The sequence below is a fragment of the Melopsittacus undulatus genome, chromosome 5 (assembly GCF_012275295.1).
Source record: "Melopsittacus undulatus isolate bMelUnd1 chromosome 5, bMelUnd1.mat.Z, whole genome shotgun sequence".
NCBI classification, from domain to species: Eukaryota; Metazoa; Chordata; class Aves; order Psittaciformes; family Psittaculidae; genus Melopsittacus; species Melopsittacus undulatus.
The window spans coordinates 28,906,092-29,372,863 of record NC_047531.1 but is presented as its reverse complement, the minus strand read 5'-3'; the positions used below and the strand labels follow the sequence as shown (position 1 = coordinate 29,372,863).

The window sequence follows — 466,772 nt, the reverse complement described above, 5'->3', positions numbered from 1 at the left end:
ACGAGTGGGCTCTCCATGGCAGCCCAGCAGCAGAGACTGGCTGGGCACCAAGAGAGAGAGATGCAGGGGGTGATGGTAAGGGTGTTTGGCACAGCCCTGAGGGATGTTTAGGGAGTGCGAAAGGACCACAGGTATGTGGTCTCACGGGACCTGGCAGTCTGCAAGCGTCTTGGAATATACGAGGGGCAGTTGAACATCACCAGCAACAAGCCCAACCCACAGAGGTGCACACCAGACAAAAAGCCACATCTGTCACAACTTCAGGGACCTTTAAACCTGGGTGCACATGGGCCCAAGCCTGAAGTTGGGGTTAATGATACAAGTGATGTGAAAAGGCTGATGCCTGACAAAAAAATGGGAACAGAAAACAACCTGGTGGTAACTTTCTTCTTGTTCCCAGCATGCTTCATTTATTGAAAATATCTCATCAGAGCCTTGCATCCCCAGAGCTGCACAGTCACATTGCTTTTATTTCATTTTGACAGCTTGTGAATTGTAAAATTAGTCATTTTTCAGAGCAAGTCCTGTCCAAGAAATACATCAAGACCATAAAACATGGGGACAGGGTACAGTGACCACATGAATGCAGTAAAGAAGTCAGGAATGGTACCTCCACCTCAGTTTTGACCCACAAAATGACTTTTTCAACCAAAATAAGACTGCTTTTTAAATCAGACTCATAGGTTAATTAAAAAATATGTCTTAATTTGTATTAGCAGCAAAGCACTAGGATAAGCCAGAATAGTACAGAATAAGCAGGTACTATTCATTATTCCAAAGCTTCCACCAGAAGTCTAAAATTCATCACTTATGAGTCAAATATTCCTCCCATCTCCCTTTAAGAAGGTCACTGAGAAATTTCTCAGAGTGACTGTCAATGGGAATCTCTTGTATAATGCAAAGTATAAATGAGACCACAGCATTTTTATCCTCAAGAGGAGTCATGGCTACACTGCTAAGGAACAATCTGGTCACTGCAAGAAAACCATCAGGCTCCCATCTCTGCCCCGGCTTCTTTTGGGGAAATCTGTCCCTCCATGTCTCAGTGTCACCAGTTTTAACATGAGGCTATATGAACTGGCCCAGGTTGGGCAGCAGGCTCCCGGTGTAACGGTACTCAAATACAAACTGCAGAGCTACCATGATCCATTTGCACTACTGGAGTTTGCAGCTTAGTAACTTAAATATCCTCTATCTCCTGCTCTCAGGCAAGGTTGGGGTCACAGTGTGGTCTCTGCTGCTTAGGGGTCACAACACAGCTTTATCAGCTGTCGCAGGGGGCTTGGGGCAACACTATCTGCCTAATTTCTTGACCTTCCCCTTGCTCCTCCTTCCAATAAGATAAGAGGAAAGGAGTTACCTTCATTAGTTGGCCAAACAAACTTAATTCCTCACTGCAGAGCTGGAAATCCTGGGTTTCCAGGTATGGGTGCTACTCCCACACTGCTGCAGGCACGGCTGCATAGACAGCCTGGCCCAAGGACTGCCAATGGGCTCCACGGTGTGACCAGCTCTGCCCATCACCTCACCATCCTCACTGAACAGCCATCCACAGCACTCGGGGCTGGGTGAGAGAGCAAAGGCCACCTACCCTGGTGATTCACAGCGGGCTTTTGTTTAACCATGACAAGTGCAAGGTCCTACACCTGGGTGGGAGTAATCCCAGGCACAGCTACAGGTTGGGCAAAAAGGAAATTCATGGTAGCCCTGCGGAGAAGGACTTGGGGGTGTTGGTCAATGAGAAAATGAACATGAGCCAGTTTCAGTGTGCACACACAGCCCAGAAAGCCAACTGTATCCTGGGCTGCATCAAAAGAAGTGTGACCAGCAGGTCAAAGGAGGTGATCCTGCCCCTCTGCTCTGCTCTTGTGAGACCTCACTTGGAGTATTGTGTGCAGTTCTGGTGCCCTCAACATAAAAAGGACATGGAACTGTTGGAACAAGTCCAGAGGAGGGCCACGAGGATGATCAGGGGACTGGAGCACCTCCTGTATGAAGAGAGGCTGAGAAAGTTGGGGCTGCTCAGCCTGGAGAAGAGAAGGCTGCGTGGAGACCTCATAGCAGCCTTCCAGTATCTGAAGGGGGCCTGTAGGGATGGTGGGGAGGGACTATTCATTAGGGACTGTAGTGACAGGACAAGGGGTAACAGGTTGAAACTTAAACAGCAGAGGTTTAGACTGGATATAAGGAAGAAATTCTTTACTGTGAGGGTGGTGAGGTACTGGAATGGGTTGCCCAGGGAGGTAGTGAATGCTCCATCCCTGGCAGTGTTCAAGACCAGGTTGGATGAAGCCTTGGGTGATATGGTTTAGTGTGAGGTGTCCCTGCCCATGGCAGGGGGGTTGGAACTAGATGATCTTGAGGTCCTTTCCAATCCTAACCTATGATTCTATGAAAGGAGAAGGTAATGCGGAGGTAAAACCAATGCTGCAACCCAGTGTGAGATCACCTCAGCTCTGGCTTGCAGGAGGTGGAAATGCTTCTCAGCCTGAAGCTGCCTTTGCCTCACTACAACTGCACACGTGCTGCTCTCCTGCAGCTGAGCACCCACGTCTCACCTCCGAGTGACCTAGGGAGCAGGCAGGGGAGTATTTGCTCAGTGGGGCCGGAGAGGCTGCATCTTCCTACCAACAGCCTGTCTCAAAACTGAGGGATGTTTGTCAAATCTTCTAGGATAATTGAATGGAAAAAGATATAGAAATGCAAAGGATGGTAGTATTTTTTATCTTTTTTGGTTTTATTTTTTTACTCTTTGGAAAATGGCCTCAAAAACTAACAAAAAGAAACAAATGCCAAAAAATAAACCACCTACTGGTGTCTCCTGGAGATAAACCAGAACACTGTTCCAAGCAGCAGAATGCTGCTGTCATTTCTCTTGGAAGTGAAGGGAGCATCACCCAGGACTGGGGAGGAGGCCGGAGGACAGAGAGGGAGAAACGAGCAGTTCAGATGAACCTCAAGGTGGTGCCTTTAAGTGTGGTTGTCAAAATAACCCACAATGTCACACATTAGAAAAATCATTGCTGCGGGACGTTAATGTGGCTTCAGAGACACTTACGACATTCAGCGGGTTACAATAGTTTGTTGTGGATTATTACGACTCCCACTCCTAAGGAAAGATCTTCTGGGCATGAGTCATGGGGACCCTGCCCGGCTGTGTTATTCTGTCCCATGGCACCCTATTGTCTATTATATTTTCTTTCCCCCACACCAAAAATGCAGACTTTCAAGTCTACGATTCCTGACACATGTAGCAAAGACTGAACCACAGGAGCTGCAGTTTGCTCCTTGTGCTTCTCACACTATTTTCACCCAGCTTTTGCCATTTAAATTCTTTTGAGTATAATAGCAGCTTTTAAGCAAAATGCCTCTGTTTGATTTACTATTAGTTTGTGTTTACTGAAGCCCTGCCCCATCATTAATGAAACTAACATCAGGCTCAGAAAGATCTAACCTTTTATGTGGGTAATAGCAAGGTTGCAACATTCAGTTTCTCCCTCTTTCAGAGATTATTGGCCAACAGAATATAATCCTGGGGCAAGAAGCACAAAGAGTGCCTGGGGTCTTTGGCACAGCAGCTTAATCAAGTCCTGCAGGAGCAGCTCCAGTGGCTGCTGCCCTGTCCTGCCCCAACCCCATGCTGCTGCCAGCATCCCTCTGAGCTCCAAACAGCTGATTCAGCACCTATATCTTACTGCTCCACCCTTGTTCCTCAGCTGGAGCTGACTCGGGCAGATATTTTCTGTTGCTGACACCATTAGAGCCGCAGTAACCTCTGGCAGGCAGGTGGGAGACAGCTCCATCTTCAACCGCTGTTGCTGTTTGCTTCACTGCCCATGAGCCAAAGCCCTGAGGAGCTGAAGCTCCATTTGCAGCCAGAGCAAACTGTGGAAAGTCAGCAAGTCACCTTTCTCGTGTTCTTTGAGGAAAAAACAATGAAAGCAACAACAGATTTAATATAGCAACGTGTTAAGGGAGCTGGATTTTGGAAATCACATATCCAAAAACTCACTAGCCAGTACCAGGAACCATTGATGGCATCTTTACTCATCAGAGTCAGCTGAGTTAAAGTTCCTTAATGGCTGCTTCCCAGCACTTTATTCTTCACATTTTCGTGCGCTTCACCCATTGAGAGGATGTTATCCTGCTGCCTTCACACTGCTGGATATAGGATGCTCCCAGGTGGCAGAGGAATGCCTCTGCCTGCCCTCTGTTACAGTGACACATATAACTAAACCATTGATGAATTGTATTCTTCCTGCAGGGTACTGGGTCCGTGAAGGATCAAAGTAAAAGTACGTTTTCATAACTCCAGGTGCTTAAGGAAAGTAATAAACAATAGCAATGCTGTGCTGTGTATAGACTCTACCCAGGGACAATGCATTCCACAAAAGCAGGTAAGAAAGGTTTTTCATATTTCATACAAAGGGGAACTCACAACCCAGACATCAGGTAATATTTTTCCTTCTATGTGCTCAATGTATTGGAACAAAAGCTATTTTAATAGTATTACAACTGGAACAGCTTGGCACCACGCACCCCTGTGTTCAGCTCCAAAGCCGTTTGCTGCTGCAGGCAATGACTGCTCTGAGCAAAATTCCTGCGCTCAGGACTACTACTGGAGGTAGATTGATGCTCTTATATACTGGTACAACCATATCCTAGTAAAATTGCCAGCTGAGTAAAGCACCCAGCCCTTGTAAGCCCCTTCACAGGTGGAAATGCTGGGACCCCGCAGCCTGAACAGGACCAGGCTTGGTGAGCCATGGCTTGGGGCAGCACACTGCTTTTGTCTTCTTACTTTACATTAGCCTAAGTGTGTGCTTGTGAAGCAAGGTGATGGGGAGCAAAAGCCCCCAAAGATGTTTGTGCAGCCTCCAGAGCTCAAGCAGGTTGGCTCAGGGTGTGCTCAAAGGCCACCATGTGCAGGGTGACCTGGTGACCCAGTGACCAGAGCGGGAAGCTGGAAGCTGTGGGAGAAACTGGAGGGGACAACTTCGTTCTTTGTTTGAAACAGTGTTTTTCCCACTCTGATTAAACTGCACTGCAGCTCATTAACCATTCAGGTGTTGTCCACATCTTTAGAGAAGGAAATGGGAGATGACAGACTATTTAACAAGTTCATTTTGAGAACAAAATGTGTTTAAGCCAGGAAGAAATAATACTTCATGCAAAACTTGGGTTGGTGTAATTGCAGGTCTGACTGCTTCAAAGATGAAAAGCCTTTTTCTTAATTCAAGGCAAATGTAGCAGAAATAACATTTAGAAAAGAGGCACGGGTAGGTACACACCAGGGAGTGCAATTTTAACATCCTGAGTACAAGACTTTTTAAGTCTTTGTCTGACCCCACATTAATACACTTGGTTACATTTCATCTGCCACAGTCATCTTTGTTGGTTTCTTCCCCCCCCCCCCCCCCGTAATTTGTTTGCCCATGTTTGCTCATGTTGGCCTTTAGGGCTGATGCTCTTGGCCCGGCTTGTGCCTCCTCGGAGGCCCAGCCCTGACCCTGTGAATGCTGCAGGATGAGCTCAACTTAATGGGCAAAACAACTCATGGTTTCTTCAGTCTGTCAATGTGGGCATGTCTTTGGCACCAGGAAGACATACCCTGTGGTCCAGCCTCTGGACACCTGCCTTTAGAAGCATTCAATGAGACCAGGAGTTCATTAATCAAGAAGGAAGCAGGTGATTGCCAACAAGCTCTGAAGTTCAGGACAGTTCCACATCCAATGCTCCAGCTGTACCTTGCTGTGGGGTCAGAGAGCTCCCAGGTCTGGGAGCTATCCTGGTTACACCCCAGACCTGCTCCAGGGTAAAGTATCACTGTGGATCACAACCAGACTGGGCAAGTTTCTGCAGGACCCAGAAGCCCCCTGTGAACTGCTCTCACCACCTCTGGCTTTTAGACCTGACCTTAGACCTGACCTTCTATTTGAATATGGATCCTGGCACCCTAGCAAGTCACAAGCACATTCCTCCATGCTGTGCAGGCTGGGTGGCTGGAATCATCATTCTAACACAGAAACCTTTGCTCAAGAAGCAATGTATCCAAAAGGTCATACGAGGGGGTAATAACTGGAAGGGATGTGGGTTGATACGGCCAGGCACGCTGTGCTGAAACTCTTCAGCTTGTGCTTTTCCCATCAAGGCTTTCAGGCCTGGGCCTCCATGGTACTTGGGTACCCATGGAGCAGGTTGAGAACTCTGGCTCTGCCGATCTTTTCTGAATCTTGCACTACATCCATGCGGGACAGCCATCAGGATGGGTGGGCTTTGGGTGGGGAGCAGGGGGAAAGGCACAGCTCAGCCAGGAGTTCAGAAAACCTCAACCACTCATTACCCTCCCGTGTTTGCTTGGCACCCCCAAAACACCATCATTAAGTGTGATCAAACCAAGAGCTGCTGCCAGGTTGGATATCAGCAGCCTGCTTGGCTTCTCCATCCTCTACACCCATCTATCTCCTCAAGCTGTGCTCACTCTTGTGCCATGCTTCACAGAGGGACCCTGAACACCCCCTAAACTCTAGCAGAACCTTGAAGTTCAAAACCTGCTGATTATCTGTAACATTCCTTGTTGGAGGCACTGGAATTTGTGCTGTTTACCAAATCTCACGTACCTCCTGATTCAATGTTTTGTAAATTTAGCTCTCTCCAGCTTCAGCTGATGTGTGGATGCAGACTCTCTCGGATGCTATTTATTCCACAAGTGAGAAATGACTTGATAATTTATGGATTGTAAACCCAAAGTTGTACAGGTTTTTACCTCAGGGAGAGAATAAATACATGTCTCATTTCAACACATTTTAGACAATGTGCTTCTTTTTAATGGCTTCCTTTGATTTTAATCTGAAATATGTAGACACTTCCTTCTAGGATTCTCATATGGAAGCTTCATGCTGTTCTGTCAGGTTGCATATTTTCCCCCTGAATTGAAAAGATCTGGCTTATCTGAATTACAAAGATGTTAACGTTGTGTTGTCACTGTGAACAAGGAGTTTAGGCAAAGATTTCATTTTGATTAAGAAATGGAAGAGTTGGAGAATAATTACTGCATTGCCAATGTGGAACTTATGGATGTTTAAAATGAACCAGAACATATTTACTTATTTATAGCAGTCGAAACTAGAGTATGATTTTATCTCCAAGTAAGAGAACTTGCACATACAGCTGTGAAGTGTACTGAAGGCTATGTGCATGGTATTCCTAACCTGAGGGTAGAATATAACTATCATGGATATACGTTGGTGTATTGGGTGAGGAATTTTTAGGCAATGGCATTTGACATTACAGTTCAAGGATGAAAAAGATTTATTGATCCATGAGTTAAATAGTGACCCTGGTTTCACCTCTTGTTAGTGCTCTGTAGGTTGCATTTAAACAATGCACTGTGACAAATCCTTAGGCTCACATAAATGTAAATCCTTCTCTTGATAGATCAGAGAGGAGCAAAAGCCTCAAGGAGATTCTCAGCTCCACCACGTGTTTAATTTAGAGGCTATTTTCATTAGGTTAGGGTCAGTTTTGTAGGATTCCTCCAACTTCATTTTCCTGATAACATCATTTGTTTGGATCTATAACCACCTCCCAGGCCAATATTTGTAAACAGTGACTGAAGTCGTGAGTCAACATCATCTCAACATAAAGTATGTCAAACTGGACAGGAAGGTTTACTGTGTCACTGGGCCTAGCTTTGCACCACCGGGGTAATTATTAAACCTGGGGTAGACAGAACTTTGATCCCATATGTATTTTTAAATGATTGGCAATGGCTGATTTTACAAAAATACTACTTATAAAGCCATTCTCCATAGGAAATCATTGTGTCAACATGTAAGGAGTCCAGTGCAAGGTTTAGCAAAGGAAAGGTGCTTGTGTGGGGCACTGTGCGAGGAGCTGTGGGACCTCCCCTGATTCCCAGCCAAGAGAGTGAAACATTCATCTCCCAAATGAGAAGGTAATTCACTCACATCAGTGCAATGACCAGTGAGAAGAGGTGACTATGGCCAGGGAAAAAGTGAATGTGTAAAAGGATAAAATGTGCATTGTAAGAATGCAGCAGGAACTCTCTCTCTTTAAAAAATACTGTTTCAATCTCTCCCTTAGGTCACGTGAAAACTGTGTGGGCATCTTCCCTTTGTGAGCTTCTCCAAGGTCAGCTTCATATTGGCCAGGCACTGTCCTTTGCCACATCCCTTCCTGCATGAGAAAGGTGCTGAAATGCCCAGTGAAAAAGGTGGGCACCCACGAGATGGGCAGTAGCACTTAGGCACTGATCCCCAAATCATCCATGTCCACAGTTAGTTAGGTGCTGGAGGTCTGTGTTTATACATGTGTGAAGGTAGAGAAATTTGGGGAAAATAAGCAAAGTTAGGGAAGAAAGGAAATACAGAAGTGAATCTGGGTGACTCCAAGTGAACCTCTGACTGCAGATAGGGGTCAAAAGCACCCAGCATCAGAGGTGTAGATAGGCTGATGGGAAGTGCAGAGGTGCGCCAGCCCGTCTGTCATGTGGAAAGCTCATGCTTGCAGTGTAATAGCTCATCACCTAGGAAACAGTAGATGGACACTTTGGTAACCATCTTATTTACCAGGGCAGGTCTGTGCTTATGAAGTACTTTTACCTGTTCCTTGGACTACTGACAGTTAAGAGTCCTGCAGCTGATCAAGAGATCCTGTAAGAGTGATGTACAGCTGTATATCAGCAGTGTCAGCAGTTCCTTTAGGTTGCTAATAAAGGACAAAAGCGAGTGGGTGTGCATAAATCTAAGCTATGGACAGGCAGGGAAGTCAGCAGCAACAGTAACATTTTCCCTCTCAGTCTGCTTGGCTGTAAAATGCTTGGAGTTCAGGAAGGCAAATGGCCAGTATGAGGACAGCTGCAATCCCAGCACATGAAGCCTAAAGAGGGATAAACCAATTCATTTTTTACAGTTCTACTTAATTAAAAAAAATCTTCCTATGATTTCTTTATGGAAATAATTTCCAACAATATGTTGGAATGATATTATGTTTCCCCCACTAATAATATTTTGTGGAAGTATGTAATTATAGAGCTCCTCTATTTGATTTGTAAGAGGTACTGCACAGTGGCGTGTCTTATGACTATGTAAATTTAAAGTCCTAAATATTTCATACTAGCTGTAAAATAACATAGTGTAATCAAAAAGCCTGCCATAGCTGGAAAGGATGGGCTAGGTGTGAAGATGATGAAAACTCGTCTGTTTGCTTGGCACTGTCAGGCGGGTGTTACTGCTCTACCTTTCTTGAGATCTCACAAGTAATTTATGGCAGATTTTGCTGCTGTTCTCTGCTACCCATCCCCATAGGTGCAGTCATTAATGTACCCACAAACCACCCTCCTCTTCTGTCCCTGCAGGGTCTCTCAGAGGAGAGTGCCATGGCACAGGACCCCCCTGGATACAGCCCCATGATCTGGAAGGGGATCGTGCGGATCAATGCTGAAGTACAGTTGGTGGCTTGAAATAATAACCCAGTCACAGTGAGGTAAATGTCCTCCTACTTTCAGTGATAAAAAAGTCTGCAGATGGGCAGATATCTGCAGAGAAAATCCACAAAGCAATAGCAGGTGAAACCTCAGCATGCTGGCTAGGCTGCTTCCTAATAGCTTCTCTGTATCACCTCTAGCAAATGGACATCTACAATGGTGTCGTTTATTGTTGATGACTGATAATAGGATTACTGCTCCTACATCTGAGAAGCACGGCATCCCAAATAGCATCATTTCATGCTGAAGGGAAGATGTTATTATCACGTCCTGACTTTGCATACTGCTCAACCAGTTATCTGTGCAGGACTCAGTGTAGAGTTCTGAGACATTATAGGGTATTATCATGCTATATGAAATACAGGCTGCTGCAGTTATAAATCAAGAGGACACCTCGTATGGTGACTGGTTCCCCTTGAAAAGCATCTCTAATCAGAGGCTCTGTTCTGTGAAAGATTAGAGTGTGATTTTAAAAGAATAAATGCTGCCAATGAATTTCAAGCTTATAAGGGCAGGTTTAATTACTCTGATGTTGTCTGTTTAGCAATGTCATATATACAGCTACGGCATAAATCTGACCACAACTCCTTAAGATGCCCCATGCCTGACTACAGAGTCCCTCCTCTGCAAGACTAAGGGTGTAATTGATTTTATATAGTATTTCCTAAACACAATTTCCATCCATAGACACTGGCTAGAAGAGCGCAAGCTACACTCCTGGCCAAATGCAAGGAACATCTCTCTACATGGTAGAGACTGCATATATTCATGGTGCAGTCTGGGGGGCAGCTGAGCTGATCCTAATGGCCTGTGGCTACTAAAGCACCCCCTTCCCTCTCCCTCCCTGCCCACCCTGGGAACAAAAAGCTCTCCAGTTTTTCAGCTGAGTTAGTTTTTGGTTCACCCAGGGTGAGACCAGCTCCAGAACTGGCACAGAGCAAATGGTGGAAGTGCACAGCACAAGGAAGAGAGGATCAGACACAATGGCAAGGGGAGGTAACTCACCAAGCCTTGTGGGACTAAACCCCTCTGTGGTGGGCAATGGTGGAGGCTTGGAGATGCTCAGCTGGGCTTTGCTCTCCAGCCTTGCACAGCCTGTGAGGATTGGGAATGCTGAGTCTGTGGATGCCCCAAAGAGCTGGTATTGCTGCTGGCCCTACGTATTTGTCAGCACAGCATTCACCTGGGCCCTTCTCTTGTGTTCCTTCACCAGAAGGAGTGAAAACTGTGTTTGTTGGGCACAAGAGTTTGGCTTACCCTTGATTGGGAAACTTAAAAAACCATGTAACTGTGAAAGTTGGAGTAACTGCAACTGAGAACCAAAGGTGAAAAGCAGACAGCTCTGCCACAGCCAATCCAAGCTTTCCAGTTTGCCCCAGTTAGAGCCTTTAGCACTTCTGCTGGGCTGCTGACTATGAACAGTTGAGCAAATACCTTGTCTCCTATTGCTGACAGGCTGTAGTATTCACAGGCCAACTGAATCCGGGCATGCAAAGGAGATTGGGGTCAAACATTAAGATATATTTGTATAAACTAATCCCTCATTGAGCTGGGAGGTCAATTCCATTTCCAGGGATCAAGATACAGAGGTGGGCTCTCCTACCATTAGCCTCAGATGTATCTAGAGCTCCAAACTCACCAGTGTCAGACAAAGTCTTTAGATCTGCACCTCAAACACTGTTAATCCTCAGAATTTTAAACACTTGTAATGAGAAATCAAAGCTAAAGTTCCAGCAACGATGAGCTAATTCTCCTGGTGGCCAAATACGCTTAGTATTAGGCTGAAGCAGCAGATTTTCCTACAGACTTTTCACCTGTGCTGTTCCTTCACTCCTTCACACAGAAATGTGTTAAATCAATTGAAGATACCAACTTTTGCACACCCACAGGCTTTCTATTTCACCTGTGTGTTTAAAAATAGACCTGAGAGGAAAAATGGCAGGTTATATGTTTGCAGCAGACCTAAAAACTCATGTCTGCCTCTCCTTGCGTCTCCCAGCAAGAAAAGGGACAGGGAATTACGGGATATGCTGAGGAAGATTATGTTAAGGGCCTTGTAAGCTAGAACCCAAGCAGTTTGTGAGAAAAAGCAATCCTTAGACTGACGCAGTTTATCGTTTACGATTCACTTCATATGCACAGGGAGAAGGAAAAAAGTTCTGCAGGATCTGAAACATAATGATGGCACTTCATCATCCTTTGGAAAAGTACAGAGAGCTCCGAGCGCGTACATAAAAGTAATCATTTAATAACAAAAGTTCTGTTAGTCACAAGTTCAGGCTTTAAAATGCCCACTGACTATAAAGCCTTGTAATATTTCAGTAGGTTATTGCCTCTGAGAGGTGTTGTCACTTCATTGTACATTTCCTGATTGTTCAAAGGACTATGATGCTAAAGATGTGCTTTCTTCTGCCTGAAATAATGCCTGAGACTCAAGTGAAGGAGTGAATGTATGGTGTATACTGCTCATGAATAAAAGATGTTTGCAGTTAGGCAATCTAGAGTGTTCCCCTCTTAGGGGATTAATCCTATTAATCAGAAAAAAATTAAAGAATCATTTTTACAGTCTTTTTCCTTTAATAGGTGCAGGAATCCAATTTGAGTAATGGTGAGGATGCTTTAGCAGAGGGTATGCAGGGAGGGAAGTAGGGAGAACATTGAGCCTCACCATGGTCATGGGAGACATCTCAGTGCTGTCCCTTGCCCCAGGCAGAGGCAAGCTCCCATGGCAGAACACCACCAGGACCCCTCCATCTTGCTGGTGGACACAGGTTGTGCCCAGGCACTGGGAAGCACCCCGTGGCAGAAGCCGTGCTGAAAACACGACCTTGGAGGAGGATGCTCATGGTGCTGCTCTGACATTTCAGAGGGGTGAGCATGGCCAAACACGGCAGCACTTCAGCTTTCCCGCTCTCACCTGGGGTGCACAGCGGTTGCTCGAGCTCTTGACTGTCCCTTTGAACTAAAGGAACAGACCTCTCACCCACACCTCCAGGGATGGCCCCAAGCCCTGGGAACACACCCCAGGCACCTCTGGGCTGTCAGGTATGGCTGTCTGAGACATAAAATGCCTGGGCACTGACTCCCCAGCAAACAGCCAGCTGGTGCCATGAGAACCACCTTATAGGACTTAGCAGGGAAGGGTTTGTGCAGGATCAGAAGTAGCACAAGTGTGAAGCTGCTCTGCTGAAGTGTAACTCCAAGACTGGCACCCACGCCGTGCTTCTGCACATGCATCAGTCAGTCAGGGCACTGAGAGAAGGGGAACCTGCTGCATATGTTGACACAGGCAGCTCCTGGCAGCACAGCCGCTGCATCTGCCTGTCTGCAGCTAGAGTCACACTGGAGACTGAAGTCCACACAAGTCCAGAGGAGGGCCACGAGGATGATCAGGGGACTGGAGCACCTCCTGTATGAAGACAGGCTGAGAAAGTTGGGGCTGTTCAGCCTGGACAAGAGACGGCTGCGTGGAGACCTCATAGCAGCCTTCCAGTATTTGAAGGGGGGCTATAGGGATGCTGGGGAGGGATTCTTCATTAGGGACTGTAGTGACAGGACAAGGAGTAACGGGTTAAAGCTTAAACAGGGGAAGTTTAGATTGGATATAAGGAGGAAGTTCTTTACTGTAGGGTGGTGAGGCACTGGAATGGGTTGCCCAGGGAAGTTGTGAATGCTCCATCCCTGGCGGTACTCAAGGCCAGACTGGACAGAGCCTTGGGTGACATGGTTTAGTGTGAGGTGTCCCTGCCCATGGCAGGGGGGTTGGAACCAGATGATCTTAATGTCCTTTCCAACCCTAACTATTCTGTGATTCTATGATTCTACGGAGATGCTGAAACCTCTGTCCATGTCACCCATCTTGGGCACAGAGCTCCTGGAGGAAGACTGAAGGCTGAGATGCTTGAGATGCTGCTGGTACTCCCATGTTCAGCTGAGGGAGAAGCTACAGCCACTGCCCTCCAGGTCCCTTTTCTTTTGGTAGTACAGAAGCTCACATTCATGTGCTCTGGCTGGGGTCATGACCAAACCCAATCCTAAACCTCAGTGGCACATCCAAGTACAACCACTTGAAGTGTTTATCCTTTTGTGGATAGTCTCTGTATGTAACCCATCTGGAACTGCTCTTTACATGGCAAGAAGAAAGAGAAGACTGCTCTGTGCCCATGACCATTTGGATATCCCCTTGTCATCTTACAGTCCCTATAACACAATTGTTTCTTTTCAGCTCTTGAAAATATTTATTGTTTTTCTTTTAACCTGTAAGTAAATGATCAAAATTGTGATGTAAAGAGACACAAAGAACCACAGCCCTGAAAATGTGAGAAAGAATGAAAAATACTCCTGTTTCTCTAATGCTGTGGTTCTGTCTGCAGCCTTAGCAAGTGCAGACTGCAATCATGGTTAAGCATCTATTTATTTTATTGCAGGAAAAGCATCAACACATGTGCTGTATTTTCTGGCTTTTAAATAGCAGAGTAAATGTACATAAAATTGAGAGGTGATGTATAATATATGAAAAGAAGACATTTTGATCCATGCAGTGGAATGAAATGTATGCAAATCATTAGCAGTTTATACAGAATAAAGTTTTACTATACACAATTTTATGTGCTCGCATGAAGAATCTGTAATCCCGCTAAAGAACATTCAGTCTACCTATAATGAATGAGGGTTTTTAGAATGAGAAACCTTTTAAGGCTCGAGCCAATAAACATCTAAAATATGGAGATTAAAAATAACATTGGAGTACACATAGTAGCCAAATGAAATCATCGCATTTGTGCTTAAGGACTGAAGTATTCAGCAAACTCTTCATTTTCCCCAGAAATACTTTGCTTTAAATTCCATATTTTCTTTTGCTACATTTTTCACTTAAAAGCCTGCATGAGCTTTTGTGCTGTTGCCAGGCTTATTTTTTTGTTTATATACAGGTTCTTGCCATGGAGATATGTTCCTGACATGAAGGCATCCAGTATAGGAAATGACATGCAATGCCTTATTCTTCTAGTTTAATTAATGCTCTGACAACTTGGCAATAAGGCTACAGCGAAGAAAAGGTCTCTGCAGGGAACCGCAGGTTTTGAGCTATAAGAAAGCTGTCAAAATCTTACTATATATCTATAGTAACACACCGAACATCCAAAGATTTCTGGAAGGCATCTGTGGAAAAGAATTCAAAAGGAAAAAGGTTAGCATAAAAATTATGTTCCTTAACTTACTAAAAATAAAAGAATGGAAAGACTTTCTCAGCCACTGGAGCTGGAACTGGGGAAGCAGCCTATGCTGGCTGACTTGTTTCACACAAAAAGGAATTGCAGTTTTTAATGAGAAAGGCTTGTTTGACACAAACAGCAAAAACGATTAGCCCAATCCTTGTTGAGACTCTTCTGTGATTTAAACAGCAGTATGAAGAATAGATCCATTCCCCACAGTGATCAATGTAACCATTCTTGATCACTGTGACCAAACCTGTAAGCCCAGGTCTTCTGCTCCACAGAATTCTCATCCTTAGCTGAAAGCACAACAGCAGCATCTTGGCTGAAGGGCAGAAAAAGCTGTCTTCTTTTTCTCCTCTGATTGGGTCACTATTTTGGGAAACATCAAAGATGGCATCACCAAAGGAGACTGCAACAGCTCTAAAAGCATCCTACACTCACAGACCTTGGATCACCAGAAACCCATGGTGATCCATCCATGTCTTACCGCGAGTATCATTTGATATTCCTGATGTGACTGTGCTCTATCACCATTCTCACTTTTCCAGGAAAGGAAATTGAGAAGGAAACAGCAGACCAAACTCAGTACCACCTGACTTCCTCCAGTATCTCCACATCTTTTCGGCTCTGAACATGCAGAGATAGCACTGTCTTTTCTGATGGATGAGCTATTCTTCAGCTACTGATGGAAAACACCTGCCCATACTCACACACCTACTTGAATTCTGCACCAAAAATTTATGAAGTTGAGCCATCCTAGAAAATATAAACCAGACACATCTTTATGTATCTTTCTGAAATCAGGACTTTTGCCTCATATATTGTGAGGGCTTCCAAGTCATGGGAAAGCTGACAGCTGTCACAGGCCATTCACTACACAGAAGTTTGAATTTCCAGTCTAATCTGCTGCTTCCCTGCTTTTTATTTTAATGAAGAGGTTAATTTGTTTCTGCAAATACATCCCAAATGAATCAGAGGAAGCAGCTTCAGTCTCTGCAGGGGTCTGATTTTCAAAGAAGAAGGTATACAGGAGAAAGTAAAAGGCTATCACCAAAAGTATTTATAGCAGTATTTATATATAGTGCAGCAGAGATACACAGGTAAGAGTTAGAATACTTGCTATTCAGAGTTACTGCTGACATGAGTGCCAGTGACTATAATAAAGATTATTTGAGTCTTTTTCATGATAATAACTTTAGCTACCCAGAATTTTCCCAAAGATTAACAGTTTCTCCTTAATATTTCTACACTGGGTATGTCTGCAATACTAGTTTCCATTTTGAGGGTAAAGGAATTTTAGCAAAATCTGATTAATTGTATCATGGAAAACTAAACCAAATGTTTTCTCTTGTGATGTTGACATAAAAAGTGCAATCATGTTAATGAAAATTTCTGTCACTTCTGTGCTTCGGAGGAAGTATTTTGATCAGCAGAAGCAAAAGGAGAAATGGAACCAAGTTTAGAGCTGGGTTAAGTACACAGTCAGTCTAATTGAAACAGAACCCCAAACCAGTCTGCTTTCATTTTAAATGTGGATGGTGATTTACACAGGTATTGGTGAGGACAAAGCTTTGCAGAAAGTAACCGTGACTATTTGCACAAGCATCGTATTTACTTGTTCTATAATCAACTAAAAAACTTCTCACTCTTGAAATCAATGAGGTTTTGTTTAAAGGCTTCCAAGCCATTAGAAAACAACATGCTCAGGATACATAAACATCTCTTCAATGACAGCTACAGATATGCTCCATCTTGCTTGAAGAGCAGCACTGAAGAAGCCATTGAAGGTTCCTGCACATGCCCCAACCCCAGGCTGTCAAGTGGAAGAGCCCATGCTGATAGGAGAGGAAGCTCCTCTCCCCAGCAGCCAGGAGCCACAGGTTTGTTTGCATTGGCAGAGAAGCTGTGTACTTGTCTTTGGCTATTCTTCTCATTTTTGCTGAAATTCCCTAATCTCAATGCTGCACTCAGAAGTTTGAGCAGGACTCCCAGCTATTTGTTGTTTCTAATGATTTGCATCCTTAAGGAATAATCAAAACTGACATAGAAAATACAACTGTGAGAAAATGGATGGGTACTCAGCCATGCAGCTGGAATTCAGGAACTGCTGTAATTGCATGTGAGTAGCATCATTCGCCCCCCTTCTAGATATTTCACTTATTCACATCACGTCTTCCTTTTTCAGGGTTGTTGCTGAAGATCCTGCAGCCTGTGAGGTGAAACAACCACTGGCTACTCTTAAAGTGAGCCACCAGAGCTGGCTGTCCAGGGCAGTGTCATGGACAGCACAGGGCACTTGCTTCCCTGCAGTGACTACTGGCACAGGTGGGACCTTTCACTGCACTGGGTGTGATGGGGTAGGACAAAAGAAAGGAGCTGGGATTGTAGTGATGGAGATGAGGGGGGAGAGGGAGAAACAGCAACATAGAAAATACTGTAAAAACTGTTTAACAACAGAGAAACAATGAAAACAGAAATAATATAACCAAGGCTTTTGCACCAGGGTGGTAAAAACTTTCCTTTCCATCACCGTCTCTTGAGTACGTTCTTCTGTACAAAATCCTTTGCTGAATTTTGTAGAAACATGCTCCCTCATCTGGCAAGGTTGTCTTAATGAGAGGTTATGAACCTTACTCTTCGTTATTCTCTCCAGCTATTCTCTGACTCCCAGGATTTAGGAGGTACCTGTGTGAAAATCCTCATTACCTATGTGAAGACAAGCACTCAGCTGCTGAACTACCAATCCACAGGCTTCAGAAAAGCCTGCTAGTGAAGATCTATTTCCCAGCCCTACCAGTCCTATTTTATTCCTCTGAACTCAAATAGCTGAACAAAGTACACGAAATAACAAGCAGCACATATTTCCCTGAGCAAGAATTGAATGCAGAAGGGGAAGTGTTTGCATATTAGAAATCCTCTTCTGTAGAAAATCTGTATGTGCCAAGAAAACAGAACATATGTGCTGAATGAATTTAGGCAGAACTGCACCTTTGCTGTGCTGCTTATGAAAAATCACATCCATTACACTGAGTCTGTCATTGATACTGGCTTTTCATCAGCACTTCATCCAAATGAAACAAATACAAAAAACAAACACCAAGAACAAGAAAACTGGCTATACAGTATTTGTGGTGCAACATATTTAACCAGGATCTGGAAAAGAACCTTGCTGAGGCTGAACAAGTACCCAGCAGACCCCTCTGTGAATACCCAAACAAGTGCTGTCAGGACAGAAGACAGTGTGTGGCAACAGGTTACTTGAACCTACACCTGTGCCAAGGATGGGACAAGCAGCCCAAGCAGCCTTCCTGCTCTGCTAGCTCCTGGGAGATCCCTTCTGAGACGTAACCCGCAGAAGATGGCTGTGCTTGTACAGCAGCTCTCTACAAAACACATTAAAAAATATACAGAGTTGTAGTGGGGGTAGGGGTACAAGAAAAAAGAGAAGGGTATATAGAAGTCTGGTAGAGGTCTGCATACTTCCAGACATCAAAGGCATTAAAAGATCAAGTTCATCCCTACTTCATCTCAAAGGAAAATCCAGTCCCTTTCTATACTGAGTCACACAGCTGGATGCAAACGACAGGCAGTGAACATGGTTTGGCTGTTTGGTGGTGGTAACTCCCTTGGAAGAGCTGTATGACAAATCCTTTCTGGAAGCTGCAACACTAGTGGCAATGATTTGAAGTACCTGTCTGTTCAAATAGAGTGCCTGAACCTAATGAAAGGAAGAGTTAGAGATGTTGTCACTCAAAGATCAGCTTGAGGTTGTGAATGCTCCATCCCTGGCAGTGTTCAAGACCAGGTTGGATGAAGCCTTGGGTGATATGGTTTAGTGTGGGGTGTCCCTGCCCATGGCAGGAGGGTTGGAACTAGATGATCTTAAGGTCCTTTCCAACCCTAACTATTCTATGATTCTACGATTCTATGATTACAGTCATTCACTCAAACAGCATGGAAACACCTCTGGTCATAGCCTGCTTGACAGTTTTGGGCTTACTTGAATACCATGCTTCGTGATATGAGAAGCCTCGATACTTGGTTATTCAAATATATGCCTGATGTATTGCTAATGTCCAATAACAAGCAGTATGATGGTTTTCAACTTTCTGTTCTAGCACATACACTGCCAGTGAGCTATTGCTTTTTAAAGACAACCCCATGTAGAGTTTTCAGTCAATCTTCATAATAAAAGGTATTTCTGCACTTTCAGCTCTGCTGGTACACACAAATAATTTCTGTATTGTTTTCAGATTAATTTTTTAATGATTTTAATAAACACACACAAAAATAAATGATCAAGAAGCAAAACGGAACTTACTCCATGTTTATCTGAGTACTGTACAGCTTATAGGAATTTGCCTGCTCAGATTAGAAGACATGGCACATGAAAGCTGAGATAAAAACCCACAGGTTTTGCTATTAATCTCCCATTCAATACTCTAGTGGAGCCATTCCAGTACCTACAGACACATAAAAACTTGGCACTGTGTATGATTAGACTTGCTAATCAAGTTGTATCTTTATCCCAATGCATAATTTACTAGGAATGATAAGGCTCTTTTGTAAGTTATGCAGTTCTATCACCGAAAATTGGAGAAGTTACTGTCACCTCAGGCAGGATTTACTCCTGGATGGAGTAAATCTTCTGTTTCAAAACACACAGCATGCTGACCTCCAGGCAACCCTCAAGAGAACCTGCTGCTTCTCACTCTTCCCTGACACTTCAGCCAACACAAGTACAGAGGGAATATCTAATCCTGGGATACTCAACTATGTATGTTTTGCTCACAGGCCACGGACATGTAGTATCGCCTACATTCCTGTTGGGAATCCTGTCCTTCACACTATTCTGGTGTGACTGGCTGTTCCAGATACAAGGGTAGATAACACCTGAATAGTCTTCAAAAAGCTACTTGGTGGCTACTGGAAAAATTTAACCAATGCTAAAGACGTGATTCTCACATACGTAAATCATGGTGTACTGATGCACAAGAACTTATAAAGTGCTCACATAACCACATAAGTTCTTTAACTCACACAAAACCAGACACAATAGCTAGGGGAGTTGTTATGGCAGAAGCAGAAGGTACTAGAACCAAATTAAGATACACCACTGTCAAAAAAGAACAGATCTCCTGCATTACATGTGGGTGCACCCTTGCAAGACCTGTTGGAAGAGAAAATCTCCATGTTGTATGTGTAAAGATGCAGCTGTTGATGAAGTCAGAGCTATTCAAGGACAGCGATTTCTTTGCAATTGATGATAGCTGCATTTCTTTCTCAGTTACTTCCTTCTGTAGGAACAAGCCCCAGCTCCTGTCGGTGTTCTGGAGACAGGCACCAGAAGTTTGTGATTTGTACAGTATTAGAATGCTTTGTGACTTGCGAATTATGAAGTTCTCTTGTATTTTTAAAATGCATACTGCTGCACTAAAGCACTGAGGGATTTCTGATGAGTCCAGTCTTGCTCTGCGCCATTCACACAGTTCTTAAAACCACCTGTAGCCAGGGGAGGCTAAAGGCGGCCACAAGCTGTCCATGAAAACAGGGTCTCAGAACAGAGAATTGCCCAGCTACCTTGTAAGAAACTCAGCAGTAATTTATAAACTCATTGACATGGATATATAGAAATATTTCTAGCTTGTCAGAATAAATCCTACTATTCATCATCAGCATAGTTATAGCCCACATCAATCACCTGCACTTTCAGTCCCCTTGTTCATTCTCACACTCTGCTGATTCAGCTTTAAATTTTATATCACTGATAGGAGTCTTTCAAAAAGGTCACAAAAGTGCATTCAATGTAAGGGCAGTGGTTCTGTCTAATGGATCCTCAGCCACTACTCCTCCAGTTAACCTTATTTCAGTCAAATTTATTACATTCCACAAAAATTTGTATTCTCATCCTTTAGATTTACACTGAAAATGGTAATCAGTATAGAAGAAATTACAACAAAAACAGTATCAGCACCATCAAGTTTTCTCAGTGCTTATTTTCTAAGGCTTGTATTCTGTGTGTTTGTGCTCCAAATTTGAGGTTGGGGCAGTTTTGGGTGTCTGTTCCACCATGTGGGAGTGATGGAGTTACTGAAGAGGTGGGACAACCAAGGGAGCACATCTCACACAGTGCAAAAAGGATGTTTTTCCAGCTGCAGCCTAAACCAGAACTTACATGACTGATTTTGTTCTTCATTCAAACACTGCCAAACACACACCAAACATCATTTCTGAAATACGGCATATTTAGTCCATTCCATCTATACTACCTGTTTAGCAGCTACCGGCAATTAAGTCTGAAACTAGTTCTGGTTTTGGTCTCTTTCTAGAAAAGATATGGCAACAGTGAAAAGAAAATCCATTTATTCATATTTATGAGCTCATTCCTAAGAACCAACTGAATTTTAACAATAAAACAAGGAATAAAGTGTATTTCATTAAGTAATGTTACAAGTAACTATGTGAGTTTATGGATCTATACTGTTGAAAAACCAAGATTCTGGAATTAATTTAACCCTATAATACTGGGCTTAGGCCAATCTGCTATTATACTAGAGCAAAAGACCATTACACTTGGTTCTTATTTTTCTGTTTGAAACCTTTGAATTTGCATCTCACCTCTTCTCAACCCCCATTATCAGTAGCATCACAAATGTTCCTGAAACAGCCATATACTAAGCCAACTGGTAAAAATCCTTCTAATTTTTCTCCCATAGGAAATTGGACATAAACATTGCCTGAAAATGTCTCTAACATAACCAAAATTACTGTGTATTGGCAGCAGGGGAACTATAGGCAGTGGCTTCTGTGAGAAGCTGCTAGAAATTCCCCCTCTATCTGACACAGCCAATGCCAGCCGGTTCCAAGACGGATCCACGGCTGGCCAAAGCTGAGACCATCAGTGACAGTGGTAGTACCCCTGGCACACATTTAAGAAGAGGGAAAAGCTGCTCAGCAGCAGCAGTTGCATCCAGAGAGAGCAGTGAGAATATGTGAGAGAGACAGCCCTGCAGACCCCCAGGTCAGTGCATAAGGAGGGCAGGAGGTGTTCCAGGCACTGGAGCAGAGGTTCCCCTGCAGCCTGTGGTGCAGCCCATGGTGAGGCAGCTGTGCCCCTGCAGCCCATGGAGGTCCATGGTGGAACAGACTCCACCTGCAGCCCAGGGAGGACCCCACACCAGAGCCAAGGGATATCCAAAGAAGTCTGTGACCCTGGAGGAAGCCTGCAGTGCAGCACGCTCCTGGCAGGAGCTGTGGCCACATGGAGAGAGGAGCCCAGGCTGGAGCAGGTTTGCTGCAGGACTTGTGACCCTGCAGGGGACCCACACCGGAGCAGCTTGTTCCTGAAGGACTGCACCCTGTGGAGAGGCAACACACCGGAGCAGGGAAGAGTGTGAGGAGTCCTCCCTCAAAGGAGGAAGGAGCAGCAGAGATAACGTGATGAACTGACCACAACCCCAATTCTCTGTCCCCATGCACCACTGGTGAGAAAGAGGTAGAGAATCTGTGGGCAAAGTTAAGCCTGAGAAGGAGGGAGGGGTGGGGTAAGGGCATCTGTAAAATTTAGGTTTTATTTCTCATTATCCTACTCTGATTTGATCAGTTTTTCCCCAAGTGAAGTCTGATTTTGCCCATGACAGTAACTGGTGAGCGATCTTTCCCTGTCCTTACCTCAACCCACAAGCCTTTTGTTGCATTTTCTCTCTCCTGTCCAGATGGAGAAGGCAGCAATAGAGCAGCTTTGGTGAGCACCTGCCCTCCAGCCAGCATCAACCCACCACAGCATCCATATATTCACACAGAGCTACCTGTAAAGCTGCTTTCAATGCACTCCCTGTATCCTCTTGATGTGCATATCTGGAAATATTTTTAATACTTGTATTTTCATGTAGGTTAAATGAAATGTGGTATTTTCACAACTTGCTGTTGGTAGCAAAGCCTCCCCAAGAAGAGCTTCTTACTTCTGCTTGGTAGGTGCTCTAAGGTTTTCATGCATCCTCTGTGGGAGCTTCACAAGCCCTGCCCTACTTTGCTGAAAGCTGTAAACAAGGTTGGCTGTGGTTGTTCTAATTCTGTGACTCAAAAGTTGTAACAATAAATTAGTATCAGTTCCCTCATGTTTTGTACGTCAAATTCTAATCCTGATCAGGTATCACAAAAAACTTGTGATGTATTGCTGTGGCTTTACATGGACTAGTTGACATCTGAACACAAACCTTCCTTCTCCAGTGTTCAGCCCTAGGAGATTTGTAAGAGCTCAGCTCATCACTAAGTCCAAAAGGCGGAAGAAGCTGTATAAAGCTTAGTCCAAAGTTCACCTTATGTACCTTTTGATTAGTAAACTCAAAATCTGATGGTAACCATTCTCAAACAGGTTATGTATTTGCATCCCAGCACTTCAGTAAGGGCAACAAACGTTGCCACCTCATGGACAGGTGGAGGGTTTGATTCAGCTCAGCGGGAGGAAGGAAAACTGATCCCGGAGATGACTCACTGCTGCCCTTTCCCACTCTCCTGAGGGGGAAGCGACAGCTTGGCCAGAGAGATGCTTGTGTTGCTTATTCACCTGGAATTTGTTCATTTGGGTCTGAACCCAGAGGCCTGGCTACACACCCACAATTGGGGATGAGGGTGGGGGGACAGAAAAGGCTACATGTACTCAGGGTATCTGACCATCTCTGACAGCAGAGCAACGGGGGGAAAGAATGATTATTTTTCAGAGGAAAAAACCATAACAGTCAACATAGAACATGGAAAGGTCTTGTATAGTCAAAGACCAGTGTTCAGGAGTGAAACATCTGAGTAACAGGCTGTGGCACCTGGTGAGTGGGACAGAAATCTTCAGATTCAACAAGACAGTAATCCCAACATGGACATGGGAATTTTAACAGCCCATATAGAAAGTGGTAGCTGGGAATCCTCTACATGTAAACTGGAGACAAATATAACTATAGTCTATTCCATCATGTATTTCCAAAGCTGCAGTTTTGTAGTATCACATTGATTATTCACTGTTCTGCTTCTTTTGGGGAACTGCTGCAGGAATACTGAGTCACCTGTTGAACTTTCCCCTTTCTGATGGAAAGGCAGCTGTGCCATTCTCCTCTGCAGGGCAGATACTTTACAAAAAGTCATTACACAGTGTGTATCAAAGTATGTTCATCCCAAATAGCATTGTAGTCATCCCTTAATATTAATTGGATAAGCGTAAAAGGACTAGAAAATGTTTAAGCAAAAATAAAACCTTTCAAGTTTGTTATTGGAACAGAATTCTAAGAATCAATGTTTTCTTTTTATATAAAGCTTTGTAAAAATAGATTCACACTTAGCATTTATGACTGGTCTGAAAAAAGATATTATTGTGATTAAGTGCGAGTTTCCAATTGTTGTGATCTCCATATAGCAGTGTAACAGTCTGCCGACATACGACTGAAGAGAAAGATTTACACCAGCTTGATTTAAAATATGTTCTTATGTTTATTATATTTTGCTACTCCACTCCCCTAAAATGGTGGCCTCAGGAAAAGCTGCTTTGGCAGGCAATTGCAAAGATTCCTGTGGAGAGGAAGTGAAAAGACTGGGCATACAAACAAGGGCTGCTGCCATGTTCAAAGCACTGGGGAGAGTTCATAGAGCAAAATGCAGTCCTAAATAAATGGGTTTCAGGCAATTTCAGTGTTAAGATAACATCATTAAGAGTAGAACAGATTGTGCTCAAACCCTGCTGTTTATAATTAACACATTGCTTCCAAATACTCCAGGGTCCCTGGTAAATAGTCCTCTGCTCAGATCCACCCAGACCAATCAGAGTATTTTCATGAGGTTCCATGCTGGGCCAGCACCTGTTTGGACAAATCCAAAAGAGCCAAAATACTCTTCTTTCTGGCCAGCTAAGTAGAGAGATGAACACAGCTTGCCTTAGTCATCGTCACAGTGTCCATATGGCTGTGAAGCTTGTTTTCACAAGAAATCGTACAAGTACTTTATTATGTCGAAGTTCACGGTCCTATAAACAAAAACACAGTATATTAGAGCAATCATCCTAACAGTGCTAAGACTTTAACCTCTGTGGAGACAGCACATGCAGGACATTCTGACCAACTGATGTCAAGCAATATCCCTAAAAGAAATGCAATCAAGGATGAATGAATTTTTAACTTTTAGTGGTGTTTACAGTACTTGTCTTCTGATTATTTAAACTCTGTAAGATACTGAAAGAGAAATAAAGCAGCTTTCTAGTAAAAACTGAAGAATCTTATTTCAATCATTAAGTAGTAAAAATATATCAAAGTTAATAAGATTATATTTTCATATGATAAACATGATACTCTACTTGGTGATGCAAAGCAGCAGTCTTTTATGCTATTGAATGTTTTGTTCATCTTCCAAACCACCTGTTCTAGCATGTACTCCATATCTCCTTCATCTGTACTCATTTGCAGTCTGCGTTCTTTCAGTCTTGACACCAGTTGACCCATGTTCAGAGCTAAATTTAAAACATCCAAGAATGCCACTCAATGGGATAGAAGAGTCTAATGTATACTTTAGTACTTTAATGGCAGCCAGAATGAAACAGCAGTAGAATAAAACATGTAATTATTTTTTTTGTCTCTAAACTCATTCTGCTCTCCAATCTAATGCTCAGACTTTGAGGTTTACTGTTTGAATTAAGTAACGCAAATTACTGCATATAATGACAAGTATAAAATTAAAAGTTTTTTTTTTAAAAAGTATTCAGTAATACAAAAATAACCGCTCACAATGCAAAGTGAGCTTAACCGGCTGAATGCCTTATTTGCTAGGCTACAATCATTTAATATGCTCTGTTCACACATCCTCCTGTAACCCACTTTTCAAAAAGTTTCTATAAAACATCACACTGGGTAAGGAAAAAGTTCAGAAATCCCCAAGATATAACAAGAAACACTGTGTTTAAGTCTACTTCATAATCCAGTGATGAAATTAAAGACATTAACTTCCACTGTGAGACTGACATGACATTGGGTCACTCAAGAAAAGTGCTTTTAGTTACACGGCTTCCCACAGAAACAAAACCACATACACTAACAAATGCTGACCGTAACAACTATGAAACACAGCCATCCTGTCGTAACAACTGGGTTCATTGGAGACTATATGAAAAGATCTATTACCTTCCACAAACACTGAGAGATCCCTACTTCAGCTACAGAAGATTTATTAACTTTAAGGTCTGAAATTCTTAAAACAGAAATTAAAAATTTCTAACAAACAAATGTCTAACCTTACCTTCAGCTAGTTTACCAAATGGGAAACATCTGGTAAAAAAGCTATGTGGTAAAAAGCATGCAAATACCTCTGTGAAAACTGAATATATGCAACAGAATAGAGACAGACATGAGGTTCTGCAGTACGAAAGACAGACTGTGCATGGCCAGCAATTATCACACTGAAAGCCATCAGAAAGAGACAGAAGTTTTTTACTCTTTTCCAAAACCAGGTGGCTTTAAAAAAGAAACAGTAATGACACAAATTTCACTTTTACTTAAAAAATAAAGAAAATAAAATGACAATGTGAACAGCTTCAATGGGGGTGGGGAGGGGAGGGAGAGCATCATTTTCTGTCCTGCTCTTTGCACTCTTCAGCCTTCCATTAGGAAATAATGCTACAGTAGCAAGGCTCAGGTATCCGAAGATTTTAGTGAATCTGAAGATTTGCAAGGCTTAAACCACAACACTAACAAACTTATTTTAGTATTATGACAGTAATAGAGAAAAAAAGAATCAAGGAGATGGGCTGCTTATTTGATGTATCTTTTGGTTGAAATGGAAAAGTAGTTCCCTCTCAATAAATATAACCTTTCCTATGAGTGGTTAAAAACTACAGGCAGCTGCAAGACTATAGCACAGCTAGAAAAAGAAATTTCTCGAAGCACAGATCATGCTTTCACCCTGTTACTAGCTCCATCAAAACAAGGGGGAAGTGCATTTATCATGGGTTTGTGAAACCTTGAATCTTTATGAATTGTCCTCCTTAAAGATTTAACAATGACTATGGGCTGGAAAAAATAGTTAATCAAAGAAGTGTAACAAAGGAACAAAACAAGAAAAAGAAAAGAAAGGGAGGGCAACAGGAGGGAAGCAGAACAGGCCAATTGTAAAATCTGTCAAGTCATTTAAATGGCCCTATTTGGACAGCATATAAACACTTCCAAACTACTTGGAGGTTGGAGAGGGTGGACAGAAAGGCTTTCTGCCTCAAAACATGTAGGAAAAGTCTGTCAGGAGATACACATATATATACACACATATATGTGTATATGAATACATATAAATGTACACATACATCTGACCTAAAGGAAAGCAAGCCAAAGCACTATATTGTGCACTGAGGTCTCAAGTGATAGCATCTCCAAAAGCTACTCTCTCTGGTAAGCACAAGCTGCATAGAACAAATTTTGGTCTTGTTTTCTGGCCATCTCTACTTTCTAGCAACTTTAATGGAGTCAGTGAAATTTCTACAGATGTTCAAGTTGTAAGGAAAGGGACATCATTTAATGCATCTTAACTCAAGGACCTTCATAGTCAGTACAGATTTTATGAACTGGTCTCTGTATTCACTGTTCAAGTCGCAGAAAACAAGAACTTGGGGACGTTTGTATACACAATGATTCATGTTGCTGAGCAGATGGTCTGCTGTACTTGGTACCAGTAAGCTTTTCCAGGACATCATTCACTAGTGACTTTATTGCTGGGCATAGCAAAAAGACATAGTGAAGTTGTGGAGGTCCTGGCAGCATGGTTGAGCCAGGCCTGAACCAGATAAAGTTCCATTCTATGGCTTGACCAGCTGCAAATTGAGATTAGTGTGTCTGTGGGGATTACTGACAAGGCTATTGGACATTTAACAGCTCAGGAGAGCAACACATGCCCTGAGGTTATGGGATACAGTCTACACCACAGGTTCCTCTGAAGTCCCACATTACAGAGAAGAACTTGCCTTGAGAACATTTCTCCTCCTTTTCGCCACATGTCATTTCTGGGCTCTGTTCTGGCTATCGACTCTTTATCCAAGACCTGCTAATAATCTGTCTACAGCAACAGATGTGAGGTAACGCTGTTGGCATTTCATGAAAATGAGACATAGGCTTGACTGTTGCCTATGCATTGCACGCATTTCTGTCTGTCATTTATCATCTGCCCTAATGGACCTGTAACTGTTCTCAGAGTCCAAAAACTGAAGACTCTGAATGAACAGAGCTGTTGAGGTACCTACATTCATTTACTGAATCAGTTTGTATCAACTACACAATCACACAAGATTGACTATGTGGAAGAATTCTTACAACCTGTGTATTTTTTATATTGTATGTACAACACACTGTTAAGAACTAAATATCATTTCAGATTCAAATACCATAATGTGCCTTTTGGTAATGAAATGGACTGACATTTTAGAGCAGTATTTTCACATTAAGTGTCTGACCTTTATTAAACATGAAGACAATATGTTACTGTTACACATACTGCTGCTGTAACATAAATCTTTTCCAAACCAAGACTGGACTATACTTACCTCAAGTTCAACACTTCCCATAACTAAGATGACTCACTCTTACTTAGAAAACAGACATAGATTTCTATTCTGGCCTGCAGACTGAGCAAATACTGGTTCTGAAGTCTCTTTCAAGTCAGCACATACAACAGTAAATAAATTCGAATAGGCTCACCGCGCAACAGCTCTGATGAAGTCCAGAGATACAGTACATTTGTACCGTGGTCCATCAAGCTGATCATTATGGCCAACTGTGGATAGGAGTTGGAGAGTCACAAGAGAGGTGATCTAGGAACAAGAAATATCAGTAATGTTAGTCATTTTTGCTACCATGAATAGCAGTGACTATTTTTTTTTCCTTTCCATTTGGCACCATTCCTGTATTCCACTGGAAAGTCATCCATACTTGCTCACTGATTTTCACATAGTTCTGCACCTAGCAAACCCAGGAATATTTTCATCATTACATTTTCTGCACAAGCAGTGCACACAGGCTAAACCTTTCATCCTTTGTATCAACCCTGGAGTTCTAATCAGAGAGAGAAAGGCAATGTGGGGAAGGGGAATAATAGGCATGAGGTGAACATTTTCCAAATCTCTGCCTGACTACCAGGAGAGACTTTGATTCTCTTTCCTTTATAGCCAAAGACCTCCTCTTGAACTTTCAGACTCAAAGTTGGATATTCTTGTGCCAGCTCATACTGCATTTTGAACAGATGGGTATTATCACTCTAGTCCAGATAAAAGAGAATGTGAAGGTTGGAAAGGCTGGAAGATTGTGTTTGTAAAGAGCACGGCCTAGAAGGAGAGAAATTTACCTACAAACACACACATGTATAGTGTCTTGACTATTATACCAAAATAGCCATGTACCAGCATATTTTTCACTATCTTCATTCTTCCAAATGACAACTGTGGTATCACTAAAATGCAGTTGTGGGATGTCACCACTGAGTGCAGGCAGTCTGCTCTGCCTCAATTAGGAAAACATGCTGTGGTGCTTCTACCATCTCCTTATATCATCCCAGCTCCCATAGGAAAGAAAGAGGTAAAAAGCAGGAAACAAGAAAAAAAATTCCTGGCTTTTGCTATGAATGCCTCTGACAGTTCAAGGCAACGAGGTTACATTCTATGAAGAACTGGTATCTGACCACACACAGCTCTACTTTTCAAAAAACCCCAACCAACCCTGACCTACCTCTGTGAGATGATAACAGCATACTAAGGAATCTCTGAAGAACAAGTGTTTCAGGAAAGAGTGCATCAAACCTTCAAGGAAGCACACTGCTATAAAAAGCAGCTGCAAGTTCTTACCACTATCAATAAAAAAGCCCCGAGTAATAACCCCACTCTTGCTGAAAGTGAACGTGGTCACTATTTGCAATAGTGCTTGCAGGAGGTGGGAATAATAAAGTTCTTCCTAAAGTAGATATAATATATAGAAATTACACCTACCTGTAGAGAATAGAAAAAAAATAGTCACAAAGCATGAGGCAATTTTGTAACAGACTATACTTAACTTTCTTTTATATGGCATTAGGCAAAAATAGTTTCGATGTCATCACTTTGCAAAGCTTTTAGTTTGGTTAAGGAATGCTGGCCTACCCATCTTCACAAATTCCATTTACTTAATTCAAGTCTATATATTACATTATACAGTAGCACATGATTTACAGCATTTAAGAAAACTGAATTCAGGACATGGTAATGGCTCAAAATCCAGTTCATGAATCACTTCAAACATGTGACTGAATTAGGATCAGCCTCAAACTTGTTAGGTGATTATTCTCTTAAAAATACTTGTGAATTTGAGAGCACATTTTTCTATAGTCTTCATTCAACAAAGTTGTTAGTCAGTGAAGAAGCAGTCTGGAGTACTCTGCTGTAACAATTGCTATTTTACACCCTGGTGCACCATTACTGTGAATCATTTCTGCAGTTACATATGTGAGGCTGGCCCCACATTCAGAAACCACGAATAAAGGAATGGCAGGAGGCTCCTAAAAACTCCTGATAAGCACAACAAAAGCCTAGGTAGTTTGGAGTTGGATTCCATCTCAGTTTTATGTGGGATGTAAAAGTGACCTTACTGCTGCATTACAAATGCTCCAGCAATACTTTAACAATGAACTGCAACCATTTTCTTTTCCAACTAGCACCAAATGCTATGTGTAAAATATAAGGTTGGCAATGTAAAATTCCTTACTAAAGGCTGGCTCAATAAATCTGAAATAGCATCAAGTTTCATTAATGTTTTTAACTCAAGACATTAACTTTGAAGACTCAATATACAATATTAGAAGACAAATGAAGCTATTGATTATCAGAGTAGCACAAACTTATTTAGCAAACTGCAACCCTTTGCTTCTTTCTTTCACAAAACCTCTATTTATTTAGCTTAATAAAAATGTCATCACAGGGAAGTGAGCGCTGAACCAGTTAGTCCTGATCCTGAGATTGCCTAAAAAGACTGATGTAGAGAAAACTACCATTTTCAACTGATGGAGGTAATAAACAGTTTTCTCTCCAAGGATGCTCAGTAGAGACAAAGAGAAAGAACATGTATCTATGGAGAGTACACAGCGACCAGCTCCCTTTCCAGACAGCCAAATGTTAGAAACTAGAAAACTTACGAGTCTTTGGGACAGAATTCAAAGCCTAGTTAGAGATGCCAACCCTGGACATTAAGAAAGACAAGAGATCTCCAAAGGACAAACCCAGAAGCCTGCATGCTGAGAGGACAGCAGCCTGGAGCTCTGTTTGCTTTTTCAACAGGTTCAGGGACAATCAAACCAGCAAGGGAGCTGTCACCCAAAGAAATGACTTGTTCATTTTTTTCTGCTTTATACAATATAGCAGGATTCTCCTCCTGATAAGCCAGCCACAGAATTGGGCAACATGCAGTTTTTTTGCAATAAACTGCTTTGTTAGAAGAAAGGATTCAATTGTGGTTGATGTGAAATTATCAAATTCCTCAAATACTTTGTGCTGAACCTATCTGTCTAGACCTGATTAATAAAAATAAGATGACTGCCTTCACCAAATGGTTAAGAAGTCTTCTCGGACACCAAAGGTTCAACTCCCTCTGATACAAGGCACCTCTGCACTGAACATCTAACAGGTAACTAGGCTGGGGGTAGTGGAGGAAGGAAGAAAAAGCTATCTATGGAGTTAAATTGTAACCAGATTTATTTTCATTCCAACCGCTTCTTGAGCTAAGCTACTTTGCATAAAATTTACAGAATCACAGAATGATCTGAGTTGGAAGGGACCTTACAGCTCATCCCTGCAGAGGCAGAGACACGTTCCACTAGACCAGGCTGCTCCAAGCCCTGTCCAACCTGGCCTGGAACACTGGCAGGGATGGGGCAGCCACAGCTTCTCCTGGCAACCTGTGCCTCACAGTGAAGAATACTATCCTAACACCTAATCTAAATTCATTGCATCTATATAGACAGTCTCCATGCCTACTTGGGGATTCACCTGCTAAAGCTGGATACAGTGGAATGAACTGGGTTTAAGACACTTGTCCTGGGTTCAGCAGTAGCAGCCATTTTTCTCCTTCTTAGTAGCTGGTGCAGAGCTGTGTTTTTGACTTTTGGCCTGGGAACAGTGCTGATAGCACCGATGTTTTTAGTTACTGCTCAAATGTTTGGTCTGGCCAAGGACCTTCTGAGCCTCATGCTCTGCCAGGGAGGATGGGAAACTGGGAGGAAGCAGAGACAGGACACCTGACCCAGGCTAGCCAAAGAGGTATTCCATACCATAGCACGTCATACCCAGGAGGTAACGGAGTGTGATCCGAAAGGGCTAGTGCTCTGGGGGATGGAGGAGGTATTGGTCGGTGCTCAGTCGGGCAGGGTGGGGTGACTTATCAATTGACGGGTGGTGAGGTGTTGTATTCTCTTCCCTTGTTGTTTCCTTTATCATTATTATTATTAGTAGTAGTAGCAGTAGTGGTTTGTGTTACACTTTAGTTATTAAACTGTTCTTATCTTAACCCATGGGAGTTACATTCTTTTGATTCTCCTCCCCAACTCTCCAGGAGTTGGGGGAGGAAGGGGGGAGTGAGTGAACGAGCTGCGTGGCTGGGTTTAAACCATGACAACACTATATTTGTAGCAAAATCTTAAAAATCACAAATTCCGTCGTTTAACTCTTTGATTTTAACGTGATTTCATTATTTTAACTCTTAAGGTCCAAGTGTTACCTATTAACTTAAGCACTTCAAAATGCTACTACTTCAAAATTTCAGCTTTGGAGACAATTTTTTCCTAAATGACGATACATCAGAAGTTTGAAACACAGCTGGGAAAATTATGATTAGGATGTCAAACTAACTGCACTTCTTAGAAAAAAACCCAAAACAACCCAACCTACCAACAACTTTTCAAAGCCCTTTTTTCCCTTTTTTTTAATACCATGGGTACAGTGGCTCCATTTCATTATCATAAAAGCTTGGGAAAAAACATCTGGCTAAAACCAACCAGAAACAAGCCAGAAAAAAATGTGTGGGTGACATAAGAAAGGATATTTAGTGAGAATCTTTTGAGCAAAAGATTACAGCTGGAAGAAATATTCTAAAGCTATTAAAAAAATTAAAGTTAGATCTGATAATGATTTAATAATAGCAAAAGTTAATAAGTACATGGAATTTTTTACAGGAAAAAAACAAGAAAATCTTAAGAAAAATTAATGATCTGAAAGAAGCGAAGGTGTTGTCACTGCTATGATCAAAAATAAGCCATTACTGAACTTTTCTGAAATGTATTTGTGTGAGAAACCTGCTGCTGAAAGCTTGGATGCAAGGTGAGAATAATCATAAAAGCAAAGAGATGCTTGTAGGAGATAACAACCTCTCAGGCTCCTTCTGGAGACATACTGGTCAAATATGGACACTGAAACCTCTGGGGAAAAAAAGCAATCCACAAGTCATCCTTAAAGGCTGCTTTTTTCCTTTTCCTCTCAGCCTGGACTAACAGATGGGCCTTGCATCATTCCCTGAGCAGATACAAAGATCGGCTTTGTCAGCACATGGCTGTGTGGAAGCAAGAAGAATTCCAGAAGTGAGGGCTGTCTGCTGAGAAAGGCCAGGCTCTTCCCAAGGACACCATGAGAAGCCAGAAAATGTCCACAGAGGTGCAAAACAAGCAGAATTAGGACCCGAGATACAGGGAAACAGATGGTTAGTTTGGGTAGGCAACGACTATCACAGAAGAGAGTCTGGACAAACTGTGTGGCACATCCCAAATCCATAGGATGAAACCAAACAGAAAAAATTATGCTGACTGCCAGGGGAGGGGAAAAAAAGTGGGGGAAAAAAAGCGCTGCTTCCTCAGAGACGTGATTGAAATCTCACCAAGTGGTACATTTCAAACCAGACTAGAAAAATATTAATGAAAGATTAAAACTGGCAGAGACATACTAGATGATCTGCAACGTATTTTTCATCTCCACAGTCTATAATCTTCAATTATCTTTCCCAAGATGCAATGTTAATTACAACGCTTCAGTTTGCCTTACTTTCACCCAAAGCTTTTTGATCCTGAACCTCAAACCTACCAAGAAATGGAGAACTTTCCTTATTCTGTACCATCAAACAAGGGTATTATGTTCTTTCAGTCATATCACAATGTATATGCACCCCAATGCTTTGCACCACCATCATCACTTGGCTCTCAAAGCAAACATACAATTTGCTGCACTTCTTTGAAACTCACCATTACCAAGAGTTACATTCACACACATGCTAAAACCACTGCTATGCAACAAGGCGGTTTGAAAAGCAGATGTCATTTAGAAAACACATTTCAGTCAAAATGACTGCTGCAGTAGTCTCCTGGAGTTAAATTCAATAACCCTAGTGCAAATTATGTGAGCGTAAAAAAAGCATGCTCAAAAGTATTTCAACCAAAACTATAGCTGGAGTAAGCTCAGTGTGTCAGGCTTGTTAAAGAAGCTCATACAGAAAGGTAACAGTAGAACATTACAATTTAATATTTAAGCCATCAATTAATCAAAATTGGTTTTATAAAAATTATTAAAAATAAAACTTTTTGAACACTTAGATTTTAACAATCAGCTTTTCATTCTGAATTAGGTTTTGTGAGAGACTTTTAATACATGAGAAAATTGCAACAGAAGGGACACCTCTCCAAATTGCTTATGTTCTTAAAGGGTGCAGTTAAAGAATTCATCACTACACGCTTCAGCTAGGTATTTTACCTTTTCTTCTGAGCTTAATTTAATCCAACTCTCTTAGGAATGCAGTCAAAAGTTTACTGACATTAACAGAGCCACCAACACCACCAGACAGGAGTACCCTAGCCACAGCCTTGGTGCTGCTCCACAGACGCAACTCAATGCCCCTCACTTTGGCTACAAATACATTTGTGGGCTTAAAGGATGCTACAGTGTAGGGCAGACACAGTGAGACAGTCTGCTTTGCAAGCCTTTTTCTTCTATGAATTTGGTGTATTTAGTTGTCCAATTTGTTATTTTTCTTTTGCATTTCTCTCACATAAATATTGCCTCATTATCTTGTGTTGACTCTCCAGGACCTTGTGTGCTATTTCTTTATCTGTAGTAGTGTACACCACACTCCCCAATTTTTAAGTAATTTCTATGTATCTCATCAACAGGTTGACAGCACTCTACAAGGAGACTTCATCAGATTGGGTCAAACAGAACTTAACACTAATTATTAACTTGAACAAACTTTCAAGACATAAAAGTGTTGACAAATTCCAGATGTGACAACACCACATTCAGTAAATGTTTAATTAGTACAGGACAGGGGGTGGGTGGGAAAGGAAATAAACTGACTATTTCTGCTACCTTTAGAAAAAGCAAAGTAGCGTAAGCTAACAGATTTTCTTTTGGTTTTATATCCATTTAAGCATTTAAAAATGTTTGTTCTATCACAATGTGAGGGATGTTTTGCTGTTACTAGGAAGCACTCTTGACAGCCTGGCAGTGAAGGAGATTTGTATAACATTTTCCCCTAAGAATTCTCATGCAACATGCCTGCTTCCAGTCTTCAGTATAATAAAGAATTTACTGGATTGAGATCAGTCTGTTTCATGGAAGCCATCGTGTCATGACATCGTCTTCATGAATGCACTAAATTTAATCATAAAAGCAAGGAGGTTTTTCCCTCCAACACAGTAACTCCCACAGAAGACTTATCCAGAATCTTACTGATACAGATAGGAAAACATGCTTCAGTTTCCCAAGTAATTTTATTCAAGACCTATTTATTTGAATGCATTCATTTATTTTTAATTTTTTTTTTTTGTATTTGTTACTCTGCATCTGTGTCTGTCTCCTCTGACTTCACTCAAGGCATATCCATGTGATTTACAGATTTAAACACATGACCCTTTTGGCTTTTTCAAAGCTTCATCATGTTGATGGCTCAGTCATTTAAGACAGCCAAAACTTCCTTCACTTTTTAAAAGATGATCCTTCTGCTTTAAGAAATGTTTATTTACCCTCAAGCATATGACCTTGAATTTCACGCTCTTAAACCCACTGGGTTTGCATCATACCACCTTCAAAATATTTCTTGCCTATCTTCATAGCAGAAAAGTTTACTAAGCCCAAAGCATACAACACTGAATTTTACACTACAAAATTCTTTTGGTTTCTACCACAGAGGTCAGTAGTCATTGTCATTCGGTATTTTCCTCACTGTATAATCAGTGCTCATCACTTCTGTCTTATTCCACTCAGTCTTACTTTTTGTGTTCCATTTACACTAAATAATATTTGACAGAAAGTGCTGCCAATTTCCTAGATTTGTTTAAGGGGTAAATGTGCATCTTCTGCTTTTTTCCTTTTTCCCTCCTCCCTTTCTGCACCATTCCACTCTCTCCTGTCTTTCAGACCACAGAACACCTTTCTGCTTATGAAAAACTGCCTTATTTCTAGTACATTCTCCTGCAATTGGCTTCCCTGTGGCTCTTCAATCTCAAGTGAAGTAAATGTATTCTTTTTCCTTCAAGGAGACACTTTCTCACCTTGATCTAGAATTTATAGTCTAAAATTGGAATCCACTCTCTTCAATTAGGGGTTTCTCTTCTAGGGTTTTTTTGTTCAGTGACTCCAACTAGCTGTAAATCTTGACTCATCAGCACCACATCCTTTCATCTCTCCTCTGTACTTTCTCATTATCTTCACTCCTCACATCTTCTCTTCACAAAATCATTTTCAAAAAAACACCATAGCTGTTTTTTTTTTTTAAATGGGGACACTGAAACAACATCCAGGAAACTAGAAAGATGATTTTAAAAAGCAAATAAGAAACCCAGAAGGAAGTATTTCTTTATCCAAATTTGTGGTTAAACTGTGACACACTTTGCCACTGAAAACTCGGTGTGGTGGTAGAGGGTTTTATGGAGTTAAGAAAGCAACTGGACAGATTCATGGAAGGAAATACAACTGCAGGCTGCTAAATGCAATGAACTTAACTCCGTGGCAAACATTTAAGTCCCAGGTAATAAGAAGCTGTAACGTATACCAAACTAAACTCATTTTCTGCTTGCCAGTCTTATATTTTTCCTGCATGACTGATATTAATCAGAAGTAGTCAGACAGTTTTACTGCCTTATAAGAAGTAAAACAGTGGGTAAGCCCACTTTTGGTCTGATTTAATGTGGTTGTTAAAATGCATCCACCTCTACATCCTACCACTTTGTGTGGAGACAGTGTTCTCACAGGAGAATGGATATTTGGTACATGAGCTCTGAATAACTCTGAGGGATACAGCAAGGCCATGGGAGGCCCAAGGAAGCCTAAGCAAGCAAGATAAGAAGAAGCTGGAATTCACTGAGTGATGAGAACTGTGGACTGTTGGCAAGCGTTCGAGGTCAAGTTCTCACACCTGTGCTTAACCAATTATATGCTAGTCACTAAGGGTCTTCAAGACAAGTATCCAATCATGATATGCCAAATTGCTGTAGGTGTGTGTAAGCAATAGTATATAAGGAGTTAATGCTTTGCAATAAATGGCTTTTTGTCTGATCACATTGGTCTCTGACTGAGTCCTTTCCGCAGCAACTTTGTGTTCCCCTTTACCCTTTCTCTTGGGTTTTTGCAAGGGCTCTCTTACTATTCATTACTGTATTCTCTTCATGCTCTGCAGTCTTAAACAAAAAAAAAAGGGCGGGAGGAAGAAAGAAAAAAATGATGAAAATCCAGCTTCCTCCACCGTCTTCTGGAAAACTTCTTGATTTCTCAAACGCATTTGCACTGATCAGCCCTGCCCACTCACTGCTGCAGTAACATCACTTCTTAAAAGCAGGTCAGTAATTTATTCATTTTGGAACTATTATTAAAGGAATCTTTCAAAGTATTAACAAACTTGCTCTCTCTTCTTTACTTTTATTCAATATAGAAATTAGAAGAAAAAACCTCTATTTTTCTCTTTAGTACATTTACTTAAGCATTGATCAAGTTGCCTATGGAGAAAAAAGGAAATAAAAGGCATTTCACAACAATCTTTGCCTCACTCTCCTCATCAATTAAAAAAAAAGCCCCAAAGTATAGAAACCTCTGCAGAGACATGCATGGAAAAATCAGTATTTCTGAGTCAGTTCCCCCACTTTGAGTATAAAAGTATTCCATAATGCCCTGAAAGGCATGATAGAAATTTGCTTACCGCAGTATTTTTCCTGAGAGGATCAAATTATTTTCTGTACCTGAGGATGTATTTGGAAGTATCATCAGAAATTTGTTAAGACCCCTGGAACTGATCACAAGGGAATTTATTCTGATCCCCCAAAACATGCAAGAACAAGGCTTGAATGTACCTGCAATCTGTTGGAGGTGCGTGCATCTAATTTATCCCACAACCTGAGAAAGGCACTCTTTAGGAGGGCAACAGATAGGAATTATAGATATATAATTCAAAAGTACTTGCCTTCATACTTCAAAATCAGAGCAAGCAAAGATGGTAACAGATGGTCAAAGAGACACTTGGGGAATGATGTTTACAGTTAATTTGATTACTTAAGTCAGGTAGCTTCAGAAAGTGGACACCAGACAAAGGCTGGCTATTTTTCAAGGCACAGTCAACAGCCAGCCAACAGAAGTATCCTTCTGGCACCCCCTGATTCATTTCTGCATCAGAAGTCTCAGGTTCCAAGTGCTGTTTAGAAGATGAGGAAGGGACACAAACAGTTTTGTTTTTTTTTCCAGAAGCAAACCTTTGTGCACCTGACCAAGTATATAACTGCAGATTCCCAAATCCAGGAAATGTCCACCTGGGTTTTTTTGTCCTTCATTTATAACACTTCTGTTCCACAATAGTAACATTTCTAGATACTGCAAGACAAGTTCTATCACAAACAGAAAAAAGTATCTTTAAAATACTACTAAGCATCTGTGATACTGATAGGATTTGATATATTTACAGAAGGCCCTATAATTTTTAATGCCATCTGAGTAAAATACAGAACTGTGTACACAGCTGCTAGCCTTCTACTGCCATACACAGTTTTGTTCGCAAATATAACTGTTCAAAATTAATAAAAGAAATCACAATTTCTAACCTGTCCTGAGGACTAAAATCAGTACTTTGTGTATGCCATGAGCAGAAATCCTGAAATTACAGGAGATTTCTCTTAATCAAATGTTTGGAAGTATCTTCTAAGACCTTGCTTTCTCCAAGGAAAAAGATTTTCAGCATGTCTTAACTGCAGTCTATTTTTGGGTGACTATGATAATTAAGTGCTAAAAGAATATTGATGCAAATATTGTATAAAGAAATAAGATATTAAGAATTTTTAAGTAAAACAACAACTCCAGGGAATATCAGACCCGAATACTTCTGAAATATAAAAATCAGACATTTTTACCACAAGGCTAGACAAATAGTAAAATAAACTGTAGTCTGAAGTTGGAGTCTGCTCTGAAAAATGACAACTTAAGATACAAAATAAATGCATCTTTGAGATTACTAAACCAAACCTTTACATACTGCACAGTACCACGATGCATCTCAGCTACTCACAAGAAGCACTGCAGAAGACTGCAATCATCACCACATTCATTGTGACTACATACACCTCTGCACATTTTAGTTGTTCCGTAACAGGAATAAATAGTAACAAAGATAATAATGGAAACAACTTGTATCAATCACTAAAGTACAGAAGTACATCATAGTGGTACAAAACAAAGATCCCTCCTGGCCCAATATGGTGCCTCTTAAAGAACCAGTGAAGGATGTTTAGGAAGGAGCATAATAAAACTGTAAGAAAGAAAAATTTCTCAACATACACAACTGGCTCCTGGTAATCTTCATTTCAGGGACTTCAATAATTAGGAATAAAATTATACACACATACAGATCTAGCCTGTTGAAATATGACATTTCATGTTGTTCTTGTACTGTCAAACTACAAAGAACTATAAAGATTGTTGAAGCGGCGATTAGGTGCATTAAGATCACAAATCACAAGAGAAATTTATTATAAGGCTGCACATAGACACCAAGAAATTAGAAACAATACTGCCTAGCTCTCACCAAGAGCTGCATATATGGCACTGAGACACACCCAAACAGGGAATATATATGAAAATAAATCAGATTTTTAAGACAGTAATTAGAATTTGATTTAATACGTGATGTTGGATCCTTGACAAAACAACGGTTACAACTGCAACTGAGGGGAATAGTTATACTTCCGTGCAAAATCTTCCCTAACAAAATATGGACATTTATGTTTAACATATTCCTGTATCGTTGTCCCCAGATACCCTTAAGCAGAACAGACAAAACACCAAGGATGAATCCACATTACAGTTCCAGGCTGACTGACTGTCACCATACAGCACAAGGGAAAAGAGAACTCTGCAGAGTCACTCTTCTCAGCAGTGGGAAATGGGCAGATCTGGAATCTACCCTCCCCAAGCATGCCAGGAAACCAAATATTTACCCTAAAGAATATTCTGTTCTGAATCAGTAAATCTATGGCATTTTGGTCCCACCAGGAGCAAGGGAAAGACCAGGACAATGACTGTCACTCAAGTAGTCAAATCAAATCCTTCAGTTGCTTGAAAACCAGTGAAACAAACCCTATCATAACAGCATAAAGGTGATGGTTGTAACCTAGGGTAAGAAATTTTGGTTTTATTTCAAAAAAATCTATACTTTTAGGTATGCTACAATAGGGACTATAAATTTATAGCATCCATTTTTGTCTTTCTACAGGAAGTCAAGCTTTCAGTCATCCAGGAATTAATAAGTCATGACATATCGGACATTTAGATTCAATGACCCATTAAATACATTAGATGCAATTTCAAAAGGTATCTATAAGTATCTTTATACATCTGGCATAGATGATCCTGCAAAGAGGTCATAAATACTAGTTTTCCACCTTTTATTCAGTTATGCTTGGTTTTATAAGGCAAAGAGCACGTAACATCCTCTGTCAGCATGAAACTTCATTTGTCACAACTAATTGGAAAGGAAAAACCTTAGTATTCTTCAAACATAACACTTTTTCATGCAGTTTCCACCACCCTTTAACACAACTGTGAAATTTTGCTGGTTATACCATGTATCACTTAGCTTTTCTAACCTTGAAAAAGAACAATTTCTGACACTTAAATGTTGGGCAAGCATACATGTTGGCTAAAAAAGTTGTCAGCTGACCAAGGCAACCAGTGAACTGGTGAACCAGCATGCTGGCACACTCACCAGCAATACTGGTCAATGAATTTACCTGCACTGTATCTGAAGGCAAAAGACGTGTGGGAAGGAAGTAGTCAGGTTGGAATGAGAGAAAAGTTTTGTATAAAGTACTATTGCACTTCAAGAAATCTGCAAGGGTTGTTTTGCTCTTTGAAGCAGTGACTATGTATGCATCCTATTTAAATACCTGCCAAAGGGGAAGCATTGCTTAGTAACAGTATGTAGCCAATTAGTACTTCACAGCATTCAAAGATAATACCATTTAGATGGACAAAGCCATCTGAAGACACAATCCCTTCCTAGATTCCCCAAAACATCTTGCTATATACATTGAGGTAAAATTTGTGTAGGTAGTAAATACTTACTATACAGCTTAAACCCCACCACCCCCAAAGTACAATATGCATTACCATACTCTCAGAAATCCATACAAGAGATCAATAGAAAGGTGAAAAAAAGCAGGAAAGAATCAAGCAGCCAATTAAATCATTTGATCTCATGGATGAAGGACACCCTCCTACTAATAGGGCTATTGTCTACTGAAGTGAGAAAACAAAGGAGAAAAACAAACTGAAGAAACAGGAGGAATCAGTGATGATTTGGCAAAGACACCACTAGGGCTTGATGAAAAACTACATGTTGTTCCAATCATCTGTCCTACTTCCTGAATGCTTTTCCGCCTTCTTGGAGGCCTTTTATATAAGCTTTACACAATGGGTAAGCAGCACCCATGGCTATCTTCTGGAATCTTTTCGGTAAGCAGAAACACAACTATTGCTCAAGCCTATTTAAAAATGTCCACAGCAGAATCTGCATTGAAGTCAATAAATGCTTTAAAAATGGCGTTGCAGAACCAACTGATCAAGAAGTGTTATCAGTCTGCTATTCCTCAGTAAGAGAAGCTCAAGCAGCAGAGACCAAAATGTCATCTAGGCTATGCTCTGGTTGAAAACACTTACTATGGGAGTCCTTCCCTCTCTCACACTGAAGACCCAGACTTGCTTTTCAAGAAGTTCTCAATACAGCTTGTCCAAGACAACGCATTAGAAACAGAACACAGGCAACGTGATGACTTCCAGGAGCTAGTTGTTGGATCAGTGCATCCACACTATTCCTCTGGAGGTGCCTGGCAGCCTGCACTCTCTTCATGGCTGTATTCAGTTTTATTATTGGAACTGACACTGTGGGAAGTAGCGGTGCAGACATCCTCCAACTTAACCAGTGTTCAAAACTAAACTCCCAAACCTATGTCTGCCCTTGCACATCTTGTCCCGAAGAAGCACTACACAGTGTTAGTACCTGACTGACTTTTATCTGGAAAATGTACCGAGACTTCAGCATCTCAAGAATAATTTTAAGACCTCAACCTCATTTCTATGACACAATTTTGCACTAAAGGAAAAACAAAACAAAAGAGAGAAAAGAACTGAACAAAGGTTCATATAAAGACTTTTCTGTCTCTGAAACTGTTCTCAATTTATTTTATAACAGAGAAATTGTGCAATATGAATGCTACCATGGTAACAACTCACTTTATTGAACAAGAGAGAAAATAATTATCCCAAACCTGCATATCATGCAAGCACATGCAGTAAATTTAGTACTGCCCTTTTTCCCCTTGCTATTTTTCTTCTTGCAAAGAGAAATAGATTTTGAATTTATACCTTATAGCAAGCCAGGCATCATTTTGCTTGTCCCTCCCACTTCTTTGTATATTTTACACTTCTCAAGCACATGATGTGAAGGACCCAGTTACTTACTAAAAGAAAAAGGGATTAATGAATCAGAAATGCTCTTCCCCCTCCTGAGTTAAGTACAGAAGACTCCTATGTAAATGCTTCATGCGTTTAAAAAAAATAAAGCCCTAAGGCAAGTACAGCCCATGCTTAGTATTCACTCAGTATACTTCAGCAGGAACCCTTACATTTATAGTAAACCAAAAGTTATTCATCTGTAAACATAAATTAAACCTGTTTTTACTGTTCTGTCCAAATATTTTTTGTGAGAAAATGTTTGTGAACATATTGTTATATTTTATATACAAGAGACCATAATATTTTCAGAAGAACTGCATGGATTTAGCCATACAAATCCAATTAATTTCAATAGAAGTTGTATGGCTAAATCCCTGTGCTTGGCTTTGACATTTTGGAAGCAGTGGGGGAGGTTTTTCAAGTCCTGAATATGTATTTTACAAAACCTCAGTTTTCTCAAAGTGAAATAAAGTAGCAGGTAGATACTTACAGATTCAACAAACATTTATGTAACTCTGTCTAAAAAATCACATTCCTTGCACAGCAGGCAATGATTTCCACAAAACTCTGTTTCACAAAAAGTAACAGTATTATCCTGCAGTCTATGAGATAAAACTAATCACATGTACACATTAGCTGGATAAATTATTCTTATTCTACCTCCAGTTTTGATCTTTTTTTACTTCATTTGCAGCGGATCTGCCTGTCTGATATAAAATGTTAAGGAATGAATTTAATCTTTTGCTCACAGTTAGAGGATAGCCTGAACAATGTGTTTGGGATATATAAAATTCATGTTTCTAAAAGGTCACTTTAAAAAAGTGACTTGGAAGTGCTGTTTAAAAAGATCTCATTTGCCACAGACCTTCCTCACTTGCCTTTTTAAATTTATTTACAGTCCTAAACAACTCAAAGAGTAGAAACAAAACTACTCTCATCCAACTTCAGCAAGAAAGAATGTAACTAATCTCGGCTATTTCTTGGTAGATTTCTTCAGCTACTAGAAATGATTTACATGTATACATATTCACACACACATACAATACAGCCTGTGCAAAATCTTAATTCCACAAGCTCTCTTCATGGAGCTGGAAACCTTCAAACCATCCAAATACAACTTGATACAAAATCCTTTTGGAAATATGAAATGTAACAGTATATACTTTATAAATACACACACAAACACATATACTACTAAATATGAAGCTCTTAGAGAAAACAAAAATATAATTCCAGCAGTTGAACTGGTAACACAATTATATATAAAAAAAGGCAACTTTTAGCTGCCTTTTCTCTTCCTCCAAGGTCTCAACAACCAGTACCAGGATTTCACTTCATAATATATCAACTAGCTGCTTTCCATCTTAACACACATAAAAACAAACCCACTAGAGATGCATGTTTCCCATACAGCAGTTGAACAGTTAAATCCCAAGAGGGTTGCAACTGTAGAAGAGATATAAATAATGTCTCATTTTACAATAATTCGCAGTCTGCATTCAACAATACTTTTTGTATGGATACAAAAAATTTCTCCAGTTCAAGCATAATTCACACAGAGGCAGTGAAAACTTTCTTGTTTTAAAGAAGAGAAAGTTAGTGATCATTTGGGAATTAGCTGGTACTTAACAAGCAACTAAACACTAAGGATAAGTTCACTCAACAAAAGCCATCATGCTGCAGTTTATTTGTCCTGTGTATGCATGGCTTGGCTGGTTGCTCTCAGGAAGGCTTAGCTCACATGCCAGTTGATGAGTTTTATTTAAAGCTTGTATTTCAAATTAATCGTGACCACTCAAATACTGTATCCTCAAAATGAGGGACAATAACCACACTGTTGGCCTGAACTGGATTATAAAGCAGTTACTTCATAAAAAAATAATGGCATTTTAGTGGTAATTTTAGAAGGGGTTTTAGGCAACAATTTTAGCTGCATTTTTGAAGTAAAAACATTGCTATATAACTACAAGGCAACATTTTCCTGCAGTGGTATGTTTTGAAAGCCTTATAATCTGACTGAAAACAAGTTTATAAAAGCATTAGCATGTTACAAAAAAATACACATCATCAATTGGGTTCAATATCTGAAATAGCACTCTCTCTGCCCAGAAGCTCTCCGCAAAGTCTTCTGCAAATACACAAGGATTTACACAAAAGCTGTAAATTCTGGGGTAAAGAACTTCAGTATACTAAAAATGCTTAATGTGACTAAACATAAGTGATAAAATGCTTAATATATAAATAGACTTAAATAAGAAATTGTTTTGTGAAGACTTTTATCTATAAAGCTTTTCCAATGCAAAACCTCAAACACCTCTTTACAACCTCCACTATTTCTATCCTCCTCACAACTGAGAATCACAGAATGGCTAAGGTTGGCAGGGACCTCTAGAGGTGTCCTGGTCCAACCCCAGTAGCTCAAGCAGGCCCACCTCGATCACACTGCCCAGGATCACGTCCTGTTGGTTTCTGGATTATCTTCAAGGATGGAGGCTCTACAACCTGTGCTAATGCTTGGTCACCCTCACAGTGGAAAGGTATTTCTTGATGTTCAGATGGCACCTCCTGTGTTTCAGTGTCTGCCCATGGCTTCTGGTCCTGTCCCTGGGGACCACTCAGAAGAGCCTGTCTCTGACCTCACTGCATCCTCCCTTCAGGTATCTATACCGACTGATGAGATCCCCTCCCTCGCTGAGCCTTCTCCTCCCTGAGCTGAACAATCCCAGCTCTCAGCCTTTCCTCTTAGGAGAAACGCTCCAGTCCATCATTTCTGTGGCCTTTCAGAGGGCTCTCTCCAGTATGTACGTGTCTCTCTTGCACTGGGAAGCCCAGAACTGGACACACTACTCCAGCTGTGGTACTCACCAGTGATGAGTAGAGCAGCAACACATTCCAGTTGCTCATTACATTCCTTTACACTCCACACACCTTCCGCTCCTCTTATTCTCTCCTAACTCCTCAACAGAAGATGCTCCATACCCTGTGCCTGGGTCTTGGTTAAGTCCTTGCTAAATGGCCAGCATGAGGTCAAATGAAAAACCCCAACTTGTGCATGTGCTAATGTCTCCTGAACAGAGGATATGGACAATCTACATTAGATTTATAGACTATCTTTGAAACTTGTGCCTTTCTGTCAATTCCAACCACAAGATAAACTAAAACAAGGTGTGAAAGATATAAACAGGGTGAAGGAACTCACAGATATGCACCTGAGTATGTTTCCTTAGAAAATAAAGATAAAAAATACAAAATTAAGAAGCACTTTGAAAAGCAGATACTGCGAATATAAGGTATGTGCTGAAGATCATCACATTCAAACATATTAAGTACTTGGGCAGGGCAGCCTTATCAGTTATCCACAACTACTTATGCTCCAGACAAAACAATGTTTGGATGTAGAGGAATGTACAGCAACTCAGTAACTAAACAAAACACTGACATGTTTATCCTTAACTTCAAGTTTGTTTTGTGGTTGGTCTTGGTGGTGGTGCCCTTAGTTTTTTATGTTTGTTTCTTTTGTTTTTACGATATAACCCAAATCCCTCTTTAAAAGAAAGATGATCTAGAAAACAGAAACAAGCATGAAATTCCCATGCAGCCTCCTCTTACCAAACCTTCCTGGTTGTCTTTAACAGTCATAGCTTGTTGGAGAAATCAAAGATGAGATACAGTCAGTAGCTATCAATGCCTGCAGGATTGTCTGCTTCACAAATAAACTGCTAGTTTTTAATTCAGAAAAGTAATTTCCATTCAGTCAGCTAATGAAATGATACCTCACTGTGACATTTCTTTCAGGGGATAGTCATCATTGTTATCTCAGTGCAGGACTTGGCTTTTAGTCTCTAAATGCTTTTCTTCTTCAAGTGACAAGACTCTCACTCGTCTGAACACACAAAAAATGTGTCTCCCTGCTTTTAGGCTGGCTCATCACCAGCCAGGGCCCAAGTTACAGTTCCTAGCAGCAGAATGCAGCCTATTCAAAACAGCATGATTAATTTAACTAAAAAGAAAACCACGAGCAGAGAGAAATGGATTAAAAAAAACAACAAAACCCTACATACATATGGCCTTATCTGAGACTTGCCTTGTTAACATTCCACTTTTTTCAGCCACAGGGTGAAGCACTTGCTGGTACTGCCTGAGCGCAAGCAACTGCTGCCCCTGACACTATAACCTGAATCCTTCCCCCTCTCCAACACAACTCAAGGCTGAATTCAGGTATTGTTTCTCCCATTACAAAGGAACTGAAAGAAAGCCACTGCCAGGTTCCCAGAAAGCTGGGGAAAGGCTTCTCTGCATTTAACCCTTCGGGCTCCCTGGAACCAGCCAAGCAACATCCTCTGGTGCTAGAGACCCACACAGCACCAGTAATTCCCATGTTCTTGGTAACTGCTAAAGGCTGTATTTGAGAATACTGCAGATGATGCAGGCACAGAGCATGGAAACGATGCTAGGAAACAGGAAAGTTTAATTTTCTTTGGTGCAATCAGGTGTTACAATTCTCCTATGAAGATCTAATGCCAGGACTAGAGAGGTAATATGGTATGAACCCCCTTTCTGGGTTGTGGGGGTTTTTTATTTGCTTTTTTTTGGTTTGTTCCCTTTGTCCCCCCATCCCCACCCCCCCAACATATAACTGTATTCTACTTTCCAAATTTGTTCCCTAGGCTCTCTGCAAGAAGAGAATCCAGTAATGTAACTGACTGACGGAAAGGCAGCTGTGCCCAAAAATACACTTTTACCATTTTAATTATATGACCATTATCCACAATAAATATACACTGCTACATTCTTTGTGCTTAGAATGGAAAGTAAAGACAGCAGTATATATGTTATGTTTATGGATATCCAGCTTACCACAGCTGCAGCTTGGTATTTAGATCCGACAAAGAAAAAGCTGAGACAATGAAAAAAGAGTATCTCAAGTACTGATGAAAGAGACTGGCAAATCTTATTTAACCAAGAAGTTAGACTTATATTTGGAAGAAAACCACGTAATTTAACACTGGATCATCCAACTACCTGACATAACCAAAAATTCCAGTGACACAAATGAAATAATCACTAACATCAGCTACTTAGTAAAGATACAGTCCAGACATCAGGTTTTATCACAGCTGCATTTTCATTCAAATCATTAAGTCTGTCACCTTAAATTCAGCAAAGAATTAAAGAATTTCAGAAAAAGATGGCCTTTCAACAACAAGTAAATGGGTTTCCAGATGGAAACTCAAATGTTTGCTTGCCTTCTACAGTTTAAGACTACGTGTAATATTATTTCGAATGTATTTTCTAAGTATTGTCACTTAATATCACATACTCCTTCCTTGACCTTTTACTGTTGATCCCTACATTGACCTAAGTGTCCTGGCCTATCAATCAGTTTTAAAGTTGATCCCCTCAATGCCTGCATCATTTCATATGAAGTTCTCAACTATGATTACATACTAAACAATTAAGCATACAATAAAAAATGTTTAAAAGTATTGCAAAATAACTAAGATAAATACTTGCTCATCTTTTCACAAGATGGAAAGTGTAATCTTCCAAATGTCTCCCTTTATGAGCAGTGAGCAACCTGAAGATGCCTGTACTGTGTCAGTGACTTCAACTAAAAACCCCCCAGAGGATGAAGTACATTGGCAAACTTTATGCCCCTGGTTTCCAATTCTGCCTCTTCCTATTTAAAACATATTATGATTTTAACATCAAAATGAGCAGCTTCTCACTTACTACCTAAGCAGATTCAGATAAAAGTATTATGAAGATGACAGTGATTGACAGTTACATGACACACTTGACACACATCACGTCTGCCAATACTTACTTCTTTTACGCATTCATCCAGGTTTATTTTTTTTTAGCTCAGAAGAATAGGGTATTTATTACTACAACATTTCCTAACTCAACATGCAAGAAGAGCCATTTAACTGGCTTTTTAACATTTGGTTGTAAAATAAGAGTTAATTATTTTTAAATACATGTACCCCCTGTGTTTCAGTACTTTTATTCACATGAATATGACCTTCACCGGGCTGACCATCTGATGCAATGGATATTTCATATGGATAGCACTTTCATAGGTAACACTGATAAAAGTATTGTTCCGCTCATGAGGCAGAGGGAGTTAAATCATGAAATATTCAGTTTTAATTAAGATTACTGTATCAAAGGCAAGGCTTACTGCGGAACTGAAGTAAGGATCAAGGTTAATGCCTATTCTAAAGCAAATTTACATAAATTATGTTTCGCTAGTGCACCACCAGTCTTATTTTGTTAACTTATATTTGAAATCATAGAGATGGAAAATATTTTTAACATCATTTTCACTCTCCTCCTTCCAAAGCAGAATTCTTACCTCCAGTTTATGTCTGAATGCTTTGTCCACTATCACTTCGAATAGCTCCAGCACTGGGGCGCTCCAACAAAACTTCAGGGGAGACTATTACACACTTTAACATTTCTAGTAAAAAGGGTTTTTTATGGTATTTGAAACTAAGATTCCCCTCATCTTATTTCATTACTCCTCCTTAGACCTCTTTGGACTCCTCTAAATGAATCCTTTCTTGGCACTTGAAGCTTATAAGACTTTCAGATTTTTTTTTCATCCCCTGGTAGCTATTTAGTCAAATTAGTGCAGGGATCATCTCTCTTCATTTGAACATCACCAAGCACACAGATATAGCTATAAGTAATAATTACATCTGTTCATTTCCTTTAATCTTTCTTCACAAGTCATTCCCTTCTAGCCTTTAATTCTTGCCACTCTTCATGCCTACATCTTCTTTTAAGTGTTATTACTTTCCAATTATTTGCCTTTTTCCGAACAGCTTTATTTCAGGTTATTTCCACTTATACGTGCTAACTTGAATTTACCACTTTATTCTGAGTTTTCCCTGATGTGTGTGGGGTTTTGTGGGTTTGGGTTTTTGTTTGTTTGTTTGATTTCTTTAACAAAACACCAGGCTCAAGTCTCACCTCTGTTCATGTCAAATAACCACAGGAATTAAAACAAAAATTACGCACACTAAAAAGCAGCATTTAGCTTACTGGAAATATGGTAAGTTAGGTGCCTAATTAATTCAAACTGCCTACATTACTTATTTTTATGTTTGGTTCTGTTTTTCCAGGTCTTAGGCACTATCAACTTTGGGCAGTCTGAAACACCTTTGGTTTTCAGAGTACAATTAACCTTCTTTCTTTGTACCTGTCTTTTTTAGTATTTGCATAACACTTTCACTAACAAGAGAATTAAATCAAGACTTCACACACTATTTTTTATCTCCTATCATATTGATGATTTCTACAATAATTACTACTTTTCATCCTGGCTACTCCAACACATCGAGCTATCCCCGGTGCCTGAGCACTACGTAAAGTTACAAAAGCCTCACCTGAACCAGACCAAGATGGCTTCACTCTCATCGGACAGCAGCCTGGCTCACTGAATTGAATTCCAGAAAATGAGCAGAATTAATTTGGGCTATTTTTCTGGTATGGGAGATGAGAATAAGACACTGGTTTGAGTAGGTATTAATCTATAATCATAGAAGTGATAAAAGTAGATTTCTTTCCTGCTAAGGAGATACTGCCACGCTAAAGCTCTACTTGTACCTCTTTACTTCTCCCCATCATTAAGAATTGGCCTGGTTCTGGTCATGGTTGCATAGAGAACACACTAAATTAAGTAGTGAATAGCACTCCACAGGCTAGTACTGTGAAATGCTTACCACAAGGTTAAAACCAGTGAGGTCTCGATGCTTTTTGCTTTGTCTACGAGAGAAAGCAAAAGGCAGCCCAGCCTACCATGCAATAGCTCCAGTCAGCCAGTCACCATGTGTTCCCAGTCCTTCACTACTTCCACTGGTAGTCCTTGCATTTTATGATACAAATTCATAATTTAAACAAAAAGCTTAGCTATGTCAAAAGTTCCTTTTTAAGAGCTAAGTATCCAGGATGAAATTAAATGTAAATTTCTGTCCTTATTAGCTAACAGGCAGTCAGCTAATAGCTAAAGATACATTTTTCAGGATACAATCAAAAAGCAATACAGAGAGTTTATGCCATTGATGGCCCTGCTATACCTGTTCAGTGAATCAGAAGAGATTACTTAAGTTTCCCAATCTTCTAGGCTGGCAGTCTAGCATCTTTCACAAGCACTACAGTCACACAAATTATTAAAAAGCTCTTCTCTGCACCATCAGTGTCATACATCCATTAGAGGCCACTCCAGGCTACAAAATATTTGTTGCAAAAAGTTCCTAGGCCATATGCTAGTGATAAATAAAAAAGGCTGAAAAAGATCATTTTGTAACAACAATCCTCAGTTTTCTTCTCATGTCTGTGTGGTAATCTCTTAAAGTCAATCTGTTTACTCTCTGTATCAACTATAGCAATTTTTTTTTTGTGTATGATTTGTTCATCTGTTGATGTGCTTCTTCGTATTTCTTGTCTAAATATCTAGAACATGGAAGACCTCCTTGTTCATTTTATGTAGGTCACAGATGGTCTATAACATACCCAGCAGTCTTCAATTATTAAATTAGATCAACTTGGGTCATCATCCTCTCTATCTATGCCTTTTAATAAATTCTCTAGCTACCACCCCTTCTGGGTTTTTTTTAAACTCCCTAGTAACCAACGTCTGAATTCTGAACATTTCAGAAGCTACACGTGTTCTGTCTGTATATTTTGCTCCTCTTACTGGAATGTGCTAATGGTGAATTTCCCACTTTTCATTTGTATTATATTTCAAGAAACACATACGGAAGGTGAGCAGAAAGGAAAAAAGTGTATGTAAAAACATGCACACTGAAAGATCCCTTTCAACGTTTTACGTGAATTGCTATGGAGAGCTAGCACCATGTGCTATTAAAAATGCCAACATACACAAATTTAAAGTAATATTCAGAAATAAATATTATTTAGAAAACAAAACACTAATTTGGGTATTAAAATACAGACATTTTGGTACTGGGATTTTTTAATTTTATTTATTTTTATGACCTCATATAGATTTTAAAGCTTCTCCATCACATGTTAATGCAACGCACTTACAGATCAGCATCTGCTCATCTGAACCAGATCTCTCTTCAATATTACAATTTTCATTTCAGTTAAGCTATGCCCAAAATCCACTCTGAATAAGCTAAGTCATATTTTGAAATTTTACCTCTAAAAAGTTTCCTGAAATATAAATAACTGAGTGGCCTTTTACTTTTTTGTAATTCTTCTATCAATTCCACTTGCAGAGCTTCACTCTGCCTCTTCATATTTCAAACAAAGGTGGAAGATCCAACCTTTCTTGACATACTTAGCTTTCTCACATAGAAAAAAGATCACTCTCAGAGTGCTTCCTACAAGACACTGAGCTGTTCTGCAGATGCTGTTACTGAAATACGGTTCAAAGATATACGGTTCACGTTGCAGTTTCAAGGATGTAAAATGACAGATCATTACCACAGAATTCTGTAAAATAAGCTTCTACCAGGAAAACCTTGTCATTGAAAAGACAGGGATTCAGCAGTTGCTCTCAGGAATAAGTAAAGTGCAATCCATCAAAACAAAAGATGGAAAGGCCAACCTCAGCTTGTCAGCCACCCAATGCAACCCTGGGCATGCTCTTCCCAGGTATACAGCGCAGCATAACTGGCCAACTTAATCCACAGGAGGAATGTGTGGGAAGGTGTATAAATCAGTCATTTCCCCTATTCTGCAAGCATTTTGACTAGGAATATGACATCCAAGAAGGGATATTTGATGGTGCATTTTTCTGTTTATTTTACAAGCAACTCAGAAAACACCTTTTGGTCAGTATGAAGAATAACTACTGAGAAAACACTTTTCAGTCCTTCAGGACAGAATAGTTTAGATAAATGCATCGTAAATTTGAGGCATTCTTGACTCTCTGTCTAGTTGATGGAGCAAAATCAGTACATCAGGACATGCTACACTGTAACCTAATTTAGATATTTAAGCTTTTCATAAACAGAGTGGCTTTACATGCTCATGTCTACATCAAGGCATATGGGATGTTCTCTGCATGTCTATTTCTCTCCATTAACCAGAAATGCACACTGACTAAGTCAGATATACTTTTACTCTGCAGACATTTACACACAGCTAGAAATCAATCTCATCTGAAATAATCACATTATTTTCTCTGTCATCCACCCTCCTTCACCGCATGTGAGAAATTAAATCATAAGGTGGTAAGGACAGAGACCTTGTGCAACTCCTAATGCACCTTCAGATATTCAGCAATGTCTCCTCTAAAAACATATTTTTTCTGAATCAAGCTTTTCCAAGCCTGAGCTGCTGTAGGATTTGTTTCAGCCTATTCTGACACTCTTCCTATTTTACATAAGCAATATTTCTAACACTAAGAATATAAATTTTGCATAGGTGAGATTTGCTCACACCCTGCTAACAATTTTCCACACTGCTCCCTCCCCCATTATTTTCCAGTTTTCATTTCCATAGATGGGGAAGAGAGATTAAGCCAATTCTTAACTATCTCTCATGTATCAGGAGGCATTCTGTTGTCAACAAGCTTCGTATTTTGAAATCCTCTCTTTCAAATTAACTGTAATGCAGCTGCTTCTTTTGTCCAAGATACTGTGGCAAGTCCCTCTATCCCTATCAAATGGACACAGAAGGCAGCAGAGGGTCTTTGGGGGAGGAGGGATGTCAAGTAGAAAGTTAGTAGTTAGAACTGACTGCAGCTGGCAGGGCAGAAACAGTGCAAGTATGCATTGAAGTCATACAACATATTCTTTAATGTACCATTTTGCTACCTTGTGCTCTAACACTGTACATGTACTTAGCCTCGATACTTCTCAGCCTCATAAAAAACTGGAAGAGTTCCCTGGTAAAGATACAATGCCACAGATTTATTTCACATGTGATACAGCAGAATCATCTGTATTGAAGTGACAAGTGGGGTGTAACTACCTAAAAAGACTACAACTTAGGGAGATGTAAGAGCACATTAGGCAGGGAGCAGACAGGGACCATATCAGAACAAGTACAAGCAGTATATCAGTAAAGAGAACATAAAATTATAGCCAACTATTTAACCAGTCTTCATGATGTTACTGAAGCTGCAATTACATTCATTACTGTATGTGCAGAGAAGAAAGAGACATATTTAATAAGTGAAGGCTTGCAAAATTAAGATCTTGACAGGATATCTGTGCCCTTACAACTCTCCTCAAGTAAGGAGCAAGTGAAGCTATTTAAGGTAAACAACAATGTCAGCAAAAAGTAAAACAGGTAAAACTGGCCTTGAGTAGTCTTAAACCTGCAACTAGTTCTAGCCATGATGCAAGTGAAGAAATACGGATGCTCGATGTAACAATTTGACTACCCAGGCTAGTTTGAGGTTTAAAACTGTGTGTCACTGAACCAGGCTCTGTACAAGTAGCCCTCAATAAAGAGACTGTTAATTTCCCCAGACAGGTTGCAATCCAAATTTTCGGAAACCAGCCAAATAATTTTTAAGGAAGACAGATAAAATTTATGAAGTGCTAATAACATCACCTGGAGGCCCAACAGGTTCCTTCTAGTCTTACATCCTCCTAACCGTATCATCTTAAACTAAGAGACTTGCAAGAGAACTAATGAACACTACCCTAATTCTCTGATTTGCCTTATCTTCGTATTATTGTGTCCTAACTTATTTCTATGAATATATGGTGATTCTGGAATAGATTATGTGCATACTCTAAATGGTTAAAGCAAACTGATTAAAAACCTTATCATACACAGGCCAGTTTTAGATATATGTGTTATCAAGAGAGGTTCTGCAGTATTTGCTTAATTAATCTTTGCTGTCTTAACAGATGAACCAGATGTACTATTATGTTCTTTGTTCTTCCCTAAAGAGGGGATGAGCTGATTATTTATCTCCAAACAATAGGAGTTCATGTACCACAGTGAAGAATTTTTTTTAATCTGGGAGGCAATCACTAACAAGCTTCAGCTGCAACTGCTTGATGTAAACACAGTGTGAATTTGTTCCTGGAGTATTGAACGATGCTCCTTCCACTAAGTGCCTGAAACCAATTTCTAAATAATTATGTAAAGAAAGGGATGGAAAGGATAGAGTCTGGAAGCAGGGAAGAAACTGTTTCATCTTCCATGTATTCATATTTACTTCCTTTATACACTAACACGTTTTCATAGATAAGTTAAAATTTGAAGCTTCAAATACTGTTTACAAATAATGCTAAAAGAGAACAGAAGCTGAAGAAACTGTTGACTGATGCAACACATTCCCTATGTTATATAGCATGCAATCCAAGACATGTGAAGGTCTCAGAGGCATATATAACATTAAGATCACAGGGACACCAGAATTGTTTGTGAAAGTTACTAACACATTCAGGGAGTATACAAAAGTCTCCATCACTTCTGTAGCAAACTTGCATACCTACCTCAAAAACTGTATTTTTTATTTGATTGTATCTGAAAAGTACGAATTTAGTGTAAATCAGTGTTAGAAAACCTTATCATAGAGCTACTTACTGGTTTATTTGAGTCTGTGAATTCTTAGGGAGATGTTAATGAAATACAAACTAAGATGAAATAGCAAGGAAGTTTTTAAATGAGTTGTTTTTTCTAGATAAAAGGCAGAACAAATTTAGGAATTCCTTTTATCTTCCTGATAAACTCAATTTCATCTGAAGCCTTCTCTCCCTCCCTCCATCCCTCTCTGTAGCCTTTCCTTTGTCATAACCAAGATTTCTTCCAATAAAATTGGTTTTCAATAATTCACAACAATTTTTCTTCGTAAATGCATTAAGTTTCTAAGAACACAGATTTAGTGCAAAGCCGGGCACTATCATCAGAAGCTCTTCACAGAAATAAGGTGAGTGTTCTACTTGAAATTACTGAAAAGAAAGAATTCAAACAGAACAGAATTTGATTAAGAAAGCCTCCCAAGAGATTCTAAAGCTGTATTAAACATATACCCCCACAAGATGAAAACAAGATTGTACTAGGTCAAACAACACAACATAGCTCAAACATAACTGGTTTTTCTAAAAGATGATCTTTTTTCTTCAACTGAAACTAGAAGGAATCAAGCCTATTAGTTTCTTCACAATTTTAGTTAGAAAGTACTACTTGAACTAAGAATAATTTTTATTCACAGCCATGCTGAGACTTAAAAAAAAAACATACAGTCAGCTATTTAGTTAAAAGTAAGTAATGTTTTCTCCTTTCCTTTTGCTGAACAGCAGGCTCTCTCAAGCTGCCATAGTCACTGCTAAAGTGCTAACTATGTCACCATGCTGTGCATCACATTAAGTTCCTATTTCAGCTCATGAATTTCTGTCAGATTAGTTCAGTGACCAGTAACAGAAAATGAGAAAATAAGAGTTATTTATTACCTCTTATCACCATCTTCCCAAACCTACTGAAAATCAAGAGTACTGATCAATAGATTACTGTACTTTCTAATCAATAGACAGCTCAAGCAAAATTAAGCATGTCTGATGCATAATTCACCTAGAAAGAATTAGGCATTAGGATTAAATACAACAGTAATAATATAAGCTTATAAAAAAATGCAGCTACAAGTTTCTTACTGCAAAGAAAGCCGTTCTAACAATTCAAGCTATCTTTTAAGTACTGGGCAACCATGAAGTAACGAGACAAAAAGGTGCATTATAACCCCATTTGGACAGTAAACCTGCAGGGGATATACAAATCATATACAAATGTCCCATATAACATAAGCCTAAAAAAATATCCTGTGGTGGCAAGATGTGTCTATGTATCTTCACCTGTACTGGAAGAGGAGGGGAAGCTTATTAGAACCAGTAAAGAGAACGAGATGACTCCAGAATCCAAAGTTTATATTCAATCATGCCTATCATAGGGAGGCTATGAAGCAAAAGTCTTCTGATGGACTAGACAGTGAGGTATATCACAAATCTTTGTAGTTTTCATGATAAAAAAAGAAAAAGAATAAAAGAAGCTTTTAAGACCTTTTCCATCTATTTCCTTTTTTTTTTTTTTGTAAAAATAAATACTTCCCCCTGCAAAAAATCATAATATGACCACTATGGGGATGATAACTCTCACAGCCAGACTGGGTTAAGCTCTGTAATTTTATGTACTTTCCTCTGAAGCAAGAAGAGGACAGTGAAATGCAAACAATCATTTGCAGATTAAACCAACAGGACAGAAGCAGAGGCTGATGACATTTTCTCTTGTAAATTAAATCCAGAACTCAAGAAATAATGAAGATAGAGAAATCTCAGAATCACAGCATGGTTGAGAGTGGAAGGGACCACTGGAGGTCATCTAGTCCAATGTCCCTGCTCAAGCAGGGTCATCCAGAGCACATTACTCAGGATTGTGTCCAGACAGCTCCTGAGTATCTCCAGGGAAGGAGACTCCACAGCCTCTCTGGACAACTTAGTCTAATGATCAGTCACCCTCATAGTAAACAAGTTCATCCTCATGTTCAGGTGGAACTCCCTGGGTCTTAGTTTATGCCTATTGCCTCTTGTCCTACTGAAAAGAAGGGAGGACATCAAGTGGATGGGACCAGACTCAATACTTACATACACTGATCAGATCCCCCCTGAGCCTTCTCTCATCTAGGCCCCACTCCCTCAGCTTTTCCTTATATGAGAGATGCTCATATAATGTTTGATCATATCCCAGAAACAAAATTTAAGAAAAAAATTACATACACCTGCAACTGCAAGAGACAACAACTTCAACAATTATCTCACTTTGGAATGTTTACTACTTTAATACTCACCAATTCAACATTTTAACAACATATAAAATAATTGTTCAAATATATCAACATTTTTGTATATGACTATTCAAACCTCTACCTAATCTTGAGGTACTGCTGCTCAGTACTGCCTAATGGGTGTATAAAGCAAAGTAAGACACTCTCCAAATTTAGATGCATGATAAACTGTAATTAAGTCTTGAATCACTTGCAATGTTATTCATGAGATTAAAAACTTGTCTGGTAAACATTCAACCAGAAAACAAGAAATCTCACCAAAATATAAAACTTCAATCATGAAGTTTTGAATGTTAAGTTCATCTAAGAATAGGACAGAAGTACATTCTACCAAGATGTCATCCCACACACTTACGTAGCTAACATTTGCTATGAACTTATTTCAGGTAAAATTTTAGCACTGGCTCTACCCGGTTATCCAGAAGAAAGACAAGCACAACACTTTGGAACTTTCACAATAAAAGGGAAGCAAAGAAAAGTGGATTCAGAGAAGAAAAAGCAGAATCAGCAGGAATTTTCATTTTTTCAACATTTTGCTTGTTTTCAAAAAGACAAATGACCCACCCCAAAAAAATCTACTTATGACATAACCAGTGTAAGAGCATGTTCTGTGTTTTTCACAGACTCTAAATTAAAAATGGCTCCCACTCATCTTCATTCTGCCTCTTAGGGAATAGCACAGCATAACACACATTTTCAACCAGATCTTTTCCCTGGAAACTCTCCAGTGAAAAGTGAGTAGGTAGGCGACTATTCTGGTTGTCTTAAACACTCTAGTCAAGTCAGATGTAAAATGCTGTTATGAGCAGTCCCCATGAAAGCAAGGAAAGCTGGAAAACCATACAGGAACAGCTGATCTGGCAAAAATGAATAATTCTCATTCTGCCAAGAGTTGTCAAGTGCAGAATGCAAAATTTAGTATTTCCAAACATTAACACAAACTGAGCTTGTAGAAGCAATTACAATGTTTTACATTTGGAAGAAAAAAAAACCACCCTGCTGACAGCATTCTTTTTTATCAAAGTTCCTACATCAAGAGGATCTAATATAATGCATTAACAGAGTTAGTTCTACAATTGTGGTGTGGGTATCTGGTGTCCAGAAAGGCTATGCAATAATAAAAGCAAACTCTTCATCAAATAAGTAAATAACAGAACCAGACAGCTTTTCAATCCTGCAATCAGAATTTTACCATAGTTGGCAAGTACAAAAAGGGTCGCGTAAGTAGCAAATTCTCATCTGAAAAAAATAAGATATAAAGCATATTTCTAACACAGCAGGGACAAAGAAATCCTGCAAGTAAATTGCCACATACTCTTTCAGTTTACACATGTAACACTATTTTTCCTTCATTTATCCATATTAGGCAGACAAGAAAGCAGGACAAAAAGAAAAGAAACCTCTCAGATTTGTATGCTCCATGAAAAGGCATTTCTTCTTTTTTTCCCTCTTTAATTGAAGGAAATTACATTCCTCTGGCTCCCTCCAGCTGGAGGCATGCTATGTACATTAGTGGGTTTGTGTATTTCTAATAGACCCACCGTACACCAATACCAGCACTTAAGACACTAACTCTAAATCTCGTATCTGCAGACTTATTGTAACTTCAGATAAAAAGCTCTTGCTCTGTGGCCAACAATTTGCCGTGCTCTTCACTGCTTTTCCAGACTGAAAAAAATTAAGTTGGTTAACCTTCATTCCAAGTTCTTACACATTTATATTCGTTTCAGGAATATATGGTATTTTTAGGAAATTCAGATTCTTTTCTTGTATCCAGTCTCAAACAGATAAGAAATCTCTAACAAATGAAATTTAGACTGAGGCACAAAACACCCAATATGTCACCTTACACACACCGAGATAAATAGCCTTTGTAGAAATCTGTTTCCAAATGCACTATAGTCAGAAATAAATTCTAATTATACAACTACCTTAAAATATTAGTGGAATATAATGAGCAACAGTAAAACCAAATCTGGTGCAAAATATAAACAGAAACCAAACTTTTCTAAGGTGATCTTACAGTCTCATGCACTAGAGTGAAAATGCAAACAGAATCAAATTTACTGATCAGTTTAGTTACCTATTTGGTAATTTTAAGCTATTAGTATATTCTGAGAAGTTATCACACCTCTCTGCATAGATGTCTTTCCAAACATTCAGGGATACATTAACATGAATAAAATCTGCAGAAGTACGCAAGGCAAAAGGTCTAATTCAATTTTTACATAAAAAAGAAACATTATAGCTCAAAACTATACGTAGTCAATTCTCTTTACAAAAAAGTGTATTTCACAAGAAAGCTGAAGCAAGATAAAATGTCTAGAAAATGAAAAATGGTTCCGATTATAAAGTGATGTGAAGAAGTAATTGAAAAATCATTTTGGTAGAGGAAAAAGTATTGGTTAATTTTGGCCTGTACACCATAACATAAGCTATAATTATGACAATGAAAATATCTACTCGCTTATTGGTTGTGATATTAATTTTGCTGCCCTTGTAGCCTTTAATGCAAAATGAGCTGATTTAAATCAATGCTGATAATTCTGGCACAATGTTTGGTGCATAAGTTCACCCATGTCCTATACTAAGGCACATTTTTATAAAGAGAATAATGCTATATTTCTGTCTGAATGTGGGAAACACAAAATGAAGCTCTCCCCTTATACATACGAGAACTGAGTAGACTTTCAGACCCTTTGCATTTTGCACTTGTGGTAGGCATTATAAAGTTTCTTTGTATCCCTCTGTTTTGTAATAATTGGACACAATGCACACTTCATACTCTGCACAGTAAGTCCACAAAGACACATAAATCATACTCCTGGTTGTTCCCCAAGTCTGAAAATGCATTGACTGCTGTATCTAAGTAAGGACACCCTATAATTTGTCTGCTGTTGTAGGATGCATGCTGCATACTCCAATGTGGCACTGTTTTTAACACTGTGTGAAAGTATATCTGAAGTTTTCCACCATTAAAAATATATTATCTTTTAAAATACATCAGCCACATGCTTGACCGAGCCATACATCCGACAAAAACATCAACTGAGTGAGTTCTGTCCCAGGCACAGAACATGAGTGCCAGTGATGGTGGCTATACCATCTTCAATGTGTCAAATTATTAAATGATAAGTCCATCTGAAGAAAGAACACGTAAAGATCTTGTCCTCTGAAACAGTTACAGAAATCAATAGTGCTTTTAAGGTCTGTTATCTCTTGCTTTAAATGCCAAACAAATAATTTCAAACAACCAAATTTAGTGACATAGACACACTAACACAATGTATTAAAAACCAGTATAACAACAAATTAGAACTACTAAGAAAAGCAGTGAATATTCTGGAGGAAAAGAAGTACTGAAAACTTATCAAGTAAATATAAACCTATATTCACATATATACTTACAACGGTAGCCTAAAATAATAATAAAAAAATCTAACTTTCTCTCAATCAATCCTCACTAAATGCATTAGAATTTTACCTAAAAATAGCATAAAACTGGGAGAAATTTCAGCTTTTATGGGGGTAACTGAAACAATTTTCATTTGCAGAAGTGGAAACTTGCATGTTTGGGTTTTTTCCCTGGTGCTACTTCCCAGTACTGGTTAGTGATAAAAAAATGAATGAGCCCCATTCTTTCTCATGTAACCCAATTACAGCAAGAAGTTCCAGCAGGAAAAGCTTAGTCTCTTATCAATTGCAAAGACCACACTTCTGAAAGGAACACATTAACTTTCTGTTTGAAAAAAAAATGAGAACATTTTAAGGACTAATTAACATCAAAAGGCAAAAGTTAGATTAAGATTCAAATTTTAGGTTGAAATTCTATTCAGTAAAAATGAAAGATTTTCAATAAACCCTAGCATTAAACAGAAAATTGAAATTTTGCTCCTTATTAGCATAAAAGTTTCATTTTTGAAAAGCTAATAACCAAAATTTTCATGTGAATAGAAATTATGCACAAGAAACAAGAAGCAATAGGAAATATCAGCAACATGACAGAACTTGAAGCAGCTGCTAGTCCTTCACCAAGCTTGACTGACATTGTTGATCAACTTTAAAGCTAAGACACACTATTTTCTGACAGTACATGGGGAGAATAATTATTTGGTTCATGTACAGCCTTTCAGTTTACAAATTAAAGTGAACTAAAAATTAATGTTGAATCAGTTAATAGGCCCAACATTTTATTTAAAACATTTTAAACTTCTGTACAATTCAAGAATGATTTCCGTGATGTACACACAAACAAGCAAATAAATGCTTATGGTATCTAGCAGTATTGATACTGCTAAGGATAATCCAGCTCCTAAATATTTATTTGAAATATATATTTACAGCACAATTAGTGGCAAAAATCAGTGGAATGTACGTTGGTTTAAACTATGAAATTTAATTTTATGCCTAGATAGAACTAATTCCAAACACCTATTTCAAATTCTGCTGCATTTTGATTGTTTACATTAGATTTTGAATGCAAAAATTGCTTACATAATTAAAAATACTACAAATTCATTTATAAATCTTGGTTTTGTAAAAACAAATTTAATTTCAACTTCTTTGCCCTAACCTAGTTAAGGCTTAATACAACCTTTTTCTTTTTTATAGCTTAATATTTATATATTCAGAAAAATAAAGAATTCCAGTTATTCTTTGATACCACTGCCATCTAGTGTACACTCTACATTCGAATGAAGTATTTATATGAATTTTTTCATTCTGCAATTTAGTCTAAGAGGGAATTACACTACAGTGTATACTATATAGTATAAACTATGTCTTTGGTACTTCTTAAGTGTGCCTTGGAATAATGACATGTTCTCTCATCTGGATGCACATAAAATATGCAGACATACTAAATTAGAAATATATTGTAAAACTGTTATATAATACATTCATGTCTTTTCACATGATGTTATAAGATGAATGGGTCAGGGAGAGACTTAAAACAAGTAGTACCTACATGGTGGATCACCAGTAGATTCGGAGAAGTGGTGAAACCAATCTGAACGTTACTTGGATTGTATCTATCTTACTTTTTTCTCAATTTTAATAACAGTGTTATACAACTTCATTTCTTACTGAACTAAACCTAGATCAATCATTGTTGATAATCTAACATCATTAAATAAGACAACTGCCTTCTGCCTCAGTATTCTGAGTTTCAACTTCAACATTTTGTGTCTTAAAAATGCACTGCATAGAGGAAAACACAAAGCCAGCATTCTGCAAGGCTGACTGATACCTTGACTGAGAGATCTGATTGACAGACTTCACAGTACAGTAAATTAAAGAATCAACAAAACATTCATAAAGAAAACAGGCTACATCTGACACTAGCCACAAAAAACGAGTTAATAGATATAGCTGGCCAAATTTATGCAACTTTATGAACACCAAAATCCTTGTGCTCTTTGCGCCTCAAAATTGCTGTAAGTAGCTACAAGGTTGCAGCAATCACTCTAAGTCTAGTCAGAAACTGTCTGCTTCAACAAAATTTGGGGTCCTTTCATTATTACATTTGCCCATCAGAAACTTCATCTAGCCTTGAAATACTATAAGAGTTCGGGTTGAAACAGAGAGAGTTAGGGTTCCTTCTGAATACACAATGAATTCCTGAGGTGCTGTGAAATCACAGAAGAAAGGCAAGAAACAAGTACCGGATGCATAAATGTGTCTAAACTTTATTTTTCAGCCACTTCCTCAACACCTCTGAAGCTATTGCATTGACATCTCAAGGTGGGCTGAAAAACCACTTATCTAATTACAAAAAGTAAATGTTTGTATTAGATTTTCCAAGTTGATGTCTAATAACGCCTCATGCCTCAAATCATGTAACAACCTTTAACTAAAGGAGCTTGAGAGAAATCATTATGTGAACGTTTAAATTTCCTACTGCATCTGTAAAGCACTTGGGTCCCCTCCACTATTAGTGAAGATACGCACCTACTGATGGTTAAATAAAGCACTACAATTCCCTAGTTTCTCTGTTGGCTGATTTTACAATATGTATATTTACTGTTGGTTATTCTACAAATGTGGAAGATTAATTCTGCCAAATATTTGTGTGAACACTGAATAGGAATGATTAAAGCAGTAACAAACTGTTTAAGTATCTTGAACATATGTGTCCTAGAACTTTAGGGGAAAGCAGACATCAGATGCAAATAACCTTTTGCTATATTTGAGACCTAGCAAGGAAAAGTAGAAAATATTTCTATAGGCAAAAGTCAAGCGCATCTGGAAAGCAGGAAAGAAATCAAGATCTTCTAAGGTAAACGTGAAAAACCTAGGCATCAAGTCAACAACAGAAAACTATCTTTACTTATGCAGGTATTTACACTTGACAAACCCAGAGCTCTAGAGAAAACTCTGGATTTGCTCAATTCCATTCAACTCCACAGTTATGCTGCCATCTAGCGAAATTGGACACTGACTCTCTTCCGCAAGAGCTGGTCCAAATGAAAACATAAACCCTAAAATACATGTATGACAACACTTTTCACCTGCAAATACCTTATTCCTCTCTCTGCTCCTTCTTCACCACTGTATTTCTGTAACATGTGTTACAAGGTAACAAATTCTGGCTATAGGACAGTGAGCATTTACACACTTAATTGAAACACAAACTGGCTAACAGACTTCAGTGAGAAGCCACAGAAATAATAAACACATATCACAGCTCAGGATCAGGAAAAAGTTAACTATTAGGTTTCTTCATGAATTCATAGCTAGTATTACAGACAAATATTACTCTAAGCTTTCACCTTTAAATTACTGCTGTGGTTGTTTTCTGACTACATTTAATTCAAATTAGATGGAATGAGAATAGACAGAAAAAACAAGGGAAAACCCTTTCAAAATTTCCAGACAGTAAAAAAAAGAAATGAAAAAAGTACACACTCACCTGGGAAAATATATTTGCAGTTGGAGCAACTCTGTTGTCCACAATACTATATAATATTGCTAACAATCTGTCCAGGGGAAATGGCTTTGGCCCAAGGAGGTGATTGCTGGTCTAAAACAGAAACAAGACATTTTCAGTCCAATAGATCTTTCCTGCAGTACCACAAGATGTTGTTCTCACATCCTTTTGGTCTCTGGGGAATCACTGTAATTCACGAAAGTCATACAGCCTACTTACATGAGCACACACTTATTGATTGAGATAAAGATATAGAGCTCTATTTTTAACATGGCAATAGTTCTGACTACACAATAAATAGGAACATTTTTGAGCTATACAGTGGATCTGATGAGAGATTTCCTGGCACTAGATTTATAGATTTACTTGTCCTATTAAATTACCTTGCCTGACCTAGGATTCAAGAGGAAAGAATATATTTTATAGTGTTCCCAAGGTGCATATAGTTTTCTTCTGTTTATCAACAGGAAGACCAGTTAGGCTTCTTAGCAGCACACTGAATTTCTAGCTAGTGAAAAAATGTAAAGGTTTAGATTTATGCTATTGTCTACAGTCAGTCTATAATCTATAATCACCTACAAAGGTCTGTGCAGAACAAAACAAGTTTTTACAGATTTATATAAGCATCAAACAACTTCTAAGTATATTTTGGCTTCTTTTGCTTACTGAAGATAAATATTTCACTCGCATTTGCATTTTGAAAAAGCGTAACAGAAGATTCTGTTAAAGTATCAATGTATCCATTTTGCTTGAATCATTTTAGACAAAGCCTCTTCCTTTCACAAAGGTGCAAAGTCATAACAAGAGTTCCTCATCTTAAACACCGTATTAAATCACTCTAATAAACAGCCTTCTGTAACAATTTGGCGATGGGCACCAATGGTAATACAGGAAATTAAATACAGGAACAAAAATTTTTTAGCCCTCAGCACAGTTAAAGACCACAACTTACTGCCCAAGGCAGACTGTGAATTCTCCATCCTTGCAGATTATCAAAACCGAAGCAGGCATGGCTCTGAGCAACGTGCACTACATGTCCCTGCTTAAGCAGGAGCATTGGACTAGACCAGAGGTCCTTGCCTACCCCAGCTCTTCTATGAATTTCACTTTCTAAACCCGATTTAAATAAACAAATAAATTGATCAACCATCTCTGTGGGAATATGAAGTATTAACTGCTCGTTTTTTCCCCCCAAAAATTGCTGAGGTGGTTTTATTTATATTTTTGCTGATTTTAACTTTTTAGTTTTCATTTTCTCTTTTGCTTTCTTGATACCATAATGAAAATGTTACCTTTTTGATATCCAAAACTGAAGAAAACATTTTTCATCAGAAAATCAGAAATGAGAACACTTCAACTTACTGTTTTACACAGGAAATGCCTTTGTTACTATATTCCTAGTTTCTTACAATACACTCAATCATTGGACAATTCTGGGTGGAAAGGTCCTCAGGAGTTCTCTACTCAAACCCCTCCTGCTCAGAGGAGGAGATCAGGTGAGGTTGCTCAGGACTTTACCAGTCCAGTCTTGGAAGCCTCCAGGGACTGCAACTGTTCCAGCTCTTTGGGAAACCCATGTTACTGCCTTGATGTCCTTGTAAGGAAAAAGTTTTATATCCAGTAAAAACATTGTTTCAGCTTACACTCACTGCTCCTTACTGCTTCTCACTGCTTCTCTCACCATCCATCCTTGTATAATACAGTCCTGATAATCTCCATACTTGTATAAGACAAGCTGCTTTTAGTCCTCCCTTCTCCAGCTTGACCAACTGCACTTCCCTCAGGCTCTCCTTGAAGGGCAAGTGCTCCAGCCTCTGACTGCTTTGACAGTTCTCTGTTGAACTTGTTCTGGTTTATTAATGTGTGTCTTGTACTGTAGGGGGCAAAACTGGACAGAGTATTCAAGATGCAGCCCAAAGAGTGTCAAGTGTGTGGGCCCAGAGTGCTTCTGCTTCCCACTAGTTCTGCTGGCTAAAATAAAGAATTCAGCTGGCTGAGCCCAAGGTCAGCTCCTTTGCCACATGAGCTGCTGTATCAAGAGCTGCCTGCAGGTACAGGCAAACATGTTAATAGAACACAGCACATTTACTCAACTTCGCATTTAGAGAGCTATTTTGTCCATTATCCTTCTTTTGCACCATACAACATCATCTTCACACCTCAGCTGACACTGATGGATATTTCAAGCATTACAGGTTGTGTGAAGTAACACTGAATTTGACTGAATTTCACAGAAAAATGAGTTCCTGATTTTTCAATGTTAAGTATTTTTAAAATAAACTATTTTAAATAAGGAAAAGTACAGTTCAAAAGGCAGAAGTGGGTAGTATTACAACTCGGACAGCATAGTTAGGACTGCAGAGATTTATCTATGACCCAGACTGTCAAAAGCTCTGACAAGGGACAGACTTGTTTCCTTTTAAGTCTGTATTTCATTCTCCCTACTTTGACATCCAGTTTCCCTTTTCTGTAGTATACAGTGATTTATTCTTACTAGCAGAGAAGCCAAGTTTTAAGAGGAATCATAGAATGGTTTGAGCTGGAAAGAACCTTAAGATCATCTAGTTCGACCCCCCCCTGACATGGGCAGGGATGCCTCTCACTGGACCATGTTGCCCAAAGCTACATTCAGCCTGTCCTTGAACACTGGCAGGGATGGAGCATTTACCACTTGTTTGGGTAACCTATGCCAGTGCCTCACCACCCTCACAGGAAAGAACTTCTTCCCTGTGTCTAACCTGAACTTCCCATTTAAGTTTAAGCCCATCACCCCCTGTCCTGTTGCTAAATCCCTGATGAAGAATTTCCAAATAAAGTTTATTCCAAAATGCTTCTGGGAAAGAACAACCCTCAAATACACCACCAGCACCTCTGTGTCATTACATTAAAATGCAACCACACATTTCTTCAGCAAAACAAAAAGTTATTTCTAATACATGTTTTAGCTTTTCAAATCCAGGAGGTGTCCCCAAAGCTACCTCTTAGCTAACAAAGAAAGCAGTCTAAAAATAGCATAAATGTAGTCAAAACCTTAGCACAGCACCCTTAGTCAGAATGCAGGTACAGTGTAAGTTATGAACTGCATAATCCCCTGCCCTTCTGCCTCTAAACACCTCAGCTCTGTGAACATTTTTTATTATCAACAGAAAAAGTAAACAAGCATACACTAATTAAAATGTGCAAACTCCAAGCAGCTAGCAAGCAAAATCAGCATACATTCAGTAATCACAGAATCACAGAATTGTTTGGGTTGGAAAGGACCTTAAGATCATCTAGTTCCAACCCCCCTGCCATGGGCAGGCACGCCTCACCTTAGACCATGTCTCCCAAGACTTGTGTTTCATATACAGTTACTTCACAAGTTTCCTGCTCTTAGTATTATCAGCTCTTGCTGAAATAGAATATAGTTTTGAACTTTCAAGTTATTTGAGAGAAATACTTTCTTCTGGAAAAGCCAGAAGAGTTCATTCTAAGAGTATGTAGCTTGTAGAAGCACTCTGGGTTTATTTCTTTGACAGAAATAAATTCCTAGCAGATCAGGAATGGTTTGGAAATTCCTCCAAACAGCACCTAGTAAAGAATAAGATTTTTGCAAATCTGCAAGGAACTAAGGCAGAAAGCATTTCCAAGCCTTCCTTCCAAACATCTTCAGTTGCAAGCTAGGAATCCTGACACAAAAGAAATCCTGGAATGAAGCTGAAACAGGTATTCTAGACAAACTCTTTTCTGATAAACTACCAGCACACTTGATCTCTTGACAGACTGACACCTGAAAAAGCATACTCCTGCACAAGTAGCTTCACCAGAAAGATCTCTCACTTTTCACTAAGCTGGGAAAACATTGTTCTATGGCAACTATGCAAAGAAACACAACATATGCTGCTGTTGTTAGCACAAAGGCAACAAACAGAATGATAAAGTCAATTTTTTTCCCCTCATTCACAAGATTTACTTTTTTCTAATTAAATAAAAAACCAAACCATGGCCTCTGGACTGGACAGAGTTAAGAATCAAGAAACAGATTTTTAGCCTGGCTGTACCCAAACTTTAAGGGAACCATTTATTTAATGTTTGCTTCCTGCCAAGTGGGTGTGTACAGTCAAACTAGTTTCCTGGCTACCATTACAGCCAGTAGAAATCTAATCAATGTACTTTATGGTGCAATTCATCTGAATGAACATAGAACCTACTTGAGTACGAGTAATTGCACCCTGCACTCCAATGACTGCATTGACTCGCTCTGCATCGTCTATAAAAAGACATCAGCTTAGATGCAGGCACCCACATGGAGTCAGGCAAGTCTGGTCTGTAAATCAGTCTTCAAACAAGCTTCTCTGAGGGAAGGTATTGATACAAGCTGTCACACCAACTGAAGCAAATGAGACTTTATTCATAACGCTACATATGTAAACTTTTATCCCTACATTTCAGTTTCCCTCACTACAGAATCATAGTACCTATATATGCAGTTTTACATCTGGGCAACTGTATCTCTGTACAAATATTTATAAAGATTACAGTATAGGAAAGGAATGTAGGTCTGGAAGATGCTCTTAGGACCTGCATTCTACCATGCCTCAGAAACTTTCAAAACCAGACTGTACTATGACCTACAAGCAGTCTCAGTTTCTGGCATTAATACTTAATAGCAGAACGGTCCTAACCTATAAACTATAAAGTGACACATTAGCAGAGAATCAGTGTTCTATAAATAGAAGGAAAGGTGCTTTCAAAATGCCACAATGTACCCATCCTATTCATTAACCCCTAGGACACACCCCTTGTTTCTTTAATGCAGTCAGAGGTCAATGCAACACTGTCAACTCTAGAGAGATTTTCTGCTAACTATAGTTGACCTACCAGAATTAGGAAGTCCTAGTTCTCTTCAAAGTAAGACTAATATTGAATGCAACAAAAAGGTGCAAGAATCAGATCATTCGCAGTCTTCGAAGTCTTCCCTGATTATGCAAGTTCCTTGTTACAGCTGGACAACCACCTGCGTGAGACACTGTTAGACATGTACACAAATATGTCTAACAATGTTTTCGGAACATCATTCAATGCTTAGGTTGTATGGTAAATATAAAGCCTACAAAATTAGAATTGATCTAATTAAAGTAAAAAGTCACTGAAATCTTACTCATCTTTTTGACCATTAATTTTGCTTACATTTGTTTGCATTTGAGTTACCCTCATTGTTAATAGAAGCACTTCGGAACACTAAGTAGTGAAATCAGTTCATTTAACATAACCAATGACACAGGAGTTCAAGCTCTACAGTACAATTAAGGTAATCACAAACTGGGTATTTCTTCATCAAATCTCTCTTTTCCCATTTATTGTACGTCCCTAGCTGTTTCCTATGCCCCTGGTTGTTCCCATATCATCTTCCAAGATGGAAATCTATTGCCAAGAAGGAATAAAACAAAACACTTTTTATGCAGAGAATGCAAGGAAAAGAACATTTTAGTTTAGTTATTCCTTCTCCTGAAAATTATTTATCTACTAATTAAGACTGAAGGTATTTCAAAAATACAGCATTCCTGAAAATAATTAAATGCTCTGGAAGTTTTCAGGAGTTTGCCAGGGACAAAACACACATGATGCCCACGTGTACAGGACACATGAATTTAGAGACTTCCAAATTCTTACATTTACATAAGGATCTACCTAGTGATGCAACACACTGCACTGTTGAAGTAGAACTATGCTCACTTACACTTTCACATGCAAAACTGTGCCCATACAGAAATAAGAAAACTTGGAAAGAAGTCTTTAGATTGGCAAGGACTCTGTCCTCCTGCTGAGGCAGCAGAAAATTAGGAAAAAGACTACAGGCAGAATCAGAAGCAAAGAATTATCAGGCTAAGTATCACTGTTAGAATTCTTTTCATATTATCTACACTGCCTGTAGCATGAACAAGAGGAGGATATAATGATTGTTTCAGCAGGGATTTAGTGCTGTCTGAATTGCTCTTACTCTACAGGTTTGTTTAAAATTAAGTCAAGAAATGACAAATGTTAGAATTTATCTCTTTATATTACAGTTATAAATACAAATTTAGGTATTTGCTTGTCCTAGCATATCAAGGCTCTGACAGAAAAACTGGTATAACTACTGAAATCAATGACATGTAGCTATTTATAACCATGGAAAGGTTAGTTAATAGTCTGATGGAATCCTAAGAAATGGATAGGAGTGCAAAGTTTCCAAGCATCAAAACAGAAACTTTGGCTCTTATACCTCAATGCATCACTGGGAATTATTGATTTGACTTTCAAAACTACTAACCACCTATTACTCTAATATCTTTCAGAGAACTTCTGATATCTGGCTCTTCCATGTATGATGTCCTTTAACTACCTTTATTAAGCACATTTGTTACACAAAAAAAACATTACTTTAAGAGATGAATTTATGCTACAGTTAAATTTCAAAACAATAAGAATGTATCAACCGAAATTTGCATCACACAAAATCAGTACACCATAATAACTGTCATTTATGCAACTCTGTTTCTTCTCCAATAAACAATGAGGCAAAACAAAATGCAAAACCAGGAGAAGAGCAGGAAGAAAATATTTGTTGCCAAAGTCAGCTAAGATAAAACACATACCTTTTCATGTTTCTTCATAAAGTTGGTCTTTCTAATTTTCCCATGATGCTGTAAACAACAGAAAAAAGCAAATTCATATGTAAATTATTTTATGCTCCTTCTATAGGAAAAATAGAAGCAAAACAGTCAACAAATATATATATATACTCTACATACAGTAGCACACTAGTCTGGGTCTGTTTCTTTAACCTCAGTATTTGTGCCTGATGTTACTAGCAATTCATCTTACTAGAAACCTTAAAATTATGCTTGCTTTACTTCTTGCAAAGCCAAAAAACAATACACTAGTATTACTTGGTGATATGCATAAGGTGTTTTTTCCTGATCCAATCAGGGACTGATGAGAAGAGGCAGCAAAAATGCAGTCTGAATTCAACTTCATGCCACCATCCTCCTCCTATCATCAATCAACTAATGAAAAAGACAGAGGTTTCATTTCTTTCTCTTTCCAGAGAAATCTCAATGATGGACACTTTATTTTCAAAATAGATGCATACAATCCATATGAATTTTCACCTTTTATCTGCTCCATTTTAGAATCTGGACAGTATGCAAGTTGGCAGAATGACGAAAAGGAATTAAATCAATACAAATATAGTTCAAGGTGCAGGAGCTAAATGACAGAAAGAAGGAAAGAGCATCATTTAAAAGGTACAGCTTTAAAGCAGTCTTAAGAAAGGGATGACAGTGCAAAGAAAATAAACTGTTCTTGGATCAAGTTCTGGATTTTGGATCTCAACTGAAAATGTGAGAGCAAGGGCAGAAACATAGTAAACAGCTTAACAAGGCTATAAATCAATGAGCAAAACAAGACAGAGACACATGAAGGATGACATCAAAATTATATACAATTAGTGGAGCAGTAGAAGTATAATATTCTTTAAACACAGTCAAGTGCTACTTCTCAAAGTACACCTTATAAGCATGCTCAATGAATCAGGGGGAAAAAATATCTCAAAAGAAGGAATTCTTTTTCATTATAATGTTTAAAATCTTGTACTTAGTATGCGTAGACCTCAATATTCAGCCATGTCAAGATGACCTCAGTAACTGTGGCTGTTCATGACTCACTTCTGAAGAGTTTGAACAGTAGTCAGGGCTTTAAGTTTCCTTTACATAATTTGCTAGACCAGAAAAAAAGAATTAGCTCATTCAATTAATACCTATCATATTAGAGACAGGTATCATACTTAGAGACAGCTAAGTAATCTTTTTATCATGCCTTTGAAAAGAAGACTAGGTGATAACAGAGACTTTTTGGAGGAGGAAGTGATCAAGCCTGAGGTTAAACAGTGATAGATCACAACTGCATTCAAACATTTTGGATCTCCATACAGCGTATTTATCAAGTGTTTCAAAGCAAGTGAGCAGGTGCCCTATTTCTGTGCAAGCACAAAGAAACATTAAATTCAGAGCTACTTTTAGTAGTTAGCAGTTTTAGTAGTTTTTAATCCTGTTTTCTATTAAAATGATGAAAATAAGACTTCATATAGTTTGAATTTTTTCTATTTGTTTTAAAGATTACCTTTCAAAACCAGCTTTGTATTTTTCTCTCAATCTACTGCAAAGCTCTTGAATTTTCATATAATTAATAGTAGCAATGCCAATTACGACTTCATTGCTTTATCAGGCTGTTAGTATTTCAGGCCACCACAAGCCATAACTTTACATTTAGTTGTAGTATAGCCTAGCACCCATACCAGTAGTGCATATTAGCAGCTAAATGGCCATATTCTTGTTTGCATCTAGCAGTCCTTAGTTAAATCACTCCAGAAGATACTTTGCTGTAACCTACTCTGAATCTCATTACAAACCTGACAAAATCATATTCTACTTTCACAGTCCACATGACTCAAAACCTTGAGCCCACAAAAAGTGTTGGTTTTGTTGGGCTTTGAGACACAGCTATTTCTGAAATTCACCTTAGCACCTGACTAAGTGTTAACAGCTATCAGATGGAGCAGGAATGGTAACTTCTCCTGTTTATCCAAGTCTTGAGAAAAATACTTAATATCACTGATTGAAGCAGGGGCCATGAAGGCATTTCGAAAACCTTAGAAGCTCATGCTTATTGCAAATGAGTTTGGAAGGGTTCATGTGCAAGAACAGAACCATCAGAGATACTCAAAAAAGAGAAAGGAAAAAAAATGAATTGAGAAGGCTGCTCAGTGAACACAAACAAGAAAGATGAGGCACTTTTTGATAACATGCTTCATAGGCTTGGCTCTTGTGAGCTTTCGTATTTAAATTCCAAGACTGATACAGAAATAACTGGGCAAAATCACTTCTTCAGCACATAAATCTCTTACAAAGAAACTACTTTGGCCAAGGGAAAAGAACAAAGGTTGCCCATAAAGAAAACTTGTAAATCTGCACTTATTAAAAGTAATTCTCTACTCTTCTCAGCTTTCAATGTAAGATCATACCAGAAACATGAAACCCATATTTAAACTAAAAATATACTAGTATATTATTACTAAAACCGCAGTAACTTCTCAAAACATATGCCTATGTGGGTTTTTTAGTTCAAGAGGGAAGAAAACAATCATTTTTACAAATTTGTCTTGTTCACATTTTCTTCACATTTTCACACCAATTTATCATGAATACCATACATTTATACACACATGCATATATTAATACATACTGTAATAACGTATAAAACCTTAAAGTTAGTAAAATGCATAGAAAACATAACTGCCTGATCACTTTTCTGGTATCTGTTTTTCTGCCCACATTTTCTCCAGTTAAGATCTCAAAAACAATACAATGAGATACGCTTGAGGAGCATGAAGATTCTGGGTAAGAAAGAGACAGGCTACAAGCTCTGGCACCACAGCATTTGTTTGCAGCATGACCACAATATAGCCCAAAGGAAAAAAAAAAAAAAGAAGAAAAAATACTCAACCTGTACATGTCAAGAACTTACAGAAAATGGAATTTAGACAATGACTTGGTAATAAGGATTAATACATTCATCCTGAAACATGCATTACCATCATTTCAACACAACACATGTCAGGTAATGGAACCACATCTTCTGCAAGAGCAACTGTGTCTATTTCTCTATTTCAGAAATAAAAATTGTATAAAGAAGTTAACACTGCACTATGTCATTTTATGTCATTAAAGGCTAACACACTTGTGGTTTGCATCTTCCTCCTGTGGCTTACACCTAAGGACACTGCAGGCACTCCTCTAAAATCTTTACAAACTGTTGCTATGCCAACTTACAAAAGCAAAGCAGATACTTGTGCTGTAACAGTGTTACATATTACATATGTTTTGACATGACAAAGAAGATTGGTTTAATAGACTACATCATCACCAATCACAATATGCGATCTACAGAAAAGCTTCTGATCACAACAAATGAACCACACATAGAAATATTGCTTAAAATGAAGAGTTTTAAAATAGGAAATTAAGTATGCAGGAATCCATTAAGCAACACTAAGAAAAAATCTCATTACCTTAAGAAAGAACCTCTTATCTGTCCTAACAGGATTGTAGGAAGCAAGGTAAGCAGCTATTAGAAGAAATTTGGAGTAATAAGGAAGTTCCACATGTGTATGTGCAGAGAGTCCTACAAAATAAACAAACATTCTATGAGTCACCAAAACACTCTGAACATCCACAGACGACAAACTGAACTTGTTTGCATTCTTCTTCTTTTCCTTCTGTCCTGCTCTACTGCAGTAACTAAATGAGTACGGCCACTTTCTCAATACCATTATCACAGATACAACATCCGTGAAAGGCCAAGGAATGGCTCGATGCTACTCTCTACAACTACCTGCAAGGAGGACAGAGTGAGAAGGTGGCTGGTCTCTGCTCCCAAGTAACGAGCAATGGGACAAAAGGAAATGGCTTCAAGATGTGCCACGGGAGGTTTAGATTGGCTATCAGGAATAATTTCTTCACCAAAAGAGTAGTCAGACATTGAAACAGGCTGCCCAGGGAAGTGGTGGAATTACGATCCCCGAAGTGTTTAACAGCGATGCAAATGAGGCCCTTAGCGACATGGTTTAGTTTTGGTCTTGGCAGTGCTGGATTAACCATTGGACTTGATAAGCTTAAAGGTCTTTTCCAAATATAGGAAACAAACTGATGACTGAAACTATCTTTAGACAATATTAAAATAAATGGCTATTTTACCTACTGTCTAAACTATTTGTCATGATAAATAATATGGAAAAAGTGTTCCCAAACTCTGAAATGGTCAAAAGATCACAAGCAACTGACATCACCAGGAAAATGTAAATGAAGGCTGACAGATACATTAAGATTCAACTTTCATGCCTACCTGAAGTATAAACCTCAACAAAGCCGCACTCCTCTACTAAAACAACAGAAAGAATTCTTGTGAATTCTGACATTTCTCTTTTCCAGGACACAAGAGAGGTGTTTTGCTTACGAATGTGCTAATCCTGTGTAAGTAACATACCAGCTATAGTATTCCCTTCCCCTTGTTCAGACAATTCTGCCAGTTGGTACATAGAGGTTCGACCATCAGGGTCAAACCATTCCTCTTCCATTCCTACATAAGAAATACTTAAAGAAATCTGCTTTCCCCACAAAGAACCTTTGGAAAGATTAAAGTCAGGATATATGCTACAGGGAAAAAACAGTAAGAGTCCTTTGCAGAACACCTTCTCAACAAACATGATTACCCCAAACTGTAACTGAAGGTTAATAGGTAGCCTCATCTACATAATTTCCTTCACATGTTTTCAGGTAACAATAACCAAGTCAAATGCAAAGTACACATTTCACATCACAAGCCTCTACAGAGTTACTATATCTCATACCTTTCAGTTGCCCAGGTTCTTCATCATCATGCTGTAAGTGCTCCCACTGTGAGCTAAAAGACATATAATACACATACATAAAGACAAAGTACTTGTTACTCTTTTAGAGACAACTTTCTGCTTGGTATATTGTATTTCAATTTCATGACACTGGCTAGGATACAGTTAGTAAGAGCATAGTTAAAAATAAAATAACCTTGCACTTAGGTTTCAATTATGTGCAGACTATGCATATTTGAAAAAATGCAGAAAGTAACGGCATATTAAAGTATAAATTTGAGTACAAGCTAATTGTAAAATACCAGTTTCTTTCCTTCCAACTACCACCAGTAAGCAAATACCAATAGCGTTCTAAGTTTCAAGAAAAATGCAGAATTGGGTAAAAAGTAAAAACACCAACAGGTTTGACTTTTTTTTTCTATCTGCTTAATAACTGTTTTATGCTAGTGAGCACAATACTATAATTACTTTGTAATGTAATTTTGAAGTCTATGTAATAATGCAATATTCACTCTTCACTGAAAAACTTTCAAGACATCAAGATGGAACATTCCGTCAATGAAAAATGCCTGCAAGCAGTTTGCTGTGTTCCTAAACAATAGCAAAAAATTTCACTTCAGAATTTTCCCTAAGGAATGACATTGTCACAAATATCATCATTTTAGATCATTTTTTTATATCACAGAGTTTGTTAAAGCACCAGTGCTTTTTATTTTGGGGTTTTAAAGATCTGGTCTAGTGGAAGGTACCCTTGCCTGTGGCAGAGGGTTTGGAACTAAAGGATCTTTAAGGTCTTTTCCAACCCCAACCATTCTGTGATTCTATGATACTATCTTTATGTACAAGGTTTTATCAGCCATATACTGTAAAACTTCTAGAAACAGTTTAATGAGAGCTGATATACTACTCAAATTATAATGAACAAGCGAAGTCTTTACCCAATGCCTATTTTACAGGTAGAAAAAAAAGGCTCCTTTTCATCTTAGCTCAGGTAGCACATCAGCCAATAGCGAAGTTCTACTGCTGTCACTTAAAACTTTAAGAGAAGCCCAGATTAATTACAGTTCTGTGGCCAGAAAAACTGATATGGTCATTTTAATTCCTCAAGTGTTTACTGGTACGCAGAGGCAAATCCTAGAACTATTATGCAGAAACTGGAATTTACCATTAAAAACCCATTAAAGCTCAAATTTATAATCAAAGAAAACTGTAGAGGAAAATCTATTTATTTGGAAACAATTCAGAAGTTATTTTATAACATAATCTTGTATTACACCCTAATTAGAGTAGGCAATTACACGAAAAGCCAGGAAGATCCTGAGTAGACTATGCATTGAAGATCAATTATCAAGTACAAATACATATTTTAGTCAAACAGAATAATGCCTCATTGTACAGTGAAGTTTGGCTTGTATGAAGTAAAATCAATTCTCATTTTGAACAAATGACCACTTTTCCAAAACATTTCGCAAGGACTGATACTACAGACACAGTTTCAGTTATCAGAATACTCTATGGCCTCAATGACATTCAAAGGAAAAAAAATCATTATGTAACAAGACAAAGACATCAAACACTACCGAATCACCTCTCTTCACATGGCATAACATCAGAATCGCTCATCTTAAAGATGGAAAAGACATTACATTTGATCCAATTATTGACATTGAAAATGAACACCACCATCTTTTTATACTAACAGTCTGGCAACTCAAGAAATAAATCTAAAACCGTATCAAGAGGAACTCAGCCCATTAGCAGGACACCAGATCCTAATGCTGTCAGAAATAGTAAGAAAAATTTTGCTCTTGAACAGAAAAAAAGGAGGTCACAGAAAGCACAGTAAACCTACAAATTTAGTTCTACTAAACAAAGCTAAAGAACACAAATGTTCAAAATCTGTAATATCCTACAGTAAGTTTGAGGCTTGCATGCATCCTTGGAACACAGTGAGGATCTGTCAAGACAACTTTACAAGTGGGTTTTATGCTATTCTATCAAAAAATAAACACTAGCCATGAAACATAATGGAGAATATAAATATTCAGAGATGAAGCCTGTTAAAAGCAGCAACACCAACAAAACAAACAAGCCCTTGCCCCTCCACATTACCTGGATATTTCCCGGAGATAAACAGTCTGCATTGCCTTCTTCAAATGAGGTTCAATATTTTTCCAGAGTTTGCGAGAGTCACGTTCATTTGCTGCACCAAGCCAGAATCAACTCTGTTAAACATTTAACTCACACAACACTAAAACTCTTATCCCTGACACCTGAATAGTCCCAGACTTCTGTCAAGAAGTCATCTAACACCCTGACTCTGAAATGCTGCATTAAGATGATGCACCACCATCATCCATTTGCAAGCACATGTTACCATGCAAGGATGTTTCTCTGCAGTTGAGATACTCTGAGACAGTCTGGCAGAACATCTGCTCTTATTTTCTCCTCTTAGCCTTGGCAGAGGAATGACTTATCCCATGTAGAAGTTCTGGTGGTTGAGTGAAGAGAAAGATTTACAGTGGAGAAGTAAGGTTTCATAGTATTTCCACAAAACACCACCAAAAAAATGTCATCTAGTGCTTCTGCTGCAGATGCTGCCTACTGTGTGCAACTGAAATAAGCAACGCTGTTGTGACTAGAAATGGTCACAAGACAATGAAGATCAAAGCAAAGTCCTCCACAAAACCCACAGGAGGTCAATGCACTCTCATACACCTGCTCAAATTAAAGACAAAAGCTTACCTTCTCCTCTGGCCACTGGTTCACAGTATTTAGAAAAATTGAGTGCTGCCTACAGGAAGTAAATAGTACAGCATATTAAAAAGGTCCTATACAGTACATCTAGCTAAAGAATATAATAGGCAGCATAATTCGTTACTTTGCAAAACCAAGGGAATATTTTTCAGTCAATAATTACGCTGCTTTCTTCTAAACATTATACTGCTAAATGTCACAACAATTTTGTAGGTTAAAATACAAACAGAAGTAATCTCTCACAGGTTACTTGGGTTTGATCTCATCAAAATCTGTTTACTGTACTCAGGGGTTGCATTTGTTGTGTTGGTTTTTTTAATAACATAATAATCAAACATTATAAATGCAACAGAAATGTTTTCATGAACTTGCTTTTTCATGTTCACATTAAACCTTCCATTCCAGGAGCAGTACAACATGTTCAAAAGTAGGCCACACATATAGAAACAGAGGTTACTCTTAAAAAGACAAAACAAAAACCCCCAAAACCAAAAATCGTGCTAACATATTCCACATTCAAAGGAACTCCTTTTGCCTAAGATAAGATTGAGAGATCTTTGACCATGCTGCAATCTAGACTTTTCTCTATATTAAATCAGTATCACACAATTTTGTAAAGAATAGTCCTCACATTTCATTCTCCTTTTGTTCTGCTGCACCTTATTAAATCTCTGTGCCAGTATTCAGAACTCAGTAACTTCCACATGTAAATCTAATTCCAGAATGTATTCTTGATATATAAATAATGCACATTATTAATAATCATGCATAATAACATACACATTTAGAGTCTGTATTAGACACTGTGGAGTTGTTCAGAAGCCTATGGACAGTTTTATGTGTCTCTTCTACAGAAGAGACTTATTAACCACAAAAAGAATTTAGTGCCCAATTAGGTAAATATTTTCATAATGCAGGTATTTCACACACACACAAACAGTGCATTTAAGGCTAATTGAATTACTCGCACAAGCAGAGCCACCTAAGTACATGACTAGAAGAACTGTGACCCTAGTTTCCATTTGTATAGCCATCAGATTTCAGCATTTTCATGTAAATAAAAAACCTATATAGTTAACAGGCAAGTTCAGCTTCCCAATGGAAATGCAGGCAGGACATTCAGATCATCTCACTAGCATAGATCTGTTTACACATCATAACCACTGATCACTTCAAACTTTTCTTTGTACACAATATAGTTATTTAAGTAATAATATGGTGAGATTAACTGTTACTGCTATTCAGCTTTTCTTATGCAAAAGTCTCCATCAAGTAATTTTTCTTTCTCTTCTGTTTGCTATTGCATTATTCAACAGATATATGATCAAAACTCCTTTTTTGAATAGCTTCAATGTATTTTTTTTTGTTCCCTCAGGTGTGACTATATTGCAGGAACTTTGACTTACCTATTTTATTCTTAATTCCAAAACACAGACAATAAAAATGTTTATGTCAATCCTCAGTTTTCCAGGCCTTTGAATCAAATTAATATGCTATGTTTCTGTAAAACTGCAACAGATCTGTCTTGTAGCAGCTTGGTTACCTTAAAATCCTTTGTAGGACGCAAGCCAAGTGAAAATTTTACCCTCCAAGATGACATAGGAAAACGTGTCAAATTTTAAGTTAAACTTCCCATAAAGTTGAATTATAAAGAATGCTGGGTGGCAAGCTACATTTAATAAGCATGGAAAACAACAGAACAGAAGGTTGGGCATGCTGAGAACATGCAATTGGAAGATATTCCTTCAAACGTTGAAACATTCAAGGCCACACTGCACAGGGCTCTGAGCAACCCGATCTAGTTGAAGATGCCCCTGCTCATTGCAGGGGAGGCTAGACTATATGACATTTACCTGTCCCTTCCAAACCAAAGCATTCTATGACTTTTCTCTTTGTCCATATTCAACAATAAATCTAGAGTTTCAGAGCTGTTTTGACAAAACACGCCCTAAAACAAAAGAACAATGCTAAAGGAACTCATCTCACCAGATGCTGAAGTTCTTTCAAGTCCCTACAGACCATGTAGAAGACACCAAGCAAAATATTGATATATGCAGAATAGAAGTCTGCAGAATATTCTGGGGGATGATTCTGAGACAAGATCTTCTGCAGATGTCCTGTTTAAACAAAGATAAATTTTGCTTATTTAAAGCTAACTCAATAAACTGACCACATCTTACAAGTTAAGTGGTAAAACAAACCAGAATCATTACTAAAAAAAACCCAAAACCTACATTGATTAAAAGAACCACCAAATATAATGGAACAAAATTTTACTTTGAGATGTTTTAGCAAGTGAAAAAAGAGAAGTCTTTCAGGGGTCGTGTGAATACGACTTCTACATTCCAACAGCTATTACATATTCCTGATTCTTTAAAGGCATCGTGATAGACACAGAAAAAGCATTTAGATATTGTCTGAAAAAAGTATTACTCAATCCCCCAAAGCAGATTAAAGAATTAGCTTACCTATGCTGTAATCAGGAAAATACAAGGTGAATGGCTCAAAACACCCAGTATTTGGACGGAACAGTTCCCATACTATTTCACTGAGCAGGATAACTGTCACATTTCTGTCAGTCTACATGGAGGGGGTGGGGGAAGTGGAGGGAATAGAGGGAGTAACAGGCAGAGAAAAAGTAACACTGCATGTTCCAATATAAATGAGAAAAATTATTGCTGTGACATTTCTGTTGCACAAAAAGCACCAAATGTAAAGTTTAATACAAATTATTGAGATAGTAATAAAGCTTTAGCTGGCCTTATCAAGAAACTCATACATTTGCAGATTTTCATAATTACATGAGACTTTCTTAAATCCCTTGCCATTTCACTGACATGGCAGATTGGTGGGGTGGTAAGATACAGTACTATACAATACCAGGTATTGTGCTGGTACTATATTGTACTGGTACTATTGGCTGGTACTATACAATACCAAGCAATTCCATCCCTTACTTCCAAAATTAAAACAGCATTTTACTTTGGTAATTAAACCCAGTCTTTCAGAACAAATGGGAGAATTTAAAAAGCAAGAGAAAGCTCGCTGCTTTCTGAAGCCAGCTATATAGCGCTTTATTTTAAAGGTAAGTTGGTATTTCAAAAACAACAAACATTTCAAAACAAAAACATAGTATTAACTGTATTTAACCAAATGTTTTACTAGTTACTAACAATAGCTGTACGTAGCAAGGTACTATTTTTAACCTAGTTTTTACTGACAAAATGCTTGTCTTGAGTTTGATGTTTTGGTTAATAGCTAACAAAACACTTCATATTAAAAAAAATATATTTCCTTATTTTGGTTACCTTTCCATTTATCAGCTTTTTTCTATGAAGCTGACTGTGAGGATGATGCATCATTCTTTTTGCAAGGTTTCTGCAATCATACTAAAAAAATCTTCACAACAAAAGATGCTTTTAAATGTGGCTCTTCAGAAGCACACTTTAAAACTATCAAGGCACCTCAAGAAAATAAAAGTGACCTGAGTTGACAGTGCTTAATATAAGCTGTGAATGACTTGAAGAAAAAGTTTAAACGTTATTTCCCTCCCCTGAAATACAGGGAGAATCTTATTTACTCTTCCTACTTCCTGCAAAAGTGGCACCCACTCATATTCTTTACTGTTTCTTTTTTCTCTATTTTTATGGGTCTTTTTTAATTATTTTAATGAAAGTATTTTTCTGTAGTTTTCTTTCAACTGTGTTCCTCTCACAGATTTCCTAGTATTTTAGCTGAAGAAAGTACTGGGGTATTTTCAGTTGATTTCCTGACAGACTTTCCAGCATGAAAAATCTTAAGTACTTCTCACCTTAACACTCACAGAAAACAAACATCCTATGACCTGTTCTTTTCCAATCATTCCCCAGTCCCACAGAATCTTTCACCACTAATGAAGCTTCTTGTCTCTCTTCACCCAAGGAAAGGAAGTGATGCAGGAGATGCTCCTACAACATTCCTTTGCAACATCAGCTGCACAACACTTTTACAAAGTCTCAGTCCAGAATCTGAGCAACTGGAATCTCAGCATTCAGCAAAGCTGACAAACTTATTTGGAGGTTACTTTTAAATTTGAGGATGTTTCTCATGTACACCTAAGTCTTAGCCTATGCTTTTTCAATTCCTGAACAGCAATCATAAGCCTAAGTTTTCCCACTTTCTCTGTCTGACAGGTTCTTTCTGCTTCAGGGGCAGAAAAATCCAGAATATGGGCAGAACAGACAAAAAGAGCCCGAAAATGCACCAGCTGCCAGGATTAAGATCACAGCTGCGAATCAGTCTCCATTCAGTACATAGGGAAATCAATGTCACCAGAAGATTAAGAGTACCATGCAAAAGTCTTGAGATGACAAGTATAATTTCAGCTATTTAGATGTTCAGACATTTCAAAGTACCACCATCTTCTGGCTTTGTCTTCAGTTTCTTTTCAGAGAATGCACCATTTTTCCTTATTCCAAGGCATAAGCTTTGATACTTCAGAAGTGAAAGAGGGAAAGATACAGTAGTTTACTCCAGTCACAAACATACTGTGCCACATTTCCAGTAAAAGTGTAAAAACTTTCTGCCAACATAAAGCACATTCACAGCTGCTGAAGTGTGCAGCTAAAGCCACATTTAAATAGCTGGTGGTCTACTGACTTTTCCCAAGCTGGCCACCACACAGAGCTCTGAAGCTCTACATGGGAGAAACTACAGGAAAACAAACATTTTCTGAGTTGCAAATTCACACTTCCTATGTGAATTCAGCACTCAATGAACTCTATGCTGAATATACTCACTCGGTGTTGTTTGGGTTCTTTTGACTCGGCAGCTGACTCAGAAGCAGACTGGATTTCCACACAAACATCTGACAAACTCTAAAAGGGGGTTTATTTATTTCTTTGTACCAAGCTAACAGGAGCTATACTGAAGCATCTCTCTACAGATTATAGTCTGCCTGAGGTATTTTTCTGCAATTATTAGAAAAATAAAAATGAAGAGTAGGAAAATTTCAAATTCCTCTTAAAACTGATATTCTAGAAGAGACAGCTGTGCATCTGATACCATCCCTAAAGGAATCTGTAGCAGATCAGGTATCATAAACCAAGATACTGTCAAACAGAATTTAAATAAACCCCCCAAAAAATCCTTAAGAGTATAGGAAAGACCTGGCAATGTTTATATTCTGGTTCAATTTCTAGCTTTGGCTGCAGACAGTTGACTATTTGACCGTGGTGTGTAGAGGGGGATTAATTCTGCAACATTTTTGAGCTAATGAATCACATGCCTTGATCTGTGAGCCTGGATGGACAGATACCACCTGTTCAGTTACTTTCAATATGCAGGACACACACGTCAAGTTTTTTCCAGATACTTACTAACTCTTGAAGCCTAAGAAATGCTGGCAGGATGTTTGCTTCCATTTCCTTCAGCTGTTCTGCTCTATCCAGTACCTTTTAACAAAGCAATAATCTTATTACATAGAAAATGTCAACTTCCACTCTCATGTGCATTTAAAATTAATACTTAGCTGCTGGAAACTCATTTCACTAATGGGTTTTAGACGGCAGAAACCACCCCTTGAGCAAGCAACATCACAGAGATTATTGCTTTGGATGTGCTTCCAGGAAACCCAAGCAGCTCTACCATGTAAAAAAATATACAATCCCCAGGCAAGCGACATTCTCATGCCTTATGGCAATTAAAAATTTCAATGCAATTATACCAGTCATGAATAGCATTGACAAAGACATATCATCATTAACAACCACTGAAACCTTCAATTTTTGTTCCAAAAGCTTCTTGTATTTCAACATCATGTATAGTATCATAGCACTAGATCACCTGTAGGATACCTATCTTTTTCCACTATTAAATTATTTTTCAGAAAGAAATTAGAGCTGATATTTTAAAAAAGTTAGCTATCATCTAGAATTCACACAACTGAATCTTGAGAGAAGCTTTTCTTGCCACCATTTGCAGCCTAGAAATTTACAGGTTTTATTGTATTATACACAATCCTCACAGAAACAGATATGTAACAGATATATAGCATATGTACAGCTTAAAAAAGAAAAACTTTATCTAAACAACCAACATTTTGGAGCATAGAAGAACAGGAGCATGAAAACATTTATGCTTTGGAGGAATAAAAAAAAAATATAAATTGTATTCTCAGGACACTTAAAATCCTCTCAGAAAAAGAGAAAGAAAAAGAAGAGAATAGAAACACATTTCTTCTGGTGTTTTATTTACCATTCACAATATAAATCTAAATCCTTAAGTCCATTACTTCCTTTGAATTACTGATGTTGAAAGACAAACTACAGGTGCCTCAAAAATTATATCTATCTCTTTACACTTCCTCCCTGCACCAAGTCCTTAAGACATCTATCATATCTGTTGCCCACAGTAAGAAAAAGAATTTTATGTGGACAACCAAGAAACATTTTATGCAAATGATATTTCAAAATCACACCATGCAGGAAAAAGCCCTGAAAGAGCAGTATCTCTGCTATAGCTCACACTTCTTGGGAATTTGTTTAAAACTACAATACAATGCATGACTTTATATTGACATCTGTATTTGGTTTATATAATAAACGGTTCCAGGAATGAAGACTGCTTTATGTTCCTGACCAAACAGGCTACATATTTTTACTAATAAAATACTGCTTATTGGATCCAGTGACATGCAGCTACCAAACACAAAGCTTTAAGGTCTTTAAGGTCTTGACCTAAGCAGATCTTATTTTTTAGTTAAGCAGGAAACAAAGTGGAGTTTTTATTTGCAGAAGATAAAATATCCTGCGACCCTTACTTGTGGAACACGTCAAGCGGTTCACAGAAACCACCAAACCACAAGCCTGTAATTCCATGCCTTAGTTTTAATACAGATGTGACAGCTTTCAGCTTTATAAAAAAATCTATACATTTTAGAACTGTCTGCTGATTTATATTAAAACCAGCAGCTTGTTACTTCTGTAAAGTGCTAAATACTGTAAATGGATGAATGACTACAAGTTATATCTGTTCCAATTTGTCAGGTAGTTAAAATGAATAAAATTCATTTTTTATAAGTAATTGCAAGCATTCAGCACCCATGCTTGGGGTAAGAGAAACATTTGGAATGCTTTGCTTGAAAGTAAACATTTATCTTAATTTGCTTTGAGTTAATTGGGCTGAAATATTACATTATTTATTACTGAAATAAAATACAATAAATTAGCTTTGCCAGTTTGCGTTACCAGCATGCTGGTCTTCCATCAGTCCCAATTTAAACCATTCTACAATAAATCCAGATGACACAGGTTAATATACATGAATTGATTTCCCCCATTCCTGTCTGTTCCCTTGCAGAACTGAACTGAGATACTAATTTAATACTTGATTCTTCTGATTCAGCAACTATTTACATGATACAATTGAACCTCTCTAGGTATTTAATGCTTTTCTTTCTACAAGTATTGTTTAAGAACTTTTTGTTTTCTGAATGATACTAATTTTCGTGTAACACATTAAGCATTCTTTACTGAAGTAGAATAGTTTTTTAATACAAATATTAATCTGAAATTAAAATTTTACTATATAGTATTTTGTGCAATTTCTTAAAAGAGATATTAGTGCTAAGTTTTGTTCTTATGGAATTGCTGAAGGATGCCAATACCACTTTTGTGACAGTAAATTAAAATGAATTATCTAGGTATAATTTCTTACCTATTGTATGTACTGGTGCCTATTTTCTTAATTCAATTTTTAAGTATGTCAAATTTACTAACTCATGAGCTATAGGAAACTCTGAGCTAGTAATATTTCCACTAAGTATAATATGAAGTTACTTAACTAAGTGGCTAATTATTTTTAAATTGAAATATAACTTATTTGATTATAAGCTGTGAAACAGAATGAAGAATGTTCAGTGATTATTGTTCAGTATGTTGAATGGTCAGTAATTATGAACATCTCTGTCTAAAAAAAAATCAAAGCATTATGAGTGACCCTTGATTGCTGTGAGAAACATAGAGTGGTTACACAGGGTCATTAAACTTTTAATCTTGAACCACTTCCATGTTCTCTTAAATAAGCAATTTCACCTCTTTTAAAATAAACTTAATTCCTACTGATGTCCTGAAATCTAAGTCCATGTCTTTTGCACATTTACAATGTATATACAGTTACACATCACTAACATGATTGTATTCAGGTTCTTTTCAAGATAATAAATTACACTCAACCAAGTGAGAGCTAGTACAATAAAAAGGGTTTGAGGAATCTGTGTCCTTTCTTAGACTTCTTGTATGCCTGAAATTTGTTTCTATGCTCATCTCTCAGCACAATAAATGCTATTACAGATGTCTTTAAATTTTGATGCCTTTAGGCAGCTAAGATTATCACAGGGGGAAAAAAAAACAGAACAAAACCAAAAATCACAAACCCTAGTGTTCTACTACTACACTGATTTAATCATTCCTGTGATCTAAATTCCTATTATTTTTCTTACAGTCTGCCCGTTTATTCCACTTGAGTATATCATCAAATGTTTCATTGCAGACTTTTTTCCATCTTAATTTTAAAACAACAGTTCTTGCCTCTGAGGGCCACAAGCTTAAGATCTCAGCTGCACTTTTACAGAGGAAATTATGCATTTTAGTTCCTTAATATAGCTTCTAAGTTGAATCTGTTCTAGCCAATCAATTCTTGTCATTTGCATACTCTGTAGTTCACTTCTGCCTTGCTTCCCACCTTTGCTTTCTCATTTCTGAGGCTATCTTCCCAGGGAAAGAGATATGCATGACTTACTAGTTGTTGGACAAATATAGGCTCTCTATTTTTAAAGATTCTGTGATACTATTACATATCCAATTTAAATATGCAGTATAACTTATGTTCATTATGAATTATGCTATGCTGCTTTTGTGTAGAAAAAGTTCTAAACCCAGGAAAAATACAGAACCTCATCTAAAGCCAGTAAAGCAACAGGAAGAATCTACCACTATCAACAGATTCTGAATGAGGTCTACACAGAAATATTGTGAAAACTGCCCTATGCTGCACATACTTCATATACAAATTATCCATAACAATTATTCACACCCTCTTAACAGGAATGAAACTGGAACATTAAAATTGTATTGCTTACAATGTATAATGTTTGATCTTGAAGCTCTTGAGTCACAACAGCTTGTTTAAACAGGCGTACAAAGTCATTGAAAGTATCACAATGCACTTGAGAAGTCTGCTCTGTCTCGGGAGAACAACTCTGCAACTGCATGAGAATTTCTTCTAAAAGAAGTCGTGAAGTAAAGCATTCTACACAATTCACAAACACATGAGGAAGCTGAAAAGGACAAAAAATGAGACAACTTACAAAACAATTTATCTTTTTCAGTGTGAATACTACAGAATAATATTCTCTTCCAGATGAGACAATGCAAGAAACCACACCCTGTCAATAGCGTATACAACATAAACCAAAGAACCTTGCAAAAAAGCACAATTACTTATGCTGATATTACATATCAGAAAGTGAAGATAAATCTGATGAACCCTCATGCAAAACACAGTTTATCTTCTAATTACATTCAAAAACTGAAACACAGTGTATCTTCCATGTGCAAAAATTGTGAGCAATGCTTAAAAAGAAAATAGTTAAAAAAATAACAGTTTGAAGAGAAGTTAGACAACTGTAACACATTACAGTATTGTAAAATAGTCCATTAAAAGGTACAGTGTCTAGACAACATGAACTTCTCAAACTTATCAAGACAATAATCCAGGAACACACTCCCTAAAATATACATGTAAGTGCCAATTTAGTAATATTGAAAAGGCCATTTGTCCATAAATAGAAGATGCTACAGACTACGTAACAGTACAGTATTCAAACCTGCATAAGGCAAAAATTTTCTAGCAACTCTGTTTTTTAAGAAATAGATTATTTGCACAGCTCTATATTCTCTGGTAAGGCATATGCTCTTCTTTCACACTGAACACTAAAACCTCTGGAAAACATTAGTCATTGAGATACATATGCATTACTTGCAAAATTAAACTTCTGACACAGGAATGTGTGTGTCTATAACAACAACAAAAAGATCTAAGTACTTCACTCCAATCTTTTTACTTAAATCACAATATATGACATATGATTCAGCAGATGTGGGAAAGTGTGAGTATATGCCGGCAATCCAGCTGAGCAGCATGTAATAAAAAGCTTTCTTGTGATTTTGAACACTATTAAAAGAAAGGGGCTACACCCTCAAAAACACCTATTCAAAGTGCTGCACTGCCACAGCAGAAGAAAAGCTGGGTGCTTGAGATGTGATTCACAACACCACATTATGTAGGAGACACACTTGGCAACAGCCAGTTCTACAGAAGCAGTTGCTGCTTAAATCCTATTCACTTCCAGCATCCAGATGTATATTTGGATATGTTGCAAGTGGGCAGTACAGTATTAGGAGCACTGCACTAAAGGTTACTCTATGAAAGAGGTTCATGAGCACTGTCTTCCAGCTTTCTCCCTTTACAGAATTTTTTAATGAAGGGGACGTTTGCATAATACCCAGTCCTGCAGGTAGGCATTAACAGGTTTAGATGGAAACTTCTGTGATGACACCTTTCACCATCAGGGGACTTTAAAGGATGTTTTGGGAAAAAAGTAGGACAAGGAAAAGAACCAGAATGAGTAATACACATTTGCTAACAGAAAAAGAAAGGCCACAAAGTGGCAAGAACCTACTGCTTAAAAGTCTTCTACCAACACTGATCAGAAAGAAACTAAAATGGACTTCAGGCAGCAATCTATCATTCTTCAAAAGAATTATTTACATAAGAAACGTACATTCAGCCAAAATGACCCATTACTTCTACATAGTAGAGATTCTCACATGACATTTAAAATAACTTGGTTTTAAAATAAAAGAGGGGAGATTCAGGCTGGACGTGAGGAAGCAACATTTTACCATGAGGGTGGTAAAGTACTGGAATAGGCTGCCCAAAGAGGTGGTGAATGCACCACTCCAGGAGACATTCAAGGCCAGGCTGGATGTAGCTCTGAGCAACCTGATGTAGTTGAAGAAGTCCCTGCTCACTGCAGGAGCATTGGTCTAGATGACCTTTAAAGAGCCCTTCCAACCCAAACTATTCTATAATTCTATGATTCTCTGCCTGCAGCCCCTGCAACTGAAATAAATCCGTTCATGACACAGTTCCTACTTCAGGTTAGCAACATAGAGCAACTACAGTATTAATCATCAAGGATAACTCATCCCCCAGTGAACAGCTTTACAGCAGTTTTCTTCCTTAACAATTGAGGGGAAAAGAGTTTGTAGTCCAACTTCCCAGGAACATAAGGCTCTGAAATCAAAACTGAAAAATGAATTCTTAGTAGTTTCCACTTCACATATTCCAATGTCATTCGTCTTATCAGTCCTGCTTGACCTACTTCTTTTTTACTCTTACACTGTTTTCTAAGAGCAGGAATACAAAGGAAGTTCATGTTAGAAGGCAAAGCTGAAAAAGAATACACAGCCCTAACACTTCTGGAAGTGAAGCTCATACAGGAGGAAACAGCAAAAGCACTGGCCTGAGAGAATAAGATCCATCCCACCAGCAAAACACTTGGCAATGCCAGGCTCAGTAAAGATAAACACACCTGGAGAATTGATTTTATTACATTAGAAACTGTGAATGGCATACTGACTTATGTTTTTTAACTTATAACACATATCAAGCGACGTTTGGAGGACCTAGAATAAATTAAAGTACACAAAATTCGTATTTCCAAACAGATTTTGAAAATATAATACTAAAAAGGCCTATCACTACACTTTTCCCATTTAGAGCTAATTCATTGTGCAAGAGGAATTAGATCGATTGTTCCTATGCAACATTACTCCAGCATTTTAGAACTCCTGCATTGTTTCCTTTCCAAAGTTTCAGATTTTCCTGCTTCTATAAGAAGGCTGATTTAATCTAACCAGATCTACTGCAATGAATACAGCATTCACCCCAAGTCTGCAAAAAAAAATAATTACCAGTATAAGAAAGAATGGCATTTGCCTGGAACTCAGCCACTGATTTTCACTATTTCATAGAACCACAGAATGGTTTGGGTTGGAAGTGACCTTAAAGATCATCTAGTTCCAACGCACCCTCCACTAGACCAGGGTGCTCAAAGCCACATCTAACCTGCTCTGGAACACTTCTATTGACGGGGCAACCACAACTTCTCTGGGCAACCTGTACCAGTTTCTCACCACTCATAGCAAATAACTTCTTCCTAATATCTAACCTAAACCTCCCCTCTTTCTGTTTAAAGCCATTCCCCCTTGTCCTGTTCCTACCTGCCCTTGTAAAAGTCCCTCTCAGGGTTTCCTGTAGGACCCCTGTAGGTACTGGAAGACTACTACTATATGATCTTCCTGGAGCCTTGCCTTCTCTTCTCTGGGCTGAACAACCCCAACTCTCTCAGCCCATCTCCACAGGAGAGGTGCCCAAGCCCTTTGATCATCTTCCTGGCCCTCCTCTGGAATCACTTTTTTTTTTTTCTCCAGCAAACATGTACAGCTTGTATGTTCACTTTGAATGCTTTTAACAACTTTATTAAGCTCTTAGGCTGACATTAGTGAAAAATCTTCTCACTCATTTTCACATACTCTCTCACTCTTTTTATATACAAGTAAAATTAGTTTCAAGGAGAATTACAAGAATATTAAAAAAATGTAAGCGACTCTCAGATTGAACTGGAATCATAGTAAGAGTTAGTTATTGGTCTCTGGAGCTGTTTAAGATTAAGTCAAGGAAATAAACATAACAAAATTTAGTTCCTTTTCTTCCTTTTTAAACTTTCATTAAAAAGTTATTATGATTTATACTGTATTTCATATGCACAATTTCATTTTATCCTAATTGCACTAGTGAGAGAAGCAACGCATTCATCACACAGTAAACAAAGTGTGGCAGAAGAAGGCAGAAATGGCTGAGGAAAAGCCATTTCAAGAAGGTAGAAGCTAGTTTGAGGAACCATCTGTTACAAGTAAATTCTAAGTTCAATAACCATTATGAACATTCTTACCTGTAAGGTGCTTAGAAGAGTTTGCATAACATAAGTCTTTCCACTAGATGTATGTCCATAGATAAAGATCGATGGAAAACTAAACTGGTGACGCTAGAGAAAAAAAAAACAACCAACAGTTTTTGTTGTTTCGTTTTTTTTCATTCAATAGATAGAAGATTTATCAATGACGTTTCCCCTCAAAAGAAAAATTATCTTTTAAATGGAGACATTAAATATAGAATACACCAATTATTATAGAATCAACACGATCAAGTTTTGTGTTTCATCTTCACAGAAATGCTGGAAGGATAAGTCCCAAGAATACATAAAAGTCCCAAGAATCACATAAAGCTTCCACTGAAACAGCTACAACAGGAGGATACGTTTTCCATGAGAAAACAAAACAAAACAAACACACACATAAAAAAATCATATACCAAGGCAGAAAAGCAGTGGGCTCTTAATTCAAATTAGCTGAGTAAAACAAAACCTTGGCAAGCACAAATTGCAGGCTTTACATTGTCCTAACTTCTGCAAGTATTACAAACTGCTTTTCTTTCCATTAGCACTAAACAGAAAAGACAAACCAGTTTGGTGAAGGAGATGGTACAGGCACCCGCTCTCCTCTCAAAAGACAATATTTGATATAATACATCTATTTACTTAATAACATTGATGCTGTATATTTCAGGGATTTTTTTTTAAGATGTGAGGAAAATAATTAACGTGCCCTTATTTCATTTTGAACAGGTATTTTTTGTGGTTTTCTCATTTCTAAGACTCTTGTACATGGACTTAAAGAATTAATACAAAACATAAAGATCTTTTATGAAAAACAATAATATTCGACTAATTCAAGATGAAGGCACTCTTGTGCAAGATACGCAGATACTCTTAACCTCCATATTTAACAAGAATTTTAGTATTTATTTTTTATGAAGAACCAGAAATAGATATTAATTTCCATTTGTAAATGAATATCAACTGCTTTTAAGTTTGCAGATGAAAATCCCTATTACCTTTTAGCAGAACTTTGCCAGGCAGTAACAGGATCAGTTAACAAACCAGTGATTTCCGAATCTTATAGCCATCAACAGAACTAATTAGAATCAGACCAGTTTCATGTACTTAGAATTCAGGTGTGCAGATAACTGGATCAATAGGTAAAAACCAAACACAATTTCTACACTGCCACTGAAAAAGGAAAAAAGAATACCCCAGAACATTAGACCAGAGAAGGAGACAGAGCTCTTCCTGGTACTATCTGGCAAAAATGGAACAGTCTTGGAGAAGTCACGCTTCAGATACAGAAGACACAAATACCTGTAAGTTTGTCCGAGTTCCTTCCAGCTGCAAAACAGCTTTCAAACTTCAAATTCACTAGAATCTATCTGCTCAACAAAGAGGCAACCGAAGTATTTTCATAATGACATCACAAAAATGCTCTTAATTTTCTACTCTCCCTTCTGAGACAGCAGAATGTATTTGTTCTGTTCAAACCTACAATACAAAAAGCATTACCTCTCCAAATATTGACAGCAACAGGGACACTTGAGATTCTCGACAAGGCACCAGACTTTCCAACTGAAGCAGTGTAGCTGCTGGGTACGCTGGATGTTCAAGGTTAGGCATTTTGATGTTCCTGTAGTCAGTCACCTGAACATGCATGTCCCATCTGAGGTGCAGAGACAAGAAATAAAGGGATCTGTAAAATCAAATGTTCTAATTATCATTTGCTGTCACACACATAAAGGGGGAAAATTAAGAGGAATTGACATGATATCTAAACAGACAGTCAGCACAGGATAATGGTATGATTATTATAGACTTCATCAAAATTGAAATTTACTGTGTAAGACATTATAGAGACAATTTCACACCTAACAGAATTTAAAAAAAAAATCAAATAAAAAGGGAAAGGCATCCAGGGTATGAGCAAATCAATATAACAAAGAATTGTCCTAGTTTAGTTAACTGGAAAAATACATTATTTAGTTCTGGCTTTATCTACATTTAAAAGTAGCAGGGGAATAAACTGAGAAAGTAGATTAGTCACAGATCATCACCTCCATGGACAGCCAATAAACTATGACTTACAAATAACAGAGAAGATGTAGAACATAAGGAAAGATGAGGATGACAAAACAGTACCTCTTCAGATGTTAACAGGAATGCTCACCCCAGCTTAAAGGCAGCAGAAGCATATGAAAAAAATCCAGCTGATGGTAAAGACTGGAAATACCCTTAAAAACAGCAGGAGTCCAAACCAGATAAAGCTGTAATATTAATTACAGTCTACCTCTTAGACAAGGACTAATCAAGAAAGACTAGTTTGGGTTTTGCTTGCCCAAATACTGGGAAAGCTGGATTTTAGTGACAGAGTATGGAAAAACACCTCAGTCAAAGATACTACTTTGTCTGCAGCTCTAAAACTGCTGTAAAGATGGTACATTTGTCTGTAGTGATATGAACAACACGCAGAGAGAGGAATGAAGTGACATCAAGAGTTGGGTTCTGACTTCGCACAAATGTAACATTACCTGACAGCCAAAAATTTAAATTTGGAAATATAGGTAGGTGCTATAAAGATATCTCATCAGTTGATAGGCACACCTGTATGCTATGAAAACAAAGATAACAAAGCACTCCAAACACATTTAAATATAAGTATTTGCAGCCAAGTAAGTTACGCTGGGCATAAGTACAATGCCACAACAGAGAAGATTAGGTTAGCAAAAGGAGATCAGAAATGGAAAACAAACTGTCCTGAAGAATAAAAGCATTATTTGGTTACATGGACAGGGGAGACAGTGGGTGACAAGGAGATTCACAAATACAAAAGTATTTATGGAAATACTTCACAGTAATGTTCATTCGGGGACCAATCTCTACTAAGTCATTCCATGAATAAATTTAGGGAAAGATGCTTTTCCTTTTATATTTTCAGTGTCTTTTGAAGTAAAAAACAGGAATTAAGAATAATTAATAGAAAAACAAGTGGAATTAATGGGGGGAAAAAAGGATAACCCCAATAACAAAAGTAATGCCAATATAATGAAATTCAATACTTTAAATTACACATATTTGTAAGTAATCATATCACATTTAACAAGAACTACAGTTAGATATCAAGAAACTGTAAGACTGAAGCAACTTGAAAATAAATCACTCATGTAGTAAGTATAAGAAATCAAAATAATACAGCTTTTGAAAAAACAAACACATAATCATATGTATTAAGGTAAATTACTTCCCATACAGACAAACATACAAATAGCATTGGCCCATTTTATCAGACCAGCAAGATCAGCTTTGAAGAGGTCTGTCCCCTGTCCACTGTATCTATCCAGATGTTTATTCAAAATGGAATACAGATTTAAGAAAATTAAAAAATAGCTTAATTAAAATTGCTCTCTAAAAATGAAGTAGAAACAAATATCAAGCATGAAAAGAGAAAATTTTAGACAGCAGCCTCCAAAACAGGGGACAAACAAGGAGGGAAGGGGTTTTAAAGAAAGCTGAAGTTTGCATGGATGTAAGAGAAGACCGCTCTTTTGTTCCCCTGACTACATGAGAACACAGCTAGACTTGGTATCCTCAACGCATCTAAAGCCATAAGGTACTTCAGCTTCTCCATCCAGCTTCACTCTAGGAAAGCATAAATCGCCTGTTGATCACATCATTGTCTGCCAGACCTGTTTGCTCCTCAAGCATCCCTGCACATCAACTTACACTAAACGTACTTAAGCCACTGGATGAAAACCTACATCTTTACTGACTTCATGTAGATCTTTTAATCTTCAACCAATTCCCATCCTAAAGTTCACAACACAAAAGGAAAAAAAAAAAAAAAAAAAAAAAGGATGCTTAGAGCACCACACTCACAAAACAATTAGTTTAAATTAAATAGCAATGCTCACACAAGAATCAGAATCATCAGGATGTTCCTGACCAGGCAAAGTTGTACCGCGTGTGACTAATCAGATGAGGGACAAACAAGTACTTTGCAGCCGAGCCTTAAGTCACGATATCAAAAGCACAAGTTAGATTTCAAGGCTGGATTTGTTGATTTAGGAGCACTTCTCAGTCCATCAGTCCTAACACACACACTTGGCATGCCTCTACACAGCACGAGAGCTGACAGAACTGAAGAGACTCGCGTGCTTCTGCTTCCCCTTCGGCCCAACAAGCACCCGCGCCCCCAGGACACGGCCCGGGCACAAGGGTGCCCTGGCCGAGGGGGAACAAAGACCCCGCTCCCCCCCAGGTTAACGGCTGGGTTCAGCCAGGCGCCTGTGGGGCAGAGGGTGGGCTCGGCTCAGGCAGCAGCCCTGACGCCAGCAGACCGAGCAGCAGGCGGCCGGTACCCCGACACGGACCTACACTGAATCCCTGCGGAACGCAGTAAAAGAAGGTCGACACCGCCACATCACTCTCCTCCCCCCCTACAAGCCTGAACGTCAGGCTGAGCCGAACTAACCCCACCATCCCACCCAGCTCCGCCCGGGGGCTCACCCCAACTCCCAGCTCCCGCCGCTGCCTTCTGCACATGCGCACAGCACCCGGTGGGGCGCCAGTCCCTGTCAGTGCGCAGGTGCACAGCCTGCACGCACGCGCCGTAGTGGCGTGGCGCTCCCACTCCCGGCGTGCGTCTGGAGGCGCGGGAACGGGTGGAGGGGATATGAAGGGAGGTCGGTGGCCAAGCTTGTGGGGGGTTTATTTTGGGGATGAGGTGGTGTCTGAGCCTAAGGGAGAGTCCATTGTAGTGCATATCCTTGAACATAGATGGCTTTGGAGACATGTGATAGAAGCTGTTTGGCAGCAGTGAGGAGGGTGTAAGGAAGCTTGTGCCTTTGGGTAGGAGAACAATGCTGGTGTCAAGGGATCAGGCCTAGGCCTGGGGCCTAGAGTTAGAAGGAAGTCGTGGGTGTGAATGTGGCTGTGGTAGTGATTAGTTTAACTGGAGTCACATCCTTTACGGGCACACAGATAAAAGTGGGGCTCTCTTTGTAGCTGAATGTGCTGTTGAGGGTCAGCTTCAAGGTGCACCCTGTTGTTAGCGTAAGAATACACACATAACCACCAGCATGGTTATACGAGGTGCTTTATTGCAGCGCTGGGAAACCAGGGGCACTCGCCCAAATCTGGCTTCCCCTTTGTCACATCGTGTTCACAATTTATACATTAAAAGTTTCACAGTTAATGCATATTCAACATAGGTTGTTACATCAGTAATACATATGCATCACGGGTTGCCTCATCAGTCCATTACGGCATCAGCCTCTTCTGCGCTTGCGCAGCCCCCTCTGGTGATCGTCCTGATGAAGTAAGGAGTCTTCCTCACAGTGTACTTTTCACCTTTGCACAGTTGAACGCCCCAGTAATCACACAACTCGCTAAAACCAGCCATATCTGTAATTATTGTGATAACTAGCAAAGATTTAAAACAGTGTGACCTTCCTGCAAAATTTATAGCAGGACGGGCAGAGAAGGAGTATGCCAAGCTAGCAGATGTTTGGGAGGCTCTGTCTCTAAACTAACTGACAAGTGGAAGGATGGTGTGAAATAACTCATTCATGTTTAGTGGGGTCACTAAATCTTGTTATCTCACATTTAATGGGGCCACTAAATTCCACAGGCTAACAACATAAACATTGTTCTCTTTCTACAACCCAAGTTAAGACAAAAAGTACTTTAATTCTATGTTTTACAGGCACTAGCTTTTCTTCTATCGAGCATGCAAACCCCCCCCCCCCCCCTTCTTAAAGGGATCATCACGAGACCGTATTTTTAACATAAAATTTCACCCTTTTCTAACACTATGAGGGGACAGTAGAGTCAGCCACATGAGGGGTCTGGAGGCATCATGTGTCTTCTGTTCACACCTGGAAAGTAGATGTGACAGAGAAGAGACAAAGAGAAAATAATCTTGAAGTTGTGCACACAACTTGTATTTGTTAACACAGAACAGAACTCAAAGGCTGTGGAGATGCTGCTACAATCAAGCTTTGCAGACAGCGCTCTAAAAATGTACACTGAGTTCAAATTACAGTTGAAGTGGTACTGCACAAAAACATTACATATTGTATTAGAGGGATGAATATGACAACTGCATAGTGGGTTATTGAAGCTAAAGTGATTCTCTCCTTCCTTAGTCTGAGCTAGCAGAAATAAGTAACAAAAGCTTATGCAAATCAAGCATGATTTCTTTTTAATAGTTAGGTTTTTGTGTATACGTATGTCTGTATGCAGACTCATCACGGCTTGTCCTGAACAGAATTTCATATCTATAGATACATATTATGAATTAATGGACCAAAACATCCTGATTGGAATTAGGAAAAGAGAAGCAGAAAAGCATACAACTGATTTCCAGTCATATGTACCAATTTCTCTACAGCCTTATTTTTGAAATAGCCTATTATTTATCACAGTTTTACCAAAGCAATAATAATATTAAATTGTTTTTAATGTTACTGGATTTGCATATATTTGGGCATAAGTATCACTAATTCAGTCCACTGTGCTTGTTAAAAGATCTTAATTTCAAGTAATAGGTATGTTTTAAAGCACCATTCCAAGGAATATGCTTCCCAACAGAAGGAAATGCTTTTCATTAGCTTTTGAAACCATGGAATCTGGTGGTGTGGGTTCCTCTGTATGCCAATAGGCCATGTTTCAGAAAAAAGTATAACTGAAAGGAGTCTCAGTCCTCATTTGTATAGTGTTACATGGAAGCTGAAATACTTTGGAAGTAGTTCTTGGTGATGTTCAGAATTTGCATCTTCTATGGATTACTGCTGAGCATATCTAAAATTTGGCTTTGAATTGAGGAAAAAAAAAATACACTAAAATGAGAGATCAGTGTTTGAACAAGTAGTTTTCACCTTAATGATTCTGTAGGAGCACTGATGGCTCAGGCTGCAGTTCCTCTCAGGGTCACTTTAACACAACATGAATCCATTATCACCTTAGAGAGGAAAGTCTCACTTTTCGTGGTACATCCCCACTTCCACTCATTTTCTGGTCTTAGGATATGGGTGTTTATGAGGAGGGCTATCTCAGGGAACCATTCCAGCTGAAATTAAACCAAGCCAAAAAGCAGCTACTTCAGTAATTGCAGCCTTGCTTCCAAAGCCTGCTTATTAACTGAATGGAACCACCCCTACTGTCTCATTTAGCTTCTAGCCTGGAATTCAAACAAAATATCCAGAATAATTCTGTTCATTAATCCAGAGTGGCACCATTATTATCATGAGATAAAAACCAAAAAATAAATCTGTATAGCTTTAATAATTTAAAATTATTAAGAATATCTGTATTTATTGAAAAGGTGGGATATAATGGTATGTTTTTGCAGGACTGATCTGAAGTAAAGTAGTACAGAATTCTGGACTCTTAAACCTGCAGATGAAAAGCTTACAGAAGACTGTTGAACAGTTCTGTCCTGTTTCTCAGGCCTATCAATGTCTAATTATTCCTACAGGAAGTCTCTACTTTCCAGTAAAACTGCTTAAATTTAGTAAGCGTAATTTTTTTATTTGTATTCAAGAGGTCAAAACCCTTAAGCAGCAGTTGTTAGAGATCAGATTCATGTCGGAGTAGCTGGTTATGTATAGCATAATAATTTTGTTTCAGTTTACATCAGTTTTCATTGATGTTATATACATTTCTGGACAGCTTGAAATGATTTCTTAATTTATACTAAACTGTCACATCTTTTTGTCTTATTCTGACTGAGTTGCTTACATATCAAATATATTCAAAGTGAGAAAGCAAACAGTAAACTGAGGTTTGGAACACGCATTTAACAGAGTAGGAGAATCCTTTTACATTGTGTTTGTGGTCACATATATTAATACATTTTGTTTGTCAAACTCATTTTCAGTACAAGTAGTTATTAATTTTCATGTAAGTTTTTTTACCCACAGTTCCAGTTTATCTTTTAAGTTTAGAATATACACTTACTTAATTCAAATCACTCAGCTTTCTCATTCCTTAAACTTACAAACATGTGCTTAAGTCAGTTACAAAGTTAGATTCTCTAATTATTTTATGTATTTCTATATATACATATATACAAATGTCCTGGTTTGAGCAGTAGCAGTCATTTTTCTCCTTCTTGGTAGCTGGTGCAGTGCTGTGGTTTGACTTTTGGGCTGAGAACGGTTGCTGATAGCAAGCATGTTTTGAGTTACTGCTCAAATGTTTGGTTTGTCCAAGGCCTTTTTCTGAGCTCATGCTCTGCCAGGGAGGAGGGGAGGCCGGCAGGAAGGAGAGACAGGACACCTGACCCAGGCTAGCCCATGAGGTATTCAATACCATAGCACGTCATACCCAGGAGGTAACTGGGAGAAAAACGGAAGGGCTGGAGCTCTGGGGGGATGGAGGAGGTATCGGTTGGTGCTCGGTCGGGCAGGGTGGGGTGAGTTATGGGCCGGTGGCTGGTGAGGTGTTGTATTCTCTTCACTTGTTATTGGCTTTATCATTATTATTTGTAGTAGTAATTGCAGTAGTGATTTGTGTTATACCTTAGCTATTAAACTGTACTTATCTCAATCTGTGGGGGCTACATTCTTTGGATTCTCCTTCCTAACTCTCCGGGAGTTGGGGGAGCAAGGGGGGGAGTGAGTGAACGAGCTGTGCGGACTTGATTTAAACCACGATAACATATATCCATCTAAAGAATAGATACAGTGTCTGTTGATCCTATATATACGTAGAACTATAGAGAAAATTATGTATATTGAGTATGTGCAGTATTTAATTTTTTATTTCTCTCAGTCTTTCCAAGACACACTTTACCAGAGATGCCACTGTGCAAGATGCTATTGAGACTTCATCTGGATTATTACATAGCAGACTCTTCCTATTCAAAAAAAAAAGTCAATTCAGGCTGATAGAGGTGCAAAAAAAGGGCTCTGCCAAAAAGCAAGAAGATAAATTATTGCTCTGGAAAGATACTCTCTTGAGAGTATCATTGAGGTTGTTTAAGAAATTATTACAACCATGTTTGCTGCCTTGTTTGATGATATAGCTCTTTCAGCCAAGTCAGTGGATAGTGTCATCATCTACCTCTATACAAGTCATCCACTTAACCTAAATTCCCAGGTAAAGACTATTTAAAATCGGGGTGATTTTCCTTCAAAGTGAATGAAAAGATCTCAAGTGTTTTATTGTGCGCATTGTGGTAAAGGAACTAACCTCAAATAATGAAAGAGGAAAGACACCTGCAATAACTTCTAAAATGGTTTCAGCTTTATCTGATGGTGGCTGTCTGACCCATCCTAAATAAGGGTAGGATTTAAGCCTTGTTGAAGAGTAGACACCAAAGGGATGAAGAGCAGCATAAACTGAAGGACAATGTTGTAACTAAATATTGTAAGTACAATATTGCAATAAGGAGAAACACAAACTTCAGTTAAATACACTAATAAAAGCAAACCCCTTAATGTTGATTCAGATGGGAAGCTGCCATTCCAAATTGGTATCATTCTGCAATGTGTTATTTCAAAAGTACATTATCAAGAAGAACATTTGAAGGGCAAAATTATGTCAGATCAGGTAACTTTGGTCTGTCTGAAGTACACCTACTCTGCTTGCAGACCATTTTGGGGAAAGTAGCTCTATGCACCAGCTGTAGAAAGGTGATCAAGTACATAACAAAGCAGTCCGAACACATTTTAAATGCCCATCAGAAGCCTAACAATCGTTACTTAATGTCAGTTGAAGTTATACAGAGGTAGATATATCTTTGTGCAAGCTCACCTTGCACTTGTGACTGCAAGAAGCTATTTGATACCTTCAAGGTATCAGCCCACCTCCTCATTCTCCCAAAACAAGGAAGATCAGGGTAGTTAGGCTTTGTAACAAAAGTTTTGGATAAAACGACTCTGAATTACATCAGGAGAAATAGTCCCTGAAGACAATTCCGTGGATTATGGATTGCAAGAGTGCAATATATTTCCTTCACATCTTTTGCTGTCCCCAGTCAGCCTCCCATGTCAGTGCCAGGGCGTAATGCCAGTGGTAAGCTGGCAATGCTTGGAGCCCCCACCAGTTCTCTTACACTAGCATTAAGCAGTAGAATCAGAAACCAAGGATCTGATCCATACTTTCTCATTAAGTTTGCTAAAGATAGGCAGAGATGAATGTTTAACAATCTAATCTGTATGGTTTGGTTGATACACTGGAGGGAATGAATACCATCAAGAGTGACCTTGACACACTTGTGAGGTGGGCTGATGCCAACCTTAGGAAGTTTAACCGTGACAACTGCAAGGTCCTACACCTGGGTCAGAGCAATCCCAGGCACAGCTACAGGTTGGGCGGAGAAGAGATCCAGAAGCCCTGCAGAGAAGGACTTGGGGTGTTGGCTGATGAGAAAATGAACCTGAACCGGCTTCAGTGTGCACTCGAAGCCCAGAAAGCCAGCCGTATTCTGGGCTGCATCAAAAGAAGCGTGACCAGCAGGTCAAAGGAGGTGATCCTGTCCCTCTACTCTGCTCTCGTGAGACCTCACTTGGAGTATTGTGTGCAGTTCTGGTGTCCTCAACATAAAAAGGACATGGAACTGTTGGAACAAGTCCAGAAGAGGGCCACGATGATGATCAGGGGCTGTAGCACCTCCCATATGAAGACTGGCTGAGAAAGTTGAGGCTGTTCAGCCTGGAGAAGGCTGTGAGGAGACCTCATAGCAGCCTTCCAGTATCTGAAGGGGGTCTATAGGGATGCTGGGGAGGGACTCTTCATTAGGGACTGTAGTGATAGGACAAAGGGTAGCGGGTTAAAACAAAAACAGGGGAAGTTTAGATTGGATATAAGGAAGAAGTTCTTTACTGTTAGGGTGGTGAAGCACTGGAATGGGTTGCCCAGGGAGGTTGTGAATGCTCTATGGCTGATGGTGTTCAAGGCCAGTTTGGACAGAGCCTTGGGTGACATGGTTTAGTGTGAGGTGTCCCTGCCCATGGGAGGGGGGTTGGAACTGGATGATCTTAAGGTCCTAAGTATTCTATGATTCTAATCATTAGTGATTATAATCACCAGCAGTGGACTTTCAAGGAATTAGTACTTAGGAAGCTCTTATTTATAACTCATTAATATTTAAAACAGTACTTCTGTGTATTAAATACTCCCACAGCATCTAATGCAGAAGATTTTGCAGACGTATATGATGAACCATCTAGAGTTTGCGATACCCAAATGAGATTTGATGAAAATATCATCATAGCCTAATACTGCTAAATTTCAGCTGGCTGTTCTGACAAATTTGTGGCATAGTATCATAACAGGTGAGACACTGGCACTCCTAAAAACCATGTTTTACTTCAAAACTAAAAAATGTTTCACTTCAAAAAGGAATTGCCACTCTCTCACTCATAAGATTTGACATGGAAAAAGATGTGGCTAATCAGCACGCTGACAGCAGGGTAAAGCAACTCAGTTAACAAGAAATCAAAAGTAAACACGCAGATCCAGGTTGGGAGAGTCACTGATAATTAATATTACTGTATATGCATTTCTGATATTCAAAATCCATAATCCCATTTATTCATGGGTCATTTGAACCAAAACCGTGGCATCTGGTCATTACTGCTCCAATCCAGACACAGGTAGCTGTGCTGGGGTGAGGGCTCCACAGCCACATTGACTGAATTGTGTGATTTTAACCACAGTAACAACAGTTAAAACACAGTACCACCATGGGCAGTTTACACAGACACTTCATTAGAGATCCCTTAACACCTTCATTATTTCTATCATTTAAGTCTATGTTAACGGCATTTCCTCAATTGTAGCCTTATACAGGAGCTTTCTAGATTCCTGTGTAAATTGAAGTAAACCTAAAATTGTTTTCACCTATATTTAACTCACGATAGTGCCAAGAAGTAACTCATACTGTATTTATCCTTGTCCATATTCTGAGGTACCCTAAACCCCTTAACAGCCCTGTCTTACAGCTTTACTTCTGTTTACAAAGTCTTTAGCACTGGGACATGACATCTTAAAAACTTTAAAGTGTTTTTTTTCTCCCATGATATTATCTGTGATGCAAAATTCACATACCCAGGGAGCATAATCTGTTGGGAGAGTTTTCCTTTCTTTAAATTGGACATGCAACTGCTGAAACATTCATTGTGAGCCAGTTTGCTTTCATCTGGGGTTGGTATTATTTTAAACAAGGTTGGGTCGGTTGCTGTTTCGTAGTCACAGCAATATAATTCCTGTGGGGTTTTCTTTGCTAGCTTCCAGTAAATTATGAAAGATAGACCCCAATGCATTTTTATCAATATAGAACTGAAAATGAATTTAATCTTTAAATAGAAAATCAACTAAATATTGAGGCTCCAGAGCAAAGCAGCAACTGAGTCATCACATTTGTAGACTAAACTTTAATATCACAATTTTAATATATAAAAGTAAAAAAAGCAGCTAAATTTCTCCCTGGGCAGGTAGACTCCTTACTGAGACTAATAAATCCTGTCTGCTTCTCAGCTTGAACTTTTCCTTCAGCTTATTTTCCATGGCCATGCAGCTGTCTCGGTCTTATGTCAGCCTCTCAGCAAAATAAATTTCACATTTATATAAGTGCAGAGGAGAAAAATTCCATGCTAACAATTTTTAATAATCCTAGTTAATTATTGATTAGTGCTAATGACAGTAAGCAGAAAATTGATTTGCTGTTTGTACTGAGCTGAAATAATTTGCTTGTAGAATAAAAGCAACTAACCAATAAGACCAACAGTAATACTGTATTAATCTCTCATTTCTATATTAATAAAAGGTGCCAGTTTGTTAAGTGATAAGCAAAGGAATGCAAGATGGTTTTAGGTAGTAGATCTTTCACTGCATTTATCACCAGTGTATTGGGGTTTCTTTCAACTACAGTAACTAACACATGATTTGAAGAAAAAGAAATCTATACAAACCTCAGTAGATACAGATTTTTTTCCCTTACAGTACCTTTTGGGTAGCAGTAAATGAGCAGATAGGACTGACCTCTTCTTCATGTCTTTCAGCTACTTTATCAGTATTTATAACAACCATAGTTTTTCTCAAAGCATTCTAGCACTAACCCTACACAACCTATACTCAGCTTTTTTATCTACAGAAAAATCTGTGATGCCTTTGAGAATTTCTGCACTTAACAAATATTTTTCTTCTCCTTACTTAGTAGTATGGTCTCACAGCCGGGTATACCCTCTGCTTGTGACATGCAAACGGTATTTTTTCAGTATTTAAAAATCAGTTCTGGAACTACATGCAGTATTTCACTGATACCATATATTGAGCATCATACTCCACCTTCAAGCTTCTTTTTTGTATTCCCCATCTATAGGTCCAGCAGCTGTTGGCCTGTTAACTTTCAGCTTTGTAAGAGAAGTTCACAATCAACAGGCTGGTTTTGATGACTCTCCTCCACCATCCCCAGGATCTTTGTATAATATTATTTCATTCCAAGGTATGATCACATACTTCATAATTATAACCTATAGATTCTGTTCCTATGTGTATGAGTGAAGTTGCAGTCCAAAAGACTGTAAACAGATAGGTTGGCAACAGTCCAGGTTAATCAGCAGAATAAGTCATAATCATAGTGCAGCAGAAGCCTAATTATTGCCTTTTTTCTTTTTCTTTACTTAGTCTATATTGTAACAAAAGGCAGTATGTTAAGGAAGGAATTGGAAAGACATAGCTCGCCTGGTATTTAAGATGTATAAAAACCTCTTAAAGTGTACATGGCCATGACTAGAAGGACAGTGTTGGTTGACACCAGGAGCAGATAAGAAATGCAGGCAACATTACCTGTTAAAGAGTGACGTGTGTGTGGTGTTGGGCTATATATGCAAAAGTCCTGTGTTGAGTAGAGATACCATTGCAGAATAAAGGGATCCATAATGGTGCTTGGGTTACAAGTGACCAGCAGAATGGAAACGTTGCCCACTCAACGTCAAGAGAGAGTGGTGGTCTTCGCAGTCCGGAGGTAATGGCTGGACTTCATAATCTTAAAGGTCTTTTCCAACCTTCCTGATTCCATGATTTTGTACAGTTTAAGAACTCTGGTTTAGACCTTTTAGTTCCGCAGTCTTAGACCCTTTTAGTCTGTGAGAGAGAAAGGCTGTTGTCCTGAGTTCAGCAGTAGCAGTAATTTTTTCCCCTTGTTGGTAGCTGGTGCAGTGCTGTGTTTTGACTTTCGGGCTGGGAACATTGCTGATAGCAGCTATATTTTGAGTTACTGCCCAAACGTTTGGTTTGTCCAAGGACTTTCGGAGCCTCATGCTCTGCCATGGAGGAGGGGAGGCCAGGAGGGAGCAGAGACAGGACACCTGACCCAGGCTAGCCAAAGAGGTATTCCATACCACAGCACGTCATACCCAGGAGGTAACGGAGGGTGATCCGAAAGGGCTAGTGCTCTGGGGGATGGAGGAGGTATTGGTTGGTGCTCAGTCGGGCAGGGTGGGGTGAGTTATGGGTCAGCGGCTGGTGAGGTGTCATATTCTCTTCACTTGCTATTTCCTTTATCATTATTAGTATTACTGATGGTAGCAGTAGTGATTTGTGTTATACCTTAGTTATTAAACTGTTCTTATCTCAACCCATGGGAGCTACATTCTTTGGATTCTCCTCCCCAGCTCTCCGGGAGTTGGGGGAGCAAGGGGGGGAGTGAGTGAACGAGCTGCGTGGATTGGGATTAAACCACGACAGCTGTGATTTTTACTTTTGCACAAAAGAGGACTGACTTGAAGTGAGAGAGAGTTAGCATTGCTGAGCTAGAGTTGAGGTAGGGGCCAAATTTGTATTCAATAGAGAAGATGAGAAGATTTAAAATAAAAAATATCTTTTCTGATACTCTATTAAGAAGAATTCTCTCAAATATGAGTGAAAATAGTTTTCATTTGAGGACATTTCAACTAATAATTTCAAACTTACAGCATACACTAACTTTTTTCTCTGTAAAACTAGTGGTGCTGTCAAACCCTGCCTTTGTGTCAATATATATTCTGCTAATACCTCAGTTTTATTTGCTTACATGTCTCAAGACACTGCATGTGTTGAGTTCTGTTTCATTCTGAAAAGATCAAAGGCAAAACAGTGTAACAGCCACATCAAATATTTATGAATCAAGTCATAATATTAATGTGCCTTGATCTAAATACAACTATGGCTGAAAAGGAGCTGCAGACCTCTGCCCCAGTCCAGCGTAATCCAGAAACTGATCTGTCAAAGTTGTTCATTTTTAAGTTGCCATTGTTACTGAGACTGCCATGGAAAATAAAACCCAGACACACCAGCAGTTCTTGAATCTGGGTGTGGAATAAATGCCCACTGCTGCAGAGCTTATGCATGTGCCATTGCGTTGCCACATGTTCACAAAATTCCGGAAGTCTTATGTACTTCACACACTTGTTTGGTATGTTTTTTTGTTACATCAGGGGGAAACAACTACAGATATCTTCGCTACTTTTCCCTTCGCCATCCTCCTGCAAAAGATGCATAGCAGTGGCAGACATCTTAGGGTCTGCTACACCTACTACATATATTTTAGCATGCAAATTACTGCCTGAACTAGGAGTACCACAGTGTCTCAGAGTGGAACACCATGTTCCCAGACCAGAGGTATTCTGGGGAGTAGCAGACACAAATATTTGGGAGCAGAAAGTGGGAGGTTGCAGAGTGTGAGTGCTGGGTGAAGAGCAGTGAAACACCACAGTGAAAGAGAGTCCTGGAGATGTGGGCATCAAATGAGAAATAAGAATGTTCAGGAGTTGCTGTGATAGGTATGGATATATCCTGACTCCTAGTAAAACAGTTTGTAAACTCTAACAAAAATAACTCCCAGAAACAGAGATAATGGTTCTAGAGCAAAGGAGTGGCAAGCCAAGCAGCAAAGTACTGTTACATGATGAAGCATGCTGGTTCTGGAGTTCAGGCTGAAATGAAACTTGTAAGAATTGATTAAATCTTGGCAATATTTCCATGACAAGTAAGAACAAAAGGTGTGATGTCCCATGTGTTTCTATAATTGAAAATACAACTCTTTTTGATGACAGCTCAGATAGTGGTAGTGAAATAGCCTTGACCTAGAAAATACTAAATCTGGAATAATCAAGCAAGAGGTGCAAGGGAGATTCAGACAGATTTAACAAGAGATATCTCAGTCATTTTCACAGAAGAAGGATGTAATATTATCATCTTTCTGACAGGGGATAACAGGAGAGCAAGTGCTGTCTGTCTTGCTTTAATGCCCTGCAGTGGCACACGTGGCCAGTGACTTGATGTGTCCCCAACAAAGAATCGTTTCAGGTTCTTAGCTATGCCCAGTGCCTGTGATACGCGGATGATATCACCTGTGTCATCAAACTTGGTGAGTGCTGTTGTGTCTGAGTATCAGCAAGGATTAAACTATCACTGCAAAGTGTTTGCACACTTTCTGGGCTTCCTAAAGCAGATTTCTTGTTACGCCTTCAGGCCAACAGGACATGAAATAAATCACAACTGTTTTGCCAGACTGAGCTTGGGATTTTTCCAAATTTAAATCACAATATGTATCAATTCAGTTTATGAGTAAGTTCAGCTCATCCATCTAAGGAGTAAACTAAAAAGCTGTAACTTAATAAAGTGTAACTTTATATTTTTGATTAATTATTTCAAAGTTTGAGAGCCTTCTTCAAACAGTTAGTGAGTTATGTTGACAGTTGGATATGACTAATATATATTGGCACATGGTAGCATTTATAAGAATAGATTTACAAGTCTAATGATAACCAAATCATATAAAATTGCTTTTTCTAGCCTCCAGTGAGATTTGATCACATGGTGTATTATATGATTTTGGTTGTATTAGACTTTACAAGATTCCTTTTCCTGCATCTCATTACACTTACTTATACAGCACCTTTGGTTTCAAGCACTGGATTTCACAACAGAAACAAAGCAAAATATGAGAAAACTTGAATTTTCGTAACCACTTCCTTTAGGAGTTGTGTGAATTAGCAACAAATACATTCCATTAAGTATAGATATTTTTATAGTTAAACTATCTCAATTAATGAAGTTTTAGAAGTTTCTGTCATGCAATTCATTTTCAGGTTTGCTCACTCCTCTCTGTTTATGGTCCTTCAAAATCTTTTTCCATCATGGCTAGTGCTGTGGCAATACAGTCACGGTGATAATACTACCAGAGAATGTGGTCTGTCTGCACAGGAGTGAGGTTAAATCCTGATCTTGTTATACAAGGTTTGTAATAGTATTACAAAAATAGAGCTCTGAAGAATGCTGTGGCAATTTACTAATTTTGTGTGTCAATGATGTTCCTGTATTGCATTGATTGAAGAGAGATAAAACTCAATTGTGCTGAATTGCTGTTTGCTTTGGTATCACCAAATCATCAGCACTGAAGTCTGGAACTTTCCTATGACATCCTAGGAAAACTGAATCCTCAGAAATGACTTACTACTCACCAGCTCCCTTAAATGATTCATGCTGGGCATCCTGAATTGTGAGCATCCCAAATCATCTCCTGTCACTGGACCATATATGCAAAAGGTGAAGTATGATTTGATCTTTTGTGGACTTCCTGACTTTAACCCAATACAAAAATATTTTACAGGAATGGCTGTCACATTTTGCCTACAGGTAGAGCCACTTCTCTGCTTTTTAGGCTTTAAAGAGAGCTGCCTCATCTATTACTTGAATTACAGAACTGCATGCTGAAGCATTCCACTGAGCAACAAATAACTGGGAAGCACCAAGGTGCAGATGCCTCTCCTAATGTACCAATCAGTCCATTTCTTACTGGCCTTTTTCTTTGAAAGCTGATTTTAGAACAAAGGTTTATCATTGAGAAGTCTATGTTAAATACAAAGAGCATGCAGACTGTAAATAAACAGATTTAATAAGCCTGCACAGATTAGATGCTTGCAGCCACATAATGTTCTCCAGCTTCATCATGTGCAATGCAGCAAATATATTAAAAGGAGCTGGTGAGTTCAGAAACAGCTTCTTTTTGCTGTTCCTGCCTGAGAACAGGATGCTGGTAAGAAGTTTCTACTTGCGTTGCAACATCATGTGGAGCTGGACTGGTACTGCAGTGGTGAAAATGAAGCTGCTTAGACCCCTGGCACTGTGGGCTACTGCAGCGGGGAGCCTGAGCCTTCTGCCATCCTTCAAAGTCCCTGCATGAACAGCAGTGGCTTAAAACAACACACTTGACTCCATGACAGTTAGAGATAAATCAAGACACAAGAAAACTTGGCACAGACTGCAGGGATGATCCCACACTTTGCATGCAAAGTTGTTGATGGAAGTGAACACATGCTGTAAGAAGGCTTCCTTAGAACATCTGGCAGGATTATAAATAGCTGAGTATTCCCAGAAGATAGGAGAAGGTTAAAAAGAATAAAGATAATCTGCTTTGTGCCTGCTGCTGCTAGACAAAATATACATTAGTATGGATCAGAAGGTAGGAGTAAACTGTTAGCCAGCGGCTGGTGCAGGCGGAGTCTATTTCTTAGTAGTAGTTCTATTCTGAAACTCCACAAGCATCGAGGAAACCGTGGGGGGCAAGAAGAAGTAATTATGAAAACTGTGTGTTTAGAGTAAAGGTAAATCCCCTGCTACTGTGCTTTGCCTCTACTTCAGTGCTTTGCAGGGCTTGTCTGTGCCTATAAGCTGCCAAAAACTGTGTCAGTGGAGAATGAAAATTGAGTTACTCAAAACTCATGCAGAACTCCCAGCTAAGCTTCATTTCAGGGCCCACAGATACACATTACACATAGGCACCAGGAAACACCAATCACAGAACAGGAAAATAACATTTCCTTATGTGTGTAACCTGTTTTCCCATTCTCCAGTGGTGGAGACTGTTGGTTTGACCTTTGTGCCTTCCATAGTAACCTCAGAGGCTTAAAAGTGTTTTGGAAACCAGCACATACTATTTCCTTAGGAACCGTTCTTAATTTCCAGGCTGTGTGGGATAGTGACTCTGTCCAGTCTGCTAACACAAGGAGCCTCTATCTACAGTTCCAGCTCAGAAAAAGTGAAGGAATTTTTCTCAGTTAGAGTGTTCTCCTACATAAAGATTAATTTTGTCACATAACTAGGCTTTCAGTCAATAAAGCACTTTTGCTTTCTAGTCCATCTCTGAAACAAATTCAGATGTATGGCTTTGGTATTAAATTTGTTTGGGTGCTTCCACTATTACCCTGAAGCTATGTTTCACCTCCAAAATATTATATTGAAGCAGACAGATATTTGCAATTCAGTTTTTAAAACTATATTTTGCTTCTGTTGCATTTGTGCAGGGAGAGGAAAGATCCTCTCCAAAGTTTTTATTGTGTCACATTTCAGGCAGGTTCTCAATGGCCCACTTAGCAACTCTTTGGCTTGCACTGTAGTCTCCATTAACAAATCCAGGCAGGTCAGGAGGCCACATTCCACACCATTTAGTGATGACCAAAGGCCTACTCACACCCAGCTCTGAAGCATTTAGCTCAGCTAGCTCATCCAAAGTGAGCTAGAGCTAAATGGATGGAAGAAAACCTATTCAGCCCGGATTGCTCACGGCCCTGGGATGCCCCACATCCTCATTCTTCAAACTGCAGCTACATTGCCTTTCAGTGGCCCTGTTCTGCTGACTGAAGCTCTGGCTGCTGTGAATGCTGCTCAGCCTCTTTTTTCTTTCATAAAAACTCTTTCTTTTTCCTTTCTCCTTCTAGAGTTTCATCCTAGGAAAATTGGCTGCAAACTAGCAAACGAGCAAACATATGTTTCATTTTAAGTAAATAGTAGTACACTGAAACAAACTAAATCTATTCACAGACATAATGTAAAGCATAAGCTTAAATGCCACCAGGATGCCTAAAGCTTTGCAGAATTGAGTAACCTGCACTGGAACAAACCACTGCTAGAAGCAAATGATCAGCCTGTACTGATATACAATCACCCAGTATTCGAAGCACAGTGGTTTCAAATCATTGTCAACCCCACTGTGTAACTTATGTGTGTTTGATTTAATTACTGCATGTGAGAGCCTCAGGGAAAAACATCTGATTTTATAATGTACTGTACCAGTTGCTAAACCTTGCGTGAAGGAAGCCAGCATGAAGTATGTGCAGTATGAGAAAGACTAATGTGCACACTTCTACCATATCACTTAGGCTGTAACTAATAGCTGCCATTCCTGCAAAGGTAAGGGCTGTCAAAGAAGTTTGTACAGCTCCTTACTGAAAGCAAAAATAGGAGCCTCAAATTTGGATTCCAGCCTGTCTTCCTTACAAAAGCAGGTATTCATTAGAATTGAAATGAGAGTGAAGGGGACAGCCTGTTCTGGGGCAGACAAATGGGTTGCTGTGCACTCTCTTTCCAGATTACTGCATTTACCAGAGCTTGCGTTACTGTGGCCGTTAAGTGTTAAAATTGCCTTTAAAAATAATTAACTGTCTATCTTCTTTGGCTTTTGTAGTATGTACTCTGTAAGAGACTATGATTCGGAGAAAACTCCATGAACAAACTCGCTAACAGAGTTTCAAGTTTACAAGCAGGTATTCTTTATTGCGACGCCGGGAGAAACCGGGGATAGCTTCTCCTAACATGTCTCTCCGTATTGCTCTACAGGCCATCCTTATATGGTCACCGGGCATATTACATCGTTTCCAGAAAGTTTCCGGCATTCATACAAAAATGTGATGGTAGTCTTTAAGAGTCGTTTACTTTTCCCAGCTTAATTAACATTACAGACATAGCAATCATCCTGTCGTTTTGCTTATCAGCTATTTTAACTGCTCCCGTCCTGGCCATCAGCTAGTCCCGGATACTCCCCACCCCCAGGTCCCGTTTTCCATTCTACTTTTCTCACACCTTTTGTACTGAGGTTCTGAGGATCTGAAACTAGGTCAACTACCTTCAGGCAAAACGGTTACTTTTCATTACAAAGCCATCAAACTTATCATTACTTAGAACTGATTACATTTTGTGCCTCCTTGTATCAACTAAAAGCATTGATTAGCATCAGTGCCATCTCCTCTCCTTCCATTCAGACAACAGCCTACATTGGATTCCCCATCTCCTTCTGTGTGAAGAATGCTCAGGGCTCCTGCCTTCTACCTGTTTTGGCTCCTTTTACATTGGCTCAGAAGAAGGGACAATTTCACAGGATATTAGTTTAGTATTGATATAAGAAGGATCTTTGAAAATTGTGTGATTTATATCATTCAGAACAGTGCACTGCGTGCCCAGATCCTTTGCCATTCTCTGGGTTTACTTATCTATCCACATAGACTTGGACTGGGCACAGTCCAGGCAGAGCAGTTAACAAAGCATTAGTTTGATGACAAAATAGTTGTGGTTTTGTCCATTGCCTTTGGAATTTCTCTGCTACACAGGCATTTCTTTAGTTTCAGGTTTTGTTGTCCATAATATGTCCAGCACATTCATTCCAGCCTCTGAAGAACACACAAAGCACTGAGTGTCAGACACTATTAAAGTGAACTGAAATGAGTAAAGTAAAAGAGAATCCTAACCATTCTTATTTAATTACATGTGATGTTTCTTTCAGCAGCTGGTATGCCTGTCTCATAGACTATGTGAATGTACTTCTCACTAGGCTTGGGAGAGGGAAAACATATCTTGGAGCATGCCTGGAAGCTAAAATTTTCAAGTCTACCTTAAGAATGGGCAGCTATTAAAATAATATAAAGAAGTACTAGCATCCCTTAAAATCTGTGGACACCAAGTACAATACTTTACTAATCCCCTGGTCTCTTTGCTAAGAGCAAGCTATTCTAATACACTGCATGGCCTTACATGAAAATGGGTCCTGGCAATGGGATGTCATAGCCTGGCTGCAACAGATCAAGTGCATTGTCTGACTAATCCTTACTACAGCTTTATTATTTCTTGCTTTGAGTCTTCAATAAGGCAGAAATGACTAGATGAGCTCCAGCAGAAGCAGGAATTGAGTACAGGTATTCCAGCTCACAGGCCATCAGCAGCAGAGGAGTTAACCGGGCAGTATATGAGATGCATACTGGCCCGCAGGATCAAAACAAAGCTAATGACAAGTGACAACCTACTCTCCTGCAGCTCCAGCTGCAGAATCCCTATGGTAACTTAGCCAAAATGAAACTGTCTTCACCCACATGTCTCTGCAATTGCGGGAAGCTCTCTCTGTGTGCCCAAAAAAACAAGTTTACCTGACAGCAGATACGCTTTCTTGTCACCACAGGGATAAGGTATATATCTTCAGCATCTATTCAGATCCTCTCTGTAACAAAAACTGTGATCACTTTCTGTCTATTCCTAGCAAACAAAAACAACAAAAAACCCTGCAATGCTCATCAGCATGTAATTAATCCACCTCTACAAAAGCCACAAATCAGTAATAACCTGTATTTTGAATTTGTTGTTAGCACCACAGAGCAAAGAGCACAGAGAGCATAAACAGAGACATAAACAGGTGGGGATAATGAGGACATTTTAATGGTCATTGTAAGGCCTTAATCCAACCTCCATACTTCAATTTACAATAGTCCATGCTACAAGTTTTTTATTCCAACATCATCTGATACTGCTGGAGGGGCCATGGCACACTTAGATTTTAAAAAGTATCAGAAATCTGAAGAAACCTTCAGAAAAAATCAAACAACCCTTAAGCAATTCAAGTTCCCCCTTACTAGCAGGGAAGATACCAGAATGCTTTCTGCCTGTAAGCTTTTTATACTTTTTCTTAGTTCTGTATTGCCTTTGACTAAAGTTGTCTGAGCACAAGGAATTAACATTTACTTGGCTCTGCCTTCCCCATTCTTTTGACTCCTGATATGTGAGCTCCTGTATCTCACTTTTATTTTAATCTCTTTTCAGCCAAACACAAAAGCCCTAATAAAGTTTCTCCAAATTTAATTTTGGAAATCAAAGGATTTTCCAAATTTCCTGTATCAGTGCCAGCTGCTGCCAAACGCAGTGCAGTGCAGCAGGAGCTCCAGCTAAAAATAGTCTGTGGAAGTCAAACCAGCTTTTCTGTGTGTTTACAATGAGCACAGGAAATGTTTATCCTTTGCCAGGATTTCTTAGTAACTTGTCTATTGGGACCTCACTGGGGATGTGTGATGGTTTTGGCTGGGATAGAGTTAATTTTCTTCATAGTAGCTAGTGTGGGGCTGTGTTTTGGATCTGTGCTGGAAGCAGTGCTGATGATAACACAGGGGTGTTTTAGCTTATGCTGAGCAGTGCTTACACAGAGCCAAGGCCTTTCCTGCTCCTCGCACCACCCCACCAGCGAACAGGTGGGGGTGCACAGGGAGCTGGAAGGGGACACAGCTGGGACAGCTGACCCCAACTGACCCTAGGGATATCCCACACCATATGGAGTCATGCTCTACATGTAAAGGTGGGGAATAAGAAGGAAGGGGGATATTTGGAGTGATTGCATTTGTCTTCCCAGTTAACCATTACACATGATGGAGCCCTGCTGTCCTGGAGATGGCTGAACACCTGCCTGCCCATGGGAAGTGGAGAATGAATTCCTGGGTTTGCTTTACTTGTGCAGCTCTTGCTTTACCTGTTAGACTGCCTGGGGGCGGGGAGGGAAGATGAGCGAGTGACTGTGTGGTGCTTAGTTGCTAGCTGGGGTTAAACCATGACAGTATAGTATTGTTGCTTTCCTTCAGGAGGGACGTGTTTCCAGGTGGACTGGCCACTTCCAAAGCACTAGATCAACTTGAAGGCTGGTGATCCCTAATCTCTGAAAGGTCAGTAGTATCCTATATGTAGAGAGGTTCACTAAAGCTTGATGTAAAGAAAGAGTTTTGAGGACAAGTCCAATGAATTTTGGGGTATTCTGTGAATGCCCCAGACATTTTGTGTCATGTATTGTCCATCTCTCTGCAGGTTAGATTCTCAGCTGCACACAGATCGCACTGGTCACAAATAACAGAGCTGTGGTCCAGATGAGTGGTGGTGCAACTATATGATGTGAGATGGGAGAGTGCAGTTAGGTCTTGCACATTTCTGTAGGCCATATTTCTGACACATCAAGGATGCAGCAGACCCACTGAGTACATGCAGCCTACGTGACCAGATGCACAGCAGCCCTTGTCCCTAGCCCTGTACAAGAGTAGTCCATTAGACATTACTGATGGAGGAGGCTTGTGATCACTGCTGCTGCACATTTAATAGTTTAAAGCTGCAACACATATAGCAGCTACAAGGAAATATTCATCATTTACTACTTAATCATGAAGAATTTTGAACATTCCTAAAGGACTTGGTCATTCTCTTCCACTTATTTTTTATATTAGTGTGTTTTGGAGATTTTTTTGTCAGGGAAGTAACTGCAGTCCTACCTGCAGATGCGCTCTCTATATGTGAGTCAAAAACTTTGCTTTTATAAGCATGTTTATGCAGATATTTTGTCTTCAGAAGAATACAGAATAAAATAATAAATCATAAGTAACTCTTATTTTTAGTATAAGTTCCAAGTATGCTGTAGTTACACAATCTTTCTTTTTGCATTTTAGGTTAGGACAATAGGCAGTTGAAGTGCCTCTGAACGAGGATATTGATTTGAGAAAAAGCTGACCTTGTTTCATTGTAATCTGCAGAGAGCAATAACAGTATGCAAAATGCCTCATGATTCACCACCTGCAACTGTATGGAAAGGCAGGCTGACTGGTAAAATCTTCAAGAGATACATGAAGGTTTTAACAAAGTTCATCCTTGGGGCTTTGGAGATGTAGGGGCAGCAGGCTGGCGCTTGGGGTACCAGCAGTCTGGTTCCTTTGTGCACCTGATACAGTAGCATTGTAACCTACAGTTGCTCATCCAGAAACTCTGGAATTATATGTTTTGAGCCTCACTGTAATTTTCTGCTGAAGGACATGCAAGAAACTCAGTACTTCCCCTATTTCATTTAACTTTACTGAGCTTTCAGTAAGAATATCATCACACCCGTGTTTGCATAGCTCTGAATGGATCCCATTCGTACAGAGCTCACACTGGTTCACACTCGCAGAGCACAGCCAGCAACCAGAAAGGGGAAAACATCTTTGAATTACTGATGTAAAAGAAGTAGGACTTTTTGGACCTTTTTTTCTGTCTTTGGTAGTAGACCAGAATATGAAATACACAAGTTTCTCTTTAACCCAAGCTGTAACATTCAAAAGTAACAGAAGAAAAAAAGAAAATGCATTTCAGTCTTTTTTCAGTGCAAAGACCTGCTGCTGCATAGATCTACTTGTTTCTGAGAGTGCTGAGAAGTTGAGACTCCATTGTCTAAGCTTAAAAAGTTGAGTTTGATAGACTTTGATGTAAAGTATTCAAAAAAAGGATTGTTTAAATAGGAGTCATATCTGTGATGATTTAAGAATCAAGGTGTGTCTCTGAGGCGATGGTAATATTTTATGAGACCAGCAGAAAGTTGGGTCAAAATGGTGAGTTTTCGTCTTAGTTGAAGGGGTTTTGTGCCTAAAAGGTCTTCTCACTTTCCAGTTGCACAAGACTGTCAAATGAAGAGGTAACCTCTCCACACAAGCCTTGTCTCTATCAGTAAGGAATATCATGCCTCTTTGCTCTTTCCTCACCTGCTCTGATGTGTATTTGCTATAATTTGTAAACTGCTTTTCTTCTCAAAACTCTTTTCATTGTCAGAATCTGATTGTCTTGGATAGCTTTAAATAGTAACACTTTTCTCCATACTCAGGTTGCCTCACTATAGATATTTACTACTGAAACGATAAGGTACCTCAGTGTTAAAGCAAGCTGTCCTTCTCCTACAACCAACACAGTAAAAAACAGGTATTTTAATGACTTTTTTCAGCATGACTGAAGTCCTCATGGAAGAGGCAGTGTGGTTTATCAGCTGGAGCATGGACCTCATGTCAGGAGATCGAGCTCTGTTCCTTGATTACCGTGCAGTCGTTTTGCCATGTGCATAAGGCCATGCTGATCTATGGCCAAGCAGAAGCTGCACAGCTACAGTTAAGATCAGGCTTCTGCTTCACACACATATACATCCTGCTAGGAGACAGTTGCACCTTCTCTGGTTCAGTGGTATAGGTGCAGGGCTGACTCTGGACTCAAAGAAGAAGTTGGCTTCCCTATGCACAAGTGTGGAGACAGTGTTCTCACAGGAGAATGGATATTTGGTACATGAGCTCTGAATAACTCTGAGGGATACAGCAAGGCCGTGGGAGGCCTGAGGAAGCCTAAGCAAGCAAGATAAGAAGAAGCTGGAATTCACTGAGTGATGAGAACTGTGGACTGTTGGCAAGCGTTCGAGGTCAAGTTCTCACACCTGTGCTTAACCAATTATATGTTAGTCACTAAGGGTCTTCAAGACAAGTATCCAATCATGATATGCCAAATTGCTGTAGGTGTGTGTAAGCAATAGTATATAAGGAGTTAATGCTTTGCAATAAATGGCTTTTTGTCTGATCATATTGATCTCTGACTGAGTCCTTTCTGCGGCACACAAGAGCACACCAAAAGATGCCTGTGCCTCCAGATCTGCTCTCACTTACCTTCATGGTCATTTTAGGTTTTAGGGAGATAGGAAAACAAATTATTGCATCCAGTGTCTTATTATACTATCTCTTGCAGTTAAACTGTTGTCCTGGGTTTAGCAGTAGCAGTCATTTTTTTTTTCCTTCTTAGCTGGTGCAGTGCTGCGATTTTGACTTTCGGCCTGGGGATGGTGCTCATAACACCGATGTTTTTAGTTAATGCTCAGATGTTTAGACTGGCCATAGGACTTTGTGAGTCTCATGTTCTGCCAGGGAGGAGGGGAAGCACATCGGTGTTACCAGCTCGGTTCCCAGGCCGACAGTCAAAAACACAGCACTGCACCAGCTACTAAGAAGGAGAAAAAATGACTGTTCCTGCTAAACCCAGGACAAGTGTGATTTTCTTTGGGGGTGATCCTATGAAAATTACTAATTAATATGCCACATTACTTAATACTAAAAAAATCACTGTTGTCAGAGCTGTAGGGTACAAGTAGTCCAGGAAGTTCATTAGAATTCTTCACCAGATAAATCTGGAAATGTGGTGGTACATGCTAGATGATGAAAAGATGCTCAGGTGCCTTTCTCAGGGAAATGACTTCTCTTCCCTTGTTGGTTGTTGTGATTACTGAGAAACTGCATAATCTGAGATGCTGATGCCTGTCTCTTCTCCTGAATGATTAGAAACATTTCCTGCCAGAAAATATTTAGAGTATAGTTTCTCTTCCATTGCTTTCAGTTCCCAAAGAAATTACGTCAGAAGGAAGTGGACCAGTGTTATTTCCTTTTAAACTGATGCAGTTCTATCACTAGCAACCTCCAATCAATGCATATTCCGGATGTGTCGGTGACTATCCTGACAGAATCAGTATTTGCTCAATGATAATGAAAACTGTCTCTACACAAAGAGGATAATGTTGCTGTACCTCCTAAGTTAGTATGGATAACATCATGTGAATTCTAGCTTTGACAAGACCTAAGAAATAGATACAAATTCAGTTTAGAAGGCACCTCAGCTTCCCATTGCTCTGTGCTCTTGGTTCTGATTTCTGTTCCTGACAAAGGGCTGTTACTGCTCCAAGAGCAACAATTCTGGATTGTTTCCAGCCCTTATATTCAAAGGTTATGGAATATGTGTCCATAAAGTGAGAAATACTTTCTCCTTTGGTTATAGTGCTGGCTGGATTAGGTGTCAGTGTGTGTTTGTAATAGTGTCATCTAAGTTTATTTGGCAAATCATCTCCAAGGCATACATGATCACACAGTACACTGCAATTCCTCTAAAAATAAAGGGGAACACTAAATTAGGAGCTAAGTCATTGTATCCATCAAAAGCATAAATATGCAACTAAAAGTCAAATGAAAACAGTTTGAAGACATTTTAATTCATCTTTGCATCCTCAGGGAAGAAAGCAAGAGACAGTAAATAAACAGCAGAGAACAGAAGGAGGATATCTGGCAAGTAGGTCAAGCTACTTAGAGAAAGATATTTAAAAAAAAAATAGCCCAAATGAATTTAAAAGATTTGAGGAATGCAAAGGGCGAAGAGAGAGAAAATCCAGAGTATGGTGACCTAGTCTCACCTCCTCTACAAATGACCCATAGAAGTTCACTGGCATTGGACTTAGATGTGTCTTGCAGAAACCTGTTTCGTAAGACGGCATCCAGCCCCGGTCCATGGTCTGTAATTCACAGGGAAATGAGTTCACTTCTCTGGTAACACAAATTAGGAAAGAGATTCTGGAAAGAACAGACTGAGACTGAGAACTGGACTGAAGAGGCTGAGTGGTTTTGTGAGAGGGATGCAGGGACGGCTGGGGAGGATCCCTGCCCTGCTAAGCTGTGCCACCTCTACAGCATGGGGCTGGATTTTCATTTGCATTGGGTTTAGGACTCCAACCCCAAATTTCCAGTTTCTAGCAGGCAGCTGGAAAAAACCTAAACCAAACAGTGCCACTCCTAGTTGGGTTTTAATGCATTCAAGGGTATAAAATACTTTTCTGTCCCAAGCAGATTGTCCCAGGTAGATACATTTCTGTCCCAGGCTATTGACGTAATTTTGCACCTTTTTGCTTGTAGTCTTACTTTCTCTTATACAAGCAATACACACTCAGACACAGAATACTGGTTTCTGTTCTGGCTAGGACATAGAACCAAATAACTTTTAAGTATAATAAATAACCTTCCACGATCAATCTTTTCAGACAACTGCAGCAAAGAAGTCAGTAACTATCTATCAGTGGGACACAGTAATTTGTTAGGCATTAAGAATCATCTTAAGATAACTTTGAAATTTAAAAAAACTGTAGAGCAGTTTTTAAGGCAGTATGTGTCATCCAGCTCTCTCTCTCTCCATACATCAATGAATTTTCCTTTGTCTCTTTTCTCTTTTCTGAACAGATGACTTCTTTGCCTCAGTCTTCACTGGAAGATGCTCTGACCATACCACCCAAGTCCTGGAAGGCAGACACAGGGACTGTGAGAATGAAGACCTTAGGTCCACTGTAGGAGAGGATCTGGTCAGAGACCATCTTAAGGACCTGAATGTGCACAAGTCCATGGGACCTGATGAAATCCATCCACGGGTCCTCAAGGAGCTGGCGAATGAAGTTGCTAAGCCCCTGTCCATCATATTTGAAAAATCATGGCAGTCAGGTGAAGTTCCTGATGACTGGAAAAAGGGAAATATAACCCCCATTTTCAAGAAGGTGAAAATGGATGACCCGGGGAATTACAGACCGGTCAGTCTCACCTCTTGTCCTGGTTTGAGCAGTAGCAGTCATTTTTCTCCTTCTTGGTAGCTGGTGCAGTGCTGTGGTTTGACTTTTGGGCTGAGAACGGTTGCTGATAGCAAGTATGTTTTGAGTTACTGCTCAAATGTTTGGTTTTGTTCAAGGCCTTTTTCCGAGCTCATGCTCTGCCAGGGAGGAGGGGAGGCCGGCAGGAAGGAGAGACAGGACACCTGACCCAGGCTAGCCAATGAAGTATTCCATACCATAGCATGTCATACCCAGGAGGTAACAGGGAGAAAAATGGAAGGGCTGGAGCTCTGGGGGGATGGAGGAGGTATTGGTCGGTGCTCAGTCGGGCAGGGTGGGGTGAGTTATGGGTCGGTGGCTGGTGAGGTGTTGTATTCTCTTCACTTGTTATTTGCTTTATCATTATTGTTTGTAGTAGTAGTACCAGTAGTGACTTATGTTATACCTTAGCTACTAAACTGTTCTTATCTCAACCCTTGGGGGCTACAATCTTTGGATTCTCCTTCCTAACTCTCCAGGAGTCAGGGGAGCAAGGGGGGGAGTGAGTGAACGAGCTGTGCGGGCTTGGTTTAAACCACGACACCTCTGTGCCTGGCAAAATCTTGGAGCAGATTCTGTTGGAAGGCATGCTAGGGCACATGAAAAACAACAAGGTGCTTGGTGACATCCAGCATGGCTTTACTAGGGGAAAATCCTGCCTGACCAATTTGGTGGCCTTCTATGACAGGGCTACGGAACTGAGTGACAGGGGGTAGAGCAGCTGATGTCACCTACCTGGACTTGTGCAAAGCATTCAACACTGTCCCACACGACATCCTTGTCTCTAAATTGGAGAGACATCAATTTGACAGGTGGACCACTTGGTGGATAAAGAACTGGCTGGATGGCCGCATGCAAAGAGTTGTGGTCAATGGCTCAGTGTCCAGCTGGAGACCAGTAACAAGTTATGTCCTTCAGGGATTGATGTTGGGACCGGTCTTGTTTAACATCTTTGTCAGTGACCTGGACAGTGGGATTGAGTGTGCCCTCAGCAAGTTTGCCGATGACACCAAGCTGTGTGGTTCTGTTGATATGCTGGAGGGAAGGAATGCAATTCAGAGGGATCTTGACACACTTGTGAGGTGGGCTGGTGCCAACCTCATGAAGTTTAACCATGCCAAGTGCAAGGTCCTACACCTGGGTTGGAGCAATCCCAGGCACAGCTACAGGTTGGGCAAAAAGGAAATTCATGGTAGTCCTGCAGAGAAGGACTTGGGGGTGTTGGTCAATGAGAAAATGAACATGAGCCAGCTTCAGGGTGTGCTTGCAGCCCAGAAAGCCAACCATATCCTGGGCTGCATCAAAAGGAGCATGACCAGCAGGTCAAAGGAGGTGATCCTGTCCCTCTACTCTGCTCTCGTGAGACCTCACTTGGAGTATTGTGTGCAGTTCTGGTGTCCTCAACATAAAAAGGGCATGGAACTGTTAGAACAAGTCCAGAGAGGGCCACGAGGATGATCAGGGGACTGGAGCACCTCCCATATGAAGACAGGCTGAGAAAGTTGGGCCTGTTCAACCTGGAGAAGAGAAGGCTGCGTGGAGACCTCATAGAAGCCTTCCAGTATCTGAAGGGGGCCTATAGGGATGCTGGGGAAGGATTCTTCATTAGGGACTGTAGTGATAGGACAAGGGGTAACGGGTTCAAACTTAAACAGCGGAGGTTTAGACTGGATCTAAGGAAGAAATTCTTTACTGTTAGGGTGGTGAGGTACTGGAATGGGTTGCCGAAGGAAGTTGTGAATGCTCCATCCCTGGCAGCGTTCAAGGCCAGGTTGGACAGAGCCTTGGGTGATATGGTTTAGTGTGAGGTGTCCCTTCCCATGGCAGGAGGGTTGGAGATGGATGATCTAAAGGTCCTCTCCAACCCTAACTATTTTATGATTCTATGATTAGTTGTGTTTCTGTAGTAGTGTGAGGAATTGAGTAACTCAAACACCATTATGAGTATTAAATAGTTTGTTCATCGCCAAGACACTGTGTCTGTGTGTTAAGACACAGTCCTCGTGTATCCTCAATGACTGTCAAGCTTTCCTGCTTTTTGGTAACAGTTCAAGTTTTCAGGCCTCACTTCAGGCCAGCATTATCCCCATGTTGCTTAGCAGTACCTGCAAATAGGCAAAATGACTTTGGTAATTCCCCCACAAAGAGAAGTTTGTAATTTTTTAAAAAAATAATCTAATTTAGAAAGAAAAGGCTCAGCTCCCATTCCATCAGGTATGTGGTACTGGGGGCAAAGGAGGAGCATTTCCTTTCAGTGCAGATGTCACTTGCCATTTACTTCAGTATTTGCAGGTATTTTGGTAGGGAGTGGGGAGGAAAATGGAGGTCTCTGACAAAAGGGTATTTCGTGCATGGTAAATTCTGAAGGACTGCTCTGAGTATGTCATTTTGAGCTTCCCATAGGTTCTCAGCCTCCACTGCATTTGTTTGAATACATTAAATTTGGGCTGATTTCAGCAGCTAAATGTCACAGCCTTGTAAACATTGGGTACCAGTAGCACAAATGTAGGAGCTATGGCAAAACCAGGCACCACACTGCAGAAGCTGACTTAATTGCTGATAGAAGTGGGAAAGACAGCAGGGTAACTTTGACCCTTCCCTTCTAAATGTGTCTTTCAGACTTACCTGTTGACAACTTCTGATATCATCAAAGTGGTAAAAGAATAGCAAAACAAAACAAAAGCAGAGGAAAAGCAGAACGTTAGAGCAAGCTGAGACATCCTGAGGTTGAGGGTGTTTTTTGGTATGATTCTTGGATAGTGATGGATGAGTACCCCTATAGTACTTCAGCTCTTTCAATTTTAGATGCTGGGTCAGTACTGAACATAAGAAATGGATGTGACATGCAGGGAGCATCAGTACATCACACAGATGGGAGAAGGGACCATGCCTGCCTCTCCCCAGGTGTCTAGTTTGTAGGTACTCTGGCTGTGCTTCCAAGAGGCCAGTGGCACTTTTCAAGGCTCTTTTCTGGTTCCAGGCTCATGGCCCCAGGCTGGGAAGCCTTTCTCTGTCAGTATTTCTTCAGCAGGCAATTTCTTCTGTTTCATAATTTTCCACTTTTAACCAGGTTGCATTGTTGGGTGCTCACATCAAGGTTGGGCTTTTGTCTTTTTCTCCATTGCATTTGGCTGCCAGGTCTGAGTCTCTGTTTGGCTTATGGCTCCCCCCTTTTCCTTGTCATCCTGTTTGACAGTGTCCTGAATGAGATAAACTTACTGAAATAAACATGATTGACACATATCTTTATCAACCAGTGGGACTGACTCCCATCACTGCCTCCCATATCAGTTGTTGATTAGATTTGGGTCTCTGTGCCCTCTTGCTCATGGATTCCTCCTTTTCCTACAATCCCCTTTTGCATGAGGAAGGTCCTTGACCAGACACCCTTCAGGGAGCAGATGCTTTCTCCTTTGTTATACCCTTACAGTAATGATAATTAGGATCTTGCTGAGCAATGAGGAACATGTTACGAGACAGCAAAGGGAACATGCCCACTGTGACACCCAGCATATTCTATACTAGTAGTAGGACTTTGAACTTGACACAAAACTTCACCAGAAGCCAGCACAGAGACTTTAAAATGAGCACATTATGTTGAAACAACTGAGTGCCCAAAAGACTGTGAGCTGCTGAGTCCTGTATCAGCTGCATTCAGGAGATAACACAGTTGGTAACTCCTGCAAACAAAGAATTGCAATAATCTAGCCCTGAGAAGTCAGGCCAACTCAAAATCCTCCCCTCTTAGGAAGCAACGCAGCCTGCTGATATTTCACAGGCAGCACAAAGATGGCCTAGTAGTACAATGCACACGTATCTGTTGATCAGTCTGACAACAATAAGAAAGCTTAACTCTGGGAGATGGATTTAAAAGTGCAAGATGAGGTGTTTCCAGGATAGCAGTCTCATTCAACAAATGTCTCCTACACGAGCCTTATTCAACAGGGGTGGCTGCATACAAGGACTGACTTTCTTCTCTTACATCTCCTCACAACTTGGCCTGGTACAGTTGCTGGTGTTTCCCTTGCCCTGTCCTGTGTTTGTGTCTCTACTGTTTGTTTATTTTCTGCTTTTGTTATTTTTTAACAGAAAGCTCAAACATGCCATACTGTGGGACCCTTGTCATACAAGATATCTATTATGATTGGAAGTAAATCTAAACAGAAACTGGTAAGCCATCTGCAGCTGTAATCATCAAACCAGATTTAACTCACAGTACTGAATAATGCCAGTATAGCAAAAAAAGTGAAGATTCACACTCACCACTGTTTTCCTACATTTACCTGTCAGCAGTTGCAATAGTGAACATGGAGTTGGACAGGGCACAGTGAAGGAGGATTTAAAACACCCTCATTGCATGAAAAACTGGAGCCCCAGATCTATTCTCACCTCCCACAAGCGCCTGTGTCCATCCCTATTGTGAGCAACATGGGATGGCTTCTCTCCACACTCCCTTCTTGAGAAAATCCTGCTTCTGTGGTGTAAGGCAGTGTTAATCCAGTCTATAGAAACAGCAGAAAGCCTGAACCACTGCAGATAACAGAGCATTGTACAGCAAGGGCAAAAAGGCACCTGCTGCCTCTGCGCTAATCAACATTGCAAATCTATCCTATGCCTCCAATTAATTTCCAGCTGAAAACCCAATCATTTTTCAAGCACTTGATACAAACCACACACAGAAATCAGGCATAGCTTTGATTGATGATATTTTTTCTGATCAAAATGGTTGTTTAAGACAGTTTCAAATTTGACAAAATAAAATCACTTCAGTAAACTCCAATTTTTTTGTTGACAAAACTGAAGAGCATTCCCTTGGCAATTCCTGTGCCAAGTACCACAGAGATCCCACCTGACCTTGGGTTTAAATATCATCTCATTACAGTCAGACCTAGGGGAATGCCTCCACTGCAGTCACCAAGGTGATTATATGGCACAGAAATGGTAATGTTAACTGAACAAGCAGGAATATAGGGGATAGTGCAGTTGACGGGTCACTTAGTAATAAAGCACAGTCATGTAGGGATAGTGTAGCATAGCTGTGTAGTTCTGCTTCTCCTTCCTTCTCCCCTCAACTCAATCAAATCAAGCTTGATCCAGTCTTGGAGCTAGCTCTGTCAGTCCCGTGGCAGCTGCAGAGGGCTCAGAGAGCTCATTTAGGCTCATCACTAGAAAATACTTGAGGCAAAGAGCTCCTCATTCTTCAGTCATCGCCAGGAGAGAGCAGGCACAGAACTATTCATCTGGAATTGCCCAAAAAATGTGTGTCCGTTCCCTGAGAAAAGCTGTAATCTCAGTAAACCACAAGGCAGCGCAAAGCACATACAGCTGGCATGTTCAGTCTGTTATCAGCTGGCTCTAGAGGTGGTGTTCATGTGCTCACAGCTCTTGCAGGTGGTTCTCTCAAGGAACCAGCCTGCGACCTTAAGTCATCATTCAAGGTCTCCTGAGCACATCTGCTGGGCACTTAGTTGGGCTGTTTTAGTGCTCTGTTTGGATGTGAGCTCTCCTGCCTTCCCACTGATCACCTGCAAGAGGGGAATGCAAGCATGAGAATGGGATGCTGCTGCTTCCACCCTGAGATGCACTCCTGATCCCCTCTATAAGGCCAGGGTATACTTAGGAGTCCCTTTGGAGCAAGGCATTAGAGGAGAGAGAACTCGCCTCCCTTACTGCTGAAGGACACCTAAGTGACAGTCGTTATGTGCCAATCACCTTCCCCAGCTGAGGAGCTGTCTGCAGCCCAATACAACAGACACACACAGAGTTCACACTTTTGATAAGGGCATACACCCCTCTGCCACACTCTTTTGAGGCAATCCAAAGTAATTGCAAAGCTGTCTGCCATGAAAGCAGGTGATAAGTTGTGAAAGACCTTTGTGGGTTTAGGGGGCTGCCTGTGGTGTTACAGGAGGAATTCGTGTAGTTTCTCCAAGATGAATAATCTCAAAATAGATTTGCTTAGCGCTAATGAGAAAGTACTGGTATTCAGTTGCATGTGGTTTCCATGCATGCCAAAAAAAATGCACTCTCATTAATCTGCTTTAACTGTGAGCCATCTTTCTTTCACTTTTAATATTCTCAAGCCCAGGGAGTGCCAAGGGAATACAGGACAGGCTGACTACGGAGGAGTTATTTCCTTGGAAATCGTGCTCATCTGTCTGTCAGGAATTCTTGAAACAACTGCAATAAACCCTGAATTTTTAATATGGTTCACAAGTTCAGAGACAGAAAAATCAGTGCTTGGACAGCTGGGATTGCAGTAGTTACCCACAATGTCAAGGTATACATGTTTCTGTAAAACGAAATAAAATGGGAAACTGCATTGGAAAAAGAGTGATCAAATATGGTCAGAAGGCAAAGAATAATTGCTGGAGAGCAGACAAAGATGGGTCAATAGAAATGGATATGAAAGGGTCAGGAGGGAAATATGAGCTCTCTGCCTGATTTCTTATTGTTCTACATTATATCCAAATACATGGGACTATATTTGCCAACACCATACATGTAAAATAAGAGCACCCAAATAGTGCAATATAGGCTGCTGTGTTAACTCTCAAAAATCCAGGTAGCCCAAATCCTCACAAAATTCTTGGTTATAAACACAGAAAATAAGACGTGACTCCAGAGGAGCTACAGATTGCTTTGGATGCCCTTGCTGCCTGTAGAACACAGACTGGGAACCTATGGCATGGGCTCAATGCTTCCATCAGTCTCAGGAGGAAAACATATGAGGTATATGAGAAGGAATGGCTGCTGCACCACATGTGTGTTTTTCAGCTGCAGTTATGGCCCCACTGAAGCTAGAGTGTCAGATCCCACAATATTAACATGGCAAAACACAACACAAGAAAACCAGATAGCAGTTACTTTAAGGCAAACAGATATGTACATAGGCATGACACCTGTGCATGCTAAGAGCATGGGTCAGAAACAACTTCAGGAGCTGCTGTAGGCTGTAGACTGGAGAGTGAAGAATGAAGAAGAAGCATAAAGGTCAGCTGGAGCTGAGGAAAACAGCACAAAGAAGATAGGAAAAGGCTATGATGAAAACTGGGAAATCTCAGTGGGATTTGTATGTGTCTGCATATGGCCGATTTCCTATGGTCCCACTAGAGCCAATGGTGGATTAGTCAGTGTAGTCAGTGGCAAATAATTAATGTAGAGAGGTAATAAATCAGATAAGAAGTAAGCTTCTACTTCAGGATAGGATGAATCATGATAGTAGTTTTATTGACTAGGTTAGTATTGACTAAAGGGACTCTGGGATCATTTGCTGAGGTGTAGATGCCTACAGTCTGGACAATACATTAATTCAGCCCTAAAGCAAAGAACAAGGAACTCAGTGACAACAGTGAATTCTGGCCATTACATACAGCAGCATTCCAGGAAATAAACATGATTTCCTGGATCAGTGAAAGTCAAATACACTCCTTCAGGTTTCCAGGAAATGTTTTCTGGGTCTTTCTGAAGGCAACAGCATCAGTCAAAGTTAGTGGTGAAAAGATCTTTTGAGAGAGTCTCTCCATGAGCAGCTGACAGTTTCAATTTCCAACTCACCACACTTGCTTATGTAGACAGTGGTTATGGGTAGGCAGGGTTTTCTGATGCTCTTGGAGGCTCCTGATGGGGTTAAGTATGTTGAGTTGGTCTTGAGATGTTCTGCCTACCAGCAGGAACTCGTGGCTAAACTGTGCTGTGTTCTGGACTGTCCAGTACAGACCGTTTTTCTGTGTTGAGGCACTGCCTGGCTGTTCCACCTGGGTATGGTAACCTCTCTTCTTAGCTAACTCCATAATTATACAATACTGAACACTTAATATTGACTAAAGTCTGGTCTTACAGCTTCAGGGATCTCTTGAACATGCACCATTGATGAATGCACTATAAGGTTTCTTAGAAACAAAAGGTTGTCTTACAGTGGAGCAGCTTGGCATATGGGAATAGAGAGAGATGCAAGACCATCAGACCTAAGAGATCTTTGAAGCACAGAGGGGAAAACAGCTTCAGACATACTGGTAACATACATGCTCAAAGTCTGAGCTTACGCCCTTTCCTTCCTCATATCAGAATATTTCTGCTAGTGATGCTGGCTTTCTTCAGCCCTGAGATAGAAATGGAGCTAACAGTTCAGTGTTTTAAGGATCTTCATGGAGCTTGGACATTCATCAAGTAGTAGGTGACAGCTAAGACTGTGGGGATATCTGGTTAACCACTACCCCAAGTACACAGTAAGGCCAGGTGGTGATCAGAGGAACTCAGACAGCCCACCCCATGGGAATCGGCCACTCTTAAGCCCATCACAGGTGAATGATTAAGCAATTGCCCCTGCTGCAGAACCCACAAAAGAATGTCACTCCACAGTGCTATGTAAACCAAGGGAGACTGTTGCTAAAAGGACTCACTATGGGACACTGGAGTTCACTAGATCTGATGGTCCTTAACAAACACCAACACAAATGCATCTCCACGAGAGCCTTCACTGTGGAGAGGTCGTTCTTGCAGGGCACAGTTGCATCTTTGGCTGCCAGAGATTAATTAGGGATTGTCTAGGTCAGCCTGAAGCTGATGCAGAAGAGCTTGGTGAGGAAAAACTACATAAAACCCTACATCTCTACATAGGAGAGATGGGAAGCCTGTGTATGTGTCCAGAAAGGGTAGGAGAGCTTGTTTTCTGTGTGTGCATATAGACTTGACCCTGTATTTAGACTTTTCTGTGTTGGGGATATGAGACTTCAATGTAAAGTAGCAAATGTGGGTCATATGAAGAGGCAAAAAGGCGAAAAGAGGAAGTACTGCTGCACTAACTATGGGGTGGAAGGCTGCGGGCAGGTCTGCCTGGCAGTTTTCTCTGGGTGGGATCTGCACTATTATATATGCCATGCACATAGAAAGCTGTCAGAGGAAGGTCTCTCCACCGTGTACAGACACACTGCCAACATCCACCCCCTGCACAGCTCATTCATCTGCACACGAATCAATGCTTGCACTTTGCCTACAGATAGCTCACATCCATCATGGCAGTGACAGTACCTGTGGCATCAATAGCCCATGAAAAAAAAAACAAAGGCAACTAGATAGTGCACAAAATAAAACATAAATTATGAGAAATACAGAATGGATTGCTTGGGGCTAATATAGAGATGGCTTAAGCACTACTCTGTTTTTTTATTCCTTTCATATACAGAAAGAAATAAAAATGTATTATGCACATACAGAAATACACTATGCATATATTAAATTGCTGTATAAAACTTGCTGCATGGTGCAGATAGATAGAGCGCAACTCCAGAAGAACAACAGATGGGGACTTATTTATTACATTCTAAGAACAACAAAACAATTCTTGCAATTCCTTTTGCGTGCCATGGATTTTAGTGGGAGCTGGAGCCAGTTCAGCTCAATATTTGCCAACCCTCTCAAAAGCATTGTGCGGATCTCAGAGGTCTCCTTTGTGCCTCAGATGCTCATTTGCTGTGAGAGGAGCTGGCAGTGAGAGATGTCCGTGGCAGGGGGTTTGGAACTAGGTGATTTTAAGGTCCTTTCCAATCCAAACCACTTTATGATCCTATGATTCTTTTAAGGAAGCTGTTTGGTATTCATAGCCAGGAGAATGGCTTGAGCATAGCTTGTGAATATCTTGAGAATGGCCTTCATATGCAGTGCTGACTCACCAAGGAGTTCCAGGTGGTTAGTTGCCTGGAATGAATGCCAGGTACCTGGAAATTGGTAGGCTGCTGGTAAACTGGTAGATTTCTAGTGAAAACAGGAATTTGACACCAAAGTGAAAGATGTGGCAAGTATGTGCAATGACAGGAATTTCTTCAGGAGTGAAAGGTCGGTTTAGCTTTCTGAATCGCTTAGGAGAGTGAGAAAAGCCTGTTGCTAAACATGGATATATATGGCCAAATAATAATTAAAAGAAGAAAATCTCATGGCTTTCAAGACATATTTGTTGATTTTGGAGGTTTGCCTAGTGATTTCAGGTCATAAATCTGGATTGCAACTTTCATTCATCACTCTGAAGTAGAGCTCAGGATGCATTGAGTTGCCATGTAGCAGGCACATGTCCTCCATGATTGCAGGGGTCAGTGAAACCATCAGCCCAAGAACAACTTTCATTGCATCATAGTGTACTTTTCTTTATCTGCCTACAAGGTGGACTTACAAAAACACCCCTCTACAACAAAATCAGTGTAAATGCAAAGAAACAATCAGAATGGAGTAGAAGGAAATGGTTTGACATTCAAAATGCAACCAGCTTTAGCAGATGAATACAATTATGACAACACTGTACTCAAGGATCTGTCTTTTTAGTTTCAGTGGTCTTTTATTTAATAGGCTGAGAAGCACTACTGTAAAACATGAATGTCCATCAGTGCTATTTAACGCTGGTTTTTGGCTTCCATTCACTATGAAGATGCCCAGCACTTGAGTACCAAAGAAGTTTACTGTGTTGGTTGCATGAACAGAGCTCATAATGAAGCATGTGCAGAGGCACTAACTAAGCAAAACACTTGCCAGATATGGAAAACTCCATAATTGCTGTTACTCATTTCTCTGCATCTGCTGGTCTGGAGTACCGAGGGGTCAGAATGACACTGCTGTCACCATGAATAAGGATAAAGTGTCCTTGGGCTGCTTGAGAGGAGATACCTGGAGGCAGTGGGAGGTTTCTCACAGCCAGCATCAGGGGATTGGAAGCAAACTTGAACTGCAGTCCACTGAGGTGGAGCTTTGACCAAGTTTTGTTATTTTATTAACTGGCTTTGTAAAATTCCTTTAAAGTTCCTCCTTTGTTTAAAATCAGCATTCAGATAGGCCTTGGGTTTCCAGATGGAAGCTTGGATTGGAATAACTTCTATTCATTTGAGAAAGAACCATGTAATGATGATGCCCATATGATGACATAGCCCTTTTTAATGCCAAATGCAGCTGGCAAAAATATTTTGTCTCTAAAAATGCCATGGTTTTATCCTTTGCCAAACATTTGCAGTATTTTGCTGTGACTTGTGTGATACCTTTCTTTGTCTAACTAGGGCTATTAGAAATGAAACAAAAAGAGAGAGCAGCAAAAACTGAGTCACCAAATCACACGGGTAGGTCAGGCATTTTTAGATGGTTCTTGGCCTTTTAAAATGGAACATGCTGAAAGTCTAAGAAAAAAAAATCCTATATTTGACATCAGTGATACTTCTTGGTAGAAGCAAGAAACATCCAAATTGGCAAAACCAACCGTTCTTATTTTTCCCCTTTAAGACCACTGGTAACAGGTACTGAGTCTGCTTCTCTTTCCCTCAAAGTCTCCACAAGTGTGTCAAGCTGTTTTACAAATACAAACCTGAAAGCAGGAAACAGAAGGACTGTCATTAGCTGTGTCTTTGAAGCCGCTGGCACTCAAACGGCCCGGTGCCGGGCTAGTGATGTGCGTGCAGGTTACCTTGCTGCAAGTGCCAGCAAGGTGCATGGGATCATAGAATCATAGAATAGTTAGGGTTGGAAAGGACCTCAAGATCATCTAGTTCCAATCCCCCTGCCGTGGGCAGGGACACCTCACACTAAACCATATCACCCAAGGCTTCATCCAACCTGGTCTTGAACACTGCCATGGATGGAGCATTCACAACCTCCCTGGGCAACCTATTCCAGTGCCTCACCACCCTAACAGTAAAGAATTTCTTCCTTATATCAAGTCTAAACCTCTGCTGTTTAAGTTTCAACCCATTACCCCTTGTCCTATCAATACAGTCCCTAATGAATAGTCCCTCCCCACCATCCCTGTAGGCCCCCTTCAGATACTGGAAGGCTGCTAAGAGGTCTCCACGCAGCCTTCTCTTCTCCAGGGTGAAGGGATGGGTGAGCCCTCCTGGGGCGGGTGACTTCAGATCTGCCTGAACGAGCAGCGATACTTCCAGTCTGGCTGTGAGACATAACCTTGGCCACAGAGATCTGCCCTGGCAGGAAGTCCAGCAGCAGCAGTCACGCTGACTTGGGCCCAGTGTATGAAAATGAAAGACAAGAGAGCCCTCTTTTAGCACCATTCATATTCCCAATACAGCATCACAAATGGTGACATCTACCTTCTGTATCTGCAATGTAATGGCATCCCACAAGGGGGCTTGGCAGGTCCTTGGTTTCAGAGCATCTGAATTTGCTTGCAAGTTGGCTGAGTCCAGACTTCAGGTGTCCAGTGATGGAAGAGTCTCAGTCTTACTAGAACAACATCTGCATTACTTGGGCTGTTTCGCTAACTCACAGGCCTGAAACTATGAGGTAACCCTATTGCAGTCACATCTTGCTCTCTGATGCAGCCTTTAGCATTCCTTTCAGTGTAGGATTTCTTCTAATTTTATACTTGGTTTCACAACTGTATGTATTTACCATGGTGTTATTGGCAATCTGTTCTGATTGATTTCATATTTATGATCCAGAACAAATATCACAAACATATGTGATAATTTAGAAGGACATGTGGTAAGCTGTGGACTCATCTTCCATCTCCTCCTCACCATTCCTGAAACCTCATTCCAGTTCAAGCATCACGTGCACTTCCTTGCAGATTCCACCTTTGCTCTTTTCCACTCTCTCTGATACTTTTGCCCATGTGCAAACACCTTTTGTTTGTGATCTCTGCTCGTTCTGGCTCGATTACTCTGTTAATGTCACTCCGGAGAAAGTCCTTTCCCAGATCTGTGTGGGCTTCTTACCACTCAGTAACGTAGTTCTGAGAAGATGCCAACACCACGGCTGTCTGCCTGTTTTATCCAAGAATTCCCTCTGAACACGGATAGTGTCCATGTCTTTCTACAGCTGCCTGATACACTCTGTCTGGATGTAAATGGATTAGTCCATGTATACTCAAAGTAAATCTGCACATTGTCTTCCAACTTTTAAAATCCAATTTTATTACTAATATTACAGTAATGTAGTTAATAACTTTTTTAGTATCTCTGCTCCCAGCACCATGATTATCTCATCCACTGCAGTGGCTCTTTGAACATGAATATATGTGGCTAATTTGCACTTTAAAAAGGACGCAACTGTCTTCCCTGTGTTTCTGGACCTCCTCTTAATGGATAGTGAGGGGAGATGGGAGCAGAGGAAAGATAATAAAGGAGAAGAAGTAAGACAGCAAGGAATTAAACCCAGGAGTCATTTGCTGGTTTGGAAATGAGAGTTGAAGTCAGGTGTGGAAGGAAGAATTAACAAAGAAAGGGAGATAAGGAAGAGAAAGAGAGGACAGTAGAAGTGGGTAAAGAGAGTGTTTAGTGGAACAAAAGATAAATCAGAGACCCTGATACATCTTACTTCTGGAGGAAGAAAGATATGCCCCCGAGAGAGAGACAGTGCATTAAATCTTGCAGAAAGTCTGACACAAAAAAGTGAAGCAGGGGGACAGAATTGTGGGTGGAAAAAGCAATCCAGAAACTCAGGATACCATTTGTGTAACTGATGTAGTTCTTGTTAAAGGAGAGATACAGGTTTTCTGTAGCCTAAGCATTTTTAGGAACACTATGTAAGAAAGTGTCCTGGGTTCAGCAGTAGCAGTCATTTTTCTTGTTCTTAGTAGCTGGTGCAGTGCTGTGGTTTTGACTTTCAGCCTGGGAACAGCACTGATAGCACTGATGTTTTCAGTTGTTGCTCAGTAATGTTTGCTCTGACCAAGGACTTTCTGAATCTCATGCTCTGCCAGGGAGGAGGGGAAGCCGGGAGGAAGCAGAGACAGGACACCTGACCCAAACCAGCCAAAGGGGTATTCCATACCACAGCACGTTATGCCCAGTATATAAACTGGGGGCAGTTACCCAGAAGGGCTAGATCACTGTTTGGGTCGGGCTGGGTATCAGTCGGTGGGTGGTGAGCGGTTGTATTCTCTTCCTTTGTTATTTCCCTTATCATTATTATTATTGGTGATAGCAGCAGTGGTTTGTGTTATACCTTAGTTACTGGACTGGTCTTATCTCAACCCGTGGGAGTTACATTCTTTTGGTTCTCCTCCCTGTACCTCCTGGAGCAGGGGGAGGAAAGGGGTGAGTGAGCTAATGGCTGCTTGGTTCTGCGTTACTGACTGGGCTTAAACCATTACAGAAAGGTAAAACCTACAGAAGAGAAGCACGAGAAGTTTTGGACTGTAAAAAATCTTCAGTAAAACATCCTTCAGCTCATAGTTTACAGGAAGGTTATTCATCCACCTTGTGGATAGGGATGTTAAATATTTTGGATGCCATTCTTGACCTAGAATCTGTGCATGTTGCTACTGAATGGCAGGACTTGTGTCAGATGTCCCCATGTCCTTCCTGCTCTGTGCTCCTCTGCTGACTGCCATGACAGGGGCTGCAGGTCACACTGCCCTCTCCACCTGGAAACATAAGTTGGCACCTGAGTCTAATGGTAAGGAAAAATATTTTAGGACACATCTGGGTTGTTTAATGCCAGGAGCCAGTTAGTGAAAAGAGCAGGTGCACAGACAGCTTGCCTAACCCAATTGTACTGCTGATGTCCGCAGAGGTAATCCATCTGGAGTGCCTTCCTCCCTGGATAATGGCTGTAGCGGCTTGGCTCACTGAGACAAGCATTTACAGGGAATCCCCACGGATGAGTGACTGCATCTTTGAATTCCTGCCAGCTTTCACTCACATAAGGTAGAGCACATATGTCTCTTTAACTCAAAAGAGAATCTGATTTTGAAATATCCATGGCACATGATGCTGTAGCAAATGTGCACGTTGTGTACAAAGTGCCATGTCCCTGCAGAATAAACATCAGGGTCCACAGAAGCAGAACACAACACCAGAGCTCCCCATTTTGCAATGGGTACTGACTCAATAAGGTATTGGCAGCTTAGAGGGAGCTCCTTGCCGCAGTTATAGCTGCAGTGTATAGTACAAAAGCCTTCCATCTGCAGCTCAAAGATAGCTTACAGTCACTTGTTTCAGTATTGGAATAGGTTTTTGGTTGGGCTGCTTGCAGTCTTCTCCAAAGCAAAAGAAGGAATGGAATTGCCAAAGGTGAACAAAATACTTCAGCTAAGGGGGAATGGAAAAACTCCACTGCACAGTTAAGCTCAATGAATGCTACCAAGGATCTCTGCCACTGGGAGGTCTTCTGCTGTGGGAGCAGGTGCTATTGGGTGATAGAGAGATTGCAGCTGGAACAGGAGCTTTGTCTGCAGAAGCATGTTAACACTTAGTGGATTACACTGCAGTTTGCATGTGTGCCCTGTCTCTGCTATACCAAGGGATAAGAGACCAGTTCACTTGCCTTTACCTGTTATGCCCAGCACAAAAGAGCACCAAGAGCACCAACAGAAGAGCATCTGTGCAAACACACTCTCCAAGCAAGCCACTATAAGTGAGTTCAAGTTACCACTGCATCCTAACTAAATTATCTTGCACCTGCAGGACAACAGGGGAAGTCTTACATCTTTTCAGCTTCCTGATGCTGACAGATCTTATTCTGGGTGTAAATGCTTCATGTGGGCTTTTCTCATGCTGGTAAAAGGGCATTTCCACCAGCTAAGAGGCCCTCCTGGCACTATGCAATGCTCCAGACAGAAGTGCACCATCTTTCATCATTTATACAGTAATATGGTTCTTTTCCTATTACTCTGAATTCCATACTGACAATTCTAGTGTCATACTCAGATCTGCTTTTGTCCCTGCAGAAATTTTGTTCTTCTTTTAAAACAACTGCTTCATATGGTAGAGGTTTAATTCTCCATTTCATTTCATTAGCAAAGTATGGTACAAAGTTGCTGTGGTAGACAAGAAAGTTCAGTCTGTGAGGTAATGTCATCTCCTTCCACCTGAACAGATTACTTACTATAGTGCTACTGTCACCTTCACTTCTCATTACCACTTGCTGACACTAACCAATTTGAAATCTTCTTCAGATAGGTCTGTTCCCTCTCCCACACAGAGCACACTGGGGGCTGGGATGGGTTCATTCCTTGAGTGCAGAACCCAGAAAGGAATGGTGCATTTGGGAAGAGAAACCCCCACATTTCTCTTCTTGCCACATACCCTTGTCTCATCCATCACCTTTCTAAGTCATGTCTTCTCACATCTGAAGAAAAGCCTACCCTTCTGGAGTCACCCACCCCTGGAAAATGGACCTGGAGGGTCATTACCCTCCTACTTGCTGCATTTTGCACAATTCCCTATAAATCTGCTGCCTAATAAACCATTTCTGCTGGTTCCCAGTAGCGCATCTGCATGCTATGACCTTCTGCCTGGACTGTTGCAAGCCCTATCAGTATAATTACAGGTCTATATTGCTCCCTTAGAAGACCTCTCTTGGCTTCCTATGAGCTATGAAATGCACCCAAATGATCCCAAAGTCCCTTAATGGGGCTGATGGGTGATATCTGTGCATATTGCTACAGTTACTGCCACGGACTTTGATGCTATGCCTCTCCTTAGGCCTCAGACCAGCCTGAGTCATAACCACGGATGTTTTTTCCCATTACAGGGTTCACTGCTGTTGTCACACCTGGTACAACACGATGGTTTTGCAGGCTGTTATATACCTCCCTTATCAACACAGCACCTCTTTCAAAATTACAGCTCCAAAGGGCTCCAGTCTATTTTGCTTAAAGCCTTGCAGGCTGTGCCCCATGCCTTGCCTTACACCTACCAAAGCATTCCCTAGTTTATGTCCCCATATCTACTCTGATTTTATACTGCTGCATTTTACAGCGCTTTTCCCTGCCGCAATTATTGTGTTTCCTAAGGTTTTGTATGCACTATGCCTTGTAAAAATAAATTGAACCTCTGCTCTTTTTACTGTTTCCCAGCCACAGGGGAAAGTAATTCATTTGTTTGAGGAAAGGGGTGTGGAGAAGGCAGCAGCACTAGGTCAGAACTCCTCAAACCTGAAACAGATTACACTTCGCTGAAGGCAGAGAGATCAAAATGTTTCTTCAAGCACTTTTCCAGGCCTATGGAGATTAAAGTTAGAAATAGCATCGGTCTGTATATATTTCCCTTCAGCTCGTGTCGCTTTATCAAAGATAGTCATTTTAAAAAATGGCTCAGTAATAAATCAGAAATAAAACTTTGGGGAAACCAATGAATCTTCACTTATTTTTCAACGAGGTTTTTAACTGGATAACATCCCACAGATACACATGATCTTTCTCTGCATGGATATTTATTACTTTTTCACCTGCCTCACGTGCCTTTTAATAAACAGATTAAAGTGTCAGTTAGATTCATTGCATCTTCAGTAACAAGTAATTTTGCATCCTTCACTTAAAAACTAGTTTTGAAATGTCCCAAAGCAATTATTGCTCAGTTACTCCCAACAGACAGTTTGGTATTGTTAAATAAGTGCCTAAGGGTACTGCTCTTTACTTTTCTCAGGAACCAGAACAACAGCAATAGCACACGTAGCACCTCTAACCCCTCTGCTCTGTATGTCTAAAGCTAAAGGAACTCTGCATTTACAGTGATGATCTCAAGATGTGTAAAAAAGCACTACAAAGAGCAGTTATATGAAAGTGCAGGAGAGTATGAAGAGAGTTAATAGCCAAAGCTACACAACATTTTACTCTGAATATTACAGCATTTTATTTCTTGAAAAGTAAATTTTTTATGCCATCTTTCCACATCGGTTCCTCATAATGTAATCTTTCTCAGAGCCACTACATCAGTGTTGCTCTCCTCTCTCCCAGCAGGAATTATGTGCAACTTCATTTGCAGTTTCTATTAATTACAGAAGATGGCAGTACTAAAAGTAATTATGATGCACGGCTGATTATAAGGTTACTTCATCTTTTATTCTCCAACAGTGTGGCTTTAGAGAGGCTGCAGCACATCAAAGACAAACCAGGCTTCAAGGCAGAAAATTTATGAGCTCTGGGACAAAGAGAAAATTCCGTAACTTCAGGTGTATTGGAAGGTTTGGGTTGTATTCAGTAGGAATAGGAATGATTCTTTGTGTTATTTAATTATGCTAGTTATCATTAGAAATACTATTTCTATTAATTATATATTTCCTTCAGCTTTCTTCAGTAAAACATTTTGAGAGTGCTGCAGTTATGGAAATTGTAAAGCGAAGATTGATTTACCCTGCTTTTGCAGGGGGGTTGGACTATATGATCTTTTGAGGTCCCTTCCAACCCTTGGGATTCTGTGATCTTTTCAGCACTGGGGACTTTGTTCCATGTGGAAAAGGTATAGGGCTATCATCCCACCATACCCAAAAGATGTGGGTTCATCTGTGTGGATTTGAGAATATGGTACTCAGGTGGTGGAGTCCTCTCTTTTTTCCTCCACCTCATTCCCTTCTCTTAGTAGGGTGTTGAGTACTTCAGATGGAGGAGCAGAAGAGAGGTCTTCAGGCATCTGAGGGTGAAGATCCCAGCAAGGGACAATTCTGAAGGTTACAGTCTTCAACATTATCAAATGCTTTTTCCTTTTAATTATTAGTTTTCCTAAATCCACAGGAAGTACAGGAGATGGTTTATTACTAGAGGGTATTTTTTCCTATTTAATCCTCTGTATAAAGGTAAACAAATAATTGACTTCTGGGAATCATATGACCATTCCTGCAAATAGCTGGAAAAATTGCTATCTGAATTTCTGTTCAGAACCTTTAAAATGCAAATTGTGCTGCAAGTGCACAAAGCTTCAGTACTGAGACTGATGCAAAACACTGTGAAAACCTGAAACACCAAAATCAGAGTTTAGACTCCTTTAATGTCCAAGGAATAAATCACAGAATTAGAACCTCTTACATGATTTCATTATTATTTGTGTCTGGACTTCATTATTTATTTTCTTCAATGCAGAGATCCCATTCTGAGATATAAAGACCAAAATGGAGCTTTACTACTCATTTCCATGAGAGTTAATAGCCCAGTGACTTCAAAAGGAACAGCACATTGCTCACCAAGCCTGAATTTGGTTCACATAATGTAAAATGAAATATGCTTATGCAAAACAAAATCACATAAAAGTCTTAAAGGATGAAATCTCACAGCCATGGAAAACCCAACAGAAGCTAAAACAGAACAGGAGAAATTCCAACGCTGCTACCACAAGACTGCACCTCTTTTTTAAGAAGTGTGTGTAAAGTGATTTATTTCTTTACGCAGGTTGTTTCTTCACCCAATCCTCCCCTGTCCTCAGTGGCATGCCTGCTGCAAATAACACAAGTGAGAGCGTGCAGATAATAGTAAAAATGCTGCAGGAATGGAAAGGATTTTCCTCTGAACAGACCTCAAGTTCTCCATTTAATTTTTTGTAATAATGCTTTTTATTGAATTATTTTCTGTAACTTCAAAGCTAATTCCAAGAGGAATTGAGATGGCAAAAACTACTTGAAGAACAAAGTGAGGAAGCCTACTTTACATTAATCTGCAAATTGAGACAGACAAGAGAAGAAACAACCTTGAAGATCCACTTATGTGCGTGCATTATAGATGCACACATAGCACCTCACTTTGGCTCTGTGCTCCCTATTGAATAACCTGGCTTCCAAAACAAATATTTTGAGAAATAAGTACGAAGAAGAGGGGAGAGAGGGGAAACTTCCTTGAAATACTGCTGGGATGAGGATGACCACCATTGTTAGGCAGATTCTCTTCCTTCCTGAATTGGTGCCTTTGTGCTACATAGGGGATTCAAAACTGACTTAAAGTCAGTTTAATTAAATGCTATACCTGTCAATCTGTCTCCTCTTGAATAAATTACATCATGATATTTTTAATCAAGGCAAAGTCAGAGCAGATTAGCCTGCAGGATCAGAAACCTGGCTGTGCCCTGTTCATCACTGCCTGGCTCTTGTCTCAACACGGAACATTTGCTGAGTGGCACCACAAAGCACCCAACCATCATAACAGGATTCGAGCTTTGGAAAATGAGGACAAGATCATGATCAGTGTGGAAACTTTCCCTTTCCATTACCCCTTGCTCACAGCTGCCTTCAGTTGCAGTCCTCTTTCTTGTCTACTTCTGCCAGGCATGAATTCATGCTCCAGGATGCTATGGGTCATTTGGAAGCTGCAAAGAGCCTGCTTTATTAAGCACATCCTCCTTCCTAAATTTCCACTGATGCAGCATTATTGTATCCTTCCAGTGTACAAGACACTTTTTTTCAGTACATCTACTGAGCTTCAGACACATGAGAGGTACACCCTATACATTGTTCAAGCTGTCTTATTCTCTTACTGATATTGTTCAAACCAGGACCAATGCTCGACCAGACCCTACCAAGCACTGCTTCCAGTTTTGCTAACCTTGGTCCAAAAGCTTCAGTGGCTGTTGGTCTCATACAACCCTTGTACTCCTGACTGTACTTGTAATTGCTGTATTCAGCCCTAGCTAGGGTTGAGACCGGGACCTTGACAGTTGAATGATGTATAGACTGTCACTCATTAATCCATCAAGTCTCCAGCGGTACAGAGTGGGCAGGAGATCTGAAGCTCCAGAATGCCAATTTAAAATGGCAAATACAAAAGGTACTTGTGCTGTGGAAGTACCTGGGGAGGTGCTGGTACGTGCACTTCGAGTGCTGATGTGGTGTAAATGAATTACCTGCAGTCCTATTTCAACTAGTGGTAAAGTAAGAACAAACTGTAAGAAAGATGTGTTGTGTTTCCTTATTAAAAAGTGGGTCACAGATGTTTCTCTGTGGCTTGGGAAAATGTCACCAGTTGTGAACTTGTTGTGTCATTTAGTCGCTTTTAGCCATATTCAGTAAAGATAGTGACAGTAATTGGAATATAACATATTAATGGCTTCCTTTATTATAGGCAGAAATAAATGCCTATGTGTACGTGGGAGCGTTCAAAGATTTAACAGAGAAATTAGGTAGCTTTCTCTTTCCCTAGTATGAGACCCAGCATGAAAAATAATTAGCAATTACATTCTTTTAGTGCCTTTTATTTAGTTATCTCAGAGCACTTTGCAAAGCAGAGTCAGCAGCCAAAGACGCTGTGCTGCTTTGTGCTCAGTATTGCAAGGTCAATCAGTCTGGGCAAATCAGGAACAGAGTTCCAGTAACCGAACCATAGAGTCGGCATCAAACCTACAGAGTTCAGATTCATCAGGGCAAGTAGTGCAATAACAGTTAACAAAATCACTATCTATCAGGTGGACTTTTGCATGTATTGAGAAGAGAAAAAAGCCAGTCCTAATTATTTTCTTTTCATAAACTATTTACTATTCACACAACAAGATAATTCTACTTTGCTTGGATATGATGATGTTACAATTTATGTACCAACAAGTCTCTCCTACAACTCATTCTGTACACTGCCCTTTAATAATAATGTGCTCCCTATTCCATCCCTACTGAAAAACAGTCTTAACCCCATATTGATTTAAAAACACTATCTACATTGCCCTTATTGATCTCATTCTTAACTTGAAAAAATTTCCACTATTTCCCCTTGAAAAGTCTTAACAAAAAGAAACACAGCTCCTCTAACTTTTCTATATTGTCTGTTTTGCAGAGCTACTGCAATTGTTGTTGACCTAGCCTGTACCCGCTCTGAGGTTAATAATAACCTATTATTAGTGCAGGGACTGATGGAGTGCTCAGTGTTTGAAATAGTGCTTTAAAAGTGTCTTATACAGGAAAAAGCATTACCTTTTTGTAGTTTTGTATGGATACAACACTAGGTGTATTTTTCTTTCTGAGGCCTTAGTTGGCATGAAAATTCCAATTATTGTTTTTATACAAGCTCCCAGTCTTACTTGATTGTTCCATTTAGCTCCTATTTCTTGGGCTGTTTCCTCAGTCTTGGACTAATTATTTTACAGAATTCCTCTACCATCTGCTGGTCTAATCAACTTAATGATCCATGTCCTCTGGAAGCAAATTGCATTATTCCTCATTATTTTCTCTGCTTCTGACTTTACCATTATTTGCTCTGTAGACTGAGGATTTGGCTCCAGTTCTTGGCTACTTAGGAGGACAGTGACAATACAGCTTTAGGTAGTTGTTAAATAAGGTTACCTCCAGAGGTATTAGTATCATCTCTTAGCACAACTCAAAGTAGCCTAAAAACTGCGTGAAGTAAGAGTGGGTACCATTGATCCCTACAGCTACAATTGCTTAAAGCAATGGATTCAACAAAATCACGACTACTGGTGTTTCATAACCACGCTCCAAATGGTGCCAGAGGAGGGGGAACAGCACAAAAGCCCACTTAGTGCCTATATGCTACCAAATATTTCTTCTACCAAGACTGACTTATGGCAATTTTTTATTATCTGCAAGGTTTAAAGCCGTTGAAGTGCTCTCAGGATTAAGCCCTTGTTTTTAAATACTTCTTTTGATTGTTTTGATGTAAAATTGTTGAGTGCATGAATCAGGGCCCTTAAAACTGGCTCAGAACTACTCCAGCTGTAATACCAGTGAAGCAGTAAATAATTGTGCAGGATCAGAATGTGACCTTTTTTCTGTTTTGAAAGTGTACAATTCTACATTCAACAGAAATAAGATGGAGTTTCATCAACAACTGTTTTTTAAGCTCAGATCTAGGATCTAACACAGCTACTCATCCTCACTTCTGCTTCTGCAGGGGCAGTTCCAGCAAACACATTGACCATCAGACTCTTGACTGAATTAGCAAACCTATTGACTATGAAAAGTACTTTGTCTTAGAAGATGCACACTTCACTGCTCAGGTACAGAAGTCACTGAATGTATTCATAACATGTCTCCAGAATAAAAGTCCACAGGAATAAAGTTTCAGGGAGGGGAAGGAGGTTGTTAGTCACTGGAATGAGTTTCTTTAGAAAGGTACCAGGATTTCCGTGCATCTTCGAAAAGAGTATACCTACTCTGGTTTCTTCTGTAGCAAAAAAACATTAAGGGGCCTATATATTCCCACAGATAGCTTCCAAAATACCTTAGGATATCAGAAACATGTGAGCAAACACTAGCTGAGCCCCCTGGGAGACCCTTCTGAGATGGGAGGTGAAACTGTATTCTCTAGGCAACCTTAAATAGCCCTCAACATCTGGGTCTGGGTGACTGAACTGAGCCTTGAGTATAGCTTCATTGTGTGTACCAAAGCCTTATCTAACACTACATGTTGATACTCTGCAGACACTATCTATCTGTGGTGGTAAACCCCCTAAAAATGGTAAACAGTGCCTAAGAAGGGCAAAGCAGTGGGGAGAAAGTGTTCTAAATGGCAAACTCTAGAGTCAGGTGTTATTTTTGCAAAAGGCCAGTGAAGCTTCACATCCTGCCAGGCTATCCAAGGTGTTGCACAGTTAACACTTCTTTATCAGCTGTGATTTAGAAGATCTTTTAAAATGAATAAAAAGATGCCCGTTGCACATCCAACTGCCTGGGGAGGGTATAGCACAGATAAGAAATCAGTGTTGCATAGAGTCTCTGCAGAGAGAGCACATCCTGGTCCCAGATGAGCCTGACAACGTTTGCATTCTCACGGAGAAGAGCTAATCAAAGCTGTGACACGGTTAAGTTCCCCTAAATTAGAAGATAAGGAGGAAGGGGAACTGAAGTCCCCAGGAAATTATTTGATACTTCATTTGCACTCAAGAGGCAACCCAACAACTGTCACTGTCACGCAGGGGGGACAGAAATGCAAGAGGGATGCTGATTCTTCACGATAACACTGAAGGAGCAGAGCTGATTTGTTTCCTCGGTTTCTGTGCCCCAGAGAAATCTCACAATGACAGCTGCACTTGAAGTTGCTTTTGTTATTCATTGTTTCCCTTCCAGAACTTGGTTTGTAATTGGGAATTTAACCTCCACTTTTCCATGTAGCTTGTTCCATAAGTAAACTTGCTGAGCTTCTGGAGCTGAGGTGAATCTGTCAAATCTGTAGCACACGCTTTGCTTCAGAGGCAGTGAATTGATGGAGAGCATGGCTTGTAGGCACCTGCTGAAGGGGAGCACATAAGGAGTTTCAGAGAATGGGATGTGTTTCTCACCACTCGGAAAGCCTGGGTTCAGGGGCTTGCAGCAGTGTGTGCTGCAACAAGGAGAGAGCTGCCACTGGCAAGGCATTGCCAGAGAGGACTATGAGGGGAAATCATTGCACCATGAAGATTATTTAATAGAACTAAATATAACAATATTGTTTCAAATATTCAACCCCATTTAAATGTGCATTAAAAATTGAAATGTGTTTGAGGGTGGGTGCATGCTTTGAGCAACAGTATGTGAACCCCAAGCCATTATAAAACAGGGTGGAAGTTGCCTGACCTGCCTGGTTCAGGTCAGAATTCTCCTTAAACGAACTGTGTTTGAGAGAACATCCGTCTAGAAATATCTTTGTTCATTACCTGCTGAGTTCCTTGCATGCCGGAATCACAACAACTCTTACATTCTGCCATTGCTTTTAAGAGCCTATATGTAGCTGGAATTTATCTGACTTCAGTTTCCAGCCAGTGAATCATCATCTGCATTTGTCTGATGGTTACTGAAGGCATCTATTACCAAATTTCTTTGTGAATATATGTGTGGATTCAGTGAGTCTTCTGGTAGCCTCATCTTTGCTAATCAGACAGATGTAGGACGTAGGGTTGTTCAGGTTAAAGCATGTCTTTTCCTTTCAGTGGTGTTCCAATCTGTATGTGTATGTGTATATGTATGTGTAATTAATACCCTTCACTAACTGGAGTAGCAGTGTCACACATACCAGTTGCATGACTGTCAGATACTCTCACTTGATTTTCTTTTGCATGTGCATCCCGAAATCATACCTATAAAGATGTTTTACATCATCCTTGTGATGTAGATTTGTTACAGCTTAAATTTGCAAGATGAAATGTTGTGTACTACTAAATTAACTTAGAAATGAAGCAATATTGTGTCAATAGTATTAATATTTCTTTAAAAGCCAAGATGCAATTGTAAATTTATTTCTTTTTTCAGATGTGTGTTGAAGGTTGGTCCAACACCCACAAGAAATTGTTATCTTGACTTAATGCTTTGTCTGTCTCAAGAACTACATTATTGTAATGTACAATCCTCTGAGTGCTTTCTGAGTGGAACCTTCAAAGACCGTGGTCTGCAAAATTGATCTCTGGAAGTGATCCTAGGAAAATGGCTTTATGGAGAATTACTGTTTCTTTTGTTGGCATAATGCAGTTAATGCTGCTAGTCCTACAAATCTAACATAGTCACATTACTCTTCATCTTTTGTATTTTATTTCTCTCAAGATTTTTATTCAGTTTTACCTTGGGATGATATTTTGCATATGTAAAAAAAGGAAGGATGGATATGAAATTTTGTGGCATCTATGGGAGGAAGATGGCACTCTTTTAACTGTTGTCTCTGGTGTTAAGGCATATGACAAGGATAGGTAAGGAGTTAAATACTCAAATGGTTCAGAGCTATTGTGATTGAAACTACTCAGAAAAATTAGTCCCATCCAAAATGAAAAATTCAAACACTAATCCTTGTGTGTGTATTTTATATTAGCTATGTGAATTAGTTTTAAAAAATAAACTAAAAAACTGCAATAATTTTGTGTCAGCAGTTACACTGCACAAAACACAAGTAAGGAGCAACTAGAGGGTTCAGTAACCTTCTCATGCAAGATGAAATATTTATACATCATACCATTCAGGGAATTAGGACATACTTCACACTGAGAAAAGAGCATCTATCCACTGAATTCCCATAGGAAGCATTTAAACCTCTGCTTGAAGGCCAAATGATACCATACACTGTCCGTGTAAAAGGTCAAGGAAGAGGCAGTTGACTAAAAGGCTTTAAGGCAATATCTCTGCAGGCAGATTTCTATGTGGTATTCCCTGCTCCACTCCTCTGGACAATAGCAAAAAAAGCTCCCAGAACCCAAGGGTGGGGAGATAACTTTTGCTCAGCTACATTTTTGGGGGATTCAGGGATTCACCTGTGCAGAAAGCCAGCTCAGCAGATCTGCGGGCTCCTAAACATGACCTCTGTGGGCAGCATTAAACCTGGTAAACAGTTTCTTTCTTCAGTCCCTTTTCTGTCCTTTGGACCTATGTGCTGGTCCTGGAGCTGACAGCACAAGAGCTGCTGAGTCCTGGAGCCACCTGAGCTCTGCAAGTGCAAGCCAAACACATGTGGGCTTTTGGGTAAGGCAAATGGCCATATGATGTGGCAGGAGCTGTGTCTTAGGAGGCATAAGCAGGACGTTTAGCATGGTGAAGACTGGGATCCACCAGTGCAGGTTTGGGATTTCTGCTTTCTCCTGAAATGTAAATGCTAGATAAATCACAGCCTGATGAAGCAGGACTGTAGTGTGCTGATAACCACCAGAGCATGGACAGTTTCTGAGGTGTCTGCAAAAAGTGACAAAAAATAGCAAGTCAACTGCTGGTCTGTGAAAACCTGCTGTACCAGCTCTGTATCTTCCCTGGGAAGTGTTTATGGGTCTGAAGGCTGGAAAAGACCAGGACTCTGTGTATGGCCTTGCTTGGAGCATGGTCACTGGTTCTGCTGCAGCACTACTGAATAAACCATCTCAGGAGTGTGCTTCTTTCAGCCTGCACAAGCAGCAACCAGTAAGGATTCCCCAGCATGTGGCAATTCAAGAGCAGCAGGAGAAATGTGTGAGAGTGAGAAGGGAATCAGACAGTTCTCCATGTGGCAAGGCAAATGTGACATGTAACTACTGAGCAGTTAGGCATATCTTACTCCTCCTGTGAACCTAAGGGATAGCTCAGGTTATGCTCATTACAAGAAGCCTGCAGTCCTCCCCCAGCTTGCCAACTGCTCTTTCCCAGGATGGTGTCAGTCACTCATGGCTGCCACAGAAGCAGCACAGGATGTGACATGGTGATGCAGGGTGGGAACTTACCAATGTGCCTTCTGAGACCAACTGTGGCCTGAGACAAGGACACCCACTCATCAGAAAACAACTCTTCTGATCATCCAGATGTCTGGGAGGAAGTTTGGTAGCAGGAAAAGGAACAGAGCAGAGAGTGAAGCAGTGGGAAAGTCCTAAAATGCCCTAGAATAAAGAAAAACAAATGTGAAGACATGGACACCAACCTAAAATAAATCCTAAAAAACCAAAACCCAGAAGAGCAGACTCTGGCTCCCCTGCAGTGCACACCACTGAATACAGAAGAGGGATCAGAAGCTGCAGTGAAGCTGTCAGCTGGGTCAGGTTTGCCGAGCAGAAGGAACAAGGTGTTACATAGCACAACAAAACATCCATAGCTGCTGCTGAAAGTGGCTGCATCTTTGCAGCAGGTCTGAGCATCTGCCTGCAGCAATGGCCATCTCCAGAGGGAAAACTGCTGCTTCCAGTGCAGCTCATCTGCCCCAAAGGCAGGAACAGGGCTGAAAGCATGGCAGCACTCAGCACTGCTGCCTTTTGAAGCAACTCAGAGATGCCAGGATGTATTAGATAAACATCTTCATCCAATTTAAGCAAAATAATTTATTCATAAATGTCTCATGAGAAAGGAAGCACACCTTATTCAATATTTTATGTAGCTGATATGGTTAGCAAAGGATTTGTAACTCACAGGTTCGTAAACAACCTTTTTGAAACTAATGCAGCAGTGGGAAAATGGTGGCATTCAAGCTCCTGCAGAGAATGTTGAAATTGCAAACACTGTTATGTCTCCCCCTTTTAACAACAATGTAGTATGATTACAATTTTGCAGAATTCAAACTTAAACAGGGGAAGTTCAGATTAGATACAAGGAAGAAGCTCTTTACTGTGAGGGTGATGATGCACTGGAATGGGTTGCCCAAAGAAGTGGTAATTGCTCCAACCCTGGCAGTGTTCAAGGCCAGGTTGGACAGGGCTTTGGGTGACATGGTTTAGTGTGAGGTGTCCCTCCCCATGGCAGCAGGGTTGGAACTGGATGATCTTAAAGCTCTTTTCAACCCTAACTATTCTATGATTCAATAATGTACAGGAGAAGAATGAAAACTTAGGAGCTGTTTCCTCTAGAAATGCAGTTATGTGAAATGTGTTAAAAAGTTGCACTGATTTCAATCACATTTGAAAGAAAAAATTCTAAAAATTAAAGGCTGAAATGATAATCCTTAAAATTATCTTTGTTATTGATCTATTTAGATGTTTATATTACATGTTTACTAGCTTTTTTCATTTTGTGCAAATGAGGCAGTTCAATAAGGTCATATCAGCATTTATTAACTGAATTATTCTGTGATTCAGTTTTCACTTTTGTTACCCCTGGGCACAAATATTAGTCCCATCACCAATGCCGGCCTTGGTAGTGGTGTAAACTGAATTAGGAGTTCAATCCAAAGCAGAGATAGAGAACATTAAAAGGTCAGGAGAATATCGCATTGCTGGACTTTACAGTTCCTTACTCCTTGTCATGCATCCAGCATCCCTGGGAGCAGACTGAAGGAGATGAAAATCCAAGCGAGCTCTGTACAAAAGAGGCTGTCCACAAATAATTGGAAGTGATTTGTAGTGAGGTCTTTAATTCCAAGTCTGTCTGCTTGATAGAAGAGTTGGGATTTAATTATAGTTGTTGCAAAGTTTCCTGACATTCTTGAGATTACTGAGCACATACTTAAAGCAGCAAATTTTGGAAACCACTAACATTAATTTTTCCTTATAAATCCTAGGAAAATGGAGATGATGCTCGAAACTGATGTGGCATTTTTTAATTATACTAAATGGATGGCCAGCAAATTGTGGGTCGGTCCATGTTACAGTAATTCCTAGCAAAAGAATGGGAAATAGGGATTTGTCAGAGTTGTGTGTCAGAGTGAGAACTTCATACAGCATTTAACCTCCTATTGTGTGACATTTTGATTTAAAAATTAATGCTATCAATACTGCAGGTACTAAGTGGATTAAAAAGTAAATGTATGTTTTATGGGGTATTTCTTAAAGAGAATACTTAATGGAGAAGGTGTCTCTGAAGAGCTCTGCAGTGATGAGTGCCTGGCCCAGTACTGCTCTTTTTTTTTTTGCAGGGGGAGAGAGGGGAAAGTGTTGGAAATGAAGTCAGAACTGGCTAATAAAGTTTGCAAAATTCACACACTAGCAGAGTAGTAAATCATGATAAGAACTTACACAACATGATTCTGGACTGCTGTATAAACTGAACACATATTGCAGGGGGGAAAAACCAACAGAACAAACAAACGCTGCTGCAGCCAATGACAGGATTCTCGCTGTCTTTGACAGAGACAGTATTTTACATGACTTGTTTTAATAGAGTCAGACAAAGGTTAATGTATCTGTGAGCAGAGATTGCAGTTCTGCCTGTGAGGACTGGGACACTGCATTAAGATAAACAGGACTGAAAATATTCATAGGTCACAACAGATCAACCAGCTGAACAAAAGCACTGGTGATAAGACTGCTGCTGCAGGGCTGTACTGGGAAGCAGGAACATTTTAGCCTCATTGAGCTGGAGTCCTTGGCCTGAGAAGCTCCAGGAGCACCCACCATGTTACCAAAGAGCTGAGTGGTCCTCAGCCAGATGCTTCACTTTTTCTGTCATTTATTCTGTATTTCCTAGTTAATGATGCTTGGCCCAACCTGAACATTTCTTCTATCTCAAAAGTCAAATGATTATTGATAAATTGGCAAAGGTTCATAAATGGGATGGGCGAGTAACCCGAAATCTGGGAAGTGTGTGTTACAGTGATTAAGCATCTCTGGCAGCTTGGCTTTTTTGGCATAGCAAATAACTAGATCAAGGTCTTTATGTGGGAAAAAGATAACATCTGATACATTACAGTTCTGTCTTCTATTAGACAAAGTTACAACAAAACCTAATACCTGGAAACTGAATTTAGACAAATAACTGCCCTTATATGATCTCCTAAATCTTGTTTGGGGTCTTGTCACAGGCTGTCCCTAGACACTTTTCTGCAGATGTGAATCTGCAAAACAGACCTAATATTCCAACGTAACAACTTGACTTCAAGACCCACATTTAGCTTCTGACAAGTTACTGTCCTTAGCTCTGAGGTCCCCCAGGCCAGGCACAGAAAGGAACACTACAAAGGAAACAACCACACTGTATTTCACTTAGAGTTGTTTTCATTTATGAACTGCAACATTTGAAACAGTCAGAGCCTGAAGGCAGCCTCCCTGTGCCAGGTCTCCCCAGTTCAGGCGCACCAGCAATTTACATCTCCTTGGCCATTTCCCATGGCGATGGCAGGGACAGAGGTGCTGCAAGCAAGAGCTGATTCTGACCTCTGCCCACCTCAGGCTCCTACAGAGAGTTATTCTGCATGGTCCTGAGGTAAAAACCTCCACAAAACATCAGGGAAGAACTTTATGATGCTGATGGCCCTTGATGACTTTGTTCCATCTCTTCCATCCCTGGTGGCAAGGTCCAAGCCAGCACTGTCAGGTGAGGGCTCTAGCCCATGGTGGCTTCTACAGGAGTTTCACAAGACCAAGCGGGATTTGTAGTTTAAGAAGAGAGCTCCCAAATCCTGAGATGTTTTCCTAAATACGTACCCTAAAGACCAACCACCAGTTTTTGCTGTGGAGGCAGTGCGTTCTGGAGGAATTGTTACAACCTGTGTTTTGCAAACAACTGATCTATTATATTAATTTCTCAAAAAGACACATTATGAATCAAAAACCAATCATATATTGAGAAGTTCATTTTGAGTAATGGTACAAGGGGAAAAAAACCCCAACAAACCAGAAGTGCTCTCTTTCAATATTTTCAACATAAAACAGTGTTGGTTCTATTTTCTACCAGTGCTTCATTCTAAAATTGATCTATGTTTATTGTTGGTAAAGGGTAAAAATGAGTGAAAAGTGAGTAATTTATCTGACTGGATATTAGTTTTCCCTAATTTACTTTCAGTTTGGCCACCAAACAGAAAAATCAATTATTCTCACAACTCTATTCACTATAAATAAGTGCCTCTCTTCCAACGTGCTGCTCTCTAGTTTCCTCCTCTTTATGGAGACTTTCTCTATTACCAGAAATAGTAACTTGTGGTTTTCCCCAGATGATATCTTCTGACACTCTCACTCTCACTCACTCTCATTCCCCTTAATTTTTTTTACTGCTAGTGGTGATTATAACTAGTTAGCTTATGCTGTAAGTTTCATTAACATGATCTCTATTGCCTCCTTCAGATAATGAAGCTATTAATTAAAATTGTATCTAACAAGGATCCACTGGGTATGTGACTAACTATTGTTCCAATGTGGTTAGATGTTGGGTTGGATTATTTTCATTGTCTTTCAAAAGGTTTCAACTACACATTGTATCGAGCCAATCCAAGTCACTCAGAATATTTTGGACAAGGTGCTACAAAACACAGGATCATGTTCTTCAGCAAAATCAGAATGCTATCCCCCTTTCCTCCTATTGCCATTTAACCGGATAGAAGTATGTTGGATAAAACATATACTGTGTAAACTCCTACTGTTTACTGATCATTGGCTTCATTAGCCTCTTCATGCTAGTGGCCATCTGCAGCTACTTCCCGCATCACTGTATGCACACTTATTTTATGCAAAAAGTGTGTAACATCGCCAATTTCCCACTGTGAAAATCTTGATACTTTTTTCAGAGCTGTTAAAGTGTTGGCTCCACTCAACAGTTGTTTACCTTGGTACCACCATCAAAATGAAAAATGAGTTTGGGGCCAAAGATCATTTTGGCAGTAATGAAGCAAACATTTATTCAAATGACAGCCTGAGGCTAAAACCAAGGAGACATTCCAGAGGTCTGTTAGCATTGGGAGAAAGACCAAGAGACTACAGAAAGTGTTGTTTTATTTCTCAGGGGAAAGGAAAAATATATAACAGATTACAGGAGGACTGTAATTTGGTGGGGGATGTTTCTGTTTCATCATTGGTATTAAATCTGAGCATATGGTTAATGCCATTAGCATCATTATAAAAAAGTAAAACTACAGGTGAGATAGGAGTAGGAATAGGAACAGGTTAAAGACTACCTAGATGCATTCACTGATTGTGAAAATTACTGAGGGAATTGTAAATCTTACAGGCAAGAGTGTGAGGCAATATCATGTTATGCATACGGGATAAGATTTAGAATATTAAAAAGATTATAAATAGACAAATACAGTGTCTTGTGTTTAGAAAAGAATGAGGGGAGAGTCTGAACATAAGAGAATAGAACTGAAGGAGTACAGATTGGTCTACAAAGCTGTAACTCTTGGAATAATACAGAAATAAACAATGGATTTTATGAATACATGGAAGATAAAAGAGGGATGAGTAACCCTTGACATGGACTTATCAAGGAACAATCTTGTCAAATTTAATCTATTGTGCTTTATTACAGGATAACTCACCTTGTAGATAAAGACAAAGGTATAGGTGTCCTATACCTTGACTCTTCCAAGGCCTTTAATACCCTCTTATGTAATATTTTCATAGCCAGATGAGGAAAGGTTGTTTAGGTGAAGCTCCTGGAAGGTGAATGCATGGGTAGGTGGCAAGGAACACTTTAAAGGAGTAGCTACTCCTAGCTCACTGATAAATCAAATGTGTGTATCTATCTTTAGCAGTTCCACAAGAGTCCACCTTACGTTCGGTGTTAGCCACTGCTATTATTAATGGCTTGAACAATGAAATAGGTTATATGCTTATTAAATCGCCAGATTCTATTAACATAAGTGAGCTGCAAGCACTCTGGAGACTTACGCAGTTAAGTACTTAAGCTGTGCCCAGGTTAGTATAACTTGCTTGTCATCAGGGCTAATTAATCACATTAGCATCTTGCTAATGTGACTACACTGCTTGTGGTAGCTGCAATATCCCTGAATGGCACTGCATTATGCCACAGAGACGCTCTGAAAGAGAGAAATTCCATACTTTCTCCATTTAAACTCCTTCCCCAGAACTTCTATAGGTCGAGATGGTGATTTACTAGCAGGTCACTTAGGTACATTTAAACATTTTACCATAAATCCTCCTGGAAACACAGCAGACTTAGTTGTACCATGTTGTATAATGCCAGGGTGAATGCTCACTTTGTACTAGAATATCAGCTTGTGCAGCATCAAAATCTCTTTCTGCAGCTCCCAAGCTTCCTCTCCCCTATCCAAGTATTGATCACACCCTGCATGTTCAAAGGGCCTGCATAGTCCCCAGTGCCTACACTAGAAGTGTGGTAATTTTGCTGCTTTTCCTGAAAATATATTAGATTGCAGGAGGACTATGAATCTAGCATATCAATTCCAGAGGAGTTAATATCACCTACTTTTGCCTCCCCATTGAATACTTCTAAAATTAGAAACAAGCAGAAGCATTACACAGCATCCTAATTGGCTTGTCACTAGGGTAAAGTAACTGGCCAGATTCTGACTTACTGGAGATCAGAAGGTCCTTCTCTTGCTACATCCTCACTGGTCTGTTGTTTTACCTTTTAGGAATAAATATCTGGAAATAAATGTAACATATATTTAATTGAATTAGAATGTTAATCTATTTAGAGCTCCATTTTTTAACCAGTGTGAGGTATTTTCAGTCATTCTTCATTGTGAAAAAAATTAACTGAAAACATCATAAGTCACATCCTGACTGCAGTAATATTACCTTGTTAAGGGCAATGAAGGGACTTGAGCATTGGCAGGTACAATTTTGAAAGCCTCATCAATGTGATGATTATCAGCATAGAGTCCTTATTCAAATGATTGATGTGCATGGTAGTAAAGTTGCAGCCACCTGCATGATGCCTGGGGCTCTGGAGAAAAAAACTAAAATGCATCTTATTGGCAGAAGAGTTTATGTACTTAAACTAGCCTGGTCTAGAGAAATATATATAGGTCCTTCACCATGTGAATTCCAGTCTAGGAGACATATCTTAACTAAACTTTTATTATATGAAAAACATGTCTAGACACCAGCTTTAACTGTACAGCTATCTTTGACAATGTACAGTATATAGCCTGCAGCACACTATTTCACAGTTCCTTTTGTATTGAATCTACTGACCCTCTGGCAAACAGCTGCCACAGCAAGAGAGGGGAAATCTCCATCACTTCAAGAGGAGTCTCTGATGGTGTCTCTGAATGGCACAACACAGCAAGCCACCTGAAAGCTCTGTCTGGGCTAATTAGCAACACTGACAAGCAGGCTGTGCTACCGAGGCAGAGAGCTGCACAGTGTGCTATTAGGAGCAAGATACTTGCTTAGAGAAGCCCTAAATACTGCCATACAGAAGGCTCTTGACATTGTAAGATAGCTCAGCAGGCCCCAAGAGGCAGCATTTCTTGGTAGGCTGGGACTGGAAAGTTTAGATCCCAAGCTCCCAAGTGGCCCATTAAATGCTTTAGTTTAGCCAGTGTGTTTCAGAGTTGTCCTGCAACCCCTCCAAGTTGGAGAGGCTTAGGGAAGAAAGCTGAAGGCAGTCTTAGCTGGGTTGTATGTCAGAGTGCACAAGGACTTCTTCTCCACTATGGACCTTAGTAACTATATTCCCACTTTCCCTGTACTTGCTTCATCAGGTTCATCTGTGCTCCCACATGCTTTACCTTTCAACTGCTACTGTTCATCCCACTTCTTTGCAGGGAAGCCTATCCTGGATTATGAAGTCTAATTTTCTGCTGTCACTAGGATCCCTGCTACTTAATCCCTTTCCTATGCTTTTCTTTCTTTTACAGGCTGATGGGATCTTTTCTTCCTTTCAGTCTTTGTTTCCACATCCCAGCTATTTCTCACCTTCCTCACATCCTTTCCCCTTCACTGCAGCCATGGCTCCTTGCATAACCACCAGTCTCCCACTATCCCCCTCTCTGTTTACTGAAGTAGACTTCTGTCACTTGCAGCCAACTGCCTTGGTTCAGGATACATTTTGGAATATGTGACTTTTACCTGATGATTGCAGGAGGATATCAACTCCTGCAGCCTGCTTGTGATGCAGCTCCAGCAGGGACATGCTGTGCTTCCCGGCTCTGCCCTGCTTTATGGGTGCGCTGCAGAACTTCCCCTCTGCTGTCACCAGTAAGAACAGGACTAAATCCAAGAGAAGTGGGGCAAATATTCTAAATTACTTACATTTTAAGGTAAGTCTAAATCAGACCATTTCTCGCTGAAACACTGACAGCAGCAGCAGTTTTTCTGACACTGATAACAGTAATTCTAGCCATCCCTTTGCTATGCCCCTTCCACAGTTGTAAACACTACAGAAATAGAAAGAAATGCCATTTCCCACTCCCCGGAAAGGAACATCTCACCAGTGCAGCTGGGCCCCAGGGGTCAAGAAAGCCAAAATGTGCAGAAACTATAATAAAAAAGACATCATGTAAAAGTTAATGCTTTTTGATAGACAGCAAGAGCTCATCAGTGGTGAGGCAGTCGGTTGCCATGGCGACAAGGCTGCACACCAGGGCTGTCCGGGCTCCCCGCACTCCCACCGAAAGGTCTTGAACAGGGAAACAGGGAATCACTCCCTTGCTCAGGAATCACTCCCCTGCTCCAGGAAAACACACCCGCGGCTGCTTGCAGACAGCTCCTGAGACAAGGGAAAAACTGATTTGGACTGACACATGTTTAAGATGCTACCTAACAGTGCTGGCACCCAGTGAAGCTGTAATGAAGCCCAAAACATGCTTAGGTTGCCTTGGTCATCAGTGAAATGGCACAAAAAAATCCTACTTGGCCTTTAGCATTGGCCTTTAGCTCATGCTGACTGCACGAAAGGGGGGAATGGAGACTTCTTCCTTCTTCAGCTTTTGCTTTGGATGCCCACGTGTCCTTGGACATCTCAAGACTACCAGGACTATGCCTTCCTACTCTTCCAGCCTGAGGATCGAGGTCTGTCCAAATTAGAGGATTTTGTTCTTTGGATGTATCCATATCAGTTGTATTAAATGGTTATAATAGTTGTAGGTAGCTATTTAAGTGGACTCAGAGTGAAATCAGTAGTTGTTGGCAGGCATTGGGTGAACATGATAGCCAGTGAGTGATACCCCAGAAACCTGGGAGGAAAGTCCCAGAGAACCCATGTAGTAATTCTTCCACGCAGCTACAGACATGGTAGCCAGATCCCTCAAGGAAGCTGGGAAAAAAAGCCTCTGAGGCAGAGCTGCATTTTATGAGGACTGGATGGGGGAAACTGCTCAGAGGGTGGGCAGGATGCAGCTGTGTGCCTGAAAGGGGCATCTCCCCCAAGTTTCCCTGTGTCTGTGACATGGTGCATGAGAACATGGGTAAGCATGTTCTCATGTACTCTGTTTTTTCCCAGTTCCCTCAGCTGTCACCCTAACAGGGTCCAGCCCCACCAAAACTGATCATTCATTGTCACACACCTTTATTACTATTTATTCATTAGTACATAACTTCCTATTACCCCATTCCCTCCTCACAGGCATCCTTCTCTTTTGGGTAAGTCCTCTCTTTCTAACTCTTCTCCAATCATGCATTTACTCCTTCCCCCCACTCTCTTTCTCTTAATTTCCCACTGCATGGATGCCCAGATGTGCACTTCTTGCCAGACATGGCTCATGGCACAGCAAATGCATTCATCTGTTGTTCTAACCCAGCATATCCAAAGGTTTTCCCAGTACAACGCACAGTCCTTCCCCATAGCACTCCAAACTAAATGTTTAAGCAGTTCTCCACCACTGCAAGTAATTGACTAGTTCCAAAGAGAAATGCTGTGATTAGAAACATTAACCAAATAATAAGCTTTTATTTTGTGCTTTGCATGATTATCTATCTATATATATATATATAGATAAAAAACAAATGAGCACATTTGTTGTCAGATAAAATGATCAATAATACATTCCAAGCCAATTTGGGGCACTAAGTATACTTTAAAATATTTTATAAAATCTCTTGCTTATTTTAGCTACACACACACACACACACATATTTTTAAAAACAGTATTATGTAGAATCCAATATGGAAGAGGATGGGACAAAAAAAAAAGAGCTGTCTGCCACTTGATTTACATCCCTTTTGTTCTGTGTTGCGTGCTCACATGCTAATTGCTAAATAGGATCCTGCCTTATCAGGCACCTGAGACAGCATCTGCTGTCCAGAAAGATCACGATGATGAGAATCCTGTTTCACCTGTTGAAGAAGCCTTTGACAAAAATCCTGCCGTAAGACCTGGATTTTTTTAGATGAGACTAGACTGCAGCCACAGGGCTGTGCCCCAGTTAATGCCCAGGGAGAAAAATAGTAGAGGTACAACAGGGTTGTTGGAGAGAGAGGATAATCTCTTGAGGATTAAGATGATGAAAGCTGTCCTGAAGAGCTGGAGACTATCCCTGTTTGTGCCACGGAATTCTTCTATGGTGCCAAGCAAGATGCTTAAAACTTTTCATAGATGAGCAGCAACTCAGTACAGCTCCTTCTGCGGCTTCATCTGCAGAACTGCTGCAATCAAAATCCATGGGACATTTGCTTTGAAGAATGAGGTCCCAGCTGCCTTTTAAGTGTTCTGTCCAGAATATACCCACCTTCTATCTCAGAGATATTTTCTAATATTTTCTCTATTTTCTAATACTATAAAGCACACATGTAATTGTGATAAGAACCATAAAAACACCTCCCGAGCCTGTCTTTGGGCATTCTCAAGAAATCTCTGGTACCAAAGAGTGAGACTAGATGAGTCAGAGCTCTAGAGGTATGCAACTGGAATGATTCATGTGTCTGCCAAAACAGGCATTTAGTACCACTTCCTAGTGCCCCTTTGGCATCAGAGGCCAGAAAGGACATCCTAGGACAGCCAAACCAGTCACTGCCTGGACACAGGCAACTGTGTCTTCTTTGCTACACACTTTTACTCAGCTTGTCAGAAGAATCCTAGTTTCTTCCTCTACTTCTGGCCTTTCCCTTTCTTGCTCCCATATTTCCTTACCCCAGACTTGACTCTCTTTCCCTGGCTTCTCCTCCAATCTCACTATTTCATCCTCCTCAGCTCCCTTGGCCCATTTCTTCTGCAGAGCACATTTCTCCTCTCCTGGCTCCTTCCCAGGTCTCTATATTTTCCGCCTGCCATACTAATTCCAGGTTTCATCTTCTTTGTGGGCACATTCACAGGCCCAACATCCACTAAACCAGTCACTTGGCCCAAACCCCTTCCCCACTACCTCCCTTTTTCTCTTAGAACTTCTTTCCAAAGAAGTTGGCACTTCACTTCAACATCCATCCCTATATTGTTTGTCTTGGGCAACTTCAGGCCTCCTCCTGTCTTCTAGGTCTGGTTTGTATTATCTTCATCTCCACACTCAATGGCCCCTTAGAGGACAGGGAATACAGGCAGCAGCCCTGGGGCCCAGGTAGCCTCTGCCAGGAGAAAACAGGACGGAGCATGGAAGGGAAAGGCCATCACTCCTCTGCTGCTCGAGGCTGGAACGAGTTCAGTTGCTCTCTGAAGGCAGCGTATGAGCAATCTGGTCACGTGCAGCAACTGCAGTAGGAGCACGGTGAGGCAGCGGAGCATACACAGGCACCTCTGTCAGGGATGGACAAAGCACACTCGGTGGTTGCCGGATCTCCAGGAATTTTAGGTGTAGTTTGCTCGCTTGGACCCACCTCCCTAAGAAAGTGAGGCAAGCGTGAGTACTGGGGGCACACACTGCCCTCACTGCCTGTGCCTGAGCAAGCCCATGCCATGTGTGCCACCCTACTGCCCTCCAAGAGGGGAGCACTCCCGCATGCAGGGCAGTAACAGCATCACTGCACCGAGGCAGCTCCCTTCTGCTCCCATCCTTCAGCAGCTGCTCCCAAAGCTCTGACTCTGTTCCAGACACGAGTATGGGGTCCCCAAACCTGTTGTCAGGCGCTGCTCCTTCCTAGCCCCTCTGCAGTGCACTGCGGGAGGGCTGGCGTGCTCGCTGTGTTGGGCTGTGCTTGGTTTTTGGCAGAAATCAAATTTGGTGAGAAATAGATGGAATTTTATTTTCGGTAGTGGTTTCCACAGGAATCTCCCTCCTCGCAGCCCCTGACGAGCACTAATATTCAATTGAGTGCAGCCCTCTGCCGGCACCGAGCAGAGCCGGCTGCGGCCGAGGGGGGTGCTCGCTCTCCAGAGCCTCCTCTGCTCCATTCCGGCCGAGGACAACCCTGAGAGCACCGTGTGTATGTGCCACCGGTTACCGCTGTTAGCTCAGTCTCAGCACATAGGTCGGGGACTGCAAATCCGAGTGTCAATGCCACAGAAATTATTATTATCAGATGCTAATTGCGCATTAACATATGCTAATCACTGCTGCTTGCCAAAAAGCTCAACGCGCAGAGTGCCAGGCCAAAGTCACCGGGCTGGAGCGGAGCTGCTGTTCTCCACCCGTGCCACCTCACCCACTCTCAACAAGAGCCTCATGGTGGTCTTCTCCATGGCCACCATCCCACCTCCTGAGGTGAGGAGCAGCCCCTGATGATTTCTGTTCCCCAGGCTCAGGACTTTGCCCCCGCGCGGTTTGCTTCAGCAGAGACAAGGGTCTCATGGCCCGGGGCAGGAGGTGCCGCTCAGGGGGGCCGCAGTGGCAGCCCCCGGCTGAGGACGGGTCGATGTTTTGTGAGGGAACAGAAACCCGCACACACAGGTTTTAAACTTCAGAATGCGCTGCCTGAGCACTGCCTCCCAGGACACGCAGTATGCGCCGCGCCGGGACCAGCTCCACCACCCAGCCGAGGGGCTGAGGAAAGGCCAGGGCTGCAGCACCCCCGCCGCTACGGGCTCGCCTTTCCCTCCCCTCGCCCCTGCCTCTCCTCAGGGACGGCGCCTCTGCCTTGCGCCCCTCACCCCTGCGTTGTTGCTGTGGCGGCTGTCGCCCAGCGCGGAGCCGCGGGCGGCGGCGGGAGGGCGGGCTGCGGGGCGGGCGGTGCGCGGTGGCCGGCAGCGCTGCGCTGCGCCCCGATAGGCGGCGGCGGCCGTGCTGGTGCTGCCGCTGCCGGTGCGGCTGCTGGCGCGGAGCCGCTGAAGCCCGGCCGAGGGGCTCGCTGGCTCTCGCACGCAGCGGCGGAGCGCTTCGCGTCGAGCGGAGCCAACGGGGAGGAGGAGGAGGAGAAGGAGGAGGAGAGGAGGAGGAGGAGGAGGAAGGGGAGGGGGGATCTTCTCGGCGAGGATGCCCGGAGCGGCTGCAGGGACGGCGGCGACAGGAGCAGGCTCGTCAGGAACGGCAGCAGCGGGGATGCTCCCAGCTCAGGAGGCGGCCAAGATCTACCACACCAACTACGTGAGGAACTCGCGGGCCATCGGCGTGCTCTGGGCCATCTTCACCATCTGCTTTGCCATCGTCAACGTGGTGTGCTTCATCCAGCCCTACTGGATCGGGGACGGCGTGGACACCCCGCAGGCGGGCTACTTCGGGCTCTTCCACTACTGCATCGGCAACGGCTTCAGCCGGGAACTCACCTGCCGGGGCAGCTTCACGGACTTCTCCAGCCTGCCCTCAGGAGCCTTCAAAGCCGCTTCCTTCTTCATCGGGCTCTCGATGATGCTCATCATCGCCTGCATCGTCTGCTTCATCCTCTTCTTCTTCTGCAACACAGCCACCGTCTACAAGATCTGTGCCTGGATGCAGCTGACCTCGGGTGAGTGGGGACAGCGGCTCCTTGGAGGGAGGCTCCGTGCCGCTCTGCCCTGCCCAGCTCTGCCCAGCCTGGCCCCACGGGGGTACAGGCGGCGCTGGGGAAACTTGCGGCAGCCAGAGCCGACAGGGGACAGGGGGAGCGGCGGGCGCGTTCCGGGGTGCCCAGCCGGGACGATGGTGCTCGGGGGGAGCGGGGAGCATCATTGGTGTTGAGGAATGGTGCCGGTCCCGGCCCCCCCACCCGCGGGGGTATCGGGCGTGGGCCAGGGTCAGGCTCAGCCCTCAGCCCCCGAGGAGCAGGGGTACGCGGAGAAATTGTCCGGTTTCGGCCTGCGAACAGACCTGTGAGCATCAAAAGGCCCCGGGGGGGGGGGGGGGGGGGGGGGGGTGACGGGCAGCGTCAGCCTCACGCTGTCCTCCAGCGCTTGGGCTGGAGCTTAAAAGGTTAGGAGAAAATGGCAGTGGGGGCCGTGGGGACGCTCCGAGCAGGTCGATGGTGGGTGAAGGCAACTGCCAGCCTGTTGAAGGTTAGTTCTGAGCCCAGGTTTCCACCTGGTCAAGGCAAAGCCCACTTCGGTTCAATGGGAGGGCATGGAGAGGTCTTTTGCTGGCCAACTGGAAGGGCAGGTGAGGTCACTGGATGTTACACGGATGAGTTTTGGCTGGGGTCTGTTCCCCCAGTTCACAGGGATTTTTTTCATCTGCACATTAGGAGTTTAAAGACAGCAAAATTCATTTCAGTTTCTGGTTTTGATTCAGAAGGCTTCCTGATTTCATTTGCCTTTCCCCATCACATCCAGTGTCTCCCTGGGGGAAGCTGATGATAAAGAAGAGGGAGAACACCAGGACATCCCTTTTTGCATTTCCAATACAGCTTTCCCTCTGAGTTAGTACAGAGCTGGTGACTTGTGTGCAGCTGAGAGACAGAGGAGGAGAAAAGAACCATCTGTAGACTTGAGATAGTAATAAAATCAGCTGTAGTGTGATAGAAAATATTAATTCTTCAATCATTTGGGGGGAAAAAAAGTCTAAAATCAAATCATACCCTCTACTTGTCCTCATGATAAAACCCTGAAATTGAGAAGTTTTGGCTTTGTTCTACAAGCTGTTTGGGAAACAGAGCAAAATGTCTCATAAATAGTCTCTCAATCACTTTTTCAGTCCCCTTAATTGACCTACATTCATTTCAGTTTCTGAGCAATAATTCTTCTGAGTTGTTTGCTGAGCAGCTTCGGTGTTCTTTAGTTTGCCAACTAGTCCATGAGGCTTAGTGGAAATTTCTGGTTTGTATGAAACAGCTTTAACTGCTTTTCTCTGCGATGCTGTTTTTAAGTGTGTTACATATGTTTTCATGCTGTTTCTGTCGCTTAAGTTTCTGTATGGTTTCTTTCTGTATCGTTTGGGGGTTGATCTGCAGTCACTTGAGGTTAGTAGATTTTTCCCTGACTCCAGCAATAGTAGCTTTGTGCTCTTCATCTCCTCATTGGGAATCCTCTTTGGTGCTGGTGGTTACTTTGTCTGCTGAGTAACATGCATTCTGATATAGTCTTATTCATTGTACACTGTCATGTCACTTGGCTCCAGGCAGAGTAAACTCTACCATGTTTGCACCACTGATGTCTTCACTGCTCCAGTAAGGACTCCTTTCAGCCGCCTCCTGTCCTAATGGCTCTGCTGGTTAAAAGTGGCATGAATATTCACTGGTTTGGTGTATCCTCAGCCTGGTTTGTTCATGTCCAGTATACAGTGGAAAAACACAATTTCCAAATCCCTTACACCTTCCAACATCAGAGATAACGGTGTTTTATTTATATGGTTCCACTGCCTCATGCCAACAGAAGTAAGTGCAAGGTAGATAAAAACGAACCAGATTCCTGTACTGCATTTCTGCATGGGTGAAGAATAATGTCTAGAATCCACTGCATGCAGCTGATCTACAGGAGCCCAGCCAGTCCACACCATGCTGCACTTGTGTGGGTGTGACACTGAAGATACGTTTTCAGACAAAATAACATTGTTTCCAAAGCTGGTAGATGCACTGTTGAGATTAAAAGTCAACAAAAGAAGTTTTACATCACCAATGGAATCACTTTTCAGACTGCTTACCTCCAAAATTAAAATATTAGGGGAATACATGTATAGCCAAGTGGTTATTGGCCACCTTTTCTGGTTTGTACATGAACTCCCTGCAAGAACTGGAACAACACTGGGTGTTGAAAGAGACTGACTTTGTTGTTTGCTGAATGTTGTACCTTAATTCAGCATTTACCTGACTCTTCATTTCTGTAGTAGCCAAAAAAAAAAGAAGTTTCCTCAAAGGAAGAAAAAGCTATCAGAAAATCCATGTTGGTTTGGGTTGCATCCTTTGAAGAAGAAAGCAAAGGTGGTGGGACAGAAGGAAAACTTAGAACAGAATGTGCAGGGCAAGAGAGTTATAACGAGTTCTGACACCTTTTCTATGAGCTATATGACCTACCTTCGTTATTATTTTACTGTTCTGAGTGTATTAAGTAATAAGCTTAAGATGCTTATCTCACAGATAACAATATAGTAATGTCATCTACATATGCAGTTCTCTAAACCTGAAGTTGTAAAGTAAACAAGTATGTGAGTATAGCTTTGATTTTGCTTATTATTAGTAATGTTAGCATTCAGTTAGATCATATATGAATACTTCAGATTGATGTGATTTAAATCTCCTTATAAGCAGTTTTTCGCCATGGGATCGTGCTTGGTTTAGGATTACAAATAAAAGCTTAGGAGCTAATTTCTTTTCAAAAAAGCTTTGATCACATTCTGTCCTGCATGAGTCATTATAAATTGTCAGCATGTTACAGCTCTTGTTTTGAAGAGGTGTTTTTTAAATAAGGAAATGATAAACAGTATCTCGGACACATGAATTTTCAATCCTTGTTGCTGTCTAATCATGTCTATGACATGATTAAGCAGAAAAATCCTCAGAAAAAAAAGCTATTTCCTTTGTGTATGTAAGGCCAGCATACATTAGACTCCTTTATAATTTTGCCATGGCTTAGGCTGCTTTTCTTGGTCCTTGTGCATAATGCTGTAAGGGTGCACTTGATATTTTGAGAGGCAGTGTTGGCAGTCTTGTTCTCCATCCCCTAGCCTCCCCTTCCTCAGTTCAAAATGGTATGTATGAGTACTTACCTGATCTGAGCAGCTGCATGAACACAAACACTTGGTGACAACATTAGAAATGAGGTATTATTGCTCTTTACTGCCCTACATCTAGTTTGCAAGAAACCTCACAAATAAAGATATTGCTTGAGATTTATTCCTTTTGTAAGTTAAATAAATTAAAGTTTCCAGTTCTGTCATTGTGATATTTTTCATTTTCAGACATCTATAATTACTTACTTCCTTTACTAGGACATTGCAAGTTACAGGAAAGAGAAAAGCAGAGAAAGCAAAAGAAAGGCATAAAAGTGTCCCATGGATAAGTAGAATGAAATCCACATACATGTTTTTCAGGAGATGCTTGAGTCTATGCCCACAATAAGAGGACAGTTGAATAAACACCAACAGAAAACCTTGTACTTTGTCAGACCAGAGGCCCATCTAGTCCTGTGATGTCGAGCAGTGGTCTGTAATGTGCGCCCATGAAGTATCAGAGCAGTAAAAGGACATTTTCCCCTCAGTGCTCTCTCTCCTCCAGCGCTTCTATTCAGGGACTTCTGAGATAACTCCTGGCATTTAAAAGCTCTTGCTGGAGTTTCTTTATTATTACTTAGGTCACTTTTTGAACCTGTGTAAACTTTTAGGGGTTACAGTGCCCTAGAGCAAGGAGTTCCACAGCTTAATACGTGTTGTGTGAAGATTCAGTAGGGATTTTTATGTTTTAAACCTGCCCATTCATTTGATTCCCCCCCCCCACCTCATGTGTTAGAAGAGACTGTAAACAGGGGACTCCCAGACACCTTCCCTGTGCTGGTCCTGATTACACCTTTGCTGTATCCCCTCAGCTATCTGCTTTTGAGACCTGGTGAATCTTTGGCTTCTTAGTTGTTCCTTAGTTGTTAGGTTTTACCATAAATGTGATTATCCCTGCTGCCCTGCCTACAGCCATGTCCAGTCTACTGTATCCTTTCAGAGGCAGTGGGACCAGGACTACATGCAGTATTCAAGACAGACCAACTAGCTATTTATAAAGTGGCATAATACTCTCTCATTCTTTGTTACTTTCCAAGTAATTTCTAATACTTTTTTCACTGTTAGTAAACAGTAGACTAATGTTTTCACAAAACTATTACAACACTAAGATCTCAGTCCTGAAGTAGTAATAGTCACCTTGGAGCACATAATTTTGTTAGGTATTTTCCCCTCAAAGAAATGACTTCATTTTTGTTTATCTACACTGACTTTAATTTGCCTTTTTATTGCCTAGTCAGTCAGTATTGTGAAGTCTTTCGTCATAGTCAGCCCTTATCTTAGCTACCCTGAATGAATATCAGCAGCAAAGTTTGTCACCTCACCATTTATCCTGTTTTCCAGCTCATTTATAAATAAGTGAGCAGCTCCCAGGTTCCAGCACAGATCCCTGCAGGACTCCACCATTGACCTCTCTCCACTTGAAAAATTGACAGTATTCTCCTACCATCTGTTTCTAATTATTTAACCTTGCAAGGACATTTATTTTTATCCTCTGGGAGGTTAGTTTTTTTAAGACTTATGAATGACAGATTCATCAAATGTCTTTTGGAAATCCAACGAGACTTTGTTAATGAAAATTTCCATGGTATGCATTACTTTTTACTTTGGAGTTTTGTGGGAAATGACTTAAAATATACGTGTTGGTCCAACCTTACTCACTTCCTTTCATCACACAAATATGCCATGTTTGTGCATGTGCTGGCATACTCTGTTGTTGCTTTTCATAGTTCTTACCAATTTATCAGGTACAGGTACCAGTCTTTCTGTGATTCCCCAGTGTTTTCCCTGGACCTGTTTTAAACTGGTTTTTAAAACTGGTTTCATATTACTCAGTTGGTAGCTCTTTGGAGCCAAAGCAGCCATAAGAGAGAGGTTATTAGATGCCACAGTTAAAAGTTCATTTGAAACAGGGAACTGTTTCAGAATGAAAAGGTGAAATTCTTCATGGCAGCTGTGTGCTGTGTTCTTTGCCTTTATACTTGAAATCAGTCTGCAGGACCAGGTGACTTTTATATAAGAGTCTTAAAAGGCTTGACCTTGATGCTCTCAGAGCCTTTGTTGCTACTGTTTGTCAGATCTTGTTATAGGGGTAAATTCCAGAAGGCTAGAAAAAAAAACCTTGTGCCAGTGTTTGAGCAGAGTGCATAGTGGAATCAGGCAAGGATTTTGTTTGTGGCCTTGGTATCCCTAACAGTTAGTTGGGAGGGTAATATGCATTTATGGCTGCTGAACTTTGCAAGTGGCACAGAAATTATTTGTTTAATAAATTATAGTAAGAATAGCTAATTCCATAGACTGATTTAGATATCATAATAATCTGGGCTTGCTTCAACAGCCTGTATTTTTTAATACACCCAATGCAGTATAAGACTTCTGGGGATCAAAGTGTAGGAGGTGTCCTACTGATGGGAGAATTATGGAAATTACATGTTATTTAAAAGAGAAATTAGTAGCTGTGGTAGATGGGCATCCAATTTGAGTTCTCACTGCAGGGCTGCATTTAAGCCTAATGTGGTCCCTATAATATGTATGTGAAAAATGGGACTGTCATTGCCCACATTGCTTCCTGTTCTGTCCAGGTCAAACATCTGTCAAGACTCCCTTTCAAGTATAAAGTAGAAAGGATTTCAGGTCTGGTTTAAATAAATGAAAGCAGAAGAACTAAAAAGATGGATTTTCTTGCTATTCAAAAGAAGATTAAAAATTGACAGATTATGGTGTATGAGGACCTATAGGGGGAGATTTCAAGTCATGCAGTGCTCCTTAACTTGACAAATGCTGTGTGTGGAAGCTGAAGTTACACAAATTTGCATTAACCATGAGGTATATACATTTGTAACCTGTTAAGTTACATGTGTTAATTTACTTTACAGTGGTTTCTTCTTCACTTAAAGTCTTTACATGAGATTGAGCGCCTCTTTCTAAGACGCATGGCCTAACTCCCCAGAAGCAAAGGACCATAACCCACGCTGCTGCTAGCTTTTGTTCCCACCATGTACCCTGGCTGTAAAGTAAGAGGCACACGAGAGGCCAGAGGGAGAGGAAGGGAAGTCCAGGAACACTGAGCAGGTTTGTGAGATGGATTTCAGCATTGATACTGACTTTAATAAGAGCATTAATACCCCCACCCCATAGCAGGGTGATGTGACTGAGGTCTGTGAGCAATGGTGGGTATCAGATCCCAGGGAGAAAATTCTGAAAACACAGGGATACTGGGGGATCTGACCATGGTAAAATGCAGATTGCCTTCACATCTTTGTGAAATGGTGTGCTGGAACTGTGCAGGCAGGCAGGGAGCAGGGAAAGAGCTGAGTGCTCTGCTTGTCAGCGTACTGACTGCCTCATCCAGCCTATAAGGACTCTCCTAATTCAGGTGCTGCTTTTTCCCATAGGACAAAACATGCTGCCAATATGATTTTCTCTGTTCAGATCCAGAAGAAAGTTTCCCATAGGGCTTAACAGAGATCTTCAGGGCCTCCCTCATTTGTGAGCTGGGAGTACCCCATGGTAGCCTCTGCTCTGCTGCTGCCACGCTGTCTGCGATGAGTATTGCTATACTGGTTTGGAAAGTGCTCATGTCCTAATGTGAGTTAGAAGGATAGCTGGGTAGGTTGGAAAGGTGAAGAACTGAAGGCTTTATCCGGGAGCTGTGTTTGAAAAAAGTGATGGGGCTGTGCAGCCTTTTGAGTGTCATTACATTGTTTGAAGTAAACATTTTCATGTAGTTCATGCTTAGGCCATAAAAATGAAGGTAAAAGGTGTATCCTGTGAATAGTGGAAGTGAGGAAAGAATGCTGTGCCCCAGACTCCCCACTCCAAGTCGTTACTTTCCCTAAATACCCTGTGGCCACAATACCGAAAGTCCTCTCCTGCACCCTGTCATCCCTTGCCTTCAGTAGTTAAACTGTCTGACTCCTCACAGGCTCTTCATCTGTGTAGCTGACAGGGGCACACCATGTATTATAGCTGGCAGAAAGCTATTTGTGTGTTGATGTGATGTCCTCAAGTTGCCACTTAGATATGTTAAAGAATGAACTATCCCTGTCTTTCCACTGGTGGGAATTTGGCATACTTTCTGGTCTGCCCAGGCACCAGCTTTTTCACAAAACTTGCAGGAGTTTAGTATCTTGGAGCCTTGTGGTATCAGTCAAATGTGGTTGAGATTGGTCATCAGGCTCAAAATGACACAGCAACATCAGTCTTGATCCCCAAGGGAACCTGGCTAAAATGTATCATGTAAGAAGTGTGTATCATTTATTTGTATGAGTGATTTGAGATTTTGATAGAAAAACGTATTTTTGAAGGATAAAGGTGTTCTGGGAATGGAGAAGAGATATTTTATTTTGTTTTAGAGTGTAATAAAAATTTCATCATCTTATAACTCTCCCAATTGCCTTTTATGAACATCCTGGGGGCTGTGGTCCACTGTTTGAAAAATATTAAGATACCACAATAGTTAGATATAAAAGGAAATGCATGAAGTTATCCAGGGAATCTGAGGACGAATTCCATTTCATTGGAAATAAAAAAAAAATGTATGGGAAGGAAGAAAGGAGGGGAGAAAGAAACTGGGAGAGAATGTAAATGAGGAGAGTACCACCTATTGAAATGTGAGGAGCTGAGAACTCGAATGATTTTGGGAAAGAGAAATGGCAGTGGGGTTTGGCAAGCAGCTGGTGTTGGTGCAGCTCTACTTTCTTGCACCTGAAGGGGCTTCACATAGGATATGGCTGCTGCTGAGTTCTTTCCAAAATTCCTTCTAAAAGTCTGTTAAATTCCTATATGGGAAAATGAAGCCAGGAAGAGGAGAAACATGGATATTACCAGCAGAAGTCACAGAATAAAAGAAGGCTAGATTTCAAACACTAAGGTTATTTTACCTTTTGAGAAGTGAACCTTTTTAGCACTTTGGTATAAACAGCATTAGCTTTGATCTTGCAAACACAAAGACAGCAAACATATCAGAACAGAAAATCTGTGGTGTGATCAGACAGTGTGGACTCAATATTTGAAAACTAACAAGATCTAGCTGTGCAGAATGGCAGGGTCACAGTAGTGTGGCATCACAAAGGGAAAAATAAAAACATTTCTGCTCAGAAATGGTGAAATGAAAACACGAAATGAACAAGCCTGAGAAGTCTGCAGAATTTGATAACATCGGTCGCTATCAGCAGTGTTAAAAATGCAGTGACAGCATGACAGAATGAATAGCTGGAATATGCATTGCTGTGTGGAACAGTGCGCAAATGCCAATTACTAAGAGAGAATTACAGCTAGAATCCTTAAGAAGGGGAATATAATAGACTTCAGGATCTGTCTATTCTAAGAAAGATATTATCTGTCTTCACACTGGCATTCGGAGGTGCAGAAGACTTGAAACAAGCTGGCCTTGGAATAAGAAGGTCATATATACCAGGGGAAAAGGTTCCTTTATTTTCTTCTTGATAAGACAGATGCAAATTTATGAATTCCATTGATTTTAAAAGGTGGCTGATGGCCTCTGTGGAGAGCCTCTTTGACACAAGCACATCATGTGCTATTTCGGAGAATATTATTCAATCAAGTAATTGAGACTGCATCAGAAGAAGAGAGCTGCCGAATAAATGGTTTGAAATAAATTATTACAAACAGTTGATGAGTTGTCACACATTCCACTTATTTGTCTGGTTATCTTTCAGATAGGAAAAATGTATAGAGAAGAAAGCTAGACATGCTGTACTTGCAAGGTCAAAGACAAATATTCGGAGTCGAGAGGTTTAGAAAATGCTACTTGTGAAACCTTGACAGGTTCTTTTGTTTACTGCTAAAAGTTAAAAGTCATGCACCTTACTTGCAGAAGTTCATTGAATAAGATGACTGATCTCCTGTGATTAACATAGCCAGAATGTGGCTGGTACTGCCATGGTAGACTGTACCTCTACAGCCTCCACCCTACAGTACTTTATTTGTCATGACGAACTTTATGTGTAGCTGAAGTGTGAGTAAGATAGGACAAAGTCTCTTAAGATCAGGGAAGATTTTAGCAGGAAGGAGAGGAGGGCTGGCAATAAGCAGTGTATTTTCCTCCTGTCTGACCTCCTGCCTTTTCCTCTGCCATAGCAGGCTTCTGGAGTGGCTGCAGAAAAGTAAATGCTCCTCTGCTCTTTGTAACACAGAATCTCTTGATGTGGGCAGGAGGAGTCTTGGAGAGGGTTGGTTTGCAACAGCCCAGATCATAGAATCGTAGAATTGTTTGGGTTGGAAAGGACCTTAAGATCATGTTCCAGCCTGCCTGCTATGGATAGGGACACCTCACATTATACCGTGTCACCAAAGGCTCTGTGCAACCTGGCCTTGAACACTGCCAGGGATAGGGCAGCCACAGCTTCTTTGGGCAACCCATTCCAGTGTCTCACCACCCTCACAGTAAACAACTTCTTCCTTGTATCTAATCTGAACTTCCCCTGTTTAAGTTTCAACCCGTTACCCCTTGTCCTGTCACTACAGTCCCTAATGAAGAGTCCCTTCCCAGCATCCCTGTAGGCCCCCTTCAGATACTGGAAGGCTGCTATGAGGTCTCCATGCAGCCTTCTCTTCTCCAGGATGAACAGCCCCAACTTTCTCAGCCTGTCTTCATATAGGAGGTACTCCAGCCTCCTGATCGTCCTTGTGGTGGCCTCTGGATTTGCTCATGTCCTTCTTATGTTAAGGGCACCAGAACTACACACAGCACTCAGGAACACAGTGGGGTCTCATGAGAGCAGAGGGGCAGGATTACAGATGACAGCATGTAAGCCTGCAATGCCTACATAAATGATCTCATGCTTCTTAGAGACTAACAATCTTCAAAGTTAGGCTCAGACATTTCTGTTTCAAGTTATCTTCTCAGCTTGCCAGGGCCCAACAGAGGGATGCGGTGTCTGTGCCTGTACCTGCAAATTAAGCGGGTCCAAAACCACCCTCTGGTACAGTCAGCTGGCACACTGGCCAGTGTCCATGCTATTACTTTTTTTTTACCATTTAAAACTGGGTCACCAGGCTCACATTGCCTATTGGGAACCATTCCTGGCATGTCCTAACTTGCAAACTGTGCCCTGGCGATATTTTGGAAGATGGTTGTTTTGGAACAGACTAAAACCACTCCTGTGACACATGCTGTGGGACAATTCTAATGATTTAATAGTGTTGAGTTTCAGTACATGGGAATACTCCCTGGCACTGCTTCATTTTAGCTATTTACATAACCAACATGTAGCAAAGTCTCAAAATGTAGCTCCAGAATTATCTGTGCAGGAAAGTTAAGGTGGTGTGGGATTTAGTCCTTTAATTTAAACTAGTCTATAACTGGAAGTGCCATAGTATTAATTTATGATTTTCTTGTTTAAATTAACAATAAAAAATCTGGATGAAAAATCTGCATGAAGCGTAATTAGCTTTGAAACTAGACTTAGCAATGACCTTGAAAAAGAAAGATGTTTGCAACCTTTGGCAAGAGGAAGAAGTGATCAAAAACATAGGACGAGCTACAAAAAGTGTTTTTCACAGATTGTGGGAGAATGTTACCCATGAGCCAAAGAATCATAAATGAGTCTTCTCTCTGATGCAGACTGTGTGTTTCAAAATCAGATTTCCCCCCGGTATCTTCAGCTTGGCTAACGCATCTTTGAACACTATAAAACTGTTATGCATTGAGTTTTTACTTGAGAGATGTTCAGTGTAGCTTCATAAAGAGTTAAATTCAAAGTGTTAAGATTAATTCCATGAGAAAAGTCTTAGACTTTCCATGAAATAAGTTATTCATCCTTGTGGCTTTATGTTCCGCTAAAGAAAGTTAATTTTATTACTTAGTTACTGTGTCTTAGTATTTAGCTTTCCTATTACTGGTGAAGTTACATTAGAACATCAGTAAAATAAAAAGCTTGAAATTGCAATTCATGGTCATTATACTAGGAAAATGGAGTCTAAAATAGTCCAAACTTGCTGATGGCTCACCAGCCACAATCGCTTGCATTTAGTTTATGTCAGGCGTTTGTATTTGATCAGATTCATCATTTAGTGTGGCATGATTACCTGGCTCACCAACAATCAGTTCCAAGCCACTACTTCACTGATGTCAGCCTTGAGGAGTGAGGTGATGAGGGTAAGGACTCACTGGTGCGCTGGAGGGCCATGCAGCTGAGGATGGATAACAAGGAATGAAATGAGAACCTTGGTGTATCTGTTCACCAAAGAATGGCAATGGGATGTCAGTGTAATGTAGCTGTGAAGAGGGTATACATGACCCTTGCATGTATTTTGTTAAGTATTTCCAGCTGACTTAGGGCAATGTTAGCATCATTACGTGATGCACTGTGATATTTCTTGTGGGATTCTGGACACCAATGTCCAGTTCTGCCTGAGACAGCCATAGCTGCTAAAAGGAAAACCAGTGAGTGGTGACATTTCTTGCAAAGAGAAAACCAGGGAAGCCCTGGTTAGTCTAATGTAGAAAAAGGAAGGCTGATAAAATGTCCATGATTGTTGTCTAAAAACTCATAGGAAGGGATGAAAAACAAGAGGAAGGGGAAAAACCCATTAAAGACAGTGATTTTCACTTTCATTTGATTTGATTTTTGTTTGGAAAATGTGTACTTTTCCAAAGATAATGGTACGTGCTCTGTAGCATTGTTAGAGCAAATTGAAGCCTGTTAGGCCTACTCAGAAGTAGTAGTCTCAGAAGTAGTTTATGAACCCATGTATCCTAGAGTGAAAACTAAGAATTTTAAACTCATGGCTGACAGTGGGAAAGAACAAATGGATATTATCTACATATATATCACTTCAGCCTGGAAATTTAAAGGTTTCTAACTATTAGAGCAGCAAGGTTCTGCAACAGCTTTCTAAAGGGAGGAGATTTTGTGAAGTACTGAGCTGTACTCTGGAAACATATGAATGTCTGACAGAGATTACAGAATGTTTGTAACAGCATGACTTGTTCCCCTCTTTCCCATTTCTCAGAACTAAATCATCTGAGTGAATGCTCTTTTATATTTTACTCCTATTTGTTCCTTTTTTTTTAAACAGTATCAATCCTATCTTAGTGCCTTCTAGGATTAGAAACAGACAGTGACTAAGATCTGTAGATCTGTCAAGTGGGGCTCCTCTCCTGCCTGGCATTCTGACCAAACAAGCAAGGATTTTCCTTAAATTCCCAGCAAAACTGTAAAACAGTGTCAACAACACCTGCCACAGGAATGTGCTTTACCGTTTGTAGTCAACGTTTTCATGTGACTTGGATATTTAATTTCCTTTAAGAAAATTTAATGTATGTCAGCTAACTTTGGATGCTTAAAAGTTAAAGTAACCAAAAAATACATCTTTAAAATACTGGAAAATGCCAGGTTTTAGGGAAAAAAATTTACAAATTATCAGTTTTATAACTAACCCGAGATCTAGTTTTGTTGAGGGTCTTTTCTTGAGAAGTTGGCCCTTGTTACCTTTTCATGCACCTAATTATTTTATGATGCCATGCTGCTACATAAATGATCTTCCTAAATAGCTAAGAAACATGTAAAATCTCTTCATCTTTTTGAAGATTATCATGTTGACATGCCACTGGATGCTTCATTGTCTGTGTGAATAGGTTTGTGTTGAATGGGCTTATCAAATGGTCCTTGCTCCTGCAGGACAGAAGGTGGAGCAAAGCTGAGTTCCCTGCCTTCTTCCTGCCTTCTTTTCTGCCTCCTGTGGCAGCTTGAGCGAGAGAGGAGGGAGTACTTTGTCAATGGGATAAACAAGTGTTCAGTGCGTCAAACAACTGTATGTAAGGCACACCCTGAGCTTCAAATGAAACACTTTTGATCTTGTACATTGCATGCAGTGTGCATACTTAAAAACATCTGTTTGGGATTTTATACCCTTAGGGACGGATCTGCAGATACAAGTATCTGGGTTTAAATTTAGCCTTACTGACTTCAGTGTGTGTCTGTGTGAACCTAAGATGGTATATTTAATAGCTGAGTGTTCAACATGTAGCACAACATTTTGTTTAGTTTTAGTTGTTTGGTATGTTGGAGGAATCATGCTGAGGCAGAAGTGAGGTTGGCTGGGAAATTTTAACTGCATTTTTGTCTCTTCCCAAGAGGTGTAATTTTTTTTATTCCCTGGGGTTGCTTCTTCCCAAATCACATCTGAACCAAATGCAAACTATGCTTCTACAGACAGCTCCATTTTACTTTATGTTATGTGTAAGCATATATACAAGAGCAGGGGTTTCCCAGAGAACATGCTGTGAAATAACTGACTACACAGCTGGCTTAACTGGTCAGACTGCAGTAGGGCGTTATCACCATTGGCCTTGGCAGACTTAACATGGCTCTGGCAAGGCCAATCGAGTGTTCTGCAGTGAATCCAGGAGTGTTCAGGGTCTTAGGTTATAATGTCAGTCTGTGGAGGCTGACCCATCAAGCAGTTGCCTACATCTAGGTGTCCGTGGTTAAAATGCTTCAAGTATCCGATCTGACATCTAACTGCTTTTCCAGAAGCACACAGGTCTTCTATAGGTTCTCTGTCATCTACACATGGATATCTCATAAGCAGTAAAACAGCACTCAGTGGCATTAAGCACCAGTGTGCTGTCAAGTGAATCAAACCCTTGCTTCTGCTCTTTAACTTGCCTATAGAACACATTCGTTCAGGTTTCTCAGTCTGGAGCTGAATTCCGCCCACTGTGGTTATGAATCCAGCCTGATCTCAGGCACCTAACTAGCCCTGGATACCAGCTGTTCTGAAAAGAGACAACATGCGTGGGTGGCATGGCTGTTCTGTCATCTGGAGAAGCCTTCAGAGATGCTGGAGTTGACTGAGTGCCTGTATAGCCAGCTGAAACTGCCTGCCTTGGCCAATGGTCTGTCGCAGACCACTGATGGGGCTGACTGTAAGGGTGTTTTAGTTTGGTGAGCGCCTTTTTAAAGTTAATCTTCCAGTTGTCCCAGCTTACTATAATTTGATTCACATTGTGAAGAAGTCTTGGGATATGCAAACTGTATTTCTTTCTAAATAAATTGAACCAGATGTCCTTCAGGATTACACCTGATGTACTTGGACCACAAATGTGTGTGCCTTCCACTGCACCAGACTACGGCTGGTCCAGAGTGAAACCTCATATATTGTGAATATTAGGTCCCAAGTGCTCTTTTACTTTTTAGATCAATTTTGTTGCAATACGCAACTTGCTAATGTAGATACAGGCTTTTATATACTGTATTTTATTAAATTAGGCTTGCCTGTCTCTTGGATTTATAAAGTTGAGATTAGGGTGATTAAACAAGTATTCTGTTCTAAGTTAGCATTATACTGTCAATCATAGTTCCTTCTTAATGTGTTTTTGCAAGGATTAAAATAAAGCCTCAGTGTCATAAATGCAGGTATCAGAAATACAATAAAGGAATTTGAATTACCTGATGCTGAAGGAGATTAGTGGATACTGTATGAAGAGCTGCAAAATAGTTTTTGACAATTGCTAAACAAAGCAGTTGTTATTTATTGCTTCCATTTAACATAGTAGTACTAAAAGTCAGGTTCTAATCATGTAAGTGAATACCTCATCTCTCCTGAGCTTCAGACATACCTGTGAAAGAGGAATAAATGCAGGTAGTAATCATAGAATCATAAAATAGTTAGGATTGGAAAGGACCTTAAGATCATCTAGTTCCAACCCCCCTGCCATGGGCAGGGACACCTCACACTAAACCATATCACCCAAGGCTTCATCCAACCTGGTCTTGAACACTGCCAGGGATGGAGCATTCACTACCTCCCTGGGCAACCCATTCCAGTACCTCACCACCCTAACAGTAAAGAATTTCTTCCTTAGATCCAGTCTAAACCTCCACTATTTAAGTTTCAACCCATTACCCCTTGTCCTATCACTACAGTCCCTAATAAATAGTCCCTCCTCAGCATCCCTGTAGGCCCCCTTCAGATACTGGAAGGCTGCTATGAGGTCTCCACGCAGCCTTCTCTTCTCCAGGCTGAACAGCCCCAACTTTCTCAGCCTGTCTTCATATGGGAGGTGCTCCAGTCCCCTGATCATCCTCGTGGCCCTCTCTGGACTTGTTCTAACAGTTCCATGTCCTTTTTATGTTGAGGACACCAGAACTGCACACAATACTCCAAGTGAGGTCTCACGAGAGCAAAGTAGAGGGACAGGATCACCTCCTTTGACCTGCTGGTCACTCTCGTTTTGATGCAGCCCAGGATCTGGGCTGTGAGTGCACACTGCTGCCTCATGTTCATTTTCTCATTGACCAACACTCCCAAGTCCTTCTCCGCAGGACTACCATGAATTTCCTTTTTGCCCAACCTGTAGCTGTGCCTGGGATTGCTCCAACCCAGGTGTAGGACCTTGCACTTGGCATGGTTAAACTTCATGAGGTTGGCATCAGCCCACCTCACAAGTGTGTCAAGGTCCCTCTGGATGGCATTCCTTCCCTCCAGCATATCAACAAAACCACACAGCTTGGTGTCATCGGCAAACTTGCTGAGGGTGCACTCAATTCCATTGTCCATGTCAGCAACAAAGATATTAAACAAGACTGGTCCCAACACCGATCCCTGAGGGACACCACTCATTACTGGTCTCCAGACGGACATTGAACCGTTGACCACAACTCTTTGAGTGCGACCATCCAGCCAGTTCTTTATCCACCGAGTTGTCCACCTATCAAATTGATGACACTCCAATTTAGAGACAAGGATGTCATGTGGGACAGTGTCGAACGCTTTGCACAAGTCCAGGTAGATGACATCAACTGCTCCACCCCTGTCCATCACTTTTGTAGCCCCGTCATAGAAGGCCACCAAATTGGTCAGGCAGGATTCCCCCTCAATGAATGCTTGGTGTCACCAAGCACCTTGTTGTTTTTCATGTGCCCTAGCATGCCTTCCAAGAGAATCTGCTCCCAGATTTTGCCAGGCACAGAGGTGAGACTGACTGGTCTGTAATTCCCTGGGTCATCCATTTCCCCCTTCTTGAAAACGGGGGTTATATTTCCCTTTTTCCAGTCATCAGGAACTTCACGTGACTGCCATGATTTTTCAAATATGATGGCCAGTGGCTTTGCAACTTCATTCGCCAGCTCCTTCAGGACCCGCGGATGGATTTCATCAGGTCCCATGGACTTGTGTACATTCAGGTTCTTAAGATGGTCTCGAACCACATCCTCATGTACAGTGGGCCCAAGGTCTAGGTTTTCACAGTCCCTGCGTCCACCAACTTGGTCCCTAACTACCCTGACAACATCCCTGTATTCATCCCAGGCCACCTGTCCTTGCTTCCACCTTTTATAAGCCTCTTTTTTCCTGTGAATTTTTCTCAGCAGTTCCTTATCCATCCAAGGAGGTCTCCTGGCCCTCCTGCTGCACTTCCTTCTAGTCGGGATGCAACACTCCTGAGCTTGTAGCAGGTGATCCTTCAATGTTAACCAAGAGTCTTGGGCCCCCTTGCCCTCTAGGGCTATATCCCATGGAACCTTGCTAAGCAGGTTCCTGAAGAGCCCAAAGTCTGCTCTCTTGAAGTCCAGGGCAGTGAGCTTACTGCACGCTCTTCTTACTGTCTTGAGGACCTCAAATTCGACCATCTCGTGATCACTGCATCCAAGATTTCCCTGTGGAGTCACATTTCCAACAAGCCCTTCCCTGTTGGTGAGCACGAGGTCAAGCACAGCACCTCTCCTCGTCGGCTCCTTTATTGCTTGCAGAAGGAAGTTGTCTTCCACACAATCGAGAAACCTCCTGGATTGCTTGTGCTGGGCCGTACCGTCGCCCCAACAGATGTCAGGGTGGTTGAAGTCCCCCATGAGAACAAGGGCCTGTGAGCCTGAGGCTTTTCCTATTTGTCTGTAGAGTTCTTCATCCACAGGTTCCTCTTGATCAGGTGATCTGTAACATATCCCCACAGTAATGTGTCCCATCACCGATTTCCCCTTAACCCTGACCCACAAATTTTCTGTTACCTGATCACCTGTCCCCAGAGAGAGTTCCATACTCTCCAGCCTATCCCTAACATAAAAAGCAACTCCCCCTCCCCTCCTACCGGGCCTGTCTTTTCTAAAAAGCCTATAACCCTCCATTCTAACACTCCAGTCAAGGAGCCATCCCACCATGTTTCTGTGATGCCTATTATATCATAGCCCCGTAGATGTGCCCACATTTCTAATTCCTCTTGTTTATTCCCCATGCTACGGGCATTTGTATAGAGGCATCTGATCCGAGCTCCAAATGAAGCCGGCTCAGTGACTGGAGTGGCTAGAATATTACTACATTGCTCAGAGTATTTATTATAGGTGCTGGCAACTGACTGGGTGTGTTGGGATGGAATGATGCTCCCCTCCCCCTACACAACTAGTTTAAAGCATCCTTGACAAGTCTGACAAGCCTCCCAGCAAAGCCACTCTTCCCTTTCTTTATCAGAGCAGCTCCACCAGCCCCCAGTAGGCCTGGCCTACAAATGTGGGCCCCATGTCCAAGACACCCAAACCCTTGACTATGACACCACCCTTTTAACCATTTATTAACCTGTCCAATCCTCCTTGCCTTTGGAAGGTCCTCCCCTGTGTCTTGGAGAATTGTCGAAAAGACTATCTGACCTCCAGAACCCCTGACCACCTCTCCCAGAGCTCTGTAGTCCTTCTTTATACTCCTCAGGATACTACTATCTATATCCCTAGCACCCACATGTATCACTAGAAGCGGGTAATAGTCCGTGGGACTTACTAGAGCAGGCAGCCTCTCCGCAACATCCCTGATCCGTGCCCCAGGTAGGCAGCACACCTCCCTTGCGACTGGGTCAGGCCGACAGATGAACGCTTCTGTCTCTTTCAAGGCAGAGTCCCCTACTACTACAACCTGCCGCTCTTTCCTGGCGGCACCAGTAGAGATCTTCTGTACCAGTGCACCAGCTGGCTGTTTCTGGTACAAGTGCATTTCCTCATCAGCCCCCTGCAGGACAGCAAAGCGGTTCTGGGTGGGTACAGCAGATTTAGGAGGAAGCCCCTTGCTTTTAATTGCTCTCTTCCTCCTTTTGTTGTTTTCTTTTGTTACTAATTCCCAGCTTCCCTGATCAACAGCCTCCTTCTTTCCTCCATGAGTTAGAGGGGAAGCTTGAGGCCCCTGTGCTGTTTGGTCCTGGAGCAAGCAGTCCTTCTTCCTCTCAGCTTCCCTGACATCTTTCAGCTTACTGACAGCATCCCGTAGCTCAGCCCCTGCTGCAGGAGGACCTCCACCAGGGAGCAGCGAGCACAGCCCTGCCCATTCTGCACCTTTCCCTCACCAGACCAGTGCAGGCACTCTCTACACTCCAAGCTCTGCACCGCAGCCTCCTCGCTTACTATCTCTGTCTGGATGCCTACACTGGCCACCACTGGGGCAGCCAGGGCAGAGCTCCCAGACTGGATCCTGGTCATACGTCGAGTGCTCACCATCCCACTCGCCTGCCCGCGCAAACTGCCTCAACCCGCTCTGTTTGCCCGCTCTGGTCACTGCGCTCCCTGGGCAGGTTTTTAACCACTCACAGTTGGTGCCACTCCTCCTGTACCCGCCCCCGGTGAGTCACCTCCTCGCGGGAGCTGAGCTGCCGGCTCCTGGGCAAGTCCTGTCAAGGACTTGAGGCTCCCTCCTCAGTGACTCTTGTCACTCTGAGGTGAGGCTCCTGGACACTGATCTCCCCCAGCTCTGCTCCTAGCATCATTTTCTGAAAAATCTTAATAGTCTAAAATGAAATTGCATTTATATTTTTATATAAGTTCTGCAGTGCCTCAGTTTTTGATGCTGTATCCTCAACAGATCATTAATTTGTATGTAGATTTAGCCAGTTGAGAATAGGAGCAAGGAAAGTAGTTGTAAATGAATGTTTTCTTTTGTTCTGTAAAATAATGTGTTTAAATTGTGATTTCTCAAGCCGTTTTGGAGCACAGTATGGTATTATTTTGCTGATCTAGAATCTGTTTGTGTCACTGAAAAACTGCCTGTTTGTTTCAACAGAATCCATCAGCAAAGGATGGGTTAAGCACATGCTTTGTGTTAAATCCAAATGGTTAAGCACATGCTTTGATGGGTTGGAAATATGTTTTAAATGCTTGTCTTAATTGAAATCCAGAAAAAGTACTCAGACACCTGAGGTTACGGCTGTCAATCAGATATTTCCTGTATATTCTTTCCCATTGTTTATACAAACATGTGCATTATAATAAATAATGAAGCAGCAGATCCATACCAGAAAACTAAAGGGTTAACTTCTAAGTGCCATTCAGCAATCCTGACTTGTTACTGAGTAGTCCTACTCTTGCAAATAATCCTATTGTGTCTATGCCATTCGGTATACAGAGGTGCTATTAATTCTTCTGTTATACCCAGTTAAGTCTTTTCATTGCTACATGGTCATTTCATACATAACATGGCTAGCATGGAGACATATTAGCGTGCAGTAAGGTGGGAGTTAATACATATATTACACTACTGCAGAGCTTAGTGAAAGTTAGCATGAGTGAAAGGATTTCATTACTTAATAGTTAGTATATCAAATTGTCATGTGTTGTAAAATGTATAAGCACATATTGTGTAAAAAGGTCTACAGCAAGAATTGCCCTAGCAGCAGATTAGGGAGGGAGCAGTAAGATTAAGTATAATATCATTCTTTAGAAAGTACAGAGTAATGTAAGTATGGGGTTAGTACAGTGTGAGTCAGTCCCCTGAAGAGCAAATAGCAGGATCCAGTTGCTGTCTGGTGTTGTAATCAAAGAACATAGGAGTGAAAGTAAAGTGTTTGTGCAATTAAGATTATGAAGATAAACTGCTACTTAAGCAACTAGACAGGTGGCTGTCAGTAATGCACTTACGTTTCTTATCCACCTAAATAATTTAAGCTTCCAAACTTTACAGTTATCCAAAACAATATGAAACCTTATATTCAGGTTGCTGCCTTCTGTCCCTACTTCTCTCCCTTTCCTTTGGATTTTGTGTTCCCCCAGCATTATGTCCCTACTGAGTGCAAGCCCCATGGAGCAGGGTCTGGATTTTATTTGATGTTTGAACAGAGCCCAGCACAAGCTGAATCCTGACTGTGGCCTCCAGCCTTGACTGCTGTACAAATTGCAGTGAAAATAATAATTACTCTTCAGATTTTGAGTGGTGTGAGTAGCATGAGCTTGATTAGCTACCCAGTTTGCAAGAGTAGTAACTATGTACTGAACAGAGCCTGCTGTGCGACCTTAGGTAAGTCATTTCACCTTTCAGAGCTTTCCCAGCTGTAAAATGATAGTGAGATAATTCCCTAAAAGATGTTCTGCATGGGCTTTTACTGCTGCAGAGAAGTGATTGCATGTGGGTTCTGGGTCTGCTTTGTGCTAGCCCCTGACCCTTAGAAAAACTCAGAGATCCCTCAGCAATCTTAGTAGTAGTCAGTGTAAACAAGGAAAAGTGGTAATTTCCTAGAATAGGAAAAACCAAAATTAAACATATTTGTGGATGTACAGCACTGCGAGCAACCATCTGTAGGACGATAAATAGTGGCATACATATATAAACATACTGGGTTGTCATTCCAAACAACATATTCTGTGTGTTTATCTCTGCATTAATGAGGTGCTCAGCTCGGTTTTGACATCTGTCACTTTGCAGTCATGGCAGCGCAGTTCTGAACTTGAGAACAAAATTCATGGGGATTATTTTAGCCTTTCATTCTGTGCACTGCAAGTACATGTGATGCAACACATTTGGCCAAACCAGGTTTTCCCCTTGGCTGACAGGACCAAAATGACTGCATAACATAAGCAGATGACATAGCTTGAAATACATCAATTCAGGAACCCTAACAAGTACTGAAGCCCTGATCATCATGGGCAGGCTTGAGAGGACTGCTTTCAGAGGGGAAGGAATGACTGACAGATAAGCAAGATTTAGCTAATCCTATTTATTTGGTCACTCACTTCAGCATTCAGCAGAGTGCTATGCTTCCCTTTTGACTTGCATTTTCTTTCAGGGGAGAACTGCAGCATATCCAGATACATAGCTCATGGCTCATTTACTCACAGTGCCAGTGAGTGCCACCACAGTGATGCTGTTTTGAACTTACATGAGTGACATATTGTTCAGACCACTGGTTCTCAGCATTCCCAGCACACTGGCATGCAGAATGGTTTTCTGTTGGCAAGAATTGCTGCAGGGAACAGAAGTACAGTTGATACCCAAGGAGCTACCAGAGATATTCAAGCCACATCCTGGGACCATGCAGATGAGTGCATTAGCTTTAAGTTCCCACAACACTTATCATTGCACTTTTTCCTTCTTCCTGTATATGTTCTGGTTGTTCAGTTGTGACTGTTTTGAGTAGATAGCTGGTGGCAGGCAGGAAAGACAGCATGCATAGAGAAGTGAATCTGTTATAGGGGTGACTTAGAAAAACGGTAGACAACACTGATTTTCTGCAACTGTCTGGAGAGGGGCAACCTCACCTTCATTAGAAGGACCAAATCTTGGAGACTTTCAGTGCTTTTTACTATAAATCAGAATTTAGTTTAGTTCTCAATAAAGAAGAATTTTTTCCTTCTTCACTATTAGCTCCATTTACTGAAGTATTTTTCTTAGAAATATATTTGCCCTTTTTGAAAAAAGTCTGTGCCACTGAGCCCATTCTTGCATAAGGCATGCTTGTGAAGAAATGCAGGTAGCACAGAGTTACAGGAATGGGTAATTAAGCACCCTTGTGCAGTCATGGTTGATGGCTGCCTAAGTGGGTTCCACTGTAACATTTTAAAAGCAAATGGGTAGTCAGTTGTGGTGCATTGCTGTGAGCTGGATTCCTGGTGTGTGAAGCATAGAGAAAAACCTGCAAATTGTCTCCTGGAAATTCTCAAAGGCTGTTCTTGCTGTGTGTGCTCTGGTTGTCACTTTACTTGTGCTTCTGACAGAAAAACTGGTAGGAGCCTGGAAGTAAAAGGATAATAGTGAAATCCCAGGTAAACAATCCTTCCTATTGTACTGCAAGTATACCTGTTTGTTCCTTAATGTTAGCACCCCATCTGGGAAGACTTTCCTTCCAAAAAGCACGAAAGCAATAAGAAGATAGCAGTTTTCACCCAAGGGTAGTAATCTGGCAATGATCTGGCTATGGTTCCTGAGCTGTGAGTTGTAGTGCTACCTGCAGAGATGGTGGATAGATTATTTCAGTCTCAAACACTTAGAGAAGTCTGACATGAGGCACCATTCCAGAAAAACAGTGTCAAGAAAGATAATTTTATTCTCCAGTGAGTTTTCAGGTGATACTTACCTTGTGCACTGAGAACCCTTGATAGGTTAATTCTTGAGCCACATTTTGTTGAAACCGCTGCTCCATAGCCAGAGAATGCTTCTGACTGGGGGAAAAAACATTCCATAGTGTTGGCAGCAAATTTTATGACATATTGGGTGATGTCATTAAGGGAGCTGTTAGCAATCTGTCATTCAAGAAACAGCTTTGGTTAGTCCAATGTAATGCAGGTGATTTAATTCCATGTCTGCTTGTATTTCTCCAGTATAATCAGTGGAGACCTGGGAGAATTAGGAAGCACAGCATGATACTTGCCTGCTTGCTGCCATTTCCAATTTATGGTCTAAAATGCATGAGAATAAAGTGTTCATGCCCATAGGAACTCATGAGGGCTTGTTACAGTGTGCTCCCCCAGTTCATTTAGCTATGGTGACTGCACAGAGTAAGCACTCATACACAAGGAGTAATTGGGATGACTTTAGCATCCAGCTCAGGTTATGCAAACATAGTTGTTGAAAGATGGTAGGGGTGAGAGAACTCTGCAGGAGTGTCCATGAAGAGGTACATGAGGAAGTTCTTCCTGGTGGAGGGCTGGTGGCACATTAACCCAGCCTGTGCTCATCCCCTGAAGTTTACAGTGACTGTTACAGCTCTCTGTAAGCCTTCATTTAATGTCCAGGTGACTGATCTTGCCTTCTGTGAGTTTTCCCATGATGTGGGGAAGTGAAGGTATGGATGTCCTATACGGAGGGCAGCTTACTAGAAATGAAAGGGCATATTCTTATATTGCCTCTTTGAAAGCACTTCACCTCTTTAGTGCAATATTCTGTTTCTGTTGGTTGCTTGTGTTTTAAGTCAGAGAACAGAACAGCAGAAAATTGTCCCAGTTTGTGGTTTGGACATGCTGCATAGCACATCCAGCCTCCTCCTGCTTTTACACAGAAAGCTGATCTGGGAGTGCCACCATCAGGAACCAAGCTGGTCTTTCTCCCCATCCCTGCATGGTGCAGGGCACTATGCTTTGATGCTGGTGTGGAGATACAGGCTCATAGTTCCAGTTTGTTGCCAAAGGATGTGGAAAGCAGAAGCACCAGTTGCTTCAGGAAAGGATTAGACAAGAGAGAAGAGATCCAGTGATGGCTATTGAATTTACTGGTCTGCATCTTAGTCACTGATTCACCCTCTGGGGAGCAGACTGGTGGGAATAAGGAAGGTGTGGTAAGGGAAGGACACTTCATATTCATCTTTCTTCTAAGTATCTGATACTGTCTGCTGTTGGGAATGTCACTCCAGGTTAGACGAGCCTTTAGTGCCACCAAATATATTTGTTGTTGCCTATTGATTGCTCCTTTTGCAGGTAGGTTTAACAGAGATTATTTGTTCTTTCTGTGAGCCATGGCATATTCCAGCATGAAGTGCCAGTCAGAGGATTGCCTGACCATAAGCATCCTGGCTTGAATCTTGAAAGTGTTTCAGGAGTCTTTTTCTCTTCATAAAATAAATTCACAGTTCTACATACTTTAAGGCTGAACAGGTCCATTAGTCAGCTTTACATGGATAACACACCCCACGGAGTTCTACCAAGCTCTTGCTGTACAGAGCCCAAGTATGCTAATATTTGTTCCTTTACTCTGCTAGAAACTATAATGAGGTGCAGTGTGTGTTTGCTGCCAGAGTCAGGATCATTTTTTTCCCTTCCCAGGAGAGGGCTACTGAGTTTATCTTCTCCAGATACCCTATGATTTAAAAAATACAGCTGTGGCTGATTTAGTAAATGGTTTGTGCATAATGTCTGTGAATGAAAAAGTATCCTAAAGTAGGAGCAGTATCTAATAGTATGTAGTTAGCATTTATATAGTGGCTTTCAACCAACTATTTCAGAATATTTTGTACAGAAGGATTGGCATAATTATCACTTTCCCAGTTTTTTCAGTCTCAGCAACTGAAGACAAAACACTTTGCTGTCTGCCCATTCTTGTGTTGTACATCAGTAATAGAGCCCAGAATAGAATCTGGCCACTTCTTCTGCTCTGTTGTCGTCTGGGTCTAATCAAACTTGTACAATTCAGACACAGCCTTTTATAGGGCCAGTGGTTCTGCAAGTGGTTGAGCTTGAAAGGACTGGAGGACCACAGCTTCAGTGACTCAACTGCCATGGCAGATAAGCCCTTCTGAAATGCAGCTGAGTCAACTAACCATGGGTCGTCATAAGTCAAGACCCTCTCAAATCAAAAGTCTGCATAAAACCCCCAATATCACAAAACTCAACTACATTTTGTAAGGACTAATTGCCATTGAGAGTCATACTCTTTCAGATACACATTTCTAGAGTTTGGTCTACAACTCCAAGGGTTCACGTGACATTCTTGTGTACTCATAGCTCTCCAATGACTGTCTCTTTGATAAATCACAATATATCTGAAATAATTGGTGAAATACTGAGGTGAGCAATACTGGGGACAAAATAACAAAGACTAGAAACTGCAGGCTGAGCATCAGTGGCAATTCTAAAGGTACTTTTCTAGGAAGGAAGAATGGTTCTTGACCTAAGTAGGAAAACTGGCTAGTGAGACACAAATGTGGAAATCTAGGTAAGATGGTAGGGCTGGATGATGATCCTATTTGAAAGGGTTTATGTGGAGGATAGAAAAATGGCAGAAAGAGTAAATGTGTCTATGTAGCATTTATGACAGTTAAGTGCTAGCATGGAGGGGAGTGTTAGAAAGTGGAAGAACCTGTGCCCAAGAGAGATAAAATGGGCTATGCAATGGTTGTAAAATCAAAGTTTAGTACAAAAAATCAACTTTTGTAGGTTTTTAAAATCTTAATTGTGTAATTTCTAGTAAGCTTCGAGGCTTACATCCTTATCATGAAATTCCTCTAAGCAGGAATTTAAAGAAGAAAAAGAAAAGGCAGAATGAGATTTTGAGTTTCCAAAAATAGTTTGCTGAGAGTGGAGGGGTTTTTTTCTCCTCCTGATTGCAAGAGAAAGCACTCTGCAGTGTTTTATTGGAGAACAAGAGTTATTGAGTAAAAGAATAATTGATAAGTGATTTTTTTGCCTTTCTGTTGTCTAAGCTGGATTGTGTTGTGCTCTGTAGATGAAATATTCACGATAACACTGACCCCTTTCTGGTGCAATTTGTCCAGTGTTTACTTAGAGATGTTCAGAAGTAGTGGAGCAGAAAATCCCTTGCTGCAGCCAGCATTTGCTGGGGATTACTCTTCGCACTGGTGTATGTTGAAAGAGATTCACTGGATGAAGTGATGAAATGGCTATATGGCTTCCAGACTAGAAATCTTTTGTGAGTGTGATCCAGGATCTGGCCAAACACCCTGACCAAGGATGGGAAGTTGTGTTCTATTTTTATGAAAGGAGTGAAAATACAGAAGATGTTGAATGGTTCTTTCAAGCATGAGCATTTGAGCTTCTGATTAATGACAGAAGTGAAGACAGTGCTGCCTCTTTGCTTTGCAATTCCTATGAGGAATACATTTGGTGTTGACTGGGGTTCCCCATTTCCTGAAGTAATACTGAGTATTTGCTGGTGCATTGCATTTGACAGGGCTGATTTTGCTGCATTGCCATTGTGAAGGGCATTCCTAAGCACGAGGCAGTTAATTGAACTTTCAGAATAAATCTATGTAGAAATACATGTGTCTTGCAGAGTGACCAAGGGATTTGTGTTCTCTCTTTTGATGAATGGCCAGTTTTGCTATAACTCAGCCTTGGGAGCTTGTTAGAGCAGTGACTTCTCCTCGTTTCTGAAGAAGCACATGCTTGTTTTTCTGTACTCAGAGTCATACTTCAAGGGAAACTGCTACCAGAAAACTTAATTGCTTACTAACTTCTCCTGCCTTCATAGTCTGTCTCTATTACTGTATTGTCACCTTCTGTTCATTATAGACAGCTGACAATGGCTGACAGCATAGCAGGGGCAACCTGCAGCATGAGCGAGTCCCTTGCCTGCTCTGTTCTGTGTGGGATGTGCTGCAATGGCCACCTCACTCCAGCACTGGTGTTCTGGGAGCTGGAAACGGCCCAGCATTGCCCCTTCTAGCCTAAGCAGCTGTGTCAGAAAGGCAGCAAGGACAGCATATCCCGCTCATCATCTCATATCCCGCTTCCTCGCTGAACTTCTGTTGTGTTCCCTCATGACATTTTTATTCCTCTGTACAGGCCTTCCCAAAAAGTCTTGTCTATCTTTTGACTCTGTTCTGCCAATTGGTCAAAAGGATTTGTGGCAAACACCCGAGGGGGATGAATTACCACTAGTTACAAGAACTTACTGCCTGTCAGGATAAAGAATGTTTCCTGAGGGGAAGGGTACCCTTTTGGTGATGGTGGAGGCCAGGGAAGCTTTCAGTCATAGGCTTGTATCTGCCCTGCACTCCTCCTGGGACTGTAGGCAAGTAATGTTCTGAATTTCACTTCTTACAGCCAGCCAAGGAGCAGAGGGTGTTACTCCAGCAAACTCTCTGTTATGCCAGGTAGTGGGAGGTCGTTGAGATAACCTGGATAACGCAAAAATGCACATGGTATCAAACATGCAAATAGGGTAGTAGGAACATGCATGTGGAGGAAATGCAGGCCTGTGATGTTGTTGGTTGCATGGTGGAGCAGTCCCCAGGCAATCTCAGGGTAAGTACATATAGAGCATGGCACTGTGTGAACGCAGCTGTACAGTTCCCTTTGTGGGATACTCATGGTATGCAGAAGGCATCCAGCTGGGATCTGAGACCTGTTGTGCTGAGCTCTGTCCAGAAGGAGGTACAGAGAGACTACTGTGTCCCCAAAAGTTCTGTGTTCAGATCTGGCAAGGCAGGAAGGGAAGCAGTGGCAGAGAGAGTGGAGATGACTTTAGCACAGTGCCCCAGAGAGCCAAGAGCACAGTCTCCATCTCCTGACCTGTCTTCCTGCCCCAGCCACTAGGCACCACTGGATGAAAGTGGTCTTGGGAGGGCTGTTTGGGCTAATGCCCATGGACTGAGCTGAGGTGTTTGTAAAGGATGTTGTACCAAACTTTGCTGAGAGGTATTAGTGGTAATAACATACCATCTTGCTCCGCAGTCTCATTTCTAATTGCTTGGTCTCTTTCTCTATGTAACTATAGCGCAGCTTGTCTCTATGTCTAGTCCATCTCTTCTCCGCTGTACTCACACCTGCTAAAAGTTCTTATACTGAATAGCTGCCATAAATGTACAGTATCAGCTTTCCTAACCTGGTTAGCTCAGAAATTTTTCATTATTCGATTATTACATTATCAAAAGGTCTCAGTGCCTTTACAGAGCGATGACTAGAGAATATATTTTTGTGAAAAGGATCTCTTTTTTAGTTAGGAAGCAATTCTAAAAGTGCTTGAAAAATATTTAATGGTATTTATTCTACTCATCTGACCTAAAAATAGCTAAAGCAATTTGAGTAGGAATGAAAAATCACTTGCATGTGGAGTTTCAGCTCTAAGTGGAAGGCAACCTACTCTCACATCAAACAGTGAGGTGAAAGATTTCCTAGTTTAAAATCACAATTTTGATATTTTGCAGAAGTACTTGTTGTGGCTTTGAGCACATCAAACAGTTTTTCCTTTAATGCACCTGTGCAAATTACTCCCTGCCTAGGTCTGCTGTAGGAATGTGATAGCTAACATTTCTAAAACTGCTTAGTTAACCATAGCATGCTACGTTGTAGTTGAGATGTGTTTGGCTATAACCCCTAGCTTCATTTTGTTTAAATCACATCATGTTGGTTTGGTTTTCTTGGGAATTACTGTTGGAGAACAACAGGTTAATATGTAGCATTCTAAAAGACTGTTTGGGCCTCCTGAAGAAAAAGGTTTCTCACCCCTGCTTTGCTTTGTGATCTGAGAGTCTTGGAGCACTTTGTAAAGGTCCATAAGCTGAGCCTCTTAACCCCAGACAGCGAAGAGCAGCTCTGCTTCTACTTAATGAGGAAGAAACTGAGCTTCAGAGAAACACCAACAATTTAGACTTGAGGTAAGTCTGAAGATGCTGGTTTTCTGAGACTGGGTCAGGGTTGCCTGGGAAGATCCAACATGACCAGGTTGGTAGCCTATCACTCTAGTCTCTTAATAAGCAGATTACCCCATGCTGTGACTGCCAAACATTCCTCTAAATGGAGCTTCATGCAGAGTTATAACTGCTTGTACCTGGGAAGATTGACACTGTATTAGCTAGAACACAGCCAGTGACTCTGACATGAAAATATGGCCTAGATTAACCAAAAATTCAGTGCTGTGTTTCCAGTGAGGTATTATTTAGTGTTGAATGGCCTTTCCATCATTTTCTTTCCATGACTTATAAATGGAGATGAGTCAAGGTTTGTCTAAGGTCACAGTGCTGTTGTGCAGCTGATCTTACAGTAAAACTGTGTAATGAAAAGCCCATTACCATGAAATCTCTCAAATTACAGTTCTGTCATGTGCAGGCAGGGAGGTGGGAGGACCCCTGTGTATTGAATCTGATGCAGGGATGCTAAACAAACAGCACAATGTCTATCTGCAATGCCAGAAAGACCTTACCTTAGCCCAGTGTAAGAGCCTGGAGAATAGTTCAAGACCGTAGTACAAAAGAAGTGCCTTTTTCTGTTGCTAAGACATTGGGCACTGCTCTGTGGTGCACAGCTGGTCTGTGTGCTAAGAATGTAGTCCAGAGAGTGAAGTGCCTTTTCTTTCATCTGGAAATTCCATCTTCTTTGATTTGCAGAAGCTACAATAATAAAGAGGACAGCTTTGAACACCTGCTCTGGCCTTCTGGTTTATGTAGCCCACAGGGCTTCTGTGAATTAATTCAAGTTTGAATTAAAGAAAAAAATAGACCCGGGACCCTGGATTCTCCAGCCCATGCATCAGTTTCCTAACAAACACATATTTCAAAATTTAATTGTACTAGTTCTACTGCAGTTAATGCCTCTTTTCCAGTTCCTTTCTAGTTTGGATTTGGTTTGGAAAAATACTATTGAATGTGTGGTTTCTCCATCCCTACCAAAGGCTTTGCATAAGCAGGGGGCTGTAAGGAAGGACTAGTTGCAGAAACACTGGAGGATTGAGCAGGGTAGGATGAATCTAGCTCACTTTGCTTCATGTAGCTGAGAAGGTATGAGGGAGCAGACACCCTGCACAGCATCCTGGGAGCAAAGAACTCTGAGAATACAGAAGCCAGGCATGCTTACAGTGAGGGGAGCTGGAATTGGAGATGAAGAAGGAAGCTACATAAGTACCTTGTCCGCTTAAGATTAGTCAACAGATGAAATTTGCTAGGGAGAAGATGCTCCGTGGTACAGCAATTGCTGGGCATCTGACCAGAAAACCCAAAGCTCATGGACCTCAGAACCAGCCTACAGCTTGAGCTACCAGCAGCAGCTGGACTGTCTGCAGTGTCAGAGGTCTGTTTCCCATTTCTGCTCTTTCTTATCCCCTCTTCTCAGGGGAACATGATGCAGAAGCCCTTCAGGGGCAGGCTGCGCTCAAGCCTGAAGCGTGAGGTCAACATGTCTGGCTTGCCTTGGCTGCTGAAAGCAGTACATTTCTCTTGACAAGAAGCAGCAGGGATCAGGCTGCACAAAAGTCAGTGTAGTCTGGTCACTATGTGAGATAACTGTCTAGGGTAAGCATCTCAACACTGGATTGTTGTTTGCAGTATGAACATACTTTAATTGCTATATGCAGGATAGTTTTTTTCAACTGATGTGTGCTTCCCAGCAGAAAAGGGAAATGCAAAACGAAGTTTTCATAGATAGAAGGGTGCTGGGAGCTCCTGTCTTGCAGGATCAGTCATAATCAATTTTTCTCCTCTTATAGTTCAATATTTCCTGAACATGCATCCTTTCTCTGCACCCTATTCAGCTGCCAGGATTATCCAGCCGTCACCTTGATACCAACCTACTCTCTCATCCTGCCCACATATCTGATTCACCCTGCTTTCAGTGATGATGATCCGTGTCCTCATGCCTCTGTCTGCCATGGTCAGTGACCTACCTGGCTGTCAGGTCTGTCCAGCTGAGACACCAGAGAAGTCCAACATCAATCACTTGTAGTTTTTAAGAATACCTTAACTGTTCAGTGAGTGAGAGTTTTTCTGCAGATAGCAGCCTTTAAAAGTGTTACATCAAATGCTGCCTCCTGAGAAAGACCTGATTTCCAAAATAAAAGTTGATTGATTTTCTTGACTCCATTTCCAATATATTGATTTCCTACAGATCCCTAAAGTGATTAAAGGTCATGCAAAAAAAGGCCACAAAATATTTGCATTAGGACATGCATATTATTTTCTTTCTGCTAAATTTTAGAAGCCTGTTTAGAGAAGAAGACTTTATTTAAAACTCCAAGGAGGCTCACAGCTACCCAGCTTCACTGCAGTAGGTAATGGAGCTCTTGCACAGTAGTAACTGTAGCAAATGCACAGTAGCAACAAAGTAGCAACTGCACTTGCTGACAGCTTAAGGCAGATTGCTGGGAGTTAGCAGTGTTGTGACAGAGCATGTCTAACCTCTCAGCTGACTGTGCTCTCCAGTCTCCAGCCCTGCTAATTACTGTGTAGCACAACTAAATAAATAATGCATGCTGCATTTCTCTGAACTTACAAATAGGTGAGTGTTACACAGCCATACAGACCTTCCCATTAACAGTGCTCTGTAGTGTCCTATCTACTTGAGCAGACAATTTGTTAAGGCATCAGTCCTGCTGTTTGGTGAGAGGCTGATGCTTTTCAGCTTTTCTGCATTTCCTGGATGCTTGCTAGTAATGGTGCATCTCACATCCCTAATCTATAATGATACAGCTGGGAACATGTTGATTTACATGAATCACTCGCTTTCTGGCTTTGGCCACTATCAGTTCACATTGTAAAAGGTTTGCAATTGCTTTATCCAATGATGAGCAGCAATAAGGAGGCATTTCCAGTGTTCTGTTTATAGGATTTAGTGACAAGATTGGTTCAGAAGTAATGTATGCAAAGGCATTTCCAAATCCATCAGAGGAAACATCTAGGGAAAAACTGGTTTTCGCAGTTAACCTCAGGTATAATTCCAAGGTAATCCATATAGCTGATGGGAAATCTTAACAAAAAGAGTTTTCACTACAAAATGCTGATTTGCAATAAGCAAAGCCACGCATAGCACTCTGCCAGTTTCAGCAAAACTGAAAGTAATGAGAAAGGCATCTCCTGTCTAAGGCAGAAATTACAGAGGGGAATACTCAGGAATAGCCCATTATCTGAGATGCCAAAAGCCCACTGTCAAGTCTTTCCCTTGAATCAGACAGCCTAGATACCTAAATCTGCAAAATTCCTCCTGCCCAGGAGAATGCCCTCGTAGACACTCTTTTGACTATCCCAGGATCTCTCCCATTTATGGAGAACTTAAGAAAGGTTTTGGTTGCATTGCCATGAGCAATAGGCATCACTTTGGTTTTGCAGAGAAGCCATTCTCTCTCCAGGGTAACAGCACACAGACAAGACTACCCTGCAGGGCTGAAAGCCACTATAAACTATTGTTTCCCTCTTGGTCTGCAAAACAGAGTCACTCGTGTCAGCACAAAGGGGTATCTAAGATGTCATTTGCTGCTGGATGTTTGAGCCCAGGGTAATGGGGCAGGTTCCTGAGCAGACCTCTGCCCCTGGCTGTGCTCCCTCTGGCTATGCCTCTGCTCCTGAATTGCATGCAGGGAGCAATCCTGCCTGTCACTCGATAGGAAATTGGGAAAGGAGGAGATATTTTCTTGCATGCACTTTCCTGATGTGCAGCTTGACAGATTCAGGTTTTAAAGCTGTTGTTGTGTTTTCCCTTTACGGGGGAATAAATAGGCCAAATAAATAAATGGAAAAGGCCAAAAGCTTTTTGTCAATGGGTGTTCCTTAACTGTGCTTGGATCCTTTTCCCTCCTGCCTTCTAATCTGTGGGAAACCCTTTAGTACCAGTTCTCATTAATAAATGAATTAGTCCTGTGAATGCAAGTCCTGAAGTTCTTAATGCAGTTCATAAATTCAGCTGACTAGCAACCAACCTGTTGGGGTTGCGACAAGCATACGTGTCGAGGTTTCACATAAGGTAGTGTTATAAAACCCAACCTGCTGATTCATTTCTTCTGTTTCAGTAATGCCAGCAACATGCTAGGTATTGTATGGGCAGTACCTACCCCAGATGGTTTATTTTCTTAAGCCAGAAAGCAACAGTTAAGGGAGAAGGATAGAATATATTTTCAAGGGTGTCTCTTTTAAGAATATTTGAATGTTTTTTTTACTTTATGTTCATTGCTTGACCATTTCTTGTATATGTCAGTGTAGAAATGAGTCTAAGGGGGTGCAAGAGGTAAAAGAGAGGAGGTTGTACCCTTGCAGAGCAGGCAGATAATCTGCTGTGTAGCCAAAGGATGGGGCCTTAATCACAAACATTATGCACTGGATTATTTTTAACTTTCCATAAAAACATGTGGCAGCAGATCTCTAAGCCATTTGTATTGATCTAAAAAGGGCTAGGCAAAACAGCAATAGCCATGTTGCAGAAATGAATCACAGAAGTTTGGTTTTTCAATTTGCTTTGCTGTGGCTTATTCAGACCCAACCATCTGTCTGTGGGCCTCTGTATGCAGGGGGGGATTTTGCAAGTTAGGCAAGTGTATAAAGTCTGTCCTCACGGATGCCTGGGCAAACTGGTGATTTCCTTTTTGTCTGTCTTACTCAATGTTTATCAAGGGGAATAGTGGCTGCAGTGAAAAGCAAGGAGATCTAACTTCATCAGTTGGATGCATCTTCTCTACCAGTGTGTAAAGAAACCTAAAACCAGATGTTCTGGTGAACACAACCATTGTGAGTCTTTGCTTTGTGAGGAAAGCATCACATTGAAGAGAAAACCAGACCAACTGCAAAAATGCTAATACTTAACCATGCTCAGCTTTCTGGTGTCCTCTTGGCCACAGCCTATTGCAAAACTTTTACTGTTTGGTTGGAATCTGCAGCCAGTTTTAGATCTGGCTGACTTGGAGACTATCTCTGCCATTAGTGTGCACTGTGTCTGCTACAGTGGGTTGTTGAGATCACACAGATGAAGGGATCTTGTCCCTGCTTTGCTCATGAACTGCTGCTGACTTGATGAGGAGTGTTGCCTCCCCCAGCCTCTCATGCTCTTTTCTTTCTTCTCCAGACTGTGGGTCCATTTGCTCTTGAGGCGAAGCAACATCTAAGTCTATGAGACCAAAGTCTGAACAGGGACTTCTGAATGTCACATATGTGACCATCAAAAGCCCAAATGTGCCGAATGATGTATGCATATCTGTTGTAAACACTGTGACTTTGTGGTTCCCTGCTTATAACTGTTCTTTTCTCCTTTTAATTATTTGTATCTTTTTATATCAAAACAATTTGAATCTATTTCTGTGGCAAGATGGTGTAGGGTAATGATAGGCATTTATGAGTTTCTTTGTTGAGCCGCAGAAAGTGTTTTAAAAGCCTTGTAGCTTTATTTTTCTCTTGGAATGTCATGCTACTTACTAACTAACATCTTCATCAAGGCTTGCTTATGAAAGGACAATGCAACTTCCTGTGCTCATTGACAGTCCTTGAAGCTTATTTCACTCCCTGCTTTTTTCTGGAGGCTATATTTGAAGTAGGTAAGATCACTGAAACCATGGTGAGATATGGGAAGCTCCAGCTAAATTAGATGGCTGAAATAACAGTGATTGCTTTAAACTTGATTTCTCTTTTTCTCTGTTTTCAGGCAGATGGGAGAAAAAGTGTGTACTGCAGTTATTTACATGATTGCCTACTTTATCCCTTGACCTGAGAACCTGAGTAGTGGTAGGTAGCATAAGCTCTAGTCAGGCAATGACAGGCCAAAGTGAGCAAGAGTTCTCTTTGTTTAACCCTTCCCTACTGCTTTTACTGAATACAGCTAATTTCTGTCATTTCCATACAGTGGCATTTTAAAGTTGAATAGTGATTAAAGGGGACATTTTAGTCTATCCGGCATTCTTTGTAGGAAAGATCTGCATTTAATAGTTGATTTTATTAACAATTCAAATGCGGCTGATGAGTTTTCTGTGTATTGTGTCAGTCTTTGTGGCAAATAAACATTTTTACAAACATTAAAGAGCTCAGAAGGTACATGTGATGTATGTTTATTATTCATCTGAATTCATCTTTTCTCCACCTGTAAATGGTGGAGGATGGGAGACTTAGAATTGAAAACAAAGTATTTAGCAAGGTAAGTTTGAGATGACAGCAACATTGTGGATTTAAAGAAAAAGATACAGAAGCAGAAAAAATCAGGGAAGAAAACTTGAAACAGACTCATTGGGAACAAGGAAGCTGGAAGAGAACTGGGCAGGAAGATCTCTATTTTCCAGAAATCTTGGACAGGTGGTGAAGTCACTTTTATAAACAAGTGTGCTTGATTTCATGCCTAATGCATATACAGAGCTAGGAATTATGGAAGCAGGCTGAGTCACATCAGCCATAGCATCGCTGAGCTGCTGTTCAAAGATGCTGATGCCTACAGAGATTGACCCTGTGAAAGAAGGAGCCTGCTAGTCAGGAGGGAGCCCACCTGAGGACAGCCACAGGGGAAGAAGTGCACACTGATAAACATGCCTTTGGGTGTGTCCCAGGCTGACTCTAATGCACATCACATCTGCATGTCGGTGTAAAGGAGATGAGCTTTTCAGCTACAGGCAAGTAATCCAGTGGTAGTTATCTTGCCCAGAAAGGTTTTTCTGTAAAAAAAAATGGATTTGTTTTTCTAATCACAGCTGAGAAGCTAAAACGCAGGTTGGTTGCTGCTTTTTTTTTGCCACAGAGCTACTGATTTGTTGACTGCCTTAAAATATGTTATGTAATAAAAGAAGCCACAGTTTAATTAATTGCTGCTTTTGAGGTATATGATGGGATCTATGTTGGAAACGAAAAGACCATTCTCATACTTCATCACAACCCATAAAATTGCAACCATAATTTCTGCTGCTAGTGCCAAATAACTTTCTGCTGCTGGAGTGAGATAATTACGTACAATTCATGGCTTACTTAGGTAATTTTATATAAAAGCTATATACACAGACATGCTTGGGTATAAGACAAGAAAAAGAACTGATGGGTCTTTTGGATAATGACATCCTGTTACTTAAAATCTGAACATGATTCTAAAAGTCCTGGAGCAAGTAAGTGTTAGACACGTGAGATGGATGCATATTTATATAAATTGCAATTTTTGTCAGTTTAGGTGAAGGTAAGTATCTTTGATGTCATATCCAGGTACTGTGTAACTATTTCGGGGTAACTTGTAGGAATGTGGAGGATTTTTGTTACGTCTAATTTTCTGAAAGCACACAAAAGATCTTCAGAATTTACCATCTCTGGATGGACAAGCACTCCTTTGCTTGAGTAAAATATTTGAAAGCAGATATTATGTCTCTTCCCGTTAAAGCCATTCTTTTGCTCATCAGAGTGGTCCATGAAGACATCATGCAGTTTACCACATTGCTAATTACATTTATACAGTTGTCAAACACAATTTATTTCTAAAGATTTTGAAATACCATGCAAACTGAATGCTCTCTTGCTGACATTGTGAATCTTAAACCTGGAACAGCAGGATCCATACAATGAGTGAAGTGAGGATAACAAGGTCAGCCACCCACTAGCAACCACCAAGCATGTCCATGGTCAGGAGGCAGCTCCAAGCTCAGGCAGAGAAGTCCATCAGTAAGGGTCAGCATGGCTCATGGCCAGGTGCTCCCATCCCTAGAGTATAGCCAGCAAAGGCCAAGAGGAGAGGTCTGAGCCCAAACACAGCCAAGCTGCCTCAGCTTCTTGTCACAGCCACAGCTGAGCTGGTTTTGCAGTGATCGTGCCCTGGATCACATCACCACACTGTGCCAGAGCAGACCACAGACAGAGCAGCTAAACCCCAGGGAGGACAGAGGCATCCAGACCCTGTTGGGGCATGCAGGGCACCAACACATAGCAGATGGTGCCAGTGTGCATGTCCCTGTTTCTGAATCAAACACAACCACAGCTTGCATCTAGGCTCCTCAGATAACTCTCCTGGCAGGTGACGTCAAATCTTGGAGCTTCCAGGCTTGCTTTTCTCTCTCCAGACTTGTGCCAGTGCATTCCCTTCACTCCCACTGCAACAGAGGAGTAGCTCTTCACCTGCCTGTCCCTGGAGGCTGCCACTCCAGAGACATTCATGGGTGCTCCCCATCCCCAGAGGAGACTCCTGCCAGCCACATCACCTGGCTTGCTGTCTAAAATAAATGACAGTCAATATTTGTCACTGCTGATGTTTTCCATTGAGAAGACTTGTGTAACCTTCAAACTCTTGCTGTTGTTTTTTTGGGAAACTGTAATGGTTTCCAGAGTGCTCTATGTGCTGGTTGTTATTCACACCAAATCGCTGTTCAGAGAGGTTTTAGTTGCTTCCCCTCTGGAGCACATTTGAGCTGATGCCTATCAGCATTCATCTGAGCTGATGCCTATCTCAAGGTACATGCTGGTCAGGAAGATTAAACTGCTCAGTTTGTGGGTACATATTTCACAGTGGATTTGATCCTGATTGTGGATACAGTTTCCATCCTTTAAGTAAAAAGATCTAGCTATTTGAGTAGGCAGAAACTAGAAGTGCTAACCCAGAAATTATATCCTCAGAAAATAACCTTGATGAAAACATGGCAGTAAATGTACCTTTAGGGAACGGGCAAATTCAGTTGATGAGGATTTCTTTAAAGACCAGATATGCAGAACAGGCATTTTATTCATTTTGTTCCAGAGCATTGCAGTGGTAAAAGGTGAGGTGTCTCAAAGAATGAATAGAGCAACTCAGGGTTCATTAAAGAGCCAAGTGAATAACCGTGCATGATTCCTTCCCACTGCTTTTCTAAAATGCTCTTTATTAATCTGAATGGAATCCAGGAACAAGGCCTGTTGATGGGCACTGAACATGGACATGCCAGGGGAAAGACTGGATCCTTGCATTTTTGTGGTTCAATATTTTATATTTTTTTCCCAAACAGATGATGATAAGATACTTTGTTTAAGAATTCAAATTTTAAACATAAATAAAGCTAAATTGTCTTTACCTCTGACAAGTCTTGGGTTCGCAAGGGGAAGATGCAGTGAGATTTGAATGTTGTAAAAATAACAGAACAAAATTTCTATGTACAGGATTGAGTAGGTCTTTTTCTCTAGTCTGTTTTGGGATGCCTCCCTGCTTCTCCATCTGAGCTCTCACTTTCTTATTTCCTCATCACACACATCCCTATTCAGAACAGTGCCCTTCTGCCCATCCAAGTCCCTGTGTACACCTTTGCAGATCAGCTCATCTGGGTTAGTCCTAACCAATCTCTGTACTCTGTCTGAAAGGCACAAGAGTGGCTAATTTTGCCACTTTCTGCAAAGCTCAGTCCAGATGTCATAATCAAGGCTCTTCCTTTAGTTGCTATCATTGTCCACTGGGCATGGAAGGGTTATATCATGAACAGCTGCTGAACAGAGGGTAGAAAATAGTTCAGAACTCACGAGGTGGAATCAATATGCTGACAGGTTCTGTCTGCCAGATGGTTTCTTGCAGTGAACCCAAACAGCCCAGATCACCAAAACCTCTGTCGGTACTTTAATTCCCTGCTTATTTCCCTTCCAGCTTCCAGAGAAGTGAAATATTCCTTTTCTGGATCTGACTCCATGGCCAGGGATATCTTGGTTGTCACACAGACTATGGTACTTAACTGTAAAAACTGAACTTAGATAGTACAGCTCTCTGTGGTCATGGAGACAAAGCACTGATTTCAGCTTAGAGCCTTTGTCTTTTGCAAAACCCTCTTGCACTCATCATCTGAGTGTCTGTCATTTGGTTTGTGTTATCAGAGGCTGTCCTGTCATGAAATTACCTGTAGGAATCCCCAACTCTTCAGCAGTTTTAAAATTATATAATTCATAGTGTTGTGAGAAGGGGAAGGTGCTGCACTTGTGCTTTTCCTATTTCATATGCAGTCCTGAAATTGGAGCTCCTATACACAGGAAGCATCTAACTGCTCTGGTGTCCGTTCTTCCAGTCCCATTTCATCACCAGTGGATACATCAGCAACATTTCCCTTTCTGCAGATTACAGGATGAGAGAAGACAGTAATTTTTTTTCCTGACTATGCTTGTTCCTTTGAGAAATCAGGTTTCGGTTTCCTACCTAGGGCAGTGTTTGCAATCTATCACTTCAACGTGGTTATCCTGACGTGACTTTGCTTTCTTGTGCCTGTGTGAGGCTGCACAGAGTGGTACAGTTTTTCCAATTATGTAGCAACTCCTCAGGTTTGGAGAATCTGTTGGAGGTGTTATTGGAGTGGCTGCTCAGTTGTGATCAGAAAGTACATCCTCTACAGGCCAAGCTGAAAACAGTCTACTACTGTCACCACTGTTGGGCATTTGTTGCAGGCTGCACAATGATTTTCCTCCATGGAATTACTCTTTTGCTGTAATCAGTTGCCATCCACTTCAACTCAGCATGCACTTGTGCCATTATTTTTCCATACTGTTGCTGGTTGCCAAAGTAAGCCATGACAGGGAAAATCACATGAATCTTTGTAACACTGAGAGCGGCCACTTTTGGCTGGAAAAGTGGGCTAACAAGAACCTTATGAAGTTCAACAAGGACAGTGTAAGGTCTTGCATGTGGGTAAACTCAAACCAGTTGTGCAGCACAGGCTGGGATCTACTTGGCTTGGGAGCAGCTCTGCGGAAGGGGAACTGGGGGTCCTGACTGACAACAAACTCGATGTGAATGGTGTGTTGCTGCAGCAAAGAAAGCCAATGATAAGTATTATACGGAGGGGCAGGTTTTTTTCCCTTGAATGAAGAACAATTTGTTTGCTGACATCTAGTTGTGTTTAGTTTGTTTCATCTGACCCATATCCTTTGTTTTTCTCTTTTTTCTTACAAAATTACAATTGCAACTACTTGCAATTCCTGTAGTGATAGGACAAGGGGTAACAGGTTAAAACTTAAAAAGGGGAAGTTTAGATTGGATATAAGGAAGAAGTTCTTTACTCTAAAGGTGGTGAGGCACTGGAATGGGTTGCCCAGGGAAGTTGTGAATGATCCATCCCTGGTGGTGTTAAGGTCAGGTTGGACAGAGCCTTGGGTGGCATGGTTTAGTGTGAGGTGTCCCTGCCCATGGCATGGGGGTTGGAACTGGATGATCTTAAGGTCCTTTCCAACCCTAACTATTCTATGATTCCACAAAATGACTATCTAGCCAATTCTCAGGTATCTCATTTTTGGTGTCCTATCTTCCTCCATTTAACCACCTGCTTCCCAAACAGAATGGGAACTTCGGCCATAAACAAGACTCTTTTCTTATGCTTCTTATTTTTCTAGCTATTTTTCCACATTGCAGGCATTAGCTAAACGAGTTTCTATAATTTTTCTACTAGAGCCCAATTCCCTCTGGCTTAGAAACCACTTTTAGCTTTTTTTTGCTACTAAATATAATGAATCTTTCTTTACCTTCATACATATAAAATGCAGAGCTGTGCTTACAGGGCTTGTGGCAGTTGGTTTTTCTCACCAGTGCTGCTTCCTGTTACAGAATGCTATTACAAGGAAATATTGAATGTCCTCTTTGAGGCCTCCGTTTCCTGGTACTCACCAGCAAGTCCAAGCACAGCTGATAGAGTACATGCTGATTCGCTGGCACTTCATCCTGTACGTTCTCAATGGTACTGGACAAATTTTCTGCATCCTTTATCCTCCTTTGTCCTCCCTAGAGAGTTCTGCTTTACAGCACTTTCCCCTGTACTTAAAACAGGCTGGACCCTGTTCTTTGCACATGCAGAAGCTAGCCCCATGACTCACAAAATTAGCTCCATGAGAGGATCCCAATTTGCATCATTCACTTCCTAAAGCTTTCAGTACCTAAAGCTGACCTACATGTGATGGCACAGCAAATGACAAGGGGTAAGAAGAGGAAGGTTTTTGCCAACAGAAGTAACAGGTTTTGTTCTCTTAGTCTGGAGACTTGAGGGACTAAAAGAACAAAAATGTAAATGGGGTTTAGTGATGGGTACACCATGCATTTTGCTCAGCCTGATGTAAAACCAGAGATATTGAACTGAAATTAGAAAAGCTGCATTAACTCAAAGCTGACAAAAGTGAAAAACAGGCTCTGTACAAACAGTCTGGACTCATCATGGCAGCTGAAGGGTTAGTACTAGACAAGGATACTTGTGGTGGCGGTGGAAGCAGTTCAGAACAGGCTGGTTTCGCCAAGGAGGAGATAATTTATCTAAACATTGTCATACATTTTCTGTCTTACACTAATAGCTGTAAACATTCCAGTAGTGAGTCAGTGACTGCCATGGCCAAGTTCATTAATACAGAGATCTGGAACATCTGTTTGCACATGCAAATTAAAACCCCTCGCGCTGGTCCTGCTGAGCTCCATAGAAGTGTTTGTCTAAATCAGAGGCTGGGGAAAGCACTTTATTTTTTCCCCTTACATGTAATTCACCTTGTTAAAAAGTACTATTGTTTGAAATTCTTTGCCATCTTTTTTTCTTTCAGATGTAATTCATGTGGAAAGTGGTGGTGGAAGGGAAATGGTATCAGGCTTGACACAGCAGTGTGACTCTCATGCAAAACTGTGTTACACAAATAATCTATAATCAGTACTTCTGTTATTTCAGAGATTGTGCTGAAAATTTTCAAATTTTCTAAAGGAGGATTCTAATTCTGGGAAGACTTTATAGATTTTGTTGATTTTATTGTATTTTTTTTATTATTATTACCACAAAAATTGTGGAATGAAGCAAAAGCCAGAGTACAGTATGTGTGGTCTTGATTTGTGATTTTTTGTTGGAAGTGTGGTTAAGGGCAGGATGAGTGATGGTAAAAGTTACTCTCCCCAGCAACAGAATATTAATTTTCCTTTGTTCCTGAAAAGGTTCTGTTGAGGAAATGGGAACAGAGCAACTCCCTGTGAAACCTGTACCTTTTTCTTTATCCTTTCCTCTTCAGTGAATTTCCTTTCCAGTTAAAGCAGAAATAAGTCTTGCACTGTTCCATACAGGACATGTGATAGAGCAGCCTGGAAATCTACTTTTTGGGGTAGGTCTGCAGTCTTCTGCAGTGTGGGTCAGTGAGACATACACAAAACTGTCTTTGTATTTTTGGGGTCAAGAATTATTATTCCACAAATAAATTATTGGTTGCATGTTGCTTTGGTAAATATTTACCCTGAGGTCAACAGATCTTGATATTCATCTCAGCAGAAGTCAGGATCTACTTATTGTATATTTTTTAAATGGATATTATTGCTAAGAGTACAAAATAATCTGGTGCAGGTGAGAGGCTGCTGATAAACATCTTGAAGATGCTAAATCAGAATTGTAATGCAATAGAGAGGTAAGCTACTAATATCTAGAAGATGCAGTCTAGCTTTTAGGTTTCTTGGTGACATAATATAGTGTGAGGCATCCCTGCCCATGGCAGGGGTGTTGAAACCTTATGACCTTAAGATGCTTTCCAAGCCAAACCATTCTGTGGTTCTATGATTTTAAAATATAACAACTGCATTCAGAACATAGTGAACACAGAATACATGTCCTTGCACCTCAGGCATCCTGGAAAAGAGGGAATTACTTAGATACTGTATGTTTACCAAGTAGAAACTTTACATGGAATAGATCTTGAAATTCAACAAAATAATAGTATATTGGATGGTTCATACATTCAGTGGTATTTATTGCTGTGTGTGCTTCTTATAAAGTAACAATAGCAAAGAGTCATAAGGTCATTTAATATCTTCAATGCTTTTTTCCCCCATAATGTGGCAAATACTGTATCCACAGATATTCAAGAACATTGTGCTTACAGCCAAAACTAAAAAAAAAGCCTAAAGAACAAAAGATGTCACCTAATGGAGCTTGTTGACATTTCTAGTGGACCTTTCATTCTTGAAACTTTCTCAGAAGCAGGATGGTTTCTCTTCAAAGCAAGGAGAAATAAAAAAAAAGGAGAAATAAAGAAAATAACCCTACATTTTGCTTCTTTTCATAGAGTAGATCAATAAAATGATTGGTTGAATGAATTTGCATTCCCCCATCCCCATTTCCTTCAAGAATTACAGAAAATAAGGCAAATTTTATTTTGATGGTTGCTATTTCTCCTTAACCTACAGAAACCAGAAATATTTACAGACCATCCAGATCCATCCTGGACGAAAGGCTTCACGTTGTTTGAATTTGTGATAGGCCTATTCCAGGATAGCTTTTATGTTTCTATAGTACAAACATCTATGAGGGAAGTAATAATATTATTTCATGGTATTATATGCATTTGTTGACTTTTTTGCAAGTCATGGGTGAAGAAAAAAATAGGAAACACAGGATTTGTAATGGTGCTATGATTCTGAAGGTAGAATTTCTCAGGAGAAGGATTCAAAGTAGTAATTGAAAGAAACTGCCTCATGTGATAGCTTTGATAATCTAGGAAGGAGGTGAAGTAATTATTTGCCTTTTAAAAGACACATAAAGGTAAAAGATTTGTCACAAGGATACAAGAATCAAAAGCAGCTCAAGTGACAAAGTAAAGGAGAAACAATGTATACTGACTGAAGAGTGCAGCATATAAAACCAGCTGAACCACATTTTGTGAGGAGAGTATCATAAAATCACAGAATAGTTAGGGTTGGAAAGGACCTTAAGATCATCCAGTTCCAACCCCCCTGCCATGGGCAGGGACACCTCACACTAAACCATGTCACCCAAGGCTCTGTCCAACCTGGCCTTGAACACTGCCAGGGATGGAGCATTCACTACCTCCCTGGGCAACCCATTCCAGTGCCTCACCACCCTTAGAGTAAAGAAGTTCTTCCTTATATCCAATCTAAACTTTCCCTTTTTAAGTTTTAACCCATTACTCCTTGTCCTGTCACTACAGTCCCTAATGAGCAGTCCGTCCCCAGCATCTTTATAGGCCCCCTTCAGATACTGTATCAAAGCTGTTAGCATTCTACTGAGCTTATCTACTGAGAAGGAGAAATCATGAGGAAGAAATGTATTAAGTAATAGCTGAAAGAAACGTGATAAGTCATTCTAAATCTACTTAAATCTGCCTTTAAGGGTTCCTCACACATGTGTATGTATCATGAAACAGAAAATCTATGTGAGGATTTAAGAAGTAAAAGTTTGGAGTTCTGTCAACCACAAGAAAGTTCCAATTGCTTTAGAGATGTCAGTAGCTTAAACTGAGACTGAAAGCGTTGTAAATAGTTTAAAACTTGCTGAAAACCCAAGTTTTGTTCTTCTATGCAAAAACAGTCTGTAAAATTACAGGCCTAATTGCAGCAGATCTTTGTTAATGTTCTCACAAAGGTACTCACATGGAAACATGCACTGACTTACAGGTGTCTCACAGGAAAATAATGCCACAGATCAGAATGCTTTTTTATTACCAGTGTCAAAAAATAATTAAAAAGAGATTTGCACTGTATGCTGGAGACAATGGCCACTGGCCTTGTGACCACTTAGGTCGTAAGACATCTCTGAGGTAGACATCTGTATCTGAAGTTTCCTTTATAGCCAAGTAAGAGAGAGAAATTGCTTTGTCCTATTTCCAGATGAGACAAATATGTACTCAGATATCTCAGAAGTGTGTGGTTTTTTCCATTGCTTCTTTTGTTACCTTAAACAAAGTCTAGACAGCAACACAGATGTATCTGTTCACCACATGGAAGCCTATGTTTGAGCAGGTGAATCTCTCTCCAAATGCTTTAGACTTCAAACATACTTATTTCTTGGAGCCACTTTTCAGGTAATATATAATACATACTGACCTGTAACCTTGTAACCAGGTCAGAAAGAACAGGTCAGCCTTCATTGTATTCCCTAGATGCAGTGAGGGACTTTGACTTAGTCGAGAGACTGATTTTAAACTTTAAGTCTTTCTGTCTGGCCACTGGTGTAAGAGTAACTTCATGTTTTATTCTCACTCGGAGACCTAATTTTCTAGGAAAGGTGTATTTTAAAGGGAAAAAGAGTAAAGGTGATCTTCTAAAATCTTTTATTTCCCTAGTTAGTAGAACAACTATGGTGTGGGGGGGAAGGTGTGTGTGTGAGGAAAGACAGAGAATTTGTGTGTCTGCTAAATCATCTGAAAATGAAATGTAACACAAAATGACCTTAGACTTAGTTCACATTTTACTTCATTTTACCTAAATTGTATCTTCTGTATCATCTCCTTTCTAAGACGATTTTAGTTTTAGCTAAATATTGAGCTGTAAAGTAGGTATTTCTTACAAATGTTATCACTTATACTGATAAAGGAGAAAGTCAAAGTTCAAAAGTTTCACCTCATACTACACAAACCACTACAAAAATGATTATTTAAAGTATGTCATTTAACAGACTACTTACTGAATAGACTCCTTTTCTGAAGTGATCACAGGGGGGAAACCTACTATCTAGAATAAGATATGTATACATTGGCTAGGCAGATAACATGATCTCTGAATTATCTGCCTCATGTCTTAGGCTTTTCCATGGGGTTTTGACACCAGTAAGGTTTCTATCCAGAAAGTAGAAAAGCAGCTTGTGAGAAGGAGATTGCAAACTGAATTTAGGCTGAATATTTTCTGTTTTAAGAGTCAAGGTTTCTGAAATAAAGGAAGAATGTTTGACTGTTTCCAGGAAAATCATTGTCCTTTGGAAAGCATTTGACCAGCATTCAGCTAAGGCAGATAATCTTCTAAGGAGAAAGAAAATACACCACCTGGGTTGGGAAAAAGTAGGCAGCTTTTTGGATAGTGGTGGTAAAACATCCTCAGCCTCCCCACTGTGGCACCTCAGATCTTATAAAATATCTTTTTGAGTCCCTGACTTTACACTGTAGTTGGCTATAGATGTTGTGTTGCAAAAGGACTGGGTAGGTCTGGTAGGTGTGATTTACATGCCACAGCCTTTGCTTGAAGTAAATGACTATATGAATTACGGCATCTGGAGTTATCTCTGGTTAAAGGAGATAATACTGTCATTGAGCTAATTATATTTGCTGTGTTGGTTTAATATAGGTATATGATGCAACAATATGCTTAAACATTGCTTTTGAGTAGGTAGGAGCTGAAGCAAAGTGTTTCCTATGTTAAACAAAATGGATGTGCTTCTGCTGCAGCCTGAGGTACACGATCACAGTGGCTGCAGGATGGGCTGTGATGCCCTCAGTTAAAGAGTAAATCAAGACACCTAACAGTGTGTGAGATTTCCAGTCCTGCTCTGCTCTTATGGCCTTCCTGTGGATGATTTTGGTTAAAATCCAGAATAAGTAGGGTTTATTTGTAATTAGGTTTATAATTTTTCCTGAAAAATTAAGAGGATCAGACTCACAAACTTACTTTGTTGAGTTTGCTTGTGGTGAAAACTGGAACTGTCCAGTCTGGAGAAGAGAAGACTGCATGGAAGCCTCATAGCAGCCTTCCAGTATCTGAAGGAGCCTACAAGGATGCTGGAGAGGGACTCTTCATCAGGGACTGTAGCTATAGGACACTACAGTAATGATGGGTTCAAGTTTGAACAAGGGAAATTGAGGTTAGATATTGTTGTGGTTTAACAGCTGAACCCAGGACAGTATAAAAGGAAGAAATTCTTTACTATGAGAGTGGTGAGACACTGGCAAAGGTTGCCCAGAGAAGCTGTGTCTGCCCCATCCCTGGCAGTGTTCAAGGCCAGGTTGGACAGAGCCTTGAGAAACCTGCTCTAGTGAAAGGTGTCCCTGCCCATGACAGGAGTTTGGACATGGATGACCTTAAGGTCTTTTCCAACCCAGACCATACTATGATTCTGTAATTCTCTAGTGTTGTTTTCCTGCATTGGCATCATTCGTTCTATGGAGCGAATGGAACCTCTGGCTGTGTGGTGTCATCTGCTCATACTGCAATGGAGTTTCAGATGCCATTCTGGTTTATTCCCAGATTAGTCCTTCCAGGCTTCTGAATGTGTTGCTTATAGCCATTGCAGCTGATGAAGCACTCGGCTAAGACATCAGCTTAGTGACTGTCAGCTATGATGTATGAAGAATTCAAACTTTCTATGATTGTGTGGCTTGTTCTCCTGATTAACACAGTACAAGATTTAGGCCTGAATTTTGCTTAATAAAACTTGCTACATGTGTCTGTTGATCATCTCTCTCTGAGTCTTCTGGAGGAAGAGATGCAAACTCTTGCTTTCATTAAGACTGACATTTGTAAGGTGTTGAGCTACATCCATCCCTATTGACTTCTGCAGGAATGGAGGCTGCTGGGCTTCCCCCTGGCATCCTGTGTGCAGGGTCGAGCTCACCAGCTCTCACTCACCCACTGACCTCAAGCAGACAGAGCGAGTCTGCAGACTTCAGAGGTAGCACTGCCAACAGCAAGTTTAGGTGAGATTAATTCCCTTTTTTGTAAGGAATACAAATCTCTTCAGCTAGATGCAGGACTGTTGCTGAATATATTCTACTGTTGCTGGATGTTTAAAGTATCATGTCATTTAATGACTGCTATTATTTGTGTTAAAATGGTGCCAAGAAGCTCAAATTTGGCATCTAAGCCTGTCTTAGTTTTGGCATTTCCTGTCTATGGGATGCTTGATTTTGCAAGCCTATACCTCTTATTTATACCTTAGGATAATTAGCATTATAGCCCATAAGAAAATACACAAGTATAAAGGATTAAACAGAAAGTTTTATCTTTAATTAAAACAACACTTTAACAAATATTATTCCATAACTTTGCTTGCGTTAATAATGCTGGTGGGCAAGGTTATTGGAGCATAATAGCAACATATGCATTGAAATTGCTAAATAAAAATAAATGAGTTGCTTCCAGTTAACTCTAATGACATAATTACCCTTTATTGAAGGAAAAAAAAGACAAAAATCAATATGGAAGAAAAATGTTTATGGAAAAATGAAAGGAAAAAAAATCTTTAGAAAAATGCACTTTCCAGTGAGTCTGAGAAATGAACCAGAAACAAAGTAAAAAGCCATTTAATGTTCAGAAATTCAGTGTGAGGAAAGTGAAAATCTTTAGAAGTAATTAAAGTGAATAAAACTGCCTTGCACTGCAAACAGTAGAAACAAAACCTTAATTACAATAGGAGTCAAGCTTGGTAAGACAAAGACATCAGTAACGGTGTCACAAATGAATCATTACTGGGCTTTGATCTTACTGTCATTCCACAGATCAAATTCTTAGGGTATTTAACTGGGAAATCTGTTTACATGGTGACTGCACAGTTCAGTTGGACATCTTTAGAGTGTTGCCATTCATGCAAAGCATGGAACATCTAGAAGCCTGGATGTAAAATAAACCTCAGGGGCATAAATGAAAATATATCAAAGATCCCTTAATAGGAATTTATCTTCACCCCTGCAGTGACCATTTTGGTAAATTTTGGTATGCTGAAGTCACAGGTTGTCTTGAAAAACTTGGCTGAAAATTGTGGGAGTTTGGGGCAATTTTATAAAGACTATATTGGTCAAAAATATTTCATGGCAAACGTAATGGATACAGCTCAAGGAGTTTGCTTCAAAAAAAATCTATTAAATCGAGAAGCATCAAAGTGTTCAAGCAAGACCTTGAATGAGTTATTAAACAGTAAATAGTCTGGGAACGAAGGTAGAAAAATAGATGTGAAAGGGAAGGCAGTGGATGCAATGAGCCTTCTGCAGAAGCTGTTTTTTCTCTCAGACTGTAATTTAGATGTGAATTTATTCTGTACTGCACATATTATTTATATTTTCTCTCACCACCTTTTTACCTCACGTTTTTGGGTTTGGAGTGACTTTAATGAGAGCAAGAAACAAGACTTAGCATAAAATAAAGATGTCATCCTAAGAGGTAGGCCAGGATTTGGCCCCTGTGAGTATCAAGCCCTGAAATATTAAGGACTCGATTGTCTCTTGGAATTTCCCCTGAATTATTGTCTTAAAATACTCCAAGTTTAAATGGAAAGAGTTGTTTTCCCCAAGTAAGCTATTTCTCTTTAGCCATTAATTGGAGGAAGAATACTGTAAGCCATCTGTTATCCTGCTCAATTTCTGCAGGTTATGAAGCAAATCTGAGAGAATTTTTTTCCCAGTTGACTGATTTCTCTAGCCATTCAATGTTTGGGGGTAATTATTTCAGCTGCTAAAGAGCATTTAAAATACAGGTTTGCTATAAATATACATCTGCACATAAAGCATAGGGCAAGGAGGGAGTATGAAAAAAGCATATGAAATTGCTAAGCAAAAGATAGTATTAAAAAAGTATATGAAAAGCATTTCATCCCTGGGTTATCAATGTAAATCAGGGCAAGCCCTGTAATAACTTAAAGCTCTAAGATAGGCATTTATCAGCATATTGATCCTTACTTAGTGAAACAGCCTATTTTCAAACAGCTTGGGAGCTGGGGTCAGAACTACCATCTCTTGTCTACAGCATTCCTTTCCATCTTAGCTTTTTCTCTTTGTGAATCTTGCAGCATTTATTCTTGATAACCCATTTTAATCAGGACTTTGTAGCATTTTGGACAGTGGGATTCTGAATCATTGGTCTACAGCTGTTGTCTTAAAACTTCAGGAGTGAGTGAAAAAGAAGACTGTTAGTTGATAGGTTTTTTAACTGGAAATAAAGAAGCTTTTCCAGGAGAAGGAGAACAGGAAAAGGTAGGGTGTTCTTTTTTGTTTGTTTGGTTTTGTTTTCCAAGGGAAATTTGCACTGCTACTGCATTTTTGCCTGATAAGTATAAACTCTTGTAGAATGGCAGGTTTTCAGGCTCCAAGAACACACTTGAATCAGCTAATCTAAATCCCTATAGGATATGGGCCACATGTTTTCTCAAATGAGCTTAGGTTGAAATAGGACATACCTTTTAGAGAAAAATCCTATGAAGTGTTTAATTTCTACTGATATGACATTTATCAAAGAACTGGACAGATATTTCATTGGTAAATCACCCTCCCTATATCCTTCCTATAGTCAGTATATGCCAGATGTCTGAATGGATGCTCCTAATTCAGTTTCCCATTCTTGGGTCTGTTTCCCAGATCGAGGGACCCTCTAAATCCATTTTATGTTTGACATGGTGCATCTTGGACTATAAGAAGGTACATTTTGTTCTTAAATATCTTGAGCACCTCGAACCTTTTCATATGAACCATGTTTTCCACCTCTTTCATCATTCAGCTCTTTTCTGAACTCTGACTACTCAACATCTGTCTTGAACTGTGGACATCAAAGCTGGACACAGTGTTGCAGTACGGAGCACTAAGGTAAACCTGGTTTACCCCATTTGGCATTTGCACATACGAGGATCACATTCGTTCTTTTAGCAGAACACAAGCTCAAACGCCTGTTCAGCTGAAACCCCCTCAGTACCCCCCACCTCTTCTCAGATTTGTTTTTCCCCCTTTGTTAACAGTGTGGTCTCCACCTTTCTCTCTTGGAGTTGACGTTGTCTGGTTGTGCTGGTTCTCAAATGAGTTCAGTCCCCTCTGTACTGCTGGCCCTGTCTCCTCACCATTCAACCACTCCTCCAATCCTTTTCTGCCTGACAGCTTTATTAGTAATGATTTTATGATTTTCTTGCAGATCAGTGATAAAATGTGAAGAATAGGGCTAAGAACTAATGGCTTTAGGATCCCACTGGAAACACGTGTTCAAGAACAATTCCCTAATGAATGATCAACTACTCAGACTTTAATCATTTTAATGTATGTCATGTTGATTTTTTATATCATTCAGCTTAATCAAAACATGTAATAAGCACCATCTAATGTAGCTTTTAGAAGTCTATTATACCTTCATGGTTACTTTTAGCAACTTGAAACCCCATAAAAATATCAAATTAGTTTGACAAAAATCTGCTTGCTATAAGCACTTGTTGATTGGCAGTAATTACATTAGCCACCTTATTAATCAAGTCCCTCTCAACCATTTCATTATTTTCTCTGGGATCACTGTCAGGCTTACAAGCCTTTCATTACATGAGTTGCTGTCATGGTTTAAACCCAGTCAGCCATAAATCACGCAGTCTCTCACTCACACATACACACACCCCACTTGCCCTCCTCATGCTTCTGGAGGGATGGGGAGGAGAATCAAAAGAATGCAACTCCTACGAGTTGAGATAAGAACAGTTTCATAACTAAGGTGTGACACAAATCACTACTGCTACCACCAATAATAACAATGATAAAGGAAAAAACAAGGGCAGAGAATACAATCGCTCACCAGCCACTGACCAATAACTCACCCCACCCCGCCCGACCAAGCACCAACCAATACCTTGTCCAACCCCGCAGTGCACTAGCCCTTCTGGGTAACTCCCAGTTATATCCTCAGTATGACGTGCTATGGTATGGAATACCTCTTTGGCTAGTCTGGGTCAGGTGTCCTGTTTCTGCTTCCTCCTGGCTTCCCCTCCTCCCTGGCAAAGCATGAGGCTCACAAAGCCCTTGGTCAGTCTAAAATTTTGAGCAGTAACTAAAAACATAGGTGTTATCAGCACTGTTCCCAGGCTGAAAGTCAAAACCACAATGCTACACCAGCTTCTAAGGAGAAAAATGACGGCTGCTGCTGAACCCAGGACAGTTGCCTGTGTACTCCCTACTGAAAATACTGGTACAACAGATGTTTTCTTTTGGTTGTCTGAAAGTTGATGTCCTCATGTATGAAGAACAGTATAAATGGCACAAGGAACTCTTAAAATTGTAGGTGACAGGAGCAGAGTGTTTAAAACACTGAAAAAAAACCCAAGAAGGGGAGTATATAGCTTTGTTGCTTCCAGGATGTTAGCAATCAGAGCACATTACAGGCAGGCAGAAAGATATCATGTGGCTTATATGGAAAACAATTTTCTGATTGCAGAGGATTTTAACATTACCTCATTCATTTGGAAATATGAGAGACTTGATAAGTGGGGAAATGTTACATGAAAGTAGTATTCATAAGTTATTACTTTCTGAGCATGTCTCTGCTTATCACTGGGCCTGTCAATCACCATTTTTTTTCCCACTCAGTCATCAAAAGTATAGACAGATCAGAAATTTGCTGAAGATTTCTGCCAGGGTAACTACTGGAAGCCCTTGCTTATACATTCAGTTTTGCAAATATCAAAGTCTCACTCCAAATTAAAGGTCTTTTTGCTCTCAAATGGAAGTAAAAAAAATCAGCTTTAGTTACATTTATTCATAGTCAATAGATACAGGTTTCCAAACCCACTATGCTCAAGGCTTTCTTCCTGCTCTCCTGGCTGCAGTGTCCTTATCCAGTAAACATCATTGATAGGATCCCATCAGGATTGCAAAAAGCTTCAGAGCCTGGTATCCCACACTTGGCCTGTGTTAGTGCTGGTTTTCTCTGGCAGGTGTACTGGGCAGTTGGCAGGTCCCAGACCAGCACAGGGTGGCATCTTGCTTTGTCTGATATAAATGTTAGCTCAAAGCTAGGAGCTTTCCTGCTTTGCTGGAGACTGCAAGCCTGGGAGGGAAAATGGGCAAACAAGGGTGGAACTTTGGGGGATGTGTGCTGATCTTCTTGCAGACACACAGGAATGAGGCTATAAAGTTCAGAGCTCCGCTGTCCTTCACTCCAAGCTGAGTAGCCATTTACTGAGGACCTTTTCCATGGAAGAGCTTGTGCTGGGGCTGTCCTTGCTTGGCTGCCCAGTGCCCAGGCAGAGGCAGGATTGCAGCCACCTTCAACCTGCAGACACAGCATGGAGGTGAGGCTGAAGCAGAGCCAAAGTCAGAAGCTGGGGGTTTTTTCAGAGTCTTTGGTGAGATGTGTCCATCTGTGAGCTGGAGTCTGAACCCACGCAATGGGAAAGCAAACCCCATGCTGCTGATGGGGAGGAGAAGCAGAAGCAAACCCCTGTGAGGCATCTTCTGTCCTTTTGCTATCTCCCTCTCTCTGTCATGTTCTGCTTTGCAGATAGAGGGATTCATCTTCATTGGTATTCATGTCCAAAGGAAACAGAATACCAATAACATAGATACCCAATTCCATTTCAAAGACTCCACTAATGCTGCTGCCCCACCACTGCCAGAGGACATCTGCACAGTGGGACTGCATGGCCTGATGCTTCACTGGGAGTGCTGAGTGGTTAGAAAACAGGTGGTGGAAAAGAAATTGGTTTTCTGAGGTTTCTCCACCTTTTACAATATCAACTGCTGCAGTTAATGCAGTGTTTTCTTAATACCTGAACTCTCATGCTGTTTTAGGATGTTTAAGCTAGAGGAAGATGCTGCTGAGGAGGTGGCTGCCCTCATGTTGGATGTTTGCCTGTTGTTTTCCTTAGCTGATAGGAGGTTTTTTGTGCAACACTCTGCCAGGTCATGTTGTACTTAGGGACTGATTGTGCCACCATTTGCGATGGTTGCACCAAGGTCTGCAGGTCTCACAGCAGAAAAAAAGCCTACTAAGCCAAAGTGTGGGAGGAGTAAACTGGTGCCAGTTAATGGCTTGATTATAATCTATGTTCTAAGTTGTCTTAATGCTCTGGCACTTACAGATATGAAAATATTAATTATTTCATCCATGCCAGCTGAAGAGATACTGAGCTTTAAAAAACCAAACAAGCAGTGGTATTTTTTACCTTCAGGATACTAAAACCTTATTTTTATAATATCTTAACTAAGAAGACATTATTTAAAACTTCAGTGCTTGGTCTTGGTGTAAGTAGACAGATGTGCTCCCTTTGATCATCACCCTGCCTTATGTTAACTGTTGGGTGAACAAAAAGCTGGCCAAAGGCATAAGGGAAAAAGCCCTCCTAAAATCATATATTGAAAGTCTTATCTTTGCAGCAGGACATGGTGTTTTCTTTGTGGTAGGGGGTCTTAATGCTACCTCCTGGCCTGCATCACCACCATTCACTTGCAGCAACTATGACTTAACCATGGCATTGAAGAATCCTTCTTGCTTAGGAGCAGGTTTTGTCAAGAGGATGCTGATTTGCAACGCAAGATCATTGTGTTTTTCTTGTACTAAACACAGGCATATGTATATTTTTAGATACTTTTATTTTAAAATGTTCATTCTTGTATAAAACCAGGGTTTAATCCCTAATTAATTCTTAGGTTTTCTTATATCGTGGCCATTATTTTTATCTTACAAATAAAATGTGTTCAGGGACAGACGTTTGCACAGATGGTGTATCTTAATGGGCTTTGTACCAGCCTGCTATTAGATACTCTTGCCCATAATAGTTAACTTCCAGTTTTGAAATTCAGAGGTAGCAGAATTTTACCATGGCTGGTTGCATACAGTGACATTGGGATCCTGTAAAGTTTGTTACTATACTCCCTGCTCTTTCAATTGGATTTATTGGTTGTGTCAGTTGGGGGTTTAGGTTACCTACTTGACATTTCTTTGTGTATAGCACAAAATGTGCTAATTTTTATATTCATAGAGTAGAATGTGCTGAGAATGTGACAGGTTCTGTGTAGCTATATCTGAACACAGCATTTTTCTTTGCATTTCAAGTGAAGTCAGTACTCATGCAAAATGCCGTGTTAAGATCTCAATCCAACAGCTTTGGGAATTTACTATTTTTGGGGGTATTTCTAGCACTATTCCCTGTATCCCCTGTTCTCCTCTGGCTCATAGACTGGTACAGCTGGAGCAGCCAGTCCTGCACATCCAGACTATGCCCAGGGCTAAAGGAAGAGGGGAATGATGCTGCTGTGTTCATATTCTGATTCCCTGTTGGGTGTCAAGCAGTATTTCTTCCACTCCATAAATATTCAAAAGCAGAGGGAAACTCCTTATCTTTGAAATTATTTGCCAAGCTATCAAAATTTATAGAGCGTATGGAAGATTTTTTACAGAAACTGTCTTCTGCATAATTCACCCATCTAATTTATCAGATCAGTCTTGCCAGATCTTTCTGCTGACTCAGGCTGTAGCAATCATGTAATCCTATGAAATGTTTACAAAACCAGCAGTTTCAGTTTGTTGCAGAGGCATGTACAGGGTATGTTTGATACTGGGATTGATAACTGTTCTAATAAAAGGAAATCAAATGTTGAGTGGTTTTTCTTAATTGCCTATGAAAATGGCTTATTTGACTTGACCAAATTCTCCCTGGAACCTCATCCAGTCCATTTTACTCAGTGCTTATTGCAAATGACTCCAATGAGGTTACCTGTGTAAATGACAGGATATGAAGGACTTGGCCCTAGATACCAGGAAGACCCACCATAATTCAGTAGCTGGGTTATTTCCATCTGACCCTTTGATTTTATTTCTGGCACTCCAGAGCTAGCACCTATATGCTCATGTTTTATGCTGATGGGTGCACAAGAGATCTCTTCTTCAGCAGCATTTGCTGTGTTTGGGCTCATGGTGGAGAGCAGGATCCACGTGGCAGTGAGTGGGATCTGACAGCAGCCTCCAGGTCTGCAAGGCCAGGCTGTGATTTCTCGCATTCATGCATAGAAGTGCTTCCACAGATGAAGTCAGAACAATGACTGGTGTCCTCACATTCAGTGGTGTGGAAATTGGGCTTGTAGCATTCTCCAAGTAATCCTTGTTCAAGACTCTACACTTTTTTACTGACATATCTAATGATGTACATTGTGAGGTCCAATAACAGATGATTAATTTTTGTTTTCATATCAACTTCTTTGGAAACCAGTAGAATACTTCCTTACAGGTCAGATCATGAAAAGCTGCCTTTGATTTTATTAGGAAGGAGTGTAGAGTTTAAAACTCTCAAACTGACATCTTTCTGATGACGTTGTACCTGATTTTGGTGTCTAGGAGAAGGCTATGAAGGGAAGCAGGGTGTGGTTAAATCTATCAGGACCATAAATCAACATTCCTTAAATGGGAAAGAAGGGTATAGTTTGGAAAATATGTTTGATTTCTAAGGCTTCTTCAGAAAATACCACAAATGCAGTGAGAAGATGAACCTCAGCCTATTACCATAATGCAGTGTAGCTCTACACTGGGTTTTTGTTTATTCTGTTAATTACTTTGGGAAAACAGGCTTTGACAGACTGGGATCAGTTTGGCAAGCATTTGCAGTGCAGACTTTTCTCTTTCTCCCCAGCACCACTGCAGAGCAGGCAGACAGCCTTGCAATCCTGATGCCGCTAACCTGATCAGCGCTGCACCCCAACACCGCAAGGGACTGGTGGTGCAAGCTGAGGCAAATGGCAGGGGCTATTTCCTCTGGCATTTGTCAGTACACAGATGGGATGTGCTACGTGATGGCTGATGGAGCAAATACTGTGACCTACACTTCCAGTGGACCATAAATACAAGAAATGATGGCAAAGTTCATTGCTGCTACAGCCCATGCAGCTCATGCATCTTCAGTCTGTCACTGGGAGGATGACCCTGATTGCTGCTGATGCATATGAATAGGGTGCTCAAAGGGATCCCAGTTGTGGATCCTTCTGCTGAGACATGGAGTGGGCTATGCAGAGAGGTGAGGGGTGCAGGCTCTGCGCAGGAGGGGACATTCATCTGGGTGGACACCCTCACCCACAGCCTGGTTTGTCAGCAAGTCCCACAGCATCTGCTCCCAGGGGATGATGGCAGGCTGTGAGGAGGCACCCAGATTGACTTCAAGGGATGATAAAACCAGTTGCAGCCATGATTCTGTATTCTTTCTCCCATGTAATAGCTGGCAGTTGTGTATACCCATCACCGGTTCTAATGAGTTCCTGGTTTGTCTTGTTTTTCCTTTGTTGCTTTTCTCTGTATTCTCTTTTCTTGGACATACCTTCCAGGATGCCCAGGGAATGGATGTGCAGGGCAGAGGCATATAAGCGGGGACACAGGCACTGTGGAGCTTGCTCTATGCTAGATGATCACCAAACCTGCTGTTTTCACCTGCATTTCAGGGGTTCACTCAGGTACAGTTTACCACTGTGCTTCAATCTTCCCCACTGCAGGGCAGGAGCCTTAAGTATGTTCAATAGGGTGCCTCTAGGTTTATCATGGAACATGTTACCTAAACACAGATATTCTACTTGTCCAGCTCACAAGGCCAAACAACAATTAGTGTCATACACATGGTTTTCAACACCCTAGCTGCAAGTCACTGGAGCACGTTTACAATCATCCTCATCAGTCTTCCGTTATTTCATGCACTTTGATGCTGCTCTTGGCATCAGCCTCGTTGCACTTATGTTGATGTTTAAAAACAATGAAAGACTAAAGTTTGCTTTATTAACATTATTTTATGGCAGACAGGCATAGATGTTGCAGTTCTGGAAAACACTGCATAGGCAGTTAGTGGTTTTTTCAACCTCTAGTTCATCTTCTTCCTTCTTAGTGTTTAAGTCTTGCTGCCAATGAATCTAATTGAATAGAAACCTGTGATGGAAATGAAACATTCAAAACACATGCTGGTCACAGCAAAATAACTATTATCCTTTGTGGGAATTGTGTGTGCATACTGAGTGAGGGATTCACTCACCGCTTTACTTTTAATTCTATGTCATGTAGAATTTCTGAATGAATAGGAGTGTGTATATCAGGGCTTTTTTTCATCCCCCTAATGTACAGAAGATCAAATCCTAATTAAGGAGAAATAATTATCAGTTCATCCTCTTGCAGTTCTCCTTTCTGTGTTGCACTGAAATTGTTCAGAGGATGTATAGATGGAGTCAAAGATTAGCAGTGGTTCATAGTTAAATTCTGACTTTTAATCCTGCAGTAGGTCTGTCTCGTTCACTGGTGAGCTCATAATACAGTAAATATGATGGCTCCATAATTAGCCTGGTTTGTAAACAAGTACTACCATTTAGCTGATAGTGCAAAATGCTCTTCAGCAGCATTTGTCAAATAAACACTTATTTGGGCATACCATTTGAAAAATGTGGATTATTTGTCTAGCGGACTGAGATTTCTCATCAAGCCACAGTATGGAGCTAACTTGCTGCTGTCTGGCTAGCCTGTGCCCTCAAACCACTGCTGGTGGTGGGGGGAAAATGGGGCGCCGGAGGGACATCAGGTCATTGAGGGTGCACCTACAAGTCCCATATCCTTGTTAGGACACGCTGTTTAAGCAGTGCAGTGCTCCTGTCTATCCCAGAGCTTATAAGGCATGCCTGTATGTACTCAAGCCCTTCCATCTTCCAGTCCTCTTGCTTCTTGTCAGCGCATGCCAAACTCAGCCTACAGCAAAGCCAAGATGTGTGGGTGCCTTTCTCTCCTTCAGGCACCTACTTGCCTATCAGGGGTCATGGAAGCACCCATGGCATCTCATTCTGCTCTCATTTGCTTCTGCACCACAGCACTGACATGAGGTGCCTGTACCACAGAGTGCTGGAAGTAACGATGAGTTACAGCATCTGCTCTGTCTCACAGCTTTAGGATCATGTCATAACAGAGGCTACAATGCATGAGCCATCTCTTGACTTGTAGTCATCATACTGGAAGACTACAAATTATTCTGAAAAACAGCTTTAAAAAAATGGATCCTCACTGACAATCAAATATGTCTAAACTGACATGAATGTCTGTAAGTGAGCTGGAAAGGATTTGGACGGAGATGTGTGCAACACAAGCACCTTTAAAGCAGCACCATGACAGATGTGGATGCCCCTAAATGTGGTCAGGATGACCAGACTTTTTCCAGCTTGGAGTATGGCAGTGACATTTCTTTTGCAAAAGGCAAGTCATTTTTGTTTTAAGAGAAAGGACTGGGTCAGTCTACCTGGAAGAAGACACATGTCAGACCCAGAAGATTTCTCTTAGAAACCTCCAAGAGAAGCAGAGAGGGGATAAGCTGACATTGCCCCTTTAAATATTATAGATGGGGTGGTTCATGGAAGAGTGGGTTCAGCTTAATTCTCAGGTTGCAGAGGGAGTTTGTGAGGTGCAGGATTATGAAAGGAAGTTTGCTTTTGTACTTTGTAAAATGAGCATATTCAAAATGGAAAATAAGACTTGAAATGCCACAGACCATGAAATGGAAATTCTAAATATGTCAGCACAGAATTAGACATTGGATGCTGTGCAGTCTGGGGATCATGCTGCAGTCCTACATCCCACAGCCACATGCACTTACGGGTTTCTCCAGCTAGCAAAGATGTTTTTGGCTGGTGCCACTGATTTAGTGGCCAAGCCAAAGAAACCTGAGTGTATCAACATGAAAACAGGGGAACATTACAGTGCTTTAGATTTGTTATTATTTAGGAAACACTGAGAAGACTAGAAATGTGGCGACAGTGGGCACAGAAAAGCAGGGTCTGGAGTCAGCATGTTGATGTGGGGCTGTCTGGTGTGTTGCTCCCATGAAGAGGTGAGCACTGAGGGGCCCAGCAGGATTCAGTCCTCACACTGCTGGAAGTTGTGGGTACAGCATGTTTTTGTGTTCAGCTACTAGTTGGGGTAAAGAGAGCCTCTTACATCCATGTACTTCAGCTGCCTTTAACTCTCTGCTGTTGGAATGAGAGCAACTACAAGGTCTTAATAAAAAAGAACTGTTGTCTGAAGGTCGTTCTCTTCTTGTGGGATCCCTTCAGCCTCAGTTATCTTGTGCACTGTAATTAAAGGAGCCCTCTGGAAAAATCAGAAAGAGATGGGACCAAAACCTCTACTGGAGCACAACGAAGGCAAGGGCATTTAGTCATGCAAAGGCCAACGTTAATGTCACACAGCAGGGTATGTATTTGCCCCTATACTAAGAATTATTGCTAAAATATTTTTAAAGCCTCATTTCTATAATATCTAAGTGCCTCAAAATTCTTATTTGTCTTCATTCCCAGTTAGTGAAGAGCAAAGTAGAATAGGTTCTCTGTAGACCTAATTGAAAAGACACAGTAGACTAGAAGACTACCATAGACTAAAGGTAGATTGCTCAAGATATTTAAGCATATTGTTTTCTTTGGCCTAAGAGATCTCTCTGTATTCATAATGATGACTGGACTGTAGCAGGGAGCTGAATCCAGGTGCATTAAGTCCTCAGTTAACCCCTAGATTATCATGTTGCCAAAGCAGGGCAGTTCAAAAATCCAAAGATAATGGATGTCTGCGTGATCCTTATCCCAGTCTGATAAAGTGAATTTAGAAAATAAAGGATTTGGGTGCAATCTTTGGTTCCGTAATGTTGTTATCAGCATATTTAGTACTTCTGATCTGTGCTGGTAACACAAGAATAGTATTTCAGAGGTGTGGAGCACGAGGCAAAGTTTTGGTTTTGAAGCTATCTTTTAGTTTTAATCAAAGCAAGGACAAATAGTCCATCAAAATTCCTGCCCTGCATCATCTGAGTAGAGAAACTGGAATGAATGATGTGCCGGTGATGAATAGGTCTATTACCTTGTAAATTGTACTGTATAGTACCTCTCATAGCAACACAAGATGCTGATGCATTTTTTTGATTTCATGATTTAATGCCTATTACATGATTTTAGTTCTCATTCTCAAGGCAATATGGACAGGAAGACATGAATCTGATATATACTGAAGTTCAAATTGAAAAGTTTGTTTCACATAACTGTGAAAAAGAGCCATGCTTTATATTAGTAATAATAATAACAGTCTATAACTTACACTTTTCTGGTCCCAGGTTGGAAAAATTTCAAATAAAGGTACATGTCTCTGTCACTGTGGGATATTGGCTAGCTATAGACAGCAGAGAATTTTCAGGTCTATGAAGTTAGGATACAAGTTGATGATCTAAGCAAAAGTTTTGTCATCCCTACAATGTTTGGATACTCATTGTTCTGGGATACCATTGCTGCAAATAATTCCAGAAAGAAATGCTAAATAATCCTTTCTATAGATAAATTAGTAGTATTTTGGTCTACCTAAGTCATCTGGCTATGAGGTAGAACTAGCTAATTTGTTGCAACTGGTGTAGCAAATAAATTACTAGATTAGGTAAAATGGCTAAATTTGATGAATTTCTTTCATCAGAAAGCTCCTTCAGGGGGAAAAAAACCCAAACACAACAACAACAACAACAACAAAACCCAAATCAAACAAAAGCCAAGTGCAAACCAACTTCTTTGTATGGAATCATAATCATGGCATTTTTCTAGGTCCAAGTGGCATCTGCCAGAAGTCACAACGGAAAAGTCCTGCTGGACATCTGGGCCTTCTGCTTGAGCTCACAGTGGAGCTCAGGCACCAAAAGATGCTCTGCAGGGGCCTCCAGCCCTGCAGTTGCTGGTGGTCATCTCATGCAACTTCTTCCATATCTGTATTGCCTTCTGTCTCAGAAGTAGTTAGCTCTGTGGCCTCACTGCTCAGCTCATATGTTGGTTAGAAGTGCTCCTCTTACTTTGGTATAATATCTTAGCAACATACCTGTACCAGTTTGTTTTCATAGTGTTCTCTAGTTTTACCAGCTCTTTTTCCTCCCTGATAATAAATACGAAAATTCTCACCCCATTACTGCATTTATACTCAATAATCATAATCTGCTCTCTACTACCCCTTGGTATCCCAGTAAACTCTGTTCTTTCAGTTTCTTGTAAGTCAAATATCTAATCTTCCATAGCATCATAAATGCCTTATTTGTGTTCTTGTTCCATTTGAGATCATCTTTCTTAAACATGTCAGCATGCTGTATTTTCAGACAAAAGATCTGGGGGTAAGTCTCACCATTTCTTTGCAGAAGGTTGTCAGTGCTTCCCCATCTCTGTGGAAATGCTTCTGATATGTTCTAGGATCTTTTTTTGTCATTTCTGCTTCATGTTGTTGAATTGCAGTGATTCTGTGATCAGCCAGTGCTTCTGGATATCTTGAAGAGCCTGTCCAGATATCGAGGTGTCTGTCCCCTACCATTTCCAGATGATGAGCTCTCTGCTTACACCAGAAATGCTCATTATTAGTCCCTAGCCGTATGGCCTCACACTTTGCACAATTGATTTCCATCCGTTTCTATTAGTGCAGACCTCAAGGTCATCTGCTTAGTACTGTGTGAAATCCCAGTTTCTTTTGAATTGACAGAACTCCTCCTAACTAGGCATCATCAGCAAATTATTACCACCCTCTTGCTTTTGGTTATAGACTTTAATGGGATTGATCCCCAGAATGAATCTTTGAAGAAATCCCTTGGTAACCCAGAGGTTTTCTCTCAGGTTTCATTGCAAAGGCACAAGTGGCATGTGCTGGAATTTATCTGCATGTTTTCAGATACTGCTCTCTCATTTGTGGTAGTGACTGATAACGACTGGCTGCCTCTCCTCATCTCCCCTTTCCACCATGCTGGGAGTCCACAGAGATTTGGGAGGACTGAATGGGATGCTCCACCCCAACCTGGCCACCCCCAGCCAGTGTTTGCAGGCACCTCTTTCCCTATTCTGTTTTCCCTTGCAGACAATTTGTTCTTAACATAAATACTTACACTCTGTGGTAACTTTTAATTCACTGTAAATATCAAGATTGACTTAAAGTCAACACATTTTGCCATAAATAGAGTGCCTTTCACGACAAGTACATAATTAACTTTTCTTAATTAATTGTTGGCTGCTTGCCAAATTAACTCCGTCACAAAATGTATTATTATTTAGGATGATACCAAGCAAATTACTGGTGTGTCAAGTAATAGAAAATGTTCAGATGTCACAACTGCAGCAGCCTGCAGTTTCCATCCGGAGGCAAGTTAGAGTGATACTGCACTCATTAAAACAGCTTCTTCTGTAGTTTTCATGTGAGCACCGTTTGTGACCCAGGATTGATGCCATCCTCAGAAGTTACAGTCAATGTCTGTAACTGACTAAAGCTCAATCCTGAAGAAACTGATTTCAGTTAAGTTAGCTTAAGGGTGTGTTTAGCCTTAGCTGAGGCTTAGATACATAGCTTATCTGCTTAGATACATAGAGTGCTTCCAGCATGACATGGTAAGTCACTTGCTTTTCTGCAATGATGAACGTTATTGCCAGGCAGTGAATGATTGACTTTTAGCTACTAAAAAATACAAATTAAATTGGTAATCTAAATTTCATTACTTGAAAATAATAGTGTGATTAGGCTTGGAACAAACCTTAATTATTGCTCATCTGGGATTCTGTGATTCTGTGATCTGGGACATACAGGGCTTTCCTTTCCTGGTCCACTCCCAGCCCAGGCATTCCTGGCTCACATCAATGTTCCAGCAGTGAAGTGAGGGCACTGGCAAGACATCTGAGTGAATCGTCTCGCTTTTAGTGACCTGGTGACCTTCAGCTACTGAAGAAATCCCACCCTGCTGTGCTTTCCATCCATCTCATCGCAGCAAGGCTGGTGCCTGGTGTGCTGCGGTGTCCCTCTCCAGCAAGGCTCAGAGCTGTCTTGCACTGCTCAGGCAGGGTGATGTGACCTTGGCTTGTTTCTCCCTCACCCTTGGATGCAGGGGCTGCTGGCAGCTTGCTGCCTCCCCTCAAACTGCTTTTGGTGCAGTACAGGCAAAAGATTTCACCTGGAGAAAACCTTTTAATGCTTAGACCTTTCTGTGGGGTTTGCAGCTATCACTGTCCTTTACCCATCATCCCAGAGCATTTAAAAACTGACGAAAGAGTATTAATGTAAGTAATGCACTGTTGGTGTTGATGGGGCAGTTACAGTGATCATTTTTTGTGCTTTTGCATATGTTAAATTAGAGGGCAACAGGGAAGAAAGTGTACGCAGCAGTTACAAACCTATATTTTCTTCCATTTCCCTCCTTTGCCCTCCACCAGCCAGGGGTGTGTTGACATGGTTGCAGGAACACATGAGACACCTTTCCTTCTCTTTCAGGTTCTGAGTGCTGGTGTCTCTTTGCATGGGCTTGCTTCACCCAGGCTGAGCATTCTCACAGCTGTATCTTGGCTAGGCTGGAGAGGAGACAAGTGCTCAGGACCATAAAACAAATAAGTGTCCCCTGTCCCCCAGCTCAGCCGTTACGTGCCTGGGAACTGGAGGAAGGCAGATGTTAGATGGCCTTTAAGCGCAGCAGGCAGCAAACACTGAAGTTCATAGATAAAGCATGTATTATTTACCAGTAATTGTCATTTCAGTTCACCAGCAAATCAGCCAGAGAGCTCATGTCATTTTCTTTGGAGCTTTGCTGTGTAGCTAGAAAGCTAGTAATGACAGAAGGTAGCAGAAATACACTGTAAGACCTTAGAAACAGGTAAAATCCAGGTTGAAGGGAGGGATATGAATAGAGGTATGCTGAGTTTAATGCCACTTACAAACCCACACCTTTAATTGCCGCTTACAGTAAAAGGGTGGTACAATCTGAGCAAAGTCTGGCACCACAAGGTATCTAGAGGAATCAGGAACTGTTTAGGAGCAGAGGTCTAAGCCTTGTTACTGACAGGAGAGCTGCACCCTGCAATGCAAGGGATGTCCCTGCAGGCATCAGCTGGCTTGGGAGGAGGGGGCCTGACGTGCACTGGGGCTTTTCCTTGACAAGGAAGTGTTTTCATGTGATGTATTGTCTAATTTCATATGGTAGCTGTAATAGCACATAGGTTGGTTGAGCTGATCTAAACCTGAATAAACAGACTAAACTACTGAGACCATTATTTGGCTGCAGTCATCCCTGTATGCAGCAGTCACCTGCTGGAGTTGCAGTGTTGAACCTGGAGGCTTTGTGCTGCTCTCTGAGTAGATCTAATAGTTTCAAGTCTCATCACTTTGGGTGAAGCAAAGAACATCCCAGAGGGCTGGATTCAGGTCCCTGATGCTTCTGGGTGGCTTCATAATCACCCACATTTGGGGCTCTAGTTTTCACCCCAGAGCAAACGCATTGATTTCCACTATCAAAAGCCAGTGCCTACACAAGGCATGTGCCCACACACGTGAGCGAACCACGTGCTGACAGAGCACAGTGCTCTCCTCACCTTGCATGCCTGTGCAAGGCAGGTTGTGCACCTCCGCGAAGGCAGGAGCTCTGACTGTTAGGGTTGGCAAAATGGGTGACTTCAGATTTTCTACTAAAGATGCTTTTACAAAGCAGAGATCAGATGAACTGCATCCTCTAAGTGTATTTCTTTCTATTGACTCTATGGGGTCCTTGAGTGTTCTATACAATTTAGTGCTGGACTTGGCAGTGCTGGATTGATGGTTGGACTTGATGATCTTAAAGGTCCTTAACCTAAACAATTCTAAGATTCTGTGCTTGAGTATGGAGTTAGATAAGGTGAAAATATCAGTTTGCTATCATCATTGTGGATATGATAGAAATACAATATCTGCCTTACATCTCTTTTGAAGTACAAATTATAAACTTTTCAGACACAGTCCATCTCATGTCCATCTCCCTGTGTACAGTACCTTGCACTGTGGGTCCCTGAGCTTACTGGATCTTCACCTATTTTATCAGTTCTCTATGAAGACTAGTATTATCATAGTATGATTAGTAGAAGTGATACATTACATATTTGCATTCTTTTAATGACCACGTCAGTCTTTAGTCATAAAGAACCATAGAATCATGGAATGGTTTGAGTTGGAAAGGACCTTAAATCTCATCCAGGCAGGAACGCCTTCCAATAGACCAGGTTGCTCCAAGTTCCATCCAACCTGGCCTTGAACACTGCCAGGGATGGGGCAGTCACAGCTTCTCTGGGCAACCTGTGCCAGGGCCTCACTTTGGACGAATTATAATTAAGAATTTTTTCCTAATTTCCAATCTCAATCTGTTGGGTTTAAAATGTTTAGCAGATGTTTTTTAAGGCAATGTGCTGTAGTGGTCCTTTTCATTTAGCCACCATAGTATACATTAAATGTCAAAGTGCTCTGGACTGAACAAAACAATGTGTCAACATTGTGCAGCAGCTGAATGCTAGATGCATTTTAGATGCCCGGCAAAGGAAGAGAGATCGTTGGGAATTCTTCCTGACTTTCAACCAAATAGCTGATCTGAAATGCCAAACACAAACTGCATTTCATTTAAAAATGCTGATGGTAGGTCTTGATTGAACACTTTGAACCTGATCAGAATCTAATTTGGTTTTGTATTACAAAAGACACTTAAAATAGCACCTCTAGATCAATAACAGGTTTTAATGCATACTAATAAAAAGGGTCCTAATTCAAAACACAACCTTAAGTTCCACAAAAGCAACATAGTTCTTGCTAACCAAGTATCTTCGTTGAACAAGAAGCAATGAAATGGAGTACTGTTTTCAGACGAACATCTCAGAATTGAACTAACTAGTGCCACAGAAGGAAATCACACTAATTTATTTTCCACAGTTGTAAGTGCAATTAAATGGCACGTTTTAGGGGAAAGCACTTCCTCATGGGGGAATCCTGCCTTTTTCTGACAGTTAGTTTGGCTGCTTGGTGCATGCTGCAGTAAAATGTTTCCCTTTATGACAATAAAACCTGTTATCATTTGTAGAATTAAGAAAATACATATGAAATGATGCCCATACATGATTGCTCATACTAGCAAGTAGAGTATTGACTGGCAGAATGATTTTGCTCAAAGGATTTGCCATGGTTGTATAAACTCCATATTCAGCTAATTGAGAATGAAGACAACCCTTCGTGTCTCTCTTCCATCATACCCCAGCCAACGCTTCCTTGGCAGACTGGAGCCCTAGGAGTGCTGCTGCAATAATAACTGTGTGTCAATTTATTAATAACATGTTCATTCAAAATTCTGCATAGATAGGACACAATTTGTATTTTTAGGATTTGTCCTCATTTTCTCCATTGCTCTCTTAATTATATTACTGGATTTGGTGAGCAAAACCTCAGCATGTCTCCCACATTTCAGCAGCCAATGCAAAACTCTAGGAATTGATCTCGGCAGTGTTGTGTAGCACTGCAGGCGATTCATTGTGTGGGAGCTGGAGAAGGATTTTATTGATCCCATAATGTCATTTCCCATAGTTCTGTCCTCCCATTTCTTCTCCACTGCAGTCATCCACATGTTGCAGAGCCATGCTCCTCTCTTTGGTGTAGCACTAGCCTCTCAAAGATGCTCATGACTCCTTTTCATTTTACTGACCCACACCTATTCCTTGGGACTTGTATTCTGACTCCATGGTGTGGCTAGTTGAGGTTTTCAGGTGGTTTTGTGTGCATAGAGTCATAGTCATTCAAAGTATCCAAGATGATTTTTGCTGGGCCTGCAGGAAGAAATATACCTGTATGGTTTATCATTAAAAAAAAAGTCAGACATACCTTTATCAAAGCAAAAAAAGAACCAGACCTTGAATGCCGGGGATTATACTCATCATATGTCAAGGAGGAGGCAGACTGTGTGAATATAAATCAGTATTTATATATCAAAGCCCCTGCTTCTGTAGTGTAGGCTTTTTCATTCTAGAGAAAGCTATAGTGATTAGCAAGGCAAAATTATATCTGCAGATATGTAATTGAACATCACAGTACAGTTGTGTTTCCATGAACTGGGGCTGTGGTGAGTGGAGAGCTTGTGTCTGAGGTCTACCAGCCAACTGGAGAAGGACAGGCTGGAGGTTGCTGCTGCCAACGAGGAGATGGAGTATGGCCTTGAGTTTAAAATGCCCAACCTTTTCCCTTGAGGAGTAACAAAATGCCCTACCTAATGTTGTACCTGGAAAGCAAGTGTCAATGTTGTCCTAACAGGGTCCTTCTGAGAGTGCTTTTCTTCCCTATCTAGGCAACACCCCTTCCCTCTGCAGCTGGCACTAGAGGAAGGGGTGCTAGGACCATTCTCAGACACAAGTTTGCTGCTCAACTCTTGGTTAGCTTTTGCACGGTATCGCTATTTGCTGGCCTGGACTTCACTGGGAGAGATGGCCCTGCTACCATCAGAAATGTTCTCTGCAGGTGATGGCACCACAGTGAGCACACAAGGTCTACCAGGCCGGGAAGCTGCTTGCACCTGGAAAAGAGAAAGAAATGGTCACTGGAGAAGACATCCCTCAGGTCCAGTTTGGTCTCACTCCTCTCAACCATTCCATGACCAATCTGCTAGGCTAACTTTACAGTTACCAAGGCTGAACACAGGCTGGTTTGGCAGCCATGTCTCTGTCAGACAGCAGGCTGGAGGATCCACCAAGTCTGTCCCCACTCTGGGGACAAGGTTGGCTGCAGGCTGGAATCACCATGTGCAGCACATCAAGCAGTAAAATGCTTCAGGAAGGTCTGTGGTTTGGTTGGCTTGTAGATTCACAGATATTTTATATCATAGAACATCACCCATTTTGGAGTAACTCCAATGTGGGCTGCCTTTGTAATAAAGCTACTGTGGGATTCTTTCTTAGACAGGTACTTTTTGTCACTCTACCTTAAAAACATGAAACAGAAAAAGGACAGAAAACATACTAAAGATGTGAGGCTTGCATATGCAGTAGGATGGTCCAGGCTTTGCTTGGGATTACAGGCTGCACAAATGGTTACAAATCTGATCAGGAAGTGTCACTGATGGAGCGATATGTTATGGCCAAATGTGCATTGATTTCATAATTGTGGATTTCTCAACAGTATTTAATATTATTTACCCATTGATTTTGTTGTTGTTCAGGAATGCAGTGCTGGTTTTGCTTTCATAGTTCATGTGAATGAGGATTTCTCACTTAAACTTTTTCCCTCTTGCTGTTATTTGCTGTACTGGAAACTCTATTCTTTGAGAAAAGAAGATTTTGGTTATTGTTCATTCTGTAATAAGAAGGTTACTAATATGAAAAGAAATGTAGATACAGTCCAGAAGTTTTTATTAACATTTTATTTGATGATGACTTAGATCTAGAAAGGTTATATCAAGTTTAAACTACATTAGCATTTGTATTGAGCACTGACTATTCCCTATGACTTTAGAATTACAGTTTACTGCTGTGAATATTTAATCCTGCTTACTAGCATCTAAATTAGTAGAATAAATGCTGCTAAAATTAAAAAAAACAACAACCAATTCAAGTTATGTACATGGTGGAGGTTGCAATACTATATGATTAAATCTGCCATAGCTTTTGAAGTTGATGTAGGACCTAACGGACATACTTACTCTTCATAAAGAACTATGTGTGGAACATAAATAATTCTAATACAGTTCAGCCAGATATAAGTCAGTAAAAGCAGAGGGGAGCCCTAAATTATATCTCATTGCTTTGTGCTGCTTTCTATATACAGAAAGAAGCACCAAATCTTAGCTTTTATCATTTCAGGCATATATGTTGTCTTAATACTCTGATAGAAACATAGAATCACAGAATAGTTAGGGTTGGAAAGGACCTTAAGATCATCTAGTTCCAATCCCCCTCCCATGGGCAGGGACACCTCACACTAAACCATATCACCCAAGGCTTCATCCAACCTGGTCTTGAACACTGCCAGGGATGGAGCATTCACAACTTCCCTGGGCAACCCATTCCAGTGCCTCACCACCCTAACAGTAAAGAATTTCTTCCTTAGATCCAGTCTAAACCTCTGCTGTTTAAGTTTTAACCTGTTACCCCTTGTCCTGTCACTACAGTCCCTAATGAATAGTCCCTCCCCAGCATCCCTGTAGGCCCCCTTCAGACACTGGAAGGCTGCTATGAGGTCTCCACGCAGCCTTCTCTTCTCCAGGCTGGACAGCCCCAGCTTTCTCAGCCTGTCTTCATACAGGAGGTGCTCCAGACTCCTGATCATCCTCGTGGCCTCCTCTGGACTTGTTCCAACAGTTCCATGTCTTTTTTATGTTGAGGACACCAGAACTGCACACAATACTCCAAGTGAGGTCTCACGAGAGCAGAGTAGAGGGACAGGATCACCTCCTTTGACCTGCTGGTCACACTCCTTTTGATGCAGGCTAGTATACAGTTGGCTTTCTGGGCTTTGAGCACACAGTGCAGCCAGCTCATGTTCAGTTCTCATCAGCCAAGGTTGTTGGTGTCCATCTGCAGCTTATGATCCTGAATTTCCTCAGGAGAGCATAATTGTATTGTTAGAGGTGCATGTTTCACTCTGATAGCAGTGTATCCTCAGGATGAAAATTATACCAGTTTGGTGCATCTAAGCTACAGATCAGACTGCTTGATATCCTACCAGCTTGTCCAACTCAAAATCTTGCTTGATGCAAAAGGAAGCCACATTAGATATTAACCTTAGAATTTAGTCTACTTAAAGTCTTAAGAGCCTGATGAGTTATTACTCCAGTTATAATGATCACAATGAGCACACAGAATCACAGAATCCCAAGGGTTGGAAAGGACCTCGAAACATCATCTAGTCCAACGCCCCTGCAAAAGCAGGGTAACATAGAGTACATCACACAGGAACTTGTCCAGGCAGGCCTTGAATATCTCCAATGTAGGAGACTCCACAACCCCCCTGGGCAACCTGTTCCAGTGCTCTGTCACTCTTACAGTAAAGAAGTTCTTCCTGATGTTCAAGCTCATATTGTTAAAATTACATATACACAAAGCTTTGTAATGCCCATCCATTTCTCTTGTGTTATATTCCTCCGTCCATTATTCTCCTGGTTCCCTCTGTTAATGGCTTTAGTCTTGGCACATGGAGCATCCCCAGCATCCTGAGCTGCATGATGTTGATGATTTCCTCCTAGAATGCTCCTGGAATTGATTTTGTCTTTGCTAGCATGTATTGCAGCTTGCTGTTTCTTCACTGACTTGCAAGTCCACATTAGAGCAAATTTTACTGTCTCTTAAATGGGATATTTGATATTTGTTCCTCTCATTACTTTGAAAACTGGTTTTACTCACCTCCCAGCTTGCAGTCCTTTGATGACCAGTAATGCTCCACTGGTGAAGCTGTTGTTGCCCAGGGGCCACTGATGTCATTGCTGTTAGGAATTTGTGATCATTTGGAGGGAATTTTAACAACATTATTACCTTCAAGTGAGTTTTAATGAGGGGCTGCTGAGAAAACTGATGTAACTGCTTCATTAGGCTGAGAGGGAGACGTCCTAAATCCTGGAACATTCTGAAATTTTAATTGCAGGTAATTCTTCTCTCAGTACTTATCAGGTGAATTGTACATATTATATAATGTGAAACACTGCTCTAATCATAGCAGTGATTATTATGCAAAGCCTTTTTCCAAGGTAGGTCTTGAAATGCCCTAAGGACACAGCAGGGAAGTGTTGGGGAATTCAGGATGTATTTTCACACTTTTATTCCATTTTATTCCCTCACATTTCATACCACCCCATGACAGTCATTTGTTAATGAGGAACAGGGACTTTCCTTGTTGTCATTTGTTCTTGAAATTGCACCTTACCTCTGAGATGTTACACTGAAGGAAGAACTCACCATTCAGATGTTGCTTTGCTTCAAGCAATCTTTGTAGATCAGATACAAAAAGAAGTTGACTCTGAAATGCAATGACACTCTTGGTGCCACAATCTCAAATCAACGTAAGTTAGAAAAAATGACTAGGAACTCTTTTTCAATATCATAAGGCTACATTATTCATTTTGTTTCTTTTTTTTTTCCAGTGGAAACACTGGAAATTATGATACAATGATGCTCTCATAGAAAAAGCATGTGTAAGAAGTTTAAGGATGGTAACACCACTGCCTTCTATGACTAGGCTAGCATCTAGGTTTCACATAAATTGGTTTATTCCAAGGCATCATCACTCTAAGTAGACTATTGACCTATTCCAGAAGTGGAAACCTCCATCATGCCAATGTGCTGTGAAACCCAGCACTGATCACTGTGGCCAGGCTGTGACTGAGGACAATGCAGGTTCTGCTTCCAGCTGCCTACTGGGACCCAGGAGGACCCCAGTCTTTCCCCTTCACTGACTGTTTTGTGTATTTAATTTTTCTGACTGCAGCAATTCCCAAATTTGTACTTATTCTGAATTCCTCCACGTGAAATAACTGTACATTTGTACCATTAGAAGACAATTTATTCAGTTGCCCAGTGCTGATACTGGCATAGCAATGGAGTTCCTTCTCTGGACAGTTATTTATAGGAGTGGATAGTTAAGTACACAAGGAATGGACATCAACCATTAAGTCAATGTATTTCCTGGGGCACATGGTTGTTCAAAATTCAAAATGTATGACTTACTACTGTGTATTTTTTAAGAAGCTTATCTCTACTTGTAAGCTTGCTTTTCTCTTCTGTTTCGTTGCTCAGTTGTTGAAACAATCGTATTCAATCCTAAAATCTTTCTTCAAATCACAGCTGTTGTGGCTTTTGGTTAGTGATGTCTTTGCCTGGAGGCGATAAGTAAATGTTCATCTAAGCATGCAATAGTTTACAGATTAGTGTTTGAGAGTGGTGTAGGTATCCAGTCTGCCTGCAGGTCCAGGCAGCCTGTGGGGTGATCAGACTCACATTTCTCACCTCCCAGGAAAGCTTCCCAACTCCTTCAGTGTGGTTCTGCTGATACAAAGCCTTAGCCTCTGGGGAAAGGTGAGAACTCAGGTCTCTTGCTCCTGTACAAGCAGAGAGACAGATCCCATTTTACTTACTCTCTCTGCTCCCATTAGTCTTCAGTTACTTTGTGCTAAGTACCAGCATTTCCCCATGAGCTAGAGCACCTCCTGCCTACTGAGGATGTGATTGCCATCATCCACACAGGTATTCCAGATCCTTCACAGCCTAGACAAGTGCTGTCATTCCATGCCATTTCAGGATGGGGAAGGACTCAGAGATGTCCCTGGCCCTACCAACATCAGCCACATTCATCAGGACATCCCTGCTGTATAGGGATCTCTCCAGGCAGGATGGGTTAGATGCATCCAGAATTGTTTGCACCCATCTTCTCCCAGGGCTGGCATGGGACAGCCTGGCTGAGGGTCTTGATCAGGCTAATGCCCAAAGGAGACACTAAATGTGTAAATGTACCAGAAGAGCACTCACTGTAGGAAACAACTCCAGACACAAGAACCTCTCAGGGTTTGGCCTGATACTGAGTTTTGCACCCATAGGCTGAGGAGCATTATTTAACTATAGCCATCAAATTCTTTTGTTGACATGGGCCCAGCCCATAACAGGGCTTCCAGCTTTCACTGTAATGCCTGATGTCCAGCTAACCCCTGTGAGGATGGCAGGCTGCCCAGGCTGGCATTAGGAACCTGAATACTGTTGTGGTTCGTGGCCCCAGGGAGTTAGCTTCCTACTGATAAAACAGCTGCAGTTGTTCCCAGCCACGCACTAACACTGCCTGATATCTGGAGCATGAGGGTGGACCATGTTCCATCCATCTTCCCAATTCTAGATGGGATAAAAACCTGCTCCAATATTTAAAGCCTAAATAAGCAAGTCTGTCAACAAGATCATGGGCACTTCCCTCCTCCTTTGTCATTGTGGAAAATAAGTCGTTTAGATTCCTTAACTCATAATTTGTAGTTTTTTTAGCATATCAGGATTTTCCTGTTGTTTTTAATGTGAACATTTATTTTTGTGCTGTTTCTTTTAGCCATGCATGCAGGGATGCTGCGGGATGGTAACCATAGCAACTGCAGAACATGGAAGACGTAATTTCACCCCCAAAAATGCGTATTACTGGGTTTGTGTTTGCTGGAAGAGAATCGCCTCATTCGCTGAACAATAAGAAGAAGTGAAAAGAACTTACTTATTTCACAGTGATTAAAGGAGAATCTCAGACAGTTAGCAGACAGTGGGAGAAATATGCATTAGCTGCTGTTCTGTTATGTCCAAGAAGCCAGTATGGACAGATAAGACCAAACAGAAATCCAAGTTACTTCCATACAGTGTGTAATAGCAATGAAACAATCTAGTCTGAGGCTTCCTTATCCACACTTCTTTGCCATCTTTGCAAACATTGCCAGGTGACCTCAGGGGTTTGGTGCAGGGGACTTCATTGATATGATGGAAAAGCTGTGGTCTGTGCCACAGGTAATGGGTAATAACTTGCCCCTTAGTTCAAAGCAGCATGGGGCTCAGCCCCCCATCTTCGGTGTCCAGCTTTGAATGTTCATTTACAGCAGGTCAACAGGAGTCTACCAGGGGTTGCTCCCAAGTGATGGACCTCAGCACCTCAGGAAATCATCCCTGAGCAGTGAGGTCCGAGGAAGGGGAAGCTGGGGAGTTAGAGCTGGAGTTTGTTTCATGAGAATTGAGACTGCTTGGGAGGACACAAGTATGAAAGAATACTGGAAAAGCCAAGAAGTGGTTCTGCTGTAATGACATCTTGAGCCTGATAGAACTGGCCTCTTGTGTGAAAGGTCAGATATGATGTTCTATGCACAGCCAAAACCTTTTACTTAGTTGACAGAGGTCCTCATTTGACCCAGGGTGTTGTATGTATGATACTGAGGCAGAATCCTCAGTGCAAATAGTCTAGTACTTTCTCTCCCACACCCTTTCTCTGTATAGACAATTCTATTTCCCCTGTTCACAAATGTCCTAGAAAGAGGCAGTAGGGGCCCTAGGACTGCAGTGGTTTCCACTTCCAGCTACAAAATGGACTTGTGTATTTTAAGGAATAAAACCAAAATTGTGACAGTATGTACCGATGTGAGTTGTTAGCATCTGCCTTCCCCTTGATAGCACTTAGACAGATAGCCACATTTACTGTTGAATAGAATCACTTACTACAAAAGCACTTCAGTACTAAATAGTTCTAGGGATTTATTTTATGTGCATTTGAAAAATTAATGCCTTGATGAATCACACACCAATAAATAGTTTTTTTTCCTAGAAATACCTTTATTCAGGGGACTGCTAAGCCCAACCCTGAGGAACTTAAAAATTTACTACACTGCTTAAAGTAATGAGATTATAATACCAAATTTGTAATAACTTAAAAAATAAATTACCCTTTGCTTTTGAACTTATACTTACTTTTTCTTCCTCTCAGAGGGAAATAAACTTTAAAATGGGAGAAGCTGAGTTTTACAGAATAATGAGACTCCATGAGTCAGATATTAATGAAAAACAATAGCGGGAAGAACTGTAATAAGAAGGGAAGAAATGAAGCAGGTTGGTACTCCTTAGCTGGTCTAGCACTGAAATTGGATTTATTTATTTATATATTTAGGAACCTGCTCCTATTATGACTTTGCGCAGACTTCACATTAGTATTAGTATTTTCATCATATAGAAAGACTTGTTTCTCTCTATTATCCCCCCCAAAAAATTACCTGGGGACAAACAAACATTTTTCATAGAATAATAGAATAGTTTAGGTTGGAAAGGACCTTAAAGGTTATCCAGTTCCAACCCCCTACCATGGGCAGGGACACCTTCCACTAGAGCAGGTTGCTCAAAGCCCCATCCAACCTGGCCTTGAACACAGCCAAGGACAGGGATATTTGCAACAGTGGAGAAGCACAAGGAAAGCAACAGATAGAATCATAGAAACATAGAATAGTTAGGGTTGGAAAGGACCTTAAGATCATCTAGTTCCAACCCCCCTCCCATGGGCAGGGACACCCCACACTAAACCATGTCACCCAAGGCTTCATCCAACCTGATCTTGAACACTGCCAGGGATGGAGCATTCACTACCTCCCTGGGCAACCCACACTTTTCACTACCACATGGATAAGCAAGGGAACCTACACCTCCCCAGTGAATGTTTCAGGGTTTTGCATGTTGTGTTTCTTCCCTACAGGGGCCTCTGATGCTTGGTATTTCCCCAGGTTTTGCTTACGGGCCTGAAAACAAGGAGCTAATTCTCTATTACCCAGCAGACAAAGTGGGAGGATACTGCAACAGCTGCCACAAATTCAATAATAACAACAATAATATTAATGGTTACTGACTTGATAAAACAATTACAATGAAACTGCTAAAATTAGGTTTTTTGCCTTAAAGAAAAATATCCAAAGACTTCCAGTGTACAGAAAAGAGTGAACAACACAACAAAAATGTTTAAGAAATATAGCAATAGTTGAAGAATAAACTGATTACAAGAAAAATGTGCTTTAAAGATTCATTAACAAATACAGTTCACTAAATCACTCACCATCACAATTAGCAAACAATGGGTGAAAAATGTGTTGTCAATGAAATGTTTTCTAAGTGAAATCAGTAAAGGAGATTGGCTCTTGTATAAGGAAAGAGAATTAATCGGTACTTTTAACTGAACTGAAGAATACACTTTGGAAGGATCTGATTTCTTACCTCAAGCTTCAGAGTTGTTCTCTTTCAAAAGGTTGTGAAAATATTTTTTCCAGCACTCAAAGGATGTCTTTCCATGTCCCTTCCTCCCAGCAAAAAAAAACCAGCAAAAACATCTAAAGTTCAGGTGCTTAGAAAAATATTGCCTGAGGTCTGAAACCAAATACAAGAAATCTTCTGCTGAAAGCATTCATTCTCCCTACAAAACAGAGGCAGTGACAGGTGCATTTATTTAAAAGGGAAGGTGCCCCAGCCTGTCTGCAGCACAGCTTGGAAGAAAACACTGATAACTCCAGTTTCGGTAGCTGTGGAAAGGGAGACTTGTCAGTTAAAAGAGATTCCTGTGTAAGGAGTAACATCACAGGAGTTAGTTCATAGGCATTCACTGTTTGTGGATAGGCAGGAGCATAGCAGGTTGGATGTCAGATCAACTACTGGGTTATTTTTTCCTCTTTCTCAGAGGCTGTCGGTGAACAAGCAGGACCTACTCTAGCTTTGAAATCTCTAAGACAACTACTAAGTAATCTACTAATCCAGCTGATAGGGGCGTTAATTTCAGTGGTGGTTGTCTCTTCCTAGATGGCCTTGACCCAACATGACCAAAATGGGAGCTGGCCGCTGTTTTGTGTTTGTGTTGATTACCTTGATTGCCTACCATGCACTCTTGCTGAGAATGAGCCAAAGTGTGGATGGGCAAGCATGTTCTTAACTTGTAATTTCTTACAGTAACTGGAAATATCCCAAAAGCTCCTTGATTTTGAAAGTTCTCCACACTTGCCCTCCCTGCTGGTTTGAGACTTAATGGTCAGTTTATTTTGGTTTGCAGTGTATCATTTGTGCTGACGTGGTTTGACTTGGTTTCAACATTGCGGTGTTGTCTTCCCAGCCTTGCACTGCTGGCTGTATGAGTGTCTGATGATAATCAGTGGCATGAAAATAAATAGACAATTATAGTTGGTACAGACACCCATTGTATTTCACAATGTGCAGGCTTCATAGCTGATTTCCAAACCTAAACATGTGTAAGTGGTTTCATTAAGCTGTTTCCTGAAAATAGCCATTACTGTCAATCCAGGCTACCCTGTAGAAAATATCCTTTTTAAATGTCTTTATCATGTAGTTAGAGCTTGATCAGCTCAAAGATCTGAGAAGGGTCCTGCTTTCCTGCTGCAGTGCTGCACTGCTCCTTCAGCATCGTTTTCTCATTTGGGTGCTTATCCACAGGCCTAGCTCCCATCCCAACAGATGGAAAATTCCAACAACTTTCCAAGTTATGTTTCATTTACATTTACAAACTTAAAACATTTTGGTATGTTTCAACCCATTTATACTGTGAGAATAAACCCAGGTATCCTTCTTTGTATGTCCCAATTGTGTATTGAAAGATAAGAAATGGAGTTTTTTCAGAGTTTAAATATCCAGTCCAACACCCCAACAAGCTTTTGTATTTTATTACCAGTCTGAATATGTGATTCTCCATGCTGAGTATTAGTTGGCCTGAATCTGCTGTATAGGATCTCTTTCTCTGCCTCTATGCAGTGTTGCCTTCTAGATTAATGAAAGCTCTCTAGAAGGGCTGACAAAGTCCAAACTTTAGACAAACCTGTCTGTTCTCAGAGGAAACTTTCTTCTATGTGTTGGTTTTAGTTCCTCCAAGAATCTCCAGCAGCAGCAGCTTGATTGGTCTGAAGGACACCTCCACCCAAAGAGAAGCACCTTTGCAGTCTCGATACATTTAAGTGAATGTAACGGATTTAAATGAAAGTAACTGTGAATCCACTGTATGATAGCATTAAAATTAAGTATAGAATCACAGAATAGTTAGGGTTGGAAAGGACCTTAAGATCATCTAGTTCCAACCCTCCTGCCATGGGCAGGGACACCTCACAATAAACCATATCATCCAAGGCTTCATCCAACCTGGGCTTGAACACTGCCAGGGATGGAGCATTCACAACCTCCCTGGGCAACCCATTCCAATGCCTCACCACCCTCACAGTAAAGAATTTCTTCCTTATATCCAACCTGAACCTCTGCTGTTTAAGTTTCAACCCGTTACCCCCTGTCCTATCACTACAGTCCCTAATGAATAGTCCCTCTCCAGCATCCCTGTACAAGCACACCATGGTCTTGTACATAGACATCTGTGTTTCTTTCCTGTTGATGTAAGTTGTGAATAGGAAAGGTAGGATTCACCCCAACTAGCTATTTATGTGTTCATCACTGCAGGTAGCCTGAGGATGCTGTGTAGAGCAATCATGTCCTGAAATAAGAAATAACATGATATAATGGTGCTATTTTCCAGTAGATCCCAGGATTTTTCCTTGGCAAAACATGTAGAGGAGAATCTGACTTTTCTCCACAGAAGGTCAAGTTGTTTTAGAGAGCACTGCCAGAAAGTTGTAGTGTCAGGGGATGAGACTCAGGAAGCAAACTGTATGAAATTTCCATGCTATCCACCAGAACTAAATGGTGCAGCCCATCTTTGTGCTAGTTTTATCCCTCGGCTTAGTGGCATTCAGCCAAATCTAATAAAAATTGATGGATCAAGTTATCTGTTCCCCATTAAAAAGTTGTGCGTGCTCAGAGAGCTAGAAATAGTTGAAAAAGACAGCCAACTGAAATATAGAGTCAATTGATTGAAAAGCTTTATAAACATTCAAGTTTCACTTCCCTGAGTGAGAAAGCTCATTATACAGGTCCTCTGACCTGTGAATCCTGCCACATGCCCTGTTCCGCCTCTCCTCATCTCTATTACAAGTATCTTTCCATCTGCTATAAGTAGGATCCTCGCCCTTCATTGTGGTTTAACCTCATCCAGCAACTCAGCCCCACACAGCCTCTCACTCCACCTCCTGCAGTGGGATGGGGGAGAGAACCAGAAAAGTAGAAGTGAGAAAACTTGTGGGTTGACATAAAGGAAGTCTAACAGGTAAAGCAAAAGCTGCACAAGCAAAGCAACACCAGGAATTCATTCACCACTTCCCATGGGCAGGTGTTCAGCCATCTCCAGGACAGCAGGGCTCCATCATGTGTAATGGTTAATTGGGAAGACAAATGCCATCACTCCAGATGTTCCCCCTTCTAGCCCCATGCTAGCTAATATGAAGAAAATTAACTCTCCCCAGCCAAAACCAGCACACCCATGAAACTCAGCTCAGTGACAACTTTCCTTCCATGCTGTCCTCCAGTGTTGTCTACCTGAGTGCAGGAGCTGATCTGCTGATCTGGTGGTCAGCTTGAAGCAGCAATGAGACAGCTGACTGAGGTAAATCGCACTGAGTCACTATCAATTGTCTATCACTCAGTAAGTTGAGATGGAAAATGTACAGAGATCAGACAGAGATTTTACATGAAGGCAAAATTTACCTTGAGGAAGCAATGAAAGAAAACTAAGGAAGACTGAGTTCAGCCAGTCAAATAAAACAGCTCAGAGAAAAACAGTCATAAGGGAAAATAAACCTGGCAGGGGCAACTGGAGAAATTATGGAATTGAGGTTTTGAATGCAAAGATGACAGTGGGAAATAAAAAAAAAGAAAAAGAAGAAGACCAAACCGCTGCCAGGTAGTCAGAAACACAAGGAAAAGATGGGAAAAAAAACCACAGAAAAAGAACAGAAGAAAACTATAGCTTAGTTGACAGCCTAAGCTGTACCTAATTAGTGTCCTAAATTGCTTCACATGTAAAATAATTGATGGGAACCATAGTAACATATTTTTACATAGGGATTTGCATCAGTTTGAGTAAACTGATTTAAACCTCCAAACTCCAAACAAAATTGTCTGACCAGTTTGAACATGGAAGAGTCCTAAGAGACAAGAAAACAACAGATGAAGTTGTCCTTAAAACTTCCTTCTAGTTCTGAACGTGATTCTGAATCCCCTGCAGTGGGACTGACAGTTCATCGTGTGAAAGCAATCTTTCAATAAACTAGTTAGTATTTGGAATTTGAAGCAATATGTTAAAGTCTCCACTAACCTTCATCTTAAATTCCCATCTGTGCAATAGGATACCAGAAAACAGGAAAACTCTTCAGCAGAAGTCTCCAAAGCTTGGATTCAAACACAGCATTTCCATGCTCCTGCTCCCTATTCCCTTCGAGGTTTTCCAACCCCTAACAGAAAATTTAAATGGTAATAACTGTCCCTAGGTCAGCCATTAACCACATCAAAGAAATGCAGTTTGGTACTAAATAGGTGTTGGTTGTAGAAAGGTCACCTTGAATAATGAAATCCCAAGCAGAGTGGCTGTAATGTTCCTCTTTGTTTTGCAAATATTCCCCAAAGCCTTTTTAAGTAAAGGAGCTAAAAGGTCTTCTGCAAACATCAGGTCTTCTTTAATTTCTTCCTTAATTTTCCCTCCTTTTATAACCACCATCTATTTTTACTTTCCTAAGTATGTGCTTAACCTAGTGGTTTGAACCCTTTATAATGGGCTTGCAAGGTTAAATTTAGCAATTACAAGCCCTGCAGCCCCAGTAAGGTCAGTTTGGCTATGTGAATGTACATTTGTGTTTGTTTATGCTGAAAAGGTTACCTTTGGAAGAGGAAAACCACTGTTTGACTGTCCACAGCTCATTGATTCACTGAGAAATACAAAAGGTCATTTAATTTGTCATTATGTGGTTGCAAATCTGTTCCTACTTCTCAGAGGATCTTGGAAGATGCAGGCTAATATCCCCACTTCCTTCCCCCCAGAGTAGTGCTGGCTTTATGGAAGTGTACTTTTTTGCAAAGATGAATGGCTGTGTAATATTGCTGCTTGTGCTCAGAAATCCAGAATGGCCTCCAGAATTGAGTGGATCTGTGTTGCCTAAAACTCGGGACAGTATCCAAGTCTCAAAATACTTTTGAGCGTACCTGTAGTCAGAATCAATATCAAAAGTGCAGGATGAGTTTGCAGCCACTGTTGATAGCTCAGTTTTAAATACTGTAATCTAGAAAAGTACCCATAATGGTTGGGGTATTTCAATTAGTATTCAGATTGGATGCACTTTCTTACTTGATCATAAAGTCACAAATCAAAGATTACGCATGGTTGCCTTTTGGGATATTGATCCATGTCCATGCAGGCAGCCTGGCAAAGCTTCTGTTAAATTAATGCAGCTCTCAAGAGTGACTGAGCAAAGGATTAATGGAGAAGACTGTTAATCAAGTTAAGTGTTTCATAAAATTCTGTAATACATTTTATGCACAAAGGAAACTTTGGTAAGAACTCGTTATTACAACAGAAATTATTTATTCTATTGTATTTTGTAATACCAAATGGAAATTTTTTCTCTTCTTCAATGAAATCTGGTGTTCAAACATTGGAAAAAAGTCTGTATATGTAATGATTTGCAGCAGGAAAAGCAGATATGCAATATGGAGAAGAAGGTAAAATTGAGGTTCATCTCTTTCTAGTCACTTGTATGTCATAAGGAGAATCTTATGGGTGTGTGTCTTTATAGATGTTATAAAGCTGTGTTTGACCTGAGGGATGAAACCAGACTATGGCACAGTGGTGTTGCACAGCTGCTCTGCAAAGGCTTGAGTCCATGTGGTATCCTCCAGGTTCCCAAATTTTACAGGTCGTATCGGGAGATGACAGCTAGTCTGGTAAACCATCCTAGTCACATTGGAGGGAGTCAGTTCCACACTGGCAATAGCTGCAGGAGAGTTTGTGGATTAGCAGCTATCCATTGACCACGTGGACATGAAGCCCAGCCCTAGTAGTGGTCTACTACTAGGAACCTAGAGTGGTTCTCCTGGTGGTGAATCATTGGGGTGACCTTGTGTACCTTGAAGGCGATGTGAATCCTGGGCTGTGTTAGTAAAAGTAGAGAGACCTGACTATCACCCTCTGTTCAGTGTTCATGAGGCCTCATTTGTTAGGCTGTGTCCAAGTGACACTGCCTGGTTGGTTGAGGGGTGACTAGCTAAGGATCAAGTCAGAAAAGGTAAGGCCCAGTCAGAACCAATTCTGGCAAGGGATGTGAAAGATAACAGGAAGGGCTTCTATAGGTATGTTGCAAACAGAAGAAGGACTGGGGATAGTGTGGGCCATCTCTGGAAACTATCGGGAGAACTGGCTACCCTGGATTTGGAGAAGGCTGAGGTTCTGAATGATTTCTTTGCCTCAGTCTTCACTGGAAGGTGCTGAAGTCTTGGAAGACAAATGCAGGGACTGGGAGAATGAAGTCTCTCTAAGGAGATTTCCTGTTCCACTGTAGGAAAGGATAAGTTTAGAGATAATCCTGAATATGCACAAGTCCATGGGACCTGATGAAGTCCATGTGTTGCCAAGGGGTTTGGCACCATCTCGCATTGACAACAGAGTCACAGTCACCCCTGAGATATGAGTCTTCAAAGTTACCCTCTGGCAGTATAACACCCTAACATGTTCTTCAGAGCTTTCTAGATCACCTGGATCCCAATGGGATTGTCTGGTTCTGCTTCTCAGCTCTTGTCTAGTGTTAATGGACTGTTGCTGGTAATTATGCTTGGATTAGCAAAGCTAATAATGCTCATCTGGTCTGGCAGGTGGATTAATTAAGTAATGCTTGTGAAGAAATGCAAAAATTAAAATACTGTTCAAGTGCTAAATAGTAGTATTTCTGTTACCAGAATCCTAGGAGGAGTATAATGTTGCAGTGTCTGTGTAGGCAGAGACTATCTGTGCTGGCCAAAGGGATGACTCAGATATATCACCACTTCTGACTTCCCTGGTTGTTCTGGGTGCTCACTGCACACTTGGGTAACCTTTTCATGTCTGACTTCATGTGTCGCAACAGGTTCATTCATTATTTTTCTTTCAGCACTCCTACTAGGCAACATTTGGTTCAAGCCCTGTTTTGATCACTCATATTCCCAGGGTGTGAAAAAATACATTGAACCTTGAGAAGAAAATTCAGATCCATGTAATCAGTATCCTCTTTGCATATAGGAAACTACTTATTAATTTTAAAGGTGGCCATTTGATACATGAAGAGTTCATAATGTACATGAAGTTTAAGCAATTTAACAATTACATATATCTGGGTCTGTGTTTGACAAGCCTGACATATTTGGGCTGATAAATTACAGGCTGCATTAAGTAATTGGAATGATTTAAGACTATTCTGCAGAAATGCAGCTGAGGGACATTACAGTGGGTCTCTTTAGTTTTAAAGTGCATATTTTAAGAGCTTAAATTGCTACCATAAACACTGTTTTAAACTTTAACCATACAAGTAAGTCCGTTTTCAAAGACAGGCATTTATTTGTCTAGCAATAAACAATAATTCATGATACTCAGTGTTGTTTTTCATTGACTCCCCATCTTTTTTGCAGTGGCATAATGCTGTTTACTTACTTTTGCAGGGAAGATGACTTCGTTATCATTTTGTGCTATTATCTGAGATAGAAATATTTTCTGTGTTTAAGAAAATAATAATTGAATGCTGGAGATAGGCCTGGGATGTACTTTGTTTTTAAAGTCTCTGTCTATGGCAGAAGTCTGGGGAATTGTCCCCTTCCTGCAGGCTCACACTGGTTATGTGAAGAGACAGAGGACAGATCCACTATTGCAGCATCTCTGGGGAGATGAGATGAAATCTCAGCTCTTGGGGCAGATCTTCTCCCAGTCCCACACAAGTAGCATCTGGTGGACAGCATATGTCTGGTTGTGGGTTCTGGGCACTACTTTAATATTTGAGTGCTAGCATGGGATTTTTTTCTTTGATACATAAACCACCTAATAAATGGTATCTTAGGATCATAGAATCATAGAATGTTTAGGGCTCAGCTTCTTGAATGTATGCAGTATTTCTTAAGGTCAAGTTACACCAGTCTTTAATAAAATACAATCAATAACCATTGCGAGAAGCCTGCAGGGTAACGTATCATTTATCTTGAAACCTTCTGCTCTGAATAAGAATTCTGACTTCACTTTTCAGTATATATTGTGATCTCTCTTAGTTTGTGCCAGGGATACCATAAAATATGTTGTTATATTAATCAAAGTCCCAGCATCCTGGCATCCAAACTATGAATTATTGCTGTAGGACAGATGCTCAAGAAAGAGTACTGCATCTTATCTTCACCTTACTGAAAAGCGTAACATTTACAGTGTGATGGCAGAGAGGGCAGGAGACTTGGTAGAAATGTTAATTAAATCCCTGTCTTTAGAGATTAGATTAGATTGATTTGATAAATACACTTTAACACTTATCTCTTTATTACATGCCCATAAACTGCCTATGACCCTTTCTAATGCTTGATGAATAAATGAGTGGATTAATTAAATATTTCCTGTGTACCTTCCAAATAGTCTCATGAAACTCTTAAAGTTCAACAAAAAGATTTACAAACCTTTCTGCATAATGCAGTACTTGATGTTATTGTTTAAAATTTTACAGCACTTGAATAGATGTTCAAAGGATTTTGGGGGCAAAATCAGAGTTGTAATTTTCAGAGCTAAAGCCTCCTCAGCCTTTGGAAAAGGCTCTCCGGGATTTTCTCTGAGTGACTGGCCTCACAAATTAAGTTTCCGCTTTTAACTTCATTTGCAGGGAATTATCTTATTTAACTTGTGCAGGGCACAGCTATGTGAAGCATTTGCGTAGGTGCAGAAAAGATCAGAAGAACACAATAATGTGTCTCTGTGTAAATATTTTTATGAACTCTGAGTAGACTGCATTAAATATTAGGTAGGAAATATTTGGTCAGTTCATTTGTGTATTTATAAAGTTCTTTTATGTGTTTGGACTGCATTACAGAGGGATAATACAGTGTCAGGAAAAAACCAACATCAATTCGTCTAGAGCAAATCATGTAAAAATAAGTAATGCCCTCCTAGGACAGAGGCAGGAGACTTTGTGGACAGAGGGAAAGCAAGGAACATCACATAAAGCTTTCTGTACCATCTCACATGGGCATCTCAAAGAAAGCTGGAGAAGGAAATCTCCTCCTGGGGAAACTGTGGTAGGGCAGGTGAGCACTGGCTTTGATAACCATGCTCACAGAATAAAGATCATGGGTTCATTTCCAACAAGGAGCTCCATAAAGGCTGTCCTGACTCTAAAACTTCTCAATGCTTACACTGATGATATGAATGGGGGACTAAGGAGCATGCTTATAAAATCTACATGTGACAAAGGATCTGGAGAACAGGTTTAGAATCCAAAATTATCTTCCACATTCAGGCTAAACTCAGAAATATGTAGCATGCAACTTGGCAAGCTTCTGTTAAGTTTTTCTCAGCCTCCCTCTCCCATCAGCCACGGTCTACATGGCACATTGTTCACCCTCCAGGAGCAGGTACCTCTTCCAGATCCTCTTTCTAATTCAGTTCTTCCTGGTAGGGGCCTGTCTCCTCACAAAACAGCCTGGTTTGGCACTGGACCCATCACTTGGATGTTTTTATCCAGACAGTGTGGCAAATGGTGAGCTTGACTCTCTGCAGGAGACTGACCAGAACACGCTGGGCCCAAATGTTCAGCAGTCTGAACAAAACCGAGTCCAGCCACAGCTTCCCTTCCTGTACCTCTGATGAATTCCATATATGTCATGTTGTGCATTTCTCTCATGTGCTTTCAAACCAAGTAAATTTGTTATCCATATGCAATGCATGCAATCTTGTACCAGTAGCCACACTATTTGTTTGGCTTGTCCAGTTAGTCTTCATGTTTGAACATTCCCTGGGTGCATGTCACTCCATGCAATGGTATATGGGTCTGGTAAATCTCTGTCAGTCTTTTCATAAGCTACACACATACTTCTTGTCAGTACATAATCCAGTTGCACAACTACAGTAATGGGCCTGCACGTTTTTCAAGCATTTTGACCAAATTTTTCAGCATTGCTGTGTGGAGCAGCAGTATCTGTTACAAAGCATGGAGCACAGGTAGGATCCTGCTTAACTGTGACTTTGTTACACAGAGTCCAAAATGCAGCAGCAGAGTCCTCTGGTGAGCAGAAAATGATATAAGAGATGCAGTGGGTCCCGAGAAGAGCACAAGTCAGCACTGTCATCATTCTCTAAAAAGAAAGCAACCACCATTGCAGGATGCAGAGCCATGGTATATATAAGTCATTAAATAAATAATGAAAGAAATGGGCTGCTGAGAGCTAGTGAAAACTTAGCTGGAGTAATCAGTCAAGATTTGGGCACTGCACTTGCAGAAATAAGCGGATTACATCAAGAGAAGCAGAAGCAAGGAGACTAATCAGAGGTTTAGAAAATATGGTGTAAGAGGGAGGCTTGAGACAGCATTGGTTTTTTAGTCCAGAGAAGAGACGATGGAAGCCACGTGTCACTTCACACCAGAAACCTCCTTTTCCCATTTCTTCTGCCTCTCCTGAGAATGAGACTCTCCCTATGCTGGATAAGAAGCTATTTGCTTACATGGAAAGGCATGGAGAATTAGGTTTTATTTTGAAATACTGAAGCTCTGCAAGAGTTTGCTGAGGAGAGTTGTGGAATCTCCATCACTGGATGGTCCTGAAAAGAAGTCAAATATATCTGTGTGCATTAGCATGTTAAATGAATGTTTCAGATCTCATAGTTTTCAAGTTGACATTATTATTTTTCATGGGACTTACTCCTGTTTTTGAAATGTCTGGAGCTGCTAGGCTGGTAATCTGGTACTTCATATACACAAACACTTCATGGTCCAACTGAAAATTAGAGGCAGTATCACTGAATAAGAACTTCTGACTTGTGTGATTTGGGTCTTTGCAGAATTAAGCCTTTCTTTGCAAATTTGTGAGGATTATCATCCATGGACCCCAAAGTAATTAAGAATGTCCTGGGTTCAGCAGTAGCAGTCATTTTTTCTCATTCTTAGTAGCTGGTGCAGTGCTGTGGTTTTGACTTTCAGCCTGGGAACAGCTCTCCCCATGCTCTGCCAGGGAGAAGAGGAAGCTGGGAGGAAGCAGAGACAGGACACCTGACCCAAACTAGCCAAAGAGGTATTCCATACCACAGCACGTCATGCCCAGTATATAAACAGGGGGCAGTTACCTGGCAGGGCTAGATCACTGCTCGGGTCGGGCTGGGTATTGGTCAGCGGGTGATGAATGGTTGTTTTCTCTTCCCTTGTTATTTCCCTTATCATTATTATTATTGGTGGTAACAGTAGTGGTTTGTGTTATACCTTAGTTACTGGACTGTTCTCAACCAGTGGGAGTTACATTCTTTTGATTCTCCTCCCCATCCCTCCAGGAGCAGGGGGAGGAAAGGGGGGGAGTGAGCAAGCGGCTGCGTGTTTCTGAGTTACTGGCTGGGCTTAAACCACGACAGTTCTTTGTGGTGCCCAACGTGGGGCCCAAAAGGTTGAGATAACAACAGATCTGACTGGAGTGTGTCTGATCGTACTTGTGACAAGCATTCACTGTTTCAGATTAATAGTCACTCATCACAATGCTGATTTATCTGCTTTCAAAGTTGTTGCTCTTGATCTCACAGTTTCAGCATATCGTACCTTACTTACAGCTGGTATTTGCTGGTTCAGTGTTTATCAGCCAGCTTGGGCTAAGGTTTCTGTTTCACTGTACTTTATGGTAATGACTCGTAATACAATAGAATCATTGATCATGAAACCGGTCTGGCTTGCGTTCCCAGTGTGCTCAACACCTCTATATTTTGGGAGGTATATAATGGAAGTGTTTAGCAATTACACATCTCTTTTTCCTTCCTTGGGTGGTCAACCTGTGAAGGAGACTTCCCTTACATTCCCAGCTCCTCCACCAGACTATTTACAGCATCATTTGAGAGTTCTGAAGGTTTTGAATGGCCTTTGGGTACCCTTGAGACCTGCCTGCTGATTGCGATGGGGATCACCATGTTGGCACACATACAGAATGTGTTTTACCCATGACCATTTCATCTGATCTCAAAAGTTAAGCAGAGTCAGGTTTGGGTCTTGTCTAGGGTTAGACGATGATATAGGAGGACCAAAAGATTTTCCCCAAGGCTGGACAGTCATGAGTGGCAGGGTGTGTGGGATAGTATGGGCAAGTATCTAGGCCAGTGGGCCCCTCCAGTGCAATGTTATTGTGTAATTAGTGCAGCACACTTACTCCATGTAGCACTGATTGCATTATGTGTAGAGGAGGATATTTAATGTTAGAAATCATCTTGGCTCAAGCCATAACTGAGTTCAAGCAGCTTTGTGGAGCTGGCTGCCTTTCAGTGGAGAAAAATAATCCCTTTGGAAAGCAATTGAGCTGAGTGTTTGTAGTATTTGGAGTGCTAAAAAAATTTAGGGCAGATATTCTTAGATCCACACTGGCAGCCATCTAAACCAATTCACTGATTCAATGAACTCTGGGTAACCATGTCAGGGCTTAGTCCCTGTGGTGAGTTGATGCTGGCTGGAGGCCAGGTACCCACCAAACCTGCTCTATCACTGCCTTCCTCAGTAGGATAGGGGAGAGAAAATGCAACTAAAGGCTCATGGGTCAAGATAAGGGCAGGGAAAAGTCACTCACCAGTTATCAGACAGACTTGACTTGGGGAAAACTCAACTTAGAGAAAAAAATTAGTTTATTGCCAATCAAATCAGAGTAGGATAATGAAAAATAAACCCCAATTTTAAAAACACCTTACCCCCACCTTTCCCTTCTTCCTGGGCTTAACTTTCTCTGGAATTCTCTACCTCGTCTCATCCAGCAGCACGGGGGAATAGAGAATGAGGGCTCCTTACGTTGTCAGTTCATCACACGTTTCTGCTGCTCCTTCCTCCTCGGGGAGAACTCCTCACATTCTTCCCTTCTCCAGTGTGGACTCTCTCTTCACAGGAAACAGTCCTCCATGAACTTCACTAACATGGGTCCTTCCCATGGGCTGCAGTATCTTATGAAGTGCTCCAGCTTGGGGCCTTTCCATGGGTGCAGTCCTTCAGGAACAGACTGTTCCAGCATGAGTCACCCCTGGCGTCACAAGTCCTGCAGCAAACCTGCTCCAGCCTGGGCTCCTCATTCCACTTCTGCAAGTCTGACCAAAGGGTGCTCTGTTTTCTCCTTCAGATCATTGGCAAAGATGTTAAACAGGTTGTGTTCCAGGATAGACCCCTGTGTTACCCCACTTGTCATTGATGTCCAGAGTGCAACTGATTAACTGCTACCGCCTGAGCCCCACCACCCAACCAGTTAGTTTCCTATATAGTTATCCATCCATATTGTATCTACTTGGATACAAGGACATTGTGGGACATGGTGTTGAAAGCTTTGCTGAAGTCAAGCTAGGTTGCATCCCTTGCTCTCCCCTTGTCCACAAGCCCAATTATTTCAATATAGATGGCCATCGGGCTGGTCAGATATGATTTACCCAGGTGAACATCCTGGGCTACCTTTTTTAAGATCTCTTTAGCTATTGTGAATGTTCACTGCCTCCCCTGACATTTCTTCAGGCATTGAGTTAGTGTGAACCATGATTCCTGGTATGCAGAAGACAGAGAGCTTTTTCTGACCACCTCAAATACACATTTCTGTTTCAAGATCTGAAGAAAATCTTCATGAAACAGACCTGCTAGACCTGTTGTGGTTCTCCCACTATAAACTCTTAGGGGTCCAGAGTTAAGCACACCATGAACCTGATGTACCCTTGCCTTTGTTCTTCAAAGAGCAACTTCCTTACTGAGTTTAACCCTCTGGTATCTTTGTCAAATACTCCCTCAGATATATCATAAGTGAAAGAACATTTCGTGCTGCATTGAAACGGCAAATTTTATTTGTTTGTCATTTAGCAGCAAGGAAACGCTGCCGAGAGTAATCCTACCAGGGATTACAGAGTACTTTGACAACTAGTAAGTGCTGAGTTTCAGCCAAAGCCTGCTTCTTCCCAGGCTCCTCAGTAATCCTGGTTTAGACCAGCAGAGTAATTAAGATGTTGCAGAAAAACAGAGTCCTCAAAAGCAAAGATACAGATGACTTTGTAAAGGTCAAGAGTAACTGGACAGTGAGAGGTAGAAGAAATCGCAAAGAACAGTGCCGGTCTTGAAGAAATACCATTTGAGGGAGAGATTTCAAATTATTTGTTCTGAAAAAATTCAGAAATCCTAAATTTTTTATTAGAGCAACTAATCCTCCTTCACCCCAGCACTAAAATTCCAGGTGTTATATATGATTGCTATTAAAGAAGCAATTACCATTTACTCTCAGCAAAGTGCATGTTGTATAAAGGCTGGATGGAGAAGCAGGTACCAGATCCAGAATCCTTCAGAGAAAGTTAATTTGCATTTATTTACAAATTTGCTGAAGGAAAACAGACATTTCAAGCTCTTTCTCCTCAAGCTGTGGTTATGGTATTCAGCCATTCTTGACATGTTTTGTAGCAGTTACTGCAAGTGAGAAGATTTGATGCTAGATTCAGCAATAGATTGTTTAGAGTGTAATTGCCAGTCTTACAAAAATTTAAACAGTGTTGTTGCTTGTGAAGCTGAAATTCTATCTAGCATTTGGACACACTATACTCATTCCTCTTCTTCCTGCCCTTTCCTATTCTTCAAAGAACCAGTGTAGCAAGTCATTATTGCTGCTGGGAATAAAAATGATGAAAATCGGTAAAATATTTCCAGAAATGTCTTTCACTTAGAATTTAAAAAAGCCCAACAATGGAATTTCCCAAATGGAAAACAAGACAAAACACTTAAAAGCTACCAATACCTGCCACTGGCTTTCATCTGTGGAAGGATCTTTTCTTACTTTTTTCATTAGTGCCCGTTGTATAGTGTTTGATAACACAACGTTTATCATCACCAATGGTGTATAACACACAGAAAAGCAGCCAGCTACCTAGTTCTGGGGTTTGCTTTCCTATGAAGAATCATACTATTTTTCCAGAGGGCATGTGAAGTGGAATGCTCATGCCGATTAGTTCAGCCCAAAACCATGGATCTATTCTTACTCCAGTGAATGCAAGTATGATGCTGGTTCAGTAAATGATCTGTGGTTCTGGGTGACAATCACTCTTAAAAAGATGGTGGTACACCTTGTCAGACTATTGAGTGGTCACTGCATGGCCCAAAACCTCATATAAAGGCACTAAAGATTGTAAATGTTATTTATTTAAGAGTAGGCATCACAATAAAAAGGCACAAAATAGGAATAATAGCTAGGAGTTGAAATGACAAGTAGGTAGGCATAGTTGATGAACCAATAAACCTGAAAGAAGAGGATCCAAAATAGAAACTAGGAAATACTTTATTACATTGTAAGTAGTGAGAATTGACATTGCTGTGCAATTAAAAATTGTTGAAATGAAGAGTTTAGTAGGATCCAAAACCAGATTGTATGTTTATATGGATGAAATTTGGAACAGTAGGGCGTTACTAGTTTAGGCTAAGAACAGACTGCTGGGAAACTCTAAATCGTCAAGTTCCAGGACTTGTTTTCAGGTCAGTCAGAAAGTTTCCTAGGAGAAAGATCGTCTAATGACTATTTAACATCAGGTCTTCTTGTAGATCATCCTTAAACATCTGTTATGTAGCATTATTGGCAACAAGATTTAGATGAAGCAGGCAATAGTGGGCAATGGTGTGATGTAATCTGGAAATTCTCATGAAGGAAAGAAGGTCCAAAAAGTATTCCCTCTTATGCACATGATTTCATTTTCAGTTTCAGGTTCCCTGTGTGACTCAGTTTGGCTGGCTGATGTAATAGGCAAAAAAACCCCAACAACCCAACAAACCCTCAGTAGAGATAAGCCAGGGATTTTAATCATTCTCTTTATTCTTCAAATATATTTTGGAGCAGTATAGCCATACCAACTTTACAAGCCAAACTGCATTAACAAATAGTGGAAGGAGACTGTAATGGAAATTATGGTTTTCAGATAAGTTCAGAACTAAGGGAGCAGCAGAGCAAGCATTTATTGGGAAAAATATTTTGATCTGTGCATTATAATATTTTGCAACTTTGGCAAATGTAGTGTGGAATATTTGGAGTGCTGGTTTCAGGAAAGGCCTCAGTGCTTGCCAGTCATCAGAGGAGGTTTAGGTTTATAGTCTGAATAACCATGTAACTAGTATTTTCTAGTTGGTGTGTGTTCAGGCAAAGCTTGCTTTTTTTACCTGACCTACTCTTTCCCTTTGCCTTTGTCTCTTACCTGAGCTAACATAAGCGATCAGGACATAATAGAGTTTATAAATATCTGTTCCTACCATTTCCTTAATGCATTCTTTTAGCTTAGGCTGGAGTTCTCTATGATATTCAAGTCCCACTTGTACAGCTTATACATTTTTCAGATCACTGGAGTCTCTCTCATACACATGCGATCTCTTCAGGCTGGTTCCCTTTTCTCCCTTTGTCCTCTGTGTCCCCTGCCCTTTCTCTGTCTGGCAGAAGCTTCTTTTCTCTCACTTTGTGCGTGTCTTAAAGTAATAAGCTTTGCTACATGTTGATCCACAGTCACATAAGACCGAGAGGCAGCTTAGGGAGTTTAGGCAGGAGGTCAGTACCTAGTAGGTCCAAGAATTTGACTCTCTTTGTCTTGTCTTGTCTTGTATTTTTGTGTGGGTCTGACTGTTGACACCTGAATTTTAAATATAGAGGTTCCCTGGAGCTAGGAACATGTCCAGAATGGCTCCTACCTTGGCAGCATTGGGCAGTTTGCTGCCCATCTCATGTACAAAGTGGGAGAATCGCAACATCTATGTGACTAAATTGACTGAAGGGTTGTACCACACCTTCATGTGTACATCTGTTCCTACAATTTCCCGCAGGTCCTGTTTGTCTTGGCTGTTTTTCTTCTGTGATAGGAGATAATGCTGCCATCCTTGAATCCAAACATCCAAATGCTCAAGAGTTTGCCAGAATTTCCAGTGTAGATGGTTTAGTCCCAGATTTCTTATCTTCAGGAGGATGGGAACAAATTACCATCAACATTGAGGCCATGTTGCTTTGCAGCAGTGAAAGAAGAGTGGATATGATCCAAGGGAACTCCATTGCAGCCCAAAGGAGGGGATTCCTGCAGTGCTCTCCACAGGCCTCTGCCAGGAAGCAGTACCTGGGGGAAGGGCAAGTTTCTGACGTGCTCTACCATCCAGGTTGTATCACTGGCCAAGAGCTACTCATGGCTGTTCCTTTCGAAGACATATTGAAAGCTTCCACCTTCCTGCTGCCCAGCACAGAGAGTGTGGAGGGCAAGGCTTCTAGACCTGTGACATCGCATCAGCACTGACCTGTGGGCAGGCCTAACATTTTATTTTAAAATGTGTTTTTATTTTAAGCTTTTAATTTGTTATTTTTGGCACAGTGAAGACACATTCTTTACAGGATGGGGGTTCTTTACGATAATAGAAAATTCAGTCTCTCACCTTTTGCACATGAGCGTGATTCATCCTTGAAATTATCTAGATTGGTTGCCAAAACTCAGAGGCTTGCCACTCATTAATTACTCTTACAACATGAAAAAGCACACAACATTAGAGTAATGCACATCAGCACTCTTTTAATCTTAGAAGGAACTTTTCCAATATAGCAAGAAGGAACTGTAATGAAGGATTTGGACCAGATTCAGAAAAGGAGACATCTACTAGTGAAGTGCTGCAGTGCCTACCATTTAATGTGACTGATCCTGGCACCTGGATCTAAAACCCAGAGTCATGTATCTCCAGTTCCCCTGCAATTCTTTGCAAAAGACAGGAGACACAAGGAGATACATGCTTAACACTGTACAGACTCAAAACATACTTCATCTGTCCCAAGGAGCCACCTCTTTCTGTGGAAACTGTCTTTGTTCTAAAGAGGAAAGGATGAGGGGAGCATAAAGTGCAACAGAGAACAATTTATCTGTAAGAAGTAAGAGGCTGAAATCAGGAAAGATGATGTTACTTTCCCTCTAGTTCAGTGCCATGTTTATGGAGAAACCAATTTGTCATCCATTTTATCAGATACTGCCATCAACTTTCCATGTAACGTCCTTGTCCTATGCCACTTTCTTTGTGGGGACTTTGTTGTATTAAGTGTCTATACGAAGGATCACCCTGAATTCGATCCAATTTAACAAGCAAGGACAACTCTATGCAAGAAGATGAAGGAATCTCCCTAGCAGGCATATTCTGTTCTCACAGGGCAGTGGATCTTAGCTGTTACCTAACTCCCTCTGGGTATTTTAGAAACCTTTTTTGGTTTTATGCAGTTTTTCACAGGTCTAAATCTTCAGTATTTATCCCATTGAAACCAGTCTGAAATGTGCATTTCTTCAAAATTAATAGAAACCTAAGCTCCTGTGGGACTGTGAGGAGTCAGGAAGAAAATGAAAGGGTGAAAATAGGACACAGTGGCAAATGAAAAATGTTAAGAAAATGAGAACTGGGTAAATTGAAGAAGGACCTTACAAAGGCAAAGGTACAAAGTAAATTTTGTAGGCACACTTAAATTCCACATCACTGAATTACGATGAGACTCAGATGAAACTTTCCCCTTGATTTTCATCCTGTTGAGTGCCTGTAATGAAACAGTCTTCAGGCTTCAGGGCCCATTTGATCCTTGCGGAGGGTTTCTGACTGTCTCCTATGACTACTCCGTTGGCCTTACAGTACTGCCTGGAATCAGCCTGGGCTGCCTTTCCAGAAGAAATATCAAAACACTGTGACTTCGTGCGTAACTTTTCTATGTAGGCAGAGCATCCCAACAGCTGAAGCAAAAATTGAGAGACATGTAGCCTTTTATCTGCAGTAATGACTATGGCACCATACTACAGCGGTGTTTAAGCCATCGGGCTGGGTCACACCCACTGCACAAACCTGCAGGGCACTTGCTGCCACAGGCAGGCAAAAAATTGAGGTTTGACATAGAAGCAAGAGCTGGGGAAGAGTGAAGTAGCAGGGAGCATGGGAAAGAGAAACAGGCATGGTGGAGCTCCTCAAATAGCGATGTTGGAGTATGCAGTTGATGTTAAGGGCCAGGGCAAGAAAGCCCAGCCCTTAGAATTATTCTTGAATCTTGTTTCTTAATGTCTGTCTGGTATTTCTGTAACCTGAAAAATGTTTCTGAATCTCTGTGTATGTGTTTGCTGTGGGAGCGTGACAAAAAGATGGTGAAAGCGGCAGCCCAGAGGGGTCAGAAATGTTCCAGGGCAAATCTAACACTTGAACAACCCAGCTGCAATAAACTGATTTGTGCAGGGAGGAAATGGAAGAACAACATTGTCCTTTTCAAGGCTTTTGGTGAGCTTTTTTTCCCATCTGTTCACCCATTCCTCTGACTTACACTCATAGTTCAAGATATTTTTCCTTCCCAGAACCCCATTTTGTCACTTTTCCTTGGGTTTCATTTTACTCTATACTTTACTCTGTATTTTACTGCAGTCAGAGTTTACTTCTGACCACAGACTTTAATGCCAAAGCATTTTTCCAAAGAATAAAGCACTTTACAAGACTGTTCCAAGGCTCAAATAATGTTCAGCTTTCTGATAGCATCAAGCTCACTTACTGCTACAGAGTTCGTACAGAAAAAGGGTGGTATATTCTGAGAAGTAAAAAAATGAAGTTTAAAGATCTGTTAAAAAAAAAGAGTAATGGAGATATTGCCAACTCATAAATTCTGCACCAACAAAAAGTAGGCTTGAAAGCATACATAATTTCTCTGTAATACAAATGGATACGACATACTTTGAGAGAGTTTAGCTCCCAGTTGACTTTGGAAGTGTAAAGATCAGTTGCATAACTTCAGAGATACATTTAAGCCCGAAGGATGACAAGTATATTACAGTGTCTTAAATCACAAGAAGAGCTTTAGGCTGGCCTGGGCATCCTAAGTGCTCAGACTGAAATTAAAGCTGCAGAGAGAAACATCAGAATCCTCCTGCACTCTCCAGAGGTCTGTTTTGCTCTTGTGCTGCCGTCCATCCCAGGCAGGAGGACTCTCAGTGGTATGAGCAGCAAAAAGAGCCCCATGGACCTGCTTCAACAACAAAATCCACTCTATAGCTAGCAAGGTAATAATAACAAGGGTGAACATGTCTCTTGCTGTCCTGAGCTTTTGAAAGGTGGTTTTAAGGCCTCTGAGCTCTCTGCAGAGAATTAATCACACTGTACTTCTGCATAGGGCAAAAGTCAGCAACAGGAAGGTTTGTACTTAATATAGGTTCACTCACCGCTTGCAGAGAGCTCAACACTATAATATGCCTAACAAGATGCTCTCAGTGATCAGTAATTTCTACCCTGGTAAAATGCTGTGTTTCTGCCACAGTCTGTTATTATTTATTGGCTTTGCTGTTGTTTAGAGGAGCCCTAATCATGCAGCAAGACTGGGTACTGCACAAGCATGGAGCATAAGGCAGACAGGTATAATACAAGGTGAGTCAGAGGATGAACGTATTCAGAGGAATACAAAAAGCAGTGAGATAATATAGTTCATCAAATGCCTTACTGCTCTCAAGTTAGATTTTTTTAAGGCATCCTGATAAAGGAAAGATTTTCCTTGCCTGGCCTCGCTGAACTGCATGGAGTTGTCTAAATCACCTGCTCCATGGAGAGAAATAGGGCAAAGAATAGTAACTGTCTCTCTCTGGCCAGTGTCTGAGCTGCTTAGGACCTGCCTTAGCCAGGACAAGTCCTTGCCAAAGACTCTGTCTTGGGATCAGAGACAGCATTCACCAGGTTTAATTTTCAGCTGAAATTAAAAGGTGATCTCATACTCGTGGGGGCCGCTGGTATCAACACGCACCAAAATGTGTTGACTGTCATGCTCTGCAGTCCTGTTCAGTCCTGTTGATCTGCAATACCCTCTTGGAGCTGCCCAGAGAAAATTCCACAGCCATCCTGCCTTCACACCTTCTGGCTGAAGCAAATGTCCTCCCTGAAGGACCTCATGCTCTGCACTTCTGTGCTCTGGGTAATAGGCTGATGACGTGCTCTGGATCTGCTGCCTAACTATGTTCACTAGCCTCAGCTATGGATTATGGTCATGGTGGTTTGGTCTGTCACCCTTCCTGTCTATGGGGTATTTTGGTATCAGTCTTGGGTGCAGAAATCACAGTACAATTTCAGTTTCCCTGAAATTCCCCTTTCTGTGGTATTCCCATAGATATGGTGGTAAACCCCCAACCAAGCAGCAGAAATTACTCCAACTCATTTTTTAACAAAATACGCAGTGAAGACACCCTTGCAAAGAGGAGAGGAGGGGGTAATTAACTCAGAGCTGAAAGCAAAGACAGATTGCAGCATTATTCTTCTGAACACAGGCACTCTATGCAGAGAAAATTATGGTTCTTGGCTTTTATCCCTCAAAGACATTTGAAAAGCCACAAGCTTCTTTCGTTATCACTTCTGCAGCTTTGTGTCAGGGAATGTAATTGTGCATCCCCACAGACTGCCTGGCAGCGTTTGTTGGCACCAGGGAGCAGACTTGGGCTCCCCTCCCTGTGCAGAGAGATAATGTGGTCCTGGGTGCAACAGCCACACACCACAATGGGATCCACCAACCGTCTCCAGCTGTCTTAGGTCTAACACACCAAGAAACCAAATGTCACTCGGCTCTCTTTGGCTGTCCAGGCTCCTGCCTCAGTGCTTGCTGAAACAGGGGCTGTTGAGCTTTCTGGAGGGATCGATACAGCTTTCCTTATTTGCAGCTGAATAAGAAACCTGTTCCTTGGCCATCAGGAAACAGTGGGTAAAACAATTTCTTGCCCCATTCTGAGCTGGTGTGAGGCTTTCCTCTGCCCTGAACCACTCCCTGGTGGTGTTTTTTCCCTGGGAACAGGGCAAGTTGCTTTTAAAAGCCTTCAAATGCACTAGGACTGCTCTAGCATATTAGTGGAAGCTGTTTAGGAGATTGGAACAGAAGAAAATTCAGATTACAGTCAGACTTTCTGAATAGATAATACTCAGAGTGTAAAGAATTATCTAATCCCCAACATAATGCCTTTCCTGGTGAAGAACTTATGTATGTTATATAATGTTGACAGTGTTCTCTTCTCTGCAGATATATACTGCTATTATATTTTTACATTAAAAGATAGATTCTACCCTTATTGCACTTGGGACAGAGGTGATCTCTGCTATGCCGAAGAGGCAGTCAAAGCATGGAGGACATCAGGAATAGGAAGGCATTGCCCCTCAATAGTTTCCACTGCTTTCTGAGGACAGCTTGTATGGAGAATGAGAAGATTTAATAAGCAAGGGGGAAACCCACTAGTGAGCCAGCCAGACACTGTCAGGAGCCCATGGCTGGGGAAAGTGAGCAGGGCACTGCTTGCATCATGCAATCTCTGCCTGCTTTGCAGCTGCTCGGCAAAGCTCTCCAGGCACATCCTGGGCATGGTTCAGGGGATGGTGTATCCCAGAGAATCCCTGCCTGCTCTGTCTTGCTGGGGCTGATGGCTTCGGCACAGCTTTTGTGCCTTTGTAGTTCAGAGAGGAGCCCGTGTGTGGGTCAGCCAGGCTTCACTCCCCCTCCAGCCACATCAAGCATCCCTGAAGATGTTTGTTCAGTGCCTCTGCACTGGGCTTGAGTGTGAACAGACAGCAGAAGATGGGACAGAGGTATCCTTATCCCTGGCAGTATCCCAAGGTAGATTTTCAGGGCTGTATAAAGCAATTTTGCAGTGATGCTTCTCTTGAAATGGAAAGTGTTTTTTCTGTGTTACCAGCTGTAACTGAGATGCTGATGGTCCCCTGTGAGTGGATGAGTCTGTACCAGTAACCCCACGGCATGGGGGATGAGATTGCTGTGGGAGCAGTTTCCCACCAAGGCCAGCTATGCTGTTTATCTGCACTCACAACCCATGAGCTTTGGTGAATGGCTCTCACACAAAATTGCTGAATATCCAGGCTGTTTCCTGGGGTTTCTAACTGATTAGTTCTTGTGAGGCTGTGATGTTTTTTTTTTCTTTTCTGCTCGGTAGCATTTCATTCTGGCATCTCAAACATGAAAATATAAACATAAGGAATGCCACCTTATGTAGAAAAGGGGTCCAGGTCACCCCATCCTCTGTGGTGGCAAAAGGACTTGGGGAGAGCACATGAGCCTGGCTTCTCTCTCCAGCCCCTGTCTTGCACTTCTCCAGCATTCCCTGCCTACTCCCCTTCCCCATCCACTAATGGTCCTGCCTATCGCTTTGAAAACTTTCTAGTGCTGCCACAACCTCCTCTGCGCAAACTCTACTTCCTAGTGCCTGTATTTGGTGTCTTCTCTGGCTGTGGTGGGCTTTGCTAAACATAGAGGTTCTGCTTTCATGTTCCCCAGTGCCATGCCATCACCCCAGGCTCAAGAACTTATCCCAGTGCTTTCCATCCTTTTCTTCCTCGGTCCTTTCCCACACAGATTGTCCTGAAGTTCAGCACCTACCTCATTTCTGCATTGGTCCTCATGGCAACCATGAATGCATTCAGTGGGAGACCTCTCCAAGGACTTCCCAGTTTGGCCCCATTTTCAGAATATGATGTGATAAATTCCTTTACCTAACACTGTGCTTAGATATCTAAGATACCTGAAACTGCTACTTTTGTCAGCCTCTTTATTTTCACAAGTTTGGCCTGGCAGCAAGAACATTCAGTGACAGCCATGACTAATTAGAAAGTATAGGAAGTTTTAGGTAGAGTGCAAAAACCCAGCTATTTTCCCATAGGGTGATCTTCAGAATGGGCATATATTAAAATCCTGCTCCTCTTGCAAAAGCATGGGGATACCAAAGATTACATGACATTTTACACGAGCTGCTCATGTTACATACCTGATCCAAATCCGATCCAAGGTATCCAGTTGATCTTTGTCAAACTTTGCCAGGTAAGAAAACATTTGTGAGCAATCTGAAATAATTTCTGGAGCAGTTCACCTGTGCAAGGTTTGCAGCAAAAATGAAAGGAGATAAATTCTATAAATTAATCAGGAAGCCTTTTAAATTATTAAAATGTTCTGTTCTTTCAATTAACTTCTTAATACTATTTAAAAGCTTCAGAACATGTAAATGAGGAATGCAATTAAAGTAAGGCATAACTTATCTATTTATGCATTCATTTATACTTGATATTGAACCTTAAGATATTTTCTAGGGTTTTGAATGACTTTTCAATGCTATAAATATTTTATTGTATTAGCAATAAATACTTATTTATATACTGGGAATTCACCTGTGTCTTTAAATGCTGTTGTAAAGATACAACTACTAAAAATATGGATTTTGTGGTTTCCTTTATTGTCAGAAGACTCAGCACGCTGTTGTGCTTTTCTTAGTACTGAATACTGATTTCCATCCTGGCAAAGACTTTGTTAAGGAAAGTAAATTTGGTGACAGTGCACTAAAAAGCTGACAAATTGCCAACAAAGTGGAATGCATTTAACTTAGAAAAGCTACAGAGTTTTAGATAATGCCATTATCCCCTGAGGTCCAAAGTTATGGAATCAGGGAATTGTACCTTTGCTCTCCTGCTTGTGCGAAGGGACAACAGTTATTAAATACCGTCATTTGATTAAGAAATATCAAGACCTTACATTTAACCACAGCAGAAGATAACAAGATCACAGAATTGTTAGGGTTGGAAGCGACTCTGGAGATCATCCAGTCCAACCCCCCTGCCAAGGCTAGAGCAGGTTATGCAGGATCACATCCAGGTGAATTTTGAATGTCTCCAGAGAGGGAGACTCCACAACCCCCCTGGGCAGCCCATTCCAGTGCTCTGCCACCCTCAACGTAAAGAAGTTCTTCCTCATGTTGAAGTGAAACTTCTTGTGTTTTAGTTTATGGCCAGTGCTCCTCATCCTGGCTCTGAGAAGAGTTTGGCACCATCCTACTGGCACCTACCTTTGAGATATTTATCTGCATTAATGAGATTCCCTCTCAGTCTTCTCGAGACAAAACAGGTCCAACTCCGCAATCTCTCCTCATAATAGAGATGCTCCAGACCCCCAGTCATCCCTGTGGCTCTCCACTGGACCCTCTCCAGTAGCTCCTTGTCTGTCTTGTACTGAGGAGCCCAGAACTGGGCACAGTACTCCAGATGTGACCTCACCAGGGTCAGTAGATGGGGAGGATCACCTCCCTGGACCTGCTAGCCACACTCCTCTGAGTGATCCCCAGGATACTATTGGCCTTCCTGGCCTCCAGATCCTTCTCAGTTGAACTGCTCTCTAACAGGTCAGCCCCTAGCTGTGCTGGTACTTGGGGTTGTTCCTCCCCAGGTGCAGTACCCTACACTTGCCCTTGTTGAACCTCACTAGGTTTTCTCCACCCAATTCTCCAGCCTGTCAAGGTCTCGCTGAATGGCAGCACAGCCTTCAGGTGTATCAGCCACTGCCCCCAGCTCTGTATCATCACCAACTTGCTACTTGTTACTTTGATGATACAAAACACTCTAGCCCTTCATCCAGGTCATCCAGGGTCCAGTACTGGTGCAGAACAGGAAGATGCAGAACAAAACCAAAGGCAAACCTTTTCTCAAGTTTCTGGAAAACAGAATACTGCTCTCAAATAAGAAACTGACTGATTCTGTGAAGTATGGTATCATTCAAAGCAACAAAAATATGGCAAGATAAGTGTGACAGGGTACAACATCCACATGTCTACCGTCACGTCTTCTCCATTGCCTTCCCTCCCTCTTTTTGTACTGGCCAGGTTATGTTTGGATCACTTCATCCATGATCATTGTATTTGTTTGATTTTCCTTGTATTTTTGCCAGTGTATATACCTAACATTCAGATAAAAAACAGGTTAAACTTAGTAGCATTCTTTACTATGGTATAGATTAAGAGCTTTTAGGGATTGTTGGAGTAGTCTGTGGCCCATGATAGTCTGCCTCTGTAGTTAAGATGAAAAAGCTTACAGGCATTCAAGCAGAACAGAGACAATCAGCCACCCTGGCAAGAGGTAAGTGGAACCACTTATGTTTTACATTAGATGATGCCTAAATCCAGGCATTCCGTAATGCACCCAAATCCTTACCTAAGGGAACTTGCTGCATATATTTCCACAGCAACTGTGTATGAGTTAGGTCAGGGATAAAAATATTTTGGGGTCTAGTCATTCCCAGTGACTCCCTTGGTAAGCTCTCTTTTATGAAGATGGCTTGAAGCTCTTGTTTTCTGAATGCCTAATGCTGAAGGTATTTGTACCCATACCTTACTTTAATGGAATGTGGTAGTGAAGTGCAACAAATGTCTCCTTGCTTCTTACAGTACAAAAGCTTTCAAAAACAACAGCATGAATGTAGATCCCAACAAGCAGTACATTCTGAATATTTCAGTTATTTGTAAATAATCCCACAAACTTGAAAGTGCTGGTCATGGATGAAGATGTTCAGCTAATTAAAGACCTGTGCTTGTTTCACAGCACAGTGCAGTTGCTGCGTAAGCACTTAATTACCAGCATTTTGCTCATTTTCCTGCTTCTGGCTCTTCCAGCAGTTGCATGTGTCTCCTTTGTACCCAAACCCACTTAAAAATTCCTACTGTAGATGAGATTGCTTCCACTTTAAGGGAGATGAGGGAACGTGTTGTACCTCAGTAGCCTGGTTTATTTTCCTATCCCACCTGGACAAAAATTTTGGAAGGGGGTTTTTAGTGTCAGTTGAGCATTAAGTATATGTTGGCTTGGATTTTGGTGTTGTCTGCAAAGTGATCACAAAATGCATTTTAAAATATAATGAGTATATTACCATTGTCCAGTCCTTCGCCTACATGTATTCAACACTTATCATTAAAACCAGATCTCACTCATTCATATTCCATTACAAAAAGCTGTCTGTTGTGAATTCCACATTCAAATGCTTAAAATTTGTATAAAAACAGTATTACAATACCCATAACTCATGGTATAACATTTAAAAAAATAGTAACTCAAAGATATTGTAAGGGGAGACTTAATTGCCAGCCAGCTGACGCAAAGGCTGTGAAGAGACTTATAATCTGCCTTTTGTAATCCGCACCATATGGTGACTGGGGGAAAATGATGCATGGTTAATTTATGTGATGTGCGTTGAGGTAACCCCATCAGTAGTAAGAGCTTTAGAAAAGCAGAAAGTAATTACAGGTGAATTGCAAAATCTCTGTTATGATCTGCTGGAAAGGAGAGAAATAAAGAGGTGAATACAGGAGAGGGGCCATAGCTGAGAGGGGAGTAGCTGCAGGGTGGGCTCTGTGATGTCATTGTGGGTCCCACCAGCCCCGTGATGGCAGCCTTCTGTCTCAGTCCTCCTGCTACTACTCTCCAGCCCACTTGTAATACAAACCCTTATGAAATGTATTTTGGAACCAGTATTTTGCTGTTTAATTTTGAACTCCTCACATTTTCTTTTCATCTGTGTTCAAGAGAAATCATTGTTGCAGTGTAATTTGAGTGCCACTGCAGCTGAAGCTTGCTGAAAGAAGTATATATGCATATAGGCACTTGAATTGACAAAAAAAAAAGGAGACTGATTGGCACTGGAAATAAGCACTTGTAGTTTCCACTCCTTAATATATTTATTGATATCTCAGATCTTATAAATATCATCCAGAGCTTTTTCAGGACAACTCAAGAGCATCATGTTTCTGTATAAGCTCTATATCCAGTAGGAATGCCACATAGCCGACAGTGTGTACATTTTAAAAAATTAGGAATTTCAAACAACATTGAAGTTTAATTAAGATAATGATGTTCTATTTGTGCAAATTTGCTGTAGATATTTTTGTCTGTAAATATCTGACACGCTGCTATTTCCAAGACTTGATTGATACAGGAGTACGTTACAGAATAACAGAAATGCGGGCCTGGAAAAAAACTCCTTTTCCTGCTTGTGACCATTTAACTGCACTGACACAGAAAATTAATGAGCTAGACTATATTAATTGCAGATATATTTTATCAAACAAAGCAGGATTATTTATCCAAAAATTCATCTCTGAAGTGTTTTGTTCATTATCATTTCACTATTTGAACTGGTTAAGGCAGGAAGCAGAAATAACACCATGTATCTTAGAAAGTGAGGGACATGCAGTAAATGAAGTATGATTATGCATTTTAATACACTGCTTTAGGGAACTGACGTGTCAACACATTTAAATGAATATCGAAAACAATTTGAAATAGTCAGACTCTTTTTTTTTAATAGGGCAGAACAAACACACACTGTCCTCTCCTCAGCTAAGAACAAAACCAGGCTGGCCAGTAAGAAATCCTAACTTACTTCATAGATCAATTTCTCTGCATTGATCTAACAACAGGGCTCATTAGCAGATGTTTAATTGGCTCTATGGCATGGCTTGTAGAGATAGCAACTACAAGAGCAGTTTCAACATACGCAGACAGTAACTAAGGGTGGAGTTGAAGCTGTTCTTGTGGCCAAGCAGTAAGTGCACAGAAAGCCCTGGGTCCCTGTTATTATGGAATAATTGTCAACATAAATGTGAGAAGCAGATTTTGGTCTGATCTAACCCAGAGACAGCCCAATTAAAAAAAAAATTTAAAAAATCATTCATTTGGGATACCAGACTGCAAAATCATGAAGCACAAACTAGCAAGATCTCTTGGAAGTCATCATCCTTTCAAACGTGATCACCTTTTCCCTTTGTTTCATCTTCTAATCAGCAGATCTGTCCCAGTAACTATAATGAGCCAGGATCATTCATGTGGCCAACTGGCTGGACATGACTTACAAACATATAGCTTATCTACCAGACCACATCCAACAGCCTACCTGAACTGGTGTTGTCTTGCTAAGCCTTGAACCATTCCTAGGCATTGTGTGGGAGAAAAACATATGATCATGCCAAAACTATGCCAGGAATTGAAGTAACAGTGAAAAATGGTGACAGGCCAGTGCATGTGCCTGTGCCCTAGAATTTTACTTTACTTGTAATATCGTAGCCTAAAGTATTGTTTCCTTGCCTCATTAATTAGATGCTTCAGTTTAAAAGGTCATTGGCAGTCATTGCAATTAGTAGCCAGAGACTTCATAAGAAATAAATACAACAGCACTCTCCAGCTTGCTGTCCGTAATAGCTGACATACCAAATGTATTTGCAGCTGCATGATCTACAGCCTTAAAAACTAAACTTATATTCTGAAGATTTCTCTAGAGTAAAAAAAAAAACCATTGCCTCCATAACCAGCTGCATGCTGAGGCAGATTTACAACCATGCAACAGCCTGCTCCATGCCATGCAACAGCCTGCTCCATGCCACCCTGCTGGAAGAAAGAGGGATGGCAAAGGGATGTGAGCATGGCAAGGGAGCACCTTCCAGCCCTGGCAGAAATCCTTCCATGCATTCATAGTTAAGGGGATTTTTCTGAGGGCTGATCAGACACTTCTGCTCTTGTGATGGCCACTGCCACTGCCTGGCACCAGCTCACCCTGTTTGTAAGCCTCCTGATTAGCATGTTGCAGTAAAGAATCGGGTTTTTTTCTCCTGTACAATGATAATTGGGATGAATTTGCACTTCCCTGTGGAGTGGCCATCCCTTCAACTCATTCTTTCTGCAGCAGCTCTGTCTCACTGGGTTAGCAGTTTGTCTTTGGAGCTGATGTGCTCTGGCACGGGTTAGAAGGACGGTTTCTACACATGCTGCCTCCATTAACGCCTGTTCCTTGGGGCATTTCTGTTCCCACTGCCCTTCAGTATATGCCATGCAAGGAAGCATGTAGCCTTAATTCCCTACTCTAATCTGTAATTTGAGCTGTTATTAACATTTATGAAATTTTAATGAATATTGCTTTCTGCTACCCTTGAATTAATGCACACAGAAAAGAGCTGGTTGCCAGTATGGCCATCAGACATCCCTATGGAGGAGAAGTGGGAAATCTCTGCTAAAGAATTATTATCTGCAATTCCTTACACTGGGTCATTAATGCAACACATTGCTGCTCAGTAACGCTATGTGCCGTCTTTTACACCATCATCATCCTCCAGCACTTTTATTTAAACACACAATTCAACAGCTGTATGTGACGCTAGTCACTGAAACTGCATTAACATGCCTCTTTGGTCTCCAAGAAGTTTTGAGGTTAGGTGAAGTCTTTACGTGTTGACTATTTTGGCAGGCTATATTGTTCTACAATTTATCAGTTGATAACTTTTGCTGCCTCACAGTCATTGTGTTTTCCCAAGTGAAGAACCTTTGGCTGAGCTCTGGAAATATATGCATTTCACAGAAACGAAAAGTTATTAAATCAGTACTGCAGGGGAATGCAGAGGAATGATATGTTTGTAATTCTGGGAAAAACAATTTAGAACACTGTTTTTAAAGCTTAACGAAATTACTTAAAATCTTTCACGAAAACAACAAACCTTTTTCATCTGGTCTCCAAGGATTTCGCTTATCTTTCAGATCTAGTTGCTGCAAAATACAGATAATGCAGAAATTCCATGAGGCGTTAAATCTCCATCTACCAGTGGTTGTAGAATTAATCAAATTACCTTTTAAAGTTAATGCAGTCGGTGAGAAGAGTTTAATGATATTCAAAACCTTCATGGTAATAATTACAGATGAAGAGGGTCAGTCAGTTGAGAATTAATGCAAAAAGTGCGCAGAATGATAATCCGAATTAATGTATCAGACCATGCAGAGAAGGCATTGGGAGAGCTAGCCATGAAAATAAAATTCATTTGCTTCTGCTCAGAAGAGGGAAATAAACTCACATGTGTGAGAATGAACTTAGCTTGAGCTATTCTAGAGAGGAGGAGAAGAGTTAAGAGAGGTGAAGGAAGAGAAAAAAGGGAAGATGAACAAGGAGTAATCTGGATTATCCCAGAAAATTTGAAGCTGTCTTTCTATCGTGACTCAGAGACAGAAGCTTTTCCACAAAGTTCTCCCACCCTGAAGCTCTTCACCTTTTTGGTTTTCTCTATTTTGCATGTACATGTTTTCCCACCATTTTAGAAGTGATCAAATACTCCGTGAGGGCAGGTTTTTAACTGTCCTTTCCCACACAGTTCATAGCTCTTTTTGTAGCAAAGAAATGGGACAATCCTGAAAGGACTTTTTTAAAAATTAATACAATATACCCAAAATTAAGTTGAATCTGGGTAAGCTCAGGCTGTGCTTAGGTCTCAGAAAAGGGCGGGAGTCTGTGTCCCAACAAACCTGAGGCTGAGCATCTGTGTGACTGAAGACCATCACCTCTGAGCACCTCTCCCTTCTGGTGACTGGCATCAAAACCCATGGTCACTGAGGCTGTTCATGGGTGCTTGATTTGAGATACCATGCAGTGACATTGCTGTCAGAGGAAGGCTGCTGAGTGCATCCTGTTACAACTTGACTGCCCCAAATATCTTCAGAAACTCTAGTCAGTTTTTTAAAATCTTTACCATCTTGATCATTAATTTCCCACTTACTGGCTTTGTCACATATATGTGACTCAAATATGCCTGTGTTTGTTCTGCTCCTCTGAGGGATGTTTGCCAGGTGCTGTCTTTTCCATACTATTAAATCAACTCAGGCACTGTATTATAAATGCTCCTAAAAACTGAGGCAGTGTTGCTTTTATGGTTAATTGCATATTGAACTTTTTGGGTGCTGTTTTCACATTTCAAGCTTCACCGCGTATCAGCCGTTCAGATTCTTATTTTGCAAGTACGAAGGATCTATTAAGAGTGCCCGCTGAGCCCTCTGCTGAGAGCCTCTTTACATGGCAAGGCAATTATACAATTGGACTATAAGCGTACAAATGGTGTTTCTGCATAACTATATAGTACAGTCCTCAGACCAGCAGTGCTCAGCTTGCAGCAGCCAGACACTTGAATTGGGGATTTCCAGACACCCAAGTTGTTCTTGGATGGATCTTTCATCACAATGAGGAGCATAGAATAGAATCATAAAATCATTTACGTTGGAAAAGACCTTTAAGGTTATTGAGTCCAACTGTTAACCCAGAACTGCCAAGCCCACCATGAAACCATGTCCCTAAGCACCACATCTACACATCTTTTAAATATCTCCAGGGATGGTGGCTCAATCACTTCCCTGGGCAGCCCCATCTGATGCTTGACAACCCTTATGGTGAAGAAATTTTTCCTAATATCTATTCTTGATGCCGTTTCCTCTTGTCCTATTACTTAATACTTGGAAGAAGAGACCAACACCCACCTTTCTACAGCTTCCTAAGGTAGTTGTAGAGAGCAATAAGGTCCCCCATCAGCCTCCTGGTCTCTTTCTGGTCTCTTATGAACAGCTACTGTTCATAAGACTCATGCTGTCGACCCTGCACCAGCTTCATTGCCCTTCTTTAGACAAACTCCAGCACCTCAATGTCTGTCTTGTAGTGAGGGGCTCAAAACTGAATACAGAATTCAAGGGGCAGTACTCACCTAGTACAGGGGTGCAATCCTTCCCCTAGACCTGCTGGCCACACTATTGCTGATGCAGGCCAGGATGTTCTTGGCCTTCTTGGCCTCCTAGGCAAACACTGGCTCATGTTAGCCGGATAATGACCAACATCCCAGTGTCCTTTTCCATTGGGTAGCTTTCCAGTGAATCATGAACCCAAATCAACTTGTGATGTTGCGCTATCACTGTAACTCGGTTCATTGCTGGAGGCTGCCTTATTGTCCATGTTCTTCCCTAGGGAGCCACTTTTCTGCTGCTGCTGCTGTTGTCCTCCAAGCATATTACAAAGAGAAAGCTCAGTAGCTTCTTCCAACTCTTCCATGAATCTCATGGTGTGGCTGTGCCTTCTCTGAGGCTGTTCTTGGAGTTTAATGAAACAACCAAAGGACAAATTGAGCACATGATACTCTGGCTTTGTGCCGCAGTAGTCCCAGGTAGTGACATAAGGACATACATTGCTGCAAAATCAGAGGTTGAATGTGGTTCAACTTCCTTCAGTGGAGCTGACCTTGCAATAGTACCTGACATATTGTCCTCGGAGACCTATAACTTTTAATCAAAGCACTTAAAAATACTGCAACCCCTTTTTTTCTGTTGCATTATAAAGAAATCTGGCACTTCCCTTGCTTTGATGCAAATATTTTTGTTTGCATGTTTGCCATTTGAGGATTGGGGATAATTGGTGTGGCTGTGCTTGAGCTCACAGTCTGGCAAAAGAGAAAAAAAGTCAGATTCCTGTGGTGTAAGCTGGTTTTTTATGGGCTGCTGAGAAGCAGAAATGATGTAATTATAAAATGTTACAGTTAATCCCTTAGTGGTCTTGACATTTGCAAAAGGAAAAAGTGTGCAAATACTGTTGAAGCTCCTGTGATTAGAGCATATTCAGCATAGTTAGGCAGTTGTTTTAAAAGTAAGGGAGAGAGTTGCTGTGCATCCCAGGTGTGTTACAGGGTGGCCAATACTGGTCCTGGCAGTGCAGGCAGGTCTGTGCTGGCACTACACCCTAAGGCTTGCAAGTGTCTGGGGTTACCTGGCTAATTCTCCCCTGGGGCTGGAACTGGAAAAGGACAGTTAACATCTGTCCTGAGAAAACCCAGCTCCAGCCTTAACAGAGTTTAATGGTTATAAACTCCAGCATGGTAGAAAGTTAGTGCCACAGCTGGAAGTCTGTGCTCATGAAAACATTACAGGGTTATTAAATTTCAAGTGTGCTGGTAGGGCCCAGAGGGGAGTTTGTCCATCCAGACATGGAGCAGGTACACTTGGGTTTATTACTTTCTCAGTTTCATTTCTGACTTGTGCATGCCTGTGACAGTGTGTACACTTTGTATAACACGGTGCAAATTCTTTTAACACTCACCAGTGCATGTCAGCAAAATCCATAAGCTTTAAACCTTCCTAGTTTTCATTTTCACCGGGTGCTTGATCCCAGCCCTGCTCTTCCCTAGTACCAACTGCAGTACACGGGCCGCTGCTCCTGCTGCCTTTCTTTTTGCTGAACCCAGGAAGTCAGTTTTCATGGCATATCAAACATGTACGTGCTGGCATCAATCATAGAATCATAGAATCATTTGGGTTGGAAGGGACCTTTAAAGGTCATCTAACCCAACCTTCTGGCAATGAGCAGGGACAACTTCAGCAAGATGAGGTTGCTCAGGCCCCATCCAACCTGATACTGAATGGTTCCAGGGATGGGAAATCTACCACCTCCCTGGGCAAACTGCACTAGTGTCATAAATGAACTTCTTCTTTATATCTAGTCTGAGTCTACCCTCTTTCAATTTAAAAACTTATCCTATCACTACAGGCCCTACTAAAAAGTCTGTCCATCTCTTTTAAGTATTGAAAGGCTGCAATAAGGTCTTTCCAGGGTCTTCTTCAGAATGAGCAACCCCAGCTGTCTCAGCCTTTCCTCATAGGAGAAGTGTTCAAACCCCACTGATCATCTTCATGGCTCTCCTCTGGACTTGCTCAAGCAGGTCTATGTTCTTCTTATGTTGGGGGCTACAGATCTGGATGCGGTACTGCAAGTAGAGTCTCACAAGAGCAGAATAGAGGGAGAGAATCACCTTCCTTGTCCTGCTGCCCACAGTCTTTTTGGTGCAGCCCAGGTTTGCGGGGCTGTGAGTGAACATGGACAGTTTATGTTCAGATTCATTCATGAGTACCCCCAAGTCCTTCTCCACAGGGCTTCTCTCAGACTCTTCATCCCTCAGCATGTATTGATACAGTTGTTGGGTACCTTATTTGTTACCAGTTTGCCAGTCATGCTCATCATGGTGGTGTGCTGTCTTTGACCTTCCTTTTCTGGCTGACATACCCATAGAAGCCCTTATTATCTTTGCATTCCTTGCCAAGTTCGGCTCCAGCTGCACCTTGGCCTTCCTGACCCCATCTCTGCACAACTGGGCAATGTCCCTGGAAAGAGATATCCCTCTTCCCAGGATACCTGTCCCTGCTTACACTGCCTGTGCATTTCCTTGCCCTTTCCATTTCCTAGCCTGTTGTAAACACCAACCACAAGGCTCTCTTTGTTGCCATAAGCTTTCAACCTGCTCATGGCTATGCTCCAGAGAAATCTCTTCATAATCTGTCAGTTTCTTGATGCAGAGGGAAGCATCTCCATCCCTCCTTCATTGCTTGTCCCATTTTTATTAAAAAAATATTAATCTTAATAGAAACCTTCAGCTTTCCCATGCTCCTCGATTTCTCATGCCACCTGAATTGAAATCCAAAACTAAAGTATTCATTTCTAGTGTCAGTGTTTGAGATTTAAGCTTCAAGGAATCTTATATAAAATGCTTGATCTATGGAAAATAATACTAAACCCCACTTATTCATACACAATATTAACTGAAAAATAGCTTTTGATAGGAAAAATAAAGTAATTTTTACCTGGTAGTTAACGAATAAATTGCCCAAGCCTGCTGAAGAAATGATCTGTGGGTCTGAGCAATAATTAATTTATACCAGTTCAAAAATTCCTCCTGAGATGTCAGCTGGTGTGCTATGAAATATTTAAACCCTGTGGTTTTGAGAACAATCCTAGAAAGTCACAAAAAGGGTAAGAGCTGCTCACTGGGCAGTGCTGTATTTCACTTCATGTCCAAGTTTGTGCATGGGGAGGAAGACCGTGCTGCTGTGCTGAAGGTGTATCTGCACTCCCCCAGCCACACCTGCCAGACCAGCTTGGAGACCTGGGCATGGGGAATGCTTGATGGTGGCCAGGAGCACAGATATTTCTGCATTGGTCCAAGCTCTGATGAGGTGCTGGATCTTCCATTGCTGCCCTTGTGCCACCAGCGATGTCTTTGGGGCAGTGTGTGATCATGGTGGGCTTTCGGGTGCTATTTCCAAGGAGTAGAGCAGAGCAGCAGGCAGATTTTTTGGGATGCAGATTGGACAGCCTGTAGTGAAATGCAGTGCAGGGCTGAACATCTGAATGTCTCAGGTTCTGAGACTGTAAAAGGAAGAAAGTATCTCCCTCACTTGGGGAGTTTAAACAGAATAAAGCTGTAACCTATTGTAGAAAATGCTTAAATAGACAGTACTATTGAAGTGTGCAAAGTATGATTTTTTGTGTGATAATGTGTTGTGCCTTTCTTGACATTAATGCAGGGTGAGTCTGTAGTAGGGAAGTCCTTTGTATTTATACCTTTGTGTTGCCATTCCACATCCCAGCTAGCACCTGCTCCAAGCGTCATCAGGAAGCTTGCAGACTTCAGGCTTCAGAAATAGCTTGTGTTAAGAAATTTCATTCTTATTCCAAATAAGCATCACCTCTTTCATCCTTCATGCAGATCCAGGGCCACTCTTAGGGCAAGTACAGCAGCTCTGTACTTGCGACATCCCAACCTTAGCTACACTGGCAGCTACCCCTTCACTTCACTGGTTTGCCTAAGCTGTGCAGGTGAAACTGAAAGCCTCTTGTGCTTTGTCTCTAAAATCTTAAAATCATAGAACAGTTAGGGTGGAAAGGACCTTAACATCATCTAGTTCAAAACCCCATTCCATGGGCAGGGACACCTCACACTAAACCATGTCACCCAAGGCTCTGTCCAGCCTGCCCTTGAACACCGCCAGGGATGGAGCATTCACAGCTTCCTTGGAGAACCCATTCCTGTGCCTCACCACCCTCACAGTAAAGAGCTGCTTCCCTATATCCAATCTAAACTTCCCCTGTTTAAGTTTGAGCCCGTTACCCCTTGTCCTATAACTACAGTCCCTAATGAATAGTCCCTCCCCACCATCCCTGTAGGCCCCCTTCAGATACTGGAAGGCTGCTATGAGGTCTCCACGCAGCCTTCTCTTCTCCAGGCTGAACAGCCCCAACTTTCTCAGCCTGTCTTCATACAGGAGGTGCTTGAGTCCCCTGATCATCCTCGTGGCCTCCTCTGGACTTGTTCCAACAGTTCCATGTCCTTTTTATGTTGAGGACAAAATGAGGTAATGTATGTTACTTCATACAGTGCTTCTCAACACATGCATTCCCCAATCTCTGTATCTGCCCATGAAAATACCAGTTTGGGTTGGTTTTTTTTTCAGAAGCAGTAGTCTTGCTTTCTTAGGCTGAAATTAAATGTTGCTCTTTGCTGTCTTGCAGCTCCTGAACTGCAAATCCCAAGAGAATCTGTGGTTTTACAGGTGATGATGCTCCAAAACTTCCTCTGTCCCTAGAGGAGGAGATCATGGCACTCCACCATGGTTGTGCCAGCAGATCGTGAGCATGCATGTCGCTGTGCTGGGTGTGAGGCTGCAATGAGAGGTCTCCCTGAACCATGCCCTTGCCTAAGATCAGGGAACACAGACTCTGAAGTCACTGTTGTTTCTAGTTAATTGTTTGCTAAAAAAAAAGAGGCAAGTTATATATTGGAGCCTTTCCAAGGTCCCAAAAGACTTGGTGTTTTCCTTGTAACTAGTGAGCCTATTACATGGTTGGGCTATTGCATTTCCTAAGGGTGTGGGGTAGGGTTTAATTAGTTAGCGGTACCTACTGAAAATGTGCAATCCTCTGGATGTGATACTTGGTACTAATGGTTACAGAAAATGTTTATATCAATAGGAAAACTTTTAAAACAAGTCAGGAGTGTGAGCTCAATTTTTTTTTTGCTTAAATCAAGAATAATTTAGCTTTCTGTTGGGCATGCTACAAAAATGAGCAGAATAGAAATGTCTGCTTGCACAATACAGAGCTTTTATCCTCATCTCTGCATATTGAAATTAGGGATTAATTAATTCTCTGTAGTCTGGTTTTTAATTTATTTTTGTGATCAATTTATTGCTCTGGAGACAGATGCCTTTTTAAAGCAGAGAACAGGCAGGGTTTAGCAATGACTGTGTGGATTTCCCCAAAACACTCTGCCAGTCAATTTTAGCTCCAGTATTTTTGATTAACAGGTTGTTTAGCATTTGTGCTCTCTTGATCTTTGCCTCTTCACTGAGATTGTCAACACGGCTGCAGGGAAACATCACTTACAGCAGCGTGTTGTCAGGGGACCATTGTACTGACAGTAAATCATATCTTAAATGCAATTCACCTGAATGTAAATTCTCAAGTCCCTGGTATGTCTGCAAAAACAAGGTTTAACAGAGCAAATAAAAAAAAAGCCCATTAATTCCAGTTCTTGAAAAGAAACAATTGAAATTTGCCTTTGTTTGGGAGAAGAGCTCTGTGTTCAGATTGGAGGTGTACACAGAAAAAGAGGAATATGGTGGAAATGCTTCAATTCCTCCCTGATCCCATTCTTATTGACTGGAAGCCAAAGTGCCACCCTCCTGGCAACTGAAATAGAAATGGCTGCGTTATGGTGAGTTTAAGTGGTAAGGGCAAAGATAAAATAATGAGCTTAATCAAGGTAAGCACAGTTCCCACCAGGGATGAACACCCAGGCCTCGGTACTGATGAGGTGCTCATTTTTCATGTCCCTGTGTGCTTCATTTTCACATGTGCGCCCTGTACCACAGGTAACCAGCATGCCTTTGAAGGGTCTCTTCCTTCAGGGTTAACAAGAAGGAGCTGGCTGGGGGGGAGCAGAAAAAAAAGCAGGGGAGATACTGGGTAGAAAGAGTGCTCACAGCAAACCATCCCTTGTGAGACTACACTTATAACCCCTTTTTTCTGTGAAACTGTAGAGAATCAGTTTTCTCTGCAGATCACTTGTGGTTTGTATGCATGAAAATGCAATATTTCTGCTGCAGTGAAGAGCTTTCCCACGTAGTTTTACAAATTGCCTTGTTGTATTCATGCCCTTTTTATCACTTTATTCTCTTAGGAAGAGAAATAAGGTGACTATAACTCCTTATAAACTGCCACAGATCGCAACCCACAGTCCACAGAATTATATCCCTTTGGGTCCTTCATGAATCTCAGTAACTTTGAACACACAAAGCAGTAGATCTTTTGTGTGCACCCAGGTTATAAGAGTGCCATGTGATAGTCTGACATCCATTGGTCATGTGTTCCTATGCTATACTACTCTGCCAGTTACAAATGTGTGAGTTATTTCTTGTTCTGTTTTCACCAAAGATTCATTTTTAGGAATGGAGACAATTTTTTAGAGGAAAAACCCTAGAACTGAAGTACTTTCCTTAAAAAAAGAAGAAAACCCTGATGGGACAAACAGGTCCCCATTCCATGTGTGTCCGGTAGCACAGATTACAGAACTCTTGTGACCCAGGAGACTAACAGGAACAATTGTTGCACCCATCTGCTCTTCTGCAGAGGAATGTGCCTATGTATGGTATGGAGAGCATTCCTCCACCAGGGTCCCCTCATGGGCATGCTTTCTGTGGCTTGCCAACTCCCAGAGGCAGGCATCTAACTTTTGGGATGGAATCTGCAGTTTGCAGCAAATACATAAGTAATATTCAAGCCCTGAAAACATCACCTGCCTTTTTTATGTGTACTTAAATCCATGTTTATTGGAATCTGCAGTTATTGAAATACATTGGTTTATCCACAAATCCTAACATCCCAGAGCCATGCAATGAACTGCATGAATACAGCTGTTATTTGACGAGACTGACTAATTGCTCATAAGTTACCTGACAACCCCCTCTCCCTGCTGAATTCAGAGAAAGACATTATTTAGTATAACTAATACTTTCTTTTTCACAAAAATGGATCAAATAAACTCATACTGCCTTTGTTCAAACACCCCATTCTCTCTTTGGCCTGGAGGAGGTTGAGTTGTTCTTTGCTGTTAAATGAGGTATTGATTTCCTATTTCTGCTGGCTGACATCCTGTCATATGAAAGACTTTAAGCAATAGATCATCTGTCAGCTTCAGTATTTCACATATCAGATTATTATTAACATCATCATCATTTTTATTAGTTTGCATTTCTGCTTGGGCTGCTTGAGAATATTAGTGTGTCTTTTCCTGTGCTCCCTCCTGTAGTTCCTTTTCAGCATAGGAGACCCCACAACATTAACTGCCGGGCAATAAATACATGCCACTTTATGTCAAAAACAGGTAGTAAACTGAGAGATTAAAGAGAAAACTGCCCTTCCCAAAAAATCTACCGTTGTCCTACCCTTTCTGCATCACCCTGAAGAAGCTGTTCCATCTTTGCATGGCTGATTTTTGCTGTATCAGGGAAGAAATGAGCTTTTCTCCTTCATGTCTGTGATCACAGAACTTCTTCTAGCAGGGTAAGAACATCAGCCTGTCCTGTGTGGGAACTGAGCTGGATTCCCCGCTCCTGTCAGCAGCTTGTGCCCACTTTCCCATGGCCAATCTTTGCTGCCCAGAGGGCAGCTGAAGCCCCAGACCTCAATTCATCACAACACCATTTTGCTGGAATAACCACACCAACATGTCTGTATGTGCTGCAAGGAGCAGTAATTAGCAAAGGGACATTTGCCCCTTTATTCTGATCTTATTCCCGCTAATTTTTTACACCAGTGGGCCTCACGAAGACACTTCTCTGTTACAAAAATATGGTTGAGAGCTGGATCGAGTCTTCATTTTTGGAGAGAGAAATTCTGCTGCCTGTGCTATCAATCCACTTGCCTCATTTTTGACAGGATCCACTGGGACTCCAGGCTGCCCAGAATTAGCCCATGTAATTTGTCATATCTCCTTTTCTCAGGCTTTTCTATAATGATGTATTTCTGTTGTGACTAACATGTTTCTGTCAGTTTTCAGGTCTGTTATTGGCAAAAGGCACAGCTGGAACCTCTAACAGGAGTAGCATGCAAAAATTCATTTCTACAGATGCATTCTTTTTTAGCTGTGGTGTCCCTTTGCTCTTAATTAATGACAAGTTATTCTTTCAGAAAAAAAAGCTAATGGTTGGTTTTGGGCACCTCAGAAGATACGAATATTCAGTGAAGTTTATTCTCCTTGTTATGAATATAGTTCTTTTTCATGGACAGATACGTAACCTTTATTTTGGTCAAGAAAACAGTAAGATTTATGCTAGAGAAATAATATAGGAAATATATTTGTATGTGTAAGAATATCTTATGAAAACTTGCATTTCTGTTTTAAACATTTTTGTGTCTTCCATTCAAAATAAATTAGCTGCATCATGAATACATTTTAGGACATCTACTAATGAGCTTTATGGATCTTCTTGCTATAGATTCATAGATGTTCTGCTTCTAATTAATAGCGATTCTACCTTCTCAGGCTTCCAAATGAGCAAAGCATAGTTGTCTCAAATACACAGAAATACTGTACATCTGACCTTCAGGTCTTGAGAGACACAGTTATCCAAAACATAAGGCTTTGCACTAGAACCCAGGGCAAGTCTTGTGCCACAAGAGCAAATCCTTTCATTTCACTGTCTGCTGTTGATCAACTGATGATGAAATATTTTAATTTCAGGCTGTTTAAAATTTCCATTTCATGACAGAGAATTTAAGGACTTTAAATTCTTTGGCTTAGGAAGAAAATAGGAGCAAGCAAGAACCTAAGAAACTTCAATTGTGTATATGAATAATTAAAATTTACCTTATAGGTGAAATTGTACATTATGTACTCACTCATCCTACATTTTCACGGTTTATTTTCAAGTAACCACAGTGGACTTCTATTTCAATGCAGCCATGAAAAAATTCTGTATCTGTAATTTGATGTGTGATTAGGCTACAACTGGGAGCTAATGGACAGATAAAATACATTTTGCAGCTCTTTAAAATTCGTGGGGAAGGGAAAATACCTGTTCTTTTTACATAAATTCCTCTATGACTAACAGTTGTGATTATGATACTCGTCACTGGGGAAACACAGCTTTATACAGGGATTACTCCTACTGAGCTGAATGACTCTACACAAGGAATAAATCTCCCCAGTCTGAAAAAGGGATAATTGAACATTTTAGCTTTCCCACTTTCATTTGTTCTTCAAAATCAAGTCCTCTTGCTTTTTCCTTCTGACTTTGCAATGAACCTCCTAATTTCCCTGAAATTCTTCCTTTCTCTCCGCAAACTGTTTATCTGTGGACACGAAACCTTTAATTCCTGGCCTTTCAGAAGGCATCAGTAGTTAGGTAGTGATCAGTATCAAAATCATTGCATATTGGTATGAAGTAATTAAAAATGTTGACTTTCTGAGGTCAGTAGAATTTTGGCTTCGTTAGTATTTCAGGATTTGTCCCCACAGTAGTTTAGTTACATACTTTCACAGGGAAGGAATGTCCTTTCAGATAAATCCAAACCCAAGTAATGCAATCCAAGTGAGTCATGCAGGTTGTACATTTCTTTGTAAAGTAAGGTCTTGTAAAGTAACCTTAATTGTTAATTCAGTCAAAACTCCCCATAACCTGGGTAAATCTGTATTGTTTTTAAACTGTATGATTAGCAACTTTTTTGGGTTATCATTCAAGATCATAGCCTCGTTTAACAAAACTCCTAAGCACACCTTTAATAACGCACTCATGAGTGCTGATAACTTAAACTCAAAGCTAAAGTGCCCTCTGCAGTGCTGAGCTACTAATGATTTCACTGATATTAATACTTCATAGACAAAACTCCTGTTTGAGCTAGTATGGGAAGAAAAGCCATCTGTGTTACTTTAGTCTTCAGTAGACCATCAGGAGGAACGTGCCATTACCACTTTGTTACGTGCATTTTAAGTTGCTGTTTGGGTCTGTAGATTCAGGCAGAAAATAAACACTCACATGGAGATTATTAACCACACATAGAGAATGACTTGAAAACTTAATTTACTAGAGAGTTTTGTAGGCACCTGTTCTAACAAAGCCTAGTTTCCTACAGATTTATGTCTCTGGTTTGATTTGCTTTGTGACTGAATTATAGTCAGATTTGCTGTTTTCCCTGTCTATATGTACAATCTCCTTCTGCAGAGTAATTCAAGATCAACCTGTAGGCAACAATTTGCCTGCACATTTCAGCCAAGACTCACAAGTGATGTGGGCAAGCTCATGAGTATCTGAACCATGTTGTCTTCTCTGTGTAAGCCTGCAGCTTTCTATGGAGTCTTGATTCTCTTTGCAACCTTCGCACTTTTTGTCCAGTATGGTTGAAACTGGCTGACAGATTGGGGAGTTATTGGCATCAGAGGAAAGATGAGGGCCCTTGTAATTATGCTTTTCAATGCAGTCCAAGGTGATGTGAGAATAACCAGGACTGTCAGTAACAGATTCCTTCTGGTCTCCAGAAGGAGTATTCCCAGGACTGCTGGAAGATGGAAATATAAAAATATAAGATGCTCAGGATCACTCAAGATGTGGAAAACCACGGCACATATTACCAGGCCTCCCGGGGCAGAGCTGTGTAGCTCCAGCTGAACCAGATCACACTTCCTCCCCCAGAGGTTGCTGCTGCTGACGTAGATGATGATGCTCTGTGGCTGGTGGAGACCCATCTGGCTTTTCTAAGTGATATGCAGCCAGACCCTTTGGAGACTACATCTACCTACTTTTTTGGCACAGAGGAGGTGAGTGACAGGAGGCAGCACTTCACTCAAGCTTGCTCTTCCTTTATATCTCTAAATGTTTTCTACCTCCATCACCCTTTTCCAGGCTGAGGACTTTGAAGCTGTTTCTCCCTCCTGTGAATCTGCTGATGTCTTGTACAATTAGCACCTCAGCTCACCTCCTAGACTTGTTCTCCGTCCTGCTTTCATTTCTCCATATCAGGGAAAATGAGACTGCAGCTGATAAACTTTGCCTTAAGATTAATCATCCCTGATCCATTGTGGAGTTTCGTTTCCTAGCCTTAGCCCAGCTGCCCCAACAGTCCCACAGCTCCTGACTGTGGAGGTACAACTTTATTAATCTGAAGATTTCTTTCCCCTAACGTAGTCAAGGTCTTTCTGCCTCTGGATCAGGTGGGAGGCCCAATGTAATATTCCATTCAATTTACATAATTTATCTAGAGATTTTAAGACATTGTTTAAGAGAATACTCAGTGCAAGCTTTGGATTTCCTTCAAGCAGTATGCTTGCAGTAAACCAAGCAGCAGTTTAGATTTTAATTTATTTCTCTCTCCTGGACATCCATCACTTCACAGGTTTCACAGTCAGAATGGATTTCAGAATGATGTCTGCCATTACTTTAGTGTTGTCCCAGACACTGAATCCTGTGGTCTATGCAGGATTGTAACTAAATTGTGTTGCTTTTTAAGGTTCTCTGTATGACTGTGCTTCACCAGTCTTGCTGTAAAGAGGCAAAAGACTTTTTTAGTTAAGATTATAAGGATTTTGTTTATTGTCATGCCAGTTTTAATGACTTTACCTGACTATAACATCAGAATTAAACCACTTCATTGTAAATGTTTCTCCTAACTGAGGAAGCTGCGGAGGAATGTCAGGGCTACTCAACATCAGTGTTCATCATTTACAACCCCCTAACACATACCTGAGTTTTCCACCTTTGGAAAATGTATCGGAAACCTTCATCTTTCTTTGTTGCTGCTAATAGCTGGAGGAAAGACAACAGAAATCTTGTCTCAAAGCTAACTACATCTAATAACTATGGCTTGCTACCTTATCTCAAAGTGGAGCCTTTTACTATTTTAGTGATATTGTTGGGCTAATTTCAGTTAGGTACCCCCATAGGAAGTCCCCTTTACATCCTGACTGATGGAAATCTATTTCCTACTCAAAGAAGGTTGTAAGAATTGCAAATTTCTTGGTCTATGTTTATGGGATTTCAATATTTTCTGGAAGATTTCAGAGGTCTTCACTCTCTGGCTGGCACTCCTGCAAAGCTTGTAAATGCTGCAAGAGCAGAGACCTTCTGGTCCAGGTAGCATATACAGCTTATAAATTTTATAGCAGCAGGGAGTAGTGCTGGAGGCAAAAGTCTCTCTAGTACTCCAGCTTTATAAATGCCACTGCTATCATTGACTTGCTGAGTATTCTTGATCCTAACCAAAATAAGATCAAAGAGGGATACCTTCTGATACTTCAATATGAATACATTTTACTCTCTTCTTGGTTCCTCAGCCCTGAACTGCAAAATAAATGTCAGCTACACTGGGAAAAAGTACTGTCTTTCAGATTCTCTACAAGAAGAGATTTCTTATGAAATCAAACTAGCCCATGAAGAAAACAGACCTCTTTGTGAGAAAATTCTTGTATACTATATATGACTATGGATGTTTTCATAAAGCTGAAATGTAATATTTCTGTTTTAAGAAGAGATATAAATGAACAATCCAGATATTTCCCAAATTGCCAGACTTGTGCAACACATTTCTTTCCTGGTAGCTCTGAGGTTCTTTTACAACATCCTTTTTCTTCAGGTACATTGATGCCATTGTCCCAGTTGTAAATGGGACACATTGGAATACATTTGATCTTGATCCAGCCTGCCATGGGCATTGATGGCAGGTTAGTTGCAGGAGCACAAAGAGTAGTGCAGGCTTGACTATCCTGAGCAAGTTTGGCTCAAATTTGAATTGAATGTTCATGTCAGCCAGTAAAGCTACCTTGGGTATGTTTACAGTAGGGCAGATGAACCCCACTACACAGATGCAGGGGTGAAGTTCTCTTTGATATGAGTAAATACATGCACAGCAGGCACATGTGGCTTGAGCAAATCAGAGCATCAGAACTGTGGCAGGGAAATGACTGAGGTAGAGACTTGCTGCTTAATTTTACATACATTAATTTCTCAAGCAATAATCAACATTCACATTCGACAGAATCCATTCAGTTGAAGGTTACAAGTATTTTGTGGAGTTGAAAGCATTTCATTAGTACTGTTTAGAAAGCAGAATACTATGCCATATAATTTATCAATTTCAAAGGAACTTGTGCACTCTGCAGTGATCCAAAAAAATTTTTGGCTTCAATAAGGCTGTTAGGAGGAGGAAGCAAACAGGTTTGAGGCAAACCAGTTGTAACAGCAAGTATGATTTTTGGTGAGATGGATCCCAAGAAATAGGAAAAAAAGTTCCTGGAGATAGATTGGCTTTTGTTATATACAGTGCCCTCACCTTCATCTTTCACACCTCACTTCACATTCTGCTGATACTATACCTCTCTGCACCATGGTACCTCCTTATTAGTCATACACCCTCATGGCTACATTTCCATGCTCTGCTGTACCTGTCCATTTTCAGACTTTTAAGTACAATTTCAGGTCTTTGTTACTGGCATATAGCTGCTGGAACTCCTACAAAATGCTGGTATTCTGGAAATTTCCGTTAGAGATTCATAACCAATTCTTAGGCCCACACTAGTCTAATGTCTACATATGCTATTGAAAATGAATCACTTCTTGCATTAACAGTCTCAGAACAAAGATGCTTCAGTCTTCAGTCTGCCTATATCCAAGCATTATGTTTGTTGTAGGAGACTATTTTGCTTCCCTGCTGGAGCCAGGATGGAAGATGCATCCAGAAGGATGGATCTTGCTTCACTCCCATGTATGAATTGCCCTTCTGGAGACCTCATAAGAGTATTTTGTGCTTCCCCTTTACTCAGCTCATCCTTCCTGGAAGCTGCTCCTCTCCTGTGTCCATCCAGCATGGCGGATATCAAGTACAACCGTGCCTTGGATTTGTGCATCAGGTGGAAAATTATGTGATTCTGTCATCTACCACTCTTCACTCATCAGGGGCTCTGGGAACATCACCACTACCAGGGAGAGCGGCTGGGAACCCTCAGACCATGTGTATTTCACACCATGATCTGGTAACTTCAATGAAGAGACATACAGCTGCAGCTGGCTGGTGCAGATCTGGTGCAGGAGAAAGTAGCTGGGGGGAAACGGTTTCTTGAATCACACTTTCTTGAGCTTTTCAGGCATAGCTAATGTAAGTGAGGGGAGACAAAGATGCTTTGAAGGCTGAGAGATGTGAGTTACTTGAAATATTTCTGAAGCAACAAATACTGCCCCTTTGAAAGCAGGAGCATGGGGACAAATTTAGCAGGGAAGTTATTTAGCAGTAAAATAAGAGCTGGTTTCCAGGCTGAGCTTCACAAAGCTTGTAGGGAATGACCCACTGCAGTGTACCCAAACATGGAAATTCAATGAGGAGCGAAGCCCAAAGCCTTTTATAGGTACTTCAGGGTCACATGATTAAAAGAAATAGGGGGGATGTCCCACTGTCCCCCTCAGAGGCATGAGGATCAAATAATGAAATATGTCCTTTAAGATGCACCATGAGGTGCTATGAAATCACATCTTAAGGACCTGCAGCTGCCCTAGAAGCTTCTGGCCACGTTACTTGTGAACAGAGGGTTTCAGAGTGATTCTCCAGGGTGCCTGTTTCTCCCATCAGGCACTGCAAGGGGAGCACAGGATAACAAACCTTTGCTGCAGGCTTAGTGCCTGCCTCCAGTCCAGTAGGTGGATAAAGATTTTCCCACCAGTTATATGGGTGCACAATTGCAGTGTCCTGCAGGTAACAATCCAGAGTCAGTGCTCCTCCTTGGATAAATCTGATCTGCTGTACAAGTAGATAGACGTCACTTCAGCTCTCTGCTATGGGCTGGAGCTGTAGCAGTGCCAGCCCCATAATGGCAATGAATCAAGTAAAATAAACAATGAAAATAAATATGTGTCACATCCTCCACGTGCTTCCACAGGCAATGCTATTGGGTGCCACTGGGGCATCTGCCAACAAGAGAGAAACACGAGGGTTTCTGGCAGGTATTTTGTGTGTGGTATCACATGCTCAGTTGTATCAGGGATGTGTTACAGAGAGCTGCACTTTTTGTATACAGTAAATATACAGAAAATAAGTGCGGAAGAAGACTAAAAATACCAAGAGTCCCTTGCTGTTCAGGGAGCAGAGGTGGTGGTCACCAGCTGAGCACCAGGTCACAGCTCTCCTCAGCCCCAGCATGGTTGGGACCCCAGACCTGACCTTCCTTTGGACACATGAAAGCAGGCTCCTTGTGCTTTTGATTCACCTCTGGCCAGATCCCGCTGGCGTTGTTCTCAAATATGCCTTGCTATGAGGTTGCAAACATAGCCTCGCTCAGTTTTACTCCCCAGAGACCTTCAGTCTTTTTCAAGCTTCTTTGCTATGAACAGAGGGGTTTCTGGGTCAGCCGTACCACATAATCCTGGTACTGGAGGTACATTTATATCCATAAGACAAGTTATATGAGTTTCCCAAATGAAGTTTTAGTGACAAAGGACTTTTTCTGGTATAACTATTTCTGACTTTATTTTATTATTTGTGGGAATAATTTCCTTTCACACTAGCAGTGTGGGTCATAGCAATAATCATTTGAGCCCAAGTGAGTTAAATAGACTTTCCATTAAACCTCATGAAGTTTAACCATACCAAGTGCAAGGTCCTAGACCTGGGTTGGAGCAATCTCAGGCACAGCTACAGGTTGGGCAGAGAAGAGATTCAGAGCAGCCCTGAGGAGAAGGACTTGGGGGTGTTGGTTGATGAGAAAATGAACATGAGCCGGCTTCAGTGTGCACTCACAGCCCAGAAAGCCAACCGTATCCTGGGCTGCATCAAAAGGAGCGTGACCAGCAGGTCAAAGGAGGTGATCCTGCCCCTCTACTCTGCTCTTGTGAGACTTCAGTTGGAGTATTGTGTGCAGTTCTGTTGTCCTCAACATACAAAGGACATGGAACTGTTGGAGCAAATCCAACAGCTTCCACACTCAGCACTTCCAGGCATACCTAGAGGTGCAGAAGTTTGGAAACCTGAGAACTTACAGTTTGGTTAAAGGCTAAAGGTCCGTGGGTGACTGTGGGGTGCTGAGAGATTGCCATGCCACTGAAGTCCTAAGGATAAAGCCTCTAAGATACCTCCTAGAAGATTTAACTCATTTCTCCAGACCCATATAACTGTTTAGTGGCTGCACACCCCATCAATATACTTGCAACATTATTGGTGCTCTTACAGTGTGCTGTAAAAGAGATGGAAACCTTCTCTGTTCCCAAGTAGCGTTTTCAGACTGCTCCAACGATTGCATAAAAGTAGGAATTTACATAATTTCCCCATCTGACAGGGAAATGGTACCTGGAGGATCATTTTGCAGGCGTAGTTTTTAGACAGGAAAATCTAAAAAGATTTGCTTTCAAAGGTAAGGGGGTAACTTTCACATAGATGCAGGTACCCCCAAAATTTAGGCTTGTTTTCAGAATCACAGATATTCTTCAAAATTCATGTTCATTCCAAATGAAGCCGTATCTCCAGTTTAATGCATTTTTTGTGGTGAGCTCAACCATCCATCTCAGAAGTTGAATACTCTAATTCAAAGCATTCAAGATTTACTAATGTAGCTCTCAAATTGTAATGCAGATAACAGTGCCTCTCTGTGAAAGCATTCAATTTAGAGATAAAATAGAAAAGGACTCTATTCTGCATTTCAGTATTGATATAATTTAAATGCCACAACAGTGCAATCCATTCTTGCATGGCTTTGGCTAACTGCCAGCACAAAAATGATGTGTGGGAGAGGGAGAAATAGAGAAGGCGTTATAGAAAAATATAGTGAGAAAAGGATGATTTTTATGGCAACTGTACCTATACTATTGTTTTTGTTGCACCACTCTAGTAAAACTCTGCTCATAAATTGTCCACGGGCAGGTTTAACCCGTAAAATGCATAATTTTTCAAGGTCTGACAACTATTTTCCTATTATTTTTAATAGGAAATAATAATCATTACATTTGCAAACAAACAGTAGAATTGAGAATTGAAGAGCAAGACTCTGAGAGATTTCCTATGTTCAAACAGAGCTACCTTCAATAGACAGCTTTAATGTTCTGATCTGGAGTGGTACTGAGGGGTCTCTCACCTACACGTGTTGCAGGGCTAGGAGTATGGATAAACCAGCTGTTTGAATGGGAGAAGCCGAGGTGGTTTGCACTGAGGTTTCCCTGGCTTCATTGTTTTAGAATAGTCTGTTCAGATTGGAGTTAGCGCAAATAAATTCTTTTTAAGTAACTCTAAATATTGTGACTCATGCAAGAAGAGTTGTACACTTGCACTTTAGCAAACCTGGAAACAGTCTCATAAATATTAAAGAGTGGTACACTTCATGCGAAGTCCTTTTCAGCAAGCATGGCCATTTCCATAGGGTACCTATACCTCAAGTCTATTTGAATGAAAATTGGTGATCATGTTCTGTTTAAAATGAAAGGTGGTTTAAAAGTTTCTATAAGGGCTCATTTCCAATATAACTCACCCATGCTCAAGACAATACTGTGATCCAGAAAACATGTTCAGGTCATCCACAAGGTGTTTCTGCCAAAACAATCAAACACCTGTCAGTCTTCACCATCTGTTTTCTTACAGCAGTTCTTCTTTTCATTTGAATTCCCATCTTACAAGTCTTTTGGGTGGTCCAGAAACAAGCTGGTTCCTGCAGTCTGCAAATGCTGTGTGGTTCACTTAGATGAAGCCCCAAGGGTGATCATTTGAAGTTAGCAAATTTTTAGAACTCAGAATTATATAGCAATAATTTGTAAAGGAAGTAAAGGAGGAAATTCTTTACTGTGAGGGTGGTGAGGCACTGGAATGGGTTGCCCAAGGAAGTTGTGAGTGCTCCATCCCTGGCAGTGTTCAAGGCCAGGTTGGACAGAGCCTTGGGTGACATGGTTTAGTGTGAGGTGTCCCTAACCATGGCAGGTGGGCTGGAACTTGATGATCTTAAGGTCCTTTCCAACCCTAACTATTCTATTCTATAAAATATTTTGTTACAGTATTACAGTGAAGTTTGCAGCAGTAAGGAATGATCATAGAATCATAGAATAGAATTGTAGAATAGTTAGGGTTGGAAATGACCTTAAGTTCATCTAGTTCCAACCCCCCTGCCATGGGCAGGGACACCTCACACTAAACCATGTCACCTGAGGCTTCCTCCAACCTGGCCTTGAACATCGCCAGGGATGGAGCATTCACAGCTTCCCTGGGCAACCCATTCCAGTACCTCACCACCCTCACAGTAAAGAATTTCTTCCTTATATCCAATCTAAACCTCCCCTGTTTAAGTTTTAACCCATTACCCCTTGTCCTATCACTACAGTCCCTAATGAAGAGTCCCTCACCAGCATCCCTGTAAGCCCCCTTCAGATACTGGAAGGCTGCTATGAGGTCTCCACACAGCCTTCTCTTCTCCAGGCTGAACAGCCCCAACTTTCTCAGCCTGTCTTCATATGGGAGGTGCTCCAGTCCCCTGATCATCCTCATGGCCCTTCTCTGGACTTGTTCCAACAGTTCCATGTCCTTTTTATGTTGAGAACACCAGAACTGCACACAGTACTCCAAGTGAGGTCTCACGAGAGCAGAGTAGAGGGGCAGAATCACCTCCTTCGACCTGCTGGTCACACTCCTTTTGATGCAGCCCAGGAGGAGCGTGACCATCAGGTCGAAGGAGGTGATGTTAATTTTTTATTAGGAAAATAAAGTGACACAATAGAAGAGTGGAGATAAGAGGGTGGACTTGTTCTGATTGTGTCCCTAACAGAGTCTGGCTACTGTCTGTGTCCATCAGTAGGGTTACTATTGATGTAACACTGATTTATATTTGAAAACACAGGAAGTGTCATATGAAATCAGGCCAGCTGTCAGCCTGGTCCATCAGATTACCCTGAGCGCATGTGCCCACAGTCAAGTGGAGCACAGCAGAGGGTTGGTGTGGGGAGGGAGGGTGGTAGAACAGTTCTTGGTGAAATCCAGGGAGTTTTGCACTGTGCTGCTGTCATGGTTTAATCCCACCTAGTAATTTAGAACCATGCAGCTTCTCACTCAGTCTCCCCCTTCCCCCATTCGTTGAGGTAAGAACAGTCCAATAATGGAAGTATAATATAGAAGTAATAATGATGATGATGATGGAAATAATAAGGGGAGAGAATATAAAACTAAAATGGGAAAGTAAAAAAAATATAAACACAAATGATGCACAATCCAATTGCTCACCACCCACCAACCAATCACAGAATCACAGAATCCCAAGGGTTGGAAGGGACCTCAAAAGATCAAATACCCAGCCTGACTCAAGCAGCACTGTTGAAGGCAAAGGTGAGCATTTTGTTTACCTTGGGATCTTATGGGTTAAGAATTCTTTGTCTTTATCCTTGTACATCCCAGCATTTTGACTGTTTCTGAAGGCAGCAGTTCATACTGAGTGCAGACATGGATTTTTTTCTTTTGTGGCTGCATTAGGTTTCCAAAGTAGTAATGCAGAGGAGCTGTTCAGACAATTTCCTTCTCATTTGTCTGTGTCTTATCTGTCACATTGCCTCATCAGGACTCCCATGAGGACTTCCTCCTGGTTTATTCTAGTTTTGATTAATCTAAAGATCATTTCTTCTCCTGTTTGTCTATTCTCTAGTTCTCTCAGGTCATATATAAATATAATTAGCACCGCTAGTTTCAGTCTGGGACTTAAGCATGCTCAAGTGTAACCTTCCATCATATAGAGAAGCAACCCTTTATTGATGGCATCTGTTGCTACAGTGTTTGCAGGCCGTGCCACTGCTTATCTTTCACACTATGATTTATTTATCTTCTTGAACAGAACTCTTCCAGCGGCTTTTGAAAGTGCTGCTGAACCATGTCAGCTGTATCTGTTTCCATCCTCTATCTCATAGGGTGGTGAAAAATGAAACGACCCCTCTGAGTCCCTCTATCTGAGCAGCAGTTTGAGGAGTACAAGAATCACAGTTGTGTCCAAACCATTTGCCTTTTGTTCCTCTTACTCAAGGAACAGACAGCTGAAAAATCTTCCCTGCTTCATCATTTGACTTATAGCTTTCTTGTTGACTGATTCTCACTTCTACAGCCTTGTCTTCCTCTATCTCAAATTAAATCAACATTAGATATCATTTAAACCAGTATCCTTTGAAACTTCATGCTGATAGGCAGAGGCAGATTTCAGCTAAGCAGCAGGTATTGAAATACCAGGATCAACTTTAGGAAAGGAAGATGCAGCTACTTTAAAAAATGCATTTTTTTTTGTTGTTGTTCTTCTTCTTCCTTGTGCTCCTTTTTGATCTTAAAAGACTGCAACATGTTGATGAGTGTAACAAAAATGCTTCCTTGCATACTGTAAGAGACAAAATGTGTTACTGTTTCCCATCATTTTCATATTCGATTTCCCTGCAAATTGCAGGGAAAAAAAAACAACCAGCTGGTATTAAAAAGAAAGAATTCATCTTAGCACATTGCATCATTCAGAAAAGGACTGGAAAAATGCATGGCATGAAAAATCCATTGCAGCCATTAAACACCACCTCTGGCTCAAGAGGTCCCTGACCTGCCATGAGCTGCAGAGTGAGGGAATGTCGCTGTGTTTTTTCCCTATGCAGTCTTTCTCTTCTTTCCATCCTATCTGCTATTGGCAGCTGTAGAACAAAAGCTACCAGGCAGAATGGAGACCCTCTGCTCTCCCAGGAGATGAAGGAAGGGCAGTTACAGAGTGGTGGCATCTGTCTGGGTACATGGAGAGCCTGGTTTGCCCCAGAGAGACAAGGATGAGCCAATACACCTTGCTGTAAGGCACTCAGGTGTTCTCTCTTCCTTTACACAGAGCACAGGAACTGGAGCTGCTGGGCAATTATCTGATCGCAATTACCTGATAGCAAAAGCTACCTAAGAAAGCAAAGACCTCAGTACCAACACAGAATATTGTTGCTTTGTGAAATTCTTTAACAAAGATTATAGAGACTGTGTTCAGCATCTTTGAAATAGGATGTCTTTGATCAGCTGCATGTGCAAAGATAGGCTGAGGTAAAAGACAGGGAGAGAATGCACGGTTCCTTTTAATTAAAATGATCACTTGCTACAGTGTGTAATAGTCCAAAACTGATTAATGTTCTTAATGAATTACTTAATCTATGTATGGGGTTCTTTTTCAGTGTGTTCTGGGTATACTATCGATACCTTCAATGCCTTTAGCAGAAAGCAAATTATTTTTCCTCTCTTTTATGGGATGGTTTATCCAGATAGCCATATTCAGAATTACAGATGTTGGAAATCTGATGTTGCTTATTCATAGGCAGGAGACTTAACTAATTATAATCTAAACCATATAACCTTCTAATAACCTTCCCCAGAAACACAAGATGCAGAACGAGAGAGTAGTAATTACAGAAGTCACAAATGTCAAATACTGAGTGGCAATTTAATCACTGATTAGTTGCTGTTGGTCAGTGCCTCTCCCTTTAGGAGGACAAGGTATAAATCCCTTACTATCCTCCTGCATGATGGGCTGGGCCTCCTTAACAAAGCCTGGTCCTGACAAAACATCCTCTGCCTCCCATGGTGGTGCCCAGGAGTTGGTGGTCCTGCATTCACCCCCCCAGGACTCAGCAGCCCTTCTCAGTGGGGTGATGCCGAGGAACCATGGGCTTTTCAGGAGTTGCTGCTCCCAGGTGAATCAAGAAGAGGCATGTCCGCACCTGTAGTTTGGCAGAGGTGATGGCAAATTGGTCTCCTGATTGATACTGTTTCTGCTCAATTAAGAAAGCATGAAGACAGCAGAAAGTTCCCATCTCTCTGGGATTTCTGTCTCTTCTCATTGATGGAAGTTGCTGGAAGACCTCTTAAACCTAAGTCTGGAACAAGATCTTTAAATTACCCTGCAGCTTAACACCTGGTTGAATACCACTTAACAACTTGGCTATAGTTAAATTCCCCTTCATTATGTAGACTTGATGCCAGTGCACCCTAAGCTGCAGTCATCACCAGTCATCATTGCTCCCTCTATAACATCCCAGGAGATATCTCACCAAAGGGACTGTCTTGGGTCAGTAATTTAATGGAGGACAGAGAATCCTATAGTTTTTTCATTTATCACTCATCCTTCCTTCATAAAGCCTAGACATCTCCTCCTGTGTGGTGCAAAAGCTCATCTGCTTCCTCCAGGCCTTCTCTCTCATTTCTTTCTTACTATGCCTCTGTGCTTGCAGGAGTCTTTCACAATACAGACATGTGATATCTGCATATCCAATGTAACTCTGGGACTTGGCTGTGAAAAGAGCTACTCATTCTTCCCAGCACAGGGTGGTTTGTTGCTTCCCCATGCCAGTCAACCGAGCAGCAGGATCTGCAACTGTCAGAACTACCTATCAGTTTGGGTGTCTCATTTCACCAGTGGTACTGAATCCAGCTCTGGAGTCCTCAGCAGAGGAAAGGATATGGACCTATTGGAGCACATCCAGAGAAGGGCCACAGAATGATGAGAGGGCTGGAACACATCTCCTGTCAGGAAAGGTTGAAAGAGTTGGGGTTGTTCAGCCTAGAAAAGAGAAAACTCCAGGGAGACTTTATAGCAGCTTTCCAGTACCTAAAGGGAGCTAATAAGAAAGATGGGGACAGACTTTTTAGTAGGGCCCGTTCCAGTAGGACATGGAGTAATGGTTTTAAACTAGAAGAGGATAGTTTCATAGAATAGAATAGTTTGGGTTGGAAGGGACCTTCAAAGGTCATATAGTCCAAACTCCCTGCGATGAGAAAGGACTGACCTGCCCTTCTGACAACTTCAGGTGCCTGCTTTGGTCACCAGTCCTTTGAAGAAACATTTGAAACACAGAGATATTCCTCTAGTGCTGACCAGCCTCTTTATACGGGTTTGTTTTCTCCACATCTGTAGATGTTGTGCACTTGTGAAGGGAGACTGTATTAAAATTTGCTGCAAGTAAAAGACACAGATATTTTTAAATTAAGTCAACACATTTCTAACTTGTTCTGCCTTTGTGATATCATTTTATTACTATATTTTATATATATATGTATGGTTTTCTTTTTTTAAGTTACAATAAAACTTTTCTCCAAATAAGTGAGAACTGAAAATGCTGTTTGGCTTTTTGGTTTCTAAATGCAGCTGGGTCTTTTTTCCTTTGCTGTCTCGATTCCAGTACAAGAAACCCAAGAAGCAGTGAAGAAATAAGGATGGTAAAACACCAGTACAGGTTGGCCAGAGAGGTGGTAGATGGCCCATACTGGAAACATTCAATGTCAGGTTGGACGGGGCTCTGTACAACCTGATCTAGTTGAAGATGTTCCTACTTACTGCTGAAGATTTGGACTAGGTGACCTTTAAAGATCTTTTCCAAACCATTCTATGATTCTGAGACTGCTTTGTGCCTCTGACACAGAGGCTGCAGGCAGGTATTCAGTGTTCTGTTGGCTGTTGTTTGAGGGAACTGGATCAAATCCATCCATCCAGAAGCCTTCAGCATTAAACACATCTTTTGCTTTAAATTCATCCCATTAAGGTAGTACCCCTGCCTAAAAGGGTAGTGCCCATGGTCTGATGAGTGCTCATGTCTGAAACTGGCACATCCCAGGTGTGGTTCCTTGTGCTGTGAGGCAGTTAAGGAATATCATATGGTGAAGAAGCAGGCTGCTCTCTTTTTTTTTTACCCCTAACTTCTCCATGCTCATCAAGTTTGAAAGCCTTGGGCAAGATTAATTAAAATCAATGGAGCAAAGCAAATTAAGCACTTAAAAGTACTCTTTGGGGGCTATGAAACCCAGAATAATTAAAAATAGAAATTCAAATGTCTGGAGCTTGTTACAAGACTATTTTATCATTCAGCCCCTTCATCCTCTCTCTCCCCTATCCTTATTTCTTTGTCTGTTTTTCACAGTGCTCAGCAGATGCTCTTTCCTCAGCATTTCACACCAGCATGTCTGTGTGCAATCTCAGGACTCTGCTCCCACGCACCTACAATGAAAACCACACTCCAAACACACAGCCTAATCCAGTGACTCTTACTCACACTAGTAAGCCTTGCAGTGATATAAATAGCACTGTTCAGGTTAATGGGATGGTATGTGAGAAAAAAAGTGTAGGCTTTCAATTCTAAGAGGCAATCATGGGATGAAAAACTGCATTTTGTTCTGACTAGAAGAAGCACAATTTTGCATTGTGTATATATGATTATCAGGAAAAGCCCTATCACTTGCAGGTATCTCCGACTGACTTAAGCTGTCTCCCCGGTTGTCTTCCAGATTGAAGCCTGGACTAGGCTCAGCATCCTCCATACCTGAAGATTTGTAAGGGTGAATATTCACTCTGTGAAATCTCAGCTCTGTTTGGTTTTGGGTTTTAATTCAGTCTGTGCTTCTGTGCCACCTGAGTGGTCCCATATGACCCTTTCAGGTAGGAAAATCTGCTGATTGATATATGCCTGCTTCTGTATGAGGTCTTAGTGACTTTTAAAGTGACTCCAGCCACAGAGTCTGTCACCTGTGGATGGACTTATTCAATGCTTCATAGTACAATTCCAGATGTTATGGGACAACTATGAAGGTGATAATTGAAATCTCTAGCAAAGTAGTCATTGTCTACTTAGACTGTATTCAACATGATTAAACAAGGTGAGCAGTGGAATTCAGAATTCCATTGCTTATTTGTCAGGCCTGAAGCTGAATTTACCACTTGAAGGAATAGGGATCTGGAGATAAATCCTCCAGATAACACTGCAGCTTTGGCTCTGTGTGGTAGGAAACAGACTCTGAGTCCCCAGTGTCCTGCCTGCTTGTCTGTCAACCATGTGTATATTCTGAGCCAACCAGGCTTCTCTCAGTGCTAGAGCAGTGGTACTGCATGATGAGTAGGAAACTCTTACAGTCACCTGCAGCATAAACTGTGCTCTAGTTATTTTTGTGATATCAGAAAGCAGATCAACACACATTTCAACACAGATATGTTACTTGAGATCTTTCAGGGCTTTTATCCTCTCTTAAATAATTTTCTGAGTTCTCTCCATTTGGCTAGGTGATTGGTGCTGTGCTTGTGCCAGCCAGAATGAAAGCTTGCTTTCAGAAGGCTCCTTTGCTTCCTGAATATGAGAGATATTGCTGTTCACAACAGATCCCCTGGCTCCTTCAATAATCTTGTAGCCTCCAAATACAGTTTTTATTTTGGAACCTAAATGAATGATGGTTTGCTCTAGACAATGTGGAGGTGTCATAAAAACTGTGTGATACGAGCCACTGCACAGAATAACTTCACTATGGAAATGAGACACACCAGTCTAAAACTTCAGTTCAATGATCGACAATTAACAGTTTCTGGATGAAAGCATTTCATCATGAAGCCTGGTGGAAGGCTAGGAAAGGTATTAGTGCTCCCAGAGACTTAGCAGTTCTGATAGGCTGTTGGATTTTGCAGGTGTATTTGACAGGCAAGAGAAAAGAAAGAAAAAAGTTGCTAATTCTGCTTAAAAAGCCCTTTTCAATGGCAGATTGCACAGCTGTTACTTTACATTTAGGACATTTTGGTAGAAAAATTAACAAGCTGGTAAAAAAAGTGGATGCTTTTAAGGTTTTAGTTGTTGAAAATCAGGCAAATATCGAATCCGAGCCTTCAGAGATCTTTTCCTCTAAGGACACCTGCAAGTTATTTCCAGGAACATTGCAGGAATATCCCTGTTAGCTGCCTACATGGGAGAGAAACAGACTTTTTTGCCTCTCCTTGCTACTTTTAAAACAGGAAGCTAAAAATAAGCAATTTACCTAGATGTATCTCTGCACTAGGGACTAACAAACCCTTCTTATTTCTAAGGAGCCTTTTCAAGATTTAGGTCTTATATTGGTGTGTTACCCCTAAAACCCTCAGCTGGATAGGGAAAGGCATACTGAGAATTTGCCTTTCCGGGGAAAGTTTAGAATTACTCCAGTTAATAAAAAACAGTCAAACATTATGGAAAAAGTCTTTCTGGTCAATTTGTGTTTCAAATAACTAATGTGGACCCTGGGTCAGCACTTAGAGAGGCAGAAACTGCTGGGAGGGGTCCATCTTTCCATACCAACAGTGGCAGATCACTGGGGAAGAGCCTGCTTTGTTCAGCAAGACAAGGCTGAAATAATAAACAAATAGTATTTGCTATTTTTCCTAAACTCACTTTCCTGGTTATCAAGTTGCTGCTCGTGTTGTTGCCTCTGTGTGTGTCTGTCACAGGAGAGCACTGCGAGCTATGGACGATGCTCCCGAAACTGCTGTCAGAGCAGGGCTTCTGTCCTTCCCTGCACTACTGGCTTTAAAAGTGGCTGCCAAGAACATGTTAAACATATTTTCATTATTCAGTTGCAGTTGAGGGCTGCAGAGTGGAAGGAAAATGGCTTGTAATGGTAATCCTGTGTGCAGCCAAGCTCCTGTGTCTGTTAGCAGGGGACTCTGCTGTGAGCATCATCCCCCCGTGCTGGCCAGGCAAGAATGTCATCCATGATGGTCTGCGACAGAGGTGTTTTCACCCATAGCAAATGTGATCCATTTTGAAACTGTACAGCCCCTGCCACAATACTGCCCTTTGAATACTTCACCATAGACACAGAATTCTTCCTCTCCACCAAAATAAAAATAATGTTGAAGTTACAGTGAACTGCTGTTGTTCAAAGCCAGTATCTTGTAATAAGCATATTAATTCTCCCCCCTCCACGCTTATATGAAAACCTGTCCATGCCACTGTTTGGTTTCCCTGGTTACGGTGTTATTCAGGTGCACATTTCTGATGTTAACATGGTGATGTTAACATTGCTTTTGTGCTGTGGTAAAGGTTACAGAGGATGGATGAGCTTTTGTCTCAGCAAAAACAACATTCTCATTAACTTGCATAAAGTGGTAGCATTTATACCGTGTGCATATGTTTATATTTTTAAACAATTAGAGGATGTTGTGGTTTATCCCCAGCCAGCAGCTCAGCCCCACACAGTCACTTGCTTATTTGAGGGAAGAGTAAAAGTGAGAAAACTCGTGGGTTGAGGTAAAGGCAGTTTAACAGGTAAAGCAAAAGCTGCACAAACAAAACAAAACCGGGAATTCATTCTCCACTTCCCATGGGCAGGCAGGTGTTCTGCCATCTCCAGGACAGCAGGGCTCCATCACATGTAGCAGTTACTTGGGAGGACAAGCACCATCACTACAGATGTCCCCCCTTCCTTCTTATTCCCCACCTTTACATGCAGAGCATGACTCCATATGGTGTGGGATATCCCTGGGTCAGTTGGGGTCAGCTGTCCCAGCTGTGTCCCCTTCCAGCTCCTTGTGCACCCCCAGCCTGCTCGTTGGTGTGGTGGTGTGAGGAACAGGAAAGGCCTTGGCTCTGTGTAAGCACTGCTCAGCATTAGCTAAAACACCCCTGTGTTATCAGCACTGTTTCCAGCATAAATCCAGACCATAGCTCCATATTAACTACTTTGGAGAAAATTAACTCTACCCCAGTTAAAAGCAACACAGAGGAGTACTTAATGGACAAAGGAGTGTTTGGTTACCAAAGATACAGTTTTTGTATAAAATTTTATGAACATTGGATTTACACCTTTGCAGTCTTAAGTAAAGCAACTGCATATTCTGAATACATAGGAAAATTATACTTTTGGTGTTCATAACGAATAATCACTATTGCTGCTTCAGCAACAAATTAATGGTGGCAGCTTTGTTACCTGTAGGTAACCTGCAGGTTGGGAAGGCTTGGGAACATTTTCATAGAATCATAGAATAGTTAGGATTGGAAAGGACCTTAAGATTATCTAGTTCCAACTCCCCTGCCATGGGCAGGGACACCTCACACTAAACCATGCCACCCAAGGCTTCATCCAACCTGGTCTTGAACACTGCCAGGGATGGAGCATTCACAACCTCTCTGGGCAACCCATTCCATTGCCTCACCACCCTCACAGTAAAGAGCTTCTTCCTTATATCCAGTCTAAACCTCCCCTGTTTAAGTTTCAACCCATTACCCCTTGTCCTATCACTACAGTCCCTAATGAATAGTCCCTCACCAGCATCCCTGTAGGCCCCCTTCAGATACTGGAAGGCTGCTATGAGGTCTCCATGCAGCCTTCTCTTCTCCAGGCTGAACAGCCTCAACTTTCTCAGCCTGTCTTCATACAGGAGGTGCTCCAGTCCCCTGATCATCCTCGTGGCCTCCTCTGGACTTGTTCTAACAGCTCCATGTCCTTTTTATGTTGAGGACACCAGAACTGCACACAATACTCCAAGTGAGGTCTCACGAGAGCAGAGTAGAGGGGCAGGATCACTTCCTTTGACCTGCTGGTCACGCTTCTTTTGATGCAGCCCAGGATACGGTTGGCTTTCTGGGCTGTGAGTGCACACTGAAACTGGCTCATGTTCATTTTCTCATTGACTAACACCCCCAAGTCCTTCTCCTCAGGGCTGCTCTGAATCTCTTCTTTGCCCAACCTGTAGCTGTGCCTGGGATTGCTCCCACCCAGGTGTAGGACCTTGCACTTGGCATGGTTAAACTTCATGAGGTTGGCATCAGCCCACCTCACAAGTGTGTCAAGGTCCCTCTGAATGGCATTCCTTCCCTCCAGCGTATCAACAGAACCACACAGCTTGGTGTCATCTGCAAACTTGCTGAGGGCACACTCAATTTCGGAATCCCCTTTGCTGGCCAGATGAAAATAATGGATTAAGCACTTTCTCAAGTTTATTCTTCCACCCCATCACCTCTTCCAGTGCTGGTGTGGATACAATGATTTCTCTTGCCCACAAGCTGCATTTAGACCATTTTATTTTGGAAGGTCACAGCTGAAATTATTGCAAATCTCATTCCTTCTTCCCTCTCAGAAAGTATACTTAACAGTCATTGCCTTTCATTCCACTTGGACTGTGATAGTTATTTACATGGGGAGTTTTTGGAACATCTACTCCAGCACTGGAGGAGAATGGTTCAAGTAAGCATCCTTAAATGTTGGCACTATGTGGTTCTTTCCATCATACTTCTGTGGTAGCATTTCTTTGGCCAGCAACTGGTTTTGTACTTAGAGCTTGTTTGTGAATTTTCTAATTTTACAGATATTCCTGCTGTGTAAAAGGGAAAACTTATTTTAAATTTTACCTTATTGTGTTAGATAATCCTACAAAAGACAGGAATTACCGTCTTCAGTTTTGTCAAGTACTGTATGCTGCTCTGACACCAACATTACCTAACATGCTCTGTCCTGACATAAGCCTATTATAGAAACACAGAAACTGCCATTTTAGATCCAAATGTAATTTCTTCCTGTCCAGTATCCTGTCACTGACAGCTGGGTCCAGAAAAAGTATTAATCAAGATGAACAGTTCTTCAAAGAATGCACTGTGGTTTGGGATTTCTTTTCTTATCTAAAGGAGTGCAAGGTGAACTTTCTGAGTTTGGAAACACGTGGTTTTCCAAAATCCAGGCCTGGCATGGAGTTATTGACCAATGATTGTTTGATTTTAGGCTTAAATAAAAATGCTCTCTCCAGAAACAGTAAGGAAGATTTGCTATCTGATGGATCAGGAGCTGATAATCTTTAACTTTTTTAATATGCAGCTTCTCTCTCCTAAACAAAGGGCTAATTTCTCAGAGGATACAGCAGTGAAAAGTCTGCTGCTCACCCTAGCAGTTAAAGTGAAGCCCCGGGCTTGAAGAAGGCAGTCAGAGGGTATGGATGTATTGTGCAAGCACTTCCATCTTACAGACACCTAAGATAGCTCCTCACAAGCTCCTCTGTGCAACATAGCACAGTGCTACACAAAGGTAGTGGCTGGCTTTCTAGGTCATGGCCACGTTAGTCCAGTGCTATTCCTAGGCTCAGCATCTCTGCTCTTCGGCAGAGCAGGTATCCCTGGAATATGTCCACACTGACAATTTGTGGTGTTCCCCATCTCAGAGCTTGCTACATCAGCTCTGTCAGGGGAAACTGCCACTTCTTGTACTGCACATTATCAACCTGCCTGTGCATACCTTGGAAGAAGTGCGCTTCCTGACAAGCAAGCTACAAAGCAGCTGTGCAACATCCCTGACATCCCTGAGTATAAAAGATCCATCTCCAATTGAGGGTCACTGTTTTCCTCCCCAGTGTGGTTTTGAACAGTGGAATTGGGTAGTCCATGTATGCCCAGCCATGCTGGGTTGACTTTCCTTCAGACATTCACCAGTTTCTGTGAGGTTTCTGTGGCTGCATGTGTTTGTGTTAAGTGCAATAGTGTTAAGAGGAAGCCACAGCTGGAGAGCTGGAGGCATTGAGAAGAACAAGGAGACAGCAGTAGCAACAAAAGTCTCTGGAAGCATTCTGTCAGTAGCTCATAGTCTTCAAGAGGCATCTGGTGAGTTGTACACACCTATTTGACAGGATGAGAGCCGTATTGGTAAAAATAACCTTGAAAGTAATGCAACAAAATGTTACACCAAATAAATTATTATAACATAGTTTTTTTCTTAACACTTACGCAGCCTTCTGTGCATTGAAGATGCTTTCTAAATATTTAAAATTCAGTCACTGGTCAATTTGGATGAAATCCATTTTACCTAATTGTAGTTGTCTAGGTTGCTGTCCTCCAGTAATTACTGGTGGAAGAGAGAAAGGTACTTGGAGGATGATTCATTCAGATGACCTCTGATTTGGGTTCCCCTACAAGTGCTCAGGTAGGCTGTCACACTCAGCTTATTGACATCATCCAACCCTGTGAGAAACACATGAAAATCAGTTAGATATGCCACATAAAGCAAGGAATACAGACAGCTTTCAGTTTAGCTTTGTGTGATATTTAACAAAAATACCCTATGGACTCTTCTGTATAATGAGATTTTTAGCCTGGTTTCCACTTGAAATAAGGCATATGTGATCAAGCTGTCTTCCTATTTGTCATATTCTTCTCATGGATTTTGTTACTATTGGGTGTACTTCAGTCAGATCTAACAGAAGAGACCCAAATGTCACATCTTCCTGGGAGGTCTGACACTGACTAGTTCGACAAAAGAGTATCAAGTTAGTATATTCACTGGATGAAAAATGGTGATGAGAGCTCAGTGGTTATCAGTTTGACCTCGTGGTTGGCTGATGACAGCCTGTGTACTGACAAGTCAATATACACTCATGGAGCTGAGAACCAGTTACAGCATCTGCTTTTTTAACCTGTTCAGCAGTTAAGAGATAAAGGAGTAAGGAGATCTCCTTATGCTTGGAGAATTTGAAGAGAAGGAGTAATAGACTTGGAGATACTGAGGTATGGCCTCTGAAGGCTAATGATGGCATAAAAAGATTGCATAGTTCTGCTGCTCCCAAAAAAAACCCCTTTTAGCCTGTCTTTTAATGTCACTGGATTAAATAATAACCAACATTTCACTTCAGAGCACTTACCTTAGAACTGACACACATAATGATGAACCCACACAGCTGTCTGTATTGTCAAATTACCCTCTCATGTATCTGTGTGTGCATTGTTCATGTTGAATTCTCTGAATTCAGCATCCTTCCAGAACATGATTATTTAAAGCATTGTCCATCACAAATTTCTCAGTATAACATGACTATTAATATTTTGCATGTTTGAAATGGTTGAATGTCATCAGAATTTATAGAGTCTATTTTAATTATCTGTAACAGTTATCATTTCAATTCGGTAACTGTGGAGATGAAAAGAATAAGACAGGATGGAAAAATAAATGACAGAGTTACCTGTACAGAAATGATAATACATGGGTTAAATACAGGCCAAGAGAGCAGAAGAGTGGAAAGTGCTAAATGGGGAACCAGCTTTTGGGAAGATTAATAATAAGGGCCATTATTGTGCTGTTCAGTTTGAAATGGAATTCCCTGTTGGCATAAAAATTGAGCCATGGTATTGCCAGGATATTCCCATTATGGTTTGTTTACCTTTGGCTGTTCTTGAGGAGTACACTCTTGTTGGCATAATATTTTTAGTGTTTTTTTCTTTCCTTCCATATACCTTCTCCTACCTATGAATTCTGAATTTCTTTTAAGAGTCTTCTCTCCATTTCTCCAGCAGGGCCACCTCTGTAAAGACAGCCTCTCATTCCTCCTCCTCCCTACTGTACCCAGTCCAGTCTCTTTTCCATCAGCCCACTCATTCTTTGCACTCTCAAAAGCCAAAGGGTTTGTCAGCAGGTCAGCTTTTGCCTGCCTCATTCTGTGCCCTCCCAAGCATTTATTTCTGTCACCTTCCCTATGTAAAGTGAGACAAATTAAAGCAAACAAATGTGATAATATCTTCATGCTCCACTGAACTGTCCCATCATCTTCTTGCTGGCGCTGTTATCTTTATTAGCCTTCCCCTCTGCCATCTCTCTGCCTTGTCTTGGATAGTAAACCACATGCAGTCCTAGGCAGCAAACTTTTCGAATCAGCAGAAGCATCTTTCAATTTCAGTGCTCTATGACAACTCTATCAACAAGTGAGAGTGTATTCCACACGGCTAACTACTACATATTTCACTAACTCTGAATCTGATGAATTGACACTAGGGAAACCCACTATTTTTCTATTCCCCAAACAGTGTGTTTAGATTTTACTGTTTAATCAAGTGATGCTTAGCTCATTTGAACTGACTTATGTACAACTCTTAATCATCAGTTCCCACAGTCTAATCAACAGCTTAATAACACAGTCATCACGCTTGATCCTAGCAGCATGCTGCACATTGAGGCAGCAATCTTGAATTCAAGGACAAAGCTCATTCTGGATCTGCCCTTGCTGGGACAGAGGCTGATCTTCGGTTTCCTCAGCAACCAGGAGGAAAGGTGGTCATGCGGTGCAGTAGATGAGTAAATTTACTTTTGTGTTTTATTTTAGTCAAAGAACAAATTTGTCATAGGTCTGTATTTTCTGTACAAAAGAAATAGTATCTGGAGGTAGTTAAATAAATGCTAGAGAAAGCTGCTGTAGCTGAGTAGGCTTTATGGATTGTAAAATGTTTGGGCGAAAGCCTGTATGAAAAGTGCTAATGCAAGTAAATGTAATGGTGACTTTGGAAGCTGAATTCATCAGTTATTCCCATTAGAGTTCACAAATTGGTAATGTATACCACCCCCTGAAAACACATTATGTAGCTGTTTCTTTCCATTACAGCATTAACTGAAACATCCATGTGAAAATATTTCAAATTCTTTGTAAGGAATACACAGCTTTTTAATTTGTTCAGACTTCTCATAGTCTCATGTTGTAAGAGACTAGATGTCTAGAAGAATAAATTCACCAGATGAGTATACCGATGACACCAGGATGTACTTTTCTGTTAAGCTGTAATGCCATCATTATGCTGTAAGGACAGCAGTGCCGGTAATATCCCAGTAGGCATTATTAGTTAAGGAACACTAAATCCATAAAACTACAGGTTAAATTCACCGTATCAGTAAATATACATCACACATATATCAGAGGCAGAGCTGTGTGCAGGTGCTAAAGCCAAAACAATGCCTAGAGTAACCTGCATTTAGTAGTTCAAAATCTCTGTGTGTTAAATTAGAAATGTTGCTTGATTTCTATCTTTAATTTTCTAGTTCTGAATTACAAAGTTATAATGTTGTAAATAATAATTACCAACAATTTGACAAACACTTTGACACGATTTGTTGCCGAGATAAGTATTTTCTTCCAACATGAAAAATAAGAACATCACTCATAATCTGAAAGAATTGTGTACAGAAAATGTATCTTTTAATGGGAAAGCAGCACTGATATAATGAATAATTATGCTTTTTAAAATGATTTTCCAAACTACTCTCCACAGGGGGATGCCTGCTTGGACTGGCATTTATATGTTTTTTGTTGTGTAGATCCTGCTCCAAGGGGGTTACCTTTGCGTTGCTCACAGACAGAAATCACCTTCTAGTCATAATTTTCCATTCAAAGAAAACAAATTTTTATCAGAGGAAATTTTTGCTTTTTCAGAATGTAAACTTGAAAAGCATTAGGAAATTAGGTTATGGTCTCCCCATCTGGTGTGACTTCCCTCCCTTGCTGTTTCAGTGCATTGTGCTTTACTGTTTAGATTTGCTTCAATGCTTACAGGGGATGTGACTGGGATACCATGAGTGGTTTGGTACTAATTAAAGAGAAAACATAGTTACGAATTACTCTAGGGCACGGGAGGCAGCTCAAAGGAAGGAAAATCTAAAGTTTACAGAATTTTTCTCTCCAATTTTGACTATATTTCTGTATTTGGAAGTATCAGACAAAATGCATTTGCATTTTAAATGTTTGGACACAAAATACCCAGAAGCAGTCATTTGGGGGCCATATGGGGCATTTTAACAAGGCTGAAGAATAAGAGAATAAATCTCACACTAATATGCATCCTACTTAACTCCATCAGGGACAAAAAAATTGCAAAACCATGGGGCCAATGCCTGCAGAAATGTTTTTCTTTTCAGGCATACTGTAACAAAATGGTGCTTCTGTATCAGAAATATTGGCTTAACCAAATCAAACATTAAAATGTGTTTAAATTGATACTGCTTCCCATGAGCACAACATGCAAACCTATCTAGCACAGTTAGAAGAGCATAAGCATGTAGCTTATTACACTGTAGATGATCACGGAACTTGTGATGGAAAGTGACATGTTACCCAAATCCCTCTGAGGTATCTACCTGTAGCTGAAGATGACTTTGACCAGATAGATAGAAAAAAACGCTTTTTGAGTAAAAGTATCTGAAATCATCCTTGGCTGAATAAGATGAACTGCCATCCTCTATCTCTAAAGCTATCTGTCTTGTAATTCCTTTCAGACAGATCATTTTTCTGTGGCCCAGATTCTGTTAATATTATCTTCAATTTATTGCACATTCATTATACTATTTAAAGTATGAGACTAAACTCCAGGGTGCCCGTGTCAGTGGTCAGAATTCTGCGATCAGGATTTCTGTATGGTTGGTGTATAAGTGGAAACTCCTGTACTTTGGAAACAGATATGCTGAGGGAACTGAGAACTCTAAAGATATAAAGAGAGTTGTATGTAAGATGGCTGAAGTAAGCTTTACTTTTAATCCTGTTTTAAAATTAGACATGCTGAACAATTATTCATCCAGAGATGGTCAACCATCAAAAAAGACAATGCTATAAAGGTAAAAACTACAAATGAAATAAGGCCAATATCCCTTCTAATATGATTATAGTTACACATTAGAATATTTATGATCTACCAGGAGCATAAGAGCATCCAAACCCTAGCTCATCTATACTCAGTTTCTGTAACAGAGCAGAGATAGAATTTAGCACAGCTAGAGCCTAAGTTTTATTTTCTTTTACAATTTTATATGTCTACCTTTGCTGCCTGGCTTATTATTTCTACAGCAAAGGAAAATTAATCTCTAAACCATGAGGCGGAAGCAGAAAAGAGTCCTGACAAAACTTCTTAGGGTGATGAATAAATTTCTAATTAAAGACAGGGCTGTTGGTAGTGCATGAGTACTCTGGCCTTCCCCACCTACAGTTAGCACTTTGTGGCTTTCTTTATGGCACTTGATGCGGTTTGGCTTTACACTGAACAAATATCATGTTAGATAGACCAGAAGAAAGACTTCAGAAAAGCTCTGTAAAAAAAAAACAACCTAATGCACCATGGAAGACAACTCAGGTGTCTTCCAATTCACTGGCATGTGTCTAGTACTTAAAAAAATCTAATTAAAATCACTTGTGACTTGCTCCAGATAATATGCAAGAATTTATTCCAGTTTATCATCTTTTTCTTGACCAAAATTTATCTCTGTTGCAGACAAAGCCAGAGCTGTATTATCCCTTGCTTGCTCAAATACCAGTGTTAATAAAACCAGGGGAGATGCACAGGGCAGGAGTCAGTCTGCATTCTATTTAGATGTCTATATGTGGAGTCCTACATGTGAACTCAGCGTCCAGTAATTCCCAGGAGACTTACTGGAGAGGTAGTCAATACAGTCAGTGGAACTGGAGAGCTATTCAGCTCATGTGGAAGCAGGGACATACAATTGATGAGTGAGTTACCACCTAGACTCCACTGTATTGACCACATCTCCATGGACTATAGGTGGAGTGTAAACAGTTCAATTTAGCCGTCTTAATCTCTGTGTACAGTGCTGGTTGTTCTTACTCATGTCAGAATGAATTACTGAATGGAGCTAAAAATTCCTGAATTATGTCGATGTTATTTGTTAACATCATGAGCAAGAATCTTTTGCATAGCTACAGAGTTTGGCTGCTTAACCAGACCTGTGGGGAGTGTTTGAAACACCCAAAGCTGATAGGCTTAGAATCACCAGCTGTAATTTTGTATCTTTCCATACCTAATTTCTCATGAGTTTAAAGAGACAAAGAACCATAGTGATCATCTACATCGAGTCTCTGCTGAATGTGTCAGTAGATCAAGGCCAAATATTTAAAGGCATTGTTCCACCTAGTTGCTCACTTTAATGCTAGTAGATATGGATCCACTACAGGTTGTGGACTAAGGAGGACTCATGCAGCTGCACGCCGTGTATCTCCCAACATAGGCTATGGCTACAGCCAACCCTCCACCTATGGAACAGCTTAATTTCAAAAGTTTTTGGTGTCCCTGCACTGGTTAGGCAATGGCACGAGGGTGGGGATGGATACACTCACATTAGAGCCTTTGAAGCTCCAGTGACCAAGACAGGGATTGTATTTCTGCTGCTTGAACCTGGATGCTGAAACACCAAAACTGTCCTACATGTCCCCATGAATAACTGTTCATTTTGAGTATTTTTGAGTGAAGAGACCTAAAAAACATGTATCTCATAACAGTTTGTATGTGAAGTTGATGAAACAAACTCTTTATTTCTTCATAATGTGTGCAGAGGAACTGACGCTGATGCCATTTAATCAATTTTGCATTTGACTTCAACAGAAGCAAACATAGGCCCACAGTGAATGCATGCCCTGGGGAAATTATACCCAGGTGCTTTTCAATGAAATGTTTATCCAATTTAGAATAAACTCCTTGTTTCTTTATTTTGACAAGCAGTGCTCCCAGTACTTCAGGCTGGCTTATGCATGTTGCCTTTCTCTACAATGCATTTACATCGAAAAATCTAAGCTCAGCTGCAGCCTTTGATGTTGAAAGAGGTGTTTATACGTGGCTTTACTAAGTAAATTCCTTCCCAGACAAATGTACTGAAGTACTAAAGTGTCACACTGTGAAGCACAGTCGGAGTACTTAACATTACCTGGGGTGCACAGGGGAAATAATGTTTTGACAATATTCATGCTTGCAGCTTTTTTAGGCCTTGTGCATATGTATTTACAAACATTAGACATCTTGCATGTGTTTAATGCAGGATACCTAATGTATGATATCAGCCGTAATATAAATCATCCCTGAGCAAATTATACAATATTATCTTCTTAGTAAGTAGAATTACTGATACCTCTGGAAGTGTTGCCTGGAGTTTGAAGCTGTTACAAGCATTATGATCTTAGACACTATTATTAACCTATCAGGGTATTTAAATATATCAAATTAGAAGTCTGACAGCAGAAGGCTGGTTAACATTGCAGAAAGGAAAAAGGCATGTGTTCAAACATTTCTCCTTACATAAAAGCTTTAGAAAAAGTGTTCTGTACGGGGCCTGAAATTAGTCTGCTCAGGTCTAGTGTGTTTTAAAAGAACAATGAGTCAATTTCATGTCTTTGAAAGTGAAGCACTGCTAATGCTGTTTGTGATGCCTTACCTGCAGACCAGCCTGTGCGTCCTGGCACCAGCATGCTCACACCTGCAGGTCACCATGGCAGTGCAACAAGGGGCTGCCCACCTTGAGAAGAAGCTGTGCCTCCAGGGCAGGTTTTTCCAGGGCAGGGCTGAAGTGCAGTCTCTAGATGATGTGTTTGAGATGAATCCAGAAAGTTTCCTACCACAAATGTCAGGGTTTGGCATGCAAAAAACACAGTGCCCTGAAGTTTTTCCTTTATGCACATGGGTGCGTTTTAGGAACAAGATGTAGTACATAGCATGGACCTTACAGGGTGACTGCTGGGTCACACTCGCTGGAGAAGGAATTATGCTAACAGTGTCAGAAGTGCTTTCTGCTTATGGTGAATATCTGCATTGAGCATCTAGTTCACAGGTCTCTCTGGCTGTGGGAGACCAGGCTGGGCACAGGTGGCTGGTGCATTGGCTTCAGTGTTGGTCCCAGCAGAAGGCTGAAGTGGTGGATTTGTCCTAGTTTACTTTCTTTCATTTATTGTCCCTGCCCATGGCAGGGGGGTTGGAACTAGATGATCTTGAGGTCCTTTCCAATCCTAACTATTCTATGATTCTATGATTTTACTCTTTTATTTGCATATGCCACCCTTCAGGTGTACTTCTAAATCTTCCCTTTAAGAAAATGCCAAACCCTTTCACATTGAGGTAACTATTTAAAAACATTGTGAAATCATGAGATGATCGAGCATACTGATACATCGTGTGTTAGAAACGAAGGCTGCTATCAGGCCCTGAAGTGTTATCACACAACATTCCCACACACTGGGGGCGGTCAGCCAGAGGAGTTGTTTGAAGACACTGTGATTTTTCTCCAGCAGAGGCAAATACGTAATTTCTCTTATGTTCTAAAATAAACATTTCACTTATTAAAAGTCTCTCAGAATTTATGACTGCTGCATCAGAAGAGATAAAATGCAGCAATCATGGACTAAAATATTGCATCTCCTGTAACAAGGGGTAGGATAGCAAATTCATTAATTGTTCTTTTCTGTATATCTTGGTAGATGCAAACACTGAACAGCATCTGAGTTTGCAGTCCCTTAGTGTGACTGCTCATGAAAGCAAACAGAGGTCTGGGCCCTTAACCAAGTTCACGTATTTCCCTCATATTGGGCCTGCAGCTGAAATATATGAATGCTGGAGCTTGGGGGGAAAAAAAGACAGCTTTAAATCCTGACAATTTGACTTTGAATTCAAGCATAACGAGGCAGAACAAAAAAAAACCCAGATTTGAGGAACAACGAGTAAAAGGCATTAAAACTACTAATCCTTCTGGAAAAGGCATCAGAAGGAGGAAATCTGCCAGAAATCCAAGAAGATGATCAAAGTATAAATTCTCTGAGAAGTCTCTGATAAAAGTGTCAGGAAAGAGAGAGATATTCCAGGAAAAGAACTTAAAAGAAGTCTTCTGTACACACAGTTACTTTGGAGGAATCTGGGGAGGTTCCCACACTGGAAATCTTCCTTCTGGGAGAAGTATTTGACATTTCAACAGCACTGTCTAACCTCTTCTTTGAAATTGGCACTCCTCATGGGAAATCTCTGGAGAAATCTCAGCCATAAAGACAGGGACAGTCATCTTCAGCCATCTGGACTGCAGCCAGGTGAATGCTTATCTGCTAGTCTTGTGATTAAATGGATGGTTATTCACAGTCAGAACTGTTTTGGTACCGATTGCCTGTATAGGGAGAGGCCAAGAGAGGATCCTGACTTGTTGAGTTTAAATCACAGTGGTTTAGCTGGGTGACATCCATGAGACACTATTAATTGAGTCGTCAGCAGGCATCCATTCACACTGGAGGTTGCATAGGTGTCTCCATCTCCACAGATAAGATGCAGGTACCCAAAATATTTCGTAGTGGTGCACATCTCTGCGAGAAAGGTTTTTCCATTTCCCCAATTCAGACAAATATGTTGGAAAATGCTGGATCTTGGATAAAATTTGTCTGTTGTGTTGTAGACAATCTATAAAACCTATCCAATGTGTGCTGTGTGGTTGGCAGACAGAAAAAATATCATGAGCAGCAGATGGTAGGTGACATGATAACTGTCTGAGCAGCGATAGCCTTAATAAATTAGTTTCCTAATTAACATTAAGAAGACACCAAAGGTGTGAGAAGTGAAAAAGAAACCTGTAATCTATAAAGCAAATATAAGAGGATGAAAGACATGCACCTTAAAGATGTAGGAGAGTATAGAAATCATGAGGAAAAAATAGGGTGTATTACTGTATGTCTTGTCAGTATGAAAACGAAGTAGTCAGAGCTTGCACCAGCAAACATGCACAGGACAAGAAAAAGCGGGCTATGTGACAGAACTACAAGCCATTGTCCAGATAGCCGAGTGACCAGGAAGGGTCAGTGAGTTAAGCAGAGGTGATAAATATTCTTTATGGCATTTGATAAGGTTGAATGGTGTTACCATTGAGCTGGAGATCACCAAGTTTCTGCTGGGGCTTTGAGCAATGGAAAGGTAAGTGAAAGTAGAGGCCAAGGGATATTGAAATGAAACTTTTGCCCCAAGCTGTGCCTGCACTAGGAATTGTTAAGAGGACCATTTCCAGCTTTGTCCTTTCCCTAGGAGCTGTGTACATTCTGCTCCCCTTGCCATGCTGCATTTTTTTTGTAGAAAGGTGTCCCAGCAAAACTCCCACTGCTTCATCAGCACCCTGTGTAACCAGTTCTACTGATTAGCTTAAATCTCTGCAGTTGCATCAGATAAGCTCTCTTCTCATATATGGGACAGATGACGTGTTTTATGCAGCGCTTGTAACTGCTAAAGCATCTGCTTGTACAGCACTGGGAAGGGGTACATGCAGAAGGTGCAGAGCATGGACATTGTCAGCTTGCTGCAGGCGTATGGAGCAGAGCACATGCTTATGAACAAAGCCTTGGCAGGTGGGTCAGGCCAGGGGCCACATCAGGAAGACTCAGGAGGGGCTACAGAGAATTTCTGTGTGGAAAGTGACATTTCTTTCTTGACCCATGCACTGGCAAACTTGGCAAGAAAAAATCAATTGCCGATAAACCTCAGAATTACATCTTCTCTGCCTCTGATGATAATGCACTTTGCTTTCGAGGGATTCTCAATGCAAACAGAGCACGCACTTACAGTTTTTCTCAGAAATGCTTTTGGGTTGTGTTTGGTCGGTAGAGTTCACCAGGATCAGCCTGAATGTTTGAAATGTTCCCACTGACCTACTGCACTCTTTACTGGCAAAAAAGCTCAGACAAAATGTTTCAGTCAGTGCTGCCAAAACTGAGTGTACTTTGACACTGGTATGAGGGAAGGTATTAGCTGGCTGACAAAAGATGTAGGGGTAGCAGATCTATACAGAGAGAAGCTAAAATCCAAGTAAGTGAGGCCACTAGTGAGTTTTTCTGCACAAGACTGTATGACTTTGCAAGAAAGATCTACTTACTGTTGGATCAGGTTGGTTAGATTCAGTAGGAATGATTACATTTTAGGTTTATTTCTGAGCGGCCATAAGGATATTATTACAGAAATAATGGTTTGTTTATGAGAAAAAGACTAATTTATTATTATTATTATTACTGGTAAAATAAGGATAACTGTTTGCCTTGCTTATCATAGCCAGGCTGGTACTGGGACACCTCAGGAGTCCCAGCATCATACAAGGGAAAGCTCCAAGAAAACAGTTCTTAATTGTGGCTTTTAACTAACTCATGTATCCATTTTCAGGAGTACATAAGTTAGCACATGACAACATAATTCTTGGATACACATATTACTTCCACTAAATTTATATTAGCACTTTATTATCCTGTTCCCATGGTTGCACTATTAGTACTAAATAACATAGCACTTTCTTGCTAACCAAAAATAATCCTAGCAATGAACCCAAAATAAAATACTTTGTTGTTGTTGTCCAGTTTAATCACTGGGCAAGGTCAGTCTATCTTCTCTGGTCAGTGAGGTAGCTCTAATGAGTATGCCAACAGCTGAGGTTACTTTCAGCTGGCACTATTAGATGTCCATTTCTCTGGTCTTGGACTGCTGCAAAGCTGCACAGGGTCAAATAACTTGATGCAGTAGATTTCTAGGACTGTTGTATGTCATCAGTTATCATTCAAACTGGGACGTGTCAAAAGGAAACTCTCATGTCAGTGGGTGAACCACTGTGGGTGAACCACCATGGGTGAACCACCATGGATGAACCACTATGGAGGTTACATAGGTACAAACACAGAGTGATATGGAGAGGTTAATTTTTAAAAAGGCAGCATTGCAAATAAGAACGTTCCTTCAGAGCAGCATGGTCAGAGCGGGGAGCAGCAGCACCAGTTGTGCTCCAAGGAGCCCAAGATGCTCTTTGCATCTGTGGCTCAGCCTGCCTTTCACGCTTGGCTAAGAATGAAGTTCACTGTTGTTGGAGCAGTTGCATGGTTGAATGCTAAATGTGGTTCTCATTAGGCTGAAAACGTATCAAGCTGGTCATGTTTCAATAGCTGTGAATACATATTTGTGCCACTAAGACTGTACCATGTACCTTTATGTTGTACTCATGAACCGAGATGGGAAACATTTTTGTCATGGTAGAAAGTCTAAGAGGAAGGACTGTCTGATTTTGAGGGACTCAACAGCAAGGTAGCTGAAGTGCTGAGCAACTGAGTGCCTCACCAGTAGCCCTCTCCAAACACTTCAATTTATGCTATTCCTGAATAAACCATACTTATCTGGGTATTGTAAATGAATTGTTGTCACATTTGTAGAAACCTGAAGGACTTATTCAGAGACCTTGAGATGTCAAAGGCCAACTTTCAAGTACAAACATTATGCAATATTTTAAACCATGCAAAATTAGAAGTGCTAAGTGTTGGCTGCTATTCCTGCATGAATTACAGGTTGTCTCTGCAACCGTTATTTTCTCTTGGGCTTAATGATAAGCAAATTGTGACATGGTATTTTGTCTTCAATCCAAAATAGACAGAGTCCATGCAGAACAACTGCTACTGTACAGGTTTCAAGGAAGTTTGATTTTACAGTTTCTGGTTTTGGTATCTCAGGAGTTGCATAGCATTTTGAAGCACTTTCCTTTCAAGGAGTCCCTGTGTTTCCCCTGGCCCAAGCACTCCAACCTCTCCTTTCCTTCAGAGTCTGAACCTGGACATGTGGAGAGAATTACAGAACCTGTTTCCTATATTCCCGTGTCTTCTTCATCATAGTTAGGGTGTTTGTCAGCAGATTGAAGAAGGTGCCTCCCCAAACTACAGTTTTCCAAAGAAACTGTCATGAACTCTGAAATAAATTGGATTTACTTTCAATACACTTGTTTGCAATAGGTCAGAAGCTCTCAGCCCCTTCACTTTGTAGTACCACTTTCCAATGCAAATAGTCCTGTGAGACTGAGAAATTAAGTCACAGGTGTCACTGGTAAAAGAGGTAGGAATAATGCATTAAAGACTGCTGACTTACTATAACCAGTGGTGATTCTGTTGGGCTGAGGTCTTGAAGTTTATGTTTCCTCTAGGCATTTATTTATAAAAATCAATGACAAGATACTGGATTGTTCAGAAGGCAGACATTATATTTCTGTACATTTATTCAAACTTTCAAATACCTCTTGAAATATATTTCAACTGATTGCAGTGTAGTGGTAGTAATACTTGCTGCCTGATGCATTCAGGAACATTTTGAGTTGCTCATGGAATTTATTCTCTTTTTGCTGGTGCCCACCAAAAGAGATAAACTAAACTGATTGCTTCAGAAAACAATTCCATTATACATGATTTCAGCTATTATTTATTTATAGAGTAGTAGAAATGAGCTTTGGATCCAGGGCCTGTGAACATTTTTGAAAGAAGACACAGTTATTGCAATTCTAGTTAAACTGCTCTTTCCTTTGGCTCCATTTCTGGATCTGTTTAGGGCTAGTGTGCTCTTATTCCCTTTGGAAATGCCGCATCTCCTGTTTCACCCTTCCTAATAAGCTGGTGGGCAGCAGGCACTTCTGGGGTTTCAGAGGTCGTATAGCAAGCCCTCAGGCTTCATACCCAGCTCTGCAGGTACACAGCTTTACTGGCAGCACATGCCTCATTGTTTTATGTGGGTGTCGTAGTTTAAACCAAGTCCCCCAACTCCCTGAGAGTTAGGAAGGAGAATCCAAAGAATGTAGCCCCCACGGATTGAGATAAGAACGGTTTAATAGCTAAGGCATAACACAAAACCCCTACTGCCATTTACTACTACAAATAATAATGATACAGCAAACAGCAAGTGAAAAGAATACAACACCCCACCAGCCACCGACCCATAACTCACTCCACCCTGCCTGGCCGAGCACCATGTGCTCCCTCCTCCATTTTCCTCCAGAGCTCTACCCCTCCAGCCTTCTCTTTCCCAGTATGCATCCTGGGCATCACGTGCTATGGTATGGAATACCTCATTGGCTAGCCTGGGTCAGGTGCCCTGTCTCTCCTTCCTCCCAGACTCTCCCTGGCTGGAAAAAACCTTGAACAAAAACACCCTCAAAACATGCTCAAACCATGACAGTGGGACTGTCAGATTTTCCTTTTGTTTTGCATTGCAGCCTTGCCTTGCATCATTCCAGTCCTTTCAGTGTCTGAACAGACATCTTAATTTCTAAGGCAAAAATCACCAGCAGTGTTATATTAATAGGCATATACCAGAAATTTTAAATGGAGTGAGACCTACTTTCTCTTACTTCTGGGCATAAGTGCTGAAAATCAGCACCAGAGTGGTTGTTTGCTGTGTTGGAAGTACTAAGGATTACTTTACCCCAGAGGCATTGCAGCACTGGAACAGTACACATACTGGACTGAAAAAAATGTTCAAAAACATATTGCAACTTGACATCATAAACCTAGATGGGACTTGAAATTGCATGTGCATGCACACAAGGATTTGCTGATAACTATACTGGCAAAGTTTGCTGTATAGTGCAAATCTTGAGGTTAACCAGCAAGACTAAGAAAAAGCAGAGAAATGTACTTCTGCAGAAGGGAAAAGAAATTAACCTTTCTAGTTAGGTATGGGTGGGAGAATCAGGATTACCAAAGTACCAAAACAGGGAATGTTGCAGCTATACTGAACAAAATAGGACACATTATTGGTCAGACAGACTTGATAGCAAATGGAAAAATGGGATGTGCTTGCCAATATAGATCTATTATAATAAAATGTTCACAAAATGAATGCATATTTCTTTCACATTTTTTTAAAGATTTTAAATTTTCTCAACTCTGGCTCAGCAAAAGCAATGAGTTCAGGAGGCTCAACAACATCATAGGTTTGGCTCTAACTAAAAGAGTAGTCTTCCCTTTAACAAAAAAAAGGCAAAAAGAGAAAAACATCACCTGTGTTACTGGTCTCATTTCCCAGGGCTCCCTCCCACCATCCAAAGCTTGGATGCTCAGTAGAGAGACATGGCTGCCCTGATACCTCTGCTGCTGTTAGCTTCAATGAGACATCAGCTCCTGAAAGGCAGTAAAGTCTCACTGCCAAATGTCAACTTTAATGAAGAAGCAATGCAGCTGAGAGGTCTCGGGGCCTATTGTCCATTTCTCTTTTCTTCTGAGCAAGGCTGTTAGGGAATCAGGAAGAGCTATAGCAGAGATGAGTGAAGAATAGCACATGACAAGCTGTGCAGGCATAAAGACGTATGTGCATGCCTCAGGGGCATTGAAAGGCACTATACAAAAGTCTATGCCTTTATCACCTGCTCAGAACTTGTCTTGCCTCTGTGCCAGTCCATTTGCAATATTGGCCAGCACTGCTTTGGAAATCAGATTTGTGTTATTGTAATGTCTTTAGCTGAACCTTAACATTTCCAGCTCAACAACAATGCTCCCTCCTCCTGCTTCCACCTCTCACTTTCCAAAGGAAACTCTCCCATATTGCTGCTTCCCTGCTTCCTGTCTCCTCCACATATTGAGGCCCCTCCCTCTGCAAGCCTTTAGCCTTGCATTACCCACTTCTGCTTGCCTGCAGCATAAAGGTGCTTCCAAGCCTGTCTCACTTTTTTCCTACCCCACAAATAGTCTGGATCCCCTCATTCAGAGGAGGTGGGGAGCAGGGTGCAGGCTGGCTTTGGGAAGGTTTCTGGTTTTAAAAAGAATGAAAATAGTCTGGAGATGGATCTTCCCATACAGAGCTAGCTGGAATTCCCTGGCAGAGTACATTGAGAGATCCCCAGGCATGGATCCTGAACAGAAAGGGTGAGTATTGCTCCCACTTGTCAAGGAAAGCATGGGATTTAGTCAACTGCAGGTAATGTCAAGCAAAACATTAATGCTTTGCAAAAGAGGGATAAGAGCCTTTCCCTTTCTCCCACAATGCACTCAATTGCTTCTTTTTTCCTTACTCATAACAGAATGTTTCCTTGTCCATCACATCATCTTCCCACTTGGCTTCAGTCACTTCCTCTGAAACTTTGATTTCTCCAGCAAATACATGGGGAATACAAAGCTCTAAACAAGGGCGAAGGGAATGTGACTGTGATGCCCACAAACAGGGGCTTGAATGCCTATAAACTGTATCTTAAGATCTTAAGCCACTTCTCATTTCAGCATTAAACTACATTTCCTTATCATGATACATTATATCCTGAGAATTATAGCTGTGCTTTGGCAGAGAACAAAGCAGTGGCCATGAACCTGAATCTCAGCTTTCAGCAGAGAAATCTCACCAGTGGCTTTCTTATCCACTGCCAAGCAACTTCTTGTATCTCTCCATCAGCTTCTGTAGGAGAGGTTTCTCCAGCTGGCCAGTGACCAAGAGCAGGAGCAAGCATCTGTCAGGCAGCTGCTTGTACTGCAGGTTTTCACTGCTCTAGTGTGCTGAGTCAGCATTCTGCACCAGCAGTGCGGGCAGGGCACAGGGATGCAGGGGAAGCTCAGCACATTTAAGAGAACTTCCCCCACTGCCCTCTCCTTTTATTTAATTTCCTCTTGAAAGTGTTTTTGTTGTGTCTGTTCCTTTCATGGAGTGAGAGACAGTGAAGCGGAGGTCAGGTAACAATCAGTTGAATTCTTAGGGGCTGTTTTGAAATCACTCACTTGGTTATTGGCCACTGACCCATGTTATTTCATGTGCTGGATGGGTGACTTACCCCATTTTCCAATGATTTCCAATCATGACTGACAAATACCCTTAAATGGTCATGTAAACGAAACTCTGAACACAATCAGGATGTCATACCAGATATTGCTCTAAAGCAATAGTCGGGGGAGGCTGCATTACCAATATGCTGTTGCTGTGTGTTGCTCAGTGTGCCCCATGGCATGTGTCAGGTGACATGCAGACAAAGCCCTGCAGTTGATGGCTGTAGTAGTGTGAGTAGAATTCAATAAGAGGGTAGGGAAGCCTGGCTGGTAGTGAACTCAATGGTTGTGCAGTGTAAGCTGATCTGGTTTCACAGATGTGCAACCATAGGATGAAGCAGTCAGCAAGAGGCTTTACTGATTACAGTACAAGGCAGGGTCTATCCAGGTAGAGATTTGCTAAATTTATGATCAAAGGAAAATAAACCTGAAGCTTTTTGGCAAAATGGCCATGATGCTCAAGCCTCGAGTTTGCCTTCAGTGCTGCTCCTGCCGAAGGCCTAAATGGGTGCTGTTTGCATTATCCTTGTGTCCAGGTCTGCAGCTATGGCAAAGCTCACATGCTGTCAAAAATGATGGTTCTGGGGTTTGGATGTCTGAAGATACACATTGTAAGAGCTTTAAGTTCTTGCAGTCATCTTAAAGGCCCAAAGTAGCTGAATTTAGCCTCACAGAGAAATGCATTCTAATAATTTTTAATACACTGATCAAACTCCTCTTTAATAACTATTTAACAGCATCAACTTAAAACTTTTTGGCCTGGCTACAGCTACTGAGTTTGTGCCAGCACCTGTCTCCCAGCAATTCAAAACTGCCTTCTACTTTACAGCTTACGTATATTCCTGGATGGTTTATATCTGTTTGTTCAAGTGCCAAGACTGCCTTTCCAGTTAATAGCTCTTACCCTCTCTGGGATCCATTCTCTCGTGTTTTACAGAGTAGTCGTAAAAATCTTCAGTGCACCAACACCATCAGATATGCAGATGTGTTTTCTAGGCATCACTATATATTTTTTTATAGGATTTCACTTCCTTTTTTTCAAATGAGTACTTACTGGCTGCAACATTGACAGGTTTTAGGAGCAGAAGACTGAAACAGTTGTATTTATTGTGCACTCTGCTACAGACTTAGTTGTAGAAATTCCCTTTTTGTATGAATATCTTTTGCTTCGGCATCTTGCTTCCACTTCAGAAGCTGCAAAACCTTGCCAAGTTGAGCCTGAAAGTCATGGCTGTTGCACTCCCAGACTTCCCCACTCACCATCACATTTAGATTTGCTTGAAATTGCAATAGCTTCAGAAATAAGCTGGAGGCATGCACTTTCCCAGTAAAAACCAGGCTGTTACAGTTGCTTGATGTTTGGCAGGGAAATCAGGACAGCTTGGATGAGGACTGGCAAAAAAAGAAAATCACTTTATGCCTCCCCTTTTTCTTTGCCATCACATTTTCAAACATTTAATAGAATAAGGAAAAGGCAAATTTCTGCAAAGACCACAGCTAGAGAGCCAATAGTGAGGCTCTTCCTTGACTTTTACCCTATTTAATCTCATAGATTTTCTTCTTGGTGTGGTATAGACAACACTATTTTGATCTTAGCCTTCTGTAGTTTCATCCAGTTCCTAATTCTTTGGCTGTTGCTTTCCTTAGATATCCTTCTTTATTAATCTCAAATATGTCTATCTTTCAGCCTCCTCCTAAGAACACGGAACTGGAAAAGACCTACTAAATCATCAGATCTAGTCCCCTTATCATAGACATTAACATCATCATGTAATAACTTTCCTAAAGTTCTGTATTACATTTTGAAATGATCTTAACCTGATTAACTGGTTGTTCCAAATATCACTCTTCTAAAGATGAGAAAACACCAGCAGAGGATGGCTCTAGTGCATATATTATGCTGAGAAAACTTTCCCTGGTACTGCCAATGCTCATGTTTACCTTTTTCATGGGGGTATCTTATTGGTGTTTCATGGTCCTCCAAGGGCTGCTCAACATATTCATTTGTGTTCTCTTCTTTACTATTTGTCCCAATAGTCTTCTGCATTGATACTGCCCTCCCATCTGTGGATTTTACTACCAAACCTCTACTCATGTCAGAGCTTCTTATGAAAACACTAAATGATTGACACCCAGGCTGATCCTTGAGTGCCCAATGTATCCTCACAACAGCTCAAGACTTTCCCTTCCAGAAAAAATGTAACTTCCCATGAGCAAGCGCCATAAGGATCTTAAATGTTCATGCTAATCTCTGTATTCTCCAGGTTAATAAATGCTTTTGTATGATACACTATCAAATGCTTTCTGAAAAAAATTTGTTACTTAGCTTCCTTTTACAAATTTACAGCTTCCCAACTATCAGAACCATGTTAACATCATCCCACTTTGTATTTCTTTCCTTCAGTAATTCAGAAGAACTGGAGTTAAACTGATGAGTGAGTGTTTGCTCCAATTACTTTTCAATTCTCAATTTTGGTTGGTTTTTTTTTCCTAAATATTAGGTAGTATCTATGATGTTCACCATAAATCACCATATTCGCAATAAATCTGTTTTTAAAACCTTCCTACTAGCTTTGCAGTTCAATGGGTTAGTTGTTTCAGTTGTTTTCCTCCAGCTTGAGCATATCATGACCATTTTAGGTTTGCTATGGGCTTGGAGGCACAAGTTCCCATTTCTCAATGCTCATTCCCAGCTGCCAGGGCATTGTCCTCCTGTTCTCTATTATCCTCCTCACAGAAAAATGAGGTAAAGAATTAGGTCTTAGCTCCAGACTCACTCCATATCTGCTTTTCTTCTTCTTACTTTATTAACCTAACTGAGGATTATTTGACTTTTTGTTTCGATTTGTCTTGAAAGATTTATCACAGCTTAACTTTTGGCAAACTGTCTTCTAGACCTGCATTATATAACCTCCAAAATGTGTCTTTCTTTGCTAACAAGTCCCTTTTCTTATAATTTTTAAGGTCTTTGCTAACACCTTCATTCCTTTCTCCAAGGCTTTTTTGGAGGATAGGTAACAACGGTGGAAGGAAGATGTGTTTGCTGCTCTTTCAGACAGAGCTGGAAGTACCCAGGAACTTTATTCATCTTGTCAAGAAACTTCAGCAAACTCACACCTTTGTCTGAAAGAAATTCAAGGCATTCTCCACAATTAAGTATGAACCACTTCAGTCCAGATAACTTGTTTGGTGTCTGAACTGAATTTAGGTTTCTTTACTTATCAAAGTTTAACCCTCTGAAAGATGCATTTTTAAACCCAGTTTTGGGATCATTTTTATTCACGTATTCATTTTATTTAAATTGAATTGACTCATGGTTACTGAAGGTAAGGTTATTTTCAGCTCTTCCTCCTCTTTCCAAAACCATGTTTAAAATAGCCTTGCTACTTGGATCAGTAACTTGTGATGAAATGTCAGCTGTATAAAACTCAATTGATGTCTAGCCTATGCCATTCATAATCACACCTCTTCCGCAGTCTGTTTTCTGTAGCCTACACTGTATTTATATTGAGTTTATCCATTGATTAAATCTAGTACATTTCAGCATGCTACTGTTTGATATGGTTTGGCTAAAGATCAGGTTCTACGAAGAGAATTTAACATTTAATTAGAAAGCTGTAAGGCCTCTGTGACAGCCTTCAAAATAAACACTTTCAATAGTAAGTTTTGTTAACAAGTAAAGCTGAGCCAAAATTGCATTAGACAGCTGGGAACTGACAAACAGCAAAGATGCAATATAAACAAGTAGTTCCTTCATTACTTATACAGTTCTTTTTCAGGAGACTCTAGCATATAAGAAAAGTAGCTTTTGGATATCCCTACATTGTCAGACAACCTGGCTTCATTACAGTTGCCTCTCACATTGTGACCCTCTGAGCACATGCATTTGCAAGCATTCCTATCCTTTGTCGTTCCTATGATCTCTGGGTATGAACCTTCAGCTGACACCCAGTGCTCATAACTCACGTTTTGTGATACAAAGACATGCTAGACAAACTCTGGTGGGCTGTGATATAGTTTTCATGTTATTTTAGACACTTTAAACAGAAAGATCAGAAGAAAAAGTTGTTAGATCTCAGGGCCAGTGGACACCACAGGAGGTCACACAGTGTAGATGTAACTTGACACATACCTTCCTGTGGGCTTCTAGCTCTGTGACCTCCCATACCTGCTTTATTGTAAGGAAGTATTTTTATCTCTTGTCGTATATAATTTCAGTTTACCCATTTTTCATTGGTTAGTCATCTACATCTCTATAGCTGTTAGCAATTCGTTGTCATGACATTTCTAGGGCTTTTGTTGCCCACATGGTGATTAGGCCTGCTGTGTCCATTAATAATCCCTATTTTCCATGCTTTTTCTGGACAAGGCACTATAATTATGTGGGTATATATATAATGGCTACATATATTACGTATAGCCATGGTTGGAACATGAGAAGCTGAGAAATCATTAGGATGCACCTAGTGAGTCACCTGCCACACACTGATAAAAATCTATAATACTCTTACATTGTCTTTATGCTCAAGCTAATATAGTTGTCGTACTAACTAAATTGTTCATAGAACTGCACTAATCTCAAAGTTTAATTATCATGAGTGCTGGTCGAAACTTGGAAGTTAAATGCTCCCATGATGGTAAAACCCCTCACAGAATTTCTGTCTCTATCATGTTCAAGAAATCTCCATCTATACATGAACCCGACCCTTCAGGTCCTAAACAGGCCCCCTTAGGGCAGTAAAATTTTTCTTACAGCTCTTCCCCCAAATGATCTTAACTAAAGTAGATTGCACTCTCTATCTTTGCTATTTTGTTCTATGTATTTATACCTTAACACATTCCTCACATGGAATATTACTTCACTTTCACAGTTGCTGCCATCTTTCTGAACAAATGCTCTTCATGCTTATCTTTGGGAATGGCTGCTGATCAACCATATTTCTGTTAAACAGCTTCACAACTCAGCCAGGGTATGATGAGTCTTCTCTCTCTGACTATAGCATCTACCTCACTACCACTTTTCACAATAACATTTTCTTTCTCTTTGCTGTCCAGTCACTAAATATTTAGTCTTCTTTTTCCTTTTTCTTAAAATCAGCATGGGGAATACACTTATCTATTGATATATATATATATATCTCCTTATCAGATTTGGCATCAGAAAGTCAGTGCCCTAATAAGTCAAGTGGCTGTAATTGTGTCAAGTCTTTTATATTATCATAGGAATGCAGAGGGAGGTTCTTCTCCATATTTTCCCCCTTAGCATTGTCTATAAATGTTCTTAATCCTTTAGAAAGGTTCAGGGTTGTCTACATTACCAAGTAAGACAATACAAAATAAAAGAATAAGTAGATTAAAGCAGTTACTGCTGATGTGTCACCTCTCACACCCTCATTACGTGGGGCTTTAGGGCTTTACTTCAAATAAGAACCAGTCTTGTTTCCTGGACCAAATGCCTCCATTATAGAATCATAGAATAGTTAAGGTTGGAAAGGACCTTAAGATCGTCAATTTCCAGCCCCCATTCCATGGGCAGGGACACCTCACACTAAACCATATCACCCAAGGCTCTGTTCAACCTGGCCTTGAACACCGCCAGGGATGGAGCACTCACAGCTTCCCTGGCCAACCCATTCCAGTGCCTCACCACCCTCACAGTAAAGAACTTCCTCCTTACATCCAATCTAAACTTCTCCTGTTTAAGTTTTAACCCATTACCTCTTGTCCTACCACTGCAGTCCCTAATGAAGAATCCCTCCCCAGCATCCCTGTAGGCCCCCTTCAGATACTGGAAGGCTGCTATGAGGTCTCCACACAGCCTTCTCTTCTCCAGGCTGAATAGCCCCAACTTTCTCAGCCTCTCTTCCAGTCCCCTGATCATCCTCGTGGCCTTCTCTGGACTTGTTCCAACAGTTCCATGTCCTTTTTATGTTGAGGACACCAGAACTGCACACAATACTGCAAGTGAGGTCTCAAAAGGACAGAGTAGAGGGGCGTTATACATGTTGTTTGAACTTTCTAAAGCAAGGTGAGCCCACAGACATTTGCATCTTCACTTGGTGGGGGGGAGCATCTTTGGACCTCTCTAGGAAGGTCTCTTTTTGTCCACGTCACTTAATTTAAAGTGGCACATCAGCATCCTTGCATAATTCTACAGGGCACCTCCCTTGTCCCACACGGGAGCCCAGGGCACAGGCGTCCAAATAATGCTTTTATCACTCCAGCTCTCGAAGAACGCTGCTCTTGAATCTTGAATTTCATGCCATTTTTCTCACTGGCTATCTCATACCCAACAGCAATCATGTGGTTATCAACCCTGTATGAGCACCACCAGGATATCCTGCTGCCAGAGGAACTTTCAGTGCAAATTAACAGGCTGTGTCATCTCCTTGGGGAGCCAGTTAGCACCTCTCTGAAGAACCTCTCCAAAGCTGAAGACTGGATCTGGCAGTCTTCAAACAACGTAGCAAATAAGTCTTGTATGACATTTTCCTCTCTGTATTGCACAAGAACTATTTCAGGTGTTAATGAAGCTCTGCATGGTTCAAGAACCTTCTCCTAGGCACAGGCTTTGTGTTAATGAAGCCCACACACTGAGTCAGAATTTAACAGCCCCTATCCAGCATTGAAGAACTTTTGAAAAGGAGCACCTATGCTCCTCCAAAAATAATCTGTTTTACCTGCACCAGAACTGTTTCAGTGAATGCATTCAGTAAATGAAGAGAATCAGGGCATTTGCTTCAAAATTGCACATTTGTCTTAAACAAGAAAATAAATGTAAACATAGAGAATTTTTATCCTGCTCATTAATACAGTTCATATCACTCAAATCAATCTCAGCTACATCAACACATGCAACCTCTCTGTTCCCTCAGGACTGTATGTGACCATGTGTCTTCAGCCACCTTCCCTCATCCTTTCTTTCTTTCCCAGGTGCAAGCTCCTGAAAGACCATAGTCCTAGTGAATGTCCCTTGCCAGAGCCCTCAGCTTTCATTTCACTTTGCCTAGAAGTTCACTACACCAACACAGCTGGCAAAAAAACTCCTTTCCTTTTGTTGGAGTTTAATGCATCACTGGTTTTGTAAATACCATTGACAAAAAAAAAGCGAAAAACAAAGAACCTCTCAGGTTTTGGAACCATGGAGGCTTGGAGACTCTTGCATGTGTGGGTATGGAAAGAAAATAGCTGATCAGTGTAATTCCCATTCCATTTTTTTTGACTATCAGGAAACTTGCCACTGCCATACTCTAATATTGTCAGGAAAAGTATGAAGATGAGAGGGAAGTCTTGCCAGTGGGAATTTCTCAGTGCTGGTTTCCTGTATAACAGTCACCCTTTTTATAAATAGAACCTCATTCCATGCAATGATACATCCTTAATCTGTCACCATATTTGGCACAACCATAGGATCATGAACTACTTGCATACTAATTGCCATTTGAGCTCATCCACCAAGCACGAGCTGTGATAATATTATCTTGGTCAGAGTCACAGGTCTGTCTGTGCCAGCAACAATTCAGTGTCTGTTTCCAATCTGTGAAAGTCTCATATCTGCATCCTTTCATCCCAGTAAATAAAATCCTGGACTCCCTCTCTTAGCATGAATAATTTGTCTTGTCACTCAGAGCCCTAAAGAAAAACCATGTGACAGTTCCTGTTAACTGTTTACATGAGAAAAAAGGTTTTGAGAAGTAAATGTATATCAGGCATGTTTAAGTACTATGTATTAATTATTTTTTAAAAGCTTGAAAAGCTTCACCAGACTACATTATGTAGGAGAAACAATTTGTTAGTCCATGTCTTGTAACAGCACGAAATCATTTAGGATAGAAAAGACCTTTAAGACTACTGAGTCCCACCATTAGCCCAGAACTGCCAAGACCACCATTAAACCATGTCCTTGAGTGCCACATCTACACATCTTTTAAATGCCTCCAGGGGTGGTGACTCAACCACCTCCCTGGGCAGCTTGTGCCAGTGCTTGACAACATTTTTGATGAAGAAATTTTCCTAATATCCAATCTAAACCTCCCCTGGCACAACTTGAAACCATTTCCTCCCATCCTATCCCTTGTTACATAGGAGATCAACCCTTCCCTCACTACAACCTCCCGTCAGGTAGTTTCAGAGAGCGTTAAGTTGTAGAGAGGTTCCCATGAACCTCCTTTTCTCTAGGCTAGAAAATGCAGTTCTGTCATAAGACTTGTTCTCTAGACCCTTCACCAGCTTTGTTGCCCTTCTCTGGACTCCAGAACCTCAACATCTCTGCTGTAATGAGCGGCCCAGAACTAAACACAGTATTCAAGATGTGGCCTCACCAGTGCTGAGTACAGGGGAACAATCACTTCCCTGGCTTTGCTGACTACGCTATTTCTGATACAGCCAGGATGTTCTTGGACTTCTTGGCTGCCTGGGCACAAGCTGGCTCATGTTCAGCAGCCATCAATCAACACTCCCAGGTCCTTTTCCACCAAACAGCTTTCCAGGCACAGTTCCGCAAGCCTGTAGCACTGAAAGAGGTTGTTGTGACCCAAGTACAGGACCTGGCACTTTGTCATGTTGAATCTCATACAGTTGGCTTTGGCCAAGTGAGCCAGCCTGTCCAGATACCTCTGCAGAGCCTTCCTACCCTCAAGTAGATCAACACTTGGTGTCATCTGCAAACTTAATGAGGGTGCACTCAGTTCCCTTGTCCAGATCATTGATAAAGATACTGAACAGAACTGGCCCCAGTACTGAGCCCTGGGGAACACCACTTGTGACCAACCACCAGCTGGGTTTAACTCCACTCACCACCATTCTGTGGGCTTGGCCATCTAGACAGCTTTTACTCAGCAAAAAGTACACCAATCCAAGACATGAGCAGCCAGTTTCTCCAGGAGAATGCTATGGGAAACCGTGCCAGAGGCTTTGCTAAAGACTAGGTAGACAATATCCACAGCCTTTCCTTCATCTATTAAGCAGGCCACCCTATCATAGAAGAAAAGGAAGGACTGGAGGAAGCCAGTCATTACTTGGCCACCACTACAAAGGCGCTATTCCTGCTAGAAGCTTTCTCAAGCAACCAAAGGGAAAACAATGTGGATATGATTCTTGTAAGTTTTATGGTTACCCAAATAGAGGCAAATAGAGAATGGTGTCAGTGACACTAATCAGTCTTCTATCAATTTCCCCCTGCTGCTTCTCATAAAAGGTCTTGATTAGCTACAGGGGTCTTAGACTGGGCTGTCTGCAGGCTCAGAAAGATGATGCTAATCTGATGTATTCAGCTCACACACAGAAGACTGTCTTCAACCAGTATAGATTTAACTTTATCCTTATTTTAACTAAAATGTCTGTAGGAACTGATGATTTAATTCTTTTCATTCAATAGGCATCTTTCCAAATGCAAAAGTTTCGGAATTTATTGGAACTGGATAATAGTAAAACAGTAGTAACCTTTGTTATATTTCCATTTCAGTCACATTAGAGACAGTGGAAGTTTAGACAAGGATGTGGGACCCATGCCTGTGTTATAACTCTTAGGAGTTTCACTGAAATTGCACAAAATGGTTTCCATTTTTCAAATTTGTATAAAGCTGAAAGTAATTTCCTTGTGGAGAAAAATCTTCTAATCCTCTTTAGAAGAATTAAAATGCAAAAATTTCTAGCAATACAAAGTAGATCTGTAGGTGGATTTTCTACCCTTCTTTTCAGTCTTGTAGCTGATAAATGAATCATTACCTGTTTCATATTGTTGAGCAAGTCTGTATTCTTAAAGGCATTCAGTGTGAAATAATTTGCTCAGCAAGTGAAAACCCAAGGTTGGCTAGTCTTATTTGTGTTAACCTCTACAGGTAAAGTATGATTCCTGCATCTGTTGATCAAGTAGTCATCCAGTAGAAAGCACCTAAACGTTATGCAAAGGGATATAGTCCAGCCACCATTTACCTGTGCATCTCATTACCAGGAGAAGTCCAGCTTCAACCAACAGAATTACTCCAGAAAGTTAAGCAAGTATATCAAAACATGCAGGAATAGAATTCAGGAAAGATGAGTTAATTGGAAATTTGAGAAACACAGCTGGGAAGCTGTGCACTGAGTTCCTGAGATAAGGGCCCATATTTTTAATTACCTAGGTGGAAAAGAACAAAGTTAAATTATTTTTAGGAAATACTAAGAACATATGTATGATGTGATATGCAATAAAAAAACATGGATATGTCAGTATTTGCTAATTGTTCTTGCACAATTAGCAGAAGTGTGAAGGCAATGCTTATGTGTTGTCTGTGAGAAATAATCTTTCTGGAAGACTATTTCAGCTCAATTATAGTAAATTATTGTACACTTTGTCTCTAAGATCTTTGGAAGACCTTATGAAATTGTGTAAGTTAAGGCAGGCAATAGGCAACTTACGATATGTCCTACCTGCATGTTCTGAGTAAATCAGTCCTTATCTAATTGTCCTTGTTTCTAAGCCTAATTGTCCTTGAAAGTATTATAAGCTGTTATATTTTCACACAAATCAACTGCTGAGGAAGAATTTGTCAAATGCCTTAGGTGCAGCTTTTATTGTACCTCAAATGCTTTCTGCAGACATGCTTTCAAGGCTTTGTTAACAGCAATTGTGTAGCTGTCAAAAGCAAACAGCCATTCCTGAGCTCTGTTTTCACATCTCTCTCAGTATTTCATTATATTCATTCAATGCAGGTGTGTTTTTATTTTCCGGGGTTTAGAGGTGTATAAAAATGACAGTGCTTATGCTTGTCCAGAAAAGACAAGAACTTACTGCATTTTCCACAGTGGTGGCAGCTGTTGGTTGCACAAACTGCTTGGTATATAAACTGTGGTTTCCAAACAGAGGTTTGGCTCAAAAACTGTTTGAAAGGATGAAAGCCACAGAATATACACTTTAAATTAGCAGATTTACCTGCAATTTAGAACACAGTGCACCAATACTATATTAAGACTGATCCAAGTTAGGAAAGGCAGTACAGACAATTGCTCAAAGCATGTGGATTTTCTGGTTCACCTAAATGAAATAAAAACTGATTTTACTTTTTATATCCTATCGTTCCCTGCTGAAGATGTCCCTGTGCCATTGCCCTGGCTAGTACTACACTCATGTTGTTTGCTTCAGTGAAGCCAAAAAATCCATCAGTATGACCAAGGGCTGCAGTCATATCTATGTGCTATTCCCACTGCTCTGGTAGGAAATGTGCCATGAGTACCCAACTGCTCTGTCCCTTGTTACCAACATGCTTTCCTGCCAAAGATTAGTTCAGATTGGACAGGACCTCTGGAGACCATGAGGTCCCTCACCCCACTCGCAAGAAGGTCCACCTGCATGGGGTTTCTCAGGGAAAGGCATTGTCCAGAATGATCTGGCAGCATACAAGTCATGCATTCAGCTCTGCCCAGTGACAGTTCCTGCAGTCAGTGAGAAGCCAGGTCTGATGCAGACATACATTTGGTCCAGCCCTATGAGGCTGGTATATGGGCACGTCTTCTCAGCCCATGGATTTTCTCAGTGACTCTATAGGGAGGGACCATGTTATTGAAGATTTAGTGTATGGGTTTGCCTTTTTGTGTGTGCCTTCATAATGACGTGTCATCACCTCAGGACACATCATATCCTGGTGCAGCATTCCTGTCGTGCTACCCTCCACCACAACACATACACTCCAGTAGGAAAAGGGACAAACAACCTCCAAGGAGGCTGCTCATCAGTGATCCCAGGACGTGTCTGAACTACAGGTCATATGCCAGACCAAGGCTATGGCCTTGGTCTCATAAGATGATGAGGCAGTGGTTGCAACCTTGAGGTCTCTTGCCCAGGAGCACACATGTCCCACCCAAGGTGTGGGTGGCTGGGCCCAGCCCTCACCCTGGCACCATCTAGGTAGGGGACATCGCATCAACTGCTATCCAGTGGGCACCATTGACTCCGGTGACTCGGGTGACTCCAGGAGATGGAGCACATACAGATTTGTCACGCTGTTTTGCCTGCTCCACAAGAGCCACACTGGGTTGTGGCAGTACCTGCTATCCCACAGCAGGGCAGTTTCCCTGGGAACCAAGGCTCAAAGCAGTCACACAGGCTGAAGGATGAGCACTTAAACACCTACCCCTTTGTCCCTGTCACAGTGTGGCTGCCCCTACCCACAGCAGTTGGTGGTCGGTGTCAGCTGGCTTTCCATGCGGGAAGAGACTTTTTATTTCTCTTGCTGTTAAAAGGAGTAGTGTTTTTTCATGTTTGAGATGCTATGTGGTGATTCCTCCGGTAAACCAGATCAGAAGTTGACAGCAATGTTGACAGCTTATTTTTCCTTGCAGAGCGATGTCATTGCCTGCATTTTTGAGGAGTATAAACCTTATGCATAAAACATTTTTCGGTTAAAGGGGTACTGCCAACTGACAAAAAAAAATCCCTTTGCTATTACCTATGCTTGTTACAAGTACTTGGATTACCAGAAATGGAGGAGTTTTCCTCTGGTTACCTTGCCTGACCATTTGACAGTAATCCAGTGTTTCCTTTGGATATCCAGGTTATTAATAATATTTCCCTTTTCTCTGGTGTGAGCCTTTTGTATTACAAATGAATAAATCAGCATCACAAGGAAAATGAGATAGTTCTGGAACAAAAACTGTCCATGGTTCAGGATGTAACTTTATTTTTTGAAGCACATTTGATGTTGTATCTTAGGGTTTTTTATATTAAATGCTCAAAATAGCTTATCAATCTGTGACTTGTTTTTAAGTAACCTAGCTTTGAAGCTCAGGATGAAAAAGTGTGTTGCTTTATTGATAACTATGTAGGTTCTTATCAAAATGGAAGTTTGGTCTCATTATCCCATTGTTCTCCTTTTCTTTTTTCTCCAAGCTGCCTGTCTCGTCCTGGGTTGTATGATTTTTCCTGATGGCTGGGATTCAGATGAGGTAAAACGGATGTGTGGTGAAAAGACAGACAAGTACACGCTGGGGGCTTGTTCAGTCCGCTGGGCATATATCCTGGCAATTATTGGAATCTTGGATGCCCTGATCCTCTCATTTCTGGCATTTGTGCTTGGCAACAGACAAGACAGCTTGCTAGCAGAGGAGCTCAAGTTGGAAAACAAAGGTAGGACTGCTTTAGAAACACTATTATTGGGTGGCCTTGAGGGCAATTGCTTACAAACAATTATTGGTTTCATTTTATTTTATACCTAAAAGTCGGTATGATGGCTTGCTTCATAAGTTGCTGGGTAAGAAGAAATGAAAGGAGCAGAGGAAGTCTGGATTTTCAGCCTCCAAATTATAAGAGCTCGAAATTGCCATAATTGACATGCATGATTTATACTTAGTTTTTAAAGGTGTAGATAGGATGGTTTTTGTGTTACTCAGTTGTACATTATTTCATTAGCATTTAAAATTCACTATCTCCATCTGTTTCTGTACCCCATGCGAGATTTGTTCATTTGGTTCCTTTAGGGTTTTTCACTGTGATATGGCTGTAACATGGCCTATGTGTTAGCACAGTACACAGTAAAGGAGGTATTGACTTGCAAGACTGGCAATGAGATGTGTAATGGGACCACCTATGCAGCAAGGCACCACTGGTCTAAGGTCAGAGCCAGGAATGAAGAATACTAGCTCTTGTTTGATTGTGCTGCTTTGAGCTCATTAGTCAGCTCATGGGAATGTCAGATGTTGCAGTAACTGAATATTCATGCAGTGGGTTGGGAATAAAACACATTTCTGGATTAAGAACATGAGACTTGCTCAGGCCAGTAGTTTTATCACGCAGCTGTGAGAGGAGAAATGCTGTGTGGTGAGTGTGTGCAAGCCTGGCTGATTTCTGCAGCCCCTTACTCTTGTTCTCCCCCAGCATCCATAGGTGTGTAACTGATGTGATGGACACCACAGAAGGCATGTCCCTGCCTTGTCTTTTTAATGGGCCTGTTGGCCCTGGATGTGTATAATCCCTTCTGAACCTGCTGACACTGTTGGCTTCTACAGCACCGTGTGACAGCAAGTTCCTGAAGCTCACTACTGACTGCTAAAGAAGTACTTTCTTTTATCTGTTTCAAATTGATCCCCTGCTAGTTTCACCGAATGTCCCCTAGTGAAGGATTCTGCATTCAGCTCATCCACCACCTTTGTAATATTGTAGGCTGCCTCTAATAATAGCAAGGATATTAGGAGCCCTTCACCACTGGATTGGAAGTCAAAAGCTGCTTGGCAGCATGGCTTGTACAAAAATAGCTCAGTCCTGCTCCAGGAGAACCCATGTATCCGAAAGCCACCACACAGCAGCTCCAGGTTGCTGAACTGCAGACAGTCAGCCCACTCAGCCCAAAGATAAGTGGACTTGAAGACTGAACTTCACATACAATTCCAGACCTGGTTAGAGCCTGCTAATGTTGGGGATTAAGGAAAGTCCATGTTGTTTGCAATTGCATGTGTACATCTGTTGTGCAGGTAAACTGAGGGCATAGTTTTCAAGGATTGTCACTGTGGCCATCTTCTATAAGGATAACATTAATCTGCATTTGAAAATCAAAATACTTATCAGAAGGGCATTCACAGCTGTGCCACAAGTGCTTTTGGCATCAGGACAGTGTCTGATTTGTCTATACCATACAGAGCTCATGAGCCCTACAACTACTTGCATCAAAGAACCTCATCTGTTTTGGCATCTTACAAGCAAAAAGCAGCTTCTGGAGGCTCATCACCTCTCATGTCGCTGGCACAAGCTCCTGCCAGAACATTTGGTCCTCAGCATGTCGGACAAAGTCATTCAGCAGCTCATTTTCCTTGGATTAAACACAGACATGTACCACACCACTAGCTTCAAAGCAAACTAGAACTCAGCAAAAACTTTGCCCTTCAGATAAGCCTATTGTTCACCACTTTTTAAACTGTCCTTCAAATGAAAATCAAAAAAGGCAGCTTGTCTTCTAAAAAGAACATCCTTTTCCCCTCACATCACAAAAAGCTTCTTATAAGCAACAACAGGGCAGGCCTAAATCCCTCTCGATCCCCCCCAGCATTTCCCCACCTGCACATGTTGCTGCCACCACCACTGCCCTGGAAGACACAGCAGCAGCAGGAGTGGACATCAGCACCCCCTCGAATGGTGGGGACATGGCAGATACCAGTGTGAGCAGAGCACCAGGTCTACACTTTGCTGGAGTCCTTCCTCTGGCCTTTTGGATGCCAGCAAAACCTGCCTGCATCCTAATGAGCAAATATCCTACTGAGACAACAAGGCATAAGTACTTAATTCCCTCCAGTGGCCTCTGATCTCTGTACAAGATGAGCTGCAGCTTGCCATTCCCAACACTGTGCTGATGGAGCAGGATGATGGATCTGATGATTCCTGCAGATCATGGAGAGGTCTTTTTTTTTTCTGCCAAAAAGGCTGCAGTCTGAAACAGGCACTGGGATGTGTAGGTAGAGTTCATCTATTTTTGCAGCTAGAAGTCATTTAACAGTGTTTAGGAGGAAGATTTGGGGTTCATATAGACGGGATTGTGAGGCAGGTTTTGTAATCCTGCCTGTCACTGGCTGCATGCTTAGACGACCAGTTTGAGGCAGTGGTCTGTGTTAGAGCAAGTGTTGATTACTTACACCATGATAATGAAGAACCCGGTAGAACATTAGAGTGAATACTTGTCCTAAAGTTTGCACCAAGCAACCTCTTGTCTGTACCCCATGTATGAGGGCTTTGGCACCCCATAAATGACATTCCCTTGTCCCCTTTCAGGTTAAGAGATGCTGGAGAACTACTCATCAGCATTAACCCATATGCAGAGTATCCATGTGTCTCTTGGAAATGGTCAGGATGTGAAAATACAGAAATATGCAAATACCACTAGCATGCCTCCCATATAGACAAGAAGTTAAGACAAAGGATATAAGCAATACCTTATAAGCAATACCCTCAGCCTCCCAAGCTACTCTTACAATGTGAAGTCAAAGCCCTCATAACAAGTAGCCCTGAATGTTAAACAACCCTCCAGTGCCCCCCATCCTTCTTTTCCCATCCTCATCTACATGAGGTCTGCCCCTGGGCTTCTGCTGGCTCCTGCGTCTAGATTAGTAGGTATGAATGAGGAGCATCCCTTTCTCAAGGAGGAGTCCTTGTCCTGCTGCTGTCATCCAAAGGGCAAAAAATGTGGCTGAATGGTCAGGGCTGTCCATTGGGCTTGACCCCATTGACTCTTTCTTTTTGCTGGTGGTGGTGTCACAGAATCATAGAATCATAGAATGGTTTGAGTTTGAAAGGACCTTAAGATTATCTAGTTCCAACCCTCTGCCACGGGCAGGAACACCTCACATTAAACCACGTCACTGAAGGCTCTGTCCAGCCTGGCCTTGAACACTGCCAGAGACGGGGCACCACTTCTTTGGGCAACCCATTCCAGTGCCTCACCACCCTCACAGTAAAGAACTTCCTCCTTCTATCCATTCTAAACTTCCCCTGTTTTATTTTGAACCCTATCCTCTGGTCACAGGCCTGGACATCTCATAGCGTGTGATAAGCAAGGTGTCCCCTTATGGGACAGTCCTGGCTCCATCAGGCTTTTCAGCAGAAAAAACCTGGGGAGAAACCAACACTATACCCAAGAAAAACCTCTGCTTGCTCTGTCAGCTTTTCCTCTGCTTCTGGGGCTTTGCCCCCATGCATGTAGGTATCACTATGTGGTAGCTCAGCGGGGATAAGAGACAATAAATTAAGTAGCAGAGTCACAACAGTGTTCATGTATGTGGAAAACCCTTTTAGAACAAGAAATGATTAGGCAGTGACCAGACAGCTGGGCAGCTGCTTTCTTAATCAGATCATTGTTCTGTCTGGAGACTTCCTTGCAGATGAGCTCCCACAGACTCAATGAGAGTGCGGTGGCTTTGCAAGTTCCTAACACCACAGTGCTTCTGAGCATTGGTGGCAGGGTAACAGTTAAAAGTATATGAACCACAACAGGATGGCAAAAAGGTGAGAAGATGTCAGAAAAAAAGGGCAAGCTGTACTGCTCTGCAGATTTACCATGCTGAATTGTCCACCTGCTCTGTGCTTTTGATGGCTACACTTCTGTATATTTACATAGGTTAATCAAAGCTCATGAGTAAGGAATTTGACTGTTAAGATTATTCACAGTTCCTTTTTCACTACATGATAAAAATAGTGCTTACTCATTTCTTATTTGTGTAGGTTTGAGAGCAAACTGTTATGCAGGTTTCATGTCCAAGAAATATAACTCAGGCTTAGTAGACTTTCTTCAGGTTATAGGCTATTTATTTTATGCAGTTTTCTAATCACGCAAATTTTATACAACAACTTGTATCTTTTTTAATTTAAAAAAATTGTTTTGGTGAAGAAAAAAGCTTTTCTAAAAGGCTTCCCATTATATTTATGCCATTTGAAAAAGGAGGAAACAGTATTACATAGTTTTCTTTAATTTATGGGAACTAATGGTAATGACTTAAAGGCCTGTATGTTATTAAAATAATGGCATACAGGGTGATGACAAAAATAATCTGAATAGTCTGAATTCATCTTAGTTTTAAGATTCAGCAGCAGCATTTTGACAGAGCCATCAACATCAGGCATAAATCTTGATGTGCTATCTAATGACATACTTTAACATTTTGAACTATAATGTCTTAATGACATAAAATTAAGGTTCTGGCCAAAGGGTGAAGAGACTAAACGAGAAATTTCCAACAGAAATTGAGAGTGCAAAGTTAATAATTTTATGGTAGGAAGTGGTAATATGGTGTGCATTATGAGTGATAAATACAAAAGCATTCAAAAGAAACTATCCTGTTAAGTAATATCAGTCAGAGCAGGTGGATCAAGCACTCTGTGGACAGCTGTGGCTTTTCTGAGGAATAGAACAGCTTCACAAGATGTTTAACGTTTGACTCATCTTTGGGACCCATATGGTCACAGATAAGCAAGTTACACTGAGTTAAAAGCCCGGAGCTGAAGTAGGTAAAAGGAGCCAGGAACCAGACTTGAAGGTTTTATCTACCTTTTCAACAGATTTGAGGGATTCATCTGCCTTTCAGTGACTGCAACTCTCACCGACTCAACAGCCACACTGCAGAGAGCTTGTCACAGAGCTCAGTGCAGGATGCCCAAGCTGGGACTTGACAGTTGGTTGACACTTACACCTTCATTATTTTCCATATCAGCACTGTCAGGGCCTGATTCAGGTTGTCGAAGGCTGGCTCCATAGATCAGCCTGAGCTGCAGTCAGTGTGGAATAGACACACTTAAAGACAGAAGCTAAAGGGAAGTTGTTTCTTGGTGACAAAGCATTTTTCTGTAAAAGAAATAAAATAGTCTTGCACAGAGGTTTGTGCACCTTTGACTGGAGAATTGTCTTCTGTAAACAGGAATAGTCTACCCCATGATTGCTCAAAAACCATCTGCAAAAGCCTTCATATCTGAAGCTGTGTGACAGGAGGCCAGCAGCACACTGTCAAGGACCTACATGACAGAGTGTGCATCAGCTGTCATTCTTCAAAGGGAAAATAGCTCAGGCCACAACGCATGTGCAAACTGCTGCAAAATTGCAAAGCCCAGCTTATCAGCATGTAGTTCTTCTGGCATATGCACACAAACATTCAGGATAACTTGTTTAAAATTAGGTGAATAAACATGAATATTGATACCTGGTTTAAGTTTCCCCATATAGCTACAATGCATAAAAGAATTATCAACAGCCCAGGTAGTAATAAAGAGAACTAATCCAGTCAGAACACCTTGCATACCCCTGTATATTCTCCATCTGATATATTGCATATTCTCTATCTGATAAAATTATATAGTTCCTTTTTCTCTAAAGTCCTGTATCCCCTGGCTCCTTGTGATAAACAAGAAGCCAGTGAATGCACCTTTTCATTTCAGTTAGCATAAAATCTTAAAGAACAAAAATACTGTCAAAAATAAAATGCAGGATTTCTGTTGCTCTCTTCGCTTTTGTAGACTGGCATTTCTCATCATTTCTGCTAGTCTCCTTCATCTCCATCCTTTCTTTCTAAAGCATTCAGAAGTCACCCACTTCAGCCTGTTGCCGCTTCTGTGTGTCGCTCCATGTTCAAAACACTTAAGGTGACTTTGAACTCAGAACCAACTTGAGCACTTTAATTTCCATTTGAGAAGGGGAATGTTGAAGAAACTCACTGGGGAGTGATCAGTGATGGACTGTGGTAGGCAGCCCAAACATGTGCACTTACCGGCCTGCAGCTGGCCAGTGGAATCTGGAACTACATCAAAAGGTTTACACTCTTGCCTCAAAGGAGAAGTGTTTAGGTATGCTGCTTTTCAAAGACAAAATCAGGTGCTTCTTTGAAGCCCAGAACCAACGGTCCAGGTTGGAAATTCCTGGCCCTCATTTCTAGCTTCAAAACATGGTTCTCTGCCATGTCAGCCAAGAACAAACTCTTGTCAGAGCTGTGAAGAGCTTACATGTTGTCTTTCAGCTTCAACTGACAAGTGGCTCATCTGTCATTGCATCATTGCAATTTGCTCCAATCGTTAATTTATTTGTTTAATTAGAACTTATTTTTATTCAGACATCACCTCCACAATGAGCTGCAAGGAGCTCTGAGTACAAGAGTAGTAGGCAAATAGTACAAGACATATTTCATCTAGAAACCTGCAAATAGAAGCCAGACTAACAAGCTTTTTTATAGATTTTCTCCAAAAATTTCCTTCTTTAGATAAAGACAACCATCTGACTGTGATTTTGTCTATGTAAATAATATTTTTAAAAAGAAAATGTAAAGATAAAACATGGACTATTTGACATCAGGGGGAACTGACTCTCCAGACTAAAGGTTCTCATAGCACTGCCTTTCCGATCTATTCCCAAGGTATGACTTTCATCCAACGACTGTATGAACAGTCACTGGATTCAAATACAGGACTTTTCTTTGCAGCGCCTTAGTGTCTTGTCATGCATTCTCTCCCACTGTATGTTTAATTCTGTAGCACAAAGCAGAACAGCTCCAGACAGAAGATTGTTGGTCTCTCCCCTCCACAGTAGTTAACAGTATGTTGTGTAGGACACGTTAGAGATCAGAGCTAGAAGTCTGAGAACCTCCAACTTGAGAACATCATCAAACCAAGATAGGCAGCACATCAAAGTATATTGGAGGTTTTAGTAGAAACTGAAGGAAAGAAACTGGGGATTGAGACCAGAAGACAAGGTTCTTTGATACAGACTTAGAAGACACTTCCAGGTTTTTCTTTTGAAAATGCCTGCTTTTGTGTTTACAAGCATGCAAGAAGCACATGTATATGTATGCATGTGAGAAGCTACTTAGATTTTTCTACTGTTATTGAGTGGCAGCAAGCCAAAAGCCCTGTACTGGTGTTCAGAATAGCTGAGTTTGATTCTTGTGTCTCTTCCTTAGTTTGGATCTATGATTTAATTTCTTTATTTCTCTTTCCTTTACATGGGGAGGAATGAGACTGACTTTGTTGATAAGGTATGTTGTGGTTCAGCAATGAAAGGTGAATTAGAAAGGTAAACGGTGGGGGAATTTTTATTCAAGTATGTACTCCGAGACTAAACCCTGATAAAAGAATTTTATCAGGGAACTACTTTACCAACGTGCTAAGTGATGATACTCTTAAGGGGAGGCAAATGAGGCATCATAAGTGAAAGTCAAAAGCTGATTAAAATACCTCATTAAAGGTCAATCTTGCAGTAGTGCTGATTGATGCATCAGCTGATCCAACAGTTCCTTTCCAGCTCTACTTTCTATAATGAGAAAATAAAATCAGTCCTAAACATATGCATTAATTACTTAACTGAAGAAGTTGGGGATCATGAATAAAGAGTCCTAGTTCCCCACTGATTAATTAAGGAAAAACACAGTGAACTGCTTTCTGTCTTATAGAAAGATGGATTCCACTCTCTGTGGGACTCTGGAAGGAGTCTTATACAATAGCTCAGTTAAAGAAATCGTCATTCTATTTAATGAGGTCATGATATGAGGGACCAATATGGGGACTTAAAGGCATGGAAGCAAAATGCTAGGCAGCCTCCAAAAACGCTTCTTAAACAGTACAAAGAACTCAATGCATTGTATGGGCTCTATGCTCAGGGTAAAAATTCTGTAAGACAGCAAGCCACAGAAGGGCTGAGAATTAGACAGTGCTGTTACAAGCTACAAACAAATCTCTGGAATGGTCAAGACAAGTCCATACAAAGTCTGAACATATCTGGAGACCTGTGTTGTAAACTTATAAGGAAGCATACAGCCTGTTACAAGCAAGACCATATTTACTGAGCTAGAAGGCAGCAAGTCTGTACCATCTCTAGCAGTTGCATTAGAAATGGTGGTTTAAAGTTGTGACAACAGAAATATTTGATAATACATAGACACATAAAAGCAAAGTAGTTTGTTCATATTTCATTCCAGGTAGGGCTAGTCACACAGAAAGATTATCATACCCTACTGTCCATACCTTTTTCCCTACTGATAGGAACCATATTTGTAGGAGGAACCACAAAGAAGAGGACAGTTCATGAATCAGCCACTCTTGCATGAATGTTTTTGGACAAGATGTTCATGCAGACTAAATAATGAAGGCAAGTTTGTGCCAAGAATCTGGACTGTGACGGGAAACAGCTGATCAAGAGGACATTTCTGCTGCCCAGTCAGCCTGCCACTTCAAGAGAGCTGTTCATGCTGTCCATATGTTCATACCATCCCTAATGTTTTGTCCTCGCCCATAGAGGAAGTCTATAAAACTGAGCTGTAATTATTCCTTCTGGAAGCAAGTTCCAGTAATTTTCTTTGAAATCCTTCTCACAATTTCAAAAGCCATTAGTTTCATTGCCTCATTTCCACTGTGAATTTGTTATGACTCTTCTTCAGCACCTTCATAAAGTCAGGATCATTTTCTATCTGCAAAAAACTACCTGACAAAACACGCAGGTAACCTCTTTCTTTCTGGGCACAGTGTCAATAGAAACAAAGGATGCTCTCACTAGCTTTAGAGTAAAGGGGCTGTCAAAAATCAAAATGAAAGCAAGACAAACAAACAGCCCTGTTTCACAAAATCATATTCAATGAGACATTTCATACCTAACAAGATATTGGAGATATCTGACTCTTCCCGATTTCTGTTACAGGTAATGCCCAAGACCACATACTACAGTAACAAGTAAAAGCTGACCTGTTTGGTGCTGGCAGTGTAGATTCTCTCTATTAAGCCAGTCATTATTACCTGTCTTTATTTTAGAACCTTGAAACTGTTCATGTTATTCCTGACTTGATCTGCAGCTATGTGTGGAGTCCCTCATCTTCTCCTGAATGACAAGCTTGGTGGACTTCAGTTTGTCATTCCCACTGAGCTCTCCCTGGGTGCCTGGAAAGCATGACCTTGGGACAGGCCCAGACAGAGGCACTAGTGTATTTTAGTTCCTTGGCCCCACCAGCCCAAGTCTGCTGCAACTGAAAGTTAGGGTTCTGCTCTCGATGCCAAGATCTTTGTCTGTTAACATCAGTATGTCTGTAAAGTTTTACTTGATGCAAAACAGAAAACAGCAGTAGAAGAGAAAACAGAGAAGTGATATTCATGACTAATATTGCACTAAATTGCTGTAGGCGTGTACTAGCTTAATTTTCTAAAAAGATACACAACATGTAAAAATAGAGATTATAATCCAAAGATATTTTACCAAGGTTTTGCCTATCTCTGTGTCTGGACTACATTTTTTTTCTTTATTCATGTTTTAACTGAAATACATTATTTTGTTCACAGCACGTGGTCCGTGTTATTATGTTTAATCTTTCAGGCATTTGGAATGCCCTCACTACAGCTGTCAGAAATATTTTTATGCACCTACTTCAAGAGCATTTAGCATGAAATGTACTCAACAGATATGATGAAACTGAAAGTAGAGGTTTAGTTGCAATCCTGTTTGACTAAATGTATTTACAATGCCACAGCACATTTGATTTTACAAACCACCCTCACCTTAGTTTTGTAAATCTAAAAATTTTCAGGATCACAATGAGCTGTCATGAAGGTGTCATCTCTTTCATCTCAAAGCACTTGCACCCTTCTTGGTGTCAGCACTTGACACAAGACAGACCATTGCTCTATGTTATTTCCCTCAGTTCCCACCTTCTGATGTTCCCAACTAATTCTTTTAGTCAGTAAGGTTATTGTTCCTGTCTAATGTGTGGACACTGAAACCACAACTCATGGCTTTTTGTATAACTCTGTGTCTGATAGAGGCTGAAAGGACCACCATGCTCATTTAAGCTGCACTCCAATATCACCCAGGCTGTAGGATGGCCTGAGTCCCCTCCAGTTTATCAGCACTGCATAACTGTGGAATCAGATGTAGACACTGTTCCAGGAGTGATTCTGACTCTGTCATACCCAGCAGTGTTACAACTCCTCTACTGCTCAGTGTTTTCTCTTCTGCAGCCAGGACACTCAGCAGCCCTTCTGTCCACCAGCACTGCTCCACAGGCTCTCTGTCAGTGTGTGGCTACTTCTCTTGTTCCTTGACATATCATTTTGCATCAGGCCGTGCTTATAGGATAAGCCACTTGCCAACACGCATAAAGTCTCCTTTGGTACCTCTTCACCAGAGCACTTGAGAGGGAGAGAAAATGGATATTTGCCACTGGCTCCCAGCAATCTGGGAGAAAATCTGGATGTTGTAGGTCTATCTCCTTCTTCCTCACTAGAAGGAGATGAAAAGATGTGACGGAGACCAGGAGCTACCTTCTTTCTTTTCTATATGTGCACTAAACTCAGAACCGAAAGCACGTGAGCATAAGCCCTGTTCTCTGCACTAACAGTGTCAGGGCAGTTTGTGCCTCCCTATGACTTTGTTTTCTTTCCTTCCCACTTTTCCTAGGGTCCCATAACCCGTCACTGCACTTGAGCAGTTTAGTCAGTAAAGGCAGATCTTTACTGGATGAATATTCTCCACTGCCTGGTACAGCTGAAGACCCTGGTTGCCTGCTGTAGTGTCTAATAGCCGGACAACCATCATGAAACACTGATTAAATCCACCAGCATTGCTACCAGCAGTGAGGTGTAAGGGTAGATAATTTCTTGCTTCCTGAACACAGAGGTAATAGTTTAGCTGTACTTTTTACCCTTCTAACGTAACAATACTTGTGAAAGATATGTGCACATTGGATGAGAAGTGAGAAAAACAGCAGTGTTATGTAAGTGGCTGCTAAAATGGATGCATCTAGAATCTCTGCAGAGTACAATAGTTCAGTTATTTAGTGGTTACTTCCAAAAGAGCACATCCAGAAAACAAATTGGGTTGGCATAGCTAAAATGGACTCATTTTATACAAAATATTTACTACTATTCTTTTCATTTTAGCAGCTTATTGAACCATAATCCTCAGATCTTTTCCACTGGGCATGTTGGACATAATTATGCCATAGGATTTTTATCCATCCTGTGAAATCAGTAAGAATTTTAGAGGGAGGGAGTAAAGTAAACCCATTAAAGCATTTCATACACTTTTTAAATGGTCATGAATTTTAGTTATACTTGAGCACAGAGTTTCAAACAGCTTTTTTTCAGGTGTTTTAATGTTTGATGCGTATCAAATACATTCACATTTCCTTTTAAAATCTATCATTCTGACAATGACAACTGGCTGATCCCTTGCTAATAAAACTCTGGTAAAGCAGTAGTGATCAGACCTCATACATCTTACAAAGACAAATACTGGTCTACTAGAGGAAGTGGAAGTGTACTAAAAAGTATTCAGTGTGTTTCAAATGTTAAGGAGAAGAAAACATTGTCAGAGAGTTGATTGGAAATTCAGTACAGAAGCCACGCTGGCAAAGTATAAAAGTGCAGTACTTAGGAGAATAGCCACAAAAACACAGTACTTGTATCCTTAATGGAAATGCTGGATTTGGCAACATGGAAAGAATTAAAGCCAAATGGTTAAGGAACAACTTTACTTGGGAGAATAAAAATATGTATTAGTGTTCAGGCTGCATTTCTGTGCCTTTTCAGAACTAGCCTGCAGCATCTAATTGTTGAATATAAAATGGTAGCTGAAAACCTCTGAGCATTCACTGTCATGTGGCCTTAGCACTTCCAAGCAAAGGCAGTAGCTGTGTAAAGAACAAAACTGCCCTCCATTGTTCTGCCTCGGTTTTATACATATATTCCCTGCTGCTTTGCAGAACTTCATTCTTAGCCTGTATGGACAAAAATGACATGTTATTAAGTACAATAAATCTTCTCATATAACCATAAACCCAACTATTTTCCTGAAGAAGACTGACAAGCTTATCTCAAATATCTTAAATAAATCCCTAAAAGAGCTCTGTGAAATGATTAGAAGTTGTATGTTTACAATAATGCCAGAAGATCAGCGGGTTTATACACTAATCAATCATTTATATACTAGCGAGCAGCTGGAATCAGAGGCTGTATCTGCTCATCTATCAAGCAGTTCTCACAAAGGTTAGAGGTAGTAAAGTTGTACTGAGACACAAATATAGGTATAAAAATGTTCTGAAAATGATAAGTACTGAGGATTACAGCATTAACTGATAGGATTTCACATTTCAGAATGATTTCTATATAAGATCCTGGTCACAAACTATTTGCCAAGGTGTCATTTTCTTCGCTAAGTCTAGATGAGGCCCATTCATTGCTTTTCAGTGCAGTTAATGTCCTTATAGATAGATACAGAGTATGTGCTCACCCAACATGAGTCTCAAAAAAACTTCTGTGGATAGGGTAATGTTGACCTTTGCCTCTTGCACTGTGCAAAATGTTCTTGAAGGAACAACATGGGAACCTCTGGAGAAGCTGGAGCTGTCTGCAAAGAGGAAATGCAAAGGCCACTGCTTGGGTCTCTGGCTCTGACAGGCTCTCCTCCTTGGAGGGGACCAATTCTTCCTGTTTCTAGGCAGAGACTAGATGTGACTTAGTGAAGAAATATGAAGAGAAGTACAGGAAGGGTAATCCATGGTGCTGTGAGGTTATCCTGGGTTCAGCAGTAGCAGTCAGTTTTTCTCTTTCTTAGTAGCTGGTGTAGTGCTGTGGTTTTGACTTTTGGCCTGGGAACAGTGCTGATAACACCTATGTTTTTAGCTGTTGCTCAGTATTGTTTACTTTGACCAAGGACTTTGTGAGTCTCATGCTATGCCAGGGAGGAGGGGAAGCCGGGAAGATGCAGAGACAGGACACCTGACCCAAACTAGCCAAAGAGGTATTCCATACCACAGCATGTCATGCCCAGGATGTAACTAAGAGTTACCCAGAAGGGCTGATTCACTGCTCAGTTGGGCTGGGTGTCAACGGGTGATACTGTATTCTCTTCCCCTGTTATTTCCCTTATCATTATTATTATTGGTGGTAGCAGTAGTGATTTATGTTACACCTTAGTTACTGGACTGCTCTTATCTCAATCTGTGGGAGTTACATTGTTTCGATTTTCCTCCCCATCCCTCCGGGAGCGGGGTGGGGGAAAAAAGGGAGGAGTGAGTGAGCGAGACTGCATGGCTGACAGAGTTTAAACCATGACAAAGGTCCAGCAGGAAAACTGAATGAGCAACAGTCTGGGTCCTGTTGTTCACCTAAAAGGTTTAGTAGCAGCTTCATATTCTTTCCCTTTCCACCCAAATTCTTCCTTTATGCCTATGGATGTGAGTACATATGCTTTCAACCATGCTATCCTCTCAGCTTCTGTGCTTGTCACTTCACAGAGTGCTTTCTTTAGTGTGCTCTTACAAGCCTTGAAACATAGATGTTTGTACATCCGTGGGTTTCAGGAAGATTCAGGACCCTCCAGAGCATCAGGAGCACAGGACACTTAACACAGCAGGGAAATGGGGTAAGCAGTGCAAGAAATCCTGGTGACCTGTGCTGTTGGTCCCCACTATGGCTCACTGTAGGCTACTTACATTGTTTTTTAATATTCTGGAGCTACACCTAAAGCCTGTCAGGTTAGTTCAGCACCACCTGTCCCTTCTAAACCTGCATTACATTTTGTCCCAATATTCTTCAGAATATTCTCTAAAGTTCTGCATAGCACTGAAATCACAGTTACCGTCTTATGTTTGTCTAGACCTATAGTTAGGTTGTCTTCTGACATAAATTAAGTACCTCATCTAAAAAGCTGTAGAGATAAAGTAGAATCTCTTTCAAACTAAGCATTTAGAATAAGTACTATTAAACATATTGTTTTTCTGTCAGTTTTCCTGGGTTGTGCCAGGTTCACCTTGGCTCTCCTTTCCTCTTGCTTTTCCTGCCTTTCTTCCCTTTCTTTTCATAAAGCATGTATTTGTATCTCATTTGCTCAGCAAATGTCTTTATTTCACTTTCATTTCAAACCTTCAGTTTTCATAATCCCAGGAGTAGGTGTTTTCTTAATTTATGATTTCATAATTGTAGAAAAAAAAGGTTATTTCATCATTTAAGCAGATGAAAAGCAGAAGTTAATTGGATTTTATTTTGTTTGGTTCAGGGTTTTTTTTGTAGTTTCTTTGTTTGTATGTTTTTTAAATGTATGTCTAATATTACTTTTGGAACTTTAACTATAAAAGAATTATAAATGGTATTGTCATTCTTTGTTTGCTTGGGAAGCAAAGGTGAATGTTATCATATAATAAGTATACATGGGCTGTTATAGCTATCACTCAGATGAAAGCCCACTGCATTGACCAGTTCCATTTTTTTAACAGAAAAAGAATGCAGCAATTCATCATTTGTCCAGTCTAGTTAATGTTTTCTGCCTGTTTTCTAAGAGTGAAATTTGTGAACTGGCTGGCTTTGACAGTTTGAGGTGCTTGGTACTTTTCATTTTTAGATCATTGACTCAAATATAGCACATATTTGATGAAAATTGACCAAAAATTGAATCTGGAGGAAGATGGATGGCTGAAGCATGTAAAAAAGGTTTGGTTTCTACTCAGCTGAGAGTAGAAGAATGCCAATAGCAAAAAAAAAAAAAAAAAAAAAAAAAAAACCCAAAAAAACAACCCAGCAACTATGTATCTTAACCCTGGACTAACAAGCATCCCAACTAGGGAAACTCAGAAATTAATGGAGCACATCTGGATGCCTTCATCATTGGACTCTAACCTTTGCTATTTACTACCTGTTTCCAGACTTGGAGTTTACCTAGACATGCCTCTCAGATCTCTGAATATTGTGTGGTCAGTATCAAATATCATGCACCAAAAAAGTGAGTTTCTTCCTAAGGAACAATAACTGCTAACTGTCCTGAGAGCACTGTTCTTGCAGCTGGGCACATACTGGAGATGGGTATGGTGTGAATATGTTAGGAGAGAGCTGACACATTTTGTTAGGGCTATGCAGTAAAGCCAAAGATCAACTTTCAATGGCCTTGGAAAGCACAGCAGTCTCTTGGCAGTCCCACTCCACCTTGCCACTTGAATCCTATTGAATTAGTAAAGTGAATTAACCTAGTATTTGGCACTTCTTTCTCTTAAGTTTCCAAGAAACTTAGTCTCCAATGATTACAGTTTTGCTTTGTCTGCCATTTTCTAGTGACAGATTAGCTCCCAATTCCCAATGAACCTAATGAAGTATTTAAGATAAAAATAGTCCTCCTTCTGTGCTCCACTCTCCCATTTAGATAATCTGATTTTTACTTGCATTCTCATTTAAAGAAAGAATTTGTGCCTTAAGGCAATAAAAGGCTGGCTTTCTCGTCCTTCCAGGACTGCATTAATATTGTTGCCGTTAAAAGACAATAACAGGCAAACCAGCCTTGGCACCGCAGTGACAGGTCATACATTTGCATGCTGCACTAACATTTGGATAACACAAGTAAAGGAACTGTAATTCTCTATTTAGAGCTGCAACATATCCAAGTTCTGGAATTAAATTCATATACTTCCAGAGCTGGTAGTAAGGATGACATTTCTGATTTTTATGTTTTCCTGTCCTCAGACAAATAGCAGGACTTTCTCAATGACAATAAATATATTCAGAAATTTATTTGAGTTTCAACAACACCACCATGATTTTTTGTGGCATGGTGCGTACAAATCTCAAACCAACACAAACCCAATTATGGAGCCTTTTTGACAAACTGCAGTTTCAAGAAATAAAGTCTTTTAGTGGATGGCTGTTGAATTTAGTTTCTGCTAGTACATCTCATTTTGATGTCTGAAAGCAAAAATTTCTTATTTTCCCATCAAAATAATTTCTCTGAGGTTACATTGCTTACCTCCTTGCTTCCCTAATAACTTTTAAACCCATTGTCCAATTTCAACAAACTTTAACAAAGGCTAACATTATAAAAATATCAAAATCCCTGAAGTGTTCTGAAGATTAATGTCTGGGTAAAATAAGAGAGCATTAGTGATCCCACTAAGGGAAAGGCAGAAGATTCACCGCTCAACAGCACTTGGCTGAACAAGTAAGCACAAAGCTCATTTCAGATACTTTGCACTGCTTGCATTTCCCTGGTCATCTGTCATGCTAAATAAATTCAGGTAGGGTACATGGGAAATATAACAAATATTTCTGTATGTGTGTGTGTATATATATATATGTATATATATATATATGCATATATATATATATATATATGTAAAACAATGTAGGGAAAGTGGAATGAAGCCAAGGGTCCTGTAGCAGAGAGGCTGTGAGAGACATTTGGGACATGTGGGAAGCATAGGAGTTTGGAAAGATCTGGGATGTGAAGGGAGCTGGAAGTACTAGTGAAAGATCTCAGGACATGAGAAGGATGGGTATCATGGACAGAAGGTGCGTGAGTGTAAGGGGAAATCTGGTATTGCTATGGAAATGTCATGAGGCTGTGGCAAAAGAGCTGGGTCGTTGTACTCTGGCCATGTAGGAGAACGAGGACACATGCAGTTCATTGAAAGCCAGGCTTCACTGACTCCTTGTACTACTCATACAACATTAGGCTCATTTAAAACTGACCAATAAAAAGTTTATTCAAGTATCTAAATAACTCACAAAGTATTTAATGAAATATTGCCGTTTAAAGAAAATGATACAAAAGAAAGCATTGGAACCCTCATTTCTCAAAGGAAACTGTAAAAAGTCTGTTTCAGTTCAGCCCCAAACTCTTTTTTCCACTGTTCGCTTCAGCTGAAAAATTTGTTATTTACCTAATAGTTACACTTAAAAATATCTGCAACACAGGCATGGCCGGTACCTTTCATTCAGCTTTGCTGTGGAGACAGCTCACAGAACATGCCAGGAAACCAGCGCTGCCTATTAAGATCTCAGGATAAGATCTCAGGATGCGCTTTGGAGAATTTGTTCCCTTGTCCAGCCAAAGATAAACGAGGTAGAACCGACCTGCCTCTACCCGTGATAATCTTCCTAGGAGATACAATCACTGCAGCAGCTGCGGTAAGAAACTTTTCTGAAGGTCACTGCATACAAAATAATCAATTCTTATCTACAGATTCCAGTTCAAATGTGCCAAATGCTACCAGGGCTTATGATACCATGAGATGAAGTCTACAATACTGATTGAAGATATACTGTTTGCTGCAGCTGACAAATTGCATGGACCATGGGCCATGTCTGGGAAATTTCTTCTAGCTTCTTCTGGATGTTAACTGTTCCTAATGAGCAGTAGGGAAGCAGTGCCCACAGTATAAGTGGCTCGTAGATAAGCCAAAGGCTGTATTCATAAAAACTGTCAGTCAACACTTTGCAGCAATTTCCTTTAAAGAGAAAAAGAGAAGAGCTAGGGAATTCAGCATTTTGAAGATGCGGCATTTTTTTTTTTTGTTATGACTGAGGAAAACGTGGAATAAAAGCACATACTGCAATACTGCACCAGGCTGTGCTGTGTCCTGATCCATCCAGGCTTCAGTCAGCTTTTATGCTGAACCCACACAAAGCACCTCCAACAGACAGTGTGGGGCATCCAGGATAAACCTCAATCACCTGGCTCCTCCTGTGGTCACGACAAACTCCTTCAGTCCTCACAGTGGTGTGAGCAAGATCTGAATCCAGTCCGTAATCTTTGTTCTAACGGAAATGTGCAGAACAATTTTATTCTCCTGAGACAAAAGCCTTCTTATCCTCTGTCCAGCTGACTAAACCTAGGGATCAACCTCAAGTCGGATTATAAGTCCCGATTCAAAGCATCAAAAAGAAAACAAAGATGGGCAGAATGCAAACTTGTTGGTACCCAAGGGAAAAATCTTCTTAATTCAATTGCTTCACATGCTGAGACAGTTTCAGGAGACCATTAGGTGCAACTAAACTTAGCCTGCGGCAGCATATTCTTTCATGCATGTGCCTCCCTCAGCTTGGGAGGGAAGGAGGTCATGGCAGTGCTGTGGTGATGTGGTGAGATTTGGAGATGTTGGCCCTTGAGGGACATGGTTTGCTCCAAGCTTGGAAGCAGCTGCAGCAGCATGGCTCTGTACCAGCACGGAGCCCAGAGGCAATGTGTGTCAGCACAGCGCTGAGCTGACACAGCGTATTGAGTTCAGGACTCAGTTAATATCCACACAGCACCTTGTGCCAAGTGAATGTGCTTTGCACTGCTGGTTTGGCACCTGCATTTCAATTTCTGTGTGTTGTTTCCCTCCTCTGGATGTCACTGAGATGGAAAGGAGCATTTCAGGTATTTTTGTGGTTGGCCATGTATATATCACCTAACAGAGCACAGTGCACAGATTCCATAAGCTCACAGCAGCACACACAGACATGGGGCAGATCCTGGCTCATGCCTTCACAGTCTGGTAGCTGTGTTATTGGAGTACTAGCTAAGCTAAGAAACCCTGTTGATGTGCAGGTTTTATAGGCTTGAGCAGAGAATTAATTCCCTGTTGTGGCTGCACACCCCCTTTCAGGTACAGGCAGCTTAGATGTGTCATTTTGTGTGAAGAACAATCACCGAGTGTCCCCCAGCATAACTGCCCACTCTCCATGTCAAGAGCTTATCTATCCCTCTGCAATCAAAAGAGATACAGGTAGATGCAGGAAAGGGAGAAGTAATTCAGTACTGGAATAACTACAGCTGGCTAGATTCGAAATGAACACTGTATTTTTGCTCAAAAGCACACAAAAAGCAGAACAGGAGGAGGCCAGAATCAGCCCTCACCTTGAGGTAGAGCAGAGGAGTGCGCAGTCGAAAGACTTGCCAGTTCTGCATGACTTTGGACAAAGCATGTAACTCTCTGTTCCTCAGTTTCCCCACGTGTACTGCAGAGGCTTTGGCACTATTTGCTTGCCTCCAGCATCTTCTGTGAGGATTTTTCAATTAACATTTCTGAAATGGTTGAAGTTCCTCGTGAGGAAGATACGGCAAAAGTGCATATTGCTGTAAAAACACAATTTGCTAAAAATAACTCACATAAAACTGGGGAAGTTAAAAGGAAACGATTTTATATTGCAGTAGCATAAGGGAGAGCCAAATAGGGAATAGCACAAATCTAATCCTGCCCAGAGGGACAAGGCCAGGCAGCTGTACCAGCATCATGGCTCTATGTCTCAAACCAACCCATGTTTCCCTGGCAAACACAAAGGCTGAGGAATGTCTGTGTGCAGCGAGCAGGGCAGGATATGATGTGGGTGTTGGGGAGGACAAGGTGACACCTGCTCCTTGTGGTGCTGAGCAGGTTGGCAGGCAGCTGGTGTGCTCCCAGATGCCAGGCGGGATCCAGGCAGGGCTGAGCGCTGCTCTCATTAATGCCACGCTCTCATTAATGCCACATCAGGCTCCTCTGTGCTCAGGTCAGCTCAGGGCTTTTGCTTTTTCACTCATGCAGGCAGGGACCCCCAAACGTGTACTGTGCACACAGTAAAAACTCTCATCGATCAGCAGCTTCAGCAGGACCTGTGCACACAGAGTGATTGCCATGAAAAATTACAGCTGCTGTAGCAACTGTTCTGGCTGAGCTGCTGGAGACTGGCAATAAGAAGCATTCACCAAGATACACACAAATAAAAGTCATACAGCTGCTTTGATATTTCAGTCTTTGCTTGCTACAAGCATTCATATCAGTGATCACCTAACTCATAGCAAATTCCAAGGAAGACAAACTCCAGCCAGAAAAGTTGCGCGTCTTGCAGATGTTTCTCTGCGTGGCTTCACTCGTTAGTTAGAAACCTTTGTTTTTTTCTCTCCTTTCTCCAAAAGTGTCAGATATTTGATCAGGAAGAAGAAAAAACACCACATGAAGTTAGGAACCATCCTCCCAGAGCAAATAAGAACAATGAGCAGAAGATGGAGAGGCTCAAAACAGCACAAGCAGAACAAGCAGGTTGAGCTGCAAATAGCAAACGTATGGAAATCAAACCCTGTTACTACAGAATTCACCAACAGAAAACACAGAGCTAAATTCACTTAATAAAGCATTTGCTTAGACAAGTTTTCTTCATCTACCGGTTGATCATGAAGTGGATTCCATGCTGTTTACCAGCAGATAATTGGTCCAAGTCAGTTTTTCAGGCAGAGAAATGAGTGGGTTTCTCCACAAGCAGCTGTTTCTGCCCCCAGATCAGTTAGGGATGGAGCTGCAATGTGCTGTTGTGCACCGACATCTACCATCTCCCCACTACTACCCAGACAGCTTTAGCCAGGATACACATAATCTGTCTTCAGCAGATAGGTATTTCTATGATTATAAGACTGGCATGATAAAGCAGGTGAACTGACAATTTTAAATCATGTTCTAAACAAAGTGGTCCATCAGGATGTGCCTGCAGAATGTATTTGGTTTGTGTCGCAATGTCTTGGTAGTGAGGAGGCTACAGGGTGGCTTCTGTGAGAAGCTGCTTAGAAGCTTTCCCTGTGTCCCATAGAACCAATGCCAGATGGTTTCAAGGCCAAGGCTGAGCCCATCAACAATGGTGGTAGAGCCTTGGGGATGTGAAGGCTCACTGCATCCAGAGAGAGCAGTGAGAATATGTGAGAGAGACAGCCCTGCAGACCCCCAGGTCAGTGCATAAGGAGGGCAGGAGGTGCTCCAGGCACTGGAGCAGAGGTTCCCCTGCAGCCTGTGGTGCAGCCCATGGTGAGCCAGCTGTGCCCCTGCAGCCCATGGAGGTCCATGGTGGAGCAGACTCTACCTGCAGCCCAGGGAGGACCCCGCTCTGGAGCAGGGGGATGCCTGAGGGTGGCTGTGACCCTGCACCAGAGCAGGCTCCTGGCAGGAGCTGTGGCCCCATGGAGAGAGGAGCCCAGGCTGGAGCAGGTTTGCTGCAGGACTTGTGATCCAGTGGGACCCCAGCCTGGATCATTCTGTTCCTGAAGGACTGCACCCATGGAAGGACACACGTTGGAGAAGTTCATGGAGAACTGTCTCCTATGGAAGGGACCCCATGGTGGAGCTGGGAAACAGTGTGAGTGGTCCTCCTCTGAGGAGGAAGGAGGAACAGAGACAGTGTGTGATGAACTGACCAGAACCCTCATTCTCCATCCCTCCATCCCTGGTGGGGAGGAGGTAGAGAACTTGGGAGCGAAGTTAAGCCCAGGAAGAAGGGAAGGGTTGGGGTGAGGTGTTTTCAAGATTTAGTTTTTATTTCTCATTATCCTGCTCTGATTTGATTGGTGATAAATTATTTTCCCTAAGTCAAGTCTGTTTTGCCAATGACAGTAACTGGTGAGTGATCTCTCCCTGCCCTTATCTCCACTCACGAGCCTTTGTTGTATTTCCTCTCCCCGGTCCAGCTGAGGAGGGCTGTGATAGAGCAGCTTTGACGGGCACCTGGCTTCCAGCCAGGGTCAACCTGCCACAGAGACCCAGGCATTGTCATGCTCCATAGGAAGATGAGCACACCTCTTATGCTGAACCACTATTATTTTCAGTCTGGGGGAGAGGAGAAGCAGCATTTTCCTAACACAGTAGCTACACAAAAGTAAGATTTTTATTCTAGAAAGTCAACTAAAATAAAGATATTACATCGAAATTCTATTTACCTTTTGTATATGCACTTGTCTGCATTAGAATGTACAGTCTCCATTAGCAGTGAATGTGTTTTGGCACAGTAGGGTGCTTTAGATGATCTCCTGGATGCTCATAGTAATGATGTGCAGTGTATAAGAGCTGATGCAACAGCTCATCACCTACCTAATGATGGAAGCCCAGTTGCCTTCCCCACCTCAAGCCTCTGCCTCTGTGTGCAAGCTCCATCCTCCTGCCTCATGGCTGCTGGGCTGCATCTAGCTCACAGGGCAAAAAGGGTGAATACATTTCTGTGTTTTAGTGGTCAGATCAGCTCACAGAAATCCCCTGCAAGCTCTAGCAGTACCCAGACTGTTACTGATCAACACATGGTCTGCATGTTCAGGAGGGAGAAGAAGGAAGATGAGTCAAACCTTCTCTTGGTGGCAGCAAGCTGTTAGGTTGACATGGCTTCTTGCTGACCTTGAGAGTATCTCAGGCCCTTTGGAAAGACTGGCACATCTTACAGTGGTCAGTGCATACTGCAAAGGACGTGTTAGCCAGCTGTGCTGTTGCATCTCAGACACCCTTAGGAGGGGTATTCCACTCAGGTAGCTGCACAGAAGCCTTCCAGCATTGGCACCTGTTTGCATTGAGTGCTGTACTCACTGTAGTTAACTGCAGTGCCAATGTGTGACTGAAACTGGGTCATGCTTCTGCAAAACCTAAATAAGGCATTATTAGCAGGTCCATCAGCTATTGAGGATGTGATACATTTTGCAAACTGCTCATTAATTCTGTACTAAACCAGTGACAGGCAGGGTATTGTTTCTGCAGCTGGGGGTGAAGGATGTCTCATACACGAACCTGCAACATCTGCCTGGTTTGGGGATTTACCCCCCTTTCCTTAAAGTGAGTAAATGTAGATGAACATTGGAGACATTCATGTGAACTCCTCAATGCGAGTCGGTAATTACTAACTATTAATCCCTTTGTACTTTAATTCTGTGAATTATAAAACACTTTTCAGTGTCATGAAACAGATTGTCTGATGCATATGGGAGCTGATGAAACTTAACAGCAACAAACCCCTTCTTTTTGAGGCAGGTTGCCCTGGTTTAGAAAAGTACATGAACCCAAGCCTTACACCCCTGAAACCAAGCCTGCCTTTACTAGAGCAGGGACAGGGGAAACAGAATAAGGCACTGATTTCCCATGTGTGCAAGGAGCCTTACAGCCTTTCACAGCATGGATCAGCCTCACAGGGAGTGTGAGCCTACCCTGCTGAAGTCAATGGGAGTGTTTTTACTGACCTCAGGGAGAGCTGGATCAGGATAGCATCCAGTGTCACTGTAAGAAAAAGAGAGTTAGACCATGTCATAAAAGCACTGTTAGCCTTTGCAGTGACAGCATCCATGCAGGAATTATAATCACCTTTTCAGCTAAATTCCCTTGTACATTTCCTCAACATCTGCCTTTAGACATATCCACCTGAGCACAACCATTTCATGTCAGCACCACACAGTTTAATGGAGCTGATTTCCAGAAATAATTCGGTGTCTCCCTGGCAGCCTTACAATTGCATATACTCCTGTACTTAAACTTCCATGATTGCACAAGGAAAACTGGAGTACGTGTAAGGAAATTTTTACAGACACTCTGGGACTCACAGTTATGGTTTTTGACATATATACATGATTCTTTTTCCCTCTAGGTTTAAAAAAGCTGTGTATAAGAACACTACAATATTATTACACATTGTAATTACACAGCCTAATTACATCTATGATTATATGTCTTTACACTAATTACACAATTAAATATTAGAGAAATGTTGTGAATGTATTTGAATCAATTAAAATATTTTCAAATCCACTGAGGCAAATGACTAACAAAAAACTATCAAGGGGCAGCAGGCAAATCTGCCAAATACATGGTATGATGTCCCACTGGGTCCTATGAGAAACCCCTGGTGCTGTTTTAATCTCAGATGAACAGGAGGGAATGTGTAACATCACAACTAAATGTTAAAAAGAACCATTCTGTGATCTCTGTACCTGGAGCAGAATATTGTAACACCTTCTATCATGGTTACTCTATAGCAAAAGATTTATAGCCAAGATCTGGTGCCAGTGTCTTGAGAACATGGAAAAGACGTGTTGTTAATGGCATGTCAAGTTACTGATTCACTTGATTGAATCCAGCCCTGTATGTCATGGGCTGGAACCAAAGGGAATGTTTGTGAACATGTACACAGAGCAGAAAAATTATAGAGTAGGGTTATAGCATCTGGACAAAAAGCAGCCAGTCTGTGGGATTTGGTGCCACCAGGGAAGACAGAGACAAGGTTGGGCTAGGTGCCGGTGGCAGCTCCTCTGCAGTCAAGTTTGCCAGGGGAAGATGCTGGAGACCATCACCCAGGCAACAAAACACGAGCACAGGTGCAGGTGGACGTGCACTCTATTATGGGGTTTCCCTATGATGAGGAGCATGGCTGCCACCTTGCCCTGTTGAGGAGGGTCTGCAGAAGACACAAGGATGTCCCTTCTGCTGTTAACAAGAGGCATGGAAGCTGAGTATTGCATGGAAAATCCCATTTTCCAGAGTACATCTGGCAGCCTAGTGGTGGGAAATTGCAGAGAAATCTGTTTCTACCAGGCATGCTTCTGCTGTTTGGAAGCAGACTTAATTTTTTAAGACTGTCAATGTAATATTTTCTGTAAGTACAAAACTCACCTGAGAGCATTCTAAGCCCTGGTAAATTTCCAGAGTGAAACAGAATGTGTCTGGCTCATTTATCCCAAACGTTGCCAAGGAACAGCCCCATTATTATCACTAGCATAGACAATGCATAACAAACAATAATTTATCTGGTTTGTTTTTATCTTGCTTTATTTCTGTCTAAGCACTAAGGGATATTAATGCACTAACAGGATTTGTGTATAGATTAACAGCAGATCAGTTGCCTAATTGATGGAGAATTAAGCATAGGCTACCAGCCTTTCCAGCAGTGAATTAGTGGGTATTTTTCTTGTTTGGGCCTACTTTGGGGGATCCCACTCCCAGACTTTACATTTCCTCTTTATACGTGAAAGCAAGGACATTATTTAGGCTTTGATAAGCAATGTCTTCTACCTGCAGCATAACCATTAGAAGCTCAGCAGGTGTATTACATGAGATATATAACCCTTTCAAGCTCCTTTCTATCCTGAAGGTACAATAAAACCTTCACACAAGATACAGATAGTGAGTCTAACTTCCCTGATTTTGTTCAGCTTCATGTAAATCTGTTCTGTTTGCAGTTCATTTTACAGTTTCATTCTCCATTCATTACATATCGTTATGTCAAAACATCTGTTTCTGTGTCTCCCTTTATGTATCTCCCACTCCAGTCTGAGCTTTACTTCTACTTTCCGGAACAGCAGGGCTGTTCTCTTCAAGAATCTGTTCCCCTTTCCTCTTCATTTCTCACCATTCAATCACATTTTAATAAACTTCAGAACACTCCTGCATTTTTCTCACAGTGACTAACATACATCCCCCATCAGTTCAGGCAAGGTTCAGACAGCAGTACCCAACATGGTATAGGTATGGAGCCCATATGCTGATTTCAGGCACATCACACCAGCAATCTGATTACAGCTTTATTTCCCTTGGCCAACACTTCACACACCCAATGGGCCCACTCTGCTTCTCTCCCTGTTTGACCTGAGCAGAGACGCAAGCAAAACAGAGCTAACTTCAGTCTAGCTTGCACAGGCAAAAGGCTAAATGTGTGCATGAATAGATGCATCTAGATGCTGGATAATACTGGTGAATAGTTGTGTCTGCCTCTGCTGAAAGTCTCGCAAGGTAGCAGATAAGCCACAGCTATCTTCATTTATCCTTGATTACAAGCTGCAATCACATTATCAGATAGCTGCCACATAGATGTATCTTTATTTGGGTTTGCCTTGCATCCTCAGTATGTCTCTTCTGCTATAGCATGGCCAGTAACAACACAGCCACTAGCACAGTTCAGGTGGGATTCAAATCCAGAAAATCCATCTACCTGTACATAGATGTTTACACATGTGAGTTACCTAACATCTCATGTAAAAGGAGATGTAGTCAGTACTTGTCAACAGAGAGCAGAGCGCTCATGAGAGTGAACTCATCCTTCATGGGACACAGGTCTGGTGACCATGTTCAAGTGCCCACTGCCATTTGACATTCCTGAGTGGATACAAGAGATCCATAGTGGTCTAGGGGTGAACTACCATCTGGATATACCTGTTTTCATCCAGTAGCTTTCAAAGGGGCCTGAACTGCTGGGTTTTATTAGATTCCTGTTTTTTAAACAGTTAATGAACACTACAACCTTCCTCCTGGTGTAAATGAAACTGAAATACAAGAACACATCATCCAGTTCATCCATCAGAGAGGGGCAAGCACATCTTCCACATCCGGTTTGGGCTCCCTGACTACAACTTTATTAATAAAATGTACACAAACAAGGGCGGAAACACAGTACCGGTCATCCAGGCTGTTAATGTTCTGTTGGTGCATTCCCTGGCCCAGTTTTGATTCACTCTGGATAGTAGTATCTGGAACAAGATTTGGGAGATAACATGGCCCAGAGCTGCTAGGTGTTGGGGAGGTCATATTGGGTGGAGAGGGTTGGAGGGAGGCAGGGCTGGGGAAGCAAGGATGGATGCATGCCATGCTGTCCCACTTGCCCTCAGAACTAGAGACAGGGATGTGGCCTAGTTTTATTTACTGGTGCAGATGTAACCTTGGGCCCCAGCATGAAGACCTGCTCTGGCAGGCTGTGTGAATGCTGCGCATGCTGCAGTAGTCTTTGCTACTGGCGCTTTTTCTGTCATCTCTTCTCATTACCCATCCCAGCACCCTCTGGTAAATCTCCCTCTGCATCCACTACCTTACCACAGTAAATACACCCTGCATGTGGTCTAAATTCATCCCTCCTGCTGGAATTTACCTTTGTTTACTTAAATAATAGCACAACATAAACCATAATCTGAAAATCCTCTTGACCTTGGCACTTTTCAGAGTCTTTTCCTCTGCAGGGCTCCCAATGAGATGAAGAAAATAGTTAGCCTTTTGGGCAAGGGCAATAGGCATTGAAACCTGTAAATTATTAAGTGTGTTTAGCAGGTTGGCCTGGATTCAGAAAAACAAATGAGGCAAGTAGTTGGAAATAAAGCCAAAGAGCAAGATGTTGTGCTTACATCTATCTCACTGAAAGACAAAGACATTTCATAAACACAATGACATGTAGAAAACAAGTTAAATTAGGCATCAAATATATCTGATAAAACATTGTTACAAAGAAAATTGGAGAATGAGAGATTTCAAATGGCAGTTCTTCAAATGAGAAATGAAGCACTTTGGGGATTCCTGTTTGCTGTGGGTTTTTTCTCAGGGGCAGGAGAGGGAGCAGGAGAGCTTGTGACACCTTGCATCCACAACTGAGGTCTCGATCCTGCATCCTTCATGCAAACTAAATTCCTAGAGCCAATTTTTTAAGTAAACAGAGCAGGACCTTTCCTTAAATGTCTGCCCTCTGCTGAGTCATCAGTACTGGAGGATGAGGTCCTCTCTTGGCTTGGAAGCAGCAATAGGATTAACACCCACTCTGTGGCTGCTCTCAGCCCCTCCTGCTGCCTGGTCATCCATCAGTGTCAGTTCTGCTTTTCCCCCAAAATTAGATTAATCTGTCATTCTGGAAGTGGTAGCTCAAACTGTTTTCATACAGTATTGCTGCAAAGAAAATGTCTGAAGAACTTCTTTCCCCACTGACTTCTTGTACTCCTTTGTCCTGTGTGAGTGGCAGTGACTACACCAGGCTGAAACCAGACCAGATCCATCAGTGTGATTGCACCAATTTCATTAAAACCAGACACTTGCCCGCTTTAGTTCCTGAGCACCCCAATACAGTTTCTTCAAGGATTAGATTGTGCTACTTACACAGACTGAACAGATAAGCCTCCCATAAATTTACAAGGCAAACTTCATCCCTGGCATCACATCAATACAGTTCAAGAGAAATTGACCCCATGATATAATTGACCTACTAGCTAAAGCACTTTAATACAGTCCTAATTGATTTAAGCTGTGTCAGTAGGCAAATAATGTGAAAAATTCTGGCACCTGAATAACTTGTGGATAACCGCTGTACATCTCAGTTGCACAGCTAAATTTGGAAAATAGGCTCCTCAAACAACATGTCTGGCACTTGGTTTGGTTTCAACAGGTTACCTCAGACAAGGTTCCCAGCCACTCCACTGTGTGTGATGTGTTTTCTCAGCATGTGACTCTTACAGAAAGCTCCAAATGGTTGCAGGCTCCCGAGGAAATCTGGTACTTGAGCAAATGATCGTTACATTGCACAGCAGACATCGGCAAGGCTGGCTGACATAAGAGGCTGCCCACCACTGACCTTTCTGCTTTTCATGGCTTAACAAGTGTGTTGTATGCACAGAGCACAGATACCATTGCTTCTAACCATGGTTAAAAATACAGAGAAAATGAAAATATTATCTGGAGACCTTTTCTGCCTGTTGGGACTCCTGCCAAATGTGATATAAACATTGTTGATTTTCTCCTTTCCCCAAATACATTTTTTTCCAGAAGAAACAAAAGAAAAGCTTCCATTTTTATTTCCAAATAAACATAAAACCAAGGGGATGACGCTGTGTGTGAGCGCAGTAAAATAAAACTCAGCTTTACTTTCTACTAGAAAAACAATTTATGGCTTAAGAAAGAGAGTTTTTCAAAGCTGTAACTAATGTGAATAGTATTAACTTAAATAAGGTTAGAAATTCTTCCGTGTGGATAGGAAGATTATTTGCGATGGTGAAAAATAAAGGCTGCTTACAAATAATGATGGATTTATTGATACTAACGATTTTTCTTTCTTATACAAAAATATTTACTTTTAAATTTAGTTCACAATATTCGTCTTGTTTTTAAGCCATTCACATACAAAAGCTAACAGCAGTCTAGACATCTCAAGGCTATCTTTATGTGTGTATTTATTATTAATGTACATGATAGCTTTTATTTTCTTCTAATCCATTGGCATTCAGGACAAAATGCACTCAAACATAAAAATTCTCCCCAGTTTGCAGGCAGAAAACAACAAGATTTTCTTGACATGAATTGGGGAAAGAGAAAACTTCTCTAAATAAATATTTAATAACCAAAGGGCCAACACTTACTTTGATCCCCTGTCATTGCTCAGACTGAAGTGAAGCAGAACTAGCCCCAAGTGCTCATAAGACTTTGTATTCCAGGAAAAGAAAAAAAAATACATCACTTTGAGCTTTCTCCAACCCCAAACTAAAAAAAAAGGCAGAAAACCATTTTGCTCATCAAGGACAAATTGGGTAGATCCCAGTCCACAGCAGTAGACCTTCAGCATTTGGGATCTAGGGATACGCAGATGCTGATGTCCTATCCACGAAGGCTGCTTCCCCATTAATCTGAGCACCCAGGATCTCAGCCTTGCCCCTGAGAGGCAGAGCATGCTCATCTCCCCTTCCAAAAAAAGAAAAAAAATATTAATATGCTTAAAAGAGAAAGGAATTTTCTACTAAAGAAAAAAAAAAGGAACAAGACGTTATTTAATGTGAGAGACAATAAAAAGCAAATGCTTTGCATTGATTAGTCACAGAAATCTTCCTGCCAGTGTAAGTTATGCTGGCAAATAAACACGGAGGAGAAGGGAAGTTGCAGGAGGCCTGGCTGTGGGAAGTGACATTTCCATGGCTGCCATCTCTGGATCTCGTGGCTTCACAACGCTCCACCCAACCATGCACAGGACCATGCAGGGAGAGGGCTACACTGAAACATGTTTGAGCTCCCTTGGGTACAATCCTGTCACCTCTATTCAGAAGAAGGTGCTGTATTGAAGGGGAGGCTGGGGGATGGGGTTTGTGACCTGGGCCAGTAGGACCTTGGCTTCTTTGTGCCTTTCTGCTCATCTACACCATTATGGGTGAAATGCACATTGCCTGAAGTCTTACAGACCCCTGTTCTCCCTGGATAACACCTTTCCTTTCCCTCTTGCTCTCACCAAGTGAGTGAGTGAGCTCTGCATTTCATCTCACAAAAAGGAGTCAGTAACACTGCCAGGGAGAAGAGAAGCCACTGACCCATGAGGAAGCCCTGGGGAGGTGATGGGGCAGGAGGCACAGGGAAGTAATGGACTGATGCTCATGGGACCTGCCAGTAACAGACAACAGGGAGAGCAAAAACCAAATCAAGCTACAGCTCGCTGCCAGACAGTAAGAGAAACACAGGGTCTCCCTTTGAAGAAGGTGTTCTATTCTTGCTTTGGTGTGTGTAAATAAAGGGTGAGTCCCAGCACAAACCAATGTGGTGAAAGATGTCTCTCCTCATGGCAGTGGGGTTGGACTAGATGATCTTTGAAGGTAAATTCCAACCCAAACCCTTGTAACTCTAGGTTTCTCAAGTCCTTTGCTGATGATGGGTAGGGCAATAAAGAACTGTGGTGTTATGGTTTCACCCCACTTGTGCCACCAGGCTCCATGTCATGAGAGTAGGGTTGGGGAGTGAGCCACTGGCACTGGTGACCCTGAGCAGACCTTGGTGCCCGCTGGCCATCACTGCTCCAAGGGCAGATGCTGCAGTGTGACCAGTCATGGGCATGCACAGATCTGGCATAACCAGAGCTGCAAGAGAGCCTTCTGCTTCTGCCTTGATCGAAACCCTCTCATTGCTGCATAAACAGACTCACAGTGTTGCAGGGAGCAGAAATCACCCACAGCAGTAACTTCATTGCAGCTCTGCTGCCCCAGCTGTTTGCAAATCTAGATTTTATGAAGCCTGATCACTTCAGTGAATGACGTCTTGACCCTTGTGTCCATCCGTCACACAGAGCAATGTGTATGCCAACAGGAATATCCCGCTGGACAGTCAATGATTTAATAAGCTTTTGTTCCTACACAGAGTTTATTGATTTTCTCTTTCAGTGAGAGCAAAAGACTGTATTTGCAGAGTAGGTGTTCTGCAGCTCTTGTCTCCTTTCCTCATGTATCCTTTGTTTCATTTCCCTCTGTATGATTTCCATCATCCTTATTGCCACGGATATGATTCCTGCCATCCCTGTGCCTTGAGGCATCTCATTTTCTTTCACTTTGTATCTTGATGAATGTCTTTGTAAGTTTTGTTCTTCTCTACTGTGGAGTGGTTGCATTAGAAGGCTGTTTCCTGTGGAAACCATTGGGGTTTAGATTCCTAGGTTTTAATTGTTGTTAAATCAGCTGATTTAAATGTTCGTCTCTACCAGCCAGAATGCTGTGCATTGAATTGCTTGCAAATGTACACTTTGGGTCTAATTTGCCCCTCACTTCTGATTGTTTAATTAGGACAATTATAGAAAAGTCAATGGATTATACCACAGCCAAACTGGTAGAGGCTCACAATGGAGCCTGCAATCAAGCCTTTCAATTTCCTGTCAAATAACTAATTCTCCATCCTTTTGAAAACACATAACTGACTCATTCATTCTACCATTCGTTACCCCTCTCTGCCTCTTTAAAAAGAAAATAATAGTCAGAAAATACTTCTGTGCTTAACCACACATTAGTGAGTAATATTGCTCAAGGAAGAGCTTTTTCCCTTGTAACTCTTGCATTGCCAGGAGCAGCTGCTTTCACTGGAAAGTCATGGGAAGAAAATATACAAGGAGTCCTGGGGGAGGGAATTTGGGTTAGGAATAGAGCAAGATCTCGAATTTCTTACTATCTCATCATGAGACGAGGTAATTGCCTGCTGAGCATCCATGGGTGATCGGCAGCTTGTCAGTGGAGGTCATTGTGTGGCAACCATTCATGAGCTGGAGGAAAGATACTCTTTCCAACTCATTCTTAAGGGTCCTAGACATGCAGCTGGGATAACACAAGGCACTGCAAATTCAGTGACAACCCACATGTCTTTCTTCTCCAAGGGCTGCTCACCATTGCTGGCACTGTTCAGATTTTTGCTTTTCTATAGTAACTGCATGGAGATTTTGATAATTTCTTTAACCATTGAATAAAAGACTCTCGATCCTGGAAATGTCTAGAAGCATCATGATAGGGTGTTAGCATTCCCTCCATATTTCCAGCCTAGCTCTTCTCTCGCAAAAGAAATGTCTTTATCAAACATAATTAATGAAATCATGGAACATCGTTCCATGATGCAGTAACGTTCCTGTTGCAAAGCCAAGTGCGGGAGTTAATTTTTGCCATGACACCGACAACTTAAAGGAAAAAAAATAGCTACAGTCAGTTTCAAGGAAGGTGGGGATTATTGTTTTGCCACAGGTGACATCATACTCACCTTATTTTGAGCCTTTTAGCCCTGTTGAGCTCAATCCAGCCTGAATTGACTGAAAATATTATCATTATCTTGGAAACCATTTGCTAGATGCAAAGGCACAGAGACAGCACAGCGTGGCTAGTCTGGGCTACAGGACTGGTTCACATACAGACCATGCACAGTGCATCTGCACAGCTAAGACAGGCATTTGAAGGATGCAGTTGTTCCACTGGGAAAAGAGTAATTTTTGTATCTCTGTGGAAAATGAGTAGATGAAGACAGGAGGATACATATTTCAGTTAAGAAAAAGAATTGCATTTCAGATAGACAGTTCTCTCAGAATGAAAAGAAAGGTTGTTCTCCTCCATAATCCCCACAAGGAAGGCAATGCCCACTGGAGTTGTATCAGCCTAGCTCAGTGTCCCAAGCAGCATGCCCTGCTAGGGATGGGTATGAGCTGGGGTGGTCGCCCCTGCAATGACTCATCGTCCCCTCTGCTCATTATGTAGAGTTTTAGTGAGGTTGGACAAGCAAGAGGCTTGTTGTGCTTCAAAACATTTTGGAAACCCAAACAACCAGGCTTTTAGGAGTGAATCCCAGCACTGGTTCCTGGCATGACTGTCCTGCTGGAAAGAAAAAGAATGAAAACAAAGGCCTCTTCTCCCTGCACAGACCCCAGCTGGTGAGTACACTGCTGTGCACCTTCTGATGGCTCATACAGGATCCCAGAGTTGAAGCTGGAAGAGGCAACTAGATTTTATCACAGCTCTTAAAATCTCACCCAGTTGTGCCCATACTGGAATGGACTGAAACACAGCACCTGTACAAGAAAATTCTCTCTTTGAGAAGAGCACTGTGACATCTTCAGGTACTGCAGACTCCTTTCTTTCCCTAAGCACTTGTTTCCAACCCTCACTATTAACATATTTGACCGCATTTCCTCTTCGGATATATCTGGTTCCAGCTTTCAAACATTCATCCTTTTAGACCAGATTAAAGAGCTGTTTTCTCCCTGTGAAGGTAGTTTTTTCACTGTAATCAAGACCTTTCCGTCTTCTTTTTGATAAGCTAGACAGATAGTGTCTTTAAAATCTCTCTCCCCGTTAGGTTCCTTCTCTAGTCCTTGGCCCACTTTTGCTATTTTTATCTGCATCTTTCCCTGGTTTTCAGTATCCTCAGTGACACAAAGATACCAAAACTGCAGATAGCACATGCCTGGCAGCCTTGGCTCCTGCTCAGTCTCAGCATTCCCTGTTTAGCCATCCATGGTCTGCTTAACTTTCTCAGCTATTAGAGAACTTGAGGTTTCTTCTTCTTGTTTGTCTTCTAAACCCTTTAGAGGAAAAATAGCACTCAGCTAGAGCAGCCATTATTTCTTCTTTTGTGGAGTTTAACTCTGTATTTGGCTGTACTTAAGAACAATGGACCCAGCTGACCAAGCAGGTCTCGTATAACTGCTTTCTCTTCATCATTTAAACATATCATCGATTCTTGTGCAAGCTACAGATTTTATCAGCCATGATCTAATGTAGCATCTACACTGCTGATGAACAGTTTTAGGTCTAGGGACAATCTGTATACATCCCTACTGAAAACACACATGTTTAACAGTGGTGGCTCATTGTCAAATGATGCTCAGGTAAAGCAGTCCTTCATCTTTGTTTCCTATATACTTTATTAAGCCTATATAGTACTAATGTTATACCCTGCCATATCAAGTCACACACCTTAGAAAGTTTTTTATATTGCATAAATCCACATTTTTTATAAGCTAACTTGAAAGCTGGGGCAGTAACAAAAGTTTGTCTGTGGGCTTCATTAGCACTGTGCTAGTTCAGCACCTGGAGGCAATCTCCAGCCATAATAGCAGAGAGCACTGCATGTGCCTATTTACCCTGGTGTCTTGCCTACCTTGTTAGCAGCATAATTAAAGAGCCAGTTCAAGAGAGTAACTTCTCCACATCGGTTCACTGAGAAAGTTATGACAGTGTTAGAGAGAAACAAATGTAATTTGTTAATAAGCATTTTTCTGGGCAAACACAAGCATTTACTCAATGATGATTCCCTTACCCACATGGAGGGAGGACCTACCTGTAGGAGATTTTTATTTAGGTATGAAAGGGAGAGTGTCCCCTCATACCCAAAGTCTTAGACAGCACCCTACAAATCTTAAGATGGCCAAAGGAGGCAGCCTTGGCTGGGAATGAGAACAGGAGACATGGACCAAGGCTTCATCCCCTCCTGACCCTGCAGAGGCCTCTGTGTGAGCTGTGAGATGTCCCAGCAGACTTTTAATTACAGGAGCCACCTGAGAAGATTTAATACAGTAGAACGGAGGATGAACAATAACTCCCTTCCTGAAATAGAAGGGTAGGAAACAGCAAGGGACCATAGAAACACTCTTGAGTAGAAGCTCTCTACCAGCCAGGAAAAGCTGAGCATTTCTTCTGCATTTTGTGTAGAGCTTAGCAGGCTTGCATTACAAATGCATCCTGGCCTTTAAGTTTCCAGCATAGATGGTCCTTGTGTTGTATTGGCTTTTCTGGATCCCAAGCTCAGGAACCCATCCTTCCCCTTATACTGCAAGCTCCATACCTATTACATCCTGCTTTGTGAATGCTTGAGGAGAGTTAGATCCCTGAAAGGTGGGTGCTACAGCATCATGGCATGACCCTATGACCCCTTTGTGAACCTAACCCATAGGGCACACACAGCCACAGAGCACGAACCAGCACAGCAATGTTGGGATAGGTCTACAGTGACATTTAGTTGTCAAGGTCGTTATGACTGATTTTCACAATCAGAACTCAGAAAAGCTCCATCCAAATACAGGTTGTCAAAAACTGCTGAACTGCTATGCTGAAATGTTAAAGGAAAAAAACACAACCAGAGGCAGAAAGAAGTCACAGAAGAATCCAGCCCAAATTATTAGCACTGGGGGTATTTGTTAGCAACTGCAAACAGGAGTGTGCAAAACACTCAGCAAAGAGCACAGCAGGCATGGCACTCAGTACAGCAGCCTCTCTGCTGCAGCTGCACCGAGGCTGCCATTGGGCTGTGCCACAGGGGCTCCTCCTGCACCCCACTGCTTCCTGCACTTGCTGGCTGTCATCCCTCACCTCTTGATGATAAAGCAAATTTTATGATTCCTTTGTTTAAAGCAGTTGTTAAGGCTGCAGCAGTAACAGGCTTTCTTCAAAGAAATAGGTGAAGTCTAGACCTAAGGCATTCCCGCTGAGCTGGATGCAAGTTTTCTTTGGGTTCCTTTGAAATCTGCCTCTTTCCTTGCAGAATTTCAGACTAATAGTTCTTCCTTCTTCAGCCTTTCCTGCTGCAATAAGGACTTTTCTCCCTTCATGTGTGTCAGCGATGTGGCTGCTGTGGGGCTGCAAGGAAGAAAGTGGTGCAGGAGGCTGGCAGGGGCTAACCTGTTTAAAAGAAGTTTTGGCAAACCCGATTTGAACTGTCTTGAATGTCCAACAACATTAATTCCTGTACCGAGGAGCTTAATGCATCCAGTATCATCAGCTATTTTCAGTAAAGCTGGTCCCAGCATCCAGCAGGAGAGAATGACAAGGTGCAGCTCTTCCATCCTGCAAGAGCATCCACCCAGCCCAGGGGTGGCCCCTGGCCTGTGTGTGTTGAAACACAATCCCGCAACCCCACAGACAGCATTCCTCCTGGGTCGCTGTGGCTCTGTGCTGTCCTGACTGGTTACGTGCCCAGCAGTGCTGGGGTGACCTCTGCTGCCCTGCTCTATGGAAGCTGTTCCACGTTTTTATAAATATCTCAAAGCTCCCTGCATGGGGGAACTGAAACTAGGGCTTCCTCCCTCTGATGAGAGGAGTAAGAATGGATGCTTTGAGTCAGCCCCTTTGGTCTGCAGACACTGGCTGTTAAAAGAAGGATATTTTCCTTCTACACACAAGAGGTGCTTGGGTTATAGTTTCTCTGAATGTTTTATGTTGCAATTTTGCCTTTGAAATACATACCTTTTAGAAGCCACTCTAAATTCTGATTATGTCTCTGTTTCTCCTGAGGAGCTGAGGAAATGCACTACCTATGTCCAAATTACGGAGTTAGCTACCAAGGTGTCATACACATGCTAAGCAGGATGAATAGTGGGAAGAGGAGCACAGCAGCAGTTTGCAGCCATTGCTGTATATTTTACTCCTGCTACTGTTAGCAAATTAAATTGCTGCTTGCAGGGGCAGCGGGGAAGCCCCTGAGGAAACGCAAACACAAGGAGGGAGCAGGAGTACCTGTGACACACGAGGTGGCTGGCAGCTCATGACACTCAGCACTCGTTCCTGCCCATGCCAGGATGTGGTCCCAGGTGATGCTGCCCATCGCAGGGTTGAATTTGGGTCACCACTTCTCTTTGAGCACTTTTAGTGATTGCCCACCATGTTTGCTAATAATTGCTCAATAGGGGGGAATTTACAGGCTGCCAGTAGAGAAGGTGCTTGGCTATGACTAGAGAGGTGGCCTACATGGTTTCTGGGCCCTTGGCCCTGTGCAGCAAGATGCCAGTGCTAAATAGTGCTGGCAATTCCAGGCTTCTGATGAAGAGAACAGAAAAGCTGGTGGCCTCCAAAACTCAAAGTGCTGGAAGGATGTTCAAAGAACCTGCACTTGGGTAGAGCAGGAAAGGCACTCGCCCTGTGCAGAAGTACGCTCCATTGACCATGCTAGCCAGAGGAAGACCACAACAGTAATGTCAGCTGGAAGACATTTGTTCTCATGGGGTGGAAACTCTCTTGAAGTTAATTACAATGGCCCTAGTATTACAGCTACAAGTGGCATTTATCCAGTTTTCATCTAAATGAGTTTATTCTGGTCCTGCTTAACCGTGATTCTCATTTTGTACTAGTTTGAGATCCAAATCTGACTCTTTATCTAGTGTGCTGCATACTGATGGTTAGAAGAATAGCCTGGTTTTGCAAGCAAACATTGCACTGAGACACTTTCCTTGTATAATAATTTTGCTTTAGAAACTGATTACTCACAATTTCTATCAGATCTGAACTGCAGATATCCGGGGGAGTGTAGCACTGGGATATTTTAGATTGAAATCTCTCTGCTATCTGTTCTACTGCAGCTCTCTTCCAAAGTAGACTTTATGTTATAAATTAGTTTATAGATTTGTAAAGCATGACATAGGAACATTATATACCCTTTAAGTGCTTTAAAATTAATTTGTTCTTGAATGTGTCTGTGTATGAATGAATTTGACATAAGCCTTTCAATTTTATGCTTCACTACAGAAAGTGTATGAAGTGCAAACTGTAAATCAACCACCACACTTACTGAAATGACTACTCAGCTGTGAAAAGAGTCTGCCTGATATTTAGAGGAGATTTAGATACAAAAATAATGTGTACAAGAGAGCTGACATACAGCCTTGGGGCTTTCTAACCTAAAATGGTGAGATGAGTGAAATAGAATCAATTAAATTCTTTAGGCTAGGCCTGAGGAGATCACAGGGAAGCAGTTGAGATAATGATATTGTCTTGACCACCATGCTGGTAGAGCTGAAAGATTCACCAGCAGCCCTTCTGTGTGTGCAGATAGAGCTTAAAGGCATGGGCTATTGTGGAAAGTGCTGGTTTCAATGTGCGTGATCGATTGATGTTCAGAGGTAGTGAGCAGCATTTAGCAGCAACATTTTTAGTTCTTTTGTTAATTAAAACATAGCAATTCTATATGAATTTGGGTCACTTCAGCAATAGTTTCATTGGATAAATAGTTTGGATCTTGGTAGTAGTTTCTCTTTTCCCTCCCAGGTCACTGGTGATGGTGCAGGACCTGTGGCTCTAGACCTCCATTCCCTGGGAGAAAGGAGCCATCGCTGCCCTTCTTCAGGGAAGTCACTGCTCATCCATTACACTGCCAGGAATTTTTGGGGAAGGTGTTTAAAGTCTTTTAATATGATTTAATTTGGTGTAAATGGCATCAATGGCTATTGCCACCAAACTAAAAACCAGTGGTGCTGTGCATCAGCTAAAGGCTGTACCAGGCTGCAGTGTCACACAAACATCCGGTCTTCTCGACTGCTGAGCATTTGTACAGTTGCAGTAAAAAGTAAAATAGGACTGATGGAGAAAATCATATTTCAGGTGACCTCTGGATGGAGATAGGGAACAGCACTAGTAAAAGAAGAGCTTTGGCTGAAATCCCTGCGTGTAGCAGAGTGTGGTTTTGACCTCAGTGAACGTCTTTTCTGTTCAGTACCAGGTCAGGGAAGGAAAGCTGCCATATCTGACTGTTGTGCTTTGTGATGCCTGGCTTTTTATCCTCTGCTTTCATACCATGTACATCAAATTGTGGGGTTTGCTGATATGAAATTAAATTTTTTAGGATTGCATTTCAGAAAGTTGACAGATTTTTTTTCTACTTGTTCTGCTGCTGAACCAAATAAAAATCAATGATTGTTACAGCCGCCGTGGTGAGAGCCCTCTGCTCACGCTGCTGTGGCTGGTGGTGGGAGTCTAGGGAGACCCAAAACAAAAGCAGCGATTTAAAAGGGAAAGAAACTAAAAGGGACCTCACCCAAGAGCCATAGAGATAAATATTGAGATTCCCGCTGACTTAGTGATTCAGCAAAGAGACCTTTGTCCTGAATGTCACAGGTAAGGTTAGTATCTATGTATAAGACATACAACTTAGAATCAAACCCAAACCTTTTGATGGGGAAAGTAACTTCAAGAACAGACCTTTTAAAAATCACGCATTGACAATAATAACATGAAGGGGCAAAAACTGAAGATGTGATTAAACAGATAAAGTGCAAATTTCATTGCTTCTCTAAGAAGACAATGGATATAAGTTTCGCTCAGAAAAAGAGGTAAGAAGTACATTTTTTCTTTTCAATAGGATGTTAAATGTTGTGATCTTATAATAACAGGCACAATATGGTACTTTTATTCCATAGTTTAAGGATGTTTAATAGCTTAGGTAATGGAGGTTCCAGCACTCGTGTTGTATGACTTAGATACTATCCCTAACGTATTTTCCACACTAAAGAGCTACTTAAATGAAGTAGTATTATGACTAATACCCGATTCCTACTAAAAACGTAACAATGCTTTTTATGCATGCAATTAATATTATTATTACTAGTTATCCTAGAATACAACTAACATCACCACTACTATTAATAGCTGCTGGCATTAAAAGTGCTGTTGGGGTTTTGGGTGTTTCTATTCTCCAAGGTCAATAAGGAAACCTTTTCTCCAAATGTTTTCATTAAAAATATGACAGAACTATTAAGATGTGGTACACTTCTTAGCTCAGCCTTGCTATTAGCCTCCTCTCAGGGTGTGCCAGGATCCAGGCAGGTGCACTAGGCAGTCTTCTGATGCAGAAAACAAGTCAGTGCTCTCTCTGCTTCTCTTGCCCCTCCCTTTTCCATCCAGAATGAGTGAAGGAGAAAAATGTCTTCTTCTCCTCCCTGCAGACTCCACAATGAAGGTAGGTCTGGCTCTAGAGTGCAGGTCTCTATCCAGCAAAGCTTTTAAGCATGTGATTAATCTATCCCCATTTAGAAAAGGGCAGATGCAGCTACAATTCGCTGAGTGAGGCCTGGGAGCATACCCCAGGTAAGGCACTTTAGTAAGTGCTTCGGTGAGCAAGGCTGGGCAGCTGATAGGGGTACAGGGCAACAGTGAACAGGAGAGAGGGAGGACAGCTCCAGTGGCATCAGGGCAGTGGGAGCAAGGAGGACTGAGAGTCAGGCCACGACTCAGGAAAGCCTACTTCTATTTCAGTGCCTTTGTTGGCTTCCATGTCACCTTTTCCAAGTCACTTCACTGTGCCATTAGAGTTAATAACAGTGACCTTCTTGACAATATCCTTCTCAGATTTACACACACAAAGAGCACGTTGTGAAAGCCAAGCATTAATGATGACATCTTTGGTGGAATTACCTGTCTTCAGTCGTAATTTCCATGATGTCTCTAGAAGTTGCTTAAAGTCCTTGATTCTGACCCTGGGGACACAGCTGGGATCTCACAAGCGTCTTCCACTGCTTCACACATTCACAGTCAGGATCTGCCCCATCAGCTCAGGGACATAAGGTAGACACAAGGGCAAAATGCTCAGTTCATGGGCTCAGACTAACTCTCCAAACACTGTTGGCAGATATAAAGGCAGGCAAGAGAAAGTAAAGCACAGCCCCTGTGCTAGCAGCAAACCGTTCATGTCAAAATCATGGCATCCAGCATCACTGCCCACAGGTAGAATGTCAGCTTTCAGGCAATGTTATTTTCAAGAATGAAAACAACTGTGTGGATGGGAATGAGGGAGAGATTTCTGTTGCTGGGAATAAAAATGAGCCAATTAATAAAAGAGCAGATAGGCTGAAGAAGACAGACTCTTTCAAGGGGCACTCAGCACTGCCGGGGACCAAACCCCAGCTAGGCACAAGAGAGCAGGGCACAAATCCAGATGTTCATGTTGTCCCAAATCACACTCTCAGAGTACCCCTTGATACCCAGGCAGCCTGTCACTGAGACTGCTGCTTACCTTTGGTACATGAGCTGTTAATTCACTGGTATGTTTGAAGCACCTGACAAAAAATGTCTCTGATGATCTCAATTTGGAAGCCCTTCTACAAAATGCTTCAAAGGCAAGCTTCTTTTTAGTAGATGTACATACCCAAAAAGTGCTAAAGACTGTATTGTTCAAGACAAATGTATGAATTGCTGCCATCTAAAATAAGCAGCTAGTGCAGTTTGATGTACAGCAGAAACTTTCTGGATGTTACAGAAATAGCCGCTTGTATTAATCTGACAGGTCTAGCCCCTACAAAGGTGTACAAAGCCTTAGCCCTAGCAAATGCCTTCTGATAATGTCTTGCTGAGTCACTACATCACCAGCTCCCGACAGAAAGCCTTCATCTAAATATATAATATACACTTCACTAATTGCTCTGATGTGTAAAATAGGGCATGTGAGGATGATAGAGGTTAGAGAGTCTGGTCTGTGATGTTTAATTATAAGCTACAAAATCTCAGCATCATAAAGATTGTTTCCATCAGTGATCTCACAAGGCTTCTTACATCTCACTGCAGGATGTCTGTGGCTGTAACTCATCAAGCACTTTGCTTTTCCCTCAGGAACAGGAGAATTTCATCTTAAGAAACAAATTAAGCAAATACTTTCTATACTAAATATGCTTAACCTAAAGCTTTCTCCTTATTATTTCATAAATGCTTTGAGATTATAGGGGCTCAGCTAGCTTAGTAAAGATGAATTGCATGTGAACCAGGGAATACAGCCCTTGCATTAGTTATTCTTCCTTTCCATTACGTTAGGCTTGTTATAAATAGTCTGCATGTTTAGTCAATGGAGATTAACTGAGAAGACAGGGCATGCTTTACTGTTGTATTAAAATCTGTTCATTGCCATAAGCAAGAAGTCATCAATATTTCTGGATGAAAATTACTACTTGTGATACACATAATGGAGAATTTTACTGTAACCAATAAAAAAGCTGAAAGAATATTTTGTTACTGGGTACATACAGCAATATGCAGATTTACAGCTGTGTAACCAAGTGCATAATTCACCCATGTATAAAATACTTTGGACGAAAGGGATTATAACAAATTTGATTACTTTTTCCTAAGTCCTAAATTCAAGGATCCAAAAAGACAAGAATCTCTTTAAACTACCTCTACACATCTAAATAAAACCAGTCAAGTCCTCACATCAGTTATTCCACTGTAAATATGTACTTTCTTCATTGACTTTAATAGATTTTTTCCTAAATTCACAGTGGTAACAAAACAGTTACCACTACCCGTAACAGCTGATTTATATGCCAGATAATATGGTGGAGTAAATGCCACTTACGGCCAGATCTATCAACTTTGCTCATACAATCACATAGATTCAAACAGGATCAATCAAGTCAGCAGCATTCTCTCAGGCAATGTCTACATTAGCAGCAGGAGCAGTGCTGTGGGGTGAAATACCTTGTCCTGGGGACCTGATGTCTGTGCCATCAGACGTGTGGACGGAGAATGTTATTCCAACCAAGTTCCTCCTTGGCCCTACAGGTGTCCATTATCAGCTGGAACAAGCACAGTAAATGAGAAATTCACCTCAGAAACATTCTCCTGATCCCACTGAAACATGGATATGGGCACAGTCCCAGATGGCCCCAGGTCTGCCAATATATCATGCGCATTGTCACAGCCTACTGAAGAAAAGAGGCTGGGAATTGATCTTCCCAATTCACTACAAAGTGCTGTCATGTCCATGACAGATCTTATTCAGGAGAGAGCTACCAGCTATATACACTCAATCTGCTTAGAAAGTATATAGCAGGTTGTATATTTTGGGGTATAGACAGATGCAGAAAGTAAGGCTCAGTGAAAGGTACGTACCTCGATGAAAGATGCCAAGAAGGAACTCAAGGAAGGATGAGTGTTTTACCTCTGACCAAAGGAAAACATTGTTTATTTTCCAATTAAGGGCCAGAAGTTATTCCTACTGGGGCTACATGATACATACATATGGAGGGGAAAGAGTCCTTCACCTAACTAAAATGGTGGCAGGAAATTCGCCTGTGGAGAGATGTTGCCTGGAACAACCAGCCTGTGCAGATTGCCCAGGAAACTTGAGCAGTGAGGTTGGCTCTGCTTATGTATGTTTTACTTTAACTGGGTGATAACTAACCCTTCATCTCCATGGGGACGGTAAGCCTAAACCGAGGCTGTTGGGACTGGCAACAAGTGCTCAAGCTCCCCTGGGTCTTCTCCACAGCATCCCAGGGATGGGACTGCACATCCCATGTCCCTTGGTGGCTGCACAGCTGGTGTGTCCCATGGGGAAGGATTGGCAGGGACATCCTCTGGTGCTCCTGGGGAAAGCTCATGTGTCTGGGGAAAGGCAGATGGGGAGCATAGGAGCCTTCACAGTGCTTGAATAGGGCCTGGGTTTTCCTTGGATATCTCCCAAGTATATCCAATTGGTGTAATGCTGCTGAATTGTAACGGCTGTTGCCTAATGTGCATGAAAACTGCATCAGTTCCATTTAACCAGGATATGCAGGCAGGAGGCAGAGGGGCAAGCACAGTCACATAGCTACAAATTCTGATTTCTCTCCCAGTGCAGAAGGATCAAAATAAAATTGGAGAAAAGTTAAATTACGTCAAAATCATTAGTTTAATAAGCTATTTTACCTCATTTTTTTTCCAGCATTATAAATGAGACAGGTACTCAACTAATGTGCATATCCCTCACCACCTCTGTCTGTTCCATGTTTCACTGCTGAAATAAAGGTAGAAGGAAAGCCAATGGAGGCATTGAAGTAGCAGCATACAAACAGCCACAACTTCCAAGAAAGACAGGAATCCAGCAAATTATTTAAACATGTATATGTGTATACACACACAGACACACAGAGACTTTTCTTGCTGCCTACTGTGAATCTTTAGAAAAGTTAATATATTGATCATTTCCACCAAGGACATGCCAATCATTTAATCAGTGCATTTAGATACTTCCACCTACTGTGTCTAATTTCTCTGCTGTATTTTACAGCTCATCTGAATTAGACCCAGCTAGAAAATGCAACTGTGGTGTTATTATGGCTATTTGTGATTTCTATACCAAATCTGCTTTAAAGTTATTCAATTTTTTTCAAAACATGTTTCAAGCAATAGTGGAACCATTGAGCTATGTTCTTAGTTAAGAAATGATTGCTTTAAGGTAGTGTCTCAAATGCTATCTATTTTGACATCTCCTTTGAGGCTGCTTTTGAACAGCAGAAGTTTAGGCCAATTGATTACTCTGCCACTGCCTAAGGAAAGACTCTTGTTTCTTCCATTCTTGTTACAGATTTTTAGCTGTTCAGCAGTATAATATAAAGATGCACAAGTACACAGTTTTTCTTGATACAAATCCTTCACTTATGGGTGACTTTTAGTATCTGTCCTGATCAGACACAAAGGGTTTATATGCTTATGCAAAGTACAGTGAATTCACAATCCTTTCAGATCCAAAGTATCTCTAGGTTCCCTTGGGCTTTCTCAGGGCATCATGGGCACAAGATCTCACTGGAGCAGGCTTCTGTGGGTGCATAATTAAAAGCACAATGCATGGCTGCCCTTAAGATCTAAGCCATTAGGACAGTTTGTGCATATAAGGATGGTACCTTTGATTTCAGAAGTATAATCAAAAGTGATGAGCAATCAATCAAGATGATCAACAAGGTTTAGATGTATTTTTTTTTATTACTGTAATTTCTCATCTAGAAGAAAGACTTCTGTAGATCTCTACCTACTTGATAACTGATGTATCTTTATCTTTAACCTAATTTATTGTTCTGATTTCTAGTTGGTTGCTTTTTGGTTTTTCATCTTTATTCCAATATTTTGGAAGTAACTGGATTGACACAGTGTTTAAAATTGCCCACTGATCAGAAGATGTCACTGGGAGTTTTGATTCTGTCATGACAGGAAAAAAATGCAGTAAGACACAAAAATTCTTTGCTTTTGTATTTGTTTTATGTTCTGACACCATTTATCCTATGTTAATCCTAGTTTTTTTCATCTGCCTCCTTAGTAACCCATTGAATCAGTCACCTGGCTTTCAGAAAGTTCCCTGTCTAGATAAGCTGGGACAGAAGCCTGAACCATTCACACTCTCCACGCTACAGCCAGTAATGAGATTGTTTACAAATTATACTGCAATGTGCAAGATCTCATTTGATTATACCTTAACTATTCTGTTTTTCCCTCCCTACCTCACAGATGATGGAAATGCTTAAAACAAGTTAAGGTAGTATGACACAGACTAATGTAAGTGTGAGCATGGCATCCAGGGGACAAGCTGTGAAATGTTTGCGTGCTTCTGCCAAAATACGTTGTTGCATGGCTTTCTGCTGTTGTCTCGTGTTTCTGATGTTAGGCAGCATGTCCAGCAACATGTAAGCGTCTTGTTTGATATTTATATTCCCAGCTTTGGTTTTGTATAGTCATAATAATGAGCCTTCTTCAGTAGCTTGTGGCAGCTGCTAATGGCAAATCTGCAAGCTGCGTGTGTTATTCCTAAGTAATGTTCGGAAGTACCTGCAAGGATCAGGGCCCCATTGGATGTGGCTGTTTAGAAATCCACTGTAGAAATATTGAAGTGTGCAGCTCAAATGAGTCAGAAACAGCACTGACTCTTCCATGCTTGCAAGTGGGCAGCAGCAGCTTCCAGTTTGCCTTTTCTAGAAGTCAAGCCTAGTACTAGTGCAGCTGGCTGCTGTGTACAGCTCTGCTACCCACATCTGCTTTTGTAATGTGAATGCTTCATGGCGACTCTGTTGTCAAACTCTTAATTCATGTGACAGATGACACACTGGAATTAAAAATGTTATGTTTTCACAGTACTCTGCTAAAAAAAATACTACTGTGAGCAAAACCAATGGTCTCCTGTGTTTATATGCTTGTTCAACCTTAGTGTATGTGATACTTAATAAGGTGAGACAAGCCCCAGCATCTTGAAGTATACTCGCCAACACAGGTCTTCTGGTGCTGTCTGGTTTTGAGAGGCATAACATAGTTATCCTCTGCCTGGGTTTCGGTTCACCATATGCCACTCATGTTGGAAGCGTACTGTAGTTTTTTTGTCATGAGGATGGTCAAATATTGACAAGGTTGCCCAGTGATTAGTGTTATCTCCATCCTTGGAGATACTTAGAACTTGACTGGACGTGACCCTGAGCAACCTGCTCTGGTTGGACCTTCTCTGAGCAGGGAACTGGAATACATAATCTTCAGAAATCTCTTCCTACTTACAGTTGTCAATGATTCTACAATTTCATGACTGTACGGGTGGGGAGTAGAATGAAGCCACCAGAATAACTTTCCCTATACTGTAAACTGTCATTCAGTGGCGATTAGTGTTCTGGTCACTGCTTCACTTTTATGAATAATAAAATAGAGATTACCAAATGCTGGTTACTACTCTCAGTAGACCCAATTCACCCACATGCAGCTGAGCTGCAAAAATAGGTATTTGTTGTAAATTCTTACCATACAGTAAAAATATCCCTTCACTCCATGTGTTGCGTGAGAACAGGATGACTTCTGAAACATATCTACTTCTGAATTACTGGAGCTATGCCAGCTGACACTGACAGCTTTCTATGTGATGTTTTTATAGCTCTTCTCAAGTTTCCCATGTAAGATCCCTGCTTCTGTTCCAAAGACATTAATGATTAGACTGTCAGAGCTGAGAAAATCCACCTGGGGAGCAAGGTCACCTTCACTATTCTCAGTTACAAAGGAAAACACCAGGCTATGGAGGATGTGGAAGTCCTAATTAACATCTATGGGAAACTCAAAGCAAGGGGAAAATAGAGCTGGGAAAATAAGTGTCTACAAAAGTAAGACTGGTTTTTGAAGCCATTGCAAAAGAAGCCTGGATGCTGTATTTTCAAACATAGTTAGTGCTGGGGATGGGTTGCAGAAAAGAAAGCGAGTTAGTAACAGGTTTATGATTTCCCTGCCTCCTTCTCCTTGGTGAGTTCCTGCCAGCAGCCAGAGCCTCCAACACTTCACTGAGGCCCCAAGGCAGGAGCGCTGTAGATCTCTGTTCCCACCATGTTCCTTCTTCAGCTTGACCCCTTCGCTCCCCAAGAAATGTGCTTCCTTGGGTAGCTGGAGCCATGACACACACACAGAGCCCTACAGCCTCTCACCTCCTCCCCTTGCTGGCAGGACACTCACCTTCCCCCATCCTGTGCTGCAAAATAAAATGACAGCAACATCTACTCACAGTTGTGTGTGGTAAATGGATGTCCCACACCATTTTTATAGGACCAAGCTCACAGATCTGAGAACACCACTTGAGGCTCCTGAATTTGCCTTTCAGTCTGGCTGCTCTGTGCCACTGTGACAAGAAACAGCCCATCCTCCCAGAGCAACCAATTAAGCATTTTTGCTCCCGTTCTCTTCCCCTAAATTGCTAATAGTCCAGATTCCCTGAATTTGAGTAATTCCCCTGGTTGCCATCTCCCTCCTCACTATTCTTTAACCCCTCTAGAGGATTGCTGCAACCAGCCATCTCCCAGACACCCATATCTGGCAGAGAACTGCTGAGCCATGCAAAGTTTCAGCCTATTCATTTGTATAATCTGGGTGTTTCACACTGATCTCAATCAGGTTTCTGTGGGTTCTGTGTCAGCCCAGTGCCACTGGAAGAAACCTGGTTTCACTACTGATTTTCCTTGCATGGCAGGGATGTCTCCAACTCAGTTCTGTTATTTTACGAGTGTGAGGGAGCAGTCCATAAATGATAGCTAGCACTTTTGAGTTTCAGTGCCCACATGTGGATGGTAGCACCTGCAACCATGTTTGAAATTCTAGGAAGAAATATGCAACCCAGATATGATGAACAAAAATCCCACAGCCTTTCCAGCAGTGGGGAGAGTGAAGCCTAAAGGTATCGTGAGCTTGGAGTGTCACAGAGCCTTAGGGACAAATTACCCAAACACATCAGAAGCGGTACCAGTGCAATTAGCCTGCCTTAGGACAAGGAGTGGTCTGCATGACCTCCTGAAGCTCTCTCCTGCTGTGTTTTTTGTTTGATTCTAATATTTTAAATGACGTTAACAGCCTCAGCCACAAAATTTAATCACTGTTCTAAATTGCACACACATACAAACATCTGTGACTGGGACACAAATTCTCTGGTAAGAGAGGACAGAACTGAACACTGTTGAATGTCACATTCTTGCACATGTACACCCAAGGGTGTAACTCCACTGTACACTGCTTGTGCCTGTTAGTGTACTACACACTCAGGCAACTCCAGCAATGTCCACAGAGCCATCATGGCCCACTGGACCATGCTCTCATGTGTTCCTCTGCAAACTCTGTTGTCTTGGCTGTCTTCCTTCTTTGAGTCTCAGAGCATCCTGCATCACTAAATCCTGTACCACAGTTGCCTTCTCCAGTTATATTCTGAGCAAATTACAGGAATAGTTTTTCTGCTGACTTACAGCACAGTTTTATCTTCCATATGAGGGTTAAATCCTCGGAAAATTATCCACAGACTGCCGTCATTGATCAACATGGTGTCCTACAACTTCATTCAACCCTCAGCCACACATACCTCTCACCAGTGATCACTGTGCAGCTTTCTTGCCTGCTATTCACCTTCCTCTATTCCTGTGTTTAGATACTCTGTGCATCACAGAGTTAGGCATGCCCTCATCACAACATTCAGTGTTTCATGCCCTAATCCCTGGCAGTCCATTGCTGCTAGATACTTATGCTGGTCTCTGTCATCTCCACAAGATCTTCTATCCCAGTATTTCCATTTGTTGTGCTCACTCAAGCTGCTGTTGCAATGCCACCTTTGGGGGTCTGGGATCCATCCACAATAAAAAAAGGTAACACACCATGCCTTCCTCTGCTTCCATCTGCTATTGTCAGCTATGTGCTGATCCTCTCCAGCATTTTGAGCTCAAAGTCTTATTATTCAAGGAGTAAACAAGAGTACATGTATTTATCACTGGAAAAGTGCGTAGGCACAGCTTTCCTCTTGCTGATGCTCATATTCTCACAACACAAAAGAATGGTGCTTTTTACCTTTAAGCAAAAGCATACTCTAGTCATTTGTTTTCACAAGTGTGGTTATAACTCAAATGGTGCAGTCCCAGGCAGTGTCCATAGCCCATCCAGCATATTAATATAGCTTCAAGGGATGTGAAAGAGCTTTACACAAGTGGGGACATGAGAGAGATGCTGGACCCAGCCCAGCAATGCATGTTGCTTCCTGGAAGTGCAGATGGAGCCTTAACAAATTCAGCAGGATGATCCATGGACTAGGAGGTGTGCTGCCATCTAAGTGCTTTGCTGGCTGAGGGCCACAGTCTAACTTGTTCCTGAAAGCCTACGGGACAGCTGGGAAAGCAAAGTCTGCCCACTGGAATACAAATGTCTCCCTCACCCAAAGCCTACCTGACTTCCCAACATGTGAAAATTGTAGGCTTTTTATCAAAGACATTGAAAAGCTCAGCTAACCTCCAGCTTTTCTTCCTTCGCAGTTAAAATCCTTCATTAGGGCTGGCCAAATTCCTGCATCGTGGGTATCCAGAATGCCTACCTTTTCCTATGGCAGACAGTCACCAGGCAGACCATGATGATGTGAAGCAGGACAAAGATCTTGGGGTTGATCATAGACAGAGCCTGGTTGCTCTCCCAGGCTCACCACAGAAGACAGCTTGGATGGGCTGGTGTCTGAACCACAGAGCTTGCCTTACCACAGGGACTTGTGTCAGGTGGAAGCTGCCAGTCCCATGGGAGCCACAGTGCTTGGGAATCAGGGCTGAACCACTTATCAAACACAGCCAAAGGATCAGAAGTTATCTGTGCTCTTAAGGATTGAATTTGCCACATATCCTTGGCTTCCTTTATAGTGGCAGCAGTGATAGCCCTCCTCTGCATTCAGACTACCCAAAGAATTAACAGGCAGAAACCTAAACAGATCAGTAGCATTTTACAACCTGGCAATGTATTAACCTGGCAAGTTATTATACAGGAGTTGAGCTAGAATTGTCTCATGCTATTGCACCCGCTGCTTAACCTCTCTTCCTGATGAATGGCTATTTTTGACTTTTTCAGTTGTTCAACATCTCACCTTTAAGAGTATTTTCTCATTTCTTAACGTATATATTGCTTTTATAGCCCTGTTGACAATCATGCTAACACTGTGAGACCTCAAGTGCTCATCCTCTTAACAGCAGACAATGATCCTCTGACATACTAGAGACAAAAAAGTACTCTATACTGGTGCCCCTGGAACCAGTTCTTTTCCTGTTCCACATTTCTGTTCAGTATCAAAATGCATGCTGGAAACCATGCCTCCTGCTGTAGAGAATAATCTTCATCAGACTTGGAGTGATGTAAAGGGTAATCCATGGGTTATTCCCACCTCTAACCTCTGTGACTCTATTACAGAAATTGCAAAAGGCAGGAATCTTTCCCTGCTGACAATGAGATCTGTCGTTAATTTTGGTCCTCACTGGGGAGGGAAGGGAGGTTAAAGGCAAGGAGAGCATATATCACTGTAGCTCCCTTTGTCAACCAGCAAGAAAGGGCAGCAGGGTTTTTTCACTTTGGTATCAGCTCGGGACACTCGGAGCATCACCATCTGGATGCCAAGGAAGTGCAGGAAGAAAACAATTTCATTGAAATGAAGACATACAGCTATCTTCAGCCTGTTATACGTTGAGGAGGGCAGTCATTCTCCAGAATGCCTGAAGGCAGCTCTGAAGGCAGAGCTCATATATTCTCAGAGGTGCTTGAGCTCAGATCAGCGTTGAGGGGGAGAAAATACTGCTTCCATCCAGTTTGTGCCAGAGGAGATCTCATGAAGTAAATCAAAGGACACTAGGGACAAATCTGTGATAAAAGCATATCAAAACTTTGTTTAATTTGTTTGCACTGCTGTTGTAAAGCAGACTCACCAGAGACAACATGATCTACTAATGGAACATGTTACTAAATCAGGACCCAACTTACTGAAAGGATAAGTAATGATTTCATCTAAGTCATTACATCTCTCTATCAATAGCATATCTCTGCAGAGAGCATGCTCAGCTCTGGCTGAATATCATATAATCCTTGCGGGACAGACTTTAGATGCCTGATTTAAGGACATGACAAATCCAGCCACCCAAAAAAAACACTGGGTCAGGTGGTACATACATATATACAATTGGTGGTAATGCAGTAATCATCACATAATCCCTCTGGTGTGTAAAATTTGCTTCTGCTTAGATATGTGAGAAAGGAACACTTGTTAAGACAGCAGAGAAGGGGGGAGTTTCTCCTGGATACAGGCATGTTCATGGGCACTGTGACCTCCAAGTTTGGCACACATTTATGGGATCAGTGTGCAATACAGATTGGACCAAATGAGCATGCATCACAATGTATGGTCCTGCACATGTGCACCTCCAACCTGCTAAACTTTTGGGGCAAGTATCCAAAATTTTCAAACGCTGCTCAGACAATGTATCTGAACAGAGCAAGGGTACATGGACATGGGGGCTGAGGGGTGGGGGGGAGCTGCACAAGGTTAAAAATCAGGATGCTGGGTAAATTTTCAGACAGATTTTTCCTTCTCACTGCAACCCTCATTTCTGTGTTTTGTACTGTCAGAAGCTATTTTGTTCTCTTCTTCCCATACTTGTCTAGATGCAGCTGTTGTCCATGATCTTCCTAAATCCTCCTCCTTAGCAATGTCAGCTTTTGGAAACTTCCTTCATTCTCCCACAGTCTCCATCTTTGCCTGATTTTTAACATAACCTCACTCCCTTTTCTGCAGGCAGTTCTCTGGTTCAGTAATGACAGATGTTTCCATTTAACAACACAGCTATAGCTAAAGCTGACCCTCTTATCTTACCTTATCACATGCCTACCCTGACTGTAGTTGGGAAACCTATTAGCTTCGGTATCCAGGCAGCACACACCCTCAGTGCTACTTTCAACATTATCATCATCTTCCCTCTTCTCCCCAGACTGATGCCATCATTTAATCCTGCTGACATTCCCTCAAGAGCATCCTACAGAAATATCTGTTATTATTTGTTCCCACACTAAGGCCCTGATAGCTTCATCCTCAATCTCTGTAACCTTCTCTGTTCTGGCCCTCTTGATGCTCGTCTTGTCTTCCCTCAAAATGTCACAGTTAAAATTAATTCCTTACTTCTGTTCCTTAGCACACCACACTAAGTCCTTTCACTGCTTCACCTTCATCCTCTTTGTCGAGTTCATGGTCCAGCCTTGCAAAAGTTTCCCTAAAACTATTTCTAAAGCTTTTCCTCCTTTCCTCCAAACTGCCCATTTCACTTTAGTCTTCATGGTGCCTCCTTCTCCCATCTCAACACAATGCAACAGAAAACCTCCTCCCATAGTGCCACCAAAGAGAATTTGAAACCTTACCAATCTTCAAGTTTTCGATAGGTTTGAGACATTTTCAGGAAATCAGGCTTCTCTGTGCTATTTTTCAGTCATCCTTTGGTCTCCCATCTATTTCCTCTGTTTTTTGAGGTATTGCCTTTGATGAAACACATGCAATAACTCTCTTGCTCTGTAGTCCTCTGAGGAGGCAAAGTATGTGCAGGGCAGACAGAGGACAAATCAATGCCATGCTCCTGCCCAAGCTGGCCTTGCTTGGATTTACCTCAGAGTAAACCAGTTTCAATCTTCATTTGTTATTTGTTCTTGTAGTAGGGGACCTACAGCTCATCCTGAGTTGAAAGCATCCTTTTTTTTTGTTGGGTGGAAACACTGCTGCTGCAGGTTTCCTGCCTCCATTCTAAATTATTAGGAATGGAGAGTATTTAAATATCTGTAATAGACCCGGTATTACATTAAAATCACATTGAGGAAAAGATCCCTCTGGAAAGTGGAAAGGAATTTATGAATTAGGCTTGGAGGGGAAAGTGCCTCAGGATATCTGTGTCCAGAATTAATTTTTTTCCCCATGGGTTAAAACCTAAAGTGACAATGTGAACACAAGATGCTTTCTGATCAGACTCCTTCGGGCAGAGTTTAGCATATTAGCCACCATCCAAAGGACATTCCTTCACCTCTAACTTTTATGCGGTGCATGAGCTGGATGTGAGGCTTGAAAATATTTACTGTAACCCACGCAGTTTCCCACGAGCTTATTTCAGCTCTCTGATTTACAAAACATTATTTGCCTGAGAGCAGGCGCCTCTGAAGTACTTTGTAATTAATACATGCATTTTCTGATTCCTTAAAGACAATGTTCATAATAGATTAGAAAGATCAGAGATGCCACAAAGATTTCTAAATAACAAGTTGTGATTAAATAGATTAGAGTGGCAAATAGACTTCTCAAAGCTAATAAACAAAAAGGAGTACAGCTACTTTATACTGATGATTTAAGAAAGCATGAATAAGAGTAATTCATTCAGCTTTGTGACCCAGAGTATTTGTAGGTGGCTGGTGATTTTGGGCACCCTGTGCTAGATTTAGAGGATTAAGTTTTTAGATCCTGAATATTCAGACTTCTTTAATAAATGATGAAGATGCTACAAAAAAAAATACATGCAAAATTAGAGGGTTTGAAGGGGCTGATTCCATTTTGCCAATGCCAGCCATGATGGACGTTATAGCCTGCAGCAAAGACTGTCAAGTCATTTGTAATAGGTTTTCAATAATGTTGCAAAATACTTGACTGCATTGCTTGTATATTTTATGTCTAGTTAATTACAGCATATATAAAATATTATGATGCTCCATTCACATGCTTAGAATGTAATTAATTTGTAGTTTACATGCTCCTAATACTGAATGTGTCTCATGATCTTGGTCCAGAGACTTGTAAAAGGCACAGCTTTTTACCAGCTTTAAAGGCAACTCTGTCACTGACAGTGATAAAGTTTACTGAGTCCTACAAAAACTTCCTCCTTCACATAACCTTTGATGAGCATTTGTTGTGCAAAGGGCAACAGACAGTATTTATAGACTACCCACATGAACAAAAGCACAGGTTGTACTCAGACTCCCTCGAAAAGCCTGCGAACCAGGTAGTAACTTACTGGTGCTGGCCTAAGGATTTATATTAATGTAGTAGATAGCCAGTGTCACTTCCCTGGTAGGAAACACAAAAAAACACCTAAGTTGGCTGAATATGCTTCATCTTAGGGTATTACAATCTCTTCTATCTGTTGGGATAGGAGCTGGTTTTCTAATTTGGAGCATCCTGAAGACTTATTCCAGCCTCTTTTCAGGAGCAGTAAACTCAGTCAGTCATTCAGATATGTTTTGAAACATTGTCTGATATAAACAAATTGGGAAACACACGACTATTTTGCTCAGAGGGATAAAAAAGAACCAGGGAGCATGTATACCTTTGGCAGGGTTTGCTAAACATTGTGCTACTATAGACTAACACAGCCATGATTTTTGCTAAGGATAGCAGCTGTCTGTAAGAACCCAATTAGGTAACTTGGCCATTTATCCAGCGCACCAGAAATACCCATGTTCTTATTTTTCCTCACCATCAGTGATACTACAAGAAGGTGTAGCAAACTGTTTCCATGATCCACAGAAGGTCTCCTCTCTGGTTTAGCATGGGGACACATGATATCACTGTAAGCCATACTGTTGGGATTGAGGAAACAACCTTTTTCTCCTTTTAAATCGGAAGCCACGCACACAGCTTGAAAAATTCATAACTGACTGGGTGAATGTTGTCTGCTGAGGAGTTTGGTCAATGCACTGTGTCAGTTCTTTCTCATGCAATAGAGATCTCTGTTTTACTAACATGCACAACACACATTTACTTGCCAGAGTTACAAAATACATAAGCTGATAAAACAACCAGTTTCTACCAAGGCTAAAAAAAGAGTTGTACCTTTCTATGAGAGCCACAGCTCCATTGGAATACAGGAGGTTTCACACGTAACCACTTAATAAAAACAACCCAACCCACCAGGGAACCAGCAGAATTCACAGGCGCTGTGCTGGGAATGGCAATGCAGCTCCTGCGGTCAGCAGAGCACCGTTAGCAAACACACAGAGTAGTTAATATTTGGAGGTTGTTTTAGCTTTATTTGTGTATCTTGATAGGTGGCATTTCCAAGACAGTACAAGCCTCTGCTCAGTTGGACTATTATTGATTGTGAACACACAGCTGAACTTTGAAAAATCCTTACATGACAGAGAAATAAAGAAGCAAAGTTCCCAGAGTCATTTACGCAGGGAAGGCTATTCCATGAGGTTTTTTATCAGCCTTCCAGTCCCATTCAGCTAGAGGTAAATGCCGTGAGCTATTACTAAAAGTGATCTGGAAACCATCCTCTGCTTTGGCCAGGGATGAGTTCTGTGCCCTTTGCCCAAGCCTATTTTCTCATTTGTTTCTAATGTGGGTGGGAGTTTTCTCCTGGGTGATGTTTCCAGCAGGTACAACCTGGTGTGGGGGTTTGTTCTTCAGTGGTTATCTGGCTCTCTAGCCCTCAGCCATAGGGCTGCCCATATGGTCTCTTCTCTCACAGCACTCTGGTGAGGAAAGCTAAAATCCTGTCAGGCAATAGGCACTGTCCCTGCTCCCAGGCACCCTGCAGATGGCTGTGAGTGAGATTCTAGGCAGAGTTAGGCCTGCAAAGGGATGAATTCAAACATTGATGTGGAGTGGGAGCTGGACGATGGGTTTCATCTAAGTCACAGCTGGAACTACTGCCAACTCAGGTGGATGTGCCAACAGCAGCTGTAAGACCAACAGCGGTCTTGAATAACATCTGTGAATATGTGTCTGAGAGTCCTGCAGACAGTTTACAGTAGGGAACTTCCTGATGGCCACGTATGGAAACAACCTGGGCAATTGCAGCCCTCCTGCAAAAGCTACCAAGAGCAAACTCTCCTCCCCAGCATCATGCTTGTCCAGCTCTTTACCATGAGGAGGACAGGGAAAGTCCTGAGAGGCTTAAAGCTGTTGTTACCCAGAATGAGACAAATGGAGGGAAAATACACTAAACAGTTGTTTCACCAGCTGACTGTTTTGGTTTCTTAGCAACTGTGGGGAAAGAAGCTGCTTGAGATCTGAGCTGTCTGGTCAAATCCAGCAGGCATCCCTCCACCCTCCTCTCTGCTCATCAGCACAGGGAAATCATGCGGCTGGTGGGAAGCCTTCCCTGCACAAGGCAGGATGGAAAACAAGCCCACTCCTCCCCACTGAGGGATGAGGGGATGAGCTGCCCATCAGTCTTCACATGTGGTTCCTCCAGATGTGGAAAGGTTGCTTAGGATTAGATTGCTTTCCATTTTCATGAGAATGGAAAAGAGGAGGATATCTTGCACTAAGAGCTGCAATCTGTGATGCTCCCAAATTGAACCCAAATCAGGAACCGCAGCAGAGGAGAAGTTGGACTGTGGCTTTTCTGAGCCTCGGTGGCAGAGCTGAGCTGGAGAGGAGCAGGAGGACACTCCTGCAGTGCTGGCCATCAGCCACTCAAACTCTGCACACTAAAAATGAGCCTGATGGCTTGGTGCAGCCAGAGCCCTGCATTCTTCCATGCCAGGCACCCGCCTCCTCTCCTGGCAATGCAGGTGACTCAGTTACAGCATCCTTCAAAGGTTGCTGCTCTGTGATCACTGCTTTTGAGTGCATGAAAAGCTGTTTATGGCTGTTTTCTCAGTGATCAGCAGTATCTCTCAAGTCCCTTGAGCAAATCCACAGAGAGAACGGGCTGATTTTTTGCCAGTTTCAGATCTCTGTGAACGTCTGTGCTGGAGGAGGTTTCAGCACTGGTGCAGTGTTTGTGCATGCCTCTGTACTGGAGCGGCCATTTCATTGTTTTGGTTTGTCAGGGACAGTGTTTAAATCATTTAAATTCATGTCTGACATACTGGTTGTGCTCATTGCTAATAGCTTATTTCCATCCATATTAACACTATCTCATTCATTCAAAGTACAAGGATACTGACCTGTAGTTAATCCTACATATCCCTGACTTTTAATTTAATGACTATTAAATATTAATGGAAGCAGAGAGTGGAAGTCAGATCAACTTTTCAACAGCTTAGTGCCCCTGTCACCAGGCTACAATGTTATTCTTGATCTTGCTTTTTTATTCCCTTTTTCCCAGTCTCACTAACAGGACAAAGAAAGCTGCGTTTTAGGGAAGACTTTGCAGTCAAGCAGCTACTGCAAGGATTACAGCTGAGCCAGGATCCTCCATCTCCTGGGCAGATGTTCAAAACACTATGGTGTTGGATAAAAGGGGTTTATTTTCTGTCCAGATCCCGGGAGAGTGCCCTACACCCCAGACCAAAGGCTGCTGTAGAGAAGAGGGGATGGACACAAACACAGACACTCCTAAACACCCCTTCACCCTGATGTTGTACAGAAAACAATTCACTATTCAAGGAGGGATGTGGAGGGTGTCTGGTGGTTACAGCCCTCCCCACAGCATGGGAGTGCTAGTCATGGATCTACCAGGATCTACTGGTGCAGAGTTCATTAAATACACCATAGTCTAGTGCAGAGCCCAGAGGCTCTGGTGCAAACCTTCATTACCGCAATGCCATGTGTCCTGCTGTGTTCCTGGCCTAGTGGTGGGAAAACTCTCCTGGCTGGTCTGGGATACAAAACTGATTCCTCCCTTCCAGAGGAGAGAGCTGAACATCACCCGTTCAGCTCCTAGTGAGTATTATATTGTCTTGACTCTGACAAGGAAGCACCATTGCTCCTTCTAGTCATGCACCAAAGAAAGCCATATCCCCCACATGATCCTCCACAGAACACAGTGGGCAACAGTGGTGGTGCAGGGATCTCTTTCCCTACATCTTCCTATACCTTTTATTTTCATGGTCTTTTTTTTTGCACCAGGGAGTTGTGACTGCAACCTTACAACAGGCATACCTAACTGCTGGAGGTATTTGTCTATGCTTAAATCTATGTATCTTTAGCTGATGATATTTTTCTGATTATACAGCTAATGAGATAAAGCAGAACTCAATCAAAGCAGCTTGGCTTGGAGTGCATTAATACTTAATATACTACCTTTTACTATTGTAATTATGACTTATTTACTTTTTAAATTGCTATCTCTATCTGGTTTACTTAGCTCTATGAGAGACATTTCTCAAGAGTATCTTTCTGACTATAGTGTTTTACTTTTGCAGAAAAATGCAGGCATTTAGTGAGATGGAAATTACTTCCTTATTATTTAAAATTAATTCAGCCTGTCAAAATGAGCTCATTGCCATGCACAGTGCTTCCTTTTTAATTCAGTCTCAGCCTTTCTAGTGATTGAAATTCTCTGCTGAGATGATGTACATAGCAGGCTTTTTATACATATTGAACACTACATATTAGAAGGATTAAGGCCACATGTACTTTTTAGAATCTTATTCTAAAAGCACACAATTATGAAACAAGTTTTGCAGCAGGGATAAAGGAATGCCAGTTTTGCATCAGTCTTATAAACTGCTTTGCTAGCCAAGAATGAAGCTGCGAGGATGCCTGATGGGAATAGAAAGGGCTCTGTTTCCTGCTCCTGCAGGACTCCAAATTTTGCTAAATCAGGACAAAAGCAGAGAAAATATTTACATATAAATAATTGGGATGCCAGTGCTCTCTGCCTTCCTCAGAATAAAAAAAGAAGAGAATAGAAAGCAGAAGAGGACAGAGGAGATTAAAACTTGTGATGGATGGATACAGAAAGAGAAAACCCTAATAGTGGGAGAAGAGTGCCTGTCAGCTGCAGAGTGAGCAAAACAAACAAGGGGGGAAGAGGAGGAAGGAGAGGTTTCTGACAGCAGCACCCTGACATTTGGTTGAGTCCACAGGAGCTTCTTCAGCACTGAGAATCAATTAAGACAGTGGGGAGAGAAGAAAAGGCAGCTCTAAAAGACCTTCATATTTCCCACTCCACCCTCTGAATCACACGGCTCCCACTGCATTCCCTCTTATAGCAGCTGAACAACTTACACCAGAGGTGCAGTCCTCTGGAGTCAGCCCAGTGTGAGAGGAAACACCCCAGTGATTCACCTGCCCTTGGCTGGTGTCCTGGTCACAGTCTCTGAAGAAAGGGCAGCAGGAAGAGAGAAGCTGGGAATGTGGGAGCACTCAAGGAAAACCCTTGCTTGGGAGGGCACTTGCGAATATTGACATTCCCATAATAAGACGGTGACCATGGAAATTATTTTTCTATTCAGTGACTGAAACAAAGTAGTTGCTAAAAATTTTCAATCTGTTTGGGCACAAGATAGACAAGTTCATTCAGTGTCATTCCTGTCTTCAAGAGGGAGGGTATGGGGAGCAATAAACACTACAGTGTGACCTCAGTCCCTGGGGAGCTGATGGAGCAAATAATCTTGGAAACCATTTCCAAACACACAGGATATGAAGCTGACTGGAAGCAGTCAGCATGGATTTATAAATCATGACAAACCTGAAAACCTTGTATGGTGACATGACTGCCTTGGTGGTCAAGGGGAAAGCAGTGGACATTGTTTATCTTGACTTTAGCAGAGCTTTTGGCTGTGCTTGCCATAACAACTTCACAGAGAAGCTGATGAAGTGTGAGCTAGCTAAATAGACAGTGGTGTGTATTAGAAGGTGCCTGAGATGCCAGGCTTAGAGTTCTGTGATCAGTGTCATGAACTCCAGAGGGATGATAGAGCAGATCAACAACTGGCTGATGCACCAGAGGTTTGTGCTCATATCCAGAGATACATCCGCAGGCTAGAGAAATGGGTAGACAGGAACCTTGCGATGTTCAACACAGGGAAATTCCAAGTCAAGCACCTGGGGAGGAACCCCATACATCAATATATGCTAGCGGCCACCAGATGGAAAGCAGCTTGGTAGGAAATCACCTTAGGTCCCAGTGGACACCAAGCTGACCATGAACCAGCAATGCCCTTTGGGGCAGAGCAGGTCCACAGGATCCTCCACTCAGCACTGTTGAGGCCACATGTGGAGTGCTGTGTCCTATCTTGGGCTCTTCAGTTCAAGAGGTGTGGCCATACTGGAGAAAATCCAATGAAAGGCCATTAAGATGATGAAGGGACTGCAGCATGTCTCCTATGAGGAAAGGCTGAGAGATCTGGGATTGCTCAACCTGGAACAGAGAACACTCAAGGGAAACCTTATCAGTGTGTATTAAGTATCTGATGGGAGGCAATAATGAAGACAGACCAAGCTCTTCTTGGTGATGCCCAAGGACAGTGAAAGACACAACTTTTGCTGTCAGACCAGGCACAAACTGACGTGCAGGAAATTCCATTGAAACATCAGAAAAACCCCACTTTTTTATGGTGTGCATGAACAAGCGCTGGGGCAGGCTGCCCAGAGAGGTGGTGGAGGCTCCATCCTCGGAGATACTGAAAACCTGACTGGATGCGGCCCTGAGCAACCTGCTTAGCTGACCCTCCTCCAAGCAGTGGGGTAGGACTAGGAACCACAGAGGTCACTGCCAACCTCTGCAGTTTCCTGAGTCTATGACACTGAGACAAGAAAACAGCAGAGGACTGGCAGGTGGAAAATGTGAATGTTGAATCAAGGCTTTGCAGTAAAAGGTTAGTGAAACACAATGGTGCAAACAGGTGCCCCCATGACCACCACTGCATCTGCAGAAGTGTTGCAGCCCACCTCATATACAGCCGCATCACAGCAGGAGGGGAACATCTCTGACTAATGCTGTCTTAGTTGGTTAGTAAGAACCGATGCAAGAAACACACTGTAAAATAAACCTAGTGGCAGGAGCAGCCAGTTTCACACCCAACCCCTGGGACCACCGATCCCAAAACCAGCTACCTTGCCAGTGAGCACCAACGTTACCCCATCCCTCAAATTTAAAACCTCAATAACTGCAGATGTGCTTTAACTTGTGTTGCTTTAGTGGATGCTCCTGGTGAAATAGCCACCTAGGAACTGCTCAAGTGCTAAAGCTATATCGATGATATGACATGAGAAGAAATCAGATTTCTTTCCTCCCATGTTCAGAGCCTTCTTTGTCCCACCAGCAGCACATCCGAGGTGGGAAGCACACCTGGGCTCTTACCTCCCTCTCTAGGTTCTGTTTGAGATGTTGGCTATTAGTGAAGGACCCTGACACCGAACTATTTTGGGACAGCAAGGTGTTGGCTTTTGCAAATTTAACACGAATTGCTGTGAATCATCAGAAACGTTTTATAGATAAAGCTTCTGAAGTTAAACAGACCGTGGTTTAATTTAATGCCTTTCATCTGTGCATTGCAAAACAATATAGAAATACACCCCAAATTTTTCAGATCATCTAGTAGATTTTAATTTTTTTTTAATAAAGTCTGGTAGCTTAGAAATAGTTTAATGAGGGATCCTAAAGTTATTCTTTTTTTCATTTTGAACATTTAATAACGGTCTCTGGCATATTCCAATTTTACATTGTTTTGAATTGTATTAGAAGCAATGTTCCTTAATTTTCTTAGTAATGCCACTTCCATTGCCATTGCCGGTATCGCTGCGATGAGCGAGCCGGTGACTCTAGGTACAGCAGTCCCCTCTAGTGGGTAAAATCAGACCAGCCCAATTTTGCAGGACCTGCTGCATCCTGGCCATTAGCACTGGCTGGAAATAAAAGCTTTGCTTTTCTCCCGGATATTCTGAAGATTCTGAGTTCATTTTATCTTTTTTATTATTATTATGTATTTACGGTGCATTATTTTTGTTCTGAATTATCACAGGAAGGAGAGAGGGGCACATGAGGCTCAGGTTCAGTCCCTACATGTGAACCTTCCCTCAGAGCAGGTATTCCCTCCACACCCTAGCAATCCTCCTGCTACAAGTGCCATCAGAACTAGCAATTTCTGCTTGAAATGCCTTATTTCCACAAAACATTCTGGAAACTAAACTTGTTGGTTTTAATCAAAAGTTGACTAGGTGATTCCTAAAGGACAGGTTAACCCGAGATCACCACCCAGACCCTGGCTCAGCAGCTCACTTAAACCCACTTCAAAGCCTTTATACACTGGTATTTTCTGATTGAAAATTGTGCCTTTCTGTAGTATTCCACTCTTCTCTGAGCAAGAAGCAGTGATGTTTAGGTTTTAGGAAGCCATTAGTGTCAATGGAATAAAGAATACCCTGTCCCCAAAAACCATGGCTGCCCCTTTGTTACAGTTCTGTTACAAGGCAGATATAAGGGAGAACTGTTTCTAACACCTCCCATCTCTTCCTCACTTTTCTTTTTTATAACAGTGCTAATGTTTTTAATTAAGTTAAAAGAGGATGTTGCACCACGCTCCTCAACAGCTTCCTGAATTTTGTGATCTATCCCATCAATCAACTGAGATCAGAACACTGCCTCTGCTGATACCACGTGCACTGGGTGCAAGCCACAGACATTTGCATGAACCAATTTATCTCTTAAAAATATTTCTTCTTGACTGAAGCATAAATTGCCTTTACCCTAATGCACTAGGTAATGAATTGCATTTGAAATATGTTTATTTTTAGCAAACAAATGCTAATGGCAGATTGCTATTAAAAATAGACAGTATATTTGGCACAGAAATAAGGGCTGGGGAATCTTTCTTCCCCTGAGCAGTTGAAATGCCCTTTGTGTAAGTCATCTGGGAAGAAAGCGTGATGTCCCTGTGGAATTTATTCCCTCCAACTGGGGAAACTGTGAACAGCAAAGCACCACTTTTCACCTGACACCTGGCTTACAAAGAGCCTCTGCTTTCCAGTGTCCCCAGGGGGCTGTCGTACCTCCTGCAGGGCAAAGGTGTAGGATGGAGACAGCACCTTCTTCCTTTCCTCTCTCCCTGCTGGCCATCAGTGGGTGCAATATGGGGTTTTTATGTGCTTCCAGCCTGCCTGGCTGCAGGAGCTGGAGCATTTTGGCAGGGGGAGTGTGTTGGGGCCCCCAGTGCTGCTGGCTGCCATTCCTCCCCTCTCAGCAGCTGCTGTGCTGGCCAGCAGGCTTTATCCTAGACAGGCTTTTCCTAATGCCTAAGTGAAATTTCCCTGGCTGCACTAGGCTGCACATAAGCCCATTATTTGTCACATCCCCAGAGAGGATGATTTATCCCCTTCCTTTTTGCAGCAGCTTTTTTCATAGTTAAGAATGTTATGTCCGGTAAATCTCCTTTCCTCTAGACTAAACAGTTCAATTGCCCATGTTTTCTCTTACATTAAGATTTCCAAGGCTTCTCATCTCTCTTGTTGCTATGCTCTTGTCTTTACCCAGTAGACCCACTTGTGTCTTATAGTATAGTGCCAAAAAACAACCATGCAGCTGAGGCCTTGCAGAGTACCCTGTTAGATAAATTTTCCTGCTTGCACATCCTTGTAGGGCACTTGTCTTTGGCCCCATGAACTCGTGTTCACTTGATCCCTCACATATTTTGTACGACTCCTTCTTCCCGTGCACACATTGCTACTGGATCATCACTACATCACTATGCCAGAAAAGACTCCTCTGAGGAGGGATGATGTTAACCTTCCTGTGGGAAGTTTTCAGTCACAGACAGGGAAGTGTTTTAAAAGTGAAGATGTGACACAAACCTGCTTGTACAGTCTCAAGTCAGGACTGGCAGCTGCCACCATTTCACTGCAGAAGCACTGTGGGGTTTTATGTCCCCTAAATTTGTACAAGACACAAGCCCTGCTAGAGATTACAAATCTAATTTTGAACATTATTTTCCAGCATTTTGTCTGTAAGGTGGGTTCAAGAAGGGCAGCATCTCCTTCTTGCTGCCAAAAGATCTAACACACTGAGCTGTAGCCAAAAAATGCTGCCTTCATTTGGCAAAAAGGACCCAGTTTTCATGGAGGACAAGACAACAAAGCCTAGTTTGAGCTGCTGCTGTTTGAAAATTACCTGAAAATGCTGCAAATTATAAGCTTAACCAGGAAAGTCCCCAAATCCTGAAAAATAACCTAATAAATATGATTTATTTATCAAGAGAATGTTCTGATCTTGGAGAAAAACCAAAACAATCCTCATGGGAAGTCCGTGATAGACCCGCAGTGCTTCTCATGATCATCTTAGGAGTTGAGTTGGTTCTAGAGTCAAAAAAAAACCAGAAAGGTCCAAAAGGGTTTCCAAGAGATGTAGATTGTAACAGAAAACATGACTGGGAGTCTAGGTAAAAGTACTAGTTTAAGAAAAGTAAAATTGATTCCTTATTTACTGGCTTTATAATTGCCTGGGACCAAACACATTGCTTCATAATTCTTAATTGCAACCTAAACTGGGGTTATAACAATCAGAAGTCAGGAATCCCAATTAAAGAAGATTTACCCAGAGCGGCATGTGTTTCATTAGCAGGTGACATGAAGAATCAATATTTTATGACCTGCCACATATTTGAGTCATCTGTCATGTGTTCTCCTTAGATGCTGAAGTTATTTGACAGCTCTAAAGCAGAAGTAAGCAAAACAGAAAAGAAGGTTTTTGCTGGTGTCACTTTCAGATAAATTTAACAGGCAATAGTCTACAACAAGCAATTAAAACACATTGGTCTCTTATTACAGAACAAATTATATTCTGTGGGGCCTGGGGGAAATGCATCTCATAAAATTTGCTATTTTTATATAAGACAGCACAAACTAGACTTTCCCTGCATGAAGAAAAGAGAAGAAAAAAAGGCAGAAATGCTGCCTCTTAGCAATGTGCAGATGAATACTGATTTTGGCACCTTGCATAATAGGGAAGCAGAAAGATCCACCTGCAAAGCTTCAATACATGTCTTCTGCTGGGGTCCAGCTACTGAGCCTTCAGCTACCACAGCCAGGGGAACCACAGACCTATATAGTAACCTACCCATGCAGAAGATACCGCACATCTGCTGTCCAGATAAAAAGCACAGCAAAGAAAGGAGATCAGATTATACAAAAAGGAGGAAAAGCTGAAATACCTGTGCAGTTACCTGCAGTTTTAGAAATGTCATGACTGCTCATGGTGGTTTTATTGCAAGCTCCAGCTCTGAATCAGACATTGTACTTGAATCTCAGCTTTCAAAAAAAACCCTCATTTGTTCCTCATAATTGCAAAGAAAACCCCTGGCTCAGGAAATGTGAGGTAAATAAGGCAGAAATCAGACTTTTCAGAAGCTCATGTTTGTGCATCTCTCTGGCTTGCAGTGGTTTGTGGCTCATTAAGGTTCTCTGGAAAACAAGGACTTCATTTCACAAGCAGTGTTGACAGGATGTGTCTTCTCCCTCTTCTGGTGTGCAATAAAAAAGGAGATGTTTTCATTGGTCTAAAATTGCCAGTTTTCAAAGTAGCCAAGGCATTTTTTATCAGAGCATTTTCTTTCATTTTCCACTTCCCCCTAGAATAAGTCCTTTGATGTGATAAAAACAAGAAGCATCCAAGAAAACTTCGATCTCAACAAATTGGTATTTTGCACTGAAAATCCCTTCAACATAAAGTTCCTATGGGCAATAACAGGAAAGCCTGGGAAAGTCAAGAAAGGTGAAAAATGGCATTTTTTCCTATCTTCAAGCAATTGATAATCTGAAATTTTGCTAGCAGTGGGGTTTGAGAAACACCTTGGTGAAGAAAGAGGATGGACACACGGACCTGCAGGGGCTGTAGGAATGACTAGAAAGCTCATCTCCAGGGTTCAACGACCCATTCCTTAGGGAACACCAGGAAACAACCACATTTGCCTCACCACAACCACGGCTGATGCTTTCCATGGTATTACCCACATGGAGCAAGCCACTGCACGACCACAGATGCTCAGTCCATGGCACTGACCTCTTAGCATCGCTCAGAGGCAGCCCGAGATGGGTGCTAGTCCACCTCTCCCTGGTCTGCACAACAGAGGCTCAATGGCCTTATCAGGCACAGCAGGACTAAAAAAAGCAGGTTTTTCTCTTTCCTTGAGTTTCTGCTCATGTTTACATTTGCCTGGCTCACCCCAGCTGCAGGGACATTCAGCAGCAATCCCCTGCCCTGCGGTCTCAGAAACCCACGCAGCCTTTGCTCTTCCCTGGCGCTGGGGCGATCTGAGAGGATGTGACTGCTAGAAAACGGCTCCAAATTAGGAGATGTTTTGGTGTCTGAAGCAATGAAATATTTAATCCCTGCTCTCTCTTGGATATGCATCATCACAGATTTACTTATCAGCTGCTCACTGACAGCAGCAGCTGACAAGGACGATGACAACTGACATACATTAACCCAGCCGCACAACACAAGCTATCACCCCAGAGCAGAAATCCATCATTATTATTTAAGCACCGAGGTGTCTCAGTTGGTGCCTGATACCATAGGCAGGTGATCCCTGCACTGAAAAGTCGACATTGCTGGGGTCTGTCAGAGGCGAAGCGCTCTCATCTGAGCCCTGGTAGCCCCAGTACAGACACCAGCAGCACCAGTCCCAGGGCAGCCCAGTACTGAGGGTACACGCAGGGTCCCCTGTGCTCCCACTGCTGACCTAGCCATACCTTGATGGAAGAAAAGAAGAGGGAAGGATGGACAAAAATAACTTGTTTAGGGGGTGGAAGGGTAGAAGCCTTTCTTAGAGCTTTGCTAGAGCTACCCAGCAGGATAGCAGATTACACCTTGTACTCAAGGCTGCAGGTAAAGTGAAAGGGTTATTGCACAGATCCTCAGGGAGTGCTGCTGTGGATGTTAACTGTGCAGACCACACTTGTTATTCTTTTGTCTAAACTTCCCCCTTTTTAACAGATGGGCTTTATTTCTGAGCAAATCTATATCAGTGTCTTCTTTATCTAATGGGTTGCACTGAACTACTGCTGTTCCTGAGGAAGTAGTGACTGAGCGGAGGAATCCTGGTGAAATGGATGGGGGTTGGTTTGAGAGGGTGGGGTGGGGCTTTTCTCCCTCCCTGTTAGTGTTTTCCACCAGGTCAGTTACTTTTTGAGCACCACCCTGCTCTCTCTTGCTGTTACAATGGCATCCTTACCTAGATAGGTGGCATTAACTAATGGAGATTGTGTGTGTGTGTGTGTGTGTGAATCCAGTGTAGGAAAGAAGGGGGAAAGAAGCCACCAAGGCTCCTAAGCACTGGAGCAGATCTTAGGCTGTATGAGCTTTGATCGTTCTGGAGGACAGAATAAGGGAATGCAGCACCACATGGATGCCACATCCAAGTATCAGAAGGCTCTGCTGGAGAGTGAGACCTTGTAGAAGGAGCTTCCCTTCAGACCACTGACAGTCAAGAGACCCCACAGGTTACAAGTGAGGTTCATATGGTTAAGGCTTCTGTATTCACACCTTCATATGGGCAGGCCTCAAGGATAGGGCCAGAGTACACTATGTAGTGAGATGTAGTGGGGTGCTTATAGACTGATTTCCTGAAGTGTTATTTGTTTAGTGTGTGTTGTGAGGACATCCCATACCAGAGCCATCACCAGGAGGGACAGTGTGTGGGAACCGTAGCAGCATGCAAAAGTGGGACAGTGGGGAGAGTAGGAAACAGCTTTGAGGTGGCACTAGGGAGATGAAGCCATGCTGGGTGCAGAGGGTGGCATAAGGGGAGCACCTCTGTCTGCCAGGCCCCTGCAGGAAGTGGGAAGACGTGAGAGCCAAGAGCTTTCTTCCAGTGATCATCTCCCACAGATGGGAGGAAGGCAATGCTAGGAGTGATGCTCTGTTCATTGCCATCACCATCTCATATGCACAGCAGTTGCTAAGGCTCATGCCTTAAACTGCAGGGCTTGCTGGATGCACCAGGTTGTCACTTCCCTGTTCTGATGCAGAGGAGAAGGAGCACAACCAGGATGCTGTATCAGTCCTGTCACCCAGGGCTACTGCAAACCAGCCTGCCTTCCTGCATGCTTTTCAGCTGGCAATTCGCTAACACAGCCCTCCCTTCTTTGTGGAGGGATTTTTTTTCTCTGCGCTGTTAATCACAGTCTGCCTTCTGTACTGAAAGCTCTTCAGGGAAGGAATCTCCTCTTTTTCTTTTGCAAGAGTGCACTCAGCACTCCTGCAGCAACTCAGAAAAATGTTTAAGGGAATAATATAAACTAATAGCAATAATAGATCTTTATATATTGTCCAAAGCCTGAAGAATTGTGTTTGCAGCAGTCCTTCAGGACAAATGGAAAGGGAAGATGACTGAAACAATGCCTTCATGAGCATCCAACATGCTCCTTGCTGCACATCAAACAGGTTTCCATGAAGGATGATGGTCACCAAAACCCTTGCCCTCTCCTTAGACCCTGGCTTTGCCATCTCCCACATCCAGCTTTTGCTTGAGCCAGGTATCACCTAACCCCATAGAGATCTTTTCAGTAGTTTGACATGTTATCTCATAGCCTTGGAAATTATTGTGGGCCTTAAGCACAGCCCCAGGTATTTGCTGTTTGCCTAGAGAGTGTATAGCCAGTTAATCAGTATTCCTGTACTCAGATAAGCTGATCATTAAACCACAGTTTTGAAACCTCAGACTAAAGCTTCTTCAGATCATTATCTTTCTGTTTCCAATAAACAAGTAACTTGGCACCTGGATCTTTTTCAGAGGCACAAGTGGGATCAATGTTCGCAGCAGGTTTTGATTGAAACCCAGCATTACAGCAGCCAACCACTCCAAGAGGAGTGTGTGCTCCGGATGAGGGACCCACAGCCTTGCCTTGGCAAGCCCCTGCTCCAGATGTGCTCTGGACAAAGCCCTCCAGCCACAGGACCCTTCCCCTTCACAGTGAGCCCCAGCAGAGCCCCGCTCTCTACCCTACCCACTCATCGCATTCTCTTTTCCAACCAGCACAAATCCCTACAAAGAGAAAGTCTGGAAAACTTTTGGAAACCCCTGGATGTGCCTTTGCACAGCAGGGAAGCAGGTGGGATTTGTGCCATGCTCCCAGTTCACGCAGCTTTGGCACTGGCCAAAAAACAGAGGCATTCATTTCACACAATGAAAAGAAATTTTAGAAGTTTGTGTTATTCTGCAGCATGTAAGGTTCACCAGCACTGATGGTTTTCATTCTGTTTTCTGAGGTGTTTAAACTGAACTTCTTCTGTATGTCCTAATTATTACGTTATCACTTAAAATCAGCAAATTATTTTAGGAAATGCTATTCACAGAAGTGTCATTATAACATGCCAGTATGGCCAGACAACTGTCACAGCCCTCCTCCTTTCTGCCAGGAGGAAAAAACCTCATTATATGAACTGGGAAATCGTTCTGAGAAATCCAGTCTGTTGAAAAAAAAAAAGAGCAGAACTCCATTTGTGTCACACCACTAAAATAAGCCCCATCGTAGCAGCTTCCTTATGCAGGGATTCTGGCTGGCACCTTCAAGAGTCTGCTTTAATATCTTGGCTTTCTCCCAGGGCTGAACTCCTACTCTGTCTCTGCTGCACAGACATACAGGCTCAAACCAACGTGAAGCCTGAGCACCACACTCAGATGAGTGACTGGCTCTTCTCAGGCTCAGGCTTGCTCCCTGCAGGCGAAGCTGGCCCTGGCACTGCCTTCTGCCCTCCCTGATGGCCAAGACAGGACAAGTACAGCTTTGTACCAATGTCAACAAGATTTGTTTTCCCAGATCAAGTGTGTGCCACCATCAACTTCTGACATTGCCCAGCACAAGAGAACTCCTGGAAGATGGAAAGCGAATGGAGTAGAGATAAACTGATAGTAACAAGATAAAAAACCCTTAAGAGTACACAATGACAATCCAAACATTTTCTGGCCAAGCTGCCCAGCACCTTATTGAGGTACCTCCAGTGCCATGGCTGGATCCTCAGAGGACCAAACAAGTACAGATCAAAGTTCATCACACTATTAAAGAAAGACAACACAGAGCTTTCTGCAGCTGCATCTGATCATGTAGCTTGAAGGCTGACGAAACAAAGAAATATACCTCTGAATCCTCTGGGTTCCAGGAGAGAAACTGAAAAACAACTCCAGCAAATGTGCAGAATATAAATAAAGTAAAATATTTTCTCATTGAACAGTTAAAGAACAGGAAGAGTTTGGGAACCACTGTTCAGGGACTCCTGTTTAGTGACAGCAATTTATTCAGCCATCTGGGCAAAGAAAGACTGCAGCAAACCACATGGAGGAAATAAAAATAGATGAACAACAAGTAACTGATTTTCCTTGACTCGAGCCTACAACTCTGCGGAGCAGGAAGCTATTTCATGTGAAAGACATTATTGATGAAGGCATTTCAGCCTCTCTCCAGTCCTTCCAACAACATACTAGATCTCCTGTGCCAGCAAACCTGTCTGGAGACGTGACTCCCATCCCAAACTTGCCAGAAACATCACCAAGTTCAAAAGACAAATTGATTAGCCTTCTGGAAAGGAACCACCAGAGGAAGGAGCGTCTCTGTGGTGCTCCACAGTAAAAGAAAACTCTTTAGGATTAAAAATAGGAAGCTTTTTGCTGTGTTTGTTCATTATTAGAAAAAATCTTCCTTTCCTTGGCAGGCACAGAGCAAATATTGAGATGGAGGAAAACACTGCCCACTGTTCAGCAGGATCTGATCACTGCATCTCAGTGTTTTGGTACCCACCTTGAGCGGACACACAACCTCCTCCCCTCTTCGGCTGTGTGTGATGGTAGCAGAGGGGAGATGGTGCCTGCTCAGGAAGCACAGCACTGCAGTGCCAAGCTGTCCAGCTGAGGAACCCAAAAGCTGTTGGTAGTGAGGCATGTGTAACACAGCATCATCCAAGGGAGCCCTATTTCCATCAGCTCAAACTGGTGCCAGCAGATGATAGGGATGACAGCTATGACTTGCTCCATCCTTGGATAGGTCTCTCTTCCCTCTGCCTGTTGCTCTTCTCCTGTTTTTCTCACTGACACATATGTGGAGCTGCATTCCAACCAGAGGAAAGCCACCTGAGCCAGGAATAAGGAAGGGTGGCAGGGAAGCTTGAAGCCTGCCTCGATTCAGGATTTTGGAGCCTGTCACTGCCACTGGGTTATATTTAGGTATAGTTGAAGGAGGATCATTGGCAAAGGAGAAAACTGCTTCCTTTAATTTGCTTTAACCCTGGTTCTCAGGACTGGCAGTCAAAATTCACCTGCTCCCCCAGGCATGGTCTCACTGACCAGAGCAGCTAAGCTGATTGTCATAAGTAGCTTGGTTCACCCCTTTCCACCAGGATGCCGTGCTCCTTGCATTCCTACACTGTCAGACCTTAAGCTTTCTAGCTTGTTTTACTGAGCCCTCCAGGGCTGGGGTTGAAATCTGAGACCCACCTTCTATAAAGCCATTTCCTCCCCCATGAAGGCAGTCATGGTGCTCAACTGCACACCCCAACAGCACTAAAAATACCCATCCTCAAGCTGTGCTCATACAAGATCTTTGACAGCCTGTTACAAACAACTAATCCAAAACTGCCTAATAATTTGATATTTCAGGCTGAAGATTATCTCTTATGCATGGGAAGTAGTTTCTCTCTTCATATCTCCATGCATGCTGTTAATCACTGTGTTCAGGATAATTATAGTTCCAGGATTCCCACACCTCACTTAGTCCATCTCAGACTTCGGCCTCCAGTCTCACCCGGGTTTATGGTCCCACAGGAGCCAGTGGCCCTGGGAACTGCCCTGAGATTAAATGAGTCACCCCATGAGGGCTCTGTACCTCTTCAAGGTCTACCCAGAGCTGCACAACCGATGCCTGACTCTCAGAGAGCTGACATTATGTGAGATACAATTCTAAACCCAGTTTCTTCTCTCTCCTACCAAAAACCTCTCCTCACCTTTCCCAACATTTCCATCTGGAAGAGAACAGGCACTTGAAGACGTCAAGACCACAAATGGGTATTTCAGACTGAAAGACTGCCCTGACATACCCTGGGCTCCACACTTCGTTTCCAGATACATCTCTCTGTTGATAACTCAGCACAGGCTTGTCAGACTTAATTGCTCAATCCTTTCTTTTTCCTTAATCACTTTGTCTTGACAACCACAATTTTCTCTGAAGTCTTTTACTTACTGTTGTAACAGCTTCAAAAACCATTCTATCTGGAGAAGTAAGAGACAAAAGCCCAGAATATAATGATTCCCTACCATGTCACTACTCTCCCATAGCACACTGCCTACAGCCAAACAGCCTCTGAACCGACAGCCGTTTCCTCCTGTCATGTGTCAGTCTCCACGTACAGCAACAGCAAAAGGGGGAAAAAGAAATGTAAAAATAAATTACATTTTAAAACTACCAGGGTTGGCCAGAGCCTGGCAGGGAAGGGCAGGACTGGCAGCATAAAGTGTGCATTCTTGTGAATGACAGTATATGAGTTGCTGATGGCAAAGGTCTGTCCAGCTCTACATCATACACGGATACCAGCAATCTGGCAGAACTGATCAGGCTAGATCTTTCAGTGTTTTTCTGTTTCTTCTTGGAAAAGCATGTCTAACAAAACACATGCTGTCTTCTCCGTGGTTAACTCTGACTCTCATTGCCCTCATGGTCCTGCAAGCGCCCCCTCAGATGCTAGAAATGCCCTTTTGCTGCCATGATGTGAGCCTGGTGCCTGCAAAACAGCCTGGGCCACCTTCTGACAGGCATTGAGAAAATTCTTGGATGCTCTTGCAACCCTTTCCTACAGCCCTGGGAATACTTCCTACAGCCTGTGCCCAGGAGTTCAGCTGCTGCCACTGACAGGGCACACAGAATGGCACCCAGCAGATGGAGGGAGTCCCACTGTTCCACTCACTCTGGCTTCACAGGGCTTAAAAACCTCATCAATTTTTATGTGATTCAGGTCTATTTTATTGCAAGGAAGTGCTGCAGCAGAAGAGGCAGCTCACAGACACCCTTCTGCTGAGATGAGCTTCTCCTCTAGTGCCATGCGGATAAAACCATCACAGTTTCAATACCAAAGTTTTGTCAAAGCTGTAGTAAGTCCTCAAGGTTTGCTGTGTACTGTCCTCAAGGTTTGCTGTGTACTGTCTTTAACCCCTGCCCTCTCAGGTGGTCTTCAGTAGCTGTAATGCCAGATCCTGCCTGCTGGATTGCCAGAAGGAGGAAGAAATGCACTGCAGCAGCTGTGGTGTGGACAGGTCATTTATACCATTTTGTTGAGAAGATGCTGAGCAGTGAAACACTCAAATAGGGCTGCTAGCAAAACAGTTAGGGAATTTCTGTCCATTCTTCTTTCCACCTCCATAGGGCAGCCTTGTTCCCTCCTCACTGGGCCTAAACTGCAGGTCAGGGGCAGGCACCAGAAAGCGTAACTCCTTCACCTCCTGGCCACACAGCTATTTCCAGGACAATGTGTGGACAGCATCCCCAGAACACTTGCTAGAGTTTCAGCTTGGATCACCAGAACTCTTACAGGTTTGGAGAGGACCCAGGTTGGTGCCTGGCTGCTTACTGATAGCATAGTGTTTGCTCTGGGTGGCTCTCTGAGCAATGCATAAACAGCCCGCCGGTGAGGCCAGGGCAAAGGATGCTCAGTGCATCAGGGGTGAAGAGGCACCCAGAGCAGGTAGGCAAAAACTTAAAGAGAAACGGGAATGCACATTATTCCTCTCTCATCATGTGGAAAACAAAATCATTCTCTTGGGCCACTCAAATAGGTTTTGTTACATGTTTTAAATGGAATATCTTCAAAGAGACATGACTATCCAATACTGGCTGCCCCATGCAGCTAGGCATTTGTCTGCTTTTCATGCCTTTTATTACACACATCTGGATATTGCCCAGGCCCTGAATGCATGTTGTTATTCAAATTTTGGGGTGCAGTAACCGCAAGTGGAGTTTTAACACACTTAGCATTGCACCAACCCTGATGTAAACAACAAAACCACCTACCTGTAGTTACAAGGAGCTGAGCCAGATCATAGGCAGAAAGGTAAGAACTCCAAGCACCTCATTAAAACTGAACATGTCCAAATTTTTTTGGCCTACTGCTGGGCAGCAGTGTTATCCAAGGTGCCTCAGCATGGCTACTTTCAATTGCAGACCTTTCGCAGTAATGCTTCTCTCCTTCAGCTCCTCCTGTACACCCAACACAGCAACAGCACCCACGAGAAATGATGCTGCACTCTAGGCTAGAGAAATACTGTGGAGGTGCTGGGAAGAAATCTCTGGTCCTTCATTAGCCCATGGGCCTCTGCCAGCTGATGCGGTTTTGGAATAGCACCAATGTTGGTGTGACCATGAATGGCAGTTGCTCTTTAGCTCAGTAGTTGTGTGTGTTTGGAGACAGAAATAAAAGATTAACTCTTGGAAAGGTGCTATTTTCCAAATGCCACTCAAATAAATGGCAAAGAAAAGCACATAAATATGGCTGGTGACAATTAATGGTATAAAGTGTTAAGAATGTGGGAGAAAATATATATTCAGACCTAGAAGGTCTGCCTTTAAATGATTACCTGACTGCCCCTATAGTAACAGCATGTAAGGGACTATCTCAAATTCAGTATGTGTTTTATACCTTGGCAGGGAGCAACCTGGACATTTCCCTGTGATTCATCTTCAAAACAAAGAAATATAATTGGCATCTCTCTGAAAGTGTACATAATCACTAAAATGTGCAAATCGCTCCAGGCTGACTCTTCTCTAGCTCTGCAGTCGACAGAAGCGACTGCTTGAGTTGAACGGGTCAAATATGAATAATAACAGTGTTGTCAGGATTTGAGCCTAACAGGCAGCCTGTCAGGACTTTAAATAGAGAATTTAACAGCAGAGCACCTGGGTAGGCTTTCATGAAGACTGCTTTCATTAGCTGATTTCTAGGCAACAGCACTAGAAAAGGGTTGTAAGTAGCTCTAAGAAAGGAAACTTCAAGGAGTCAAAAGCCTATGATGTGATACAAAGCAGACTGAGGGGTGTTGGATGTGAATTACTTATTTCTGCCTTATCAGCTAGGAACCTTTGGCATTTATTAAATTTCCTTTCCATGTGTATAACACTTGTGCACAAAATTTGTCAAAAGAACTAATAAAGGTTTCAGTATGTTACAACTGAGACACTGAGCACTGCTGGAAATCCAATAAGCGCTGTTAAGGATTTGAATAACACAGGTACATGAAACTGTGATTAAAAATAATTGAAAAAGATTTATTCAGTTCTATTAAATTTAGATTGTTCTAGGAGTATCAGGGCATATGCTTCTCATCATGCAACTTTGGCTTTCCCTGGATTTCAGTTTCGCCAACTCTGGATTGGTTTAAGAGGCTCGCAAAACCCCATATCTCACTTAGCAAATAAACAGACTGGACCCTAAAGCACCTTTTTCTTTTCTGTTATCTAGTAGTTTTACTTACCTATAGTAATAATTACCATACTAATTATATTAGTAACCATATTAGTAAAATACACCAAAATTCCTGAACCAGACCATTTTTAATAGATTTTATTTATCACAAATGTGTGAATTTCTCATCCATTGTTTATCCTTGATTTTTGTTACATGTTTTAAAGGGAGAAAGGAAGCTCATGGTGCTTTCAATAGCAAGTTTTTCTTTTACAATTGGAAACTACCATCCCCATTACATACTTGCATCATGTTTTTGCTACAGTGAGCATCATATTTCATATTCATTTTCTGGCAAAAGCAAAGCCAATCCATTTGTCTTCCACAGGGCCCTTCTTAGTTCAAGTTATGCCTCTTGAAAAGCTTGTTACTTTCTAGTTTCAGCAACATCAATTAAAAATTTCTCTGTAAAATATATCTGGACTAGACATATATGTTGGGTAGTCTTATAGTAACATTTTTAAGAGTTTCTAGTTCTGAATCTCTTAGTTCACTGTCATTTCACAATTAAATCAATTATTTTTCTTTTGTTTTCACAAAAGTTGTGGTTTCTTCCGAGTTCTGCATTCCAGCTTTATCCTGCAGAGGCCACTGTGTTACGATAATGGGAGTGGGGTTGTGATGAAGGTGGCTGTCCTCTCCCCCAGGCTTGTAGGACCTGTGGCCAGTGACCCTTTCACAGGAAGCACTGGGGAGGTTACCTGCCAGATAACTGCATGGCTGAGTCTGAGTGATGCAGGAGAGTTTAGCTAATGATGAACTTGCAGAGCTCTGCTGGTGCAAGAAGAACTTTCTTTTCAATGCCAAATGCTGGCATTGGATTTTATATTTACATGTACGTGGGTACTTGCAAATAGACTTTCTCATTAAGACCTGTCTCCAGTGCCAATTTATGGGCAGTAACCTCCAGTGAGGAATGAGGAGGGAGGAGCTTTCATCATCTTGTTTCCAGGGCCACTGCAGCCCCTGTCCGCTCTCCTGCGTATAGAGCTCTGTTTACAGTATATGGAAACTGGATGGGAATTAGTTTTCAAGGGAGAGTTTGGGTTGAAAATACCTCTGTCCCCACTGCGGTCTGCTCCTTCAGAATTCAACACAAGGTATTATTTTGCCTTGTTTATGAATGGGGATTGTGTGCTCAGGGGAGTAAAGGAAGTTACTGATACAGAACAGATATGCCAGTATTTTAACTTATGATATTTATCTAGCAAATGTCATTCTTGGCCCATACACATTGCATATTTATTTTCATATTGTTCAAACTTTGGATTAAATAATCGCATTATTTTGACTCCCCGTTGATAAGCTGATAAAAAATGGAGTTTTAAGAATTCCAATTTACAAACCCTTGTCATATCTGAAGATTAAACTTGCCACGTTTTATGATAAATGGAAATGCAAATAATTAAGTCTATTAAAATATTGATAAGAGGCTTGCCCTGAGCCAAGCACAGTGTGAGTATCTTTATGTTTGCTGGCAATAAACCAGCTTCTCTCTTCTCTCTGTTTTGCACAGTCCTACTAAGCCAATCCTCACTAGAATGAGCACAAAACAAAACGAATAACAGCTTTTGTACATCAACATTAAAATGGAAAGAAGCTTGGGAAAGGGCCTCCGACAGAGAAGAATGCTGATGAGTGCAAAAATGCCTGATGGGTGAGCACCACCTTCTAAATATAGATCAGCCAGACGTGGAAGTGCTTTTCAGAAGAGAAATGCAATCATGGATTACACACCAGCTCATTAGAAACTGTTGCTGAATACAGCATCCAGACGACATGCATGAAAAGTCACATTTGGGGAATAAATTAAAAGGGGTGTAGTTGTTGCTAGATAAACATATGTAATATATATGCATTGAAGAGGTTTGTAAATGTCATTTTTTTATTCAGATGGAAAGCAAAAAGCTTTAAAACCTTTCACAGTAGAGAGGCAGTTAACTCCAGACTATTCCTATCCCAGTAGCCAAGAAGCAGATAGGACATCTCTCTTAAATTAGCATTTATAAATAAACTTTCTGAATGTTTCCATCACATAGAGGAAAAAGCATAACTTTTACTGCTGCATTGCTGCACTTCATCTACTTCACTGTATAATAAGTTGACTAAAACTGTAAAGCTTCTCAATTTTTACTGCATATGTGTTCCAATTAATCTATGTCTGTAACAAACTTGAGACTGAAAAATTATTTCTGACCTATATTCTAGTTCTGTGAAGCATATATACTATAAGGTATGTCTGAATATCATGATACTATAATTTCCCAAGACACATAGAATTGTTTGTATTTGAAGTGACAAAATAAAAGCACTTGATTTCTTTTTCTAACAGGAGAAAGTAATTTACCCCTTAAATGTAACAGACAGCTGCTTACTGCAAGGACATTTCTATTATTTTCCTTGTCCTGCCATATAACCGCTGAGTGACATTCTCTGGCCCATGCTAATGCCAATCAGGTGAGGTGATCCAATGGTCCCTTTTGGCCTTAATCTCAATACATGAATTAAAAGATTGGCAAGCAAATACATGTTGCAAATAGCTGTGTGAGGGCTGGGTGTGCAGAGCCCTGGGACACTGGTGGGGTGGTGTTTCCCTCCACATGGGGCTCTGTGGGTCACTCCCCAAAGGGCACTGTCATTGCCAGAAGCCACTGAGCAGTTAAACAAGGGAGGCATAGGGTACCAAGAAAGACCCCACAGGGAAGGGCCTGGATGCCAAGTGTCAGGCACAGAGCAGTGGAGGGAAGCAGGAACACCCTTTCTTCTGCTCTTCTCTGAAAGGTCTCAGCATGGCATGCCTCCTCCTGACGCAGGACCTGGTAGGAACACGCTGCTCCCTACATTTTTCCCATCCTCTTCTGCATATCAAAGCTGAATACAGCCCAAAATGAACACTCCATTGCTAAAAATCTTTAGATTGTTTAAGCCTGTTGCTTCATTCTTTGCCTTTTGGAGGAAATGGCTAAAATAACAATTCATTGCTAATGTTGATCCCAAATAACATAAGACACTGAAGGCATGAGTAGAAAAACTGGGATTTAACTGCTGGCTGCACAGTAGAGATTATTGCAGAATTTAGTGTATGAATCTCAGAAAAATTATTTTATTTTTAATGACAAGTTATCTTTAAGTGAACTTAAGTCAATAAACACAGGGAATTAGAGAACTCTTCTGACTACCAAGGTACCCCTGTGGCGCTCCTTGTCTTAGAGACTGAACGCTGATGTGGATGTCTGCCAAGTAAATTTATGTGTGAATCTGGCAGCATTATTGGGGTCTTTAAGTTGTTTTAATCCAAATCTGCTCTCGTAACAGTGTGTAGGAGACTCTTCTCCTGATGCCTGCAGGACCAGCATTAGAGCTGGTCAAAAACCCCACCCAAATCAATCAACCACCATAAATATATTCCCAGTACCTGCTGCTGACCTGAAGGGGATGCAGGTTAAAATGAAGTAGTTTACACCTAAGGCTGCATAAACTCATTCAGGTCCCACTTCTGACAAGTTTTTAAATCTGTGATTAGACTAACCAATGCCAGCTGGAAAACGTACATCCTTAAGGGCTGGATGCATTCAGGAGTCCCTGTTAAATGGCATCTCAGTAAAGCCCATCCTCATTCAACTGCTCTTACTGGCTCACAGCCACACTCTCACCTCCAAAGCCAAATTCCGAAGAGTTTACTATTTGGATTTGCTATCGTACCACTGTCTTCATTTGCTCCTTAGATTTACCTCTATCCCACGTTATTGCAGTCATGGCGCTTTTGCTGTGACAGAATCACTGAAACAGGGTTTCACTGCATTATGTTACTATACTATGGACTACTAAGTTTTACTAAGTTTTGCATCATGGTGACTGTTCAATGTAAAATCCCTTTCTAAATATACACAAACATTGCAAAAAAGGTGTCATCACAAAACCTTGCAACCCTGCCAGGGCAGCGCGGTGAATAAGTACCATCTGTACACAGTTAGGAGAGACATACCAGGATGTCCATCATTAATTGTTGACTCAGTATGAATAGTATGTTTTAAAATGTTCCTGCTTTCCCATCCCAATCCATTGTAACTTGTCAATTGTAACTTTTTTTTTAAGCCAACAAACTGTAAAGAAAACTGTTGAAATACCTGATTTTCTGTAAAAAAGTAATAACAATAATTTTTGTTACTTTAAAGTATGCTTGATATTAAAGTACCTAATAAAGTTCAACAATGAATTTTGTAGCATACTAAAATAAAGAGTGATAGTGCTTTTCTCCAGCTCACCTGTGGTAACAGCTGCTGTTGTCGGGATTACTGTCTTCCCCCCAAACACAAGCCTGACCGCCTCCTGCACACCTACACCTACACAGATCCCTAAGATATGTAAAGTCCAAGTAAAATCTGATTCCTTATTGAGTGCAGAGATTTCTATGCATGGATCATCTTCACAGTATAAGAATCTTGGTAATGCCAGACTATGCATTTATAAACAACAATATAAAATTTCTGATTACTTTGGTATAAAATATAGTTTATAGCAAGAGAAAGAAGAGTGTAAATTATTTATGAGTTAGTTATAGTTAAATTGAGAACTGCCAGGTTTGTAGGATGGTGAAGTCCTGTTCATTTTTACAGGCAACACATCTCAGTCATTCCTAAATAGATTGGAAATCTCAAACAAGTGATCAAACAAGTGATCTGGAGGGCACAGTAAAATTCAGAAAGTGATTCTTCCTAATTTCACTACATGGAGAAGAGAAGGCTGCATGGAGACTTCATAGCAGCCTTCCAGTATCTGAAGGGGGCCTACAGGGATGCTGGGGAGGGACTCTTCATTAGGAACTATAGTGATAGGACAACGGATAACAGGTTAAAACTTAAACAGGGGAAGTTTAGATTGGATAGAAGGAGGAAGCGCTTTACTGTGAGGGTGGTGAGGCACTGGAATGGGCTGCCCAAGAACGCTGTGAATGCTCCCTCCCTGGCGATGCTCAAGGCCAGGTTTGACAGAGCCTTGGGTGACATGGTTTAGTGTGAGGTGTTTGTTAGGGCTGGAACTGGATGATATTAAGGTCCTTTCCAACCCTAACTATTCCATGATTCTGTGAAGTTACACTGGAGCCATCAGTCACAGACCTATGTCATCTCAGCGCTTGCACCAAAAGGTAAGTACTTTCTTGTTAAATTGGATTTGCCTCAATGATGCTGGCACAGTGGTATCTGCATCTGGAGATGATCTAGAAATGATTGTGACTGGGGTCTAATTATTCCCAAACTGACACACTCTGCCGTCTATCAGCTGGAGTATCAGATCAGTTTCCCTCGCACCATCCAGCTTCCCCTGTTCTGGATAGGAAAATGTAAGCCCAGCAGCTTCCTGCCCACTGTCACTGTGCTACTCCGAAGTCCTTCAAACATTTACAAGCTCCAATAGTTTCAGATGATTCTCTGAGGATTTGAAATTGAGTAAGAACTAGAAAAACATAAACTAAAAAAATCAAACCAAAACAGATTTGTCCTGACTGGTTTATACATTGAAAAGCCAGACATATGCTGGGTAGCTTCTGAGGCAGTGCCAGAAGGCAACACAGATTCCTTTTCCAATGTGCTGAAGTCTAGAAGTTTACACATTTCTCCTTTCCAAGGAGCTCTGCACAGAAGGGAACAGCTTTGCCTGCTGCTGGAGTAGCTGGCGGTACCTGCACACAAGTCATACTTGCTGCCATTCCACCTTGATCTGTGATTTACATTAATATTTTGAGAAGGGACTCTCAAGAAAGGCCCAAAATTCTGCAGAAAGTAGAATTTGTAGTTTAAAAATTCATGCTCTTCCCTTTATATCAAGCATTAGTCCCATGCTGCTGAATACACAAAGCCAAGGCTTGCTGTGATCAGATACTGCCTTGACACTTTCTATTACCCATCTGTCTCTCTTAAATTTTTGCTTAGTGTCACTTTATACTGCCTTCTGAAATGCCTCTTGTATTTTAAAAAGTAAACTTATATATCCTCGCCTTCTTCCAGATAGTCCCTTAACGCCACTGAGGGCACTTACATAGCTTTTCCACTTCACAAAGTCACACCGTCTGTGCAAGAGACACATTTATGGGGAATAAAGTATAAGCAGCCACATTGCACTCATCAACTCCCAAGAGGAGTTGTGGCCTGTAATTGCCTATGAGACACTAAAAAGCTCCTTTCTTTCTGGAGCAGTTCCAAAAAGTTGCTGCAAAACACTTCCCAAGACAACTGGTGTGAGACCAGCCTCCAAGTTTGAGCATCAGCTGAGGGAAAGCAGCCTGAAAGGAAAGATGCTCCATAAAGCTGTGAACTGGGGCTTTGAATTTACTGCCAAAATTTACTGGTTTTAAATTAGCATAGCAACATACATAATTACTCCTCATTTTGTCAAGAGCAAGTTAGCTTTATATTAGCCTAATACAGTTGTAAGGATAATTAATAAGTAAAATTATTTATGTATTAACAATTATAAATAAGTTATTAATCTATTACCTTGCTATTTCTTGGGGGCGGGGAATGAAATAAAGATGTTTATCAAATTCCTATGGGCTAGGCTGGTGTCTCTTTGGTATGATTACCACATATTCAAAAATACTCCCACAGTTTAACAGCAAAAGATGCTCTAGAATCTCAGCTACACAGACTCAGGATCTCCCCATCGGGTCTCAGCACAGAAAAGTGGGAGTTTTGCTGTGCCATAGACACCTCATTACTTTGATGATTCTTAAACACGGCCTCCTCACAACATATCAGGTGAAGTACCAGGATGTCAGCAAAATGTCATGCAATTAATACCTCGATTCTCCTTCATCTGACTTTATTGCAACACAATGGAATGGGCTAGGTGGGAGACATTTAAGTTTGAAATAGAAAAATAGCTCTCCTACCTGTTTTCTCCAGGTTTTTTTCCATTAATAGAAGGAAATTAGTGGGAGTGTCACTGGCACACTCTGAGGCTCAATGAATTGCCTGCTGTATTTGTTGAGTTTCTCAAAAGGCAATTGAAAATAATGTAAAACATTATGCTCCTCAGGCAATGAGCTGAGATGGTTGGTGGCATCAAAATGAGTGAGTTTTCTTTAAGAGCTTTTAGCATATAAGCAGCTATCTGTGCCATCAATAAAGAAGCTGGCTTAGTCAGTGTAGCTGAATTCCTTCAGAAGGATAAGGAATAACATCATTAAGAAATTCTGAAAGAGCTTCCAATTTAATACGTTTGGATACTGTTTTTTAATTATTATTTTATCTTCTGTAATATAATATGAAAGTCCTCATTTACAGGTTTTAATTAATTCTGCATTAAATAACGTGAACATTTTTCAGACACACATACCTTGGGGATGCTGAAAGCAACGGGGAGGCTTTCCTAGAGCAGCAATGGTTATTGAGCATATCTGTGCTGCCATCTAATGGCCAGCCTCTTCGGGGCTTATTACTTGGGAGTGACTTACAGGCAGTTTGCATTTGTGTTCACAGAGTTCAAGGTAACAAAACACAGGTAACCTCCTGTGCCTCCCACAGACTGGGCAGAAATCAAGAGGTGAAGTCGTCAGTGGCACCGGTCAGCTGGCAATTTTGAGAACTTCACAGAATCATAGAATCATAGAATAGTTAGGGTTGGAAAGGACCTTAAGATCATCTAGTTCCAACCCCCTGCCATGGGCAGGGACACCTCACACTAAACCGTATCACCCAAGGCTTCATCCAGCTTGGCCTTGAACACTGCCAGGGATGGAGCATTCACAACCTCCCCGGGCAACCCATTCCAGTACCTCACCACCCTAACACTTTCATTCGAATTTCTGAAGACTGAAGAGAACAAGTTCACCTCTGTAAATCCAGATGAGTACTTTGCCACACACGTTACAAGTGTTTACCAGAGTGATACAGCCCAGCACCTCCCAGGGACAGGTTTCTACATTTTCCAGGTAGGACAGGAACTAGTCCTCTATTTACCTTCTAAAGGACAGAGTAGGTGATGTTGACATCCTCTTCCCTCTTGGCATATGACTTCAATGCAGGCTTTCAGTGCTGGTATAGATGTCTTCTCTCCAAGTTCATTGTAATCTCATCACTTTATTAGGGAAAATTTAGCCAACTTCTACTTTTTCCAGTTTGTGGATTCCAAAAAATTTTACAGATTCCTTTCTGGATTTCATACACACATGACCCTACAGAATATCATGACTTGTTTTCAACAAGTGAACTCTTGTATATCACCTAAAAGCCATCTATGAATCCTCAGACTGAAAAATCATTGTTCCAGAAACATGCCTTTTGGGACTCAGTGAATTCCTACACCTCCTTTCCCAAGAGTTGTTAATTACACAGAATCACAGAATCCCAAGGGTTGGAAGGGACCTCAAAAGATCATCTAGTCCAACCCCCCTGCAACAGCAGGGTAACCTAGAGAACATCACACAGGAACTTTGTTCTCTTCCCTATCCCTTCTTTGCTTTCAGTTTATCCCTACTCAGATGTTCTGTCCAACCTAATGAATCCCTTACCCAGAAAACACAATGCTCAAAGCTGGTACAGGGGAAAGGGATGGTCTACACTGATCATGCAGCTTAACATGAAGTGACTGCTGGGAAGACTCACCTGAAAAGGCCGAGGAATACTTTCATGATGTAAGAAGAAATAGATAATCTGTCCATCATACCTGAAAATCTAAATCCTTTGGCCACAGGACCCCACTCCACAAGGATGACTTAGCAGGGTGAAGAACACCAGTGAGAAACAGGTAGGACACCAAAGCTCACAGGTTGTGCCTACTCACAGGGCAGTGTGAATTACAGAGAGACATGACAGGAATCAGAACCTGAAGAGCCCTGAAGAAGGAAGTTCCCTATTGCCATGCTAAAGCTTCCTTCCTAAATCCCATAGCCTTTCAGACCAGTCCAGTGCAAGACAGGCACGCAGGCCTGTTAGCAAGGCTCTCAGTGGTGTTTGAGAGCTTAAAATGGAGTGATGGAGGAGCAGAAGCAGCAGGCATCAGAAAAAAAGGAAAAGTTAGGTAGCTTAAGTCAAACCCCTGTACCAGAACATAACCATACCCAGCCAGCATTCCTCCACATTGCTCTTGTTGAAAACAAAGGCTAATGAGGCTACTGAAATTATGACTCTGAGATGACAGTAAACGTAGCATTGATGAATTATGGTCATGCAATAGGAGACTGATGAGCATCTTCGAAGGTGGCAAGAACACGGAAAATCAATGGTCCCTAAATGAACAGGACATCAGATTTAGGCCATCCTAGATAGCATTTGCTCTGAGTATACTAAAATCTGATTAGATTATGGATTACCAGGCTGAAGGCTGGAGGCAGCTAAAGCCCCTAATCCCAGGGGAATGAAGCAGGGACTCTAGAAGTCATTAATACATTAACTGTGAGCAAAAGTGTGCTGTGAGGGTGCAGTTAAGAACACCAGGTTGGGGCAAGCATTCTAGTAGCAAAAAGCCTTTCTTCCCTAGTGGAGCTGTGCAGCCTCTCACAATCTCAGAGTGATGTCACCAGGCCCCTGCTACTCGATGGTAACTCCAAGGGGGTTTCTGGACAACAGGAACTGGAGGCAGAGCCATCCTGCTCAGGCACCATCTGCGGAAGGGAATGGATGGGAGTGTGGCAAAGCTCAGAGAACTGACCTGGAGAAAGTCCAAAGCCAACAGTGGTGTTTGCCAGGGTTTCTAGCTCCAAAAACAATGACAGTATCACCACAGACATGTGTCCCATGCATTTCATACCAAAGCACCTGATAGTTTTCTCAGAGGCCTTAGACAACAGGCCTCCAAAATTAGTTTCTAAAATGAAATTACATTACAGGCGTTTGTATTTAAGACAGCTCCATGACTCTGCCTGCTACTTCATGTTGGGCTCTGAGGAACTACCACGACAGGCAATATTGACAGTCATCATTGGGCTGTGCTTCTCTTGCAACACACCTCCAGCTGTCACCTTACCAAATCAAATACATGCCCATATTTCTTCTCCTTTTGGCTGCCTCTCCACCTTTACAGGCTTCTCCAAAGTAGAAAAGCAAAATATTAATGATACCTGCACTCAGCACCCATGAAAAACTCAGCACATTCTAGTGCTTCTCAGTGGCATGGTTATTTTGTTTTTTTACAGGAATTATGGAGGGATGAAGAGGCTGGACTAAGCTTTTACAGACTGGGAAATGCAGGGAAAAATCTCAAAACCTGGGATCCATGTGTGAGAGGCCTGGACTCATAGCACCACAGGAACAGTCATGTTGGAGGGGCCTTCAGAGTCCTCTAAGTCCAACCTCCTTCTCCTTGGGGTCAGGGCTTTATCCAGTCTGGTCCTATAAATACCAAAGGTGAAGAGTAGATGATGTTTCTGGGAAAACTGCTCTGATGTTTAATTATCCTCATAAATGAGTCAATAATTAAGTAAATATCAACCAGGAGAAACGGATACATGATATCAGAGCAGCTGCTATGTGCGTAGCTCTGCTCTCAAGGGAAACCATTCCAATCTTCTCAGAGTACATTTTTAACTCTTAGGCATGTGTACAGAGGTTAAATTTTAATAACTTTACAGTGCTAACTTGTCATTGTTACTGAATTACATTCTTCCTGTAGTTGGAAAGGACATATTTCCCTAGGCTTGTTCGTCCTACCTGTAAGCGCTACAACCAGAAAGTTTTGTTACTGTGTTGAGAAGTAGTAAATGTTCATAGACCAAAAGATAAATGGTTGTTCTATAGCTGTGCTGTTGGCAGAGCTCCCCATCCAGAAAAAGCCAGGTTGAATCCACACACAGCTGCCAGTCCCATGCCTGCAGCCCAGGCAGTAAACAACTCTGCCAGCATGCAGTGCCTCTGTTTCATGTTGTGTAAGAATACCAGGTTCTGGGGAAACTGCTCTGTTTTGCAGGGACAGGTTAGGACATCTGCAACAGGCTATCAATGAAAACTGAAACACATTGTTATGGGAAGCTGCTGCTGAAATACAGAATAATGTGAAATACAGCAAGCACGAGTTCCTTGTGCTTCAAGGTAACTTGGTGATTGCAGGAGCACAGATGCAAGCTTGGTGGTGTAGAAGATCAGTGTAACAGCCAGCGGTTTTCTGTTTCCAGATCATGAATTCTGTTTGTCTAGGACCATTTATCTGCTGGTGGAGGAAACCTTTCCAGATATGGGAAAGTACTCAAAATCTGGAGGCAACTGTGTGTGTGTTACACCATCACAGACCCTGTTTCTTCCTGGACATAAGCAATCTCTTGAAGGTAATAACTTTTCTCTCCTGTTTCTCTGATTTTCTTGTCCCATGCTTTCTTCTACCTTTCTTAGCAAGAATATTGCTATTTTTATTGAGAGGTCCTGATAACTGGTGTTGTTCTGAAAGCCCAAATAATTTATTCTGGACTTATTTGGACCTATTATGTTGTTTTGTTGCTTTTGTTGTTTTTGTCATTTAAAAAGTGACAGCTGAGCACTCACAGTCATGATGGAAAGCCGAATGTACACATCACATATTCTAAGAGTTTCTAAGCCAGAAGGCAAACAGAAAGAACTCAAAGATCAACTGTACTTAAACCTCATTGTTTTTAAGCCCATCTCATGTGATTTTTCTAGTCTGATCTACTGTATTTTAATGTCAAGTACTGCAGTAACCAGCTAAAGAGAGCACTCTTCCTGGGGTGTGGAAAAGAACACGCCAGCCAGATGTCGTCCCAAGCCAGAGAATGAAGTAGCATGCAGCAGAGAGAACAACCTCCTGGCCTGAGCTGCCTGACGCAGCCCCTGCTGGGCACTCAGCCAGGAAACAAGAGCCTGAAGCAGTTTTCATAGAATCACAGAATAGTTAGGGTTGGAAAGGACCTTAAGATCATCTAGTTCCAACCCCCCCTGCCATGGCCAGCGACACCTCACACTAAACCATGTCACCCAAGGCTCTGTTCAACCTGGCCTTGAACACTGACAGGGATGGAGCCTTCACAACTTCCCTGGGCAACCCATTCCAGTGCCTCACCACCCTAACAGTAAAGAATTTCTTCCTTATATCCAGTCTAAACTTCTCCTGTTTAAGTTTTAACCTGTTATCCGTTGTCCTATCACTACAGTTCCTAATGAAGAGTCCCTCCCCAGCATCCCTGTAGGCCCCCTTCAGATACTGGAAGGCTTCTATGAGGTCTCCATGCAGCCTTCTCTTCTCCAGGCTGAACAGACACAACTTTCTCAACCTGTCTTCATATGGGAGGTGCTCCAGTCCCCTGATCATCCTCGTGGCCCTCCTCTGGACTTGTTCCAACAGTTCCATGTCCTTTTTATGTTGAGGACACCAGAGCTGCACACAATACTGCAAGTGAGGTCTCACAAGAGCAGAGTAGAGGGGCAGGATCACCTCCTTTGACCTGCTGGTCACACTTCTTTTGATGCAGCCCAGGATATGGTTGGCTTTCTGGGCTGTGAGTGCACACTGCTGGCTCATGTTCAGTTTCTCATCGACCAACACCCCCAAGTCCTTCTCCTCAGGGCTGCTCTGAATCTTTTCTCTGCCCAACCTGTAGCTGTGCCTGGGATTGCTCCCACCCAGGTGTAGGACCTTGCACTTGGCATGGTTAAACTTCATGAGGTTGGCATCAGCCCACCTCACAAGTGTGTCAAGGTCACTCTGGATGGCATTCCTTCCCTCTAGCGTATCAACAGAACCACACATCTTGGTGTCATCGGCAAACTTGCTGAGGGCACACTCAATTCCACTGTCCATGTCAGCGACAAAGATGTTGAACAAGACCTGTCCCAGCACCGATCCCTGAGAGACACCACTTGTTACTGGTCTCCAGCCAGACACTGAGCCATTGACCACAACTCTTTGCGTGCAGCCATCCAGCCAGTTCTTTATCCACCGAGTGGTCCACCTGTCAAATTGATGTCTCTCCAATTTAGAGACATGAGACATCTAGAGACGTGATGTTTAGAGACATGAGTGAGTTTTCCCACTTTCTACTCCTGTTTTCTCCTTTTCTAACATGCTCCTATGGCAGGATTTTACAGATGAGGCTTTGACCCACAACCCAACACTCCTTATTTTCACTGTCTTTTCTCACACAGCTGCCAGATGGTTAGTATCAACCAGAGACTTTTTAAGCGAAGGAATTTATTTAATACAACAGAACATGAAGGGAAATTTGACAGACTGAATGATCATTCTGAAAGGTCAAGGAAGGAGAAGTATTTATGAAGACAGAGTAGACCAGACCCCTGTACAGTCCAGCCCAAGATTGTTTGCAGATTGCGGTAACTAGGTGAGAAGCTCAATGATATCTCCAAGATCCCACAACCAGTCAATGTCAGGTGAAAGCCCAGTCAAAGACACTGATAGGCCACAAGTTTGTAAAGATTTGGGGGTCATCAGAGAAGGAAGAGAAGAAAAAATCAGTAGAGCTTGAGCACCAGGACCCCAGGACTGCATCACCTGAGTTAAGGAGCATATATACTACTAGAAAAAAGCACTTACTTAGGATGCTACAACTATGAAAGATCAATATGATCCTTTTCTTGGGAATGGTCAGTAATTTTAACTAGGAGAAGATAAGCAGATGAATTACGTTAACCAAGTGCAATTTCTGTCTCCACATTTGCCCAGCCATGTGATCTTGGTAGCCCTGGTTCTTTCTTGTGTTTGCAAGGATTAGTCCACCATGTGGCCAGGCCAGCTCCATCAAAACTACCAGTTGTCCCACTATCCTAGTTATGACTTCTTTACCAGACAGAAGCAGAGGAATTTGTCCACTGGTCTCAGGTCTTCAACAGCTTCATCAAAGCAGGAGCTACAGATGTAGTTTTGCCTGGGCTGTCCAAAGTACTAAAATTTCAGATAAACCACTGCCAGTGCAGTGTCATGGTTGGCTTATGTCAATCTAAGCAGGTGCTACTGACAAGAGGAGCAGCCCCACCTTCCTCTGCTCCCACCACCCCTCCTGTGTCAGGAATAGTCCCTGTGTATCTGCACAGTCAGCTGCACCTCTGAGCTGGTTCAACCCACTCATTATCAGTGCCAAAATCCATTAGGGAGCACCAGCATAGGGACCCAAAAGGAAGCCCACAGTAGATTGACATATTTTGTTCAAGAAACCTACGCCTTGACTGTGTGTGCAGAGTAAATCTGGTGAATTCTGATCCCATGATGACAGTTACTGTGCAGAGTCCGAACAACCCACCTAGCACTTGCACAGGAGGCTCAAACTACCCCATGCACATCAAATCATCCAGTTCCAACCCCCTGCAGGTGGCAGGGACACCTTCCACAAGACCAGGTTGCTCCAAGCCCCGTCCAACCTGGCCTTGAGCAATGCCAGGGATGGGGCTGCCACAGCTTCTCTGGGCCACCTGTGGCAGCACCTCAGCACCCTCACAGGGAAGAATTTCTTCCTAATATCTAATCTAAATCTGCCCTCTTTCAGTTTCAGGCCTTCTACCTTTAGGTATTGGAAGGCTGGTCTAGGGTCTCCTTGGAGACTTCTTTTCTCCAGCCTGAGCAATCCCGACTCTCTCAGCCTGTCTCCATAGGAGGGGTGCTCCAGCCCTCTGATCATCTTCGTGGCCCTTCTCTGGACTCACTCCAACAGGTCCAAGTCCCTCTGCTGTTGGGGGCCCAAGAGCTGAACACAGTACTGCAGGTGGGGTGTCACAAGAGCAGAGTAGAGGCAGAGAATTATGTCCCTCGACCTGCTGGTCACACTCCTTTTGATGCAGCCCAGGACATGGTTGGGATTCTGGGCTGTGACCACACACTGAAGCCGGCTCATGTTGTTGGGTTATCTGTGGGAAGGGCAGTTCCACTTAGGAACCACCACATGCACCCATGCTTCTGCCTGCAGCTTCCCAAAGTCCCTGCCTTACCTGACTCTATACTCAGGATTGTCCTGACAGCAATGCATTGTTGCATAAGGTGAGTCAGAAGCAGATGAGTCAGCTGTAAATGCTGCCCATGAAAGGGAAGAGAGACTACAGTGGTTTTTAATCTGACAACAAAGCCTTCCACACACTTGGTAGTTGAAGCTATTCAGATAGAGAAATATGACAAAAATGTGGAAGTAGGAGGGTCATCCATTGTTAGCACATGGTGAGCTGCCTCTGTTTCAACTTTTGAATCAAGATCTTCAGCAAAGCAATGTTTGGGCTCGACTGAGGCATTTCTGAGTACAGTGGTATGTGTATGGAGATTATGTATACCACACCTAAAACCCAGACAGCCCTGACAGACAGGCTTTAGCAAATCTTCCTGCTGCTGTTGAAGTCTTGCCTTAGCTCCTCCCTCTACCTCACTGCCAGGAGCCCCATCATGGGGCTCACAGAAAGGGGTTTGCCACTTACATGTAAGTAGTCAGGTGATTGTCAGAAATTGGTAATTAGGATGAGTATACATGCAGGACCTGGCTTGGGGGTCATCTCCAGACTCCTGAGAGCATTAACATCAGCAGAGGAGTTAGGAAGGATGGGGAGAGTCACAGAGTTAGGAGGGAGGAGAGGAGCCACAGCTTGGGAAACTGGAGGAAGGGAGCTAATTGGAGTTAATTTACCAGTGCTCTCCAAAGGGCTCACAAAGCTTTCAGCCAACATGGGATACATTATGTGAATGTAGGATGATTAACATTAAAGGACTGAAAAGGAAAATATTTCCAAGTTTAATTAGGTTGGTATGAAAATAAACTCAGGTTTAGCTGAATCTTCCTGAGCAAAGAAAGAGCTGCAGATTCAAGGTCATTGATGTTTGCCAAGGAAAGTTATTTATGTGTAAATGCTAGTGAAATTACTGAAATGCTAAGGAGTTGGGAGAAGCAAACAAACAGGCTGAGTGCGAAGCACATGCACTACAGTAAGCACCATCTTTTCCTCAGTGCATTCTGCATTCCCTCAATTTCCACTTTACTGATGCTTGATCTCCAGGTTCACAAGAAATATGGGAGTGCGTCCCAGCAAAAGGATATTTTCCCCTTGTTTTCCTGTGTTGTACAGGAGCAGGAGCAGTGAGAACAATGGAAAGCCAAGCTGCACCCTTCTGCTCTGCACAACTTCCTGAAAGTTCTCCAAAGCAAGATAAACCAGGCTACAGCAAAACAAGAGCTCACTGTTAAAATGGCATCTGTTAGTGGTGCTGCGGAATCTGGAAACAGTCACATCTTCACCCCATTTGCTTCTTTAGGATGAATGCCCAGGTGTATAATAAGGTGTAAAGAGGAAATTTAGGATAAATATTCTCATAGCTTTTACTAGTCTCATCAGGGAAGCAACAAGAGTCCTGTTTTCAACTAAGGAAGGACAAAAAGCACTAAAACCTGCACAGGGTTTGGAGGAAAGGCTTTGAGGGCTGCCGGCAGAGGTCTGGCTGGGGAGCAGCAGAACCAGCTGCTCCTTGTGACTGCCCTGGAGCAGCAGCCGACCTTCACCCAGAGCAGCACATGTGTGAGCGCGCTCCCAGCCCTGCCAGACAGACCGACCCGTGTGGATTAACCAGTTTAAACTGGGTATTTGCAATAAGCCTCAGGAACTCTCCTGCAGGGGATTAGCAAGCGCCTGCCCTGACCTGACAGCAGATCTGAGGGCATCCCTGGCATCGCCACCACAGCGAACAGCTGAGGAGGGGTCACATCTTCATCAGGCACCATCTGAGAGCACAGCAGACAGGGCAGCACTCCATGGGGAGCGGTGTCATCCCGAGGTTTCCATTCCCAGCTCCTGTGTCAGTGCTGTGCCACTTGCTGTTCCCTGCCTGCTCATAGAATGAACAAAACCAGCGACAGCATAGGATGGGAGGAAGCAGCATGCTCTGGAGAGGCAGCAAGAATGACCCACCAACAGAGGCCCAGAGGGAGCTGCCACATCCCGGAGCTGATGCCTGCCTGCAGCCTGAGAAGTGCCCAAGTCTGTTTTCTCTTTAAACCAGTTTTACAGTCTGGACTGGACTAGGATTTATGTGTATTTCATGTGGCCTACACCACCCACTGTGCCTCATAGGAGATGACAGTCCCTGCCATGAATGGTTTACAGTCTCAGAGGGACTGCAGATGCCCAAAGACCAGGGCGAAGCCTGCTTGCTTCTTTCTTTCAGTGACTTTTTCCCACGGTTGGCCAGATCACTTGGTGGCTTCTATGTCCCTTCCCTGCCCTGGGGAAACAGCAGCTTCTATGTACAGGCTAAACTGGCTTCACACACTTTCTCTGCAGTCTGGAGCAACTTTACAAGCAAACATCCACCTGGCTTCTGTTGCCACCCAGGACAAGGGGTGGCCATCTGTGAAGCCAACCAAGACTACCGGGGGCTGCAACACCCAGAAGGAAGCCTGGAGGACAGGGGAACCTACTGGCCACCAAGTCTTGCAACATCTCTGCTGAGGACACCTTGTTTTCTCAGGTTTCTTGCTCATGTCCTGCTGTCCCCGGTCTGTACAATTCCACACACTGAAAGCTGGGTTTTCTTTTTTTTTTCAGGTGAATCTAAAGGAATTAGGAACACAACTCCAAAGAGCATCACTTCCCCAGACCAGGACTATATCTGCAGGCTGATGACCACTCTGCACTCAGCCTGCTGAGACATTGCTCCTCTGTAGCTGCCATAGGGCAGGGTTACATTAGTGCACACCAGAAAAGAACAGCACTGAAGAAAAGGTTTCTAACAGAGGAATGTAGCACACAAATAATATTTGGAATCATCCAAGGAAGACAGGCAGGATGGAGGGCAGGTAGAGCATGTACAGCATATTCCTCATTACCCTCTTGTGATGTTCAGCAATTAATAAAGGTACCAAACCAGTGCTGGGTTCAGACTGTGTCTCACCAGGAACTGACACGTTACAAACCATAAGGTAAAAAACCAAACACAACAGCCTCATCTTCTGGATAAAAGCAGTGAGAGCGGTTTCTTTATATCTAATCCACAGATAAGGGAGGAGATAAATGATCTGGGACAGCAGAGCTGGAAACTACTTTATAAGGAGAAATATAATCCAAAGTACAATATATTTTTAACCTGTTCAACCCTGCCCCCTCATAAAGCACGCACGCACTTCAGCACACGGCACTTGTGTTAATTGAATGCCTTCTTAAATGCAAACAAGGAAAGCCACACTAAAGTCTCTCAAGACTCCAATTAAGCTTTGCAGCTGGTATAAGTAAGTGAAATGTCGCTCAGGCCACAGGAATTGCTCTGCTCCTCCTTCTGCCACCGCAGTCTCTGAACTTGACCCTACATTTCCATACTCCTACAAGGAGCAGAGCACAGCATTGAGCTCCCTGCTGCAAGCCCTCCTTCCTCCTGCCTCTGCCATGCTGCAGCTGGAGCCCTGGCCCTTCCCGTGGGACACCGGTGTGCCAGGCGAGCTGGAGGAAAAAGAGACAGGGAGTGCCTGGCCTGGGTGGGAAGCGAGGCCCGAGTTCCTGTCATTTCCTCTGTGATTACTTCAATACTTTTCAGTAGAAGTCTTTACAGGATGGGTTGGGCTGCTTTATCAGAGCCAGATTTTGGCAGAGCAGTTTCCAGTGAGGTCGTTTTCTCCCTGCAGACCCTGCCTCTCCAAACCCAGCACAGCCTTGCCCAAACAATGGGCAGAGTTAACCCCTCTGTGGGAGGCAGGATGCACTGCTGACCCTCCCTGCAGGAGGACAGGCTTTTGCTTTCATCCACGTATGCCTTCACTGGTGACAGGCCATCCTGGTGGCTCAAGCATAAACGTCCAGGTCACTTAATTGACAAAGGCCAGCTTATTCCTTCATAAGCAATGAGAACATGCACGCACTTGAAACTTTCCAACCAGACCTTTGCTTTCCCAGTCTCTCTCTTTCCAGCCTCACATTTTAAGCAGAGCAACAGCTTGCAAAGTAAGCAGGAAATGACAGCTCCTTCCTGCTGCACAGCCCTGGCCACTCGTGTGGGAGCTTGCCTTCTCTGGGGATGGGTTTGGGTATTGGCCAGCACTGACCAGCATCCCTGTGTGAATCATAGAATCATAGATTAGTTTAGGTTGGAAGGGACCTTTAAAGGTCATCTAGTCCCACCTACTGTCACTCTCCTGTTGCCATTAAAGTAAAAGGCTGGGAGAGAGATTATCCCAGCTGAATCCCAGTAAATTGCAGCAGAGCAGCAGCTCTGTGACAGATGAGATAGATAATGCTTTTTTGTTCAATCGTTTCTAAATCCCCTACATTTCCCATAGCTGTTCAGATATCTGGACATTTTATGTGGCACACAACAGCACAGAGTAGATATAATGATCTCAGTTTGGATATTTTTAGATAAAATCTTCTGGGGAAGAACCCCGGCTTTTAAGGATGACATTACTGTTAGCTTATTATTTGCACTTGAGAGCTCCAGACATCAAATAACCTGAATTCAGCCTATCTGACTGATGGGGCCTTCTACACATCTGGGAAACAAACCTGAAGATGGCATTCAGAAAAACGGTTAATTCAGTTAGATATATGTATTGTGCTGATGAAAAAAAGATAATTCTTATTGTGCAGACTTGAATGAGATGGAGAGGTTTTCAAGTGGGTTAGGTTTCATAGCACCAAAGCAGATGTGCAGAAGTAGAGGGTCTACCCCATATGGAGAAGAATAGCCATGAGCAGGTTGCAAGCTTATGGGTAAGAATTAGAGACCGAGGCAACAAAAGGAATCATGTGGTTGGTGTTTACTACAGGCCACCCAATCAAGGGGAGACTGTTGATGAAGCCTCTTACTCCAGTTACAGGAGGCAACACACTCAGAGGCTCTCATCCTGCGCGAGGACTTCATCCACCCTGACATCTGCTGAAAAAGTGGCATGCTAAGCTGTAGGAGATGCCTGGAGTGCACTGAGGATAACATCTTAGGCCAGGTAATAGACAGCACAGGAGTTCTCAAACCCCAGGTATAAGACATCAGGAAAGGAAGGCAAGAGGCCAGCATGGCTGAGACCTGCTGGTCAAACTGAAGGACAATAAGGAAATGCACAGGACAGGTACCCTGGGAAGAGTATAGGGACGGTGCCTGGTTGTGCAGAGATGGGGTCATGAAAGCCGTGGTGCAGCTGAAGCTGAACTTGGAAAGGGATGCAAAGATAATAAGGGCTTCTACAGGTATGTCAGCCAGAAAAGGAAGGTCAAAGAAAGCATACCCCTGAGATGAACACAACTGGCAAACTGGTAACAATGAATGAGGAGAAGTCTGAGGTACTCAACAACTATTTTGGCTCGGTCTTCACTTGCAACTGTACCCTAGACTGCATCAAAATGAATGTGACCAGTGGGTCAAAGGAGGTGGTTCTAGCCCTCTACAATGCTCTTGTGAGTCCCCACCTGCAGTCCTGCACCTGTCTCTGGGGGCCCCAACATAAGAATGACATGGACATACTGGAGTGAGTCCAAAGGAGGGCCAGGAAGATGAGCAGAGGACTGGAGCACCTCTGCTATAGACAGGGTGAGAGAGTTGGGGCTGTTCAGCCTGGAGAAGAGAAGGCTCCAGGGAGACCTTGGAGCAAGCTTTCAGCACCTAAAGTGGGCTTGTAAGAAAGATGAGAACAAACTGTTTAGTAGGGCCTGCAGTGACAGAGCAAGGGGTTTTAAACTGAAGGAGACGAGATTGAGCCTAGATATAAGGAAGACATTTTTTATCATGACGGTGGTGAAACACTGGAACAGGTTGCCCAGAGAGGTGTTAGATACCTCATTCCTGAAAGTGTTCAAGGTCAGGTTTAATGAGGCTTTGAGTAACCTGACCTAGTTGCAGATGTCTCTGCTTATTGCAGGGGTGTTGGGCTAGATGACCTTTAAAAGGTCCCTTCCAACCCAAACTATTCTATAATTCTATGAGACAGAATGTTAGGACAAGGTGTTATGCTGAAGGCTAACTCCATCAGAGAGCATTTGTTTGAAGAGAAATATAATAATAAAGCAATCAGAAGGGTTCCAACTATTTTCAAACAGAAAAAAAATAACCTATGGAGAGGAGAACTCAAACTGCGGAGGATTAGAGGGTTAGTAAGCATGAGTGAGGATGGAAGGATGACGTAGAGTGGCAGGACTATGGCACAGTAAGCTTTTAACCTCTATACTAATTTTACTGTGCAGATGTATCAAAGGTCCCTCTACCTGCTGCTTTTATGTAAGATACGTAAAACTATGTGTCTGGGGTGAAGAGAGTGGAGTTGAGCCATGTCCCCTTCCCATGGCCTAGCTCTTGGAGTCTCACTGCTGTGCTCTACTGCCTCACTGGATGCTCCTTACTTTGGCTCTTACAAAGCCCACATGGGAAAGCAGTGCTGAGCACTTTGATATTTTCTGGGCTTTCCCCTGCCCAAGGGTGTCCTGTTTGTGAGGATGCCAGAACTCCTTCTGTTCTGCCCATAACTCACCATCTGAAGGGTCTGGCTTTCTGCCTGGGCAGCTGCAAAGAATCAGCCCAGCTGAGGCTCAGTCACGCAGGGGAGGAGTGCAGAAAAGACTTTCTTTTCGCCATTCATTTCACTGGAGCTTCAAAAACCTCTGGAATTGAAGCCCTAAGTGTAAGTGTTGAAATTGCCTGTAGAGTCAGTGCTGCCTGTGGCAATCTTGGTTTCACTGGTGCAGATTTGCATCACTTCAAAAGTGTCCTGAGAGTCCCTACTTTTAATTTGTTCCTTGCATGCCATCCTTGGGATGTCTTCGGTGGTTCATATTAACATTTCCCCAAGACCTAAACTGTCTTTTGTTTTCTTTTTTGCATTACAAAAGACTGTGGGGAATAACCAGCTTTCCCTAACATCAAGCCGAACAGTATTTTTGGTATAAGTTTTTCCTTTCTACATTATTTTCTGGCTGTTCTGGTACTCATAGATCTGAAGTATTTGTTTAGACTAAAGCATTTTAGAAGGTACATTTCCCTTTCATCCTCATTGGTCTATGTCTTTCACAATGCTTGCAAGAGTTGCAACAATTCAACACCAGCCCAAAATAATTCTGAAGTATCCAAACCTTCAGGAGCTCCAGAAAAAAGCCAAATTATGAATTATTCCCCGCTGATGGGAGCTGCTTCCTAAAGAACTTCTATAGCATTGTTCTTAAAATCATACCTGAAAAGGACCTCAGAAAGTATCCCAGGCCACCATTTTCCCCAGGAAGGGTCAGCAATCCACTCCAGGTATGTTAACCACTTAGCCAGTTCCAGCAAAGCTAATAACTTGCTGATGACCAAGTCAGAAGGTATTTCTCCCTGAATAAAGCAGTGGGTTATTTATTTCTTGCCCTGTTACTGATTATTTTTAGTAGCTCTCATGTTTCATTTTCACAGCGGACAGGAATTGGTGTGAGGTGGACTGAAGTGTTCCCACATACAAAGGGGTTCTATTTCGTGCCTGGCAGGAAGCGATATAAACTGGAAAAGGAAGCCAACTTGCAAGCAGAGGGAAATGCAACCTTTGCAGCTTCTTCCGCTGGCTTCTTCAGTATTGATCAACATGGACATCTCCACCTGCCCGCCAGGGCTGATGCACAAATCTGCCCCAGGGTCTGTCCCCATGCCTATGCATTAACCCAGGACACTCTTGTACCCCTCCTGGGGTCTTCCCAGGCCAGGGCTAATACCGACACAAACCTGGCTCTGAAGATCATCACCATTATGAATCCCACAGAAGAAAAGTACCAGACAGTGGAGAAGATGGGGAGAAGTGCATGTCCTTGTACTTCTACAGGGAAAATCTTTGTGGTGTTCCCACTTCTATTTGCCATCCTCCCGGTGACTGCATCCATCCTGACACAAATAATCTACAACCAGAAAACATAAACCCTGCTCGAGTAGTCTGTCACTTTACAGGAAAGAAATAATGGCACAATTACTCAGTAATAACTCGAGTCATGCTAATTGCTTTCAATTGCTTTTACTGAAGCTGCAGGTTTCCTTATCAAACTCGCCAGGCTGAAATAACTTCAAGTCTATAAAACCAGTAAATAATGAGCTTTGAAAACTCTGTCTTGCATCTCCTGGTGCCCTTCTGCCTGCAGGAGGGAATGGTTGAACAGGAGCGCACCAGATTTCTGCCAAGAACTTGTTTTCTCTTTGTGCCTCCTCAATGCCTGCTTTACACCAATTTAACACTTGCAAAAACCTAAGTGTGTAAAAAATGCTCAATGGAGAGCATGGCCTGGAGGCAGTGGGGATACTCTGCAGCGAAGCAGGGCTCCTGGCATAGCAGGAACAGGGGCTGCCATGATGAGAGGACAGTAACCAGCCCCACAGCCCCATTCCTCCTGGTGGGATTTTTTTGTAACACCTTTGTATATTTATTCTTCTTTGCAGGGCTCGCACTTGGGCGAGAGCTCCCATCTGAAGGAACTACCACTCTCTGATGTGCTGTGTTGGGTCCTGCGAGGAACCACAGTGAGGTGCTCCCCTTCCTGAGAAACATCTGCCTTCTCCCTCTCCCTTCTGTGGTTTAATTAAAGCATTTTAGCAACTTCTGCTCAGCAGCTTCACACCATAGGAGCTCCATCAGCTCCAAGATCTTGCCTTAGGAGCGCAGCCACTTCAGGTGTTTGCCTGGGCATCAAGGCCCACCCCTCATTTCTTTTTACCAGCTCAAACATGCTTTAACCCACAAAAGCTCCTTAATGAAATTACACATTCTTAGCAAACCCAGCTCTTTCAAGACTATGCTGGTACCTTATCTTTCCAATCATCTTGTGTTCTAATAGGGCCCCAGTGCCTGCCTTCAAGTGTGTTTGTTTTCACAAGTGATGCTGGCCTTCAGCAGACTCAGTCCTGCCTCAAAACAGCCACTGCAAAGGTACAGCTGAGGGAGGTAGATGGGGTTTTGCCCCTGGCAAACAGTTCATGTGCTTACACAGGCCGTGCAGCCACAGGAACCACGATCTTTCCCATCCTGCCAGCCTACGCGCGTCAGTACTGATGAGTTTATCAATAGAGAGCGAAAGCTGAAGTGTAGCAACTCCCCTGCCTGCCAGTAATACAGAAATATGCCTAACAAGTGCCTTTCATCAGTCACTGACATTGCTTACAGCTTGTCCCCATCAGCAAGTCTCAGTGTGAGGTCCTGCTTCTTTTGGAAAGGCTTTCCTTCCCTCTCAGGAGCTTGTCTGCAGCAGCCACGTATGGCAGGGTAACACTGATGGTTTTGGGTATTAATATGACTCCTGAATTGGTCACTCTGCTTCCTCACACCTCCTCCTTTGATTCCACACTATGCCGAAGCACCTGGGACTTGGAGAAGTGTCTGGGGGCAGGAGACATTCAGCCCCTGTGCAAAAGCAGAGCATCCATGGAGCCCAAGGAGACCTGAACGCCCTGAGGCAGGAGGAAAGCCAAGGCAGCTGCAATCCCTGCCCCTCCAAGGCTTCACCCACGTGCCACAGCTCCATGTATACAAATTAAAATTAACTTATTAAAGTAAATTAAACTTCTCTGGCAGAGAACGCCCCACACCCTTATTTGTGAAGTCTCACCTTCCAAAGCAGTGTGGCTTCACCCAGGCTGCCCACTGGGTAGGGGGCCTGGCAAATGTTAATACCCAAATCTTACCCCATCTGGGAGACTGTCTTTGACTGAGGCCAAAACCAGGCTAGGAACCACTGTGCTGATACAGATGGCTTAGCTCCACTACACAAGACATCTCCCTGATGCTTAGTTTGACACGGGGCATTTGTCCACCCGAATTTACCTCCCTCCTATGAAGCCTACAGAGAAGAGTTTTGACCCTCAATTCAGTGGGAGATGACCCTGCTGGTTCACTGTTCTTAGCACAGAGAAAACATTACATTTTGGTACATTATTTGTGGATTTCTCAGATCAACCCAGGTGTTAAAAAATCCAATTTAATCAATCAGCGAGACCAAACTTGCCTTCCCATAAGATACTTCTTTATACACGAAACAGCTGACCTGGCTTTCTCTGTGTCTGGGACAAAGCGGTTGGCAGCTGACCTCTAAAGTAGGTTATTAACTTACACCTTGTTTTGTTTCTCCAGAACCAGTCCCTGGGAGCACACAGTTTCCACAGAGAGTGGTCCATGGTGCCCAGAGTTCCCTCTGGGCTCTGCTCCATCCTGTGGGTAGCCCTCCCCATATTGGACTTTGCTTTCAGATAAGGGAGTATTAACACCACAGAAAGCCATTCCCCATTAGGAAAGGCTGGGTTTAACTGAGGCATGATTAATCCTTTGACCTAAGTTGTAAGTGTTAGTCAGTGGGTCTTCTAGCAAAATCCCCTAAACAATCTGCTTCTATTTTCCTTCAGATGGTAGCACATATGTTCAAAGCACCGAATGCTGGGAAACTGAAATGGTTACGCTTAACAATGGGATCAGTTATTAAATATATTGATAGGTATTTAATCACTTCTTATAATTTTTTAAAAAGTGCTTCAAAAGCTTCAAATTAAAAAATAGTCAAAGAATCTAAGGAGGACTGAGTCTTCACTGTCTGGTGTACAGCATACTTTTAATAAAAAGATGCTGTCATACCAGTATTCAACATCTTTGCTGTATACTAGTGATTACAGAGGTATAAAGAAGGGAACTAAGGTCACCAAAACAGCACAAGTTCTCCCTTGTCTCAACACAGCTTTCCACCCTGTGTGCTAATTGTGCTTTGCCTAGGACCGAGACACCTTGCTGAAGAACTTCTGAGGTAATTCATTTTAATAAAGAAATGTAAGTTTTAATAAGGATGCTAAGAAGTTTGTTAAATGCTGTGGGCAGGCAAACTGATGGCATGAAATCTGAGAATATATCCATATAAACCAAATACCCCCTGGTATTACAGAGCAGGGAGAGGACTGATTTTCAATGGGACTTGGGCAAAACCCCCAATTATTAAAAAAGACCAAATGACTAATACTGACTCACTGTCTTGGCATGATGTAGGTAGATTTCCTCCTGTTATTTATAATTGTGTTCTGGTCTGGTTATGACATGCTGTCAGTAGAGGAGTAGTTTGAAATGTGTTAGCCTGGGGTCCAATAGTTCTTTTGTGCCACTCAGCATCCTCTGAAATAGATTTTTTTTTATTTCCTTCCAGAACTCAAAATTCAGCCCCTCATTTTCCTCCTGCAGCCCCAAGTAACCCCCATAGTCCCTATAACTTGGCTTGCTAGGACTATTAGAGTTCAAATAACAGGGTTTTTTTCCCTGTTAGCTGTTGAGTTCCTTTCTCTTCTTAGCTGCTTGCCCCAGGGAGGGCCTCTTCCTTACCCCTGCCAGGAACAGGAACCCTTGTGAAGCACAGAGATTGTCCTGTTTTGTCTTGCAAATCCACAGCCCAAGACCCAAGTTTCAGGACACTGGAAAGAAGCAGCTTTGGCCTGTGTTTCTAAAAGTTTCTAAAATTTTAGGAGCTATTTTTGTGCCTAATTTTTTTGAAGGAATTAGATGCTTATATGGCTTTTAGGACCTATGGCCCACATCCAACACAAAAGAGCAGCTGTTTTGGCATTATAGGTTATCCAATGTGCATAAGGAGACTTAATAAAGAGAAATGGTATCTTGTGCTTCATCTTAAAGGGCATAGTGATGTATTTATATGAGAATTAATTAGCATTGCAGAATCATAGAAACATAGAATGGTTTGGATTTGAAAGGATCTTAAGATCAGCCATTTCCAACCCTCTGTCATGGCCATGGGCATCTCCCACTAGACCATGTTGGCCAAGACTCTGTCCACCCTGGCCTTGAACACTGCCAGGGATGGGGTATTCACAACATCCTTGGGTAACCCATTCCAGTACCTCACCACCCTGACAGTAAAGAACTTCTTCCTTATATCCAATCTAAACTTCCCCTGTTTAAGTTTAAACTCATTCCTCTTGTCCTGTCACTACAGTCCTTGATGAAGAGTCCCTCCCCAGCATCCTCATTGGCCCCCTTCAGATACTGGAAGGCTGCTATGAGGTGGAGATTTTTTCTTCTTCAGGCTGAACAGCCCCAGTTAGTTGGTTACATTTGAGATAAATACAGGGAATTATGTATTAAAGCACAATATTATACAGAAAACTTTATCTAAACAGAATACAGAGAATGGCCACCAGAGCTGTGCCTTGACTTAGGGAAAATGGATGCTTTGACCTGAATGGTACTCAGCCAAAGAGCCTCCCTTTTGGCCAGTATGTTTGGCTTCCTTCTATGGGGAGCCAGGAGATAGGGAGAGGGGGACATTCAGTGCATATGCATTTACTGGTGGTAGTAAAAAGCTAGGACTGGAACACAGGAAGTGCTTAGGAGCTCTATCATATATCTTGGTATGACAGGAGAATAAGGGAAAAAAACAGTAAAATAAAAAGCAAACCAATCAAACGGCAGGTTTGGAAGAGCAGAGGAGGATGACACCTTTAGCTAACCTACAAGACCCCTGTCAATAGGTATTGTTGAGATTTAGGATCCAAACATCACTGGGTAGTTAAGCAGGTAATGAGGATGTCTGACACTTTTTAGACAGGATTGAGAAATTGCTGGAGATACAAACCACAGTGATTCAGAGACCAGTCCTTCAGTAAAAGCTCAGAGGCAGAATTCAAGATTATTTCATATTATTCCTCTGAGAAGCTTCTTAAACCTTCTTCTGAGATAGCTGGTACTGGCTGCTCTAAAAACAAGATGCTGCAATCCCATGTGTTGGGTTGGATTTTAATCTCCATTTGAAATTTCAAGAAGGCCTGCAACTTGATTGAACAAATCCTGACCTAATTTACAGTAAACAATATTCTAGGTAGCAAGACAGGAAGAACAGCCTGGTTTCTGTCAGTCAGAGGGGTGGATTACAGCATCAGGAGATACCATTCTGCTGGATATTTATGCCAGAGACAAACATGGACATTTTGTGGTTTTCTCTCCAAAAAACTCATTTAGACGTAGTCCATCTTGGAATGAAAAAAGGTCCATTTGCTCTGCCAGAGCAGGGGCAAACAGGAGTCATTAACTGATTGATTTAATTAAGCATCATAGCTTCAAACAGGTGCTTTTCTGTATTTGGGAATCAATTTCAAGGTCATTTGGTGGCTGGCAACGTCACATACAGAAGAGAAAGAGCTCAGTCCAACAGCAGGGATGACATTATCTTTCTCTTGGCAGTAGGCTAATCAGGAAAATGTTGATACAAGGTGATGACACACTGCCCTCCTGAATATGCAGATGAGTCTACATCATACTTGGATATGGAAAATGGAATGCTGTTACCAGAACCACCTGACCCCACCATTTTAGAAGTTAAGGTGATTTGAGGCCATATAGCCATGGAGAGAAAAGGACGGAAAAATTGTATTGACAATAAAGTATGTCTAGTATATTGTGGGCGATTTCAGCTGAGTCATTTGGACAATAATGGAGTAAATCCCAGCATTGTGAAGAGCAATCCCACCTACATATTTTGGAACTATTCCAGTTTGCTTAGCCCTTTCCACAAGGCATTTAAGCAGTGAGTCTCAAGTGTTACATTTATTCTATAGTTTGTTTCCCTGGGTTTTTCATGCAAGACTTTGTAATTATGGTGGTAATAACTGTGAAAATCTGTCAGTTTTTGGGAGAAATTCAAGTCTTTACAACTTGGTGCACAGATTTGCATTATTCTACGGTGTATAAACTTATTTCCTCTAGCCCCTCTTTCCACTGGCCAGAGGGTAAAACCCTGCTGTTAGTTTAAACTTTTAGCTTTACTGTTAACTTGCACCATTTGAGAAGTTTTCTAGCTCTGTGTGTTTCTAGCTGATGAGTCCTGCCATAATTTAGCTCCTTACTGTATGTCCGACCTTATTAAACAGCATGTCTTGTTTACATTCTGCTGGAGAACAGTTGTCATGTAAAGCCTTTATACGTCAATTGCCTGTCAGATGAGATTCATTTGCTCTTCATCTTGGAAACAGAACCCCCACATAAACTAGATCTACCTGGATCCTAATGAAACTATATCAAATGTTGGCATGCAGTTCCTCTGAATTTCTTTTTAATGATCAATGTCATAGAAAAATAAGCTTTAAAGTAATTGCTTTTACTCACAGTTGACTTGTCAGAGAAAAAGCCCCACTTTTCTTTTTTAGTATTTTTCTCAGTAAATTGTTAGAAATCTAGATTAGTGTTCCAAAACTTGAGGTAGTTTAATTTCACCCTGTTTTACAGTACCCAAAATGGTTTCTGCCTCATCTCATGTCCAGTGTGAGAAGGGAAAGTTAGAGCTGTTTAGTAGACTAGATTTACATCTTTGTTGAATTCAAATACTTCTCAAAGTCCCCTGACTGAATGCAGTGCTGTGACAGTGTTAATCCAATAGAAGGGATGACATAGTACATCCAATGAGCAACTTTTGTGGAACTCAGACAACAAATCATTACCTACCTCTAAAATTGCCCCAAGCCTCCTCAGTTGCTCTGAAGCAGAGAGACACTACATTTTAAGATATAGTATTTCCCAGGAACCCTAATACAAGCCCCTTGGCCTTGGTGGCACTGAATGCAGGTATGGTCCAACACACTTCAAAACTAAGTACTCATCCTTTGGTCTTGCCTGTGGGCCGTGCAGTTTTCAGCAACCAGAGCAAACACTGTGACAGAGATCATCCTCATTCAGTTTCTTGAGTCATGGTTTGATGGAGATGGAGCTGAAGCTGAAGCAGAGCCTTCCCAGCATACCTACAGGGTTAGATCGAGGACTTTGTTCAGCACACCAGGTAAGAGGACCATTTTCCAGAGTACTGATGGGTAAAATCAGACACCTGCATGTAACCCCTTGTGGTGTCATGCTGTAAATTAGATCAGTGTTGAGCTTCTCTGGCTTTAAAGAACCCCACCCTACCCCCAAAACATTCTAGTCTTCAGTGCTGCTTGTAGGGAGTTGCATTCATCCAGCTACAGATATGGTGCCCCATGGCATGGAAATGGGCAAGCAGAGACAGAGAACAAGAAGTCTGTAAGCTGGTATTGTCACCAAAGTCCCCACATCCACATTGCTGGATGATTTCCACACTCCCAGACAGTTCCCTGAAACACCCAAGGCATGAGACACTCTCTGATCCACCCCTCCACAATCAGCATGGACAACTTGTACTCATACTTTCCCTATACCCAAGGCTCTGGGGCTGGAGCTTCTAAAACATTCCAATGTGGGAACACTTCTAGAGCAAGTTTGGCTTTCCTTCTGCTCCATCTGATGATGCCTTCTATTGAGAGGGTTTAGAGAAGATTTTCCTTCTAACCATATGGCTACTTAAAAGTCTCCCTTATAAATTCTTGCATCCAAACAGTGCCAGGATATTTCAAAAACACAAGCTGAAATTCTTCCTTCTGCAATAGCAATTTAAAAGCTTTTTTTGGATCTACTTAATCAATGCATACTGGTATCTTACCAGATGCATAAATCAGATACTCCCCAAGGTATCATTGGATGGGGCGATGTGTCAGAGCCAGGAAGGAGGAATGTCACACTACTAGCTAATCACACTGTGTCTGTGCCTCACTCTGAAGCTGTTGACAAGTTCTAAGTATTACTGCAAGAGAGCCAGTCCTGAGCAATAAAGCAGCATCCTAAGGATACATGGGATCAGACCTATTCTGCTGTACTAGTATAGGCGTTTGAATGGATCTAGCAGGAGAGTTCAAAGGTTTGCTAGATTGGAGAGGTCTGTCAGGTGAACATGCCTCAATCACTTCAATTTCTGCAGTTAAACCCATCCTGGGGAAAAAGGTTAATATACCACCTGGCTTCCTTGGACTTACTTAATCCCAAAAGACCTCCTTCACCTGAGCTGCTGAGGGGCTAACAAATTAAGACATAAACTGACACATCTGGCTGCATAGTGGGATGTTTTAATGACTCTGCCTCTCCACTGTCTTCTGTGCAGAAGAGTGTTCACAATGCCAGCACAGGGACCCACAAACTCCATGTGTCACCATATTGGCTTTATCTTATTCAGGAGTTTGAAAAGCTGGCAGCAAATAAAGCAGATACCGCACTCAACAATTTCCTGTTGCACATGGAAAGGCAGCTTCCAGGTGCTGATTCCTACATAATGCTTGCCAGCTGGCCTCTTGACAGCAGGTACCTGTTGGGATGGACCTTTTTTTCCCCCCCAAGTCCACTGTCACATGCAATCAAAGGACTTCTAGGAACACTAGATATTTCAAACCAGGCTTGAAACTGGTTTGTGCTGCCAGAATTGGGCAAAAATTGTTTAAGGCGTGAAGAATTTGGTACCACTATCCACATAGATTACCCTTAAATAAAGCTGAGAGATAATGTCTACAGACAGTAGACCCTAGCATCAGTGCTACTGATAAGAGTGATGTTTTGGAAAGAAAGAAACAGCTTATAAAGCTCTTCTGTCAGAAAAATTCATGTCTTTTCTTCCCAGAAGGATGCCTTTCAGTACAAACCTGTACGGTTCAGGAGATTCAGATACTCAGGGGTCTCACTCGTGATGGTGGCTCAAGTTCCATATATGTTTATGGGAACTAGGCTGTGAGCTCTGCTACACTCTGCTTCCTTTTCCTAATGATTCCTCCCATCTTACAATTTAAGGTCAGTCTGCTGCCAGACCCATCTTGCGCTGTTTCTGAAAGCTTTTATTTCTAACAAATCACCAATGAATAGCAACTGCTGCCTCCTTTGATATGCCCCATGTGTTTCACTCCTGATGAGATAGGATGATTACAAACTTGTGCAATGCTCAGGACCAAGAGAACAACTAACCTTTATTTACTTCATAGATCCTGACAATTACTGATGTAGTTACACTGGAAACTTTGTCAGAGGTCTTAATTAGGCTTTGCCTACAGTTGAGCACAACCTGTCCACAGCTGTGCTGCCCCAGGCTCTGTGCACTGATGAGTTTTCATAAGCAAATTAATTCCTGAGCAAGAAACCTCCAGGTGAAGGTGCTTCCAGGAAAGCAGCACTGGGGACATTCTTCTCTACTGCAGAGCTGAGTCATTTGCCCCAACATGGCAGCAGAGGATCTGTCGGCAGAGAGACTCCCTCCCACTGATGAGATACAGGGATAATTCTCCACCTTCCAGGGGTGTGGAATTTCTCTATTGCTCTGTGTGGTTCTCTGTGTTTCTAATGTTCATGTTGTAGCCAAGTCCTTTCTGTTCAAAGTTCCTAGATTTACCAGAACAAGGCATTGTGTTGATCTGATGTGCACAGCAACGTGAGCTAGGGTGCTTCCATTTCTTGTTCTAGGGTAAGGTACTGTTGCTCTTGCCCAGGATGATGATCTGTAGTAGCAGCTCTTTCACTGGTATAACTCCTCTAGTGTGGTGGAAGCTGTTGTGAAAGGTGAGCCATCTCTGCTATGAGCAAGTATAAAAATACAATCCACAGGTAGAGCAGGCAAGTTAACAGTAGAGACAGGGGACTGATGTAATAAGGAAAATTTTTCAGAACAGGTAAGTGGGCAAACAAACTGATTCATAACAAAAGCAAAAATCTCCCTCTGGCAGCCTTCCCCACTGAGCTATCTATATACCAGCAACTGGTTTTCCTAAAGGCCTAATCCTGAAATACCCAAATGTTGGTGAGCTTCAGCTGTCCCCTAAATCCTTGCAGAACTCATGTTCCTTTCCTATGTCTTACTCCAGGTACTAAGCCAGAAAAACTTACGAATGGAAAAGGCTGGAAAAATGAAAGCAATACCATTTAATGCCCCATCCCTGGCAGTATTCAAGGGCAGGTTGAATGGGGCTTTAAGCAACCTGGTCTAGCGACAGGTGTCCCTGCCAACAGCAGGGGGGTTAGAACTGGATGAGCTTTAAAGTCCCTTCCACCCCATTATATGATTCTATGATTAATGGGCATAATAATCAAATCAGCTCTATTCTACATATTGTGTGACTGTAGACTGCATAACTGACCTCCTGCACAGCTGCATATGAATGGACATTATTCCACAACCAGTCACGCAACCATATCAAAACCCATGTCATGGGAAGCATAAGATATCACACACATCTTTGATCAGTCACAGGCTGATGACCCAAACGGCAGCGAGCCCAACAGCTAGCTTTCATTCAGGTTAACTAGAAGGGCAATTAAGTTCCTTCACAGAGGAAGATGGTTGGGTACAGCAGAAGTCACTGCCCAGATATATCAGGTGGGGCATGGATTTGCAATGGTAGCAGAAGCTTGGATACAGCTGGTTGGCAGCTGGTTGGGCTACATGAGCCTGTATGAAACAGAATCAGCAGCCCAGCAGAGAGTAAGCTCCAATTTCCACCAGGAAGGAAGCAAGAGGCTCTTTGAAATATCAGCTTAGCACATGAAGACTGGGCATGGTCACTGAGAAAAGTACTCATTTGTGTGTGCTCCTGCAGCATTCAGAGATACAGTGCTGCACCAAGACACGAATTTATCAACAGGTTTATTTTTCTCCTAGAAGAACCCTGTTCAGGCCAGGAGGGTCACTGTGTGACCACGATACATATTGCAAATGCTGGTAAACAGTTCTTCCCTGATGTATTTATTACTAGACCTCAAAATAATAGCACAAACCCTTCTCCAGATACTAAGTGGCCTGTAAAATCAAGACTAGGTATTTTCCTAAAATGCATAGTGCAGTTGAAAGGGAAATTAATGACTTAATGAGAAAGCTAGTGGAGAAGGTTCTACAGGGTGTATTATTTGGGAAGTGAGAATAAAATCATACCTGTACCTCCTGATCTAACATTTATGATCAAAGTAGGCATCTTGTTAAGACAAATATTTAGTTTTTCTTACATAAAATATGCATAAAAGTCAGTTGATCTACACTGTGCCTAAGGGGCTGTTTTGCAAGGAACATGAACAGGAGGAGACACATCCTCTCCCAAGCACAGCATGGGGGAATAGTGCTCAAAAGCCTAGGAATTACTTAGCTGGATGCAGTTATTTTGAGTATGTGCCTAATTTGGAAGTTCAGTAAATAATGATTAAATCATTAAATAGCTCACACTTCACACAAAATTATTAACACAGGTTTTATACTTTCTCTTTTACCCTCTACCCATTATCTTGCTTGTGTATGATTTTGTTGGGCTAATTGCCTTGGAGTGCCATGCTCTCATTACCTCACCAGTACTGCACACATAATTGAGATGAGGACATAGCTTCATGGTCATGATTTGAACCAGAAGTGACACTGGAGAGAGTGCATACACCTATTCCATCCATCCCCAGCCACACATAGTTACTTGTGGAATTCTCTCTGCAGTGGTGTTTATATGACCGTGGATGTGGCTGTAAAATAACACAACCCTGCAAATAAAAGTATCCTGTTCAACCAGAACAGAGTAAGAGCCATGTGAGCACTACAGTCAGTGCAACGGAGAAGGTCATGCATGTCAGTATGGTGGGAAATGATGCACAGTAAATGTAGAGACATTAGATACTGCAAACAGATTGTGCACTTGAAAACAATACTCAGGAGAGGAAACTGCATAGAGATCAGTTCCCAAAGATTTTGTGGCAGCCACATTAACTATATAATACACCAAAGACATTCTTTTGCACAGCTGGGTTACTTCTAACATTTCATATAATCAATTAACATTTCCTGCATCAAGACAAACCCAGTAAGAGATTTTGTTTCACCTTTTATTTTCTGTACGCACTAGAAAATATATGATCAGTTTGCAGTGTTAAAAGCCAGGTTTCTTTTTCTCTGCCATGAATGTACATGAGCTTACTTGCATGGTAGACTAAGAGACCATCTTACTCATTACAGCTCTGCTCCTACACTTGGAGTTACTCCTGGAGTTCTGTATGTGTAGGGCTTGTGTAGACTGCCTAGTTAAGCTCTAATTTGTTCATTAGTCTTTAATGCATAGTCCAATTTGCCAGTGTACTTCCACAGGAGCAAGCCAAATTCCATCTTGGGTTTTACTTCAATCTAGTGTAAAAATTTTTAGAGTCACCAGAGGGCACCATTACAGATAACGCCCTAAATTTCATGTAACCGATACTTTAAGAAAGTAGATTTTAGGAAGAGCCTATTAATAGTCATAGAAGTCTTTATAGGAACTGTGGCATTCACAGGACAAGGGAGCATTTCTGTCTGTCTTTTCCTTAGGCTCAGCATACTACCACACATACTCTGCATTGCAGCAAATACTACAAAGAAAGATTCCATTGAAAATAGTTTAACTTAATTATAAGCAGATCCAAATCAGAGAATTAGCAATTGAGCAATTAAAAATGTGCTTTTCATCTTCAGCCATCTCTTCCTCTCCCCACCTCCTAGTTTCTTCTTCTCTTAGTTGTATTTATTGTGATGAATCAGATATGACAAACAAGATCACAAACCTCACATGACACCATACTTCAATCGATTGTAGAGATTTTATTTCCAGTAAATGCTCATCTTTTTCTTCTCAAATGTGGCTTTACCTCACAACACGTTTCATCAGCGAAGAAAAATAATTTACCTTCATTTACCCAAAGGGATTATGAGAAATTTCACATCAGTACCATACAGCCTCCCAGCTCTTCTTGCAGCAGAGGGTCTATTTTGCTAATTCCCCCACCTCTTCATGAGCTGTTGCTGCCAGATCTGCAGCTATGTTAAGAATAAAGCAGTTCCTTCCCAAACATATGCTTTCAAGGACTTACATATTTATTACAGTATCAGACTTTGCATTATGACATCCTTTCCACTGCTTATTGATAGATTCATTTGAACTCTATGCATGCTTACCTGGAAAGATAAGCTTACATGCAAGAGCAGAATGTGGCAATAGGGCTCATATATACCCCCAGACATGGCTAAGAAAGTATTTTATATAGATTTAAAACAATGAATTTTTTTAAAAAGAACAGGAGTTAACTGCTGCAACACTAAGGAGGGATGTACAGGCTAGTAACCACAAGCCAGCAGCTCTGCAGGGAGTATGTACACGCTATTACCTGCCCCTCCCTCCTTCTTGTAAATGAAAGATAATGTTATTTTAATTATGTCATGCTTACTATTGTGTATTTTAGGGAAAAGCATATACACACAGTTACTGTGAAACAGCAGATAAATAGGATGTGAAGAATCAACTTGGATTCAACCTTTTACAAAGTACATATTGCCCTTGTACATCAGTAATGTCAGTTCTTGCACACACACCTAACAGGCCTATGCTAATATGTGCATTTCTTTGTTCTATCAAAACATCACAATGTAACTGCCAGTCTTCTGGAAAGTGTTACTGAATTATTCATTGAGCAGTAATTCAGATGTTTAGTAAAACTATGGAAAATTCACTCCCACATTGCTGAATTTGTTTATTCCTCCCTCCTCTTCTCCCCCCCCCCCCCCCCCACCATTTTGCTTTCTTTTGTTGGATAGTTTAGCAGGATATCTGCAGATGATCTTTTACCAGCAGCTGCATCAGTGCTGGCACACTGTCAGGTTTTCAAGCACTAAGGTTAAGCTGTGCAGCCACAAGGAGCCTTTTGTTGATACATTAAAGTAGTTCGGTTTAACGGAAGAACAACCACCACCACACACTTTGCTCAAATCATTAACGACAACATTCTGTGCTCAGGAATGGCTGATTTTGCTAAGGAGATCTGTCTCCGAGTTCATTTACATTAGCTATTTCAGCTATGCAAACCACACAAGAGAAGTTGTGCACCTTTTGAAGAGCTTCACCCAGTACTTTGCTGAAGACTCAGCTAATCAGAACTAACTTACTTGCATCATCTGTGCCTGAAGCCTTTCCCCATCCTGTTCATGAAAGGAAGAAGGAAGCACAAGGATTTCACAGGGAAAGGTACTTTCCACATCCCCCTTTAGTACTCTGCATGTTCTCAAATGCCCATATGAATTATTTTTCACCTGGCATCAGATAAAGTCATTCCCTTATATAGAGCAAAGCAGCCAACCACTCATGATAGATGGGCTCCTAGGCAGACTGAAAACTTCCAAGGGCTAGATCTGCTCTGCTGTACAGCCAATCCCCTGAAACTGCTCCTGCTGAAGTGTGGGAAATTTTCAGCCCAGACCCTGTAAAAATTCAACCTGTGAACTAAAAGAAATTTCTGGTTTTTACAGGGTCAAATTCAAGTATGCTGCCAGGTACAGGCACAAAGCTCTTAGTAACGTCAAAGTATGTACAAACCCCTCATTTGATCCATTTTGCTGTACCCACTGTTGCCAAGTGATAACTCTTATTACAATTACATAGCAACCTTAATTTTCTGCATTTCAACAGCATTTTGTTTGGAAATACTTCACTGACATTATTTGCCCTTTACAGACACATCACACTGTGGCATTCTTGTGACATTCTGCAGAGAACGTAGAGAAGTATTGAAAAAATGTAGTCACATTGCCAAAGTCACACCATTATCAGCAGAGCTGCAATTCTGGAAAAAACAACTACTACTACTGAGCAAGCAGTAGAGCCTGTAAGGAGTATAAACAAGACAAAAATGATACACTTTGGAAGATCCCAGATGTTTGTTTTCTGTAAAGAGAAATCTGCACCAAGCACTACCAAGACTCCCTGAAAGAGCTCAGCAGCCACACAGATGTTGATGGTTTGGTTGGTAAGTATACTCTTAATTTTCCAGAAAGCTTTTAACCATGTTCCTCACCAAGACTTTTAAAGAAACCAAGCAGCCATAGCTTAAGAAGTAATGTCCTTCCAGGCTAAGTAATTGTTAAAAGATGAGAAACAGGAGACAAGATGGCCAGTGCTCACAGCAGACTCAGTTCATCAGTGCAGTGCTCTTGGAGATCTGATATGGAGCGGTCTTGTTCAGTGTACCTAGAAAAGGGGGTGAACAGGAATACAACAGTTTACTGCTGATATGAACTATTGAGGATGGTGAGAACAAGGGGCCACAGACTGCAGAAAGAATCAGTCAGTGGGCAATAAAATGACATATAGAATTCTGTATAGATAAAAATAAAATCATGCACAGGCAGAAAAGCAATTCTAACTTCATACATACATGTTCATACATGTGGTCAGAGATGACCATTAGCACTCACACGTGAGACACTGGAATGGTGATACAAGTCCCATATAGTTTCAGCTCAGTGCTCAACAAAGAGCATGAAAATGTTGTGAACACCCAGTTTAGTAATAGCTTAGTGTAAGACAGGACAGAAAAATAAATCTGACAAGGTCTGCTAAACACACAAATCCCATGTTCAGCTCAGGATGTGAAAATGGTTGGAGGCTGGGAGAACAATAACACACAATGCATTTATACCCGTTTTGTTCTTAAGCTTTTATCAAGGCATCCACTTACAGTGTCTGCTGGAAACACAGGTTTGGTATCAGCTACATGGACCTCAGCCAGGACCAGCACTTTTAAATTCTAGTTACTGCTCTATGAAATGATCATAATCCTCAAGAGCTTTCAGGTTGCAAGACACATTCACAGAAACTGCCATTTTGCTAGAAATGCAATCACAGAATGGGCAGGTAGCCTGGTCTAAAACTGGTACAGGCCAATAAGCCTAAAATAAACAACACTTTTAATTCCTGAGTAGCCAGGAACACCAAAAAATGCAGGCAAGGGGAAGAGCTCCTGCACGCTATGCTTAGTTCTGTCTGCATTAGAGGTATCATTAAGTTTGGGACTTTGCGTGAGGCCAGAAAATAACATGGTATTTGTGTCCTTTGAAAAACTTTGAGTCCCACATATAAGAAACAGTGAAACTGATTTATTTAGGCAGCAAGCTATTCTGTTAACTTTGTAAATTCATTTGCCTCTTGTTCTGAAGTTCGCAATTTTACTCATAGTCTGGAATCTGGACAAATTAGGTATTTTCAGAATCTGCAGTGAGCAATCTGGGAAAGTATTTATTAACTAGACTTAATAAAACTAAATCTCGAGTTTAACTTCCAGGGAGGTGCAGCACATTTTCCTGATATTATGCAGCACAAAGAGGTGAATGACTGTAAACACACTGCACAGTATAAACAATCAACCAACCAAAAATTCCCTAAGCTTGCAGAACATTATTAACAGTCAGAGAAGTTTGAAATTCAGCTTAAAAATCTGGCCTATCAGATGTATTTAATACCTAGCAAACATTGCTACTTCTGAATGAACCTGAAGATCTTATTTTTGTCTTTTGGAAGATGTCACTTTTTTGGAAGATGTCACATTGTACAGCTGTGGTGAAGTCTGCGGTCCCACGAATTTACTCCTGCGCATCAAAACTGGACTAGATCATGGTGTAGGTGCCCAAGCACACACCAGACTCCCCACAAACTAAACCCGAGGCTGAAGCTCCACTCAGCTTCTGCTCCTGGGAAGCCGCTAGCCTTGGGATGCTCCCGGAGAAACAGCACAAGAGGGCGCTTCATGCCTCAAATATCTTAAGTCTGACTTTCACATCCTGTCCCTTCTGCACTAACATGCTGCATTTCCAACGTCAAAGTCACATCAAAAAATGACTGCAGTGAAAGGGATGGGACAACAAAGCCCTGAGCAACACTGTAGCTGCAGTTTGCTACCCTACTGAGAGCACAGTTTATCAACTATTAAATGAAGACTGGATTCTCTGTTAACAATTCCATGTTTTCTAAGTAAGACCCTGTATTAATTTGGAGAGGAAGGGGAGAAAGACTGGCATATGCAAGTTTTAAATAGTAGGAAGCAACAGAAACCTCTCCAGAAAGCAGAAAGACAAAAGCCAAAAAGGTTAAATAATTTCATGTAGAATTTAGTCTGGCAACCACCCAAAATGTGGACTTTGGCAGACTGCTTGTTGGTTATAACAGAAGCCACTTCCTCTGTAGCAAGAGGCATATTAACACTATTGTGTGCTTCCTGGGGACGGGGTTGGGGTGTTTCAGCCCGCCGGGTGGGACCTTCAAGCTGCATAATGGTGCTTGTGTGGATCTGAGCGACTGAAAAACACAAAGCTGCAAGCCCCACCGGCGACCCCGTGGGGAATTCTCCCATGCACACCTCGTTAGGAAATGAATCGGGGTATTTTTCTCCCTGCCCTGGCTCTGGGCACTCTAACAGCTCCATTCAGCAGAGAGGGGGTAGGCTTTGCCCAGGGCTCCTCTACAACTGCAAATGACTCATGATGGAGGAGGCCCTTTCAGGCAGATTTAAGGGGACCAAGTCTACCAGAAATTTTCCCAAGTTAATTTAACATGCTGATGTCTATCACTTTAAAGCTTTCTGCATAATTGCTGCTTACACAGCAGAACCTGGCCTTGTGCACACCAACCAACTTGAGGAAGGGGGAAGAGCAACGGGCCCAGGCTGCTCTCCTGAGGTACCAAGGCTGCTTGGTCTCTCCTGGTAGCCATGCTCCTCCCCATGTTCCTTGCAGCACATCCCCAGGAAGAAATCACACTGACTTTGTTGCCTTCCTGGGACACTCAGGAGAACCACGAAACAAATCCTGCTGCCCTCCTGACCCATTAAAGAAGCCATAGTACTTTGTCAGTGCTTACCTCCCATCAGCAGTGCTGCCTACCCACAAAAGCAGAAGCATGTTTGAAACACCCATGCCCATTTTTTGTTGCTTTGTTTGCTTTCAGGATAAGGAGCTTCCCTACCCTCTTCCCTTCCGCAGCTCTGTATGAGGATATGGAGTCCCACAAAGAGTGATACAGACTCCAGCTGCTCACCCACAGTAGGTGAAAACAGTACTGTGAATAGCTTCCTACAGGAGATGGTGAGAAGGTGCTTCTCCCACTGCCTCTTCCTCCTGCTTTGCTCCCCACTTCCACACAGGAGAGGTTCAGAAACAGGGACCCTAAATCTGAGATTCAGGTATCAGAGCAGAAGCCAAGTCCTCTTGTAAGAAGAGCAAGAAAGCCTTTCTTGCAGAGGTTGGGGCAAAGCTCCCCCACAGCGGTGCATGAGAATGACATCATTATGCTAATATATGAGACAGGAAGTGCAACCAAGCATGAAAACCACTGAAAGCCAGTATCTGTGAAGTGCTGCCAAGAACACTAACGACAGCACTAAATAGAAGATGAGAAAAGGTTTGGTTCAGCTAACTTCTACCAGTTTTAGTCATCTCTAGTGTCACTCCCAACAGTAGGCAGTAAAAACAGGTCCTCAGGTTGACACTGTTCAGGGCCTTTAAACTTTACAAAGTAAATATTGAAGATCTTCCCCCTCCCCTCAAAGTGAGGGTGACCTTCCAGTCCACAAACTCAGTACTTCAACACCAGTTTGATGATCCCAAAATACCTCCTCTCCCCCGCTTTTTTTTAATGCAAGTTATACTAGTTCACTACCTACTAGCTTAGTTTGCCATTCTGGCATTTGCCTCTTTACTATGTGGATTCCTTTATTTTCCAGAAAACTGAACTGAGGTCTTCAGTCTTCTTCAGGATGGCTCACCTGCCTAATGGCAGCTGCCCAGGTCTGAGAGCCTAGATTCATGATCACCCAAAAGTCACATTTCACCTCATATGAATGTAAACATACAGAGGTATCTGAACTGTAATTTATGCCCAAGACTTCTTTCCATCAATCCTAGACATTTCTAGAAAGATCCCAGAAGCTCATAACCAGTCACATTTGCATCCCCTACCTGACTTTACATCAAGCAGCTGATGGAGTGGGAGAGGGGTGGCACTGAGCTGCAGGGAAGCAATGCTTTTTTAACAACCACAGCTTTCCAGAACATTACAGAAGTGCATATAACTTACAAATATGACTTCACAAAATCGTAAAGCCAACCTGATCACTGACTGCTGTTACAATGGGAAGTTCCTCCCTCCTGTCTCCCTTGCGCTGGCACTCATTTAACTCCACAAGCTGTTCACAGAGCTACACTGGCATCAACTGACCACTGCAAGAAAAGCAACATTTTCTTCTGCTGATCCAGCTCACTGGAAGTTTACCTGCCTGTCAGCACATGCAGTGTAGTGCAGTGCAAGCAGCCCTCCTCTGATGGGAGGTCTGGGAAGGGGGTAGGAAGCTCATCATGGGCTGCAGTATGCCATGCACTCAGCTGAATCACTGACCAATGCACCATGCTACTGAACAGGTTGAAGTGAATTGGTAAAGAGCCCTGTGTGGACATCTGTTTGAAGTTTACAACTCTGTTACTAGCAGTTATATTGATCTCAGCATGCCATGGCTTGCAGGATTCTATTCTAATACTACAGGAATAATGATGGGGCAGCTGATGGCAACCAGGGGTGGTGCTTCAGCACTGTGCAGCATCTGAGTGGTCCTTCTGATTTGCCTAGGTTTCTAAAAGCAGTTTCCCATAGAAATCATGTTCATTTCAGTCATTACTAATTGCAGGATTTTTGGAGCTGAGGTCAAGGATATATGCATACAGCTCTGCTGCTTTGATATACAATACAGAATCTGTACAGCATAATACAAAATACTGCAGCTCTAGCAACTCCCCTCAAAAACTTGTTCATGAGCTGCCATTTTCTATGACATAAATGACTCCACACAGAAGTTATTAAATGAAACACAAGCAGCTACTGCTGTTATTTGCAAGACATTTTCAGTTCCCTGATGCTCTATCTATATAATCCACCCAATGTTTGGAAAAGACAGTAATTAAATATGTCATTACTTCCCCTCATAATTCAGCATCACATCCTATAAACCTGGAGGTTTTAAAAATGTAATTAATCACCTTAAATTTTGGAAAATTTGATTTAATAATTCTGTTTAACTCATACAGTTTAAATATAATGAAAATATCACTGTTACGTAGTGAAGATGACAGATTAATTCAGCCTCAGCTTTTAAGTAGGTTTCCATACAAAATACACCCAGACATCACTGACCTTCCAAAAAATCCCAACCTTAAATAGGATTAAGCCATCTTCACATAACTAGTACTCTGATCAGCAGACTGCCATCAAATCACAGGAGCTTGCTTTCTGCCAGTTACAGCCCCCTATACACCAGGGCAGAGAATCACTAGAAATGAAAGCTGCATACAACTGTGACAATGACATTACTCCTGAGTGCAGTCACACGTGGTATGAGCTACAGGCCCTGAATCTACCTCCCTTAATTTTGTAAATGTGCTCCCCATTGTATATGCTTTGAAAAGAAACCAACCAACAAGAGAAAAGAGAATAGTGACTGCCGATTTAGAACGCATAGCAAACAATTCTCTGCTTCGGCTGCGATAGGGGGTACACGAATGAATGAATTCGCTGCTTTTGACAGTGCCAGAAATTGGGTTGGCTTCACTGTTCCCAGGGCTGTTCTACTTATTTGTACCAGGTGCAGAAACAAAAAGGAGTTTCTGGCCTATGTTCCTTCAGATAACTGAAAATTCTCAGTGCTGTTACTTGTTCAAAGCTTCACACCAAGACCAATTATGAGAAGTTTCTGTTCACAATCACCTCTGAAGAAAGGTAATGGCAGTAAGAGTGAGGCTGTGCCGTCTCAAAGGCAGCAGCAGGCAGTCTTCCATCCCATAGGAACCTCTATCACACCCCTAACTAATGCCCAGTAGCATATCAATGGTGTGACACTGGCCACTCTGGAACACAGTTACAAGAATTTATTAATCCCTGTTGTTCTAAGGAGAATATTTACAATTGTACCTTTTCCCATGGACAAAAGCCTCCATGCTGTGATGCAGAGCTGCACCTCTATATTCAAGACAAGGCCACCACCATTTGAAACTTTGCTATCAGCATAACGGGACCACTACTGACTGAACCATTCCCCTGGTGACCAGCATGCACTGCAATGGCAGAACAAAAGCCACCTGAGATTTTTTTTTTTAATATTAAAGAAAACAAGAGAAACAGTGAAAGGAACCTGAGTCTGAAGGTTCTGTGCCCTGATACCCCACACAGTGTAATGCTGCTGAGCAGCAACAACCTGAACTACTGAGGTCAGAACCAGACACGGGGTCTGGAAAGGCTGATAATTTAGTCTCAATAAAGAACTTGAAAGGACTTTAATTGCAGACTGAACCTGTCCCAGGTTTTGTACTTTTCACAGAACAAACTGGATGGGATCACACAATCATAGTAATACACTATTACCCATCAATGTAACCATGTGCTCACAGAAACATGAAAGCTGTTAGCTTTAAGCAGATACTCACCCTCAAACACAATTCACGAAACACTAGGCCACTTCAGCAATGCTGCACAGTTAATGACAGATACAGCTGTACATTCACTGCAGATTTTTGGCACCTGTAGCCACATCATGGGACTGCTCATTTATTGCTACATGGAGACACTGAAGAGACACAAAAAGGATTATATTCCCTTCATTTATAATTGGGTGTGTCCTTCCAAAACACTGCAATGGGCACTCTATTGTGTCAGCCAGCCAACAAGGAGGCTATGCCTGAAACATGGGCATGGCCTATGTGCTCTCATACCCTTGGGGACACCAAGGGAAGCTATCCCTGGCTGGGGAACAAGGCTGTAGCACCAGGCTAAAGCATACAGGAGCTCTGCATGAAAAGGCAAATCTCAGCCTGAGGGAACTTCTGTTTACTTGAATGACTACCCTATAATCCCATTTTTTGGCCATGTGTTTTGGGAATGCTGCACAGTCAGGAGACTGGCAGAGACAAAAAGGGGGCGATTACTTTCATTGAACTGCAGAAAAGTACTATACAGCCTCAAACACTCTCATGGCAGTGTTCTGCCTAGCTATGTCTGTATTACTGTAACAATTACTCTGGTCTTAAAATAGATACTGAACTCTAGCAAGAAATGTTACAAATAAAGTCCAAGATGATAATGTGGGTGAAACAGATTGAGAAGAGAAAGGCAGAATGAACAAGGTGTACCATTTCTGGCTTGATAGCTCCTTCTTTATGGATAGCTCCATTAAGATGCAGATTCAATAGCACACCACTCAGCTATGGGTAGAGACTCAGAAACACTAGCCACACTCTTTGGTGGGGCATTAAATCCAAATATCCCATTCTCTCTTTCCCCAGTCAAGACTGAACAAAGGTGAAGCAATGTCAAGAAAATTTCACCCTTTAACTTCCCACCTCCCCTCCCCCCAAAGACAGTATCTACTGGCATGGCTGCATAGAAACAACTTTCAGGTTTCAAGGACATCAATTATCAGTTGATTCACATAACTAATAAAATGCTCTCAGCTATTTTTACCAACACAAAAACTTTGTTCTCTAGCCAGGGAGCCAAATGTTTTAATCCCTTCCCCCCCCACCCCCATTTCAGTAACAGCAGAGACCTCAGTACCTGGCAGGACCAAGCATTTGTTAAGCTGCTGTGGTTCCTTTGCATTTGTATTTTCCATACAGTCCTCTGAAAAAAAAAAGGCAGGCAGAAAATACAGTGACTTATAATCCTGAAGAACAATGGACATTTCTGTGAGCTGGTTTCTACACAGGATGTGGGGTGGGCCTTCTTGAGCTTGTGTAATCTGTCTGGAAGTCCAAAAACCACATTCTGAAAAACACGCTTTTCCTTCAACAAATAGTCACACACACACACGGAGTCTAGTATTAGTTTACATGGCTGTCATCACCATTCAGGAAAATTTTCATTAAAAAAATACAGGAAAAAACCCTTATAATCTCAAATGAGGTACATGGACCTTATCTAAGTAAAATACATAGCCTTTTTTATTCCAGCAGGAACTGTATTTAGGGATGGAAGCTCTACTTAAAATGAGGAGTTGCTTCTCTGGTAGTGCTTTAGTTGCTAGCCCATGTCCTGGATGAAAACTCACAAAGCACTGGAAATATTTTCATGGAATGAGTTGGGAAAGACTTAGTGAAATACATTCAGATCATCCTATGAAGTAAGCTTTTCTAGATGCTCTAAGACACTAGATTTAACAAATTCAGGTAGCCCTTTGAAGTCACTTATTTCAGACACTCCACACTAAGACCAATTCTTTCTCCTTCCAAGCAGCACCAGAAGACAATCCATCACAAGAAACTGGTTGATATACAAGGACTGGACCAAGTACAGCAAAGGTTAAAGCATGGCAGAGAAATGGCCTCCTCCAGATCTCTCTGACACTGCAGAGTAAAACACCCAGCATATCTGAAGTAGAATCTGGAAAAAAAAAAAAAGCATACAGGAGTAACACAGTTTCACACTATTCCACATTCAGAAAGCTTAAGCAAGCCATTTTATATTTATTTCAAAAGCATTCCCATTTATCTAATAGATTGCTTGAAAAAAAGGAAGAACTTCCACTGCATAACAAAAGGCTGTGCTGTATTGGAGAGATGGCACAATAAAGGCACTAACATCTTTAGACTGGGGCTTGAACTTCAGTCTCAGAGGAATATGCTTCCCAGTAAACAGCACACTGGTATTTCTGAGTATTGGAAATCATGTCATCGCATGACAGAAGTGCAAGACTGAAGGGATCACCAAGAAAAGGAACAAGTACTGGTTCTGTTCTCCCCGTTATAGACTTAGTCTGAGTTATCTGCCTGAAAACTTGACTACTCCCCTTTTCCTGTTTGCCTCCTGAAGCTGCAAGACCTGGTTTATCAAGAACAAATACTGAAGAAGTTCATATAAATTCTCTTTAAGTTTGTGTTCGTACTAAACCCACAACGTCTTGTATTTGACACTGAAATTCGGTCCTGTAACGAACTACTAGAAATACTTCTAGAAAGCAAAGAGCTAGATGAAGTAGGTATGTTTTTAAAAACACTCAATTTACTACTTTAACTTCCAGGGTAACATTTTTTTAATTCCCAGAGAAACTAGACAGTAATTTGAAGCTTCATCTATTTCCAGTGCTCACAGTCTGCAGAGATAATCTTTTTGAAGCTACAGCTTTTTCTTCTACAATATGGACAGTAGGACTGAGTGCACTCTCAACAAGTCTGCTCGCAACACCAAGCTCCATATGGTTGACACACTGGAGGGATGTCATCCAGAGGGACCTGGACACATCTGATTAGTGGGCCAGTGTGAAAGTCATGAAGCTCAACAAGGCCAAGTGCCAAGGGGATCACGGCAATCCCAAACACAAATACAGGCTGGGTACAGACTGAACTGAGAGCAGCCCCGTGAGAAGGACTTGGGGGTGCTGGTTTATGAGAAGCTCAGCATGACCCAGCAGTGTGTGTCACAGTCCAAAAAGCCAATCTTATGCTGGGCTACATCAAAAGGAGTGTGACCAGAAGGTAGAGGCAGGTGATCCTGCCCCTCTACTCTGCTCTGGCTGAGACCCTACCTGCAGTACTGTGTCCAGCTCCAGGGCCCCCAGCTGCCAGGGGGTACAGGACTAGATGATCTTTAAGCTCCCTTGCAACTCTAACTATTCTATAAGTAGCTTGCTTTATTTGTTTTCTGTGGGAAAGCAGGAAGAATGGATGTTTAAGATTGAGCAACTGGGGATAAAAACCCACTCTGAGTACTCCAGCATGCTCGAATTTTTGTACACTGTCAGGTTTTAAATGGCCAGAAAACATCAAGAGATCTTTCCCCACTTTAATGTTGAGATTAACACATGATATTCATTTAGGCAAATTACGAAGGGGTAACTCCTCAGCAACACTAGACAGAGCAGTTCCTACCACACCCTACAATATTTTGACAATTACCACACAATTTGAGTCAGAAATTATTACATACTGTGCAGAGCTGTTTGGCTTCTGTCTTCATCCCCAGCAAGTTCCTGCCTGAGCACACACACTACGCAAAACCAGCTCCTGCAGCTATGAAGGGGAGAGCTGCAAGGAAATCCCAAATCCCAGCAGGAAGCAACGTGTCTGTGATTCAACACACTGAAACTTTTCCTCTGAGATGGCACTAACCAGCATAAAAAGCACAGCATTAACATGCATCCTTACCCTGTTTGCAACACAGATCCTAGAACCACTTACATTTTACATGACTGAGCCCGTCTCCCTCTTAAAATTACACCAAGTGTTCCTTCAGTGTACTTTCAACTAGAGTAGTTTAAGAGAGAAAAGACTTGTTAAATGTTGCAAAACAATTGCATTTTGCCTCCACCAGCTGCACAAGAACAGCAGAAGAAAAAAAGCCAACAAAACCCACACCAGCTTTTCCAGCTGAATTTACTTGGGTTTGAGCCTTCTAGTTAAAAAAAAAAAGGCAATGTAATATGCATATACCACAAGTCTATCACTGTAGTAAAAATGAAGCAACATATCTCAGTGAAGGCTTACAGCAGATATCCCAGCATACTGACAGAAGACTGCACATTACAGTAACAGGATAGGAGGAAGGTACAAGCCATTTTCTGGGCAAAATAACAATGAAAATAGCCAAAGCATTTTGTTAACATCACAAGCCACCAAACAGAATTAAATTCCATTCTGCTCCCTTCAGTTCCCATCTGGTTTTAATTTGCTAGAGAGGACTGAAGCCTGTATTCAAAAAACAGAGAGTTGTAAACATTAGTCTCTGCCAGCATTACTAGTAACTCATGAGGTCCTGGAGTTACCATGGAAAGGCAAGTGGGAGGATGGGAAAGAGAGGTCTATAAAGGTACGATTCGCTCTGTCATTAAGTTCATTCTTTTAATTGAATGGCTCTAGTCCATGAAATGAAAGTGAAAAAATCTTCAATGCTTAAAAGAAACACAGAAAATCCAGTTCTACTCATCTGTTACGCTTTGTAGCATTATGAAATCAAGCAGGGGAAGGTTGAGGAATGTCAGAACAGATTGCCCGGGCCACTGGACCCCCTTGTTTCATAAAACTTGTCATTACAGGCTGTACATTGTTCCCTAATTTATTTCTTGTCACGTTATCTGTAAAAGGTAATTTCCTGCAGGAATAGCGTTGTTCAACTGTGACAAACTAAAAAGACTTCAGCTAAAAGCATCTCATAGTAATACTGAGCAACATGCCTTTAATGAGACTTTGCCCCCTATTTCTGCCTTACACTTCTTACATAACAGATTTCCTCAAGCCATATTTTTCATGGATACCAGTTACTAGTTTCCAGTTACCTACGTCCCTAAAATGAGGCACTGATATACTTTGAAAATCCATGTACACAGTTTAAACAGAAATGAAAAAAGAGGAGGAAGAAGTGTTTCTGCAACAATACGGGCCTGGAGGGACTCTGTTTCACATCATAACATAGACCCTCCTCCATTCTTATGGATCTTAGATCTGCACTAAGCCCAGTTCAAAAAATAATTCAGGCATGGGAGAAAGCAATCTCCTTATCCAGCAGATCAATCTCCTGCTCACAGCATGCTCTCACAAATGACATACACAGCTGAGGTGATGGAGCACTACGCTCTGGTGTCAGAACAAGAACTCGGGAGTGGTGAAGAGCAACTAGAGAGAACACCTCAAGACACTATCACCTCTCATACCTACAACAGACCCTGATATACCACTTCCTAGTTAGGGATCATTAAGAAGCTGCCAGCATTCCAACACTGAGTTCAACTCATTCAGTCACCATCAACATGGCCCTGTTGCTAAGTACTTTTTACTTTTTTGGGCTACTACTCAACCAGTTATTCTTTCTTCCAGCTAGCCACAACACCTCCACAACTCTTCCAGTACCTAGGCCAAGCAGTTTTTGTCAATCCCATGCTTCCAAATTCAGCAGACTTCTGCACTGACTTCCTGATAGCAGGCATCATTAGCTAACAGCCATTAAGTTTCTGCAGGTCCTCATGTAAGGCTTTCTTTTCCTTCACTGTTGCTAAAGATACTTCTCTTCACCATAGGTCCTTCTCTTATCCTTATATTAGCTCACCACACTTTTCTGCTTGATATCCAATTGTCTTACCAATTCCCACCCTCTCAGTGCTGCCTTCATTCTTTAAGTCCTTAATTTCATCTTAATGCACCCCCTTAAGCTTTGTGACACAGATTAATTTACCACTTGCTTCCTGTTATTATTGGTCTTTCAACAACAAAAGGTTTAACCAAGTGGTTTCTTCTTCCTTTCTGCTCAGATATTAGTGTAATTAGAAACAATTAAGAGTAATACATGCTTATACACTCAAAGCAGTCAAGAATGACCATTATATGAAGAATTTACCCGAGTCTTACAGAGCTAGCTAATGTTATTCTCAGCCTCCAAGAGGCACATGTGAACTGGTGACATTATACCTGCCTAAATCACAGGTTTCACACGTCTGAGGTTATGCACAATCAGACCAGCATCAGGAATTGTGAAAGGCTCATTTTGAAACCATAAGCTTCTTAAACCACACCCACCAAAACCCAACCCACTACTTACAGTCTTTTCCCATGAAAGTATCAGAACTTGGACAAGCTTTTTGGCAGTTCTCAAACAAGCAACATGAGGCTTCATTCTAAAGCAGAAACCCAAGAACTGGAGCATGATTCTCCTGCACACCCAATTCTACCACCCACAACTTTACCACTTGCACTTTGGGAAACTAAAAACATATGAAGAACAGATGGTGCTACCAGCCTGCTTACATTGGACCTTCTAACACTCGCAAAGTACTTGTGTGCAGTCAGCAGACCCTATTGTTTGCAGGCAACATAGTTTGAGTTAAGCTCCTGTCCATAATGGGATTCACAACTTCAGTCTATGTTTCTAGACCATTTAATAACAAATGGTTCCTTTTTGTCTTTTGGTAGGCGTAGTTCTACTAATGTCAGTCTACCCAAGTGTTCACACAGTTGTTAGCTTATTAAGTATTTCATACTGAATTACTGTAAGGAATCAGAATTCTTCTGTTGGAACTGCAAAGCAGACTGCATAAACAAGCCTGTAGAATAACCAATTAAAATGTTTAACTAGAAGCAAAATTTTTGATTTGCATCTGAAAATTAAAAATATACTTGAGAGCAAGTAGAATTGCTTAACATTCTCACAAGCCAAATGACCGTACTGCTATGTGTTGAACAACCACCGTGATTCAGACATCAGGAGATGAAGATTTTACTGTGTGGCTAAGTAGTGATGCAAGAGGTTTTAAGTCTTTCTGTAAGCAGATGCTCCATTTTTCCTGAGAGTTCAAGATTCTTCAAACTGTACTCTCCACCAGTTCATACACAACCAGTTTTTCCAGGCAGACAATACCAGCATAAAATTTCTGCTTCATCAGGAAGAACCACAGTCACCAGCTGAGATCTGGTCACTTTTCTAAAATCCTAACTTTAAATTAAACAAACCCCCAGACCAAACTGCAAACAATTGCCCCACGACCATCATTCCTAAGTGGAAAACAGAAGACTGGAGGGAAGTTCTACACACTAGTGACATTCCTGTGTAGCTGCTAGAGGAGCATGCTAGGACAAGCCTGCTGTTTCTATCCTTGCTCTACACATGGGGACACTTCTGCATGCCAAAGCTAGCATTTATCTGCTTATTGCCGAGTGATTCTAGGCCTGTTCTGCACACACCTCACAGTGCCAGTAAGCTTTATACTTCTAGTGGATTACTGCAGATAGATTCTGTCAGGAAGAAGCATTATTTATACTAAGGGTAGGTGTACTGCAAATATAGCAAGATTCACACAATAGCTCCAGATGCTTTTCCTCACGAATTTAACACCTGTGTACAACTGCCAATAAACTCATACAATAAAAAAAAAAAAAAAAACAAAAAAAAATGCTCTCTTAAACAATTTTTACAGTACCAGTAACCAGGCTCCTATGCATTTCTTGTATTTCTCCCTTCACAGAAAATCTTAAGGCAGTGCTATGGATTTCTTTATACCCTGATGGTTCAAGGTAGCAATTTAGTTGAGGGTTTTTGTTGGTTTGTTTGGTGTCTTTTTGTTTTATAAGGTTTTGGGGGCAATTTTATTAAGTGGAAGCAGTTTGGCATAGCTCAAACTAAACATGTACTGTTGCCAAGTTATCATATTGCTTTGCTTTATAGTGTGGATATGTACCAAAACCTGTAAGTAGGAGTAATTTGTCATTATGGATATGAGAAGTAGCAGCTGATGTAAAGATATTAATGGTTATTACCTAAATATATTCATGTTATAATGACTAAGAGGCACTAAAGTATTCAGTTTGCCTGATTTCTCATTAGTCATGTCTGTGCACAGCATCAAAGTTCCCATGACAGCAACTGGATAAGGAGTAGTTCTACTTATGAGCTTTAATCACATGTACTTTGGGGACTATCCATATAAAAGTAACAAGCATTCTCATTTCACTTGAGAGGTTTGATGACCTTGTGTCTTTTCCAAAAGATAGACTACTGTCAAACTGGTGTATGGTAACTGCAGTGGCTGTACTACTCCTTCCACAAAGTGGGTCAGGAATGTTCTGACACTGTCAATTGGATCTGACAAACCAGCTCTTTTTCTTCCCCTCATCTAAGGTACCCAAGTTTTTTGGGGGATAGGAAGACAAGAAACAAGCATTCTTTCTCTTCCCTAACCCTAAAAATAACTGAGGCAGTATTGCTGCAACATTGAAGCCACACAAGCACTCAGTAAAGCCTGAAATATTTACACTCTGGGAAAATAGTCCCAGAACTCCTGGATTTTACCAGTATCTTTTTATCATTATCCAAACAGATCAGGAGATTATGGCAGGAAAGTTTATTTCTCTGAGGGTAGACACGAGCCTGTTGTCAGCTATGTTTTTAAACTATAGCATTTTTTTTTCTGCCAGTATCTCAGAAGTCAGCTAAGCAGCAACTAAAAGCTAGAAGACTATTCTGACCTGTGAACTCAAGCACTAGGCTTTGCCCCTTTAAGCACCTCTTGCTCTGTCATGAAAAATTAGCAGATTTAGCAATTTCTCTTTCACATTAGAAAACAAACACCTCTGTATTTAAGTTGTGCAGAATGTTTTGGAGAAAACCTGAAGGTAATACAAACAGCATGAGCAAATAGCTAGAGGAATCACATACATTACACAAAAGTTAGAAAAAAATTACAGCCAGCAGATTTTCCATACAAAATCCAACTGCACTAAATCACAGTCCATCTATAAACATGGAAGCTAAAATTCTAGTAATTGAGTTGCAAAAACCAAGAGATTAACTATGCAATGCAGTCAGAGCATTTGCAAGTCTTTAGAGGTATGCTTACAGGCTTCATCACTAGCTCCTGCATTTAAAAAGGCTACTGATTTGGTGGTTAGTCCTCTTTCAGAAAGCTACAGAAGGAGACTGGGCACACATCTAATTTCAGAACAGGATTCAAAGTAAAAAGCAGACCTAATTAAAGATAAGCACCTTTCTTTTCTATGCTGTTCATTCTTGAGCAATCTTCCTCATTCTTCAGCTGGTTTCAATGGCTTCCTTATGTACTTCACACTCTCCATTTATTGCAGAGGAAACCTACAAGCTCCTTTTGGAGAAGTCTGGTAGGCAGGTGGAAGGTTCTTAGAGATAACCTCCATCCTAGGTAATTTTCTTTTGACATTTAGAAATAACACAGGGTGTTATTCAGATACAGCAAAATTATCTGAAGTTTTGAAAGTAACAGTCCTTAAGTTTGAGAATAAAAAAGCTGAAATAGTTGTATGTGCCATATATTTGGCTTAATACATACTATCGATTGTCATGTACCATAGTATGCCTAGTCACACCCATTCACAAAGCTAGGGAAGGAGACAATCATGGACTGAGTTTCTAATCACACAAAGATGGCTCCCAGTCATCCATCTCCACCCTGACTCCAAAGCTACTCAGATTTCACAGATAGGCAGGAAACCAAAGTATAGCACATGGCCAGAAATCCGTAATGGTTCAGACACGAGTTCCCAACAGGAAGGAAGTTGTAGTTAAATACAAGTCCAATCTGTGTTTCCCTCCACAAGCTCCATAAGATGAACAGACAAAAAGCCAGGCTTTCCAGTTGCACAACAGTGAGCAAACATGTGATGTAGGATGCAGCACAACTGCTTGAAATAGGGATGATATTCACATGCAGAAGATACTCTCCAAACTGATTGCTCAGGATTCTGCAATTGCATACAATGCCTCCATTTTCATAATTTCTATGACCTACTCTAGACATAGCTCTGAGCTACTTAAAGTTGCAAGCTATTTGAGAACTACAGGTTAGCCCCACCTATTTCCCAACATAACATGTTTCCAACATAACATATTTCCTGAAACAGCCAGGTTTCAATCAGGTTTCCTTCTTACAATCCACCCTTAAGCTGCAGTTAGGCTCACGAGTTCTAAGGATGATGTACTGAATTCAGGCTTTTTCTGCCTCTTTTGGACACTCAGTTTTTTTGTTATTTGATGGTCTATTACTATAGTGAGCACTGATAATGCAGAAGGGTAAAGAGTAATAACTTCAAAACAATACTCATTCTTGCATCATGTAAAAAACAACAAACCCACCACCTATTTTATACTGTCACTTCAGACAGCCTTTAAAGGCTTCACGTTTGGAATATGGAATGGCTTCTGAACAGCAGTGAAGCTGAAATACCTTAAGACAGCAACATGCTATTTCTAGGAAGATGCAACAGATGTTTTACACTTGTTAATACGTACATCCTATTCTAAACAGGATGCAGAGTTTACTTGTACTGAGTGCAATCAGTACATAGTTGTTGCTCAACACTATTCTAGCAGAAAGCAGCACACAGAGCAAGACATTTTCTGTTAAATACATAGGCTGTCTACAGAATGATACAAGCTTTATGCAGCATCTACAGACATGTACAAGTATCTTCCAGCAAGTCAATTCTATCTAGAACAAGCACATGTAGACAGCTAAATCTCTGCTTACTTGTGATATGCTATTTACAAAATACACTGAAAGGATGTGAGGCTTAGTCATAAGAGAAATCTGAAACATTAGCCTGTAGGTCAGGTTAGGTAAGACACAGGCATTAAACTGAACAGAAGAGACCCAAGTCTGAATATTCTTGCTAGGTTACAGACACATGTGAGTTGAGGTGGGTTGTTTTGTTTCAAATGAGGAAACAGTTCTAGAGCATGTGTTGCTATATCACTGCATTATCAAAATTAAAGGGCATGTTTAAGGAAACAAAGTGTGAAAGGCATCATACACTTCAAACAGATTACCTTGTTTTGCTAACTGTAAGATAAGCCTACAACAGGTCCAATAAGTCTTTCTCTTTCATACAGGCACTAATACTTGGTCTACAAGACAAAATTCAGATGCTGATCTTCCCCTTGCTACCTGTTAAATACACCTATTTACTTGAACAGGAACAGAAATATTAAGTAGTCATAGCCCTGAAACAGAAGACAAAACAAACCAACTCAGCAAACAGCTGTACTTCCAAGGCCAGTAACATCTATAGCACACAATCTGCTGGAAAGTGTGGAGGAGCAGCTTGCCTGTTCTAGAAAAACAAAAAAGCAAGAAAACCAAACCAACCAAACACCACCCCCACAAAAAAACCCCACCAAACCAAAGACCTTGCACTGCCAACTCTTAGTAGTGGTGCAGGCTTTGCTTTGAAATAATGAGTCCCTCCTGACAACTAGATCTACACCAGCAACTGCAATGTTTGAGGAGTCTTTTGAAAGAGCTGCAAGACACAGAGCTCAGAATGCTGATTTTGCAATGTATAATTAATCTTAAAGCAGCATTTTTTCCTCTTCGTAATTCCTAACCCAGTTTGAAACATCCCTGCCTGACAGTTTTAAAAGACAAACAAAACCAAGTCTAAATGTTTCCTTGGTATTCTTTATTTTTGCCCCAAACTACATTATACATTCTCTGAAGTGCTCCTTCAATTTTGGAATTCCCTCCTTACCATAGCAAGAGTATGTTAACACCCACATTTCTATTCCTGGCCTAGTCTGAAGTAGATGATTTTGAATACAGGGAAGAAAAATCTTAAAATGCTAGCCCTACTTGCATAGACAAGACATTTACAGAACCCAGTTGCATTTTTAAATTTCCACTAACATTAGAAAATGGTGTAAAGGTGGCATACAGCAGTATCACAGAGAGTAAAAGGTCACTGTAAATCAATAGCACACCAGTAAGTAAAGCCACTATGTTTCCTGGGGAAATGGTTGGACTTGTGTTCTTAAGGTCTTTTCCAACCTAGTTGATTCTATGTTTAAGAATCACCAGCAGAGATACTATTTAAAGTGTTCCAGCTCACCTCTTGTTGTATTCCATCAAGTATAGCAAAACAGGTGCTTTGACACCAGCCATCAGGATTCCCATTAAAAATTTAGCTAGTCTCTCATGCACCAAAGACTTGTCTTTATTGACAGCCAAAGATTCTATAGCCCACTACTGCTATTTCCTAGTTTACATGATTCCCCCTCCTCAACAGAAGCCAGTACAGATTCAGCCTTACTATCTCTGAATAGAGATAGTAATTCAAGTTCACAAATTGCTGTTAGCTGAGCCCAGACACCATGGCTCCTGCATGAAGTATAGCTTTTCCTATACTTGTGCAGAGATAGGAGACAGAAGTGTTTCTCAGAAACAAGTTTAAAAATAGAAGCTGACAACTGCCCAGCAAGCCTTTATATAAGCTTCTGAGCGCACTCCAGCGTATGAATGCTGGGGTAATGGAGAGCAGCTCTGAAGATGAATCTAATGTGTAGCACCACCCTGATAAAAGCAAGTTTCATTTTGTAAAAAGTAGTCTTCTATAGCAGGATATTTGTGACAATGTCATTAAGTAACATGCTCTTATAAAGTTCATTTAATTAGAAGGCCTGTAGCTCTTCTGGGTGGAATCTGACACAGCTTCCCCTGTCTCAGCAGATAAGACTACATCAAACAATCTATCATCAACCTGACAACATTGAGCCACGCACTGCTGCCCAAAATGAAGCAGCACAATCACTCCACAGTTTAACACTTACCAGAGAATTAAGCTGGTAAGAGATCTCTTAGGCTAGAAACTAAATTACCATCTCAATCTCATCACTAGCTATTCTCACTAAATCTCTTCAAGGGACTACTTTAACTGCACTAATAAAGCAGCACAGCTCTGCACCTCCAGGTTTTGTTAAAAAAAAAACACCAAAAAAACAAATCACCAAAAACCTCATCAACAACAAAACAGAAAACCCAACATAAAACCAAACACCAAAAAAACCCACCCTAAACCGAAACACAAAACAACAAAAACCACAAAAAGAAAACCCAAAACACATAAAACCCAAACTTCACTTAAATTCTTAAAATTCACTTAAATTTCTTTAAATCTTAAACCACTTAAGATACAGAAAGGCAGGAACATGGGAGTTAAAGAGGTTAGGTGCCTATACTTGTTTTCCAAATAGTTCTTCAGCATAATTCTTCTTGTGCCGTCCCGACTAGTCCTGATATATACACCAGATCTGCCACACAAGGTAGCTTTGGACCTGCATTTGGTTAGTATACAGCACTTGCACTAACATAGATCAAACAGCTATCAGATATGATAACTGAGCAGAAAGGCACATACTAATTCCTGAAGAACAGATACCAAGAATTGAAGTTCACTAATACAAAGCTTCATTAGTTGCTAACCTACTGAAGTTCCCAGGAAACAAATACATTCCTAGAGCCAGTGGTCCTCAGTGGCAGAAAGCTACTCATCTGAGTGTGCCATTCTGCTGCCAGACAGCTGTACTTCTCCAACTGAGTTGTAATAGGCTGCACAGAGTAGGACTACAGCAGTTTTCAAAAGCTAAACCTTTGAAGAGACATGGAATACTACTGTACTCTGAGTACAAGCTGTACTTCTGAGTAAGAACTACTGAATGCCTGTGCAACATTAACAAGCTAGCAGACAGTGCTTCCACACTTGAGCACAGGAAATTTGTTTGCTGAGCCTGTGGTTGTTCCCTACCGCTACTAAAAAGCTCTCTCCAGAGAAGTCAGGGTAAGAAGTTTCAGCAGAGATAAGGAACCTTTATTGTCCAGTACTTAATAACCACACAAATACAGCAGCTAAGCTTTGCCTGATTTCCAAGCAGTACAAACACTTGCTTCCTCCAGCAGTTCTGGGACACTGGAGCCCCCAGTTCAAGTAACTTCCTGACTCCGGTACAGCCCAACTCTCAGAAAGTGGCAGAATTTTCCCCATTTTCCCCCTATAGATCCTCAAAAACCACTATTGAGCTTACACTGCCTGCATCTTAACAGTGACTGAGGAACCACTCAACTGCTGGCTATTTACATCATCTTCATCAAAGAACTGCTATTGACAGGGCTTCGGGCTAGTAGTACATTATGATCAGGTCAGAGCACTACCTCACTTATGAAAGTAACTACAAAGAGCTTAATACTGCTCTCCAAAGCAACCAGAAGTTTGTCAGAAACACTCCACTTCAAATAACAAGGTCATGATAGGAAAACAGACTACTGCCTCACTTCAATATCCAAAGGTCATACTAGTGAGCAGGACTAGGTGCAAATTCCCACTAATCCTGGGATTAGCAGAACACACAACAGCTTTAAACTTGCTCCTTTAAGTGAGGAACTCAACTGTTCAGAATTTTAGAACCAGCCAATAACTTGTTTTCCTTACATAGAAAAACCCTTACTAGCCTCAGCTTTTTCAGAAAAGCCATCATAACACAAAACCTGAAGGGAATTCCTGCCCTGTCTTGCTGCTGTTCAGGCCTTGAACACAGTCTTGTCACATCCATATGGACAAACTGAGCAGCCTGCAGTCACTGGACCTGCTCTATTACACGCAGATAATGCATGCTCATTTGACTAGAGACCACTGCAACACATAGGAATCACCTGGGGTTCCTTTTCGCTTTTAAGATTAGCTCGGACCTTGTCCAGCAAGAGTAACTCTTCACTGTATACCCTATCTATTAGATGATCAGCCACTTTTAAAACAAGACTATTCCAAGTTTTATCATGTTCCAACAAAATAAGCTCCAGAAGTCCAAAATCCTGTAAACACTTAACTAGGCTACAGTTGAAAGGAAATAGCATTTCACTTTTGTAGGCTATCATTTCAGTGAATCCAAAATGATACCACCACCTACAACTGTGGGTCAATCTAGCAGTGCCTTAAAATTTTAACTTTTGGGGTTTTTTTTAAGTAGGTTTGACTCCTTAAGCAGTGGTGCTGGTGGCACCAGCCACATGACTAACTCGAGTGGCCTCTCAAAACTCCTTCAGAACTGAATCTCTGCTGATAAAAAAAAAACTCACACCAGATTTCAGTAACAGTTAAAACCTGCACACCTCCACTCTCCCCACAGCTGCTTCTCCCTATTTCTATTCAAGTGGGAGTGTTTGTGAAGCCACATAATGAATATTCACATTAGAAACCCATCCACTACAATTAGGCTTATGCTGTACCTATTCTTCTACTTCCCACGTGATCACCATCAAAAAAGGGTGGTGCAGAAGCAAGAATGAACAGCTGGGAAAAGGTGCAGGATCATCTTTCAGTATGAGCACCACTTCAACTGTTTCAACTATGGCATTAATGCATACTCGTATCTATTACACTGCTAGTATCTCTCTCCTTTCTCCCCTAAATACCCTTGGACTCCTGTCAGTCCCTTTGTAAGGCAAAAGGTAAACAACTGTGTTTAAGTAACAGGTCTCAGCAAATGCACAGACCACATACAAGCACAGACAATCAAGGCAAGTCAGAACCACAAGTCTTAAGTGCTGGAGAACATCCAGCCAATTGAAATATCTTTATTAAAAAGGAAACAAATGTAGTTTAGTAGAAATTGTTTTCTCTCTCTCTTCCTACCAGACTACCATAAATGCAAGCTGCATGTCTGTTTCTACTCCGTTTCTTTCTCCTATGGCTCCTTTTCTTCCCCTCACCTTCCAAGTTAAGACAGTCTGCACCAGACTGCCCTTTGTGAAAATCCCCTTGCCCATCTCAAAGTAGCACACACATTTTTTTACTTTTCTCCTGCAGTTTAAGTAATTCAGAATGTGTCAGACATTGTTTTGAAACTGCACTGCAACACTGTTGGAGCTACTGCTTCTTTGAAAATAACTAAAACTGCTTCCCTGAGAATAGCTAATAAACCAACCTTGAAACAAGAAAATATTATGAGATCATTAAAACTTGCCTTAATTTCTATAGCTTCATAAAATCACAGACACTTCAAGTACTGCTGCTATAAGCTACCAGTTACAGAGAACTTTTAAAGTAGTTTAATAGCAGATTCTGCTTGAAAATCAAGAAGTAATGTGAGCTACCTAAAACAGTAAGAATTAAAGCTTTAGCTGCCATAATTAAGATTTTGATTTCCAGGTATTCTATATAAACTACTCTGCAACATAAGCATTGAAACTGCTCCCTTACAGTGAGATAGGCAACTACTTTTTATTTCATAATATGGAATGCATGCTAAATGCAAGTACTAATAAAATAGAAATATATTTTTTCCTTATGTTCAGTTCAAATTAATGTTCTTCATTTAACACATATGCAAGGAATCATTCACAATGCCAGGTTCTGCATCAAAAGAATCATTGTACACTGAAAGCCTCTCTGGAAGCTTCGATCACAAAGGGAGTATTTACCTTGTGTCACACTATGCCTACACAAGAAGAATCACTAATCCAGTCACTTAAACATTTGGTCAACAAACCAACTGCCTCCTCACACCATTTCCAGTAAGCCTAAGAAAAAAAAAAACAAAACCACACAAAACCAAAAACAAGCCAGAAACCTTCACAAGCTGTAAGACTCAAGAATCCTACTCTTTGTAATAGCCTGCACTAAACAATATTGGTTGGTGCAATGCTCAGCTGACAACCACCACCTGAAACTCAAAAAAAAAAAACCCAAAACGGGGGTGGGAGGAGGGGTGGTGTGGTGGTTCTAGCAAGCAGAGCTTAGATCCTAAAAGCTCAGCACAAATGAGAGGCCAAACTTGAGAGGTTCACACTGTGTAATTTTTAATTACTGTATCTTCCATTTCTTTCCTGCTATCCTTTATATAACCTACAAAGGAGAAATGTAGCACTATTAGACATTTCCAATCCTGTTGTTGTCCCCTCCCCTCCAACACACAACTGCCCCACAGGCTCTATCTGCAGCCAATATGGACTACTTACAGCAGCTCTAAATCCCCAGCCAGTTCTTATGTAACCAGGCTCCACCTCACCACATTACTTATGTAACACATACTAAGGAGCATCTATTATACAGGAATCTTCTATATTAGTCATACTCAGTTACTTTCATTCCAGCAGTTCTCACACAACACGTTTACTAAATAGCCAAGCTTTGAACCCCACCAGGTTACTAATGCGGAAAAGAAAAAAAGGAAAACAAACAAAACCCAAACCAAATCAAAATCCAACCCAAAACACATCTATCTGTGGACTAAGAACAGAAAAACTGCTGTGAAACATTTTTAAGTAGAATATCACTCCTGAAGCATCAGGAATTTTAACTGCTAACTTGCTCACTGGGTTAGATGCAGTCTAAATTTACACCCTCTCAAACAAGAGCAAAATATGTGAAGCAGAACCAAATTGCTGTGAAAACAAAAGAACCCCACCCAAACAGTAACATCTCGAGTAGCAGTCCTTAAAGAAAAAAGCTTTAGGATTGGAAAACATACATTTTTAATTTCCCACCCCATGCCAGAGTACTGAAGGCCCAGAAAATTTTTTTGCCAAGCTTCCAAGCCTGCCCAGATCTGTGTGACAAGTTCATTTTCCTATAAACTTCATGAAGTATGACATGGGGCAGCTTCACAATATTCACGCACTGTAGTTTTCATTTGTAGTAAGTACATACTTAAAACTCCTGTGTTACAGATGCAGGCCATCTGCGGCCTAACCTTGCAACACACAGACCACGTTACCCCAGAGAAAAACTTCTCAACTCCTACAACAGACTGTAACATCGCACAAATACAAGAACATCGATCTATTCTTCCATACCGAAGCTCTGTTCAAATAGAATATAGTCATTAAGAGCTCACAGATTTTCCCTCAATCCCCCACGCCGTACCCCAGACAAAGCAACACCGGAAACACGACGACTTTCATTACAAAAACAACTCAGCACTGCCTGTACGTTTTCCTCAGCTGTTTTAATGAGATTATTTAAACATATCTTTAAACTACTCTTTCGGCAAGTTACTCAGTAAGAAGAACGTTACGATTCCGGGGAACCTAACTTACACATAAAGTGCTCTGGTTCACAAAGTGAGCGACGGCGCTAGAGCACCCGATCGGCCCAGCCGCGCACACTCGGGCGGAGCGAGGAGGTGCCGAGGGGTAACTCTCCCTTGCAGTGGGTAAAGCCTTACGCAGAGGGGGCGGAATGGAAAGCTTCACCGAAGACCAGCTACACCCTGGAGATGGGTGGAGAGTAAAGAGAAGCGAGAACTTTCCTCAGCAGCAGCTACACCCTCGTGCATAAGGTTAATGGGGGAAGGGAGACGGGAACCACCGCAGCGTGGAGGGCAGCGCGGACTCTCCCGGGCCGCGGCCGCCGCCTCAGCCAGCTTGGTCCGCAGCCAAACCCCAAAGGAATGCAACGCGGTCACATGACCTTCGGCGGACGTGCAACTCCCTTCCCTCTCCAGGGAGACCCTGCGCCATCTTGTACTGACGCAGTTACAAAAGCAGGCGCCAGCTGCTCCTCGCTCGCTCTTCCCCCGCACCTCTCCTCACAGCCCCGCCACTGTTCGGGAAAGAGAAGCCAAGGCCCAGTCCCGCTCTCCCGTGCACCGGCTCGCCAGGGATCCCCCGCCCGCGCAGTCCTCCCTCGCGCTGGGATCATGGCGCCCGTTTTCTCCCTTTGCACCAGCCTCCCCCGGCAGCTCCCCGACCCTGCCCAGCTGCAGCTGCCCCTGCTGCAGGATGATGTCAGCGCCAGCCAATCGGGGCGCGCCGGGCTAGCCCCGCCGGCCTGGCTATTGGCTCCCGCGCAGCTCCCTCCCCGCTCCTGCCTCGCCCCCGCCGCGGTTCGCTGCAGAGCCGCAGCCAAGGCACGAGTGGGGGGAGGGGAAGAGGAGGAGAAGGAGGTTAAAAAAAAAGAACCCTACACAAAAAAACCGACAACCAAACCCACCAAGACGCCAGCCGCCATTTCGCGCAACAACAGGCAGAACCCGAGCGAGCAGCCCCAGCCAAAGCGCCCTAAGGAGAGAGAGAAAGAAACAAAGAGACACACGCACAGAAGAGTTAGACAGGAAAAAATACCCATAGACTCCGCCATGATCACAAGACGTTTAATCGCCCCCCCTCCTCCCTCAGACTCAATGCCCCGTTACAGCCGCCGCCTCTGCATCCAACCAGCTAGCAGATCCCTTCACCTCGGCTCCCTCCTGCCGCAGCAGCAGCTGTTTAGAGCC

The 466,772-nt window shown here is 41.6% G+C and overlaps 2 protein-coding genes across 6 annotated transcripts; one reads left to right on the top strand and one right to left on the bottom strand.

Annotated features, from left to right (window-relative positions):
• Positions 1-24,177: 24,177 nt before the first annotated feature.
• Positions 24,178-96,202, bottom strand: ORC5 (origin recognition complex subunit 5). Of its 5 annotated transcripts, none has more exons than XM_031048339.1 (15): positions 96,159-96,202; positions 93,165-93,348; positions 91,662-91,754; positions 87,723-87,920; positions 83,962-84,036; positions 81,073-81,184; positions 80,591-80,721; positions 78,593-78,641; positions 77,960-78,050; positions 75,848-75,900; positions 74,510-74,622; positions 71,037-71,084; positions 64,402-64,512; positions 28,434-28,546; positions 24,178-24,730 (listed from the first exon to the last, which is right to left on the bottom strand). In XM_031048339.1, the coding sequence occupies exons 2-15, from the start codon at positions 93,309-93,311 to the stop codon at positions 24,685-24,687; spliced, it is 1,380 nt and encodes a 459-aa protein (XP_030904199.1). In that variant the 5' UTR covers positions 93,312-93,348; positions 96,159-96,202; the 3' UTR covers positions 24,178-24,684. The 5 variants fall into 5 exon arrangements, with proteins under 5 accessions (XP_030904199.1, XP_005148458.2, XP_030904200.1 ...); XM_005148401.2 differs by having other exon boundaries at positions 93,165-93,318; positions 96,159-96,195; XM_031048340.1 differs by having other exon boundaries at positions 93,165-93,318; positions 96,137-96,184.
• Positions 96,203-160,901: 64,699 nt separating this feature from the next.
• LHFPL3 (LHFPL tetraspan subfamily member 3) lies at positions 160,902-407,853 on the top strand. The gene is made up of 3 exons (XM_034063394.1): positions 160,902-161,370; positions 328,728-328,964; positions 405,247-407,853. The coding sequence occupies exons 1-3, from the start codon at positions 160,902-160,904 to the stop codon at positions 405,273-405,275; spliced, it is 735 nt and encodes a 244-aa protein (XP_033919285.1). The 3' UTR covers positions 405,276-407,853.
• Positions 407,854-466,772: the final 58,919 nt, after the last annotated feature.

Excerpts from the sequence above, each read along its gene's own strand:
- ORC5 (XM_031048338.1), bottom strand. Across the intron at positions 78,642-80,590 it reads TGAAAGAACTTCAGCATCTG|GCAGCACTCAATTTTTCTAA; the intron begins GTGAGATGAGTT and ends TACTTCCTGTAG. Across the intron at positions 24,731-28,433 it reads TTCATCAGAGCTGTTGCGCG|GACCGTGAACTTCGACATAA; the intron begins GTGAGCCTATTC and ends TTTTGTTTATAG.
- LHFPL3 (XM_034063394.1), top strand. The coding sequence starts at position 160,902 with ATGCCCGGAGCGGCTGCAGGGACGGCGGCGACAGGAGCAGGCTCGTCA. Across the intron at positions 161,371-328,727 it reads CTGGATGCAGCTGACCTCGG|CTGCCTGTCTCGTCCTGGGT; the intron begins GTGAGTGGGGAC and ends TTTTTCTCCAAG. Across the intron at positions 328,965-405,246 it reads GCTCAAGTTGGAAAACAAAG|TCCTACTAAGCCAATCCTCA; the intron begins GTAGGACTGCTT and ends TGTTTTGCACAG.